Source organism: Phaethon aethereus (assembly GCF_964289735.1).
Source record: "Phaethon aethereus genome assembly, chromosome: 2".
In the NCBI taxonomy this organism is placed as follows: domain Eukaryota; kingdom Metazoa; phylum Chordata; class Aves; order Phaethontiformes; family Phaethontidae; genus Phaethon; species Phaethon aethereus.
The window spans coordinates 35,102,585-35,679,300 of NC_138582.1; the positions used below are offsets into that span (position 1 = coordinate 35,102,585).

At 37.5% G+C, this 576,716-nt stretch overlaps 1 protein-coding gene across 1 annotated transcript; it reads right to left on the minus strand.

Moving 5' to 3' along the window:
- Positions 1 to 432,947: 432,947 nt before the first annotated feature.
- On the minus strand, positions 432,948 to 452,859 carry HNF4G (hepatocyte nuclear factor 4 gamma; the record flags this gene model as incomplete). Its single annotated transcript, XM_081996941.1, has 10 exons — positions 432,948 to 433,066; positions 433,463 to 433,585; positions 434,061 to 434,297; positions 434,474 to 434,626; positions 436,737 to 436,824; positions 439,021 to 439,176; positions 444,295 to 444,401; positions 447,990 to 448,084; positions 449,687 to 449,855; positions 452,742 to 452,859. 10 exons carry the CDS (start codon positions 452,857 to 452,859, stop codon positions 432,948 to 432,950), a joined length of 1,365 nt encoding a protein of 454 aa, XP_081853067.1.
- Between the last annotated feature and the right edge of the window lie 123,857 nt (positions 452,860 to 576,716).

Consider the following 576,716-nt stretch of genomic DNA (forward strand, 5'->3'; position numbering starts at 1 on the left):
GGGCTTAACTCATGTATTTCCTTTTATTTCAGATTTCCACAAGAAACCACTATGGAAATACTCAATTCCTCTTTAAGAAATTCACAATTTAGGGTCCTGTCAGCAGCTCTGGGGTCTTTTGTTACGTGCACTTAAAATGCCAGATTAAATATTAATATGTGGTTAGAGTTGTGCTATTTTGCAAGCCCTGAAACCCTATTAGTAAATCATGATCTGGTGACTGATGCAAGAAATTTCAAGGCACCAAGAGTGCAGATTGCCCATCAATCTGATGGATCACTAATTTTTAGTAAATCAGGCCCTTGGACTTTTAGCTGTAAGCAGATGTATGTTTCATTGTGACGGGAAAAGCAGTCCAACTAACAGAGCAATTTTCTGCACTGAATGTGTACCGTAACAGGCAGAGTTGTTTTGCATAATCAGTAAGTTATTTGAATACAAGTGTTCATTTAACAGGCTGTGCATGAGTGATGCCGTTCTTGAAAAAAAACAAACCACATTTTAAACTAGAAAAGAAAGCTGCATTATTTTATAGAATAGTACCAGGATTTCAAAATGGATCCTAAGCGTGGCAGAGCTCCAGAAGGATGCCAAAGAAGAATGCTCAGGGAGAAGTAGTGTCACACCTTCCCAGCCCACCTGAGGAGCTGCATTCCTTCAATAGGCTTCATCACCCGCCGTCTGTAGGTCATACATGCAAAGTTTTTAGGTGGGATGAGGAAGTGTCGGGAAGGATCCTGAAGGATTTGAAAATGGAACCAGAAAGAAGGAGTGAGAAACAATCAACAATCTGTGTGAAAATACTGAAAATACTTTTAGATAGTAAGTTACTGCTGTAGAGAAGAAAGATCCTTCCTGACGTATGGCACGCTTTCATACGTGGCTAAGTTCCAGCCGTTCTAACCTCTTGAGAAAAAAAACAACCAACCCCCAACAACAAACTACACCCTCTTTATTGGCAATCTTTATTTCATACAGATGAATCTTGACTTCTAGTTCCTTATAATATGAATTTAAGCAGCTGATTTAAGTATTTACTAATTATAAAGTTTCGTGTGTACAGATACCAGAACAGCACATATTGCCTCCCATTTAATATCTATCATTTTTGCTTTCATAGCTCCTCTCTCTCACTTTTTAGCAGTCTGCTGACGCTTATGTGGAAATTACTTTTAGAAAGCGGTCTCTTCACACCTCCTCTGCCAGTGCTGCTTGACCGACATTGGGAAGTCCAGGTCTGAAAGACTGATAAGTCTTAGAATCATAGAGTCATAGAGTCATTGCGTTGGAGGGGACCATTAAAGGCCGTGTACCCCAACCAGCCCACAGTAAGCAGGGACATCTTCAATTAGATCAGGCGGCTCAGAGCCTCATCCAACCTGACCTTGAATGTTTCCAGGGATGGGGCATCTACCAGCTCTCGGGCCAACCTGTGCCAGTGTTTCACCACCCTCATTGTGAAAAATGTCTTCCTCATAGCTAGTCAAAATCTGCCCTCTTGTAGTTTAAAACCATTGCCCCTTGTCCTATTGCAACTGCTAAAAAGTCTGTCCTCATCTTTCTTATAAGCCTCCTCTAAGTACTGGAAGGCTGCAAGAAGGTCTCCCAGGAGCCTTCTCTTCTCCAGGCTGAACAACCCCAACTCTCTCAGCCTTTCTTCATAGGAGAGGTGTTCCATCCCTCTCATCATTTTTATGGCCCTCCTCTAGACCTGCTCCAACAGGTCCATGTCTTTGCTGTGCTGAGGGCTCCAGAGCTGGATGCCAGTACTCCAGGTGAGGTCTCACCAGAGTGGATCAGAGGGGCAGAATCACCTCTCTCGACCTGCTGGCCACGCTTCTTTGGATGCAGCCCAGGATACTGTTGGTCTTCTGGGCTGCGAGCGCACATTGCCACCTCATGTCCAGCTTTTCATCCCCCAGTACCCCCAGTGCTTCTCAGCAGGGCTGCTCTCCGTCCCTTCATCCCCCAGTCTGTCTTGATACTGGGAGTTGCCTCGACCCAGGTGCAGGATCCTGCATTTGGCCTTTTTGAACCTCACGAGGTTGACACAGACCCTTCCTTGAGCTTGTCCAGGTCCCTCTGGATGGTGTCCTGTCCCTCAGGCATATCAACCGCACCACTCAGCTTGGCTTCATCTGCAAACTTGCTGAGGGTGCACTCGATTGCACTATGTCATTGGTGAAGATATTAAAGAGGACATTGAGCCATTGACCAGTATCCTCTGTATGCGACCATCCAACCAATTCCTCATCCACCATCAGTCCACTCATCAAATCCATTTCTCTCCAATTTAGAGAGAAGGATGCTGTGGGGAACCACATCAAAGAAGGCCTTACAGAAGTCCAGACAGATGTCATCTATCTAGTGGTAGCTCTTCCCTTGTCCACTGATGTGGTCACTCCATCCTAGAAGGCCACTAGGTTGGTCAGGCAGGACTTGCCCTTGGTCAAGCCATGCTGGCTGCCTTGAATCACCCCCCTGTCCTCCATGTGCCCTAGCATAGCTTCTAGGACGACCAGTTCCATGATCTTTCCAGGCACAGAGGTGAGGCTGATGGGTAGGTAGTTCCCAGGGTACTCCTTGCTAACCTTTTTAAAAATGGGTGCAATGTTTCCCTTTTTCCAGTCCTCAGGGACTTCACCTGACTGCCAGGACTTTTCAGATGTCATGGAGAGTGGCTTGGCAACTACATCAGCCAATTCCCTGAGCACTCTGGGATGCATCTCATGAGGTCTCATAGGCTTTTGCATGTTCAGGTTCCTCAGGTGGTCTTGAACCTGATCTTCTCTTACAGTGGGAGGAACTTTGCTCCTCCAGTCCCCATCTTGCACTCCATCCACTTGAGAGGTGTGGGAAGAGAGACTGCTAGTGAAGACTGAGGCAAAGAAGTCATTTAGTACCTCAGTTTTCTCTTCATCCGTTGTCACCATTTGCCAGTCTTCCTTATCAAGGGGGGTATGCATTCTTTGACCTCCCTTTTCTGGCTGACATACCTGTAGAAGCCCTTCTTATTATTCTTATTTGCATCCCTTGCCAAGTTCAGCTCCAGCCGTGCCTTGGCCTTCCTGACCTCATCCCTACACAACCAGGCAGTGTCCCTGTACTCGTCCCAGGATACCTGTCCCTGCTTCCACTGCCTGTACATTTCCTTCTTGCCCTTTAGTTTGGCCAGCAGGTCTCCACTCAGCCATGCCCAACCTCTCACCTTCCTTTCCTGATTTCTTACACCTGGGGATCAAGAACTCTTGTGCTCTGTGGAAAGCATCCTTAAAGATGCCAGCTCTGTTCTGCTCCTGCTTCTGTATGACCACTGCAGCCCAGGCTGCCTCCAATCTTGACGTCACTAATTAGCTCACATGCCTTGGTGACCAACAGGTCCAGTATGGCATCCCCTCTGGTAGGACTATCTGTTATGTAGCACAGGAAGTTATCCTGCATGCACTCTAAGAGTCTCCTAGATTGCCTACAGCTCGCTGTGCTATTTTTCCAGCAAATGTCAGGGAGGTTGAAGTCCCCAGTAGGACAAGAGCTTGCGAGCATGATGCCTCCTGTAGCTGGAGTGAGAAGGCTTCATCAATAGGTCTCCCCTCGATTGAGTGGCCTGTAGTAGACACCAGCCACAAGGTTCCCCTTGTTGCCTTGGTCCCTGATTCTTACCCATAAGCTTTTGACCTGTTTGTGGCTATTCCTGAAACAACTCTTTGCACTCTATCCATTTCTTGACATAGAGGGCAATGCCTCCGCCCTTTCTTCCTCACATGTCCCTTCTGAAAAGCCTGTAGCCATCGATAGCCACACTCCAGTCGTGAGATTTCTCCCACCAAGCACCAAGATTCAGTAAGGGCGAATGTATGAATGTATCTGTATCTTTCTCAGGTCACCCTCTTCAAAACTTCTATACACTCTGCTGAAAAGAAATTCCTCTAATCTTAATCTAAAAATAAAATGAAATTAATAAATTCAGGTTTTATTTTTTAGCAGAAGTCTACAAATATAAGCCTTTACAATCAATATATTGAATGTACAACATGCAGTATACATTTAAAAAAAAAAAAAAAGTTACAATGTGCAATAATTCAGGACTTTCCGAACCTGTTGAACAGTCTAAGAAAGAGGAATGAGGTAGTGTCATTTTTACACCAGGTGGTCATTTTTGCTCTTTTCAAATACTAAATCTTTTCTTTTATTTAAAGAAAGTGATCCAAATCAATAGGCCTTCTGGTATTGACATTGCAAAGTAATATGCAACAACACCAACCATTCTGAAACATTCCAGCGGGCTTTTAACACAAGCAAGAGTCTGCTGGGAGCAGCCTCCCTGGCTGAGGGACATGGAGGGTGTTCTAATTTCCACTAAGCCCCGATCAATGGGAATTTATTACCACTTAGACAAATAGAAAGCCAGACTGTTTGCGCAAAACCAAACCAGCTTGGATATATGGCCCACATCAGAAAGATACACAAATATTAGAAGCAAAGCAAAATAATAAAACAGTATGTGGATATCTTTTTAGCCTTTCTTTTCCACAAAGTTAATACTTTGCTACTACATCCTGTGAAAACACAAATGCTGACAGAATAAAGTTCACATGTATTTAATGGCGTTCCAGAGTAATGTACGTATCATTGTTTCTGAACTGTAGTTCCTATTGTGCTCTGTGTCATACTCATGTGTTTACCAAATGTCAGAAACCTCCTTTACAGGCTATTAATACTATTGTGGTCCCTCCAACATGCACACAAATACACCCACTCCTCTCACCACACACACTTTCTCAGTGTCCATCAATATGTTACAAAGTCTGTGTTTCATTACCATATCATATGGAGTATTGATTCCTGTTCCAAGCTAAATAATGTTGTTTTTTAAAAGATCTTTTACCCTTTAAGTGGGGTTTGCTAGCCGAACCGCAGACTAGTAACAAAGACGTATTATAGTATTTGATACCATATATACTTTGGCAAACACCGAAACCAGTAACTTAGGCAGAAATTTCAATGCTTAATTCAACTTTTACAAACAGGAAAATTGTGCACAAGATCCAGTTACATACATTCCATGTTAAAAAGGGAAACATTCCTAATAGACCTTTCAACATAATAAGATTCAGGCCTTAGCAGTAAAGAAAATGATTACAAGTTTTATTAGGCTTCAACTAGTTTCCATACCAGATCTAAAAAGTCACCTTGCACCTATATAAAGAGGATTATTTATGTAATTATCTGTACATGTGTCCTCATCAGCCACTGTATACAATCATTTCATGGCATTCAGATTCAGCACAAAAACATCAAGGCCTAAGTACAAATATTATTACTATAATGGGTTTTCATTTCTAGAGGTCATCAGGGGAAGGGATTAATTTTGCTTGCTTTATTGTACACACAGAACAGCACACAGGGTCATATTACAATGCCTCTATCTGGAAAATCACATTCAGCTGTAATGAGAAAGGCACTTCTTAAAACAATTTTACAATTTTGGGTGTATTAGCTGTATTTTATTTCATTTCTATATTGCTTTCCTTTATGCACATTTATTTTAGATACCATTAATTGATTGTTAGTGATATTTACAATGATAATTTTAGGTGTCTTTTTTGATCTTTGACAAACTGCTTGCATTTCCTTTTCAAGATTCCTTTCATGGGTACTGATATGGAAACATTTTGTATCTCTCTTGCTTTAGACATTTTTTCAGAATTGTATAGAGAACTTCTGTTAACCGTGACAAAAGTACCCCAAATACGTTGCATTTCCTTACAGTTTTTATATATCATACATAAAATGGTCTCTAATAAATTACAGACACAGTTCTATTTATCCCTTGCTTCCTCAGAGAGCGTCTCGTTATGAGATATTATTTAAATGAGACAACTGCATTCTCATCTATGCTGCATGAAACTAATATTCTGCTACCCAAGGAACATCATTCTTGTTCACATCAGATGACGTTGTGAAGCAGGCTTTGTATAGGCAGGGTCAGAGGTAGCAGAAAAGCAAACCCAAAAGATCACATCACACAATGTCCAAATATATACCTCTGTACACAATATCCATTTAATGAGTATGAAATTAACAGTCACATTTTAGCCCACAACAGATGATTTTTCAGTCCATTTTCAACCAGTTTAAAAGCTGTACTAATGAAAGTTCAACAGAGCCAGGACAGGCTGCAGAATCCCAACAGGACAAGCTGAGATAAGAAAAAGAGAAAATGAATTTTTAAATAAAATGTGGAGAAAAGTGAGATGAAAAGCAAAACCAGAAATTAAATAGAACCATTGAACAAAGACACAAACATTGGAACTAAAATAAAGAAAAGGAAAAATTTAATGCTTATAGCATTTCTTATATGCCTTAGAGAAATTATTCAGTTGCACAGGCAAAACTTGTTCTTCTTTTTTGATGGCTGATAAAACCTAGATTTTGCTCAAGTGAGAAAACTTGTTTTCCCTAGGTTTCCTTGATATGGATAAAAGAAACAGAGTTTAAACTACTGGAAAAAAAGATTGACCAACCTGAAGAAGTTCCCTGAATATGCTCAGTCTTAACATTAATATTCTTCTGATTTATTTTGCCTTGGCAAAGCAGTTGAGAAGCAGCAGTGTCTGGAGACATTATGATTTCAGAGGCCAAGACTATCCATAAACCTTACAAAAGCACTGGAGAACTGCACAGAGCAACGACATTATAGGCAAGATAAAACACATGCTTCCTTTCCCTAATGCACACTCTTTCTGGCTCTGCAGATTGGCAATGAGCTTGTTCTCCCAGACACTGTCTTGTTGGAGCACTGAAGAGTATTCTTGGCACTTGATGAACACATGCGCAAGCATGTTGGCCACTGAAATTATGAGCATAACTGAAGGAATGATATGTCCTTTCCCATTCTAGCAAGGATGTCTCAGGGACTCTATTGACTCTCATGCATTGAGACTATTCTCACTCCAGCAAAGATCCATTAAACATACAACATTTTTTTTTTGCCAGAATATAGCCAGAGAAAATTCTCATTTCTATGTGAGAGCACATATTGCGTAAGAGGTACACAAACATGTACCTCGGGGGTACCTGCTTTCAGTCATAACGGTAATTCATTCAGAACTTGCAGCCTACGTATTTGTCTCTACCTTTTTGAGAAAATATATAATAGAAGTACAGTTTGCTGTGGAACAATATAGGTTTAAGACTGTTAAGTCTTTGTATTTTCCTGTGCATAACAGGCACAGGAAGGAAAAGATGATAAATAATTGCATTCTGCATTCATGTAAAACATTAAAGGCTCAAATTTTTCTTAAATGTTCATAGATCAAATACTGACATGAAAGTAAATTATATTAACCCATTGTAAAGAACCTCACAAACACTCCCTTGTTTCTCCATCTAGACATATTTAACATTGAGGGAAGAAACAAATACTGATACACTAGAAATAATTAATAAATGTAAATTTACTGCAGAATATGCATTTTTCTTTACTGGAGTGTTTATATACAATCACACATATATGCACACAGAAAGCATCCATATGACCCTTACCTTTCTTGTTGTTTAAAATATTGTTCTTTAAAATTCAAGATAAGTTTCTGAATAAATCAAAATCAAAAACATTTAAGATGCTAGCTGAATCAGAAAAAGAAATACGATACAAAGAAGTAGAATTAATCCAGAAGTTTTAAAAAATACTTAACTATACCATTTTTCCAAGCCAAGGGGATTGGATTCTATTTTTCTGGATACTCAAAAGAGCCACTTTAAATTTAAAAGGTCGGATCCCACTTGACTCTCTCTCTTTCTGAGTATAATAGCATCCTGGCACCTGTCCTCAGCCTCACACTGAGATCCCAGACAACTTCACACTAACTCAGAAGAACATTCCTATGGGCTGTAGGTTACCAGTTCCCCTGTTGTTGATTCTTTTAAGCCAGGACCTTACTCTCCCCATTCAAGATGGTTATTATTCTTGGATGGCTTAGTGGAATTGTGTCCTTTCTTAACTAGGAATTCTACACTTATTGGGACTGGAAGGGACATTCCCATGAAGAATTTTTTATGTTATGATCAAAACAAGAAATTAAAAAAAAAAGCTTCTGAACAGTACTATCCAAACACAGCCCTGGGCAAGGAAGTCTATACAGTGCAAGGCTGTGAGAATATATGAAGACCCAACGCCCCCCAGACTTGCTGGTTTAGACTTCATTGTGGCTACCCAGGAGGAGACACCAAGGCCAACTGACACAGGCCCCACACTCATACGACTAAACTTTTTCACCCTCCAGAACATGGTGGCTGCACTCAATGTGTCTGTTCAAGATTTTCTCTGGCTCAGACTAACTCCTGAACTCCATCCAGAAATTAGTCAGCCGAAGGCTAGCTGGCACAGGCCAAAATCATGCTGAGGAACACACTAACACTTTAACAGTAGAAAGGATAGTATTCCAGATCTCAGGAATGTTCCTAGGCTGTGTTTAATTTTAGGCTATACATTTAGCCTGTAAGTATTTCCATTAATGAAAGTGAGCTTTGGACTAGGTCCTTAGAGGGCCAGCGACATTTGAAGGATGGGAGCGGGATACAATCAATTTAAATATGCATTTGCAAATTTACAAAATATTATAACCATGTAAGGTAGTGCATCTATCTTCATCAGATTCTAAAGCTGTAAATACCAGATGTCATTTATAGATTAAATGATCTTCCTAAATCTAATTTTATATTAATACAAACCATTTGTCAATTCAACACGAAGGTTTCTATTTTAAACATTCAAAACTCATGGAATGCAAATGTTAGGGCTATCCCAGTGATTCATTGTGCGAAACATAAATTAAGGTATAAACTGAACAGAAAAATTAGTTTGTGTGAGAGTTGTTGAAACAGGTCTGTAACTGACCTGTTCATGGCATTTTCACCTCTGCTTGTTTTTTAAGATCCTTCCTTCTGCAGAAAATCCTCTCAAAAGCCCACAGCTCCAATATTTTGATCTCCTGAACATGCAAAGATTTAACTGACAGTAAACAAAAATTCAGCATGTGTGAGAGGGCTTTGACATGTGAATTCATAAGGAAAAAAAAAATTATGTGCAGTTTAAGATTGACTTTGTCTGTTCCTGCTTGCTTTCAGTAGTGATAGTTTCCAAATCACGGAATGGTTAAACATTCTGTCCTTTTGTTTTCATTATCATTCAGAGACTGATCCTTTCAGAAGATCTTCAAAGTAACTGGCAAAGATAACAACATTGTCAACAAGTATTTAGAGAAATTAAAGGAAATCGTATCAACTTTAGATAAAAAGGAAGTTTTAAAAAGTAGCAAACACATGGCTGATTCTTTTTTCATCATGCTACAGGAGAAGTTATCATGGAGAGTAACATTACGGAAACAGATTTGAACACTTGTATTTGATGCTACTATTTTCAAATTAGAAACTTTATAATGTCATTAAGTCTTTGATAAAATTTTCAAATCATAAAATATAGTTGTTCAAGAACAGAGTTTTACCAACCTATCTTTCTCAGAATCCCTAATTTTGAGCTCCTAAAGGAATTGTCAATACAGCTGGCAATTAAAAAGGAATAACTCAGTTCAAAGTGACCCTTGTCATGTTCAGTCTGCATATCTGGAGCTTGACTAAGGCAACTGAACTGTCAGACATAAGGCATTGAAGCCACCTCTGTCTCTGCCCCTGAGGCCATCATGGATAGTCAGCTCCATGGAATTGTCTTCTATTTGCCTCTGTTCTATGTTAAAGCAATTAAACACAGGAACCCTCCTCACTACCAGGATTTTCCTTCTTCACTAGTCAGCATCAACACTTCAAGAACTCATTCTTCTCTTGAGAATGACTCCTGACTTTGAAGCCAGACTAGACCTATTGCTTTTTCCATGTTTAACACAAAGGTCTTGTTTACTTACATGTAAGTACAGTAAATACATGCAAAGAGCAATGCTGGCAACACACTCCCTAGATTAGATTCAGCTATTTCAGTGTACAGTGGAAGAAGAGTTCTTCTGTTACAGTAGCTCCTTGATTTGAATAGGGTATTCTAGCAAAATAATCCATATTTTCTGGATTTTGCAAGCATAGTTATGGAAGGAGAATGAACGTAATACAGATAAATGTAAAGTGAAGACACAGGATAGAAAGCAGAACAACAGAGTGATCTTGATCAACATCCATGAGAGAGACCCACTGAGCTAAGCACTGACTGCAACAGACTTGGAGTTAAAAAGTATGAATTTCTTAGTTTTGTGTGTACATAGAAACATATTTTCAACATTTATAATTACAGTACTTAGCACAGGTATCAAAATCTGTCACTGAAATTTAGAGTTAAAACCCTTTGGTTTGTTCTCACTGAAGCTGCAGTTTGATGAGATAAACTGTGTTTACTTACTGATAAATGGGATGAACACTCGGACTTCAATATTTTTCAAAATAAACATATATTGCTTCCCTGTTCATATTAGCATTTTCTAACATTTGGAGTACTTACACAGGGCTTAAATATCAGTAATGCATGCATCCAAGATTTAGGGTATTCTGTTGACTTTTTAAAATACAAAGCCAAGCATAACCAGGTTTTCGTAGCGTAGATATTTATCCTGTGGGATATTCCCACAGGTCAAAAAATGTAAAAATCCCCCAAACCAAAAACTGAAACATAAAAGCATGAGGCAGGAGAAGCATCTAAATATTTCTGCCTTGAAGAAGGAATGTCTTGTGTCACATACCCTCATATATGATCTATTCCCTTTGTATGAAAACTCTAATTTTTAAAATGTCTACATTAAAACACACCAGAAGATAGCAATATGAAATCAAGGTCTAAACTACCACCTGATTCAAAGAGTGATATAAATACCTTTATATTTTCATTCACAAAAATATCAGAACAGGAGATAATAAAACCTCATCAGTGTACAATGCTTTGTATTGTGTCTCAAATGACTTTCACAGCAAGAAACTTGCCCTATCCATATCCAAGTTTCTGTGGTGCTTCTAAGCAAAAGGACATATAAAATCAAATAATTCCTACCACAACATTACATAATTTATTCTCAATTATACTTTGTGAATGATTTTAAATATTCAATTAAGCTGCATTTGAATTTTGCCAAAGATTATTTCAGTTCTTATCACCTTTGGATGCCTGTTCAAAATGCTTACTGCTAAGGCATTAAATGTACCCTCCCAGATTGTCACACTGACTGTAGGGTAAATGAGTCTATGATGATTTCTCCCTCCAAGGCTTGGAATATTAAATTAAAATCTGAAAGAAACAACAACATTGTTTTCATATAACCAGGGGCCTCTTCAAACATAAAATACATTTGCATATTTCTAGACTCACTGAGGAGGAAGTAAGTTGACTTATTCACATAAAAGCTGCAGTGATGTATTCTTATATTCTGTCCAGATACAAATCTGAAAATTTGCCTAAAGGCAAATTGGATTTTATCTATCCATAACATTAATATAAAACAAATCTACATATCTTTTTATTGATATTACAATCTGGTTTTCTTACTTCTAAATTTAAACAACCTTTCATCTGATGGCACATTGGAGAATTTTTGATTCTTTGTTCTTCTATTCCTTAAGTACAATATATTCAGTGGAGTTCTTACCTTTTATAATTATACTTGCTTCTAATTAACAGGATTTCAACACAAAATTGCTCAAAAGTAACTAGACTCTGTTGATCAAACCCTTAAGTCATGACTTAAGTATGTATTTCAGTGGAGGGCTTGCTTTTTTTTTTTCCCCCAAGTAAGGACTGAAGAAGTGTTTGGGGTTTGTTTTGAAATTAATAGCTAGCAGTTTTCTTGTTCATTAGAAAAAGCTTTCTTTTTAAAATTTCCTACATAAATAATCTGAATCCTTCCCTGCCATGGCCAATGAATTAGAACCATGTTGTAACATTGCATCATCTATATAGTTGTAAAATAGATTTAATACAATAAAGAATAAATCATTGACAAATAAATTCAATAAACATGGTCTGAAGACTCAGTCTTGGCGGACATCACAGTCCATTTCAGCCAAGCCAGATTCCTTGCCCTGTACAACAAATCTGCGTGCTCTTCTTGTTAAACAGTCATGAATCTGAGGTAAGTGACTTATCCTCAAGAGCATCATAGTCTTATCTCCTCTAATCAGCATTCTAGAGTCAATCAAATCAAATGCTTCTGTGAATATTACAAAATACAGTATTGATTCTATCCAATGTCTGATCATTGGTAACATTACTGTTAAAATGCCAGATGCCAAAAAATATTCTTGGCACAGTCAGGAAAAAATGAAAGTTACAGTTCTAAAGATTTGGATTGACATTCCACCAATTAGAGGGATAGGACGAGAAAAAGCCAAGATATTTTTATTCTCTTACCTTCTGATAAGTAACTAAAACTAACCGAAATTACTGAAAATCAGCTCAGACATGGCCTTCTGGGAGTTGATTGTAACATCAGACATCACCTGGCATAAGGTGAAACTCTTCGCGTTGACCCTTACTTTGCCATAGCTAAAAACGAGTTCACTCTTTCTTTCAGAAAGTGTTTCAACATTCCTGACTGGCTGCCCTGAATGAGAAAGAACATCAGTTCTCCTAACGGCTACCAGTTTTTTTGCCATGACTGTACTACAGAAAGGGTGAAGGCAATGCCTTTATCTTTCTTTTTGGCTGAAATCACAATCAGATAAGTTTCTACTTGGCCAAACTAGGAAGAAAGGAAGGCAGAAATTTTTTTACTCTGCACTGCAGGGAGTAGGCAGACTTTACATATAACTAAGAGATTTCCAAGTAACTTTTTGTAGCATTTTTCATTTTTGTCGAAGTCACAGTTTATATTTTTTATTACACATGAAACTATCTCGCCTAGAAAAGAATCACTTGAAAATTATCCTTAGTTTGGGGGATTCTTTGTGCAACAGTTCAACTACAGCTAAAGTGGTCACAGCATCAATTCCTGAAGTTGGAAGGTCTGATGAAAACCATGGATTGTACAGTATCCAAAAGAGATTAAGAAAAATCACATTTATGGGTTACATAAGTAGATTTCAGTAATTTTATTTTGTAAAGAAAAAGTATAATGGAGAAATCTACCTGCATTAAAATCCCTGTCCTTGAGAACAGAGGTTAATTTTGTCCCTTTACAGTATTTCTATGATGCACTTTTAGCTTTTATTTTGTTTTATATGTGGAGAGTTTTTAAAAATCCCCTATCCTGAAAGTAATCAAAACCATAATCAAGTTCATTTTTCTAAAAATTTTTATTAAAAAAAAGCGTATTTTTTGTTTATTTGTTCTTAAAAGAAATGACTGTGGCAAAATGTCTGAAAATGTCATCAAAGTTTACCTGACAGCAGAATGTTCCCCTTCAGCTGTCTGAAAGGTCCTGGAAATCTGTACATTACTTCTAACGGATCCCCAAAAGTGTAACTAAGAAAATAAGCTTTAGAAAATAAGCTTTGACCCTCATACAGGATTGAAAAATGGAGTAAAAGATTTGCAGATCTACTACATTATGAGGGGAGTGTAGAAGTCAGGTAGAATATCTTAATGCCTTAAATGACAGTAAACATACATATGGGCAAATAAATTGTGCCATCTTGTCAAAAGACCTAAAATTCACTATAAAATAGCTCACAACTTCATTATTTAGAGGTTTGTTGTTTAAAGAAAAACTTAGCAAATAAAAAGAATGTCAAAATGTTTACTGTTAATTCACTTTTTTCTACTGTCTCACTTTGCATCCTTCATCATGCACATCTGACATTCTATCATGAGGTATGAAGCTCTCCTCATTCACTGTATATGGAGGTTGAGCACCTTGGCCAAATTTGGGGCCTTAAAATTTTTAACACTTTATTCTGTTTTTGTAATATACAGATGCATGACTGAAAACAAACACTAAATAATAGGATTCTCATGTTGAATGTGTTTGATTTGTTACATTAATTAATTAAAATATTCACAATAAGTATTTAATGATCTAAGCTAAACACATTTACATTGTTTGAGGAATCTGATCTTTAAAAAGCAAACTGAAGAAAAATTGAACATATATTGACAAGTAGTGAATCAGGAAATGGCCACCCTGCCTGTGAGTTTATCAAATTCAAGGGCCTGCAGCAGAAAGTCATGGTAGCTTTCTACGGACTAGTTTATGCTGTGAAATCTGTGTTCACATAGCTGAACAAGACTGACAATATATCAATGAACTCTCCAATATATTGCTAACTGTAAGTGAGTTTAAACCAAGTTTAAATAAAGTTAGGAAATTATCTGACTAATGATGAAAAGGGAAGTTCGTAGTCTATGTTAACATCTGATTTTCTTTAGAGGTACATCTTGGAAAAACAATATCATACTCTGCAACAGTGTGAACTTTTGGACCACAGCTTCTTTGCTAATACTTACTAGTTTGAGAAAGGGTAGTCTTGGATCAACAGCTAAATTCAGGGTTTTACCAAGGCACTAAAATACAGTATTCCACAGTCACAGTTCCTATGTTTTATATCTTTAAATCCACTCAACTCAGTTATACACCATTTTACCACATCAGCAAAAGAAAATATTTGGAGTTGACTGTATGCAGTACCAAATATTACTATTATTTTTATAACGTATACTTTCAACCAGATACCATCCTCAGATATGAATCTGCAGCTGAAAATACCGTCTGAGAAAGCACAAACCGGATTTTTAAGGTTATGAAGTAATGTATTCCACATATCTGAGGCTCAGATATAACTGTGTTGTTTTTTTTTTTTACTTTGGATAATAATCACCAGTACAATGTTCTGTCCATAAAGATCTGTTAAAAATTTACCAGGCTTTGATATTCATTATCATAGTCTTTCAAAAGAAACCTCAAATTTTAAAATGCGGCTAGATGCGTACTGGCAATATATCACTCTGTTCTAGTAAACACATATATTTTATTTTATTTTTTAGATTAGTTTCATCTTGAAAATTACAAATTGGATTAGGAGGTTTGATATGATTGGAAAACAGATTGACAGTCTACTTAGCATTTTTATTAGTCGTGTAGATTATCTATAGGCTATAGATGACCTCAGTCAACTTAACATGCTTTAGGCAGCCAGACACAAGGCAACATCAGCCAATCATAAAAACATGTACTTGATTATTAGGTCTCAAGATGTGTCAGATCAATACACTGTATCACCTTCAAGGCTAGATATAAGAAGGCGTCTGCATCTTTTCTAACTTAGGAGGCTCAAGAAAAATTGCTAAAATAAAAACCAGTTTAATAAGTTCTGTTTAATACAGGTACCTATATTATTGTTGTTTCAGGTTTTTGATATAATTATCACAGTTTTTACTCTTTGAATCTCTTTGAAACCCAAGGAAATATAGGTCATAAATGTATTGAATAAAAACTTAAAAGGATCACCTTGTTTCTACCATCTCTTTGTCACTACTATATATGTACCCAGCATTAAGAGGTCTCTTCTGCTTCTGATTGCAGCAAGAAAGGGTTTAATATAACCAACGTACAGTAATACATCAGAGGACTGTTTGTAATCATGTTTAACTGATGCCATCACACTTTGTGATCTAAAGTTTAAGGGAAAAATATGTAAGGCAGAGGCTGTGGTTATACTGTACTTGTAATATTTAAGTGCAGTACCCACATCAGTAAAAATATAGAGAGGGAACAATTCTTCAAAACTATTCCTTTTCTGCAATTGCTTGGTTCATGGGTAATTCTACAGCTGGTCTTTACAACGACTTGTCTATCAAGTTCACCCTGCTGTCTGCTGACTTTTCTATCACATTTAACTTATTTAGGAAAACAGGGAATCAAGACTCTTGGTTCTTTCTCTAATTAGCTCAAGCAAAGAAGTAGAAAGTGTAAAGTGTCATTAACTTCCATGGAGCTGGACCCATGCTTAAGGGAGTTACTCAGAAGCAGGATCTACTTACTGTTCTGAAACAGCATAGTTCAAATTACAGTTCCTCTACAGGCTGGACAGTATTAAGCCTATCTCTTACAGTTACCAAAGCAGAGTGAAGAGACACCAATCCTTCTTTAAGGATTTACCTTACAGGAAAACTTAATCTTTGCATGCTTTGGCTGTGTCTACAGACTGGATCTCAAACGTTTCACCACAAAGAGTCCTTCCACATGACTGCGCTATATTGCCCATGGATGAACTGCAACCTTGAAGCTGTAATAAAGACAAAACAAGACACATCTGTCACATAGTCATGATCATAATATGAAAGGCTACTCTATCACACCATTAACACAAACATTCACAACCCAGAAGGCCAACTGTACCTTGGGCTGCATCAAAAGAAATGTGGCCAGCAGGACAGGTGAGCTGATTTTGCCCCTCTACTCTACTCTGGTCAAACCCCACTGGGAGTCCTGTGTCCAGTTCTGGAGCCCTCAACACAGGAAAGACATGGACCTGTTGGAGCAGGTCCAGAGGAGGCCACAAAAATGATCAGAGCAATGGAACATCTCTCCTATGAGGACAGACTGAGAGGGTTGGGGTTGTTGAGCCTGGAGAAGAGAATTTTCCTTGGGAGACCTTCCTGCAGCCTTCCAGTACTTAGAGGAGGCTTATAAGAAAGCTGGGGACAGACATTTATGGATAGAGGAAGAAAGAAAGATAGGGACAGATTTTTCAGCAGGGCCTGTTGCAATAGGACAAGGGGTAGTAGTTTTAAAGTAAAAGAGGGCAGATTTACACTAGATATAAGGAAGAAATTTTTCACAATGATGGTGGTGAAACACTGGCACAAGACGCCTATAGATGTGGTAGATGCCCCATCCCTGGAAACGTTCAAGGTCAGGTTGGATGAGGCTCTGAGCCACCTGATCTAGTTGATGCTGTCCCTGTTCATTGCAGGGGCTTTGGACTAAATGACCTTTAATGGTCCCTTCCAACTCTATGATTCTGTGTTTAATAACTATGAACTTAGTTTTACGTGGTTTGTCAGATGTTTCAGTGATTTTCAGGAAGATTTTACCATTTAACCTACCAGAAGACATTTTTCTGAGTTGTTAACATTTTTAATTTTTAAAATTGAAATTTATTTGGAGGATAAAATTGTGAACAGTATGTTTAGAAAATTGGTAGTCATTTTTATCATAGTAGATAACATTTCTAAGCATGCATAAAGTGTTGTTCTGATCAAACTACTTGAATAAGAAAATATCTGCCTGATATATCTACATATATTTATATTGATTCATCAGACAGATATTTTCTTCCTGAAGTGAGGGTCCAAACCAAAGTCAACTGAAAGCAGTTTAAATCAGCATTGCTTATAAAGACACTAAAAGACCAAGCGCAATAATACGTCATTCACTGACATACGTTAAAAACTGGCTACACCTTTTTTTCAAAATAACTTTATACAGGACTTGAAATAATACTTTGAAAACATTTCTCCTTGTTAAAACACAGCTTTAGTCAATCTTCTTCCTTCCTAGTGGATTCTTACTAGTGGAAGCAAGAATCCTTAATATTCAGATACTTTAATACCAGTGCAATGAATACCCTTAGAGGCTGAAGTTCAAGCATGTTTAATATCCCAGCCAGACATTTTTGGAGTTTGTTTGTTTGTTTTATGGAATACTACCTAAACTGCAGGACATGAGCAAAGTTTTTTCTGCTTAAGTCATTCAGTTATCCGTTTTGTAACGATGTTGGGACTGGGGTGGCTTTGTACATAAAATATCACACTTCAAAAAGCCTATGCAAGTCCACTTTAATTTTTTTCTTGATATATAGATTCTCAAACTTCAAAATATCTTAACTGTTATTCCTAACAGAATTAACTGTTATTCTGAATAGAAATACATGTTGCAATGCAACATGGTCTTTAAGAACTTTTTTCCTCCTCCTGCTTAATTAAGTCTGGTAACTCCTAATTAACACTTCCTAAAGCTTTAGTTTTTCTAAGGTAGTAAGATCCAGAATTTCCAGGGTAATAGGTGCTGTGCTAATTGAATGGATAGTTACGAATGAGTTGCTAAGGGATTAGCCCAAGAAAAGCTAAATACATTTAGAAAGATTTTGTGGTAGTGTTCTATACAGAACGATCCAAAGAATCTTAACTGACTAGAAACTGAAAACCAAGCAAAAATGAACTCCTTTACACCTGACTCTTACTAATGTGTATCTCTTCATCCTTCCTTCTCACTGACTTTGCTGGAAAAACAAACACATATGCCATAATTAACTAGATTTACAAACATGAGGTTTAACTTCTGCAACCTTGTTGCCTGATTTACTCTGACTAAGGCTGTAGAAAAGTCAGATTTGAGGAGCTAAAAGTTTCTTTGCTCTGCTGAATACAGATTTTTGCTAACCAGCCAGCCTGTTCCTTGTTAGAAGTCTTAAGATAATTTCTTTTTGCTCCCTGCTACCACAGAGTATATATTTATATGTATACACTGAAAGAGACCGTTTTTTCAGAGACACCCTGAAAAGCAAGCTGCTGTGTTGGATTAGGCAGTTCATTGGTAATGTCCCAGCATACCTTTCAAGTGTCCTACAGAAATGTACTGAAGTACGTGGCGTAGCAAGAATTGTCTAGTGAACAGATCTAAGGGTCTCCAAACCCCTGGAAACATCTTACTGTACTGAAGATCATTCTGGTTATTTAATTACTGTTAAATTTCCTAAAATGAATCCCTGGGTTGTCACATGATCATCTATAATATTTCATCTTTTTTTGACTTCCTTGTCCTTAAGGTCTTCTGATTAACGTTTTATTGGATATCTGAATTAGTGCCCTGGATTCAGGCTTCTTTATGTACCATTTTATGAAAGATATTTTATGAATGACCTCATTAGAAATCTAATAGCACCTAATTTCCACATCCCTCTGCACTGCCACTTTTGGTTTTCTCCTCTGTCAAACTTCTTCACAGTCATTCAAACTCACTGATTTTGCATTTGAATATAAGTATGTTGCACATACAATATACAATATTGAAAACTACTTTAGTGTACTTGGAAGTGAACACATTACTTTTGACGACCTACGTAACATCTTGTACTGCTCCTATCCCATTCCCACTTGTTCCTGATGCTGTGAATAACAAAGTCAGTTAGTCAAGGACTGAGGCTAGTTTGGCCTGACTGGTGTTTTGTCAGACAACTTATTTCCTCCTGTGAGTTCCTGGCTTAGGTTTCTTCTTCCAGCAATTTTTAGTTTCTGGTCACTGACCCCAGCTTATTTATTTGTTCTTTATAAGAAGGCCACAGTAAGGTATCCCCAAACCCTTCTCTTCTGCAGTCTAAACAACCTCAACTCAGATTTTCTTCATAGGAGAGGTGTTCCAGCACTGATCTTTTTTGTGGCCCTTCTCTGGACTTGGTCTAAAAGATCAACATCTTTTTTTGCACTGGAGGGCTTAGAACTGAATCCAGTACTCCAGGTGGGGTCTCACAAGAGTGGAGTAGAGGGGGAGAATCACCTCTCTCAACCTGCTGGCCATGATTCTTTTTATGCAGCCCAGGATATGATTAGCTTTCTGTGCTGCAAATGCACATTGCTGGCTCACGTCCAGTTTTGCATCTACCATTATCCCCAAGTCCTCCTCTGCAGGGCTGCTCTCAATCCATTCGTCCCACAGTCTGTATTGATACTTGTGATTGTCCCAACCCAGGTGCAAGACCTTGCACTTGGCTTTGTTGATCTTCATGAGGTTCTCTTGGGCCCATTTCTCAAGCCTGTCAAGGTCCCTCTGGATGACACCCCTTCCTTCAAGCATATCAAATGCACCACTCAGCTTGGTGTCATCCACAAACTGAGGCATCTGAAGGTCATGGTACAGCAGGATTAATACTGAAGTAAGATCTCCTCTTGAAGATACCATATGACCTGAGACGAATACTGTTGGGAAGAAATGAACTGTTGTCTCACTGTGTCCTTATCATTCACAGTGATACCTCTTGTTTCCTTCATACTTAAATAATACATTATTTACTTTTTAGTCTCTGGATATATGACTTTTTTGTCTTCTTGTCTCTCTCATTCTATTTTAAATATCCATCTACCTGACCCAATTTATGAATCTTTCTACTGGGTTCACAAGGAGAGGACTTCCAGCTTGACTCAACTAATCTTGCAGATTTTGCCATTTACAAATACTGATTTATATCTTACACTTGTTGCTGAAGTAAGTTATGCTCTTCATAATTCTGTTAGAACACAATCAACATATGTCTATCCTGAGTCAAAATTTAATTTTCCTCATGTTTGATATTAGGGTCTTTTTGACTAGTTATGCTGTTAAAAGAAACAACAAAACCCCAATGAAAAATCCTTTCTGTAATTTGATGTCACAGTACTTGCTTTTGGTTTGAGTCTTATTCCTGCAATTTTGAAATAACTTATATTGTTGTCAATTCTGTTTAGTGGCCCCAATGTTTCCAAACAATTCCTGTATATTACCACTTCCAATTTACTCCTCCTGTGTGCTTTTAGAATTCATAACCCTAGAAAGAAATGGTTTAAAGGATCACACATATTTAAATCTGGCTTGTTGAGACAGTGTACTAAGTGAATCAGACTATTATTACTATTTAATTATAAGAAATATTGATTGTTAATATTAGCAAATTAGTAACATCTTTGAGCTCTTTATTGCAAAGCATTCAATAATTGTTTTCCTAATGCTAAAGTCAGTAAGGCAATACAACTTTTTTACATTCATTTCTGTGAACTAACCTTTAAACATACAGATTTTCATCACCGGAACCCCCTTCACCAACACCTTTCCTTGCTTTATATTTTATGCTGTATTTTGGGAGGAAGATTCCCTTTGCTTTTTCTGATTTTTGTCAACAGCACAGCATAATTTATTCTTTTGCTGCCATGATGTTCCAGCAATCATCGTAATTCATAATTGTTATAGTTTGTTAACTTGCATCGCTTGGTTCTTTGTTTCCCACTATACCATATTTTGGCTCACCTTTTTTAATTTATTATTTATTTATGGCTTATGCTGAAAGCAATAAGTAAAGCCTCCACCCCCTATCTTTGAAGTATTCTGCCTGGTTCTGGATTGGAACCCGCACTTTACACTTGTGCAATTGGGAATACCTCCTTAATTTTATTAACAAAGCTCTGGCCTCTTCAGCCTTGATCATAAATATTACACCTGCACCAGTCTCTAGTAATGTCTGTTTCTGGCAAAAGGGAATACTTTAGAATGTCTTCCTATTACTTTGCATACTTTTAAATTACCTTTTATGGTTTTCCTAACAAAGACAAAGGCAAACTTTTATTAGTTGAAGACATTATTTCAGCATGGATGATGATATGCTTATATGGAGATAGATTTATAATCTGCAAAAAATAACAGTGTCATTGCTATTCTATAGTAAGCATAATGAATACTAAAATGGATTAAGGAGTTTCGTCCAATTAAAAAGAAATTTAGCATCAGTTACTTTATGGCTAGACTTTAAAGTATTCTGGGATCCATGTATTATGGATGGAGAACCAAATGCATTTTAAAGTGTTACTCAATATAAGATCCCTTTATTACTTGTTAACATTTGAAATGCTGTTTTTGGCTGATAGAGATGCTGTAGGAACCAAGTTGCTTCAGAAGGATTTCAGGTACACAGAGGCCAAAATCCTCCATGAGTTGCTACAGACATTAAGAAGTTTTTCAAGCAGCTGATTTGTTATAGCTCTCAGACACTTTATCATGTTGTTGGTTTTTTAATGTACAATAAGTTCTGAGCATATTTATCATTCAGTGTGGGAAAATACGCAAGCACAAACTGTGATGTTGAAGAAGGATATAGAGTAATCTAAGAATTTCCACCTATCATCTCAATTTCACAGTGAACTGAATGGACACTGCATAAGCAAACAACATTGTTTGAAAGTCCTATTAATATTTTAGAAGTCTTATGAATTAATGAATTGTCTTATTTTGCAGTATTGATACATGTAACCACTATGTGAGGGTTTTGCTGGGGGTATTGATATGCTGAGAAGGGACTTCTCAAAAGTTACATGCAAAAAAAATCAGAAAGCCTCTTTTCTGCTTATTCCTTTCTCATATTCTTTTTTTAAGAGGATTAAAATATGTCTAAATATTCTCTTAATTAATTTGATTAAACTTTTTTAAAAAAAATATTCATTTTATCACAATCTCACATCAGCAAATCTTATTAAATAGAATGGTTTTGATAGTTCAAATTATTATTCTTAAAAATATTTTCATGTTAGGTGCTGTGTGTAACACTGTTACTATCTAGGCCTGTACGTTTGTATCAACACATGCTGTGGCAGTTCTACTTGGTTTGAAAATACAATGGAGTTTTTTTGCTCCACCACCAATAAAAGAAATTTGAAATCAATTTCATTCTATGTGGAAAATGTATATCCTTTGACATTTAACTTAAGACAGACAGTAAGTTCACATTCATGTGACAACACAGTTCAAATTGATGAAAACAATGTATTCCTTGTGTCACTGTAAATTTGATGAAAATCTGAGCATAATAAAAAAAAATGGGGAGGAGTGTTCCTTCAAGCACTAACAAAGGTTTGCTGTTCTGCTTTTCAAGAAAGATTTTTTTTTCTTCAGTCCATTAATGGAATTCTAATATTTTTACTGTATAAGTTGGTATTAGTGTTTAAGGTAGTGGCTGTAAAACAAAACAAAACAAAAACATTTCAGAAACAAATGAACCATGGATATTTCAGTCTGATGTAACACCTGTACTGTGCCAATATGCCCTGTATATTGAAACAGATCAATAGATACACACAAAAAAGCAAATGGACACTTATTTGGAATACTTGAGACATAGAAGTAACCTAATTTTGAGGTATATTATGCAACTATGACTTAATTTAGACAACAGCAGCTATGGGCTTTCTGTGTCTTTTATGATCAAGCCACATGAAACCACAAAACAAGACAGAACAACAAGATATAAATGAGAAATAAAAAGGAACAACAAGAATAATTCAGCATGAAAATAGAGATTTTAATAGAAGAGAAGGTTGTCCTATTTTTTACAATGTGCACTAGTAAAAAATTCCACCTGTAGGCCAAATCAGTCTCCTATGATCCGGTTAGGTTTGACACTCGAATATTACTTTAGGATTTTCCTTAGAACAAAAGAATAAAAGCCATTTTAATTAACTCTTCTTCTTTTTAATCACTGCAACATGCGTTTCATGAACAATTTATGGCACTCGAGAAAAACATGGGACTTCTTTCAGGTTTGCGAAAAACAAAAGAAAAAGGTATCCTAAAAGAGAACACCATCACTATGGATAGAAAACAGGCAGAATATGGTAGGATATGAGCAGGCATAATTGCATGCTTTGATATTTATGATGAAAGACCTGAGCTGAAAGAAAAATGACAAAAATGCTATCTTAGCCTTTTATGAAACAAAGAAAACCTGAAGGTCGTGCAATAGTAATTTTCATCATTCCTTCCAAAGCCTTGGAAAGCTTTGAAAATTCATATGTAATAGCAGCTAGCTTTTCTAAGTGAAAGTGCTTTGAAATCATCTTCGGATATACAGTGTATAAAAGAAACCTTCATTTTTCAACTGTAACAAGAGCAAAATTATATTTCAGAACATTAAGCTGACTATTTTAAATTATGTTGTCTTAGCTCTAGAAAAATCTTTCATTACATTGTAAAATTAATTTTCTTAAACTCAGAATGTTCTGCTGTATAGATCAATTTGAAAAAAAAATTACATCTGTAAATTAGGAAAAAAGCTCTTAAAATTACAATTTATTCACTAAAATAGAGCAAAACATGTCTGGCAAAATCCACTGACAAGCACAAGAAATGCAAGCTAAGAATATATAATAAAAAAGGATGTTTACTGTGAGATTTCTACAGCTGCATAGCATGCTGAATTTCATTTCAATCCAAATTCCTCTATGTACAAAGTACATGGTTAAATTTAAAGATACCTACAATCTCAAATTAAGGACACCTAAATTATCTTTAAAGTAGAAGTGTATTCTGCCTAATAATGTTAATTTATAATCTTCTGAATGGGTGGGATTTATTTTACCAAAGAATCATTTTTTTCTGAGTTTCTGCATTTGTTTAGACTATTGGATCTTTTTTATGTTCGTCCCTGAAATAGAAGTTGAACATTTTTTAAAGCTGTAATTTGACCTCAATGCCTGCTTCCTCCAATTGAGACTGAATCCCCAGCAGCAGGAGAAAATACGAAAAAATAACCATCTCAGGGAGAAAAAATTAATCCAATAGTTGGAAACTACTCCAAACTTAAAAAAAACCCTAGTATCTCAATGGAAAAGTAAAAGGAAAGCTATCCAACTTCTGATTTTCCTTCAGTATTACCCAGTTTGCATCAATTTCCTTATTTTTTTCCTTTATTTTTCTTAGTGGTATTTTAGGAAGTTTGCTTTTTAAGAACATGGAAAGGCACAAAAATTGCATTTAGTAACCCAAACAAATTAAGCATCCTGCTGCCTTTCCTGGCCAAGTCAGAAGAAAATATGTTAGTTCTAATAAAATAATTCTTTTACAAGTGACAAAAGCAAAGTAGAAGCTTTTATTATTCGGATTCTCTTTTTTTTTTTTCTTTTTCCCTTATTTTTGGGAAGACTTTTTATGTATTCCCCTCTAGACTATCATTATTTGCACATGTGGGCAAAGCAGTCCTGCATTGTGTAGCATCCAAAAACTTCTTTACTTCTCCAGTATTTCCTGGCCACATAGCTGAATAGTATTTGGTTTTAAGATGTTCACTTTTATACTTTTTTCCTTTGATGTAATTTAGCCTTGCAGAACTCAGAGGCCACATACTAGAAGTTATCTGTTCTACTTAATTAATGTTAGGCAGAAACCCACACTATGCTTGGCTTGGTAAAATTGCACAATTGGATGTGCAGGATGAAAAATAAAGTGCAGCTTAGATCCTTGTGCTAAACCATCAAGAAAGAATTTTTGCTAGGGAAGAATAGAGGGAATGCTGCAAAACTGAGGTTTAAAAATAGGGTCTGTGATGGCATTCTGTGGGTTTTAAGGTTCAGAGAAGTGAAACAATTAGTTAGGTTCAACATCTTAAAGTGGTGAGACTTAGATCCAAATTTTTATCTTTGAAAATCTACATTTAGATTACTAAGTGGGGTCAGAAACAAAGAACTATTTTTTGATTGGTTTTAGAATTAATACTTTAAGCATGTAAAAACAAAAAAATGAGGAACCTAACAGTCTTTTAAGGGGAAAAAACAATACATTAATGTATCCAATGCTCTTTGATGACAATAAATATAGAGCCTGGCAGTGTTAGAAAGTTAAGACAAGTCTTTGCACCCTGAGACAGCAAAAGATACTTAAACATCAGTTCAGTGGCACAGGTGGCTGAGACTTGCTCTTTCGAGTCTGAAGGTTTGATTCTTAACATCTACTGGAGAATGTTAGGTTTTGACCACCTTCTGGAAGAGAAAAGTTTCTTGGCAGCTGTGAAGGTGTGACTTCTGCCATTATCTTGTTTATGTTTTCTTGTCACTCTGCTCAGCAGAGGAAGGAGCAGCTGCCCTTAAGAATTAGTCTGCCCCCTTTGTCTCTGCATTTTCAGTTTTCTATCAATTTAGACTTTGCAGAGAAAGTCATATCATTACGATGATGCAACCTGTAACTCTTCAGAAAGTATTATTTCTTCAAAAAACAGCACTGGCAGGTTGTTAAGCTTGTGTTCTAAATGCATGATTAGGAATTGAGAGAATTTGTTATTATTAATGAATGCTGCTTAATTAATGTTATTGCTACCATTTATTGTGGTAGTTGTGTTGATTCCTGTAGTGGTGGTACCTAGAGTTTACAAGATAATACTCCGTTGTATTAGAAACTGTATAAATATACTAGTATTCTGAAGAGCTTATCAGTGAAATACAAGACTACTAACAACAAGCGGCTACAATAAATGGACTGGAGGAGCACAGGGGAGTGAATAGACATAATTTAAATGTCTCTCCCAATATAGAGCTCTTGATCTGTCCTCTGGAGGCAGCTATTTCTCGTCATTGTTTACATTACATCACAGAAGCTTACACTATGTCACTCCTAACCACTGGCATCATAGTAGAATGTAATCTTACAGAGAGGTATGTAAGGATGTAATGTTTCTACTAACATGGCATTTTACTGCTTGAATATATTCTCTGAATACATTCAATACTTGTAAGGGTATCACTGTCCTCTCTGCTCCAGTGCCTGCTAATATGGATTCCATGGCACAAGACGTGTCTGATAAATAAAGATATTTCTTTCAGCTTTCACTGTATGAAACTGGCCTTGTCCTTGCACTACTGTTCTTTTTGCTCTGCTAGGGAAAAGATGGTAGGTATTTCTTGGGATACTTAATGGCCATAACCAGCTCCTGTGCAAGCTCACTGCAGTTCCCAGCTGTGATGTCCATCTCCTACTACTGTGCACAAGCTGGGGTTGGGGACTGTGGGAGCTTGGTATGGCAACAGCCCTCTTGAGTTTCAACCTTCCACTTGAGTTTACTACAGTCCGTGATCAACAATGATTGAGTAGCCACAGTTAGGCATTCTGTGTTCTCTGGCATCCCTCAGTTGAAAATATGCTGAAGCATCTCTTCACTCCTTCAAATATTTGTCAGTTTGGTAGATTAGAACGACTATTGTTTCTTTTCACACACACACACACAAAAATCCCATAACCTTTTCCACAAAAACAACCAAAACTGAATTGGACTGAAGATTGGTCCACACTGCCACATTGGCTCAGTGTGACACATAGAAAAAGATTCTAATCTTTTTTTTTACCAGTTTAAAAAAAATATGTAAGTATTAATTATTCAAATGAGATCTCCTGCAATCTTCCAAAATCATCAGGCACCACACTTTTGGAAGACAAACTTAAGGAGCCACTCTGTTTACATTTTCATCTGCCTAATTACTTTAAATAATCTAACAGAAGTTCCCTAAATAAAATATCCCTTGTCCTTTGACGCAGAAAGTCTGTCCAGGCAGCTACTCAGTATGAACCCCAAGCTCTGCTGATTTTCAGTTACCTCCATTTAATTATTCCTAAAAATCATAGAAATAGAAAAACATTCTGTTATAAGATGTCATACACTTAAAAAAAAAAACCAACATAATTTTCACTGAGTGCACACTGCTCTCTACACTTGCCTAAGGAGTCAGTTAAAGCTTTTGTTTATTTTGTCATGGTGAAACACTTTCTGTATCAGTCAGTGAAAACTGTTGTACATTTTTAGAAAGAGGTTACACCACTGTATCAACACTTTTAATGGATATAACTGTGTCTATGCTATTTGATTGCATTATTTGAGCCAGCTTTGTCTGCAAATAGCTGCAGAAGAAGTCATGAAAACTAAGTGTAAAAGAGCTCTTGGAATAGAACAGAACTCCTTGGTCAAGGTTTTGGTCAAAATTATATATAGATACGGTGAGTTTAAATTTGTAAATCTAGCCTAAAATGCTGAGGAATTCTTCAAAACAACTAGTGGAGTCCAGAAATTACACAGGGAGAAACTGAAGCTAAAGGTCCAGTCGTGGTCCTGAGCACATAAAAACTCTTTGATGGCAGAAGAACTGTGTGTATGGGTGAGATAGGCAGTACCAGCCTACTGCAGGAATTTAGAATTTCTTAAGACTTACCCATATGTCAAATTTGCTTGAAATTGGTCAAAGACTTCAAAAGTTATCAGCATGATTGACAGATACACAGGCAATTTGATCACAATAAGCTTATGTTAGATTCAAAAATGGGGATCAAGCTTCACAAAGCCTAATGGGACTAATACACAGTGGTATAAAATACTAGTGATTTTTTTCAAAATCATATTTCTCAAATTTTGGTTTCCATTAAGAAAATATAACCTCAAAACATGAGATGAATGTAAGTGATCTGGGGTATCTTGGAACACCTGCTCTGGGTGGTATAAGCTGTCCCATTTTGCTCTTTGGAAAGGAGACATATAATCATCTGAGACTACAGGATAAACCATTACCACAAGTAAAGAGGACTAGAGAGAAAAAGAAAGAGGTGCAGGAGAGACTTGACTTCACCCAAACATTGGCAGATCTTGGACACACAAATGGAGTGAGACAATGTTCATTTTTCAAAGACTTGCATCTAACAAATCACTCTAAAAAAAGAAAGTAATTATGTGGAGGAACTGCTCTTCCTAAGCTTTTGTTGTTTCTGTTGCGGTTGAACTAGAAGCTCATAGACACTCTGCCACTCAGGGTTTCTGGACAAGAGCTATAGGCCTGACACAAGGTCTGCAGAATAGGTGCCTTATGGCTTAGAAGATGCTGGCAGTAAAATCACTTAGGATTTATCCTAAATAACTTTAGGATGAATCATCTGAGGTTACCTTAGCCACCCTTTATATTCAATGAAAAGAAATAAACATCTCCAAAGGGCAGTTCAGTTCACCTAAGACTCAAGCACTCTGAAGGTGCTTATCTCCCTCCATTGATTACTTCTGTGCCTAAGGTGACTAGGGTACTAATTTAGTAACCACTTAGGTGAATACAATTAAGTTTCAAAGTCCTATTTAAAAGATTCTTTCCCCCAAATGCATTGATACGACTGCTACTATTATTGAGGAAATAAAAACTTAGGTGATCTACTTTTTTGGGTGTGTCTGTGTTACTCTGATAGAGGCATCCAAAGAAAAGGATATGCCTATTTTGTTAATTACCTGAGAAAACTTGAGTCCTGAATAGTTCAAAAAGGGGTCATTAGGTTAAATATCTGACTTGGTTTAGACCGTTTTTCAAACACTACATAATTATTACATGATTATGATCCCATAGGGCCTAAAGAGAATCCAAATAACTCCTTATAATTTTTCAGATCAGAGACTATTCACAAGGTGGGGGGGGGGGAAAGGAAGCCTGTGGAGAGAGCTATGAAAGAGAAATCCAACAGGAGTTTTAAAAGGAAGAACTTTCCTGTTTTGTTACGAAAGAGAGAGAACAAAAAATTTGAAAAGGTTAATAGGTACAGTTTAATTATTATAAAGACCCATCTTTCTGTATTAACTGCTTTCTTGGTCAAAAAACTCAACAACAACAGAACAAAGCAAAATCAAAATAAAAACAACCAGACATCCTTCTCAGCATTAAAAAAAAAAGAAAAAAGATTAAAAAAAGGTAGCACTGCTGAGAATTCCTGGTTGTTTACAAACTCAACATTCAAATGTTTTCATCAAAAGCTTATTTCAGGCAGCAAATGAAGTAATCTTTTTGGAAAGTAATAGGATTTTATTCTCATGAGATTCCCCCACAGAGAGGTGGCCACTTCCTTAAATCAGGCAGTCAGGTATGATGATACCTCAAATCCCAACTGCTTGAAGCAAATAAATAATAAATGAAGATGGTATTTGAGTCTGAAAAATCATCCAAGAGGTCGAGATCCTTCCTTTTGGTGAACTCTGTAAGATGTGTAGTGTGGAAGCAGAAGCTAAAGGTTAGGAGCTTGACCATGCACTGCTCTTCGGCTTGTAAGCTCAAAAGTGGCTACTAACCATGAACCAAACACATCATTGAAGGCTGGGTTTTTGTGTTTCTTTTTTTTCCCCTTCATTCCTTATAGTCTAAGGTTTGCTTTCACTCCAGGGGAGTAGAGAGTCAGAAAATGCAGGAAAGAAAAGTTAGCATTCTTTCTGAGCACAAACCTGCTGCTAAGCTGGTATTTTGTATTGATTTTTCCTGAAGCCTGTAATCTTGAAAGCTTGTAACAGAGGATGAGGTAAATATCATTTTATTTGCTCAAATAGGTTTAGATTAGATTGAGATGAAAAACTAGGGACAGGCCAAATTAGGACTGAAAGCAGCAATTACAGATTATTGTTTCCAGCAGTAACTAGAATAGGTTATTTCACTGATAAAAAAGCTTGCTGAAAGAAAGAATAGGTGATTTTCCTTAAAGCCTTAAAATAATATCAATAAAAGAATAGATAAGGGAAATATAAACAGAATTTCATAGCAAATTTGTTATGTTGCATGTTTAAAAAGTCAGGCTACCTGTAGAGTAAATTAGCATGTGAATTATTGAACTTGCTTAAAATGCACAGTTTAACAATATATCCTCAGAATATACACAATACGGATGCTTAGCAAACTAGTAATATACTTTCCATTGTGTACATTTTTTCTCATCTTATTGAAAAACAAAACATACCATTCAGCCTGAAGGGTTATAATAAAAATCAGCTCTTAAAAGTAATTCCTTCAATAAAATAGTTTCTGAGGGAAAAAAAATGTGTACAAAAACGTTCAAATGATACTGACAATAAGGCATGGAATTTAAAAGGCTTAACCATGTCTTATCTTAGAGTCTGTTTTATTTCTTCATCTTCTGAGCACTTCAAACATATGAGCTGTTATTCCGTCTTTAGATCAGTAACTTTGAATTGTTCTACCTGTCATTCTGCAGTGACTAGCACAGCTAGATGTCATACAGTGATTGTTTGCACTTTCATTCTTTCACATTAAATGGCAATCATCCGGTCTTTTTGATTTGTTTCTTTTATTTAGCCCTGAAGTTTTTACACTAGAATCTCATTAAAGCTGAACCAGTGTACTCCTGTCAAAAAACTAATGGAAAAAAGTTTAAAAGAGAAATGTTTCACCTATATTGTCACTTACTGGTGGAGTTGCATTTATCAAGATTTGCAGAGTTTACTTCTTTCGTTTACGTTCTTTTGGCCTAATTCACCTCTTTCTGCTTTTTTCCCCCCTCTATTGTACAAAATTAGGATGATATGTTCTAATAAAACAGACACCTAAATAAAATAGCAATGAGAAGAACAACAAATTTTATCTCCTGGAAACATTCTTTTCATAGGGCAGATATTTCCTGTTAGTCAAGGATATTGTCAGAGAAATTTCCTATGCAAAGGAGTAAGCACTTCATTGAACAAACATTGTTTACAGAAGTGTAACTGTGTGTCTGAGTTACAGGGACAAACAAATTAAACAAATCCTCTGTTGCTGATATTTTCAGGCATATATGGTAATATTCTTTGTCATTCATGCAGACAACTAAGTCCCACCTTTGAAAATAACTCTACAACCTTTTTCCCCTCCAGCAACATTTGGGTTTTGATCCAGGTAAGACCTTTAATTACAGTATCTAAAAAAATTGATTACTGAGCTCTTCCCAAGAGTTCTCAAATTACACAGAAGTTATTCATGCAGAAGTATGGCTTGCTCTATCAGGAAAAGAAAAATCATGCAAGTCCCATTTAATCTATGGTATGAAGGACAATGAAAAATATATCCATTCAATAAGAATCTTCTTTTATCTTATGCTGCTGCACTGACAGATAAGAGAAATATATCATGTGGATTCTGATCCCTCTATGAGTTCCAGAAAATAAGATAAGGGTCTACAAAATACTGGCAAATTAATCCCAGTGAAATTACTAACCATTTTGTCTAAAGATCCGGTAGTCAGAAGGGATAACTTAGAGGTCACCTTTACTATTAACGCTAAGGGTTTTCTAGCTGGTATTGTGACATACATTGTACATCTAAATGCCCGATCTAAAAATGAATTCCTCAGCATTTCTGAATATGAGATTTAACTCAAACGATGGAAGGCTTTTCCCTCCCGTGTAAAACGTGATGTTTTAAGCTCTGTCTCGCATTTGCCTGTGCATAAATGATGACCTCTTCCTTAGAAACTTAAATGATGTGTAAGCTGTTAGATGTCAAAGGATCTCTGTGGCTTGAACACAAAGATAAGATAGTACTTATTAATAAAAAAATATGAAATTACTCTGACATGTAATTGTTACAGAAAATGCCTATTTAAGAAATGCATATATAAGAAATAATGACCAAAAGGGAGGGCATTTTTCAGCAGTTAATGAGTAGATAGAAAAGTTAATGGCTGCAGGTGAAGTCAGGGTCGCATAACTCAGCCTGTCATTAATAGCTTGGAAATGCCCAGCCAGGAGGTCATCACTGCTATTATGAGCCATAGGAATATAAAAATATAAAGAAAAAAAATAATTACCTTTTTGTGTTTTGAAAAGTCGGAACTAAAACTGTAGGTTGCCATGGATATGTTGTTCTGTTTACTGGAGTTTTATCCTCTTAGCAGTTAAAGGCCAGGGTTGCAATTCAGCATGGTGCTGAGCCAAAACAATTAAAGCACACAGCCCAAAAAGCAAACCTCAGCATACTGCAAGATCAAGGTTCAGGCTTATAATAAGTGGAAAACATTCCCTCAGGTTTATTTTCAGCCATGAGTATTTCTGAGGCAATAACTTTAAGATAAATCATGCCTCTTAAAAAATTTGTTTCTTAATTTTCCCTGTTTAAATTATTATCTGGTTTGTAAGTATATCTTTACAGCTTTGCAAAAGAAATAGATAATATACCACTAAGTCCACATTTACTCTTGAATTTCTGCCTTATTTTCACCATTCTTTTCCTTATTTATTTTCATAACAATTTCTCATTTGTTTATTCAATCTAAAATTTTTAATTAATAAAAATATATGATAGACCCTTATCCCTGCTCTAAATCCTGCTGAAATCAGGAGTTAGATATCTTTAGGACTGAGTTCCAAAGGTTAAGAATTATATAAAAATATTCTTTCTTCATTTTTTAAATTGCACTCTTTATGATTGTTGTCTCTTTCCCGCTCTTATGTTCTAAAAGAAGATAAATGGCATTATCCAACTTTGTTCACTATCATTCATAACGTGTATGTCTCAATCATGTCCTCCCTTTGTCTTACATAATGGCCTACATATAGAACTACACACAAAGACATGCAAAAGAGTCCTTCAGTTTTCTAGACCTTAGGGCTTAAAACATGGTATAGACACAAGCTGGTATATTTAAAGTGCTACTCCGTATTTTAAGCCAGTTTAATAATGTGATATAACCCTCACCTAATATGAGATTATAACATCTAATTAATTTCTTCAATATAGAGTTCTGAAATGTACTTTCAAATGTCTAAGAAAACAAAAAAAATCAAAAAAAAAATTAATTTTCATAGAATTAATGTGCATAACTGCTAGCATACAGCTACATAATGTATTGTTGTCAGAATGATTTTGAGTCTACTTGACCTAAATGTCTTTTGCAGTTGCCAATAGTGTAATAAACAGAAAGATGCATACCAAGAAATTTTCAAGGATAAGCACGAAAATAATGAAAATGAGGTTGATGAGTGTTACCCTAAGTATCTCACAAATTTGTCACTCTGTAGTGGCATACTACCTCCATTTTCATATTAAAAAATGCTTATTCAAAACCACTATTCTCTGGATTTATGTAAGACCAGGTATAATACAATTACACAAGAACTAGACAGCACTCAACAATCACAACATTGTCTGGAACTGAGACCAGAGTTGGATATTTGAGAACTGAATATATTTACACAGAAAAATCAATGATAGGATTCTCATTGGTCTTGGGTAAAAGGATTTCCTTTTACTGAGTACCACAATCATGGTAAAAAAACCTCCAAACCCAAACGTATGTATTTGTATATATGTAGGAACACACACAGATATTATATAAAAACTATTTGAAAGTGAACCAATGACATTGAGAAGCACCTGTTAATATTTCTGAACCTTATATGTTCCAACACTCAGAGAGCTGTCAAATTACGTCCAAAGGTGAATATTACCCACAACAAATCCTGTTTACCATCCAAACTCTTGTGCAATAATGCAGATAGTTTGGTGAAATTTTTGAACCTCTACTTATCTATCCAGTTGAAAAATGTTTACCGACATCCATATGTCCTTCCTCCCCAAGAGAAGTTTGCAAAACAGATAAGCTTTCCAGCATAGCCTCCTGATTTTCATATCCAGGGATCCTCAGAAGAGAAATGGGAAGAATGACAGCCTCAAAAGGAGAACCCCCAGTATTAGCCTTCCTTTTTTCAAAACCTTACAGGTAGCACACTGGATGCCTCCAAAATTTGTCTCCATGGCAGACAGGAGTGTATACCTCTTAAGTAGTTCTAAGGTCCAAATCAACACTGGTATTCACTTGAAAACCAAATGGCATCTCAGAACCTAATAGGCTCAGGATTCCACAGGCTATGTCTACAGAGATGGTGTTTATTCCCAGCAAAATGTCAATAGTTTCATTTGTGTATGTTTCTAAAGAAAGAAATATTACTAACATAAGTTTCAAGGTCTCAATTCAGTTTCAAGATTATGACGAGGTCATTCCATTGGAAGGGATACAGAGGAGGTTGTCAGTCAATTGGAAATGAATGGATAAAAAATTACTTTTTCTTTGTTAAAAAAACCCAACAAAACAAATCACATACCACCAAGACCAGTGTGATTTTATGAAGACAGATGCAACTCCAGGTAAAGGCTTGTGCTAGACTGAAGACGGATTTTAACTTGGTCCAGAAGACATGATCTTAGTGCATATGCAAACACAGTGATCATTTCCTCGATCTGTATTTTTCACAAGTAGATCAGGATAACACTACGGAAATTCTTGAATATGGAATATGGTAATAAATCTGTATATTAAACCGACATTCCAATTGTTCAGAATTAAACAGAAATATAACTAGTATCTCAAAACTAGAAAAAAATTAGAAAGACCAAGAAATTTGAAAGCATGTACAGCACTGAGATTATTTTAATTTTGAAGAGTTTCATTATTATGTAGTTGGAACTGATATTTATGAAGTGTTTGTGCAATGCATTGTCAGGAAAAACTGTCCTGTAAACAATCCAGGTTCATTTGAGACTATTCATCTGAATTAACAAAAAAGTGTTTGGGCCAGCTTGTTTAGTATCCATTAGTAGAAAATAGATATCAATCCTCCAAACAATATCTGAGGTAATTTAAAAATGGTAAGGCACATCATGATGTGACAGTGAGCTAATCAGAGCCCTGAAGTAGAAGTGTTCCATCCTGTTACAAATAAATGTTCCAGAGGTTTTTTTCTAGGGATGTTCTATTAAGAACAGAAAATAAATTAAAAAGAAAAAAATCAGAACAAATATTCCCTGTAATTTAAAGAGAGAAAACTTGAATTTTTTGGTGAGAGATTAAATAAAAGTTCTTAAGCTAACTTGCTTATCTTTTTCTAGTCAGGTTTTCTGCTTCATCTTTCATTAGCATCCAGCATTTCTTAATTCTACAGTCTCAGTCTCTAGAAAAGCCTCCACTTTCCAGACCACCATTTCAAAATTTCTTTCTTATACTTATGATAACTTACAGTGTTATTAAAGCCACAGTCTCTGGACTCCTGTGATTAATTACACATGTCAACTTTCTTAAAAAAAAAAAAAAAAAATCTTCTTTTACAAAATTGCCCTCTCCTCTCGTCTCCTCTCGTCTCCTCTCGTCTCCTCTCGTCTCCTCTCGTCTCCTCTCGTCTCCTCTCGTCTCCTCTCGTCTCCTCTCGTCTCCTCTCCTCTCCTCTCGTCTCCTCTCCTCTCCTCTCGTCTCCTCTCCTCTCCTCTCGTCTCCTCTCCTCTCCTCTCCTCTCCTCTCCTCTCCTCTCCTCTCCTCTCCTCTCCTCTCCTCTCCTCTCCTCTCCTCTCCTCTCCTCTCCTCTCCTCTCCTCTCCTCTCCTCTCCTCTCCTCTCCTCTCCTCTCCTCTCCTCTCCTCTCCTCTCCTCTCCTCTCCTCTCCTCTCCTCTCCTCTCCTCTCCTCTCCTCTCCTCTCCTCTCCTCTCCTCTCCTCTCCTCTCCTCTCCTCTCCTCTCCTCTCCTCTCCTCTCCTCTCCTCTCCTCTCCTCTCCTCTCTCCTTCTGGATTGCAAATTCTGTCAGCTCCTGGACATAAACAGTATCAGTGCGTACTAAGTTCAGCACAGTACTGTTCCTCATAAATATCCCTCCTTATATGCTGCATCAAACTGTTGAAGTAGGGTTTCTCACAACGGAAATTATTTCAGAATAAAAACATATGAAGCACTATTTTTTTATCTCTATCATAAAGGAGAAGTTATACATTTCACCTGCAAAGACGAAGATTACAAATCTTTTTGTATTTATTTGATGAGTTATTATACTTGAAAAAGGACTTTTTTTATTTAGAGAATAAAGGGAGATAAAACGAGGAAGGTGAAATAAAATGCTGTGGAAGGGTATTCCTCAGGTATATGTTTCATGAAACAAATTTCCTTATTTCTTAAATTGCTCTTAACAGGTCATTGCTAAGATTTGCATCTTCTCTCTCAGCTGACCTCTTTCAAGATACTCTGGCATTTGCTGCTTTTCTGGAAGAATAGCTTTGTGAAATCAGAAATCTGTGTGATCAGACAAAGCTTTCCAGCCATGTAGTTCTGTTGTTCTGATCCACACCTACTGACATGCAAACTTACCTTGTTATGACTTCTGTATGAGAATTTAATCAGTCAGAAGGCTGCAGAAAGAAAGGACTTAGAAGCTGAACTATACTTAACAGTTGGGCAAATGGAAAAATTGCAGAGCAGACGAACACATTGTTTGTATTGTATTAGAATAAGTAAGTGAATTGAGCAATTGCTTTCAAGGTACCTAGAAACATTCCTTAAGCCAGTCTTCACAATTTCTTAGTAAGTTTATAATAAAATACAAAAAATACAAAAAACATTTTGTTTTTAATTAATGACAGCTCTTTCCCCTAACAAAAAAAGGAAAGAACTAAAACCACCTGTACAGAGTCTATTGAATTTTACAAAGCAGAGAAACAAGATTAAATCTGTACAGCAGATCTAAAGAAGAAGGAATAAATAACCTGGGGTAGGACCTCTGGAGACCAATTTAAATGGAAACTGAAAAGCAAAGGGTTCAATTGGCCTCCTATACATAAACATATCTTTGGATTTATTATAATTACTTTTAAAGCCAGAGAGGATCCCAAACTGATTTATGAACAATGTAATAGCTGGGATTGAAATATCAGGATGGGTTATAAAAAGAAGAATATCATCCACATACAGTATTCATTTATGTTCTTGCTTGTGTGCATCAGTAATGTTACAGTAAGTTTACGACATTATAAAAGCCTCAGGAAGTGTTTTGAAAGCTAGTGTGGAAAAAGGAAGAAAAGATGGACAACAAAGCATAAGTACAAAACTCAGGAAATAAGACTCAAAATGATGGTGGGTATTTTATTGTTACTTTTTTTTTTCCTGAGGAATATTGAAGTTCACACTCAAATCTCCAAATAGATGTCTGTGCAGTTCAGTTTCACCAACACGCAGAAAGTGTAGTCTTTTTATTCACATCAAATACTATCATTGCATCTAGGGAGACTGCAAGGACATTATTTTTAACCTTGTCTGACCAATGCGTTAGATTACTCTCATAAAATCTCAGAAATACTGGACCTTTATGTAACAGCCTGCTTAAAAGCTGCTTCTATCTTAAGGCAAGCTGAGTTTGAATAATCCTGTTTACAATGCATTTCCAATTGCCTATTTTTATTTCAAGTCTAGTAAAAATGTGATTTAGCTACTTTTTTTTCTTTTTTTTTGGTCACATTGTAAAACACAATGACCCTTGTAAAAACACATTAGAGGTGCTTCTAAAAGAATTCACTCATCTGCATGTACCCTGAATCTCAATTAATTTTCTAGGAAATCTACCTTGTGATATGGTTGCATTTGATTTTAAAAAGTTTTTTGGAAAAAAAAAGGCACGAGAACTTAATTTTTTTTCTTTTTTCTCTCCAGTTCATTTAACTGCTTCTATGTAACATTCATACTTCCACTATATGAGTATCCATGTCTGGCGAGATTGCTCTTAATCTTGGGCAGATGAAGGGAAAAAGAAAGAAGGGTAAAGAGGAACATGTGTGAGCATGTGTGTGAGAGAAAGACCACTGCAAAATTTCAAATCAGTATGGACCATTCAAATGTATTTTCAGCACCCGCAGCTACCATTGAAGTGAATGGGAGTTCTGGAAGTTGCTAAAAAAAAATCCTTTAAAAACTGGAAACCCACTAAAACACGAGTCCTAACATGTTTCACATTAAATAACAGTCTTTATAATTACTCTTTGTATTATTATAAAAATAATAGAAATATTCTAATGTTTCATTACGATAACTGCTTATCTAGGAACCTGTGGTCTCTACTTTAGCCCTGTATACTGTGCAAGTATTCCGTCTATTGTTCTCCATATTTGAGGTAACAATATGCAATATATTTTTCTGAGAAAAAATAAAACATGTTAAAGAGCAATAATCACCCATCCTTAAAGCAGAGATGGCTGAGCTTCAGAAGTTAGTTTTGTAGTTGCTGCTATAAAAATATCAATCAAAATATATCCCCGTTCTCAGTTTTTCTCTTACACATTTTTTTTATCTGCAGATAACATAAATGTTATTCTGGAAGCAATAATTTAGTGAATTAGAGGTTCTGTGATGTTAGTCAATCTAATTCAAATCTACTAAGTACAGAGGTTCTGAAGGTACCTAAAAAATTAAGAAACCATCACCTCTTTGTAATTCTCACAGAAGGAGTGATAAAGTCTCACTGAATTTGTCTTTCTATGTAATAGGTTAGTAAAGAGAATTCTGAAACAGGAAGTTTTCAGTTATTTATAGTAAATATTTAAAGTTCTCCATTATTTATACAGTTATAAATTTTTGATATATAGAAAGCTGTCCAATTCAAAATATATATGTATAGGCCATTTGTTAATCTATCAAATCATGGAGGCCTTCACAGGGTTCAAAAAATTCCCTTTCAGCGTTTGCTTTGGGAAGATTCCCTGCTTTTCATCTACCTGGGATGACAGAGTCTTGCTCTCAATTAAATAAATAAGAAGTTGAGTTCTCCAGACTTAGCTGGTCTCTCACCAGGGAAAAGATACACCTTTTTCTCTTCACTGCCTCTGGTGGTCACCACTGCTTTCCCTTTCTCTGCTTCTTAGAATCCTACACCTAGCAAGGCAGTTGGCCCTTAGGACTTTCCTTAAAAAAGGGGTTTCCAAATAGCAAGTGCTTTATCTTACCCGTTCGCAAATCCAAGTGATAATCATATGTTGCGATTCTCTTCCCTGGGATATACCTCATGATCTTTACAACACATTGCACCCCTATATAGAGTGGGTTTTGCCCAGTTTCTGCCCTGTGCTGATTTCCAGATCCTAGGTCATAAAAATTAGAGGAATTATAATTTACTAAGTTTATTACTCTAGAACTTACGCCCTTACTTTAGCTGAGGACAAAAGCAGACTTGAACTATAAGCTACCAAAAGGCAAAATGAAGGTATGGTTTCTTGAAAAGTTTGCACAATTTAGACCTACAATGGTGTGATATAGGCATTGGATGCCTTTCTGGGTGTAGACCGATATCCTTATTTAAAGGAAAAAAAGAGCATTTAGAATATCCTGACTGAGGACATTGACTTTTTATAACACCTGCTGACACTCAGTAGAGTTTGTCTCAGAATGAAAGAACAGTGTACACGTTTTAATTACCATGTTCTTATCTTTTCCTATAACTAAATATGCAAATGAACTCTCAAAAGGTGTGTTTATTTTTTACCATATGATGTTCATGAAAAGATAGCTTGTGACTATTGCAGTAGGCAGCTGGTAAAAGGGGGTTGAGTGAAAGGTGAGTGCAAGTTTTGCTGAGCAATGAAAGAATAAAGATGGAAGTGCTTGTCCCTCACACAGTAGGGTTTGAATATAATCATACTCTTACTTTCATGTTGTGAAAACAGCCTTTGTTACAATACTGAATTTAGAAGATAGGAAAGGGCAACTAACAGGTCAGTCTGCAATTTCTGTATCTTTTGTATAGTTGAGTATGTAACATTCCAGTTGGAAAATTATAACTAAGGAGCATTTATCTCCAGCCTTTCTGTAAGTGTACAGACCTAGAGAGACATGCACTAAGCAGTGACATTTCTCATCATTATGTAACCACTTTTTAAAATGCATCTGAGCTTGAATGACATGAACCTTTGCTGAACTATGTACCTGTATGTAGGTAGAACAATTTTGAACTACTTACTCCAAGGACAGCAGTTTGTTTAGTAAAACTGTGTTATCTGCTGTTGATAACTACACTCCATCTCCTACTTTATCACTTTTATCATCACTTGCATTTCTAAAGTGCTCATGACCACAGTGTCTGCTCACTCTCCTTTTCTTTTCTTTTACCTTCTTGTGATACGAGCAAGGATGATCTGCTTCTCACATTGTTGAAATGATGAATGGATCCAAATTCCTTTCAGATTTCCAGAAATAATGAATAACAAATATTTTGCTTGACATTAGAACCAAACTGTTGAAGCATAAAATAAAGAGCTAATCTTTTGATTTCCCTCTTGAAACTAGTTAACCTGGATAACCTGGTGACCTGTAATTAGCATCCCAGTCTTCAACATATTCTCCTTGCCTTTTTATCACTTTGTCTTTTGTATTTCATTTTGGAGCCTGCATTGGCAAGGTCAGTTCACGTAAGTTGTCTCCTTGCTCTTTACTAGCTCCCAGCAGGTGGATAGGAATGTGGGAAAGGTAAAGACAGGAAGGACTAAGATTATCCCACACAGTAATTAAGCATAGAAAAAAAAAATAATTGCTTTAATTTATTGAGGGCCTTATTTAAAGGTTTTCTGTACATAGTTCAGCTTGAATCTGACTATAAAAATAATCTGAGAAGTGGGTAGTAATACTGTACACTATACTGTTTCATTTAGATTGAAACAAAATTACTAAACTCCTTTTTACATATTCTATCTACTCATTATTCTAGATTTCTAACTTTTTGCAACATTCCAGTATCTCTGACCTTGCAAAAACTTTATCTTTTGCTTAACTTAAAGCATGATACTAATCTAGTTGACCTACTCATGATCTTCAGCTTGAGAAAATGTATAAACCTATGAAGAATTAGGACCTTAATTTATTTTCTTGGAAATCAATTAAGTTATACATAAATGAGCTATCCAAAAAAGACTTTACAATGCATGAAAAACCATTTTCAAATAAAGATTCGAAACAGTCATTTGCAAAATTCCATTTAGAAACAGTCTATGCCAATGAGATTTTGTTTTCTGTTGTGTTATTTAATATAGAGTTTGGTATTTTTCTACTATTTATGAAAGTTGGTTCAGTTTTTCAACATAAATTTTTTCTAAAATATATATGCACCCCAACATGTTGTTTGTCTCCTTATTGTTTTAAGAAAATTTATCTATCTTATAAAAGAAAATGAGCAATTACCCAGTTCTGATTATATGGTTTCTGGATCATCCAAGTTTAGCTAAATTATACTGCACATATAGTCAAGGATGCTTTATGTTGATTTTGGAGACTTAGTGTAAACATTTCCCTAACCTTACAGACTTACATGCAATGTGATGACATGCACAGAGAGGTTTCTGTCATCTGAAATCCACAAAGCTCTTCAGAGTTATTTTCTCCTTACATGGTAGCTCTTAAAGTATTCTTGGGCAAATATTAATTAATATTTAAAAGAACATATATTAAGATTGCTCCTTATGGCATTCCTACCATAGTGCAAAAGTTTCAAACTGCATTAGCCCCTTCCTTTTCCTTAGCTTATTCTCAGAGAACAAAAAATTAACACTAAGTGTAGTTACTTTAATAAGTCAGGGAATGTGTGATATGGCTTGAACCCAAGAAAAATATTTTTAGCTATATATATTTTTGGGAAGATTTTCAATGCACTTACTCTTAAATCCTTTTATTGTGGAGAAACTGCATTGCAGTTAATGACTGTTCTTTTGAATGTTATTTGTGTGTATGTACCATGCATGTTGCAGTAAAACCAGGAAAGTTTTCCTGGAAGGGGCAAGTAAAATGGACAAGATAATAAACATGAAAAACTAGGACTACTTCCAAATTATACTTGACAAAATCAAAGGAAATAAAAAGAAGAAAAAACCTATAATAGCATTAGAAAGCGTTCCCTATGTTTTATTATTATTGCCCACTTGAAATTTGCTTCTACTCTATTTGAGTTCTACCCAGGGAAGCAGTTTAGAAAAAAAAAAAAAAAAAAAAAAAAGAAACAACCCAAGCTCTATTGAATTATCTGTTAAAAATCTCTTCAAGATTACACAGATGTGTAAAGATTTTCTCAAAGACAAAAACTAAGTGCCCCACTAACAGAAGCTCCCTAAATTGTATCAAAACTCAGTTTATATTCCCACAGATGTCTAACAAGCTGTGTATATGGTCTTGGATTATAGACTGGGAAAAATCAATAGCTTGCTGTCTCAGAGGCACCAATATAGATTATGAATCACAGCCAGGAAGTTGTCAGTGATCTCGGCTGCCAACAGTGCTTCAGTAAAGATATTTGCTAGCTCATATTCTTTTAATGCACATCTTTCATATATGAAACAGAACAGGTCACTCTGACAAAAAACAACAAAAAAAGGAAATTTTAGGCAAAGCTATAGCAGATAATAAAATAATAAACATCCAGTGTTATCTAAATAATGACTTTTTACTGGGAAGTTGGTGGTTTTTGTTTGTAGGGGCTTTTTCCCCCAAGAAGAAAAAACTCCCTCCCACATTTTTCTCTGTTTAATGCATAAATTATTTGTATCTTCTGAAACTAGTTCATACAGCTGTAAGAAGTAACAAAAGAACTAGGAGGAATTCACTGAAGGAAAGCAATGGCAGGATTTTTATCTATTCTTCTTTGACAATCATACTGTGATACGGGAATATATAAGATCACCTCAAGGAATAGACAGTTTTTTAATGTGAGGTAGCCTCTTACATTGCAGCTGCACAAATTATCCATGAAAATATCACACAGTCACTGTTTTTCAAAGTACTACATTTAGTAAAATTAGAGAATTAGTAAGTAGAAGGGATTTTGTCCCCACTTCATTTTTGCTGGAAATATTTCAATTAAATAATAGGTACAAAAAGAATTAACTTTCTTTTTGTACTAAAAGTATATTTTGAGGTACTTCTAAACCTACTGCTGGGCATCTAACCTACATGCTTTGAATTTCCCTCTGAAGGCACAAACTGCTCTCCATTGACTATGTACATAAAGAATCGAGTCTAAAAGTTCTAAGTCTTCGATAGCATAAAGTAACTATTTCTATCACCTAAATAAAAAAAAACAAACCAACAACTCTCCACCACATGACCATTTGTTGCTACACTAGAGTGCTGTTTTGAGTGAAGGCTCTGGGGTTTCTCAAATTATGATGGCTGTAAGAACTTGAACATACTAATAAATCAACTCTGGGAAGGTAAACCAAGTTAAGGGAAATCAGCGTTTTAAGTTGCATGGACCCAAAAGAAATAATCATATTTAGACAAAAATTTTCCCATAAGCTTCCTTATTTGGAGATGCTATAGATTTGGAGTGAGCATATGGGGAAAGAGGCACTACCTGTGCTATTCATATTCCTTCTGTTTTTTCATCCTCCTAGATACCACATCACCTCTTCTACAATGTTGAGGGCTAGAGATCAGGAGGTTTGAGGGAAAAGACAATAAAGATCATGTGAGCCCAAGTGCTCTACATCTTTCCCTGATACATTTGCTGATTTCACACTGAATACTTCCGTGGCAACGTTAATGCCCTTGGGACTTGTTGGTGGTTGATGCTATGTGTTGTAAGGAGATACACTGACAGCATGGATTTCCAGACTAAAACTATCAGGAGAAACTAAGGGACCATTGAAGAGACTGGCCTTGCAAGTGATTGATCCAAATGTAAGAGAAATATTGCAGGAATATTTGTACCATGTTTAACCAGTTCTTTAGAACTGCCGCTGTGATAATCTTCACAGATGTTCAGCTCCATGTACAAATGGATCAAAACTAACAGTAGTTTTTGAGTTGCCTTTTTCAGAAAGACACAGAAAACTGATGATAGAAACTGGATATATCTGCATAATTTTTGCACTGGATGAAGAAAATTGAACGGAAGAAAATTGAATAAAAATAATGTTATGCAAATAAGATAACTTTTTTGAAAAAGAGATTCAGGCTAATTTTTTGCATTAGCTATGTTCTTCAAGATCCTGGCCATCTTGTGTTTTGCATCAACTAGTTTAGCTGAGGGCTTATTTCTACATCTCACGTTTTTACACTAACAAAAATTATGACGATAAAAATCTTTCTAAGTAAGATTTAGTTCTTTGTCTGTGCATAAGATGATTCTGCCTTTTCTTTTAGGATTTTCTTTTATCCTGAAAATGCAGTCTCAGGATTCCCCAAATCATTTGGTTCAAGGACAAGTTTAATCAACATATTAGGCTGAAAAATGATGTGGAGGACATAAGAAGTGATTAAAACTTACTTTAGCATTTCTTGAAGGAAATAAAGTTATTTAGATTAAACTGACAAGTAAACTACTCATTTTTCACTTGTGAGTAAGGACATATATCACTGAAATTAAGGTTTTCACTTCAAATGAAACAAAAATAATAATTTTTTAAAAAATGTATTCTACTTTTTTTATCTGCCTGAATAACAATTATTATTTGTAAAACTTAGGCCACAAAGCAGCATTCTAGTGATAATTGCAAGCATTTAAACTAAAAATTGGTACTGGCAGCCCCCTTTTTATTATGTTACAAGATTTCAGGGTGCACAAGACCTCTGTTAACAAATTCTTATGGACATATTGATGCACTTCACTTCTTTGGGCAGGCAGAAACTTTCCTCTTCAGCTATGTACATACCCAAACTAAACATCAGAGCACTGAGGACTCTGCCAACCCTGTCTGTTCCTGTCCAGCCTCCCTGGGTCCTCCCCTGCCCTGCCCATGATGTAGGACCCCATTTCAGCCCAGCCCAGGCCCCTCAGTCCCTGTCTGACCTCATGGTCAGGCCATTGCGAGGGTCAGGGGCTCCCTTGGACTGTGGGGCTCCCTCCCAAGAACTGTTGGGGCCCTCATGAGAGGTGCCAAGGCAGGGCAGGGCAGGGCCTGGCAGCCCATCTGACCCCCAGACAGGAGCAAGGCAGTAGCGGGCAGCCCAGCCTTGGGCCGTGGGCACCTTCCTGGGGACAGGGACGTGCTGAAGCTGCCAGCCTGTGCGTGGGGTTTGGGATCAGGCCCAGTGAGGGAAACCAGGGTCAGACATGATCGCCAGAAAAGATGAAAAAGCCCATGAAGGATTATTATTTAGGTTCTCTGTGATTCACAGGCCTTTAAATTGTCAAATAGTGTCATTACAACTACACTATGTAAGATTTTTGCTGAGCTTGGGAAAAATCTTGCTAAGACACTTTCACTTGAACAGGATTGTTTTGTTGCAACATATAACTACAAAACTCTCCGTCTTGCTACGTATATATTAGCAAGACTTTCAAGTTCGGGAACACTGCTGGATCATCCTTAGCAGAGCTACTTAATGCAGATGAGGCATCAGTGATCACACAGCTGGACTGAATAGCTTTCCTGAGGAGCTAACAGTCTACACAACTGCCATTGCCAGCAATTCTCTTCCTTGATCATTGCAGAGCTGCTCACTAGGCATGGGACAGTGGAAGACTATCCATCCTTCAAGCATAGAGCCAATGAACCTGAAATAAGTGCTACAGCCTGGGAAAGATTCCATTCTCAAGTTTCTGAATCTAGTACCTATATGATTACTTTGGATGAGCCTATGCCTCTTGGTCTTGATAATACACTGTTTTGTGGGCTTTTAGGACTTTCTTCAGCTCCTTCAACTTGAAAGAGCAGAGTATATGGTAAAAAAGTAACTGGAGCTTGGCAGAGTTATATGAATGTCTTCAAATGAAATGTTAGCATGTGTTTTTCGCTATGAGATGAGAGTATTTTACCACACTCAGCAGCAAACCATTAATAATATATGTATAACTCTAGATATGCATTTTGCATTTTATCAAATCTTCATAAAATTTATATGAAGAATTTGAGAAGAATATTAATCCACAAGTGAGTAAACAAAATATGATTCTTTTGTCTAGACGGTTCATTACACTTGCTTTCTAACACATTCTAGCACTTTTATGCTTGCATTCTAACACAGGGTTCATGTTGACCACCAGCTTCAATTTGCTTTTGTTCATTGTAGTCCATGATCTCTTTTGAGTGGAAAGAAAAAAGTAAACATTTCTCTAGCACCTATCTTTATTTCCTGAATGAAATACAAAAATTGGAATAAATATTTTTTTTACAGCTCGTTGTTCTCTCTATTTTTTTCTTTTATCTCTATTGTATTTTATTTGGTGATGTGTCCAAACTCTTTTAAAAGCTCATTAAAGAAGATGTTAAACTCTTTAGATTTATGATGCCGAATAGGTTCCATTTCAAAATACTGAAGTAAACACATAATTAATTTTCTTCACATTTAACTATTTCTATTTCTCCAGAGTACTAAATTTAGAACCTTTAAGTGTGTTAAACAAAGTATTTACCTTAAGGAGCATATAATCTAAAGACCTGATGTGGCAAAGTGGATAAACACACTGAATACTGTACTGCTTGTACAATCTCTAAGCAAAATGTTTTTTGGTTGGTTGGTTAGTTGATTTTTGTGGTAGCAAAGTTAACTAGCATATATGCATACTACAGTTTAAAAGTAAGGAAGAGAAGAATGAACACTATAGAGGGAAAGAGGATAGAGCATGAGTAGATTGTAAGTTTATCATCTTATGATATAGGGAACTAATTCTGCATCATCCAGTGGTGACTTGTCTATCATATTGAACCATGACTTCAAAGCCAGATAGTCTTTTTAGAGATATTTTTTAGCTTAAACTGAAATTGTGGGCCTGATTCTAGAATGCCTGTGTAAAAATTGCTATGCTGTTATTTACAATAATCGTGTATTCTTAGTATAAAAATTTATGGATTAAAAGAAATTCCTACTTTGGTTAGAGATTAAATACTTCCTAACCAGTACTTTCCAGAACGGATGCTCTTTCTGAAGGAAAATAGTGTAATTAGTATCTTTTTTTCCCTGTCTTGCTTATTTTGTGCATTTGAATGTTGCATTTCTTCATTTCAAATGTCTATCTAGAAATCCTGGGAAAATTTAATCCAGTGACAGCTAGGAGATAATTCAGAGCAATTCTTCATTAGTATAAAAGAAATGGAATTAGAATAACTACATTTTTATTAAAGAACTCCCTGCTGCTGGTAGGACTGGTGGGAATGAAACAGAGGGTGTGATACTGTTTCATCCTCCACAAAGAGATTTCACAGAAATCTTTACATCTAATTTATGTAATATAAGATAGAGTTATTTCTTTACGACTTGTATTGCAGCAAATTTCAAGAGACTAGGAGGTCACATGAAGCTTTGAAATACTGCCTTCACTGCATCCATAGGTCAGATGTAGCTTAGTATCTGACCCATTTACTTTTTTCCCTCAAGTGCTTCACACACTATTTTTGTTGACTTCCTACTTAAAGTAAAAGACCTGGTTTTACAACATGACAATGACAATGATGATGGAGGGAAGGATCCTTTACACAAGTTGAACTCTAAGATTAGACTTCCCATTTTCATCACAATGGTACTATTAGTAGAAACAAGCAAACAAAACCAGAAAATATGTTGGACATCTTTGATTAGTGTTTTACAAAGTGCTTAAGATTGGACTGCATTGTTTCTAAATGTCATCATAACATTTTTCCTCACTGGGCTATTTGTAAGCCAGCAATGCTGATCTAACTAGAAATCACTTCCTGAAGGAAAACTACAATATCTATTACAAAACTACCCAAACCTAAAAAAACTAAAAGAAATATTTTACTCCTGGGAAGAGTTTGTCATGCTTCTCATAGTTCTAAATGATCATGTGTTTATGAAAATATCCCATCTGAGAACTTGAGAATGCTAAGTATGAAGAAAGCTAAGTATGAAGAAAGCTAAGTATGAAGAAGCTAAGCCTGACTAGGGGAAAGTTTTAAAAAAGAATGCCTTGAAACGTAATAAAACAAAATACCATTGAACTCAGCTGTGCTATAACTAAATTCACAAAGAATTTTCTGAGATACTGTAAAATTTGGATAGGAGTATTGATTTTTTTTTTTGCCAGAAAGCATGCATGGTAATTTTCGCTTCTAGTTTTCAGATGACTAGAAAGAAAAAGGTTCAAAATATTTTTTATCATTCAAAGTTTTCTTTTCTCCTTGATGCATCCATTATCTAGAAGTCAGAGTAATTTGAGGCTTTCTTCTTTACCCTTGCTTCAGCTGCATAAATATTTTTCTGATGTATTCTGTGGTGTAGTCAAGAACAACACTGTCAGTTGTTCTGTAAAACATGTAACATTAAAAGTGTGTAAGGTTCTGCCAGTATAGCTGCAGCAAGCTCTGCAGCTAGCAACAAAATAATTGTGCATGGGAATGCCAAAAGCTTTTTTGAATATGAATTCTAAAGGTGTTTCTTTCAGGTTCTTCTTGGAAATATCTATGGAATAACTGTATAAGCAGAGTTTAAATTAATGATGTTATGTGTTTATCAGGGAACTCTGATTTTCATTGTTAAAGTAATTGATAAACAGTTATTAAAATGAGAAAAAGATCAGCAATTTAATGTGTCACAAATTATTTAATCAGCTATAACTTTATTAACTTGGAGTCAAGATAATGAAAGTGAGTTACTCTCAAACTCCACATGACGTCACCCTACAGAATGTGTTTCAGAAGTACAAACAAGACAATACAGCTTGCGTTACACTGTATGCCCGTAGACATTTACAAGCCACCTCTTTATCTTTAACATTATATTCTTGTATAAAGACATAAGAGAATAAAATAAAATATAAATATTTCTTAATTGTTAATTTGAGTATTCTAAGGTTTCCTTTTCAAAATTAAGAAGATATAGATTTTCTTGTTTTGTGGATTAGCTCCTGATTCCTCTATCTATTGCAATTCAGTTCTCGATAGATGCATAGCCATTAGCATTTTATTACATTGTTTTGAAACAAATTTCCTGATTGTCCCTAGTTAATATGCTTTTATTCACATCACAGAGTGTTCTCAAGTAGCACAAACTGAAATTGTTTTGGATAAAATCCAACTGAAAGATACACTCGAGAAAGACCTAGCAGACTCCAACACCAGTCCATGGCACCAAAAGGGGCTATTTTGAAACCAAATTCCCTGAAATGTGTGCAGTATGAAAGCTGGGTCCTTGAAACCATTGTTTCACTCTAACAATTCTTTCCCATTAGGCTAAAGTATTTGACATATAAACATAGCATACTAGAGGTTTTCTGCAGGATTTAAGGACAAAAGAGCACCCCAAGATAAGCTACAAGAAAGAAATGGTTTTTACTTTGTGGTGATAGTTTTGGGTTTTAATCATTATAGTAAGAAAACAATTTTTCTAGTAGGAAAATTTTCATCTGGATGTAAGATAAAAAAGTGGTATTTCTTAACTCATTTGAACTGATGTTCTGCTTTGTAATGAACATTACGTTTAACTATATTCCAGATAGAGAAAGCTCTGTTCCTCCTGACACTATTACTCAAGCTCCAGCTACGCAGCCTATATCCTAGAATCTGGCTGGTTCCTTAGGATCATAATAAAAGCAACACCTGAGACAGAAACATCATACATTCTTCAGTCTTTGCACTATGAACAAATTATTTGTCTTTGGTCAAAAGTTGGCAGAAAAGCCCGAAGTATCATATTAATAAGGTAATAAACATAAGAATATTAAAACAAATAAACAAACAAATGAAAAAAAGGAAAAACAAATTATTTGCTGTAAGATAAGAAGGGCTAGTGTTTTGGGAAATCTGAATAAGCAGTTCCAATATATATAAAATGACCACAAAGCAATGAACTTTAAATCTTACCAGTTTCTCCCTTTCACAAAAAGCAAGCTCTTGGCAAATCCAGTATATTGGCTAAAGTTCTAAGTCTGAAATTACAACTTAACACAGCTTCCAATACCTTAGATCATTTTAAGTTAGGTTATATATCCATACAAAAATCTCTCCGCTGTACCATGTAGGCTTACCTTGAACGATAAAGGGTAAGATTAGCATAGGATTTCTCTTCACCACCTCACTTGACTGAGATAGTGTGTTTGAATTACTCAGACAGAACTTACATTGAGTAAAAATACAGTAAGAGAATAAAAAAAATTTTAGCTGTACAAAGTGACCTCAAGAGGAACACAAGTATGTCAACAGCTAGGAACACAATGCCAGACTATTTACCGTGCTACATACTGGGAGGACAAGAGACAGCTAGCATAAACAGAAACAAGAGAATTCAGACTGGACATAAGGAAAACTTTTTCCTCATGAGTACAGTGAAGCATTGGAACTAGTTTGGGCAGTCTCCATCCTTGGAGACTTAGACCTGATTGGATGAAGACATAAGCAACCTGACCTGATCTCACTGATCAGACCCTGCTTTGAGCAAAAGAGTGGACTAGATACTTCTTGAGGTCCCTTCCAACCTGAAGTATCCCATGAACCTATGATTCCATAGTATATTGTTTTATCTCAAATAGCTAAATCCCTACGGAATTACTAGTTCTACCATTTCAGCAGTGCTTGATGTTTAATCTGTCCTCCCCACTGCAACAGACCAACTAGATCCAACTTAAATAAACACTTAACTTATGCTAGAGATTTTTGTGGGTGCATTAACTTTACCATCCATCACAAGAAGTCATTCTTATTCGTCAGTCAGTGCTATTAGGTACATGCTTATTTTTATGCATATGAATACTCTCATGTGGAAAGAGTAGGCCTATTCATGCAAAATTAAATATTACTATAAGATTCCACAGACTCATAGGCTAAATAAACAGCCTACAAAGATGGGACAATGAAAACTATGTCTTAAGAGTTTTTGTTGTTTTTTTAAATGTTTTTTTCTCTTAACTTATTAATCATTTTTAATCAATTCTTACAGTGTCTTAACTCATCAGAATACTGTTATGAATCACTATTATAGAAGCTACTTCTTACCTTCTTTTAATATTTTAATATTGTGTTCTTCATGGTGCAAGAAGGAAGATCTCAGGTATTACTGCACAGTTCAGTTTCTTTCTATACAGAAAGTAGAACCTTAAATATGAAAATTGCCCCAGTCAATATAAATTATTTTGTGGTTCCGTTTACTAGGTCCAAACTTGCAGTTTTACTATAGTGAGAGAAAGACAAAAGAGATCTAGCTCTTATCACAACAGAAATGAGTTTCCAATCATAACGTAGCTGTATATGTTATGCATACACACATACAAAATTCTGTGTATATATATGCATATATGACCACACCGTTTTCAATTGATCCATTACCATAATGGTCTAATGCTGTTTTCTTAGAATCAGGGCTGCTAAGATGATGAGCATAATAACTTAGTATGCCACACATGGTGTCTTTCCTATCTTTGCTAACTTTTAGAGGACACTGACTTTGTGCAATTTTCTTTGACAGCAATTCAAAGGACTCTACAGCGAAAAGCATCGGGAAAATCAGGTACAGAACATTAGAGAAAAATGTATTAAGACTAATTTCTTGCTAGAAGTAAACACATTCTGTGTTTTTCAAATGAAAATGTGTCAAAGGGAAAGGAATAAAAAAGAACTCAACTCTTTATAACGTCATGGGTATAACTGACCCTTTTCAAATTTATTATGGAAAAGCCTATTTGCAATTATTTTAATTATACTGCAAATATAAATAAAAGACAGGAAAAAAAAACTTATTTTGTTTGTTGTTTTTCTTGTTTGTTTGTTTCCAGACAAAAGGTGGAACTTTTAAGGTGAATGTAGCTCCCCTGATTTTAGGAAAGTCAGATGTGTTTAAAGCATATGAAGATTTGTCTCTTGACGTAAAATAGCAAGACTTCTGTTCAGAAAAATAGTGCTATTTAGAACAGGTACTTAAGCACTGCATATAAGAAAGGGATTAAGTACAGGCATAAAATTAAATGTACATTTTCTTCCAAAATTATCTGGTATGCAGCTACCACAGCTCTCATTCCTAATTACAGTGCTTTCTACTCTGTACCTTATAATGGTAACTGAGATTGACATGGATGGTTTTGCTATTAATAACCAAAAATTAATCATTCAAATGTGACATAGAGCTTTCCTCAAATGGAAGTCCTTTGCTTTTCAAGTCTGACAGGGGTTTAAGAATATTTGGTTTATATCATATTTGCTTTTTTAAAATTGTCTTGTTTTTGTCAGGGTGATAGCATAATAGCAACACAGTGGCAGTTGTTACTGTGTTACTCGCTGCAAATAGATCAGAGTTTCTCAATACCTTCTTGAAGAGTATGTTAAAAATTAATATGTTCTATCAGAAATAAACTAACAACTTATATGCCAATTTCCATTATTCGACCTATAACAATGCCTGTTCTAAAGGTTTGTATACCAAGTATTAGCAGTACATGTGACTACATTGTATTAATGATAACCTTTTTTCTTTTTATGATTTATTTGGAATGTGCCATGTTTCTGGAATGATTCTGGTGGCTAAATGTACAAGCTCACTGTGGCACCGAGGACGCGCACACAGCCTAGTAGATATGACATGGGATCTATGCCTCTGCATACCCTGAGAGTCTAAGATGTCATGAGGCACCTATGCTTTGGTACCTGAATCACTCCCCTCACCTCCAAAATCACGAGAAAACCATTTGAAAGAAACAAACAAATTTTTCTAAAGTTTTTTGATTAAAGAATATTGCAGTAAGTATGAGTAAGCACTTCAGAACAGGGAAAAGACCTAATCAGGTTAACCATAAGCAATTTAATTCTTTATTTTGAGGTCTTTACATGCACAAGCAAGCAGTCTCTCATTAACACAATGAAGTATTTTATTTGAAATTCACATATATTTGTCTATTTTATGGTATTGTTAAGGCTTCATATTTCTTCAGTAACTTAGCATCATATTGTGTAAATGCATGTAACGAGTCACAAGCAATCTGTCATATTCAAGATACACTTTAGTATAGTCAAAGAAATGCACTGTATATTTACATTATCAACAGATACATTGTTAGGTGTACTTCAAGGTGTGAGACAGTTAACTGCGAAACTAATTGAAGTGCACATCATGTCCAATGTAACTTTCTATTAATAACTGAGAAAGGAAGTAGATGGAAAATGGGATAAAATGCATCTTGGGTTCACCAAAGGCAGATCATGCCAGACTAACCCAATAGCTTTCTTGATAAGATAACTGATTCTCCAGACAAGGGAAATGTAGTAGATTTAATCTGTCACGACTTCAGAAGAGCTTTTGGTACAGTGCCACTTTCAAAATTATTTGTTAAGATGGTAAGGATGGGAGTTAATACAGGAGCTGTAAGATAGAAATACATGCTTAGAAAACAAGCAAATAGAAGGTGAACTGTTCTAAAAGAGTATTGTGCTGAAGGGATTTCTCCACAAATTAGTGCTGGGGCCAATCTTTTCACTGATGATCTTAGTGCAAAAAGCTCTGCAAACATTTTTACACATTCTGAACCTTAAGAGTCTGCAATGAAAATTGGGAATACTTTATGTGCCTCTGGAGGCACAGATTAGACCTTATGACTTTCAGTGGACATACAAAAGAAGCAGAGAACTAAGGTCTCTCTAGGAGGATACAGAAGGAAGTTAAATGACAAGTTGGATACAAGTTTGTTTTACATGCGGCTGGTTTCTCTCCACCTTAATAAACAGTGCAGCCACAAGGCTGGTTATATCTAGCAAGGGGAAAAATTGTTTAATGATAGGTGGAAAGCAATGGTAGTACTGTGGTATATTATTGAAATGACGTTATGGTCTCAACCCTCCTTTCTACTCCTTATTTTTCATACGAAATCTGTCCAAGTCTTACAATTTTATTTTGCCAGGTTGTTTATATATATAAAAAAGTCTTAGGGAATCTCTGTCTTTGTACTCTAATTTAAACTCTGAATTTCCTTAGATACTTAGATCTTAGCAGGTGACAGGTAACTTCTGAAAACTTACTCTAAAATGAGATGAAGATGCAAAAGAATTAACGTCAGATTATGTGAACAATAGGGGAAAGGAGGAAATGTATAAAATTTCTCCCTTTTCTCCATGATTATATTTTTCATAAATAATGACATTTGTCTGGAAACATTCAAAATTAAAATTTATGGAAAAGCTCTGTTTGACACCAGAGAGTGTCTTTGCATTACAAGTTCTCTCTTTTACTGTTTGTATCTGTGTACATACGCTCCATGCTTGTGAAGCCTAAACTCCTGACAAATTTCAAAATGTAAGAGCTTTGAGAGACTTGGACTGCATTTTCCTCAAATTTTTGAAGTGTCCTCACATCAGAACTGGGGCCTCAAGGTTTAGGCAAGGTCCAAAAGGCCCAGAGGAGGAGGTCAAAGATCCATGAGAATTTAAAGTCAGTTAGAGACAAGAATAACAAGTTTGTTTATTTTACAACTGGGCAAGGACAGACATGCCTGCCAGTTATGAAATGTAAGAACAAGTGACTAAGAATGCAAGAAGTGCCTTCTATTAATTTGAATTAGTTTAGTAAGTGTTAATTTCCAGCAGTGGCAATACAAGAGTCTGTTTAGGTAGAGAACACAAACTTTTTTGCATTTCCCTCAAAGTTTTCCAGCACCCGCCGTTGCTGCGTTAGTTGTTGTGTATCCCTGGCCAGTATCTTACTACCTTCTCACAGATCCATTCATGCATTTGTTTAATGTCTTTTTGCATGTGCTGGATCTCTCTGCCACCACAACCACCAGTGGCAGGAGGCTGTGAAGTTTACTACTTGCTGTGCAAAAAACCCATTCTTTTCTATCTGTTTAGAGTTACCTCCTAAGTTTCATTGAATGCAACCTATTTGTAGTATTCTGGGATTTTGTGAACAGCAGTTACACATTCAGCCTTTGTGATTTTGTAAATACGTTTAAAGCTAGATACATGCATAAGTTTTGTGAAGTTTTAAGATCAATCTTCTTCTGGAAGAAACATTTCATTTTGTTTTTCATTGATATCACTTTAATGAATGACAATGCACAATAGTAATTATTAAAAAGTCTGAGTCAGATAAATGTTTAAGTTAACTTTCTCCTTAGTACTTAAAGAGCTATCAGTTTACTTCACACATATGAAAAGATAAATTACAGCAAAACAGTTCATCTCTGGTACACAAATGTCTACTTTTACCAGTAGAAGCAAAGCAATTCTGTATTCTTTAGCTTAAGAAAAGACAACTGAACAGTCCGTATCACTTTGACCAGGATTTGAGTGGAACAGATTCATTAACACACTTCAATGCAATAACCAAAAAGTACTTTCACATATACGTGGCGTGTTGCATAGCATAGCATCCATGTAGTGATTTGGTGTACATGGTCTCATTCATAAACAACAGATAACTCTCAAATATTCTCAGCAGCTCAAAAGGCAACCGCAAGAATACCAAGAACTGTCCTGGAGGATGACCTATCCTTTCCTAACCATAGGACGTCTCTTCAGAGGAGGTTGATAGGACATTCCACCCAGATTTCAGTTTAATACATTTCAGGAGTACTGAGCTTGCTTCATATTCTCATACCACTTCTCTATTACTATACATTGATCTATATTATACGGTTTCATTTTTTACGTGACAAATGAAAAAGACACATCAGTATTGTTTGTCGAGCTATTTGTAACTGTGCAAAGATATAGATTGATTCTTTTTACCTTTATTATATCTTTATGGAATAGTAAGTTGATTATTAGATCATAATTGCCAGCTTCCATCTCTATGACTAAATTCCCTATGTAATCATAGATAAATACTAGCTTAATAGACCCAAACAAGTCATGGCTCTACTCATGCATAATGCTACAACTGCCATTCCACAGCATCCCACTTCTTGTTATCATAACAATTGCTATTGATTTATTGAGCTTTTTCATAGCCAATGGTTAGCCTTCTAAACCATGCCAACAAAAAATATGTACACCCACACTAAAACAGAAAGAAAGCTTACTGAAACAAAAATCTAGTGATGAAATAAGCAATTGAACAATTTTTCTTCTGTGTGAATACGTTTTTCTAAGGTTCATACTAACCCAGTATAGTACTTACCAGTGTTTAAAATGCAGCCTCAGCAATTCTCAAGTGTTTGTTATAAACTCACTTTTATTATTTCTTCTCAGATGACTCAAAAATTATTTACTAATATCATCAGTCAGGACAATTTAATAAAGAAATATGGTATTTGTTTTAAGTATTCAATGACCAAGGTTTATAATGTGTTTCACAAAAATTCGGAAAGACAAAGTCCCTGTTCACAGAAGTTTACAGTCCTTCAATCAAGGCTTAACAAAATAAAGCACTGAGCAGTAAAGGAAAGAAATATTAGCAAAATGATATATTTGCAACAAGAAGAGTTTCTCTTAAACAGCAACAAAAACAAGCAACAAAATGGCAACAATATTGGCATTTAAGAAGTATCAATATTTTCTGCAGCACCAAATTTGACTTGATTTCTCCATCTGTAGATATTTACTGTTATAAATGTGGGACACTGCAAAATAACAAGGGGTAGTCAGGTTCTCTTCAGTGATAATTACAAGTATTTTAAAGATGACCACTAAACATGCAACTTGCTGCTAGTCTATCTCCTCTTGATATAAAAGAGATTTTATTGGTTATAGTCTTAATTGAAGACATCAAAAGAAAGCACATGAAAAAGTAGTTAATTCAAAATTATTAGAAGATATGTAAGTCTGACAATAAAGTAATGTCACTGAAGAAAGGTAGGGAAGTTTGCAACAATATCTATACCCTAACTATTATTTAAATAAATTTTATTTCTGACTCCAGCACTTGAACATAACTATTCTAATATGAAAATGTCACAAAATGTAGCACTGAAGTGGTGTCTTATCAGTCTGGTACAATACTCAGCAACTCTTCCATTTCTGAATTCCCAGAAATCTCAGATGTCCATTTAAAGCATTATTGCATTTTTCAAATCGGTTTAATGAGCCTGCCCCAGATAACTAAAAGCCTAACCCTTTACTCCCCTCTAACAGTGAATTAAAAAAAAATCAAGGAATCTGATCAGTTACCCTACAACCATCAACAAATCTACAACTCAGAGATTTTTTTTCTTATTAAAGAAAGAAAACAAACTAGAAAACCTAAGAACTCTTTGAAATACTAGTTATTGAAGAAAAGTAATTTATATCGCGTATACAATTTTCTAATGATTATTTTTCCCTAGAAGATACATCTTAAGTATATGCTTATGACATTGCATAAAACTAAATGATAGAATCATAGAATAGTTTGGGTTGGAAGGCACCGTGAAAGGTCATCTAGTCCAATCCCCCTGCAATGAGCAGGGACATCTTCAGCTAGATCTGGTTGTTCAGAGACCTGTACAACCTGACCTTAAATGTTGCCAGGGATGGGGCATCTACCACCTCTCTCAGCAACCCGTTACAGTGTTTCACCACCCTCATTGTGAAAAATGTCTTCCTTATATCTAGTTGAAATCTACCCTCTCTTAATTTAAAACCATTATCCCTTGTCCTATCACGACAGGCCCTTTGCCACCTGTACCTGTTGGAGTAGTGGGGGGAGAAGGTAAGAGAGGTGGGAATGAAGGAATGAAGTTGAGCCTAGGAAGAATGGGGTGAGATGCAGAAGGTGTTTTTAGTTTTGTCATTGTTCCCCACCACCCAACTCTATTTTTATTTAGAATAAATTAGATTAATCTGCCCAAAGTCAAGTGTGTTTTGACCATGACACTAATTGGTAACTGATTTTCCTGTCTTTATATTGACCCATCAGCTTTTCCATCTTATTTTCTCCCCTCTGTCTTGTTGAGGAGGGTGAGTGAAAGAGCAGCTGGGTGGGCATCTGGCAGTGAGCTAAGGTTAACGCACCACAACCACTCAGATTAATTCCATGGGAATGAGTTATTATAGCTTCCAAACACAACAGCATAGTGTTGTGAGCTCTGTGAGGAACTCTGTAGTTATAACCCTTGCTGTTTAAGTCCCTTCCCTTTGTGCATTTCATTCTAATGCCTTTCATAAAATGGGAATCAGGGAGACTGTATAGCAGTGCCTTGACCATTTTCATTGCCCTTTCTCAAATTAAGAAATTACATTTTCTGTTTTACATTATAATGATAGAGTTGTGACTTGATAGATTTATTTAAAAGATTTAATACAAGATCTTGCAATTTCATATGGTAGCTCTTTCAGATTTCTAGAATGACATCATGCAATTTGATTTGATTTTAGTTCATTGAACTGCTAGAGCTTTGCTCCTGCTTCAGGTGCTTGAATTGTTTTTTTGTGTTTTCTTAATTCACTATTAATCCTGTCATCTTTTTCACATTCAGCATCGACACACACACTGAAAACTGAAGCAAGATATTAATTTAGTTTATGGGACAGATTTAGATGGTTTTTTTCAATATAGATTCAGTGCCACTACTCTCCTTTTTTCTCTTTTATTTCACACGGTTAAATAACTGTTCATTTTTTGTATTATTTCCTACGCAAGATCCAACTCTGCTTACATAGGACAGTTTTTATGTTAAACCTATGAATCCTGATGTTTAAACTTTCCTCTTATTTTATTCTTTGTTCATTCTCTACTTTCTTATAATAATAATCTTGAAATAACTGGTGTCCAGTTAGGTCCAGACATATCTCCTTAATTTTTCTTCCCTTGATTATTACTTATATTTAACATGTCCAAGTAGATGATACATCTTCAGAGTCTGTCAGACAATCCTCCTTCTGAAAGTCCCTATTTTTCTCCATGAAGGCATCTTTGAGGCAAAGCAGGACATGAAATCTCCCACTTAACCTAAGTTTTTCCATTGCCTGCTATCTCTCAAGGAGAAGTGTGCAAATATAGGAGAAGGTAAGAGTAACCTTAGGTGCAATGAATAAGGAATACTGTTACTATTAACATCCTGAGGGTAGAAAGCTCAAGGCTCCTCCATTTCCTAAAGAACTTCAACTAAATAATCTACTCATTTGCACTGCAAATGGAAGAAAATCTGCTTAGAACATTCACAATGTTAATGTTATATCTTGGATACCTCAGGACTGATAGGTAACAATTCATAAGACAATTCCTGAAGTAATTTGCAAAATGAATGGTATCTAAATGCACAATATTTTTTTGTTGTTCTATCACTATGAAAATTTTGTGCAGAACTTAAGTCCTTATACCCCAACTAATTTGCCAGGTGCTTTATATCATGTTTAGTTTGGAATATGAGCAGCTTAAAGCCCTTGCTTCACGGATTATAAAAGTCCCTTTTATAACTGTATGATTATATAAACCATATTGTGGTGGTGTGTCTACAAATCAGAATGTAGTCCTCCTATTGAAGAAAAGAAAGAATTTGAGAAAATGAAGTAGTATTAGGATTTTTACACAGCTTACCAACTCAAATATTAAAGGCAAAAAACTTTTTAAATTTAGCAACAGGGGTCTGGGAGGGATCACTGAGATCATCAATTTCAGGCATCTGGTATTCCAGGAAGCCATATCACATTATCTTTTTCATAAGCTTATTAAATTCCATTTAAAATGCAGTTCATTATTTTTGTCACCACTGATGTTCCAGGACCTCACTGCACTGATAGTTGGAAACTTTACTGATTGCAGCTACTGGGTATAGATGAACACTGGACATAGAGACACAGACAAAAAGTTTCTTTTTCTTTCTCTCCAACTCTCTAAATAAATATCAGAGTTCAGTGCGACTGGGTATGATGAATGTTGAGCAGGCAGTGTCCAAAAGTCGAATATGATGCGGCATATGCTATCTTTGTATTTGTGAGAAGATAATTAAAAAGTGATAATTACAAGATCTTATCATTTTCTGATCTGTACAAATACACTGATAATTAATCTAATTCTGAGTATAAGACTTTGGGATTTTTAGTTTTAAAACTTCAGAGTCTGACAGCATTACAGATGAAGCCAGAATTAACACAAAATTTATTTCCTGATCAGAACACTTAGCATGCACAAAACTTCTTATGCATGTCTTAATCAGATTATTTAAAAGGAAGGCTCTGTCAGAAAAGTAAACCTGAGCTTTTTTGATACTGATGGAATAAATGAAGGACCTTATCTTGAAGTTTTCTCCAGGCTTCTTCTTCTATGGATGGGTTCAAGGGTGTAGTATTAGAAATTATATCCTATCAACTGGTCAAACAGATAAGATGACATTTTTATTTTTATCAGCAAAACCCTCATTGCTCATGAAAGAGTATATCTTTCAGCACAGTTCCTCTACCACGCTATTGTTCAGGTTACCAAGCTGTGTGTATATTCCTCGTCTGCTTGCCCCCCAGGACATCCTTGAAAATGAGGCATGTTGTTTTAAGGCCGCAAGGGTTTTATCCTTGTGTAAAAAATTAAATAAAATAAATTCAGAACAAATACAGCATTAATATTTTATACATATATTGCTTTAATATTGCATCAGTAGCAAATTAGAATCCAGGCTTAGATTTTCATGTTTTGAATATTAACTGCTGAAGATTCATCAGTAGCCTTAGGAGGGTTTGTTGGATCTTAACGAATCATGACATAAATTATGGTTGGTGTTCACACAAAGTGCGAAGTGTCTGAAAACTGACATGAAGTGATGTCAGAGAAGGAGACTGATCCCTAATCAACAACACTAAAAGCAGGACTAGTACGGCATGCTTACTAAGTCTCCCTACACTTTTTCAGAGTGCAAAAAATAGAAGTGCTGGGATGCATTAGGTACACCCTTGAATGATCATTACCCTGAGGGGAACAGAGATATGCCTATCTCACATAGAATCTCCAGTGTTTGATATAATATTGCCTCATGCATATTGGCCAGATCTTGCAATATGTTTATCATACATGTAATCTACACTCCTCCAAGCAGTCTCATGTAATGCACTACATCAAGTTTAGTAAAGAATAATTTACATTCAGGAGCATTTGCAGGAGGATATTGTCAAGTCTATATATTGAGATTCATATCTCTTGTCCAAGATATCATTCCAGCAACACTTTCAGTGACCATTCCTGGTCCCACAACATGGAAAAAAAATCAGTTAATTAGTTTATACATACTGATGGCTGAAAAATCAGCATTTGCAACAGTTTTGTTACACAGTAAAAAAAGCCATGTTAAGAAAACCTTTGGCTCTAACTGAAGGTTACGTTGGATAAACAACCACAGTACAAGAACTCTATCTTATTAGAAATGAGATTAAAGAAATGTATTGAAAATGGTTAAACCTGAGCCTATCTTTTAATTTTTGTGGAAGAATGTGGAAAATTTAATTAGAAAAATAATTACTGTAAGTTACAATCAATGCAGTTGTAGAAATGTTCAGAATACCTGCGATAATAGTCTGGGACAATGCAGGAACATGGGTAAGGCAGAGCCTGCTTTAGTTACAAAGGGGGAAAAGTCACCCAAAAGAAATTAGGTTGCACCATTTAGCATATGTCTTCTGTACATTTTTCTGTATTTTTTCTGGTCCTTAAAATGTAATGTTCTGTTGTGTATTTAACGACTTCTTTTCATGGGGAACACTGTTGAATTATCCCTAGCACTTGTTCTCTGCCTGTCTCCAGAGATCAGGGACCGAACCATGACTCAGAGAGTCACAATATAGTCCCTTATTACCCCTTGCTCCAGGAAGAAAATAAACTACATTAGCCTTTTACCTGGTACAGATGATTTCTTCTCTCTGCACCAGCCAGGCTGTGCTGGTCAGTATGTCGGGGCAAGGGTCATAGCCAGACATTACTCACTCACCATGCATCTGCAAAGGAGTGGGAATAGCTGCCTTGTAGAGGCCATTCACCCTTTTGTAATGCAATCTGCACTCAGGGTAAATTGCACTGTGTAAGAGGGCACTTTAAGCTTCTCTCTAGGAGAGAGGTGTATATGACAAACTCCATTTTTGTCCTGTATCTATAGTACCTGTTTAGGCAAATGACTCTGAAGCATCAAAGCTGCTCATATTGATCTTTAATCCCTGATCTACTGTCGTAGAAGAACATGACAAAACAGCCCATGTTGCCTAGAGAGCTGTCGTCGCACTGTGAGGCAAATGGAGATACAGTGTTTAGCACAAGGTTTAGTCCATGTATGAACAATTGTGACATTTCTGGGCATGGTCAGCAATGATCTGACTGCTCATTTTCCCCATATTCATTTTAAATGCACTGTTTCTTGTGGACACTATATTCTTTATTCTTTATTAGAAAAAGAATATTACAGTCACTAAGAAAAAAAAATATTCTAGATCACAATGGTAACCAAAACGGTCTCTCACCTATAAGCAGGCTAGCAAGAGAAGTGTGGGGGAAAGGCACTCTCTATTTGCCCCTCGTACTTTTGCATGCACAAATCAAGAGCACTTTTAAAATGAAAAAGAACGTAATATGTATCACTTTCAGTTTTGCAACATGAAAGGGAATCAGAGACCCAGTTGTTGACCAGTTCAAGTTGTGCCTTTTTGGCAGATTGCCTCTTGCTCCAGGAAAGTGTAAAACTGGAGAGTGAAAACTCAAGGAAAGTGAAAAAAATCATGCACTTTGTCAGAATCCATTATTTCTTTGAAGTTCAGTTTGTTGTCTGGTGTCATGGGACTGCCTTCAAAGAGTGCGTGAAATATGTAAAAAACAAAGTGCGAAAGCAGGCAGCTCTTTCCTGTTACAGTCTGCAGATATTTTGACACTCCAAACAATCATCACGGGTTTCCCAGGTGCTTGATGTTACATAATTTGTCATGATGTCTGCTGTGAGTGCCCCTGGACTTCATGTCTTACTATCCTCCACACTCTTTTTGTGGCACTTAAGTGGGGAATAGGTGTCATCAAGGAGGTATATGGTGCCAGTAATTCAGTATTTCCTAAAGAAGGATTTTCTTTAGAAAGAATGGCATTCATTCACTCAAATAAATAAATGAAGGCAAGTTTGTCTGGGAAGACTGTTATTGAACAAGCACAATCACCTTGAAAAGAGGACTTCAAGCAAAATTTAGAGAATATATGTATTAATTTTTGCTAACTTTATCAATACCAACAGTGCTACTTTCTTTGTCACAAGACTGATGTTGTGCAATGCAAAGGACTTTTTAAATGCTTTCAGATGATTCAGTTACTAGGACTATACTGAGGTTTGCTGTACATATACGAAAAAGGAATAATATAGTGATACAAAAGGAAAAATATAGGAAAAAATATATCTAAGAAAGAGGGAAAGAAGAACTTCCTTAAAAAAAAAGAAAAAGAAAAAGATGATCTATACCTGGTTCTAGTAGATAGTCCAGGTTTGATCATTACTTATGCAAGTGTCTCTTACTGCCTTCAGAGGGAGATTTTTGACTCAGTAACTAAGAACAGAAAGATAAGGTATTCAGAAGCAATTCTCCCTGAAATGTCATATATATTCTGTTTTTTTACTCCTACTTTGAGAATGTTGGAGCCTTATGGTTTGTGGAAGAACTCACTCTGAAATAAACAGTGATATTCCTTCTTGCCTGGAGGAAATTATAATCTAAATTAATCATAGTAAGAAAGTAAAAGTCATGGAATACCTACTTCTTCTTACTCTAGAAGGATCTAAAACTCTCTAGCTGTGTCTTTGCTCAACCTACGTCTCCCTCTATGCTGACATTGTGGTCCAATGTACACCAAGGAAGGTCAGCTGAAGCTGCTGTGCACCTGCATGAGATCCCAGAAGGGACTTAGTCATTGTGAAATTCATTCTTCAGCTTAGGGAATGTTTTAAATTACACAAACAAGGGTACTTGCACAAAAAGTAACAGCCCTGAATTTTAGCCCATGCTTACTCTAACAGAGTTTGAAACTTCCTACTCCTTGTTAATATTTGTTTTACACAAAAAACAGTCTAATGCAAAATATTATACATGTGCACACATGTGACTGAGGGAACAGAAACCAGAATGCAGGACTTCTAAATCAGAGCATTGTAAGGAGACAAAATTGTGTAATGCTTATGTCTATCACAGATATGATGTGAGATCAGCTATTTTGTGCCTTGTACTTAATATTGCCTGACTACAGACACTTCCTGAAGAAGTGGTCTTCTGTTGACAGTAAATGGAGTGATCTCTACTCCTGTGTTCAAGCCTCTGTATTTTAGGCCTCAGGCTAGATAAACCAAGTAGTTAAAGTAGGAAATTTGTGTTTAGCTGTCTATATCTTTGCCAAGTTTCAGGGTTTCCCTTAATAACTCTTTGCTACCATCACGTCTCACAGTGGAGAAGTCTTTGAATTTTGAATAATGTGAAAAGTCAGCTTACATTTTATTGTCACTTCAGTAGAGCTAGGACTTTCGCTATGGAAATTGGAATCAAAACCAACGATTCAATGGGAAGGCTTTGGGAGAGTGTTTGTCCTGGAGTTAATGTTGCAAGTTTGACTGTGTTTATATGAAACCTCTTGACTTTAAAAGGTGAAATTACCGGTTCATGAACAAATTATAAATCCCACAAGGGTTACACATTTACCTAATGCCCATTTTTTTCTACTGCTTGTTCCACGACTAAAATCATAACCTTGCTTATAACCTCAGTGCTTTCTATAATAACCACTTGTGATATAATAAATAGAGGATCAGGTAGGGAGTAACCAGTAGGACACTACAAAAGAGTGTGGTTTTGCTGATGTTTCCTTTAACAAAAGAGCAGAGTGGCAGGAAAAGAGAAAATAAATAAAAGATAAGGAGAATTATCTGTAAATAAAACACTTTCCTAAAATTTTGCCTGAGGTTCTAATCTCCTTTAGTGTGACCCAGACAACATCAGAAGAGCTTCAGCATATTGAAGGAAGAAACCTATTTCACACCTCCCCTAATCTTGGAGTTTCCTCAAAGTCCCTATACAGAATTAACATAACCCTTTGGGTCTGAATTCTGCACCTTGCAAAGTTAATGAAATCAATGGGATGTGTGTGAATGGATCTGTTTGCAAGGTCCTGGTTTTAAATTAACATCCAGACCCCATTTGTTTCCTGGTGGCTTCTTAAGGGCCATCACAGTCTGGGAAAATAAACATGGGAATGAAAGTCACAGGAACTTAAGCACTGTGGGATGGCTTGGCCAGTGTGACCAGTCCCCCTCAAGTACATTACAAATCTGTAGCTTGTGAAGCACCTAGGTATAAAACTGTGACATATTTCCCAATTTTTCTTGGAAAAAAAATATCAGATTTATTGTAAAAGTAAAGAAATCCCATGTTTTAGTCCTGACATTAATCAACAGTATGTTTGTGTTTCATTTTGGTCTGAATAGATTCTAAACAGGTATCATGCACCTGCTGTTGTAAATTCTCACTGTGTTAACGTATAAAACCTGTTTGTTTATTTGTGGGACACATGCAGTAAAAGAGAGACTCTTATCCCAATTTGATCTTTTCCTGTCTTTGCAGACCTGCACCTATCAGATCACAAAGGAAAATCTAAGTATTTCCTTTCCATCATTTAATTTTCCCTGTTATACGCCGTCACTTTTTAGATGATGTTCTGTGTTTTCATTAAAATTTGGAAGTCCAGCCCCAAATAAACAAAATATAATGGTGTTGTGGTTTAATCTGGCAGACAGCTAAACACCACACAGCCTTTTGCTCACTTTGCCCCCTGCCCCAGTAGGATGAGGGAAAAAATTGGGAAAAAAAAGTAAAATTTGTGGGTAGAGACAAAGAAAGGTTAATAAGACAGAAAAGGAAGGGATGATAATAACAACAATAACAATAATAACAACAGTAACAACATACAAAACAAGTGATGCACAGTGCAATTGCTCACCACCCGCTCACCAATGCCCAGCCAGTCCCTGAGCAGTGACCGTCACCCCTCGGCTGACTCCCTCCAGTTTATATATTCAGCATGACATCATATGGTATGGAATACCCTTTTGACCAGTTTGGGTCAGCTGTCCTGGCTGAGTCCCCTCCTCGCTTCTTGTGCACCCCCAGCTCCCTCACTAGCAGGGCAGTGTGAGGAGCTGAAAAGATCTTGACTTAATTTAGCACTGCTTAGCAACAACTAAGACATCAGTGTGTTGTCAATACTATTCTCATCCCAAATCCCAAACGCAGTACTATACCAGCTACTAGGAAGAAAATTAACTCTACCCCAGCTGAATCCAGGATAAATAACTGAAATATACTATCTTCCAACTTATCGAGAAATATTCCTAACACTTCAGTGTAAAATATACATAATGAAATCAGACAACAAGAACAGAAAATTTAAAATGTGTGACTAATCTAATTCATTAAGTAATGCACATTTGATGTTTTCAATTGGCTGGTAATATATGAACTCTGTAGTCGTCTATCCTGAGTTATGTCCATGTACTCCGTTATATCAAAGCCAATAAGCAATCCATTAGGAGTTTTCCCAGTCAGTATGACATAACTTTTTTGAACCTGCTAGGTTCAAAATGATAGAACTAATGATAGAACAAGTATAGAAGCTCAGTAAATCACTTCTCTTGCCCTATAGTTGCCATAGTTCCTCTTTCCTTATATTAACGGAGGCACACTGTCTAAGAAAACATGTAGCAGAGGGATTTTTTCAATGTACTGTCAGTCTTAAATTACATCTCTCTGAAAGTAGCACTAGTCATGTCATGCCATTTTACTAAGACAACGACTCACGAGTGCACTGCCCACAGCAGAGTCACATTTCACCTGTCCTTCTGCGGCCTGCACTATATTGATAGGATCTGTGACAAGAAACTGAACAGATTTCTTGTTCTCAGGTTGACGGGCTTATATTTGTAGCAGTCCCATCTTCTGTTGGCAGCAGGCTCTGCCATAGATGTGGCTATGGGAGAACACCATTATTCTTTGGTACCCTTAAGATCATGTTACCCAAGCAATCTTCTTGTCTGTCTTCTCCTGAACTGTTGGGATGGTTCCAGGAAAAGTAAGAGGTGCTGAATTACTATTTTTGTTATTGTACAGAACTGAAACCCGAGTCCAAACCTCCTTCATTATCTCCTCAAGCCTTCAAGTCTAATTGACAGCAAGTCTTTATATCTTTATTTGTTCCCATTAGAAGTCCTTGTGCCCTTGAATAAACTGGTAAGCTAATAACTTTAATTACTGCTATAATTAGTGTATCTGAAGCACCTGTGCTTTGGCATGAGAAAAAAGGCCTAGAATTGAACGTTCCTTTCTACAACATTGATACGTATTTTTTCTTAATACCGTTCATTTGGCAGGTAAAGACACCCAAAGTAGACATGGCAGCTTAAGTTTAAGAGTCAGAAAGAATTTTCTTTTTTTAACTGCTGTTAAATGAACATATTTATTACTACAACAAAGTGGGAAGAAATCTTCAAGTAAAAGGCAATAAAATATATGGAACAGCTTTAAAAGGCCATAGTCTCTTTGTACTAACAGTCATTAAAGAAATCAAACAAAAATAAATGAATCATAATGGAATAACACAGCAGGGTACTTCACAGAGCATAATGTCTTCTGTATTTGTTTTGTTTCTTTTAGCAAGACGCTATAGTCCCTTAAGTATATGCAAAAAAAAAAAGCAAAAAGCATGTATCTATGTATAACATTATGTGTATAATGTACATTATATGTGTATGGCTACAATTTGGCTTGTAATCAGTAAGTTTAACACTTTTATTTTCCATTTTAACTTGTGAAAAACAAAATAATTTTTTTTTTACCTGTGTATGAATAAACTTATGTTTTATAAAGGAACAGAGTATCAAAATAGCTCACTTTTGACTGAAATTTTAGATCCCTTTGAAATAATTTGCAAATGCTAATTGAAGTATATTTCCTGAGAATGCATAGGCGGTATCCATACCATCTTCACATCAGAAAACAAGAAACGTAGGCAAATAGTTCATAGTCACAGACAGAAAGCTGCATTTCTATAATGTTAAGAAATGTTACTCTTAAGGAAAGCAATGAAATTCAAGGTTACGTGTTCTAATTAATGGATCAGTATTTGGCACCCAAGGAAAACCAGATGTGTTCTGGAACTGCAGAGTACACTCAGTATCCAGGAGACTTTATGTGTTCCATGTTCATCTACACAGACTCTGGAACTGTATTTTAGGAGTCCAACTTAGAAAATTTGGATTATATTTGGAACCTCGTTCCTTCCTTTTTATTGAATTCTAACTGGTGCAGTTAATTGGAACAACTGGGCCACACCATGTCTGACAATCACACCTCCCCACTGAAAATATTAGGAATGCTGAAACCAGAGAAATTTTTCAGTGAGAAATTGCTTTAAATAACATTATAGTTTTGTTCACTGTTGCATTGCTATATGGCTTTTGAGAACAAAATGAAGTACTTTAAAGGTTGAAATTGAAGTAAAAATCAGTTAAAATTTGCAGGTTTTTTTCAATTCTGAAACTGAAAAAGAATTTCTACAGAGATCTGGAGAATTTTTACAAACACATTATAATCTGTCAGAAATTTGATGATTTTCAGAAGACAGTTACCTCTCCTCTAAAAAGGAAGGCCACTTCTGTGTATCAAAGTTGGCATTCCAAGCCAATCCTCACTTTTGAAAATTTTGATCTACTTACTTTCCTAACATAAATTTCATTGGAAGAGATTAGTTTAGTTACCATAGAACTGTCAGGCAGTCAAAAAGAAAGGAAGTAGCCTATGTGACTGTGATTTGGGAGAGGTAAGGCAGTCTCTGAATAATCTGTCTATTAAAATATGTTCCACACTATAAAAGAATGAAAATCTACCATAAAACAAGGCACAATAGGGGGATGATATGGGATAACTGACTTGCCATTAACCACACTGTTGTTTTTCTTTAAATAAATAAAAGACTTCAGGCCTTAGTGCTGTCCAATGTATACTTTCCTTGAGCATTAAATTTCCATAAAATCAGTCAGTATGACCTGAAAAATAGCTGATCTGTGGGTGAGGAATATTTTCTGAAGAAATTCCTTATGAATTTTTATTAGATGTCTAGATACATGTAACTATAAGAGACAGAGACAAGTCATTTAAATATCTTCAAAAATGTTCCAGAGTTTAGAAAATATTTAAAATCATTTGAGGGTTTAACAGTTCTTTAGTTTCATTCCCTCTCCCTCAGACACCTTCATGAATGTGGGAGAGCTGTGCTTAGTTCAATTTTAACCATTTAAAAATTGTATTTCTACTTTCAGCTGGTCATCCGAATTCTATCCATATAAACACTTCCTAGAGACATTTGTGGTCCCTACTATAGAATGAGATTAAGCACCTTCCAAAGATGCTCATCTTCCTTCATTGACTGCAGAAGTAGCTCACATGCCTAAATTCTGTTGAATTACTCATTTTTATCTGAAGTTAAGTGAAATCAGTTTCAATCTGTCTAAAAACATCTGTGAAATCAGATGAAGCATAAGTTGGGATTTTTAAAGAAAGATATTTGGAAGCTGCAGGCAAGACCTGAGAGGAGCTTTTTTCCTTACTCCACTGAGTAATGAAAACATCAGTGTAAAGCATAATACAACTTAAATTTTTAACCTTTTTCTAGAATTTCTACTCCAGATATTTCAGAGTTGTTGGAAGATAACAAGGATGAAGAGTACATATGATATTAGTCTGAAGCAGAACACTGAACATTTGCCAGATATGTGTTGATATTCTTGGTGAACTCTATCATCTTGAAGGAATAAGAGGGAATAAAATCTGAAAAGCAGTGTTGCTGTTATTTCTTCATTTTTTTCTTCCAAAGAAAGAGACTAGGTGATCAAAAATTGTGTTGTTTTAGTGTGTTCCTGTTGCTTCATTTTAATTTTGTTTTATAGCTGTTTCTGCCTTCATATTAATTTCTAAACCAATCAAGGTAGATGAGGATCATATATGAAGTGATACAAGAACACTTTTTCATTACATAAATACTGTAAAAGGAACAGAAAGTAACAGCTGTTGAGTTTTTGCAAATAGTCCTCTATGACTCTAACCACTGAACGATATATTGAACAGCTTCTGTTTTTCTCATGTGGGAGACAAATTAATATGTACCTCTGTAGCAGAGTCAGCTGGCATGACAGTTGCTGTCCATGTAAACTTGCTGCTCAGAAAACATAAGTCATTTCAATTGTCATACAAAAGAATCACTAGTCTTGAGACATGCAGGTGAAGCATGGTCTGGTATAGGTTAGATCACTAGTCCAAGAATGTGGTATCCAATATCTGGGATCCAGTCTAGCGCATTCCTCTTACTTTTCCAGGCCAGGAATAGGCTGACACGTCATTTCAGTTCTCAGATCTTACGCCCTTTTGATTACTGCATGGCAGGTTAGGGCTCCGAGTGAAAGAAACAGACACTGAATCTTGAACCAATCTTCTTTTTCATACAAATATCCACAGCAATAAAACAAAAGAAAATATGACGTCAACAACATTAAAACATTAGCAAATAATTTTCCACTATGACTAACACATTGACACAAAGGATTTTGAGTACGATGCCTTAATCTATTTAGTCTGTTTTTTAAAAGGTGTTAAATATACTAGTTTAAATAATGCACTTATTCTTGAAAATGTATTTCAAAGGCTGAAATCTGCTGTACAGTATCTTTCTAGTATCATAAGATGCAAAAGAAAAGTATTGTCCTTACCTTGAAAGATACGATTTTTCATCATTTGGGTCACCAATTTAATGTGATTTAACATTAAGCTTTCTGAATTTGTGATCCATTGTAACAGTCTCCTTTTGCAAGGAAAGGTAACTCTATCTGGCATTCGCAACCCAGCATGACTCCAGCATTTTAGAAAGCAATGACTCCTAATAGCGTAGTTTTTCTCCTGCAAATAGAATACAGGCTAATTGCAACAAAGCCCCTCAGTTTAGTAAAACTTGAATCTCCTGACCGGTCAGACAAATCCATTAGAATTTTATTGGGTCCTAAAAAGAGTTATGTGATTCCCTAGGATCCAATCCTTGTCAATCAGGCATGGTAAATTGGATTCTTGAATAGGGAAATCCCTAAGGGAGAGAAGATGTTATCTAGATCAGATGCAGTGATTTTTCGACTCTGTGCTCACTAGGTTCTGTTCTCTCTTTAGTGAACCAATAAAACCATAATAAGTATTGATTAACCCATTACTGAGCATTATCCACTGGCTTCTGCCTGACTGTATTTAAACACAACACAGTGCCTCTCTGCTGCCATTGTACAGCTGTTTGCCTTTACACTGGCAGCCTTGGCAAGATCATGACGGGTTTACTTAGTTTTCAAAACATCTTCAGTCACTTCATGTACATTTCAAATGCACTATTAAAAAAAAAAGTCTTGAAACCGGCTATATTTCCTCTAAAAGAGTAGGGAAAGGAAATAATGATCAACATTTTTATTTCATGCTGTGTGTTTGCCAATGATTGTGTTTGCCCTTAAAAAAATTCAGATACATTAAATTAAAACGTTATAAAGCACTCACAATCCTGCAGAAGGAATATTTGTCACTAGAAATGGAATGAATTGCGGCTTTTTGATAGCTTTTATAATTGTGACCAATATATGACAGCTGTGTAGGCATCTTTCATTTGCACCCACCTGATTTCATTAGCTATTGAATGTGTCATAACACTCCAGACAGTGGACTACAGACTGTCTGAAGCTATGAAATTTTACTGGTGTGTAGGTGTGTAAGATTTGCCTCTAAATGGACTGTTCGTGCACGAACTTTAGTTTGCGCTGGAACTGATCTACAGTACTTTTAAAACTTCTTACTAATCATTAGCTTTTGGGGAGGTTTTCTGAATTTCTTTCTGAGTACTACTCAATACTTGGGAGTACAGAGATCACCTAGATAAATTAACTTTGATTACCGTGGACAAGGTCAGGAGCTGAATGGACACAGGTCGAACAGAGGCATCACAGAAAGCTCTTTTTTTAACAATCACATGAATCATTGAGCTTTTAGAAACTATTTTACTTTATCTTATGTTGAACACATGCAACATTTGCAGGAGGCGAAAAATACGTGCTTTGAAAAATTGATGTGTATTTATGTCTTTTTTTAGGTATAGTTTTCAAGGCTATATGGTGTTTTGTGTTCATTACAGAATAGTCATTTGATCAAGTGATTTTCAATACATTGTCAAAATAAATTACATTCACTTCATTAGATGTACAGGAAGTATAACTGAAATAGGGACAAGTATTAATTTAGGACTCTGCAGAAACTGACACTCCATCTTATGACCCTGAGGCTGTATTATTCAAGATACCCCGTGATGGAAGGAAGTCTGTCTCCATAGCAATTACCTAAATCTTTTATCAGTCATTTCTGGAAAGAAAATTAGAGCAATTGTGTCAGGATGGTCATATGGGCAGAAATTGCACACTCATTCAAACCACTTATGTCTCTGACTTTGTCCCTGCTTGATGGCTGCTTTTGTTTACTACTACGCTTTTGAAAGTTTGATTGGACATGAGCAGATGTGCTGTACTGTAACCACAAAAGGTTGTCCTTTGTTTCCTTTCCATTTTTTTTATTTTTTTTCCTAGAACTGTCACTGAATTATACTATGTTTCTGTTTATTAAGCAAATTATTCTCTTACATTGAGAAAAATCCAGAAAAAAACTAGCTGAAATTAGCTAAAATTAGCAGCAACAAAATTCTCATTGTCATAGATTTAATTATTACGGAGAAAGATAGTATTTAATGGCACAGGTTAATTTGATTTGACTCTTTAAAAATGCTGTTAAGAGCAGCACCTATTTTTATCACATCGTATCAATCATATCGCACTTGTAGAATTTTATTGACTAGAAAATTAGTTGCAGTTCTACAGGGCTAGCTGCTTTTGGAAAAGGAAACCTGGCAAAATTTTAGTGTCCCATTATTTTAAAAACGGTTAAACCAAGTTAAAAAGGAAAACCCAGTGTTGTACGGGTAGGGCTGTCTCTTTAAGAAATAAAACAAAACAAAAGAAGCAACCTTTTCCTCCACATTTAGATTTTTTTCACTGTTGGTTTTTGAAATAATAAAAAGCTTAACTGTTGATCAATAATAGTTGCAGCCTATACTGAGTGGTATGAACAACAGCCTAAGCTCTCCCTTCAAGTTCCTTGTTCAGGAAAATTTACAATTAATGGCTTTCTTACAACAGCAGAGATATCCCCTTCTTCATGGCTCAGCTAGGGACCTGCCAGACTAATCTATTCCCAGTTTGCTGGCCATGGTCTTTTACTCTATCTGTCTTAGCATATTGATTTCTGAGCTGTCTTATTGGTTCCTAACATAATTATACCAGGAGTGGGTCTCTTAGTACAGCTAATACATTTACACCATGGCATCTAGGGAAGCTTATTATAGCAGCATCCGGTAGCACCGCTACAGTTAAGGGTCAGTTGCCATTTCCATTATAAACCCCATTTTTCAGGGGTTTATACCTTAGCTGTTTTAATCTGTATCAGGCTAAAACTTGGCATAGACATTGTCAGTCTGCATAAAAATTACATTTTATTAAAAACATAAGTCAGTTAAAGCTATTAAAAATAATTCTGGTGTGCATATACATATAAAGATATTGTTAGATAGAATATTGAAAGATTTTATTTCTCTCCATCGACTCTTTAACACTGACAGCTTTTAAGATGAAATATTTTGTTAGAATTGTAAATGTTTACTTTACAAAATGTATCTTCTCTAAATATTTTGAAGAGAAAAAAATCTCCATTGCATAAAGCGTTGATAAAACACTATGATAAAAGTGTAATGATTCTTTTGACACAGTATCATATCCAAAGGACAAATGGCTCTGATGCAATGCCAATGAAAATACCTCATACAATGTATGAATAATTGTTTTTAGAATTTTAAATCAATTTAGTGCTGTGAAAGGTGTCAGATTAACAACCCTGGAAATGTAAGCCTTCTATTTATCCACAGAATGAGTACTCTTGGGTGTGTGGTGGTGTGTGTGGGGAACTGCATGCCTTAACTGAAGTGGACTAAAAGTGAGGGTAAGACGATATTTCAACCTCTCTTCTAATTCATCTCACTGCTGACATAAAAAACAACAAATAAAGGTACCCATTTGTGCTACTTCAGCTTGCGTGCTTTTTTTCTGCAAAATGGTGACCAGTCCACAGTTTGCTTGAATGAGACCACTGATCCCTTCCATAAACTTTGGGCCTCCCAATAAAAGAAAGATATGGACTTACTGGAGCAATTCCAGCACAGGGCCACAAAGATGATCAAGGGACTGGAGCATCTTTCATGTGACGAGATGCTGGGACTATTCAGCCTGAAAGAGTCAATGCTCAAGGAGATGCCATCAATCTGTATAAACATTTGACAGGAAGGAATGAAGACTCTTCTCAGTAGACCCCACTAACAAGACAAGAAGCAATGGTAATAAATTAAAAAATGTGAAATTCTGGCTGAACACAAAACATTTGTTTACTTTGGGGGGTCAAACACTGGAACAGGTTTCCCAGAGAGGTTTTGGGACCTCCATCTGTAGAGATATTTAAAACCCAAATAGACACGTCCCTGGGCAACCTGCTCTACGTGACCCTGATTTAGCAGAAGAGTTGAATCAGACGACCTCTAGAGAGGTTCCTTCCGACCTCAACCATTCTGTGATTCTGTGATTACTAAACAAAATCTAATAATCCACTGAGGGTGAGGTGAATTAAACACTCAAACATGATACAGAAAATTAACATCTAAACTGAAACCTGTCAAATGGTCAGCAAGATGGAATCATATATGTTGTAGATAAAGAAGATTCTCCAGAATTAATCAGTGGAGGACTGTCTCTTTATACTATATTTCATAATCTTTACCTGACTGTTGCCTTATTGAACCTCTTTATTACCATCAACAGAACTAGTCAAATTCCAGATCTGATCTTTGATCAAGGGAGTAAACCACTGAAGACCTCACTGTCCTGTTCTGAATGGGCCATTAGGTTACTAAGTTACGGGCAAAAGTTTGTTCCAGTTGCCACAAAATGGTCCAAATCACTGTCTCAGTATCTGGAGTTTACAGTAGTTCAGGAGGAGCTCATGGCAAAGGAGGTCAATAGTAGTTCAGGAGGCCCAAAGGATGCAGAAGGATCCTGCTGGCTGCAGGATGGTAAAGTAATCCTGGGCTGGGGGCTACAACCCAGGACCACTACTATGGTCACTAGAGATTTGCAACTGAAAAGATACTTAGGTAATAGGCTGGAGATACTAAAAGTAAAGCCCTGATATAATACAGGCATGTGCAACTGAGGCTGAAAAAAATGAATCTACAGTGTCTAAAGAGTGGCAGTTTAAATGTTTTATTCACTGCCACTGTTAAAGGACAGGTTGGTTTTGCATGAAGGGATTTTGGACCGCTTTGCATCTGTTGTCTTTCTTTCTCTTTTTGCTCTGTTTCCCTCACTTTCTGCCTAGAGAAATAACAGCAGCAGTAGGCATGGGAGTGCACCTGGCTGCATGGGGTCTGGGGACTAAAGGAGTAAGACTCCAACACCGAGCAACAACCAGAATGTATGAAAGTTAGGTCTCCTGCCTTTGTTATTCCTCTAGTGAGGGCAGAGGACTCAAAATATAGGAAGAAGAGCTGCTGATCCCAGCTGTCCCTCTCTTTCACCCGAAAAGGAGGGCAAGTCTCATCTGCAGAGAGTATGGGAGCATGGGGGTGCCTCGTAATGAAGTACCTTACATACAGAACACAGACCAAGTTCCCAACACCTTTTCAACAGTATGAGTTTATAAATTTAATTTCTGTCCCAGCATTGTGAGGATTATTTCTTCCAAAGTTTTTCACATCCACTGAACATGAGTGCAATGGATTTTTCCCCCTCTAACAGTCCTGCTTTATACTTCTGATTCCAATATTCATTCTCTTTTCAGCACTTCAAGATTTTACAGGTTAGGACTTATGTTTTAGGCTTGACTTTAGAAAGCTTGATGTTACTTACATGAAACTGCCAAACTGAGCTGTTTAGGTTTTTTTCTGTTTATGCAAACAATACTTCAAATGGACGGATATCCACTAGAATGTTATAGTACACTCTCTGTAACATCAAATGCAGATATTAACTCCTCTGCTTCCATTTGTATTTTGGATTAAGAACTTTATTTTGTGATTTTTCTATCCCTTTTCCCTGTTCTACCAGTGTACATTCACATTCTACTATGCTTGTTGTTATGTACTTATATCTATATTGAATGCTTGCCATATTTTTAAACTATCAGACTGTTAATTACAGAAAAAAACCTATACTTAATATCTGTAATGATAAGGGCTTAAACATTTCAAATTTTAAAACTGTTATCAGTGGGGGAAAAAAAAATTAGACACTAAACTCCTATTTCCTATTTTTCTTGCTTCTACAACCTGTGTGCTATATTCTTTTTCCTCAATTCCTACGGTGCTTCAAAACTAGGTTTGATTTGATGAGATACTGTCTTAACCTTAATGCTGATTTAGCCAAAACCTTTACAGTTTCCGCAGAAGTTTATAAACTACCAGTATTTTAGATAGTATATGTGTGTGTATTTGCATAAATGAAAAAAAAATTAAAAAGTATGTAGCATTATTTAGCATAATAAATCTCAAAGATTCAGTATTTTGATTTCTGTAGAGTAAGCACCTTCTAAACATCATTTTCACTTCAAAGAAAAGTTGAAACTGTTGTGTCAACAAGTTCTGTAATGAGATTACTTTTCTTTTCCAAATCCAAACACATTCAGAAAATGGAAGAGAACTGCAGCAAAATCAATGAAACAACTAAATATTATTTTTTAACTTCACAAAATCATAAAATGTAAGGTTTGATTCAAGCTTGATGCAAATGGTACAATTGACATCAATGAACTATTCACATAAATGTAAGTTTCAAGGATGTAGCCTTTAGATGTAGAAAATACCTATTAGGTAATCAATCCATCTCCCTGTCATGGCTCTTGCATTTTTTAGTGATTTATCTGGTCTAGTTTAAGTGTCTTAATTGATGGGGCATTCAAAGCTTCATTAGAAAGACCAAAGGAAAAGTGTTCTGGTTGAGTTTTGACTAAGTGGTTTAGTTTAAAAATGGAAACAATTCCAGCAAAACTTAAGAAAATATTTCCATCCCTCTATGTAAAATTTCATCAAGTCTCAGCTGAATCAGATTTAAAACAAAGAAGTTATCATACTCTGAAAGGAGCATAACAGTATAGAAACATAAAGAACCAGCAGACACACTGTAATAATATAATTCATAGTCACAGACTACTGCATTGGCAAAAAACCCCAACTTTGCATAGCCTGTCATAACAAAGAATTGCCAACTATTTATTTTAGTGTTCCTAATTGTTGTCAGAATATGACCTGGGTCTGTGACACAAAATTTTTCAAAGTCAACCTGGGAAAAGGGGCGCACATTTATCAATGTTTTTATTTTATTCACCAATGCAGCAGCACTTGTGAAGGTCTGTTTTTATTTAATTCTCAAGATTTTGTTGTTAATGGAAAAGCTGTCTCATAAATTAGGGAAGTGCTCAATTACAAGCTTGACAAAGATTGATTTAGTTCTGTGCTTGGTCACTACTGGCAAGTGAGGGCCAGTAAAAACCCAATCAGAACTAATGGTACATCACCTTAAAGGTGATCAGGGAATAAGCAGACTTAAGAAGAAAAAATGGTTGTATAACAGCATAGACATGTGATTTTTTTTTATTCTGTTCACATTCTGTGAAGGCTTGGTCAGAAGACATCTGAAGTCTTCCATTGACTTTAATGTGTTTTGTGTCGGACATCAGTAACAAAAACCTTGTTGCGTGGGGGCACAGAGCTGTGGTGGTCAAGGACAGATGCTCTCTGGGATGTATACGTAGCTCATGTCTTGCTGAAGAGGTACTTCGGACTGGTATCTCACGTGCTGGTGAAAAAGAAGGCAAATAACTTTTCAAAGATATTTTACTGAATGTGCATTGTCAATAGTAAGTCCCAGTACTTTTTCACATTGCTTTATAGTTGCAATTTCACCTTCAAATTCAGAGTGAATATTATTGGTAGAAATCTAACACTCAAGTGTCAAAGTTGATGATATTAATGTGATGAGAAAGCAAAGTAATTTGAAGTAGTCATGCCTTATTGAAGGAGAACTGAACTACCTTACAACTACCAGAGCTCAGGAATTAAGAACAAGTAAGGATGAAAATCACATCAGATGAGAAGCTAAGATCTGAAAAAAATGTCACCAAATATTAGTGAAATACAGTGGAAAACAATATGTCTCCTCCTTTTCTGAGGCAGAGCAGATGATATTTCCAGTCTGCTAATTCAAGTGTGAAGGTCTGATTAGAGACCGTATGAGTCCACAGTTCATGATAAACTGTAAGACATGTATGTATAGAGATTGGCATAGGTTATATGACTCGGTATGTTAGGATATTATGTAATTAATGCTGCCCATACCAACATGATACAGTGTTATGATACAGTCTTTGTTTCCATAATCATACACTATTTCTCTCATAGAACTGCTGCCTGATTCAGATCAAAAGTTACATTAACATATTCTAATTTATATATAAACTGGTTTTGTCCAGGATCTCTCTTCTCATATGCTGCAGAAAATGGAAGCTGCATACAGAAGAGATGGGGAATGAAATGACCAAGCTTAACCTCCATCTAGTTTAGATGAACTTAACCCTGAGAAACCGGGTTGTGTTGAAATCCTTTGCCATACAGCCAGATGTTCCAAAAAGTTCTTGGGAGACAGCAGGCAGGTAACTCAGACCAATGTTTTCAAAACTAATAATGTATTGTCTTTTCTTTGGGTACTGGATTTAAAAGTATGTATTTCATTCAACGTATGACCTGAAACCCCTAGTTTCAGCAGAATTAAATGGATATTATGGTTGGCCAGATGAAGAGCTAGCCAAAAACCCAAGTGCTCTGAAAGAATCAGATAGCTGGTGCCTGGTGTCAGGCCTTTGAAAAGGGTACTTTTGACTTTAATTTCTTTGTGTTTCAGCCCTGCTGATACCTAAAATATTGCTTCCTCACCTCAGAGAAGTCTTCTCTAATGCTTATGTTACACTCAAATACAACAGCAATGATGAATAAACAAAAGCCTAGTTTGATTAAGAGATTAGATTCTATGATTCTGTGATTAATCTCTTTGTGTCCAGATGAGAAAGTGTAGATGGGAAGAAGAGTTAGGAGCTTGTGCCAAATAAAGATGCTAAAGTAACTTCTTATTAAGTCCTGTTTAAGACAGGTAACATTTGAGATTAAAAAAAAACCTGAACAGAAGTTTTTAGGCATTTAAATTGGCTAGATTCACCCATTTGAAGTCTGCATAAAATTCACCTGTAGCTCTACCCTTGGAAGTCACCGTTGCTGTTCTCAGCCAGAGAACAGTCAGAGCTAAACAATTAAGTGTGCTCTTGTATCATTAGAGGTGCATGGTTCATTTTATAGAAGTAGCAATAAGTCTGTCAACCCTTTTCCCCACTGAAGTCAATATAGTTAGTCTTGATTCTCAATGATATAATGGAGAGCACAAATTAGCTTTCTTACTGTAGCAACCAACTCCACTTTCAGTCTGAGTCTTCCTGCTGACAGTGTTAATATTTTGTTTCTCAGAGTGAATTAAAGAAAATTAAGCACAAAGTGTGCAATGCAACTTGTGGAAATAATGAAAGCCTAACGTGCTGTTGTAAATGTAGAAAACAAGAGTTTTAAGTGTTGCTTGCTGCAGGAATTTATATGATAGGTTGTTGATCTTCATATTTCAGAAAGGTGGAAATTTTAACATTCACATGAGAACAAAAGGGTTTCCAGTAAGCAAGTGCAAATTCTAAAGCAAACTAATATTAAAAGAAAGATAGGCCAACCTTTCCTTTAATGTAACGTATTTATAAGGGAAGAGATTTGTAATTGTTGTGATAGTACATACTTGGCTAACTCCAATCTGGGCTACAGGAGAACCCATAGCTTTACTCCACTGGCAGCACCACAAAGGTGTCTCCAGCACAAAGCTCATTTTATTTCAGCTTGTGAAGGAGAGGCAGAAATATTTGAATCTCACAACAGAAATTTGGTTATAATATATTAACTTTATTTAGCAATGGATTTAGATGTGATTCAAATCTGAAAAGCTATTTTTGGATGGCTTGAAGTTGGTCTCTGCAGGCAGTATTCAGTCCTAATCATTGGCATTATGATTTGAAAAACAGACGTTCATTTGCTTAGTCTGGAGTGTAAAGAGGGAGGAAAGGTGTCAGTTATGAAACTTTTGAATTTTCTAAAAAACATAGTAAGGACTTGTTGATATTAACACCACTTTTTAACAGAATTTAAGCTCAATTTACAACCATTAATAGCTTTGAAGAGTCAATGAAAATTTAAGTACAAGGAAATATCCTGGATCTTTTAAGCCAAACCAAGCAGGTTTGTCTTTGATTGAATATTTCTTTCTCAGCCATAGTATTTCCAATTTGTCAAGCTTAATCAAGATAAAAAGAATGTTGGCTGAATAGATTAAAGTATTGTAGAGGTGATGAAAACTGGTCACTGAGGTATAAAACATACACCTTTGCAGGCAGTGTATACAAGGCTTATGTATAACTGAAGGCTCAGTCATGCTCTCCCTACCGGTCATCTGTACACAGGCATTCAGTGATAGGTTCTGTACAGAATAGAGATGAGACAAGCTCATGACATTTCAGATCTGAATTGCCAAATGTGTTGACTTGTTGAATGGAAAAATCCTTTTCTCATACCTCACTTAAAAAATGTTTACTTGCAAGGTCTTATTTCCATGCTTCCTTTTTATTGCTACGAAGAAATAGCACAATTATGATTTACTACCACAACCACCAATAACAAAAAAAAGCATCATTACCACCTTTGTCCTCCCTGCACATAGGAGGGAGCATAGGATTTTGGATAATGTAAATAAAGGCCAGATGGTCAGATAGAAACATCTGCTTGTGCTTAAAACAAACTGGTCATTCCCTACACCAAGCAAGAAATCGACTTTACATGCGGTAACATCTACATTGTTTACTTAGATGTATCTCCTGCTAGTTTTCCGTAATAAGAAAACAAAAAGGCACCAAAAAAACCTGTCACCAGTTTCCTCTTGTCACCAAAACCCACTTTTTCTCTCAGTATCAAATACAACTTTCAAAGTTTGAAAACAACAAATAACAACAACAATAACTGGCAAATTGGAAAAGCATGTGGTTTCATTATTACACATGTTCTGTGAAATCACTCTTAAAAAAATCAAAGCTTTACATGCTAAATTAGTGTGTGGTTGTGCGGTTTTTAAGACTTCTGTAGCTTATAGATAGCATATGTACTTTATAATATGGTAGTTATTAAATAAACAGTAGGTATTCTCATGAATAGTAAAGGAATAGGCTTATAAAATCCGTGCAGTGTAAATTACCAATGCATAAATACAACTTAGTTTTGTACACAGTATTTAAAGGAATTGTATGACTATTTTATAAGTTTAATTAAAAATACAGAGAGTTGAATGAGAAACAAATACCAATGGTGTAGAGGAATCAAGCTAAGGAAGAAAGGATATGTTCTCAGCTGACACTTAAAACCAGATAGTGTGTGTGGAGGCATAAATATTGAACGTTATTCCAGATGCTTGCAGCTGTGGAGGGGATTCTGGCCCCAACGGTAATGACACAGAAGAGGCAGAAGGGACACAACAGGGACAGTATCTTGAAAATAAAGGTAGGCCCCAGATACCTACTAGACAGCAATGAAATTGGTGATATGAGAGACGTTGCTGTGCATCGCCATGTGTAACACAAGAGCTGGGGACATTTCCAGGAGCACCGGGGTCTGGGATGCTGCCCTGGGGAAGCCCAGGCTGGAGGATGGTATCGTGCCAGGAAACGTGTTGGGTTGGGATTGCCAGCCCAGACAGAGAGCAAAACCTGGAAGAGAAAAGGAGAGCGGCAATGTGGTAAGAGAAGGATTTTCAGATCCTGGAGCTGTGGCCATAGCACAGTTTCACTTCAAGGTTAAGCAACAGAGACAAATGGGAAGCACAAGCCTAGAAGAGATGTGAAGGAGACAGATTTACGTTTCATGGTGTTCCTTCTGGTAAAATCAGAAAACAAAAAAACCTCCACTGCTCTCTTGACAAAATTAGATCAAAGTAGGTAAGACAAAAACATTCCTGGATTACTTCCACGTGTCAATGCAACAATAGTTATACTCCAGTGAATTGTAGGTCGCCAGTACCCAGGACAGAATAGTGACAACTGATTTACTAAGTTATGAATGCACATTTATGTGGTAGTAACCACTTAGTTCATCCTTCAATATATATTTTTTCTTCTCTACATTGTAAGATTGAGTATCTGTATAAGACATGGGTATACTTATTTTAATATAACATTTATGGTATTGTGTCCTATAATGACATGCAAATGGGAACCTATACATGCCTCTATCAAACAGGATATTAAAGCAAGTAAACAGATTTTTTATGAAAAAATGAATGAACTAAAATGTAGGTTGTTTTCATGGAAAGGTAATTAAAACCAGACTGTTTTATAGAAAATGGAGTATGTGAAAAGTTCACTTCATTGTTAAAAATGTACAAAGATACATAGTGAATTCTTTCACATGACCATGGAAATCAATGACAGAATGTAAATTTTTAACATAGGGCACAACACTTCAACAGTGTAAAGAAAGCTCTATTAATCCTAAACTACGTTGTCTTCTTCTCTGTGGAATTTTTGCACCAGATTGTGCCTTATTCAGTCCTAAAACTTTACAGAAACACTATACTACACTTATGAACTTTAATAAACACTAAAAATTTACATCACAACAATTGAAATTTACTTTTGGATTTGCTATGCCTCCCATTCAAACTATTTGCCATACTGAAAATACAATAACAAGGATGACAATTAATGCAGTGAATGCATATTTTGATAATTCCTACTTTAAAATGCAGCTTTTATCCATTTAAAATATGCTAATGTATGAAGCAAGAGTGTAAGTGTTCACCTTTTTTTAAATAGGAGCTTTTATTTTGACCCATAATTTAAAGTCTCTTAAGTGAGTAAAATGAAAGGGCACATTAATTCTAGTAATTCAAAGAGAGAGAACAATATTTTTCTAAGCAAAAAGGTTTTAAGGATCACAAACCTTTTTTTGCATCCTTTTTTGTCATTCATGTGGAACTTATTTCTCTTTTGATTGATGCCAGTCTACCTACTCAATGCTAGTATTTACAGACGTTTCAAATAAATTATAAAGCTTGGTCTAAATATTCTAAACATGATAATCAACATATTATAGATAGACAGTAACTGTAAACACGGTAGATCTTGAGGATGTGCCAAATTACCCTCCATTAGTTCAGATATTGAACTGAATATACCAGCTGTCTCATTTGCAGGCAGTTTTGGTATTTTGCCTTCTGTATTGGCTGCTATCTATTGGATATTTCATTCTGAATTTAAGGAATCATTATTCCCACCAGACATCAGTCTATATTTTGTACATGACCCTTTGAAGTGGATACTTAGTTGCTGCTGACAAGTCAAAGTAGATAGCTTGTATTCTGCTAATATTCTAAAGCTCTTCTGATGCTTAAGTAAGTACCATATACCACAATTAATTAATTGCTTGTAATACACTTTCAGGTTTAATGCTGAGTGAAATAGAACCGTGGGAGTCAGCAAGAAGAGCTGGATAAGTATAAATTAACTTAAAACTTTGGTCATTCTCCATCAGTACTAAGCAGTTCTGAATTGCAAATGGTCAACTGCAAAACGTGAGAGCTACCAGGATTTACATGCCTGAAAGGATAGTACGCTATCCTCATCAGCTGACCTTAAGGGTTACACCTTGTCCAAAGTATTGAATTACTTTCACTAATATTTTATCAGTTTTAATTGCGCTTAAAAAAAATTAATTCAAGGAAACAACTCTTTGAGAACATTTTTACAGTGTAGTTGAGAAGAGCGTATGAGGTTTGCTAAATAAAAACTGAGCTATGGTTCATACATTTTGTTCACTGAAATTAATTCTTCTTTTACCACTGTTAATCACTTTGGATTTTGTCCAATTTATATAATCAGAGAATGCGCAGGCATGCAAGATCTATGCCTTTTGTTTCAAAACAACCTTCACAAACTTTAAAACCCATAAAGCATACTTACAAAATTATTCTACATGGTAGCGCAATCAAAATTACAAGATAATACATTCTTGTGTACATTCTTTAAATTTAAGTTTCCTCTGACAACACTTTATGTTGAAATAAATTCTGCTTACATCAAAGGAATATTGAACAAGTGTGAAAGAAGAATGAGAACTTTTTATCTCATTTTCATTTCTAATTAATTAATACGTCAAATTTCATGCCTAGAAGGAAACTTTACTCTTTCCGTGATGCTTGTTGATTCTGCAATAATATTTTTTGTCACCATACCACCAAAATTTCCTGAAGTGGACTTTCATACTCTCTGAATGTCCACAAAATACTTTTTCATGTTACTCAAGCTATTTTTTTCAACTTTGAGGTCTGAAAGGCATTTTTTTCTCCTAAGTTTCATTATTCTTCTAATTTCACATTTTTTATTATGCCAATATATTATTTTTTCTTTTCCTTTTATCCTTCCAGATTTTTATCCTTCACTGGTAAGTTACTGATTCATTTTATTCCTGATTGTCTGCTCTCCTCTCAGCATCCTGCCTTGACCCACAGGTTTTGTTTCATAATGCACTATGTTTACTTTACTTCACTGTAATGACTTCCTGCATTGCATGTTTACATTCCTAGTAGAAACTGTGGTGCATTACCTGAAACTATGGCACTGTTCAAGATTCCCTAACTCACTCTGAGCTAGTTCTTCTAAAAATAATCTTGTGTTGATAACACAAGAATGTTTTAGCTATTGCTAAGCAGTGCTTATGCAGTATCAAGACCTCCTCTATTTTTCATGCTACCCTGCCAACTGAGTAGGCTGGGGGTGCACAAGAAGTTGGGAGGGGACACAGCTGGGACAGCTGACCCCAACCGATCAAAGGGATATCCCATACTGTATGGGATGCCATTGTTCTCAGCGATAAAAGCTGGGAAAAAAAGGAGCAAGAGGGGATGTTCAGAGTTATAGCATCTGTTTTCCCAAGTAACCGTTACACATGATGAAACCCTGCTTTCACAAAATTGTTAAACATCTGCCTGTCGATGGGAAGTAGTGGATAAATTCCTGATTTTGCTTTGCTTGTGTGCACAGATTTGCTTCCCCTATTAAAACATCTTTATGCCAACCCACTAGTTTTCTTGCTTGTATCCTTCCAGTTCTCTCCCCTATCCCACTGGGGGAAACTGAGTGAGCAACTTCATGGGGTTAGCTATTTATCCAGGCTAACTCATAACAGGCAGATAAAGGAGAGGCAGTTCACCAACTCTACCTCCTTCATTAATATGCTCATAAGGTAATATTTATTTACTGCCCAGTTTATTGTTAACATAGATTTTCTATGTGAGTTCTAGAGTACAACTAAGCTTTAAAAGATTTTTTTACTTCTTTTAAAATATATTTTAAGCTATAGATAAAATGAGGGCTTAAGAGAGAGGTTGAGAACCTGTAGGAACTTGGAATCAGGAATTCCTGGTTGCTTCTTGGTGACCAGCAGACCAACAGAGTTGGAACACAACCTGCTAAAGTGGTGATGTTAAAGTATGTCTCACTTTGCTCCTTTTCAGTCTCCAGGAAGGGATATCAGAGAGATTATGAAATTTGAAGATGCCAACATATTGATGCTTGGGCGCTTAAAGGCATTTCCCGAATCTACTATTACCAATTGAGTAAGCTGTTCCTATTAGGTAAAGAAGTTGCTGAGCTATGTCTTGGGAATCAACACCCCAAAATTTGGCCATAAGTAGGTGCCTCATGGTAGATACTCACATTTCAAAATTGGCACTTAGAAGGAAATATCAAACGTGTGCAATATTGGAAAATTAGTAAACAGACATTCAGAAAACACCTCCATGGTGTCTCTCTCACATTAGTGTTTCAATCACTTTAGTAACATTTCTAGTTAAGCAACAAAATAAGAAAGGATAAAGGAACAGGTCAAAACACTGCAGAGATTGGTTTCCTGCACAATTGTTATACAAGCTTACAAGAGACCTAAATAAAGAGTCATGTCCATTTATATACAGTAGTTCCATTGATTCTAGGTAAGTTCTTTAGTTTTGTGAAAGCCTACATAAAACAGAATTTAACGTGAGGAGGAAAAAAATGCATAGATGTATTCTCAAAGGAAAAACTAATACATTTCAGCCCTTTATGAAAGATCAGTTGTGATAAATTATTAATATGATGATAGGTTAAGGAGCATCTGTTTCTGCCTATGGTCCCTGGTCCAATGGCCCCTGATCCACTGGTGATCTTTCAGTTTACTTCACTTGTCTTTAGATTTGCTTTGTCCACTACAGCTGCATCATTCACAATAGTCTCCAATGGAAAAGTAAAGTAATTTCTTGCAAGGCACTTTAGATTAAGGCTCAAGTCTATTTCCACTACAGTGAGCAAGTGTTAGATGCACAGTTCCTATTAACAATAGAGAGAAATCTGTGCCTAATTCCCACATGCATCCTTAAGTGCTTGCCTGTTTATTGTGGTTTTAAACTCAGCCATTTCTTGAAACAAGTGAACAAATAAAAATAAACAAGAAACCCAACCTCCTAAATGTTATTTTTTCCCTATCATCAAACATAAAAATTATATCAAGCAACATTGCCCAGTCTTTATACAAACTGACATTGTTTTCTGGAATAAAAATAAAATGTTTTTCCACACTTCATATTTAAAAAAGTGTAAAAATAAGGATTCTATGAAAATAAAATTGTCAATTGTACAACTCTTTTTTCATTATTTTTCTGAGCAATATTAAAGTATTAGACCTTTTACGATTATTTAACTATTTACTACATAGTTTAAATTAACTGCAGAAGACACTAGTCTCCATGCGCATCTTTCTAGGAAAATTTTCTAGATGGACGTTAATCCTTTCATGGTAGTCTTTGAAAAGTATAAAACAAAGTAATCCAATATCCTGATTTACTGAACCTTCCATAAACTCAAGAACCAAGCTACACAGAATTTGACAAAATGCTCATGTGTCCATTCAGTAAAACACTTACACATAGGTCTAGTTTTAAAATCAATGGTTATATCCATCCTGCCTGAAAGAATGGTCTTTAGGCAGTTGCATACTGCCAAAAACATAAAAAGCTTCTACTTACGTCTTTCCTATTTGTTTCCCGTGCTTGGGCATTCCTGTATGCACAGATAGTCAGAACTTTACAGCAAGGACCACTGTCCTTGCTACTTGCAGCTAGGGTGGTAAGCATCATTTGGAGGACATCTGAACATGCCTACCCTACTAAACCGACCAGGGTCAGGCCATGGATGCAAGCAGTGGTAAATGAGTGTCCATAGTGTTTAATACTGGGATGCTTGCTGGAATGATTTTGTTCTGCTCCAAGTAGCGTTGTCCCAGGCATTGCCCAGCCACGGTTTGGCCAGTTGTGATGTGTCAGTAATTGTTCCAAATACTGACAAGTCCAGCAGGCTTGCAGAGGGGAAGAGAGTTTGGCCATTTGTGTGGTGATTATGTCTTGATCTATTTTACTTACCTTACTACTTTTACTTAAGAGAGCATTGTCAGAACCAGTGTGCAGCAGACAATAGAGGCACAGCAGTAAGGCCTTAAAAACCCTGAAAACCTCTTGCTTAGAGAGAACAATGCTAATAAACATGGTCACCCAAGAACTAATAATGGAATGATCATATTAAACATAAGAAATACTTATAAAAAACAAACCAAATTTGTACCTAGTAGTCTCTTTGAAAGGAGAAGATTTGAGTCTGAATGTTTGTTTGGTTTTTTTTTAATTTTGCTTTGAATAATAGTATTTGCACAAGTGTAGGAGCCCTCTACAGCTACTGTCTTTGCAGCTGTTATCCTCTGATTTCAACTGCTCTTGGTTTGTTTGGGTGGGGTGACTTTTTCAATTAATACTTTCAACAGATGTTTTCTAAGCTTGGACTCTCTTCCCTCTGCCCTCTTTCACATGTCGTCTTCTGCTTCCAAGCAGTTCTGGGACTACATGAACCTGCCTTAAGCTGTCTGCCTGTCCTGCTGGTGCCATTTACCATTCCCTTTTCAAAAGGCTATTGCTATAACAGCTCTATTCTAGGCAGTGAGTGGGAAACCTTTGAAAATGATGCAGCTTCCTTGCACAGTATGTCAGAAGGAAACAACATTAAAGGAAAATCACTTCACACCTGTTTAACTGCTATAGGGTTTAACAAATTTTAAACAAATGAGAAGTAAATATATATTTTTAAATGCTTATTACATGGCTGCAGAACCACATTGATTTCAAAGGCATTTTCTCCCTGCACAGAATAGAGGGGCAGCAAAAATTGTTCTTTGAAGAGAAAATGACACCGTCAGGAAAGGAAGACAGCTCAGGCAGCTCAAAGAGTCCCAAAAGTGTTAGGGAGCCACAGAGGACATTTAAAGGGGCAAGTCCAGGTTGTGAGCAGCCTGAGGAATTAGTTTAAAAGAACCACTTTTCCCCACAGAAATCCTTCAGATGAAGCAGCAGCTGTTGGGTGCTTTCACGGCTAACATAGAGGGATCAAGCTCAAACAGTTCTGAAAGTCCTGCAAAACAGCAGAGGATAACTAGAAGGTCTAAGTAAAGAGCAGGTCATATACTAAGGCATTTTCCTCTCCTGGCATGTAAAGTGAAGAGAGAGAGTAAGAGCAGAAAATTTATAATAAGTCATACACAAGATTCAAGTTTGAACAACCACGTTCTTTCTAACTACAGGTAGCTTGCAGCTTTAATTAGATACAGTGTTTTTCCTTTGCTATTAAAAAGCTGCCACCTTTCACTTCAGAGGTGACTACATTTCAGTGGGGGTGAAGGATAAGCTATTTGTACTTTGTTGTGTAATGCCCCCAAGCATCATATAAAGAAAATGACTATGGTACATGCTTGTAAAGTGCTTTGAAATAAAAGGTGGACTATAAACATTATATAAAAAGGACTACTGATGAAGAACTATATAGGCTTGATAAGTATGTGTTTATTGGCAGGTAATTAAAAGGAGTCATCAGATCAGGGCAAAGCTTTTACCCCAAGAATTTTATAACTATATTTAGGCCATTAGTTCATGAGGTATTTGCATGATTAAAGATTGAGAGATACTAATAAAAATAAAGGTTTTACTCTGTAAGAGTATGGAAAACGTGTATAAACAAAGATAATGGCAAGAAAGAAGTTTCTTTGTCAATATAACCGTTTTAATTTGAAAAAAGTATTTAATTGAAGGATATATCCCAGGATGAAAACAAGGGTTATTTAGCTATAACTGGTCTTCGAAATGCATTGTCTACACCTGTATTCACACTGTCTCTCTACGGAAGGTACTTAGGGGGGAGGTGGTTGACGTTATGGTGAGGCCTGTTAGGAGGACTCGCATGTACGTCGATCTAGGCAGCTTCGTTATTAATGTAGTGTGAATGTATGTATGAGAACACTTTTTGATACACTACATGCAATTTCTGTCAGTTACATTTACCTGTTCATAGCCCTAACTGCAGTATCAGCCAACCCTCTTCTGAACATACAGTCTTACAGCGCAAATCCTTCTTTCCTGTCAGGTCCTAAATCCTTAGAAATTTTCAGAAACTAGAATGAAGGAAGAATGACGTGTGAGTAGAGGTTTAGGCAAACAAGTTACAAGTAAATCTTTTCTTCACTTAAAGCACTTGCCTATTTATTCCTTCCAACTGTACATGACCCCAAGCAATACTCCTTACAAAACACCATCTACTTACAGGAGGATCACTGACTGATGAATCAAGCCTGAGGGACAATCTTCCCTTCCCCATTTGAATCAGATGCCATTTGCCAGCTCTATCCCCCTGGCATTTCAAACCATAAGACTTCAGCAACAGTAAGTATGAACTGAATTCCATATGACAGCTTGAAAGGATCAAGCAGGAACATATTTGTTTGTTAGTTCCCTGAAGTTTCTTAAGTAACATGTCCCCTAATCAAAGCAAGATAATTAGTCTCAGTAATTTTTCCAAGGTATCCTTATGGAGCATGCTGTTCAATGAGAAGTATTCTGAGTTTAAATCACTAGTCATGTAACTTCACTGCAGGCGCAGGGTGATGAACTGCCAATAACCTCTTCTAGGCTATATACAAAAATTACATGTGCTCAGAATTTAAGGTGTAGAATATGGTTTCAGATTTGAAGACATGACATTGAGGTATTTTAAAGCTTGTTATTCAAGACACATTAGTCTCTGGATTCAAGCTAAACTCTGATACTGCTTTAGGTAAAATAAAGTGTAAACAGGATCAGCTATATGAACTAAATTCTTGTTTATATTCTTCTAGCTGTCAATACTACTGTTTTAATGATCTGAATGACAGAGAAATTTGGTTTCTGTTTCAAAAGGCCTGCTCACCAGGTCTTCAGTCCATATATGGTTAAGGTATCGGATGTAGAAAATGACCAAAACCATTTCAGCAGCTGAATGAAAGAAAATCAGCAATGCTTACTCTCAGACAGACTATCAAGTAAATTTAAATAAACTGGTAGAACTTTGGCTATAGGAATTGTAGGAGTTTAAATAGAGAAAACAATTGATTTTATCACTTGCTGGAATACAGCCCATTTCACTGAATCTTTTGAGATGTTAGAATGTCAGAAAATATATATCCCAGACTTAAGATCCCTCCACCATCCACAGGATGAAGTGGAGAAAATTGAATGAGGTGATGTATTTGACCCAAGAATATCTAGAAATAGTGATGTAGTTACTGTGTCCCACACTGAAAGACCCTCAAGATTTTAACCAAAACTATCATCTCATCCGTTCTGGAGTCAGGAAATTCAAAGTTGCCACATGTCAGCCTGTCCATGACTGGATGACTTCAAACATAAGAGGAACTGGAAACTGGAATATGATGACTGCTCTGACTAGGATAAAACAAGCAGAAGATCCATGTTTCTTTTTGACTTCTATGGAAAAAATATCACCCTTGGCATACACCCATTCCTTGAATGTATCTTTTAAGACATCATCCCAGACTCTGTTTTCCCAAAATATCTGAACTTATTGTTAGTACGTTTTGGGCTATGGGAAGATAAACTGTGAGAAGAGAGGTAGTAGATACCCCATCCCTGGAAACATTCAAGCTTAGGTTGGACGGGGCTCTGAGCACCATGAATTGGTTGAAGATGTCGCTGCTCATTACAGAGGGTTTGGATTAGATGACCTTAAAAGGTCCCTTCAACCCAAAGATTCTATGATTCTATGATTCTAATCGACTGACCATCTCCTTGAAATGTGGATGTGTTTTCATTCCATGTTGTGGCGGACCGATACGCGGACTTTGTCTTAAACATTTCTTGGTACGGAGGTCTGCAGAGCAGAGCTACGGCACAGGCACAGTGGTAAATATGGCACTTGACAAGGGTACCCAACAACCAGGGACACCCCCCCAGCATGCGAGACACAACATGGTCGTCGAACGTGTGAGACATGTGAGACGTGGCATTTCCTTGGGCAACTGGAGTGAAAAAACAGGACTAAAAAGTACAAAAGGTGGTGTTCACAGTGGCTGGGTGGGACCCCCACCACCAAGGAACAAGAACCAAGAGGACCAGAGGACGCTGCTGGGTGGTGATACCTTCTTTGTCTCTTTCTCTCTCTGTCTCTCTGTCTCTCTCTTTCTCCTCCTCTCTTTGTCAAAGTGTGAAAAACATGCTGCATGAGACTTGTTCATCTTGTTGGATTGTTTAGTTAGAGTAGTTGCCATTGAGTTATTCCATGTAACCTCATGCTTTGCATTTTTGTACTATTAAATTGTTAAATTGTTTGGCTGGTGTCGTTTTACCTTAATTCAGTCCAGAGGGATCACGAACTTGTTCGTCGATCCCAAGGGGAGGGAGGTCGTCCTAAATGGCTCCTTTCGGGCTGCGACATGTTGAGTTTTGATACAGAATATATTGATGGTATCATCTGCTATTATCTGCATATGATGTCCACGATGAAAACATAAAATGTCGACTCATGGATTTGCGGGTGAGGGAGGGTAGTGGTTGTCCTTTACCTTGGCTTTAGCAAGACTTTCAACACCATAACTTACAATTTTGTTGTATGTGTGTCATATTAGGATGTTATACTCTGGATCAGTAGAAAAATTAGTCGGATGATCAGGCTCAGTCAATAGCAATTAATGGGTCATACTCTAACTGGAGGCAGGGAAACTCCAGAACCAGAGGGGTCTATCCTTGCTCCTCTTTCTATTATCTTTGTCAATGATATGACAGAAGGAACTGAGTGCACCCCCATCGAGTTTGCAGATAACACAAAACTGGTGGGATGAGATGATACACTTGAGAGCAGAGCAGTCATTCGTTAACTTTCAAAGTATTTAAGATCTTTTTGGAGAAGAATGTCCACTAATAGGGATAAAGAAAACAGGAGCTGATGTCAAGATGTCTAGTGCCATACTGAAAGGTATGATCTTGGACTAGAAGTGATGATGACTTATGGTGAATTTGTTTTTCAACAGTGAAGACCTATGTATAACATCTTGAAGGCTGAATGATATGAATCAGTCTCCTTCTGAAGTGACAGAATCACCACTGCAGATATCATCATTCATTATCCAGACTACTGATTAAGCCTTCAAAGCTTCTTATCTCAATATGGATCTCCAGCCTCTGTGGGATTTTCATTTTGTTTATTTATTTATTTTTTATTATAAATAGCATGAAACAGCCATTGCAGAATGTTCTCCCCTAAGTTAACAGAAATACATATCCAAATCCTGTTACAGCATGACATTATAAGAAGCACAGCAAAAGAAACACCAGTAGAATTTGGAAGTTCTGGATAAAATTTTGGTTAGTGTAACTCTATGTTAATAGCATCTATTCACCACTTTTCAAAGTGCTATTCCATGTGGAAGCATGGCAACTTGTTCATTAAAAGATATAGAGCAGGAAAAGAATACAGAATGAAAGGGAAAATCACTTTGTGCCTCTTCAATGGACCTTCCACAAAGATCTGTCTCAGTGCTGCCGAACAGGGAGTCAATGACCCTGAACCAGAAGTTTTCTTTAGTACACAAGCTTTTTTGGCTTTAATTAGTATGAAAAGGAAAGAAAGCTGAAGGAAATGAGGCCTCACAGGGCACTGATTATACTTTTGCCTCCTTTTGTTGGTCCAATTGAAGATTTACATTGATTGCAATGTTGCAGTTTAATGACTGCAGCACTTCATCACTGAATAGATTTTTTTCCCTCAGACAGGACATTGTCAGTTGTGGATTGGACCTCCTTAGGGAAACTAAAGCACTGCAACCTTGATTACCTCTGTAACACCGCAGCTGTGAATAAAGTACTAGCAGCCATGTCTTCAGTATTAAATGGGGTTTAGAACACAATTCTTACATTCTGAAACATTCCTTCAGCTATTAATACCTCAAAATAATTGCAAAACTCTTGAGAAAAAATTAGAAGATCAGAAGAATTGGTCAAGTATATCTTGACAAATGAACAAGATATGTGAAATTGGAAAGGGATATAATTTCTTGCTGAAAGAATGATTGTGCCTACAGTCGCTAATAGCAGAGGATGTTCGGCTTATTCCTTGTTATCCCTCTCCATAACTAGAGCTGTCACAAGTTATGACAGATCTGAGTGCCCAGATATAAATTAATATTTCTTTCAAGACCTGGAATTTCCTACCAACATGCCTGAACAATGATCCAGAGAAAGAGAGCTTGGGAAGAAACCATGGGTGTCAAGGTGTCCTTAAGGTAATGGCTATTAGAGAAGGATGATGCAAACTCAAAAGTCAGTAGGGCGGGAAGTAGTTCCACACACATGTTCAAGTCATCCTATTCTAAGAATGAGCCTTGAACAGCTTAACGCCAAAATCTGTTGGCTGGACTTCCAAAGGTGCAAAGTAATTATTGTCAGGGGATTTCCAGGAATACCATGGTGTGAAGACAATTAACACTTTTCAGAGTGCTTGCTCTTCCCTGCAATGGGGACGTCCAGAGTTTCCAAGGTGGAAGTTGGAAGCAGGCTCTCTGTTGTGCTTTTTTATTTGCTGTAAGAGGCCAAGAGGTCTTGGAATAAAAAGCATGGAAAAAGTATGGAAGTCTGCTTTTCTGGTACCAGATGACACCACTAGTAAACATTTGTAACTCCACATAATTTTATGTAATTTGTTCATATGGGTAAATACTAGCAAGATTATTTTCTTTTATGCAACAGACAGGGAAGGTGATGAATATCTATGCCCTCTCATTTAAATGGCTAACAACTGAGGGGTAGGTCTACTTGTCAGCCCTGCTATCTCTACATGATGTATAGAATCTTTAGTTTTCCCATTTTCTGGGGTTTGGTTTCTTTTTTTTTTTTTTTTTTTTTGTTTTGTTTGCTTGTTATTTTCATTTAAGCAGAAGGTATAAGACATAAAAACCCAAACCAAAGCTTTCTGTCAACCACAAGGTGCGAGTCTGCAAGGAAGAAGAAACGAAAACACAATGCATGAGACACCCTTCACTGGAGAAAAGGCAGAATTTCCCCAGAAAAACTGTGTAAAGGAATTTCATTTGAAAAAATGTCTTGTGCAAAGTAAAATGAGCCAGTCAAAAGCACACTCTGAACTTGGTAAACCAGAATGTGAACAATTACTCTCAGAAACAAAACTGGAATATGCAGGAAAGACTTTAAAGGAGGTCAAAATGCTGCTCATAGAACCAGGCCTGAAAGAAGCTGTTGAGGAAGAGGTACCCTCAGGCAGTCAGCCCCAGCCTGACATAGACACAGGCAAATTGGTTGCACAAGTACTGTTAACTGAGCTCACTCTGCAGCAGAAACAGTTGTATTCCAAGATGGAAAAACACAAGCTGGAGACAGCGAAGAAGTAGGAGACAGGCTGGGTGGCAGGGAGAGCTGCTGATGCTGCTCAGAAAGCTTCAACAGCAAAGGACTAAGGGCAGTTTGTACAGGTGGAGGTGCCACGGGCAGCCAAAAGGTTGAGGATGGACACAAACTAGAGGCAATAACTCAAGTCCTTTATTTCCCAATCCCCTCTCCATGGAGACCTATCTCAGTAAAATAGGTCTGTGCTGTGAAGAAGGATGCTATTATAGCAAAGAACCTGAGTTAACATGCCAGTTCGTGACAGAGTGCATGTGGTCACGTACACGGATAAGTAAAAGGGTCAATAGATTATAACGGTCTTGTGTAGTATCTAAGATGGAACATTTCTACCTTTATCTTCAATATTAAGCTTCAAGTTTGCAAAAAATTGTTATGAAAGACTTTGTGTTACTGTTCTGTACTAACATTTTTGTCAGAAAAAATTTAAACTTGGCTTGTTACATAGTAACATAAAAAAGCCAAAAGAGCAAAATATTCTAATAACGTAATTTATGAAAAAAAAACCTTTCATCTTTTTTTTTAATCCTCACATTTACGACACAAATAAGGATGAGAAGAATAAAGTAAAGGTATGCACCACAAACAATAAGCTAATACATGTCACAACTTGTTTGAAACAGGTAGAAAATAACTAAAAGCGAAACAATTAACACTTATGTTGGAAAATATGCTTCAGAAATAGCTTTAGACTTTTAGTTTTGCATCTTATGCTATAAAACAGCCCCATCTTTGATGAGTTTGCAATAATGTGAGACAATATTTTGGCAGGCAAAATTTTTAGAAACACAAACAATAATTTTCAGATAAAACTCCCATCTGAAGTGACATACAGTAAGACTCTTAAACTTGCTTAACTTACAAACTCTCCAGACATGCAGTTTGTCAGACTGTTTATGTGTGGCTAAGGGGGCTTGCAGTGCTATGAATGTACAGAAAGTTCTTGCATTTTACTGCATTTAATGTAGCACTGCCTCTTGTACCAAAGCTATTAAGTCTCTTGATCTTACAATCTCCTGCTGCTGCAACAACTGAGCAGCACATTTCAATACTAAGGAGGCATCTCGCTCATCTCCTTTGGGGTCTCCAGAACTCCTGCTACAGTGATGGATATAGAGGCTTAATACTGTTATAAGCATCTAGTATGGACAATCGTCACAATTTAATTATCTGCACAATCTAGTGTGTATCACAGTCAAATATCTATGTTTTTAAGGATTCTGTTACCTCTGTGGCTTAATAGAAATCCTTGTACAAAATGTCAGGTGCCATATAACTATTTGTCTTCTTCTGTAACTGATGACATGTTTTCTCATAAAGTTCAGTTTAAGAGCTTTGCCTTGATTAATTTTGGTTTCTCTGATATTATTTGCCTGTGTTTATAAGGATGCCACTGCCATTGTTCCAACCTTACTTTGTAGACATCATAACTAACACAAGTCAGGGTCCAATTACAGGCTAATGTGCTTTCTTCTGTGCTTTCCACATGGTTGATATATGCTCTCAGACAATTCATGCTTCTATGAAACACTAAAACGAAAGTATTCCATGGAGCATTTATATATTCAAACCTTAGCGTGCCTGAGTGTGATTCACTAGACCACCTATAGCTAACCTGGAGATATGCACAGCTCATTTATCCGGCTTCCTTGTGTGGTTTCTAGAGAATACATGCACTTCTGCAGTGTGATCTACCTAATCATTCCCTAAAAGTCCATCTTTCTCTCCACTGACAATATGGGGAAGCTGGGGAGATTAGCTCAGACACAGACACCGAAGCTCCGGCTGTCTACAGTCATGATGTTCCAGCAGCTGCAGGATGACTTCAGCCCACATGAGGTGTAACCACACTGTTACATGGCGAGGGTGGTCTGAGGCCAGGCTGCCACACACCCTCATCAGCCCTTGCTATTTGAGACATCCAGGATGAAGGAAGGACCATCAAGGACTCTCACAATTGTAACTATACCCCATGCGTGCAAGCTCAATGCACTACTGCTGGGCAGGTGGGAGGTATGTATCATTTAAGCTGAGTGCCAGATACTTAAGCTGTCCGTGCCAGATTCAACAAAAAGACTATATAAGTTAAAACAACTCCAAGGTTTACGTCAGAATTTACTGCAAACCCTTACTTCAGTGGGGACACGCATCTGAACAGACCAGACGTGAGTTGAGTTTGGACATGAAACACTTACAAAAATAATAAATAAAAAGTGTAAATCCACCCTTTGGTGACACAATAATTACATTGTTTGCAGCATATACATAGGTTATACTCTTATTGTACCCTGAGCACAACTAGACCCCAGAGACATGGACAAGACTGGGTCACAGTAACCTAGACAACAGCAAGCATTGATTCAGTGTTTCACTCACTAGAAAGAATTGACACCTCATACAAATGAAGGTCAAAATAAATAAAGTATTTGAAAGAAATATAAGGTAGTTTCTCACTCACTTTTAACCCTCTCTACAGCAAAAATCATGACTTACTATATGTAGAGAAAGCTTATTAGTACAACCATGTTCAGTGCTGCTTATAGAACATACATAGTAAGATAACATTTTTGCAGGCTATGCAATGCATTGAGCATAATAATGTCCTCCAATGAGTGTAATATCAGGTATTCTTATGCATATCTCTTTCTAGTGGTTACGCAACATGGATAAAGACTTTATATACTCTGACACAGCTCTTGGAGATCCTCCAGCTACTTAAATGACAGAGTGCTTTGGTTTTGGAGCAAAAAAGTTGCTGCGCTCTTTTCCTACTTACGATTTGTGAATTCCATGTGGTCACATTATGCGTAACCATGCAATAGCAAGAAGTGGAACAATTCACCACCAAGCCCTCTGCAGCCACTGAATGGTTCCTTTCTTGAAGCAATTAATGCAATTTTCTCTAGTAAGGAGGGCATAATCCATAATAAAAAGTGGAATAGCAGTTTTATGATATTATTAATTCATTTAATTTTGCCTTAATTGGAATTTTGCAGTACATAAAAGGAAATCATCCACCAGCCATCTGTTCTTATATATTGCAGTCATTGCTAAATTATCCTGTATTTAACTTCTGTTAATAAGGTTAATATGGGAGCTTTAGCATAACACCATTGGTTCTCTCTGTACTATGTTCACTTAAGAATGTATTTCATTGCTACCCAAGAGGACTTCATAGGCAGAATCAACTTCTCTTAAAGTGTAAAAACCTGACACCATTCCTTACTAAAACTTTATGTCAGTGCTAAGTTAGAATATCTTGGCAAGAAGGCAAAAAAGCTGAGAGTTGACAATTTGAAGAGTACATTAAGTAACAAGTTTATAAAGCTGACATTCTGTATCGGTGAATTCTGAATACTGTCAATCTCTACTTTTATACCCCTAGGAAAATTTCAACAATTAATACTATATGAGGAAGGATCTCACATGGACTACAGAAGTTTTATACTACTGTGGTAGCATAAAATCACAACCAGAGCTTGGACCTGGTGAAGGAGAATTTTTGCTGTCATGATTTCTGTAGAGGAAATTTTAAAATCTTGAACAAACTTTTCCTAAAGTCTTGGCATTGCTTTGCAGAAATCTAGGGTACATAATTCTTCAGAAGAAACAAAACAAATTTTTGTTCACAAACAAAAAACCCCCACCATTAGTTGTAGTGGAGGAAGCTGCTAAAATTACACAACGGCTCAACTTCATATGCCACCCTGCACTCAGTTTTGAAATTGGAAATAATACAGAGGTGGCTGAAATCCACCTTAACATTTCCCTTACACAGAGCTGAAAACTATGGTATGTTCAAAGTTACATTTGTAGTATCTATAAAATGCGTTTCAAGCTTTGTAACTACTTTAGTTACTGGAGTCCTCTCCAGGATGGATGCAGATAAGAATGACAAGCGTTAGGGATTAACTCTTTTCATAAAGAAACAGTTGAGATCGCTGGTGCATTGAAAGTCACACTTTAGCATGAAACTGAATTAAAAACAGAAGTGAAATTTTAATGCTTTAAACAGCTACTTTGCTAATGAAAATAAGTATTTATTTCCATAGTTATAGTTAGAATCTCAAAAGTATTTTAACTTTTGTTTCAGAAGACATGATAGTCTGCAAGCACTGTAAGAGAATCCTAAACTGGGAAAGGGTTAGGACTACACATTTCTTAATTCACAACTCAAATTTGGGCTGAGTTTATTCGTGTGGGAAAGAGGTGAGATACAGGTCTCAAAGAAACACATGCTGTTTCTATCATTATAATATATCCTAAATTTCCTTTTACTCTAAAGTTTATTGGCATCCAAACCAAACCATTCTACATGGAAAAGTCATTAAAAAATCAAACCCTTCTGATTTCACTTCCAATTTAAAAAGCTTTTAAACTAGAAAATTGTTCCTCAGAACCTGCATTATTGCAAAGACAGTTTCATTAAATAAATATGTATCACTGTAAAAAACAAATGCAAAGCAATAACTTCCTTGAAGGACTAGATTCAGTGTAGACAAAAACACATCATAGCTGTTCTGGGTCTTCTATTTTCACTTGTAACCAAATGAAAAATTCACCAAATAATATGAGCACATACATCAAAGAGATCTTCCAGAAAGTTAATAAGAAGCAAGGAAAAGAGAAATAGAGGAAACAAAACAAAACCAAATAAAACCAAACAAAACATTAAAAAAAAAGCAGAAAAACCCAACAGAAAAACCACCAGCCTGCTTATGGCAAATTTGCTTGTAACAAGAGGGAGCTTGTTCAAGTCTCGTTATAAAAAGGGCAGGTAGAAGTGAGGCTTAATTACTGTATTTATAAACTCTTTTTTGATTTCCATGTCATGTTTGTTCAGGTTACTTAGCTGAAGATACTGCTTCTGTTACTATCTCTGCAAAGTCAATCCAAGAGATTAAATTAAACATTTCTTTCTGCCTCACACAGCATAAAAACAAAAGAAAAAATATTTCGGAAGGTGCATGCTGTTTCTGCTATCTTCTGGTAGTGATGGATGAAACAGAAAGAATAGACTTTGATTTAATCAGATAGCTCAACCTTGCAGGGAGAAGACAGACACCTATATAACATATTCATGTGTATATTTTATTTTCAGACATATGTGTCCATGTATAAGTATATATTCTAGATATATAGGTTTATTATGTCTCACTTTTTATATTACAGTGAATATATAGAAGAGGCACAGTTTACTGTATTTCATGCACAAGTCTATCAACGTTTCATTCAGATGATATTTTGTTAATCTTACATTACACAAAGTAGCTTCCTTGCCCAAAGGAATCTGCAGAGAAAAATCCGGTCAACACATTACAGAGGGAAAGCTAAACATTCTGCTTTTCAAACAAGCCACACATTGTAAACGTTTTACAAGAGGGATTTCTCATCTCTTCAGTGTATTTTCTGCATCTTGTATTAAGCTAATAGTTTCATTTTAACAAGACTTTTGTTGTCACAGTTCCACCTTCACCTTCTCATTCCATCAAACATGATGGCCCAAATCCTGCAAATACTCATAGACAAATTCATCTCATAGTTATGTATTAAAATTAAACATATATAGAAAAATACTTTCAATTCTAAGTCACACACTATCAAAACAATCACAATATGTGTTGCCTATTTTTCTTTTGTGAAAAGTTGCTTAACTGTCTGCCTCAATAGATATATTGTGTAGATCTAGGCTCTGAGATTCACAGAAAAATGCATACTGTGTGCTTCCTTCATTCATTTGAAAATGGGAAGGGGACTGCATCATGAGCAGGCTGTTTCAATTATATTTTGATATTTTTTGCCATTTGAAAGATAACATGTTACAAATCATGTCAGAATATTTTTCCTACTGGACTTTTATATCTATCCAACAGTCAAAATATTATTTGCGAAGCGTGAACATTTTAATAACTATTCTTCTGGTTTTGTGAGCTAGTTGACACTGTATAATAGCAGAAAAATGAAACCGTGTTGAAGATTTATCAGAACAAAACACTGGAAATGATGAATCACAAGTAATGAAGCAGGAGCTAAAGAAAAAAAAATGTGCAAGTTTTTGCTTGATTGAAGAAATGTTAATACATATTGGTATGTAAGTTGCGACACCCTGATACATATATACAGATACAGCAGTATTTTATAGTCAAAATAATGCAGTAGGAAACAATCCCTGGAAACAAAATTTGAAGGCCTCATTATCTGTGTGGTGTTACCCAGATCAGAGCAGGCACACAGCGAGTGCCTAGGGTCACAGCAAGGCCAGTTTAGGAATAAGAATTGCACACCAGGTCTGGGCATGAGCACTACGATATACGGCTTGGAAGTGTGACCATAAGAAAAAGGGAGGAGAATGTGGCATAGAACTTTACTGAGAAAGTTCAGGTTTTGGTGAGAATTCATAAAATGGGGAGTTGCAATTGCTGTAAGCTGATTGCCTAACTAAAGCACTGTGCAGCAATGAAATGGTCAGCTTTTTGCTCCCCTGCTACCGAATATCCTTTGAAATTGAAGACTGGGGTCAGAGCGACAGAGGACAGACTAGAGGAGTAAGTGGCTAACCCTGGGTGGGAGAATCTGTTGGGGTCAGATATCCAAACTGAATTTAATCCATCCATCCACCCTATTATGCACTCAAAAGAGAAGTAGTCTGACCCTACATCATTTTATATTATATTTACCATGTGCTGAGAAGGTGCAAAAGATTTAAGGGTAAAAGAACTCCATTTATTAGCATTTTAAATCCACTTTTATGTGACATAGCAAATATTACCATCTTCTGAGCTTGAACACGTACTCTGAGCCAAAATATTATGAGAATGTCTTAATGGATTGTATGGCTGTCTTCTTATTTTGAGCCCTTATTTTGAACTGGACATACACTGAACAGGGCTAACAGCTTAAAACATACAAACAGAATACACCAGCCAAGAAGGTATTTATCTAATTTCTGAGAAACAGGGTCACAAAAATGATCAGAGGGATGGAACACCTCTCCTATAAAGACAGGCGGAGAGAGTTGGTGTTGTTCAACCTAGAAGAGAAGGCTCCAGGAAGATCTTCTTGCAGCCTTCCAGTACCTAAAGGGGGCTTTTAAGAAAGATGGGGACAGACATTTTGGCAGGGCCTGTAGCCATAGGACAAGGGGTAATGGTTTTAAACTAAAAGAGGGGAGATTCAGACTAGATATAAAGAAGAAATTTTTCACAATGAGGGTGGTGAAACACTGGCACAGGTTGCCCAAAGAGGTGGTAGATACCCCATCCCTGGAAACCTTCAAGGTCAGGTTGGACGGGGCTCTGAGCAACCTGATCTAGTTGAAGATGTCCCTGCCCAATGGAGGGGGAGGTGGACTAAATGATTTTTAATGGTCCCTTCCAACACAAAGATTCTATGATTCTAAGATTCCATTAGAACAATATAATCCTTTAGACCTAGCCCGCTCAGGTAGATGCAGAAGAATATATCTGTTCATATATAACAGCAGGCTATTACGACTGTATTTTGCAATTTTCATGGAAAATTGCAGGTTGAATTATTGAGTCCAAAATGAAACTGTCTGAGTTTTTCTCATCTTTTATGCCATCTTATCCTGTGAAGTTGAAAAGCAAAATTCCTTTTTTATAGCATGTCGAAGAAAATACAATGTAACTTATGTGTGGTTCTATGCATTCTTTCCAGTGTATATAGCTAAACTAACTCTCTATTATTTGTCAAGACCTTCATGCTGGCTAAGTTATATTCTTAATTTGTGTGAACTGTATCGGAAATAGTGTGGCTGACAGGACTAAGGAAGTGATTGTCCCCCTGTACTCAGCACTGGTGAGACTGCACCTCAAATAGTCTGTTCAGCTTTGGGGCCCACACTACAAGAAAAACAGTGAGGTGCTGGATTGTGTCCAAAGAAGAGCAACAAAGCTGGAGAAGGGTCTAGAGAACAAGACTTACAAGGGGCAGCTGAAGGAACTGTGGTTGTTTAGCCCAGAGAAAAGAAGACTAAGGGGAGACCTTATCGCTCTCTACAACTACTTGAAAGGAGGCTGTAACAAGGTGGGTGTCAGTCTCTTCTCTCAGGTAAAAAGTGATAGGATGAGAGAAAATAGCCTCAAGTTGTGCCAGGGGAGGTTTAGATTGGATATTAGGAAAATCTCTTCACCAAAATTGTTATCAAGCATTGGGACAGGCTGAACAGAGAAGTGGTTGATTCACCATTCCTGGTGGTATTTAAAAGATATGTTAAAAGACATGTAGATGTGGCACTTAGGGACATGGTTTAGGGATGGACTAAGCAGTGTTAGGTTTGCAGTTGGACCTGATGCTCTTAAAGGTCTTTTCCAACCTAAATAATTCTAGGATTCTATGATCTGTTTTCCTAACATGGAAAGATAAGTTAGCTTTGATTTGTCTCGTTGCATTGCAGCATATGTTGTGTATATACCTCAAGTCTCATGATAAAAATGAGGTCCATGGTCTTACATTCACAGGTAAAAAAAATTGTGTTCAAAACATTTTTCATGGCTTTTAATTAAAATATTACTTGTTCACTCCTAATTCTGTCCCCTAGTAATCAGGGTTTGATTTTATTTGAGTTTTATGTCCAGTGGTATTTTAATGAATTTTGAATTGTTGGAAAATCTATTATAATTTCATGCAGTTCAGCGTTTCGGTCAGTAATACCTACAACCAGCAATGAAGTTTTAGATTCAGCAGCTAGAGGCCACTTCTGAATTCCTGTGCCTCAGCAGCTGCAAGCAATGACTGATGCTGCTGTATTGCACTGCTGGGAGAAGGGTTCACTTCAGCCATCCTTATAGCATTGCTTTTCTCTCTGCTTTGGTATGGAAGAGAAGTTATGGAACATCTTTCTATGTGGAAAAAGGTGGAGGAACATTATTAGAAGTGTAAGAAGTGTTTTAAACCAGAAGATGAAGAAAATCTCTGTCAGAGTAACAAATAGACCATAGTACACCTGGTACGTATGGTAGTCCTAAGGAAAAGAGGTACTGGTGGTAGGCAGTGTATTATTTGGAAAGGAAATATACAGTGGATGGGGCCTTCGTATTTCATAGGATCATAGACTTATAGAATAGTTTGGGTTGGAAGGGACCTTTAAAGGTCATCTAGTCCAACACCCGTGCAATGAGCAGGGACATCAACTAGATCAGGTTGCTCAGAGCCCTGTCCAACATGACCTGGAATGTTTCCAGGGATGGGGTATCTACCACCTCTTTGGGCAACCTGTGCCAGTGTTTCACCATCCTCATTGTGAAAAATGTCTTCCTTATATCTAGTCTACATCTAGTTTAAAACCATTATCCTTTGTCCTATGGCTACAGGCCCTGCTAAAAAATCTGTCCCCATCTTTCTTAAAAGCCCCCTTTAGGTACTGGAAGGCTGCAAGAAGGTCTTCCCGGAGCCTTCTCTTCTCCAGGCTGAACAACCCTCACTCCTTCAGCCTGTCCTCATGGGAGAGTTGTTCCATTGCTCTGGCCATTTTTGTGGCCCTCCTCTGGACTCTGTCCAACAGGTCCGTGTATTTCCTCTGCTGAGGGCTCCAGAGCTGGACACAGTACTCCCACTGGGGTCTCAGCAGAGTGGAGTAGAGGGGCAGAATCACCTGCCTTGACTTGCTGGCCACTCTGCTTTGGATGCAACCCAGGACGTGGTTGGTCTTCTGGGCTGTGAGCGCACATTGCTACCTCATGTCCAGTTTTTCATCCACTAGTACCCCAAGTCCTTCTCGGCAGGGCTGCTCTCAATCCCTTCATCCCCCAGCCTGTACTGATACCAGGGGTTGCCCAAATACATGTGCAGAACCCTGCACTAGGCCTTATTGAACCTCAGGATGTTCACATGGGCCCATTCCTCAAGCTTGTCCAGGTCCCTCTGGATGGCATCTTATCCCTCAGGTGTGTCAACCGCCCTGCTCAGCTTGGTGTCATCTATATCATATTTATATAGTAATCAGAACATAATGCATACAAACTTAGTACTACTTTCAATGTCTAATGTCTATTGTTCCATCAACTGAGGTATCTGAAAACACCTTTACAGCCAGGAACTAGGCACAAGGCACCTATCCTGATGTGGAATGAGAAAACATTTCCTAGTCTACCATTAGAAATGCTGAATTACAGAATGGCTAAGCAACACATTTTCAAAAATCATTCTTGGATTAATGTTTATGGGTTTTCTCATGTCTGAACCTAAAATACGCCTGGAGAAGTATCAGAAAAGTGGCAAACTATTCTAGGAGAGAAGTTTCAGGTTAAAAACCTGGGGAGAAAGTTGTAATGGTTTCTACTGGTCAGATGAGACAAGCTTTTTTGACATCAAAAGTGTAAATCTGTGTTCTGATGCTTTGCTGACTTCATTATATACAAAAGAAGTTTGTGTGGATTAATATATTTCTCCTTTTAAATGATACATGCTTCCAGTTGAGACTCTCTTACACATTTAATTAGCTGATTTCATTTATTAACATGTTTGCTTGTAGTTGCTAATGCCTACATAATCCAGATGAAACTGGGCCTTCAGTGTGCTATGCACTATTCAATTTATACTAATAGACAACCCAAATCTACATACATATTGATTGTCTAAATACACACAGGAGATACAAGGTCAGAAGAGTCACAGGGACACAAAGAAGAAGCAAGCATAGCACTCAAAAGTCATGATATGGCACAGAGTAATTTGCATGATATTGTATTCCATTATTATGAGAACATATACTGTTTTTCCCTTCATTGTTGAAAGTATTCAACACTACTTTTTATGCCTATTGTTCAAAACTGTGGCTCTTGTACTTCATACTGGCCAAGCCCTGCACTGAATAAAGATTTTACTTTCTTTCTTAGATTTTCATTTGATGCTCCGTTAGCTTTTAGTTTGCTTCATAAAGCTTTATACACCACCTGTAAGAAAACCCCTGTTTAACCAAGAAGTATTATTGACCCCCCATTTTATTAATGAGTAACTGAAATGGAGACATCCTTAGGAATTTCCAGCAAATCATACACAAAGACCCTAGCAAAGAAAGGGAGGAAAGCCATGAAACCATGAAACTCATCTTTACCTTGCAGCTGATCCTTATTCTGTTCACTGCACACTATATACCTATTTCAGTGCAAGAAGCAGTAGAGATAATTCTGTTTCACAAGACATCATTCAGAGATTACAGAGTATAACACACAACACGCTATATCATAGCAATTCACTGCGCAGCCTAGATTTAGTTGACACCAAGTGTGTTCAGTAAATGAAGCAGTAATCCCACAGAAATAATATACTGTTGCTGCATAATTAAGAATGCTACTGCAGTGCACATACCACAGGTGATTATATAAAATGACCAAAAGTGTTTCAGTTTTGGTATTTTCTGTCTTTTTGATGATTCATTTGAGTTATGTCTAAATATTACAATGAAGCAATATGTTAGACATCCCTGAGCAGGTAAGTTTACAATTAGGCGGAGCGGCATAGGCTCTGAAGCATAGCACTGCACCTGGGCAATTAGCTCAGGCGTAACCTCAGTCTGAAGCAGCTTTATTGCTTCCAGTTCCAGAGCTAGCTCATTTAGTGCCTGTGTAGGAATTGCTCCGACAGGTACATGTATACATTTTGTTTTCTGTGGAAGGGAGGGAAGAAGAAAATACTCCTTTCTGCCAAGCCTGAAGTAGGTAGTCAGGTACTGTCACCTCCCTCTACAGAACTTAGAGGGAATCGGGACATCCCCAAAGCCCTGTCTCCTCAGCTATTCATATCCCACCATTTCCTGTTAAAGCTGAAATTCCACTGAACCTTGCTGTATGTGCATATGCACATCTAGCAGAATCCTGAAACACCATGTATTCGATGGAAATTTCCCGTCAGTTTACATATGCTGTCAGAGCCAGCTATAATAAAGAAACCACAAGTTATTTGCTTTAATCTTCAACAGAACACCAGGGTTTTGGCAGGAGACACTTTCATCAGAAAGTTTATAACCACCAGTTGTGGATGTTTTCAGCTAACAGGCATACGTCAAAGGTAAATAGAGTTTAATTATAGCATGTGTGTTTATTCTTCACTAATGAATTTAATTTTCACTAAACATATTTAGTAATCAGGGAAAAAATATATTCTCCTAATTTGCATCATCAACTTATAATTAATGCAGTTAGCTCTCAGCCTTGTTCATTCCCTGGAAAATATTTTCCCAAACTACTCACATGCATACCTTTTTCAGAATAAAACACTGGAGTAAGCAGCTGACACAGAACATGCTTATTAAGCAATATATTTTAAAACATATTTTGCAAGGATAGATTGTCTTTTCAAATACCAGAGCTCTAACTTCTCCAAGACTTTAGCTGCTGCTTCTCCATCTTTGAAGCTTCTACTGCTTCTACTGCTACAAAACTCCAGCTTCACAACATGTAATTCTATAAAAAAGGAATTATATTTAAATGCACCCTGAAAATGAGAAGATGTTATCATAAGAGAAAAGAAAATTACTTAAAAAACCCATATAAAACCCAAGTATCTCAGGTTGGAGTTTCCATACCGACCATTTACTTTCTTCCTTATGTTTCCAGAATAAACATATTGCACTATTGCACTGGTAGAATGACAAAAACAATGCTGCATTCTGTGCCTTCTCAATTATCCTTTTGTCCCTTTATAAAGCACAAGCCAAGGAAAATTGAGGCATGCAAAAATAAGGGAAACTTTCAATCAGCAAAACAGTTTGCCAAAGACTACAGTGTAGTCAGATCAGTTACAATTTTTCAGAGAAGTGAAGATCTCAGTAATGTTACTTAGGTTTTAACTTTATTGAAAAAAGCTTAATTCAACCTTTCTGTTGGGTGGGGCAAGTGAGCTATTTTAACAGATCTGAGTCATCTGCTCTGTGCCTTGAGCTTGCTGCCCCAATCAATGTGTATATTTTAGTAAGATTTTAAAATTATAATAATTTACATCACAATTTTAGACAGGAAGGGACAAGCTGGCTCATCAAATCAAGTCCCTGCTATCACAAACAGACATGATGTATCATCCCGTTCATCTACTGGTGTCTTAACTGCTTAGGTACTACTCCTCTCATCAGAAGTGTTTCAGAATCTGTGAATGTTAGAAACCATCTTACTATTTCCAGGCAAAAATTGTTCAGGGACAGTGAACAATGTTGACACCCAGTTATAAAGCTCCTCTGTCTGGTGTTTAAAACTTCTGATGTTTTTATGTCAAAGTATCCTACGTTCAGCCTTCATTTTCCTAGGCTGAACGATCCAAGCTCTTTCAACATCTCCTCTTCTCCTTCCCCTAATCATTCTAGTAACATTCCTCTGTACCTGTTACAGACTGAATTCTTTGCTGAAAAAAATTGATTCTCAGCAATTAGTTTTACAGTTTTGTTATGGTTTGGGCTCCTGCTGCTTGCAGCTTTTGCTGTCCCTATTAAAGTGTCTTTATCTCAACCCACAAGTTTTCTCACTTTTATTCTTGCGATTCTCTCCCCCATCCCACTGGCGGGGGAGTTGAGCAAGTGGCTGCGTGGTGCTTAGTTGATGGCTGGGGTTAAACCATGACTTGCAATTCCATGTGCTACATTTCCTGTAGGCTTCATGATTCCCCAAATGTACATTGTTCCTTGACAAATGCAGCACAAAATTCACACCTGCTTTGAAAGGTACTTCCAACCCAGGCTGTACAAAGGGAGAAGCTGAGGAGAGGAAAATAACTAATACTCCAAGGTGATATTTAAGGGAGTTAAAAGCTGAAGGATAACAGCTATCCATAGAACAATACACACGATTTATGAAAATCATCTGAAATTATGAAAATGCTGCCTGTGTACATCCCATTTACAGATTTCTGCAATCTTTTCTCCAGAGCAAAAGTACAAAATCTGCAGGAACAGTAGCAGGTGGTTTCTGGGAGGAGGGCCAGGCATAGAGATTTCTAAACAGACTGAAAATAAAAGTGGGAGGCAGCCACTTTAGTGTAGCAAAGATACTCTCATGTTTGTTTTTATAGGTCCAGGCATCTAACCTTTTTCAGATGGATCGCAGCTGGCCTCTCTAAAACAGCTTTAAATCAATGTATTAGTTAAGAGGTTCAATGTCTTAGCGGGGTAGAGGTGCCTGAAAGTTCGGAAGGCAAGATCCACATAGCAATCCCAGAGCTGTGCAATCAAAACTCTTACAGCATCGTACACTCTCACTGACACACCTTTCCCCTAATAACCTCCTGCTTTAAAACATTTATCCTTACACTTTCAAAGTCCGGCAAAGGATATTAGCCTCTCAGTAGGTGGCCATTAAAATGTTGCATGCCACTCTGAAAACCTAAGTGGTAGAGTTTTAGTGTTAATAACCAATTTTTTTTCTGGTAAGATGTAATTGCACTGCTCTTTGGGACACAGCTCTGGTATTTCTTACATTTCATTAATTTCATATTGTAAATTTATAATTTATAATGTCACACTGTATGAAATACAGGCTGTAAAACCATGCTGTTTACAAATCCAGCTTGTGTCCATGCTGTCAAATGCCTGTGAGTCTCAGAATGTATCTAGGCTTCATTTATAGGAAAAATTCATATTTTTCTAACTTGCAAATGTTGAGAATCACACTATCTGCACAGTAAGTATTTTGTTTATTTTTATACAGTTATTTGCTTTGTTTCCCAAAATAGGATCTGCCCAAATCAGGGGGAAAAAAAGGGCATTCTATTTGTTTTTTTTTTTATTTAATAAAAATTTAAAGCTAAAAGCTGCTTAGCCACAAGGGAAGCAACACAGAGCAGCAGTAAAGCCAGTAGCCTCTATTTTTAAAGCTGTCTTTTATTTCTGTAATGCTGATGGCCAAACTTGAGCTTTAAGTAACACTTCCCCTTGTGACCAGGCTGCTTTCAATTTTTCCATTTTATTAAAGGAGCTAAATTGAGGGTATTACATGAGTCTAATTTGGAGTTCAGTTGTTGTTTTTGTTCTTAAATAAAAAACTAAAGTCAGAAGTGGTCTAGGCATCAGGAAAGCAGTACATGAAGTTAAGTTGGGGATAACCCATACTGTGCTGGGACTACAAAGTGTTTGATTATGGAAACATGTCAGAAAGTGAGAATATGTGTGGCAGTAAATAACGGGTTTTACCTCTTTGCTTATTCGTTATTTCAAAACACTTATTTAAAAAAGTTATTAAAAGTACAGTCTTAAAGTATGGCTGAAATGCATTTCCTCTCATCTGATTTGCTTTCTGTCTCTGCTTAGAAATACGGTGAAATATATTTTCATCCCAGAAATTTGGAACTAGTCATAAAGAACATGTTCTCAAATCTTCATGGACACATAGATAATTCTGTGCTGGAGGTATTAGTTTAGGAGGTAAAATGAAGGTGTACATAACAAATAGCTTTTTCATCATCCTGTAATTTCAAAATAGCTCCTTACAACAGCAGACATTGCAATGACTTTAGGTTTCAGCTCACACACCAGTTCTGAGCCAGAGGACACAGAAATGGATTGCAACCTCACCTGAGGATGTATTGGGAGTAACTGTGGTTACGGTGCAGGGCAGTTATACAGATCCTGTTGAAGTTCAAAAAACACACATTTGAGAAGTAAGCAAAAACTGTGAATTTTTTTACTTTCAATCACTTACCTGTAATGTCTGCTTACCTTGCTTGAATCGTGGGTCATGAATTGTACAATGTAGGCAATGAAAATTTTGGTATAAGCAATTGTTTCTAATAGATGCATTTTCGCCATATATCAGTTCATTGGTATCTGAAATAGCATACTAAGAAGAAGCTGCAAGCACATTCTGTTAGACACGGGGGTGACACGAGTTAATTTCATTGCTGTCAGGAGATATCTTGATGGGTATATATTGTGCGTTATCATGAGTTACCACAGCTGCAAGGGATTATTTCTGCTTCTAATAATGGCATAATAGAATACCGTAACTTGTCACAAGATTTCAAGTCAGCTATGAAATTAACCTATTTCATCACTGAAAAAAAAGGTCTTCACTTTTTTTTTTTCTTTTTTTAATGGGACTTTGGTGCTCTTGCAAATAGGAATTATGGAAGTTTCAAGGAACTGTGGAACGCTTCATTTCTTGAATAAACCTCAGATATAGTTTCTAAAACTCACCCATTGAATTCTGTGTTCACATATAATATGAACCACATCACAATTTTATAGAAAATTAACAACTGATATCTTAAGCCTATGGTAACTAAAGAAGTAAAATCTACCCTCTGGCCTATATCCCATTGCCCACGTGGCAAAAGGTAATGTCCATGTTTCTTGCAGCAGTCCCTGGAGGCTGTCAAACTCCACAACACTGAAGAATAACTTTTTAAGCAGTCCTGACAACAAGCGTGCCAGGCCCTAATTTGTAGTTCTTCATCCCTTTTAGGATGTAACTGAAAAAGATAAAAATGCATCAACAAAGTAGCTCATTCTTAGAAAACAAGATGCTTTTCGCTCCTGGGTGAATTTTATACCCATTTAGAGAACTGAACCAGCTCAGCAAAGAGGCAGAGGTGTACTACAGTATGCATCAGGGAGGCCCCAGAAGGTACCTGAGGGATGGAGAGAGCACGACTGCCTCCTTGAGTGGCAGCAAGCCATTAGTATGGGTCATTTCAGCTTGTTTAATCAAGGTCCATTCAAAATAGAAGTAATTTTTGAAGTTGGATGGGCCCAAATAGCTACAGGCCAACAAGTGAGAAACAAAAAGCTCTGTATGAAGCCACAGCTAAAAGGTACAACACTGAAATCCCAACATTGAAGAGGCACACCAGAGATGACTGCAGTGAAGTCCCCAACTCAAAGCAATATTTGAAAACCACTTAAGAAAAGAATAACTGTTGCTGACCATTTAGAAGTACTCATGCATTTAAAGACATTTAAACAGTTGATCTTAGTGTGAAAAGCAAGTTAAAAATATTGACGTTAACAGAGAAATAGGTTATTCATCTCCTCCTAAGGTTCTTCAAGTAATTTGACAGCAATAGATGTTTTATCTGATTTGAACTATAATTCCAGTTTCACCATGGCCATGACTGTACAGTTCAGATCAAATCCAAAAGTGGTGTTTACAACATATTTCAGAATTACTCTAACAATGTAGCATGTATATCAAATTGGAGGAACAGAGTATCTTGCATAAGACCACATTGAAGCAAAAGAGCAATCATTGGCTACTACCCTCTGGTTCTTTCCCGAGAGAAAAGAATAGCTCACTCAAGTGCCTCTCAATAATTCTTGCCAGGGTTTCCAGTAAGGTCAACAAAACTTCATGGTCAATGGCTAGTGAGAGAGTGAAAGGATTAGCAAAAGCATTTAATTTTTGTCCACTGATGACAGCAGATCTCTGAGCAATAAGATTTCCTTTCTTATTATCAGAGTCATGTAGAAGAACTGTTCCTGCTGAAGTTGCAGGAATTAAACTTATAAAATATGCTTTACAAAATTTAGGGGAGAAGTTAGATTTGATTTTAATTGTTTAGCAAACCCCAAGAGCTACAGTTCATAAATTAAAAGGTTCTGTGAGCACAAACATTAATTGAGTTATATGTGCTTTCTGAAATGTACTGTCAGTTAGTTCCTGAAAAGATTAATGTTATTGTGATTCCTCTATATGCACGTCTGAACTCTCTGTTCGTCTCTGTGGGTTCTGTTTAGTGGCATTTAGGTTCTCTGATGGAGCAGATGACTTTTTACAGCTGCCAGTGTTGTAACAGGGATCAGGAAAAAGCTTATTGCTCTGACCCGCCAGTCTGGAAGAGGAACTAAAAATGGGAATATGGGCAGAAACTGCTATTTAATGTTTTCATTCTGTTGATAAAAATCAGGCTTATTTTCTCTGATGAGAGATGGCTAAGCCTTGCCAGAATCTTCCTAAAGCCTGGTAAAGGCACAGATCTCCCTGCTGGATTTTGCTTGCTTTTTTTGTTTAACATATAGAATAATATTTCTGGGGATGGTGACAGGCAGAGGCAGGGAAATGTTGCTTATAAAGGTGGTGGTGGGGAACACACTCCTGATCTTTGTTTTCCTTTTCCCATCGCTCCATTTATAACCCAGGGCTTGCTCCGAAGTCATCACAGGATGTCTCCCCCCATCCCCTCCCCTTGTTAGTGAAAGAAATTTCTACCTTAATAATATTGCTCTTTCCTCTCCCTCTTCACCAGCAGTTATAGTCACAACTTTCCATATTTTAATGTTATTTCTATATTAACAATATAGGAATTATAAATGTTTTATGGGTTTCTCTCGCCAGGTCTGTGGAGGGAGCATTAACAGTAACTTTGTTTAGAAAACCCTCAGGAGACAGGCTGAATACTGCTCTTTTTAAGACTTGAGGGAAGTCTGAGCTATCGTGAAAACTTGCTTGGCTTTTTTAGGAAAAAGAACAGTACCTCTTCCCTTAAACTTCCCCCATCTTCCTTACCCTTCCTATTCAAAAGCTACTTACGGAAAATTTAAATTTATGTTTTAAATTTGTAACTAAAATGCACTAGAAACCTTTATGTTTGCTTGAAGGCTGCAAGTTATACTATCACAGCTAATATTTGGTCATTTGATTTGCTTTTATTTTTACTGAAAACGACAGAAATTTTTGCTTCCGTTTTGCTGATGGAGGACATAAGTAGGAACAGAATTCAACATTCTAAGGATGTCTCCTGAGTGACTTACCTGAACTGAAGATCTTCAGCCGGGCTCCCACAAGTGAAGGACCCCAGCTAGGTCAGTACAAAAATTTGGGCTGAGAATTGTCTATGAGGTCTATATAGCCTCTGGGCACACAGTGGAACTGTGCTGGAAGCCAGACTTCGCTGGGCTCTGCCTTCTGTATTCAAACTGCAAGATAACCTTCTTCCCTAAATAGATAAATTACAAGAGGGAGTGATATCAACCTCTAAAAATCCTAGAAGAAAAGAAATGGACATTCCCGTGAGGATCAAGAAGACTAATTGTGTAGTAAGAAAGCTACCAGCTTTCTAATAGCAAAATTTAATAGAAAAAGAACAAAGGCCTCTTCTACCCATCAATATGTGTTTAGTCATAAAACAAAATATACCATTGGGTTAGCTGCCAGTACTGAGCTTTATCTAGAAATATAGGTTATGTGTCTCCACATTTCTACTCGGTGGCCTCACACTACGTAAAGGTGGCCCTCAGATTTGTGCTGTTTGACAGGTGTTTGAGTGCCTTCAGCAGAAACCAATCAATTTTACAAAAACAAAATGCAAGATTTCCCACCTGCCAAGAGACCTAATAAGGGAGCATTGCCCTTTTCACTGGTAATAACAATATTCCCTAAACCTTAGAGTTGAAATATACTTATGTCCCAATATGTACTTTCTTAGAGAGTTTAAGATGGTTAACATCTATGGTTAAGCAGTAACTCAGACCACACCTCCGAACCGCATTGTAAAAGGCAGATTTTAATTATTATTGCAGGGTAGATATAATTTATTGTTACCATTGGCACTCTTAGAAGCCATTTCATTAAATTCCAGGTATCAATAACAAAATGAGTAACGACCTAATTAAATATAGTACAACACAAACCCTTACTAGGTCCTGAGCCTCATGTGGCATACAACACAGGAGAACAGAGTGGGCAAAGGAGTCCCTGACAGCTACCACAAGATCATAAGGACCTGTCAATTCAAAATCATCAAGAAACTCAATACTGTTTTGTAAAGTGGATTGAGTAAACCTCATAAAAACTCTGTGTAGACATTCTCTTTCATAATTAAGGTTTCCTTGGTCCAAAAAGGTTTAATATATTTTAATTTCTTTAATTCTGAATCCAAATGTCCAAAGAGAGTTTGAATGTAGTTGCACTAATTTATTTAAAAAATGCATCTTTAGTTGAATTCAGATCCTGAGCGTCCCTCCCTCTCACCCTAAGAAGCTTTAAATAAGCAACAGCTTTAAACTGCAGTTTGACAAGGACAGGAAACAGCTTTCAGCAGCTCCCTTCCCCTTCTCTTCTTTGTCTCTGGTGCTGATGAGCTGTTCATATGGTCTCCTCCCATCCCCATGCTAGGACCATCACAGGAGGGTGGCAGAAGCTTTGCACAAACACAAGGAGAATCGCCTGATTTCTCCTTAGGGTATCAGCTAAAGCCCATTGAAGCTGCTTGCTTTTTTTTTTTTTTTGCTTCTGTAGTGCTGCACCTGAAATATTGCAGCATTCTTCAGAGGTGAGCTAAAGTTTGTGCCTGTTCTTATTTTGTTTGAACTACTTCACCCTTTCCCAAGATTCAGCTTCTATAAAAATGTGTTGAAGTAATAAGAATTTACTCTTTCCCCCATTCATTTGTGAAACAAAACACAAAACAAAACAAGACCATTATGTAGATCATGATGCATGTATTTCAAATATTTCACTTTCACTTCAGTCAAAGTGCCTGGTAAAACAAAAGAAAAAAGCAATCTGCTTTCTCATGCAGAAAGGAACAGTGATATTGAAAGATGAAGGAGGAGGGATTTTTCATATACTATGTGAAAAGGTACAAAATTTGCAATTTAAAAACCAAAAAGCTAATGTGATTTTTGTGTAGAACACACAGCTGTAATTCCTGTATTAGTAATAACGATAATTTCCATGTTTTTCTCAGACCCTACAATGTGATTGGCATTCCAAACAATGCATTATCATTGATCCCCTGCCTGATAGAGAAGGGCAGATGTACACATTTCTGGCCAGACAACCTGGCAATTTTGTAGGTAAATCCTTTTTTTTTTTTTAAGGAGTCTATTTCTTTTAGCAGTATGCTCTTCTGAGATACCCTGATTCTAGATCAACCATTGCAATCTGAATGCACTTACAGTGAAAGCTGTGTGAGAATTCTCCCTGGGCTTCTGGGAATGCCAGATTGATTTGTGTTACTAGCGTTTAGTAGAGCAGTAGGTTACTACAAAAAGTGATTTTGAGATACGATCTCAAGTCAAAATCCATAGCTGTAGGGAGTGATACTTTGAACTGGATATTTTCTCTGCATTTTGGGACCCTTAAATTGCCATCGATAGTCAGAAAGCACATCCTCCTAAAGTAATCCTAAAATGTTTACACTAAATAGATAGGGAAACCAAATTCAGCCAAGGTATTAAATTAAACATTAATTTAACATTAAAGAATTTTAATTTTTTTAGATATTATTTACTGAAACCTGGGGTAAGAGAATGCAGTGAACTGAAAATACCAAGCGAGGGACAAAAATCCATTTGACAAATCAGGTCACTAAGAAACTCTCTGAGGCTTAAGCTGTTGAAAAGACTTAATTTTTTAAGACAACCTTTTTTTCCATCATGCTGCAACATAACCTTTGCTTTCTTTCTCCTCTGTCCCACTCAAGCTGCTATACTTTAGGATCAGTTTACTCCATTGAAAAACCATTGTAAAAATGTCAGGGTTCATATAGCTCATTGCTATAGATGACCTTGTATACTCTTTGCTCTTACATCACTTCTTTTAATTTCACCTTCCATTAATCATCACTATTACTTTCTAGTTACAATGCATATATTACACTCTTGTTGGATTTTTTTTTTCTTTTCTCTATGGCTTCCTTCTCTCTTGTTCTCTCCTTAGGGCTTTCTAACCTTTTTCTTCTTTTCCTTTTTTTCTTCTTATATCATTTTATCTCATGCACATTTACCTTTTCTTATAGAGACTGCCTGTAAAAATTAATTTAAAATTTGTGCAAAACTCATGTATGCTTTAGTAAGTCACCTTACAATACAGCATCATTCCTGGCAGTGTTATTACTATATAAATTATACTTCATCCTGCCGTACTTCTTTTCATGTAGAGTCCCCAATATGAAGCAGTCTTCCTTGTCATTGTTACCACAATTCCTACTTAAAATAAAATTTATTTCTAAACAATTTTTATCTTCCCATCCTATTACCTGTACATTCTCAAAGTCAGTTTGTACTCTTGAGGAAACTTAACATTTTGGTCCTTTCTTTTCTAGCTAACATAAAAGGATCCTCCAAAAAAAATTTTTTTTTAAACATTTTGCTCCTTTTATAATTTCTTTCACTAACATCATTTTTCCTAGGGATTTTAAAATATATATTAGTAATTTTCTTAGACTTTAAAAGTGTATTCTTTTTTTCTCCATTTCTAACTATCCCTCTTCTCCTTAAATGTCATATCCTGACTTTTTTTTTGCCTTTTTAGTAGTTATTGCATCTCTGCTTTTTAGCTAAATACTGTTTAATTTGTTTTTCAATATCTGAAGTAAAATGATACATTTCTATTGATCTCCTAAGTATATAATTAACATTTCTTATTTAAGATGAAAATGAATTCATAGATATCTACCAGTGGATAAGTACCAGTTAAAAAAATCAGAGATGGGAATGAAATATAGAAGATTATGAATTTCTTTTTAAGTTGTCACAATTTAAAGAATACCTTAGCTTATTTACATCCTATTTGTAGAAAAGTTTGTCGTCAACACCAAATTTATCTCAACACTGGGGCTCAAAATTGAAAGAAACTATAAGTGTAATTGCAAATATGTGCTGATATTCCATTGCATAATAATCCTAAAATTTTGCTGATTTTGATTTTATATTTATGATGATTTTCACCCCCCTTGAGCAATACATAGCAGTTTTCCCTGCTAACGTCCTAAATATCAGCGTAAGATCATAATTGCATAAAAAACTACTGTACTACATAACTTATTTCCATTCTGAAATTGAGAAATACTTTTTAATGTTGATACTTTGACCTTTAAATCTTCACCTAGAAAGTACCTTGCAAACATTTCCTTCCTTCACATAGTCACTGTTTTTAAATGTTGTTTAATGAATAATAAAAAGAACTTTTCCAATTATAAAAGAGATTACAATGCACGCCTGATGTACTGCTTAACCCAAGTGTTTTTTCCTTCTTTTTCTGTAACTGTTAATTATCCTTCTCCTATTACCAAGTCTAGTTGCTCCCTGCGCTTCCTACACAATTCAATTAATATCACCTTATATAAAAACACAAGCACTTTCACTCTACCTTATGTTTGATGATTTTCCTTCTTCTGATTCTCCCACCACATAACAGCTATTATTAATGATCGCTTTTTCAGTGGCACGTTTCCTGGAGCTTTTAAAGTGACTACTTTCTCAGCACCCTCCCTTAAGAAGCTTTTATGTGGTTCAAATTCCATTGCTAACTATCATGCTATTTCTAACCTTCTATTTCTTGGTAATTCTTGAAAAGATATTCTGTTCTTAACTTTCCAAACACCTTGTTAATAATAATCTCTTTGATTGTTTCCAAGTAGGGTAGATTTTTATCTCCAGCATAGAACGAAACTGTTCTATTACACTTAGAAGAGTTGAAGATCTCTTGAAATCTTACCTAGTGATCACAGTTCTTTCCCCTCCTCATTATTTTAGATGACAGTATGGCATTTGGCAATACAGAACTTAATATTTTATTACACTATTACAGACCATGAGATAATATTTCCAGTTCTCGACAACTTTATTTTAATGGTACCACTTTTTTCCTCTAGTTGTTATTTGTCATTTTTTTTGCTGTTGTAATTATTTATGTCACTTTTGTCACATATTTGATGTGTTAACCTACTTTTTTTTTCTTTGCATTTCCACTAGTCCTGCACTTAATGGAATAATATTATAATGGTAATAACATCACACTTCTACATTTGAATTTATAATTGAAATACTGATCAACTCTTAACTGCAGTGTCTTTACCAAGTGTTACTTAAACATGCTAAAGAAATTTTGCCATTGATTTCAGATCTTAATTTTGTATAGGCTACTTTCATTTTTGTGCACTTAAGGAACAGCTTGTGTTCCTCAAAGCAAATTCTGCAAATTAACATACTGTACTTGCATGTCAGCTCACTTGCACAGCTAATTAAATATTTCTCATGTACATTGCATGTGATGACTACTTCAGTTTATGTTTCAGAGATGTTTTCCAACATTCTGTGATTTATTTATAGGTATATCTAGGCACTAATCATTTGAGTATTTGAGCACATAGAAATGATTAAAGATACATCAAAATTACTTCTAGAAGGTATCGCTTTTCTTTCTCTGCTTTGAAGCTCTTTCTTTACCATAATGTTCTGGAGGTTGATTCCTCCTGTGTTTGGTGTCATTACTACATAGCTATTGGGGAATGCCAGTTAGTACAGATATGTCTGTACTGAGCTTGAAAGTCATGTGAAAGAGGCTCCACTTGTTTGGGATCAGCTTTGTAGGAAGTTTGTTTCATATTTTTGGCCTGTCACTGAGAATGCCCTCTTTTCCATTGTCACAAGATGAAAGCCGGGGATCTATCAGCCAAGTATCCCAAATGAGTGTAGCAATCACACTGGGAAATTGTGAAAGACAGTGCTTGAGATAAGTGGGCTTCAGCCTTTCATATCTTTAGTGATGGAGGGGAAGGGGGGGAAAGAAACAGGACAAGGTTTTCAAGATACACGCTTCTAGTATGCAGAACTCTCTAGTTTCCATTTATCCTCACTTACATGGCCTTCAATTCCATTTTTGTGGCAAAATTATTCCCTATTAATACTTACAGAAATGAAGATTTGGCCACAGTTCGTAGGTAAGACAGCAAAAATTATTTAAAGAAATTATGGACAATGTTAAAAATTAATCCCTCAAATAAGACGTGTGATGATAACCATCTACCTTGAAAAGGTACCTCTGAGCACATTATCCCAAGGTAAAACTGACCTACAACAAAAAAATTTCCCCCTCTCTGGAAAAGGCAGTATAAATTACAAAAAAACCCCCACCACATTTATTGTATTAAAACTATTTTAAACTTCTCAGATTTGTTTTCCCCTTCTGCAAAACCCTACACTAAACTTGTATTTCAGTTATTGACCCTCTTGAGTTTCCAGTTTCCACAAAAAAAAGGCAAAATTTTTGACTGGGAATTGAATTTTACTTGCATACACTTTTGCACTTTATTTGGAGAGGAGGGAAGAATTTAAACTCATACAGTTTAAATTTGTTTGTGTGTAAATTTGTTTTGAGTTATATGACTGCAGAAATTTATACATGGACCGCAAAAAGTGTACAGGCATATCCATAGCTTTATTCTAATGTCCATAGGACCTCAACATCCTTTCAAAAGTTTTCAGGATCCCGTTTCAGTGTGGCAGACAAGCAGTCACAAGAAAAAGAGAACTGGTTAAGTTACGTAGATATTGAAGGCAGATTTGCATCAAGATTTCCTCCTGCCATTTTCAGTGGCAAGCTTGCTGACAATGACCTATGTCGCAGCTCACTGGACATAGAGATCCCATAGCTTTAATGAAGAGTTAACATGCTAACATGGCAACAGATGAGCAGACCTTTTCAACAGCAAATTACTGTAGAGATCTAATAAATAAGATAAATTTCAGTGGCAGATCATAGGTGTAACACAAAACATTAAAATTTAAAGGACCTCTAGACAAAAGACAGAACAACCCATACTCCATGGAGTTTATCTTTGGAAAAAAAAGCCAAATACACCTTTTGGTCAAACACATAAAATAGAAAATCATTTGGAGTGGATTTTCATATTTAGTTTTTCAAAGGGTAAACCTATCCTGTTTCAAGATTTTGGGTTTTTTTGCTTTATTTTGTTTTGTTTTCCTCCAGAAGTTTGATAAACATGAATAGAAAATTATTTATACTTCTGAGTTTTTTTCTTATTCACAGATAAACTGTGCTGAAATAGCACTCTTTCTCTTATCAACAAAAACTTCTTTCCCTACTCCTACTTTAAGTATCATACAACTCATATCATTAATGCAACAAAAACTACATGTAGGAATGCATAGCAAAACATTCTACTTCTGGAAGCTCTACATATAAGACAACAATAAGTCACAGATGCACTGCAGTTAAAATACGTTGAAAAGGATGTAATATATCACTTTCAGCTTTGCATTATACATAAAAATATGACAGAACCAAATACCCTCTTCAAAGAATGAGCCTATAATCTGAGCTAAAGGAAACACCTGAATGCCTGCGTGTTTTCTTTGGCTGAGCATCCAAAATCTGCTTCTTGCTGATGGTAGTCTGCTGCGATGGCCTTAGAAGATTCATTCTTCATAAACTGTTAACAATTTGCAGAGGCAAATACAATATTGCATGCATGGGAATGGGGAGAAGGGAGATGAGAATATGCTCAGCTCAGACTGGGATGTTTTCTACTGTGTGTCAGTGGTCAGATGGTAGAATGATGGGACCCTTTGCACAGGCACCCTGTCCTCTGCTCTACGCAAAGGCACTGAATGGGGCAGTGAGCAAAGTGGTTGTGTTGTTGCCACCACATTTCCTCCCCCTTGAACAGCCCTCGTTTGCTATTAGGGGCAGCAGAGTATGGAACTACCGTGGGAAGAACCTGATTGTTGTGGAGAATGATTTGGAGTGGTATGTCAGGAGTGGGAATGGTAATCAAGGGAGGAACCTGGAAAGAATCTGCGTCCAAGAAGTTTTAGCAGAGCTCTAGTAAGACCTGGAAAGTGTTCCTCCTGGGATCTAGAGTTTCAAGATCAAGAGTTAAGCTGGACAAAGTAAGCACAATTTGAGGGAAGGAGGTGAGAAAAATGGCATGAAGTAGCAAATACAGATGATTACATGCCATCCAGTACTTGAGCAAAAAGCCTGGGGGCAAGAAGCCTGAAGTATAGAGATACTTGGGTTATACTGAGCACAGTAAGATACATGTCCGTATGGAATAAGCAGAATTTTACAGGAAAAAAGGAGTGCAAGTTAGCTTGTATAAAAATTTAAGAATTGTGTAAAAGATTTGCTCTAACAGTAGAAGGCATTTTTGTTTGCACTAGAACATGGGTAATCCAGGATTTGGAGGTCTTATAGTTCTTCTTTTTTTTTAAATATAACAAGTAGAATAATATATGGTGGCTCATTGAAGATAAATTCAGAAAGAATCCAACTCAAGAGAGTAAGATTTCTTTTTAAAATACATGCACATAGATACACAGACACAGATACACACACCATTGCCCAGAAAAAAAGATCTTACTAATATTTTACAACATTTGCTGCCACTAAACTGTTTAGGAGTGATACACATATTTCAAAATTTATTGTAGAATAAATGTACAAAAAATAGAGGTTTCTGCTAAACAGCCAAACTGAGAAAGTGTAAAATTCCAGATACCAATTATTATCTGTATGAGCACCCTTTGTTAAGGAAACATTAGGTTTTTGTATTGTATTTGCTATAGTAGATAGTACCTGCACTTCAGTATGCTCAATTATCTGCTCTTAACAGCAACACATTATTTTAATATCAACCTTTTACTGCAGTCAGCAAATATTGTGTATTTTGTTTAAATTGACATGTCATATGTTATTACAAAATATGAAAAGAAATGATTTGGTCTCTCGGAGTTAGGCAGAATCATTTTACTGTGGTTTGGCTCAAATGTATAGCATATTTTCTTTCAGACAAACCTCAAAAAAAACTATGAGAAAATAAGCAACCAATAAAACAAACAGATTAAAATGTGAAATATGAACTAATGATCAATTGTTTACTTTTTATTAAATGACTTACATATCTGACTGCATATTAACCCCTTGTTGCACTAGAAAATATAAATATTTATTTTATAAGATGTTTGATAACTGAGAAAAAACAGGTATCAGTTTTCATGCCTATATACAAATCTCCTTTCCACTCTGAATACCACTTTATGTGTGTTAGCCAAAATTGGTTGTCAAGACTTGTGTTTAAAAACAATAACAACTGAAAATAAAGTGGCAATCTTTAAGGGTCCTCATTGATTGTGGTTTATTATGCAATTATCTTAATGCTGAACTCAAGAGTAAATGAGAGTCGCTCATCGCAATCTCACCATGAAATCAAGAGAGTGAGATTAAACAAGTTGAAAAATCTACTATATTATTGAGTGTAGTTACTGAATATACTGTAGAATCAACAAAATACAGTGTACTGTACAAAAAAGCAGAGATTTTAAGACAAGCATCACTTCTACTTATCTGAATACAGTGATAAAACATCATTCCATTATCTGTTTTTTTAAAAAATACTGGGCAAACATACAAGTTTATTGTGAAAATAGTAGCTGAAGAAATATTACTGAATTATTAATTGATGTGACATTTACTCTAGTCTAATAAAGAAAAAGTTTCTTGGTGACTTTCACACTGACAAAGCTGTATATATTTGATATCACTAGAGGATGATTTGAAACTCTTTTGCTTCCATCATTTATGTGCTAGAAAGATTGGTAGCTCACGATATCTTCCTAAAGATGAGACATCCTACGTGATCCATTTACTTGCTATTCTGGATATGTTAAAAAACCAAAGAGAATAAAAAGTGCTGGGGTGGTGGAAGGACACAATTGTGATCTTTATGTAAAACAGGGAAATCAACTATTTGTACGTGAGATAACAACACTCCCAAAGGACTGGAAAGCAGTAAATATTACGTTGCACATGACTGAAAAGCCCTAAAAAATAAACAAAAAGTATCATTGTATTTGAAAAAAAAAAAGAAAGGAAATGGAAAACAGTTTTTGAATAGCAAGTTGATAAATGTAGGAAAATAGGCCTTTCAAGTAAGTCGCCTTTGCTGGGTTTTTTTTCACAGTATTTATCCAAATATTGTGCTATAATTGTTTACTCATTTTGAGCAGTGGACCAACATGATTTATACCCTACTACTCATAGATGTAAATTTCTGTATTTACTAATATAATGTGTCATTGGTATTCCTCCATACTGAGCTGATCATTTAGATAAGAGTGATTTTTTGCTAGAGGCAGGCACATATTTTCTAGCAGTAAACACATAATTTTATTTCTATAGTAAAATTGATCATGTCCTCAAAAACACCATAGGCTTGTTGAGCTTGTCTCTTACTCATGACTTCAATCCCAGTAGATCTTTATCCCATAAGAACTTGTTGTTGATAGGGATTTTTTTTTTTTTAAAGAACTTCAGATAAGTATGTGTTGAAAGATGCTCCCATACAGAGTGTTCTGTTTAGGAAGCATTTTCATTTTAAGGATTATCACACCATTGGGAATTCTGAGCTTTGTACGCTTATAATCAAATCAACCCTAATTCCTCCGAAAGTTTTCACCTCTCAGGAATCTCCTTATTGAGATTTTATCCACAGAGATTTTTTATAGTTAAATTAAATCTTCATGAAAGTGTTTTTTCTCACTAAAGAGAAGAACTTGAGGGAACAGAAGACCTTTTATTTCCATTTGTGTCCATTTGAGTAGAAAGTGCATGAACACTGTTTGATTTCCCTGTAAGCATTCCTTGCAACTAAAGTGTTGTTCTTTGGAAATAGGTAGTATGCATATTGCTTTCTTTTCTTTTGATTTACTTTTCAGTCTAGCCTAGATACCATCACTGGTGGTCCAGATTTTCAGACTAGGTCTCAGTCAGCACCAATGTTGGGAGTCACAGCAGAGCATACAAACACTGAACAGCAGCAAGAACTGAACAGTCCTTGCATTCGTGGAGATGACCCCCCAGCATGGTTGCTGACGAGCTGGCAGGTCTCTGTGGGTGTATGCAGTGCTTTCCCTCTCTGATAACTAGCATCTTGACAAATTCCATAAATGGGTAAAGAACCATATTTTACTGAAAAGAAGGGACCAAGACCAGCCTTGATTGTGAGGGGGCTTTGCTGGTGAAAGTAAATTATGTCTTATTATATTAACAAATTGAGCTGTCTGTCCAAAGGAAGTTTTGGCTGTCTTTGAAAGTGTTGCATGTAAGAATACCTTAAGTCACAGGTAGGGGAGTTTTCCAGTAGTAAAAAACACAAAGAAATACACACACCCCTCTGATTCCCATCTATTTATAGATATTTGTAAGAAAATCTATCTCAAATACACACATGGTTTATGTTATTTTCACACTATAGTATTTTATAGGTAACTATACTATTAATTCTTGCACATGTTACCTGAAAAATAATTTAGGCTTATGAAGTCAACTACAAGATACCAATCAATAAAAGAAAGGACAGTTGCAGAAGAAAGAAAATAATGGACACACAGATCATTTTGTAGTCAGGAGACTAATACCTTTATCAACATTGTAAAAGTATTATTTATCCACCAAATTGGAGTATATTTTGTAGGCAAGGAGGAAACACTTTTAAACATTTTGAATTCTTACATCATCCTACTAAAATTATTAACAATTGTAGTACCCAAAATTGTCTCATTAAGAGAGTCTAAAAACATTGCTATTTGATTTGAAGAGAAATCAACCTCTCTCCTTTTGTCATGGATCATACATCTGACATAGATCACAAGCCATGTTCTAGTATTCAAGTCCCTAATGGCATCTATGCACTTCCAGCTGCACTGTAACTAATTTTCCATTATAATGACAAACTGTGATGGAACTGCTCCTTGGGATTATAATTCAAGTTGCTGTTCATTCAACTAGAGTTTGCAAAATATTTTTTTTCTACGATGCACTTTTACCACTCCATAATATCTACAAATCACAGAATCACAGAATCATTAAGGTTGGAAAAGACCTTTAAGATCATCAAGTCCAACTGTCAACCCAACACCACCATGCCCACTAAACCATGTCCCAAAGCGCCACGTCCACATGTTTTTTGAACACTTCCAGAGATGGTGACTCCACCACCTCCCTGGGAAGCCTGTTCCAATGCTTGACCACCCTCTCAGTGAAGAAGTTTTTCCTAATGTCCAATCTAAACCTCCCCTGGTGCAACTTGAGGCCATTTCCTCTCGTCCTGTCACTAGTTAGTTCGGAGAAGAGACCAACACCCACCTCACCACAACCCCCTTTCAGGTAGTTGTAGAGAGCGATGAGGTCTCCCCTCAGCCTTCTCTTCTCCAGACTAAACAACCCCAGTTCCCTCAGGTGCACCTCATAAGACTTGTGCTCCAGACCCCTCACCAGCTTTGTTGCCCTTCTCTGGACACACTCCAGCACCTCAGCGTCCTTCTTGTAGTGAGGGGCCCAAAACTGAACACAGGATTCAAGGTGCAGCCTCACCAGTGCCGAGTACAAGGGCACGATCACCACCCTACTCCTGCTGGCCACACTGTTTCTGATACAGGCCAGGATGTCGTTGGCCTTCTTGGCCACCTGGGCACACTGCCAGCTCATGTTCAGGACTCAGTTCAATATTACATTGTCCTTCTCAAACTCAACAGATTCTCTCAAAGTATAAAATTAACTAAATTGCTCATTAATTTCCCAGTCCTGCAGAGTGCTGAGAACCTTCAGTTGACCTGGGTTGTAAAAGGAGCTGAGGATAGCATGTCTGAAGACTGATCCCTCTAAATGTATTTGAACTTATATTGGACATGAATTTTCCTGTTGTGCAACCAATTGATCAGTGAACACATTTAAAAAATATAAATGAAACCAAAAGGACAGGCATAATTCTTCTTGATATTATTTTCTCAGGTTCTGAACCTTGATATGATTTCATTGCACACCGTAATCAGAACAAGCACTGGAAAAAGTTACACTGTCCACTTCCCTAATTGAAATTTTGCTAGATTCTCCAGAGATGTTTTCTGTAGATGAAATCCAGCTTAGGCTTCTCCCACAGTGCTGATTAGTTTGACTAGTTTGTTGTAGTAGAACTACTCTGACTTTCAAAGTCTTCCCACAGAGAATTGAGTAAACCCTACCATGACTCTCTTTTCAGATATTTCACATGGAACTAAGAGCCAGAGCAAGTTCAAATGGCCATAAAAATATTATGATCAAATTTTATTTTTCCCACCAGACCCCAGTCTGATTCATTGTGTAAGACAGACAGGCTCAAGGAATCAGAGCCTATTTAATGTCTCTTTTTACCCTTACCATTGGCCGCTCACCTGACACAAGCTAAACCCAACTTTGAATATAAAATTATTAATTTTATAATAAACATTTCTATGGTGTTCATCACCACAGAACTGAAATGCTGCATATATGTGGGCTTATCTTCACAGTATGTATGAAATGCAGTGGAAATGTTGCTGTCTTCATTTTGCAACAGATATTAAATGCATAGAGAGACACATCAAAATAATCCACTAAGTTTGGGTGCTGTACCTGACAGACTGAGTTTTTAGCATTAATAGCATTTTTCTAAAATACTGTGTGCTCAGAATACAGTTCCTACTAAAATTAGTTACAGATAAAAGCTCTCAGTTCTTCTGAAGATAAGAGCACAAGTTTCTCAGATTGGATAAATGTAATTAACAAGCATCTGTAAAAGGTTTTGCTTTAAGGAACTACTCAGAACAACTTAATTATTTTGTAGTGAATCAAATTCTACAGAGAGGCCTTAATACTGAGACCATTTTTCTTTTCCTAGTTTGACCATTTTTGTTCTCAATTCTTGCAGTAAATAGGGCAGAGTTTAACATCTATACAAGGCAAGATTTATTCATATGTTTTATACACTATTGCATCATAAGGTCTGTCTAGATATGTCTGATCAGGATTTGTCTGGAATGAACATCAAAACAATAGTAACAACAGAAGTCTTCGGTTTCTAACTGCTAACCTATTTCAATGTGATACTTCTGCAATATTGGAACACTTGATTTATAGTACCCTTACTAATATTTCATTTCCCCAAAGCATGAGGGGAAAATAGCATTATTTTTCATTTAGAAGCATTACCAGCCTCCATATAAAGGAAAAAACTGTGAGGCAGTTACAGTGACTAGTAACATGGTATGGTCATGTATTCCTTTTGATTAAAGAAACTATGTTCTAGAATCATAAAGAAAGTTATCGACTCATTAAAGTCTTATCAGATGCAGTGGTCTGGTACTTTTACTGATTAATTTCTCTATCTTCCACAAAACAAAAAGCAAAGAGAAGCAACAAAAAAAAAATTATCTAAAGAAAAAAGTTGTGTGTGTGCATAAAAATTATATCCTGACCTTTTCAATGATCAGTTTATGTCCAGAAGCATAAGATCTGATAAAGCTGATTTTTGCAATATAACTAGAGATGTTGTTATTGGTCATAAATTAATCTGCCCTTTTAAAAAATTCAGCTCTAATGTCTATATTCTATACTGTGTAAGCATCGCAAGTTTTAAAAAAGGAAAATGGCATATAACTGATGAGCTGTGCAGTCATATTTTTCATAGCATTATATTTACCACATGACTTATTTATCATTGCTTTACTACTGCATAGAATAACAGACTATAATGCTTGATAAAATGCAAGTACTGATATAAACTTGTCTATGCAGTAGTTGCATCTCCACTATGTATATTACTAGCACTATACTAATTCCAGTATGTTGCTAAAATTATATGATGAAAGTAATTTGTAAATTTCAAATAACACTCATAATGTTTCAAAGATATTTTCAACATTACATGCCATTCCTTTTAGCCTAGTAACAATGGGTTGGGAAGTACAATCTAACACTTTGAGAATCTACATGAAAGTGAAATTATGAATATAATACATTAAGCAATTAGCTCTGCTACTTAACCACACATTTCAAGTTTAAATTTTGCGCATGAGTACTAGGGTTTTTTAAAATTTTTAGTTTATACACTCTAAGGAACCCATGGCCACCGTTCTGTAGAATCAATGCTACTTAGGTGTATCACCTTCTTGTTCTTCTCTGAAGACAGAGCATTTGGAGTTGAATAACCACCTTAACTAAACTTCGAAATAATAGCATCACAGAATCTTTCAAGATAGAATGGGAGAGCTAGATTAGAGAAGAGTCAGAATGGCCCTTCTAAACCCTCCCATTTGGAAATCATAGGCAGCAGTAGCTTGTCTTCTCTTTGTAAGGTTGAACCAACCCAGTTCTCTCAGCCTGTCCAGCTGCTGACTCCTTTGGTAGGCCACCACTGTACTCAGACCAGCTTGTCAATGCATTTCTTGTACTAAAACTTCTTGATTTAGTTTTAGTTCACATTAATCCAAATTCTTTGTTAATAATTTCTATTGCCTTTATTTGCAATAACCCAAATAGCAATGTGTAAAGCAGATGTGTCAGATTTACTTAGGACAACTACATCAGCAGATGCTTTCAGAGAAAGCGCACCAATAGAGTTAGCTGGGCACTTCTGTTTCAATACGTGCTTTTGTCTTGCTCTCTAAACAGAGAGCATTGCATATCCTAATACAGAATGTGTCTGGTTGCAGCACAGACACGAGGCCAACTGAGCAACAGCCAGGAAAAAAAATAAAGTGGCTGGCTTGGTTCAAATGTTTGGAAAATGGAGGATGTGTATCTTTTACACCTTTCAGGACAAAACCAGAACTTAGAGAACTATATGATTCTTATTCAGCAACACCAGCATGGAAAGCTTGCAAGCATAAACTATTCATCTATTGTACAGTATTTGTACTCAAGGAAGGAATAAATTACCTTTTGCCTGGAAAGGGGAGAGAAAACACAGTGCAAAGCTCTGTACAGAGCCACATTAACATCAAGCACAAGGATCACTTTTTGTGTTTTGGTGCATTTTTTTTCTGGTATATAATAAACATCTTCAAGATACTGATATCATGTTCTCCAATTAACATTAGACTTCCTTAATTTAAGGACTGAATATATACAGTAATCAAAACCAGGTGTTTTGTGATGAATACAAATGAAAACAAAAGATAATTAATTTGTAAAATAACCCTATATTAATTTTCCAGGCAAACTATTTTGAATAATAACTCATCTACAAATTACAAATAGATATAGCTAGTTAGAGATAAACCTACAGAAGTTCTTTCTTCTACACCATTTGTGAGTTCTTCTGACAGTAAGACTCAAATGAGTTATGTGAACAGCAGCAGCACAGTAGTAAGTAAAAATCCTTTTCCTTCACTGATATCAGGGCCAAAACTGACATTTCTTATATGTAAATGGCAGTGGTAAGCACATGAGTAACATGGCTTGTCACTGGGCATCTCCTTTAAAATCATTCTGGAATTAATATTAAGACAATTTGTAACAGGGTAATGGGTGGAGTCACAGAATGAGGATGAATTCCTGTTTCTGACTCAGTATTTCTCCTCTGTACTTGGGATTTTTCTCAATCAAAATATACATAGTTTCCAGATCACCTACTGACTGAGGACCTGGTTTTGCCATAAAAGCAGCAATGACAGGCTGTAGAGCTACCTGAATTCAAGCTGAATTGAGGGTGAGGGGCACCTGCATTAATTGAATCCAGGCAAGATGAGAGACTAAAACCCCATTTTTAATTAGAAGTACAGTTTAAAATTCTTTATTACTCAACGTACCTCTTGCAGTGGGAAGAAACATATTTTGTTTTGGTTTCAGCTGCTTACAGTTGTTTACACAGAAGAATCATAAGTACCGCTTAGCACGGAGCTTAGAAACTTGATGGTGAAGCCAGATTTTGATGTCCCTTAACTGTTTTACAGACCACTTTTAAAATCTGGCTTCAGAGATCATTATGTAACTATATACAAGAACCAATAAAGCCAGCATGCCATAACAACAAGTCACCGTGGTTCGATTTCAAATACTGCTGTGCATTTAATAGCTTCCTGCATGCTTTATATTTTTGTCTCAACAATGATTGTATTTTGGAGCACAAATTAGCACATTATTATTGATAGTTCATGTGTTCAATAAAAAAATGTGCATATTGCTTAAGACTTTCAAGTGGAATTTCTTTTTTCTCTGAAAAACCTACTGCAGTATCTAAAAAACATGCCCAGAAAATGTTTTTTATAGTGGGTCCAACTCTGCTGTCGTTTAGTTCATCATTTTTCCTTCGCTGCTTCCCTGACACTTCCATGTCAGACCGTATTCTCACAACAATAGGATTTTTGATTAGGGATTTCTAAACTGTGTGTGGAAAAAAATCTAGGTGGCAAAAATGGTACTGGTTCCTTTTAAAAAATGTATTTATTTATTTATTTATTTATTATAAAGAAATTTTTAATGGTAGCACATATGAGATGTTATAGAGGGCAAATAATAAAAATAATTATATGCAACATGAATGCTAAAACCATAATTTGTTCAGAAATATTTTTAAAGAATAGGAATAAACAAGTTTATTTGTAAGTAACTCCAGTTTAAAGTGGAATGGACTTCGTAAAATTTTTACTTTTTGCGTTACTTCATATTCCTATGGTTTTATTTTTAATTTGGTGAGCTTAACTATGCCAAATGTAAAAAAAGTTCAGTTCTCTTATTAAAATTTCAGTAGCATTTGCTTTTACATATTGAAAAATAATCAGCAGAAATTATACTCCTCTGGCACAAAACAGTTATTATTGTGGACAAAATCTGTTACACGTATTATAAACCCAACCAAAATCCTATATGAAACATCTTGAAACTTAGACTTTGAAGGGAATGATAAGGCTAACTATTCCCCATATTTCAATTTCACTACATTAGTGTAAAGTATCCTAGGAAGATTCAAAGGCTTCCACTTTTTTGCATTTTCAATTGTTTTCCATAAACACACAAAAAGGACGATATAGTTGATTTGATCCAGAGTGGATATAGATTACAAAATTTGAAAACCTTTAGTTCTCTCTTCTATGTTCACTTAAAAATGTCTCACTTCTAGGTGATTTTACCTTCTCTTAACCATGCAAAAGCTATAGTGTTTCAAAGCTGCAGATTAGTGATGGTGGCAGCTTATTCCTTTTGGTTATCTACAGCACCATCTTAGTGTCTTGAGGCATAAAAGAATATTATCTGTGTGACAGTTATGGCTAGAGCCATCTATACTGTTCATGCTATCAGCACTCAAAGAGCTCAGAATAGAAATCATTCAGTTTAAGATATCTTCTGTAGTTTCATTAAAAGCTTAAAATCATGAGGTACTGCAAGTTATGACTAAGGTTATATGAAAATTTCAGTAAATCTACGATGTGGAAAAGTATATGCAGTTGGGGTGGTTAGAATAGAATTGCTAATCTTTTGTAAAGGCAGTTGACCATAAGCAAGACAACCTATAAATCTGCTTTCCTTCTTTACTTAATTTTCATCACAAATAATGTGCCACTCTGATTGCATGAAATCATCAGGAGTGTCTTCAATTACTGTGTGCAGCCTCTGATCAAAATGACTTCCTCTATTCTCAATCCGGGGGATGATGGGGAGGAAAACGGGAGGAGGGGGGTGAGAAATGCACAGCTAGTTATGTATTACAAATGTCAGGTTACTGTGAAAGTGTATATATTCATATTTAATAATTTCTAAGCTGGAGTTGTGATTGTAATAATGGTTCATTCATATCTGCATTTCATTTAAATGCACTGTTTTGACTCACTGAACATTTGTCAAAGATATTATAGCTAAACTTTTTCACATGACCACTGAGGTAATGACAGCATTACATTACCAGAAAACTGCATGACTTGCTGATACTTCCATTTTCCTCAGCAGCTTATGAAATAATCAAAATGTGTGCATGAAATGGCGGCCTGTTCTGAATTTATTTTAATACAGATAGGCTTATACAGATGAAATGAAGAAGAGTGTAGGACCTCAGACACAAGAGACAATGACTACGCACAAAGCTGAATTTTACTAGCAGGAAAGATGGATATATGGGTATTAGACTTTTCATAGCTATAGGAAGGATAATCTTTCAATCAGATTAATGAGAAAATATATTGCATGGGCCCTACAGCACTTTTTGCTTTCCAGGCTAATACGTGATTTAAATCCCAAAAGTACATTTTCAGCATTACAATATCCTTTGATAATAATGTCGCTTGCACAAAGACAGATAAAAATAAAACAGTCCCCCTTGATTTCCCATTTTAGATTTGAAGTATATTTTCTGTTCTTTGCCTGCAATGAAGTGAATTCTATTGAGAAGAGTCACATTTAATAAGACAAAGAGAATTTTCTAATTATGCTACCTGTCAAGATTGGAATCTATGGGATTGCAACTGCAATTGCAGAAACAGAGGAAGCAATTGCATATAGTCCGGTTTACTTTGGTGTATGATTACTATTTGCACTTAGATATTGCTAAATGTAAATCAAGCACACACACAGAAGCATGCTTTGAGGTAAACACCAAAAGGCAAGTCTCAAAATGGATTGTAGAGTCCTCATCTCAATTTTCAGTATGCAATTTCCCAAGCTTTCCTAATTTATCTATAGAAAAATAGTAGAAATCTGTGAAAATGTAACACTTAAATTACTCTGGGTCACACAAATATACAATGCACCAAATGATAAATATAATTAAAGCACAAATTACTAACAGAATAGGAATGTATATGCATAATTATGCTAGGTTAAGCATTTATGCATCTTTCTGGAGGAAGGCAAGTACTGTAGCAGTGAAGAAAAACAAAAGCCAATTAAAATTAATGCAGTAGGAAAAAAATACTTCTCTCCGTACAGTTTCTTATCTTTTTTACATAGTTTGTATTAGAAACATGCAAACATTAAAGAAAATCTTGCTGTTATAAATGGAGCCCTGAAAGTTATCATGTGCTGTCCTTTCAGGGTCTCTGGGGAACTGTTCAATGTGCCCCATCAGACATTACTCTTATTTGCAGCATTGCAATCTTAGAAACACTATGGAACATTAGACAAGGAAAATAAATATTGTGTTCTTGATGGTTTCCTTCATATTACAAGTTTACACAAATCCGTAGCACACAATCAATTATTATAAACACTTTATACAAATAATAAATTAATTCTTTTAGTGGCTTCATCACATTTTTTTTTATTAAAACAATGTCTGGTAGGATAATGTAGATTATGACCCCGGGTAAAACAGTTGGCATAATATAAGCCTCCAACAAGCCTTTTTTCTTGCTTATTTAATGATGTATGTGTGCGTGTACACACATGTGTATGCAAATATATACACATATATATACACATATATATGCACAACACACACACATAAAATCTCCTAATACACAATATGCTTTATTCGGTACTGAAACACAATTGGAAACTATTTTATGTCATTTGGTTTTACGCAAGTTGCAAACTGACTTTTCAACTATTTGGTTTACATCTCTATTTAGCCGCTTCTGTGGTGTTTATTCAGAGGCGGAAGAAAGATGGCCACATCACTTTATTTTCCTTAAAAACATTTAAGCTCTGTAGATGTTTTTTAATAACTCTCAAGTGGTGCCTTTTTGAGGACTACTATCAAATATCTTATTACTAAGCTACAGCTTTAAACATTTACAGTAGGAAAACTACTAAAAATTCATAAATGATTTGAGCATTCTAGTCTGGCTCAGGTTTCTGAATGCATAAATATGTAGCATACTCGGTTCCAGACCAAATATTTGGTGTCATCATCCACCCATATGACAACCGCAAAGCATAAAATTTATAGGGCTGCAATCACCTTTCACATCCATACCATAGGAGCTTCAAAATTTTGAATTATAGATATGTTAGACAGGCTGCCAGCAGCCTCAATGATAGGCTGCTGATCTGCCAAGATTATTCCACTCTCCAAATGGTGTTACCACTTCCACGTCTTCCACATTTGTAATCATTTACCCAAACAGGAGATGACGTGACCAAAGGTAGATTAATTCAGCAAAATGCCTTCTGTGGGCCAAAATTTTCAAAAGCAGGCACATTAAGTTGCAGCAGGAAAATTATGCTGACCCTGTGATCCTGAGATAGGATAGATCTTTTCCGGCTTCAGCATTGTCCTTTCAAAGGAACATAGAAGGTTTGTGTATTGAGCTTCTTGCCCTCTGTTACTTCCGAAGCCTCCCCTCCTTCACACAGAGATCAGAGAGATATTTGTACCTTGCCGTACTAAAACACCCATGAAGGGACCTTAAAAGGAAACATTGAGAGTGGGGTGGCAGAGGCTTAGAGCTTCACAGAAATATGAGAGAATGAGAAGGTGCTTTATAACGTGCTTCCCCACTCCTAGTTGTCCATGGAAGAGGGTCTTTTTTTTTTTCATCCGCCCCCCCCGCCCCGATAATCACTTGATTCCCGTGGCTCATATGTCTATGTATTTTCATTCAATGGACAGGCATGCCATTCAGTTTCCTCAGTACTTATGTACCTGCCTCTCAAGCGGACTGGTAGGAGATACTCCTATCATCTACAATACGACAAAAAAGTAGAATGAAGTCACTCATTCAATGAACTGCTGCTTTTTCCATGAGAATTCCTTTGGTTTTCTATGAAAGCTCTGTAAATTTGAACACGGTCAAGATTGGGTCCAGGATTATCAGTCTATGTATTTCTGCAGAACCAAAATGCTTCATAGCTGCAGCTGACAATTCCCTAGCCCTTCTCTTTAATTAATTACATGTGGATGTATATTTTCACACAGTGTTTGCCTCAAATTCACAATTTCACAGGGACATACAACTCAGTGTGTTGTACCTTGCAAAGGAACATTTTCAGAAGCAGTTGTGAAGGTGTCACCACCTACATAAAAGCAAGAACAGCTACCAGTCATGACTAATGTAAAGCAATATTTTCATTCTTAAAGAACTGTTGTGTTGATTGCGTTGCAGTGGTGGATGAATAATCCCAGTGTATAGTTTACGTATCAGTTTTTTAAATTTGTACAGCATTTTAGGAATCATTAGGATGAAAGGCACTATAAAATGCAAGATATTATTAAAAAGTAGATACAAAAAAAAAAAGGGCAGATAAACCGAGGCGGATCCCATAGCTATTTCTAGCCATGCAAATGGAAAGGACATTGAGCAGATTACCTCTCACTAAGCCTGCCTTTCAGGTCTTGTGTCTTGAGTGTAGTCAGGATTAATTCTATACTTCAAAAGAGGTGGTACTGTTTACATAGCAACACATTTCCTTCCTGCTCTCTGTCTATCCCCTTTTATACCCTGGTGGGAGTCTGTGCAGCTGGCTGGATGTCACCCCCCAGAGTCAGTGCAAAAGAGTCATCAGAGTAATCATAACAGCCTTTCCTCAGACCACCAGTCACCTCAGGTCTCAGTCTCATAGTTTTAGGGAGGCTTCAGTTTCCCTTCTTCTTCGACTGCACATGCAAAAGCAAATGGTGTTTTCTACACTTGGAAATAAATTAAACAATATCACAAAAGTTTGGAGTGATCCTTTCCACCATGGCTCCAGAGATGCAAGGAGCTGGGATTTACTATCCTTGAACTAGCTATTGAGTTTCTTGTTCAAACCTCCCAGTTTGCTATATCCTTTACTTCTGCACCATGACACTTCCCCAGTCTGAAGACTTCAGTGTCCACCTCTGATCTTAGTGGGAAAGAGCTCTTTGTACATTATAAGCCTGATCTCTTGAGCTTCCTTAGTCTCATGAGGGAAGTGGAACTACCCTCAAAAGTAACTCTTCAGAGCCTCAGAAGTCTGTTCTAGGAAGGAGAGCCCAGAAATGCACCAAAATGGTTTTGATTCAGACACAAAGCAGCAGCCAAAACTTTTAATTCTGGCAGCAGTGGAAGAACCACTACACCAGTCTCCCCCTAACTTGTCTTTTATGCTTCCCGGCAGAGGAAATCCCTATTAAGGATCTTTTCTGACTAAGGTGATTAGAAATCTTTCAAAAAAATTTAGGTTTCTTCCCTTTATTCCCATTTTTATCATTATGTGGTTGGCAGTTTACCATTAATTTGGTGGCTTTTCTGGTTCATTCAGTAATGGTATCTTCGTTATGCCTCTAAAAACAGAAATATTTGGCTCCAAAATTTTTGGAAATTCAGGAGTTCCACAGGACCTAACATCACATTTCTTACGGAACTAAATAACTGGGAGCTTCAGTGGAAATAAACATTCAAATATATAAAATGAAAGAAAGACAAACTACAACAGAGGGATAGGAAAAATTAGGATTTTTCTTGTCTTTTCAATTAATTTACAAAGAAGAGGCAAGGTACTCTTCCATTTGGATCTTGCTGCAGCACTTTGGGAGGCTGTGTGTCAAGAAAAAGTATTGTATGAAAACTTTTTAGGTTCCAATATCCAAGGTATTCTCCCTCGGTAGTGGAATTGAAGTATGCTCTTAGTGTTGGTATTGTTTGAGAATTACTTTGTGTGAGAGGCACAAAAGGAAGAAAAAGACTCATTTTCATGCCCATCTTGTCAGCTCTGTTTATTATCTCTTCAGGAGTCCAGAGCATGCCTAAGGAAATTACAGTTGTGAAGGGCAACACTAACCAGAGCTGGAACTTACTTTTATGCCTGTCCTCATGAAAATTCTTTTCCTAGGTCCCAAATGTCACCCAGGACAAGTTCTCTACAGTGAAGAGAACAGTGTGTTCTCTTCACAACTGCCATACTTGTCAGCTACTCAAATCATCTAAGAGGTGTCCTGGGCTTAATTTTAGTGTAAGGTCTGAATGCTAATTCTAATTATTACGTCTTACCTGGATCACAAGACAAATGCCCAATGTCCAACAGATAAATGCAATGTCCAACTATTTTGCTGATGATGGCACTTCTGGGACCCTGAATATATCTGCTGGTTTTGGCTGAGAGAGAGTTAATTTCCTTCATAGTATCTCGTATGGTGCCATGTTTTGAATTTGTGACCAAAACAGTGTGGATAGCATAGGAATGTGCTAGTTACTGCTGAACCGTGCTTATACAGTGTCAAGACCTTTCCTGCTTCTCAGCACCTAAGCTGGGGGTGCACAAGAAGCTGGGCAGGGACACAGCCAGGACAGTTGACTCCAATTCGCTAAAGGGATATCCCATACCATGTGGCATCATTCTCAGCAATAAAAGCTGTGGGGAAGAAGGGAGAAGGGAGAGACTTTTGGAGTGATGACATCTGTCTTTCTAAGTAACCATTACACATGATGGAGCCCTGCTTTCCTGGAAATGGCTAAACATCTGGGAAGTAGTGAATTTCTTATTTTGTTTTGCTTACACATGCAGCTTTTGCTTTATCTATTAAACTGTCTTTATCTCAACCCACTATTTTTCTCACTTTTACCCTTCTGATTCTCTCCCTCACTCCACTGGAGGGGAGTGAGCAAGCTGCTGTGTGGGGCTGAGCTGCCCACCAGAGTTAAACCACAACACTACACTACCAGTCACATGTTTGTCTTTGGCAACTGTGTCAGGCTCATTGGGTAATGAGCCAGTTACCTACCTACGGTGGTAGGTGCTGTGACATAGTTCCATGGCAATTGACATGTGAGTTAATTATTTACTCTATATGAGATCATTCCTGGACCCAATCCTTCCAAATTTCTGTTGAGAACATATTAGAAGGTAAAGATATTCAGATCTTCCCAAGGGACATGGCACATTTTAAGACCGTATTTGGTAAAACAAGGTTCTGGTGCCTCCTCTCAAAGCCATAAATACATGGATATTCATACAAACCAAAAGACACAATCTAAGTTCTCAAGCATATTTAATTTTCAGCAATAAAGTGATTTCTCTGTAGATAGAAATTTCAAAGGAGAAATCTTAAACTTCCAGAAGGATGCAAGCTATAGTTCTGGCATATACTGGCATTTCTTGCCAACGGTGATTTAAAAGCAGCATGTGGCTACCTCTAATTAAGGACCAAATATTTTTCAAAAGCGTTCATAAAAAATGAATGGTTGAAATACCTCAAGATGCATACTACCTCCTGCTCTCTTCCCTCCCACCCCACCCCCCCATATTATGCTAGCACTTCATAAAACAGCGACGTAACAAGTTCTTTTTGACAACAAAACTGCTTTTGTGAGGAAACACATTCATTTGCAATCATAATGAACTGAAAATGCTGACTCTGCAAATATGTGAAGTGCTGTGTATCCTTACCAAGAATTTAAACTAGTAAGAAATGACCCTTACTATAGCAACAACTAATTGGTTTATTGCCCTGACGAGCTAGTGACAAGAAAAGTGGTAGCAGTGCTTTCATCACAGGGTATTCTAAGAAATAACTAATTTAAACCTTCTCAAGCACAGACACAACCTGCTCCACATGGGAGTGTATCTCTGGAGGGTTCATTAAGTTACTGGCAGTCGAGATTTTGGAAGCAACAACTAAACACTACATCTCTGTTCTACTCTTTGCTATATGATTGCCTGAAGATCTATAGGTTCAGTGAATTGTGGTGGGGTGGTGGAAAGAATTGCAAACTCTCCCTGAATATAAACAAATAAAGAAAGTACAAAATTATGTTCAACACAGCTGTTAGGTTTAAATGCAGTCACTGAGAAAATATTGTTTCCTGTAATACTTTTAGAATAGCTCCATATTAAGTTTCAGAAAAATGTTTCTTTTCTTCTACATCGGAATAAATAATCTGTTACTCAGAAGTAAGTGGAGTCAGCACTGATACCTTTTATCAGGAAATAATGGAGGATTTGAAAATTTTTTATACTTGTTTATGTTTCTGATTCTTGTGGCCTGTAAAACTCCTTTTGATCCTTGGACCTCTCTTAAACAGAAAGGAGAGTAAGTAACCAACTTGTCTTCTATTGGACAGAGGTATATACCTGGTGGGCTTTGTGACTGTCCTCTATCTTGGGCCTGCAAAAGAAGTGCATGAGAGATCTATGCCTTGTTTTGGTTCCAAAATGTTGTTGCATGCCTTGCTGACTTTGGTTTACATGGCTTCATCTCTGCCTAGTATTTCTTTGTGAGTTTTTGGTTCAAACAAACTCCCTCAAAAGCAAATCTTAGCCAGAATTGTAATTTTGGGTCTTTTACAATAAAAGCTCCAAGGCATTTTCAGCTTTTAGGCGGTTTCCACCCGAACCCATAAATTAGATGTTATACTCGATCCAGGTTCATAAATCTGTGGTTTGCAATGACACTTGAAACCAGGAAAATGTATCTGTTTCTGAGCTTTACTTTTAAAGTCTTGTACAGCTCTCTGTAATACTGTTGACAGCTATTTAGATATCACTGGATTTAAATGTTTGCTTTAGAAAATCACATTGGGAGAATTTTGGTTTGTAAATGAAAGCTGGTTCAGAGCTCTGTCCTGTTTTGCTGAAGTTCAAAAGGGAAAGGATAAATTGTTCCAGTTTTAAGCCATTTCAACAGCTAATGGAACAGTAGAAATGGAAAAGGCCCATGTTTTTGGAGCAGAAGGGTCTGAGTTACACACCCAGTATAGCCTGTGTGCAGATTACATGACAGCTGTGGCATCTGCATTCACACAGTCACAAATCATTTACGAGACTGACAGTAGTGCCACAGTTTGTGGTTTTCTCTACCATGAATTGAACTGAAACATCTCAAAGGGAAAGGTTAATGCACTATACTACTGTGCTTGGCATCCATTTGAATATTGAAAAGTCTCTTCTGTACTAATGCATAAAAATCAGCCAAACCAAAGTACAGTAAAGAGGAGAAAAGTGTTCCTGAGGTTGAATCCTATAAAAGCACTGTTCTCTATTACTTGCCATTGATCTATACTCTCTCACTAGGAAGGAGGTCTCTTCTAAGTGTATGTTTCCCCACTTTACTGCAAATGAAGGCAAAGAGGTCTTGAAGGTGGCACATAGCTGTCCTCTATTCCCTTCCAGCTGGCCGAAACACCGCATACATATAAAATTTAGCAGGTGCAATGAGAGTACAGAGAATGCTGGCTCTTTGCAGCTATTAGGGAAAGGAGATGACTCTCCACTCCAGGAGCTGGCAATTGCCTTCAGTGAAGGGGAGGCAGAGGGGTGCTCTGGAGAGGCACAGCATCAGTAATGCTCTTTCAACTCTCTCTACTTCCTCCTACATTCATGAAGTTCCTGAGAGGTAGGAGAGGTTTTTTTCTAGTAGTAGTGTTTGTGCTACACTGGTGTTTTCACCAAGGTCATGAGAGGTAGCATTGAGAGCGCCGGTTGAATGATGAAGTGGCAGTGGCTTCAAGCAACACAGGCCTTTATTTCTTTGGGAGATTTCTACTATTGTGTGCCTCAAGAGGTATATAATGGCATCACTCTGCAGGGACTTCCATAAGCAAACTGGGCGAGTCATTCAAAGCATGAAGTGTTATATATTTATGTATTTTTTTTATTTTCAAAGACAACTTAATTCTATTCTTTCTGACTTGTGTGTTCAATTAAAAGTCATGCCTTTTGCTCTGGACAACGTTTATGCTTAGCCATATTTTTTTTCCCCATTACAAGTTATTTGGACATTGAAGGGAGAGTATTGGTAACTATTTAAAAAATACTTGTTACTTAGGTATGTAACTTAGGTTTTGGAAAGCATCTAAATCTCTTCCAGAGTTAATGGGACTTAAGCTCATAGGGAGTTACAAAGGTTTTGAAAAAGGAACCCTCTATTTGTAAGAATATTTATATATTTAATACTTCAAATGGAAATGTTTTTATATGTATTTTACTATCAGAAAAGTTTTTGACTAAAAAGACCTGTCTATAAATTCCCATTCCCTTCTTCCTTCCTGTTCTCAACTGAATAGATTGATGAGTTTTCACTCAACCCCATGGACTACTCCTGGTAGAACATCCCATACATCAGGGATGTTCCTGTGTCCAAACCTCATGCCCTCAATAGATGACCTTAGAGGAACCTTGGCCCTTTTTTTTTCTTCTAACAAAGTGAGATACCCTTCCATTCTGTCCTGGACACATTCTTAACTCCTTAGAAACATGTTTCTTAAATTAGATATACACAAAATGTTGTTCATTCATATGTATCCTAAATGCATAAACTTAAAAAAACCCCACTTTCTATAATAAGTGATTTAGCAAAAAATGTTGTTTTTCTTATGCAGCTATTCTAATGTAAGTAACTGAATTAACAAGCCACGAGGAGAACATGCATTAAAATATTTACTGTCTACAATTGCTTAATTCTTTCTGACTTAACAATGCAATCTATTATTAAAACTACATATTTGATATGATTTCGTATTCCACTTACATTATTTCAAATGTTTTAATGATTGTTTTACAAGGAATAAAAATATACTCAATGAGAAAAATTAGATTAATTTGATTCCTAAATGTATTAAAAGCAAAAACATTTATAGAATTTTCACCTAATGTATTATGCATGAGTTATCAGTTCCAAGAATTGGAAAATGGTGGAGAACCAGAAATGTTGAAAAGCAATTTCTTATGACAAAGTTTACATTTGATGCTCAAGAAGAGACATAAGACATGAAACTCAGAGAGAGTTGTTTTTGTTGTGTTTTTTTTTTTAAATTTGAGGATGGTACTATTAGTGCATCAGAATATGAAGAAGATACCCTTTTGGAGAGACAAAAAAGAGCTGGAATTTCCAACGAAAAAACTTTAAAATTTTCCATTCTTCAGCACAACATATCTCTCTTTTCCTTATAAAGAGAATTTGAGGACAAACCATTGAGAATAAACCATTCAGCTTTCCTCAGATAGTCAGTTGTGTGCAGTTTCTTTCATTTATCTGCATTTGAGAAATGAGGTTCAAGCAGTCACTTTCCAGGTCCCAGCATCCCAGGTCAATGAGTCATTGAGTTTGACTGCATTTGCCCCGAGTCCTTCTTTTGGAGGTCCATTTTGTACAACATTCATTACAGCTGAATTCAAAGCTGGAATTCCTAAATCAAAATCAGAAACAAGCACCTTAATCTTTGCTGGTAAAGTTAATCATCCATTTTGTGGCACAATGCCTGCTTTGCCAAGTAGAACATTTTCTCAAAAAAGGACTATATAAGAACTTATGTCTTGACCAAAGCCTGACATTATAGATAGGAAAACCTTTCCAGATGCACGTTTATCAAAGCAGGGAAGAATTAAATGAACCGAAGAAGTTCTTCAACAGCTCCTGCTGGAACATTGCTTTCCTATCTCCTACTGGTTGGTCCTTGGCAGTTGTGTTACTGGGGAGCAGGGGGAGGGGGCTGCTCTGCAAGGGGTCTTGAGCCAGAGTCCATTGGTGATAATCAGGCTGGCAGGTCAGTGCCACACTGATGGGGTACCATCCTGTTGTGTTCAACGAGAAGAGCATGGCAGGATCAGCAATGCGGACCAGGATCAGACTCAGCTCAGGGATCACAAGTCCCTAGCAATGGGCCACGTCCAGAGTCAAGCCAAAAAGTTAGGTCAGTGGGACAAGGTCAGGATCAGTGAGGCACAAAGGCTGCAGTGAAGAGTCAGGGCAAGGGCCTTAATACATAGTCAGCTCCCAGATGAGGGAGGTGGGACACCCCCAACAAGGATATTCCTTCTGCAGCTCTGATCAAGGTCCTGCAGCTGCGCCACATCAGAGATGACCCTGAGAAAAGGCAGCCAAAGCCCTTGGAGAGGGTGAAGAGGTGGCACAGCCTGTGGGTACCTTCAGGGCCCTGACAGGTAGATAGCTTTCTGTACCTTGTGGAAGTGCTAATGCTGCAAGCGGATATGTGCTAACAGAAAGTTGAATCCACGCAGAGCAAGGCTGGGGCTGACGGGACTTCAGTAAAGTACTGGAGATGGCCCAAATGGATTAGCGTACAGATCATTTGCCTTCATAAATTGAGATCTCAATTTCAAAAATATTTTAAGCTGCAAAATGGATGAACAACATTTTACAATGGCTGATTCAATGTCTAGAGATAGATTTTCAAAGCACCAGCACTTTCTTCCACAAAGCAGTCACTTGTATTTTTATGGGTTATAATACCTAATGTTCTTTTATCAATTATTTAAGTAGCACCAAGGAAGACTTTCATCTCTGATCGTTTACATAGTTACCCAGATTTGTCCCATTCACATTTCCAAGACATAGACATTCATTAATTAACTCTTAATTTCTGTACAAGGGTGAAATATGACCCAGGGGGAGTCACCGGCAAAAGTCTCATTAACAACAATGCATCCAAGACATGGCCCCCCCTGGGATTTTGCATATTATTCAATCTTTTTTAGATACAAAAACCCCACACACCCCTTCAAAAAAAAAACCAACCCACAAAAAACCACAATCCACAAACACCACTCAACAAAAAAAACCCAAACATTGCAATTGGAAAATACGTCTTTCCACTGTGAAGTGTTTACGAGTGAAAAGATTTTGACCTGATGGACTTTTACTGAAGCGAGGCTAGTAAGGGAAGAGTGTAATGAACCTAAGTTCCTACCCAGTCACTGGAGGAAGAAAGGCACTTCCAGAGAGCAATTCTGATGATGTTCTGGAGAGGCAACCTTTCCCCATGAATTATGTAAGGACCTTGGGACAGCTTGACTCTTCAGGTAAGTGTCTTCATGAGATTCCTAAAACTGTATCAGAGGAAACTGAGCCTCATGGAAAATATCAGAAACATTCAACAGTGTTGACTGTTTTGCATTCAACCTTACATTCTCATTTTTGGCAACTCTTTAAATGCCTTCTTGTCTGTGAAAGCAAATGAACATATTTCCATTTCACAGTAGAAGGAAGAACACACTGAAATCCAATGCACAAAATATTCTTCATTATTAGGAAGAGTTTAGAGAAATTTAGCTACAAGGAAGATGCAAAAGTCAAAGAGAGCTAAGGAAGTCCCCATCATGTAATCTCCTCATTAATGCAGATTGCAGGATACTATATTTTTCAATAAAAAATGGGCACTGGTTAAAGCAGTGACTGAAATGTGTTGTATGGGCTACCCTTGAGATACACAGCACTTTCAGAATGGAACACCAGCCCCAATGCATAAATAATAAGAATTTTTACACTTCTTCCTACATTTTGTGGAGGAAAAGGGTTTCAAGGCAGCTGAAATATTTCTCCATTTCTCTCTGTTCATTTAAACAAACACATATTTCAAAACACTGTCTTTTTGCTCTCTTAATTTTAAAGAAAATCAGAATTTCACAGACCAAAAGGGATAAAAAAGAAATTCATTTCTATAGCTGCAATAAAAGACTCATGTCAATTTCTGAAGCATTACTATTGTATGCAGTATGATGCTAGTTTTGTAATTACAGAAATGCAACAATAGGGGGTTGTGCAATTTTAGGAGAATAGGGTTCTGCATAAAAATTCCAGCTATGAACATGTGATCAGTCCTTTTATGGACAAAAAAAAGACAGTTTCTTGTATTTGCATTCAATTTCTATGTGCATCTACAGTTCACTCACATCCTCTACAAACTCATCTGTGTAGTTATTCCTTTTCTTTAGGCACAGAATATAATAACACCATGGAAAAATAATAAAAAAAATTGCACATTCCACTATTCTTGCTGAAAGGTTATGTGATTTAACATCAAAGTCAAAAGAAAAGCCAGGTAACAACTAAGCTCAAAAATTAAATAATAAAGAGAATTGTGCATTAAATGGGCCAATTTGAAATATTCTGTATCTTAGCATAATTAAAATTTTACATACAATGATACAACCAAATTCTGCCAGCATTTTTTTCTCCTAATAGGAAAAGCTGGATTAGAAAAGTAATTTAAGATGAAACTGGCCATCTTGTCTTAATAAAAAAAAAAACAAACAGCCTTCCACTCATTTATGGAACACTTCAAAACAGGAATAAATGAAAATGAATTAAAATGTGTATATCATCTGCTGTTCTTTCCATCACGAGAAAATTTTCAGGTAGCCAACTGTTTTGAAATAAAATTCCCTGCAGTTGCTATAGTGATGATAATAAAGTTCCTGCCTCAATTTACGTGATAGAGGTTCCTAGCAGAACACTTGAAAAGGTAAGCTAATCATAATGAAGACATTGTTAGTTCTCATGCTCAGAGCAGCCTCCTTGAATTTAGTTCACAATTACAGGACTCCTCCATTGTTGTCAATTTTGTTATATGTACATTATCATAATCTTCCTCAATGTGGCAGTAACAAATTATGCAGCAGAGACAGTACTGATTTTTTTTCTAGGTTAAGTCAGTGGACAAAGGATACACGAGTTTGCTACAATAAACAATGACTGAATCAAAGACATTTCTCTATTAGCTGTTTTTTTTTCTCATTACAAATCTTTGTTTTTCTAACCATATAATGACTGTAAATTTTTTCCAATAGTACATATTGTTTGAGTCTCGTTTTATCGCAGTGTTGATGCAAACTAAATAGCTTTAAAGCAGGCAGTTACCTGTCAAATGGATGAGTCATCAAAGCAATGTCAAAGATAAAACATTATTGCTCAGATGTATGTTCTACTGCAATAATTTTGTAAAATAATGTAATTTACTTTAAAACATTTGTGAAGCTACAATAGCTCCCATAATAGCTGGTTTAGAAGAAAAATATGCAAAATAGCTGACAACAAATAGAATGTCATTAAATATTATTTAGATAAATAAAACAGAAATATTACATCTGCCAAAAACTAAGACTAATCATTGTGAAAACAATGTTTTAATGAAACATTTCTAAAAATACCAGCTATTTGCAATTTTGGTGTAACTATATATACATGCATGTTTCTGTGTGAGAGTCTGTATGTGTTTTGATGTCTACATGTCACTGTCATTAAAGATACATGAGCTCCCCTCCTTCTGGAGGGGACTACTTTATTGCTTACATATTTGTCATGCCCACCAATAAGGAAAATATTTTATTTCTTTAAAAAAAAAAGGTGTTTGGAATAATAAAAATAAAAGCCTAAACACAATTAAAATCCAATAAGTTCTAAAGCTAGATGTGCAACGGCACAAATACTATGATGAGGATATGTCATGTAATAAGAAAGATCAAATAAATTAATGGAAGAGTCTGCCAAAGTTAATGGTTGTGATGTCAGTAAGCTTTTAATTAATAACTTTTGTTATTTTAAAGTCCTTTACAGCTGGACTCCTAAGGAGCCAGGGCTCTAACAACTAAAGAGCAAAGCCAGTTATGATGATTTTTTCCATGGACTAAAATCCTTATCCCATCTAGAGCCACATTCTCAATAACAGCATATGTTCTTTGGCCAAATGTGTGAAGTTTTAATCTGACCAGTGACATTCAGGTCAGGAGTACACATATGGTATGCCACACTGACTCAATTAACCATCCATCAATTTAATTGCATAATATATCAGAAGATGTGTTCCACTACTACTTACAGTTAGATGCAGGCATGGAAATAAATAAGGCAAAGCAACAATTTTCTGTTGTTTGTTTACCTTAATGGGAATACTAAGAAGAAACAATAATATATTTTATAAAGTATTTTTGTTCTTGGAAAAAATAATTTTTGACAACTAAACTGATCAGAGGCTGCTAGTTTTAGAAATGATACTTCTTGTAATAAGCAAGCGTAGGTGGAGAGCACACCTTACAAGAAAATTACAGCGCTTCTACTGATTCTAATCACATTAATGTAGGGATAAGGGAAAAAGAAGGTATATTATTTAAACATTATGTAAATTATGAAGAGAGTTAACACATTGCAAACTTATAAGTAGTGACATAGTTGAGTTGATTTATGCAATCACTCCAGACATCAAATCCTTCTGGAATAATATACATGACAAAAAATGACAACATGGTGACAAGTTTAAAAAAAAAAAGAAGAGGAGGAAGAAGAAGAAGATTAAGCTTATATTTTAAATATCCTAGGGCAAAAGCTTGAAATAATAAAGTAAAACATAAAACTTTCCAAACTGGAATTCACTCAAAGACAAAGATTTCAGGCTTTAGTCAGTATCAGTTTTATCTAACATGACCTCTTCAGAATTTGCATTATTTTTAATCTGTTAATTTCAAAACTAGGTCTTGAAGATGCATGCCAGTACATGTATAATATTTACAATTTCACAAGTAGTTTATTTTTTTTCAGTTTCATCTGCAAAGCTGAAAAAAGCCGTTATAAACCCTGATCATCATTTGCCAAGTCTGGGGGTATCGCAAGCTGTGTATGGACCAGTTGTCAGCCACAGATCATAATACTTTTTTGAGTTTATTTATTGTACACAAATCAGTGCCATACTGCTGAAATCCCTTCTTTCCTGTTTCTCCTTTGGGGGTGGAAATCATTCTAGCGTGTCTTTACAGACCAGCTGTTGTTGCCTAGAATTGGATCTTGCTTCCATGTTTTTTCTTCCTGTGGAATAATGCCTAGTTTGGTGTGTTTTGCTTCTTATTCACCCAGAAAATTGAGAGCGCTTTCCGTAGTCACTTCTTTCCTACAAAGAAACAGAAGTATAGTGCCATTAGACATTTAGATACTCACAAAGTCTAGAATAATGTGATCATGTCACATCTAGAAGTTCAGCAGCAGCAATATTAAAGAACTTGTTTAGTATAAGACTTTTGGAAAGAGAAAAAGAAAACTGCTTCTAAAGCCTGTGCTCTGGTGTATTTTTTGGAGCAAAAACATATGCTTCGCAACATAGTATTTTTAGATTCTATGAGTCATCAGGAGCATGGGGTAAATAATATAGCTCTTGCAGAATGAAAACAAAAATTAAGAGTAAATACAAGCTACCACTCTTTATTAGACACTTCAGATAATTAGTGACTTGTTTTTATGCTCACTTTTAATATAATTCACATCGTTTTCTGATAATTCTTCTCCATAATAAGTTCTGTGAAATCTGCTTTTTTCCCACAGTTTCTTGAAATTCTGGGTATCTCTTATTTATTTTGCTTTTAAGCTTTCCATATAGTGAATTGGTTGAGAGGATCTGGCTCCTGAGTTGGCTCTTAGAGAGCAAAACAATAATTACTGCCTCTTGAGGATCCAAGCAGTGATGCACTCATTAAAAAAAAATGTTAACATTTTGATGTTATCAATGACTGGACATACTTGCACGTGGTAGATGTGTCTGCATCACACAGATCTCTCCAGTCCCCTACACCTGACTTCAGTCTCAGTTCCTTTTCACTCTCCTCATATCCCAGGACATTACAGAGATTTCTTCCTTGCTCTGATCCTATGTGTCCAGCCTTTCTAGTTGGGACAATGTAGGATCTGTCTGGCCTGGGCTGCAGAGCCAGAGAGATGCTTCCAGACTGTACTGCAGTAGACTCCATGGCTCAGGGTTTCCCACAAATAGAAGTCCTACTAAAAGGCATGGCCCTCAGCCACAGCTGGATGACAAGAGTCCATCCCCATTCCATGAGTCATGTACCTGTCCCTCAAACAGGTCTTAGACATTGCAGGAAGCTTACACTTGGGTACCATACACCTGTACATCTGAAAACAAGCAACTAATCAGAAATTAAAATCTCATGGATTTGGGGAATCTGAGACAGGGTGTTGAGGGGAATTTTCTTCTAAAAGTATTTTTTTTAAAGCACTTTGTAGACTCCATTGCAGTCAAATCCATTGACAAAAGTCAAGGATTAAGGTCTGTTCCTGAAAGAGCAATAATCAAGGAACATAAAACACATCTTAATACTGAAGGTGGTAATTCACATCTGCCAGGAAATTGAAAAGGCAACTGTTCCAGTTATTTGTGTTTCCCTTTTCTGAGGTTACAGTCCTCATTGCGGTAATGGTTGAAGGGGACAAATTTTAGCTCTTGCTTGGCTCTGCAACCTAGACTCAACCTAAATGGAAATCAGGTCTGGCTTACTTTTAGTTGGTGAACTCCAGCAGTTTAGAAGATGCTACAAGGCATCTGTGACTCATGGGCAGCAACTTACCAGGGAGGCTGGAGCAGCAGCTGACAAGGGAACAGTTTTATCAAACCCACTCAGGGAAACAAATAGCACAGGTATTAAATCACACACATATAATAATAGCCAAATTAATATTTTTATCCAAGAATATCTAACAAATCCAGAGGCTGTAGTTTTTCTCCATGAAACATCTGTTTACTGAAACAAACTTATTCATAAAAATCACAAATTATTCATAGCCAGCTCAGGAACAGAAAAAGAATATCCTCTTCACAAGAATTATTGTTGCAAATTGTTCACTTTCTTTTATTACTACTCTGATTTCAATATAGCTCATGGATTTAATTATACAGTTCAGGATATATTTGTAAAGTTATAAAAAATTGAAGGTACTATAAAATTAATAGTTATTATGACTAATCCATGATTAATACACTAGCTGATAGTTTTTACATGCCCCAGAATAGCAATTTAGGAATATAATTTCTGAAACCCAGTTAGAAATTGAGCCAATTTTCTGACAAAGCCACCTACCTGCTAATTCTTTCTCCATGCAACACAAACGACTGAGATGACTGAGATGGTGGTGGTGCAACCTTAAAATCACAACATCAGTCAGCCTGTATCCTCAGCCATCCATGTACATCAAAAATCATAGCGTCACCTAACCTGGGAAGATCCTCCATTACAGTCTCTGAAGCCAAAGGGCCTGATGTAGCACAAAAAGCCCAAATTCAATTCTTGCCGTATCATACTGCCATGTGGCAATCTCTGTTTTAAAGCATCATGCTTTAAAGAAGCTTTGTCTTTGTACTGGTATTAGATGCTGTCATAGTATAAGATGATGTGACAGGAGCATGTATTGATTTAGAATTTGCTGCTCTGCTTTTGAAATGTAGAAGCTGACTAAAATGAGCAAAAAAAGAGATCCTACAAATAAACAATGTTGCTTCTGGGTCAAGAGATATTCTTAAGAGACCCAAAAATAGCATTTTAAGTTTTTTTCTGGAAAAAATATTCTGGTGGAAGGACGTGCAAAGGCAAGATGCTAGAGAAACACGTTAATTGGGATATAAATTAAAATTACTACATCTAACAGAACAAACTGCTCCTCAGAAAAGGAGGTATGTAATCTGGTTTATAACAAGTCACTCATCAAAATGGACCCAACAAACACAGGCAAACAAATATGCTCTGCAGTCTCACAAGATCGCTCTCTAAATAACTCATCCACACACAAGGCAGCTCATGTTTTTTGTAGCATTTTAGTTTGGCTTGGCTCTGAGTTTCTTATTTTAAACAAAAGATTGATGCATTACAAACAGGCAAGAGTCTGGATAAATGAGATCTGATGTTTATTCATGACAATTTTAAAAAATGTTCAGATAGTAAACAAAACTTAATTACTTTAGAAAGACATAAAATCTGCTGATATAGGATATAATGCTAAATAATAATCACCAGAAAGCCATCTCATTATTATTGGTTTTGTGTTTGATATGGGTTTGGCCCAAGGCAAAGCCCAGGGCTTTATTTATTTAAAAGGGTACAAAAACAAGGCAATATGCATGTTTCATATTAAATATTGGGATGGCATTACACTATGTGAAATGCAATGAGAGAGAAACATTGTGAAGCACCAAGGAGAATTTAAAAATTTATATTTTGTTGTACTTTTTCTCAGACATAAGCAGACTTTCTAAGGGATTATGGGAATACTAATAGCCACTATAATGTGGTAATTTATTATAATCTTGCAGCAAAAAAGAGTACATCTACACATGTATATAGATACACACTCCACATCTGTAGCTACGTCTGATTTTCCTATTAAGTTATCTGTTATTTTTTTAATTGCAAACTCTGATGAGTTTAAGTCAACATATTTCCTTACTGTTCTTTCGGCTTGTCAGCTGTAGCTGGATTGATAAAATGCAAATGAACAAATCATTAACGAGTACTGGTTATGAATCTCTCAGGCAGTTCAGGACCTTATCAAATCCTGCACCTATTACTTTGTGTGATTGATGTACTATTGTAAGTGATTGTTCCTGATCTTATTAAATCTTATTGATTTTTTCCCAGTTTCTATTTTATGCAGGACCAGGCTTGGACTATTATGAATGTTGCTGAACACTGTTAATCAAGCTTACACAGCTATTTTGATGGCAAACAATTAGAACTCTGAAGCAATACCTTGCAATTAGCTTCAGGGATATGGACCTCAGCACCATAATAATGAAAGAGACCTTCTCCTTCAAGCAAGGTAATGAGATTTACAATTATGACCCCAAATAACCTCTGAGAAATAACCAATCTGCAAACATAGATGTGTTTATCAATAATTTGTGCCCTTTTTATGAAAATATATTTTTAATTTTTTTCCTTTACCTATGAATCACTGTTTCTGCTGAAACAAAGTGTATGAAGTCTTATAAAATGACAAATATATAAATTGAAATTCTGTACGTATAATTGAATCCACTGAAGGGTTCTACAGAATGATATGCATCAATAGTATTCAAATTTTGTGAGGAAAATAACACTAAAAACTTGTGGGAAAGTATTAACATATTATGCAAAAACTTGGGTGGTTATTATTGACTGAAAATGCTTATTTATATCTTTAGTTAATATACATACCAGGTACACTATATATGCAGTATGTAAGTAGATATAGACATCCATAAACATGTATCTTTATAAATCCACTATATGCATTTTTTATTTGAGTGATACAAAAAATAAAAATATCCTGATTTAACTCCTTTAGAAATTAAAGCAATTAACAGGGGTTTGGGAATTGTAATAGAGCACTGAACATCACAGGGAAAAATTTTGGTAAATCCAACGTAATTTAAAGTAAAATTAATACATAAATAAATACAATGAACATTTTTGCCTAGAAAGTGAAATAGCAATTTTTCCAAACTTCTTAACTTTCAGTATTCATATATTACTGTTGCAGCCTAAGCACATTTTTACTGATCATTTAGTAGTGCTATAAACTCTTGGACCTACCTATCACAGAATCACACAGAATCACAGAATCACTAAGGTTGGAAAGGACCTTCAGGGTCATCAAGTCCAACCATTAATCCAGCGCCACCATGTCCCCTAAACCATGTCCTGAAGCGCCACATCCACACGTTTTTTGAACACTTCCAGAGATGGCGACTCCACCACCTCCCTGGGCAGCCTGCTCCAATGCTTGACCACCCTCTCAGTGAAGAAATTTTTCCTAATATCCAGTCTAAACCTCCCCTGGCACAACTTGAGGCCATTTCCTCTTGTCCTATCACTGGTTAGTTGGGAGAGGAGACCAACACCCTCGTCGCCACAACCCCCTTTCAGGTAGTTGTAGAGAGCGATAAGGTCTCCCCTCAGCCTCCTCTTCTCCAGACTGAACAACCCCAGTTCCCTCAGCCGCTCCTCATAAGACTTGTGCTCCAGACCCCTCACCAGCTTCGTTGCCCTTCTCTGGACACGCTCCAGCACCTCAACATCCTTCTTGTAGTGAGGGGCCCAAAACTGAACACAGGATTCAAGGTGCGGCCTCACCAGTGCCGAGTACAGGGGCACGATCACTTCCCTACTCCTGCTGGCCACACTATTTCTGATACAGGCCAGGACACTGTTGGCCTTCTTGGCCACCTGGGCACACTGCTGGCTCATGTTCAGTCGGCTGTCAACCAGCACCCCCAGGTCCTTTTCCGCCGGGCTGCTCTCCAGCCACTCCTCCCCAAGCCTGTAACGTTGCATGGGGTTGTTTTGACCGAAGTGCAGGACCCAGCACTTGGCCTTATTAAACCTCATACAGTTGGCCTCTGCCCATTGATCCAGCCTGTCCAGATCCCTCTGCAGAGCCCTCCTACCCTCCAGCAGATCAACACTCCCACCAAACTTGGTGTCATCTGCAAACTTACTGAGGGAGCCCTTGATCCCCCCATCCAGGTCATCTATAAAGATATTGAATAAGACCGGCCCCAGAACCGAGCCCTGAGGAACACCACTTGTGACTGGCCACCAGCAAGATTTAATTCACATTGCAGTTGGAGATTAACTCACATGTTTTTTTCTAGTTAACATGTTTGCTAATTTCTTCAGCATTTTTTTTCTAAAACAGAAAATACTCAACATCTGTAAAACATATTTACATAAAAAAGGAAAGGCCTGGAGAGTTAGAAAAATTTTGGAGGCTTTGAACAATCCCTACGATATTCCTTTTTTGTTTCTATGAATTTATTAAAATGAAATCAAGGCTTTTATACTCTGGTTTTATACTCTGGCTGACAAGAAGAAGTGCATCAGGCCTAAATGCAAGAAAGAACAATTTTCAAATATGAAAAGTTCAAAATTTTTACTATTCTTTTACAATAATTACTTGCAAATGTCTCTGCTGTGCATGGCATTTTCAGCAGGATGGCAGTGGGGTGCTAAACTCACCGTCCAATCTGGTGTGCTCCCTTCTTGTTGCCCCTCGTATCCAAATCTACAAATCCCCTGCAGAGTCCATTTCTGAAACAGCCCCTGTACAGACTGTGGGTTCCACAAGTGGAGATTAAAAGTGGGGCTTGGCTGGAGATCTGCAGCTGAAAAAGACAATGGTGAGGATGATCACTTTCTTAATCAATATGTTAATCCAGGTTCTGGGTAGGATTCTGAGTAGGGGAGGTGAGGGTGGATAAAGAACAGTATTTCTTAGAACTGTCACTTTAAAATATGTCTACTTCAATGTAGTGTCAAAGTAGGAACAAGATTATATTTTAAAGCACAGGATTAACAAGATAAACTCTTCTTAACTCATTGAATACATGTGAGAAGTTCATCCAGAGAAGCAAAATTGATATTGTGTCTATGGCTATACGCAATATATCATAAGCTCAGAATGAAACTTTAGAAGGCTGGAGGAAATTTCTGTGCATTCCCAAAGCAGTGTTGAAAGAGTTAAATGTGAGAGCTTAGCAAACCTGATGAGCTTTTTAAAAGGTTCGTAAGCTAATTCACCATGTGAGTTTTTCCTGTTTCTTTTCACTTTGAGCACAACCAATAAAAGTGAGTTATTTTAGTGCTAATTTCAATTTTTAACAAATAAATATACATTTCTTGCTGTATGTAATGGTTAATGAAATGCACATAACAAGTAAAATCTATAAAAATCTTGTACTTATACGTTACTTTCTGACTGTTGTAAAACCTTTGTAAACAAAGTGTAGTATATCAACTTTCTTGTGACAATAAGCAGATCTGTCATCTTGGGGACAGCTAAATGAATTATTTAATCAATAACAGACTACATCTCTGGTGATAAGACGAGCTCAGACAAATTAAAAAGTGAACCAGGTATAGCATGTCACAAGCAAGATACACAGGTAATGTAACATTTAATATTAAGTATACCAACATTAGAAAAAAAAGAAAGAAAAAATATAGCCACAGTTAAGCTTTTTTTTTTCTGTTTATATTAAAACAGGAAGATAACTTTTACAAATGAAACTACTAAAGAAATCATGTGGTAAGATACTTCATGAATTGATAAGTGCAATGGTTTTCATAAGTGTTTTGTACAAAACAAATAGCAGTAAAGGCAGCTTAGGTGGGAGGGTTTTCTAGTTTTTGGCACTTTAAAGTATAATACTGGTCGTGAATCTAGCTAAATCTATCCACTACTTTATTATTGACATCTTCAAAACTAAAAAAAAAAAAAAAAGTAAAAAGGCAGCAGATTATTGAATATTTCTGCAACTGTTCAGAAAGTTTGATTTCTACAGCATTTTCCTCCTATGTTCATGAAAGACTCATAGCTTGTGTACTGTCTATCTGGGCATGCCCTGACACATGGCAAACATCTAAACTACTCTACCAAGGACAGTACTTGCAAGTTTGCAAGCTATAGCCCAGGCAAGCCCAGGCTTGAAGGTCTCCAGGCTGTCCTCAGACTACATCATACACCTGTATGATACATATACAGTTTGCCCAAGTGTGAATAACACCCTTGTGAATGGCCAAATTTGGCCAGATCCTGACCTGCTTCTCATCTTCATGAAAACATACAAAAAAAGAGTAAAGCAATCATACAGTGATAGTTTGACCAATAATTTGCACATCTGTGAAAAGAGAGACATGTTTAGTAATATTTACTTTTTCAAATCTTCTGGAATTATGAAAAAAGAGATTTTTTTTTCCTTTACCTAGAATTTTAAACAAAACTTTAAAACTTCAGAAATCTTCACAAGTGCTTGTGGTTTCACATATCCAGAGCCTTTTCGCAAGTTGCATTTACATGATTTTTAAGGAAGAGTCTGACAGTTCTAAAATTGCATCAACAGAGCCAAGCTGTCCATTTTAAAACTGAATGACATGCAGGATAGCCAGAGCAGCTGTAACTTGTAAATGTGCAATTTAAAAATGTTTCCAGCTTTTTTTTTCTCCAATGAATATGCATTTTATAACAAATAATTCACCTCCTACAATTTACTATTTTCCTTTTTGTTTCTCTTTGTACTGTTCTCAGATATTTTGAATAGCTAAAATCCTTTTTAAGCGGGGAAGAATTTCTCACTTCTCTCTCTCTTCCTCTGCTTCTTCATACAGTACGCATAAATCTCACAGAAATAAGTCTAGAATAATATACATGTTTAGTGATATGAACACTTAGTGTAGCTATAAAGACTAAGTGTTGTTTTGATATGCAGGATTAAGTTTGAAACACACAGGCAGTATAAAACATTGAAGGAAATAAGAATTTTGTGGTGGAGGACACAAACAGATAAAGATTTGCTTCTGTCCTGTATATGTCTATGTATTAATATAGGGTAATTATAGCTATAAGCCTCTGAATGCTAGTGGTAGTGATGTGTCTCATTGCTGTCATTGGATTCATGACAGCAAATTCCAATTCATCAAAGCAAACGCCTCTGCATTGCACATCAGGCGTGATAAGTCTCTAATAACAGTGTATCATCTCCATGCTACATGTATTAAAGACATATGCATCAAAGTGCAAGATTGCACTTTAAAACTTTTGTTTCATGTGGGAATTTAGTGTTTCTCAAGGATTCTTTTTTTCTTTGTGGACTTCTGTACATTTTCTCTCCTATTCTTCTGTAATCCCTTTAGGATATTCATGTCACTCAGGTATTTATTTGTGTGGTGGAGTTACCATTTTCACAAATACTGATCTCACATCTGAGGTAAGTTCCCCACCATGACACTTATTCATATAACTTATGTCAAAACTGTCTGCACTCACATCTTAAGCCCTTCTGAAATTAAGTCCATAATTCGGGCAATCGTAATGAAAAGAAGTGACTTGAACTAGAATCATCCAACCATGAAAGCTGAATTCACAGCTTTAGGATGGTCAGATGCAGATCTTCTTCAGCTAAATTTGTAGCAAGTAGCAATTTGGTCTTCATTTTATGTGTTGTATGTGTCATATGACAAGCTACAGGGTGAAAAAAAAAATCTAGGGTATGAGTATTCTGTGAAAAAGTCAAACTTCAAACAAAAGCCAAGATTCTTTACTTAGCCCTCATGTACATAAAGGAATTCATTTCATGTTATGATGGGTACTCACCATGGTGCACTTTCTCCATTTGTATTTATGTGTTTATGCCATTATATATTGGACAGTACTAAACAAATCTGATACACTCAGAAAATTATAGTTACATGCCATTGAGAAAAGATATTAGCAAACAGTATTAGCATACAGGTGGAGCTGGATGCATCAGAGAGAGGCAGACACCAATTTTTATGAATTTGCATTGAATACATAAAGCTAAACTCTGTTTAATTAGTCTGAAAAGATCAAGTTATCTTTCTCTCTGCTGGGAAAATCTCTCTTTGGTTACTGGTATTCCTGACAGTTTCTATTTTTCCTAATAGTACACAGAGGAAACCTTTAGAGAGAGATGTAAAAGTGCAAAAACCCCCTATTTAAAGTTCAATTAAGAGGTTTAAGTATGAAGAAAACCGTATCATATGGTATGTATCATTGTTCAAATGGGAAAGAAAAAAATCAGAACCAGCTCATTCTATTTATCTTCCAGTTCTCATGCTTTTTCTATCAGATCACCTCTTGTTCTCCTTCACTACCCCTCACTCTTTCACAGCCTGTCACTCATTCGTATTTATGTTCTCCAAGCTACCATCCTCTCTGATTTCGTGATGCTCACAGATTCGTCCTTCTCCCCCTAACCTCACTCCCCCCTGTTATCACTATGGTCTCTAATTTCAGCTATATCTTTCACTTCTTTGCCCCTCTCCTCCTCTGCACCTTAAACTAACCCAGCCATACATCCTCTGTGTTTCTGTCTCCATCTACTGAAGGGAACCTAGGGAATGTCCCAGTCTTCCCTCCCTGTCCTTTTATCCTTTTTCGCCCTACCTTTCTTAAGAGAAAACATATAAGACTTTTGCTCCTAATTTCTGCAGCTTTCACAACATCTAATTTTCCTTCAAACTTTCTTTCTATTGATTTAGCTATGTTTGGCCTTACAAATTTTCAATTCCTTCGATTCTTCAGATTTTATTTTTGTTCTATCCTTAGCCTTTCTCCTTCTGCATCTCCATCATTACTCTTAAATCCCAAAACTCCAAATCCAAATTTTCCTTCTGTTTCCTGTCGACTCTCAATTTCTCCCATTAAAAGATGGGACACCGTGTACACATTTTCTCTCTCTATTCGCTTTACATTCCAGATTTTAACCAAATGTTTCCTCTAGTACCTGTCATTCACAATGCAAAACATAGGTCTGAATCCTTTCTTCTGAAAAGACTACATTTCAGATTCACTTGTCTAATACATTCAATTCTCCACTCCCCACCTAGGGTTTTTTTTCTGGTTCTTCAGCATAGGTCAGATGTTCCGAAAGTATCCTGCTATTTTTCATCATATCATTTACATTCTCCCATTAGTTGTGTCCACTCACCTGAAATGCTTGCTAACGAACAACCATCTTAGTCCTCTAATAATCTTCATACATTACTATAATGGCAATATTATTATTGTGAGTACCTTAGCATAGATCAAAGTTATATTGTGCCCTGTACTGCACATGCACTCAGGAAGAAGAACAGAAATGCAACATCTCAGCTTTTTGCCCATCAGATCAGATCTACCAGTTTTCCTCACATCCACATTATCATTCCCCAGCACTGTTATAAGCACTGGAATAAACTCACAACTAAATAGAGAAATATTTCACTGTTTGATGTCTTTTCAGTTTTTAAAACAGATGCTTCAACTAGCTCCCTCCATCTTTTCTCAGCAGTCCCTGCAATACTTCATCTCTTTTGAAAAGGAACTTAGCACATAGTACTTTATGTTCATAAAGAACATAGTTCACTTCACCACCAAAGGGAAACTTCTTGGACGAAATCTTTATGCTTCCTTGCAAAAACAAACAACTCCTTCACAATCCGAACAGCTTTCTCAAACCGTCTTGCTCGTAGTGCCTTTAGTGGCCATTGCAAACTCTTGCACAGCTAAAGTGAGTTCTTGCCCTTGATTCATGACTGCCCACATTTTACCAGCATGAGTATTTTATTCACTCTCATTAAATAACTTTGCTCTTGTTGTTGTTGTGGTTATGGTAAGCTGTAAAGTTATAAAACAGATGTGCAAATTTGTTTTGGTTAAGGTTAGTAGATTCCCGTCAACTTCCCCCACAGTGCAACCCATGCCAAGGGAACACCGTTTCTTCCAGAAGGCCTCTCACCAGTGGGAATCCCACAAGAGCTGGTTTTTTTTCCTCTCTCAACACCAAAAAGAAGTTACTCTTTTTTGAACAGAAGTTACACTTCTTTGAAGTGCTAGGCACTTCAAAGCCTTCTGAATTCCAGACTGACTTACAAAATAGAAAGCAACTATTATCAAGTAAAAAATAGTAATCGGTGGCTTATGTTACTGAAGAATAAAGATGTTATGACCTAAATTTTCCTGTTTTCTTATTCCTTTTCAAACTTTTGGGAAGAATCCCAATAATTAGAATAGTTTCCAGTTTAGAAAGCTTTGTGCCTGACAGCTGAGAAGAGAAGCTGCCTGGAATCGTATCTGCCCACCAATACTGTGTAGATGTTCCCAAAGGCCAGAGAAAAGGAATGTTGTTATCACCCTAGAAAGAAAAGCGAACATTTTCAGTCTTTCACCTGCCTATCATCAGGGACATTTTCATCTGCTTTGTTTCTAATTGCACTCTCCAGGCTCCTTTCCACATTGCCGAACCATCTTTCACTATGTCTGATATTCATATTATCTTCCTCCTTTATATTTCAGCATCTATAAGTTTTCCCTCTTTCTAGCTTCCCCTCACAGACCAGAGAATGTGATGCCATGACCTTCTCATTGGTACAAAATGGGACACGCCTTGCTGTTCAGGTGTTATTCAATGACAGCTTTTTTTGTAAATATTAAGAGTTTAGCAGTAAAGACTGCAATTTGTGCCAGCATTACTGGGATGCTCAGCGGGCAATTTCGGTTCATACGAATAAAGCCGAGGAGTCACAACACTGATTATGATATTTTATCACTGGTAGGGGATGTTTTAAATCTCAGACGGTTTCAGATTTTACATGTGACAAAATTTGAGTTTTCATAACTGACATTAGAATGGGGGCAATACAAAAGCTCCTTTTCATCACAGTATAAACTGGCAAGGCAAGAGACCTGTAGACAGGAATACCGTGATGCTGATTATTTATTTACTTTGTTTTCCTATTTAAACAGACATATTTCCTCATTAGTATTATAAAGATGGGAGGGCAAAACCTCTTCAAATACCTAAACTTATACTTACTGCTCTTCTCTGGGAAGGAGTATTTATTTCTTTAATAAATATGCTGAGTACAGCACAGCATTCAATTCCTATAAATTAAATGCTGCAGGAAGCTGGAGGGCTTCTCTCCTGAGATTTTTAATAAATATCCACAGGTCTGAATTTTCTTATTTATTTTTAATTAACAGAACAGTAGCAAAAGTGAAGTAAAAATCCAAAGAAGGAAACATAGAATTTTTCATTATTTACCTTAAAAAAAAAAAAAAAAAAAGAATTTAGGAGTGACATTGCTCAACACATCTCTGAACTCTGGAATAAATTATTTATCTTTGCATCCAGCCTAACAAGGACATATATATCCCCTTCTAGAGTCTACATTCAATTTGAAGAGGTTGCTCAGTTCAGAAACAAATGAATGAAAGAAACTTTACCTTGGGCATTCGCCAGAGCTGCATGTATTTCCAGGGATCTAGGGAGAGCATTATGGCACTTAGACAAAAAAAAGTTCCTTTTTCAAAATATTCTCCACCATCCATTCTCATACCTTAATACAGAAAGATAGCTGCATGCATATTATTGACAGTATTCTAAGGTAGCTGTGGTATGATGCTGGTTAGTGCCACAAGTTCGGGAACTATGTACAGGCAGAGATATGACAGAGCAAAGATGACAGCTGATGTTGGCAAAAGTCATAGCTTGATGGTACTTTGAGTAATAGGTGATTTAGAAGGAAAACAGTGCTGATCAAATCACAATGAACAAATATAGGCACTTTCACGTCTAGAATAGATACCCCCTCAGGCCTTGGAAGGAAATCTGTCTAAATCTTAATCTTTAAGAGTAATTTTTAAAAGTGTATCTGCTGTGTCAGTATCCTTAGCTTGCAAATCTTGAAAACTAATCTTTCATTACATTTTCTGAAGGAACTATCACAGGAGACTTTAGAAAATGGCAAATGTTTACTATCCATTTAATTGAAAACTATGTAAGTAAAGCTTGATTCAGTGCTAGTCACAATCACTTGTGGTAGTTCATAAATTTTAAATTATGAATGCAATTGTCAAGTGTCTTTATTTAGGGAAAATGTAATCAAGGGTTAAAGAGAAAAACTTTTCTGCATGTTCTCCATTTCCCTGTCTTTCATATATCAAAGGTTAATTCTTTCATGTCATTAACTCATTTTTGAGTGGGTTTATAAAAATCAGCTGGGACCTGAAAAGATCTGCAATAGAACTAGTCACTTTTGGGAGTAAATTAGGGGGAAAAAGGAGGTTATTGAAGACCTTTTCAGCCATGCAAGGGATTTATCTAAAGAAAGTTTTGAGTTTTGGGATGATATGGAAGATATCTTGTGAAAGATACAGGCAAGATAGGAAGGATAGAGTCATAATATTGTTTCAGTGTAGTAATTACACTGTCTGTTATGGGGGAGAGCCACACACCACATCTGAAAGACCTTGTGCTTAATTTATGATTTGACTCTGATCCCAGAGGGATCTTAGTTCTTTGCTGTTATTTGGGGTGCACTGCAAGTCATAAGGCATAATCCAACTCCAAAGTCCCACGAACACATTCTGCCTTCGCATAAAAAATTCTCTTGATTTATAATGTACCCCTAAGCTTTTCTCAAGAGTTTAGTGTTGCCTGGTCTCTTGGTATCAAAGTACAATGAGTCTGAAGCAGGAAGAAGACTGCAGTTTCCTGATATTCCTGAAATGCCTTAATATCCAAAACAAGGCCACACTTTGTAGGCATGTCTAATACATGATTAGGGCCAGAATGAGTCCAGAAGGATTTCTCCAGGAAGAATAGAAAAATTCTTGAATTGCAAAATCCACATATAAGGGAATAGTAATATTTTCTGTGACCCTGGAATGCTCTTTTCACAAGACAGGTGATTCCCTGGACTTCTGCAGCTGTGAAGAAAACATTTCAGAAAAAGTGAACTTCCTATCATTTTCTAAAATCAAGAAATACAGACTCACAGTACAGAACACATTGCATTAACATTACCAGTAGAGGACCCTGTTTTTCTTGGCCACAGAATTTTAGTTATATTCCCCAAATACCATCTTAGTACCTTGAAAATAGATCTTAAGCATTTTCAGTGGATAATTGAGCCATGTGTGTATTTAGGACAAATATTGGGAAAAGTCATGTTCAATACCAATGTCTATACCATTTAAACAATGAAAGCATCAGGTAAGTAACAACATTTGGACAGCAAGTCAATATGACTATGAAAGGTCTCCAATAATGAGCAAACTCAGACCAATACACTGTTTGAGTATTTGGCCTTCCTATTGACAAAGGTTGCTTTCAATCACAGTGTATCTATTACCATATCAATCATCACTCTAAATGAATACAACATGATCATTGACGAAGACATCACTTACACAGAGAAACTAGAGGTTCTATAAAAGCAAATAATGAAACTTTGGTTGATCACAGCATGAAAATTAGACCTAATCCTTAATCATTCCTATTTTGTAAAGCAAGCAAACTGAAGCTAAAAACATTAACTCTGTTTCTTGTTCAGGAACTTAAAATATATGGAAATTGATATCACACTCTTAATTATTAAACATAATGCAATCCAATACTTTGTTTGCTACACAAATTAAGATATGGAATTGAACTGATGAAAATGATTTACGTGCAGGATTAAAATATTGGCAGCTTTATAGAGTGAAATGTCACTATACTGCTGTACCTTCAAGTTTTACATTTCCTCCTTTGAATCCCTGTCAGCCTTCATGAACACTGGAGAGTTTAATCAATGCTTGCAGTAGCCATAGCATAACACTGAATATTTTACCTATGTAATAATCAAAGAGCTGTTTAGTACAAGTCAAAAGCAGAAATGACAAACATATATATTGCAATTGGCAAGGTTGCATTTTAAATTGCATTAAAATTAAATTCTCACACATTTCTATGATTCCTTTCCCTTCATGAAAGCAACCTATATTTTACAACAGCTCAGAGGTCATAAAATCCAAAGACTTATAAGTTAATGTATTTGAATCATTTTTTAATTTATATGTTACAAAACAGTTGTGAAACAAACATTTTATTTACTTTATGTACTCCAAAAGGTGGAATTCAGATTGCAATTTTTGCTATGTTTTTTCAAGATAGTCCATATAAAAATTAATATCAAGACTGGAAAGGGAGGAAAAGACTAGCATCCTGGCATTATAGAAGTCTGCCATCCTTATAAAACAACTTTGTGTGAAGCTAAAGTATATTCAAGAATGAGGAAATAAGTATAGTGGCAACACATGAAGTTTAGGAAATTAAAGAGAAAATGCAAGTAGATTGATAGAAAGGTTGTCAAACACATGAAACCTAGTTCCAAAGTTTCAGATAAAATCCACTAGTACAACTAATTTAAAAGATATCTAAAGTTTTTTATAGAAAAGGAAAAAAAAGAGAAATCTGAAATCCACTAGAAAGAATTTGTGTTTAAAAAGGTTTAATTACCATTCTTTAGTTAAATAAACAAAGTTAGATTTTCTGCCAACTTTCCAAAAGACATCAATGTGTAAAATAATGCCAATATCTCTAAATAATAAACCACTTTACTAACATCACAAGGAAGGGTTATAAATACTAATTTTGGTTAAAAAGCTCCTAATTTATATTAAAAAAGTATCCCCTTCTGGATATTTTAATAAAGAGGTGCAGTACAAAAAATGTCACAGATATATATTTGAAAATATAAAGAAAAAAACTACTGGTACTATCAGTGACATTGTTGTATTATCCCTTCAGCACTGGACAAGATCTATTAAGTATCTATTGGATTAATATTTCAAATGATATTTTGCCTAGATGTATGCTACAAGCAAATAAAAATTTAAGAATATAGAAAATTCTTTGGTCCACCTAGTCAATCCCCTTGTTACTATAACACTCAGCAGGAAAGCCTGATTTTTCCAGCAGGTGTATTAGACTATATCAAATGTTTAATCCACCTGTGCAAGACAGCCAATTTCAGAGCATTTATTCATGGAAGTGGTTTGCTTTACTGTCTCCAATTCTATGTCTGATCACATACAAAGTGGCAGTTTTATAATATAAAAATATGCAATACTTCAAAAAGGTTCATTAAGTTAACCTCTGTTACGAAAGTAATTTACATTTACTGTACTTCAGGCCATTACAGGTGCCATCATTTTAGGCAAACATTGAATTGAAAGCTGCAATCTTTACCCCAACTTGATCTTCATTTTTCTCACAGTCAGCATTCAACAGGGCTGAGCGGGCAGAAGTAGGATTGACTGCACAGCATGCTGTTCCCTGTCGTGGGTCACAACAGGCAGGCTAACATCAAGCGCTTCCACTCCATCCTCCGCAATCACATATTGGTGAAAGGCAGTTCTCAGAGTTTCATCATTTGGGTTCTGTTTCTTGCACCCTTTAAGTTTAAACTGAATTAAGCCAAATCTTGTTCAGAATTTTTAACCTACACTTTTACTGTGATTCATATGACAACTGCCACTCCCCAAGGTTCTGTTGTAGGTTAATCTGTTTAGCCATATGAGATATATCTCAAAAGGAACGTCCTTCCCAATATGTTTGTGTTTGTAACCCTGTCCTCATCCAGCTTTGAGAAGACGAACAAGCACAGCAGTGAGGGCAAAAATAATGGCTTACCTCCATTTTGAAGATGGACAGAAGCTGGAGATGAAGGATGTTTTTTCATTTTTTGGCCCCACCACCAGTGAGAGCAATGTAGCCCGTGCCTCTCATTGCTGTGAGTAGAAATGGCTGGACCAGAGCAAAGGTGCAAATCAGCAACTGTACTAGAGTGAGTGAGGAAAGTTACAGAGCATCTCAAATGTTATTTCAAGTGTCCTCCACAGGTGCTGGACATGCTGTAAGCATGTCCTATGTCCCGTTCCACTTCTGCCCATTCCGAACATACCTTTGGCTGGCAGCTGAATGATAGCTCCTCAAGATTTCATCTCCCACAAATGACAGTGTTTTTCATTGCATCAAAACTGTTCACTTGTATTCCCTACCTAGTTGCATCCATCATATTTTCCACTCTCTTCTTGGAAGAGAGACAATCGCTCCCTTATCAACCTTCTCTAAAATAAGGAGCCATTTACAAAATATATGGCCATGGTACTTCAGAACTTGCCAAGACTTCAATAAGCTTATTGACATTACAAAACAATCCAATTTCAGGTATTTCTTTACTACAATTTGCAAGAAAATAATTTTGTTAGTATGTCTATTAAAATAGCCTCTTCCATCAAAATTTTATTGTAATCTTCTGATTGGACCAACTTTTTACTAAGGTAATGCAGATTCTATCAACAGCTTGCCAGACAAGTATGACCTGGTTGTTTTAAATGGGCATTTCACTTTTGCCCCCACTTATTCAGAACAGGACATGTAATTTACTACAGCTGACATGGAGATTCTTTGATATCTTTTTATAATCCCAAAACACCTCAACAGTGAGTGGCCTTAGCCATGTGACTTCCATTAAAATCAGTGAGACTCTCACGGCATAAAATCCCACACAACCATTGAAAATTAATTATTCATAATAACAACAACACCACATATCTCTTTCGATCTGACCATTGCAAACATTCTTTCCAAGATTAATTAATTATGGTTCAAAAGATGCACTGTACTAGTGAGTCAGGCAGTTTATAGGTATCTTTATATTTGTGTATACAGAGACAAAACCAGACAATTCTAGGTCTGTTTAAGGAAATTTCAAAGAACCTCTCTTTGCTGGAGTTTCACTGGTTTTGATGAACTGCTGCTAGAACCAGTGGGAACTACAGTGTAAAAGTACTCCAGAATCTTACAGACATTTTTCTCCCAAGCACAAGAGCTAATGGATAAAAGGTGGATCTCCATATAAAATTTATCTAGGGCTAACGTTCTTCTAAGATTTTCTTTTCTACAGCACACAAACCCAAAGTGACCTAAGGAAAGTCACGGTGAGTTTGTGGCCAAATCTGAAACAAAATCCACTAGTCTCCCCAAACCCCCACTCTCAATATTAGAAGGTAGTCATTCCCTTTGTACACACCGTTATGAGTTCAGATTTGTCACTTCAGTCCCAGACTTCAGATCTGCCTTTTGATATTCTCCATCTTTGACTGTCAGCTCAAATACAGAACTATCTTTGGGCAGGTTTTATGGAATTCGAAGTAATTTTGTATTGAATATTACTGACAGAAACACTAAGCTATAAGCTGTGTACTCATGAAAATAATATTGGTTTCACCCTTTGATTTGTGCAGTTACTGTGTTTGCAAGTTCTGCTGGCTTTATAAATGTACAAATTTTTAAGTGTCTGGTCACCAGTTCTAGTCACCTGAAAATCTCTGTTTAGTCTCCGGAGAAAATTATGCACTGAATTAGGATTGGGATTCAAAACAACCAGAGCAGACCCATGCTAAATGATAGAAAACATTGAGGAGAGCTGAATCTGAAACTCCAATTCACCCACAGCTTTAGCCCTTCTGGCTAGATGCCTAAGCCTTCTATCAGGCATTACTGTCCATATTTTCCTTTCTTGAATGGATGATTGTTTTTTTCTTTTGAAACACAGATGGAGGGAAATGTGAAGGTGACAACAATGTATAGTTTCTGACAGTCGTTTAATGGAAAACACATAAACAGTCCCAGGCAGTATGGAGTCTCCCAAAGAACAGTGTCCTATTAACTACAGGAGCAACAGCACTTCCTTTGGAGTTTGCCCTTCTACAGCCCAGGAGTCCCACATTCATTTACTTCTTCTATTCACAAGTGATTCCTTTTCAAATGAATAACAGGAAAACAGTCCTATTCAAGGTTATTTTGTTATTATGGTGTCACTTTAAGAAGGTAAGAGCTGATGGTTTATGTCTTCTGAAGCTGAAGAGGACCTAGAACCTATGTCACCCACTTCTTGTACCTGAAACCTGATTATTAGTTACTTCGAAGGTGAGGTCTTGCACTCCATCAAATACTTTTGAATTATAACAGCTGTGTTTCTTTTGTTTCATGTTGAAGTCTGGGTAAAACATTAAACCACGCCTAATAAACTGCAGTCATAAGGGGTCATAGTCCCCCAGACACCTCATCTGTAAATCCCAAATAGACTTAGGAACTGTGAAAGCTGCAGCTTTCTGAAGGTATGCAATAATAATTTCCTGCATGACCAGGATAATTATATTAGTTCAAAAAAAGCCTCAAGGTGGTTTATGACAATTTCTCACTCTTGTCTCTCATATGTCTGTGCCTTGTTTGCCTTCTGCCTTTCAATGAGACAAGGTTACCCAGAGAGGTGGTAGATGCCCCATCCCTGGAAACATTCCAGGTCAGGTTGGATGGGGCTCTGAGCAACCTGATCTAGTTGAAGATGTCCCTGCTCATTGCAGAGGTGTTGGACTAGATGACCTTTAAAGGTCCCTTCCAACCTAAACTATTCTATGTTTCTGTGATTCTATGAAGATAGCAGCAGGCAGTGAATGAGGTTCCCATTGTGAGTGGCAACCTGATCTTTGGTGCCTGCAGAAACTGTGCACTGTGGACTTATCAGAAACATAAATAATAACTTGACTCTCTGGAGACCACAGGTCCTAGTTCCTACAAAGTTCAGATGTATTTCCTTGCTGGTGGAGTGTACCTCAGATATTCTTCCTGGCTTTCATTGTATCAATACTTATATTTCATCTTAATACTAATCTACGTGCCCAAGACCTCTACTCAAAATTCTCAGGGAGTTTCTAGGACAGTAAAACCTAGAAGTCATGTACCAAACTCAAGTTAGTCTCAACATCTAGTGCTTAATCCTTGTTCAGCCACCAACATGAATCTTTGTAGAGTTCCGTTGTTTGGTTTTCTTTTCTCCTTCTGCTCGCCATATAATCCTCCTCTCTTTTCGTATCATTTGCAAATGTCTACTCTCCATTCCAGGTCAGCTACCTCAGAGATGGCTGGGCAACATTTTCATGCTGCTTCCTAACTTGCAAAAGGTCTTACACTGGGAGTAGCTTCCATTCTAATTACTTTCTAAAGAAAAGGGAATAAGATTTTCTCACAGTGTGGACAGTGTTTTATTTCAGATGTAAAGAAGGAACAACAGCTGCAGAAAGACATAATTCCTTTTTATTAACATCAGAATAACTTTGCCCATTCTTTAGAAATTAGATAAATATAATTTAAAATGTATATACTGCAGTAGTTTATGCAAGTTATTTAACACTTAACTACAAAATCAACAACCAGTACCATTTTTGATTAAACATCCTCTCCTAGAGTAATAAGGAATTCCAGTTAACACTTTGGAAAGGCATTAAATTTGTGACAAAGAAGTCATATTCTAAAATGGCAATCTCACTTTGTTCTGGTAAACAAACCGTAGTGTCGCCTACGGACTGGCAAAACTTCAGCTTGTCTTAAACATTACAATATTTACCTCTGCAGCTACCTAAGCATACCTGCAAATCAGGGAGTTTGTGATGCAAGGCCTGAGATTATCTTTCCCTTTCAGTTGCAAAGCCAGAAACACAAATCACACTTGCGTAAACAAAAGCTAAGCTTCAGGAGGCTGTGGAAGGAGCTTGCCAGCAATATGATATGCTTTTGTCTCTATTCATACTTCTGTGCCTAAGAACACACTTGTGCATTCACAACTGACTAACTTAAAGGCAGTGCATCACTCTAAATTTCAAATCCTTTTTAGTATCAGTTTAAGTCACAATCATAACACTAAACTTTTTTTGTATCTGACTTCTTAGATTTAGAGTGTTGGTGCACCAGTTCAAGGTAACTAAATAGCTTTATTATATCAGCAATAGCCTTGCAAGATATCCTCATTGTATTCTGAAGGACTTAATTTAAGGAGAAGATAATGTGAAACGTTCTATTTTTTTCTATTTTAGAGAGCCATAATCAGATAAATAGTGAGGAGACACAAAAGGAGAACTCTAAGATCCTGTGGGAACAAGAGCAGGAGCCATACACTTAATCTAATGGGATGTATTTCAGAATAGTACACAAAAAAATAAGTATTCTCTTTGTATTAACAATACAGCAATCTCAGGAGCACTTGTCCATGTAGCATGCTGAATATTTATCTCTATTTGTCAGGAGTTTTTAAACAGTATATTATTATTACAAATGATCATAGCTGTTTATCACATAAAAGAGGAATGATTATCTAAATTAACCCCCTTTGAATCAAACTTTTAAAATACCCTATCCTATCTTCAAGGGAAGAACAAGTTCCACTTTAATAACTAATATTAAGTCATAGCATGTAGGCCACAGCAAAAACAAAAGCAAAACTTCCACTATTTCCATTTTACGGGCTTGATAAACAGAGACTAAAACCACCATTTTATTGTTGCTAGATTCAGAAACCTCACAGTTCTAGGTGCAAAATGAGAGGAAGCTGCTCTGCAATCAAAAATGAACAATAGATTTAAATAGCACTGAAGGCATGAAAATAGCTGGCTACAAGCCCAGAATCTATAAATAGTACCAAACTTGTTCATCATAACTCTACTGATGATGACAACATCATCAGGAAATGAAAACAGAAGAAGAAGAAAAGGAATAAAAACGATGGACCTCAGGAATGAAAGGCCAAGCTTTTCCAGAGCAAGCTGCTCAAGTTAGACAGCAATGCTAGAGTGGGAAAGCAGCAAAGGTAACTAATAGTGCCATGAGTCCTGCTACATAACGATGCCAGGGAAGGAGGAAGGAAAAATATAAAGAACCAGTTCACTGTAGAATTAGTGTTATTGATGCAGAGTCCTAATTTTTATGGGAATGGTGAAATGTAATGTTTATCATTTGTCTTGAGCATGATGAACACAGTATGTGATTTATACAAACAAAGCTTTTCACTTAGCACAGAAGTTTTGACATACCCTTCCTTCCCTTTTCCATGTAAATCCCTTTAACTTTTAAACAAAACCAGAAATAACATCAATACTACACAGGTTTGGGGTTTTTTTAGGCTTTCTTCATCAAGCTTCAGAACACAGAACTACAAACTCTGTGGAACAATGTGATCATTAACATGAATAAAAATAGCCCAAAATTGTCGCAATCTATATGGAAACAACTAACTGGAGAGAAGAATCTGCTCTTGCAAAAATACAATATAGCTGAAGGAAGAACTAGAGGAAAAATTCAATTCACATAGATGGAAAACAGAATACATAAAATATATTCAAACTAAAACAAACAGAAAGAGGTTGCAGTGCTATGATACCAAGATCAGATCTCAAATCCAGAGAGGGTGAATGATCACTTACCATATAAACTCATAAATTTGAGTAGATGATTTCATTTTCTATCATTCCCAGTTAATTTCTGAAATCCTTGTTCACTTTGATTAGAACCTTATTCTACAATAATTTCTATGCAGTTATTTTCAAAGAAGTGAGACATTGCTTAATACAAAAAAAGGTGACAGATTCTCAATGTCAGTATACCAAGCCACATGGTTCGTATGATTGAAAACCTTTCCCTACCAAATCCTCCTCCTATGGAAAAAACCCCACACAATCAAACCCACAACCAGAAAAAAAGTACATGCAATCTCAAAAGGATGCTCTTTCCCCGTCACTCTGAGCACCCACCCCTTACCCCAGCACTTAAAGACATGGTATTTTCCTGAAGTACCTGGCAGGGTCTGCAGTTTGCAACAAACCTGCTGAAGGTCTAAGCAGGTGCTGGTGATTCACAGCATCTGACTTCTCCCCCACACGCATACATACCTCCTCACCTGGGTTGGAGAAAGTAAAAATGACAGATTGTGAGAAGCAAGCTGAGGTAAAAACTAAGCAGACTTGCGGTAGGAAACTCAGGAGCAGCCAACGTTTTTGGATAGTTGAGATTACCTAATTGATACAGATCCTTGTTAACTAACCGACTCCATCAAGAGGCAGGGCTTTCTGCTCTGTAGAGGACATATTTTGAATTGGAAAAAGCTGAAAGTGCATGTGCACACAGTCTTTCAAAAGAAAATTGTTAAATAATTTAGATATAGTTTCATAAAACCCGTTACTATCAACCATGCCACTATGTTGTTGAGACATTAATGAAGGAAACTTTTGGATAAGATGTAGATATTTAGACATTATACTCTCAGGGAACTTTCTGTTCTGTGTGCCTTTGCTTTGAAGTTGATTGTCTCTTACTGGGATTGTCCCTAGGCCAGGAAAAAAAGACTTTTGGTCTGAAAGTATCGGCTTTAGACTCTTTTTTCACTCAAAGAACTTCATCAGAGATATGCATTGTAACGTGGTATCAGTCTTACGACGCTATTGAAATTAAAACCCAAATTAAATGTCAGGTGAAAAAATATGAAGCATTGCATAACACACAACGTTTGAAATTAAAATATCATATAATATCATTTTTGTAAAAAGGAACCTTCACTTCTGGTCACAAAATAATTTTGTGATGCCCTTCCTTTTCTATTTTAAATGATAACTGCATTAACAAAAATTGAGATATGATCCAACAAACTATTCTAAAAGAAATTGATGTGTATACAAATGTAGTGGAGTGAAATTTGACTTTGCTACCAGGTGAGGTGAAGAGGCCCGGATTTCCTGGACTAACAGCAGCATTCCTGATTAAAGAAAAAAAAAAAAAAAAGACTGATGGGCTGAGAAGCATATGTATGTTTCTGGATTTCTGGAGACAGTGGCACAGTTTCACTCCTAGTCCAGTACAGAGTGCTCATAGAGATGCTCAAAGTAATGACTAAAGCTGAACTGGTTCAAATAGCTGTTCTAGCTATGAGAAAGCAGGTGAGCATGTGCACCACTTCTGCTGGCTGCCAGCAGAAGCTGAGGGAGTCAGCTTGAAGTCATTGCACATACCACTAGTGTCTGGGTAAAATGTTTCATCAATGACTTAGGTTGTGACGTATTCTTGAGGGAACAGAGAGTGGGTTGAAATGATAAAATGTGTGTGTGTCTAAACAGTTAGAAACACAAGCACATTTTACATTCACAAATATTCCACGAAGATGTAATCTAAACATTACACATAAATACTTTATCTAAAGCAATTAACATGTTATCAAGTGCCAAGTTGTGAAAGCTAGAAATCTATATCTTGCTATCATCATTCCGTCATTTATGGCAAAACAATGCTGATATAATGCCCTAACAGCAATATAGTGTCACTAGGAGTATGAAGACTGCAAATATTTTCCAGAGCATTGATCTACTTATGGGGGAAAAAATATAAAACAAAAATCTCCCAGTGTTCTAGTGTCAATTTAACTGAGTCAGACAATCCTTCAACTTTTAAGAACAGTTTAGGAACTTTTAATTCTCCTCACCCCCTAGAAATGATGGCGGCCTGCCAAAGAGGAACAGGTATTTTGCTAAGCCTCTGCTTAGACTATATTCCTCCTACCATATTTTCCTGCCAGAGGCATCAGTAGGATTTGAAAGCAAGGGCTGTGGGCCACAGATAGAAACTTTTGGGGAGAAAAAGATAAGCCCCGGGAGCTCTGTGTTTTACTGCTCTCTTCACTGTGGAGAGTGGCACTTGATGTGATCCTCACTGTTGAGCATGACACAATACATTTCAGAGCTGAAACTACTGGACTGTAGATAGATTTTGCTTTAGGGTGGAAATAGGTAGTGTTCTAGAATCAAGAAAATACAAAAAATTATGGGGATGTTGAGTCCTCACAAAGCAAAAAAACTAAGCATAATACAATAGAGCTGGAGACATGGTGCACTACTACTTTATGTACGCACACACACACAAACACACTTTATTTATTTAATTTTGTTTAATATAAAATACAGAGCATTTCTTGGCATGCAGAGCCTTGTCACTAGTTTGTGAATTGCATTAAGTCATCTCACCTGAGGCTTAGTATTTCTTCCATGTAGGCATGCAAGCCAAATATTAAAAAAAAAAGGGAAACAAAAAAAAAAGTGCCTGGAGCCTGTTTATATAATTTAGCAACCCATTGTGAACTGTAAAAATTCATAATCAGGTACTACTTTACAGTCAAGTTAATCATATCACATCATATCACTGATAGGCACAGAAATAAAAACCGCTTAGCAAGTTTTGAGTAATCACACTCAGTGTGCCATGAATTCATGATTTCATTTATAGTAAAGAAACATGCCTGCACACAGAAATGCATAGCTCTGAGCATAAATGCTGCAACTGTGTATGTTGCTTTTAGGTATGCACTGACTAGTTATTTGAAGGGTTAAACACATCTATAAAAGGGGCTCAACAGCCCTGCCAGTTGATGGGGGCAGGGGGGTGGTATTTTTATACGTTAAAAAATTCTCAGAAGTCTGAGGTTAAAAAAGCCTCAGAAAAAGGAGGAAATAAAGATTATACAGAAAGTTAAGTGTCTAAGGGGAAAAGCAAGCACAGTAATGTGTTAATGTTACACACAGGACTGGAGAAAATACAGATAACTTTAACATATATGGAAGAAAGTGTTATTGAAAAAGCAGTTCTTTTCTCCTAAACAAAGAAGACAAAGTTCTTTGTGGCTTAAAAAACGGAGGATAGGGAGCTCTGTTTCAGAAGTCCACACATATTTGCAAAAAATTTTCTGAGGTATTTGCCCAGCTGTCATGATGACTAAAAGGGAAAAATATCAGTCTACAAATATTTGAAGGGAGTAAACACCAATAAGGAAGGAGTATAGCACCATTAGTATAATGATAGTGATTCTGTAGTTTAAATATAAGTAGTGAGATGATATTAAGATCTGGAAAATGTATATTGTCAATTTAGAAAAACTTCCTAACAATGGCATCGAATGCCTTTTGAACAACAGCCGGAAAGAACTCGTCCTCTGGTCAATTTAAGACTCTCTTCTTGCATGCTAAGTTTGCTCTAAGTTGCACAGATCATTTCAGCTTCCAGTCAGTCCACCATCAGTGAAAAAAAAAGGAAAAAAAAAAATTGGCTTAGTGTCACCATTTCTATGTGTAGAAGATGAAAAGTTTAAAAATTAGTGAAGCTGAGGAGTTAACCTAATGTCCCATCTCTTATATTTTATGTTTTACAACTTCTGCAACTGCATCAAGCTTAAATGTGCAGCTGAATCCAAAGTTTCAAAGCAGCATTCTTTGCAGATGAAACATTACCCTCTTTCTTTCATTGCCAGATTTCCATTCTGTTTTAACATTTAATTATGTTAGAAGTTGTTATTTCAAGAAGCTGTGGGTTTGAAACTGCTTTATTTATATAAAAATGATATTTGTCATAATTTTTCAAGAAGGCTATGTGCCCTACTCTTCTGACTAATTTTTCAATAGAGGTGTGGCATAGTAACATTTTCTCCCTGATAAATATTTTTATTAGCTTTATAAACACACTAAAAAAGTTGTTGAAAATGGCAAAATTGAAACCAATTCTAGTGAATTATAACAAAGTTACACTATGGTAATAGAAAACATCTGCTGGCAATTTGTCATTTTTAGGAAAATTTTATTGTCCAGAACACTAAGGAGCAAATTCAGAGACCACTGATTTCATAAAAGCCTGACATACATTTCTTTCAAAAAGTCTAGGAATGTAGCTGACACACAGCTTAAGGTATTAGAAATTATTTTTAAAGTTTTTCATTATTCCCTTTATTTAATTTTCTTTTAATGGAGTTGAAGAGATGTCTTTGGACTTAGACAAAGCTGGATGCCAGTTTAATGGCACCAAGGGGAATCATGGAGATTTCAGCTTGTCACAGCTGTAAAATTAGAGTGGAGGAGACAGCCACCAGCCACACTTCTCAGCTAAGTGGGATGGAGGGCTATCTCAGTGTCCGGGGCTGTCCTGGAATACTCCCAAGCTGGTGGGGGGTGGCAGGTGGTTAAAGACAGACATTGTCATTTTAGAGACAGTTCAGTTAGATCATCTGCATAGCTGCTCAGAAAGTTTTTAAACTGAGACTTGGAATGAGATGTGAGTGGATATCAGCCCTTCCTCTGAGTATCCCGGGAAGAGGAAAACCAGACCTGTGTGTAGGTCCCTAATAGGACTATGGAAAGTCCAAGACCCTGAGTTCAGCTTCTCTCAGGTTTGGCAAAGTCTTAGCCTGCATTTCATGTGCAGGAAAGTCATATTCGCATTCTGATTCTGTGAAGTTTATACTCATGCCCATATAAGAAGTGAAGGACGAGCAAGTTCTTTAAGACCAAATCCTCAGCTCAGCATCCAGCTGTTGACAGTAAAATAAGTTCTATATGAGAACATCAAACAGTATTTTACACATATATGGGGTAATCATGTAGCGGTGTACATTTTGTCCTGTTGGGGCTGATGTGCTTAACGGGTGTTATTTTTGGTCAGGGAAGAACTGCTAGTTAGGAAGAATTTCCAAAGGAAAGGCAACATCATATACACTCTGTGTCTCTAATTCCTAAACACCCATGGCTCTGTAAGAGACAGAAGAATGGCCTAGACATTTCTTCAGTGTGATGCCAGGACTCCTTTATATTTCAATTATTTAAGAAATCCATAAGATGTTCTTCATGGGTTATTCTTGACTCTGTTTTGATTTGTGACTTTACTACACAGAGATGTGGTGGGTTTGGAACACTCTTGTCTTTAATCTGCCCCAAATGATGTACAGTTCCTTTTCACTACAAGGCAGTTACTTTGCAATCCTCTTTTCTATTCAGCCTTTAGTACTGATTTGGACTGAGCCATAACATACAGTAAGTCATCAGCTTGAATTTAAGGCACCCCACTGCCTTCTGAGAGAAGCTCTGGCTTAAGAATTGAAGTTAAAAGACCGGTGAGAGCCCTTCAGTTAACCTCGGAAACACTGTATACATTGTGGTCAAATACTAATTAAACAGTAACTGAAGCACTAATTAAACAGTCACAGCTACAGGCTTTGACATTCAGTTTCATGTGTTTGTGTTTTACTGGCATTATCATGGGTGGCAAAAACAAAACCACTCATAGGATCAGAGATTAAATACCTTTAATTTTGCTAGCTTATTGCTTGTTGATTCAGCTGCAATGGTGGCCATTAAAAAGCTACTATTCAGTTATGGCTAATGCACAGCAGTACCTTGTATCTCAGAGAAAACTGTACTGGGAGCCCTTCACATTACCTCTGTTCATACCAGATATAAGTGATACTGCAGTGAAGAAATTACTTTCAAGGCTGATTCTTAGAGACAGGAGCGAAAGAGCTACAAACTTCCATCTAGCCTGAGAAGCAGAAACATCTCACAGACAGTGAAGTGTCTGAACTAAGCAGCAGTTGAATTTGTGTGCCACCTCTACTTATAAAAGCTGACATTTCTGCTGGTAGAAGTTCTCATGTAATTTTTTTTTTTTGAATGGGGTGAGCTCTCTAAGCTTGACCAGTTTCAATATAAATAGGGTGCTAGCCACTACCTTTTCCGTGTTTCATCCTCTGCATACACTAGATTCACCACGGATTTCAAGTGAGCTGATGAACCTGGTATGAATTTCAGGCTGGAAGTGAAAGAAAGTGCTGATATTACTGAGGTTTGCATAACACTTTTCAATGTGAGCTGCTCCAAATCCATGAGAACTGCTGTAGAGAATTTCAAGATACACAAAGAAAACTGCCTAATGAAAAAGAGCTCGTAAACAAAGCCAAATCAAACAATCATAAAAACTGCACATATTTTGTCTAGATACTTTCTGGTACTGTACATTTCCTGTTTTGACAATCATTTTAACTGCTACCATACATCAATCCAAGGATATGACAGAGCTACAAAAACCACTAAAATGTATCACTTTCAAGTAGTTCATTTAACTGAAAAATGCTATTGTATTTTTTCAGATTGAGTCCTCTTCTTTTTAAGAAAATACATTTTCATGTACCATCTTTGTCATGAACTGAATCCTTTGGTCTTTACTTAGATAAAACTTCCAATTAATTCTGTGTTAGCTTTGGCTAAAAAGAATGACAAGACTGTTGGCCTTCTGCATGTAAAAATATTGATTTCTACCTTCTGAGTGAGTGAAAGAAACTTAACGGGTGTGGAGAGAGACCTTGCTAAAATATAGGACAGAAATAAATTCAGTTTGAAAATGAAGATGCACCCACAGTACCTCTGTCATGTCTTATATCCATATCAACGTTGTTTTAGAAAGTAGAGTGTTGGCAATTGACTAAAACTCAAGGAAAAACAGTACCAAGTATTGACAATGGCCTCAGGAAAACGCTGATCCTTAAGATAGTAACATGCTAAGAAAAACTCATAGTGAACAACAAGTAAGATGATTAAGAATACAGAGCACATATAAACAAGAACAGCATTGAAAAACTGTGAAACAAGGATTTAGATCTTTCATGTTACACATACAATCTCCAATTTCTAATTAAGCAACTGAAAAGGAAAATTAATTGGAAAACACAAAAAGGAAGGTCAGACACAATATTAAAGTAAACACTACTATAAGGACAACAAATATGAAATGGACTGGAAATGAGAAAAGAAGTTCTGGGCTACAAAAACGTTGTGAATAGGCTTCTGGTGATCTGGTAGAAGTTCTCACATCCCTTGCCCTTTTATTTTAACTTCTTTAAAACAAGTTTAAATGATCTTGGAACTTATGAATATATTTTCACTTGCTATCATTTAATACACTTGCTGTAGGACAAAGAAAATAAAATGTTATAATGAAGTCAGAGATTATTATTAAAATGTAGAATAATAGATCATAATGGAGACCAATGGAAAAATTAATATTGCCACCTATTGGTGAAAATGGAGAAGGCCAAATAATTCCTAATAATTTGCAAATCCCCAGGGAACGTCTTGGCCTGTGTAAAATGACTGATAGTTATTGTTTTGATTTACCTGACACCAGCTAGTCCAGGGACTACACAAAGTAATCTCTGTGAAAAAGTCAACACTGCCATATTCCTTTCTACTTTGGCCAACACCACTGGACCCAAAAAGTTTGAAACACCCCCCCGCCAAAATAAGAAAGAAACATTTATAAACATCTGTTGTGCTATTGTGCAATATTTAATGGCAACACTTCTCTAACAACATTAAATTAAATTCATTAGCAATCTAACTCCTTGTATAATGGCAATTGTTTTATATTCACTCTGTCCTCAGTTTTATCTTGTTTTTCTTCCATATATCTCCTACCACACAAACCTTCCTTTGATATATTTACTCCTTTCCCTCTCTTCTTCTTGCCTTTTCTTCCTTGTATTACCACCACTATCTCTCTTTTATATTTGATAACTATACTTCCCCCATTTGTTCACATTATTGTCCATCTACCCATACATAACCACGTGCATGTTCCTCCTCCCCTCCTTGCCTTAAACAATTTCTCTGCAAAATGAACAGTGACTTTATGATACTCTTACTTGGAAATCTGTTTTTCTGTTAAAGAAAAAACATAACAGATTAAGTTGTTCTGTTTCTTCTGTTTCCTCTTTCCACAATATACCTCTTTACTTTGCTTAAACAAGTAACAATGTCAAGAGATACACTTTTCTTCCTATTTTTGAGTGCAGCATCTTCAGAAAGTCGGTTCTACACTTGGTAGTACATGGGTCAATGCAGGGCACTCTAAAGGAGTCAGCAAATCCATGGCCTTCCAAGGCCATTTTAAATTCCCACAACCCAGAGCAGTTAAATTTTATCAGTCTTGAGAAATGAGGAAGATTTTCCTTCTCTCTTTTTTTCTCCCCCTACACACAGTAACATACCATTAACACAAACAGTACACAATTATTTCTAAAATGTGTTTTTAAGTACTCAGATACCTTTATAAGACAGCTTATTTTGATTTTGATACATATTTACAAAAAGAACTTGCCTGAAATTATTTGGACAAATTTTCTATTAAAGGCTACCTCTCTAAAATAGTATCAGTCATTTCAAGCTCCTCCCTCTCTTCCAAAAGCATAAGGAAAGAGCAATGCCTTACAGAGTACCCTGAAGGTCTACGAAGATGGTTTTAATATGTTCACAGCTTCAGGGAATCTCTGCTGCCAGCTTTCTCTCTCAGATTTACAAGATATCAGTTCAAGTCCCTCAAATGCCTGCAGCTATTGTGAAAATCTCATGCTATTTTGGTTCTTACAGGTCAAAAATGCACCTTAAATTCGACAAGAAAAATCAATAGGCAGGCAGTGTAGCCTTGTGAGGACAGCAGCCATATGTTCCCACCAACAGACAATGTTTAATGAGAGGACTTCTTTCATTAACTTAGGCTTCTGGATAAACTGATGGTCTAACTCCATAAAAACACCAAAACCATACAAAAATGTGAAATAACATTTAAAAGTATAGAGCTTTGCAACAAACTTTCTGTATTTCTCAGGGCAGGAAAAACCTGAACTTGAATAAGATATTACAACACAAAGTGATCCAGTCTAACCATGGGGAGGAGGAGGAGCACAAGGGGCCTTCATGTCCAGTGCTGCTCAATGAAGAAACTAATTTTTCTTGAAAAATACATAAATAAATAAAACAAATATTTGCCTCAAGAGACTGCCTCAATCCAAACTATATACAGGATACCTGATATTCCTAACGTGCAGCACAGGGAATGAGGATTTTCAAATTTCTGGTTTTAACAAAAAAATTATTCTGCAAAAACAGAAAGTTCATGTTATCACATGGTTTCAAGAAACATTAGCAGAATATACTGTATAAGTTGCTCCAGGTGAAAAGAAGGAACACTACTACCATGACCCTGTTGACTGTAAGAAAGAAGGTAAAACCATCCCCACAGGTTTTACTAATCTTGTACCATTAATAACACTCAGACTATTGCTTCATATGTTACCTTAGATATATGTGGTGGATAGATTTCTCAGGAAGACCTGTGGTCAGCTTCAGAGTGGCCACAGAGCCAGATGAAAATTTTACATTCATGGTTTGGCTGCGATGTCCCCTTGAGTGCAACACTATCTTCAAACAAGGTATTTCTTGGCAAAATTTTTCCTTTCTGTAAAAATAAAGGGATACTTCACAAAGTCTTTTTTTTTTTTAATGAATGGTCTAACAGATACAAGTTATGGTTATGGTTACAAAGTCTGGAACAGCATCAAAGTTCCCTTACTACCTGAGAGGTAACAGTAACCCAGTCTGCTATTGGATCCCTCTCTCACAGGGAGGTGATCTGAAAGGAGATGCATAATACATTTCATCAGAACTCTGTCATTTAACATGTAAATGGTAAAGTTATTCCCATGTCATTTATGTGGTATTATTGGGAGGGACAGTAATATTTTAAAAAGAAAATTTTTACCATGTGATATCTTGTGTTAAAGAGAAAGATAAAATAATCAACAACACTACAAAATAAAAGCATGAAAAAGGAGATTTTCCTGTAGCTTTCCAATTGGTATGTAAGGCAGGCCACTTTTTAAGCTGTTGTTCTTTTTTGTTATTTCTTTTTTTTTTCCCCCATCTATTTATTTTGCAGTGCCTACCACATAAACCTTGTGGCTAAGGAGGACTCCAGTGAAGATTCTAGTCCTACATTCAGATTCATCTGTTTGGCTACTCAGCATTGCACAAACATTTATGTATTAATTCAGACCCTAATTTTGGGAAGAATAGAGCCAGATCCCTGGTTTCAAAACAACGAAACCCATTAGAGATGGAAAGGCAAGGCAAACATCTGCAGGAGCCAGTAAAATATATGCCACTTTCCGACAGGCTAGCTTCAGGTAGGATGTTCTAGCTTTGAGAATGATAATGAAGCAAACAGAGCAGTAGTTTGGGGAAGACAAACAAGGAAATAGAATATCAAAACTGACAAACGTAGCAGAGCAAAAGTGTTAGAGAGCTACCCAGTAAAAATAAAAAGTAAATAAAAAGGAAGACAGAGGTTTATGCAAGTTGTTGACGGTGAGGACAAGAAGCTTTCTCTTCTTTATCCTTCAAAAAACACACAGCTGCATAGAATAGAGAGAACTTACACGAAGCAAAGAGAAAATGTAGTGATAGGCATGAGAAAGCATTTGAGCAAGTTTTAGAGCTACTGCAACCTATATTCTGCTTCCCCTGGTTCTCTGTGAACCCCAGCAGAAAGGAACAGAGTGCCAAGGATATTATTCCAAACCTTGGCTCTCCTCCTAACACACATTGGGGACTAGCAGTGGAGCTGACCAGTTTGCCGACATATGCCACTGTGAAATCTGATGGAAAGATTTCCTCTGCAGAAAATATTCTTCAGAGTCCTGTTACTGATCCTTTAAAGCTCAGTATTCAGTATTATATCACAAAGAATAAACTTAATGGTTTTAGTCTGATGCTGTTCCTTAAAAAAACAAAACCTTGACCTTGCCAAGTTCTTGCAGATCAACATAAAAAAGGTAAATGCACGTATTATTTCGTTGCTGCTATTAGCTGTAGAGCTGCCGTTCTGCTAGTTCTTATCTCCAGTGTGCATGCCTGGGTGTTGGAGGGAGGGAGAAGCTAAATTTATGTGGATCTAGATGAGATACTATAGTCTCTCATGTTTTAAAATTGTCCTAGGATTCAAACACCTTAGTCTAAAAAGAAAGAACATACTCTCAGTACAGTCCTTGCTTCACATCTCAAGGGAAGGAATGGCCCTGTGTTTCCAGCAGGCTTAGATCATTGGAGGAATCTGTTGTTGTTGCTGTTCATTGCAAACAAAGCACTGAAGGCCATGTCATTATTAGTTTCCACGTTCTTCTCAGCCTCCAAGCTTGAGAGCTTTTATAACATGGGTTTGATGCTTACAGTCTTAATCCTCAAGAGAGAGTAGAAAAAGCAAACAGAATTGGGACTGAGAGTCTGGAAAGGAAAAGCTGTGATTGTCTTTCTCCCTTTTTTACATCTGTCCTTGGCAGCTTTTCACTGGGTGATTAAGTAAATAATGCACACTGTGTCTAGATGCAAGGTACGTGAAAAGAGGAGGGCACAGTGTATTATATATCTATGGTATACATCTCAAAGTAAATTTACATGAGACTTTTTGATTCCAGCAGCAATTGGTTTCCTCCATTCTTTTTAGATTTATTCAGGTGAGTAGATGAGAAAGGCATAGGGGCCAGCAGTAACAAATGTGTCTAGGAAACTATGCTGACAAAGGAGAGCAACATTTATTGCTTTAAAAGGAATGTGTCCAGATCCTCAGACACCTAGACACGGCTTCCTAGGGCTTCAGATCCTGCCCATTTTCTTGTGTTCCTCCCTGATTCAAAGCAGAGAGAATTCCTCTCTTTCAAGACAGGGAATGCAGTATCTAACACCAGTCTTCCTTTCCTGAACATCCTACTGGGGGGGGGAGGTAAAGAAGCAGAGATGTGAATGTATTTCTTCTATTAATCACCATATGAAATACAATTAATACTTCTTTTTAGAAAAATAGAAAAAGAAAAAGAGAAACAATGAAAAAAATCCAACAAAAATCCAAAATAATGGCAGAACACACCCTACCCCCAAATTACCCTTTGGTACTGCTGTGTGAGTTAAACTCTGGATTGTTTCTTAATTATTTCAGAAGGGGGGAAAGGACTATCAAAGCAAACTTAATTTGACTCAACTAGGAGCGTATCAATGAATGAATATCTTCCTGATTACAGGCTGATATAAAAGGTTAGTGTATTTAGCATAAAATCAGCTGTAGCCAGCTCTGGAAATTTCAATGTTGCAACAGACTGTCTGGCTATCCCGTGTGCACTCAAAGTACATCTTCAGAATTGTTGATGGCACTATTACAGATAGAGGCACCCTGCTTAGTGCAGCTGGTATTGAGTGCCTCACTTTTTAATAGAGGCAGCAAGACAAGACCTCTAGATTACACATCGACCCCTATAACTTGAAACTCTAAGGAGAAAGCTGACCAGACAAGCAGTTATGATGATCTATTCAAAGTGGTTGAATACTCTCTTTTTTGTGTGGAATAAACGTATGTGAATGAACCTTTGCTGCCAATCCTACAGAGTCTGCAACCCCCTCCTACTGTTGTCACCTCCTTTCCTCCCTCCTCTTCCCTCTCTGTACTGCATTAAAAGATAAATGGAGGGGGAAGAAAAAAAAACAACAACCAAACCTTCTGCTTAGTCTGTTTCAGGTAGTTGGAGCAGAAAAATCCAAACACAGGTGCACCAGTTGAATGCTGCTATCGGGCTTGTGGATGTGAGTGTGATGCATTTGTCTGCAGAACTTGAGAACTTCACCCACGCTAGTTGCTTGACACAAAGTGGGTTGAGAGGAGTATCCCTGAGAGAGATCAAGTCCACTTCACACACAGAAAGCCTTTTTTTTTTCCTAGCTCTGTTCTCTTAACTCCTCCTCTTGTTATACTTCAGTGTATTTTTTCCAATTTCACCCTGCAGAACTGACACTGAATGCAGATGAGCCGTTACTAAATCAATGAAAGAAACTGGCATACTTTTAACTGGCACCAAATACATTGGTAATGGTTTTCAATATGACTTGAGGTATATCAGATTACTTCAAGGACTTTGGTAACTGCCACAACCAGAGGAGATATTTTTTTTCCTGCTTTATTTGAATATCTGTGACAAAATGTGCGACATTTCATTTGTGTTTTGTTTTTTGAATCTCATTGTTGTTTTTTACTTGCATTGCCTTCAGGAATATCTTTATTTAACCATAATTAGTAAAATGTTTCCACATACTTATTTTCACTAAAAATAAATTCTGAAAGATTTATGTGTAGAATTAAACAAACAAACAGAAACAAACAAAAAAGTGAAAATCCCACCCACATTGCATCCAACATAAAAGTAGGAAAATAAAATCTAAACTCTAAACAAGGATTGCCAGATCATTAAAAAATGCAGGTATGAACTAGGTACATACATGTTTTAGCTGGAACTGGATTATTCTAATAATAAAATTACTCATTAATCATACATTAAACAAAAATATCAGCTGCAGTATTAAAGTACAGAGTCTTTCATCTCTTTGCAAAAAGATTGAAATAAATTAATTAAACCTGCAATATTTCTAGCTACAAACAGCTTGTATGCTGGAATGCAAAGCTTAAATATAGTATTAATGAAATTTCATCAAATTCTATTTCCTTCTTGGCCTATCAGTCTTCTTGCCAGTCTAATTATGGCACTTCATCTATATGATCATTATTAATCACTGACCATTATACTTTTCCCTATAAATTCCTATGGCTGGTTCACATTTATGAAAAAAATTCTCAACTTGGCTACAAAACACAACTACAACTGCACTTATCTCAGAAAATCTATTTTAAGAACCCAATTATGGGACAATTCAGCAAGAGATTCTACTCATAAATTCAGCAGCCAAAGCCATCAACCCCTATATATCTTATACGGTCCATTGGATGATGGTTAAAAAATAAAGTGATGTCAGGGAGGGTATGACACATTGAACTGAGGGCTTAAATCACTTTGGCTCTTCTGCACCTTTGTTGTCTGAACTGAACTTGGATAAGCTGCCTGTTCAGGACTCACAGTCAATTATCACTGATAATTTTTTCAACTATAAAATGACTGTAGTACATATTGCAATTATTGAAACACTAAACCACAGTGTCATAATTGTCATCAATAATCATTTTGCTTTGGTAAAGACCTGTTCGAACAGTGTATTGCTGTATTAAATGTTTCAGAAATAAGTTACAGCATATTAAATATCAAGGCAATGTGCATAGATGAAAAGCCAGAACATTTTCCTCAGAGAGTATCTTAAGAGTCAGTTATGAAATTTGTCGATGCGTGTGTTCATGTCTTATTTCCACATCATTAAATATAAGCTGTAACAGTAACTAGGAAACAAAGACTTTTTGTTCAAAATGCATAAGGCACAAGAAATGCAGATATATGTAGATTTAAAGCTGTTACTTTATTAAACATGGAGGATTTAGACAATGAATGGTTGGTCAGTACAATCCTCCTTTCCCTCCTCACCCCAAAATATCAAGTCCTGTATTGGGTCCACCACAGGGTTAAATGGCATCATCTGATATAAACAATAAATCAGAGCTGGATGTATTCAGCCTAATCTTCAGGTCTCAGCCCACCTCTGAATCATCTTGGGTTTTTTTCTGTAAGCAGGGATGAGATGTTTCTTAGTCTGCAAAGACTTATAGTCCCTCTTTCTCTTTATGAGCTAGAAGTTCCACTATCGAAATGTTGAGATTATTAATCATGTTTTCCTCTAAGAGCTGACCCTTTCAGATTTAGTCAGTGCTGGACACTGATAATAAGTCACAACAGGAATGGATATTTCTTATTTTCAAACATCTCATTCCTTTTTAAGTTAAAAATACTGTCCCCTAAAGAAGGAAAAAAAAAAACCCCAAAACCAAAAATATTTCTCTTGCTTCAAACGGATGTGTAGACCACCAAATCCAGAAAACAAGACTTGACAATATGTCAGATTTACAAGTGGAAGGAAAAGGATGGAGTGTCCATAGTGACAACATGGTTGTGAGATACTGAAGAAAACTTTAATAGTGAAAGGGAAACAGAAATGTAGCCAGAGAGTCCATTCAAATCTCCTTTGACATTCAATAGGAAACCAAATGAGGTAGAGTAATGCCTACTCTCCGTCAAAATCATATTGTTCTGAGGAACAAGAAATGCTGAAAATTTTGGAAAAGAAATCAGGTGAATTCTCCTCTCTCGTTGGAGACTCTCAGGGGCAAGTTGTCCCCTGCCTTTCTGTCCATATTGAGAAAAAAAAGGAAATTAATTTTTCTACTGTTCATTATTTTACATAATTAATATTGCTGAAAAATGTAAAAAAAAACCAAAAACAACAACATAGTCTTATTATTGTTACTACAGTTTTCAAAGATGATTTGGGAGTTTTACAGAAACAGAGGAAAAAAACAGTCTCTGCCCCAGAGAGCTTACTCATAGTAGAGAAACAGGACAATTAAAAACATAATCTAGGTATATAAATATAAGCAATTTTGAGTCAATGTCAATAATTCATTTCTAGATTAAAATTAGTGCAAAAAGCATTACTGTCATTTATATAACATAACAAATATAGAGAAATTGAGCTTGTAAATTTTAATATTAAAAGAGGCTAGCTGTGAAATAATTACATTAACTCAAGTCAGATTTTTATAAATGTATCACACAACTTTGTTTTGAGTAATGTACACTAATTTAGAACAGCTACTAATGAATCAGCTATAAATAATGAATAACTGCACGAAAACTTTGGAAAAAATCAAAGCATCAATATTTGCTTTCTTATTTTCCTGCTCCCTTCTTTCCCCTAAAAGCCCAAAGTCTTTCAGCTCCTGCTTAATGCATTTGCATTCACTGTTTAAATACTACAGCTTAACATAGTCATACTTAAAAGAATCAGGTTAATAATTATATTACTGTATGCTCAGTATGAAGCTTTTTATGACAGTTGAAATATTCATGGATCCTTGAATCCACTTCATTTTCTCAGTCTTTTTGTTTCACTTTCTTAAGTTCTCAACTGCTTAATTTAGGAAGAAACTTCAAAGATGCAACTGACATCTTTGAAGAATCATACGGAAACTGAGTCTGAATAGCCCTTTTTACAAAGGCTTGAATCCAGGATCTAACAAAGCTCAAAAAGCAAATGACCCTGCCACTGCCACAGTATAACAAAAAGGGTCAGGCATGGTTTTGCATCTACAGTATCGTTAACTTTGAAATTTTTCCATACGTGGAGAAATACTCAGTTATAATGAGTTCAGTGATTGTTAGCCTGCTGTTTAGAATGTAACTGAGAAATTTTAACATTAACTAATTTGAAATGAACATACCATCACAACCTGAACTTGCTCCTAAAATGGTTGCTCTCTCCCCATAATCCCATTTTTTTCTTGCTAAGAATGAACTTTTATATTAGATAAAAAGGATATAATTTTAAATAGTCCTGATAGTAAAACTGGTATTTCTCCTGTTAAATAAGTGGAGGAATGAGTTCTTGGTCCAATATTCACCTCCTGAATAAATTTCATTGCAGTTTGTCTTGACACAAGCATCCTCGTTCCACTGACCTTTATTTTTCAGTCTATAGAGGCTGAGACCACACAGCTTTGGTGCTGTTATAGCTAACTGTACTTAAACTTTGTGTCTGATCAACTTAAGTGTATTGGATTTGAAAACAGTTAGTCAATTGTTTCTAGTCCCTAGGTGGTGGTTTATGGTAATGTTTGCATCAATACTAACAAAAGCCATACTGCAGTACAAAGTACATCAAGGAAATGAAAGACAAGGCTGCCTGTTGTCAGCTCTGTCTACAATAAAGGCAGGATTCAGAGCTAGGGCAGAGATCGTTAGAGAACCACAAAAATGAATGAACCACAGAAATCATAGGGCTGATGGTTCACATCAAAGGTTTGGGGACTGGCTAATGGGCAAGGTTGCTCACAGGCCACAAGACACATAACCTAGACTCATTTGGCCATACAAAAAGGTCACAGAAGGAGAAAAAGTACGTAAGACAGTACAATATAGTCTCGTGGTAAAACTGTGTAAGAATGGAAAAATGTCATTAATCTTACTGTTTAAAAGAGTATTAATTACGGTCTGTTCTTAGTAACACAGATTTGTATTCCTCAATCACATCTATAAAACCTATATTTACAGTTTCCCCGGGACAGTATTAGAATTTCCCAGGACTGCTTAGAATAGTTTTCAGTCTTACAGCTAGAGCATCAGAATATATTATTTGCAGCTCAAGTAGCAAGCAGATAATTAAAATATGCTTCTTACAGATTTTATAAACATTAGCAGAATTTCTCAGATAATTTGTTTATTTCAAATGGTATCACATGTATAAAAAAAATTAATATGACAGAGAAAGCTAACCTGCACAAATAAAACAAAAATGATAAAGGAATAAATTTTGAAACCTTTGTCACTTTGTCTAGATTTTTGTTATCATGTATAATTTTAGAAAAACAATTAAAGGAACTAAATGCTGGCATAATATGACATATTCATACAATGGCATCTATTAATGTAAGAATGTAGTTATCCTTTATTTGAAGCCTAACCTTTGGATACCTGCTGTGCTGCTAGATGCTAGAATGTCAAAGAAAAATAAGTGAAAGCATATCTCATCATGGGGTAAATTGCCTGTTGAAAAGAAATGTACTTAGTTTCTCATTTGAATGCTGCTTTCTGCTGAAAAAGAAAAAGAGGAAAAAATAGGGGTAAAAAAGAAAGAAAAGGAAAGGATTGCTATCAAGATAAAGACTAAGCTTTCCTAACCAAAAACAACCAAAAAAATCCCTAAGAAGCAACAAAAGAAAAATCCAAAAACCAAACCCACCCACAGCCAATAAAAACATTCAGTTTAACAAAAAGTGCAATCCAAAAGAAAAGGGAAACAACACATTCTCTTTTTGTTGCTTGCCTGTTTTGGTCTATTTTAGGTTTTTTACATCAATGAATGAAATTTGAGATCCACAGCAAGTAGCAAGGGAAAAAAAAACATGATAAAGCCAACAGACGTACTGTATTAAGAACTTCTTGAAAAATAAAGTGGGAAGGAATCTTTAGGAAAAAGAACTATTAATTTAAATTTTAATGTAATTTACATACAGTGTATAGTGAAAAATAAAAACATTACAAGTGCTCTGAACTCTATGTGCTATATACTGTGTTATTAAAATGTTGCACACTACTTCTACTGTACATTCTCCAGGTAGCAAAGAAATAATGACTCTATACAAAATAAGATGTAATTACATAGCTATAACATCTATATAATACACATTTGGAGAGAAGCAACATAACTTAATAATCGAACTGCAATTGTATAAATATCACTTCAAAATTGTAGTTCACTTTTTGTTAAGTCCATTAAGCAGTTCCTAGTTGAAAGTTTAGAAACAATTATCAGGGTTCTTAAATATTAATACAATAAAATCTAGATTTTAAACAAGTTTGAAATAAAGAAAATATTATTATGCACCTCTACAGAATACAAAGCAAAAATAATACAGATCCTTTAATAACCGTCACTAAATTACTTGACCTACCTTATCTGTAGCAAAATGCTAAGTCCCCCGAGAGGCCTTTGACTAATTTTCCTAGTAAATTCTTCAACGACACATAAACAATCAAGGTTTCTTTCACAATTCACTCATTTTACAAATACTATATCATTTTCAACCTTTAGAGATTATATTAAAACTCCCCTAAAGCTTAGCATATTGAGTAAAGAAGCATTTGTACTTTAAAACAGGACCATCTGCATTTCATTAACAGCTTAACCACCATCTTGTCTACAGATAAATACAGCATTATTAAATCTGTTTTTCAGAAAGTAGTTATTACTCTGAGTTCTTAAGTTGCATCAAATTATATTCTTACAATATTCCAAAGCTGTAATTTAAAGAGTTTAAAAAAATAAAGGGAAAGAACATAAGTATCTTTCTGAGGCAAGTTATTGATGCAGCTTATAATAATGAGGCATAGTTTGTACCTACTTTGCAAAATTTCATTACAGGAAAGAATTGCTCCAATTTTATACAAAAAACCCCAACCCATTCCAAATGACAAAATGTGTTTGGATAGAAATTTAAAAAATTCAAGGACGTTTGAACGTTAGCTGTCATTATGGTCCAGTTCACTGTTTATTTCTTTGGTATGCATCTCCTGACCTGTATATAAAATTCATAGTTTCAGAAGTGACATGTGCAAGCCTTGGACAACTGGGGAAAAGGCATATTTCCTGACCTTGTAACCATAGCAACCACTTGCTGATTGGTAGCAGGCAGCCTTTCCATCCTTTACCACTGAAGGCAAGTATGTGAGATTGCTGGCTTTGTTTGTGGCTCTTGCTTTATTTACATGCAAACATGAATGTCAGCCTAAAAATCCCTCTTCCTTTTTTGTTCATTTGTATGTTTTTGTTGGACATTATGTTAGGAGAGTTGGAAATGAAGCACTCATTTCATAGTTTCACAATGAATTCGTTACAAATATTAAAGCAATAAGGGATTCCACTTTAACACATGCACATACACTTTGAACAAAGTTAGAAAGATCAACAGAATTCTGCCATTTGTGCTATTAAGGTGTGCTTACAGCAAATGATAATGTTTTATAATTGATTCCAACTTGCAGGAAAAAAATAATTCTTTTTTAGTGCACTTCAGTAGGAAGCCATTCATAAATAGCATTTCATTCTTTTTCTACCTTTTTATTTCCTTCGTCATTCTGATATTAAGAGGTAGACTGAGCAAAATGCCATTTATAGAGTACATAAGTGTGGAGGCTGCATCGTTCTAGAATTAAGGTTCCAAATTTTCCCTTCAGCATCATATTAAACAGGTTGGAGATTCTCAGTTCATCTGAATTCTTTGCTGATAGTAGCCAAAAAAACACCTTCCCAAAGTCTCTACTACAGTTACTTTCTCCTATCAAAAAAAAAAAAAAAGAAGAAAAAGGACTTAAGTATAATTCAGCTTGATATATAATCTATTCAAGAGTGGCATAGACTAAGCAGGCATGTACACATTTTCCTCTTATCCTGAAAGACGCTGCATCTCCAGGTCAGGACTGTTGTTAGTGATAGGGAGGTAAAAGGGAAGTCCACTTAGCCAATGTCTTGCTTACACTATAATAAAGTGTGCACTAATGAAAAAAAGCACTTCAAGATATTCTGTTTCTAAGGCTGTGATCTGAGAAAAAAAGGAGACTTAATTTTCTTATATATGAATAGTATACACGTGCTTTTAATTGAATGCGTAACATCAGCACAGAAAACTATTTTTGAGTAATTATTTTGTACTTAACTAGCATTTTTACAGGTGTCTCTTACATTAATAATTACTTTTTGATGGGTTTATGCAATTTTGAATTCTTCGTATCAACAGGATTATTCCTGCTTGCATTCTTTCTCATTAATTCCTGCAGAAATTACTAATTATGAACAAATTAGAAATAATATTAATGCAGTAAGAACATTGTTAAGAACATTGTTAAAGAAATACTAGTAGGTAAAAATCCTTTACCTCCTGCAAAATTACTGGTATAGAATGTTCTAAAGTTTGCATGACTTTAATACGCTTTTCATTTTTTATCTAACATTACTACCCATACACACAATCAGATACTAAGAATGCAGATAGATTAATTCACTTTATTTATATGCATATGTATAGAAACATTTACATGCATACAATATGCAGTCCATTTGAATATACATGCTAAAAATGTTAAACAACATGTTATGTGTTTGTTTATTATAGAATATTAAGTAATGCAATCAGCAATTCATATTTCTACGTAGTTCATATTGTATGTATTAATCCAGTGTTTTCATTAATATATTTAGGGTTCACTTCTGCAAATGCATGAATTTATTTACAGAGGTAGTCAGATTTAAGTCTTGATATCAAATTGATATTTTGGCAATTTCAGTTCTTCATTTGCATATGCTTTCCAGAAATCAGGTCCTTACATTTGAAATGAGAAATTTAAACTTTCACTTCGTAATCAGATCTAATACAGAAAGATTCATTTCAAGTGTACAAGCCTCTCTCTGGGACCTACTTAAAAATCCTCCTATTTAAAACTCATCCTTACTTATTTTCTTTCACATGTAAAGGTCATTTTCTAGTGCACTTAAAAAAATACTCCCTGAAGAAGTCATGCTCAAGAAAAACATTATTTAATTCTTAAATAATAAAGCAGCATATTTAATGTTTTAAATAATTAAATTATTTTAATAATGTTTTATCAATGAATATAATGATTTACTCTGACCTGGCACAGATATGTACACTGAGGAAAAAGATCTCTTCCAAGTAGTTAAATTACAATCCCCCAATAGAATGTAAAAGAGGAAAAATACCTTTGTTAAATCTTCAGTCCTTTCTTAATATAAACATTAAAAAATCACAGGATTTTGAAAGGACAAGTATCTTAGGTCAGTGCAGGATTTTTCATTTTTTACATAATGGTTATACTCAGAAGTAATTTGCTTTTACTAGAATGCTGTAAAGTTCTCTCTCAGCTCCGATGTACTGTATAAAACATTTCTTAACTCATTAATGTCAAATATAAATTAGTTTTATATTGGAATTTTAAAAAACCAGACTCTACAGGCAACATAAAAAGCTAGACCATTGTCAGAAATGGTGTAAAGCTAAATGCAAATTTAAACCAGGTATCATTTATCACAAAAGGTATACACATAAAAAAAGACACATTACACTTTCTTGGATGTCCTGAAAATATTGCTGAATAGTACACAACACTATTAGTAGCTGGGATTTTATAAACAAACAAAAACCACAAAACACGACAGTTTTAATTGAGCCAATGCAAGGTGATTGTACCCCTGTTATTAAAATACTTTTCTTGGATGTTACAATGCTGGACTATGACTAATATCCAGTGTTGTAGTGTCTGGAATATGATTTTTCCCCATGTATATCCTTTGAATATCTGAGAAAGCATGTTGTATTGTATTAATATCATAATTCAAAGGGAAATTTATTAAACCTCCCCCCTCCCAGTATTCCCATCATAGCTAAAAGTTGCAAATTCTATATGGCAGAGCCTAGACAGTAATATCAAATTTTAATAACAATTTCTCTTCTTCAGTCAGTGCTATACTGAAGAAAAGCATAAATTGCTGTGACTGACCGTTAGTTGTTGGAGAAGCAATCTGACTTCTCCACACCCTTATTTCAGTGTATCTGCTCTGTCCCTCAGCTGTATTAATGATAGCATGAAAGGTCACATGATAAACGAGTGACAAAAATATCAAAACATATTAGCCTGTAGCTTTGTTATCACTGTATGGCAGAGATGACAGAAAATTGTATTTTTCCCCTGAATAATTTTGTGTTACATTTTGCTGGCTAGGCAGAGTGAATTAGGGAGAAATTTCTGCCTCTGACTGTTTGTCTCTTTTTCTGACATACTTGAAGTAATAATATACATTAATAATAGGGAGTAGGCACAGGGAAGAGGTAAGAATTCAGGAGCGGACTGTCTGTTTCAATTCTACAAGGTGCTATCCTTGTTTCTTTCGCAATACGAATTTTGTTGAAAAATATGCACAGCGTTGAATGTTATTAATGCTACTGGTAATGATATGTTGTATATTATGAATATAGCAACTGAAAGACACATGAAAAAGAGAAACAGAAAATAACTTTAAAGCAATGAGGTTACGTTTCCACCCAGTTGTACTTCTCACCGCTACAAATGCATATACTCACTAATTAAATAAAGGCAAGCAACAATAATGCTTGATCCAGCTCATTGTGACGAAGCCCTACTAATTACGAATTAGAGACAGATATTACTCCTGCTGATTTAAAGGCGGGCAGGAGTTGCAGACCCTGGGGAGATGAGGTTAGCTATCTTTGAAAGAGAAAATAGAAATTGGTGGGAGCTTAATATCTTATGGCCTATCAGTCTCCATGGTCAGAGTTAAAGTCATGCCACATCCAGGCTGCCTTTGCTGCTTGGCAAACAGCATCAGTGGCAACTCCGCCCTTAAGCTCCTAGCAGATCAAAAGCTGTTGAACAGAACCATTCTGAAGGGCACGAAGACAGGATCACAAGCCAAACATGAAAAGTTATATAATTAAAACCTTAATAAACTGATAGCATATACATATAGATGGAGTATTAGTCATCTACTGCAGTACACGTGAAGTATGAATAAAAATGAAGGTGCATTACTTTCAATGAGCAAGCGGCACTGGAAAAAAAACAGAAAATCTTTAAATCTACCAAAATTTGAAACCGATCTTTAAAAACTTTCTCAAATGTTTGGTTAACTTTTTATCTCCATTATTATTCATTTTCATGCACCTCCATACCTCTAATTTCCATCTCAGAAGAGAACTGCAGAGAAACCTCTGAAAAAATTGTTCTTGCAGTACTTAGGATCTGACTCAGAGAAGAAAATACCAGAAATCTCATGTGAGAACAATGTTCTCATGAGATTTCTAACCAATTTTACAGACCAGCACAGTCTGAATAGTTTGAATCTATTCCCAAACTCCAAACCTTTTGAAATACTTCTCTTACCAGAAATGCCTTGTTATATTGTGCAGAAACTGCAAGCGAATAAGGGAGTATGTTATATCCTTCAGGAACTGTGAGTGAGTAAGGAGGTGGTAAAGCCTGGAATCCTATCTAAACTGTCCCATTTATCAGTCATTCTTTTCTGTTTTCATTTGAAACAGTTACATATATAAGTGTGTATGTTTATACATATGCATATGCATATGTGTATAACTCTGTAAAGAAATCCTGCTATTATTTGTGTACAAAGATAAGCATATATTAGTCAAGGCACTGTACCAACAGATAAGAAGAGCCAACCTTTGCCCCAAAGAACTTAAAAATAATTCTTATTTGTGGTTTCAGTGTTCTGCCTTGCAATATACTCCAGAGAATGACTATGTATAACAAACCATGCCCCACCCCCAGATTTCTCTATGTTCTTGCAATACCTGGTATTCTTTCAGCTTGAGTTCAAGTTCCTTTTCTCTTGCTGTTTGGCAGTGTTCATATTGAGTCCAATACCATTGTTTCAAGGTACAATTCAATTTTTATTCTTACAGGTAATGCAAAAGTCAGAGTTCTGTTTGGGATACCTCAATAAGTTTGTATACAACTTATTTGTGTGCTTCTACCATCTTTCTCAAATCCTTTCCCTCAGAATAAAGTTTGATTTATTTAAGTAACTAAAATGTTTTATTTCTTTACTAGACTGGTTTCACTTTTCCACATCTCCTGAGTGTCTCTCTCCACATATATACATATATATGTATATTCTTGATTTATATTAAATACTTCTGTTCAAGCTCATCCAAAATTGATATTCCTGGTTTCAAAGTTTATGGAGTTTCACAAAATCTATAAGGACTTATATTTGCAAGAAAGCTGAAACATAATTTAAGCATTTTCCTTTTTCTATTTTGTTTTGTTGAATTCAACACTTTAGGTCTTGTATTTTGAACTGGAACCCTTCAGCATTCCCAGAGAGCTTCTATATAAAGTACAGTGTGAATACATTACCTATACTAATACATTGACTGTCATTCTGAGCTTCAAAGTATAGTGTTCAAATTGTCCTGTATCTAAAATTAGATTCTTAAATCCTACTAGAAAATTACTAGACAATTTATGAGAAAAAATTAGAAGGAAAATCTCATCATTATCAGAAAGCATTCTGTTCTGTCCTCCTAGGGTACATATTTATACTGCAGAAATTCCATTAAATGTGCAGGAGCTGAAGCAATGCTCATGGTATAGACATAAACATAAGAGACTGAAGATTTGGGATCTAAAAAGTATACAGTCTGAGAACATGTTGGTTTGTCTTGTAAAAGGAGAGAGACACTTTCAGGTTGCTATCCATTTCATACCTATAGTAAATGTCTAAACTGCATGAGACAAACCACTCCCTTAAAAATTTGTATTTCTCTCCACTGACTACAAAGAGATCCTAAGATGACCAGATGAGATGATGAGGTCTAGCACAAGATAAGACAAATCCTTAGACTACGTTTTCTTTGTTTGTCATTATCTTCTTCTTGTTTGTGTTGGTGAGGACAAAAATAAAAAAAAATATTTCTGACTACTGTAACTTCATTTCTTTCCTAGTAATATGAAGAAAATGTTGCAGTGCTTCATTTGCCCCAAATAAACTTAATCTTTGAATTGCTTCCATCATGTAAGTTCTGATACAGTCAGGTTTTCCAGTATTTATCAGGCTTTTCTGTTTGTACATCTTGTTAGTCAAAAAGTGGATTACAGCTTTGAATGAACACAAATAATAAAACCCAGTATTCCTTAGTTGCATTAAATTGCCAGATACACATATTTGCATATTTTCTAAAGAAAGCCCTCTGAATTTGATATCTGTCTTTTTATCGACTGTGTTTTTTCTCAGCAAAACCTAATACTCATTGTAGCAGGAGTAAATTAAGCCACTTGTGTAATGACATGACCACATAGTGTATCTGAGGCCTAAACTGATCCTCAAGGATTTTAAACAAGGTCCAAAACTTTCTACTCTCACAAATACCCTTTAAATTCACTGTCCAGGCCACTTAAAAACTGACCTGCATCACCACTTTCTACTTAGAGAATTGTTTCATGTTTGAATCCTCTGTTTGACCTACTTTGTGCCCTCCTTAGAAATATATTTTCTTCAGCACATGACGTTAACCATCAAATGCCCTAATATATACAACAAGATATAACTTCTTTTATGAAGGCTCTTGACTTTTTTCAGCACTGCTCTTCCCTAGAAATAATCCATGTTTGCTGTCCATTGTGTAGCTCCACTATCAGCCTTTCCACATCTTTAAGGATGAAACCTGGATTTATTTTACATGGACACATAACCATAATGACAGAGAAGTCTTTTATTAGCATGAATCATCATAGCTGGATCACATGAAATTTTAATCAGGATCCATACAGTTGTTTTACTCCAACTCTTTTACAGGTCAAGTGCCCCTCTAAGTACTTCTCATGTCTTTCAGTCTCTCTTGGCTCCACTGGGCAATGATGCAAGTCAAGTGAGTTGGTGGTTTGAATGAATACTCAAGCCAGTTCAATGTAGTCCTGTTCAAGTAACCTCCTGAAACCACTTAGAAAGTTATGAAGAGTTTACTGTCAAATTTCCATTTTTCTTTGAAAAATTGCTAGATCTAGTGCCTCATGGAAGTGCTTAGGACTTCATACAGGGAAATGGCATGAGTCCATAATTGGTCTCAGGAACCTTTTGATTTACATAAGCTGTTGCCAAATAATTTCAAACTTTGTGTAATTGTTTCCCTTGTTATCACCTTTGCACCAGTTTCCTGATTTTTACATTCTGAAAGAAAATTATATATACTGATTATAAACTAGCAAACAGTCAACCTGTCATATTTGCTTTTTTCTCTTATATGTCCAAACCCAAAATCAAATCTGTTTAGAATATGTAAGCCTTGGTTCCATGTTTTACGTCTGAAGTTTTGTATTCTAGCAGAACAGTTAAATAATAGAGATATTCACTTTGCACTTTTCAGTTAAAACTACTTTACTTCAATCATTCTGCCTTCTTTTTTCAGTCTGAATATGTAGTACAAAATATTCTGAACGTATAATTTGAGCAACACATCTTTGTTCTTGTCATTTTATGCTATAGAATTCTTCACAGATAGTAATACTTCACATTAGTTAGCCTAAAGCAAATTCTATTTTATTCTAATTTTATTTGTACCAGCTTGTTCATATTTTGCTAACCTTTTCCTGAGCAAATCATTAAGTCCCATCTCCGTTTCTCTTGGATCCACATACTCCAGTTGTAGCCAAATCTTTCTTTAGTCCAAGAGGGTCACTGTCCTCCAGTTTTCTTAAGTCTTTCTAAAACTGTCCATTTTTAACAATGACTATTCCCTGGTTTTGTCTTCCATTCAGCAGAGGAACACATAGTATAAGAGCTACCCTTGATGACATACAATTTCCTTAGTGATATTTAGGTTATACTTATTCAATGGTTTTGATTATTTTAGGGGAGCAGGCAGTATCTTATGACTATTAACAGTTCTTAACATATGAGATACCTAGGTATATTTTTAAGTTCTAGTACAGCTCACTGTTTGAAGCTAGCTTTTGAAATTTGGTCAAGGTATTTACCCAAGGAAAAACTATCCAAGTAAAGCTAATTTATATGCTCTAAAAATAATTATCTCCATTCTCTCACTTAAATTCCTCATGTTAACATCATGCTAAAATGACAACTGAACCCAGGGGGGGCCACAGGACTTCCAAAACAGTGGCAGGACTATCTTTATTTAAAAGACGTGGTAGCTGTCAGAATGCTTCAGCTGCTAGATTTTACTCAGTTGTTTGTGTGATATTTTACCGAATTTAATGAGATAATCTCTATCTCAGTACACACAGCTCGCTGGCACTAGAACTTGTGGCCCAATCAGCCTAATAGGCAATTAAAGTTTTGAGGGCTACTATCAGAATTCGTCTCAGTGCAGGATCCCGTTATCAAATTCATGATCTGGTATACTGATACACACTATGCAAAAACTTATTCACTAAATCCTTTACCTTCCAGTGAAGATTCTCAAAATCTGTGGTTCTGCCTGTTGTAGTCCTGGTCTTTTCCCTGCTCCCATCTGGACATATCTGTTTTTGACAAACTCTTAATCTTAAATGTGATAGTCAAAAACACTCCCTCGACTTGTCCATTGTCAGAGGGGTTGTCCGAGGAAAATATCTATCTATTTAGCCATATGCAAGAGTATCCCCCAATCTATTTACAGTCCCTCTCCAGTTCATAATCATGCAGGTAGATTAGAAGTGTTATTGAAAACTTGCTCTGTGGAGAGTTTGATACTTGGTACCTGTCCTTAACCTCAGTTCCTTCTCCCTGCTCCATACTAAGGACATGGGATGTGAGTGGCTTTATAAATTAGTTAAGAGCAACAGTTCATGATGGGTCAAATTGAGGGTTGGTTTTTTTTTTTTAGTTTTAGCAGAGTTTTTCTAAGTTCATAACACTTTCCCAAACTGTCCTATCACCTGCAAATCAATGAACACACTGAACCAAGAAACTGAGATCCAGACTACAGTCTATTGCACTCCAGGCTAACCTGATGGATGTATTTTGGACCCAAGTACTACACATCAAAAATAACTGACATCTCATATGTCCGTATCTGTTTGAAGGAGCACTTTGAACCAGCGGAATGTGAAATATCAGGACATATCTAGTGTGCTCTAACCACACAGTAGAAACAGTTTAGATCTAGTTTTCTCTCTCCTCCTCTTGCCCACTTTCCCAGTCTCCTCTTCTGAAGTTTCTGCAATAGTTCAGGTACGCATTGTCTTGGTCACCAGTGTGGAGGAGGATGACAACAAGCAAGAGGAAAGTGTGGCAACAATGCACATGGGCATGATGGGCCATAATGTTTTCATTTAGATATGATGAACACTTTGATACAGGGATGTGTCAATAGGTCTTTGCTGACTAGTCTTCTCTCCTGGAATCCAAAACCACCATTAAGTGTTGTGAAGATTTCCTAGAATGGCTTCCTAGGTTAGCTTATAAACACTGTATAAAAAGACCACTCATCTGACCCAACAAAGGTTACAAAGGGTGCAGCAAGACACAGCATTTTCCAAGTACACAGGCCACAGCTAAAGCAGCAGAAGTCTAGAAAACATTTAAAGTACTAGTTTGCCAGATCTAAATGCATGTTAGAAAGGAGAAGTGTTTGTAGTCTCACCATGTCTGTAGGCAATATCCATCCATGTGCCCTAGAAGCTCCTTGCTTCAAGAAGAAAGGATTCTTTTTCAGCTAATTGAAAAAAATAATCTAGAAATCAAACAAATTCTAAAAAGTATGTCTGAATAGAGACCTGATGGGCAAACTAAAGGGTAAGAAGGAAATGCACAGGCGGTGGAAGCAGGAACAGGTATCCTGGGAAAAGTACAGGGACAGTGCCGGGTTGTGTAGGGATGGGGTCAGCAGGGCCAAGGCGCAGCTGGAACTGAACTTGGCAAAGAATACATAGAATACTAAGGGCTTCCATAGGTATGTCAGCCAGAAAAGGGAGGTCAAAGAAAGTGCACCCCCCTTGATTAGCAACACTGGCAAATGGTAACAACAAACAAGGAGAAGGCTGAGGTACTCAATGACTTCTTTGCTGCAGTCTTCACTGGCAGTCACTCTTCCCACACATCTTGAGTGGATGGACTGCAGGATGGGGACTGGAGGAGCAAAGTCCCTCTAACTGTAAGATCTGGTTCGAGACCACCTGAGGAATCTGAACATGCACAAGCGTATGGGACCTCATGAGATGCATCCCAGAGTCCTCAGGGAATTGGCTGATGTAGTTGCCAAGCCATTCTCCATGACATTTGAAAAGTCCTGGCAGTCAGGTGAAGTCCCTGAGGACTGGAAAAAGGCAAACATTGGACCTATTTTTAAAAAAGGGTAGCAAGTAGAACCCTGGGAACTACCGACCCATCAGCCTCACCTCTGTGCCTGTGAAGATCATGGAACAGATGCTCCCAGAAGCTATGCTAAGGCACATGGAGGACAGGGAGGTGATTCGACACAACCAGCATGGCTTCACCAAGGGCAAGTCCTGCCTGACCAACTTAGTGACCTTCTAGGATGGAGTGACCATATCAGTGGACAAGGGAAGAGTTACGGATGTTGTTTATCTGGACTTCTGTAAGGCCTTTGGTACAGTTCCCCACAACATTCCTCTCTCTAAATTGGAGAGATATAGTTTTGATGGGTATACTGTTTGGTGCATGAGGAATTTGTTGAATGGTCACATCCAGAGGGTAGTGGTCAATGGCTCACAGTCCAGCTGGAGATTTGTGATGAACGGTTTCCCTCGGGGGTCCATATTAGGACCAGTACTCTTTAGTATCTTCATCAGTGACATAAACAGTGGGATTGAGTGAACCCTCAGCAAGTTTGCAGATCGCACCAAGCTGAGTGGTGCAGTTGACATGCCTGAGGAATGGGATACAATCAGAAGGAACTGGACAAACTCCAGGAATGGGCCCATGTGAACCTCATGAGGCTCAACAAGGCCAAATGCAGGGTCCTGTGCCTGGGTCAGGGCAACCCTTACTATCAGTACAGGCTGGGGGATGAAGGGATCTAGAACAGCCCTGCCAAGAAGGACTTTGGGGTACTGGTGGATGAAAAGCTGGACATGAGCCAGCAATGTGCACTCACAGCCCACAAGGCCAACCATACCCTGGGCTGCATCCAAAGAAGCGTGGCCAGCAGGTCGAGGGAGGTGATTCTGCCTCTCTACTCTGCTCTGCTGAGACCCCAGTGGGAGTCCTGCATCCAACTCTGGAGCCCTCAGCTCATGAACATGTTGGAGCAGGTCCAGAGGAAGGCCACCAAAATGATCAGAGGGATGGAACATCTCTCCTGTGAGGACAGGCTGAGAGAGTTGGGGTTGCTCAGCCTGCAGAAGGGTCCTGGGAGACCATATTGCACCCTTCCAGTACTTAAAGCAGGCCTATAAGAAAGATGGGGACAGACTTTTAGCAGGGCCTGTAGCGATAGGAGAAGGGGTCATAATGGTTTTAAACTAAAAGAGGGTAGATTTAGACTAGAGATAAGGAAGAAATTTTTCAGAATGAGGGTGGTGAAACACTGGCACATGTTGCCCAGAGAGGTGGTAGATGCCCCATCCCTGGAAACATTGCAAGTCAGGTTGGATGGGGCTCTGAGCAACCTGACCTACTTGAAGATGTCCCTAGTCATTGCAGGTGGTTTGGACTAGATGACCTTTTAAGGTCCCTTCCAGGGCAAAGAGACTATGATTCTATGATTCTCTAAATCCGGAATATGTGGCCACCACTTATTTAGACAACGTAAATGATCTGAGCACCCATGATCAATCATCTTCTGATACCTGATAAAACAGGTAGAAAAAGAAGTAACTTTTGCTAGTGTCACATGCCTCTGAATTAGGCATTATATTGATAAAATTAAGGATCATATCACCTAGACCCACTGTTGATGCCTTGAAGTATTGTATTGTTCCTGTGGTTACTACCCCAGCAATGATTTCTCATTGCAAGTATATTGCCTATGAAGCCATAGAAGCTGAGAGTGGCCAGAATCCAATAAGAAAGAAGACAGGTATCTTATTGGAGGACATTAAAGGTGAGCTTCATATCAGAAAATTTTTAAAATCCTATTGGTCATCCAAGGATTTGAGGATAATATATTCCAATGGACAACAATCACCTTGATTCAGAGGCATCACGACCTGAGGAAGAGATAAGGAGCACCCTGAGTAGGATGTTTTGTGCTGTCATGTAACCAGTGTAGGCTGAGAAATTACTGTGTGGAAAAAGCAGGAATGATACAGGGGGACTAAGGACATTTATATCAGTAAAGCTACAGTACTGGTGGCTAGTGAGCAAGAAATGGAAGAGGGATTGTAAGGTATTATTAGTGCCAACCAACAAGGGCACTACTAGACCAGTGATAGAAGGATGTGCTGAGTGGATCATAAAGGCATACGGAATATATGGGAATACCAGATTTGCACCTTCATAAGTAGTGCTGCATAAGGCAGATGTGATCTAAAGCCTACAGGTCAGGCAATACCATTTTAAGGATATTGGCTTATTCAAACTCAGGTATGACTATTAAAGACAGCATTGGATGCAGCAAAAAGTCTCACAAACTTATTAGCAATGTCTCTAGACATGCAGTTCTCTAACAATGTTACACATTGAAGAAGAAAGCTTGTTTTCTGGGAAGATAAGTTTATTAAATCAAGTTCTGACCTTTTGAAGCTTACAGAAGCACAGTCCTCCACTAACCACACAAACAAGCAACATCTCCTACATATGGCTATTGTCTTCAGTCCCAAATTATACACTGACAAATTCCTAAAGAGACAGTTGTCTGACCAAGTAGGACTGTTAAAAGTCAGCACTAGAACTATTATATATGCAGTAAGTACATTTTGTAGTGTCAAGTTATTGCACAAATGTTTTGTGGGTTCTCAGTTTATTCACATTTTCCTAAGTGATTCTCTAGTGAGCTGTACCCATAATGGTCAGAATACAGACTTCTAACACCTGAGCTATGGGAAATAAATTCTATGGGGAAATACGTTGTTGCATTTTATGAGGTGCAGCCCACAGAGGGAAAACGCGCTCGCTCTCCCTGCATTATGCAAGGAATTGTGAATGAGCCCAAGAGTGTTGGCAACAGCATTTCCAAGCCAAGAAGGCAAGTCTGCTTGGGTCACATACAGGGACTAAGCCCGGGATTTTGGAGATAAAAACGTCATCTCATCACCCATGGGATAAAGAAAAATGGAAATTACTACTGAGGCAGTTACAGACCCATACACTCTGTGCATCATCTAGCTACCAGAACAGTACTAGTAGTGATACTCTCACAAACGTTCTTTAAAGAAGTACAGAGTTTTCCCCATTTTATCTAAAATGTAGAGAGAAGCAAGGTCAGCAAACACTTTGGGTTTGTCTTAATAAGGGCTCAAGTTCCTTTCTATCTTGGAGTGCATTCAATCTTACGGGAATTCAATCTATAAACTGGATGGATAGAAAGCACGTTTCCTGACAAGAAAGTTTAAGTAAGCTTTAAGGACTCATTTCAGTTCACTTACCCATGCAAGTACACTTGGATAGAATCATAGAATCATAGAATAGTTTGGACATGCAACTGGTGCAGCTGGTGAACAACCTCAAAGAATTTTACTTCTATTTTTTTATTGCCTTCAAATGCAGAAAACCCAAAGTGTAACAAAGTTTGCAAGCAATATTTCATGGTATAAAGTATGTTCTTTGCGAACATTCTTACTACTTCAGTGTCAGCTTGACAGCTGACCTCCAAATTAGAAACCTATATAACAAAGTCACCATCTAAAAAATAATAACAGACACAAAAATTAGTTTCTTGGGTTTGTTTTCTAGTGTAATATACCACAAATATACAGTATATAACTTCCATATTTCTTGTATCTGAGGTTCTAAAGAGTTTGTGGGGTAGTAGACATGCTTTAGCATCCAGAGGGATCTGGACAAACTCAAGGAATGGGCCCATGTGAACGTCATGAGGTTCAACAAGGCCAAGTGCAGGATCCTGCACCTGGGTCGAGGCAACCCCTGCTATCAGAAAGCAACCCTGCCGAGAAAGACTTGGGGGTACTGGAGGGTGAAAAGTTGGACATGACTTGGCAATGTGCACTCACAGCCCACAAGGTCAACCATACCCTGGGCTGCATCCAAAGAAGCGTGGCCAGCAGGTTGAAGGAGGTGATTTTGCTCCTCTACTCAGCTCTGCTGAGACCCCGTCTGGAGTCCTGCATCCAACTCTGGAGCCCTCAGCACAAGAAAGACATGGACCTGTTGGAGAGGGGTCCCGAGGAAGGCCACAAAAATGATCAGAGGGATGGAACACCTTTCTTATGAAGACAGGCTGAGAGAGTTGGTGGTGCTCAGTCTGGAGAAGGCTCCTGGGAGACCTTATTGCAGCCTTCCAGTACTTTGCCTGTAAGAAAGATGGGGACAGACTTTTAGCAGACCCTCTTGTGATAGGAAGAAGGGGTAATAATGATTTTAAACTAAAAGAGAGTAGGTTTAGACTACATATAAGGAAGACATTTTTCAGATTGAGGGTGATAAATCACTGGCACAGGTTGCCCAGAGAAGTGGTAGATGTCCCATCCTTGGAAACATTCACGGTCAGGTTGGATGGGGCTCTGAGCACCCTGATCTAATTGAAGATGTCCCTGGTCATTGCAGGGGGGTTGGACTAGGTGACCTTAAAAGATTCCTTCGAGCCCAAAGATTCTATAATTCTATGAATATCAACATGTTTTGACCATTACCTGTGTTCTCCTGACTCAAGATGTATATGACCATTACTGACCATTTCCATCCTTTGTGAAACTATAATGTACAGCAATAATAATTTCAGCTTTTGCAGTATCACCTATTTCAGACATCTAATTTTTCTGTACAGCCAATGGAAGAGAAAGACACATTCAGAAAGTCATCTAAAGAGTAGAAAGATAGGCTCCTGTTCTCTTCTGGAGATGGTTCTTTCCATTAGCTTTATTTAGCATTTTAGAATATAAAACTCATAGCTTAGACATCCAAGTTGAATGTCTACAGTAAATAGTGACAACATGCCTACATACACAACTTAAGATCAAAATTACTCCTTTTAAAAACATTATTTCAAATGATTGAGTCTAACATGTTTACCATCAATGAATGGGCTTTGAGCTTCTTGTTGTTGTACAACTTTTCTTTATTTCTCTAAGGCCGTTCTTCCAGTCTAACACTCCAATTCAGAATCTGCTTCATATGATACTGCATGATATGCTAAACATTTTAACAATTTCCATATTTTTTAACAGAAAAATCTACTGCCTGCATGATGATCAAATTTCATGTGGTGTTTTATTCCCTATGGTTTTCAATGCACTAAGCCACTCAAAGTGTCTAATAATGCTCTTGTATAAACAAGTCACTTAAATCCAGCTTCTTAAACCAAAAGCAGAATTTAGCACTAAATACCTAAATGATGGTTTCCTTATTTTCTTGACTCTAGCACCATGTGACAAACTGAATTACAAGGTATACTAGTAATTTTGGTAAATCATCACTGTATTTACATATTCCTTCCTTTCACATGATTATCCCAGGATTAATGTGTTGAACACTGCTTATCAATCTTCTTATCCACTTTCAGGATATAGTCCATCAGATTTATATTCACTCAACTCTTGTTTAAAAACAGGGAAGAAAAATATTGACTATGAAACACACTATGAAAAGAACCAACAAATCTGTACACCCTCCTGCCTGTGTACAGATTTAGTGGCACACCAATTAAATGGAACAGTTCACAGGTAGCTTTATAAGAAAGATCTTAAAAGTCAAATCTATTTTTAATTCTTTAAAACTGTTTTTAGAGCTTTTTTTACCTACTAGAGAAAACAAAATAAGCCAGGGAATAGCAGGAAAGATGAAAATGACAGATCATAAAGACTATATAAACAGCCCCAGCAAGTTCCATGAACCCATAGGTGCTCACAGTACAACAATGATTTAAATAAAACATCCTTAAAAAGAAAAATTTTTCAAAAGTTGAAGATGGCCTTTTTCTGATTAGGGCCATGTTCATATTTTTGTAATTTTCCCCCTACAATCTTAGAGGTAGGGGGGTGGAATCAATACTTAATATTGATTATGTATATATACCAGTAACAGCACCAGTAAAAAAACACCTTATCATCCATGACAAACCCAGACAAAACAGGAGAAATGCAATTTTGCTCAGGTAAGTTGGGCATCAAAAAAGATTTTGAAACACACAAAACTCTTCTGACAGACAGTTTCCACTAAATTTCTCCAGGCTTCATCATTTAGTGTCTTTTTCAGTATCAAATGCTATCATACTCAAATTCCTCATATGAACACATGCAGAACTCTATTCCAAAAACTTTTCTGTTCTGTGACTTTTTAGGAGCTTGACAACACCTGAAGGCTAAGATGCCAAAGAACTAGAGGTTGCAAAATTGGTCTGGAAAAATATCTTTGCAATGGATGAAATTTAATAAGGGTACTAAGGTCCAACTAAAGGCTTAGTGTATCATGAAAACCCCACAAGGAATGAGGTTCTACAGTCCATGTCCATCCACAGATTGAAAATGTGCAGCAACACACACCCTTTCTGCCATAATGTGTCATGGGAATAGGCACTGTGATTCCATTATTGATGACTCAAAAAAGATGAAACATAGTATATGATCAAAACTGGTTGAAATGGTGCTTATAATGAGATTCCACAGTGGCTTCATATCCTGACCCAATACTGGAAATAAATGTCATATTCCAGCCTTCTTAAAACATAAGACTTCACCCAGAAAGAACCACTTTAAAGTGGATCCACCTCCAGCTGCAACAGAACCAGAAGTTCTAGAGACATACAAAGAAAATTATTTAGTTAATTGGAAATAATTACATATTTAAATGAAAATTACTCAGTTAAGCCCCTAAAAATTAAAGTAGGTTTAGTGCACAGTTTGCATATGATTGAGCTAGCATTCACTGGGGATTTATCTCAGGTGATATACAAGAGGTCTGATTAGATGATCTATTGAACCTTCTGGTCTTAAACCATATGAAACAATGAGAGTTTTTATTATACCTAGCCTTTCTAACTGCAATGTTATAAATTATTAAATATAATAATAATTGCTAGACATTTCATTGCTACCTTTTTAAAAAGAAAACAAATAAATAACCCTGTAAAGTGACAGCAAACTTAATATTAAACTGAGTTTTAATATCAGTGAATAAACTGCCTGTTTAAGTTAGAATTAGTATTGAAAAAAATTATCAATATCTTTATAGTTTAAAGTTTGGCTTCAAATTATACTATTGTATTTTATTTGCATGGCAAGGATTTGGTGGCAGGGGGGCTACAGGGGTGGCCTCTGTGAGAAGCTGATAGAAGCTTCTCCTATGTCTGATAGAGCCAATGTCAGTTGGCTCCAAGACGGACCCGCTGCTGGCCAAGGCTGAGCCAGTCAGTGACAGTGGTAGAGCCTCTGGGATAACAGATTTAAGAAGGGAAAAAACCCTGTGCAACGACAATTGCAGCTGGAGAGAGGAGTGAGAATATGTGAGAGAAACAGCTCTGCAGACACCAAGGTCAGAGCAGCAGGAGGGGCAGGAGAGGCTCCAGGCACCGGAGCAGAGGTTCCCCAGCAGCCCCCGGGGAAGCCCATGGTGAGGCCGGCTGTGCCCCTGCAGCCATGGAGCTCCACGCTGGAGCAGATCTCCACCTGCACCCAGGGAGGGCCCCACACTGGAGCAGATGGATGTACCCGAAGGAGGCTGTGACCCCATGGGAAGCCTGTACTGGAGCAGGTTCCTGGCAGGATCGGTGGACCCATGAGAGGGACCCCACACTGGAGCAGGGGAAGAGTGTGAGGAGTCCTCCCCCTGAGGAGGAAGGAGCGTCACTGACTGCAACCCCCATCCCCCTGTACTGCTCATGGAGGAGGAGGTTGAGAATTCAGGAGTGAAGTTAAACCCAGGAAAAGGAAGGGATGGGGGGAATGTGTTTTTAAGATTTTGGTTTTATTTCTCATTATCCTATGCTGATTTAATTGATAATAAATTAAATTGATTTCCCCGATTCAAGTCTGTTTTGCCTGTGACAGTAATGGGTGAATGATCTCTCCCTGTCCTTATCTTGACCCATGAGTCTTTCATTATATTTTCTCTCCCCTGTCCAGACAAGGAGGGGAATGGTAGAGCTACTTTGGTGGGCACCTGGCATCCAGCTATTTATATATTTATATATTTTTGAAACAGCTTTAGATGATTAAAACACATTTTTGCTTTCACAGGTAAAAGTTTGCATTCTTTCACTTAGAATTACATGTTGACATTTCATTCAAATCTGCTCAATGATTTAACTGACGACTTACTATAGCTAACATACATTCTGAATAAATTTTTTCTGTTTACCAACATTTCTTAAGTACAACAAATAGTTCTAATGTTTTAACAAGTTCTTGAACATTCTTCTTTTGCAATAATAAAAATATTCCTCTCTGACAGGTGAGATGAAATAACTCTATTTATATTGTCTCAACTTGCAATGTTTGCTCCTGGCTATTGTTTATTTCTGCAGTTTATTGATAGTTATGTAATAAAAATAATTCATAATGAAAATTTACATGCCCAGGTTTATATTCTGAAATCAGCTTGCAACTAGATGACTACCTTTTATTTTATTTTGTTTTTTGAATAGGAAGAGTTTAGGGTGACACAGTCAGGAAGATATTTCAATGTGTTTGTGTGTGAGTTTACTTTATCATTGCCAACAGTGAGGTCTTGTGTAGTATTTAACTGAATTAATGTGGACTTTTGGATTCATACATTCATATACCTTAAACTCAGAAAGAATGATTAAGGTTATCTAGTCTAACCTCAGGTACATGATTGTCTTTTAGTTTTCACCCACTTAACCATATCTTGAGATCAATAACATGTATTAGTTTAAGTTACAGCTTCGGTTTTCCCACAGCCATATTTTTAGATAAAGTTCGCAAGGTTCTAGTTCTAATGTGCTTTACTTCAGCTTAAGGATATTCATTCCTTGTTATATATTTTCTCTAGATTAAAGTTTATAAACACACCTTCTAATGTTTATAAAGTATTATGGCATCCTTTCCCTATTATCTTTTTTCAGAAATTAAGCAAATTGAATGCTTTATTTATTCCTTCAAAAATATTTTCTCCCACAGTAAAAATACTTCAGGGTTCTTTCTTCCATCCCAAGAACATTAAATTGAGGATATTCCCCTAAGATAACGTATTTTATATCTCTCTCATCATACCTGTATACATAAGGAAGCCTCTTCCCTACTCCCTGTTGCCCTGTTTTTATGTTACAAGGATCACATGAGGCCACATCTGATGTTCATGAGAGTGATGAGTGTTCCTGTTGAATTGTAGTTCATGGAATTCACTCTTGTCTCTGATGAGGAAGATGATCAGTAAAAGCAAAATAGGTCATAAGTCTTCTATTTAGTCTTACTAGCAAGGAAAGAAATGTGGGAAAACAATAGAAGTTCCAGGTAATTTTTTAGAATTAATATTTTTTTTTGGCCACCTTCTGTCCGTTAAATAAACAAGAACTCTAACTGTGAATTTTTTCCCATATCATCCAATCTTAGCAGATCACTTGTCTCCAGTTAAGCTTGGCCCTTTGTTGTCTGATTAACTGTTACAGCCCCTATACACATATGGATATCACAAAGTCAGGAGGCAACTTAGCGTTTACCGTTTGTGTTTTAGTCATCAAAGCCTACTACTATTCTCTGTCCTCTGTGAAGTAAAATGCATAAATCCAGAGCCTTTCATTATTTCATCCTTACAGAATGTACATTTTTCCAGGCAAATATTGGTCAATATAGCATTACCTTTCCAGGAACTGATCTTGAAGATACAATGCAGCTTACTTAGAAAAAAATCTGCCTTGAGAGTAACTTTAATATTGGTAAAACATGACCGTAAACACTCATTTTTGGTTTTCAATGTTATATGAGTGTCCTATGTTTATTATTCTAGTAAACAAGACCAGATACTTTGTTGCCTTCAATTACCGAATCATTAAAAAAAAAAATTAAGTTTATAATTCCTACCAGATTGAACTCAGATTAATGCTGAGATGTACACATTATTTCCAGTACAGAAATTTTCAGTAAATTCAGTACATATGATTAAGGTCACATCCAGACTGTAGTGGTCAATGGTTCAATGGCCAGATGGAGATCAGTGATGAGTGGTATCCCTCAGCGGTCTACACTGGGACCAGTACTCTTTAGTATCTTCATCAATGACATAGACAGTGGGATCGAGTGCACCCTCAGCAAGTGCAGATTGCACCAAGCTGAGTGGTGCAGTTGACATGCCTAAGGAATGGGATACAATCAGAAGGAACTGGACAAACTCCAGGAATGGGCCCATGTGAACCTCATGAGGCTCAACAAGGCCAAATGCAGGGTCCTGTGCCTGGGTCAGGGCAACCCCTGCTATCAGTACAGGCTGGGGGATGAGGGGATCGAGGGCAGCCCTGCCGAGAAGGACTTTGGGGTACTGGTGGGTGAAAAGTTGGACATGACTTGGCAATGTGCACTCACAGCCCACAAGGCCAACCATACCCTGGGCTGCATCCAAAGAAGCGTGGCCAGCAGGTTGAGGGAGGTGATTCTGCCCCTCTACAGCGCTCTGCTGAGACCCCAACCTGGAGTCCTGTATCTAACTCTGGAGCCCTCAGCACAGCAAAGACAGGACATGTTGGAGCAGGTCCAGAGGAAGGCCACCAAAATGATCAGAGGGATGGAACACCTCTCCTGTGAGGACAGGCTGAGAGAGTTGGGGTTGTTCAGCCTGGAGAAGAGAAGGTTCCTGGGAGACCTTATTGCAGCCTTCCAGTACTTAAAGGGGGCTTATAAGAAAGATGGGGACAGACTTTTAGCAGGGCCTGTAGCGATAGGAGAAGGGGTCATAATGGTTTTAAACTAAAAGAGGGTAGATTTAGACTAGAGATAAGGAAGAAATTTTTCAGAATGAGGGTGGTGAAACACTGGCACAGGTTGCCCAGAGAGGTGGTAGATGCCCTATCTCTGGAAACATTGCAGGTCAGGTTGGACGGGGCTCTGAGCAACCTGATCTAGCTGAAGATGTCCCTGCTCCCTGTCCCATTGCAGGTGGTTTGGACTAGATGACCTTAAAAGATGCCTTCAAACCCAAAGATTCTATGGTTCTATGATTCTATAATTCTTCATATTACAGCAGACATTTTCTTCCCTCATAGTACTATAATGCATAGCAGGTGCTACTAATACACTTACAATGTATTGGAGAAATGTTTTAACTTGATCTGCTGCAGGAGGAGACTATGAGAGTAGAGATCATCACAAATCATGACTGAAGAGTGAACTTACTATATGCCATATTCCTGATTGCTTGTGGCTGTATGATGTTATACAGCAGTGTGGTTATGTAGGAAATTCATTTCCTGAAAACTTGCAAGTAAATAACCATTTTGATATTAAGCAAGTTGTTCAAAAAATTGTTATGAATAGATGTAATTAATTATACAGATTCAAATATATCTTGCTTTAGATTTCATGGAATCAGTCATGCTTATTACAGTGTCTTTCTATCAGGCATACATTCAGTAGAACAGAAGTAGTGGTGGAAGAATTGCTATTGAGGAACAACCCTGTGAAACACTAAGCACAAAAAGAAATTTCCCAGATTTACATTGTTTCATTTATACTAGAATGGTGAACTGCACCTTTCTTCTGTCCTGTTTTTTGATTATGGCCACATTCACATGTAGAGATGTAAACTGAAATAAGAAGGTGTTTTAAAAGTCGGATAAACTCTTTCCAGCTTTAAGAAGGGTCTAGAGGTAAAAATGAACACTGTCTCCTTTTAGTTAGTCACACCTCTGTATATATGCAAAAGGTTCTAAATTTTCATCAGATAAGATAAATCCTTCACCCATAAGCACTTCAGATCCACAGAACTGGAGCAGGCTTTTTTTTTCTTTCTTTCTATAAAATAGGTAGGAGGGATTTTTATAGGCTACAGGTTTTGTGTCTGCATTCCCTAAGACAGACACCGATTCTGTAAAGATGTCATCTTCATTCTCGTTAGATGATGATTTGAACCTTGCCTGAAATCTATTAGGAGATAAGTGTCGGGGAAGAATAAGAACAGAGTCTGCAACAAGCATGAATTGAAAAGGTGGCCACCTCTTTTAATTCAAAAAGGAAAATAATAATTAAAAAAATCTGATGCATTATACAAGCTTTGCTAGTTAATGGGACGAAAGTTTTTGTTAATACTTTGCTATAAGAGAAGAGACAGCACATGCAAATATACAACAGAATATACTTGAATATTGTCATGACGTTGCAGGCTTACACTCTCGGTACAAACGCTGGCATGTTTTACAGTCCTTATCTGCAATTGATGTATACTGGATGTACGCAGAAGGAATGTTTAAAAAGTAACATTTAGATGTTATAAAGGGTGTGAAAATTCTCAACATGTTGATAATTAGAAACAGCATTAGAGGTTACTAGTAGTTGATTGTCTGATGTGAATTCTGGAAGACACCGCACTAACAGTAATATCTAGCCACAAATCTGATTCATAAAACACAACAATCAGACAAATCAGAAAAAGATTTTCTCAAAAAGAAGTCTTTCATCTTCCTTCACTGAATTTTTGTAAAAGAAGTTTAAAGGGGAATGTCATGCTCTGAGCATCCAAACATGGTTTCCTTAAGACAACGGCCTTCCTATTTTGTGTTAGACTGCCTCACTTTCAGTTAGGTATTAGGCACAGAAGGTAACAGTTATGTACTCTTTTGTCTACAGAATAATAATCAAGAGACAGCTGATAAAAACAAAACCAAACAACCAACCAGAACAAGCAAACAAACAAACAAAAAAGAAGAAGCTTTCTCTGTGCCACTTGTACAAATCACTACATTTCCCATTGCATTTATGTGATCTCTGAGAATTGCTGTTCTGGACTATATTTGAGTCTAATAAGTCTTTGTTCATAACAAAATAAAATGCTGGTGGCCTTTGTATAGTTTATGTTATATGGAGGGAAAAGTTAATTATATGTATTTGAATCAATATAAGATATTCAGCAATGAATGAGCCTTATGTTTTGTGGTTCAGAAGTAAGAAATTGCAAATACTATCCACAGGTCTTTAGACTTGTTCAAGGCAATGGACACAACATATATCTATTAAAACTAGGTAATTTATACTCATTGTTACAACTGACTTTGATAATCCTCACTTAGAATAAAACAATATTCCCAAGTGGAAAATTTTCTTCACAGGGAGGTTTGTTTTGTTCTAGGTAATATAATGACCAGATGCAAATAAAACAGCAACAATTACTTTACAATTCTAGGGTAGTGTGAAAGTTATAATTTATAAAGGAAATGAAATTTGTTATTAGAAATTTTTTGCTTACAAATTTTACAAACCCTTAAACGTAATAAAATAAATGAAGGCAGAGAACCATCTTCTGCGGCCCACTGTTAAGTGTAGAAATATCTTATTCTGTCAATGTGATTTCATAGCAGGATGAAAAATGTCAAAAGTAGGGATGACAAATCAGTCTAGTGAGGAAAAATGACTCTCAGACAAGAGATGTCATTTGTCATGATTGCCATTTGACTGCACTTTCTCCTGTCTTCTCTTTCAGATGAATGTTACTTTGTCATTAATTTAAAATTATCTTAAATCAACGATGGGTTGAACATGAAAAGCAAAGGTACTTGTCTTTTAAAGTTTTGCAATATGCAGAAATCTATTCAAATGTAAACTTACTGAAAACTGACATACACATTATAAAAGAGGTTATCATCATGAAATGTTAACTTAGAAAATATTATAGTTCTTTAGTTCAAAAGTCCATTTTTCCTAAATACAGGCAACAGCATGGCTTTTGTTCAAAACTGACACAGCTGAGCACAGCTCTCTGAGCCACTGCATAATATGGGTGGTAATTAAGCCACAGCTTCAAGGTTGCATGGGCACAAGACAATTCAGCCTAATGAAGTATCGATTGGCTGCAGTCGAGGTAAAACAAGTTGACATTCATTTAGAGGTAGCAATGCGAATATACCACAAAGCCACCAAAGAAGTAAGGGGAAAAAAAACAATGAGACTGAATTTTAATCTTGGAAACACAATTAAGAATCTTATTTACAGCACGTTGTTATCACTTAAACTAAAGCTAATTGTGTACTTACTGCCCTGACATCAGATTCTTAAATCAACAGAAATTATATTCATAGGCTGTTGGCAAAAAGCACGTGAAGTTCATTGTTCCAATTAGAACCTGTCCTAACACTTCAGAAACCCAACTGCAAAAAAATACTTACAAATTTCCACTTTATTCACACAATTGAGTTTATTTTAAAATGCTGTGATAAACGCCTCTGTAACACAATCTTAAATTATGTAATTTCTGAAGACAATAGTTCTACCTCTTAATGGAATACTTGAAAGTAGGTTTCGATATGTTGTCTTATTACGCAAATATTCCATATAGTTTTTAAGCTTAATTTTCTTTTTTCGTACAGGTCAGAAGCTTTGCTTACACGTTCATAAACTTGTACATATTTGTCTCATGTCTATATATATATAAAATTACAATATGCATAAAATGCATGTAGTAATAGTAGTAATATATAAATATATATCTGTAAACTCAGTACTGTAAGCATTTCTTTACTAACTACTAAAGGTAATTTTCTCCAAAGTTAGATGTTCTCAAAAAACACAACATGAGTGCAGAATTTTCAGCATTAATACCAGCGAAATACCCAGTGAAACAAGAGGATGACTTTTTGCTCTTACTACTGAATATTCAGGAGATTTAGGATGTGGATGCAAATATGAAACTGCTAAACTATTGCTGTGTATTAATATGTGTAATTAAAAAAGCCTGAAATTTTACTTATGTACTTTAAGAATGAAATTAATAAGTACTTTAAACAAATCCAGCAAAATATGTCTAAGATAAAACCAATTGAAAAAAGAACCTTAAAAATAAATTCATCCTTTCTAAATTGTATTACTGGATACAGAGAATGATATGCGGATGTTTCCATGTTTCTCAATAATTTCCTTAGATTTGGATAGTTGACTTTAATTTCAAATAATTCATTAGCAGCCTATCTATTTAAAATTGTTTATTCTATTAATCACAACCTTTTTCCTGAGTTTGTAGCTGAAAACAAAATTTTGGCCAAAGAAGCCTGTAACTCTGTATACTATTGTAGATAGTTTAGCACTTGAAACTAAGTTCTTACATGTTGCAAACAGATACTAATAAATTGCAAGAGCTATATTGCATAACATCATTCTAACAAAATCTTCCTTGTGAAACTGAAATGCAAATGTATTATGACTTTTCATCTTCCAAAAGTGCAAACATTTTACAGCTTGCACCAATCATATTTTCTCATGAAAAATACCCCCAAATGACAGAGAAAGTGCTAATGTGTCTAATTGCATTATAGACCCCTCCGGCAGACAGACATTTCTTTAAAAAGTAACTCATTAAAGCTCTCTGATTGCCAGATGTTGGGATTCACATCAATTACCCTACTTGTGTACTGAATTAAGGCAGTATGAGCACTGAAGTAAGTCTTAAACTATTTTAGTAATTAAAGTATTATCCTAGAAAATCAGAAAATTGAGATCTGCAAATCTGAGTACATTTACTGTGTATGAATTCTGACAGGCACAAATATTTTTGTCATCACACATGTAAACTGATTCTTCATCTCTATTAAAAGTATTCTGGAATCTAAAATAAAAAGTCCAACAGAAAATGAAAAGATATTTAAAAAAAATAAAATCCTTTAGCATACCAGCATTAAATACTTGCAACAGCAATTGTATTATTGCCTGGAAACATTGTGATCATGGTGCGCCTTATCAACTGCATCATCTTATGTGGAAATCACGTAAAAGCAACTTCATATACAATTTGTAGGTACTCTACAAGATTTTTCCAAACTAAAAAACTGACAATTTTCATTTTTATTGGTGGAATTGTACATGGTCTATTGAAACAAGGTCAGCACGCTGCATAACATGAAAAGGAATAATACTACAGAGCTGACATACTACTTGCCTAAATTTCTTCACTCTTCTTGGTTCAAGTCTAACCACAGTTCCCTTTCATCTATGAGGTCTACAGTCTAGATGGAAGTGGCAGATAGAATTTGTAGCCACTAGTACTTTTGTTAAAAGTAAATATTTATCTTGGCAAGGACTCTTCTAGGCCCACATCTCAATTGTGAAGTAATAATGAGAGGGATTCAACTCAGTATCAGTGCAAGGGGGATTCCTGAAGTAGAAATCTTCAGTCCAGCAGACTTCAATCTCTTTTCCCAACTGACTGCAGAAAGAATCTCTGTCCATTGGAGATAAGCATTTTGGAATTAATGGCCATTTAGAAATGCTTGCCTTTTGGCAGACTACCTGTCAGACCACTAGTGTAGAAGCTGTGCCCCAGTAAAGGGATTAGGGAAAAGCACAGATCACTTTTGAGAGAACCCATCAGCCTAGTTGCTGTAACTGGTCTGGATAGATTATACGCTCTACCTTAAGAAATGAAGCATATTCAGGTAATATCTTAAGGTCTAAATTTGTTTTTCTGAAAAATTTCATTTCAGAAGACAACTTTTCTCTCTGTATTGAAAATCCAAATTCTTTACTATTCATTCAGAATATAACATAATTTTTGCATGTATTTATATGAAAATTAAACAGGATTTTTTAAGCATTGAAACCAATCCTAGAAACATGGTTTTAATAAACAGTTCATATTTACACATCTTCAAAATTATTAAAAACTAACTCAAAATACTAAGAAATTATATAATCACTGCATTCATTAATAATAATAAAGAATTGATGATGTAAAGTTAAAATAAAAGTGTATTTCAATATATCAGCTGTTTCTTTCCATACTTCATCACAGCTGTTTATGTCATCAACATTCTAAGAAACTTCTATTTACAATTTAAATAAATTTATTTTCCAATTTAAGTAAAATAACTTAATTTTGAAGAGAATTTTAACCTTCCCTACTGCAAAAGCAAGTTCTCAAAACATCCTTGTGCTGGTGTTATCTTGTGTTGCAATGTTCTTTATTCACGAAAGTAAGTGCAACTGAAAAAATGCATTTGCTAGCGGGTCAGCTACTTTTCTGAACTTCATCAAAATAATTAGAAACAGTTCCCAAGAAATTCACAGTTACTCTCCAAAGTTAACATCTACTCACCATTCTTTATGCTCATTTCAACTTTCTGCTTTGAACCTCAGTATATTTCACTTTAACATAAAAAACCTACAATCTCTTCAGAGAAAATACAATTATAAAAAAATAATTTTTATGCCATTTAGGATGTTTTTATTTAGCTACCATACATACATGAAATCTATGCACAATGAGGTTCACTTGATTTGAAAATGGAATGTAAACACTTTTGCTCAAAGTAGTAAATTTTTAAAGTTTTTCTTTTTTATGTTTTTAATAGCAATATAACTCAATGGCAAAACTACATCCTAAAATAGTTTTTTAATACATTTAACACTTTTAAAAAATACATTTTTATACATTTAATACATTTATGCTCCTTAATACACTTATGCTTATAAACTAGAAGGTTTATAAAGAACCTTATTTGAAAGGTTCTAAGCCTGTTCTGTACATTATTATGTTTTAAATGTCTTACAGAGGTAAATAATTTTGTTGTTATGAGAAAGATACTTTTCAGTTAACAACTTTGTAAATAAATCAGTGTGATCAGGTATCTTCATATCCTTAATAAGCATGATATTTGAAAGCCTTTATTATCTTGACTATATTTATAAGACACAGAAGAGGATTAAAATGTTTGTTTCACAGGTGAAATTAAAAAAAATAAAAAAACACCTTAAGTTATTTATTAAAGAAAAGACTATGATCTTGGCTATTGACTATTGTTAAAAGCAGTTCCTTTTTTTTAATAAATAATTTATAAAACTGTTTTCAAATAAAATAGTACAGCTGTTTTGTGTGCTTTTGCCAGCAGATCAAGCAAGCTTTGCCATCTAAAACCAAATTTTGCCACCTAAAACTGCACAGGAAGTTCAAGTAATTTCTTTCAAGAGGCAGAACTAGACTTTGAAATGACACAGTTCTAAGCACGTGCTTTACTCATCCAACCACACCTTTACATAATTCTGCACTTAAAATAGATTATCTATTCACTCCTAAGAGAAAAGAAGAGGGCCCAAACACTATGTCTTCAAGAAAAACAGACAAGTGAAGTAAACATACAAAAATCAGGGAGTTATATCTTTACCTTGTTCAAGTCTATCATTTAAACTCTAGCAAAAAGGTATATTTTCACCCATAAAGAACACTCAAAACTCCTAGCTCTCAGTCTGTCTAGTACCACAGTTATAATCTTGGGATAGTATCTTTTATTTCTTTTAAATATTTGTTCTTGCCTGTATTGCAAAAATCAGAAGGATACCTGCAAGAAAATTATTTAAGTAAAGGTTACAAGTGATACAGTGTCTCAAAGGTCTAATAATAAGATAAATGTATTTTACCAGGAGGTCATCAATTCAGATTCCACCAAAAATCAGCAATGCTTTGACTTTTAAAAAATGTCATTCCAGTTCATATTAGACTAATGACTAATATAGGAGCATGAAAGTCACTGTTTAAATCAGTCTGTCACTACATTTAACAACTCTAAAACTGAAGTTAAAGGATCAAATAGGCCTGCACCAAAATTTTTATTCCAAGGGATGCCCTTCTTTTTTACACCATGGTTGATGTACATGAGGTTCATGTTGTAAGAAGTATACATGGTACTTTCAATCATGTATTTAAAATTAAAAAATCATCAGCTTCTAGATAGAAAAGTTCTTTTATAAACATATTAAGTTTGGCTCCTGCTCCTATCCTACTCAAGCACTAAGGCAGAAGTCCATGTCTCAGAAGATAATGGAACTGCAAAGAACTTTCCAATCACAGATCCCAAGCCTCAGCTATGGCACAAACCATGCTATATTTTCTCTTGCGTGAGTTTATAGAGAAGTATCTGAAAAGTGATTAGTCTTCTCATCTCCCCATTTGTTCCAAATCTCTGTTTCTCAGATGGATAGAGAGTGTGTTCTAATTTTTAACAAAAAATTAATTATGATTATATATTTATATTTATAACCATTTTCTCACTAAGCACAAAACTGTACTTAAATTTTTCATTCTATGGCCCCAGCTTCATTCATACAAAGTTAGCATTGCCACAATCTCATCACAATGTCAAGTGAAAACTATGGAGATTACATTATGATGTCAAAATGCAATTTCAAGGAATTTTTATTACTATCTATGGTCATCACATTTACAATATCAAATTATGATGAAAAGTGTTTCAATGTTTCTTTGGAGATGAAATTATAATGTCAAGCTGATGACACAGTGAGGTCAGTACAAATCTTCATAGACCCAATTGCAATGTTCATGCAATGGGAAATGTATGGAGACTGTCATATAAAGACTATAGAAAAACAAAATGGACAAAGACTGCTGAACACTTCAGCACGCTTTAAAAACTATGAAGTTAAAATAGGCTTTGAAAAACATGTATCAGTTTGAAAAGAATTGTAAAAGTTCATAGGAAATGCTAGACTGACTTTTAAACATTTTACTTAATAGCCAACTTCTAAAAACTTTGTCTCCTGGCAATGCTTCCAGTGTCAGTACCTTGAGGTAGTCCTAATGCAGCCCCCTAATCCCAAACCCTCATCTTGCTCTTGCTTCTTCTTTTTTAATTCCATTCTATGCAAAAAGACCACAACAATCTGCCTTCCTTCACAAGAGACAAGAAGGAATCTGGCCTTCTTTCAACATTCAGTTCCTACAAGGTCTTCCCAGATTCCTATGATGGATATATGACATCTTCTAGTAAAAATAATCCTATTCTTTCTCACTTTTTTTCACATCTTTCCTCATACATACATCTACCTGATGCTCTGTACCAACCATTAAACCAAACTTCTTAAACACACCCTCTCAGAAATTGCCCTACTTTTTCTCCACCACAAGTTTTCTTTAGCTTTCTATGGTGGTCCTGTTTTCTAGCTACATCCTCTTTGATTTTGTTCTTCACTTTTAACTACTGTTAAGCTCTGCATTCTTGTCTTTATTTCTCTGTGTTTGATTCCTTGCTAGTTGATTTTCTCTCTCCATATTATCTACATTGTTAGCAGCTAAAGTTGAAAAAACCCCTATTGTTCTGACAATATTGCTTCTGTACAGTTCCTTTATTTCATTTATTCTCCAGAATTTCATGTTTATGCTAACTTCTTCCCATCTAACCAACAAATTAGTTGTTTATTTTCAGGCTTGTCAGTACTTTGGTTCTTTCTCTTTTTGCTCTCTCTGCATTATGCTTTTTTTCTTCCCAGTATCATCACTGAGCTATTCTTTTCTGAGTTCTGTGTTCATGATTCCTAGATATTTTGGCTGTTCTTAACTTTTCTCCAGTCCTTGTTTTACATAACTCCCAGTGAGTTCATAACAAAACTTCTCATTTGCCATTATTGCAATCTCAATGTCATGTTCCCTTCATTTTTTTCCTAAAACTTTTTGATCCTTTTCCTGATGACATTATGACCAGCAACTGCAAAATGCTCCTCTAATGCAAGTCTTGAAACCTGCTCTTCACTGAACTGTCTACTGATGCCAAGTTTTGTCACTTTTTGCAGTCTTGATGGTTTTCTTTTCTGTTTGTACCACAAAAAAGTGCTGCGCATTCCACAGACCTCTCCTGAATTACTCTCTGATTTTGTATCATCTGTTCCAAATTTTCAAGTTCCAGTGTTTCCTGTACTCTTTCTTAGCACACAAATCTACCTCAAATGGCTTTATTAAATCTGATTATTTCCTTCATCTCTCTTTCTACAGTTTGTTTATTACAAAGAGCATTCACTCCTCTGTATTCAGACCAGTTTTTAGTGCAAATTTCTTTCATGAACTCTTTCTTTGACAGTTACCCAACGGTAAAGTAATACTTAAAAAGAAATGTGAACATTTGCTTGGCCATAGATAGTGTTGTATGTCTGAAATCTGCTACTTTCATTTGGATGAACTTCAGTTTATAAGCTAGAGTTTGGGTCCTCTTTCTATGTTCATACAGATTGATGTTGAGGAAATAGTAACTGCAAGATTATGAAACTCTTTCAAATATCAAATAAATAAAATTATCAATTCAAAACTCTCACATATTTTTATTTTAACCAGTTGCTACCTCTGAATTCTTGGGATGTTTTTCCTTTATTTGAGTTATCACAGTGATATTTAAGTTCCATTAGTGGAATAATATCCATATCACATAAAGGTAAAAACAAATGCTTTATCTTCTTTATTTCTGTGTTTTTAAAATGCATTTTCAAGGGACAATCCATGATATTCTAAACAAATGAAGGACTATAAAATCCACTGAGGGCTAATCTGATTGACCCGTTGCCATTACAGTGGTATTCAGTGACAGACTATACTCTGGTGATGTCTGCAGGTCATATTCATCTTCCTTTTTTTTATACATTTTAATCCTTTTTTTTTGAGTGTCCTCTTCTAAATTAAAAGATATTTAAAATTTTAACATTGTTGCAGTTTTCTAAACCAAGAGTGTACAAAGACTTAACATTTTTCCACCTGTTTAAAGCTGGTATTCATCAGAATAACGTGAATAACAATATTACCTTCACTGAAGCAGATTATTCTCACTTCTTCTTAAATAATAAATTATATTGATGCAATTTATCCAGAACAAGTGTCATAAATATTTTAATCTAATGCTAATACCAATCAACGGGAATGTTAAATGCAAATGCAAAAGAATATATTTATCATAAGTTCCTTATTTTAGAATCTCACTCTTTTATTTTTCCAGCACCAGAATTTGCATGACCTTTCTCTCATAAGGACAATGATAGAACAGGACTGTAGGTTCTCTTCCACCAAGTACACAATATCTATGCTCATTGGCATTAGGTCAGAAAAGTTTTCCCTTTTCTTTTATTTTTAATGTCTTTCTCAGCAGTATAAAAAACGAATAAATTTACTGAGTTACTGTAAGTGTTAAATTTACTGTAACCACTCTGGATTAGACATATTAAACTTGTAAATTCTGTACCATAAAAGTATTTTGAGTCTACTTTTGAATTCAACAGTTTTTGAAAGAGTAATCCAACTTCCTTCTTTCCTGATGTAATATACAGTGAGAAGCAGAGGATGACGGACGACACATGGAATTTTGCCTCCACTGTTTTAATATGATGCCATTTTACTTTTGTCCTTTTGCTGATGTAGCAAAATTACCACCTCTGTCTTCACCAAAGCAGCATGGAAACAGGTGTGAGGTTCTGTGCAGTCATCTTTACACAAGAGCTCAGAACTGTGACAGAGGGAATAATGCATATATCTTAAATGCATATAAGATACTCTCATAAACATGGAAAAAGGGACAATTTCTTTTTAAAACAACCTCTAAGAGAAAAAAATGCGTTCTATACATTAGTGTCAAATGCAATGCTTAAAGTCATTATGTTAATACATATTCTAATGTTGTTCCAGAATATTACTATGTACAGTTTACTATACATCAGATTAACATAGCATAGGTATTTGGAGAAATGGCTGAATTACAGACCAGGAAAACCATTGTCCAGGATGCTATACTACTGCTTAAAAGTATGTTTTGTATGTATTGGTTTCCTTGTATGGCCCACCTTTGGAAAACAGGCTGGTTATCAATATTTGTTAACAAAAAGAAGGTGTACATGGATTGAATATGCAAAATTGTCTGAGGTGTATTTGCCCAAAACTGATCATATTAAAGAGAAAGATGAGGATCAGCTGCATGAAAAAGTAACCAGGGCATTTTGAAGAGATGTTTGAGATGAAGAAGGACTCAGCCTGAAAGGAAGTATAAAATAAGCATGAAAATTTGTGACAGTGAGGAGAGATAATGGAGGGGACAGCAGCAGTCAAGACCCTGCCAGAAGTGGTCTCATGGCCCCACCATGGGTGTTGCCAGCAGCTACTATCAGCTCACCCATGGCTAGCATAGGTGCACCCTGGGGACTCACACCCTGGGTGCATGAGGGTCTCTTCCTGAGGGCTGTCACTTCTGGAGGAAAGTGGGATGGCACAGGCCGGGGGCACGGGACTGAGGTCTCCCACAGCAGGGTTATACAGGCAGGGGTCCCTCATGCTGAGATGAGGCGGGTCTGCACCTCCCAAGAACTCCGGGGGGGCACGTATCTCTGTGTGTGTGTGTGCATGTGTACATGCACAATTAGAACTTCTTGGAATTATAGAAGTGTGTTTGGAAATTTATTTATTAACAGATATTTATTAAATTTTATTAACTTTTTCTAAGTGTCTAGTGATGTGGTTTATCCATTATTGTACGAATACTGACTCTGAATACATAGTTCACTGGTTGCTAGTTAATTATATGTTGTTAATAAATTAATAAATCACTTTGATTCTCATTTGGTTTAAACTATGCAGTTTTCCCCTGCAGCAGTTATATCTTATCTTTCATCTGAAAAATCATAAGTAATCAAGCTGCAGTTGTTTGGCAATTTCTAGACTGTTAAACACTCCTGCAGCCAAAAATAATAAAAAAAAAAGACAACAATATCTCTATTCTTCCTATTATTTTTCACTGATAGAAAACTGTGGGATATTTCGGCTAATTCAGAAAAAGGAAGCACCCAAAACACAGTAGTTCTGAATGTTTATAAGGTTGGTAAAGTTCAGTGAATTCATATGAAGCATCAATACATTTTATAATTATATTATATATTTGTATTAATGCATACTGAAAAGGTTTTGCTTATCCAAACAGCAACATCAGCAGTACAAGCAATAGTTAATAACACACCTTGGGGCATAGACGGCTACTAAGAGTATAATATTCATTTTTAGACACTTTCAGGAAAATAGAAATTTTAGATAAATCAGTACTGTTTTCTGTAAAAAGATACTAGGCAGTAAAATGTGCAGAAACCATGAAATATCCATAATCTGGAAAATTCTTAGCAACAAAACATTAAATATCAGTAATGATTATTTATGCAACACTGTTGCCGTGAAACCTACTCATATTTTCTTTTATCTGATCTCTCACCTCCTTCTAAGGGTTACTAAAGACCTAATGTCAGAAGTCTTTAATCCACTTTGCACCATTTGGAAACTTTTAGTGAAGTGGAAACTTGAAAAAAAGACTGAGAACTATAGATGAATATTTACAAAATATAGAAAGAAAATGGAAATGAAAATTGCCATCCGTATACATAAGCTCATCCTGTGTTTCACTGATACAATGATAAAAATGATTCATGTTACTTTGGAAGACCATTTCTTTTCGTCCATTCACAGTTAACATACTAGTACTTTCCTGAAAAGTCTTGGATTTCCCTATGGTTTTAACAAGGCTTCAGTCACAACACATGTAGATATGATGGCAAATGTTATAAAATTCTTAACAAGGGTAGAGAGGCAGAAATTCAAAATATAATGTAGGTCAGATCTTTCCACTTGTTTGAGCTATGATTTGAAAAAGGGAATTAAATTCCCATATCTCACTGACTTTCATTGGGATTCAGGCATGAGAAACTTCTTTAAAAACCCTAGCTTTTATTGAAAATTCTCACAGTCACTTTGAGAACCATCTGCTTGTGTGTAAGGTGCACTTTAACTGGATTTGAAGGCAGTTACTCCTCCCCTCACTGGACTCAAGAGATACTCCTTTGTGAGCTGTAATGTGGGCTCTTCAATACATTTAGTTCTATGAATAATTAATGTGTCTCCTGCTCTCACCACTTGATTTCCAGTTATTTGCGTTGTATGCAATATGCTGAGCCAGTTTCATAGCTCCTAGATTCAAATGCAGGTTTCCAATCTCATTAAGTGTAATGGGATATGAAAAATAAGAGTCTAAATAAAAAAAGGAGCTGTAAACCTGTCTCATATTTCTTAAAAATATTAAAAGTAAAACCTCCAGGAAAGAAAACATAGGTGTTGCTTACAGAAGAAGAACTAGATGATTCTATGCAGAAATTCAGTGATATTAGGCAGGTAGGGTTTTTTTTAGGGGTGTGGGGTTTTTTTGTTTTTTTATTTCTGTAATATATATCAAAAACATTTGAAATAACCTCTTTTGTTTGTTTTTCATTCATTTGCTAAACTTACCTTGGATAGAGTTTGTGAAAGTGAACTTGTCATCCAAGCTAGTCACTGCACTTCATGGATGACCGAGTAAAAATAAGTTCTTCAAGAGGTAACCAAAAGTACTGCCACAAAGAATCCATATGTACTTACATACTGGACACATAAGAAAGAGTCAGTTAGATGTCCTTCTAAGACAAAGTAGATCAAACTCATTGCTTCCGTAAGATATAAGATGAATCTGAACAGAGAGATAATTTCCAGAAGTAGCTACATCAGAACAAATATAATAAAAAAAGAGAAGAAAACAGACTAGAAGGCAAACAGAATTGAAAACCTCCAGGCCATTCTGCAAGCAAGAAGAAGATTCCAGGCACTTTTTATTGTCGAGATACTGAATTAAAATTGTGAAAACTCTTAACAAATTTTGACAGATTATATAATTTTTCATTTACTGATTTTAGAAATATTTCTTCAATTTTATGGAACCAGCTACCTGTGGAAAGTCCTTTTCTGTAAGTGATGTGATGAAAAGTACTAATTTAATTTATTGATTACTTTTTAACCGATGAATTTGAGTTAATTAAAAATTATTCATACAAAAAAAAGAAGAAATATCTGATTCTGTTCCTAAAGCAATGTAAATCTGGAGTCATTGCTCTGGTTTCACTGAGTATTAGTTTAAATTTTAATTTTTGTCTTTTCTGTACCTTTTTCATCAGACTTCAAATTACTGCAATAACTAATTACCTTACTATTCATGTATTGATTTTCTGCTAAAACAATAAAATTTACTTACTATATGTAGAATTAATCAAAACACAATAGAGCAGTAAAAAAGCCTTGAGCAGAGATTGAAATCTTTTCCTTTCAACTTAAAGCCTGAGAAGCTTGGCATTATTGCTGTTCACTCATTTAAATTTCCAGGTTCATACCTCAGAGATGTATGGGGAGTTCGTAGTTTTGCAAGTGGGCGGAAGTGATATGTCCATCTCAAGAGCTAAAAGAAGGATGGAGAAAACAGTGGGTGTATGATAACTTCTCCTCCCTAAAATGAGACCTGACATCTTTGATCCTCCATTCTTTGTGGCATCGCCATCGGTTTAGGCAAGACAAAGCAGCGTTAATCCTAAGAGTGTTCATAAGAGGTTGAACCCAAGACCCACCCAGCTCACCCTCCCATCTCCAGCCATGACTGAGGGCAGCTGGTCACCACAGGAAGCGCAGAGTAATGTTCTCCCAGCACACTCTCACAAGCTCTAGTGAAGTGCAACATAGAAAATCTCATCGTGCTGGCTATCTATGGGATAGTTATAGATATATAAAGTAACCAGACACTGGAACAACATCCATACCAGAAATATTTGGAAGTATTCAGCTGCTTGAAAATAGTCCACCTCTATGTGGTGGTGTGATTGCATACAAAAACACAAATGGCTTCCACACAAAAATACGACTCAACTTACAGTTACTCTGGAATATCAGAAAAGCACTTCATATACTTATGAGTGGATTAAAATTCATTTAACCCTAAGTGTAAACTTGTATACAAGTACCCTATATATATTTTTTTAAAAAATTGTTATATGCTTCCCAGTCTACTTTCAGTTCTGTGAATATATGTATCAATAATAAATGTATGTGTAAATAAAACTGCTTGATACAAATGATACTTAGCTTTTTTTTGCTTGCTTGTAAATGTAAGATGAAATCCAGGCTTTTCAAGGCCAAAGAAGGTTTTAGAGATCAAGATAAAATACTCTCGAGTTTCATTATATAGCATAATATAATCTTAACACAACACCATAGATGTCAGATGAACTACTTGTGAGAGCAGAGGGAGCAGGATTAATTTCGTATTTTGTTTAAAATCTTCTGTAAAAGTAATGAGGATTTATGTTTGGAATTTCCTTGTTAAAACATGAAGTTCAGACTGATTCTGTGCCATATCTGGATAAAAATTAACAAGAGTGTTACTGGAAACAGTGGCATCTCACTGTCTTACACCAGAATGGATACTGACACCTTTTATGCTGCACTGGTTTGTAACGGCTGTTAAGTTACAAGGTTTTGGTGGCTGGAGGCTGCAGGGGTGGCAGGAGCAGGAGGAGGCCATGGACTGCCCCGTGCTGGCCACAGACAATTCCCAACACTTCTGGCACCAGTATGAGCACCCCAGAGAGCGCCAGAACTTTGGGCAGTTGGAGGAGCCCATGGCCGCCTCAGCAGATGTATTTAGGGGTAGGGTGGGCTGGGGATGAGTGATGCATACATGCACACCTGAGGAACTGGACTGCAGGCCACCCACGCCAGGGCAGGGACACCTTGAGGGACTGTGGCCACAGGTGATGCACACTGGGGCAGGGACACCCTGAAGGACTGAAGCCACGGGCCACCCACGCAGGGGCAGGGACATCTCTGCAGCTGCCTCAACCGCCTCACGTCCTCACCAGAGGAGATTTCATCAACTGTGTGTAACCCTTGGTGAATATAAGAGGTATTAACACTGGAGAAAGGGAGAACATATGAGTTTGACTCATTGTTTGTATTCGTGTTTTCCCCAATACCCAAGGCAGTGATCAAAAGTTTGCTTTTATTGGCAATAAATTACATACAATTCTCTGAGTTACAAACGTTTTGCCTGCGACAAGGTTGTTGCTGGTTTACAAGGCCTACCGCATTCGTTTCCGGTATGGTCTCTCCAGTGCTGATGTGTAAATAACGACTTGGCTTTTTGAGACATACATTTACTTGAAAAGGGCCTTCGAGGTGCAAGTTGTTTCTGTTAATGAACAACTGAAGAAATAGAACATTTTAAGATTTCTTAACTTTGAATGATTTTATTTCCGCTCTTGCTGGTATTTTCCTCTCTAACCTCTCTTAAGAAATTAATATCAGCCTACATGTATAATTTAAACTTAAATTACAAATATTTAATCTTTTTTTGCTGGCACATACAATTATGCATATCCCTTTAGTAATACAGAGAAGCTTCAAATATTACCACATTGAAAACACTACTTATTTTTTCCTTTTTTTTTAAGCCTAAATAATTTCTGTAACATCAATGGATACCTTTTTTGGTTCTGTATTAGGAGGCAATATGTTTCAATGTTTTATGAAATTGTTCACTTTAAAAGCAAAAACAAATTATTTCCTATAATTGTTTTCTATAACATAATAAGTTATATATACTCAGTCATTAATCAGAAAAATAATCTCCATAAAAAGCAGGAGTAAATTGTGGAACAAAAATTCAGGGCAAAACAAATCGGACAAGCTTCATTATCTTCATGATAATGCATAGAGATTTTAAGAAAATGTCATTTAATTAAATCTTTAGGTCTTGTAATGCCATTATACATATGTCCTCTAACGAGAAAGAAGAGGCATAAATTTCTCAGAAAGTCTGCTGTCAGGAGGACAATAGCCAGGAGTTCTTCCAGCTGATCAGCCCTGAAACCTTCCTAAGACTGAAGCAGAGACAACAGTGTAACATCTGGGAAGGGATATGAATGAGAAATATCTTCTTGACTGTTGACTGCAGAGTTCTGCTTAGCCGAGACAACAACTCCTCTAGCAACAAAAATGAATACCAGTCGTGTGATAGGAGAGTGACATTATTGTCTAGAGACATCAGTAGTTGTTATTAAGCACAAGACTTGAGTTATGCACTTGACTGAGCTCAGCCAAAGAGCCCAAAACATATATGCTTAATATAGGTTTAAATAGCTGACCACGTCTTGTTAACATATGTGGAATGACCTCTGTTGTCTGCTCGTAATTGGGTCTCCTGGAAGGGAAAAAGAACCTGGTGACTCAACTGTAACAGTTTTCATTCCTTCACTATCTCTTTAAACAGCCCAGCAAATTCTCCACAAGGCCCCTGGCATTATACACAGCTGCAAGAAATAAATGGGAGTAATTGATAACAACTCCTATCTGGTTTTGATGAAAGATTTTTTTTTTCTATTTAGTCTCTGAGAGGTGTATTATAATGCAGGCATAGTTCTCCAGTCTAGAGTGTTGGATCTTCTGCTGGCAGTGGATTCATGGAGGATTCCCACTGGGAAAAAGAAGACTCAGGTAACACATTGCTTCTGTTCTTGTGGGAATCCATTCTGTCACCAGTGTATGCCTGGCAGACTTTAAAACTAAAAGGGTTTTAGGACAACTCAGAATGCAGGATACAGAATAGCATTACAAACTGAAACATTGAAACCTACTAAACTTGTATTTCAAATTCCTAAAAATTCACATTTTCTATTTTCAGTCAACTCTACCAAGCATTTCACGTTTATATTACATATATCTGTAGAGGCTTTTTAGCATTAAAACACCGGAAATCTGATGCTTTTTCAATTTTATGTTATTCTTTTAATGATTTTTTTTAAAGAAGCTAGTACAAAATGTATTTAAAGCAACAAATGTTCACTACTTTTTTTATTTGAAAATAACATTATTAAAATTTAAATACAGTTACAAATGGGATGGCTATCTCTAAGGTATAAAATTAGGTTTATAATTATTTCCACAGCTGGTGAGTTTCTACTACTTTTTACTCCAAGTTGTGTTTTACATAGTTTTTGTCCCATTATAAAACATTAAGAATAGTTTGTATATGTGCATTGACCAAATGTTTCTTCTAATTTTGATAGCAATAAGAAGAAACTATTTAAGTAGGCCAGGAAGGGAGAAGAAGAGATTAGACATTACCAGCTTAAAAAAAAAAAAAAAAAAAAAGAAAAAAAAAAGCTTTATCCCTTCTCCCCCGTTTTTAAATTCTGAAGTTGTGCATTTGAATATGTTTATAAATTGTTCTAATTTTTTTCCCAATTTCAATTCATTTTAAGGGATCATGGTAAAGATCTCCTCTTTCTCATGTTGTTTATCTAACCTTACAGGCATAACATTGGAGAGTGAATTCTTAGAAAAATTTACATCATTTAGTCTCCATCATCTATAACAGAGTTTTACAGGTAACATCATCTCTGGTTTGTTCAACCTCATACCCAGCAGCTTCATCTTCTTACTTTCTTTCAGTTTTAAAATTTACCAAATACTCTATTTGCTCAGTGTATGCAGAGATGCATTGGTTTTGGTGTTTTGGGTTTTTTTAAATCCTCCCTAAGGATTAGTTCTTAATTATTTTCTTTACTTACCTTTAAAAATGCCTTTGTTCTTCCTCTGTGTTTGTGCCTCTTTGCTTGTGACATTCCTTCTAACTGTAAGTTTCCCTTAATTGGCAGGTTTGCATTTGAGTTTCCTACGTGGAATGACCCCTTGTTCCTCGTTCTGCAGCGTCAGGAAACAGAAATGTCATTGCTGATTAGGGGCCTGAACCCTCTGCTCCTCCTTCTCATACAGTAGGCAATCTTGTTCTGCACACACTCTAGCTGCAGGGTCAGCCTTAGGGGAACTCTAAACAAGTGTCCACATGGGATACCAAAGTGGAAGGGGCACTGATAGGGGCAAGTATTCTTTCAGCTCATTTGTCTACTGCAGAAAGTCACTTCTGTTCCTTTAAATGTAAAATGTCCACTGGCATTGCCCAAGTGTCTACATTTTAACCACATGGAAGCATTTTTGTGCCTCTGGCTTACTACACATGTGCATCAGTAATGTTAATCACATCTCTGCCTAACCATATGACACTGAGATGTACTTCTAATGGTTGTCTTTCCTCTGAACTGAGACACAAAAGCTTTCATTTTTGGTTCTGAAACCTTCTGTTAAACCAACTCTGACCTCATCCCAGGGCACAGTTACCTAGTTTTGCTTGGGGCATCTGAAGCTCTAAAGATGGCCCTGTGTAGCTGTGGTTGAAAATCTCTCTGCTCGGTTTTCAGGGTGTATCCTTGTCTTACAACTGAGTGAAAAGCCCTGCTTTTTCCACTTTTGCTCACCTAGGGAAGTGGAACAACCCAGGAGAGGGAGGAAGACAAGCTACACAGAAAAGAACAAAAGGTAGTGCCTTCAAGTGGCAAGGGCCATGAATAAAACCAAAACTTCTCCCTAAACCAAAGCATACAGCAAAACAGACAGAAACTAAAAAGAAGGGAGAGGGAATAACACTTACTTCCTACCATATTCATAGCCTGAAGGACAATGTACAAAGATGAGGGAAAGGAAATGAAACATAAAGGACTAAATATGGATCTCTCGCAACAAGTGAGAAAACTGATGTTGCTTAGAGTATTTAAGGGATAAAGGAATAGCTTTACTCCCTAGTGCAGGCCACAACAGCAGTTGTATAGACACAAGCATAACTTGTTACCTACAGGAACTCCATATCCAAAACTATTCATCTGTCACATGAGCTCATAAGCTGTAGCATATGAATCTAATTTTCATTTTAATTATTTAAAAAGCATCAAAAATAAAACACTTTTACACGTATTAGAAAAATCACTAACCCATTTTTTTAAAAGGTGATTGTGCCTATTTTTTCATAGGCAGGTATACAGGTCTATTATTACACAAGGTTATTGCTAATATATGTTTGTAATCAATATATTAAATATCTACATTTTTATGAATTTATAGATAGAGGTAAGAGAAAAATTGAAAGATCATTTGTTGTTGACTTTTTCTAAAAATACTATATATAATTCAGAGGTGCCAGTGAGCCATGTTTGTGCAAATTCTTTCAGTAAGAGTAAATAAAACCTTTTACCAGTTTCATAAAACTGTCTTTAGAAGAGATGTAAAATTCAGTCCTTCTTGACTAGCTTGTCATTAAAAGTCCCACAGCACATTTCACAAAAGAAGGGCTATTAACTATAATATTCTGGCGAAAATCCAAATCACTTTGTGGCTACCAAATCCCCTGTTGGAAAAATTATTCTGCGCTTTTCTCAAAACCTTACTGCGTAGAGCATCTGGTTGTATCTATCATTTTGATAAGGCTCATATGAACTTTTAATATTGCAAAATTATTTTAGATCAATAAAGTGATCTTTTGAAATAAAAGTTAATACCAAATCTATAAATACACAACAGAATTAAAAAAAAAAAAAGAAAAAAAGGCCAGGTATGCTTTATGACTGCATGGAAATGCCTTCATGGGGAGAAAAACTGGGCTCCTAAATGATCTCTAATCTGGTAAAGAAAGGCTAAGGACAAATGTTTAGATGCTGAACAGGGACAAACTCAAATTCAACAAAAGCATGAATAGTTATCAGTGAGGATGAGGGAAGTAGCTCTATCTCTTGCTATATTTAGGTGAAAAAAGGACGCTTTGCTGGAAAATATACTTCAGTCAAACTCAAGTTATTGAGTTCAATGCAGCAATAAAGAGCTAAAAATCTGTTACACAGTTTACACAGGGAATCAGACTAGAGGTCTCATGATCTCTTTTTTTGGCCCTAAATTGTACAGAAAATTTATATCAAATTCAGTTAATGTCCCTGAAAATTCTGTTTCACATTTTGCTACTTCACATCTCACCAGCCTTGAGACTGGTGAGGGCAAGTAGCTAAACCTTCTCAAAAAATCGCTGACTCAGGGAGATCCCACCATATGTGATTTTAAAATAACAGGAAACATAAAGCAATACCAGATGTAAAATTTCCAAGAGGAGTGTGAAAAGACAGTGTTAGTGCAAGCATGAAACCTGAAAAAAAGACATAGTCTTGGAGGAAGGAGGAGGAAAGATGTGAAAGAGGAAGGAGAGAGACCTCTAAGGATTAGTTTGGATAAATCTGAGATTAGTATCCAAATTTCTTGGTACTTCTCCAAACTAAACTTCTAACTCTTTAGAGCTTCATCCACCCATCATAATTCTAGCTGCTCTCGAAAACTCAAGCTGCCAAGCTCATGGCTGTTAAGGGGCAGAGGAAGAGGCTATTAAAAAAAAAAAAAACCAACAAGTTTCTAAATAGTAATTTATGCTAATTATGTTTGTGAAATAATTTGTCCTGCGTGTCCTAACATGGAATGTCTCCATAGTCTCCATCTGTTTATCATCTAAGATGTGTTAGCAAGATGTGACTGCTCATCAAGCAGCTATCCCACAGCATGTTACAGTCACTGTAATAACATGTACAATAGAAATAAACTACTTGATCCCTCATTAGAAAATAAATTATACTGCCCTCATACATTTACTTTACTTGTAAAACATTATAATAGAGATCATGAAAACATTTACCCACACGAAAATCACATAGTTAACTATGATCCAATACATACATTGCTACCTAAGGCTTCTTGGAATAATTCCTTCAGCCTGTAGATAGAAGGTTTATAAATCCATCTCTGGCATATTTCCAGTAGTGTTATTAAGCTCTTGGAATCTCCCCTTTTCTGCGGTTCCTTTATGTGTTTCTTGTTATTCCAGTATCTCCAGGTTCCTCAATTTTCACCCTATAAACGGATACTGGCACAATGCTGACCAACTATTATATAATGGAATTTATCATGTATTAAGTTACCATTCTTTTTGAGTTTGTTTTAACCTCTCTGCTTTAACTTGAGTTTTATTTCATAATACTATGGTGGACAATGTTTCTGGCAATTTATATTTTCTTTCAGCTCTCTTTTTTTTCCAACAGCTGAGCACACGACCTTTAAAAAAGCACTGTCACCATAATTCTGGATCTTGAAATTATGACCATTTTGTAATCTCAGGAATGAAACCTTTCTTCAAGCATTTGTAGGAAAAAACCTCAAACAGTCTATCAAGATTATGGTGCTCCACTGTCCTGTGGGACGACACAATTTACTTCTTGAGTTACGTGAGACAAATACGTATTAATTCGGAAGTGGCAGTGATAGGCTCCAAATAATCTCATGCAGCAGCATATTCATTTTGTTAAATGTTGTCTATTATTATTCATACTTAACCAAGAGCTAATAGTCAAACACTTTAAGTTAAAAAAAATTCCAAAGTAAAGTCTGGTGTTTAGGATCCAAGACCTGCCACAGTCACAGATGACTTCATATTAAGAACTTCTCTCCTTCCTTCCCCACTGCATTTTGAAACTGTGTTTGCCACAGGGAAAAAACCCCAAACCCTAAAATCTTGAATATTTATTGGATGAATGCATCTTATTGTAAATATGTAAGTCACGTTGCCATGAATATAAATAAAGACTGACCAAGGGTGGGTCTCAAGAGTTTGCTCATTGACTTCAGGGTGTTATTTTCTACTTCTAGCTCTTCGTATCTAAAAATAGACTCCTTAATGTATATCAGTCATCCAGTCAGCAGCCCAAAATATTGCAAAATTAGGAAGAGAGGTGTAAATGTTGTCCACTGATTTTAATGAGGTGTTAACTTTAAAGTGTTAACTTTGAAGCTTAATTACACCTACATTAAATACAAATGCAACTAACCCACTTCATTGTCAGGTGATGAATATATTCAGGTAAATCTGTTTAACATGTCTCAATTTTCTGACAGGAATCAGCTATCCATTAATTTTAATGGAGACTGCATGGAACTATGAAAAACTGATGCCATAACATATATGTGAAGGACAGCAAATAAACCTTCTGTTCTATTTCAAAAGACTGATCTAAATAGATATACAATAAAAATACATTTCTATAGAATTAAGTAAAAAAATTTTTTTTCATTCTACCTTTAGATAGTTTTTTATAGTAATATATGATTTAAATGATCTGCCTCCAATTAAAAACAGCCATAAGGGTTATAATGTATTTTTCAGAAAATCTAAAAAAAATGCTGTTCTAATAAAATCAATTTGTGCCATTCTCAAGAAGAAAAATGAAAAATTTAACACGCACTTCTGCAAATCTTTTTCATATGGGTTTTATCCATAGCTTTTCAATTTCAATAAGATTTAGATAAGACCTGGGAAATCATAACTCATTTCCCAAGTAGTTCATTTAAATCACGCATTCAGCATTAAGTAGGAGCAGTGTTGTTAAGGGAAGTCAGTAAATTGCAAAGAGAAAAAGAATGAGTGATCCCATAACCTGGAGTAAAATATAATCAAGAAGTGACACTAATAATAGAAATTTGTTTTCTCACAAAGTTTAAATTACTTTTACTACTTGTTTATCAGATATCTTACATGAAACTCTTTATTCACAAGAACTTGCAAGTATTTCCTAGCATTAAACCTTATAAACAAGTATTCTATCAATTACTGAAATTATTTCAGTCCTTGCATGGAAGAATGGTAATACTTTAACTGCTTACAGGAATATTACATGCAGTTTGACGTTTCATTCAATTAAAACTGAAAGAGAGATATGCCTGCTGTGGTACAGATATAATCATGGCCACAGATGCTTTGAGATGTACCTGCTCTGGCATGAGCTTATCCTACGGACTCGTCCACAGGTCAGAGTCCCTTTGACTCGAGTTCACACTGGAGTTCCAGTTTGTCCAGTACAACAGCACAGGAAAAGCAGCAATGCCCTGGTCATCTGCTAGCCCAGGTGTAAGTCCATTGCTGTTATCAAAATGTTCCCAGGCACAGCAGAGTAAGGTGATAAGCCGTACGGCAGTGCAGCAAACAGCGAAAGCAAAAAGCAGCCACTAACAAGCACTGGACTCTAATACACAGTAAGGAAAACAAATGCACGGCAAGCACAGGAGCCTGCCAATTAATAGCCAAACAGCAATAACAGCTATAAATTCTATCTAGCATACTCCAGTCAAATCTGTTTTTATCTCAAACCCTTCGTGCCCCACGTTGGGTGCCAAAAAGGACTGCTGTGTTTTAACACCAGTCAGTAACTAAGCACCATGCAGCCACTCGCTCACTCCCCCAAAGTGGGACAGGGGAGAGAATCAGAAGGGTAAAAGTGAGAAAACTCATGGTTTGAGATAAAAACAGTTTAATAGGTAAAGCAAAAGCTGGGCACAAAAGTAGAGCAAAACAGGGAATTCATTCACTACTTCCCATCAGCAAAGAGGTGTCCAGCTATCTCCAGGGAAGCAGGGCTCCATCATGCCTAACGGTTACTTGGGAACACAAGCACCATAACCCCCTCCACCATAATGCCATAACCTCCACCCCTTCTTTCTTTTTCGTTCCAATTTTATATACTGAGCATGACATCATACGGTAGGGAATATCCCTTTGGCCAGCCTGGGTCAGCTGTCCTGTCTGTGTCCCCTCCCAGCTTCCTGTGTACCTCCAGCCGTCTCGCTGGCAGGCCAGCGTGAGAAGCTGGACAGTCCTTGCCTGCTGAGCAACAACCCAAATCATCAGTACGTTATCAACATTTTTTTCATCCCAAACCCAAAACATATCCTCACACTAACTTCTCTGAAGAAAATTAACTCTATCCCAGCTGAAACCAGGACAAGAGGATAAGTAGATGAAAGATAATTTACCAGAATTTAAAATAGAGTTGGATAGGAGTACCAGGACTAATACAGTGGGACTTTATTAGTGGGAAATAAAACGTCAAATACATGTATTAATTCCTTTAGTGATTTGAGAAACTAATAGCAAGAACAGTTACTATACATAGCCCGTAGATTTCTGTATTCACTTCTGATATTTATTGAATATTTTCACCTATAAAATTGATTTAGAAATACTGGTAACTTACTGGATGCATGGCAAAATGAAAATTTTCTGAATGTTGTATTCAACTACTGTTATTTGATATTCTCTAGATAACAGTATTATATTGTCAAAAGTGGCTGAGACCTTTAACTGTAGCTACTGGTCTGGAGATTGATATTGAATTTTATGAGGTGAGTGTAAGATGTAGACAGAAAGATAATGGAATGATTATATATGTATATACCTGCATATCCATTATGTATATATCTGCATATTCATGTATAGCACATTGCAGATATTAATAAGATGATGCAGGTGTATCTATGCAACCCAACATTAGAGGAATTAAAGACTGTAAGATTGTAAAAACTAAAAAATACTGATATTTGTGAGACAAAGATGTGAGGCAGGACCATATATAGATTCCTTGTATAACAGCAAAGAAAAATATGTTTGTTTAAAGAATTTCAGGTATTAATAAAATGTATTTTTTATCCATTCCAGGCCACAGGATAGTATCTCTGGTCTCCACAGTCCTTAAAATATCCTGTAGTTAACAAACGTATTGGTCAGCATAAACCCTTCATGCAGCCTTTCTCCATCCATAGTTCATTGACAAAGAATAGTATCTTACATACATCCTGAAGTCTTCTGCATAAATATCTATTCATTACTTTAATTCCAGTAGCAGTACTGAAGTCTAGTCAAAGGAAAAGAAAAACCACAGATAAATACGAAGGAGAGTACTGAAGATGATGTATGATTAACACCCTTGGGTAAATCATAAATACACACTAACACCAAATGCCTCACACACACTCACTAACAAATCTGATAACATAAAAAAGCAGGATTCTGAAGAGGTACAGAAGGTAAGGATTGTTGGTTTGTTGGATCAAGCCAAGGAACACACTTCTTTCACAAAGACAACATGGAAGAAATTAGGTAGCTCATTGTGCTTACATCAGCAAGTAATTTGTTATTTGTGTGGATGATGAAAAAAAACATAAACATGAGAACAAAGGTAGTAAAGGGACTGAATCATACATGAAGAGGAAACCATCTTGGGGAGGAGGAGTCACTAGAGATAGTTTCTCCTGACTGTATCATAAATTCTAGCCCATCAGAATTTAGGTTTTTGCTAATGCTCTTGAGATTTTCTGCTATGCATCTGCTCCATATGACTTTGAATGGAACAGATACTAAACTGTCTTCCTCTTGGTAAAGCTGGATGTCCCAATACATTGCAAAGCTGTAATATTATTTATTTTCCTATGGAAGATTTTTGGTTGGGGATCAATAAAAAAATAAGACGTCTCATGTCTTCAGTGGCAAATTTACGGATGAGAACAGTAGTGCAGGAGGGTGAAGGATTCACAGCTTCAGTTGTGGTTCTGGTTTCCACTGTCCCTTTTTGAAGCTATTCATATGATTTCCACAGCTTTATGGGCATCATTCTTTTGCTACAAAAGCATATGTGTCGAAAAACCCTAGTTATTTCTGTTAATTGTAGATCCTGCTATGCTTTGCTAAAAGGCTTAAGAGTCACTTTACTACACAAAATTGAAACACCCTTTTTCTATGATCCTCTGCATCATTCATGTAGCTGATCTTACTGAAACGATATGAGAGAGAGTTCTGGTTTGAGATTCTATTGCATTAATATCATATATACTTAACTAGTTGAAAGCAATGCAGAAGAAAAATAATTCTGACTAATAAGTTTCATATAAACTGAATTTTTTTGTGCAATTGACAAACTAATGAAGACTACACCCAGCATTCCCTGTAGTTATTCCTGCTGGAAAATTATTACTTTCGTAAGTAAACCATAAAAAAAACCCCACACCAAACAACCCCAACTTCCCAAAAGAACAAAACCACCCTCTTTTCTTATGTAATCAATCAGTCAATCACTCAAAAATAATATTCAGTGTTAAATTTTTCTGTTGTTCTTACAGCATTGAATCACCTTCTGAAGTAATATTATCTGATCTCTTCGAAGCAAACAGTGAAGCAAGAAACATATATGATCTGTGTTTTTCTTTCTTCCACTACAAGTTTTGCCTTTTCTCTCTAGTCCACCCCTCCTTAACTTTTTTTCTGAACCTAATGTTTTATTGATTTTATTTGTGAGCAAATATTTCATCATGGTTGAGTACAAACCTTAAATGCTAACATGAAGTTTGATCTGCCAGAAACTTTACATGTAAATTTGGGAGAATTACTTAGATAAACATATGAAGACATTAAAGTCTGACTATATATCTTTGAAAATCTGAATTTTAAGTTCTTTGTGCCTGAACTTCCTAACTCTAAAATGGTTCCTGCAGAAGCTGAGATAGGGAGGAGCTTGGTACTTCTGTATAGGGATCCAGGCCTTTCACAAAGAAATAGATTCTGAAGCGTGGCATCTACAGTAACCTGGGCTTGTTGGGAGCTAAGAGAGGCTATCTCAGGGCCTGGCTGAAAACAGTTCTGCTACAAATCAGCAGGTCATATGATGTCATTCTTTGCCTGACTCCAAGTAACACAGAGATCATCTATGCAGAGATATTGTTCTTCAGATATCAGTTCTCTATATGTAGTTGCCCATGAGTACTGGGTTCTGTCTGTCATCTTTTCGTGGGTGACACAATATCTTGGTTTAGAGATCCATATTAAAAACCCCAATTGATGGAGCTAGCTGGTCACTCAGGTCTGACTGGCAATTCTGATTTGAACAAACATAAAGCATTTCTCCAAGTTTAAATGGAACTGAAAAATTTAAGTTAAGAAAATACCATGGTTCAGTTATATTGTCTTCATAACTTTGGTACTTGCTGCTGATTCATAGCTCTGCCTTGCCATACCTTCAGACATGTAAAATTTCCTCTGTAATCTTGACTGATAGGCTCAATTACAATGGTAAGATAACTCTATTATTAAGAAGAACTCTAATATAATAGATCAAACTATAAATAACCTTAAAGGACATTTCCACACAGAGCTGTACTTAACATATGCTTTATTAAGTAGAGTTTATAAATTATACATTCTCTCTCATTCTCAACATCTCAATTTCACCTTATGAGGCTCATTTCAAACAATAGTATAATGTCAACCTAATCAAAAAAGTATCATGAAATATATAAAATGATATATTTCATAGATATAAGATCAAATTCCCTTTAGAAGTTTAAATTTTAAATACGTCCCAAATTTTGAGTTATTCAACAGAAAACTGCACAGCAAACCATACTATTGTTTACTCAGCTTATTTATCTGTGCAATTAAAAATATGATAAGCATCTAGTACTTTTTTTGGAAGAGACAGGGTTCTCCTTAGGAAAGCATGCTGTCTATTGTGAATAAAGATGGTTTGTAAAAGAAGACTCAAATTCCAAACTTTGCCCTTTAGAGTTAAATCAAGTGAGGTTTATTTTCTGAATCTCTGGAGTTGAATTATCTCTTTTGGCTTTTGGCTCATATTTCCCAGATCAGACTTTAGTTATCTAAGTTTATGTTCTGTCCCTTTATCAGAGCATTAAAGTGTCTTATACATCTGCTAAAGAGAAGACAAAAAGTTCTTTGTTTTTCTCTTTCCATCACTACTGACAGCAGGAATTGATTGGCTTATTTTTTGGCTTTGGTACTGCTAGGTGAGAGAAGTAGGTTTCATTGTTTTGTTCTGAAGGTACTGAAATTTATGGTCACTTTGATTTACTCCAGATGTGGTTCCACGGTTGTGAGCATCTGCCAAAAACTTTAGCAGCTGCACAAATGCTTATGACCATGCAGGGAGAAGCAGTCTCTCAGGAAGTTTCAGTCAATCTCACAGAGAATGGAAGCTTTGAATTTAACACCATATTCATTGTAAAGCAACTTAGCACTGTGATCTCAGGCACCGTTAGTTCAAATACTTTTTAAAAATTTTTCTTTTTGATGAACTTTTGGATGACTAGCCTTCCATAAGATCATTATTCATGATAGTAGAATTTTCATTGAATCAACATTATACATGGTATCAATTATGACCAAAAATCTTAAAAATTCACATACTATACCTGTCTAATCTATCACACAGAATCACAGAATCACAGAATCACTAGGTTGGAAAGGACCTTCAAGATCATCAAGTCCAACCATTAACCCAGCACCACTGTGTCCCCTAAACCATGTCCTGAAGCGCCACAGCTACACGTTTTTTGAACATTTCTAGAGATGGTGACTCCACCACCTCCCTGAGCAGCCTGTTCCAATGCTTGACCACACTCTCAGTGAAGAAATTTTTCCTAATATCCAATCTAAACCTCCCCTGGTGCAACTTGATGTCATCTAGGCATAAATTGAAGTGCTGTTTCTCTTTTAGTCTTATTTTTGCAGATGAAGACTGAGCATCTCAATTTGTTAGCAAAATCAGAAGAACATACATTGTTCTTTTTTTAAAAAAAATTTTATCATTTATGTTGTAATTAAAAACAATAAAGCTGAAAATCAATATTTTATGGAGATAAAGACAAGCATAAGCATATAATGCTCTTCTCACCTTTTAGACTATGCGTGTCTGGGAATATTAACAGGGGATACTTGTCTGTTGCCTGGGAGAAAAAAGCACCAGGCTCAAGGTCATTTTTCTCCACTCTAATTGAGCTTCCTTGGCTGGGTTTCTCACCTGCATTTCTGGCATGTACTTGGCATTTTGCCTTCAGTTGCAGTCATGGAGTTTTTATTTGCACACTTTCTGCTTGAAACTTGAGGAAGAGAAAGGCTATGGTCACACAGACAACCACCTATTCACACCAAAGAGCCTTCTTGATCAGCAGTCCTGTATAAAGACTGCAGGTCTATTCACACGTTAACATCTACTGCCAATTCATACATACCAACCTAGACATAAGTGTATGATGGAAATCTTACCAATATTTCTAGAAATAGTTCTTTGTCAACAAACTATTTCAGCTACTCATAACAGGTTATCTAGTTTGTGGGTTAATCAGGTTAAGTCAAGTCCTAAATACTTTGATGAGGAGAAGCTCAGCATCTTTAAAATTTTATTAGGACTGATGCCATGAGAACACTGCTATATTAGTTCCAAGGTAGTCAAGTTCAGTGAAGTCCAATGAGATTTTGATGCTTTTGGTCGGCAAAAAAGAAGTCCAAATAAATGAGTCCATTTACTGTCAGGTTGAGATCAATGACAGTTTGCTTAGGTCCCTCTTCACTGTGTTTCTCTTCAGTCTTGTGGTTGTTCATAGTGGTAGAACTCTTTGTCTATGGGTAGGATACAGTGGTAAGGAAACCGAATTAAGGGTTTGCAAGCATGCATAAGTGTTTCTGCAGCATGGTTTGAGTTCCATTGGTTGGGTGTAATGCAGTCTGTGGACGTGTCTGTGCAGGAGAGGGTCTCCCCTAAGGTGATGCCCATTGGGCATGCCTGTTACTAAGGTGATGCATTGGATGTAATTTCTTCTCTAGTGTAACCTCATCTACATGACTTTTCAACCCAATTCAACATATTTCTAGACCCTGGCCAGCATCATGGGAAGGCAGACATTGAGATAGTATGAAAAAAAAAGGACAGTAGTAGCTATATGATGATCAGTGATGTTCTCCAAAGGGAAAAGAATCACTGCAGTCTTAGTCACCCCTGTAACCACTCAGATACCCTAGCCTTCAGTCTGTTTCAAATAGCAGCCGAAGAGGAATTGGGTTCAGGGTTGTGATACACATAGAGCAGGAGGCAAGAGAGACCTCACCAATACACAACCTCAGGTACCACGCTTGACCCACCAATGCATCTAAACCAGACAGAAGGTGGCTTCTGAGCAGGTGACTTAACAGACTTTACCCTATCGGCCATCTGAGTCTTGTGTCACAAGGACAGGAATGGTATACTTCAATAGGACCTTTCGCAAATTTCATTCTCTTAAAGCCAGCTGTATTGCTTCTGGCAGAGTACACGATAGTGACAGTGACATTGTCAGTTCAGTGACAACGGAATGGAGCTGAACAAATAATAGGTGGACCTGAAATACTCCTTGCCCAAGATGAGTTTGTCATAACCTTCTACTGCACTGAACAGATTCTGTGAAGTTGGATTGAAACTGAATGCCCACAGGGTGCTCTCTTGGGTTCTCCGATCCATCTTGTCAAATGTTTTTTCCTAGCCAAGGGACAGTTAAAAAAAGAGTAAGACTGTCTTTACCATCGGTAGAAGCACCAGAGTCAAGATCAGGACTCCACTTCCTCAGCCTACCTCCTGTCCCCTCTTAGAGGTGACACAGTGGTGGTAGGTGCTTTTCTTTTAAATAGATGTCTGGCAGTCATAATGCTGAGGGATGAATTTCCATGAAGAAGTAAGGAAGGACTGGAGTTGGGGGTAGGTTTTAGAAGGAGGAAAGAAAAACTGCAGCTGCTCAGGACACACTGAGGCTGGGGCTGGAACGAGGGAGAAACAAGATCTAGGACAATGGGAAAACAGAAGAGAGAATGGAGAAAAATGTAGAATTGCAGAAAAGACTAGGTTGGAAGGGATTTCTGGAGAAGATTTGTTCCAGACTTCTGTTGAAGTCCTGAATATTTCCAGTGAGCAATAGTCCACCACTTCCCTGGGTAACATATTCCAATGTTAAATTGTTCTCACAGTAAAGAGTTTTTTGTTTATGTCAGCCGGAATTTCCTCTACAGCTATCTGTGCTCATTGCCTGTTGTCCTGTGCATCCTTGTGAAAAGAAAACCTGATGTTTTCTATACTTAAGCTTTGAGCTATTTTCAGACTGTGATTTTCCCTGAGCTTTCTCTTCCATAGGCTAAACAAATCCAAATACTTCAGTCTTTACTCCTATGTCAAGTTATCCAACAGCATAACCATCCTGGTGCCTCTCCACTGGACCCTTTCCATTTTACCAGTTTCTCTTTTGAAGCATGAGGAACCAAAACTGGACATGATATTCTAAGGAGCCTAACAAGTGCTGAGTACAGTGGAATAATCACTGGTCTCCTGGCCAAACTCTTGCTCTGATGAAACCTAGGATATGGTTTGCCTTCATTGCTGCAAGAGCATTTTGTTGTCTCACATTCAGCTTGCTGTGCCCTGGGATCCCCAGGTCTTTTTCAACAGGGCTACACTGCAATCAGACCCCAGCCAGTTCTGCTGCTTGGGATTGCTCTGTTCCAGGTCCAGGACTACACATTTATCTGTGTTAAACCTCACGCAATTCCTGTTGGCTCAGTCTTCCAGCCTCTCTGTATGGTGGCTCTTCCTTCCAACATATCTACCTCTCCTCACAGTTTGGTGTCTGCAAACTTGGTGAGAGTGCGTTCAATCCCATTAAACATATCACCTGAAAAGATATTGAATTTAGTATCACCCTACGAGGAACTCCACTCATAATAGGCTACCAGTTTGACCTTGAGCCATTAACCCTTTGAACTCAGCAGTTTTGCCAGCTTTCCACCCATTTTGTGGCACATTTCTCCAGTCAATATCTTATCAGCTTGTCCACAAGAATGTTGTAGGAAGTAGTGTCAAACAACTTCATAAAATCAAGGAAAATTACATCTACAACTCTCCCTTAATCTACTAAGCAAGTCATTTCATCATAGAAGACAATCTGGGTGGTTAAGTATGGCTTATCTGTGGTAAACATGAGTTGGCTTTTCCCATAAGTCTTATCTTTCCTGTTCTTGCAAATAGAGTCTGTCATTATGGACCTGCTCTGTAATTTTCCCATGAACTAAAATTTGTCTGCCTGCATGCAGATGCAGGGGAAAAGTAGAAAGGATGAGCTTGGGAAGACAGAACATGTACAATAGCAAAGAGAGAGGGAAGGGAGAAGCCAGGAAAGTAAGGAAGGGGCACATGTGGAGCTAGAGAAGAGAAAAAGCAATAAACAGGACTTCTGCAGAAACGTAGGAGATACTGCCTTTTATTCCCAAGCTTCAAAGTCCTTCTGACAGTAGCATGTGTTGAAGAATCTGTGGGCAATGGGAGCTGTCTTTCTGAGTGAGGTAGGAGTAATATCATGTCAAGAGGTATGGAGCACACCTGTGGACCTCAGAGGCCTCAAATCCTGTGGCGAGGACAACATAGAGCAGCAATCTAGGAAACAGTCATGGTGTAGGAGTCAGGGGGTAATAGGTTCATGGCACTTTCAGCAGCAGCAGTGAATGCGCCAGCAGTGACATTAGCGGCGTTATTTGAGGTAGATTTCTCTTCCTGCTTTTCCTCACATGGCAAAGCAGAAGGAGAAGTTCACTGGTTGGACCTCCGGTTGCCACTGTGCTCAGCATGCCCTGCCCTGACTAACAAGAAGTGTAAGGTGGGACATCGTCTCTTTCCTTTATTGGACATTGTCAGAAAATAATTTACGTACAAAAATACATATTCAAGTGACTACAGAAAGGAAGTTTTGAGATAAACTGAATATGAAAATGCAATAGCTTTCAGGGATCGTGTTGTAACAGTGAAAATGTGAAGGAAGAACCTAACTTTTTCTGCCTTACTTTCTGACATGCTGGTTTTCTGAAATATGGTTTGAATTCATCCTTTCAATGGAGCCAGTGAAATTCTATGGGAAGACTGCATCAAAAACTTTTGTCACAGTTACCAAGTGATTTGCATCTTAGATTCCTTTTAACCTCTTTTCAAGGTCCCACTAAGGTGAAAGAGGTGACTTGCTAAATCTCATTCTGGGAAGAAACTCAGGCTTCCCCCACTCACAGCAGATCTTTAGGTTACAGTCTCTGTTTTCCAATCAAGAGATCAAATTTCAATTGTTAACTGTAAAGCTGTTTTCTCTGTGAGCTGTCAGAAGATCCTGACATCCTAATCCTGATATCCTAACCTATCACTGGATGAAAAAAAAGCTGTTTTACTTGTAACTTAACACTATGTATCCTTCAAGCCCTTTTCATCTCTCCTGGACTTGGTTTCAGTTTCATTTCATCCACTAAAAATGCCAAACATTTTCTAGGCCCAGGCTCTTCTGACAACCGTGTTTTTACCCCGGTACTCTGTCTGAGAATAACAGAAACTGCCCTACTACACGAAGTCATAGCCTCTGTCAGTAGATTCTTCACAATTTTCCAATTTATTCCTTACAGTAACACTTTATTACTCCCAAGTCTTCCTCTTCTTTCAACATCGTTAACTCTCTGAAATCAGGTAGACAACATCAGAAACAGGCAAAACAAGAGGCAAGCGATATCCATAAAGTTAAAACACATTAGTTCTTCATACTCTCCAACACCCAAGATAGATAGAAAGATTTTTAAGTTAGTATTAATTTCATAATATTAATGGAGACTCTGAAATGCTAATGGAGATAATGGAGTATTTTCAGGACAATTTTACAGAATTTGCCGAATCAGATGTAGCGTGTTTGCAAGGAATATGAGGGAGCTGCAGCAATGGTAGGAAGTCTAAGACAACATTGTTTATTCTTTTATTTCCATAGTATCCTCTGTGGTATTTTAGGATTTTTAAAAATATTTGGATTAGTTTTTTTCTTTACCTCATGAAGTCTGAAATTTAAATGAAAGCTTTGTAGTAACTCTGGAAGGGGGAGGGGGGAAAAGGACAGATAGCTGTCATCCTTGCATGGTTTATATAATTCAGGACATTTCAGCACTGTTTTTCCCACAGACTGGATCAAAGACTGTGGGGCTGCCAAAACACTTCCACTTTATCTCAACTACTAAAGTGTTCAAAAGGAAAAGCCATGTTTAAGGTTACTAAGACATGATACTTCCAAGAAGCTGTCTGTCAGGTTGTCTGCACTGAGCTTTGAGCTCACTTACAAATGCAGTAGTGATAACAATTTCAAACATGGTTTTGTTGGTCAGATGACAATGTCAAAGTTTCCAAAACTCTTTTCAGGCATGATATTTGAGCTGCAATTATATGTAACAAAGACTTTTGGAAAATATGTTTAAAACATTATATCCTATTTAAGCTAGAATTACATGTCAAGCAAGTTTAAATTTGCTATTTAAATATGGCTCAAGGCTTAAAGTAGACTGAAAGAGACAGACTGTCCCATAGTAATATTATGGAACATTTTCTTTGGTATTTATAAATGATGAGGACGAGACAAAAGAGACCTCATCGTGTATTTTGAAATACATATTCATTTCATACAGGATAATTCATTCACAGTATAATTTTCAGTCTATGAAAGGCTGATACATTAATTTAATACAGCTCTGTTTTGCTATCCTGCTCTATCTTAGTAGAATTTGTATAGTTCAGATGCCCCAAAACATCAAAACCTTTACTAAGGGTGCCCAAAAGTCTTTGGTTATTTTTATGTTCTATTCATCTCTAATTAGGACCCTAAATGGTTTGAAGTGGCATACACAAAAGTAAAGGAGCACTTTGTTTCCAACATAACCAGTCTGGCCAAAGATTTGTTAGCTATAAAAGTAGAATGAAGTACCACTAGATTTTTTTTAAAACATCAAAATAGTTACCTGCTGTAAGTCTCCCACTGTTTTCTGTTACCCTGTGAAGATTCAAAATAAGTTGTAATTATAGTACTCGACATTCAGAGCTTCTCAGCAGCAGAGGATTAAGAACTGCATTTTTCAAAAATAAGTATATGTATAGAGGTATGTCTTATTTAGAAATTAGCAAAGTATCTGAAAGCTTTCTTATAATAATGTTCCAAGAAATATTTTCTATATATAATCAGTCACATCTGATGTTATATAGCTGGCATCCTACGTTTTATTAGGCAATGAAGTGAGGAATTTAGAAGATGGACTGTATCAGTAAGTCTGAACTTTTAATATATTTTACCGATGAATACTTTTTAGTGCTATAAATTGCTTTTAGCTAGACTTATCTTTTATAATACAGCTCCTCTAAGTACTTTAGTATTTTTATAGCAGTTGTACATTTGGCATTTTTTAATCATGAAATGTTGTTTAGGGCTGTAAATCAACTTATCTACAGATGCTACAACATACACATTAACACGAAATTTGTATTTAGTCATTCATTATATAAAAGAATTTCCAGATTAAAAGGTTAAAACCACTAGGCTATATCCTTCTAAAAACTTTTCCCTGAATTCCAAAAATCATGAAGAAGGGGAATAGCATGTCATCATGTTATTATTCACACCATAATTTGCCTTCTGGAGGTGATTCTTTATTTTTTCTTGAAAAGAATATATCCAGTCATTTAGCATGTAACTGTTACATGTCTGTCTTACCTGTGACAGTTGCCTGCAGGGTGAAGAGCCTCAATAGATGTGGGATTGAGCAGGCATTACTCAGAGTAAGTAATGAGAGAAAAAGAATTATCATAGAGAAGTTAATAAAAAAAAATAATGTGCTGTTCCTCTCAGTATATAAATGTAAATACTATCACTTAAAATCTAAAATTATAGTCAAACATAGCTTTACATGTAAAAGGTTGCATCACCTATCAACAAATGTCATTGTGCAAGTCAGCATTATCATCAAGGACACTGGAACAACTGTGGCCCATCAGACCAAATGTATATAGCTATCCATCCTACACCAGGCACACAATAGAGATATACAGTCAATTATGAGGCAGTGTTAATTGACTGGAAAATCATTTGGCTGGTCGTGTCTTCAAAGCTAAAAGAGGTAGGATAAGAGACATCTGTTCTTTACTTACTGTACAAGTGGCCCATTAAATATCAGCTTCAATTCATAGCCTGGTTCTATTTTCAAAGGTCTTTGGCCTATCTACCTTGAATACTTTTGCCAGTACTCCAGCAATATCACAACTCACAACTTTGATTCACCAAATTAAAAATGTGCCAGTAACAAGACTCCTTGAGCTAGAGACTGCAGCTACTCAATGAAAGTCAGCAACGTAAATAAGCAATATTTTGAAAGAATCAAATTTGAAGCTGCAAGAATTCCTGGAGAAATGGCATGTAGTAGGTATGGTAAAACTACAGTAGCAGTTGTTATAACAATTTATGTAATCCTTGAGAATATCACTTTAAAGGGTAGGAGAAGGGGGATATAGACATTTTCACCAGGTAGACGCCTACTGACTCTGTGTAGCTGCCTAACTTATTAGATGCAGCAAATATCAGAACATTGCCCTGTTCTGACCAATCCTCTGACTAATCTTTGCTTCAGGAAGAGTTGGCATGCAGTGTCTGGAAATGCTGACAGTGATGTTTTGGAAGTGACTATTGGTCTAAGTTCAGATGAAAATGGGTGAAATGTCATGTTTTCTACTTTTGAAAGGGAACTATAAACTATGTAGTAGAAATATTTAGTGATTTTCTACCCTATCCTGGATGACAACTTTTAGATGAGCTTAGACTGCTGGTCAGTACAATAGATGGTTTTTAACCCAGTAGAAGTTCAGCAGCAAAGAAAGAGTAAGGTATTGTGGATTCCAGTGAGCTAGCAACACACAAAGTTAGAAAAGAGGAGATAGGTACACAAAATTTTACTTGGAAGATTTTATAGTATTGTTCAAGGTCTGCCACCACTTCAAAACAGATGTTTTAACTGCTGTTGTCCACTTCTTAAGACAAAGCTTTTAAAATTCTAGTGAACAAAACTAAAATCAGATAAAAAAAACAGTACACAGAATTAATTAGCTGATTCTATCAAATGAAGTAAAATTAAGATCTGATTCACTCACTGCAATTGATACCTTACAGGTCATATTCAAATAAGATTTCTTACTCGTGTGTGAAATATGAGTCTGGAAGAATAAGAACTGCAAAATCCAGTAAAAATTCTCATTTGGTCATATAATGTTCTAATTTGAACTTAAAATATCAGTTGGTTGTACTATGAACACAGCCAAAACAAATAATTCCATAAAATGTACAAATTACTTATATTAAAAGTGAGTTTTGCACCTGCTTTCAGGAATTACTTGTAATTACAGTGTTGGTACTTTGGGATATTCTTTGCAACTTTATGAATCTGAACATGATATTTAGGTTAAGAGGAAACTTTTCAACTGAAGTGCTTGAAAGCAGTGAACTTCATCCATTCACAGAAGGAGAAATGTTTACACAATGATCTCCACAAGCAAGCCTATAGGGAAGGAGAAATCTTTACTTGTCTTTCTCTTACAAGGCATCTAGAGGATGGACTCAGACCTCCACATTGGGGGGGGGGGGGGGGGGGGGGGGGAAGTGTATAGGTACCAAGAATAAAACAAAAAAGTGTCACAAACAAAACTAAACCAAAACAAAACTAGACCTTAAAATCACAGATAGATGGATACCTGTAAATTAAGATACTAAGTTGGAACACCAGGAATCTATAGATAAGATTTTGCAAACATTTTCTCTACAACTGAAAATGAAATATTTTATAAATTGACATAATAAAGATATTTGCTCATTTATTTATTGGATTTCACTCATTCTGGATAATTAAACAGTGAGTTTGAATTTGGAATCATGCTGAATTTCTTCTTAGCCAAACCAAACTTTTTGTTTATTTTTTATTATCATTAAACACCTGTAAATCCTGAGAACCAAGAAACATAAGTGGCATAGGATGGAAATATTACCAGATGTTGTTGATAACATTTTGCAAGTACATAAATGTGCAATGTCAAAACAAAACAAAATTCACATCTTATATTAAACACAAAGTGTTTTTCTGCTGGCACCTCCTGCTGGACTCTGAAGCAAACACCAGGTCTGAATAATACCTGTGTGGCAAATTATTTGCCCAGTTACCAAGCTGTCTGAAAACATTTTAGACACATTACTGTGAGCAATAATTTTTATACTGTTGTCAGTGAAAACATATCAAAATTAATCAAAGCATGCCTGTTCTTGTAAAAGATGCAGAGCTTTTTCAAATCTCAAATATAAATTTCCTTGACACTTGACATCTTTAAAAAAAAAAAAAGGAAAGAAAAAGACCAAAAGGCCATCACTATCCTAAGCTGCTTAGAGATAAGGAGGTATTAAAAAATAGAGTTCTGTGACCTGGGGTCATTAATTGATTGTTAGACCAAAAATGAATCTGTGAATAACTACTTTGATTCCCTGTATCATCACAAAAGCATCCTTCCCACATAACGAGTGTACTGATAGGAAAGTTTTCATTGTCGTTTTATCACTCCTTTTACCTCAAGCACTACAGGTTTTGGGCTAACATGAGGTACAGTTCACTAATATACCCTGTATCAATGCACTGACCTTTTACTGTGACTCTCAGCTCCAGGAAGAACTCAGACTTACAATAAGAGTTTAAATTTGAGAGAGGTTATTTTCCAGATCTCTCTTGTTGCTGTTTGGAGGTCAATTGGTTGCAGCGGGGAGAGTAAAGGATATTTCTAATCATTTTTAGAGCAATGTATTCTGTTAGAGGGCAGTGATATTAAGAAGGAACGTAGGGAAACAGATAAAATGTAATGAAAGTTGTGCAGCATAAAGATTTTAAAGATTTTAACTAAACATCTACTACTTCTGGACTGTTGAAATGGCTTAACAAGCTATGGATTGACCTGTGAAACCTGACGTTCCAAGGGACTGAGATTGACAGTTGGGTTGGGAACTGTAACCCTGTTAACCCAATGAGGTTTTCAATTCTGAAGCACACAGCAAAGGATCAGTCCTTCTCATTTTCCTGGGTGGAAGTAGCAAAAAAGAGAGCACCCAAGTTTAAGCAGCCTTGACCATTAAGGCAACACATAAAATCAGTGCATAATGATGAACATTACTGGAATCTATCACCAAGGAAAACGTGCAGCAGATGTATGGGATGACACTCCTTAACTGTGAACACTGGTATTGAACACCAGATACCGCTATGGAACAGAAAAGAAGAGCTACACATGCATTTCCACAGGGATTCCAGAGACTATTATGAATCATCTTCACACTAAATATTGGAAAGCCATTTGAACTTTTCACCTACTGTCATAAATAATCACTTGATTTTCATTAAATTTACAATGATTATGCTCTGACATGATTATATTCATGATTTTAAAGAATATCCCAAACAGTTTTTCCAGAGGGTAATCTAAACAGTGAACTGCAAATGACTGTTGTGTTTGTAGATGACAGCATTCACCGCAGCATTCAAATTCAGTCACTCCATCATGTATGGAAGCACAACAATGGCCTTACTAAAACTACCTATAATATAAATACCAAGAGATGCTGTGTACAGCAGACCAACTCATCGTGTATATTTAGGCAATCAAAGTGATACTGAAGTATATGCAAACCAATGGACTAAGTGAAGCCTCATCTCATATTTCAAGATGAGTGCTAAGATCATGTTCTGGGAAACCTCTGCCCTGCACAGGTGAAACAACAGACAAACAGATGCAGGACCAGCTGAGTTATGCAACTTATAGCTGAAAATCTCATTGCGCAGCCCCTTCACATGTATTATTCTGGCAGGAGCACAGAAACACAACTGCCATTTTCTGCCCCTTTGGGATGAAACATTTCTTTGCCTAAAGATACTTTTATTTTCTCCCACCCCCAGTCTCTCCTCCTGACTATCTTCCTTGAACAACAAATAGCTAGTAACCACCATAATTTGAATGTTGGGAGAAAAGCAGAGCAATGAAATTTATTTCTTATCAAAGAAATGGACCAAATGAAGTCAAGTTAAGGAAAGAAGTAGAATGGTAAGTTTCTTTACATTTTCACCTTTTATGCCTTTCTGTGGCTTGATCAGAATAGTTCAAACAAATACATGTAAGAAAATGATAAATGAGGTAAAACATTTCAGAAGAGGAAAAAGGAAGTATTTGCCAGTTAAATTATGAGTTTCTAGTTAATCACTTAGGCTTCAAATGTGTAAAGCTAAAGTTTTTAAACTTTATTTTAAGAGCTTTTCTTTTGCATCTGTAAATCAGTGCATCACGGAAGAGACTGTTCTTTTTCTAGAGTCATCCATGCACCATTAAGACCATCTACAAACCATCATTTATTCTGGAGCCTAGAAGAAACCTGTGAAATAAAAATATAGCTACTAACAACTTTAATCCCAACAGACACTATCCCAAAAATATTTTTTTTTAGTGTCATTTAAAAAGCTCAATCTAGTTGCATTTGGAATATAAAAATATAGAATGGGATATTTGCAGCTTCTTTATAAAACACGGTGGAGAATTCAGACTATTTTTATTCATTATCTTCTCAAAGAATGCCTCAGTGAAGTGGGACATGTGGCAAGCTAATTAAAAACTAAGCTCTTCTGCAAAAAGACATTACTTACCTGTTCCCTTCCACTCAGACATGTGAGGACTAAATGACCAATGTGGTGTTTTCAAACCTGAGAACATGCAGTGACACCCTTTGTGAACTGGATGTTTATGTGAAGAGGTGGGAACCTTCCTCATCTAGATCAGTTCTGAACCAGACAGTCCCCCGTCACAAATCTTTGCCATTATAAAGACTACTTGAACAGTGAGTCTGGTTTGTAAACAGCCACCAAATTGAACATAGGACAACACATATCACACATAAATAAAACAAAAAAAGGTAAGTTCTTGGAAAAATTTAGAACCTTGGAAATCTGCCTTTAAAAATTGGTAGTCACTTACATCAGATTACTTTGAGCTGAACTTTTCTTTTTTACCATTAGGCAACAGATAGCAAAGAATGAAACAAGGACAGCAATGGCTGAAGGAAGCAAATAACTGCTGCCATGGACAAAAACAGTAATGAGTGGTAACCAAGGACCTTCTGCTCCTTAGACCAGTAGGATGAACATGCCAGTATGAAGAGGATACATATGAACCCAATAACAGATATCACAAATAATGTGTGTAATTCTGTTGTGCTGGCTGGATCCCTTCTGTGTACACGTATAAGTACATATATTCAAAAAGCTATATGCACGCCCCAGTAAATTTGAACAACCCTTTCCAAACCAGGTTACAACAGTTTGTACCTTCTGCTCCTTTCTGAGCTAGAACTAGTTGAACAATTAAATTTGAATATCATTAATGTGCAGTTCTAATTACTAAAACCAAATTTATAAATCTGCTAAAATTCAACCTGACATTACAAAGAGGTATGTGCTAAATAGTACAACTCATCTTTGCAAATCATTATAAGGGAAAGCATACCAAATAGTTATATTCCACATTTCATATTCTGTTACTTTCTGCTTGGTCAAACGCATAAAAAAATAGCTTTGCTGCTTTTTTTTGGAGACAGTTACCGTGAAAAAGGACTCACAAAACACCAAGACAGGTCCAAACATTACTTTTAAAAATGTTTTATTTCTATTTGACCAAGATATAGCTTATACTTTTTTTGAAGCAGAGTTCAATTTACACATGACTTCATTCCACTTGTCCTCGTCTTTGGAAGGTAATCACAGGGTCCAGATGTCAAGCTATGAAAGATCTTCTCCTTTCAGTTTCTTTCTGAATTAAATTAGATTTTGACTTGAGAAATGTGACCACATTATCTGTTTGAACATAAGGAAACTGCACAAATCCCTCATAAGACCTATGTAAAACTCCTTTTATGATTAAGAAGGGGCAATTTTCTCATGTTCATATTTCTTAGAAGGGAATCTATGCTACCGTTTGAGGAATTTGCATTCCAGTGTGTATTTTTCTGGTACAAGTTGAATTTGGGAATCAGTGGTGAAATGCGTAATCAGTTCGTTATGCAGCATAGCGATTAGATCAAGTTGTCTGAAGATTTCCAATGCAATAATGATGCCATAGTACAGCTAAGGTGCCGTGGTACATTTTGTAAATATAGCTAGGGCTATACATTTTTAGTATGAAAAAAGTGTAAGTTTTTTTTTTTTTAAAAAAAACCCCAAATTAGTCTGTATCTCCACTCTGACTCTATCTCTGTTCTCATGCATTTTTACTGTAACATATATCAGATTTTTAGAAGAAAGTAACTTCCCTCTAACTTCATTTAATGGGTCTAGTACAATGAGGACTTCGAGGTGGACCAAAAGCTGGTAAATGTGTAAGTAAAAATTGTAAAATTAAAAATAATTTAAACACCTCTATTGAACATAAATAGTAGTATCTAAGTAACATAAGCACATAAAAGCACAAAAATGTAGCAATTCTGTAGTAAAATAATACTTTGATTAGGGAAATTATAATCCTCAGAAGAGAATTTAGATATTTTAATATCTATTTTTAATATCTCTTTTTGTTTTTTCTATACACTTATTTGCTCTTTCCAGTTGTGTAAACTAAACCACCTGACATAATTGAAAAACACCCTTCCAAGGGCTGTATGCATAATTGCTTTAAAACATTATTTATATTTGCAAATTTAGTTTGATTTCATTGAATATTTCACATTTTCTACCTATGTGTGAGTAATTTTTCTAGCCATAAATGTAATTTATGAACATAGAAGTTGAAAAGCACTTTTAATCTCACTGAACTTTATTTTTCCAAAGAAACTTCATGTAATTGTGAATTTAAAAGTATCTCTGAGACATCAGTAAGAGAAAAAAATAATTCCTAATATGGTGGCACCCATTCCCTAATACAGTAGTATAATATATGAAGATTGAAAATAAAAAGAGAAGAATGAGCACTGGGCTTTGTTATCCATGATCCAATAAAGGTGAAATAAGCTGTGAAGGCAAGTGTTATAGACTTATGAGCCAGCAGAAATACTGCCAAGAATAGTTCATGGGGCGCTGAACAGCTGGCTGAAAATCACTGCTTTTTTAGAACCTTTGGACACATTTCTTAGACCAGGGGCTCAGAAGTAACCTTACCACTGCTCCTAGTCAGTGTTTCTTTGAAGTACAGTTCATAAACATAAATCAGCTGCTACTTAAGTTGGCAACAGCAACAGTTCAAAATCCTAGAAGTACTGCTGCACACAATTTGCATTTACTTGTTCACATTTAAAAATGCATTAATTGCCTGTTTCCTGTTAGTGGGTGGGAGGGAGTATTTGTGTGGGGGAGAATCAAATAACCACTTTCCTCTTCCTCCCCAGTGCATTATATATACTTCAGGCAAAAATGTTGACTACCACTGATCAGCTAGCCACTTCTCTGCACCAAATGTCCCATGGAAGGCAGTAGCTAAAGTCTGAACTTAGTTCAAAGCCTGTGTGTTTTCTCCAACAGTGTCCAATGGGTGTGATGGAGAAGGTAAGAACTCAGACCTTCACCCTTATCAAATTAAATAAAAACACTTGTAGAATTAACGTGAGAAAGCAGACAGGTAAATTCTCAGCATTAAGTTCTTAGTCCCCACGAAATTGTCCATACAAAACAAACAATGACTTTTTAGAGACAGAATCCAGCCAAAAATACTGTAATTTGAAAAGTTAAATACTAGAACAATTTACAAGTTCATTGAGAAAAACAGAACATTTTGCCTCTCTCAGCCACATAAAATTAACAAACTAGAGGCCAGAACCTTTGAAAAAGTCCATTTACAGGACTTCTGAAAGAGTTTCACAGGATTCAATATCCGAGAAAGAATTTTCAGGTTTGGGACCTCAGAGCAATAGTGTAAAATAAGATTTTTCGACTTCAGCATTTAATACCCAAATTATGCAGCAGATTTTTACATCAGTCTGGTAATATGCATTCTGTATTACAGTACATTAAGATATTTTAAAATAAAATTTAATTAGTTTGGAGCATTTGTCAAGTCTTCCTTCCAGTTTTTTTTTTTAATATATGTAGGATATGAACAAGAGACTGAAGTTGCGCCAAGGGAGCTTTAGATTGGATATTAGGAAAATTGTCTTCACCGAAAGTTTTTTCAAGCACTGGAACAGATTTCGCAGGGAAGTGGTTGAGTATCCATACCTACCATCCTAGGAGGTATTTAAAAGACATGTAGATGTGGTGCTTGAGGACATGATTTAGTGGCGGACTTGCTAATGTTAGGTTAATGATTGGACTCAGTGATCTTAATCTTTTCCAACCTAAATGATTTATGAATCTATGGCCGTTCACAATTTGTGGTTCTACAGCTTCTTTACTGCATGAAGTCCAGTCTGAAGTGAGCAGCCACTGTGTCAAAATGGAGAGGGTTGAGGATGGATAGAAAGAATGGCAACGACCGAAGGCACCCTACTCTGCAATGTCACCTGCTTCCTCCTGGTTCATATTCTAGGGAGATTCTTTAAGAAATGTTTAATAAGAACTTCTGTATAGTGACTTTACCATCCAAGGTAACAATACTACAGGCCAACAGCATCCTGGACTGCATCCAAAGCAGAGTAGACAGCAGGTAAAGGGAGGTGATTCTTCCCCTCTACTCCACTCTGTTGAGACCCCACCTGGAGTCCTGCGACCAGCTCTGGAGCCCTCAACACAGCAAAGACATGGACCTGTTGGAGCAGGTCCAGAGGAAGGCCACAAAAATGGTCAGAGGGATGGAACACCTCTCCTGTGAGGACAAGCTGAGAGAGTTGGGGTTGTTCGGCCTGGAGAAGAGAAGGCTCTGGGAAGATCTTCTTGCAGCCTTCCAGTACCTAAAGGGGGCTTTTAAGAAAGATGGGGACGGACTTTTTAGCAGGGCCTCTTGCAATAGGACAAGGGGTAATGGTTTTAAACTAAAAGAGGGCAGATTTTGACTAGGTATTAGGAAGAAATTTTTCACAATGAGGGTGATGAAACACTGACACAGGCTGCCCAGAGAGGAGGTAGTATCCCCATCCCTGGAAACATTCAAGATAAGGTTGGAGGGGGCTTTGAGTAACCTGATGTAGTTGAAGATGCCCCTTGTCCTGGGGCCCTCACTACAAGAAGGATGCTGAGGTGTTTGAGCGTGTCCAAAGAAGGGCAACGAAGCTGGTGAGGGGTCTGGAGCACAAGGCTTATGAGGAATGGCTGAGGGAACTGGGGTTGTTCAGTCTGGAGAAGAGAAGGCTGAGGGGAGACCTCATTGCTCTCTACAACTACCTGAAAGGGGGTTGTGGCGACGAGGGTGTTGGTCTCTTCTCCCAAGTAACTAGCGATAGGATGAGAGGAAATGGCCTCAAGTTACGTCAGGGGAGGTTTAGACTGGATATTAGGAAAAATTTCTTTACCGAGAGGGTGGTCAAGCATTGGAACAGGCTGCCCAGGGATGTGGTGGAGTCACCATCTCTGGAAGTGTTCAAAAAACTTGTGGACGTGGTGCTTCAGGACATGTTTTAGGGGACACGGTGGTGCTGGATTAATGGTTGGACTTGATGGTCTTGAAGGTCCTTTCCAACCTTAGGGATTCTGTGATTCTGTGATTGCAGGGTGTTTGGACTAGATGTCCTTTAAAGACCCTTGCCACCCAAAGATGCTATGATTCTATGATTCTGTGATTCTATTTCATTCTGACATCTTACATAAAGCTCCATCTACTGCATGGGCTGTCACCAGTTCCCTGGGCTTTGGTCTTTCATTAGTTATTTTCTGAAATGCTAATGCATATTATAAATCACTTTTTCTAAAGGGTGATATTCAGAATCAACAATACTTCCAACATATCTACAAGAATGGCTCATTCAGCTTTTTAATCTAAAAGAAAGTTAACCGAAAACAAAACAATAACCACACACCAAAACCAAATAATAAAACTTTTTTATCATTTCCAATATTAGCTGACTTAACTTCGGAAGGAAAGTTATTTTCTTATGCTAGCGACTTGGAATTATATCTGTGTGTATTTGTTAAACAGAAACATGCAGTAAAAGAGAACTCAAATTAGTGAGCTAGATTAGAACATTCAGCATTAGAACAAAGCAAAATTCTAGGTTTGATCCTTATATTCAATCATTCAGTGACTTTATAAGCCCAAGAGATTTAAATTGCATTGAATAAGTGTTATAGGATTCTAGTCACTATAGTTTACAAACAAAATTGAAACAACTATAACACATTAAAAATATGTAGGAAAAAACCCTTCTTACTGGGGTAAAATTTTCATGAACAGTAATAGAGTTACAGGGTTAAAACTAAAAAAAAACCAACTTCTGTTGCTGTGTCTTTTTACTTGTTGCTACTCTTTGCCTAAAAGACTTGGTGAGATATTGGAGCTCATACTACTAGGTGTTATTTCTAAAGGCTCAGAGTTTAATTTTCACTGAATCACAAAATCATTAAGGTTTGGAAAAGACCTTTAAGATCATCAAGACCAACCATCAACCCAACATCACCACGCCCACTAAATCATATCCTTAAGTGCCACATCTACACATTTTTTGAATACTTAAGATTTAATTTTAAGACAGGATGCAACAGCTGATATATCAAAATGCAAGTCAGAGACAAAATAGCAAGAAGGCAGAAAACAGTCTCAAGAGTGTTAGTGCAAGGTAGGTATGTGCTTGGGTTACATTCGTACATGTTTATGTTATCCTGTAAACAAAAGTAATCTCCCTAACCAGTATCATCTGGCACTGCACTACAGTGTGAACAGAAGAAATAAGATAACTACAAGAGAAATTAATTAAAATTATTTTTAACCAAGCTGATTGATATCACCCAGGAAATATAATATTATTTTATAACCATTCTTATTCCTTCTGGTTTTGGTTTGTGGGCTCTCCTCCGCACCTTGCAAAAAAACCCTGAAACCAAACAACTCACCACCACCAATAATTTTGTTCATCTTTCTAGGTACGAAATAAAGGAAAGATCTGACATATATAATTCCTGTAGTACATTAAGTTTCCAGTAGATTAGTTTCTTTGAAAACACATTTGAAAATGCTGGACAGAGATATTCAACACAATCAAATACCTTTTTACTGTAAAGAAAAAACAGATGCCAGTACTAGTATAAACTTGAGGTTCTTATAGATTCATACACCTTGAGGAGAGAGGTGGGGGGAAATTTTTTAATTTCTCTATGACATAGAAAAAGTTATTTTAAACCTGACTTCTCTACCACAGTTACTTGATATTAATCAATAATTAAATAACAAGAAGGTACTTTCTTATGTAAAATTCTCATCCTACACTAAAGATAAAAGTAATGTCAGAATTTCTTATTTTTGCCCATTTTGATCAGTTAAGTAAGTAAGACGATATGTCTGTTCTTTAACACAGATTTTTTTTTTTTTTTTGAAACATGGGCGGAAAGGTACTTTTGGTTACTTTATTGGTTTTTATACCCATTGGCTCTTCTTGTCTTGACATTCTGTGGTCATGTCATATTACTCACATTTTGGACATCCTATTTACCTGCTAAATACAGCCTTTAAAAATAAATGTTCTTAGGAAACATTCTAATTTTGAGTTAACTGTGATTTACAGAATAATCCAAATTCGTTATAATTCCTTCCCCTGTATTATTGTGTGCATTCTAAATACACATAGTATGTAGATGTGCCCTTTTCTGGTAACAGCGATATTAGATGAAAAAGCTCCTGCTACCTTACTCTCCCCTTGACCTTCTGGTACCATATCTTCCTCTTTCCTTTCCCATTTCAATCAAAATAATGTGGTTTAGCTGAGAGAGTTTAAATAGTGACTCTGTGCTTGCCCCTCAAATTTGAATCAAAACAGATTAAGAAGAAATCACACCAAAAATTTCAGATGGCATAGGTGATGAGGCAGTAAACCTATTCAGCCAGCCCAGCTGCGAGTGACAGCATTCTTGAGAGCCTGAGAACACTCTACAACATAAATCATAGATTAAATCACTCCTATTCTCTTAGAAAAGACTTCAAATCTCCCTAAACCTATCAGTGGTTCAGCTCACTGATTACTATCCACTCTTGGTCCTACAGGTTGGCAACAATGAGGTTGCATTAAGAAGCCCAAAGGCAGTCAAAAAGGACTTCAGAGCACTGGGGCGACTGGTCGATGGAGCGGGAGCAGAGGTAGTGTTTTCATCAATCCCTTCAGTGACAGGGAAGAACGTTGAAAGGAAGGGGAAAGCACATCTGATCAACACATGGCTCAGGGACTGGTGCCATCATCAGAATTTTGGGGTTTTTGACCACAGGGCACTTTACACGGCACCGGGCCTCCTCACAGCTGATGGAGTGCAACTGTCTCCAAGGGGCAAAACGATTCTTGCTCATGAGCTGGCAGGCCTCATTGAGAGGGCTTTAAACTACATTTGAGGGGGGAAGGGGATAAAACCAGACTCAATAGAGATGAGCCTAAGGGTGGCATGCCAGAGTTGAAATCAATAGCCCAGCTCAAGTGCATCTACACCAATGCATGCAGCATGGGCACCAAACAGGTGGAGCTGGAAGCCATCGTGCAGCAGGACAGCTATGATGTAGTTGCCACCACAGAAACATGGTGGGATGCTTCTCATGACTGGAGTGCTGCAATGGATGGCTATAAACTCTTCCGAAGGGATAGGCAAGGAAGGAGAGGTGGTGGGGTGGCTCTGTATGTTAAGGAGTGTTTTGATTGTATAGAAATCAATGACTGTGAAGACCAAGTAGAGTGCTTACGGGTAAGGATGAGGGGGAAGGCCAATGAGGCAGATGTCCTGCTGGGTGTCTGTTATAGACCACCCAACAAGGACAAAGAGGCAGATGAGACATTCTATAAGTCTTCAAGAAGAAAATCTTAAAGACACAGGAGCAGGCAGTCCCCATGTGCCGTAAGAAGAGCTGGCGGGGAAAGTGACCGGCCTGGCTGAACATGGAGATTTTGCTGGGACTCAGGGAAAAGAGGAGAGTTTATCACCTCTAGAAGAAAGGGAAGGCAACTCATGAAGAGTACAAGGATCTTGTTAGGTCAAGTACAGACAAAATTAGAAAGGCAAAAGTCCAGCTAGAGCTCAGTCTGGCCACAAGTCGTAAAGGATAATAAAAAATATTTCTACAAATATATTAACAACAAAAAGAGAGGCAAGGAGAATCTCCATCCCTTACTGGATATGGTGGGGAACATTGTCTCCAAGGATGAGGACAAGGTTGAGGTACTTAATGCCAGCTTTGCCTCAGTCTTTAATAACCAGTCCAGGTATCCGCAGGGTATTCAGCCCCCTGAGCTGGAAGACGGGGATGGAGAGCACAATAACCTGCTCATAATCCAGGAGGAAGCAATTAAGGACCTGCTGTGTCACCTGGACACGCACAAGTCTATGGGGCCAGATGGGATCCACCCAAGAGTTCTGAGAGACCTGGCGGAGGAGCTTGCCAAGCCATTCTCCATCATTTATCAGCAGTCCTGGTTAACAGGGGAGGTCCCAGACGACTGGAGGCTTGCCAATGTGACGCCCATCTACAAGAAAGGCCGGAAGGAGGATCCTGGGAACTACAGGCCTGTCAGCCTGACCTCCATACTGGGGAAGATCATGGAGCGGTTGGTCTTGAGGATGCTCACAGGGCACCTGCAGGACAACCAAGGGATCAGGCCCAGCCAGCATGGGTTCATGAAAGGCAGGTCCTGCTTGACCAACCGGATCTCCTTCTATGACCAGGTGACCCATCTAGTGGATGAGGGAAAGTCTGTGGATGTTGTCTACCTGGACTTTAGTAAAGCCTTTGACAGCATCTCCCACAGCATTCTCCTGGAGAAACTGGTGGCTCGTGGCTTAGGCAGGTGTACTCTTCGCTGGGTGAGGAACTGGCTGGATGGCCGAGCCCAGAGAGTTGTGGTGAACGGCGTTAAATCCGGCTGGCGGCCGGTCACAAGCGGTGTTCCCCGGGGCTCGGTTCTGGGATCGGTCTTGTTCAATATCTTTATAGATGATCTGGATGAGGGGATCGAGTGCTCCCTCAGTAAGTTTGCAGATGCCACCAAGTTGGGTGGGAGTGTTGATCTGCTGGAGGGCAGGAGGGCTCTGCAGAGGGATCTGGACAGGCTGGATCAATGGGCCGAGGTCAACTGTATGAGGTTTAATAAGGCCAAGTGCTGGGTCCTGCACTTTGGTCACAACAACCCTATGTAACACTACAGGCTTGGGGAGGAGTGGCTGGAGAGCTGCCCTGTGGAAAAGGACCTGGGGGTGCTGGTTGACAGCTGGCTGAACATGAGCCGGCAGTGTGCCCAGGTGGCCAAGGCGGCCAACAGCGTCCTGGCCTGTATCAGCAATAGTGTGGCCAGCAGGAGTAGGGCAGTGATTGTACCCCTGTACTTGGCACTGGTGAGGTTGCACCTTGAATCCTGTGTTCAGTTTTGGGCCCCTCACTACAAGAAGGATGCCGAGTTGTTTGAGTGTGTCCAAAGAAGGGCAACGAAGCTGGTGAGGGGTCTGGAGCACAAGGTTTATGAGGAATGGCTGAGGGAACTGGGGTTGTTCAGTCTGGAGAAGAGGAGGCTGAGGGGAGAGACCTTATCGCTCTCTACAACTACCTGAAAGGGGGTTGTGGCAACGAGGGTGTTGGTCTCTTCTCCCAAGTAACCAGCGATAGGATGAGAGGAAATGGCCAGGGAGAGGTTTAGACTGGATATTAGGAAAAATTTCTTCACTGAGAGGGTGGTCAAACATTGGAACAGGCTGCCCAGGGAGGTGATGGAGTCGCCATCTCTGGAAGTGTTCAAAAAACCTGTGGACGTGGCGCTTCAGGACATGGTTTAGGGGACACGGTGGTGCTGGATTAATGGTTGGACTTGATGATCTTGAAGGTCCTTTCCAACCTAGTGATTCTGTGATTCTGTAAAAACACCAGACACCTGTCATACAAAAAAAAGAACTGCCATATTCTGATCTTGTTTACATTCAGGTATGTCCAAAAGCATAAACATTTAAAATGGTACTTCACTGAATTACAATTAGATTCTGAAGTACAGAAGTCTGTACAGATATATGAACAGCAGTTGAACACTTTTTAGAAACTTCAAAATGTCTGAGAGCATTGCAAGCATTGCAACAGCTTGAAAAATCCCATTAACTCTATGATGTTAATAATCCTTGCTTATTTGAGTAGTCCCATGGAAAGTAATAGGAGTGTTGCAATGGCTAATGGCTGCATAACAGAGCTGATAAATTTATGAAAGAGAAAACAGCAACTTAAGATTATATGCCATTTTGCATAGTGTAATTTAATATTTCAGAATGTCCTGGTTTCAGCCAGGATAGAGCTGGTTTTCTTCACAGAAGCTGGTGTGAGACTGTGCTTTGGATTTGGGATGAGGAACTGTTGATAATGTGCTGATGTTTTGGGTTGTTGCTGAGCAGTCAAGGACAGTCCAGCTTCTCGTGCTGGGCTGCCAGCAAGGAGGCTGGGGGTGCCCGGGGAGCTGGGAGGGGACACAGCCGGGACAGTTGACCCAGATTGGCCAAAGAGATATTCCCTACCATACGATGTCATGCCCAGTACATAAACTGGAGTTGGCCGGGGGGCGGAAATCGCTGCTTAGGGACGGGCTGTCGATCACTGGGTGGTGAGAAATTGCTGTATTGGGCATCACTTGTTCTTGTACATTCGTTTGTTGGTATTATCATTGTTGTTTCCTTCTCTCTTTCTGTCCTATTAAACTGTGTTTATCTCAACCCACGAGGTTTTTTTCCCAATTCTCTCCCCCGTCCCACTGCGGGAGGGGGAGTGAGTGAGCGGCTGCGTGGTGCTTAGTTGCTGGCTGGGGCTAAACCACGACACAGAATTTATAATACATGTGTTTAAATAAGTTAATAATGACAGAACTTGATTTAGTGCACATTGTGTTCAATTCTTACAACAAAAAGCTTTAATCTGAAAATAAAATATATTGGGAAACTACTATGCCAGTAAATATTCATCTTGACAAACTACCAGCACAACAGAAATAGGAAAATAATCAATGAACAGGATAAATTCACTGACAGAAAAGGAATATAATCCCCAATTATGGGATTTCTAAGCCTTCATTAAATCTTTAAATCTTAACTTGTATTAACCAAGTTGCTGTGATTATACTTGAAACTGATCTCTCAGGAAACTCCACACGTCCAGCTTTATTGAATTCATTTTTTCCCCAAGACCAAATGGGTACTTTTCAGGAATAAATAATAGGCATTTGGGTTTTTTTTAGGTTTCACAGGTAGAATTATAAATAGTAAGCAACACTAAAAATCACCTCAGACTTTTTTTCAAAATCACTCCATAAATGAATTAGAATCTGAAATAATTCTAAAGCCACTCTTCTGATTTCATGATGAAACTTCCATCCAGTAGAGTCAAATAACAAGACTCTCACTGAAGGCTATCATACTCAAGATTTAATTTTCAACCTATGCATATTAAAAATAATCAAAATAAATAAAATCAATAAAAAGGTAGAAGGATAAGCAATGGAATAAACATTTTGATGTAATGGTACTGAAAGGCCTCTGAAGGCATTCTGTTACTCATACCATTTCTGTGGCCTTTGTAAAAGGATGGTCACTGGCAGTGAGGAAACTCTATCAGGATAAGGATAATTCTGTATCCAACTTGTTTCTTATGTACTTTCCCTAAACATGTACTACAGACTAATACCCATGATACCTTTGTTTGGACCAGATTGGCGGTTCTTACCTCTTAGGAGAAACAAGGAGATAGTTTGATGCTTGCAGATCCACCATGTATTTCCAATATTGACATATGATTTACTGTGAAACTAACAAATACAAAATACCATGCATACCAGCAATATTGCATTAGTAGTTTTTTGCATGCCTTAAAACTCCTAAGGTAAGTGGAAAAGTATATTTAAAATCTGATAGCACAAATTGATAATTCAGTAATAATACTCAGTGGTTCAAATTAATTCCACAAATTTGGAAGTTCTGTTTGAAGAAACTGTCTTTATTTTTTAAAAGCTCCTATAGTTGCCAATAGTCTGACTTGGCCTCCAGAGATCCCATATGTGCTTTGAAGATGTTCATTTATAAAAGTGCATTTTTTTATTTTCACTGATAAGAGACCATCATGATTTCTAAAGAAAGAGCACGGGCTATGTGAAAAACTAATGAGACTGTGCCCTCCTTTTTACCCCTAAATGCAAAAATTCTTCAAGTTTGGAAAGGAGAAAATGAAAACCACACAAATCTATTGGGAGGTAAGAGTGCCTTCAACCAGAAGGAAAGCTTGGTTTCCAACTGCCATACAAATACTCTCTCTTACACCTTTTAGTACTTGTTTTGGAAGGGATACTCTTCTTACATGTTTAAACTGGATCCACATTACTGCAACACTTTCTTGTGGCAGTTTGACTCCTATACTGCATTTATTCCTCATGACTCGCTTTGAACAATCTCTGTATGAAGGAGCTTGGTGGTGGTTAAGAATGAAGGGGAAGGAAGACAAGGATAATGCCCCAATTCCAGATTCAACATTATTTCTGAAAATGTAGTTTTCAAAAAGCTATTTACAAAATTAGCTTCCAGAATAAGTGAGAAGTGTGAATACTTTCTGCATCTGATTTTATCTTTTGGGGCCTTTGTGGTGTCCATGTAATGGGAACTGATGGTGTTGGAAAAAAATAGCTTTTATTACTGCAAATTGACTTGCTGCCAGAAATTCCTCAACCTCTGTGCCCTGCAGTCAATCAGCCACTTGAATAGTCTGGATTTACAATCTTAGGAAAATTCTGCCTGGAGGCACAATAAAAAAACACACACTGAAACAGTGGGAAAACTTTGGAATTGCTTCCCCTGCTGGAAACAGCAAAAAATCAGAAACAAAAAGTTAAAAAACCCACCACCCCCAAAAAAATTAAAAGTAACTAAAAAAAAAAGCTTTTTAAATGCCGTAGAAGTAGAAGTTATCACCTAAACCATAGATCTAGCCATTGTTTGAGACCCCTTTCCAATACATTCATTACCAGGGCATGAAGGCAAAAATAATCTTGGATGGAGGTCCTTATATGCTACCATGGCAGATGTTAGAGCGCTTACAAGAATGAGACTGGTAACTGCCAATAGCTAGCTACGAATTCTGGTTAAGTAGTATCCGACTTTTCTCAAATTTCCTTTGTAGTGGTCTGATCCCTGTATTGAATTTAGCATCTGAAGTCCCTCCTTCTGTTTATTATTTCCTCTGTCTGAAGTAACCTATAAGGAGTGGTGGGTCAGTTGCCTTGGAAGCGTGCTGTTGATGCCAACTAGACTAAGACTCCACCCTGAGTTTCTGCTGTTTTGACTTAACAGAGCTGCCTAATTACCAAGAAGTTAAATGTGCTCAAGCTCTCTTCTGGATTACAATCCCTAGCAGTAGCCTTGTGTTTTGTGTTTAGGTTGTTATTTCATGGCGCTTCCTTTCTGTTTTATCTGCTGCATAAATTGCTTTCACAATTGTACTGGTTTTGGCTGGGATACAGTTCATTTTCTTTGTAGTAGCTTGTATGGTGCTATGTTTTGGATTTGTGACCAAAACAGTGTTGATAACATGGGAATGTTTTAGTTGTTGCTGAGCAGTACTTACACAGCATCGAGGTCTTTTCTGCTTCTCACATTACTCTGCTAGTGAGGAGGCTGGGGGTGCACAAGAAGTTGTGAGGGGACACAGCTGGGACAGCTGACTCCAACTGACCAAAGGGATATTCCATACTATAAGACATTATGTTGAGCAGTAAGACATGGAGGAAGAAGGAGGAAGAGGTGGAACATTCGGAGTTATAGAGTTTATGTTCCCAAGTAACTGTTACACATGATAAAGCCCTGCTTTCCTGAAAATGACTAAACATTTGGGAAGTAGTGAATTAATTCCTTATTTTGCTTTGCTTGTGTGTGCAGCTTTCTCTTGACCTATTAAAACATCTTCATCTCCACCCATGATTTTTCTCACTTTTACCCTTCTGATCTTCTCCCCCATCTCACTGGGAGGGTAGTGAGCGAGCAGCTGTGTGGTGCTTAGCTGCCTACCAAGTTAAACCATGACAAAAATTATACAGTTTTATTTAAATAAAAGTTTTAATGATATCTACTGCATTTTTTATTTTTGAGGGAAAGTAATGGAATTTTTGCTTTTCCTATATGTTTATTATAATCAGGGCCTCCATATAGGAGGCAAATTTCCGTTACCACTTGGAGTGCTGATTAAAAAGTAGTTTGCTGCATTGCATTAATAACCTGCGTATTATAACATAGAAATGTAAAGAAACCATCTGCAAAGCTCATCACAAACCACATGCAGACACACATGGCATAAAAGGAAAATACTAATAAGATTTCTGAAATCATGAAAAAGACATATAAAATACTGTTCAAATGCTATAACCATTCCCTCTATACCAGTGCTCAGCAGTTGCATACAAGCATAATTCTATATAGAAATACAATATAATCAAGTCTCTGGATAACCAAGTTGTTTAACTAGTAATTATTTTCCTTTAGCTGAAGACAGCAAACCAGCAGCAAGGAAATTACCTATTATGATAGATACAATTTTTTGCTCCACATAAATTATGTTCTGCAAGACAACTTTCTCCTCTCAAACACCAATATACGACTACATTTTCAAAAGTAATATCATTATCACACACCAAACCTGATAGTGTATTACACCGAGTAGAGTAAGAGATTTGTATTGAATTACAACTACATCTTGTCATAATTTTTCACCATGCTTTATTTTAATTTAAACAATATACACAAAAGTAGCAGTTTTGTTTTATTTAGTTCCTGGCTTATACATAATACTGTGCTTTTTTTACAAAATATCTTTTTACAGTAACAAGATTATGAGGAACCTAAGAATCAGTCAAGTGAAGTCCCCAGTGACTAGAAAAAGGGAAACATCACACCTGTTTTTAAAAAGGGTAAAAAGGAGGACCCTGGGAACTACTGACCAGTCAACCTCACCTCTGTGCCCAGTAAGATCATGGAACAGATACTCCTGAAAGCTATGTCAACGCATATAGGTGACAAGGAGGTAATTAGAGACCACCAGCATGGCTTCACAAAGTGCGGATTGTGCCTAACTGTTGGCCTTCTACAATGGAATGATTGCATTGATGCATAAAGGAAGAGCAACTGATGTCATCCGTCTCGTCTTCTGTAAGGTCTTTGACACAGTCCCACACAACATTGCTAAATTAGAGATATGGGTTTGATGGATGGACTGTTTGATGGATAAGGAACTGGCTGGACGGCCACATACAAAGAGTTGCAGTCAACAGCTTAATGTTCAAATGGAGATCAGTAACAAATGGTGTCCTTCAAGACTTCATATTTGGACTGTTAGTGTTCAACATCTTTGTTAATGACATACATAGACAGCAAGTCTGCAGACAACACCAAGCTAAGTGGTGCAGTTGACATGCCTGAGAGACAGGATGCCATCCAGGGGGACCTTGACAGGCTTGAGAAGAGGGCCCAGTTGAACCCTATGAAGTTCAACAAGGCCAAGAGCAAGGTCCTGCACCTGAGTCGGGGAAACCCCTGGTATCAATACAGACTGGGAGATGAAGGGATTGAGAGCAGCCCTGCTGAGGACTTGAGGATATTGGTAGGTATTCACTGGTAGATGAAAAATTAGATACAAACCAGCAATGTGCACTTGCAGCACAAAAAGCCAACATTATCATGGGCTGCATCCAAAGCACAGTGGCCAGCAGGTCGAAAGAGGTGATTCTGTTCCTCTACTCCACTCTTGTGAAACCTATCTGGAGTCTCTGCATCCAAGTCTGGGGCCCCAGGACAAGAAAGACAAGGAACTGTTAGAGCAGGTCCAGGGCAAGACCAGAAAAATGATCAGAGAGCTGGAACACCTCTCCTGTGAAGAAAGGCTGAGACAGTTGGGATTGTTCAGCCTGGAGAAAAGAAGGCTCCAAGGAGACCTTATTGTGGCCTTCAATATATAAAGGGGGCTTATGAGAAAGATGGAGAGAGGCTTTTTAGCAGGGCCTGTGGTAACAGGACAAGGCATAATGGTTTTAAACTAAAAGAGGGTAGATTTAGACTAGCTATAAGAAAGAAATATTTCACAATGATAATGTAACTGTAAACAGTTGCTTTTAGTAAAAGTTCTTTTAAAGTACTCAGGAAACCAACTCATTTTAAATTTATGCACGTGTGCATGCACACACACGTATCATTCACACAGAAAGTAAGCATGAAATAAGCTTGTGCTTTCTAGCCAATCTGAGGGAAGGATAACGTGGACAAGAAATATTTTATGGACCAGGTACTGTGAAATAAAGCATAATAGGTCACAACAGGCAGAATTAGATTGTTGATGTGCTATATCAGCTTGGACCTTCTCTCATAAGCCAGTGATTCAACAATACTCAGGAAAAAGGGCTTTACAGCAATGCACCCACTGTACATGTCTAGTCCTGGCAATGAAGCCCACTCTACGAAGTGCAGCTCTCCAGTGGCAGGTACGAATGGGACCCTCATTTCCTACTGATAAATATTTCCTATTGAATTAAAGATGAAGAAAATACACTGAACTCTGACTGCAAGTCTGCCTGTTATTAGGCAGCTTCCCTTAAGGACTATTGTCCTTTACTGAAACTTACAAATGACAGCTTTAAAATACACAGAAGTGTTTAACCATGGCACACACGACTTAGTTTGAAGGATCAATACAATAGAGACTTGCTAATATGTGTCCTTCCTGAGCACAGTCATTGTATGCTGAACTGCTTTATTTATTTATGAACAACATTAACTGCTTTTGTAGATGCTTTAATTTCCATCTGCATTGCTCTTTCTCTTGATATTTTGTGAATATTCACTAAAGCAGAATCCTGCAAGACCATTAATCAGCACATATTATAAACACTGATTTGCTGGGGCAAAATTTAGCAAGAGCATGGAATTTCATAGAAAATTCGTAGCCATTCCTTTTTTTTCTTCTTCCCCCACCCTTTTCAGACACTGTCATGTGGCACATGCAAATTTGGTAACACTAAATGACTGTCTAGCAAATTATCCTGGGTGCACTGTAATGCATTTGAAAGTGTTGCAAGCAGTAATCTTCAGTATTTTCCAGTACCACTGAAATGCATCAGGTACAGTTCTCTGTTCTTACTGCCACCTCTCACTTGTATGAATTTTGCATTCAGTCCTAGTAAATGTAAACTGTCCCACGGATTGCAGAAAGAATTTTCCTTGCTTTCTGTATTGTCTTAAAATGTATTAGACTATATCCATGAGTAGAACTGGATAATAAAAACTCTAATAAAAAACTTATGGTTAGGTAAAATAAGCCTTAACTAGTTGTCTGATATTCAACAGTCTTGCCTTATTAAGCAATTCCAAATGAAAAAAAAACAGGTCAGTTTTTTAGTTGTGTTACAATTCTTTTCAATACATATCTTGAAGAGTGTATACAAGATAAAGTTCATAGGCACTGTAGCAGCTCCACAGTCCATGTTCTTAAATCTCTATTTCCAAGGAGAGTACCATTGTGTGGAACGCACAACACGTTTTTTGCCTCTGTAAGACAATAATAACTGAATAGGGAAATTTTGCAATAATACTAGTGGTAGAAAGCCTAGTGTTTCAGAGTCTTCATTACATGAGAGAAGAAATAGGGTGAAGCTACTTCATCTTTTTCTCAGGTTAATTATTAAGTCTATGAAAACTTCCAATAGCTGCTGTGCAAAGGAAACACACATGCTGAAAAGACAAGTTTTAGAAAACTCCAACGTCACTATCTCTTCAGAGCAAAAGAATTAAAACATCAGTATCGCCAAGCTGGTTGCCTTACTTTAACCATAAAAGTTATGAAAATGTTGGATTTTACCAGACTTCAACTAAATACAATCAAAATTTATTATGCTCAGTTTTTTCATCACTGGATCTAATCTTTGACAAAGTCCAGATACTCAACCAAGTAAAAAGATATTTTCTATTAAAAATGACCCTGAAGGATCCTCATAAGCAAGGCACAGGTGATACATTTCAACACTACTAGATGAAGAAATAAAATGGGACATATTTAATTCTTTTGCTGAAACTGTTTCTGGTTTTGGTTTTTTTGTTTTGTTTTTTTTTTAGCTGCATCTCAATTTCTATTTGCTTATAAGCTAAAAGAAAACAGATATGAAGCTAAGTAGCACACTTTTTTTTTTTTTTCTTTAAGGTTAAGGGACAGAGGTCTTTTTGTGCAGTGCCAGTCCCAGCAATTTCACAGGTATGAGATAGGTCTTCTCTCCGTCTTTCCTGCCTACTCATTAATAGCCCATTTCTGGCCTGTGGTGGCACACATATCTGTGGTGGCATACATACACTCCATTACTGTCTGAGATATCAAAAGTTTACTTAATTTGAGACGTGGTTATTTTTAAAAGAATGCGGACTGTGGTAACACACGCACATGAAATTGCATACATTGCAGGAATGTTTCCAGTTATGTGACAGAGGGTGTGCATCTTTCAAAGGAAGGGAGAAATACATAAAGGAGTGGCAGTTCCAAGGGAAAAAAAAAAAGTTCATAAATGTAAAAAGCAAATACTTTCAATGAGAAAAAAATAAACATAACTTACAGTTGACCCTGGTGAGATTTAATTTATGGGGTGAAAATGGGACACACTCAGGCTATCTTATACAACCATAACACTGAAAACCATACACACATTTAGGGACTCAATAAGAGCACTATTTACTAGACAGGTATTTTCATAACTATACTACATGCATATCCTATTTCAGTTTAACATTACTATAACTACAATCAAGCAATATCAGTTCTGAAAATATACACACACTGAATCATGGTATGCAGTGTCCGGATAGAAATAGAAGCTTGTGAAATCACCTTGAAAACACTTCTTCAAAGTAAACTTGATACAGTGGGTAGTATTAGAGACATTGTTTTTTTCAATACGTAAACACCACAGTCTTAGTACCTAACACCTCATTAATATTATTATATAATACTGTTATATATGCAAAATGACAGAAGAATAGTTAAACTAAACCAGAATGAAGATGGAAAATTGCACAAAACAAAGTAATATGGAAATAATATTGCTTATTTGTTCATTTTATAGGAAGTATGGAATTATATAAAGCAGCTCTGCTACTCAGAAGAATCTCATAAAAGAGAATTTTAAATTGTGTTATGGACCTGATGAACTCTAGATTTGCCCTGTTTCCTGACGATGTGTTGCATCTTTTAAAACAAAAAGAGAGATCTGCTTTCCTCTTACACCATTCTGAAGTCTTTTTTTAAAAATTTAATTAAAAATGCAGATTTTTATCAAATAAAAAGATGACAGGATCAAGTTTCTAAAAGAAAAAATCTGCTTTAAAATGTGCTTAGAAAAAAACCCTTCATCTGTAACATTACTACTTAAAATATTGCAGCCACATGGGACCAAATAATTATTTTGTAAGTTCCATGGGGTGCTACAAAAACCCAGATGGCATTAAGTTTTACATCCTTGCAATTCATTTTGTATTACACATTTTACCACAATATGCTTTGGTAATACCAAATAAATCTAAAAAACTAGTCACTGACATTCCTTAAAGAAAATTAAACTGGGTCCCCACAGGCTTGTTCAGGAAAAGCATGAAAAAACAACTTCCTTAAAAAAAAACAAACAAACAAGGAAGTCATCATTTAGTGTACTAAAGGTCAGCTTAATGTGTTGAATTCAAGGAAACAGCTTGAAAGGAATTAAGCAAATTCAGAATTCTTTGATCTCAGTGGGAGCTGCAAATTCTTGGTGGATAAGACCTCTAACAAAGAATGTTCCAGACAGTATGTTACATTCTGACCATTAGCAAATACACATATTTGAACTCTCAAAGATAGAAGTATTTCATTATAATGTAACAAAGCATATTCTCCATGTGGTGTTTCTCATGTACTAAACGTGACAGCATAATGATTTGTGCAGTGTTATTTCTGTAAAATTATGAGCTGCACATTCTCACTGAACCAGTCCATGTCCTCTTCTTCAAACTTTCAAAATGTGTGCCAACAGCTGTCTTATTTAGAAACTTTCAAGGTTTGGGGTGGTTTTTTTTTTTTTTCCTTTTCTCATTAGAGCAAACACTTAAAACACAACTAAAAGTTACTGTGGGCATATGCTTTCCTGACTTAGTATCTCTGGGTGACTTTCAGAGGCTGTGTGATAAGAAATCTTGTAGAGTTTGCGGACTTGGTACAACTTTAAAGCAGCCTGAAAATATATGACATTTGATTGGAACTTACTTTGCCATATTGTACCATACCAGCATGAATTCTGTGTAGATCCCCTTAATTCTACAAATCAATGTTCACAGATGCAAAGAATGGGAACTGGACATAAGACTTGTACTTTTATCTGAAGTACTCATTTAAAAATCACTATAACAGCCTACCTATATACACTTATTGCCCAATATTGTAAATAATAATTATTTTTAGCTAAAAAACCTGTTTATGTCAAATTTAGTTCTGAGCCAATGGCACATTTATTAATGAAGAAAAAACTAGAAACAGAGGCTGACAACCAAGTTTTGTCTTTTAGAGATGAAACCAATGTTTCATCAAGGTGAAGTATACAGCGCTATAAACAGAAGTTAAGACACTTAAGAAGCATGAAGGTAAAAGTTATATTTTAAATATATTCACAGAAAATAAAAGCAATTAATTATTACATAAACATTAAAAATCCATATACAGTTTAATAAGTGCATTGATTTTCAAAATGTTATCTGCAAACTTGCTTGCTGAAACATACTATATGACTATCTTTCACGTCATGACAAGACAAACTTCTTAACTTCTTTGATATTGGTTTAACTCATTCTAATTCTGTTTGAAGCTAAATGTTGATTTATGTTTTTTTCAAAGCTGACTCTTTTTAGAGATGTCTTGAACAGCCTACTGACACATCTGTCAGAGTCACATGAATGCAGACAGAATTCTCAGTGAGCAGACTTTTTAAATGGAGAAATCAGCATGGTTAAATGTTTGGAAGATCACTAGTAAGATGCTGTCTGCACTTAATATAAATATGTTCTCATCAAAGCAGGAGGAATTTAACAAGAGTAAACTAACCGTTTGACTCATTAAGCTCATAAGGTCTGAATTTAGCAGCATTGTTAGGTTAAGGTTTCCCTTACAGTGTGATCAACTTTGTTTAATCGACTATTTTTAATTATCATGTTAGATCATTAAAATTAATAGAGTTAGATTTTATTTTCCCCAAGTTTTTGGTGAATTGTTCATTCCATTGTGAAAATTATTACCATTACCACCATTAAAATTTACTTTTTCTCAATATTGGTTTTCACACACTTATTCCTAAAGAACTGACAACAGTGTTTTGAACTACATTGGCAACAAACATTTTTTTTTAAGATGGTGACAAATGTTTCTACAGTTTGTCTTGTACAACTAACACTTTGGCTTGTACAGTAGACTTTTTTCTCCTCTTTACATTAAAAAAAAATCCCCAAACATTACTCACTATCCGTGATAACATGATTTTAAAATATAGTATCTAATTCTATATTTCAAAAATCAGAATCTAACTTGCCCCAGACAGAGACGGTTGCACCATTGCAAGAGAGACCTGAGATGTTCTAACTACTTAAGAAATCTTGACCAAAGATATCTATAATAACATTAATCTCTAGACCCACAGCACACAAAGACTGCAAATTCTCATAAACTTATTTACTATATTCAGTAGGTTTGGGGGAATATAAATGGAAATTCATCAACATCAATGATCAACACTGGTTAATTTTAACAATTTACAGTTTGTCCTCAAAAAATCTGTGCCAGTTTCCTCATATAATTTTGGTTTAGTTAAGCTGAGGAAGGAACCATCTAATACAATTCCTACTGAGGAAGAAGGATAGATCATTACATGTGGTTAATTATTCATCTGGAAGACTCAGAGCTGAACTGGAAACAATCCTTTATACCCCATTCCAATTTAAGTAGAGGGTTGCGGTGTCTAAGGCACACAAACCCTTGTATTGACCAACTTTCACAATAGGTATTGCCTGACCCATCATGATCTCCGATACCTAAATTTAGAGTTCTACATTGATTTGGGTATCCAAGGTCATATTACAGTCAACAGAGATCTAGGTTAATACAGCCAGATTGGTCAATTTGGTTGCCAAAGGTGCCCTAAAGCAACATGACAAGACTCCAGATAGAGCTCCATAATAGTGTAAGATTCTCATATATCCTTTGTCATATATCTGTCAGCCTTGTTATATCAGAGATATCGTAGGACAGGTAAAATGGCACCAGATAGCTACATATGGGTAACCTAATCAAGTTCAATTGAGTTCAAATAGCCACTCAGCTTCTCAAATATCAATGTCTGCTTTACTGTGACCTAAATAGGTCAAATATTAGAGAATGTCACAGAATTACAGAATTGTTGAAGTTGGAAGGTACCTCTTGAGATTATTTAGTCCACCTCTCCTGCTCAAACGGGGTCATTTAGAGCAGGTTGCCCAGGATCTAGAGCAGGTTGCCCAGAATCATGTACAGGTTAGTTTTTAATATCTCCACAGATGTAGATTCCACAGCCTATCAGGGCAACATGTTTGATCACCCTCACAGTAGAAAGTTAAAGTTTCTTCTTACATTTAAGTGTAATTTTCTGTATTTTCCGTTGTGGCCATTGCCTCTTGTCCTGTCCATGGGTTCTACTGATAAGAGTCTGGCTGCCTCTTCTTCATTCCCTCCCTTAAGGTATCTGCATGTATTAATAAAATCCCCCTTAGCCATCTCTTCTCCAAGCTTAATATTCCCAGTTCTCTCAGCTTCTTCTCATGTGAAAGGAGCTCCAGTCCCTTAATCCTCTTTATGGCCCTTCACTGGACTCACTCAAGCAAACCCATATCCTTCTTTGAAAAGCCCAAAAATGAACACAGCACTTGAGATATGTCTCACTAGTGCTGAGTAGAGAGGAAGGTTCATCTCCTTAACCTGCTGGCAATGCTCTTCAAAACACAGCCTAGTATGCTGTTGGCCACCTTTGCTGCAAGGCTACATTGCTGATTTACGGTCAGCTTGTTGTTTACCAGGATTCCAAGTTCCTTTTCTGCAGAGTTACTTTCCAGCTGGTCTTATATGAGTGCTTGGGGTTATTATTCTCCAGGTGCAGGACTTTGCATTTCCCCTTGTTGTACTTCATGAGATTCCCCTCAGCCCGATTCTTCAGCCTGTTGACAACCCTATAAGTGGCAGCATGACATTTGGTGTATCAGCCACTTCTCACAGTTTTGTATCATCTGTGAACTTGCTGAGAGTTTGCTCTGTCCCATTGTCCAGGTCATTAATAAAGATATTAAACAGTATTTGCCCTAGTATCAATCCCTAGGGCACACTACTAGTTAATTGCCTCCAACTGGATCTCATGCCACTTACCATAACCTTCCAGACACAGCTGTTAAGCCAGTTTTCAATCCACATCACTGTCCACCTCTCTAACCTGTGATTTGTCATTTTGTCTCGAAGGATGTTATTCGAGTCAGGGTCAAAACCTTTACTAAAATTGAGGTAAACAACACCTACTGCTCTCCTGTTGTCCACCAGGTTGATCGTCTCATTGTAGAACATTGGTTAAACATGATTTCCCCTTTGTAAATTCATGCTGACTACTTCCAGTTGTCTTCTTGTCCTTCACGTGTTTGAAAACTCTTTCTAGGATTAGTTGTTCCATCACCTTCCCAAGGACTGAGGTGAAGATGACTAGTCTGTAGTTCCTCAGATCTTCCTTTTTACCCTTCTTAGAATAATATTTCACACTCAAATACCTGAACATAGGTGTCTTAATCTGGGGCTGAATTCCACCACAGATGTCAAAAAATGCAGGAAAATCTAGCAAACTACACAGGGAATTAATCTAGTTATATACCCCCAAAACAGTATAACCTCTGTATTTCATTAAATAGAAGGATTTTATTACAAGGCATTGTTTATATTTAGTTGATATTCTTCTGGCATGAAAGCTATGAGGCAGAAATTGCTACCATACCCTATTGCCATATAATATCCTATAACCTGTTCCCAAATCCATGTAAAAGACTGAGAAGTAGAGAAACTCTAATCAGACTAATACACAGTGAAGTTCCTAGGAACTTTTCAATTGCATGTCTTTGGATCACCTACGGCCTTTCACTCTCTTACATCAGTATTGCCATCCCTGAGACGTAGTGACTGCAAAAATTCATGAGAAGATTTATTCAAAGTTTAAATAAAAATAACAGACTCTAGGATCCTTCATTTGGTCTCTCAATTGATTCTTTGTATTACTGCATGTTTATATGTAAAACGCATTTTCTCAGTAAACATAGAAGCAGATTTTTCTTTTTTCTCCCTTTTAAAAAAAAAGTAAAAGGAAAATTACTCATTTGATCTCTTTATTTCAGCATCTGACTTTAACAAACCACAAAATGTCACAGCATTCCCCACAAAATTAAGAGAGTGGAAGCAGAAATACACTGGCACCCTTGAGAAATTACATTCCTCCCTGGTATTGGTACAACTTGGAGATCACATCTTCATGGGATCTGAAGCACGTGATTGGTGCCCTCGGGTTTTACGGTTACTTATGTCTGTAGAGACTATTATCTGTCAAGTAACATTGTAGTTCAAGCTATTCTGTTTCAATGAAAGTAGCAACATTGGTTTTAAACCAATTTTTAGCATGCTGTATATTCTGCCTGCATCTTCCACAGTGGCAAGCACGTTGTGTTGAGTATTTATATGGAACTTTAGTGTTCCTCTCCATAGCACAAAGTGTGTAACCATTAATGAATTACACAATCTCCTTAAATGAGCTAGACCAAACTCCACACTCAAATACACAGCCAAAACTTTAATCGATTGCAATCTTTTTAGATTCAATGGGAACTGAGCCCTGATTTTGTATCTGAGGGCAGACTGTGACCCACTGCATCCATTAACTGTCCTTATTCTGTACAGCTCTTTAGCAACTGGGGGGCAGGAAAGATACAGATTAATGGATGGAGAATGAAAGAGTGAGACATAAAGGCTTTCAAAGGTTTCTGATGAGCAGAGAGACTGAATACAAAAACAGCTTGAAAAAAATGCAGAAAAATTTTTGACTATTTAAAAGGTTAGTAAAACACTTCTCGTTGTCAACACTTTGAAATATAAAGACTATGGATTTATTTTATTACTATTATATTAGATATATTCTATAATATTATATATTAGATTATATATTATTAAAATTATCTTTCTTATATTTTAACTCAGGGGTTTTTTTAATTCTTTGACAAAATTTAAGGTTTTTTCTTGATATATTAAATTTGGGTTCCATTTATTCAAAGCAAAATACCAGCATGTGCTGCAGATATTAAACAATCTCACTGTAAAGATTCAAAATTAAAATTCAAAGATGCGTTTAACGGTTTCATATAAAATAAAAATATATTAAACTTTAACATAAGTTTTTGACAAAAAATTGGTAGCCTTAGTAGATCCACGTTTCTAACAGAAGTGAGTCTGAGTTATATTCAGTACAATCTGGGATAGTTTAGAGCAGTTTCTTGCAAGAAGATTGCCCTAATAAAACATTAAAAGAATAACAGCACATTTTGTGCACTTTACTTTTCTGAAACACTTAGCACTGTAAAATCTAGAAAGCTGGTTACCGTCATGAACACAGTCTGAAAATCCTGGAGATGTTTGAGATGGACATTCAGATACCCTGCTTTAAATGTCAGATGTACATTTTGTTTGGAGGACATGCTAGCATGTGCTAACAAGTCATTTACTAAACTAAATCTATACTTTCACTTTTACATGAGGTTTCTCACCAGCCTTCCTGAAGAAAGGTCATAACTGAGTAAATTGTGATATACATCGGTACTGTATTGTTAAAAACTAGAATCAAAACTTTTCTTGGATGTAGCCCTTAAACCAGTATAGCCTGGGTCAATAAAATAACTTGTGTATTCATATTACAACAGTGAATTATTTTAGGATCCTGACTTTAAGAAACTAGTCTTTGTTCATCTACTGGATGGCCAAAAAGAGAGAGCACAAAACCCAACGAACTGGGGACCCTCTAGAAAACACAAAATTTGGGTTTATTTCTTAAAGTCCCCTCTCTCAGGCTTCATTGTCCTCCCCCCTTTTACAGAGGCAGGCACCTAAGAATGTGTTTTCTCACTAAAAGGAAGTGGAACGGGAAGTGCTGAGGCCAAGCTTTACTTCAATGCCCAATGTTGCACTAGAAGAGTGCTCAGCTGGGGTGAGTGACCCAGCAGCAAGGCCCTCTGCTCCTTGCCAGGAGCAAGATGAACCTGCAATGGAGACTCGGTGGCCCAACAGAAGTTGCTGGTTGTTAAATCCTACCCAACTTGTTTTGCCATCTCTGTTATACTATACCTCCATTAAAGCAGAATGGAATAAATATCTCTAAGTTGTATCCTCGACAGGTGATAATCTACATTTCAAGGAGTATAACAACTCACAGGCAGACAGGACAGCCTCAGTCTGTCTGAGAGCCTATCATGAATTTTCTGTTGCTGAGATGCAGTGCTCTAGGAAGTGCACACCACAACAGTAGCACTGAACATCTACAGGAGCTGTACACCAGGCATGGATATTTTCAGTTAGGAAGGGTATTGGAGGTGGGATTGCATGGAGTTATCACAGATGTTAAAGATGTTGCTTAGGTCATTAATGCCCTCTGGATAGCCACACAGGGTTGTTCTCCGTAATGCAAAGTACAGAATGTTTAAAAAAAAAAAAAATTGCTTTACCAGTTTTTTTTGCAGAATGGAGGTTCAGTCGTTATCCTTGAGAAACAAGAATCATCTATTTTAACAGATATTTCTGACAAAGTATTTCATATCTATTTTGTATCCTTATTAGTTAGAACAAAACATATATCTCACATCATTATATTTAGACCTTCACCAACATTTTTATTTTTAAGGAAATAAAGTGTCATTCCAACCTTGCAACCTATCAAAAATAACACCAATTTAATTGTGTATGGTGATTTTGCTCAGGGTCAAAAAAGAATAATTTAAAAGCTGGCTATATAATGCATGTGGCTCAAGGTTTATTTTTTCTGGTTTCAAACACAAACATATATTTTCAAAGAAACATTCATGCATTAAAGTATTTTCAATAGAATTACTGCCTTCAGTTTGTTTTCACACAAAATATGAGATTCTTTTCAAGTTAATGGATAAATTTGCTCATCTCTTTCTTTATTATAAGGCAAAGATAAATAAGTCTTTTTCACTCAATCTGCTGAGATAACTTGTGCCCATGCCGAAAGGTGATCTGTTCTAATCAACTTCGTGAAGTCTGATGGAATTACACTGAACATATTTCATACCTGACACAACTACAGAATGATACAGTTCAGGACAAACATTGGTGACCTGAATAATACATGACAGACAGATGACCGGGTGAGAAAAGTAATTTTTCACCTACACCACTTGAGTTTCTTTATTAAAGGCTGAGACATATTTGATGGAAAGAAGGCTGCTTTGCCAGCTAAAAGCTGGTGTGTTTTATTAATAGCTCAGTCAGTATTCCCTTGCCATTTTACTACTTGAAACATTATTTTGACAATAAAATACTACATGCATCTAGTTTGCATGGAAAGTATCATGGAAAATACCACCAACACTACTAAAAAGAAAAATAAAGATTTAAGAAATATGAAGTTGCTAATTATTTGACTGTTAATAGCTGCACATATTTTAAATTCAGTGTAAAAATGCACATGAAGGAGAAAAGGATTCTGGAAATAAACCAACTACATAATCACAAGAGAATATAACAAATACCTGTAAATGGGTAGAAATTATCTTTCCCATGAGCCTGCAAGTAGATACAATACATTTAAGAAGAAATGTACTTTTCATAAAAGGCAAGTAAATTTGGCCTCAACAATAAGATATTGTTTTATGTGACTTAAATAGTATTTTGACAAAGAAGGTTAAATGTAGGACAAACAATAATATCTTAGAAGTTGGCCCATGAAAACATGGACTGCCTCAAATATTTGTGTCTGAAACCATACCAAGTTTTATTCTTGGCTGTATTTTTCCTCTGCAGACAGCAGCCAGGACAAATAGTTTTCTACAAATTCATAGTGTGTGACACCAGTGATTCCAAAGGGTAGACAGAGAGCACATGCTCATATTGTACTAATGATGCTTGTTCCATGAATTTAATAAGTGGGGCCCTTCCACCCATCACTGCTATCATGAACTCTCAACAATCCCTTTTCTATGCTCAAAGAAACTTAAAACTTGAAATGGAATCTCAGAAACATCTTGTGATACTGTTCTACTTGCTGTAACAGAAAAACATACCAGATATATTTAAACTACATTTCTTTAGTTATTGCTTTTATGGTAGCTTTTTGAAGCTAATTGAATGCACATGTCATACTGAAAATAGTCTAAAAGCTGCTATAAGTTTAAATGTGAGTACAAAACCAATCATGGACGTAGCGAGCAAATATCACCATACAGTCACAACTATTTCACTTGAAAGAATAAGAACTTGTTCCTTCACACAGTAAAATACATAAAAAGTTGACCTGAGAGAAATAAAACTTTTTTAAATATGCATTGTAGGATATTGGACAGGTTTTGCTAACATTAGAAGCATTACATATTCATACAAAATTTTTGTACAGCTTTAAAGGTATAGTGCTTAATAAAATTTACAATAAATTAGACCCAACTGTAATCAGAAGTTGTCCTAGATCTGCAAATGGCTTTAAAATCTCCTTTTCTGTATAGAAATATATAACACAAACACCATTTTTCACTCAGGAAGATTAGCTTTTTAGGCTTTATTAAGTCTTGACTTTTCAGACAGGAGTAGAACAACCACAAAGAAATTACTTCCTTTGACATGTACATGAAGCCTTTGTCCTATCCTAACTACAACAAAGACTCCTTCATGCAAGTAAGCCTCAGTATCTCTGATGAAGCCCACAGGCCCTCCTAATTTGGATCAGCTCAGCTGAAGAAGGGGTCTTATTAAGCATGGTATTCTACACTTCTCAATAGGGAATTACCTGAAAAAAGTTGCACAAATAAGTGCACCAGCTATTGGGAAACTGGTGAAAAAACTTTTGCTAGGGATTTTCAGGCTAATGCAGAATATGAAATCTAAATGGCCTTCATATTGTACAGTACCCAGTGGTTTTCTGGATGGAAATTTGAGCCTGAATCTCCTACATCCCATCATTTATCCTCAACATCAAACATGACACCACACACATGCACACACATGCTTATAAATCAGAGGAGGAGACTGTTGGAAAACCTTTTTTCATCACAATGACACAAGAAAGTTAAAACCTTAAATTCTTTCAAAAAAAGAATTAATCAGTTTCAGTATGTGATCCAGTCACTGCTTTCATTAAACAGGATGAGAAGTAATTTTAAAAGTTTTGTAGCTTTGACAGTTCTTACCACAGCAGCCATGTCATTATGGATCATCGTTTTTCTGAACTGAAGAGAGGTTCTTTGTCTTACAGAAGTTTCCAACACAAGAATATTATATTTGTGAAGATTAGACATATTTGCTTCTCCTTAAAACAGATTTCTTCACAAATGGTACATTTAATTTATGTCTTTCCATAACAACAAACCTAAGGTTCATTAGCTGAACTTCAGAGAGTGTAGTACATCTGCCAGAGGCTGTTGGCAACAGCAGTGACTAAGCTGAAATGACTATGAGTTCCTCCAGGAATCAAAGAAACTTAGCTTCAGGCCCTCATGTCCAAACGTGGGTAAAAAAGCGCAAAAATTTCCTAGTAATCTTTGGAAGTCAAATGTTTTCCTCCTGTAAACAATGAATTCATATATAAAGCAGAAATATCCAACTTCCTGTGAAGTAGACAAGTTATATCATGTCAATATACCCAGTAGCTGGGTAGCAAATGAACTTTACGTTAAAAATTTCTGGAGAGAAATTTGGGGACCAAGGAGAAAGGACCCTGAGATCCAACCAAAGCCACAGGTGCCCTGTGGACAGTCCTGGCATAAAAGATGTGAAAGCATAGCTAAAATAATAAAATATACACATTTGCAAGTTAAATAAAATGCATCCATCTTTTGTATTTTCAGTATTAGTCACCTGCCTTCGTGCTCTTACTGGATAGTATAACTACCCATTGGGTATGTCGACACCTCTTTCGTTCTACTGTTTTCACTTTGGCATATGCTGGTCCCTGTGTAGCAGTTGCAAAAATGCCTAAAAACAGGAAGGCACAATGAAGGCTCTTTCCAACTTCCATGTTGCTATGCTATTCTAAACATAATCCTTAATCTGTAAATCATTCTCTGTGTTACAGCCATTAGCTGCAAAGCTATACCTATGCTATTGTATTCCCATAATATAATACCATATTGCCATACAGGATATAGTCACCAGCTGCCATACAAGGAACACAGTCCCTACCTCCTCTTCACATGAAGTTTTCAGTTCAACACCTATAGAGGTTTCAAGTTTTTGTTTATCACAAATCTTCGTTTATGTTACTGCAGATCCAGTCCTCTTGGCTTCATATCAGAAAAAAGAATAAAATTCTATTACTCCTCTACAAAAAAAACTTCAGGTTATTGTAATTAAAACTCAGTATCTGGAGATGGGAGAGAAATGAAACAAATGTGCAAATAAGAACAGTTTGTGCCTTTTCCTCCTGTTAACCAGCAAGTTGTAGCAGCCTGTTATCTCATAGTTACAGGTTTAAAGACTTGTCTTCACCAAGTGCTGGGATCTTCAGAGTACTACACTTTACAAGTAGGCTAAAATGACTCCAATCTAGAACAGTGGATGAACCTCAGTTCTCAAGATACTTTGGTGTTTTTTTGCTTGTGTGGTATAGCTCAAAGTTATTAAACAGCAGCAAAAAGAGCTTCATCATAAACTTTCACTTCATGACAGAACCAAGCTTATTTACCAGGCTACTATTTTTTTCTTTTGATTTTCAGCCTTTGTTTTACTCATTTTCAGCTCTAGACTTGGTTTTGACTGACTTTTGCTATTATGCACTGCCAGGAAACTCACTTGTGCTACACACCAGAACACTAAAAAGGAAGTAACTGTACTATAGATTCTTTAGCCACACCTGTGGACATCTTAACCAGTAGCTATTTACATACACAACCACATGGCACTTCTCTAGCAAAAAGGGATCCAGGCTAAGCTGTGAACTATAAAGCCGGCTCTTACGTCTATCTTCATCAGTTCAGTGGAGGAAAATCAAACAGCTCTACTCTTCCTTTATAAAAGATTAAAATGCTTAAAGGCCTTCAATATTCAATCAATATATACAATCTAACATGTAAAGCAAGAAAAATAGTAAGACTAGATGCTCAAGGACTCCTAAGTACATTATGTAAACTGTTCATCAAAACACTTGCTAAAGGAAATCACAATCTTTTCCAACAAAATTTTTAATGCTTTCTCCTAGAGTTTGAAGCATGACATTCTCTTTGCTGATACAGCCTTTGGTCTTGCTAGCTGCCCTCAATCTATACTAAGCAAGCAAATAAAATTAAAATTACAAAAAGTAAATGAATAAAGTAAATTTTCCATTTCCATTTCTCCTAGAGGGATTCACATTACATATATTTGATGTTTCTTCTCTTCTTAAGAATTACCTTTCTCTTTCTGATTTCTTCCTCCCAAGAGTAATGTTCAGATTACTGCATGCCCACATTTGAGAAAGAAAAGCTAACCCATAGTATAAATTTCTACAGACAGACAAGTTATCCCCATAGCACATGTCATGTCATACAATCTCTCTTTTCTCTTTTCACACCATTTTTGGTAAATATAATTTTAATTCTATTAATTCTGCCACTTGTGTTTTCTGTAAGCATTATCTTCTGAGAAAGGATATAGAAATAACTGCTACTACAGAGGAGTACAGACTAAAAAAGGAAGAGGAGAAAGAACCATTTTTAGAACAGAGAGTTTAGGCTTTTAATCATGCGTAACTGCTGAGCTAAGGGGATAGAATTCCTAAAATTGTAAATCTCACAAATTATCGGCAGAAGACAATAGGAAAAATCTCTGAATATATATTAAAAAAAATGTTTTACTTAACTTTTTAAATAAAGAGTTAGCTTTGCATTTGTGTACATTCTGGGCCAAATTATGCTTTGTGATGCATTCCTGTAGGCTTATATAGAAATCGGTAAATCAAACTAACATGCAAACATAACATATAGAAGAAATTGACCCCTTGGAATCTATTACCTCTTTAACACCCTTCTCTCCTTTTGACAATTAACTATAATTGTCAAGAAAGTAAAGACAATTTTTGCATTTAAATGTCAAAAATGTCACTGCAGAAAGACAATATATGTATTCAACCTGAATTTGATAGGGCAGCATTAAAGTGGGAAGTAAAATCCCTACTTAACAAGACTTCACACTGAAAAAATGTTCCTTCTACTACTGTTTTTTGGGGTGCCTCAAAAAGTCTTGTTGACTAGTATTCCATCAGACTTTTACTAGGAAAAAATACCACAGAAACCATTTAGCTATGCAGACTGCCTACCAGAGGTGCACAATTTATGGAACTCTTTCTGTAAACTGACCTGCTTCCATTTTATAATCTGTAATTTTTTTCTTGCTTTCTTTTTTTTTCTTTTTCCTTAAAAGCTTTTACTTCTCTGATAATTAGAAATCTATTCTTAATTTCCCTGTTCAAAATATTTGTGATTTGAATTAACATAAATCCAGAAGTGATATTGACAGTGAATCGGTGGAGGAGGTTTCAGAGCATACTTTAAGTCCTCTCTCTGTTGCCTAACTCAAATATGCCATTCAGAACACATTAAAGCTTTAAGCCATCGTGATAGCAGGGTACATGCATACATAGATTTCTCTGAAGACTGCTGCCTTACTAAAGACACATTTCTTTCTTTATTATTACTATTATTTTGTAAAAATTAGTTTTCCTTTAATGAAAATACAGCACCTGACACATTTTATATGTCTTTTTCACAATTTGGAAGGTTACTGTCATCTGGTGTTCAACTTCCACAAATTTCCTCAGCACACTATTTTTTGCAAGCGTATAACAAAATATTTACTAAAATCAGAGAAGCCCCTGAAAAACCCTAGTAATAAATTCACTGCACCCTTCTAACCTAGCACCCTTTTCATATGGGGTTGTTTGCCTTTAAACTGACTCTTTAGTCTTAAATTATTTTTGCATTAATTTACATAGCTAAATGTATAACTTCCCTTGCAGCAGTATTTCACATGGTTTGCTAAAAACAATTGGATATACTTCATTTCTTTTGTCTAAAGGACACTTTGTTTTTCAAAAAACAGGTTAGCTTCACATGACACACCTTTGACAAACCTATGCTCCATTTTATTCCATTTTTTCATCTCTTGAACTACTTTTTTTCAAGAACTGTTTAAAATCTTCCGTATTGCAGAAGGCAAACTAAGAGGCATTCTAGTCATTTAATTCTCTTCTGTTATAGACATACAGCTTTGGTCACTTTTCAACTTTCCATCCATATACTACAAGCCGTCTTCAGTATACTCTAGCCAACTGACAGTACTTTCACCAATATTTCTGTGCTTTTATTCTCTTTCATTCCATTTTCTTCATGTTTTAGCTATTATTATGTTTAAGAATAGTGGTATCTTCTCTTTGCCTTTTCCACACAACTTTCAACCCTCCTGTAAAATTTAATCAATCTGTCCTCAAGGCTTCCAGCTCCTCTTTCTGCTTGCAGGAAAGTTTCAGCAGCAGAGCTCACTCTTTCAGGATACGTTTCATAATCGTTCTCTCTCTCAGTGGTTTCATTTTCACATATCACTTAAACATATTAACAGTAATGTTCTACAACATTTTCTACTAATTTCTCTTTCAATCCTCTTAAATCAAAACCTAGTCCTTCTAGAAATCTCACTGTAAAAGAGTGAGAGCTGGCAGATCTTTAAGGATGCTTTCCATGGAGCACTTGATCCCCAGGTGTAAGAAATCAGGAAAGGAAGGCAAGAGACCAGCATGGATGAGTTGAGACCTGCTGGGCAATCTAAGGCGCAAGATGAAAATACACAGGCAGTGGAAACAGGGACAGGTATCCTGGGATGAGTACAGGGACACTGCCCAGTTGTATAGGGATGGGGTCAGGAGGTCCAAGGCATGGACTGGAGCAGAGCTTGGCAAGGGATGCAAAGAATAACAAGCGCTTCTACAGGTATGTCAGGCAGAAAAGGAAGGTCAAAGAAAGTGTACCCCCTGATGAGCAAGAGTGACAGACAATGGATGAGGAGAAGGCTGAGATACTCAATGACTTCTTTGCCTCAGTCTTCACTAGAGGTCTCTTCCCAGACATCTCGAGGGGACGGAGTGCAGATGAGACATTCTATAAGCAACTGACAGAAGTCTCACATTCGCTAGCCCTTGTTCTTGTAGGGGACTTCAATCTACTGGACATCCGCCTGAAGTACAACACAACAGAGAGGAAACAGTCTAGGAGGTTCCTAGAGTGTGTGGAGGATAACTTCCTGAGACAGTTGGTAAATGAGCCCACCAGGGGAGGTGCTTTGCTTGACCTGCTGTTTACAAACAGAGAAGGACTGGAGAGAGATGTGATGGTCAGAGGCCGTCTTGGGCTTAGCGACCATGACATGATAGAATTCTCAGTTGTGAGCGAAGCAAGGAGAGGGGTCAGCAAAACTGCTACCATGGACATCTGGAGGGCAGACTTTGGCCTGTTCAGGTCGCTGGTTGAGAGAGTCCCTTGGGAGACAGCCCTGAAGGACAAAGGGTCCAGGAAGGCTGGACAGTCTTCAAGAAGGAAATCTTAAGGGCGTGGGAGCAGGCGGTCCCCATGTGCCGTAAGACGAGCTGGCGGGGAAAGCGACTGGCCTGGCTGAACATGGAGATTTTGCTGGGACTCAGGGAAAAGAGGAGAGTTTATCACCTCTAGAAGAAAGGGAAGGCAACCCATGAAGAGTAATCACCATCTCGTTAAGTCAAGCACAGACAAAATTAGAAAGGCAAAAGCCCAGCTAGAGCTCAGTCTGGCCACAAGTTGTAAAGGATAATAAAAATACTTCTACAAATATATTAACAACAAAAAGAGAGGCAAAGAGAATCTACATCCCTTACTGGATATGGTGGTGAACACTGTCACCAAGGATGAGGACAAGGTTGAGGTACTTAATGCCATCTTTGCCTCAGTCTTTAATAGCCCGTCCAGGTATCTGCAGGGTATTCAGCCCCCTTGAGCTGGAAGATGGGGATGGAGAGCACAATAACCTGCCCATAATCCAGGAGGAAGCAATTAAGGACCTGCTGTGTCACCTGGACACCCACAAGTCTATGGGGCCAGATGGGATCCACCCAAGAGTTCTGAGAGACCTGGCAGAGGAGCTTGCCAAGCCACTCTCCATCATTTATCAGCAGTCCTGGTTAACAGGGGAGGTCCAGAAGACTGGAGGCTTGCCAATGTGATGCCCGTCTACAAGAAAGGCCGGAAGGAGGATCCTGGGAACTACAGGCCTGTCAGCCTGACCTCTGTACCAGGGACGATTATGGAGCGGTTGGTCTTGAGAGTGCTCACAGGGCACCTGCAGGACAAGCAAGGAATCAGGCCCAGCCAGCATGGGTTCATGAAAGGCAGGTCCTGCTTGACCAACCTGATCTCCTTCTATGACCAGGTGACCCGCCTAGTGGATGAGGGGAAGGCTGTGGACGTTGTCTACCTGGACTTTAGTAAAGCCTTTGACAGTGTCTCCCATAGCATTCTCCTGGAGAAACTGGCGGCTCGTGGCTTAGACAGGCACACTCTTCGCTGGGTGAGGAAATGGCTGGATGGCCGAGCCCGGAGAGTTGTGGTGAATGGCGTTAAATCCAGTTGGTGGCTGGTCACAAGCGGTGTTCCCCAGGGCTCGGTTCTGGGGCCGGTCTTGTTCAATATCTTTATTAATGACCTGGATGAGGGAATTGAGTGCTCCCTCAGTAAGTTTGCAGATGACACCAAGTTGGGTGGGAGTATTGATCTGCTGGTGGGTAGGAGGGTTCTGCAGAGGGATCTGGACAGGCTGGATCGATGGGCCAAGGTCAACTGTATGAGGTTTAATAAGGCCAAGTGCTGGGTCCTGCACTTGGGTCACAACAACCCCATGCAACGCTACAGGCTTGGGGAAGAGTGGCTGGAGAGCTGCCCTGTGGAAAGGGACCTGGGGGTGCTGGTTGACACCCGGCTGAACATGAGCTAGCAGTGTGCCCAGGTGGCCAAGAAGGCCAACAGCATCCTGGCCTGTATCAGAAATAGTGTGGCCAGCAGGAGTAGGGCAGTGATTGTACCCCTGTACCTGGCACTAGTGAGGTTGCACCTTGAATCCTGTGTTCAGTTTTGGGCCCCTCACTACAAGAAGGATGCTGAGGTGCTTGAGTATGTCCAAAGGGCAACGAAGCTGGTGAGTGGTCTGGAACACAAGTTCTATGGGGAGCAGCTGAGGGAACTGGGGTTGTTCAGTCTGCGGAAGAGGAGGCTGAGAGGAGACCTTATCGCTCTCTACAGCTGCCTGAAAGGGGGTTCTGGTGAGGTGGGTGTTGGTCTCCTCTCCCAACTAACCAGTGATAGGACAAGAGGAAATGGCCTCAAGTTGCACCAGGGGAGGTTTAGACTGGATATTAAGAAAAATTTCTTCACGGAGAGGGTGGTCAAACATTGGAACAGGCTTCCCAGGGAGGTGGTGGAGTCACCATCTCTGGAACTGTTCAAAAAACCTGTGGACGTGGCGCTTCAGGACATGGTTTAGGGGACATGGTGGCATTGGGTTAACGGTTGGACTTGATTATTTTGAAGGTCCTTTCCAACCTTAGTGATTCTGTGATTCTGAGTGCAAGACAGGGACTGGAGGAGCAAAGTCCCTCACACTGTAAGAGAAGACTGGGTTTGAGACCACCTGAGGAACCTGAACATGCACAAGCCCATGGGAGCCGATGAGATACATCCCAGAGTCCTCAGGGAATTGGCTGATGTAGTTGCCAAGCCACTCTCCATGACATTTGAAAAGTCACAGCATTCCCTGGAAACATTCAAGGTCAGGATGGACAGCCTGATCTAGTTGAAGATGTCCCTGGTCATTGCAGAGGCGATGGACTAGAGGACCTTAAAAGAGCCCTTCCAGACCAAAGATTCTATGATTCTATGAATAACCTACTAGTAGCCAAAACTTACCTCTTAACTATATTTCCATGCTTTCTTAGAAGTGGTACCACACCAACAACTTTCCCTTAAGGCAGATCTATGTAGAGGGGAAGACACAACAGGTATAATCTCTTTGCTGTATTCAGGATGGTCTTTCTCATTTCTTCTGTCTTAGAATCACAGAAGATCTTCAGTAGATGAGATCTGAGACTTCCTATCTTCCTATCCTCTCACATTTTATGTAATATTTTCTACTGTAAACTGATGGATAGAGTGCTACATGATTGTGTACAAGTCCAGTTTTTAATACAACAGACACTGATTTAATCTATATGTTTAAAGTGATGCATAAGCAAAGTAATATAAATATCATGTTATGATGAAGGAAGTCTGTATCCACAGAACAAATTGTGGATATATTAATACGGAGTGTACACTTCAGAAACATTCTTCTGAGTAACTTGGCTATTAGGAGACAGGAGTAAATATGAGATTTGTAATATTATGAAACAAAAGGAAAGGAAGTAAATCTACATATTGGTGAAGATGACTGCTTTTCTAAGAAATCATTATAAAAATAATTTTCAGTTCTTGTCAGATTTTCCTAAAATCATTCTTGAATGTTTTAGCACTGGAGAAGGAGAATTATATGCAAGCTACAGTGAGTTTTAAATATTTTTTTTACCATCCACAGAATGGACAATGGCAACATCCATTCCACACATGAGCTGGAAATGTTTCTGTCTGAGGAAATATTTGCTTAATTTTATGAGCTGTAGCTACATTGTTAATTCAGATCTAGTTCTTAAGTTTCCAGGATAAGTGATCACCTCAGGCTAATACTCTATGCTGTAGGTCTAGTAAATTAATAAATACAGCTTTCCACTATGCCATACCTGCCAGTTCTCAACTTTTTCATCTGATACATAGTTTTATAGGACTATTTCTAGTCACAGCATAAAGTCTTGTATTTATCTCAACTTGTACTCATCACCTCCCCTCCTGCTGTCTGTCGATTTTCATGCGGTTCCTGGATATCCCATTTTAAAACCCAGCACACCCAGAAGGAATGTAGACATTTTAGCTTAAAGGGAGAAAAGTTCTAATTAAGAGGTGTAAATCCTTCTGTTCCACATATTTTTAAAAAGGGGTTAGAGCCAACACTCACAATTTTCCGAGAACAATAATCCCTCCAGCTACTGTGTGTACTACACAAGGGAGTAGAGCCAGTTTTAGCCACTTATGAAACTCAGTGTATTTGCAGAGGGGCCAAATACAACAATCAGCTGTATGAACTACAGAAACGTTCAGCAATCCAGTGGTGAAACAGCTGGGTTTGAGCCATTTTTCCATTTAAATGTAATGAGAAATAGTGGGACTTTTACTTTACACTCTGAGCTTGCAGAAGATTCCTGTGTGTATTTTCTTTATTTAAGAAAGTTAAAATAAAAAAAAAAAAACACAAACAAAAAACTCAGCAGTAAGTCAGTAGTTACTTATGACAATGGGAAATTCTTTCCTGTAAATAATAACAATAACAATAATAATATCATTAGTGTCAACAATAGTCATAAGTAATAATCCTGGCTATGTCATATACACAGTTTGTACCTCTTTAGTTACATTCCTATGGAAAGATGGCAACATATCCTTATTTTCTGATCTGAGGGAAATAGTAGGACCCCACTGACTCTTTGGTTAGGCCCCAGCATTTGAGAATGGTTCACCACAATGTATTTGTATACTTAACATAGCTTAAGTCAGTGAGACTTTTGTAACTAAAATCTGAAACCATAGGTGGGTAAAAAAACAGAAAAACAGTGAAAGCTTTCCTTCACTGATTCCTAGAATTCATCCAAAATCTCCAAAGAATAACATAAATTTTTTTCATTATGTTTAATTTATGCTGACATTATATGTCTGTCTTTGGCTCTAGTGAAACCAAAACTGCTAATTAAAAGCTTCTTCTCTTCCCCCAAATTCAGCAAAGCTGAACTGGCACTATTAAGATTTCAAAGTGAATGCACAGTGTATGTAACAGAAAGAATATTACGTAGTGTGCTCCCAAAATTAAAAAAAAAAAAAAACACAACACACCAACAAACACAAAAAAAGTCTCATGAAATGACATCGGAACTGCTGGAGTGGCAGGATACAAGATTTTGGAGATTGTCATATGTTAAGCAATCCCCACTGGCCTGTATTTTTTACATTCTCTTTCAAACAAAGTTCCTGATATTCAACCTAAATAATAAAGAAGACATTTAAAAGTTCCCTTAAACCAATGAGAAACAGCAACCACAGATTTCATCAGTTTCAAAGGCAATCCCCAAGATCAATAGATTTCAAAACATATCCCAAACAGTTAGACTGGTTAAAGTTGGATCAACACATTCTTATAATTTGCTTCATCTATTTTTGTTGTTTGGGAGCCAGACATGAAAGATTTAATGCAGCCACACCAGCCAGACTTACTAACTTTATAGTACACTTGTAACTAATTTTAGCTGTGAGGTTGACCAAATCTCATCATTTTCTCTACTTGAGATATATTCCATCAAAGTAAACATAGTCATATAACCAAATTCAAGATCCAGAGTGTTTTCACATATTTTCTATTTTGAGGGAGGGACTCCTCAAAGCACATGGCCAGACAACCACTATTGTTAGTAATGTCCCACCGATGTGATTTCAGATAAGCTGGTCCAGTTTCTAGCCAACATAGCCTTGCTGAAACAACAGAGGAAAAAACACTGCATGGAATTACACATTTTGCTCCATTTTTTACATACTCGTGCTAATCTATGGTTTCAAATAGGTTGCCTCAGCCCTAGCTAAAATACCAAAAACAAAGAGTTGGAACAGGAGGAGGAGCTGAGGAAGGACATTTGCACCCAACTGGGCAGCAACCAACAACCCCTCCCTCTCCCTCTTCTCTTTCCTCTGCCACAACATGGTTTAGCAACATACCAGTAAGATGAAATGATTTTTGCCCTCAGACTTCAAGATTCACCTGTGTCCATGCCACATAGAACTCAGCAATGCAATGCAATGCAAGACCCTATTCAGGCCTTTGCTAGAGGCCTCTTCACCAATAAACAACCATCTGTAATGCTTTCTACTTTAAGGTTTCATGACTGTACTAGCTCATCCAGGCTTATACCATCTTTTTAGGTCGAGCCAAATACTGCATACCAAGTGCATTAGTAAATGAAAAATAAGTATATTGTTTGTGTAAGGACTAGAAATACACTGATTTTTACAGTTTTCCTTTTAACATAGAATCATAGAATTATAAACTCTTTGAGTTGGAAGGGATATTTAAGGTCATCTAGTCCACAACCCTGCAATGAGGAGGTACATCTTCAACTAGATTAGGTTGCTCAGAGCCCCGTCCAACCTGACCTGCAATGTTTCCAGGGATGGGGCATCTACCACCTCTCTGGGCAACCTGTGCCAGTGTTTCACCATCCTCATTTGTGAAAAATTTCTTCCTTATCTCTAGTCTATATCTACCTTCTTTTAGTTTAAAACCATTATGCCTTGTCCTGTCACTACAGGTCCCGCTAAAAAAGTCTGTCCCCATCATTCTTATAGGCCCCCTTTAAGTACTGGCAAGCTGCAATAAGGTCTCCCAGGAGCCTTCTCTTCTCCAGGCTGAACAACCCCAACTCTCTCAGCCTGTCCTCATAGGAGAGGTGTTCCACTGCTCTGGTCATTTTTCTGTCCCTCCTCTGGACCTTCTCCAACAGGTCTATGTCTCTCTGGTCCTGAGGGCTGCAGAGCTGGATGCCAGTCCTCCAGGTGGGGTCTGACCAGAGTGAAGTAGAGGCGCAGAATCACCTCCCTCAATCTTCTGGCCACGCTGCTTTGGATGCAGCCCAGGATATAGCTGGCCTTCTGGTCTGCTAGTGCACATTGCCACCTCATGTCCAGCTTTTCATCCACCACTACCCCCAAGCCCTTCTTCCCAAGGCTACTCTCAATCCCTTCATCACCCAGCCTGTACTGATACCGAGGGTTGCCTCGACCCAGGTGCAAGACCCTGCACTTGACCTTGTTGAACCTCATGAGGTTTACATGGGCCCATTCCTCAAGTTTGTCCAGGTCCCTCTGGATGGCATCCTGTCCCTCAGGCGTGTCAACTTTTTAATGTTGATGTACCACTTTTTAGTGTTTTTCTTTCATTAGATAAGTCTCAATAGCATTGGGGCCATAGGCAATGTACAACGGTAATAATTAAAGAGCTACTGTTCACTCTAGTATTTTTTGTTTATAAAAACACAAACACTAATGTTAATTGTTTAAAAAAAATATTTTCAAGTCTGGTGTTTTCCCTGAAATTAAATAATGAATAAGGAGTTAAATTTCCAAAGTGTCTCAATACATATGATAGCTTCTCTCTAGGCATCAAAAAGAGCCTGAATTTTCTAAAGAAGGCCATTTCTGATGAGAAAACCAGATGAAACAACCAAATGTCTCTGAGGATTCAACACCTCCACTGAAATCTCCCAATGAGAATGAAACAGAACATTAACAAAGCAGTAAGAACTAGGAAGAAGTGCTTCAAATGTCCATGAAAAAGATGCTGATTTTTTTTTTTTTATTGATTGAGTCTCCAACAAGATCAATGAGGAAGGGAACTAGAAAGGAATGCAGATTACAAATGGTCTTCATGAGTGCAGTGGTGGCTTGGATGAGCAGTACCCAGAATTTAAAAACTGTAAGGAAAACTGTAGAGTTGTAGTGTGACAACTGCTGCCAGTGCTGGCCAGATTCAGTAGCCAGTTCAAGCTATGTTAATGACAGGTAAAGCATGACCATTTATGATCCTGATAGAGGAGAAACTGTGATGAGTTATACTCATGCCCTTGCACATAAGGGTCAGACTGGAAATGATTTGGCATAGGTGATTGTCTCTTCCGAAAGTAGTAGGTTTCTGACTAAATCCTAATAATGCAAACATAAAGGCTGTTAATGTACTTATTAGCCATCACAAAATGCATTTCACATTGGGTGGTTACAATACATTATATCAGCAGCAATCACACCTCTGTAATAACAGTAGCAGTTCATTTAAGGAGAGCAAGTATACCTCTTCTTCCAACCCATTATGTGAATATGATGAATGATGATGGCACTAGGCTCATATGGGAGGGAAGTGGAGCTATAAGGTGAAAGAACTGCCTTGTAAAAAATAAATGGAGTAGCACATGTATAGGTATATCTGGGTAGACTCAGGTATAAATATTTAAAAATCACCACAATGGAAAGATGCCCCCAAAACCAGTCAAAGACAGTTTAAATATGAAGCAGGAAAAAATCCTCAAACAAACCTACACAACTTCAGAATTAAAAGACAAAAAAGGGAACAATGATGCTTTAAAAAGTGAGGAAATATTAAATGAAACATGTTTCTGCCGGGAGTAGTTTCCAGAGTTAAAACCAACCACTTCACAAGAGTCAGTTGGCCATAGTCTTTAAGCCTGAGCTTGGGCTCACTAAACAGTGGGTGATATTAGAACACAGATATGCGTAAGGCTGAAACCCAGACCTTGTACTTCAAAAGTAGTCAGGAACTATGCTGTTGATTAGGTAAAAATTTAGCACAATACTATCCACCGCTTCATAGCTAACCAGTGTAAAGTGTGCTGGGTAATTGCAATAACAACAAATTAGTGGCATAACAAGTGGAAAAGAAGTATGAGGTTATTTGATTTAGTATTAACTACAGGGTTTTGCTTTCTATTATGAAGATGCTATAATAAAGCTATGCATAAAAGATAATGTAGGAAAGATGGAAAAAAATAGGGTCTTTTTGAACGGAGTATTTTAATGATTACTTACAAACTGAAATACATTGTTGGAATTAGATTGTCTCCCTGAAGTTTAGTAGAGCTTAATGAACATAAGTGCAATTTAAAGTGTTCATAAATTAATACTTCCTCTTCATATTATTCAGGTTACAGGCTGGGTGTGAATTTTTCTTACACAGGGGTATTAGTGGGGAATAATTAAAAAAAAAAGCTATAAGGGTATTTCTTACGAAGGATCCTACCAGCAAAGAATGATCTTTCCTTAACACTGAAAAGAGTGTCAAGGAAAAGATCCAGCTGCCACATAGCCTGGAGGGTCACCACCCTACTGGAGAACAAAGTATGAGGTTAAAGATATGTCCTCCTCCATAATTAGGTGCTCTAATTATCAGTCAGCCAAGCCATGGTGTCAGGTTGTTCCTGACAGAACGCTTAATCTCCCAGGCTGCCCTTTGCAATCCAGACAGAAGGTACAAGTTCCCCAGGAGCATGTTCTGCAGATGGCTAGGACCTACGGTTGCAATTGTTTACAGAGGTAAGGAGGTCCATCGGAACACAGAGGCTTCTCTTCATCTGTCACTAAAGAAGCTAGGCTTTGAAACTGGTGCCTCTGAGAAGTTCATATGGTTCTGGAGGTTCATAGGGATCACAAACCTCTTCTCAGGTGAGAGGATAGTGTATATTCTACTGACAACAAAGTGCTGAGGAGCACAAATGAAACTTTACAAGAGATTGAAGTGGGAAAATAAACAACGCTGCCACACAAAGACAAGTGTGGAGTAGCCAAGGTGGATTCTTTATGGCACTCAATATCTTCAACACTCCACGGTAATGGCATCATGTGTTGGGGCTCATATCATACTTAGGAAACTGATTTACCTTTCCCCCTGCCCTAATTATTTGTGCTTTTGTCATCAGGAAAAATGTTAGATGTTTCAAAGATGATTTATGTTAGCAAACAGGGTTCTGTGATAGTGCAGGCATTTCTTCACACAGAGGAGTTCATTCCTTGAAATGGTTATTCCACCTAATCTTTGCAAAATTCAAGGTAAAAATGATAAATAGTCCATCTTCTCATATGCCTTTGCACATATGCCAAATTCTTAGCTATCGTCACTTAAACAATTAGGGTTTTTAGCAGCAACAAGTACTGCACTGTACATGGGGACTGAGACTACTTGGAAAACAAAGCCAGGAGGGAGGACAACGTTCTTCCCAATTTTCATATCAGAAACCACCATATAACAGGGCATAATCATGTACTTGGGGCATGCACTACATGCACTGGCAGGCAGAACCTTCTCCAGAAAAACTTATGGGACTGATTAAACCTAAGGCCTGAATGATTTGGCAGTGTTTCTTGAGCTGACTTCGCACTGCTGCCATGGGCTTTGCCTCAGAAGGAGTTCCTATTTCACTCTATGCCATTCATTTTCCCAGAGAACCCGTCTGTCAAATGTCCACTACTGTTCACTGCAGAGTACATCTTCACCACCTAGAATTTGTAAGAAGAAATGGCTCTGAAATTTGTGTAAGCTTGAATTAATTTTCTTATCAATATTGTATTTCCTGGAAATATTTATCTGCAATAATGTGAATAAGCATCTCTTTACAGTCTATTTTTCTTCAGTCTATGTATTTCAGATTCATGCTGTGGAAACCCAAATCATCTGTTATAGATATAAAGGAAAAAACAATGGTTTTTTTCTCTAAGAAATAATTTATATACTACTCCCATAATACAGGATTTAACAAGATGTAACAAAAAAACGAAGAGACTGCATGATTGTGTTGGTTCCTATGCAAAATAAAATAATTTGTAGACAGAGATTCAGAAAAAACGAATATAAAATAAATCCATCCTAACTGCTTTGGCAAGTTTTACCACTAGGTTTCACTTTAAAGCTAAACCAGAAACATATAGACATATGCCCACACAAAGGTATTATCATCAACAATAATAATAAAAACAATATTATCAGAGACCTAAAAACTGTTGAAGGGAAAATAGCTCAAATGATTCTTAATGCCTTTCAGGCACATCTGAATCAAATAAGGTAATTATTCTTTAAAATGCTTACACAAAGTCTGATTTGCATGCTAGTAATTGCTATGCCTTGTGGCATCTAGCAATTGACACAGCAATGATTTTAATTATTGTAATTTCATCAGTATAAATACTTCAAAGTTATGCAAATAGTACCTCATAATCCACATAGACAGTTCAGAGTATTTGATTTACTAGTCTTGTAAGTCTCTTTGTCTATGCAGTTTACTCTCAGATGTGACTGTGCATTGCAATTGAAGCCTTTCACTCACATCAAAGCTCTAAATCATAACAAGATGAGCTAATTTTACAAAGACTGACACTTCAAACATTAACTTGCAAATACAATTATAAGATGAAATATATAAAGGACTTTACTAGGATATCATCTGGCATGGATACCTGCAGCTAATCATATCTAATGTTTTCTATGACAGTGGTAAGCAATGATATTGCAAGGCCAAATGTCTGGTGTGAACAATTACAAATGGCCACTCTTGCTTCTGAACAGCTCTGTAAAAATACTTCATCCTGTTCTATCATTTTAAAGTTGTTTATTCTAAGTATTTTCTTAAAAAAAAGGTGGGGTTTTTAAATAGTGTAGGGAAAACACTGTTCGCACTGCTGTTTCTTATATGGAAAATTTAAATCTATCACAGATGACATTTTATCTCAATAATAATGCAGAAGTACATCAGAGTGAATGCATCTAAATATTTATGACAATTAAGTGAGGGGAAAAAAAGCTTGTACTATCATCTAGTTGTCTTTTATTTACATAAACCCACGAAACCATATTTTAGGCTGGATGTTCAGATGTTGTAAATCACAGCTTTCAATAAATATTAGACAATTAAACACAGCTCTGCACCTTTAGATACCAAATTCTGCATTAAACTTACAAGCAAAAAGTTGTACATCCATAACATCAAATATAAAAAACATTATTGACCAACAATATTTTCAAAGCTGTCACTAATACTTGTTTTAAAGAAGAACAACTTCAGTGTATCACTAGTTATCTCCAGTTCAAGATCCAGATGTGCTGAATGAGAAAAGAATCAGACCTGTTGTACTTCGTTGTTGTTGTTTGGTTTAGTTTACAGCCTACCCTGAAAAGTAGAGGTAAACAAAATCAGAATGAGATCACCTACAAAGAAAATACTTCAGAGGTTCTGTGCATGCACAGGTATATTGGAAGGAGTTTGACGACTGAGCCGTCTATGCAGAGAAAATGTGGTAATGGCCAGGGGTCGTCCAGTAAAGAAGAATAGAGTGGGGTTTTTAAGCTAGAAACGACATTATAATCAGAAAGACATTTTCCGTAATAGAAAATTTCAAAGGCATCATGACAACTTCTTTATAAAATCTGCCATTGAATCCCTTTGTTTCTTATTATTTTTATTGATTGCCTAATATTTATGATTTAATCTTGTAAAGAAGGAGGTAGAAATTGAAAGGGGGGAGAGAGAAGAGGAACTCTCAAAATCAACAAACAGCCTTTATATAAGTAAACTTAATTTGGAAAAGTAGAGATCTGAAGTAAAATATGAGAAAGGCCTATAAAATCATGAACTGTTTGGAGAAAGCATATAGGGAGAAATTAACTCCCATACTAAACAACACATAAAAACTAGGAGAAATGAGATTTAAAGCAAACAAAAATGAAATTTTTTTAATGTAATGTGTCATTAAAAGGCAGAAATCACTGCCTCAATATTTGTAAGGCAGAGGTAATAAGTGGGCTAAAAAAGTACTAATCCATGGAAAAGGGTCTGTCCAGAACTATAAACTCTCTGGGTAGGATGCAAAGACTGACCCAGGAGGTCCCTATAGGACTAACTGCTGTAACTAGGAAGATGTCACTCCATACTCACCATTTCTCTTTTACTTGTGAAGTAGTTGCTACTGGCCACTGTCACAGACAGGAAACTAGTACAGAGCAACTGTTCTGAGGCTTCTGTGAAAGTCAGTGATTGTAATAATTTGCAAAATGGCAAGCATATAAAATCACAAACTGTAAAAATTAGCATGAAAACGATGTATAGTATAAATATCTTAGAAGAATGTTTAACACAGTCTGTTTGTGGAATACATAGCTACCTGTTTACACATTCAAATGTAACTTGGGTTCTCAGAGAATGCTTCAGCAGAATCAAGAGGAAGTTGACATAGGAAAAAAACAAGATGTCAACATCAAGCATTTCAACCAAGTTGTAGCCTAAACAGGTAAAGGATGACTTGCAAATCCACCTTATGTAAGAAAAGGGAAGGAATCACTTGAAAGGAAACATAGAAAATCAGACAGCAGCATGAACAGATAAATAAATTCCACCCAACAAACAATGAAACACTGAATGATAACAATGTTGAATCACACTACATAAAAGCATGATGATGGAAGTGACATACCAATAGAATCACACCATCACAAACCAGAGTTAGTTTTACATGTGCTACTAGCTGCAATTATTCCAGATATTAATTCTTTTTTTTTCCCCTTTTTTCTTCTTCTTCAGTTCACTAGCTCACACATCCCCACTGTTTTAGTAAGTTTCCTTCAGCTGATGAGGAAATGAGAATGGTTTAAGGAATTAAGAATTATTTTAGTGGAAAAAAGTAGTTTCCTATGTCTCTTCCTAACTCTCATGTGGAAGAAAAATACTTACTAATTGTATATATGTAGCTGATAGCTCAATATCTGTTTCAGTCCAAACTATAAAAACCACATAACATTAAATTAATCAGAATATATTTTGTACCTGAATGCTTATTTGTGCACCTAAGTGGCTCATTTTTTTCACAGGTACTACCTTCTTTCAGCACCAATTAAATGTTGTAATTGTGCAGCACTTATTTTTTGATGCCCTGGATAAAAATATTAGTTCAAGAATTCATACTACTGTAAGCACCAAAATATTTTATATACCACCTGAAATCTAGTAAAGATAGCAAAAAAATGTGTAGGTGAGATGATTCAACCAATTTTTCATCCCTGTAAGCAGTCATTCAACAGCAAATGCAAAATAGACTGAAAAAGTACTGTGGGAAAATTTTACTGTCATTGTCTCTGCTGCACCAAAGGACAGAAGTCATTGCATTTCTATATCTCCTACACTGGCTCTTTTCCAGCCTTTGTAAGTTTTTGGAAAAAAAAAAAAAACACTGTTACTGCAACACTAGTACTCAGAGATCAACATACACAAAATATAATTTTCAGACAACTCAAAATAAAAGATGTAATATCCATACTTAAGGTGTGATTTTGGGGACGGGAAGATGCATGAATTGCTAAGATGTATAAAAACCCCCACAAAACTGAATAGAAACCAAGTTTAATTTTTAACCTCTTGAGTTTTCTTTCTATTAACACTGGGATACTATCCAAAAGTATTTAGACAACATTCATTTGCTAATAAATTAAATAATCTCAACTATTGCTGGGAATAGTGCATCCTTATAGTCTGAGAAGTATGTGTTCCAGAAATACTTTTCTTGGTAACCATTAAAAGTGACTTGGAGCATGATTAAAAATCATGTAACACTAAATTCAAATTAAACACATTGGTAATTAGAGTCACATGTGTTTAGAGCAACACAATAAACCAGTATGCACACAAATATTTATATGATGAAAACAAAGTAAACAAGCAACAACAGAAAGCGAACAGGATGGAAATTGAAACATTACAGTCTTTATATTATACCATAGAGTAGATTGACACTTATAAGAAGGGTTAGTTAATGTTCAGTATTGAAAAGTATGCTACACTGTTTTATGAAGACTTAAAAGAATCTGTCCCTGCTGCTATGGTGAAAACCACAAGCTGAAAACCACAGGTTGAAGTAGTTACAGCATCATCTAATGAAAAAAAAAAAAGACCCCCAAAAAACCCTATTAAAAACTTTTTTTTTTCCCTCTCTTTACAAATCCCAGTAAACATTTCAAGTTTTGTCCAAAGCCTCTTTGCCTCACATCAGGACTGAGTGTTTTAAGTTCTAGGATTCACTTATTTAGAGAGCGGAATATTTAATGAGCCATCGCCAACATATGTCAGGACATCCATGTAAAGTTGGTGATCAGTAATTTGCACTCAAGAATATCCCATGAATGATCTAGAGAAATGTTAGAAAGGAAGAAAAAAACATTATTTTTTTCTACTGAAAGCTCTCACTGAAAAAACAAAACAAAACAAGAAACCAACAAACCCAAACAAAAAACCCAACCACCCAACCCAAAAAAATACCTTTGGACAGATCATTCTTTATGAAGGAAGACTACCTGCAGTATTTGAATTTAAAAGTCATAAAGTAAATCAAGTGTTCCATATGTAATTTTCTTTTTATCCCCACTAGCATGTACACACTACAATGAAAATTTACAAAACCATTATTGTTTTGCTCTCACCCATGTCCAGAAACCTTGCAGATGAAAGAAATTTCTGTATTACCTGTAGGAACCAAATTCCTAAGGATTCTGTATCTGGATGGACATGATACATCTGTAAAAATAAATTTAGAAAATGATTACTGGTTGAGACATGAGGAGCCTTTCAGTTTCAGTTGTGCGTTCTTGTTTGGGTCTGGTCTCAATGGTGTGAAATTATCAACATTGGTGTGATCTGGTGGTTTATTGGAAAAATAAGCAATAATATTGGTCCAGTTTATGATGATGAGCAAACCTCACTATGTCTCTTTTTAATAGTTTCCTCAAATTCAAGCATACCTACTAGGAGTTAGGTCCAAAACCATCAGAATAAACAAAGTAAATTTAAGAGAAAGAGTAAAAGAAGCAGCATTCTTCCCAGTAGATACACACTGTGACTTTGTCTTGTAACACACAAACTCTCAGACTGCGTGGACTGATATAGGTGCAGCGGAATTTGAAGAGCCTTGATTATATTGTACATGTATTTCATGTCATAAACATATGAAACATTTAAAATATGGTATTAAATATGTAACAACATTTCCTGGCACAGAAAGAACAAAGGTGTGAGAGAGCAGTTTTTGAAAAAGCTTTTAAATAATGCTGGTAAGAAATGTCCCAACATGATAAAAATCTTGTCTTAGAATACGTTCCCCTTCATAGTATTCTCTTTGTTGTAGATACAGGCTGTGACTGAAAAAGGGACTGCTGGTTGCTTTAAAAAAAGTTTTTAACTATTTAAGCTGCTACATAATTATTTTAAACCATTTGGCAGAAAAGATGGCAACAGCTTGAGGGTTAAACGGTTGTTGATGGTTATGAGCAACAGTTTTAAATAACTGTTATAGTAGTAAGAGATGCTTAGAATTTAGGAGAACTTGATATATATATATATTTTTAAAATATTCACCATCTTATCAACTCCTTCCTGCTGCTTTCCATAGCTTTCCTTTGACGTTCCCTTGAGTAGCATAAAATACCTGACTTTCTTGTTACAAGTTCTGAAGGGCACTAAACTGGATTCTATGCTATCGCTCAGGGTCTGAAGTACTTTGGATCTGGAAAAAAAAATTAAAAAGGAGAAAAAGAAGAAAGAAGTCAGAAAAAAAAAGAGGACTAAAATTTGGAGATTGCTGAAAATAACCTACTTACATAAAAAAACCTGTTCTTCTCGCCATCAGGCACTGTTGTCCTGGCAGATGGAAAGTTCTGTTTCCTACATAAGCCCTTTAAGCAGACTAGTCTCCCTGATATCTGAGGACAGAGCAAAAAAGAGCTAAATCAGTGGAGACTGGGTCAGACTTAAATCTGTCAGCAGTCATCTGAAAACCTCATGGAATAAAAACATCAATATTCTCTGTTTTCCCTTGAAGATGCAACCAACTGAATCAGTCACAAATGATCTTCTGATTGACTTCAACAAGCTGTGGAGCAGACCCTGAATGCCGCACTGCAGAAACATCTGGCTTGGTTTCCAGCACCTTTCTCCTTGTATATCCACAACACTTATTCCTTTAGGTAAGTCAGAGAACAGTGTGCCAAGGGCTTGCTCAACACAGTCCTAAGAGCAAGGGGGAAAGTGCATACCTTATGATCCTCTCCCAGAAAAACTCTCCCTGCATGGCTGGGAATAACACTGAAAAGCCAAGCACATGCTATGTGTTTGTAAGCATGACTAATATATCGTCTGGTAAAGACAAAATACCAACAGCATGAGTTTCTGATTGCCCTTTGCATTTCAGGCACTGAGGAAAAAAGGTAGCTTTTCCTTGTCTGGCTTAAGAAGTAAAGTTCATTCAGGCTGCAGTGACTCCTGGGAGTTGTAGTACATTTCCTTGCAGGCAGGCTCCTTCCCTCCGGGTCCACCTGGAATTGCGAGGATGCAGGTAAACAAGGTAGGGCATAAGGTTCAGTGGTGGCACTCCTCAGCAGGATACTAAACCCCACAGGAAACACTTGCCTTTTTTAATTTTCTGTGAGCCCAAGTATATGAGATCATCTTTCCCAGTCTTGTAAGAAATTTCTCTGCCAAGTGAGACTGCACTCTGAAACTATTGTGTTGAAACAAATATATTACATTTTGGTCTGGAAAAAATATAGGAGTTTCAAATTTTTTTTGGTCTATAGTGGTGATTCAAATTAGCCTTATTGCAGTTCTCTTTGTATCCATGAAAAGTCTGATATTATTGTTTGGCATCTTATATTGTATTACCAGCTCCTCTAGCCCTGCATGCTGAATTCTCATTGGCATGGAAAAGAGATTGGCACCCGCTCACATGGAAAGGAGCTGGCCCACACAAAATTCTTTATTTATATATATGGAAAAAATCTCAGAAAGGGAGAAGATAACTTAGAGATCAATTAAGTGTTTCCCTGTGGTACTGAGAAATATACAGATACTGGAAGGAATATTTTTAATAGCTATATTTACACCAACAGCAATGCAACAATGCTAAGAAGTCACACAAAAAAACAGTATGCCAAAAAATTTTTAGATACTTTCTACACAAACTTAGATGGAGAAACCTCATCACTACATCAGAAATCTCCTTTCCTCAACACCTCCGGTGTTGAGCAAGCAGGATTAATGAGCGGTACTTCTTCCACCTGCTAAGCAATGGCTAGAAGAGGCTGCCTGTAGCACTTCTCTACCAAGCAGAGGATGCCACAGAGGATCCAGTCTGCAACGCTGAATTACTACACAGAGAAAAGCCCACGTGGCCTCTTTAGAGACCTCTACACAGCAGACATCTGCCTCCTCTGCTCTTAGCCCCGTGCCTGCTATGGTGTGGTGCACGCATTCGTTCCCACTGGTACTCTCTTTACCCTTCACTAAACATGCTTGCTTAATGCAGTCTTTCAGCTAGTGGAAAATAGGTCCCTTGAAGGCTGTCATTCCCTTTTGGTAACCCCCCGGAACAAAACAAAGAGGTGATCTGACTTTCTGCTCTCCAGAGTTCACTTGGGATCAATTCTAACAACTCTCATAATGTCGAGATTAGGCAGCTTTTCCTCCTACTTGTTAACAAGGCAATGACAAAGAGTGAGAGAAGCCAATTTCTTTTTCAAATAAAAATAAGAAGCCACTCTTTAGTAAATAGAAAAGTTACAAATAAATAAGTGGAAAGTTACAAATAAATAAGTGGGGATTCTGACTGTTGAAGCCCTGCAGTACTTCATGCTGGAGGTACTGGCTCCCAGGCCAGCAGAGTTCATCTTTAGGAAGCTGAAATTGGGATTCCATAGGCTTTAAAAAGCAAATGCAAATCCCAGCAGACTCCTTTCGAAGGTTAAGCTTGAAAGCTGCCCTTTTCAAACAGATAGCTGCCAGCCTGACCACTGACCCAATCGTTTCTCCGGACAGGGGCCTAAGCAATCAGTGAGCTGACATCTAATCTGCCTTTCCTCACGTGCAGCAGCAGGCAGGATCTGGCACCTCCAGACCCAGGCCATTGACATTTCCTCTGAGGTGACCGAAAAGCAGAAAGCAGACCTCAGGAACCAGTCTGGAAATAACAAGGTCAGAATGACCTGTTCTGAAGCAAAGTCCTTTAAACTGTGGGGTTTCAGGCAGGCATTTGGCCAAGTCGCATTAGACCTTCCCACTAGCAATCAATCTCACCTGCATTCAATGCTAGGAAAATATTCTTCACCCTGTTCACTTTGGTATGAACACCAATAGGTTTCCTCCCAGTCAACCAATTTATGAGGTGACTAACGTCTCTCCCAGAGCAGGGCCGCAAACCCCTGCTGTCACATGGACTAGAAAACCATAAAGGGCTGCACAGTTATAAAGTGTAACTTTTCTTAATTACTGAAGTGATTACAGCAAAAAACCCATGGAGCATGGCCCCACCACTTTGGTGGGTATTCTCACAGTGTGTGCAGAACCTACACAGGACAAACCCTGTCCATGTTAATCTAACAGCCAAGCTATGAAAAAAATAATCAAATAGCATGTTTCATGTTCTTCCCAAGAAGTATCTCACTGCTGTTTACACAACTAAGCAGGTGGATAAAAGCACCCGTTCCGCTTAAAATCACTTCAGTTTCAAACACTCTTGATTGGGTTATCACCGCAGTCTTGCATAAAGGATGATTACACTCCAAAAAATCTGTGGAGCATAAAACTAGATATTTTTGGAAAAAGGGTACTAGTCGGTGCAGGTCTTCATCCACTAATACGTTATTAAAACAGGTTTGATTTCAAAGTGCTCAGAGCCTTCATCTAAGTAGCTGTTGCCTGCTGTGAGATGAAAAGGTCTCCTGAAAGCAAGGTGAAATGAAGGAAAGGTGAAGGGATTTCTCCTGCAGGTTCAACCTGAGAGGTGTCCTGCAGCTAGAGATGCAGGAAAGGGGAGGACACAGGCAGAACATGGACAAAAAGTAGGTGAGAAAAAATTTAGCAGCTGTAAGATGTCAAAGAGACTGACATTTTAGACAAACACTCAAAATAAACAACTCTTCCAAATTCTTGTTAAAGGCAATCAAGTGGCCTGATCTTCACCACAGTCATACTATTTAGTGTGACTTGTCCTTTGCAAAGAGGACTACAAAAGGGAGAACTGGGCCTAATTATTCATCTAATAAAAAGCATTAACTCTGAGAATATATAGTTTGATTTAAATTAAAACATGTAGTTTCTTTAAGTTAGTACCATCAGATCAGGAAAATGACTGAATTACCTGAGTCAGAAAATGTTCTTACAAGAACTTTAACTTCACAGGTATGACCTGCCCAATTCCCACTTCTCTGAGCAGATGTTCAGGAGAAACAGCAACGTTTATATGGGCAAATGTCAGATGCAGGGTTACTGTTTGGCTTGGTATTCCTGTGTGAATAGCCAACCATAGCATCTGTCCATCACAGATCAAAGGCTAACTGGCAAGTTGTCCACATGTCCCAGTATCTCAGGATTTACAGGTTGTGCTGGCCTGTGGGAGACCAGTGTTTTACTTTTAAAATTCACATAAGCAGTAAGCAATGTCTTGGGGTGAATAGTCAAGGAAAGGCCACCTTTAAGTAAGATGTACCAACTGGCAACTTTACTATGTCCCAGATAGGGTCCCACATGCTTGTGGTTGGTATCACCATCTTATATATAAATATAATAAACTCTAAAGCCCCAGTACTTCCCAGTCTTACCAGTACTGTGAGCACTACACACCTCAGATACACATGTGCAGCTGGATGCCGTTGCATCCCTATAGAGTTAGATACACAATAGCACAATCAACATTATGATCAGGGAACATAATGCAGCCTGGCTTTTTACTCGTTCCTATCTTTTTCTCCCAAGAGTGTGTCCTGGTTTCTGTCCTTATCTCAAACCATGAATTTCCTCACTTTTACTCTTCTGATTCTCACCCCTGTCCCACCATGGGGGAGTGAGCGAGCAGCTGCGTGGTGTTCAGTCACCTGCCAGGGTTAAACCACAATAGTCCTTTTTGACTGTCCTGGCTGTGTTTTCTCACCCCAAATCCAAAACATAGCTTCACACTAGCTTCTATGAAGAAAATTAACTTTATCCTTGCTGAAACCAGGACGGAGTGTTACTCAACCCTTCCAACAGCCACAGCCCCAGCTCCACCCTCTATTTTTTCCTCCTAAATCATGAAACAGTAGTACTGTGGCATATGAAAAGTTGCCTGTCTACTGCTTGACCAATTCCTGGTGCTGCCACACAGAAGACAAAAGCGTGATGTTTCTTTGGCCTTCTGCAAATGAAGCTCCCAATAGTTTATCCAGCACTACGTTTATTGGGATATAGGGGAATAATTGAACAAGAATCATTGCATAAATCTAATTTTCATAGGAAACCATGTTAGAAATAGATTGAAAGAGCATTACAAACTGTCTTTTATCTTTTCCTCATTACAGTCCAAACATCCCATCAGGTGTACCAAAAGTTTAGGAAAAAATAAACTGTCTTACATTCCAAAAAAACCCCCAAAAAACCCCAAACAAACAACAACAAAAAGCTCAAACTCAAAACAAACCAAAAAAAATCCATGAAGAACAATCAGCTCTATAAGATTTATTTAAATTAACAGGTAATCATTTTTCTCCAGCTTTAGCTGGAAGAAGCCAATCTCTCTTCCCTTTGTGATAAGAATAACAGGTATTCTTTAATTAACTGTTTAAAAAACAGAAACAAGCAAGCAAACAAACAGAAATAACATTTATATTTCCAGATCACTTTCTTAATACATTCCTAAAGACTAAAATTAATAGTATTAGTTATTGAACTAATATTTATGGCACGTACACTCACTCTGCAAGAAGATAAATGGCACGTACACTCACTCTGCAAGAAGATAAATGGTCCATAATTTAAGTAATCTCTCAGTGACAACCTTCCACAGATAGGTATTATTTTTAATACATTATTATTAAATTTGTATTTTTAGTTTTTTTAAATTGCATTGCCATGCAGAAGTTTGGACTGAATATTTGAGTTGCATTTTCCTAGATGATAAACACCAGTAAAATGCATAGATTTTATCATTCCTCAAAAAATGCAAACCTCCTGTTTTAGTTCAAGTCCCTTATCATTTAAATACATACCAAATGCAGTTAAAATACAATACAATATTAATCATATTGATGTTATTGAAAGAATATATTGATTAATTCAAATATGTTTGTAAATACTTGTTCAGGAGCATTTTCTTAATGTCCAGTATTTTGCTATTTGCAGCCACTTCAAAAGGCCTTTTCTACAATGTTTTAATCATGAAGTTTTGGGATTAAAAAATTGGCTAGTGTATAAATTTCACAGGAAAGTTTTTTTGCGTTCCTACAACATTTCCTTGATCAGGTTATAAAAATAACTCTGTGCTGGAAAATATATAAGAATTACAAAAGTCGCAATTAAGTAAAGAGAACTAAAATTTATGGAGAATTTTGAATACTGAAACAATGTTTCTATAGCTTTCACTGTTTCTAAGTAAAGTTTGTGTTAAAAAGTTCCATCTTTACAACATTTTATCTACCAGTCACAAAGTGAACTTAAGTGCCTATCATACTTACCAGTGAACATAATTTTCAGAAGTAACAGATATTCTCTAGCTTTTATCAGAAGCTTTATTATAGCTCAATGTACGAACCTTACGTTGATTAATATATTTCCTTCCTCATCTTAAGGGAATTTTATAAGTTATTATAAGTTTAGGTCATTTGAATACATACACTCTCTAAAATTCACCATGTTAAAATTTTAGAGCTATTAATTTCTTAGAGAAAATAAATATTTCAAGACTTCTTGTGAATTTTTTTGCCTGATCAGGGATGCTTTCTGATGCTTTCTGATCAATCACAGCTAGCCAGTATTCCAGATATTGAGTAAGACATTTTCAGTGAGTAGCCTTTGGGAAGCTGCATCTAGTAACATATTTTGGGAAATTCACCTGCTGCCTGATATGTTATGTGCAGAAGTAAATAAAACCATTAGTTTATTTGTGGAAAAAAGCATTCAGGTCTACCTTCTGTGTCCAAAATCAAACACAATATATATACCCAAACCATTGTGGTTTGCTAGGGTTTTTTTACTGTTTCACAGGTGTAATGTCAACAAACCACTGCCTGTACATGCTAGGCAGGGCTGCAGAAGACATCTGTGATTAGCCATTAAATAAATGATTTAGGGATTTGGTAAACTATGGGAAAACTATCAACATTTCTGAATCTTCTAATTTTGTCGTAAGCTCTCCTTATTCAACAGCCACTTCTGTTTCTCACTCCTTGGTTTTTCATTATAATGCTCAGTTGGAAAATTAATCAATTTTGCAACAGAAGGTAAAGGAACCAATAATGTCAGTGTGGCAAGATGTCTTTTTCTTCCTTTTCTTTGGGAGGCTGTCTCTATACATAACTGTTCATCATCCTCTAGCTGAAGTGCTAAAATAGTTGAATCATCTTACTGAAGTCCCTCAGTTACAATATGGAGGAATAACCATAATAGAAGGATCTGAGGAAAAAAAAAAATCAGGCTTGTGACCAACTTTTGATTAAAACTAAGAAAGAAATAAAACAAAATCCAAAATACACAAACAGAAAAACTCAACATACACATGGGTCCCCTACCAGAAGAATTTACGAGTGTGTGTACACAAACTTACTCATAAACCAGTTTACACACCAGCCATGGTAAGTATATGTGTCAGTTAGGTGAAAAGCTGTATATCCCCTTTTCCAAAAAGAAGGTCATGTGGACTGTATTTATTAAAGTTTCTTTTTTTTTCTATAAATGTTGTTTCTGACCATCCAAGTAGTTCAAATCTTTACCAACATAACAGAAGGATGGCAAAAGTGCAACAATAAGTAGGTCACGTTATCTAAACACTTTGGTATGTATATGAAAATTAAAGAAATACATGCCCACATATGTGAAATTGAGATTGTTTTCAGCAGCAAATTTATGAGATGTCTAATGTTATTAGTGAGTTCTAAGGAACAGCCTTAGGCACTGATTATACACTATTCATTTTGCTGGTAAGTACTGCCTTAAAATGGCCATCCTCACCAAGATCAAAAGTCTACCTTGAGAAGTATCCTTACTTTGATGGTAGATAGCAGTAAATCCCTACATAGAGTTAAAAAAAAAAAAAAAAAAGAAAAAGAAAAAAGGACGGGAGAAACACAAACTGTCCTCCAGTTTCTGCAATGAGAATTTAGCCAGTCTGAGCTCAGTAGCCCTGGTGGATTTCTTCTGTGTTACTTTGGCAGACACTTTGAACCACTTTGGCAGCCACGCTCCTTCATTTGACCCCTGCCACCCATAGCGCAGTACTAACGCTGCAGTTATGCAGCACACACTCAGTCCAAACATATCCAAACATTTTTTTCCTTCATGCAGCAGTTTCTCATATCCATATAGATCTGCTACAAAAAGACAACAGTAGTACAGTAAAAAGGTACAATATCAGCATCCCTTTTTAGGTATTTTTAATATGTTTCCCTGGACAATCTCTCCCAGAACTTGGAGATGTTCTTCCCTCCTCTCATGAAAACATGAGAGATAAATGTCAGTTATTTCGTCTGCTTAAGGCTTTGGTTTTTTGCTTTTTTTTAATCAGCTTGATTAAAATGAATTACAGGTACAAACATTTTTTTCCTTGTGACCACATTTAATACTTTAAAATACTGAGGGGAAGAATAGAGGCCAGGCACTTGCACAATAAGACGTGATTTATTGTAACACAGAGAAAATTCTGTCTTTGATAAATGTTAACACTGTAAACAATTTCTATATTAATGTTTACAGATTTCAGGCTTTTCAATCCCTATAGATATCTATCTTCTTTATCCCAACAATTGTAACTGTAATAGCCATTTCATTTTCCAAAATTGCAAAAGTATTGTTTTAATAGTGGCTATTGATATCGATATATCTGTAGCCAATATTAATGTGGTTTTCTAAGATAAAAAACATTTATTTTAATTTTCGATGGGTCATACAAAGGTTGGAAGGCACTATTCATGACAGCAAGCATAGAACATATACAAGATGATACTTTTTTAATTCCAAACCTTTCTTACATTGTAAGCACTTTTTGGCAGCTCATAATTTAAAATTCTCACAAAGGAACAATAACAAGCACAATAAATAAAGTTTCCAAACAGCTAATTCAAATCAGCAGGCAACATCAGTTCCTAGGAATGATGCTGTTCTAGATATCTTAGAAGTGAAAACAGTAACATAAAAATGAATGCAATATTATGTTAAACAATGTAATCCATTTAGACCTTCAAAAAACTGAAATATTGATTGCAAGTATTTTATAGTTGCTTCTTTTTAAGGTTATGATTGTACTATTCCAGTTAAAGAAAATTTTATCCTGTTGCACAAACATTTTAAAACCCTCTCTAAATAAAACACTTAATTTTTCAGAAAAGAGTATTTATTACTAATATAGTTCCTGTTTGCAACACTGAGATAAAGACAAACACATATAATCTTTCTTTTTAACAATTTCCCAAACAGCTATGGTTAAACCTGAAATATAATAACAATAATAAAAAGTAGGGTGCCTAGGGAATGCTTCAGATGAAGCACTCTACAAGCAATTGGCAAAAGTCTCACAATCACTAGCCCTTGTTCTTGTTGGGGACTTCAACTTACCAGACGTCTGCTGGAAGTACAACACAACAGAGAGGAAACACTCAAGCAGGTTCCTGGAGTGTGTGGAAGATAACTTCCTGACACAGCTGGTAAGAGAGCCTACCAGGGGAGGTGCTTTGCTTGACCTGCTGTTCATGAACAAAGAAGGACTGGTGGGAGATATGGTGGTTGAAGGCTATCTTGGGCTTAGTGACCATGAAATGATAGAATCTTCAATTCTTGGTGAAGTATGGTGAGGGGCATCAGCAAAACCACTGCCATGGACATCTGGAGGGCAGACTTTGGCCTGTTCAGGTCACTGGTTAAGAGAGTCCCTTGGGAGACAATCCTGAAGGACAAAGGGGTCCAGGAAGTCTGGACAGTCTTCAAGAAGGAAATCTTAAGGGCGTGGGAGCAGACAGTCCCCATGTGCCACAAGACGAGCTGGCGGGGAAAACGACTGGCCTGGCTGAACACGGAGATTTTTCTGGGACTCAGGGAAAAGAGGAGAGTTTATCACCTTTGGAAGAAGGGGAAGGCAACTCAAGAAGAGTGCAAGGATCTTGTTAGGTCAAGCAGGGACAAAATTAGAAAGGCAAAAGCCCAGCTAGAGCTCAATCGGGCCACAGTCGTAAAGGATAACAAAAAATGTTTTTACAAATATATTAACAACAAAAGGAGATGCAAGGAGAATCTCTATCCCTTACTGGATATGGTGGGGAACATTGTCACCAAGGATGAGGACAAGGCTGAGGTACTTAATGCTTTCTTTACCTCAGTCTTTAATAGCCAGGTATCCGCAGGGTATCCAGCCCCCTGAGCTGGAAGACAGGCATGGAGAGCACAATAAACTCCTCATAATCCAGAAGGAAGCCATTAAGAACCTGCTACGCTACCTGGACACCCACAAGTTTATGGGGCCAGATGGATCCACTTGAGAATAGTGAGGGAGCTTGCCAAGCCACTCTCCATCATTTATCAGCAGTCCTGGTTAAACAGGGGAGGTCCCAGAAGACTGGAGGCTTGCCAGTGTGACGCCCATCTACAAGAAAGGTTGGAAGGAGGATCCCGGGAACTACAGGCCTGTCAGCCTGACCTCCATACCGGGGAAGATCATGGAGCGGTTTGTCTTGAGGGCACTCACAGGGCCTGTGCAGGACAACCAAGGGATCAGGCCCAGCCAGCATGGGTTCATGAAAGGCAGGTCCTGCTTGACCAACCGGATCTCCTTCTAAGACCAGGTAACCCACCTAGTGGATGAGGGAAAGGCTGTGGATGTTGTCGACCTGGACTTTAGTAAAGCCTTTGACAGCATCTCCCACAGCATTCTCCTGGAGAAACTGGCGGCTCGTGGCTTAGACAGATGCGCTCTTCGCTGGGTAAAGAACTGGTTGGACAGCTGAGCCCAGAGAGTTGTGGTGAATGGAGTTAAATCCGCCAAGAACATCCTGGCCTGTATCAGAAATAGTGTGGCCAGCAGGAGTAGGGAAGTGATCGTGCCCCTGTACTCGGCACTGGTGAGACCACACCTCGAATACTGTTCAATTTTGAGCCCCTCACTACAAGAAAGACATGGAGTTACTGGAGTATGTCCATAGAAGAGCAACCGAGCTGGTGAGGGGTCTGGAGCACAAGTCTTATGAGGAGCGGCTGAAGGAACTGGGGTTGTTCAATCTGGAGAAGAGGAGGCTGAGGGGAGATCTTATCGCGCTCTTCAACTACCTGAAAGGGGAGTTGTGGAGAGGTGGGTGTTGGTCTCTCCTCCTAAGTAACTAGCGATAAAACGAGAGGAAATGGTCCCAAGTTGCACCAAGGGAGGTTTGGACTAGATATTAGGAAAAATTTCTCTCCTGAGAGGAGAGAGAATGGTCAAACAGTGGAACAGGCTGCCCAGGGAGGTGGAGTCACCATCACTGGAAGTGTTCAAAAAATGTGTAAATGTGGCACTTTGGGACATGATTTAGTAGGCATGGTGGTGTTGGGTTGGTGGTTGGACTTGATGATCTTAAAAGTCTTTTCCAACTTTAATGATTCTGGGGTGCTGTGATTCTGTGATAGATGCTTTTCTTTTCACTTTTGAAAGAGGCAAATGTTTGAAGGGAACAGTTCATAATAGAGATAAGGTAAGGAAATATAGACCTGAAATAAGCAAAGTTCATGAAAACAGTTAAGTAAAACAAATAGCACTGTAGGGACTGAATTAAATTTTTAAATGCACACAGTAGAATACCTGTATAACACAAGTGATTTCCTTCTTCAAGTCATAAATTCAACATACAGAAACAATGCATTGCAGAATGATGAACTTTATAGGGTTTTTTCTTCCCTTCTTAAAATATAGAACTATTATGATTCTCTTGTGTGGATGATAAATTCAGCACAAAATTTTACCCACTGTGAGTTCTACCAAAACATAGTACTGAGAATGAGCTGAGAGAATGAATCATGATATACCAGTGGTTTGTGCAGTGTGTGTGTTGAAGACAGCAAGGAGTGGAAAAGAAGGAAAGGCATACAAAAGGAGGAAGAAAAAAAGCAGTATTTTAAAGGTTCAAAAACACAATAACATTGAAAGTAATCTTAAATAATTTAAAATAAGTTACAATCTAAACCATAAAGACAAAATTTTAAATAAAATGTTACTTATGGGAAGTATTCTGTAAATAGTGAAAGATACAGGCATGAGTTCAGATGTTTCAGAGATCTTTCAATACTAATATTACAAAAACTATTTCTTAAACTGTTTTCTTCAGAAGCAATAGCACAATTAAATTCATCAAAGCTCCTATGTGTCTGAAACTAAAGGATTTCAAGACTTGTTTAAGTTTGAGACCTCTTAAAGAAAAATATTTGGACATAAAAAAAGCCAACAACCCAAAATAAGGAAAAGCAGAATAATGGGTGCATACTCAACATTGGAAAATATTTGAGACATTCACAATTTTAAGGAGTGTTTGAGCAGGAGTGACTGAAACTCTTCTAAAGACATGAACCACTCGAAGCACTCCAGTAATTTTCAATTGCTTTGAAATGTGCAAGCAAGGAACCTTGATCACTTTCACAATGAAGTACTTAAGCTCTCTGATAATTTTACACCCTTATATGCCACATATTTCTAGAACCCCATCATTTCCTAGCTGAAGTGGTTTTAAAAATATGTGAAGTGCTCCAATAATTTTAAATAATTCTCTGCAATGCAAGCTCAGAATCCTGATCACCTCAAAATGTAAGAGCTTCTAAAAATTTGAAGTAGCCCAATATTTCTGAATGATTGGTTATTGTGATTTCACTTGTTTTATAAAGTGCTTCCATTTAAAAGGAAGTCTGGTGATAAACTGAAATATAGCTGTCAGCTAGCAAATATAGCCATGTAAAAATATAATATTAAAAAAATGAATCAGAGAAAACACTTATGCCCTCCATAAAAATCAGTACTCAAGCAATACAATGAAAAGGAAAAGATATCCTGAATCTCCAGTTGCAAGGAAAGGAGGAAAGATTCGTCCCAAAATTTCCACAACAAACTATATGAACAGAAACAGCTAACAGAATATACAGAAGATACAATAAATCAAACACTGCATTGCTTCCAGAAGAGTTATAATTATTCATATGTCTAATAGCCTTTACAGATATATTTTATGAATATGTATAATGAATATTATTTGATCATTTTTTCAATATATAAGAAACATACACACATCTCACTTTAATCTCTGCTGTCTGGGTTTTTTCAGGGTTATTTTTTGATATCATAAAATCAGACAGGTATATTGTCACTTATACAATGGATAACAATAAAAAATATGCTTTACTTCTGCCAGCAGTTCTATTCAACAATACATTGGTTTGCTGAAAAAAAACACTATTCTTATCTCTTGATGGTTTGTAAATGGTTTACTATTCTGAAAAGGCTTAGATTTTAACTAATTATGCGCACAATTTTGGGGGCAAAGGTGATACCTACCTACTAATTATCCACCTATATAAGGGAAAGTGAGGCTTCTGTATAGGTTACCTCATTTATGTTCATAACCTATACAAAAAAATTACCTCCTACAACAAGAGTTTCAGCAGTGTCTGTCAGCTTTCATTTCAATGAATTCTCACACACTCAGAAAAATATATTGCAAAAAATAATCTCACACTCATCATTCATTGTCCTCCTCTATACCTCCCTTTACCTTCTCCCTTCTTGCACACATACAGCAGGATTTTAAATTAGAGTTTGCAGACTAAGTGTTTTATTTTTCATTAAGTTTCCAATTAATACTTAGTTGAAGTCTGGCAGTGGACAGGAAGTTTGTCTCACTGCAAAGCAGTGTCTTGGGAAAAGACAGACTATCTGCAGAAGAGAAAGTAGAAAAAACACAGAAGTTGCCAGGATTCCTGCCCTTTCCACCCAGTGCCAAGACCTATTATCATCATTGGCAGCTATTTTGACTAATGCTATGGTTTTGCTGTTGTATCACTTTCTGAAGAGCCTGAAATCCACTCAGCAGGGTGACCCACTTGTCTGCTAAGGTGTATATATAACTTCCATTAGGATTAAGGGTAGCAACATTCAGTGGTGGAAAAGCAGCTAATAAGGTATGTAACCCTTCAAGCACCTTTTTTTCTAAACCAAACATCTCCACAACTAGGTCACAAATTCCTTCTCAAAGAAGCAAGGAAAGACACTGACATCAAACAGGTCCTCCTAAGCAACTTCAGCAAAAAGATTAACCATCAAACTGAATGAACCATCAGGACTTCAACATAATTCTTGAAGCTGAGGATATTTATCATCCCCCATAAGTAGCACAGGTTTCCTGTATTTTTTTGCAATAGTGGCATGTGAAGGGAGAAATACAACAGTTCACATGCCCCCTAATATGAACAAGAAGGAAACAGTATTAAGTAGTTCTTTTTCTAAACTGGTATCTAAATATTCTGGCCTGGCAAAAAAATTTTTGTAAAAGATTCAGGAATTTTTCTTCAGGTAACAAAAACTGGGAAGAGAGTAAGTCTTCTTTCTTAAAACAACATTAAGCTATTTATTGCTCTTTCTTACTATGCAGCAGCAGAAACATTTGTTTTGTCTTGGAGTAAGAGAAAATTAAATTTTATTCCAGAAATTCTTGACATGACTCAATAATGAGATTTTTGCCCAAAGTCTATCCCACAGTATTTTGCAAGTTGCTCTAGAAGATTCACTCATCAAATGTCTCAAACTTCCTTTTCCCGGCCCTAACTTGTAAGGGTATAGGAATGTAACTGCTACTGGAATGAAGTTTACTTTAAGCTTCTAGACATGTATTTTCAAAACTCGTCAAAGGTACAAGTAAAGAAAAGATGTTTTGTTCTCCATTTTACCCCTGAGGTTTTGTACATCTCCATTTTCTCTTGTGTGTTGACTTAAAGTGAAAGCTAACTGAGTCAAGAGAGGTAGGTTGTAAAAGACCCAGTTTAATTTAACAGAAGGAATAGCAATAGGAAATCCAAATAATCTGATCAGGGGAAGCTATTTTAAACAGAGGGTTTAATCATCATGTGTTAAGGAACTTTGATTTGGAATACGTTGGATATGACATGCCATTAGGATGACTCATTCTGCTGAAATACATCATGTTTCATTATTATTGCATAATGTGACATATTGATATAATCAGATGAATTGTCAAAACAAGATGTTAAATATGTGAAATTCAAATGAAACAAAGTTTGGAAAAAGTCCTCAAAAGTGACTACATGTTATTACTTTAATTACATATTTTACTCCATTTTGAAAAGCAGGTCTTTCTATATTAGTACCTCTTTGGACTTGCATTTAGAATGACTTCCCTTAATTTAGCTACATGTTTTTGCATTGCAAATGTCGATTGCATGGTCACCTGACTAGAGAACACCCTCTCAAAATAAACATATTTTCAACAACAGGGAGATATGGGAAAGGAAAGTCCTTTTCCTTCCACAATTTCACACCCCTTTTCTGGGCAGATTACAGAGCAGTAATTTTTTAATCTGGATTTTTCCAGTCTCTCAAAAATTTCCTGAGGACTAACACTTCTGGGGTAGTGCCGCAGGTAAGCCTGCTTGAGCAGGGTATTGGACAATAGGACTACCCTCCAACCCCTGAAGTCCCCTCCAACCTCAACCATTCCATAATTCTGTGAAAAATTCTAGCTTTAGCCTTGAGTCCCCATCTGTTTCCAAAACCCTTGTAAACATGTGAAAGAGCTGACTCTAATCTGAACCCCGCTGCAAACAGATGTAGCTGATATGCCACTGCCGTACTCACAATAGACTTTATAATCTTCATTAGTTATAATAATAGTCAGACTAATATGGAACAGACCACTATTCAGATCTGAGTATCTGTGGCCTTTCATTTTGACTAGTAGTCATACAGGTTTAAAGAGGCAGTAATCCTTACAAAACTTTCCAAATTCATAAGAGGTGCTAGATTCAACAGAAACGAATACTTCTTTCAGGATAGAAAGCAGAGAGAAGTCTACACTATTCTCAGATTCTGTCACTTCTGCGAGAAAAGACTCTCTCCCAAGGGAACGACAGATAGGTAAAATGTAATACAAAATGTCCAGTTTCTTGGAGTTATAGAGGTTTTGAACATACTTAAGAATTCCTCCATTGTCACCCATGTCCATGCTGAGATTGGTTTCTTTACAGAGCAGTTCCCACGGCTCACCAGCGCGGGATATGTTTCTGTAACTGACCTAACTGTGAATAGCGTGCTGCTTTTACTGTACAGAAAATAAAGATGTTCATAAACACATGAACAACCATCTAACCTCAGCCCTCATGTTGAAATACTAGTTAACATTGCATTAGTGTTATATTCCAAAGAAAATGTAGTAGAGCTTTAAGAAAAAAAAATAATCCCAGTATATAAATAAGCTAAAACATTTGGAAACATTTTGTTGTGAATTTTTTTTTCAAAAACTACAAAAAAACCCCAAAAGGATCCAAAAATAGTTTATTGCTGAATTATAATAGAATAGAATTTCCATGCTGAAAGACAAAAAATCCCTATATTGAAATAGCACGGGTTAATTCAAATCCTGCCTGAAGCATGGCACACAGTAATAATGAGGGCAACATCTAGTCCAATAATACAAAATCAATAGAATGCATTGAACTGCTATCCAAAGCAAATCTAGAATGTCATTTGGTTGATTATTAATTAAATTGAAACCTGCAAAAATAAATACAAACTAAATACAAACAAACTTTATTTTACATGGAAAATTAAAATTATTAAATAACAATTATATAAAGCATGAAGAAAAGTAGCGTTTATGATGCTGCTAGAATAGAATTTTGACAATTTTTATGCCTTAAGAGTTGACATATTTAAAGAAAATAAAAACCTGATTGTATAAATTGTATAAATATAGCTTTTGAAAATGGTCTTTTAATTCTTATTGATCACAGCCTTGGTATTTAAAGTCTAATTATAATAAAAACGCTGCTGTATCTCCAGTGTACTGAGATATCATTGCCTGAAATTAGTCAGTACTCCAAACACAGCATTCCTAGTTACAAGCTGATCGTGTAGTGTTTCATATACCATTTTGTTAATGGTGTGAAGAACTACCTGGCAAACCTCAAACAAAACCATAATTTCCAGATGACATTTTTTTTGTATCATATATGATACATAATGAAAGTGTTCCACAAAGCATTCAGGCAAATAATCAGGATGTAAGATTTCCACTAGACCTATATGTTTTGAAGTTTCTTTAAAAAAAAACCCAACAAAAAAACCCTAGATAAATAAATAATCCAGAAACAATCCTTTTTAATCTCAAATTATACCTACCTCAGGATGACTCTCTTTCTGCAAGATATTTTTGAGCTCTCTTAGCAAGTCAAGGTTTTGCTGTTTCTCCCACTGACTAATAATACTAGACTGCAGATGCCTAAATACTTATTTTACAAAAATAGTGTCTTGTACTTTTTAAGAAGATAGCAACTGTGAAAGCTAAGAACTTTTCATTACTTAAATGGGAAAATCTCCTTTTGGATGAAAGGCTTAAAGTCAAAGAAAGAGTACCCGCCTTGATGAGCAAAAATGACAGACTGGTAACAACGAATGAGGAGAGGGCTGAGGTACTCAGTGACTTCTTAGCCTCAGTCTTCACTGGCAGTCTCCCCACACATCTCAAGGGGATGGAGTGCAAGATGGGGACTGGAGGAGCAAAGTCCCACCCACTGCAAGGGAAGATCAGGTTCGAGACCACCTGAGGAACCTGAACATGCACAAGCCTATAGGACCTCATGAGATGCATCCCAGAGTCCTCAGGGAATTGGCTGATGTAGTTGCCAAGCCTCTCTCCACAACATCTGAAAAATCCTGGCAGTCAGGTGAAGTTCCTGGGGAAAAAGGGAAACATTGCACACATTTTTTAAAAAAGGTAACAAGGAGCACCCTGGGAGCTACCGACCTGTCAGCCTCAGCTCTGTGCCTGGGAAGATCAGGGAACAGATGATCCCAGAAGCTATGCTACGGCACATGGAAGACAGGGAGGTGATTCAATACAGCCACCATGGCTTCACCAAGGGCAAGTCCTGTCTGACCAACCTAGTGGCCTTCCAGGATGGAGTGACCACGTCAGTGGGCAGGGGAAGAGCTACGGATGTCGTCTATGTGGACTTCTGTAAGGCCTTTGACACGGTCCCCCACAACATCCTTCTTTCTAAATTGTAGAGAAATGGATTTGATGGGTGGACTGTTTGGTGGGTGAGGAATTGGTTGGATGGTTGCACCCAGAGGGTAGGTAGTGGTCAATGGTTCAATATCCAGATGGAGATTGGTGACAAACAGTGTCCCTTGGGTCCATATGGGACCCGTACTCTTTAATATCTTTATCAATGACATTGACAATCTGATCGAGTGCACCCTCAGCAAGTTTGTAGATGACACCAAGCCGAGTGGTGCGGTTGACATGCCTGAGGGACGGGATGCCATTCAGAGGGGCCTGGATAATCTCAAGGAGTAGGCCCGTATGAAACTCATGAGGCTCAATAAGGCCAAGTGCAGGGTCCTGCAACTGGGTCGAGGCAACCCCTGCTATCATGCTAAGATGGGGAATGAAGGGATTGAGAGCAGCCCTGTCGAGAAGGACTTGGGGGTACTGGTGGATAAAAAGCGGGACATAAGCCGGCAATGTGCACTAACATCCCAGAAGGCCAGCCATATCCTGGGCTGCATCCAAAGCAGCATGGCCAGCAGGTCGAGGGAGGTGATTCTGCCCCTCTACTCCACTCTGGTCAGACCCCACCTGGAGGACTGGCATCCAGCTCTGCAGCCCTTTGCACAGGAGAGACATAGACCTGTTGGAGAAGGTCCAGAGGAGGGACAGAAAAATGATCAGAGCAGTGGAACACTTCTGCTGTGAGGACAGGCTGAGAGAGTTGGGGTTGTTCAGCCTGGAGAAGAGAAGGCTCCTGGGAGACCTTATTGCAGCTTGCCAGTACTTAAAAGGGGCTTATAAGAAACATGGGGACAGACTTTATAACAGGGCCTGTAGCGACAGGACAAGGCATAACGGTTTTAAACTAAAAGAGGGTAGATTTAGACTAGAGATAAGGAAGAAATTTTCATAATGGGGATGGTGAAACACTGGCACAGACTGTCCAGAGAGGTGATGGATGCCCCATCCCTGGAAACATTGCAGGTCACGTTGGACGGGGCTCTGAGCAACCTGATCTAGTTGAAGATGTCCCTCCTCATTGCAGGGTTGTGGACTAGATGACCTTTAAAGGTCCCTTCCAACCCAAAGATTTTTCGATTTTATGATTCTATGATTCTATGAACTAAGAGGGCAGGTAGAGCTGTTGTCTTCATCATTCTAGCGTGTTTTATTTAGTGATACAAATGAATAGGCTGGCACTGAACATTTTAAGTGTTCCGAGTACAGCAAATTTCACAGGGTGCTGTTCAAATAGAGCAATGATTTCCATGTGGCCTATGTAAAATAACTGAGTTAGATCACATAAATCACCATAGTATGTTTACCCACATGCAGCACCACTGGGATTTTTTGCTTATTTTAGTTTAGATAGCTAAAGCTTTGCTGGTTTTGATCAGGATATAAGAAAAAGGAAAGGAATTGAGCATGGAAATCTAGTAAAAAGAAAAATGAAATGATAATACACCAGATATAAAAGAATATTTTCATGAGTAATTTCAGAATTTTTTCCAGTATGAATTGGAATTATTTTCCCATAGTTTTGACAGCTTTTCTGGAAAGAGAAAATAAGCCCAGTAACACACCCTCTGCCTTAGTGACAGCCAAAGATCTAAGGAATAGCAGCAAACAGGTGGAAAAAAAAATAATGCAATTTTTTTTGAATTATACCTGGCAGAACCCAAATCATAGTCTATGAAAATTCATTCTTGAGGTTGCAGTTATTAGGGCTTGACAGAGTCAATTAATCAGTTGCCCCAGTTATTTCCCAAACTGAAGTTTTGCCCTTAGATACTACTTAATGCATAGATAAAAATGTAGTAATGAACATTGAGTTATGCTCACAACCACTTTTGTCTCCATTGACTATTGAAGTACATTGAAGTAGTCTCATTGCTCATGCACTGGATGCTCTGTCTACTCCACTGCAGTTGTAACAACATAAACTTGAACAATTCTACAGCAGACTCATGTAAGGACTAACGTAAAAGTTACAAGTTTTCACCAAAAAAAAAAGTACATTCAGCTCCAAGAGTCATTGAAGCTCTAGGATGTTCAGTTTAATCTTCTGTACAGGTGTTTCATATTTCTTATAGACCTATTTTAAATGTTCAGTGAAGTAAGCATTTTTTCCCTTAATAGAGAATTATTTAGAAAAACAGCAAAACACATTGTAAATTCCATTTCTAGTAATCCAAGAAATAGTTGATGCAGTAAACTTCCAGTTCTAAATTATAAATATGTTGTGGCATATGTGCTTTAATTGCTAAATACAGAAACTGTGTCAGTTTAATTGAAAACAATTGACCACAAAATTCGCAAATACATTAACTACCTAAAATCTCTGGCTACTCAAAATACTGTTGCTGAGTCTCTGAATGTGTTTTGGCATTTGCCGTAGAAAAAGCAAGTGTAAGTTTAGTCTCCTTTTCAGATTTGGCAAAAAGGAATATGTCAGTCTGGTAAGAAACTGCCAAGATCATTCACCCTTCCTTTGTTTATGTTGCTTATCCTAGGAAGCTTGTGAAAGGCATTGCATAACCTGTAACACACTTCAGCAAAAACACACCTTTTATCTCACTATTGATCTAGAAAGCGATCATGAAATCCTTCTGCCTTTACAGACAAGGATTTCTCACAGTCTTTAAACAATAATTTGAACATGTGTAGTGTCTTCCCTCAAGGTCTATTTCTAGGAAGTATGGTCCGTTTTAATTTACAGCCAATGGAAATGAAAAGAAGAAACAATATAGTGCTTCTATGACGCCTTTCCTAGAGTACTGTTAGGCTGCACTGCTGCCTACATACAACCAGAACAGCTGTTGTAACTGCTTTTTAAATACGTGCTGAGTTCTTGACCATGGAATACTTTAAAAATACTTGCATATTGTTCTGATATTCTTGTATTGCCACAAATATTTTGTTAATTTTCTCCATTTGTTTTTAATTCAAAGAAGAATAATGCCTCTGAAGCATACTCAGAAAACATTTTTCTTAAATTTTATGGCAGTAATAACCTGTGGAATTCTTTCTGACACCTTTTTTTTAGTGGTTTTAACTGCTCAGAAGAGATGTCAACAGCTTCTCTGTCACATATAGAGAGACTATGATAACCAAAGAAAGCCAAATAGAGTTATTAAAAAACAAAGAACAACAAAGACATAAATGGCTATCATTTGGAAACACTGTTAGATCTTTGAAGCCTAAATTTCGTTTCATGATAGATATGACTGTTGTTTTCTGAGGAATAAACTCACATAAGATTTGGCCAAAATGGCCTTTATCTGAAGTCACTTGGCTGTCTAGAGTTGCTTGATCATTCTGACATGCTTAATTCTAGTGTGCTTCAACTTTCTCATTTAAATATCTCTTCCCATCCATCATTAGTGCTTTCCTTCCTGGGTCATTGAGAGCATAATACTTCATTGTGTCAGCTGAAGGTGTGCTGACCTACTTTTCCCGGTTAATTTCAAGGGTAGGATCAGATGTTCCATTGCTTTTAGCAATTGATCTAACGATAGATCTTTACTAGAGCAGCCATGACATGGTCTGAGGGGCATTCCAGACATCACTGACTTCAAGGTCATAACTGAAATGAAAAATTCTCCAATCAATTAGGTAACTTGACTGCATAGTCTGTGCTTGAAAATGATCCTTTCAAAAACATATTGCTTTTCCTTGTTACAAACCTGTCTTTAATGCAGAAGACCATGTGAAAGTTGCTGTTACATTTTAGTGTGTAGCACTATTTTAAATGTTAGAGGTATCTTAGCCATGTTAATACTACATTAACTACCTAGTACAAGCGGAAAGACACGGTGATAAGTGACAACTCAAAACAAATCGCAAGATGTAAAAAGAGAAGGATCATTGATGACAGCAAAAACAATAGTTTGCTGTAGAAGTGCAAAGAAATAGTTCCAAACAAAATAATCTCTCAGGAACAGACTTTTAAACTGCTAAGGAGAAGATACACTAGTCAGTTTGTTCATGCTTTCTTCCTCTGGCACACCACAAAATTTGATTCTTCAGGTCACACTCTCCAGTGTTACTTGATAAAATGTTACTTCAGTGTGCACACTCCCACAGGTAGAGGATATGCACATCTGCCAGGCAAGCTTCTGATCTGCTGGGATTTTTTTTTCTTTTTTTTTTTTTTTGTTTTGGCAACGGTCTCATATTATTAGCAAAAGGGGGAAATACCTCTCCAGTACACAACATTAACATACACAATAAGGCTCTCATAAATACATAAATAATGTACATGTAAAATTCAAAGTGAAGTGTAGTTTGATAGCTTCTGAAATGTATAGCTATTTAGCTGTTGATTTTCACCTATTTTCTACTATTCCAGGTACTGGCTATCATACAGTCATAGGAAACAATGGATTTACACAGTGTTTATGTAAATAATAAATAGCATAAATCACACAGATAAGTACTTTTAGCTGCTCTTTTCCTTCATTAGTTTGCCTGTTTTAGAAAAATTATTATTTTTTGGCTACTAAAATTTGCTTTTTAGAATTAATGTCCACATAAACTGATGTAATATTTCAGCCATGCAAACACTGTTGGATTAATAATAATAATAGTAATAATAATAATAATGTTCTTTAAACCACTGTCTAGAATATAAATAAAAATATTTGTGTCAATACAGAAAAATCAAAATAGATATGTTTAGCAAAAATGTTACTGTTCACTTAGTGAATGATTTATATTAAAAACCATACCGAAGAAATTTTTTTCAGAAGTCCATGTAAAAATTCCAAATAAGAGTTGTTATTGTTTTCACAAATGTATTCATGATGTTTGCCTTTGAATATAATATTTAAAATTATTATCAAGAGTGTTGGAAACCGAAAGAATTATAAGTTTCTATAAGTTTTGTTCATATACTCTGTTAATGGAAACAAAGGCTATGGCATATGTAACCAATCAAAATAGCTCAAGTTTCCTATACTTACAATATGATAATCCCCACAATCAGTTCGCAAACAAACCCGTGGTTGAAATATAGTCTCATAAAATTTGGTTTAATAACTCTAAAACAAACATCCCATTAAAAAAAAGTTAAATTTAGCAGAGTGTATTTAATCTAGTCCATTTGAAATATATTATACTCCAAACATACTGTTAACAAATAAGAAATATTTCTGGTTTATATATATTCACATGTTTTGTGATGCTATTGCAGGTTACTTACCAGCAGACACTAGCGAACAACCTAAGACAGTTACCTTCCACTTTATTTAGAACTGGCAAAACAATAAGAACCACTACCCAGAAGACAGACACTCATCAGTAGTCTTAGAGTATTTGCAAAGATTTTACAGAGACTGACAAAAAGAATGTGAAATTCAGCAACATTTTGCTGTGCGTAACTGGCTGAGAGAAACAGAAAATAGAACAGAGGGATTGTCAGGGACAGGAAAAGCTCTGGAAATGATAGCCCTGAGAAAGAATAAGGGAGAGTGATCAGCAGCAGTGGAAGTAAGAAAAAACAACAGTGTAACTGTTATTAAAGTTTCTATTTGTGTGATTCCTACTGCAGCTAAAGAAACAGTTTGTATATGTAAAGAGCCAGATTTATGAAGAGTGAACAACTCCTCCAAAGAAAGATCTATCTCCACTATATTATCCCCACTGGAACAACCCTTAATACTGAATGCTTTTGCTAATTGCCCAGGTTAAGTCATGTAATTTTGCAGATGAAAAGTTTCCCTGAAAAATTATTCATGTGTATAAAGTTAACTACTTGTATACTTCTTCAGAAATTCCAGATGGACACCGAGACTTTTCCAAAAAATCTCCTAAGAATAGAAACCTGTATTTCTTCATTAGCCACAGCTGAAGCAATCATAGTTCATTTTATGTAGAATATGAAATAAATCCCATTTATCTGACTTCGGAAAGTATAGAGCAGGTGATATGACATATTGACATGCACCCTCTTTAAATCAGAGTTATTAAACATCTGATGAGTTTTAACATAAATTATGTTTTGACCTCTGTAGTAACTGTGTAGAAAAATCAGAGAGTCATGAAAGTTGAGGTTGGGAGGGATCTCTGGAGATCCTAGTCCAATCACCCCGCTCACAGAACCTCAGCTAGAGTAGGTTGCCCAGGACCCTCTCCAGTCAAGTGGAGACTCCACAACTTCTCTGGGCAAACTGTTCCAGTGTTTGACCACTCTGTCATTGACTATCCAACCAAATGTTGCCTTTGCGTTAGTGAGCAAGTATTTCGATGAGACAAAAGGAAAAAATAACATACCAAGAAGTAAAAATAACACAAACCCCCATACACACTTGTAAGCAATTTATATGTTTTTTGATTTCTTAAATATGCTGACCAACATAACAAAAGATAAAGCATTTTTACTTCATTACTGAATGTCTGAATGTTGTACTGGCTGTTAGCAAGGGGACCTTAAAAAGCTCTAAAATATTTATATTCTATGAAAATTTTTTTAATACTGTCAATTAGATCTTTCCTGAGAAGGTAAGATACTTTCAGACACACATCATTATTGACAGTACTGGTAATACTATTAAAATCAATCTAGAAGATCGTAAACAAATTGCTTCAGTTCTTGAAGCTGAACTGTACTTGCTTTACATCAGCAGTATGACCTAATGAAGCAGCTAGAAAATGGAAATCCATGACAAGTGGTGATAGGATTGGGATTCTCAGCTTGTCTGAAGTTACAATGTCTGCTTCTTCAGTACTTCTGCTTGGCTACAGAAAAGGCAAGAAAAATTTACGATTTTTTTTACATAGTCACCAGATTTTATGTCAGCAAATCACAGCAGTACATCTCTTACATCAGTCATGGCTATGACTGGACTCGGTACCAATTTCCACTATTTGCCAATGAGGACATTTTTGAAGTCTGTATTATTCCTACTCAACCTTTAGAAGTGTTACAAATTTTTACCTCAGTCCATGCAGATGAGGATGTAGAAGACAATTTTTGACAATATAGTGCTTGCTGAATACATTAAGTATGTATAAAGACAATAAAAGAAAACAAGACCTTCCTTCTTAGCTGAATGTTTTGATGTCTCCAGCTGACAGGGAGGTTGGCCTTCCAGAAATTTCCTTGAATCTCTGCCTAGAAGCATCACTTTCATCTTACGTTTATCATGAGCGAACTGCTTTCTCTCAGACTGCATATATCTCCCAGGCACTTCCATATAGTCATGGAACTGACACAAATCAGACTTTCAGAAATAAGAATAGGTTCAAACATATTTTTAAATACTTAAGGAATGCATCAAAGAGAAAGGGGGGGGGGGAAAGAAGTAAAGAGGTACATGTTCTGGTAAAGTTGGCAGGATAGAACTTTTAAACATGATGATTTTTATTACAGTAAGTATCTCTTGCTGGTTTATTGGTGGGCATATATTTTTAAAATTAGGCAGTGCCAAAGGCATTCTGTTTGTATACTTTGAAGTTGATACAATCAGATATAGCAGACCTTATGTTAGAAATAAAATATTTTTGCAGGAGAAACTGCTGCTAGCCAAACAGATTTCAGTCTTCACATCCTGATTCAAGCTTTCTAGTCTAACCATCAATTTGTACAATTCTTACTGTTTATTTCAGTGTGTACCTTCTGAGTTTTCTTTAAAAATATATGAAGACATTACTGAGGATCTGATTCAATAAAAAATATGTCCAGACCTCCATGCCCTGGAAGCTCAAAAGATGTTGCAAAAGCTGCAGAAATGGGACATATTTTCTATTGAATTGGGTACTGAGAAGTCTCATAAGTTTTTTGTATTGATTTTTCTAACAGCCAGCAATGAAAGACACAGACAATATTAGCTTCATCCACTACAGGCCTGTGGATTTCACTTTCTGCATGCAACAGGGCATGGAGTGAAAATAGACAGCAACCAATTTAAAAAGAGAATGCAGAGTAATTTTTATTCAGCGTAAAATCAAATGTATACCCTATTACAAGAAGACCATTTTCAAGACAGGTACCTTACTATGATTAACAAATGATTAGGCAATTGACCTAATGATACCTTACACAAACAAATTTAAATATTTCAGATTTCAGTAGCTCAGATTCAATGGTAACACCTATGGAGTATGGCTCTTGCCATATGTAACTGGATCAGTAAGATGGCTGATAGGATCTGTTGCTCCTAAGGAGCATTATACAACATAATGGGATTGGAAAGGCCTTGTAAAAAATGAACAGAGTTCTGAAAACTTAGAGACCTTGATTTGGGATGAAAATTTCTGATTTTCACAGGATCACAGAGTCACAGAATGGTAGGGGTTGGAAGGGACATCTGACGATCATCTGGTCCAACCACCCTGCCAAGGCAGGGTCACCCAGGGCAGGCTGCACAGGCATGTGTCCAGTCGGGTTTTGAAGGTCTCCAGAGAAGGAGACCTCACAACTCTCTGGGCAGCCTGTTCCAGTGCTCTGTCACACTCACAGTAGAGAAGTTTTTCCTCATGCTGAGGTGGAACTTCCTGTGCTGCAGTTTGTGCCCATTGCCCCTCGTCCTACCACTGGGCACTGCTGAAAAGAGACTGGCTCCATCCTCCTGACAGCCACCCTGCAGATATTTATAGACATTGACAAGGTCCCCTCTCAACCTTCTCTTCTCCAGACTAAACAGCCCCAGGTCTCTCAGCCTTTCCTCATACGAGAGATGTTCCAGTCCCTTAAACATCCTCGTAGCCCTCAATTGGACTCTTTCCAAAAGTTCCCTGTCTCTCTTGAACTGCGGAGCCCAGAACTGGACACAATTTTTCTGTATATGCTGCTAAAAGGCACCAAGTCAGTCACTGGGATTGTATAACAGATACAACTTTCTATTTCATGCTATGGAACACCCCACCCCCGGTACAAGACCAAAACTACCTTAGGCAGCATGAAATACTTTTTGCTTTTTCCAAAATATACCCCAGGAGGATAAGCATGCATTTCAGTTCTCAACCAGCACAAGGAATGTATCTTTTAATATAAATGCATGAAATCCTTGCTGTGTAAGAGAAAAGCTGAAAAAAAGACTCTAGTTTCAAGATTTACTTGTAAAGGGAAGATCAAATGTATATAAATAACCTTTATATTCAAAGCCTCTTAACACAATGAAGATATCAATAATATTCTAAATCTGAAATACCCAAATCTCTATGACTTCACAGCAGTTTTACAACAGCAGCCTTTAAAGAGTTGGTGTAAATGTTTATTAAAAAAAATTACACAGAAAATGAGATGTAAAGAAAGCCTCCCTCGGCATTCTCCCATACTTTAGAAATGAGCACTATGTCAGCAAAAAAATGATCATGTTTGGCAGTTACATTTCTTTAAAATTGTTATATTCTGTTAATAGGGACCAGTTGCATTTTCTAAAATCCTTAAGACTTAAAACATGGTTTTACTCAGAGAATACCTTGATTGCAGCAGAATTAGAAGAAAGTATAAGATTACATACCTCTCTACATGTTGTAAGAGCTTTGGATTTTAAAAATAAATATTGAAGATTTTTTTTAACTCCTTCTCCTGATCAGGATTAGCTGTGCTTGATGTCAAATGCCACGGCCTAGATACTAATTTTTTCCTCCAGCTCCAAGAAAAAAAAAAAAAAAGTTGTACATTTTTATTCTTTGGAGTGAATATTTATAGAAAATAACTAATGAAAACAACTGTTTGGTTTTTTTTTAAGAGGATGGATACTTGTCAAATATTTGTTTTACCTCAGCCAAATTTGCAATTATGTGTTTCTGGAAATATGAATCTATATCCACTTGTAACATAAGTCATATATAAAAAGATACTTTCAGTTTTTAAACTAAAGCTTGGTCTATAATGGTATCTTGATCTCAAAAGCAGTAATATAAATCCACTTTTTCAAATTTAATTGAATACTTGCTTGTGTAAAACTTAGTTTATGTGTCAAAATATGTTTTTTGCCCATCTACGTGAAAACAGTAAGAGAAAAAATTCAGTCATTTAATGTTTTATAAAATACATAACCTTTATAAAAAGGTAATTCAAGAACTGCAAAAAGTTTGATTACAAGCAGGTTTTATATTACTAAATAAACAGAAATCCCGCCATAGTATGGGACAGTTTAAGTCCAAATTAGAGTTCAAGTTCTTTGATTAACATTTTATATGTCATATGATTATTATTTAAATACAGGCTTTCTCATTGATGTTCACATGGATTAAGTATTTATGTTCATTGCTTTTTACTGCTCTAACATCAACAATGTCCAGCCCTGTTACCCTTTATTACATAAATTTAGCTTATGTACTATATAGCCAGTGGCCCATGAAAAAAGTGGACTGTACAATCAGAACGGTAAGAAAATCAAGTTGATACAACTAAAAATTTCTGACATCCTATTTTGATGGAAATTGGACTATACGTTTAAATCATCTTTATTCAAATACCTAAAGAAGAAAATGTATTCACATTTTGTAACATTTTAAAAGTTGCAGATAAATAGTTAGATCAAGTTTCAGAATACTATGAGGAATTTTTCAACATATACAAAATCCAGCAACCGGCTACTTTGTCCTTTTGGACTTCACTTTTTGTTTTTGACCAATGTAGACCTGTATGCAATCGTTCAAGGAGGATTGATGGCTGGGGAAGAGGAGAGGTATCTATCCTCAACTGGAACAAGTCCCAAGAGGCAACTACTACAACTTCTAACGCTTTATTATTGGTTAATTTGGGGGCTTCTTTCACTCAGATGACATAGCTAGAAGGATGTCACTGCACAAATCAATACCTACTGGCTTTCCATTGATGTACCTGCTACCTTAAACAACAGCTGTGTCTACGCTCATCTCTGAGTTGTTTAGGATACTAATTATTGTAAGCATACTACTCATTATAGCAAATGGTTCAGGAAGATGTTGGCCTCTTAATACATACTTGAAGAGCTTGCTGTACATTCTCCAGGAGCCTTTGCCATTTCATTTTCTGTCTTTACTGTTTTCAGAAATGGTTTCACTCCCATTTAAATTGAAATTCATGTTTGCCTGTGGCTTTATGTTGAAAAAATAAGGTTTTAATTTATTAATAGAAGTAGATGCTTGCAGTTCTTACACCAAACTGGGATTAAGAAATAATGTGTTTTACATAGATTTAAATACTTTTTTTCTGGACTTTTAACCTAACATGATAATCCAGCACTTTTTAAAGCATTATATTTAAACATACATTTTAATTCTTCTGTGTGATTGGAGACATTTAGTGAGTTGAATCTGAAACAGAACAGAGTTCTTGAGACATTCAGCACAAATTTCACCTTTATTGTAAAAATAAGTGGTATATAAAGATAACCTTGCATGTGCATTTAAGTCTTACAAGATACAGAAGACTACTCAGCTTTGCCTGGAAGAACATGACACTTCTGAACTATGCTCGAGTACAACTTTCAGCTCTGACTGCATACAGCATGAGAGATGTGCTGCTCTGCTATTACTTCTTAGCGGAAAGTATGACATTTCCTATCAGAGGTAAGACGGCCTTGAAACATTATCACTGTTTTGAAAATAAGGTACCTGTGTCTCAAAGGGAGCATTAGTGCTGTATTGAAAGGTGGTGAGTGAGTGTAGCGTGAGCAAGTATTGGTTGCTATGGGATATTTTAACGGATTTTTCTTGTGGGTTCACTAGAAGAGTTTACTGAAGTTACCAATACAAAACATTTTAGTTCTCATTACACTTCTCTATCCCGTTTTTACCCTCTGCCATTCCTTCTCGTCAGTGCTCCATCTCCACAGAACCCTCTCCTCAGCGCTCCCCCAGGAGCAATCACTTCAACAGCTGTCCCACGTCCCTCAGACAAAGAAGATTTGACCAGCTGTGCAGGTGCAGATTCATATGTGCTGCTGCCACAGTCCTTCAAACATCAACATACTCTACTTCACTTTTCTATCCTGAGTACCTGAGTATTGCACATAGCATGGTAAGTAATGTTTTGGGTTTTTTTAATTCTGCTAGTGAGTAATCAAGGGAGTATTCACACAGTGGAGAGCATGGACTAGTTCTGTAGGAACAAGCCCTCTACACAAATACTCCATATTAGAAACTCTTATGTCCACTAAAATGTCTCAGATTCCTTAAATAAACCTTTGAAGAAGGGTAAGCAGGTTGTGGAAAAGGCAGATCCACTATAAAAAAGTATTTAGTATTCAAAAAACATTTTACAGTGACCCTCACCAAAAGGTCTAAATGAGTTATTGCTGCTACAGGATGAGAAAGTCAGTCTTTACATGAATAAATATTTTTGAAAAAAAAAGAAAGAAAAGAGGTCACTTTCATGGTGAATTGAGGTCAAAAGATTCCCGTAGGTTTCTGGGCAGGGGACTAGATAGCCCCATATATTCATAAATGATCTGGAAACGAGAATGGATGGGGTGGGAGGTGAAGTTTGATGAAGATATTATTTAGGAAAATAAAGATAAAATAGTTTCAGAATGCAGAATCTTTCTGACACCAAAGGGCTGAATAATAGGAGGCAAAATTCAGTGCACTTAAGTGGGTGAAGCATGTGGAAAAAAACCATAACATTCCATGTAATCAGGACGTCTGATCTGATTATTATTGCTCAGGAACAAAATCTCAAGGCTTTTAACTAGATATTTCTATAAAAACATCATTCAAGTCTCAGAAGCAGTATTAAAAAAAAAAAAACCACTAAAATTGTTAGAAAATGTTATGAAAGTAAGAGAATTAAAACAAAAAGCATCACTACTGCAGTGCTTCTGCATCCTGAACAACGTACGTATACACATTTTAGAGTACACAAACTCTGGAATTTTCTCTAGAAAGTCTAGCACGTGCTCCCAGTACATAAGAGGAAACATAGCCTGGTTCAGAAAAGAAAAGTGAAGATGATATTAAGTCATTTTGCTCCAGGATTGAGATACATGAGTGACTGAAAATAAGTTTTAAAAATTGAGAAGCCTTTAAATTTCAACCTAGCACAACTAGAAAATGAAGTAATTAAGATCTGCTTCTAAGATCATTAGGCACTTGGCTATCCCAGAGAGATGAGAAAATCTTCCCTTCACTTCATAGACCTAAAACACACAAAATTGGAGATTCTCAGGAATTCCAACTCAGGCTGAATCAGAGTCTGTTTGTATCATACTGATGCATGAATGAACAAACAAATCAATAAATAAATAGTTTATACATACAGTGAAAAGAAAAAAAGGAAGAATCAGGCTACTGTGCACTACAGCAACCTTACTAAAGTAGCTGCACCTGAACTCATTTAGCAAACATGAACTAGAAGATGAAATCCTGATGCCAATGAAGTCAAAATTTTGCCACTGACTCCACTGCAGCTAGATTTATCCAAAGCAATGAAATCCCAAAGGAAACTGAGAAATCAGGAAAAGATGTCTGTAATATGAATTACAGCCAAACATGGCTTTTGAGGAAAGGTTGAAGAAACCTTTCCAAAAAAAGAACTCTGGAGTAAAAGAAAATTGTACTAGTACATCCTTACTTCCTCCCTGCCTCATTTAACAACTAAATAAAGACAGTCTTTCAGGGCTGGACTTGCAGAATGCCACATAATTCATCTAACCCTGCTCTCTTTGGAAACAATCCATTGTCTTCCTAAGCCAAAAGCGTCTTTAAAAATTCCAAAATGAGTATTGCATCTTTTAAAATGTCTTTGGTTTTGCTTAAATCACAAAATAAGAGGGAACCATGTCAACTAAATGAAACGTATCTGAAAACTAATAATACTAAGCTAAACCTGACGTTAGTAACAGCATATCTAACATTCTTTAAAGATATAAATAATTTGTCAGAACTTTTGAACAGTAACTTTTAACAATTCCTCCATTTCAAAATTGAAGCAACGATTCTTATCTATCTTCAGTTGGCAGAGTTCTAAGTGACAAAAAGGAAGTACTACAGTTTATGAAAGTACAGTGAAAACTATGCAACACTTAAATTACATATTAATGACAGAGCATTGATACAGGATAAAAATGAGGGTTCAGAAATGATGGTTCCCTTTTAAAATCCCCATATAGCTGAAGATTATTATGCAGGGATTCACATTCGCTAATTTTTATAGTTGTAGGGAACTTAGAGAGACACATTTAGCAGATCTTGAGTGACAGCAATATTCAGAAGGTAGGGACTGCTCTTGCCTGGTAGGTAGCTCGCTTTTATTTTCATTTCCTGTTCAGGAGTGAGATTACTGTTTGGGGAGAGTTAAATCTATTTCAGGCATAAGAATCATTTATCCCTGGAGGTGCTGGGCTTCGATTAATAGCTCTTGGATTCTTCTTATTCATCTTAACTCCAATTTGTGCTGCTTGGCACTAAGGGTCCAGTTTATTCCTTTCCTCATTTTCAATTCTCCCTTCCCCCACCCAGAACAGTGTATCAAAGAGAGCTTTCACGCTGCCACCTTGGTTTAGGTATATATTTTCATGTAAAGTTAATGTTTTACACTTGATTGCTCAGTATTTTTCTCAGTTGGAGAGTCCCAGTGATACTACATAACTTGTATCCCTTTTTGATGTTAATAAAAGTCTGAAACAACGTTAAATTAGAAATAGATCCACTCAACATGTTATTTTTTAAAGCTAGCTATAAATCAGCTATGACATCTGTTTCAGTATTTGATGTCTCTCGATTTTAATTTTTGTGCAATAAAATCTTGGCCCATGTTACAGATTAACCACCTGTAAAATTATAGTTTTGTATACTGAAGCCATTTGCAGCTGTAATACAAGTACAAATTTAATCCAGAACTCTTAAGCCTCATTTATTTTGTACAGTTCAAAAGCACTCAAATCAATTTGCTGAAAATCTGATAAATACTTAGGGCTAAAATCTACTCTGAGTGTGCATCTCACACAAGAAGGAGATTTTGGATCATCTTTCATTTGACAGAAGCCTAAACAAAGAAATCCTTAACATAAACACTGCATTGTCTGCTGCTTCAGTCATTTGAGGTAATCGCTGCCCACCTCTACTTTTCCCACACCATCAGAAAATTAAGTAATCAACCCCTGAAGGAGTGGAGGGGGACCAAAGACCTGGCTACAATATTTTTAAATAGTTTGAAACATCAATTAATCCAAGGGTCAACTTCCTTTCTGTTAGTCTAATGATTTTGAATAACTAGAGATCATAAAGCCTGAAAAAGCCCTATCTCCATCTGAACATTGAGCCATTGACCACTACCTACCCTCTGGGTGCAACCATCCAACCAATTCCTCACCCACCAAACAGTCCACCCATCAAATCCATTTCTCTACAATTTAGAAAGAAGGATGTTTGTGGAGGCGTGTGTCAAATGCCTTACAGAAGTCCACATACACAACATCCATAGCTCTTCCCCTGCCCACTGAGGTGGCCACTCCATTCTAGAAAGCCACTAGGTTGGTCAGACAGGACTTGCCCTTGGTGAAGCCATGGTGGCTGTCTTAAATCACCTCCCTGTCCTCCATGTGCCGTAGCATAGCTTCTGGGAGCATCTGTTCCCTGATCTTCCCAGGCACAGAGGTGAGACTGATGGGTAGGTAGCTCCCAGGGTGTTCCTTGCTAAGATTTTTAAAAATGGGTGCAATGTTTCCCTTTTTCTGGTCCCCAGGGAACTTCACCTGACTGCAAGGACTTGTCAAATGTCATGGAGAGAGGCTTGGCAACTACATCAGCCAATTCCCTGAGGACTCTGGGATGCGTCTCATGAGGTCCCATAGGCTTGTGCATGTTCAGGTTCCTCAGGTGTTTTCAGATCTGACCTTCCCTTGCAGTGGGAGGGATGTTGCTCCTCCAGTCCCCGTCTTGCAGTCCATCCCCTCGAGAGGTGTGGGAAGAGAGACTGCTAGTGAAGATTGAGGCTAAGAAGTCGTTGAGTACCTCAGCCCTCGCCTCATCCATTGTTACAGTTTGCCAGTGTTGCTCATCAAGGGGGATACGCTTTCTTTGCCCTCCCTTTTCTGGCTGACATACCTATGGAAATCCTTCTTATTTTTCTTGGCATCCCTTGCCAAGCTCAGCTCCAGCCATGCCTTGGCCTTCCTGACCCCATTCCTACACAACCGGGCAGCATCCCTGTACTCATCCCAGGATACCTGTCCCTGCTTCCACTGCCTTTGCATTTCCTTCTTGCCCTTTAGTTTGACCAGCAGGTCTCCACTCAGCCCTGCCAGCCTCTTGCCTTCCTTTCCTGATTTCTTACACCTGGGGATGGAGAGCTCGTGTGCTCTCTGGAAAGCATCCTTAAAGATCTTCCGGCTCTGTTCTGCTCCCTCGTCCCTGAAGGCAGTTTCCCAGGGGTTCCTACTAACTTGCTGAAGAGCTGGAAGTTTGCTTGCCTAACATTCAGGGTCCTGACTTTGCTCTTTGCCTGCCCCATATCCTTCAGGACTGCGAACTCCACCAGTGCCTGATCACTACAGCCCAGGCTGCCTCCAATCTTGACATCACCAGTTAGCTCACATGCCTTGGTGACCAACAGGTCCAGTACGGCATCCCCTCTGGTAGGGCTGTCTATTACCTGGCACAGGAAGTTATCCTGCATGGACTCCCCAAGTCTCCTGGATTGCCTACAGCTCACCAACCTACTCTTCCAGCAGATGTGGGAGTGGCTGAAGTCCCCCAGCAGGACCCGTGCCTGTGAGCATGATTCCTCCTGTAGCTGGCGTAAGAAGGTTTCATCAATAGATCTCCCCTTGACGAAGCAGACTGTAGTAGACTCCAGCTACAAGGTTCTCTTTGTTGCCTCGGTCCCCAATTCTTACCTGTAAGCTTTTGACCTGCTCGTGGCTATTCCTCAGAGACAGCTCTTCACACTCTATCCATTTCTTGACATAGAGGGCAACGCCTACACCCTTCCTTCCTCACCTGTCCCTTCTAAACAGCCTGTAGCCATCGATAGCTGCACTCCGGTTGTGGGATTAGTCCTGCCAAGTTTCAGTGAGGGTAACCAGATAATAGCTTTCTAGCAGCACGGTGGCTTCCAGCTCCTCCTGTTTGTTGCCCATGCAGCATGCATTGGTGTAGAGGCCCTTCAGCTGGGCTGTCAGCTGTGTCACCCTCCTAGAGGAACCTCCTTTAGTTCCTTTGAGGTCTTTCTCTGGTGCAATAGGCTGAGGGGTCTCGCTAGCACCCCATCCCTCTAACCTTGGTGTGTGACCCCACAGCTTGTTGTGTGTGAGCCTGATATTATCCCCCTACACATTCATCATATGTATCTGTATATAAAGATATATATACACGTATATACATACACATGTATGTCTATCACAGCCCTATCCAGCAAATGAACGTTGTGTAGAATCAGAAATACGTATTAACTGTGTAGAGTACCAAGGAATTTCTGCCTAATCCTCTAGCATCTTTACTTTTTATTCTTCCTAATCAAGCTTGATTCACAAACATCTATCACTCCCAGGCATCATAAATACTTCTTCACAAAATCTATGGCAGCCACTCTCCACAGCCACCACTGCCATCCTATTACCCTTCAATGGCAACAAACCTGTTGTCTAACTTTAGAAGATATACTGCAGGCAGAAAAGAGCAGCAGAGTTGCCTTAATGTGATATCCAAGGATCCTCTGGCTTAGTGGAATCCTCAGCTGGCACAGAATATGCAAAACTGCTGCCTTATTATATAAAGGGTTTAATTTGTTTATCTTTAGCAATGCAATTGTTGTTATACAAAATGAAGACTGTTCCTGTTCCTGGAGAGGTTACCCATTCTTTTTATGTATACTTTAAAAAAGGTAATTGTAAGAAATTCTGAGATTATCATTTAACCGGAGGCATGAAAGCCAGTTCATAAAACAATTGAAAATACCAGAGCTACTTTCAAAACTAGAAAGACAAATCAAACTGGTACTAGTTAAAAAATTCAAAATGTTTAGAATTAGTCATTTTAGGGAAATGTAGCATGTCAGATGAAAAATTAACATGATGAAAACATGAAGGGAAAAATATTGACAGCTGAAGAAAAAAAAAAGGAAAATGTGAAGAAGTAAATGAATGCATACCCAAAGGTTGGATGTGCAATCTTGCAATACATATACAAGGAGGAAAAAGTCAATGAAGATGAACTGAAAAGTCCAAAATGTAATCAAAAGTAAGGAAAAAGGAAATATGAAGCATAAAACAGCAGCTACACAGCAGTACTGAGAAGATTAGAGAATGAAGTTAAGAGAGAGTGCAAAAAATGATAAGAAAATTAAGGGTAGAAAATGAAAAGCAGATTGCATGAGGGTTTGAGATAAATCAGAATGTTTTTAAGTACATGGAGAAGAAGAGGTCAGCAAGGAGGAAGAGAGTAGGACCTCTCAGAAATGGGAAGTGTAATTTATTCACAGAAGAGGTAGTTACTGCTATCAGTTTAAACAAATCTTCATATCAATTTTCAGAAAAGAGGATATGGAATGAATACTAGAAAACAGTCATACATTTTGCATTTCTTGTGTTATAAAGAGAAAATAATGAAAGAAATTTTATCAGTCAATGGGAACTGATGAAGCAATTGTACAGTGTGTTCAACTGGACTGCCTGGATCTGATTTAGAGTAGAGGTTTTTGGAACAGAGTCCATGGTTTGTACAGCACTAAGCACAATAACAGCCTACTATAAATAAATCATCAAGTTTGATCAAACTCTGGGAATAAATAAGATGCTGAGAAGTGTCAAAGTAGAGATGGGAAAACTCTTGGTAGTATTACAAAAAGATTTTTGGAAGTAGTATTTTAACACCTGAAAACAGAAGAGGTAAATAAATCCAAAACGTGGATAATACAATATAAAATTATAAATTAACTTGGTAAATTTAAGTAATACTTAGGGCATATGTCAAAAATGAATGCAACCAGTTATGCATCTGTAGAGATGAGATTAATACCATTATATATGTCTCAAAAAATTTTATTAATCACTGCTTTGTGGCATAGAGCCCACTATCAAGGTCAATGACAAAAATGTATTTTAAAATATAAATAGATATTGTTAAAGTGTTTTAATTATTGTTAACATCCTTAATATTAAGATTTTACAAAAATCTGGGGAATATCTTTATTTCATGTGAATGTCTATAATATGCTAGAAATTTGGTCTGAATGAAAAAAGAACCCCATTGTCTTTCAGGAGACAGCATCGATAAGAGCAGTGAATGAAGGAGAAGTCTACTCACCAACAGTGATTAAGAGTAAACACCAAACAGCTGCTTCATTCATCTGAGGAATTCAACTTTCTTTTTCCATATGTTTTCTGAAACAGCATGGAAAAACGATTTTGCATGACCAGAGAACAAGAAATAACAATAATCTTGTCTGGGTACCTTTGCCAAACCAATAAATCCCTTCAGAAGGTGTTTAACACCAGAAAGTAGTCACAAGTAATTGGTAAGATGTTAAAACACCAATAACAAAGTAAACCTGTGAATACTTCTGATACTCTGTATTGTATTTATATTGCCTTCGTTTCTTAAAGAAAGACAAAACCTATACGTAAATTATATGTTTCTTCTTTCTGATACCTAAAGACAAGGAATAAAGAGTTAAACAAATTTGAATTTTAGCTTTCACGTAAAAAGTTTCATAAATTCTGGTTTGTTGCAGTCATCCTGAAAATATGAACTGACACAAACTCATCACAGGGGTTGATGATGTCTTTTTTTACTTCTGTATATCTAACTTTATCTGAAACTAGAAGACCCCATCTACGATTTATGAAGACTACAATCAATTACTTCTCCACTTCGTATTACTCCAGCTCCTACTGAGTACACATTTCCTAACTGCTCCTAAGTTTTTATATTCCAGTTCCTCTGAACCAGCAGGGAAATATTCACCAAAAAGTAAACAGAGAAAAAGTCTGCAAAACTAAATAATCCTAAATTTATGGAATTAATTAGGCCTTAGAAAAATTATATTCCTCAGAAAAGCTAAGCAATCTTAATCTTGTTCCAGCGAGCTGACTCTGGCAGATTTACCCATGTATATCAAGAAATTATGATATCCTTGTGCCTTTTCTACACCAGTGGTTTTGAACTTTTGTAATTCCTTCTTTTTCAACTCTCAATTCCCCTCCACCGATCCTTTAGACCTTAAGGGCCACTCTGACCTCTCCTTACCACTTATTTGGGTCTTATTTGTTTGGCCTTAGTATTTGTAATGGCCATGCATCTCACCAAAGATAAATGAAGCAGTGCTTTAGACCAGAGTGGTTTGGATCTCGTGCATATTTTTTTCTGGCTAATCTAACCAAGAATAGATCCTTTTGGAAAAAAAACTTGACATTTTAAGAAAAAGTTCAATTGGTTGTGTTACCAGTTTCAAACACCCTTAAATACAAAATTTACTTACTGAATTATAACATTGAAATAGTATGAAAGCAACAAGCTGCCTGAATGTCCGTAGTTTATGGATACAGCTGACCTATTAATACATTGACTGAACATATTAGGAGAAGTCTCTCCACAGAAGAAGATTTAGGTGATAGATGTTCAGTAGTGTGGTGGAGTTGCGTATTCAGGTTTGACAGAAGGATGAATGTAGAAGGGGAAAAACTATCAACATCTACTGTTTCTGATCTTTGCCCCACTTTGTTCAATTTTCCCAATTCCTTCACCTGCTAGCAATTTAGTCACATAGTAATAACAAGCTGTGCTTTCCATCATATGGACTCTAGTCCCTTTGTTCCCTCACGGGTTTTTTTTATGCTGCTTCTTCCAATAATGTGAAGACACCTTTTCCTGTTCAGAAAAAAATTAGTCAAAACATTAAAGCTTATCCCCACTGGAATTCAGACCTAAGAATGTATCTATCTACTTTAAAATATATTTTAACATATTTAACTTAAACATGTTAAGAAATTATTTCTTAGGTTTGCCCTTCACAGAAGATAGGATTCAATTCCATATTAACTTTAGTGATGTAATTAATTTTACTTTAACGAAGTTGTTTAGTGCCCAAGGTATTCTTCCTGGCTTCCAGCTGCTGCTCCAAAAAGCCCAAAAGTTCCATAGGAGAAAGTAAATAACTGTCAGCTCCATGTCTGACATACTCTACAGCAGTCTAATGGCACAAGACACTCCATCTTAAACCTAGCGCAGGATTAAGTTGTGGGTACACCCATTAAGCTGTCTCCCATTTTGGGCTTTACCCATTATACTGAGTCCACTGACTCCTTCGACTGTAACACATATTGAGGCACCCAGCATGAGAAGACTTACCCTCAGACTGAATCCCAGCTGCAGTCTCTTTAGATTTGTCATTTGGAAAGGAACATGAAGATTCAATGTCGTATATGAGAAAGCTTCCTGAAAGAAGTTCTTTTAGTCGCTCACTGGAAACAAATATAATGCACAACATAATGCTCACTATTCCTGTCTTCAATCCAGAAATGAAAATGGTCAGTCTGCTGAAGTCTAAAGAGCATGGTTTTCAGTAGACTCAGAAATCAAAAGCATTCTCTCTTTGCCAGGACATGTTACTTCATACTATAAATTCAAAGCTTATGTTATTCTTTTATCATTATTAATACATGGACAGATTGTTCACTATGTGTAAAGTAGACATTCATTTTAATTTTTTGAATAGTGAGACAACGTCTTGCAGGATGTAATAGTAAGGCCTCCTTCACAGAAGAAACTTTTTTTAACAAGACACGGACAGATGATCTGCAACAATACATCTGGGATAATAAAAAGGTACAAGTACTTATTCTGACACTACTGTGTTATCTGAGTTTGGATAGTGATTCAAAGACATTTTGCAAACTAAGACACACCAACACTTCTTTATTTAGTGTTACAAGAAGACCTATAACCTTTTTATGCAGTGAGGCAGTTCCTCACTTTCCATGTTAAGTATTCTTATCATATACTTGTCCTTTTTGCTCAGTTGCTTTGGTTGGCTAGCTTTTAATCTATTAGATGATTGTTTCTAACATCCCAATATTTGTTATATGTATATACGTGTACTGCAATCTGTACTATGACAGATTGTTTCACTTGCATTCACAGAAATAGTTATCAAAATTATTAGTAGAAAATATTTTTATTTGCATGTGCATGTTTACATGTATTGCAAAGATAATAAAAAACACCCAAATACTTTAGACAAGATTTTTTGGGGAAGTTGTGGGAAAAAAAATTACTTGACATATGATTTCCTTTTCTCTTCAGTTTATGTTTGGTAAAAATACAAAGCTATGAGAACAGGAAAAATAGACTGGCCAGCTAGAACAGACACTTCTATAAACAAAAAGTGACAATTGTCAAATGATGAGTAAAATCTTCCAAAGGAAATTAAAACAAATAGTAAAAAGTTTTGTAGCCATATTAATAAAAAGACAATGAGAGAAAAAATGGGTTTCCTCTGCAAGGAGAAAGGAATAGACATGAATGATCATCCAGGTAGAGTCCTCAACTAAATGAACACTTTGCTCTGTTTCCAATCTGGGTGATGATGTAGCACAGGTGGACATAAGGAATAAGAAAAAATGCAGAAAAATTAATATCTCCTTCCATCTGACTCAGAAAATCTTGACATACACATGTTTAGGGAACTGGATAATCCCCATCCAAAAATACTGAAGGAGTTAGCACATGAAATTGCAACTTCAGAAGCAAGGATGCTTAATAAACCTATCACATTCAGTACCTGTGACCAGAAATAGGAAATGGGATGTTTATTGTGAGGAAGAAGCAAAAGCATCTTGGAGCTATAAAACCTGGAATACAACTTGAAATGTACATACAGCCAGGGAACACATGTGGAAGAAAAGAATTAGAATCATACAGGTAAGAGGAAAATGAGATTAAATGCAACAGTGGTGCACTTAACGTGACTCACATTACATTAACTGAATTATTTGCTTTGATAAACTAGCTTTTGGAAAATGTGGTGAATGTAATCTATCTAGACTTCAGCAAAACAGTTTATATGGCACAACACAAGAAACTACAAGTTAAACCATAGAAGATAAGTTTTAGAAGAACTCTTCAGTAGGTAGGAAACTATCTAAACCAAGTATAGCAGTTTGACGGGATACTTTTGATGTTATTAAGTTGGGTTTCTCCAGGATTCTGTGTTGCGAAAGATTTTTGGTAATAATTATTGGTTAATAATTGGTAATAATTATTGGTTAATAATTTTATGCAAAACTAGGGTCATAACATGGGTACTAACAACAAAAGGCAGAAAGGCCTCATCAACAGCAAACTGAAGAAGAATGGCATGGGCAGGACTCAAACTGAATTTGAATGGTGCCAGAGAACCCACGCTTATGTGCTTACTGACTATTAAAGAGAAATCAGCTGAAAGCCAATGAAAGGAAACATTAAATTTTGTTAGCTGGTTGACAGATCTGAATGGATACATACATACACACTCCACGAGGCAATGCTTTGTGGTAATAGCTTAGTTTATTCTCAATGGACAAGGCCTGGTACCATTGGTGCAACATTCTCCTTATACTGTCCTGTCAGTTCTCAGTAGGATATATTCACAGAAAAGGCAAATTCCCAGAACAGGAATGGGAGCAGAGAAGAGTAATTCGAATGATTATCAGAGTAAAAAACCTTGGCTTTTTTAGTCAAGCAAACTTACTGCAACTGTCAAATATAAATCTATAAATATACCATGAGGGTAAATATTAGAGAAGGAGAAGGGAATATTGGGTCAAAAGCAAATTTGATGCATTTATACAAGCAGTTTAATATTTATTGCATATAGTAGAAGGAGAATAGACTGGATGACAGAGGAGGTTTTAAGTACTATGTAAAACTATATTTTTATACTTTTTATTCCTTAAAGGATGCAACTGCAAAAATATCCCAAATAAAATAAGTAATGATATCAACAAACACATGTATAACATAACAAATATTTAAATAAAAAATCAGTCTTCTGGCTAAGCATTCCTGTGAAAAATTTTAAAACATACAATTAATTAATAATAAAAGAGTTACAAAAAGGGTCTCCTTGCAGTTGTTGGTTTCTGATTTAGGGAAGAAAAAAAAGCAAAAAAAGAAAATTAAAAAGGGAAAAAAAACAACAGTTAATCAGAAGGCTGGCTTTGTTTATCAGAATAATAATCAAATATCAGATTACTGCATACACTTCCATTACACAAAATTACAGTTTCTTAAAATGAATTAAATCTGATTAATTAAATGTAAGTAAAACAATTCTTTAATAATAAATGAGGCCTCTATTGTTAATGTGACATTGCTTTTCTTCAGTGTTATAACAAAGGTATTATCAGAGAAAGTATTTTTTTAACTATGCTATATTTTCAGCTTTAGAGGAAGTCACCTCTCCAGTGACAAGAAAAAAGGGGAGACCATAAAATCTATGACACAAAACCTTATTTGTATCATATCTGACGCAGCAAAGTTTTGCATGTACATACCTAAGAAAGGAAAGAGGTGAGAAGATAGAACAGAAAGAGAAGATGATCTACTGGGAAGCCACAAGAGCTGCCTGATACAGTGCACTTGACAAGTCACTTAATAGGAGTAGTGTTATGTATGCGACAATACAGTGATATGTAACACTGTACTTTAGCTGAAATATGTAACACCAGACTGTATGTCCCTGAAAGAGACCCCTTGGCTATCAACTCTTACGTTCTTCCAGCTATTACAGGCAGCTAAGTCACATAATAGCAGTATTGTTTGGTTATTTGATATCAGTCATTCCAAAAGAAAGCAGTTCCAGGATCTAGTTCGCGAATGGTCTTTACATTTAGAGTGGAAATTTTTATTATAAAACTAAGTTGTAGTCTGCTAACATATTTGCCTGTGTGATGGGATAAGGTTCAGAGCCTCGCTGGTGATATTGCTTAGGGATGCTTTTGCCTGAATTTTAAGTCCCTGATTGCCGCAGGATTTGGCATGCCAGTGGGCAGGCAAGGTATTAAGGAAGTGGAAATGTTGCTCCTGAGGACTCCTGTTTTATCCAAGTCACACAGATGTAGCTGAAGGTGTTCTCAAGGAGCACACAAACTCCAGATGATAGGAAATACACTGGCCTATTTCTGATAGAAGCTATTAATAGAAGTCTGCACAAGATGCCAAGCAGACCCCATATTTCCTGACAATTTTACTTCTAAAATAGGGAATTACATTTTCTTCCTTTTAGTTCAAATTTGCACCTTCACCAGATTGTGGTTGTAATATATTTACCCCAGATTAGTTCTCAGTTGAAAACCTGCATCTATAAATTTTACATCCACTGACCACCTGAGACAGCCAGACCAGTAACAGGAGGCTAGGATTTTCTAAGTCAGCCAGACTTTGGATTGAATTTTTAATTTGGTTACTGCTGGGGCAGACAAGGGGCTACTCATCAAGGAGAGTTTTCCGATTTTAGTTTTTACTACTATTATTTTTTCATATTTATGTATTTAATTTATTGTAAATGACACACAGATTTATTTCAGCAGAATCTTGGAAAAAATATTAATAGAAATAATTTCTACTTAAATATCTCTATGTGGTTCCAAAAAAAAAAAACCCCACAAAAAAACCACCTCCACATTTTCCTCAGTGCATGTTCATTTACAGAAGACCACAAGAGGAACATAAGATTCAATATCATTAATTTAAATTAATACTGAAATGAACAAAGTTCGTACTATTATAATTAAACTAGGATAGATAAGAATGACTGGGGACTAGACTGATGACACCTGATGTTATGTATTTTATATCAACCTGTATTAGACAAGCAAATCTATTAATAAGCTCACCAGACACAAAGAATACTGGTGAGGGGTTTTGTTTGTTCATTTTGTTTTGTTTTGTTTTGTTTAGCAAAATTCAAGCTGTTTGCAGGACCAGACACCTCTGGATGAATATATCAGTCTGAAGGAAAAGTTTATGGTCCAAGGAATGTCACATAATCTTAACATATCTGACAATCTTAATTTAAAACCATCCCTGCTCGGTTAAGGTTATAGTGTGTGCCAAAGACAGTGTTTATAAAAACTAAATGACACTGTCGTGGTACTTCAAGAACAAAAACTGTTAAGGCATTCAAGGTATCACACCAATGGCAATACTATGATTTACTCCTAGACAAAGCAGAGAAACAGGTTACAGATACAAGCACTTCAGATACGCATGTGCCACATACAAAGTCTGCTCTGAAAAATTAAATCACATAACAGCTGTGTGAGGTGTGACCAGGTGGATCATCTGCTCAGCCTGGTGGCAGAGTTACAAGTGGAGGTAGAAAGGTTAAGGAGCATCAGGGAGTCAGAGAAAGACATCAGTTCAAGGAACCATGCTCTGTGCTCCCTGAGGCAGAAGCTGAGTCAGTCACCAGAAAAAACACAAGATCAAGGGGGTCCTGTATCCTCCCCCTGCCAGGCTGAAGGCAACAGCTCAAAGTGAAGGAGCAAATGGAGGCATGTCCACGCTCAGGGTGGCAGGTGAACCCTCTCCTTGCCCACCTTACCTCCCCAGGTGCCTCTATACAAACAGTTATGAGGCTCTGAACATGGAATGACAGTCCATGGATGAAGTAGATGATGGTCCAGATACACCAGATGTGCTGCCAGGGCCAGAAAGCCCTACCCCTTGCATGACAACCAACGCCACAAGGAAGAAAAGATGCGTTATAGTTGTAGGAGACTCCCTTCTGAAGGGAACTGAAGGTCCAATATGCTGGACAGGACCTTCTCTTAGGGAAGTCTGCTGTCTCCCCAGGGCCCGGGTTAAGGACATCACTAGGAATCTTCCTAGCCTCATGTGTCCCTCAGACTATTACCCACTACTGCTCTTCCATGCAAGTTGGAGATGAAGCTGGAACTTATAGTCCAAAAGTGATCAAAAGACACTCAGGGCCTTGGGATGGTTGGTAAAGGAATCTGGAGCTCAGGTTGTTTTTTCCTCCTGCCTTCTAGGTGTGGGCAGCAACATAGGAAGGAACAGACGGGAGCAGTCTATTAATGCATGGCTCTGTGGCTGGTGCCACCGCCACAACTTTGTTTTTTTGGTAATGGGACAGCCTACACAACAACTGGCTTCTCAGCATCAGATGGGATTCAACACTCTCAAATGGGGAAGAGGGTCTTTGCTCACAAGATAGCGAGGCTTATTGACAGGGCTTTAAACTATACTTGAAGGGGGATGTGGATAATATCAAGCTCACACACAACAAGCTGTGGGGTCACACACCAAGGTTAGAGGGATGGGGTGCTAACGAGACCCCTCAGCCTATTGCACCAGAGAAAGACCTCAAAGGAACTAAAGGAGGTTCCTCTAGGAGGGTGACACAGCTGACAGCCCAACTGAAGGGCCTCTACACCAATGCATGCTGCATGGGCAACAAACAGGAGGAGCTGGAAGCCACCGTGCTGCTAGAAAGCTATTATCTGGTTACCCTCACTGAAACTTGGCAGGACTAATCCCACAACCGGAGTGCAGCTATCGATGGCTACAGGCTGTTTAGAAGGGACAGGTGAGGAAGGAAGGGTGTAGGCGTTGCCCTCTATGTCAAGAAATGGATAGAGTGTGAAGAGCTGTCTCTGAGGAATAGCCACGAGCAGGTCAAAAGCTTACAGGTAAGAATTGGGGACCGAGGCAACAAAGAGAACCTTGTGGCTGGAGTCTACTACAGCCTGCTTCGTCAAGGGGAGATCTATTGATGAAACCTTCTTACGCCAGCTACAGGAGGAATCATGCTCACAGGCACGGGTCCTGCTGGGGGACTTCAGCCACTCCCACATCTGCTGGAAGAGTAGGTTGGTGAGCTGTAGGCAATCCAGGAGACTTGAGGAGTCCATGCAGGATAACTTCCTGTGCCAGGTAACAAACAGCCCTACCAGAGGGGATGCCGTACTGGACCTGTTGGTCACCAAGGCATGTGAGCTAATTGGTGATGTCAAGATTGGAGGCAGCCTGGGCTGTAGTGATCAGGCACTGGTGGAGTTCGCAGTCCTGAAGGATATGGGGCAGGCAAAGAGCAAAGTCAGGACCCTGAATGTTAGGCAAGCAAACTTCCAGCTCTTCAGCGAGTTTTTAGGAACCCCTGGGAAACTGCCTTCAGGGACGAGGGAGCAGAACAGATCCGGAAGATCTTTAAGGATGCTTTCCAGAGAGCACACGAGCTCTCCATCCCCAGGTGTAAGAAATCAGGAAAGGAAGGCAAGAGGCTGGCAGGGCTGAGTGGAGACCTGCTGGTCAAACTAAAGGGCAAGAAGGAAATGCAAAGGCAGTGGAAGCAGGGATAGGTATCCTGGGATGAGTACAGGGATGCTGCCCGGTTGTGTAGGAATGGGGTCAGGAAGGCCAAGGCATGGCTGGAGCTGAGCTTGGCAAGGGATGCCAAGAAAAATAAGAAGGATTTCCATAGGTATGTCAGCCAGAAAAGGGAGGGCAAAGAAAGCGTATCCCCCTTGATGAGCAACACTGGCAAACTGTAACAATGGATGAGGCGAGGGCTGAGGTACTCAACGACCTCTTAGCCTCAATCTTCACTAGCAGTCTCTCTTCCCACGCCTCTCGAGGGGATGGACTGCAAGACGGGGACTGGAGGAGCAACATCCCTCCCACTGCAAGGGAAGATCAGATCTGAAAACACCTGAGGAACCTGAACATGCACAAGCCTATGGGACCTCATGAGATGCATCCGAGAGTCCTTGGGGAATTGACTGATGCAGAGACAGCATTAGAAAGGCAAAAGCCCAGCTAGAACTCAATCTAGACACAGTCGCAAAGGACAACAAAAAATGCTTTTACAAATATATTAACAACAGAAAGAGAAGCAAGGAGAATCTCCATCCCTTACTGGATGTGATGGGGAACATTGTCACCAAGGATGAGGACAAGGCTGAGGTACTTAATGCCTTCTTTGCCTCAGTCTTTAATAGCCAGACCAAGCATCCTCAGGGTATTCAGCCCCCTGAGCTGGAAGACAGGCATGGAGATCCTCATAATCGAACAGGAAATAGTTAAGAACCTGTTAAGCCACCTGGACACCCATAAGTCTATGGGGCCTGAGGGGATTGACCCAAGAGTACTGAGGGAGCTGGCAGAGGAGCTTGCCAAGCCACTCTCCATCATTTATCAGCAGTCCTGGTCCTCCCAGATGACTAGAGGCTTGCCAATGTGATGCCCATCTACAAGAAAGGCCAGGAGGATCCTGGGAACTACAGGCCTGTCAGCTTGACCTCCATACAGGAGAAGATCATGGAGCGGTTTGTCTTGAGGGCACTCACAGAGCATGTGCAGGACAACCGAGGAATCATGCCCAGCCAGCATGGGTTCATGAAAGGCAGGTCCTGCTTGACCAACCGGATCTCCTTCTATGACCAAGCGACACACCTAGTGGATGAGGGACTGTGGACGTTGCCTACCTGGACTTTAGTAAAGCCTTTGACAGCATCTCCAACAGCATTCTCCTAGAGAATCTGGCGGCTCGTGGCTTAGACAAGTGTACTCTTCGCTGCGTAAAGAACTGGCTGGATGGCCGAGCCCAGAGAGTTGTGGTGAACGGCGTTAAATCCGGCTGGCAGCCGGTCACAAGCGGTGTTCCCCAGGGCTCGGTTCTGGGGCCGGTCTTATTCAATATCTTTGTTGATGATCTGGATGAGGGGATCGAGTGCTCCCTCAGTAGGTTTGCAGATGCCACCAAGTTGGGTGGGAGTGTTGATCTGCTGGAGGGTAGGAGGGTTCTGCAGAGGGATCTGGACAGGCTGGATCGATGGGCAGAGGCCAACTGTATGAGGTTTAACAAGGCCAAGTGCTGGGTCCTGCACTTTGGTCACAACAACTCCATGCAACGCTATAGGCTTGGGGAGGAGTGGCAGGAGAGCTGCCTGCAGAAAAGGACCTGGGGGTGCTGGTTGACAGCCAGCTGAACATGAGCCAGCAGTGTGCCCAGGTGGTCAAGAAGGCCAACATATTTCTGGCCTATATCAGAAATAGTGTGGCCAGCAGGAGTAAGGAAGTGATTGTACTCCTGTACTTGGCACTGTTGAGGCTGCACCTTGAATCCTGTGTTCAGTTTTGGGCCCCTCACTACAAGAAAGACATTGAGGTACTGGAGCGTGTCCAGAGAAGGGCAACGAAGCTGGTGAGGGATCTGGAGCACAAGTCTTATGAGGAGAGGCTGCGGGAACTGGGGTTGTTCAGCCTGGAGAATAGGCTGAGGAGAGACCTTATCGCTCTCTACAACAACCTGAAAGGGGGTCGTGGTGAGGTGGGTGATGGTCTCTTCTCCCAAGTAACTAGTGGTAGAATGAGTAGAAATGGCTTCAAGTTGCACCAGGGGAAGTTTAGATTGTATATTAGGAAAAATTTCTTTACCGAGAGAGTGCTCAAGCATTGGAGCAGGTTGCCCAGGGAGGTGGTGGAATAACCATCACTGGAAATGTTCAAAAAATGTGTAGATGTGACACTTCAGGACATGGTTTAGTGGGCATAGTGGTGTTCGGTTGATGGTTGGTCTTTTCTAACCTTAATGATTCAGTGATTGTGTTGTGATTCTGTGATGTAATTTCCAGGCCACTCTCCATGACATTTGAAAAGTCCTGGCAGTCAGGTGAAGTCCCTGGGGACCAGAAAAAGGGAAACATTGCACCCATTTTTAAAAAAGGGTAGTAAGGAGTACCCTGGGAGCTGTCAGCCTCACCTCTGTGCCTGGGAAGATCAGGGAACAGATCCTCCCAGAAGCTATGCTAAGGCACATGGAGGACAGGGAGGTGATTTGAGACAGCCAGGATGGCTTCCCCACAGGCAAGTCCTACCTGGCCAATCTAGTGGCCTTCTAGGATGGAGTGACCACATCCATGGACAAGGGAAGAACTACTGATGGACTTCTGTAAGGTCTTTGACATGGCCCCCACAAACATCCTTCTCTCTAAATTGTAGAGAGATGGATTTCATGGGTGGACTGTTAGGTAGGTGAAGAATTGGTTGGATGGTTGCACCCAGAGGGTAGTGGTCAACAGCTGAATGTCTAGATGGAGATCGGTAATGAGCAGTGTCCCTCAGGGGTCTGCATTGGGACCAACACTCTTTAATATCTTCATCAATGACATAGTGCGATTGAGTGCACCCTCAGCAAGTTTGCAGATGATACCAAGCCGAGTGGTGCGGTTGACATACCTGAGGGACAGGATGCCATCCAGAGGGACCTGGACAAACTTGAGGAATGGGCCCATGTAAACCTCATGAGGTTCAACAAGGTCAAGTGCAGGGTCTTGCACCTGGGTCGAGGCAACCCTCGGTATCAGTACAGGCTGGGTGATGAAGGGATTGAGAGTAGCTTGGGGGTAGTGGTGGATGAAAAGCTGGACATGAGGTGGCAATGTGCACTAGCAGGCCAGAAGGCCAGCCATATCCTGGGCTGCATCCAAAGCAGCATGGCCAGCAGGTCGAGGGAGGTGATTCTGCCCCTCTACTCCACTCTGGTCAGACCCCACCTGGAGGACTGGCATCCAGCTCTGCAGCCCTTTGCACAGGAGAGACATAGACCTGTTGGAGAAGGTCCAGAGGAGGGACAGAAAAATGACCAGAGCAGTGGAACACCTCTCCTATGAGGACAGGCTGAGAGAGTTGGGGTTGTTCAGCCTAGAGAAGAGAAGGCTCCTGGGAGACCTTATTGCAGCCTTCCAGTACTTAAAGGGGGCCTATAAGAATGATGGGGACAGACTTTTTAGCGGGACCTGTAGTGACAAGACAAGGCATAATGGTTTTAAACTAAAAGAAGGTAGATTTAGACTAGAGATAAGGAAGAAATTTTTCACAAATGAGGATGGTGAAACACTGGCACAGGTTGCCCAGAGAGGTGGTAGATGTCCCATCCCTGGAAACATTGCAGGTCAGGTTGGACGGGGCTTTGGAACCTGATCTAGTTGATGTCCCTGCTCATTGCAGGGAGTTTTGGCTAGATGACCTTAAAAGATCCCTTCCAATCCAAAGAGTCTATGCTTCTATAATTTGAAGTGAGAAAATCCTCTAAAATATTGGGGTTGGGTTTTGCTAACATTCTAGAACAAGAAAACTTAGGTTTACTAAAAAAATAACCTTTTTGTGTGAGATACAGTGCAGTTAGTAAAGCAGTTAGAGGAAACAAAACAAAAAAGAAACCAACATATCCACCAAAATTAAGAACAAATTAGTACTCTCATCAATATAATTGTTAAAGAAGTTTAGTAGGAGCCAGACATTTGAAGGAATCCTTCAGTAAGAATAAATTTGCTATCACATGTAACCTGAAATTGCTTCAATCTATGCTCCCAAACAGAAAACATAGAAAAAGAATAGTTATGATCAGCCCAAGCCCTGTTCTTTGGTGAGATAATTATGGCAGAGGTGGAATCTGTACCCCTCTATTTTTTTCAATAACATTCTAGAAAACAAGTTCTAGTGTTAGGCATACAGCCTGCCAAAACTTAGTCTTCAGCTTAGTCTTTACAGTAGAAAAACTCCCATTGACAACAAGAGCAATTAGAAGAGCAAATACTTTACTTTCTGCTAAATATTTGGAGGATTGAGCTCTTGATCAAAAATATCTAGTTATTAGAGCAAGAGCACACAGGTAGAGAGATCAACTCCGTTTACTTTTACATGAACAAAAAAAATCACCATTTACATATAAGAAAATATCCTTTATAGCTGTTGCATTATAAACAGTATTAGTCCTCAGCATTCATCCTAAAAAGAGATGGTTTAATGGCATTAACACTTTTGTATAACCAAACAGCAATTTCATAATGGCTGAAATATTACATGCTCTTTTGCAACTAGAGAGAATCATTGCCTATGTATTTTAAGTTACAATAGACTCAACTTGATGAAGTATGTAATTTGAAATTCTTAAGTTTGTAATTTGAATGATTACTTTGTCTCACTGTAAGCTGCTTAGGCTTTTTCATTTATAAAGCTGAAACATTTGGCTACACAAACATGGCATCAACATAACTTGTCATGCAATCCTTTGTTTTTTAATAATCTTCTACTGATAATCTAAATGATGATTAGTCTTGTCTCAGTGATTTCTTTGCTCTTCTAATACACATTTGTATTAATCTCTAGTACATATTTTGATTTATTCTTAATTTTTTTTAGAACCATACTGTATTAAAATCCTTTTTAAAAACAAAAACGATTAGAAAATAACATTTTAAATGTACATGAAATTATGAAAAAGATTTTGGGAATGCCAGATGTTACACTTAGTGCAGAAAGCCACATTTAAAAATCAAGTGTGGCCTAATGCCATTAGCTGAAAGGACTGAAATTAAAATCTTTGAAGGCTGTAGAAGTTTACTATATATATATACAGTAAAGATAAGTTTCTTGCTGTACTGCACTTTGTATGCAGTATATATAGCATCATCTTGTCTCAGCATGCACAGAAATTTGGCATTACTTCCTCACCATTCTCTTATCATAAAGTTCTAGTACTTTCTGGAAATAATTTGGGGATTTTTCTGTTGTTTGACATTGTGAGGAGGGACTGGCAAGGTTTTTCAGTGGCACTGCTCAACTGGCAGTAATAAATATCATGAAAATTAACAAAGTAAGAGGCCTCTGGGTCTCAAACAAATTTGAATATGCAAGCTCACTACTGGTGAGAAAAGAGTCAAATCATACGTCAGATAAAGCTTGATGAAGATCAGTCAGTGTGCAGCAGATGTTAGCAAAGAATATTGTACATCTCCCTAAAAATACATTGAACATCCAATAGTTTAAACTAGGTCATTATGCACATGCTGGATATCAAGCTTGCCACAGAAAATGGTTAAGTGAGTCTTTTCTAGTTTGACTAGCACAACTTTGCTGGAACAGTCATCATGTGAATTATATGAAGGAACACTCTGCCTAGACAGAATCACAGAATCACAGAATCACTAGGTTGGAAAGGACCTTTAAGATCATCAAGTCCAACCATTAATCCAGAACCACCATGTCCCCTAAACCATGTCCTGAAGCGCCACATCCACATGTTTTTTGAACACTTCCAGAGATGGCGACTCCACCACCTCCCTGGGCAGCCTGTTCCAATGCCTGACCACTCTCTCAGTGAAGAAATTTTTCCTAATATACAATCTAAACCTCCCCTGGAGCAATTTGAGGCCATTTCTTCTTGTCCTATCACTAGTTACTTGGGAGAAGAGGCCAACACCCTCGTCGCCACAACCCCCTTTCAGGTAGTTGTAGAGAGCGATAAGGTCTCCTCTCAGCCTCCTCTTCTCCAGACTAAACAACCCCAGTTCCCTCAGCCGCTCCTCATAAGACTTGTGCTCCAGACCCCTCACCAGCTTCGTTGCCCTTCTCTGGACACGCTCCAGCACCTCAACATCCTTCTTGTAGTGAGGGGCCCAAAACTGAACACAGGATTCAAGGTGCGGCCTCACCAGTGCCCAGTACAGGGGCACAATCACTTCCCTACTCCTGCTGGCCACACTATTTCTGATACAGGCCAGGATGCTGTTGGCCTTCTTGGCCACCTGGGCACACTGCCGGCTCATATTCAGCCGGCTGTCAACCAGCACCCCCAGGTCCCTTTCCGCCGGGCTACTCTCCTGCCACTCCTCCCCAAGCCTGTAGCATTGCATGGGGTTGTTGTGGCCAAAGTGCAGGACCCTGCACTTGGCCTTATTAAACCTCATACAGTTGGCCTCTGCCCATCGATCCAGCCTGTCCAGATCCCTCTGCAGAGCCCTCCTACCCTCCAGCAGATCAACACTCCCACTCAGCTTGGTGTCATCTGCAAACTTACTGAGGGAGCACTCAATTCCCTCATCCAGATCATCAATAAAGATATTGAATAAGACCGGCCCCAGAACCGAGCCCTGGGGAACACCACTCGTGACTGGCCACCAGCCGGATTTAACGCCGTTCACCACAACTCTCTGGGCTCGGCCATCCAGCCAGTTCCTCACCCAGCGAAGAGTAAACCCGTCTAAGCCACGAGCCGCCAGTTTCTCCAGGAGAATGCTGTGGGAGACGCTGTCAAAGGCTTTACTAAAGTCCAGGTAGACAACGTCCACAGTCTTTCCCTCATCCACTAGGCGGGTCACCTGGTCATAGAAGGAGATCCGGTTGGTCAAGCAGGACCTGCCTTTCATGAACCCATGCTGGCTGGGCCTGATCCTTTGGCTGTCCTGCAGATGCCCTGTGAGCACTCTCAAGACCAACCACCCCATAATCTTCCCCAGTATGGAGGTCAGGCTGACAGGCCTATAGTTCTCAGGATCCTCCTTCCGGCCTTTCTTGTAGACGGGCGTCACATTGGCAAGCCTCCAGTCTTCTGGGACCTCCCCTGTTAACCAGGACTGCTGATAAATGATGGAGAGTGGCTTGGCAAGCTCCTCCGCCAGCTCTCTCAGTACTCTCGGGTGGATCTCATCAGGCCCCATAGACTTGTGGGTGTCCAGGTGGCTTAGCATGTCCTTGACTGCTTCCTCCTGGATTATGAGGAGTACATTGTGCTCTCCATCCCCGTCTTCCAGCTCAGGGGGCTGAATACCCTGTGGATACCTGGACTGGCTATTAAAGACTGAGGCGAAGAAGGCATTAAGTACCTCAGCCTTGTCCTCGTCCTTGGAGACAATGTTCCCCGCCATATCCAGTAGGGGATGGAGATTCTCCTTGCCTCTCTTTTTGTTGTTAATATAGAAGTTAATATAGCTTTCTGTTAAGACAGAAAGCTGCAGAGCAGTTGAGCTGAGGCATTACAGTCTCTCTATGGAGTTATTCAAGGCAGTGTATCTGGACAAATGGCTTTAAACACTTAAGTTACACTCAGTAAACTCAAGTTAATTACAGTGATAATGATAATATTTAAGAAAATGCAAAGGGCATGCAGAAGGACAGATGCACATAAAGGAAGCAGGGATATATAGCAAGAGTGAATGCAATACCTACAGTTCAGCGATAGTGCCCTAGAAAATTAACCTCTTTGGATTTGGATTCAGCCAAGAATCAACATTTCAGCTCACCTCTAAGCATTCAGATAACCTGATTAAGTTATATGCATAGCACCTCCATGAAGTAATATCAGCAATCATTAGCACAATGGGGAAAACCCCCAAATTAACCAAAAAACAAATTAGTCTAAAATTGGTACACTTGTGAAAGCAGAGAGACAAACTATTTTGTGCCTTCAAAAAGACCAAGATAGCATGAAACTTGAACTGTGAGGAAGGGAAAGCAAAAAGTGGGCAATTTTACACTGGAACTCCACAGGATGATGCAAAGCCAGTGAGCTTTGAGCAAGCTTTCAAACAATGGGACTGAAGTCAGTTTGTCTGTGACAAAACCAGATTTATACATTCAGTGACAGGAAAGATAAGATTACAAGCAAAGTTGTTGAGGAGCCCATTGTGGTCCTTAGACATTAGAAAAAGAAGGTCAGAGGATTTATTTCAAAGTGGACGGTTCCAGAATAGGCAATGAGACACAACAGTAAGAAATACAGGTATATTGCCAACTGCACAAGCAAGAAATGAAACGAAGGATCAGAAGAAATAGTTAAAAAGTGAGAGGAAGAAGGAGTATTTCATTTATGAATGGCTGTCCAGAAAAGCAAAGACTTATGTAGGAGAGAAGACTGCAAATAAATCAGTGGAAAAACATGCAAAGAGGTCAAATAAGGGATTTTAAAGGACTTTCTTAAAAGTGGCTTTTCCTAAAAATTGACCAACTTTGACAGTATTTTCATTTTCAAGTTTTTTTAGTTTGATAATCCCTCACATTTTTTCCCCCAGAAGTAATTGGATTGAAATTTGATTCTTATGCATACAAGCACAGGCATATACAGATATGGAGGTGCTCAGTAGTGGCTCCACCAGTGGGCTGCATTCTCAGATGGGTTTAAAATAACCATGCATTTCCATTTTTTACCTACAAACTAAGCAGTCAATTGGTGTTAAATTTCAAAATGAGAGCAGCTTTCATGTCTTTAACTTTCCATACTTACACTTCTCCTGGATTTCCTAATTTTTTTTTCTTTTATTTTTTTCTTTAAATGAGACTTCTTTGAATGTGTGTTCTGGTTGAGAGCTGTGTCTTCTAGTCATATCTGTCAGGGATAGCTTTCTTTAAGGCAGGTATGTCTTACACAAATATAACATCTTGAGAAAAAGTATAATGGGGAGTTTTGTTCCATTTTTTAAAAATAGAGTTAGAGTAATTTTCCAGTCATTATTAATGTTTTAAATGTAAATCCATATATATTGCCCACAAATCTGATCAATGTCATTGAGAGAGAGGTGCGTGTGCTCATGTAGCTGGTAGACAAACAAGGTCACTGAGTGATGAGGTGAGGAGAAGAAGGAACAAAGGGCTGAAAATTGGTTTGTTCATGTGAGCAGCCATGTATGGAGTTTTGTCAACAGCAGAAGAGCCAAAGGCACCCACAAACTTCAGCCAAAGGGCCAGAGGTTTTGCAGAAAGTTCCTGTTAGGAGCTGTATTCTTTTGGAACATTATATCCTGTGCCAGATGTATATTTACACTTATCTACTGAGAGGCTCAATGTTCTTTGTGGCATTTTTTACCCATACGAATCGACTTCCAATTCTTTCTTCCAATTTAGTGTGAAAAAACTGCTCAAATAAAAAACACTGGGGAGGATGAGGGGCAACTGGTTGCAAAGTTGACAAATGCCTTAAATGCCTTAATGCCTTAAATGCCTTAAAACTTCACAAAGAGGAAATTCCTCTATTTCACCTCCTTACCTTTACTTCATACAAGCCCAGTCCTCAGATGTTTTTCCGTACTCCTGGTAGCCTTCTCCTCAAGCATCCTTTCTGTACAGCAGCCAGGCTTTTGTTTCCAGTTCCTGATACAAGCTGTGGTAGAACACTACAATGCCTGTTTCACAGATCTGGCTGTTTCTTAGCAAGTGGCAGACAACTTTTGTATGATGTCCTCTGAAACATACTGGTCTAGAAAGCCTACGGAATTTATGAGTGAAGCTTGGAAATCCTGAGACTTGAGATATTCTCACAATAAATTTTATTAGTAGGATCATTATAGTCACTTTAGAAAAGGAAGAAAAGAAATCAACCTATGCAGAGTTTCCTTCTATTTTTTTCACCACACTCAACACTCATGTTACAGCCCATTACCATAGAAGTCTAAATTTAAAATAAGCTAGAAGCACAGCCACCTCTTTCATAAAATATAGAAACTAGCACAAAAGTACACCCATAAATAGAAATCAAAATGAGATCTGGAAGAAAAGAATCCAAGAAGCCAACATAAATGCCTAGAACATACATCTGAGGAATGTTATGGCTTCAAACTTTTACTAGTGATCAAATACTCATGTAGAGTCTGATGCTTATTTGTATTAATACACTGGCAATGCAGTCAGTTCTTAAAGCAGGAATAAATAATAGTTACACATCTCTTACAAGCTAAGGAAGTCCAAAATGGGCTTAGCGTAAATTGGGACCTGTCCTGGGATATATGACCACAGATCCTTTGATTTGAGGGTTTGGGGCAGACAAATGTACTATTCCATAGACACATGGCCAGGAGTAACTTCCTAAGACTGCTAGTTAGAGTGTTCTTCCCCTATGGAGTCCTCCCAGGGCAATGACCCTAATCTAACAAAACATGTAAGTAGAGACTTAATTGTAATGTCAACAGAACTACTCATGTGCTTAAAGTTAACCATATGCTTAAGGGTTCTGCTGACCAAGCGGTGTATCAGCTTACTACTACTGCTCTTTAAAAGCAGTGGTCAGAATCTCCGGTTAAACCTACCCATGTACTGAGATTTTCTGGCCCCTGATCACTCAAATGAAAGCACAAGAAGGTCTGTATGACTAACCAAATGCAGGTGATCTCCTGCTGTATAATCATTCCTAATCATTCTGTTCCATTAAGTTCTTCATAAAACCTACCTCTTCCAGTTCAGTCACTGACACTTTTCATGTTTAGGTAACACCCAGCATCCTCTGAGACAGTGAGAAAATTCAGCTGAATGAAACCTAGGTGCATACTAAAGTTTTAATTTATCCTATTCTGTAGAAAGAAAAATCACAAAGACAAAAGAATATTTACAAAATTTAGACGTTTATTCTTCCTGACATATTTCTTAGCTTTTTATTCTTAAAAGGGTTATTTTTAAAGCAGAAACCTGTCCTCCAGTTTTAGATGTTTTAACAGAAATTAAAAGTTATTAGCAGGCACGGCTGAAAATAATAAAGATTTCTGTCATATATTGTAGTGCAACAATCAATACAAATGCAAGTGACTGCAGTCAAAACAAAGACCATAGTATGAGACTACTAAGAAAGATTACAACTCAAAATATTACAGGAAGCCAAAAATTGAAAGAAAAAGAGAAAGATATATGCTGTCATAGAAACTGGTCCTTTGAACTATCAGAGGTCGATTACATCTTTTGGACTATGTGACTTCATTGGGTATGGGAAAACAAAAAAATAATCTTACAAACCTAAAAAACTTCTAGAAAATATTCCAAATGTGACATTTAAATATATCCCTTCACAAAACTTAGTGCCAATCTCAGTTATGAGAAAAAATTGAAACACTTTCAAAACGTCCATCTTCTGTTGCAAACATGAACATATATAGGACATATCTCAGGAATATTACCAAGAAAATATTTATGCAGTGATTACCAATAACCCACCAGTTTGCAAAATGTCTATCTAGTGTAGCAGCATATGGAGAGTAAAGAAAAAAAAGAGAAAACATTAGTAGTCATCCCAGGATCACAGTGACAATCTTCTTAACCCAGGCACTGCTGTCTCTGATGGAAAATTTTAAAGATTTAATTCTGCATATTAATGGCTAAAGCAGAGCACAGTACGATTCTAAACAGTCCATGCCATTCTTATTCTGATAAGATTCTGAACTGTGAGAAGAGAAAAAAAATCTTAACACAGAACAAAGTATAATGCTGAAGTGTGGAGATATTAATATAGCTTTTATTAAGTGTTACTAAATGCATTTGTTCAACATGTTTTATTTGGTTTCTGCTTAAATTATATTGATTGTAATAAATACCATATTGTGAAATTATTTTCCCTGTATCATCACTAAATAATGTAAGAGCTGCCATGAAGTGGTCTAATCTTACATTAACTATTTTTTATTTTCTATATGAAAAATAAGAACAGAAAAAATTTCCTTTCAACATGCATATTTTATGCATTCATAGCAGGTATAATGAGGATTTTTTAGAACAAATATTATTTCTTAAGGTGCATCAGGCCAAGCTGCTTACAATTCAACTGTAGAAAAAATGCAGTAGCACAAAAAGAATATTCGCTTAGTCTTGGTATAAACTTTAGTAAAAGAAAACAATTTTCCATAGACAATATACCATCTGTCTCTAAACCATGTGAAAAGAAAAGCTTTTAAAATCCAGCCACTGCTAATGTGACATGTTGAAACATTAATCACCCCCTAAGGCCAGTATAATTGTAGCTCCATGTTAATTACCTAACAATTAACAGCAGTAATTTCCAAGGGGCAATCAATGAATTAGCTTGTGATTTTCCCACAGACTTCAGTCCCACACTGCCAGCCTGAATGCATTTCAAACTCTGAACTATGGTTCATCAATGACACTACTGGTGTATGAAATAAAAATTCATTTGCACCCTCACTAATTAGGCTTGATTATATCCCTATGTGTATTACAAACTCTATTCACTTGCACAAAATCTCTGCCACAGGCATTTTTCTCCATTTAAAAATTCGTTTTCTATTAAATTAGAAGGTCACCTAGAAGGAAAATGTACTAATCAAGATTTTATCACTAACGAATTAAAGGGTTTTAATAAGCAAGTTTAATTAAGTTATCCTAACAAGTGATAATGGCTATCTCCCACCTATCTGAATGTTTATGCAAGTATAGGTGTAGTATATGCAAAGTACATATCCATAAACATGAAAAAACATACTAATGTAGATGCACAAAAATAATCACAAATTAAGATGTTCTCTGAAAATATTCCCATGCTTCTTTTTTCTCTACTTTTTATTACATTTCTGTACAAAATTTTATCTAAGCTAAGGTTTCTGTCTGCTAGTTCCTTTAAGAATCATGACTTGGTCACATAATCCTTGGTGTACTCAAACACAGCTTGGTTGAGTAGGATGTTATCACCTCCTACTGTCCAGATATAAACCTGCTCTTGGTATGAGTCAGTGTTAATCTGCTGATTATTAACCATTAATATAAATAGAACAAGTTGTCATCTGCTTAATTTGCTATTGATGTATTAACTTTAATTCTTTAAAGATGAAAAAATTAAGCGCGGGGTTTACATCAAGTAGTATTATGATTTCCTTTTAACTATGTTTATGTTTTGTGAGTATGAAGAAGAGCAAATTTTGCAGCTAATCTGTTCAAGAAGCCGGAGTGGAAGGAATGAATACATTACACTTTCCCTCATTAGACTTAATCAGAATTCCAGCAGTATCACCTTTGTTTGTGCAGGGAACAAAAATGTGAATCCAATGTGCTAAATTTCTGGTTTTGGTTTCAGGAAAGGTAGTTCTAATATTGCAAATGTGTTTTATCCTGTGACTTATATTCCATGGGATACAGTGTACTCAGGTACAAAGGACTACCCCATATTCTCTCTCCATTACCTTCCCTCTCCCAACCTTTGTCCCCTAGGCCAAACAGAAACCACTCACCCTCATGCTCCTTAACAGATTCATTTAAGGATTGCAGCTACGAACCAGTACAAATCCAACGTCTGTTCTATAACAAATATGAAATGGATGGATAACACTTTCCCTCTCAGCAGGCATATTTTAGGTTGTGGATAGCCATTCCTGGGTTACCATCTTTTTTGGTAGATGCGATATGAGGTACCTCCAAGCCAGCACAGATGCATGTGCTGAGTAGCTCTGTGTTCCAGGTTGGCAGTCTGATGGTCCTTCAGCTGCTTTCTCTCTTTCCTTCTTCTCCCCAGACTCCATCTTTGCTCAGCTATTCAAGGGGGGTGAGAGAACCCCTCCTCCTGCTAAACCCGGTCAGCAGGTTCACTGCAATTAAAGTTTTGTCAAAAGTGAAATTCCTCTAAATTCAAAACAACTGAAACAAAATTTGAGTATACCTGTCAAGAGTCTTTGTGAGTAGACCAGCTCAGAGTCATATACTGTGGGAATCATTTTCATTGAGGAAGGGGAGGCTCCTGTCATACCTGCAGTAGAGCCAGGCTAGGCAGCATCTCAACTCCACTGCATCCTGTTCCCTATTTGGGAGGGAGAGACTTACTTCTGGGGTCCACCAGGAAGACTTTATTGCTCTTCTCCTCTGGGGGTGTGTGAAACCTTTTGACCTAGATCCTGGGATGTGCTGTCCAAATAATTTCCTGAAGAAATAGGTAGCTTTACAGTTGAGAAAACATTTCTAATTTCTATCTTCTTCTTCCTGGAAAGATGCACTTGCATATGAAACTCAGGTTTTATATTTAAATCGTAATTTTCTTGCTGTCACATTTGTAGGCACATGTTTCCAAATTAAAAGTCCATTTATCTTAGTGGTGTAAAAGATAAGACACATAATAAGAACTTGCAATGTATCAGTTTAAAAAAATACAATATTTAAACCCATCCCTTGACTTTCTTATGTGTGTGTGTTTATATGTGTGGTATTACTCATTTGCTTAAGGCTGAGAATACAAATAAATCTCTTCAAAGCTTCTTTTTCTTGCCACAAAATATGACAGAAGACCTTAGGATGTATCTATATTTGCCTTTGGTAACAGTCGTCATGTTTGAGCTCAGGTTCTCCTGGCTAAGTGATGAAGCCAATTGTATTCATATTGCCAGTAAGAACAAAGCTTTCCCACTTGGGAGAGAGACTTCTCCAAAGGAACATACCTCAGTAGGCAGCCTGGGACTGTTCACCAGTTAATCCGACTATATAGAGATTGGTCCCCGTCTCTCATTGTATGATCTTCCTCAGTAGACAGGTAAGATTTTGTTCCTTATTTTGGAAAAAAATGGGAGTTTCAAGGAAACATACAAGACTTGCTTTATCATCTAGTCCAGATTTAAATTGTACATACTAGCTACAAAGAATAGGCTTCCTGGGGCTATGAACAAACCAGTTTTAGATGTCCCAGGCTGCATGCTTCTAATGCTTCCCTTTAGGAACTATTCTTCACTATAAAAATTTGCTTTAATAATATTCTAATCTTGCCTTGTCTCAGGTTAATCATCCTCCATTTAGTATGTGAAAAAACAGTTAAGGTATCATACCACAAATTCATAGACATAAGTTCAAGCTTTTCTCCAGACACGCTGAGGCTGCAACTCCTCAGCCCCATTTTAAACCAGGATCTAGTCATGCTATCAATGAAATTAAAGGAAGCACGACACAATAATGACTTAACCTCTTCCTTGTGTGTTGTTGAGCTTAAAAAATAATATGCCTAAGTCACACTTGTCTGTTATCTAGCACATTTAGGTGATTCCTAAAACAAAGGAGTCAAGAAAACCTAACAGATTAAACAAAACAGGGAAAAAAAAATATAAATGTGCATTATCACTCCAAATGCTGTGGAGAGATAGGAGGAATATGACTTCTCCATCACTGTTACCAAACAATTTGTTTCCACATAACACTTCTCAAACATTCAGCTTCTTGAAAAGAAAAAAACAAGAAAGGAATTCTAAAGCCAATTCCATTTCCCATTGTATCACAATATAAAACATTTCCATTTGCACAGTTTGCTCTGTATCTCCACATCTAGGCATTCACCACTGCAAAAGCTGAGACTTTTAAGGCCAATGCCAGAGCCAGCAGACAGAATGTTCTAATATCTCTCCTCCAGATTTGCAGGATTTATGGGTGGATTTTCTTTTCATTGGGAAACAAGGGAACATAGCAGAGACAGGTAAAGCCACATTCAGCTTACACACTCAGTACAGAAAAAGTGAGGGCTGTGGGGAACGACAATCCTCCTCTTTTGGGAGGCATTTACTGGGAAAAATGGAACAGGTATAGAGGACCTGTGGAAGATCCAGGTGTGGTGCTAGCAGGCACTCAGATTGGAAGAGTGGTAGCTTAGGAGGGAAGACCTCTTAATTAACAGAAGATGGAAAGCTGTTTATGCCTGCTGAGCATACACATTCAGTTGCACTGTGACCAAGACTTAATATTTCCGAATCTGGGAAGCACTCTCCAAGACAGAAAAGAGAGGCATGGGCAGAGAAAGAGGCCCAAGAACAGTGAACATATGTATTGAGCCTGGCTGAGATGAAGTTAATTTTCCTCATAGTGCCGTGCTTTGTATTAGCAGCTGGAACAGTGTTGATAACACACCAGTGTTTTGGCTGCTGCTGAGCAGTGCTCACACAGCATCAAGGCTGTCTCTCCAATATCTCCCCCACCACCAGTAGGCTGGGAGTGGGCAAGATCTTGGGAGGGGACACAGCCAGGACAGCTGACCCAAACTGGCCAAGAAGATATTACACACCATATGATGTCAGCTCAACAATAAAAGCTAAGAGAAAGGAGGAGAAGTGGGGACGCGTTTGTTTTCTAGCGTTTGTCTTCTGGAGCAACTGCTATGCATACTGAAACCCTGCTTCCTGGGAAGTGGCTGAACATTGCCTGGTACTGTATAGGAGAAGAGCAATGGGCAACAAAGTTGAGAAACATTGCTCTTGACATTTTTTCCCCATATCTGTTAATTGATTTATATTAATAAAAAAGGAAAGCAGATTAAGTTCATTATCCCCAGTAAAAAAAAAAAAAAATAAAAGGATATTTCAAGAATGGAGAAACAACAATGGAAAGTGCCTAAGAAGCTAGAAAGGGAATTATTTCCGTAAGTTCAGAAAAATATCCAAACATTCTGAGATTTAATCAAAACCAAATTTCAACCCATTTCCTCCTTCTTAGAGAAAAGAGAAAAGGTAACAAGTAGTAAGGAACTGACTAACAGAGCTATTGATTTTCACTTAATTATTTCTGGAAAACATCTGATATTTTCTTGACTATTTCCAAGTTTGATTCAAGACAATATTTTATCATTTCTGCCTTTAACCACATATTTATTAGTCATAACCATGAGATAAAATCATTACTTTCATGTATTTGCCCCAGTAGAAACATTGACTAAACAATAAGGAAAACTTGGAGGAAACAAAGAAAGTAAAACCAAAATTCCTTTATGAATTTCACACACCACTGAATTCCATAAACTGAAAGCATAATTTCCCTCTTCTCACTCTTTGCTCTCCTGCTCTCTCTCTCTTCCCACCCCCCACTCCCCCTCCCGCGTTGTTTGAAAGCAGTGGAAGAAAAAAGCCCTGCCTTTTAACATCAAAAGATTTCTCCTTTCTGCTGTCCTTAGAAATATTTTTCAGGTCATCAAAGAATATTTAGCACTCAATGATTTCTCAAGGAAAAAGTCAATTCTTCGTAAAGGAACACTTGCTTCCTATCAGTTTGCTTACCTAGGTGAAAGAAGAAACCAAGCAAAATCAGAATTTAGACAATAAAAAACCCTGTGTAGACTCCAACAGGCATAAATGTTGTGAGCTTACTATATGTGAATAGTGTACACAGTTCGCAAAAGAAAACAAACTGTCACAAACCATTTTTTCTCTTTTCCTACTTCCCTCATCACCTTTTGTAATTGCATTCTATTTCAATGCCTACAGAAGTTACCACTATTTCTAGTACAAAATCTATTACTGATATTAGGTTTTGTATAGATCTGTGTTCATCTAGTTTGGTGACATCATCCAAGAATGGTGATTTAAATATTTCAGCAATTTATTTAAGATGGTCTAAATTCATTATTTATCTCTTCAGTTTACACTTGTAGGAATTTATTTTGCCTTTGTTAATTTTACACTATTTCTGTGAAATTCGGGCAGACGCTTTTTTGGGACTGAAGTTTGAAATGATACCATTTATTACAAGCATATCCCATGTTTGCTACCATTTCATTTAGCACAATCCTGTTAAGAGAGAGTCTTATTAACTTAATCTTTAACAACTTCCTTACCTCTACAAATATTAACTTCCTGTTAGCAAAACTGCTACCATGGACTTCCAGAGTACAGACTACGGCCTGTTCAGGTTACTGGTTGAGAGAGTCCTTGGGAGACCGTCCTGAAGGGCAAAGGGGTCCAGGAAGGCTGGACAGTCTTCAAGAAGGAAATCTTAAGGGTGCAGGAGCAGACGGTCCCCATGTGCCGTAAGATGAGCTGGCAGGGAAGACAACTGGCCTGGATGAACAAGGAAATTTTGCTGGGACTCATGGAAAAAAGAAGAGTTTATCACCTTTGGAAGAAGGGGAAGGCAACTCAAGAAGAGTGCAAGGATCTCGTTAGGTCAAGCACAGACAAAATTAGAAAGGCAAAAGTCCAGCTAGAATTCAATCTGTCCACAGTTGTAAAGGATAACAAAAAATGCTTTTACAAATATATTAATAACAGAAAGAAGCAAGGAGAATCTCCATCCCTTACTGGATGTGGTGGGGAACATTGTCACCAAGGATGAGGACAAGGCTGAGGTACTTAATGCCTTCTTTGCCTCAGTCTTTAACAGCCAGACCAAGCATCCTCAGGGTATTCAGCCCCCTGAGCTGGAAGACAGGCATGGAGAGCACAATAAACTCCCCATAATCCAGGAGGAAGCAGTTAAGGACCTGTTAAGCCACCTGGACACCAACAAGACTATGGGGCCCGAGGGGATCCACCCAAGAGTACAGAGGGAGCTGGTGGAGGAGCTTGCCAAGCCACTCTCCATCATTTATCAGCAGTCCTGGTCCTCCCAGATGACTGGAGGACGCCAGTTTGATGCCCATCTACAAGAAAGGCCAGAAGGAGGATCCTGGGAACTACAGGCCTGTCAGCCTGACCTCCGTACTCGGGAAGTTTATGGAGTGGTTCATCTTGAGGGTGCTCACAGGGCATGTGCAGGACAACCAAGGGATCAGGCCCAGCCAGCATGAGTTCATGAAAGGCAGGTCCTGCTTGACCAACCTGATCTCCTTCTATGACCAAGTGACCCAGCCAGTGGATGAGGGAAAGATTGTGGACATTGTCTACCTGGACTTTAGTAAAGCCTTTGACAGCGTCTCCCACAGCATTCTCCTGGAGAAACTGGTGGCTCGTGGCTTAGACAGGCACACTCTTCGCTGTGTAAAGAACTGGCTGGATGGCCGAGCCCAGAGAGTTGTGGTGAATGGCGTTAAATCCAGCTGGTGGCCAGTCACAAGTGGTGTTCCCCAGGGCTCGGTTCTGGGGCCGGTCTTGTTCAGTATTTTTACTGAAGACCTGGATGAGGGGATCGAGTGCTCCCTCAGTAAGTTTGTAGATGACACCAAGTTGGGTGGGAGTGTTGATCTGCTGGAGGGTAGGAAGGCTCTGCAGAGGGATCTGGACAGGCTGGATCGGTGGGCAGAGGCCAACTGTATGAGGTTTAACAAGGCCAAGTGCTGGGTCCTGCACTTTGGTCACAACAACCCCATGCAACGCTATAGGCTTGGGGAGGAGTGGCAGGAGAGCTGCCTGGCAGAAAAGGATGTGGAGGCGCTGGTTGACAGCTGGCTGAACATGAGCCGGCAGTGTGCCCAGGTGGCCAAGGCGGCCAACAGCGTCCTGGCCTATATCAGAAATAGTGTGGCCAGCAGGAGTAGCGAAGCAATTGTGCCCTTGTACTTGGCACTGGTGAGGCCACACCTTGAATCCTGTGTTCAGTTTTGGGCCCCTCACTACAAGAAAGATATGGAGTTGCTGGAGCGTGTCCAGAGAAGGGCAATGAAGTTGGTGAGGTGTCTGGAGCACAAATCTTACAAGGAGCGGCTGAGGGAACTGGACTTGTTCAGTCTGGAGAAGAAGAGGCTAAGGAGAGACCTTATCGCTCTCTAACAACTACCTGAAAGGGGGTTGTGGTGACATGGGTGTTGGTCTCTTCTCCCAAATAGCTAGCGATAAAATGAGAGGAAATGGCCTCAAGTTGCACCAGGGGAGGTTTAGATTAGATATTGGGAAAAATTTCTTCACGGAGGGAGTGGTCAAGCATTGGAACAGGCTTCCCAGGGAGGTGGTGGAGTCACCATCACTGGAAGTGTTCATAAAACCTGTGGATGTGGCACATCGGGACACGGTTTGGGAGGCATGGTGGTGTTGGGTTAATGTTTGGACTTGATCTCAAAGGTCTTTTCCAACCTTAATGATTCTGTGATTCTGTGATTCCTTGCCCATCAACATAAGTGTTATTTTCACTGTATCTGCATTGAAATTCACTCCTTATTAATTCACATTAATATCTCAAGAATATCAGTAGACACATTTTCCAACTAACAATTCCAGCAGTGGTACATAACCTTATCTCAACTATGCAAAAGCATTCAGTTTTTGCCATTTACACCACACTAATAAATGGAGTTGTTAGTATCCAAAACTACCTTCCACAAAATCAACATGTTTCTGCCAAACTTTTCGTCACCTGTTGATTCAATTTTAAGTGGCCTTTGGACAGTTCTGCTTCTGCACTTCTGGACAGGCTTCAAGGCAAAATAAAATTTTAATAAAGATCAGCGTTTTCCAGGGTGCACATGTGCGTTCTTGAGCACAGGTTCACGTGTGTCAAAAAAGCTTCTATTACTCTCAGTGGGAAAGTAAAGGTGTGCAGGACATGATTCTCCTACACTGCAGCATTTTGGGAGATTTAATATTTTTTTCCCCTTTCTGTCTTGGGTCATAACCCAGATTCTCCAAGTGTTTCATATGGAAAGCAAGTTCTGCAGAGTATCATAAAAGAGCTTTTAATGAAGACACTTCCCAGGACTGTGGGAGACCTATACATTAGACCACATTCTGGTTTTAGTGTGATATTCCAGCAACTGTCCCACCTTATTTGGCTACTGGTTCTTCTTGTTTATGTCTCCATCTATCTCTTGTATTGCAGAAAAAAAATTATTCATTATTTCAGTCTGAATTTTTAGGTCTTCTCCCTGGATGTGGAATACTGATGTTCTAATCTTCATTTTATGTCAACTGAAAGAAGGATGTGCATTTTAGGGTGCACCTTGTGCCACCTAGCCATTCTTGGTTCTTCTACCTTCCTGAAACCAATAAGTAGGGGATTTTAGTACATGTTTATACTTATATACAGATATGAATACCTATAACATACACATGTTCCACTTCAGAACTGGAACATTCCACTAAAACCCAAATGCAATTAAAAGTTCTGGTGAATCTGAAAAAAAATTACAAACAAATCAAAAAAAGCTGTGATAAAATTTAGATGGAAACACCACCACTCACAACTCTGGCAAAATTATAGATCTACAGGAGAGTGGCAGGTAGTGAGTACCTGTGATAGAGGAAAGGAAAACCAATATTTAATAGGAAGAAACGACAGTTCAAAGAGAAATTCAGGAGAAGGCTCAAACCCACAGTAGGTTTAATAAAATCTCAGCATTATCAAATGCCCAGAAGGAACTCTCTAGCAAGGTAAGTTAAAGCTCCTTCTCAGGTTATTGAAGCCATCCTGCACCAAATAAAGTGTCATATCTCAAGCAGCGACTGATCTTTATGCCTTTAAATTCCTCCTTAAAACCTACCTTTTGCTTCTCTCTCTACAAATCACCACCACCTGGGAGTGGTTATCCTGGTGGCCACCTGTAAGTATTTAGGCCACTGTGAATAACGTATGTGTGCACCTGTAGTTACTGTTATTGCATCTTTCTCCTCTTCATATTGATTGTTCCAGGTTCAGTGAAGCCCCAGACTGTGAGGTGTGTGGGCTGGATGTCTCTGTGTAATTTTCTGCCTGTGCAGTACAATAAACCATCAACACTTTCATGGAGTTATAGGTGTTATCTGAATATGCTTGTAATATGCAATGTGTATCCAACTTGGCAGGCATCAAATAGCCTGGCACATGTCTTGCAAAACCAAAGGGAAAAGATGTAGATCTGTATAAGCAGGTATGCATGTGCGTACCTGGTAAACTGACGAGATGTGCTGCAATGAGACACTGCTCTCCCCGGAACTTCTGCTGGTTTTGGACAGGTGATTACAGAGCTCCAGCATTCCCCAAGTGCATTACTCCTACAGCAGAGAACAAAGATTTTGTTTGTTCATTTGTTTGAAGCTCTGCACCCCTCTTAAGTCTGTCCTCCTACTTATTCCAGATCTTTCTTGCTATGAAATCCACTTCACTGTCCCACACCTTTATCTTTAGATACACATTTTCACATCTGGTACTCATTTTCATACACTATTCTGCTGCTTCACTGTAACATAAGCTGCACATTCTCATTCGTATGTTTAGGGATAGTGTAAACACCTGCTACAAGTTCCTGAAGTCCACCCTGATGGAGACTTTTGGCTCCCAGTCTCTCGGCAGTGTTCCCCCACAGTTTTTAAGATTGCCTTTGTTGTTACAAATCCAATCTCTCTTTTTAAATTTACATTCCCACTGCCTCTTCTATCACTGTGCATTTCTGTCACAGGCACATCACAAACTGCTGGCTACTACAGTAAATGTAGATGATGGCTTGCCTGTAAATTAGATTTGTGTGTGTAAAACCTATGCTTGTTTACACACTGGAACGATGCCAAATACCTGCTCAGATGAAACCAAATATTTATGAATTGGATAAACTGGAAACTTACATCTTTATAGGGTGTTCAGAGTGGATCCAGGTATAATTTCCCTTGCCCTGTCCCACTTTTAATGAAAAATTTTCTCGTTAAGGACTATTAGAAATATTGCATTTGTAAAAGACGCAACATTTTAATTTCTACTTGGTAATATTAAAGCAAAGCTTTAAAACAATCCTTTATGAAACAAGTGATCTTAACTATTATAATTCACGTGAATTTAATTACACTGATTTTTAAAAGTAATTTAAATATTGCTTTAAGAGAAGTTGGGCTTTTGCTACCGTAATAAAATAAATTGTTTTATACAAGATACAGAAGAATATAATTTGATCATTTCTTCTGTTAGCCTTTGTTACATAGAATTTTACATAATCATTACTCATAATGTTCTGACAGATAATGCTATTACTAGCGTTACCATCTTTGCTGTTATTATAAAAAATCTTCTGGCTTTGTGAAAATTTTAATTTATTAAAATGTAATAAAAGCACATCTAACATGAACCATAATTTATGAAAATTTTAGATGTGCTGCTTGACATTCATGTCATCAGGCTTCAAAAGTTTCACATCTGAAATGTGAAATTACACACATTTATAAAGATCCTTTTTCAGCATGTTAACTGGCACTATCTTCTGTAAAATGTATATGTTTGGCTTTAAAGAGACAGGCGCATGTAATTTTAATGTCAGCACCAGCATCACCAAAAAGTGCCCTGGCAATCAGTGGAAAGGTTTAATAGGTTTCCTGTCTTGTTCTTAATTTGCTGAAATTACAAAATCAATACTTTCAGTTGTAGCTGCAGCTACCCGTTTTACTGCTTTAAGATAAAGTCTACAAGAAAGTAGCCTTCACTTTCAATTTGTAGCACAGAACATCAGGGTGTTCTTGGCCACTAACTAGTCTTTCTTTTCTCAGCCAGTATGAGACATTCTAGATGTGTGATGTTGCCCTTCAAAGGGGAAAGATACATTTTGTATTGAGCATAGCTCTCATCAATGACTTGTTTTGTTTATTTTTAACATCTCATTCTACTCTCCCCTAAAGTCACCTCTGCACGGGTTGTTCATTATTTCCCTGTTTCTCTGTGTTGTGCTTTGAACTACACTACACAAGTAAGTGATTGTTGTTGAAATGGCCTAATCTTTGTTTTACCTCCATCAGTCTTCCTTTATTACAAAGGAGCATGTTTTTCTGCTGCAGTTATAAAAGGAAATTGTCCATAGTTAGTCACATTTTTAATAGTGAACATGATTGTGGATGTAAAAAGGCTCTGAAAGAACCAAAGAGAGGACAACCAGATCAACTCATCCAGTAGAGAGGTCAAGCTGTTCTACAGAGCAAGAAGGAAAATACAATAAATAAATACCCTTCCATGGGCTGCTCTGCTACGCCTCCCGGCTCTTTAACTACAGAAGTGAGAAAATCATATCCTTACACTTGCACATAATCATCTAGTCTTCCAACTCAAGTCCAACCTTTCCAACGAGTCTTCTACACTCAAAAATTAAAGTTGTAAGATAAAGCTTTGACCCTCTTGTCCCTGTTTCCTAACCAATTAAAATGTTTTACATTTGGGGATCTTTTTGGTTTCTGTTTTCCTATGATAACCCTCTTCCTGAAATACTTTCAGCATATAAGCCCTCTTCATCACTTAGCTGAGCAATATTGTGGAGCTGTTAGCACTGGAGAAGGGCCTTGGCTTGCATGGTCCCCTTCTAGTGAAGCAATAAAAAGAATGTTAAGCTGCCACTCACAAAAGATTGCAGCATAAGATCTCTCAGTGCCTTCCACTGATGCAAAATGTAGTCACACCAAGGAAAAAGAGCTCTCAACACCTGCTACCGCAAATGTTAATGAATACACACACACATGCGCGTAATACTTCTTCCTTCTCAGCCATAACAATTTCATGTTGGAAATTTTACTCATAAAGAGCACATGATGGAGTTAAGATACTGTAAACAGAGAGCACGGTTGACCAAGAATGGAATACAGTTAATCACACCAGGAAAACAGAGCCTCCAAATGCCACAGCTCCCTTGCTTTATGCTCTGCTTTTTTTTTAACTAGCTGCTCAAGGTAAAAGCATGCTATTTATCTTGTGATGTACTCTCTGTAAATGAAAATTCAGACTAGATCTAGAAACAATATTCCACAAAAAGAAACAAAAACATTTGTCTCTAAACGAGTCAAGAGAAATGCCAAATGATTCAATGAAGATCACTTGTGTCACTTATGTTTGTTTTGATTGGTCCTCCAATGTTTACAGCACTCAACTCAGCAGGCTCAGAACCCCAAATCTATATTTAATTTAAAACATTACACCATCACTCAAATCTTTCAGCAGCCTCACTACAGTCTAAAGAACAAGGGCAGAGGACCTGTTTACACAGAGCACCTTTTACATGCTCCAAGGGATCACAGAATAATTTGAAATATATTGTATTTAAAGGTTTTAAAGATGTTTTAAATGTAATTGTGAAACAAAACATTTACCGCTATTTGTACGATTTTTGCCTACATTATCTGTCACTTTTCAGATGTCCTCAATATGATATCTTTTGCAATACAAGACAAAATATTCTAAAAGCATCTTTCAACTGTGCAGAATGAGATGAATCTCAGCAGCCTTAATTTTTATCAGAACCAGTATGTTGATCAGAAAAAGTAATGTAATAAAGACAGCCATCGCTATGACACTGAAAGCTTTGTACAAATTCACAGCAGTTTGGAGAGTTAAATAAAATAAAGTACATTTATCTACACACAGACGTCTGTGGGAGGGCCCAATCCTGTGAGATGCAGAAACCGAAGTTTTACAAAAATAAGCAACTGAGGGGAAAAACCAAGTCCCCGTTTAAGCATACACAGGTACTCTTAAAACATGCCTGGCTTGTCAAAGGGAACGAGCCCTCAGCTTCCGTCAGCTCCAGCCAGGGCAGAATCTGCTTGCTATTTTGCAAAAGCAATCCTGATGCAAATGGGGAGTTACTAATGTCATATGTAGAGCGTCAAACAACAGCAAACCTCACTGTAACCGTGACGGTAGCGTGCATCCGTGCAACGTCGTTGCGGTGGTTTTCAATCCTTGTCAGGCTGCTGGTGTGAAAGTCTCTCCAACTAAATTTAGGGGTCTCTCCAGAGAAAGGGAGCTGAGGTAGAAGTTTAAAAAACTAGACATGGTTTATCTTATGTTTACCATCGAAATTTTCCAAATATGCCATGAAATTTACAGGAAACCTGCTTTTTCCTTCGAAAACGTAGGAGCCTTTGTGCATTCACCTACCTTATCATTGCCCTGTCAGCAGCAGCGTGGCTCCCTCGGTGGCTGCCGGCCCAGAATTGGTCCCCCTGTCCCGAGCTAGGCCCTCCCAGGTACAAAGTTTGAGCAAAGTCCGTCAGAAATTTTGGCTGCAGATAATACTCACTGTGAAGCATGTTCCCTCCTCAGCGCCTCAGTCAACCTGTATAGGGCCCTGGACACGAGGGTGTTGGTGCGGAGGGGCTGATTCTGGCCCTGCACCAGCACCTACACGCTGCGGTGCAGGCACATGCAGTTATACCCACCAGCCCAGCTCTTCTCTAAGCTAGGAGAAGAATAAGGCCAAACTTGCAGCACCAAGTTCTCGTTCCCACAGACGGTAAGAGAAGGCAATGTTTTGGGAGGGGGCATCCGCAGGTTTCAGCACTAGGCAATCTCCAGCCTTCAGGAAAATGCAGAGAGGGAAGGAGAGCCTTCCGAAATTAGCTTCGGCTCTGGAAAAAAGAGACAGCCGTGTAGTACTTTTCCTCCTCTTACTAGAAACTTTTGTCCGGTGTCTGTGTTTGTTTCAACCCTGTTGTTCTTCTCAGCAGACGGGGTAATTTGACCCAGAGGATTTTGGCTACCTAAGCTATGCTCAATCATTTGGCCCCATTACATCACTACAAAACAGTGCAAAATAGAGGCTCCTTTTAATAGATTTCTTGGTTCAGCTAACAAAAATTATTCAAACTTCAGTTTTAGCTGAGCTTATTAAAGCAGGACGGTGTTTAGGTTATAGTAATTGTCAATAAAGTCTTTTATAGCAGATTTAACTCAACATATTTTAGATCTTGCCAATTTGAGACAGTTTCCATAAAAAGGAGCACAGTAATGTTACAGAGTGATAACTCAAAAATGGAAAAAAGGAATTATTTAGCATAGTAAAAGGATGTATAACTAGGAGTAATGGGAGGAAATTAATAAAGGGAATATATCAGTAGAGGAAAAAGAAAAACCTGACTGTGAGTTAACCAATAGAAAAATCTCCCCGGAGAGTAAAGATTGGCCCACTGCTAGGCAATTTTAAAATAACTGGCCAAAATATTACCAAATAAATATACTGGCTGGAAACAATTCTGCACCGGCAGAGACAGACTAGGTTACTGTTCTGTCCTCTACTTCTAAGTTTTATGAAAGTGAACAAGTAAATTGAGCTTTCTGATTGACAAATCTAGTGAAATTCAGAATCCCGGCTGCTGAGATGTAATTGCACATCTTTTATCTTTGCCAGCATCAGAAGAGGAAAAAAAAAACCACCAAGGAAAGAAAAGTGCTGGTTTCACGGGGTTTTTTTTAATTTTACATTCATTTTGTTGATCTGAGGGATTAGCTATATTTGATTTTTCTAGTATAATTTCTTCCTTAACTGACATTAAGACAACAAATATCATTCGCACTTAAATATGCTGCAAACTGTTATTTTAATTTTTTTAATCAAACATTTTTAACTGTAAAATAAAACAGAAAAACCAAAATGCTCTTATACTTAGACCTCACAGTCATATCAAAATACAATAATTTCTAAAAATTCAGAATCAAACTAACATCCTCCTGAAATATCTGTCTTGCAGGGCACTACATAAACTATAATGTTTATTCAATAGAAGTTAATTGAGGCAGCACTAATGTATTTGTGGGTTTTAATTTTTTTTTTTTAAACATACTGAAAAACACACACTCACTTTTCAAGCTAATAGCAAGTTTGCAGACACAAAGCAAGCTATACTATACCTATTAAACAGCAATAGCTGTTCAATAAAAAAGATCAGACTGTTCTCCTGGTGTTAGGTGGTTTTTTTTCATAGCACAAAACTTTTGAGCTATTCAATGACTGCATTGATACAGCAGGTAACTTATTCAGTAGTCTGTAGAAAAATTTAATTGAACCTGTGAATGAAAACACAGAATAAAAATCCTCCGAATAGTTTCTGTATACATTATGACTATCACATGTTTCAAAATAAAGAAAAATAAAATAATCAACACCTTTTTTTAGTATCATTACATGTGAAAGCTTTGAAATATTTTTTTAAATATTGCTATAATATTTAAATTGTTTATACCTCATTCAGGATTTAAAATATCTCTTTTTTTTTCCTTTAAATATTAATTCTTATCTTAATGCACAAATTTACAACAACATGCCATAAATCCTTACATCGAATTGTTTTTTAACTGCATCTGCTGACACATAGTTAATTTCAGTCTGATCTACAGTGAAAACAGTGATCACACAGCAACTCTGACAGACTTGGACCAAAGCAATATTAACGTGCACAGCTGTAATTTTGTAGGATTAAACACATTTCAGTTTACTTTTGATGTTGTTTTGGCTTGGCATGAGCACGTTATAAGTTTGGTAGGGTTTGAATATGTTTTTTCTTATTCTTATTATGCAAGTTCAAGTGCTGATACTAAAACTTGTGCTCATCATATATTTGCAGTGATATGTCCTCAATTTTTAAGAATCAACAGCTGTATTTCTATATACAGCAGAGAACTTTAAAAACAAATGACTGCAGAACTCCTCTATAAACCAGAAATACTTATGTTACAGAAATACTAATGTTATGATTTATCAGTTTTAAATAACATATTTTAACATGTAAAATTACATTTTGTAGTGTGATTAATATTGCTGAAAGATTAATATATTGATTGATACAGTGGTTTTTAGGACTATGATTTTTTATCAGAATAAATGTATGGTACACATCAGTCCTCTTTAAACACGTAAAATTAGGAAACTGATTTTTAGATCTTCCTGGGCAGTATTTTATTTAGTATAGGACTTCAAAATACTCTAACCTTTGCATGTAAATATACAGCTAAAATAAACAGGTTACAAAGAAGAAAAAAAATAAAAGTCAATCTATCTTTAAGTAAGGTCGTGTAGTTTGAGATCAGTGTATTTTTTGTTAGGTATGAAATAGAATGGTTTCCTAACCGGGCCCTCCCCAGCAATGTTGCCAAATTTCAGCCTATAAATAAGAAACTGAAGTAACAAAACAAGTGGTCATATTGCAGCTAGAAGCTTATGACTGCATCATAAAAATGTTTAAGACATTACCATTTTTGCATTTAAAATCTCTATTCAAACATGTTGGGGCATTTCAGAACAAAATAACAAAAAAAATTAATATTGAGGTTTAAGTTTATGCACTTATCAGAAATGATTCAGAGAAATGTTTTTATGTAATGCTGTGACTCACCATTTACTCTAAGGGATATCAACTGATTCACTTGTCTAAAAAGTGTGGAGGGTGAAGTGGAAGTTAAAGGTACACTTGAAGCATAGTACCTCTTCTGTCTCTAGCTGCCATGACATGCTAATGAGGATAGTGTGTTTGTGCATGTTCATATAAATGTCAGTATCCATTCACCACTTCTACCTTTAGGAAACCAGTATCTCTGGAGATAAAGTATACTGTTGTATGGATTGTGTTATTACTGTCACCACAATGCCAAATTCCATAAGATACACAAAAATTTGAAGAAAGAGTTTACTCCTTGAAAAATGTGCTTCCTTAAAAATAAGTAGAATCGGTGCATGTACTTCATTATGACATGCTTTAAATTCAATACTTTATCAACTTCGTTATAACCACCTGGTAAACAAACATGACTCTGGAAGCTGATTTTTTTTTATACATTTTTTTTTCTACTATTTAAAATGTCACATCTTCAAAATTGAGGCAACATATATGAAGCACATCATGAAATTAGGCAAGAAAATTTTAGATAATATTATATATATTTAATTTTAAATATCTGTCTATCTGGAAAGACATAAAATTGCATTTTAAAAATACCCCATATTTTAATAATACAATTGGACTATAATAGAGTAATTGCAGAAACAAAGCATTCTGTAAAGCATCTTCCCCTCAGAATTTTAAAAAAAACAGTATTGTAATATTTCTTCAACTTTCTCTCTTTCAGTTGATTTTCTTAATTTGGTTTTGTTCAATTCCTGTTGCTTTTTATTTTCCTGCCTTCTCTGTCTTTTAACACATGTAGTTAATAAGAATCAGATTTATAAGCTACATGTTCTGATTCTTTTAATTTCTAAAAAATTAGGTACCTGGGGAAAATCATGTTATCGCAAGTAACATCCTTCTCCAAACCATGACAAAAACAAAAACCTGTTTCAGTAAGATGCTGTGTCAGTACCTTATCCCTACTCAAGGTAAATAAGGGGATCTTTTACAAGACAGTGTTGTCACTCCATGCCACATCAACTATTGGGAATAGAGCAGGAGTAAGGCTAGAAAGCAAAACGTTATGACTTTATCTCTTTTCTTCTTCCTGAAATCTACTGCTTATACGAATTGTTTGATAATAAAGGCTAAGTTTTATCCAAAAAAATAAAAAGGTGTCACAAACGTTTGCACTCAGCTACAGGAGTTCTGTGCTGTGCAAAACAAGAATACACTCCATGTTTACCTATGACTATTTAGTACCTTATCTGTAGTTATAAGACAACATTATTTTCCCATTTGAGTGTTTTGTTTTAATCACATGTATGTAAGTAGTGTCTATATTGCCAATGTAGAATTTTGCAACTGAGCTTTTACCTTTTCCATAGTACTGTAAGATTCAGAAGGAAAACCCCAAGCTCATTCTAACAAAGCAATATAATAGGGATGGAGGGGAGAAGCAATTTGGAGTCTATAGGAAGGTTACTGTAAAATTTACATTTTCCATAAAATATAAGTAGCCACCATTTTGCTGTAATCCCAGAGCAGCAACGAAATGGTGGTACAGAAGAAAACTACCCTATCAGACACATTTCATCATTGCTCCTATCCATCACTATCTTCTTTTCACAAGCATGATTATCATTTACCTTTCTCCTTTTTACAAAAAACATCCTAATTTTAGATTAAAAATCAGTAGATATAACATAGTAAATAGTTAAGCTGTAATTATCAAACTAAGCCTACATATTATAGCAAGTCTTTTTTTTTTTTCCTCCCCTTCAAACAGCAAAAAAGTACAGCATAGTGTTTCTATCACTCACAGATGAACACATCTCCTGGAAGTGCTACTGTATGAGAGCTGTATCCTAGAGGTAGAACACATGGTATGGAATATGGCTGCTGCGTTGGTCAGTATGGTATTTTAATTATTATATGATGAAATATACATAACTAACTCTCAAAGGTCCAAAATGGCTTAAACTAATTGTTTTTTATTGTAATGAACAATGTTGCATTTTGTGAAGCATTTTATGTTTTAAGTGAATATGCATATTAGCATACTCAGTATAGAAATTTATATTAAGGCATCCATTTTTCGAAGCAATGACATTCTTTTTTGGTTAATGCATGCTTTTCAGAAGGTGCGGAAAGGAGTGTCTACTTGTATATAAAGAGGGAAACTGTATTCATAGATTAGTGCAGGTATATTCTGTGGTACTGTGCTGTAAATACTAAAAGAATTCATAAAGTTTATCCTGTAATCTCCTCAGAAGGACTAGGTGCTATAAGCTTTATTAACTAGGTCCTAAATTTATAAATTTGTAATAAAACAGAAAAGTAATTTCTGTAATATATTTTCTAATATTATGCTTTGTGTTTATTACTATAAATATGTAATAAAGTTAAAATGGAAGACATTTTCAAATACAGTATGTCACAGGAAAATTTTTCAGATATAAGTTGAATATTTTAGATTCTAATATCGTGTTTTAACTAATGAATCACATAACACAAAAATGTAGGTCATTTAAGTGATAATGGATACTGACTTTAAAGTTTTTTAGGAAAACTTTTCAAAAACATCCTTAACGATGTAAATTTGTTTGTACAAATCTGCAAGTAAAACAAATGTCCTGTTCCTCCCATTCTTTTCCAATTCAAAGTAAAGAGTATTTATGTAACACTGCCACCTATTGCTTAAACATTATAGTTACTAAAATCTGTTACAGAGTTTTGTCACTTGTCTGCTGCTTTGATGACTACTCGTTCATTATTTCTAATAACCGAATCAGATTTTCATATTCAAGGATGCTTAACAAATATTAAGTGTCTGCCTTCAGTACTTTGGCTATAATTTCACAGGAATTAACGAGAATTTAACAAAAGAACATTTCAATATCTATGAAAGTAAATTTCTAGAAAATACTAGAAGATTTCATTTAAAATATAAAATCCTCCTAAGAAAGGAACAAAAGAAGATTCTGCAGTCTATAACATGACAAATATTGCAAAACCCAAGTTATTGGTTAGATAAAAAGTGTCTAATGTAATCCAAAATAACATGATTTTTGCTAATGTTTTGCAAGTAGCTAGACAAATACCCAAATTATAAACCTACATCTGCAGTTCTTTTAGAGTCACAGATATAAAAGCATGGAAATAAGTCAATACAAGATCAGATCTAATTCATTTCAGTAAATAATTCTGTTTTCAGGACAACCATCAAAAGTCCACTAATTCCACATCTGAACAAAAATCATACTATCAGAATAACCTTAGCCAGCCTGGAAAAAAAAAGAAAGAAAAAAAAAGAAGAAAAATAAAATTATTTCTACGTCTATAAAAGAAAAAGTGAGAAACAGATATTTGACCATACCAAGTAGGGAAAGTCATATGAATCAATCAGGAAGATAACTGCTTTCATGTAAAATAACACCAGTTATATAAACTTATATAAGTACTATCTAAGTTCATTTACAGTGATACAGAAAGATTACTTAGTCTGGAAGAAAATTTATTGTTGAAAGGCTTCTTTTTTTCCTCAGCTTATTACTCAGTCTGCGTCTGTAAAATAAGTTGACTTTACTTCTTCATTACACGGAAGTACCTGCATATTGTGTAAAATCCCTTATATTCTCTTGTATTACTAGAAGAAAAACTACAAATCCATTGTACCCGTGCCTAAAAATGATGACCGTCACTATCCAGAATGCTGACGTGCACCCTATATTAAAAGATGAGTCCACTTGTATTTCTAAGATTTGTGAAATTATGATATAAATTTCAAGAAGAGGATGAAATGAAAATACTTCAAAAAATAAAAGTCTTCTTTAACTAAATGCAGTATTTTAATTCTCAAAGTATTTAAAATGTCCATGGTAGCAGAGTTTTATGGTTTTTTATAGTAGCATAAGGAAGCTATAAGAAGGATGAATTTCTTATCTACTTATCTATTATTTTTTCCTATAATAATAATTGTATCCTTTCTAAAACAAGAGCTCAGAAACAACATACAAACAAGAATTGTTCTTGTGGTTAGAGATTCCCAATCTTTTTCCCCATTCATATGGGTTTACCCTATGATATTTTTAACCATTTCCTTGCTACTAGAAAGTTACCTCTCAAAACAGTCATCTATCACAGCCAAGCAGTGTACAGACCTCATGTCAGAAAGTGTTTCAAAAAGAACCGAATTCAAATAAATAGCTGCGCACCTGTTTTTATCTTTTCTGGTTTATTTTTTATTTCTACACTCTCAAGTCCAATGGTGATAAAAGGTTCTTGCATTGACATAAAACTGAAAAAACCCTGACCTTTGTTTTCTCTTTTTTTAGCTCTTAAAAGGAATATTCAATACCTAGAAATGTTACATATTATAGGGAAAAGTTGGACATTTTTCAGATTTCATTAAATGTTAATGTACTTAAAACAATTTGGCAATAGAGTATTCAACCTTAAATTCACTCAACTTAGTACAGTAAAATGAATTATTAACTACCTAATTGATAAACATTGATTGGTAATGTAATTACTTGTTTAATGCACCATTTTATGTAAACCAAGACCTAAAAGTCTGGTACTTTTAATAAATTTTCTTTGATAAAACACAACACTTCTATATACTTAAATAAGAAAATACCTCCTTGTTTTCACCTTTAACAAACTTTCTTTTGGAAACTATAATATGTTCCCTAAACAGATGTTTTGTGACTTCAAATGTTTGCAGGTATATTTTCCACACCCTTTTTACCACCTAAATTCTGACATACCTAGACACAAAGGTTATATAAGAAAAAAAAATATATTAACTTAAAAGAACATTCAAAATGGGTAAAGCAAACAAACAAACAATAAAAAAAAGGAATATATTAAATCAAGTGTATGAAACCTAGAAACAGTAGGGAATACAATGCAATGTCTAGAATCCAAAAGATAGAGAAGCCACTCATGAATAATTTGCTAATTTTTTCTCCAAAATACTATTCGCACTTGCGTTAAATCAATACTTCCCATAGATAGTCTAAAAATCAGCATGATTTTGGCCTACCCTATATAGGAAGATTAACAGATAAGCGCATGCATGCTGAAGTGCTTGTGAAAATGCTGGTATGCCTTTCCTGTTAACATTTGTGTGCTAAAATACACTTAGTTCAGACAAAGGTGTAACTTAATGCAAGGAATAAATACAGCATAGGTGAAAAACATTATCTTCCTTAGTTATCTGTTATAATCGACTACACACCTCATGTTAGAATGTATGTTAAAATGCAAAGATAAGACGGTTATACCTCAACAGCTATCATCATCATTACTTTTATATCTTGGCTTTACTAGATCATTGCTTTAAATGAGCATCACAAAACCAATGGAGCTTTAGTCTCTACATTACATTTTCTTCATAATCATTTTCAATTTATTTTTTTCTTGCATGTCATCATTTTAATGTAAATCTTTCTTTTTCTTTTCAATAAAATGAAATGATTAAGTAATCCTGCTTTTTGCATGATTAAAGATGACGGATAAGCTTGGGTGGATAAAAATCAAGGCTCCTAACAGAATCTGTGCACCTCACATGTCAGAATCCTTCCAGCTTGTTCAGTGCTAATGACAGGAAAAATTAGCATGTCTGTGAGTTGCCTAAAAAGAATAACAAGCTACCTTTAAAGACCTGACCATATCTCTACACTAAATCTTAAACAGTTGTTTTCCATAATTTTCTGTAGTAAGCCCTGATGAACTGTTTTGAAACAGATTAATAGAAAAATCTTTGTTTAGAGCAATAATAAATGTTCATTAAATCTATCAGTGTCTACTACTGTGCTGTTTAATCACCACCTTTGTATCAGCAGATAGAAGACATTTAGAAAATAAAATACAAGGAATACAAGGACTGCTGGATATAGTGCAAATCTGGTGAAAAACGATGTATTTTTATTAGCTAATCAGATATGACTCAGCTTTACAGAACAGGAAAAAAAATCCAAACTACTGATTTTTACCAGTGCCTTTCAAGAGCCCTATGCAATATGTGTTCATCCTTTTCTGACTGAGACAAGAAAACTAGAAAGGAGATATTACAATACAGCACATACATACTGCCATCGCCTCTAGACATATGACCCAAAACGATGCTAAGAAGTCTCTCTCTGACCTCCTGCTAACCAGCCTCTTGTGATTAATTCAGCATGTCCTTGAAAGTAGCTGCTAGAGATCCTTGTTTTTTTAATTTAAGAGTTACTGAAGCCCACCTATAGTTTCACCGGTGGATTTTTATTTATTTACTTTTTTTTATCAGAGGAAAAGCATTAATCTATGAGCAGAGGTCTGCAGTAACAGAAAAGCACCACCTGCCTAAGCATTCGCCAAATAGGACCATAAATACCACAACATTTCCTGACCTAAGTTTCGTAGACATCTGTATCATGGTAACACTGCATTTCCCTTCTTTGACAGATGAAATTACTATTCTTTGGGTTTTTTTCCTCTCTCCCTCTCTTTTCTCTGATTATGTTCTGGATGGCAAAATTTGGGCCACAAAATGCTAATTTCTAACCTAACACCATGACAGCAATCACAGCCATCACAAGGATGGAATAAAGAGAGCAATCTAACATCCAGGGATATGAATTTCTGATCAGTGGCTGGCAGACTGCCGTGAAAGCTTACAGTAATCCCATTGGACAGCTAGGGTTGATGAAGCCTGGGAACAGGCAGCCACAATGTAGGTAGTTCACAATTGCAAGCATTTGTCCATAATTTAAAGCTATATGAGAAGTGGAGAGTATTCATCTGAACAACAAGCTGTAATTTAACTAGAGTAACATTTACACAGTTTTTAACCCATTAAGTCCACCTCTTCTTATACCGACATTCGCTCTGTTTAATGCCTGTTGTAAACAAAAATCCTGCACATTAAATGAACATATATTTTTTAGCACTTGCAGAGCTGAGCATAATTTGGTAAGATTAACTCTTATTGAATATTTGGCAGAAAATAAAGTATTTATTCTTAAATCTAAAGTCCTAACCAGGTAAATCTGAAGCGAGTGGTCCCCTTGAAGTCAAGCGGGCCAGTCCCGTCACCTCGGCTTGCACTGAGTAAAATTTAATTTATAGACTGATCACGCGATTAAGGTCCTTTTTCAAAGTGATAATGCCTCAAATCATCCAGTGACGTTCCCACTAGACAAAAACTAGCCCCTGCTGAAGTCGAGAGGCTCTGCAAATGGCAGATATTAACGCAGGCTTTGAGCTCTGCCAGACGAAGGGGTTTCTCTATCGCGCTTTAAAACGTAGCCTGAATTGTAAAATGTTGCCTCATGCTCAAAAGCCTGGAAATGCATCTTTCCACACGACCCAAGCGTGTTCTTCCTCCCTCTCCCAAATTCACCCGTCATTAATTGTCATTCTTCTGTTTTGTCACAAAGCCTTTGCTGCATGCGTAGCGCTGCTGCCAGGATTTACAAGGCCCAGACAAGATGCTGAAGCCGCTCCCGGTGAAGACGTGTCTACCCAGACACGGAAGCACAGTGACAACTAATGACACATAAAAGTGGGCAGGTGAAACTGCCACCGCCGCACACAGAGTGCAGCGCAACCGTGAGCAAAGGTTATCAGAGAAATGATAGAAATAAGTGAGAGACACGCTTGCAAACATTTTCTGATTTCCTATGGAAGCTCTGCAGCAGCAGAGAGAGTCACAGCCATAATGCCCCCAGCAGACGCAGAAGGAGGGAAGCTGGACCCTCCTGTGGGCATGGAGAGCTGTGCCACTGGCTGAAATGGAGCAAGTTTCCAGAAACATTTCACACTTGTAAATTATTATTAATATGCACAGAAATAGTAAAAGTCCAACTGAGCTAAGATAATGCCAAGTGCAACTGAAAAGGTTCACAAAGCACAACAAGCCTGGGATCTGTTGATGAAGCTCAAAGAAAAAGTTATATTCGTTTTGTTTGTTAAAGAGAGAGACTGCTTCAAGTTTAGTGTAACACAACGATGGGCCAGTGCTGTGTGCCTCGCAGCACTCTAAAAAAGAGGCAAACATCATTACAGTGATGTGGGTGTTGTGGAGCGACTGCGGTGGTTTTAAACGCAGAACTCACTTTTTAAGAGTTTCACTTATTTTGGAGATTATACTGTTTTGTGAGCTGGTTCTAAAAGGGAAAAGAGGAGGGCGAGTGGGGAAATTACTACTGTAACCACCTGCAAATATTTATGGCCAAAATACAACTGCAGAGTAAGCAGGTTTTGTTCTTTTCTTTGTTCTTTCTTTTGTTCTTCCCTCTGTCCTTTCTGTTGCTCTCCCCCTCCTTCCTTCTTTCGTACTAGTTTCCTCTTCACAGCTCCTTTGGTGTGTTTTCCTTCCAAATTAATGTTTCACTCCCATTTGTAAATATTGAATCTCCCTCCATCTGTTCCCTTTTTTGCAATCTTTAAATGCATTCCCCTTTTTCTTATTCCAATTATTTTTCTTTGTTTTTAAGCTCTCCTCAGCCTTCTTTTGTGACCTTTTATTTCCCCCATGTTTCATGATCGTCTCCATTTCATGTGTTTGAGACAGATGGACAGACTTTCAGCTCAACTCAACGAAATACATGTACGGTTGCTCTCTGATCTGAAGTTCTGTCTTCTTAGCTTGTTAACAGGAGCACTTAATTGTAATGAAGATATATTACTCATGATAGTACAGGGTGGGAGGGAGCAAGAGATGGGTGCTAGTAGCAGCTCATGCCTGAAAGCAGAGGGTTCGCTTCACACCTTACTTTTATTTAGTAGAAGGGAGAGACTGCCTCTCTTAATAGATGCCACTTGGATACACAGAGGGCTGTGAAGCCTTCTGTGGTCCTTACTGAGCCCCTCAGGGTACATTCAGAGTAATAATACATCAGTTTACGCTAGAAACATCCACATCCGTTTGCACAGAAACCCCGTCATAATTGTAATCTACTACTAAATTGGTCCGGAACAAGCTCACGACTGAGAGATGCTTACCAGAAGCCCATTTGCCAGAACAAGTACATGCTGGACTCTTAAGAGGACAGCTAATCTGTATCTCTGTTAGGCTATTTTATCCTCCTTATGCTGAGCAGACCTTTGGGGACTAAGGAGAGGCAATCTTGCCATATAACAGAAAATTATATTTATTTTTCTATACTCCTTGTTACTTCTAAGAATCACTTTTGCGTGTGATTGTCCAACAGGCTTAACCACGCACTTTCAGGTATGTGACTCCGAAAGTGTGAGACATCAAAAGGAAATGTATGAAGGTGTGCTGGATAAATACATCAGTTAGAATGACACTACCTATTTCAAATAGTCTAGCAATGACTCTGTTGTCCTTCACAAAACATGATAGAAGATTTGAAAACTACCATCAACAGATTTGCATGCAGTCTCACATTTGTTTCTACCCCTCTACTGCACAACGTAGCAACAGCGTCAAGCTTTTGGAGTAGTGTAGTCATGAGGGAAATGGGTAGCTATAGATGCTAAGTCCAAGAGTGGACTGCTAAAAGTGGACTCAAAACATGGTTCAGAGGTTTCTTTTTTTCTCCAAGATGCTTAGCAGTTCCTGAAAGAGCATTTCCATTTTATGTTATCTGCATAACGTTTTAGATCTCTCTAGGTGCAGTTCACCTGCCTTGGGGCATGGTTTCACAAGGTCCTTCCCAATCCCACTGTGACTGGAAGATGTATCCATTAGTTCTTTAAAGACAAAAACCCCAGACGTTTGTTGGAACAGCTTCCACAGTGTAACTACAAGTAGATCCCCAAGCAGCTTGACTATCATCAAATAGTATATGCAATTTATCAGAAAAATGTTTGTATATGGACACCTGATGACAATGGATATTTAATGATTGCAAGAATAACAAATACGCACATACAGAAAGACATGTATATCCCTAAAAATCTGAATTACACCATGCAAAAAACTGTTATAATAATGATAGGAATTCCAAAGCCATTTCCAAGAGCCGATGTATCATCCCTGGTAGCAATCCAAAGGAGCTGCTGGCACAGAAGACTCAGGCATGTTTCTGCACAGACACAAGAAGAAAGGGAAAAGCAGATAAAGGCTCAGACACTTCAGCAGCAATATCCAGCAGTGATACCTATTTTCTTTGAAACTTTCAGTAAGTCTTAAAATCTTAGTTCTCTCTCTGTTAAATGGGGACGATAATACTCCCTCTCCATTCCTCACAGCTATGTTGTCAGCCAAGATTTATTCACACTTGTGTAATGTGGTGATGGAAGAAATATAAATGTTTAGATAAATATGTACAGAAGAAAATGCTAGACACACATGTAAAATGTCATCCCCCAAAACAATCTGCATGGCTAGCTTTTGGAATTAACGAGTGGGGACAAGTGGGGTTGAATGGCTGTTTGAACCCAACCCAAATCACAGGGGTTGCTATTGGCAACCACTGTAACATGTGTCTGCTATTAACTTTCCAAATGCCTACAAATCTGAAAAAAGTGTAACATTCAAAGTCCATGCTTGTCCATCAACTAAGCAAAATCCTAACATGAAAATCAAGTTTTGACCTGATACTTTTCCATTTTTCCCTACATAATTTTTTCTATAAATTCCCAATCTAAAGGATTCTGTAAAAGTACATATGCAGAATCAGAAATTTAAAAAGCCATTTCAGAAACAACTGAGCAGGTATATTTATGTTCCTTGCCATATTTTGTGTTCTCCTATGAATCCATTAAAAGCAATTTTTCTACATGTTAACAAACAGCTGCTTCTTCAAAAGATTCCTATGAAATAGGGAAAGTGAAAATCAAACAAAGGTAACTTGCCTCAGTTTACACAACCTTTCTTCTAGCCTGCTGGCAGATCAATTCATTTTGAAAAAAAAAAGAAAAATCAGTTTAATAGCTTTCCTTTTAATCAGGGATTCAGATTATCATACAATCTCCAGGCACATGATAAGAAATTCATTTTGTCTATTTTATTGGAGGAACCACTATTGGAGGAACAATCTTTTCTGTCTTTTTACAACTTCCATTTTCAGTTTTGATATTGTAATTTGCTTCCAATTATTTTAAGCCTGACAAGATTTCTAGCAAACATTACTAAAAGGTAAAAATGCAGGAACTAAAGAATTGTGAACACTCTTGATGCAATTCCCAGGCAGTTTCAGTAGACACAGTTAAACCAAAATGAACAGTGTATACTAAGTCATGCCCACAGTGACTTCCAACATATATTTCTAAGTACAAAATGATCAATTTCCCTAAGTACACATTTTAGCCTCTTTCCCATATAGGCAGTTTAATTCATTCACATGTATTTTTGGTCCGCAATTCAAATGCCACAGCCATAGACCTTTTTGTCAAAGGCATACTTCTTCAATAAACACAGAATAGACACAGAGTTGAATTATCAAATAAATGTGTACAAGGATACATGACTGCATGTATCCTTATGATGTATGTATGCATAATGTATATTAAAACATGAAGAAAAAATCATCTATAAACCCACAACATGAACCCAATTTTTATGATGTCCCACACTGTTTCTTGTTGTGTAAGGGTTCTTGAAGAGCAATATATATACCCTTTTAAAAAATTCATTAAACCAATAGTTTCCTTTACATTACTTGCATTTCTTTTAAAATGATATCTCACTGGCAAATTCACATAATCATTTAATGTAAATTTAGCTACCCCTAAGTGACACCTTTACATGTTCGTAAAGCCCTACAAACCACAAACATCACTCGGAGAAAGAGACAGAGAAGAGGAAACAAGAGGTTTAAACACATCTTAGGAACTGAACATTTTGTTGCACAGCAGAAAATTTGCTGAAACTTCTGCTAACCTGGAAATGTCAAATCTTTGTGCAGCATGTCTTATATTATAGTTCTTCAAACTACAGTCAACAAATCTACATAGAATATTCTGTTATGTACTGTACTAATATACAATATCTCACAATCTTACCAACTGTTTTCTCCTTCTGTGCCATTTTTCTGACATCTGGGAAAGTAACATAAGGCTGATAATATTAGCAGAATCAGTTGCATAATTATGCAGTTATCACCCACGTTAGGAAAACACATTTTGTTCCTATTCTAGGTCAAGTCATTATGAAAATTTGTACGCATGACTAGCAGAATAATTTGTAGAATGTTGTTTGCCCTGACATTTTGCTATGATAGTACCTCTAAAAGCAAGGGTGTTTAAGCCTGTTAAACTTCACAGTTACGTTTCAGCTCCTGGGTGCCACTGGACGGGTCATGAGAAGCAGACAGGCGAGTGGCAAGTTTGTATTTCAACACTCGCAAAGAAAGCGTTCCCGAAGCTGTTGTCTCCTTGGTGGGTGTTCAAATGACCTTTCAACAGTGGATTGGCACAAAGTAATGGTCAATAACAGCGGTTTGCTGTAGGGAAGCCTTCCACTCTGTCACCATGGTTTCCAGGGCTGAGAGCCCCTTAAAAGTAATTTTCAGCAAATGGGACAAAATCAGGAATTGGATGTAAATATTCTTTGTCCAGTATGTTAAGTCCGTGCAAGAGATTCCACAGCTCTACTTTACAGCTGAGACTAACATGGATATCCTGGCTTGTACTTTAAGTTTAAATAAGCAGCATGAAAATGCACATGGTTTTACACCATTAAATGGTATCTAGAATGTTATTGTACATTGTTATAAACAAAATACAGGAATGTCACAGTTGACTAAACTTCTATCAATTATGAACTTAATTTTTACACACATTTAATACTTATCTCATTTCAGACTTTTCTATACTGAGAAATTTTCTTTTAAAGAAAAATGGTTTATACAGTTCACTTCCTGCCATAATCAAGGTCTTTCTAACCTGATATCTGAAGGTTATGCTTCAGTGAATAATTCAGTAGGTTAGTGAAACTGTGGCAGCAAAGAAAGTGCTAATCTTAGATGGAAGCTGTGAGGGATATTAAGAAACAATTGCAAAAAGTGACATATTTAATAGAGAAAGATTACTCTGTGCTACATCTATTTAATTTGAATTGAATAAATTTTGCCAGTATTTTATGAGATGCAGTCTGCAAATTATGTGAAACTTCATAGTGTCACTGAAGTCTAGAGGAAAGAATAAAGGGTTTTTTCCCCCTCAACCATTTTATGAGTATTGTGATTTTTGAGGACTTCTCACTCTTTCAAAAGAAATTTCAAAGAAACTGAAGAATCATTCACTGCAGGACTTTATTAATTTGAATTAAGAAAGAAGAAAGGGTAGTAAAAGGTGATAGTACTGAAAGATAAATAACAAGAGGCAATAGAAGGATCTTGTGTAATGAGACTTCTTGAAATAACGGAATTCCTTCTGGGCTGTACCTGAGTGAGGCCGGATATGTTCTCAATGTTTCAGGGAAAATTTAGTTGATCTAGCTGAGACAAGTCTGAAAGTATGAGTAAACGCAAGTGTGAAAAATGATAGGGGGCCGTTTTTGCCCTTAATCACTAAACAGATCCTTAATGTAAACCCAGTCCTGACAAAAATAATTTAAGTTTATGTTCATATGATACCTTGTATGAGTAAGTGGAATAAGAATATGATACTGCTACTAAAAATATTAACCTCATCCTATGTTATTGTAGAGCTAGAGATAATTTTAAAAAAACTGCTCTTTTGTCCCTTCCAAACAAACATTTATACTTTTTTCCTTTATAATACTGATTTTGTTCTATAATCTACCAGAGTATTAACAAATTATACAACAGCGGTATCCTCTTGACATATTCTTTGAAGAAATAGAATAGCTTGCAATATCTGGTGAAAAATAACCAAACAATTACACAGAAAACCTTTTGAGAAGAGCAGAAAATATAATCATTTCTGCACACCAAGAAACATCCTGACAAAGCAAAAAGATTCAAAGTGCTGTAAAAAAAAAACAACAAAAAAACATATGAAGCTGTGTATTATTGTCGTTTATAAATTCAATTATATACTGAGTCTATATTTTACTAGCTATGGTATAAAAAGTAGAGACCTTGCCCAAAATCTTGGTCAGAAAACTTGCTTTCCAGGAATTTTGAATTTTGTCTCTGAACCGCCACCACCCCACCCCAAGTTACTCTGCTACTACATGCAAATAGCCTGAAAGCTATATACTTATTATGTTTGGATTTTTTTAATTTAAGGATGGTATTTTTTTTTTTTAAAGTACTTACACTATTTTATTTTTAAGTAGATGATAGACAAACAAAAAATAACTCTTGAATACTTTGGGAAGGTGCCAACCACAGAAACTAACGATACATTTTGAAGTTAAATTTTGCAAGCTCTCGGTGCTGAATGTGGATTGTTTCATATTTTCTTTTTCTCTAAGTAGTTATTCAAAACTGAGAGTAGACAATAACTCCTTCCCCCACACCCCTCTCTCCTCCAAGTGCAAGAATGGTAAAATCATTAGAAGTCCATACTACAGGCAAAATTGTTCTCTGATCTGCATGGTAGACCCAATATTCCCAATGGGAATTCTGTGCTATGTGAATAAAGAGACAAATTTCACTAATATTATGAAACATAATAATTTTACTATGCATTCACTGGTACTGTTAGCACTATAATTTCTACTTTACCCATTCATAATCCCTTTTGTCTGCTTCAGACAGAAAGAAAGGACAAAAACACAGATCTACTGTGCATTTCAGAGAAAAAAAAAATCTCTTATATGGATGATTAACCTTATACTTAACAAATTCATATATGAGCAGGAATGGAAATAGGATATGGAGCATTTCACCTCTGCTATAGGTTACCAGATCAAGTCTGGTTCAGGTCATTGGTAACCTAAAGATGTTACAGCCTAATGTCCGGTTTGTGACCCATATGAAATGAGCTGGAATTATTTAAATTCATGGAAATACATTTCTGTATCACAAAAAACACCCAACAACAACAAACAAAAAAACCACACGGGACAAGCAACTTCCCTGGTAACATTAACAGCAAACAGTAGCTGCTGAATTGTAGTAGAGGTTGGACTGTCTTTTCACTTCAAATGGTGGTCATATGAGAAAGCTGTAGCGAGGAAGCAGTTGAAGTGTAGGAAAGAGAGAAGCAGAGAGGGGGTGCTGTGTTTATCTATCATCTGATATGTGTACAAAGAGAAGACTTCAGTCTGGAGGCCTGTCAGTTCAGCACCTTTCACAAGTACAAAATGTCATGTACTACATACTGATGAAATAAAAGACAAAGGTGTCAAAGGAACCATTACGCTATATTCTAGCAATGATCAGAGGATCAACAACTTCCCTTCTAGATTGACACTATGCTAAACTATGCCAGTGTATTTGGCCTAAAACTCTTATTACCAGTCCCAGTTTTATGCCATGGGTGGAACTTATTTTATCGCAATAGCCTCACACTTTGTCAAGTGGAAGAGAAATGAAATACATGTGTATTTCCTTTCTAGGTTATCTTTTGGCTATTTTTTGACAGACAATATGGCTGCATACATTCACATATATTAGGAAACTTACTGTTTCTTCTGTTACCAAAAATAAAAGGTGGATGTTTACTCACCATACGAATGTGGTGAGTAATCACAGTAGGTAGAATAACATTTTGCACTGAGAGGGCTGCTCATAGCTGGGAAAACAATGTGTGAAAAAAACCCTGTTTCAACTTCACATCAACCTGCACATTTGGCTCACAATGTATTTCTTGCATCAACAGACTCTTCTGTAAGTACGTATAATTATGGAAGATCTCTGCACCTCATCTATCATGAATTGTGATAGCCTCTGAGATACCAGAATGTATTATTCTCTGGTATATTCCACCCACACCAGCAAATACATGTTGAGAATTCTCTGAGACACCAAACATTTGAAAGATGTTCCAAGCAGTGCTTCTGACCTGAAAGGTGAGAAATGACTTGACACGACTTTCCAAACTGATACTCCAATTAAAAACCTCTGGTTTGATTACTGAATTGAATAATCAGTACAGAAGAAATAATGCCTTTTTTTGGCCATTACAGTGTCCTTTACAACCATAACTGCTGCAACAGCAGTGTCCATTTGTCGAGTTAGGTTACCACATTCAGTCAAAATTAGATTAAATGGCTCTAAAAAGTTTAGATACTTGCTTTCCTCACAAATGTTTTTACTAGTTCGCAAACCTCCAACAGCTTTGATTATTCAATGAATGGAGGCTAATTGCCTACAGGTCTCCCTGTATTACACCACTTACATAAATACAGTTACTAGTCTTCAAAGAGTAGCAAGTTAGCTTTTACAGGACCTAAAGTGAAATAATATGTAGCTTACTCTTTCCCAGATGCACCTTTTTCCTGGCAGGAGATTTCCCCAATCCATTCCAGAAGCATAGCTATAATGCACAGCTGTAATGATGGTCGACTGCTGCGTGGAGCCTCCCGCTGCTGACCAGCATCCACTCCTGGTGGAACAGTGTCTTCCCACCCTCACAAGTGGTTACTATTCTTAGGTTTATGTCTTAAGAAAGATGCCCTAAAAGATTGTTCAATGTTAATTACATCATGTAATGCAAACCTTGTAACAATCACTATTTGGACAGATGCTATTCCTAGGGCTCTGTAGCACAAATGGCAACCTGGAAACAAACAAAACAAAACAAAACAAAAAAACACCAAGAAAAAAAAAAGAAAAAATAAAGAACGAATGAACAAACAAAAAAGTTATGTTATAGCTAATCTTTTCCTACTGTGTTCATCACCATTACACACAGTAAGAACGTCTTGTCATTCCTATTACATTGCCTCACCATGAGGTACATAGATACACCTCATGGATGACTTTTCACCATTTATTATGTTTGCATACAGAACACACCTACTTCTTTATCTAAAATTAATATTCAAAATCAGCATGCATTGTGGAATGAGTGCACAGTACCAGGGACAGTCACATCTGAACCACTTACATGGCCTACCCTAGTCTTGTTGGTAATTTACTTAGTCACACCATGAGAGTGCCAGTTTCACTGATTTCTTCATGACTGGTCATTTTTTGTGGGGGCTCAGGTAGCTCTTCCAAAATTTTTCTCCCATTTTCTGCAGTTCTTTCAGCCATTATCCTGCAGGCAAAAGGCTTTAAAACCCTCTTTACTTTTCTTAAGCTAACAGGATAGTTTAAAATAAAAGAAGAGAACAGAGACAGGCACTCTCCTGTTGATAGAATATCATTTCAGAAGTCTTTCTGTACTTCCTACTTTAGTCTGACCTACAGCAGCTCAGCAACTTTGCCTGAAGTTTAAAAAAAAAAACTAGGAAGAAACACAGAGGCTGAAAAGGATCACTCTGAGTTCTTAGAGACGATCAGCACAAAAATTAGTGTTTAATTCCAGCACTTCTTGTCATACATGGAGACATGCAGTCACAGTAACAGTTCAGAAGAGAAACACCTGAGTAGGAACACAGCTCTCTATTGCTAGACCAAAGGTGCTAAGGTATATTTATATTCTGACCTATTAATTAAGAAATAAATGTTCAAGGTTTGCCACTCAGACAAGAATTTACAAAGGATCCCTTACACGCTGTATCAATGCTAAGCAGTGCTGGACAGTATAGGCAGAGGACACACAACTTGACACATCCATCAGATGGGCATACATTAGATAGATATTTCCACATAATCTCACAGGTTTTACCAATTACAAGTAGGCAGGCAGACATCTGATTAAAAAGTGTATTTATCCCATCATAAAATCCACCAATGTAAAAAGGTGACAACCACTTCATTAGCCAAACATCATTTTTCCTCAGTCTTCCTCCACACCTCTCTGCATTCATAAGACATAACAAAGTCTAAAGTAACCAAAACTTCGGCTTGTGTGATGAAAATCGGACTTTGGCTACCTCAGACTGAGACCATGCTGTATTGCCGGCTAGAGACACCCACTGATACCCCCTCACCACACATGCACACTATCATTACTATTGCCTAAAAGGTGCTGCTGGTTCATCAGCCTCTCAGTTCTCAATGCTAAAGAGCAAAGAGGCAATTCTCAGTATAGAAGAACCTCTAATACCTGACTAGGATTCTTAAAACAGATCAGAGGTTTTAAATTCTTTTTCCAATGACGTGTCAAAAATCACCCAGGCTCTTTTTGGGGATGTCTTGTGCTGGATCCAGCATCAAAAGAGGAATAATCTGATCTACACAGGGTCTAAACTACAGAGGACTTTATTAGTCAGGAGTAAATCTCACATTTAATCCAGAAGCAAATGCCAGTGCCATTTCTGGGGACCAGATATCAACACTTCTCCCAATAACCAGGTACCTTACTACTTGCTGAACCCTGAGACCCCTAAAGGGGCTCATTGCAGTCAAACAAGCCAGAGGTAGCAAAGATTTAGATAATGCCAGAAGACCTTGCATCTGAATGAAGATTTTGCCAGTCCTGTGCCTGAGAGAAGGGAAAGGTCATGCTTGGCCACTTCAAGTATCCCACCTTCCACAAACAGACAAGGTCTAAAAGGTTATCCATGAAGGGGAATCTGAGTAACAAAACACAGGCACTTCCATTCAAATAATGGTAGCCCCGAATCTGCTATCAACCCTAAAGGAAAGCACACTTGTACATCTGCCACACCTGACTTTTCATTGTTCTTTTTCTTCCTGTCAGTATTTAAAGGTATCCACTCGAGGGGGTCTTGACCCTTTAAAAAGAGGATGTGATAACTAGATGCTAAAGACTGATATGAGGGTGTTGAGCTCCCACTTCAATAAACTGTCCAAGAGGAACACAAACAGAAAAGGAGCTTTCTGAAAGCTAAATACTGTCCTGTCTCAGTTTTGGGTACTGAACATTGGACCTACTGAGCTTTACCTAGAAGACAATCAAATCCTTAATTTCAAACTATCTCTGAATAATGCCTTGACATTGAGTACATACTAGGCATCACTCTGTGCTTTACCACTTCATTCATGAGCATAACAACTGTGAAGACATAGCTTTTTCTTCCTGTCTTTTATCTACACACACCTACAAACGCAGAAATATACACACATGCTCACATATAAACAAACGCAGGTATATGGCCACATAAAAATTCACTCTAAGGCTCACAATCAAACAGAAAATTTGCAAATGCTCTAAATGTAACATGCAGGCTACCTAGACATACAGCAAAAGACTCCTGAACCTTTATCAAATACAAATTAACAGGAATACATTTGAATTGTTAAGACGAACATTGCCTTTCAAATGGGTTCAGAACTGTTTCCTCCTTAGCATAAAGACGGGAAAACTATTGTTGCAGCTCCACCTAGTGGAAGACAGGGGAAAGTACAGCAACAAAGCACAGCGCCGGGGAGCCGCGACCCCCCGGGGAACCAGCACCCGGCAGCGAGCGGGGGCAACGGGCGACCCCGGCCCGACCCCGGCGGGCGGCAGCACCGACCCCCGGCCCAGGCCAGGCTGCAGCCCCCACCCGCTTCTCTCGCTTGGGCCGGTCCGTGAACCGGTCTTTTTCAACCATACAAAAAGCTCTGGTTTGGAAATGAAAGACCAGAGGTTATTTGGTTTTATTTATTTTTCAGGCGAGGCAGTGTTATCAGAAAACAGCACTTTTTTTTAATACCGGCAGAATCAGCCGTTGAAACAAAAGCTAAAAGTGCCAAAATTATATGTGTTTTTAATCAAAAGGAGTCTGAATATAGGAGTTCATAGAACATTCAGAATTTTCCTGTGACCTCTGCAAAATTCAAGGTAAGGGGATTTACTGTGCATACACTTTACTGCAGTAATGATTTGTGCTTCTGTAACACATTTAATTGCTTCAAAGTTCTTTCCAAATATTAATGTGTCAGTATTGTACCTGTAGCTCGACATGAGTGAATCCAGGGGATGGTTACCAAAAACTCTCTGTGCCTCAGTTTCTTTACCTTTGCCTGACATTCCCAAGTTGACAGAATATGAGAATCATGATGTCATAACGAATGCATCACCGTTTCATGGCAGACACTGAAGGTAAAATCTAGAAGAACTGCAGGCAGGAAAAAACAGAACAAAACCAAACCCCCAAGCCTTTTCAATGTATGTAGGTGTTATGCTCCACGGCATTTTCTTTTCTGAAAGGCAGTGAATGCAATGGAATGCTTTCAGCTGAGACCCTTGGGTTTTTTTATTTTTATTATTCACTTTTTGAACGTTCTCTTCCCGTTTCTTTCACAAGCAGTCTGTGTTTCACTGTGGCCCATTAAAAGCATCTATCTTTTGAAAAGTCAGAGCACTCTGTTAAGGCCTACTGTGTAAGCAACATCTTTTGCTTCTGTATTTTTACCAAGCTGCTCCACTACTCAGTTTCTCTGCTCTGCATGTGACAGCCAGAACTGACCTTACATTTTGCAGGGCTCTAAACCGCTGGCACTAAAGACCAGGGCTTGAATAGCCAGCGCTCCAGCCCTGCTGCCAGAGGGACAATCTGACACTGAGCTGTTTCCTCCTACTAGAGGAGGGGATATAAAAGAGAGACCTGTGAACAGAAGAGGTATTAATGGACAACAGACTGCAGATGAGTAGGGCTATACTGCTTCTGCTTAAGTATACCATATCCATAGATCAACTTTAATGTAAAGCAGCAGTATAAATAATTCTGTCACACAAATAATTTCATTCATTCCAAAATATGTATTATGTGTTCTGCACAGTAAAGAAAATAATTGCAATTTTGTCCATATTCTTACAAAAATGCTGGATGAGGTAAAAATGAAAAGAAAAAACCTTACTGCATGTGATTTAAATGGTGAAAGTATTTAGTCAGATGTTGAAATTGAAGCTTGCAAGTATTCCTGTTGCACCTAATGGTACAGTTCACAGACCTTAATTCAGCATATGAATATATATTTGCAGAACTGTGGCTACACATAAGCAACAGAGGGAAGGGATCCATCCACAAGAATGATTTACTTTAATATTTGTATCTATTCTAGCTTGTTTCTCCTGAGAATGTAAATATTTTTTCGCAGAGAAGAAACCTGAAAGGTGCATAATGATTTCACTAAATTCATGTTAACTATACAGGGTAAATTAAGCAGAAAACATAAAGGCCAAACACTGTACACAGTAATTAAGCTCAATATTACAGGGCTGTACTGTAATAATTACAGCCAGCATTGCATGCACACTCTGATAATTCACTTAAATTGCCTTCAGAACATGCCAAGAAAATCTCCTTTACCCAGACAGCAAAAAAGATTTAAAAAAAAAAGTCAGAAAGAAAGAAAAGCAAATTTGTACTTTTCATTTTGAAAACTATCATTTTTCCTTTCCTTATCTTGTCTCTTCTGGGAAAAAAAAACCCCACCACCTAAATATAAATAGAGCATTTGCTGTTGTCTTTCTACTAAAGCTTTTAAATTTAAGGAATAATAGATGCCTGTCTAGACAACCCTAAAATTGTTTTAGTTACTGATGTATGGATGACTGATAAATGTCATCTTTTCTGCCTGCAGTGCATTTTGCATCCAGTCTAGTGACATTTGTCTATAGCTGACCTGAGTCTGCATTTTTCATTTGCATTAAGCATTTAAATTTTACAACTCTGGAGCTTCAGGATTCACTGTTTACTGGAAAATAGAATACCATTCCCTCCTCCCCTCTCCACCCCAAAGGAGAGATGCTTTCTTTGCTTGTCACATGGCCATTTTTAATTAAACCAGCAGGGAAGATTCTAATCAGACAAAGGCAATGGAATTTGCTTCATACCTTTCCAAGTGAAATAATTATTAATTCCCTAGTTTCATATTTCTCATACAGATAAAACGAAATATGTTGTATGGGCAGTAAAGAAGGATTTTGTTTAAATATAGACAGGTTTTTTTAAACAATGCAAAAAAATTCAAGTATTTCATGGTAAATGACAAATACATGGAGATGTAAGATATTAATAGGTTTACTACTTGCTTTTAAAATCTACTTTATGCTATTAACATCTTTAGACATGAAATTGCAAGATAGGGGAATTACCTCATATAGAGATTTCCATTGCAAAACAGTTCACTGTTTTTTACACACTTCTACTGAGAAATGTTTGTTGCTGCCTACTTCGTAATACAGATAGTTCCAATATTTTACCGTGTGTGATCCGTGTTCTCCAAGCCACCATTGCTCAAACAAAGCATGATTCTTTGCAATGCATCACCTCAGAGGACTGAACTCAGTCAAAAGCCTTTGCAACCTATAAGCAGTTCCCCTGATTTTGAGCATGGCTTGTTTTGTAAAGACCGTGCAAATCTGGGATTGCAGCAAGCTTTTGTTGTTCATAGTTACTGCAGGCTTTTAAGCTTTGGGCTTCTGAAAAAGTCACCAAAAAAAAATTCCGCAGAAATTATTGTTTTCTGTTAAAGTTTTTGGTGAGAAAACTAGAACCCTTTTCATTATAAATATTCAATATAATTTTTTCATTTTTTTTCCTACCAGTACTTTCACAAGTGTTGCCAAGGTAAAAGCTGGAGGAACTGCTTTGCTTTTTTGTTGAACTAACAATTGAATGGCTTGGGTGGAAGTAAGGGAGGCCTAAAGCACGTGTCCAACTTTACATACATGAATAGTGCTATTAAGGCCAATGGATTTGCATACTTTTCCTTAAGGGTGCACATAAGTAATCCACAATAGACTTTTTGTTCTACTAATAAAGCTACATCAGGGTATCTGCCCTACTACAAAACCCTTTGGCAAACATTTTTCCCCACTGACTGGTACCAGCACAGTTCCTCACAGCTTTGGGAAAGTCTCACTCCTATATGCCATTTTCTTTGACAGCTTATGGAGAGGTTTCTCTTTGGTGTAAGCCTATCAGGACTGTTCAGCTGATGCAAGGAAAGGCAACTATTTTTCAGGTGCCTTCCTTACCTTTGGCAGAAGTGCATCAATGTAAGATAGAAGCACAGGCTTGTACAAGCACCTATGTTAGGCAAACCTCACCCTACCTGGTAGGAGATTCCTTGTAGTTCCCTTGGTTTAGGCAAATTTTCTCTTGGCGGTTTTTTGTCAAGCTATACCTTGTTTACTCTCTATTCTACAGAGCTGGCTTTAATATTTTCACCTCTCCAGCACAAACCAGCACAGAAAACCATCAACCATCAAGCACCCCCAGCAGTCACAGCTCCAGTGGGAAGAAGAGTTTGGGGCATGTATTTTTCTATGAACCACTGCTGCTAAAATGCAGCTAGACCCTAGAAAACAGAGCAAAGTGGAAGTGATTCCTGTATATTTTTAACAAGCATAAGGGATACAATTTTAAAATTGGACTTTTGTCCAGGTCTAGTCAAAGACCCCCTCCCTCCAGAAAAAAGGTTCTTTTGAAAAAGTATCAAGAAAGCATATGCTCTAAGCTCAGAGGAAGCTGTAGCAAAAGGAGAACAGAAAACAGTTAACCTCCACCTTGTATATAAATCAGTGCAAAGATGTAAAAGTAAGTGTACATTTGGAACCTACTGACCCAGAACACCAGTGCTGAACCTTCGTTTTCTTTACTCTCTGATACGACTCCATCCTGTGATTTTTGCTCACAAGGCACATAAGACAGAGTAGTTTTGTTCTTTTGCAAGATTCACTGAGAGAAACATTTCTGCCTTCTCTTCTAATGCATCTCCTTTCCTCAGGAGAGGTGAGGAAATGTGTCATCACAGGACAACGTCCAGTATTCAGGCAATCTAAGCCACTCAATATTCTTAAATTCAGGGATCAGGTATTACAGACCCGAAGGAAAAAAAAACCACAGTAACACAAAATCACTCTAGAATTGGTCTAAGTAGTCTCTCATCAACATTCAGCAGCAGTGTGATAGCAAAAAGGAGAAAAAAAAACACCCCACAGACACATGAGAAGGAGAAAAGATAAAAGGAGTCCTGAATGAAGAAAAATGTGTTATTTCTTAACTGAGCTGTGGATTAGGAGGAGGAAAGGGGCTCTGACATGGCCTGCAGCTCTTTGTTTATAAGAACATCCTTCCAGTGATCTGAACCAACATCAGATGGGAGCACAGAGTTACTCTTCATCTGTTTTCAGCACCCTGGCTCCTATGCAAATTTAGGAAGATGCTAAGTGCAAATTTGTATGAAAAGGCTTATTATCAAAGGCTAGGAACAGATTTTATTCCAATGTTTCACGCAGAATCTTTAAACTCAATGCTAGGAAACACAGTAGGGGTTTACAGGCTTCTCAGGAGTCAAGCTCTCTTACAAGAGCTCACATATACTATACATCAAGGTCCCAATCCTGCAGCTAAGCCTCTGTGAGAAGCCCTTTGCAGTCCATCTCAACTGCAGAAATGCAGAAACCTATGTAAAGAAGAACAGCACAACAAAAACAGTTCAGACACTGATTTGATTTCTACGGCAGGAGGTCTGCATAAAAAAAGCCACACAAAAAAACATTAAATACTTATAAATACATATATAATTTAATTTTACATGTAAGTAATTATAAATACATACATATTCTAGTCAATAGAAACTTGGAAAAGCTCTTACAAGCCTTCATTTATTTCCTTTCATTAGGAAGGTCTTCTCAAAATCTTATTTCATTTTTAAAGGACTAAGTAGGCATTTTATTCTGAGAGTCTGATACACTCTACATTACAAACTAAAACCCTTTCATTTGAAAAAAAAATTGAAAATTGTCTTCTTATGACATAAAAATTCTTTCTCCATAAGAGCAGACCCATATCAGAAGGCTTAGGTTTTAGGATCCAGCCTGTACACGGTGGAGAACATTTCTTAGAGAACAGTTGTGTTAAAATGAAAATGAAAGCACTTGTATTGCTTTAAGGATCTGGTTTTATATCACTGACACACACTGAAAATCATTCTTCTGAAACTGCCTATGTTACATCAGTACAAAACTGATCTGAATTTGACCATTCAAGTTTTTTGAGGAGAAATGGAATGTGTGTCCTCCTACAGAGGGGCAGATTATTCTCTTACTTTGGGCTTTTTTGTTGTTGTTCTGACTGCTGAAGGAGACAATTATTAGGACTGTCCTCTATAAATCTCTCTGTTTATAATTTTTATTTGTTTATTTGCCTATTTTTAAGCCATCCTTCTGTCTCACTCACTTTTATAGTAACAATAGGGTTCACTTGACACCTACAGGGAGATTCTTCATGAATTTCTGCATACCATGCATCCATTTATGTATATGATGTGGCATTTAAATACAGAAATAATGCCATGCTATAGTGCAGCAGATTGCATCCATGAAATATTTGCCTGGGAGAGATAGGAGGCTAGATGGATGGAAGTTTGGAAATGACATTAAAGGAAGGACAAGTTGCAAATTGCGTGATCAATACAGTGGAGCAATGGAGAGAAGAACTGAAAAAGTCTGTATCCTATAGGTATAAGGAGGAATATGGGTCAGTGATAAGAATTCAATTGCCATAATAAAAGAGGTGGAAATGCAAAAGCACAACATTCATGCAGGGGCAATAATTGCCTTTGCATCCACTGAATAGTGCTGGAAATAAAAAACAAGCTATAAAAGCAGAAAAATAACACAAAAAAATATAATGAACAGTTGAGTCCCACCATGTGCGACTGCTCTCTCTGCGCCTGTTCTGCCTCTGCAAATCTCTGCCTGTGCACAAACACAGTTCTGGAGCTGGTCCATGCAGTTTTTATGATCTGTTTCTAACAGCACTAATATTTAGTAGACATCTACACTCAACTGTTGCTTATATTCAGGGATCTTCAAGGGCTGTGGAAATGGCATAGATTAGATGTTCTCTGTTTGGAAATGGGGAAACCAAGGCTTACAGAAAGCAGAATCTGCATATGGTCCCATAGGCACTCAGCAGCAGGGAGGAAAAGCTGCTGCAGGAGCCTCCTTAACGGTGGGCTATCTTCAAGCCCTCACTTTAGTGACCAGCCAAGTCCTTATCACCAGATGTGAAGCTTGTAGGAAGGTTTTCCGCCATAAGAGAAAAAGTAGCACACAACAGCCCTTCCCAGGCAAGGATGCACAGTGCCCCTTGGTTCTGGTGGGCAAAGGGCTGCCCCTGCAAGCTGTGAGGTTTTGCACAAACCCTCTCTACTGCTGAGTGTCCTCACCCTTCCCTGCCATTTGACCCCACCATTAGCTGTGTCCTTTAACACAGGCTCTCATGTAGCATGGTCTCTACAGGCAAAGCAGTGAAAACGTGAGTGTTCTGGCTAGAAACACAACTTAGCTCTGTATCTTTTAACTCCTAGCTCTAAACACTGTTCTTTTCTCCCAGAGAAAATTCCTGTGCATCCCCCACACTCAGCTGCATGACTGTAACACATCTCTGTCTTCAGGAGTGTGTATTTCTTGCTATTGTATGAATCTGATGTATAAAACATGAGTCTTCCTTCTCAGTATGGGACATTGTTGGTACAGACTCCATTACAATACAGCATCAGTTGCAACCCTTTTCATGTTCATCATATCAAAACCAGACCTTCATAACTTCCTGACATACCTATTTTGTGGGCTGAAATTACCTGAATGTAGTTTCTTCCTAAAATTAAATTATTTAGTCTGTAAAAGTTCTCCAGCTATTTCCAAATGTTAGCAGAAAGACACATAAACAGGAAAAAAAGTCATGTAAACCTAAATGTTGAAGAGATTGAGAAACAAAATAGTTCTCAATAAAAGCTGAATTTTGGCCTGAGAAACAGCATACAGATTAGTCCCTAAACTGCACATTTTAAAAAATATATATTTTTAGCCTTTTAGAATTGTAAATTGTTCATATCTGGAGGTAGAGGGGAATGTGCGCATTTCACAAAAGCCTATAATGCATAAAATTTCACTCTAATGACTCTTCCATGTTACCTTTTTATAAGGATGTTTTACCATATAAAGATGATAAAGGATTCTATACTGAATGAGATTCACCAATCTCATGTGAGATCATGATAGCAGTTTTTTCCTTACTATAAATCTCTTCCTTTCCAAAAGATGTAACAAACTTTTAAGGTCTAATTTTTATGTGAAACTAGTGACTTCAAAGTTCCCAATTTCAAAAATTTTGAAGAGATGAAAAAGGTTAAAGAAATGAAAGGTCTTAAAGGATGTTTGGAGGTTTTGTGTAGGTCAGTCAGGGGAAAGTCACTAGATTGCTGTTTTGGGCTAATTCTCAGTTGTCTTTTACCTCTTATTGTCAAATGTGCTTCATCATAAAAAGTAAGAGGCGTATAAAGTGCTGTCAATTTGAGTTGGAAAATATTTACAATTATTTTGCACTGGTGTATACAGCTAAATGAAGTTCAGTACAACAGAAAACCAGTCCCCTACCTCTACCTGCAAAAGTCCCTAGCAAGGTGTGCATTGCATGAAACTTCTGTTTATTTTGGACACCCTGTAAAAAGCAACAATGAAAGTCAAGTGACTGTATGGGATTGCCTGTTAAAACTATACTTTTTTGCATTATTACTTCCACAGTCCTTTGTTTCCTATTTGAACCAAGCAGTAGAATTTGGCTTTAATTAGTACTTGAACTGTTTCTGCCTGCTAGTAGCACATGCCAGTTTGTAGCCGTCCAGAAAACCTAAAAACCTGATTACAGGTGACTCCACAATCTCTCATGTTTTTTTCATTATTTTCACCACCACTAGATGCTCAGTTTTGTTGTGTTGGGGAGGCTTTATTTCTGATGTTTTTTTTTAATGGGATAACACCAGCCTTATTCCTCTCCTCTCAGTTCAACAGGACAGTCAAGGAGCTCTTCTTTCACCTCCCCAGGATACGGGAAAATCAAGTTGCTTGCTCCCAGCAAAGGAGGATGTGTTAATGCCACGGCAGTAAAGTCAATGGGAAGCTTTACACTGGCTCCAGTGGGGTCTGGATCCCACATCTTAACCAATCTACATTTTACCTCTGTCTAGGTTCTTAAATTTCCTTGACAGCATTGCATGGTAACCAGCGAAGCCCTGGAGTAGCATTTAAAAGAAGTAAGATTTGATTATATTTCATTCAGTGAGAACTATGCAGCCTTCTTACAACTCAAATACAAGTTAATGTCACTTTGTGGAAAAAGAAGGAAACCAGATCATTCGAATTACAAGATCGTTGATGGATTAATTTGTGACAGAAGAAAGTGAAAGTGAGGTGGTGACAAGGGGATTAGTTAACAAGATGCAGTAAGAATGCTAGGACAGCTTCTCTTGCTTTACAAGTATACTAGACTTTTTGAAGATATTGCTGGCATGACAGATAAAGGGAATGTAACTGCATTATGTATTTAAATTTTCCAAAGGCATTTGAAAAGATACTGCACAAATGGCTTATTTTGAAAATAAAAGCCCATGTGATGAAGAGGAAGCTGCAAAATGAATTAAAATGTAAGAAGAAAGGAGCGGGAGGAGAGGAATAATGAATATAATACACTTAAAATGGAAGGTATTCTCCTGAGAAGTGTCACAGAGATCTGCAAGCTTAAACCAGGGCACCTGCACCTTGTTATTTAATGTATGTAAAGCTTTGCTTATAGACTCTTATTTGACTGAATTGATGAAAATACTTTACGGGAAAGCTGATGTAAAATCTTTTTTTACCTTATTTATAGTATTTATACTATATTTAAAGTATGAAGCTCCTTCCTTGATATCACAGAGATGGAAGACGAGATTAGCAATAGCCTTATCATTACAAAACTAACATGTTGTGGGCTTAGTTGTTGCAGAAATCCTTTCCCCTTTCAGTTACAGAAACGAGTTTTCTGTAGTACCTCTGTTGCAGCTCATCTTACACTGAACACCTGGAACCTCTAGAAAAGAAGTGCCTAGTGGAGTTTGTAACCCAAAGGTGTTTCTCCTTAATTAGTTTCTCGTTTCAGCCTTTGTGAATCACTGGCTCACTATCTTCATGCACTACTGTGTTATTAGATATCCATGCACAGAATTTACAAGGTCTCCTTAACCTCGTTCCTGCAATTTTAGAATTACACTCTAGGATGTGAGAAGCACCAGTATCTCATTTTTATGGATAAGGAAAAAGAGACAGGGAGAAACTTAAAGAATTGCACCCTTAAAAGTAACAACATGCAGTATTGCAAAATTTAAGCCATCACCTGATGGAATCCTCAGTGCTTAACCCTCCATGAGACTCATGAACCTAAACCTGGTTTGCCCTTTTGCAAATGACAGAAAGAGCATAGAGCAAACTGAAGTCTAAAGCAGTCACACAGAGGTAGGAGATCTGTATGCAAGTTCTGCCTCTGCTGGAGCTAGACCAAGAATTTGCAGCATAGCTCTGTCGGTTTCCATGTGAGTACTTTAATCATAAAATACTTGGCTTTCCAGTGAAGTGTAAATTTATCTTAGCGGAGTTACTCTGTCTGCTATAAATGAATTAGTAAGAAAAAAGAAAGTGTCTCTTTAAGCCAGCAATTTTGATCTATCACATTGAAGGTCTTGTGTTAGCTCACTGCCATGAAAAAAGCAGAACAGGGATATGAATCCATTTTTCCCCACCCCAAAGGAGATGATCTTGGCACTTACTTACTCTTGTAAATCAAGAGTAAGTCAATGCACAAGTCAAAAATATTGTTCAAGAAACATCTACTTCAGATGCATGCTTCATTAATTCTAATTCTATGCAACGTGTCTGTTGTAGGCAAGTGTTAGCTCTTACGCACCTCTGCCCGTACTGTCCTACATGGCCTTGGACAGTGATATTGAGGATGGTACCTAAGATCTATTTAAAGCCTATATTGAGGAACCTAAGAACTACTGGGGCTAAGACATTTACCAAAAGACACACAAGGAAAAAAATGAAAAACTGAACCCACTGCTCCTAAGTCTATAGCCTACGTATGAGATCTTGTCTTGTTAAAATGAAAAAAGGAAGAGCGTGTTATGGCATGTCCTGTGACTGGTCGCAATGTCATCTTTTCATATTTCCTAAGTAATTTGGTCTTCCTCATAGCCACAGTTTTGAAGAAAATGCCGTAATTTGCTGAACAACATAGTGAAGTAGTTGTTTTAGTGGTGGCCTTTGTAAAGAAGGACATTTCAGATGCATCCCGGTGAGTCCTGAGGGAATTGGCTGATGTAGTTGCCAAGCCAATCTCCATCATATTAGAAAAGTCATAGCAGTCAGATGAAGTCCCTGGGGACTGGAAAAAGGCAAACATTGCACCCAATTTTTAAAAAGAGTAGCAAGGAAGACCCTGGGAACTACCAACCCATCAGTCTCACCTCTGTGCCTGGGAAAATCAGGGAACAGATCCTCCTAGAAGCTATGCTAAGGCACATAGAAGACAGGAAGGTGATTTGAGACAGCCAGCATTGCTTCACCAAGGGCAAGTCCTGCCTGACCGACCTTGTGGCCTTCTAGGATGGAGGCCACATCTGTGGACAGGGGAAGAGCTGTGGATGTTGTCTATCTGGATTTCTATAAGGCCTTTGACACAGTCCCTCACAACATCCTTCTCCCTAAATTGGAGAGGTATGGATTTGATGGGTGGACAGTTGGGTGGATGAGGAACTGGGTGGATGGCCACATCCAGAGGGTAGAGGTCAAGGGCTCAGTGTCTAGATGGAAATTGGTGTCCCTCAGGTGTCCATCCATATTGGGAGCAATACGGTTTAATATCTTCATCAATGACATAGTGCAATCGAGTGCACCCTCAGCAAGTTTGCAGATGACACCAAACTGAGCAGTGCAGTTGACATACCTGAGGGACGGTATGCCATCCAGAGGGACCAGGACAAGCTCAAGGAAATGGGCCCATATGAACCTCATGAGATTCAACAAGGTCAAGTGCAGAGTCCTGCATCTGTGTCAGGGCAACCCCTGGTATCAATACAATCTGGGGCATGAAGGGATTGAGAACAGTCCTGCCAAGAAGGGCTTGGGAGTACTGATGGGTGAAAAGCTGGACATGAGCCGGCAATGTGCACTCGCAGACCAGAAGGCCAACCATATCCTGGGCTGCATCCAAAGCAGCATGGCCAACAGGCTGAGGGAGGTGATTCTGCCCCTCTACTCCGCTCTGGGGATACCCCACCTGGAGTACCGCATCCAGCTCTGGAGCCCTCAGCACAGGAAAGACATAGACCTCTTGGAGTGGGTCCGGAAGAGGGCCACAAAAATGGTCCAAGGGATGGAACACCTCTCCTGTGAGGACAAGCTGAGAGAGCTGAGGCTGAGAGTTGGCTCAGTTGGCTGAGAGTTGTTCAGCCTGGAGAAGACAAGGCTCCGAGGAGACCTTATTGCAGCCTTTCAGTACTTAAAGGGGGCTTATAAGAATGTAATAGGACAAGGGGTAATGGTTTTAAACTAAAAGAGGGTAGATTTAGGCTAGACATAAGGAAGAAATTTTTCACAATGAGAGTGTTGAACACTGGCACAGGATGCCCAGAGAGGTGGTAGATTACTTATCCCTAGAAATATTCAAGGTCAGGTTGGACGGGGCTCTGAGCAACCTGATCTAGTTGAAAATGTCCCTGCTCATTGCAGGAGGGTTGGACTAGATGACCTTTAGAAATCCCTTCCAACACAAACTATTCTTTCTATCCTTTCTATCTATTCTGTGATTCTATGATTCTGTGATTCTATGATTCTGTGATTCTATGTTTCTATGATTCTATGAGTCTATGATTGAAAGGCCATTGAATCAGGTTTAGTGTGGTTTCATAGGTGGGCTGGAACTTTCAACCTGAATGCCATCTTCTCCTTCCATGGCATGTTGCTGCAGGTGAGATCAGCAGAGGTGATTAAATTCTCTGGGACCTGATGTAATAGAAAATCTCTATTGATTTGAAGAAAGCTGGTGCAGACATTACATAAATGAGAAAAAACACCTGCTGTCAAGGATGCTCTTGCCAGCCCAGTTGAGGATAAATCATTCTATGCATGCTCAAATTTAAACTTCTGCTTAATTCTTCTCAAAAAAAATATTGCAAGGAGATACGAAGAAATTTCTTGGAAGGAAAGTTGTGCCCACAGTAAATTTTGAATATATCCAATATTAAGATTTACTGCTTTTTTAGGGCATCTGGACTTCAGTTCTTCTCCAACATGAATCATACAACCTCTTTTATGTTGATATCCAGGCATCTGCAAAATCCTTAGGAGGACAGGAAATTATGGAAGTACTTTGGCCCAGAAATTAAGAAGAGGGAATTTGCTATGAGAGATTGTGACTTCTAATAGATTTTGGATTGGTTTTTATTTTAGTTGGGACTTGATATGCTTGTTACTTCACATTCTTAAAAATTTCTGAGTTTAGCTTGAAAATTCATGGATTAAAGTCATAGGGCCCACAAAGTCATGCTTAAATTTATACTCTACCACCAAATAAATGTGCCTGCACCTGAGAGAAAGAGAAAACATGCATGTGGTCCACAGTGATCTTTTCACATTCTTCGAATGGCTGTTTGCTGTGACCTTTGGTGGTTGGAAGACATGGTTCTACTCTGCTATGGACAACTGTTATAAAACCAATAATACTCATTTGTCCATGATTAAATAACAAAAATCAATGGTGCAAAAACCCAACAACAATCAGAAGGAAAAAAATATTATCAGAAAACAAACACATATGAAGAGAATTCTAGTAACAACAGGATAATTCAGAAGACATTTCTGACGTGTGTTCTGCTCTCCTTGAATTTCCTGATCTGTCTTCGAGGTTGTTTATGTATGTCAAATGTATTGCACTTGATTTAATGAAGGCTATCATGTTCATCAGCATGGCTTGAAGAAGAGTCACAGCCTCACTGCAAACTAGAGATGGAAAACATTGTTTACTCTTACTTCTGCCTAGAAATCCAGAAGGAGCAAAAACTCCAATAACACTCAAAATACAACTAGCAGAAAACAAACCTCAGTCTGTATGTCTGTTGGATAGCACACATTGTATTTTGATTCTTTCCTTGTCTGTCTCCTCTTTCCAACTCAAGAAAGCCTCAACATGGCATGATTTCTGGGAACCTGTTTTACTGTACACTGAGGATAGGTTCAGGGGTAATGTAGCCTGGAGTTTGCATAGATCTCCAAAAATCCACTGGGGGAAGACTGAAAACTTGGGGGAAGACAGAGCAAACCCTCAGTAGGAAAACTGGCAGGGAAGTATCCACCTGGATATGGCTTTCCCATTGAAACCTCATTAATGAAAGAATAAAACAAAAAACAGCTGTTGCTTGTGGGGTTTTTTTTCCCATTCTTGGTTGCTGGCTCTGCATTTGATGCTTTTGGCCATAACATGCATTTTAGTTGCCTGTTGTAGTCCACTGACATCTTAGGAAAGAGAGCCCAAACATCAAGCCTATCAAAGTTCTTTTTTAACAAACTGCAAATGTGCACTGCAAGGCAGAAGGTGTATCAGTTTCATCAGCTTTTATTTTGGAACATGGGGAATATACTAGGTATGGAATGGCTTTGTTGTTAGGGAAAATGTTAATTACTGAATAATGGTAGAAATAGGATTGGCTAATTTTCACGTCAGTATAGATGCAAAATTGTTGATGCTGGCTTATTGCTACAGGGAGGTGTTAGCTGTCAGATCTTATTGATTTCAGCTTAGATGTCTTAATTAGTCAATCCTATTGATTTCGATGAGGATGTCATGAAAAGTAATTACTCTACATTCAGCATAGTCATTTTTCTATTTTAACATCTTTTCTCTTTCAAAAAGCAGACTTTTTAAATTGCTGACGGCACTAATACCAAGAAGGCAGCCAGATTATTTGGTTTAAGAATCAAACTAGACTCCTAAGACCACTTATCATTGTTTTGACAGTTTTTGAAACAGACCACCAGAGCTACACTCAAAACTGTCAAAAAAAGTTGTGTTTCAATACTGCTTCTTCCCCAAGGCCCGATTACAGTTTGGTATTCTTAACTTACTTATTGAATTTTCCCTCAAGTAGTTTTTGTGCCTGAAAATTGTTGAGCTGTTCCATCATATTAGCAAGAAGTGCTTGTTCTAGTACAGTACAACAAGGACAACAAAGCTCAACCAGTGTTATGTCACTTCATTCATTTTTCACCTCTTTTCACTTCTGTATTCATCTCTGACAAGATCTTCTCTATGTCTTTGTATGATCAAAGTCAGGAAAGTTAGTTTTTGGTGCAGTGAATATGGATCAAAGAGTCTTTTTATCTAAAATCTTGCATTTGGTTAAAATCAATATACATATTTTATAAAATATTTCAGTTTAGTCTCAAGTGCTGTTTGGGTCATTCTTTAATTTAAAATTAATCACATTTTACAGACAGAAGACTCCAAGTAAAAGTATTAATTCATGGAAAAATACTAAGCATACTTGAATGTGAGCATATTTATCCAAACTGTAAGAAAAGTTCTCCAGAGCTAGGAGAGCAGAAAACATTTCTTCTGCTGCTCTTACTTAAATAATACAAAAAGGAAGAAGAAAAGAAAAAAGGAATAAAGCCACCAACTCTTTATGAAAGGTACCAAAGATGACTAGGAAGTCTTTTTAATGTAAGGAAGTAGAGCACAAAATTTTCATCACACAATGGTCCTATCTGTGTGACTGATTGCCTTTGCAGGTAAGGTTAACATAACTTTTCAGTTTTTCTCTGTTACTGAGCCTGCCCCAGAGTATTCCAATTAAAGACAGTTGTATATCAGTGGCTTTGCAATGTGAATACCAAACGCAGGTCCTGAGTTTTTGGAGTGGGTAGATTATTTTGGGGGTTAGGAATCATAGTTTTGGAAGAAGAACTGCACAGAGATTATGAATATATGTTACAAATAAAAAGCAACAGCCCGATGTCATGAAGTTTGATGACAAAAAATGGAGTCCCATTTCAGAGGAAGTTTCAGACTTAAAAAATACATGTTCCATACATCCTTGCCCATTCCTAAATTTCTGTTTTTCGTCATAATGCTGAGATTGGGGGAAATAAAACAGACTATAAAATGGGCATGCAAGAATCAGAGTAACTTTTTCTTGACAGGTTGGTTCACTGAACAGACTGTTCTCTGCATAGCCATGGGGTTCTTTGGTTGATGTCTGATCAGTCCTTGGAGCCTCATTGAAATAAAACCTCATCCCTTCCTATTAGTCCAAAAGTGGCACTGATGAGCTGCAAGACTGCTTCATGTACTCTTCTTGCAGTGTTGTGTGCTTGTTTTGAGAAGTAAGGGGTGAAACAGTCTAAAGAGATTCCTTGTAGCTTATATCCAGGACATTGTGATCTTATGCATATGCCCTGCTTTCACAGAAAAATAAAACCATTTTTCAAATAATTTATACAGAAGAAGAATAAATTGATGGTAGTTCATGGACTAATTTCCAGTGTTAGAAAAGGAAACACGATACTAAAACCTTCTTCATTTCGACTAGATTCTAGTACTTTAAGAGGATAATACTTGGTTCACATAGTGGTACTGAATACATATCAAAGATTCAGGGAAACATGGAGTCTACAGTATCTGCCAAGACAATGAACATCCGGTAAAGCTTGTTGGGCCGGTTTTATATCAGCAGTAATTGTCTGACTATATAAAACTGTGCCATGTCTATTATAATAAATATTGGCTTATCACAGAACTAAGATTGATTTCCTAAAGTATAAACTTTTACAAATTCACTGCTCAAGCATCATTCAGTGTTTGAATGTGATGGGTTATGTAATTGTATTACTATTTTATTTTATTATAAAATCACCAATTTCCTCGTATGGCATATTCTACTTGCTTCAGTATGTATGTTTCCCTCTTGAAATCAGTTGGCTTTTGTTTTTCAGGCCTTCTGAGCACCTTCTGCTTTCATTGGGATAGGCAGGACTGGTACAAAAAGTACTAGTACCTCAGTAGCTCAGAGGATAAGGGAAAAAACAAACAAACAAAAAAACCCAAAAAACAACCCTGAGAATACCTATAAGAATTCAGTTCTGACAGAAATCTATAGAAACTGTTTTTGTTTGGGATTTCACATTTTAATAATCTACAAGTTTATTTTGTGGCACTTTTTCTGAAGGACATTTCTGAATTTTGCTATATTTGTACTCTGTTCCTGTATCAGCTTTTTCTTCCTTGACATGTCAAATCTTCCCCTTTCTCTTTGTGACTTATGTGTTCAGATTTCTCCCCAAAGTCTAAGTTGTAGAAACTGGCCATGAAGTTCAATGATACAATAAATAAATTCTCAGAGAGCTTTGTGGCTAGCATTTTAGTACTCTCTATTTTTTTAATCATGTGCACAAGTTAAGTGTAATAGGGTCACTCAGATCTTTACAGATACTGTGACTATTGTGTGCAAGATCTAATTAACAATAGAGAACTTTTTGCGTTTTATTATATGCTCCTGAATACCAGGGTATTGTTTTATATGTGTCTACAATGAACAGTGTTATAGAAATGGAAGATCTCTTATTGCAAAGTAACTTGGCCGGAAATAGCTTTCTGTGTATTACCTCCTGAGATCCTTTAGGATCATCCTCACAAATCTGAGTCTAGTTCTGTGTCTAAATCAGGGTGATAGTGTGCTAAACTTTTATGATTATGAAGGAAAAACACCCCAGTGTCTTCATGTGGTACTGCTGGAGTTTCCGAGGAAGAAAGAGGACACATTTATGTTATTGTGGATATCTATTTGGGTATACATAAGATGTAAAATGATACTGATCCATGCAGGTACCAGTTTCTTCCTAAAGCTGATGAAACATTTAGAATAATTCAATGTTTATTGTATAATTGACAGAGAACCAAGAAGTTGAATCTGCCAAGAATTCCTAAAACATAGTGCCAGTCTTCATGTGCATATGACAGTTGCTCAATGTAAAATAAAATACATACAAATATAATCCATATGTGTATGCACCATAATACACATACTTTATTTAAATAAACTCACAAATATACACATTTAAAATAAATAAATGTCTAAAAATGTTACAGCAGAACTTTTTCTATCAAAAAATGTAATTCCAAAGGATCTGAACATCAATATACATCAGAGTTCAATTCTTTCTGGTAATATGAACTTGTTTTTATTTCTCTTTTAGATTGCTTTTGTCCCACTGAAGTGAATTGGAGCTGTGGGTTATTTTGTGTGCTGATGTGTATGAGGTTATGTGTTAGAAATATGGCACCTCAATTTCTTATTCATCTCTGGACTGTGGAGTTCTTATGAAACATTTGGGTTGTAACCTAAAAAATTAGGTTATTAATATCCATCTGACATCTTTTAATGAATAAGTCAAAGATCAAAAGCAGCAAATTTAAAAATCTCCATTTTATCTTTCGTCAAAAAGGTATTATGAAAAATAGGGACTGTGAAAGGTGACACTGAGCTAATGAGCAAAAACAGAGACAAAATGTTGTAGAACTGGAGACAGGGGCTGTATGCATCCTGCAGGTCCTGGACTTCCCTAATTACTGTAATTGCATGTAATTTTTAGGAATATATTAAACAAAGTTTGAAGTAGGGAAGACTGTGCCTTATTTTAAGGCTTCAGTGGATGCTGGGTTCCAGCATGGTGCGACACACTGCAGCCACTGCACTGCCACAGTGCCCCCCAAGCCACGGGACCCCCATGGCTGCTGGCCAGCAAGGCAGGTGACTAAAGAGCATGCTGAGTCCTAGAGATGAAAAGTGGCCATCACATGGAGGTGAGATGAGAGACGAATATGTTTACAGAAAAAATATCCTGCTCTCACAGGCAGTTCTTCTTTTGCCTCAGGGAAAACTTTTTTTAGTTTTGCTATCATAGGTTCCAAAGATAATAATTACAGTTTTCTTCCTGTCCTCTGCTCCCATTTTCACATCACCAAGAAACATGAGCAGTGTTTTCTTACTTGTCCTTTTAACTGTACTGAAATTCATTTGTTCATTCCTATTTTTCCTTTTTGTCTCTTACTGAGAGAAAGATTGTTTATTACCTTCACCCTTATAACTTCTGAGTTACTTAATAGACTAAAAAGGTTTTTTGGAAGACCAAATATATTTCTACTTTCTTGTTCTAGTATTTTGTAAGTATGCTCAGGAGAACTCTAGTATATAAAGCTCTGATTCATCAGATCACTTAATCCCAGGCTTAAATCTTTTTGAAACACACAATTAGGTGGGTGTTCTACTGAGTCGGTTCTTCAAGATGTGATTTTCTTTTATGAAAGTGATGTGGGTTATAATAAAATGAAGGCACCATTGAACTGGTTCAAAATCATGCATTTAATTTCTGTGGTGTTTTTTTTTCTTCACTGTGCCTGATAAGATTAATATACCTGTAAGTCTCAATGTCATTGTATACAGTTTATTCAGAAGAAAGACATATATTGTCTCTTTGTCAGTTATATAAGACTTAATCCAAAGAACAACAGATTCTTAGTTATAGTTCAAGTATCTGCATGTCAGTACATTAAGCTGATTGACCTTCATGTGTCTATCTTTCAGTTAGTTTAATCTTTATTTTCCCTTGATCACCTCTCCGAGCAATGCATAGACTAGGGTTGCGCAATCTTTTAGCATTTATGGCCAGATGATCTCCTGATCTCTATCCTCTAGAGAAGGAATGAGCAATCTGTGGCCTGTGCTGTTCCCCAAGGCATGTCCAGCTCCCGTGAACCCTGGAGGGTCAGATGGCCTTTTCCACTGGGAAGGAGAGGGTCCAAGGTCTGGAGCGCATTCTCACATTGAAACGCAGAGGCTCACACTGAAGTTCACATTGAAGCTGGCCGAATGCATGAGGCTAAATACGTTATTGCATACATCTAGTTCTATTGCACTGCGCCTTGAAGGTCTGGGTGGAAATAGAAATGTTTCCCAGGCATAGAGAATATGGACAAGCCTGTAAGGCTTAGGAGGCTAAAGTAAGTTATTGGTACTGAGGTGGTATTGGTTTGTCAGCGTACCAGCCCTGGAGACAAACTGGCTCCAGACAACTCCCTCTCCTGATGCAATTGTATTGCCACAAGTGACAGAATCACAATGATGCTCTGCTTCCACTGAGCACTTGCTCTTTCAGTTTTTTCAGGGACAATTTGGCCTCATATGTGTCATATCAGCTGCCCCAAGTCCTCTCTATATAGTAAATAAAAGAATTAATAAAAAAAAGGAAACAAAAAAGCAATTAAAAACTCATCCAACTCAAAGCTAGGTCCAGAATTGCTCAGTGTTCATGAAGCTTCAAGTCAGATCTTGAATAGGGTTTCACATATCCAGTCAGTTCTTTCTTCAAGGCTAAAAATTGACCTTCCTTTCTGAAGAAAGAGTAGGGGAAGATGCCAGGCCATTACAGAAATGCATTTCTAGTTAGTCCCTTAAGGCCTTCTGTCTAGCTATTTCAACAAGCGTCCCCTTCATTCTTCTGGACACTCACTAGATGACACTGTGGCCATCTCCCTGCAATCTGAGGTTTTATAGAAGGCTAGTTTAGTTGTACCACACTTTATCCCAGTTTGGGGCACCAGTACAAACCTATGCTCTGGGAAAAGATAAATACTGCAAAGAAAAAGATTGGTGCCAAACAGTTTGTGGCACAGAAGAATGCTTCTAAAGATGCAGTGCCCAAATATAAAGGAGTGTTTTAAAACACATTAACTACTACCAAAAAAAAAAAAAACCAGAATGGAGGGAAAGAAGGGATTCTTTCAGTCAGTATATACTTACTGGAAATACAGGCCCACCAAGTGAATATTTGTTGGATTGATTCTGTCAGGGACACTTTAAATCACCTTCCTGTTTCTTTGTTAGCTCATCTTTCTGACACTTCATAAATAATTATGAAGAAGATCATATACTGTGGTCTGCTGTTTTTTCTATTACTAGCATCAACTAGGGTATTTGAACAAGTAATTCACTGGGGAGTATTGTTCCCAGTTTGTGCTAGGTTCTGGTTTCTGCCCATTTGCATTGGTGCCCTGAAGTATTTTGTAGTTTTGTTGCTTGAAAAAGCTGCAGCACTATATTTACCGAATCATTCTCACACAGCAAATTCAATCAACCGAATTCGTTCTGCAGCCACTTGTTTATTTTTTGGTGGTAGTGGTCAATTATACAATGACAATTGTCAGGGTACTGGAACAAGACTTTGTTCCCTAACAGGGAGGTCAAATGATATTTCAGCTGGTAAGTAGTAGAAGCTCAATTAGTACATGCATCATTTAAAACCAAATTGAACACAGCAGTCAATAACATTCTTTTGGGAGTAATCTTGCACTTGCAGAGGGATCTGTCTGCTTAGCAAGGTAGTCTCAGGGCTGCTCTAACCTGTGCCTGACGGCTGGCCCTGCACACAGCAGCCCCAGGTTGAGGGGAGGTCTTGGGTAAGAGTTCATCTTCCTGTGCATTCACTCCCTCCCCAAACTGGACCGTACACTTAGCCATCACGCTTGGATATCTGGCCCATGTATCAGCACTTTGTTCCTTAGATAATTCTTCACTATCGAGCTGTTTAAATCGAATGCCATCAGAACATGAAACTGAAATGGTACATCTTAATATCATAGCAAAGGACTCCTTTTTTTTTCTCTTTTATTCTCCCTATAACTTTTGAACTGGCAGAACAAATGCAACTGGGATGTTAACAGCAAGCTGGGACTAATTGCAGCCATCAGACTTAGGGATCTACCTCCTACTTCTAAGCATTTAGGATGAAACCCCATTCCCCCTTAAGTCTCACAGTTTTCACCACACCATATCCAGGTAAAATTATTGCTGCCATCACATACTGCATTCTATATCAGCTTGACTATAAGTTTGTATAACAGTTATCATGTTCAATTATATTTAATATTTAAATTTACTTACTTCCATCGCCATGTCTGCATCTGTAGGTGTAATCATCTGGATAAATTAAGAAGTAAGACTCGGAGAGGTAGCAAAGAATCCTCTGAAGAAAGCACTGAAAACTAGCTCTACAGAGACAATGTTGGTCTAGGATCCAACAGAAATACATGCCTGCCCTGCACTGTGCAGCATAGGTGAAGAATACAAAGTTAGCACAGACATACCTGGAAATGCCAGCTTGGGTCTAAAGGCAGTTTAGCCATATCAGTGCATTATATCTTTGAGCTTAATGTTGTACTGACACAGGTATAATCCTTTCAGTATGACAGCGGGCATGCCAGTGAGAGGTGGCTCAGAGGTTGCATTAACATCCTGCATCTTTGACTATACAGAGGACCAAAATGGGGCTGAGGACCCAGCTGCCATCCTCAAAATTATTCTCTGCCTAACACCAAGGTCCCATAAAAAAACATCTTAACCTCAATAGGTTTGAAACCAAGTTTCCCCATGGATATCCTGAGCCTGTTCAAGAAAAGGGATAAAGCAGGAGGCAACATCCTGTTCTGTCTTTTAGTTGTTAGCTCCATGGTTAGCACACATGTGAATTCCTACATGGGAGGTATCTGGGCTAGGAATATTTAACTCTCCGGCTCACTGCTCACTGGTCAAATTCTCAGTCTTGATTTAGGGGCTCTGTCCTTACCCTGCTTGGGGACATACTTTAAATGATAACCATGGCAGCTAGTAGGCTAAATGATGAGTTCCCTGTGTAATCCAGTAGTAAACGAAGACAAGAGGTTTCATGCTTGTTCCTCAGTGTGTGTTTGCTCAAGAGACTCAGTGTCTCCACTCAGGATGCATCCCTCCCCGCTGCTGGGTGTTTGAGATAGGTCAGCCCCTTGAGCCAGAGAGAGATTCTGTAGATACAAAATTGGGCTAGAGATTCCACAAGAGGAAATATATCACTGCTACTATAAAGATCTCAGCTTATTCTTTTCAGTGATTTATATACTACTAGTGTATAAACCTTTTTGTCCCTATATGAACTGTAAATGGTAGCCACATTTTTTTCAGATATGACAGTGTCATGCAGTAGGTTATTTTTTTCCATTAGAACACATGCCATTAAATCCATTATCCTTTCTAGTTTCTCTGTCAGTGCAATCTGTCTCTTTGCTTTGCTACAGCTAATGCTACTATTAATTAATCTTATGCTTAATTCATACCTCATATATTTTTTTAAAGTAAATGGAGAGCTTGTAATGAGCTGGACTGACAGACTTTGAGATCAAAGACACAGATCCTCAGAGATACATGTGTACTTACTCACTATTTCGGTACCCAACTTCCATTGATTTCAGTAGTAGTTAGGTGCCAAAGTATCTTTGAAGGTTGGTGTCAAAGTTTAGATTCACATATTAGCTATAGCACAAAGTTCCCACCACTAGATCCATTTTGAGGGAGACTGTGTCTAAAGGTGTTAGAACATAGTGCAGACTCTCATAGTCCATTCAGTCACCGACTTTGCTGCAAGAATGTGAGTGTAAATCTGCTTGTGAGCATAGCTTTGTGATAAGACAAAAGCTTCTACCCACCTGATGTCTGAGCACTCAGTTCCACCAACATTTCATACACAGGTGGAAAGAGCTACTCGCTTCCTTCAAAACTCTCACCAATGTACAGGGATAAAAATCAGAATTTTCCATTTATAATTAATTTTGTATTCAAAATGATGAGGAGGTGGGGGAGCCTTTGCAACCTCTAGAGGACACTTAACTCGGTCTGCATCTTCTTTTCTTACATTGTTTCCTGTGGATAGGACAGTAGTTTCCTTTCCACAGGGTGGCATGCAGTGGCATGCTGCCTGTCCCTACAGAGCACAGCATGCCAGAGTGTGCTTGACTTTAAACCTATAAGCAGCTCCAATGAAGTCAGCCATGACTCTGAAGTTAAGCATTGCTTAAGTGCTCTGTTGGATTGAGTCAGAGCGTTAAGCATTTTTTCAGATTGTACCTCAAATGTCTTAGCAGCCTGAAGAGCTCTGCTTCATGCCCTAAAGGTAGGTGCTTACTCTCATACACTAGGCTACATTAGTGAGTGATACCCAGATACTCCTAATTTCTGTATGAACAGAGGTAATAGGACCCCTGCTATCTTTCCTCAAGTTTGTTTACTTATACAACAGAGTTTGCTCAAACCCCAAGGTAGGCTTGCTATGCTCTTTAGCAAAAAATTTCTTCCAATAATACCGTAATGCTTCGTACTGTGTCATAATATTGCACTGTAATATTTTTCATATGAAAAAGAAAAATGCCCAATGCATTAATAAGAATTGTGCCAATGGAGCAGCAGCTTTAGTGGAGGCTGAGCTATATTTATTCTGCAGAAAAAGAAGCAGAAAGTAACTCCCAGTTACAGGGTGATGTAGCCCTACAGACATGCTGGATGGAGCAGGCACTCTGCTGTTTCCTTCTTACATTAGGGGTCATCTGCACCACTTAGCCTCATTACCACAGAGGACACGAGTCACGTGGGACTGACCAAGCAGTCTCAGTTGTATTCCTCATCATCTGAAATGAAAGAATATTAAAGGAGCTTGACACTCTACTTCAAAGGTCAACAAATAACTCTCAGTGTCTCCATATATAAAGCAAATGACAGTGGACAATGGGCATAGCTTTGTCTCCTGTGCTGGCTGTAGTTTAAAGCAAAGTGACAGGAAATAATGAGGTTTAAATTGGTGAATCGGTTTGTGTGTACTGAGGATTAACCCGTAATACACATTGCACCCAAATTACGGAACTTCAGAGAAGAGCAACTTTAAAGCAGTGTAGCACACACTCTGACTGCAATGATACCTCTTTTACAAAAATACTGGTATTCCTCATTACTGTCCAACAGTCACATCATAGACTTAGATTAAAATCTCAAACTACTTTGCAATAAAAATAACTGGTACTAGAAGGTGAACAATGCTGAAAAATTATTTTAGCAAGATGAGTAGTAGAGAAAGCTAAATGGATCAGCTAAGATCTGGTACAAATGTTACAATTTACTAATACTTCAGCATCAGTATTTATGAATGAAATAAAGTGCAAAGAGGCAAAGGTTGACTCATGCATCTCTGCTTTTTAAACCAAAGAATGGGATGAAATAACTGTGCTGTTTACATCCTTCCAAACACTCCCCATAACAACCCAGATGCAGATTGCACAGAGAAAATGAGTGGCAGCATATAGACCTTTGTGTCACTGTATGTCTCCCTGTGACATGAGGAAATACCGTGCAGTCACTAACATGTTCAGAGGTCATAAACAGTAGGTAGCGAGTTCAGCAGCAGTGAGTAACAGAAATGACAGGATGCTCTACATCCTTCTAAATCTGCTGCTGTTTTCTCTTGCCCTCTCTAGTTATTTTAGTAGGTGCTTTTTTTTTTTCCCCAGGAAACAGCCTGAGATCACATGAAATGGGGCTAGCAATGTGACAACACAAGTGCTGTAAACTTGATAAGTTCAAGGATTCTCAGGCACAGGATTCAATATAAATTAAGCTGTAAATAAATAAGGACTCTTACTCTGGGAAAGATAAGATTCAGGTGAGAGAGAGGACAGAGCAATGTAATTAATAGTTATTACACAAAAGAACCTTTATCACCCGCAAATGATATTATTAGGGATGAAGAGAGTAATTTGAGTGAATTGTTCCATTCACATGCTTTAGTCGAAGTAGAGCCCATGACTGTATTTAATGTGCTGATGGAGTTGTATTTGGGTCTGAGAGTTCCCACCGCTTTGGCTTTTTTGATCTTTTAATGTCTTCATTCACTGCCCCCACTCCCCCCCGCCAGGCAGAACATGAAAATGACATCTGACATAACACAGTCAATTCCAAGCATTTAAAATCTGAAGAGAGCACTCAAAATACCAGAGAGATTGACTTGCATCAAAAATCAATAAACTGAATTATTTCCAAATCAAAATAATTTCCTTCTGATTTTTCTGCATGTAAGTTTCAATGTTTGAGGAGGTTCTCTGTTAACCATGATGCCTTGAAGCTTGCTCTGACCATGACAAAAGAAAGATTCCTTTTCACGTACTCATACACCTCCAGAAGCTGAGGCACAGCAAAAGGCAATAGTGCTGTGCAAAAGGCAATAGTGGTGTGTTAGTTCCTTGGCTGATTGCCCTTCTGTGCTCATCAAGCCTTCTTGAATCTATTCTATCTAACTGGATACCCTTGAGACTAACAACACTTTACTTTTTTAAGGGATTTTTTACTTGCTATTACCCTTATCTTCAAAGTGCAAATTTCTCCTTAAGCAGGTGTTTCCTCCTGTAAGTCAAAAGCTGAAAGCTCCAACAGTGCCTTACTCACGATCAGGGAGCTGTGGATTCCTCTCCCGCCCTCCAGAAGGACTCCATCCCTATTTTCATTTTCAAATTATTTGTTGATTAATGAGCAGCACCTCAGGCTGTCAATCTCTGAAGAGGCACAATGTCACAGGGATGGAATATGTCCCTCTATGTTTTTAATCACACAATGCAATTTTAATCAACCTGCAAAAAAACCCACATTAAAATAGAGGACAGATCATGCTACAGTTAAATTGTGATATTTCTGTTGAGATAAAAATGATATTAATGTTCAGGTTGCAAAAGAAAAGTGTTCTTCACAGTACATAAATTAAATATATAAAGTTTGTTATTTTATAATACAGCTGTCTGCATATTTTAGAGTATTGTTCCATTTTATTACATTTCTGATCAAGACTAATGCTCATTAAAAAATCTAATATGACAGTGAAAAATTTTATATGGAAAATTCTTGTCCTCTATTACAATTGCTATCTGCTCCACTTTTTGGAAACCACAGCAAATTATTCTTGGGCCATGGTAATCTTAATTATATCTTGGAATAGATGATGTTGGAAATACATTGAATAAACTCTTTTGGTGAGATTGCCTTTGCCTCTTAATTCAAAATCTCCATGTTCATATGCTTGCATTATTTAAATTACAAAAGGCAGGCATCTGAAAAACGGGATGCTTTGTTGGGCAGTCATATTCATGAAAATTCATTCAATTGTGAGGGGGGTCAAAAAAACAGGGGGGAAAAAACTGCTTGCTGATCAAAATGTAACAGAAGCTGCACCGTTTCATTTAAGCAGCAAAATGCATAGATTAAAAAGATTTTTATATGATCTCAAAACTGTGTTTCTATGAATTTGGCATACTTTTAGCTAGATAGCAGTTGTAACCTCATCTGTTTAGTTCTTTTATTTCAAAAAGACAGGAAATAGGGGCCATTCTAATAGGTGACACAAGCACTCTGCAGATCGAGTGGCTGATGTGAAGGTGACAGATGAGAACATCACCAGCTCCAATGTTTTTTTTTTCTCCAAAGCTGTATCAAATTGAAATTTTCCCTCTGTACAAACTAAAAACTTGACCAAGTTTTTATGTCATCTCAGTTGGTCTATGAGAAGTATGAAATAAAGCATGACTTAGCATAATGAATCAGCTGCTTCCATGATCACTTTACAAGGCGACTCTGATGCTGTCATCTTAACATCAGCCGGGTGCTTGCTGTCTTGCAGTGTTCCCAGAATGGGGGAATTTGCAGAGCCGCTCCAGAAAAAGTGGTCAGGACATGGGCACATGTAGTGCAGGTTATGCAACATGCAACAAGACACAATGATAAAAGGGGATTGGTGTCAGTAAAGACTGCCATGGGCTACATGAAAGGTCTCGTTTCACTCCCACAGCATTATTGCCCATTGAAAAGGAATGTCATTAAGTAACACTTAGAAGAAGGGTCTTGGAACAGTGATGCAGACTGTGTCCAGGCCTCCCTGCACAGCAGCCCTGTGAAGAGCCAACAAGCTGTCTGTGGGCACCTGAGGGCGTGCTAAACTGCTAGGATATATTTCATTAATGGGTCAAGAAAAATTGTAAATGAATCAGCTGTTCCGACTTAATCTGATGTTTGCAACGTACAGGTGATACACTGGATCATAAACCAAACTATATTGAGCAAAGCTGTCTAATCGTGTACCTCCACTGTAGAGATTCTCTTAATCTCTTCGTGGCATTGACGGTGTTACCAGATTTTTGAGGTGTTTTTTCCTTTCTCCTTTCACTAAATTCCCTTGAAAGACATAGTACACCTTATTCTATACTTTATTAAAATATTTTTCTCTAACCAATCACTATTTTCTTTAACTTCTTAAGGTAATTTCACTCCCAGAGACATATATCCCTGAGCAATCTTTGTCGCTACATTTCCTTGAAGACATTCAAGATTCTAAAATTGAAACAGCAACTGCTGTCTCTTTTGGTCAACCTACTAACAAATCGACAGGTGAGGTTGCGTGAGAGGCCAAACCCCACAAAGCCACTGAACCTAATCAGACACATGAGGTTCTCAACTGTTGAAGTCTTGCTACAGTAAGTCTCAAAGAGACCAGACAGTGCTATTCAGATCCAAGTCAAAGAAATTTTAAAAGCGGGGGGTTTTAGGCTTTCTTGTCTAATCTCAGAGCACAAGGGCTAAGCTTTAGCTGAAACTACCCCTAGATCTAACTGGCTGAAGGAAAATCTTCAACACTTGCTGCTATTCAGCCAGTGGAGCATACATCATCGTGTTAGTCATCAGTGACATTCAGCCTTGCAAAAGGGAAAAGCAGTGTCAGGCCCAAAATCATTGGGTAGTTAAGAGCTCTGTTCTGGTGCAAAGCCATACTGGCATGATGTGACCGGGAGCAGCTGTCACATCAGGCAACATTAGTGAGGAGGCAACAACCCTCTCAGGCCCATCAGTAAATCTAGTGTTGATGTGGCATCTACGACTGACACTTGACTCAGATGCACTACCAGATAATGTCACTAGTAATCGTGGCTCCACCATAACATTAAGGAATAGAGATCATTGTCATAAGAGTATTTTTTAGGCATAACATGCTTGCTCCCGCATCTTGATGAGATTTTGCCCATCCTGTTTAGAGGATTTTTGGATATTCTGGTATTCAAAGAGAATAATTCACCTCTTTCAATCTTGTGATGGAAAATGGAAGTTCTCTTTCACTGTGCAAGTTTTTACATTTCATTTCTGTCTTTAAGTTTCTTACCCTTTAATAGACATATTTATCATTTTCATTAGAAATCAGGCATGCTTTTTAATTTTTATGGAATCATTTTTTGAAAATATATTTCCTGCAGTTCAGCACCTTTACTCTTCTCTGTAATCAAATTTAGATTTTGACTTCACAGAATCACAGAATCACAGAATCACCAAGGTTGGAAAGGACCTTTAAGATCATCAAGTCCAACCATTAATCCAGCACCACCATATCCCCTAAACCATGTCCTGAAGCGCCACATCCACAGGTTTTTTGAACACTTCCAGAGACGGTGACTCCACCACCTCCCTGGGCAGCCTGTTCCAATGTTTGTCCACCCTCTTGGTAAAGAAATTTTTCCTAATATCTATCCTAAACCTCCCCTGACACAACCTGAGGCCATTTCCTCTCATCCTATCACTAGTTAGTTGGGAGAAGACACCAACACCCATGTCACCACAACCCTCTTTCAAGCAGTTGTAGAGCGATAAGGTCTCTCCTCAGCCTCTTCTTCTCCAGACTAAACAACCCCAGTTCCCTCAGCTGCTCCTCATAAGACTTGTGCTCCAGACCCCTCACCAGCTTCGTTGCCCTTCTTTGGACATGCTCCAGCACCTCAATGTCCTTCTTGTAGTGAGGGGCCCAAAACTGAACACAGGATTCAAGGTGCGGCCTCACCAGTGCCCAGTACAGGGGCACAATCACTTCCCTACTCCTGCTGGCCACACTATTTCTAATACGGGCCAGGATGCTGTTGGCCTTCTTGACCACCTGGGCACACTGCCGGCTCATATTCAGCCGGCCGTCAACCAGCACCCCCAGGTCCTTTTCTGCCGGGCAGCTTACCAGCCACTCCTCCCCAAGCCTGTAGCGTTGCATGAGGTTGTTGTGACCCAAGTGCAGGACCTGGCACTTGGCCTTATTAAACCTCATACAGTTGACCTCTGCCCATTGATCCAGCCTGTCCAGATCCCTCTGCAGAGCCCTCCTACCCTCCAGCAGATCAACACTCCCACCCAACTTGGTGTCATCTGCAAACTTACTGAGGGAGCACTCGATCCCCTCATCCAGATCATTGATAAAGATATTGAACAAGACCGGCCCCAGAACCGAGCCCTGGGGAACACCGCTTGTGACTGGCCGCCAGCCGGATTTAACGCCATTCACCACAACTCTCTGGGCTCGGCCATCCAGCCAATTCTTTACCCAGCGAAGAGTACACCTGCCTAAGCCATGAGCCGCCAGTTTCTCCAGGAGAATGCTGTGGGAGACACTGTCAAAGGCTTTACTAAAGTCCAGGTAGACAACGTCCACAGTCTTTCCCTCATCCACTAGGCAGGTCACTTGGTCATAGAAGGAGATCAGGTTGGTCAAGCAGGACCTGCCTTTCATGAACCCATGCTGGCTGGGCCTGATCCCTTGGTTGTCCGGCACATGCCCTGTGAGCACTCTCAAGATGAACCACTCCATGACCTTCCCCGGTACGGAGGTCAGGCTGACAGGCCTGTAGTTCCTGGGATCCTCCTTCCGGCCTTTCTTGTAGATGGGTGTCACATTGGCAAGTCTCCAGTCATCTGGGACCTCCCCTGTTAACCAGGACTGCTGATAAATGATGGAGAGTGGCTTGGCAAGCTCCTCTGCCAGGTCTCTCAGCACTCTTGGGTGGATCCTATCAGGCCCCATAGACTTGTTGGTGTCCAGGTGGCTTAACAGGTCCTTAATTGCTTCCTCATGGATTACGGGCGGGTTACGTGCTCAGGGAGCTGAACACTCTGTGGCTACCTGGACTGGCTATTAAAGACTGAGGCAAAGAAGGCATTAAGTACCTCAGCCTTGTCCTCGTCCTTGGAGAAAATGTTCCCCGCCATATCCAGTAAGGGATGGAGATTCTCCTTGCCTCTCTTCTTGTTGTTAATATATTTGTAGAAGCATTTTTTATTATCCTTTAAATATTTCTTAGAGACTTCACAGAGGGCTCTTTATTTACAAGTAAACTTTCCAATTAATGAAAATATTTGGATTTACCACAAGGCAATAAGGACCCAGAAGGACGCATGATTGATGCCAGCCTTGATGACAACTATGTTCTCTTTCTTTTTATACTACAAAAATAATAGAAAAGAGGGAAGCAAAATTACATTGTTAAAGCAATGACTTTAAATTTGGGGGTAAATAATTTTTTTTCGCTTCTTGTTTTTTCCTAGGGAGAACAAAGGGAAAGAAGAAAGCTAATGGTCCACATCAGGGACAATATAAAAAATGCAGACATTTGCAAACCAATATGGAAGATTTATGAAAGACTTACTGTAAAATGTGGAACTAAATATTTGCTTACTATGTACTTTAGCATAAGTAGTACAAACATTGGAGGTGCAAAACTAGAAATAGTCTGTTGGAAAGACATAAAAAATTTTAGTCAGTTACAGACTGACAGATATCCTTGAGGTGAAAACAGAACTGCCAACCATACAAATATTAACTAAGAGCTATATCAGATTTTCTTATATTCTGAGAATGTTAAATTTTCTGTCACAGAAGGTTCCTGGAACTTAGTAAATACCTTCACTCATATTCAGAATTCCTTAGTTGTGAGGAATTTTGTACAGTGATTAGAACTGGAGGTTAATACTTTCATATCTCCCTGTAAAATATGTACTCCTGATTCACCTATTGAAGCTGTTCATAAAGTTGATTTATGAAAATCCTTAAAGAACAGTCTGTCAGCACTTCATGGCATTGAACATGTAGGGGTTTTTCCATGTTTTCTCCATTGTAGGCTGAAGAAAAAGATCTCTTCTGTTCCCTGAAATCATAAACTTCCTTCACCGAAGTCAGCATTTACAAATAAAGGGCAGAGAAATCCTTCATCTAGAGTAATCAGCCACAGACACAAATTCCTCAGAGGGACGTGAAGATCTCCAGCATTCGGAAGTGGTGTCTCCCTCCCATGGATGCTTTGCCCTGTAGCTCTGCACTTTGGAGTAGAGCACAAGTGAGCAAAAACAAACAGCCCAATTCACTGTGTTATTACCACCACCCAATCCCCAAAAAATCCCACCTCTATTCAAAATCTACTCAAAAGAGACGTAGAACTGAACATACTTCCCAAGGCTGAGGAGATACAGACTATCTAAAGAAATAGATCTTAAAGAGTCTTTCTAAAGTTTTAATAGTCTTTATCTACAAAATAAATAAATGCTTAGTTGCAACTAAATTAGCCTAAACAACAATGCCCTAGAGCAACAAAAAGGAGTGATTTGTTAAGTTATCCCTGTCCAGAAAAAAAAAAAAGCTGTTGAACATATGCTTCATTTTAAACACAGATGGAATTAAGCACGTGCTTCAGTTCTTTTCTGAGTCAGAACTAAAAATTGAAAACCATAGCTATGTAATACTCTGCCATGTTACAGTACAATCAACTAAAATGTTGCCATCATATTCTTTCATATGTTTTCAATATCCTGTATGAGCAAGGGTGTTGGATAAGATGACCTCCAGAGGTCCCTTTCAAGCTCAGCCACTCAGTGATGATGTGCACTGTAGAGATGAAAGCAAGTTACAGTTTTATACTTATTCATGACATAAGTAATATAAAGCATTGTCATTGTTTATGTAAATAGTAAAAAAAATACAAAACGGCGAATGTGTCATTTAGATAATTCATTTTTCTTTATTGAGCTTCGATGAAAACCAGTCCACTTGAAATATTTCCAGCAACCATTTCAATTCCAAATGCTCAACACAAAAACTTGGTATCAGAGTTCAAACATATAAAGTTACATCTCATTATAATTTAATATTTAACAAAGCTAATCATTTCTGATTTTTCATAATTAAGTTTACAAAAATAATGTTACATTTATAAAATAAATCAGCTTTTCCCAATAAATTACAGTGGTGTTCTTATTCAAAAATGTAATATATCATACAAAATAGATAACTTTTTGTCAGATAAAATACTAAAGTATATTTTTCATTCAGTACATTTTGGCAGTGTGTGAAAATATTTTGTTATACACTTGAAATCTAAAGTACAGTGTGAAAACTAAACACATTAAGCTAATATGCACATCACATATAAAAGCAAGGTTGGCCAACGTGGGGACTACTTTTTACTTCCAGTTAAATGTTTTTAGTCAGACAAATGCTGCCATGTTAATGCAACTGACTTCATTAATTTGACCCGGTAAAGTCATGCAGATCCAACTTGAGCCCAACACTCTTTCTATGACAAGTACACAAAAGGGACCCCCATCAGTCAACTTTTGGGTTGCTCAATATCTCTCACGCATGCTTTACCTTTGTGTTTCCCCACAAAGCACTGGTGGCCTACTTGTAAAAATAACACAGTTTGGATTCCCCTGAAGTTAATGGCAAAACTTCGGTACTTTATTCTATCATAAAAACTCATACTAAAAGGGACTTGGGAAAAGACCAATGCATTGATAAAAAATAAACAGTAACCAGCAAAAAGAAAAACACTCTAGAAAGTGAAAGGTAAACATTAAGAGTTACTGTATGCAGACTTTACAAAAGCAACTACTTCAAAATAACATAAAGAAACACAACATCTACCAGGTGGTAAGTGTATTCTCATTAAAAACTTTGAATGTTCAGGTCAGCTCAGTATTTACTGTGTTGTATTTCCTGCATTGCATTTCCTGCTTGCAAAAATGTACCTGACGAAGCACATCAGTTTGTTTGAGCAACTTTTAAAGTCAGAGGTTCAACTCTGCCATCTTCAAATGCCGTGATTAATGCAGGTGTCTGGTTCAGGATGATCAACATCTCACCTTGCAGAATTTCTGACTCCACTATGTTTTTTCTTTGCAATAGCTCAGCAAACTGCTGCATTTTATTCTCTATTTCCTCTGGTCCTCTCTTACATAACTTCTGGGAAGAAATTATACTTTAAAGTACTAAAGGAAAATGGTTGCTGTCCAGAATAAGTAAAATGTGCAAAATCACCAATAAAGTGGTGATTTTCTTATGACATCAGTATTGTATGAACACCAGATCACTTTATATATCATAATAGAACATGTACACAATGTACACAAATTGTAACTGAGTGAGTATATGCCCAAATGGGCATGTGTCACAAAGTCCCCTTTGTGCAAATCCACAGAGGGTCCAAATCCAGATGGGTTCTTATAGACTCCAGACACAAAACTTAGTCAATGTTGGATCTCCCCAGAGAGGATGGGGAGGAAGAGGAGAAGAAGGGGGCTCATCACAGTAAATTAATTCATCCCAAGCTTCTGAAAACTCTTAAAAATCCAGAGGATGAGTATTTGGTGTGCTGGCTATCTTCTGGGTTGGAATACCATGGCTCAAACCACGAACATCTGGAGCTGAACTCAGGCACGTCTGCTGCTTGAGTTAGTAAGTCATATCTCTCCAGACACAGAGCTACTACACAGCTACAACTACTGTGTAGATGAAATTTAGTGATTGCTGAAGCATGCATTCAACAGCCAGTTAGGCAAATAAACACATGGCTACATTTGCACTAGTAAATCAAACAGTACAAAGTCTATACTCCAGCCCTGAGGTCAAGTAGCATGGTCTGGCTCTATTCCTAGTTATACTCTCTGTGCCCCTAAAGAGAGGTGGCCATATCCAAAGCACCTTGTGAAAAGTGTCCCTAGACTGGCCTAATTCACAAAGTGTGCCCAGAAATGTTTTGGGAGAGTACTAGTTAGTCCTGACCAAAAAGCATACCAGTCACTGTTCCAATAATTTAGCAATATAAATGCCTGCACCCATGCCTCGGCACTGTCCAATTGACTGATATAGACATTACTATGTATACAGTTTTAAAAAGTCCTCAAGCGTATTTGCACATGGCAGGCCCTCTGATTCATACAAATAAGTAAGCAGGGAGGATTCAACTCTTCTGTTGAAATTATGCCTAAAAGAGATGGTTCTTTCAAATCAAGATTTTTTAAAAATGAGTTGGGTATTTCTGCTCATTGAGTATTTTCTCCTTCTTGTTTAATGCATGTGCTTTGTTTGGTAACCTACTGTTTTACTCTTAATGGGATCTTGGCTTTTGTTTGATTAACCTGCCTTTTCATGTCTACAATTCACAGCTAAACAAGCACTAACCAGTTCTGTCACAATGAAAAAATTATATATACATCTAAAACAATAATATTATGACAACAACTAAAACAGGAAATAAAAAATGAATCTGTGCAGTTCAAAGATGTAAAAATAGTGTCAGCCTCTATACATATTTGTCAGACTGCAGCATCTACAGTTACAGTTGTCCACGGCAGTCAGAACAGTGAGTATTACTTTCCAAATCATGAGGTTTTAGGAAACACCCGCAGTAGTGGCTGCTGAGGAAATAACTTCCTTTATCATCCTGAGATTTCAAATGTGCAAGTGTCCTACCAATTTATCTAGTGCATAAAAAGGGAAGGAGGGAGGGAGAGAAGGATAAAAGGAAGGAAGGGAGGAAGGGAGGAAAGAAGGAAGGAAAGAAGGAAGCAAGCAAGCAAGGAAGGAAGGAACGACAGAGAAACATTATCACAATGGTTTTTGTTTCAAAATAGATTGCTGTGCAATGACTGAAGCCTGATTTGTAGACATTTTGTATTCTTGCCCAGAGCCTTGAGGTGGGGAAGGTAATGGAGTTTCTGGAGTTGCTGAAAAAGAATACAGAAAGAATTATGTATTTTTATATTCTGGCCTGTTCTGCATACAGATATACATACTACCGCCCCAAAAGGAAGTTCTGTTATATTTGGCATGCTAGGTAAAGAGAATATTTTAGAGTATTAGAATTTTTAGTTTATTAAAAATTGTGCATGAGAAACCAACGGTATATCAGAATGGTGTTCAATTGTAAAAATTAGATTAAATTCAGGTCAAAGTCTCTCACTTAGCAGTGTTTATATACATATGTTTTCAATGCACAATTACTTCAACTGAAGAATGATGATGAAATAACTCTATAAGCACTGACAGGCCACCATTCTAATTAATATTTTTAACTGTAACAGTGAAATCTTATGACAGAAGGATAACTTGCAATTACTTACAAATCTGTTCAGTATGTACAGGAGCAGACATTGAACTTATGAGGATAGTTTGGCCAGTTAATGGATCTTGGGCTAAGTGAGGATGTACTGGATGATGCAGATGACTGGCATCATTAGAAGTACCTGCAAAAATAACATGAGCATATATCAATTCTAAAGAGCATGTTGTTGCCAATGACTTACACTCCAATAATTACATTTCCACAGAGCAAGTATTTAGATTGGCAATTTGAAGAACTGCCTTTGGTTATTCATCAAACAATTTAACCAGACTCCAACCATATTAAGGACTGTGTTTATTTTCACTGTTTTGATTGCATTAACAGTGGATTTCATGAAATATTTGTAAGGATTCCTCCATCTACCTAAGGAATCATATGTTTAGATACCCAGCAATGACTGAGAAGTACACAGAATAATCTGAAGTTCTAGGACTGAGTTAACAAGATGAGCAGCCAAGACAAGAAGGCTTTAGTAAACAATTAAGCTCAGTCAGCAAGGCAGTGGCCAAAGTGCTTGCATCATGTTTCCCTCAACATCCCAGCATGCTAAATTCAACATAATACAACATGGCAAATTTAAAAAGTTGTTAGCTTACCTCCCAGTAACATTTCCTGAAGCAAACTGTCAATTTTAACAATTCCAAATAGTTTAACCAATTGTATTTGTTCAATCATTTGCCAAGTGATGCTCTGGAGTGTGGGCAGAAGAAGAAGCAGTTCTCCAAATCTTCCTCGGGAGTCATACTGACGGTCATTAATATAATCCTCTAAACTGATTTGAACTTGGAACCGCATGTTCTTAATCTTCATTGGATTACTCAGGCCCTTTGCATCTTAAAAAATGACAAAAACTTAAAGTGAAGGCAGATTATGATTTGAGAGGAGCGTCTTACTTTTTTTCATTTTATTTCCATCCAGCTAGGTAACATGAGCAGATGTTACACAGCAAAAATTGCTTTCAATATAATCACGTGTACAACAATTCTGAGAGATATTTTCAGAAAGGTACCTGGATCAAAAAACACAATTGCTTTCAAGCAAGCGTACTCATTGTCGTCTATTTGAATTTCCTGGAAGGGTCGAACTAGTTCATCTAGAATCCGATTTGCCACTCGGCTGATCTCTACTTCAGTACTGTTACGATGGATTATGTAATTGTTGCCTTGGAGAGAAAAAATACCAATATATGGATTGATATACAGACTTTGATGTAGCGTACTAGGTGAAGCCCATTTTTAAAAACACATTTCATTTTGCTTAATAAAAAATCAAATTGTTTAATATTTTTTATGCAATAACTCTTCTTTGTATCATACTAAATTGTTCTTTGCAAATATAGTACATGTGCAAAATACAGCTGTCATGCAGTAAATAATGTATGCATGTAAATATGTCAACATGTGCACCGTTACAGATTAGTCCACAGGACTGAGGTCCATAATTGAATGCATAAGCATGGAGCAAGTAGGCCTTTATCGTTACATAATAGATAAATATAATGATAAACTGATCTAAAATTCCTTCTTCCCCAATTAAAATAATATATCCCAAGCTGTATGATCAGGATTTGTCAATGGACCAAGAAGCTTTCTTCCAGAGAAGACACAGCAGATGCTGCTGTTACTTCTAATAAAGTTTAGAATCATCAGAAAATTTTCAGTAAAGAATGAATTTTCCCTGCTCTTTTAATATTAAATTTCCATTTTGGGGAATTCTCCATCATGGCATCTTAATTCACCTTCTGTTCAGAAATCATCTAACATAAGTGGTGAGAACAGCAGAAAATCCACAGAGCTTCCAGAAACCACCAAGCAGTTTTTGAAAGAAAAGCTGATGACTATATCAAAAGAGATCCATGCCAAAATGACTAATAAGCTACACAGATATCTACCTCCACATATCAGGAATAAGCCTTGGAGCCTCAAACTGTTTCTTCTTTCAGTATATATGCTGATGTTGGTGACACTGACCGATTTTCTGCTTATTATTTTCTCATTATTTATCCTTATTACATACCAATCCCAATAAAGCTGCAAATATTTCCTTTTTATTTCTGTTAATTTTGTCAGTAAAGCTGTATCTAGAGAAAGAACTAGGTTAAGAAGGTAATTTGTGTAGTTTTTAACTTGAAAGGATTGTTGGCGAGGGTAATATCTCCAGAACAAGCTCTTCCTGTCCCTTTAATGTTATGATGTGTGTAAAAGTAAATACAAGCTGATTTAGAGCTATGAAAAGGCAGACTCAAAGGGGAAGGAAAATAATTAGTGGAAAACCTCCTCGTACCATACCACCAGTGAAGAAACTAGTTTGAGTCTCTATTCTTCATAGTCTTGCCACACATCAAAAATCCTGTCCAAGAAAACCTACACACTTTCTCATAAAACAGGCCAAGTGCTGCACATGTTTAATGAGAGCATTTTTGGCAGGGTGCACTTCAGGCTGGCAAAGTACTGTCTCAGACAACACTAACAAATGCCGCATAATGTCACTATACACACAGGTACACAACTCATAATATTACTGTGCCTCTCTGTTGTGTGAACGAATGGAAGACATGCTTCTACCACGTGATGACGACTTCTTCCTTAACAGCCATGCTCTCTTCATATAAACTAGTGAAGGAGCCATTTCAAGTGACCAAGAATATGCTTATGCAGGTGTGACTTCTCACCGTGCCATGAATGCACCCATCTCCCACATGGCAGGCAACAGCAGGCATGCTGTTTACATGATGGTCGTGTGGCGACTGTCAAGGCAACAGTGAGAGGGTTCTTGGGAACGAGAGTTTCAGGGAACAAAATAACCAATTTTACAGCCTGTAGGATCTTCTCTGACTATGTTTGAAGGGCTCTTGAGGAAGCGCCAGGTAAATGGTTTTCATGAAGACTGAAATTAGTACATGGGACACAGGCTGGCTGCTCCTCTCTTAAGCAAATTATTTTTATGGGGGTTTTTTTGTTGTTGTTTTGTTCTGTGTTTTTATGGGAAAAAGGTGCAGAAAGAATGGTATCGTAAGAAGACAATTTGCCAGGAACTCCCTTAATTTGTGGTTTCTGGTGTCCAATAAACCTTTAGCAGTATTAACTCACAGGAAACTGTCCTCCTGCTTTTGCTGGAACAGGGCATGTGACATTATGACATTAATAGCTATTTAGCATTCACAGAATGCATTGCTTTGATTGTGCCAGAACAGTTGTCCCACTTAAGTGACTATATGGTTGCTAATGTATTATAACATCATCATTACTAATTAAAACAAAACCAATATTTACCTAAAAGTAAAATGTCCTTATACGCCATGGACCGTTTTGCCGCTCCAAGCAACAGGTGTTCCCCAGCATGTGCTCTTAGCAGGGCAACCTCAAGAAAAAAGCAGTGGACTCATTAGAAGATTCAGTAAGTTTCAATAAGGGCAAAAGAAATGAGGATGCATATTACCATGAGTGTATTTAGCTATAGGTACATGTTTAAGACTGTTAGGATTCTAATGTAAAATGTAAAGTGAATGTAAAAACCTTAACGTTGTACTAACAGCACGCTATTATTAAATTGTCATCGTCTGTCACTTTGAGCATTTGGTCTAGATTTTAAACATACAGATCTGCAAAGTACTTCTCAATAAATGCAACACTTGCATTTATTTCCTAGTGCCTATTCCCTTAACAAAGTTTTCTCTAGCATTTTGACTTGACACTAAAGATTCCGTTGGACTGGAATGAACTGTTACAGTAAATTTGGCTCTATCAGTGTTTCATTTTTCTTACCTTGAACAAAAAACGTATGTGGCACTTAAAAGAACTTTTTCCCCAACAAACCCAGATATGCTAAAACATCCATTACCATCAACAAAGAAGAAACCCGGTTCATACCAGGAAGGCACTTAAAAATGTGGTCATAAGTTTACTCTTTGTCAGCTATTTACTTTGCTTTGTTTCTAATGTCTGCTTGAAACTTCAGTGCTGGCCTCTATTTCTTAAAGGAACTTCTCTCTTGGCAAGTAATTATTTTCTTACAAATCCAAGCCAATACTTTATGAGTGATGTAAAGGTACACAGCACTTATTAAGGAATACTTAATCTGTTAAAAGACTTTTCAGGTTCTCAGTGGAGTTAACTTATCTGGTCTGGCCTGCTCTAAGGTTTGTAAATCAGGCTGATACCCAAATCAGGAATCGACTGTTTAAAAAAAAAATTGTTTATTTTATAATTAAATGCTCAAGAGGCTATCACAAATGCAAAAGTAGCATTTAATTCCCAATACCTTTGTCACTACACTTCTAAGGTACTTAAGGTTCAGGAGTATTTCTCAACATCTACTCTTCAAGCACTGCAGGGGTGTTTTCATTCTATCTTTCTAAGCTGTTATTTATTTTTTTTTAAATACAGACAGAAACTTTTTAATGAGGTCTGATCCTTTCTGTTTTCCTTCACACCACCTTAACAGTAAAAACAGCAATATTTTTTCTTGCTTTTGTTGCCTTTGTGTAACCAATGTATTTAAAATTCTCCTTTCACATGAACAGATTTTTCACTTATTCCGGTAGGTTGAGCTTGTGCACACATATCATGTTCTGTGTGTCTGCAAAGACATCACTAAGGTCCTATTTTGGGGGGTGTCCTGTGGCCTGAAACAGCTCCGTATTCCTGAGGAAGAGTATCAGTCTGAGTCTCAAACCCAAGGATGAACTAACCCTCCTTGCAGGATTTTGTTAAAAACTGAGAGACTGAAGAGGCAAAAAAGAGTAATTACACAATTCCACTTCAGAGTCATTTTCAGGCTGAATCAGATTTTAGTGGACAGGAATCAAGAGATACTGAGCTGTGAATTAACCTCCTGCCCAGGCAGCTAGTTGAGACAACTGCTTTCCGCAACGTGGAGACACTGTCTCTGAGTGTGCCAGTACAATATATTCTGTAACCCAGTGAATATATTAGAATATATTACAGATGTGATGATAGATCAGACCTCTGTCATAAAAACCCTTAAGAAGTTTCAGGGTTTGATGCTTTTTCCTCCACACTCATTATATACAATATAATTTTAGTACATTGTATTATATGAAAGATTATTTGCTATGGATTGATATTAGTATGTTTGGCATTTGTTTTGAGATTCTGATGGCTGTTATTTTTCACAAGTAGAGAAGACCTGCCTCAAATTAAATAATATGTTGTCTTAAACCATATTCTAATGAAAGGTGAACATGAAATAAATACTTTGTAAGGTCAGAAAAAAGCATGGCTTTTTTTTACAAGATTTTTTTCATTCTTCCTTGCAGCTTGGTATCTCTGCTTCCAAAAGAATACAGAATGCACAAAACACTGAAAGACACACTGATTTGCTGCTTCTTTCTGTTAACATGCTAGAGTCTTACCAATTTCCTCTGGGGTTTTTTTGTGGTAGTGCTATTTCAAAACTCTAAAAAATTTTACAGTGGTGGGTTTAGCACCTAGCTCTATTTGGTCAGACAAAAAATTAATATTTAATCATAGCATTTAAATATCACAAAAATAACAGGACAGCATTTAAAGTTCTCTCTCCGGTCTCCTCTCATACCTGGTCATCCAGTGGTAATTCACAGAAGCCTGGAATATATTTAGCCCATTCCACCAGGACCAAAAGTTGTTGCTTCATAGATTCACAGACATCACTAATACCAGCAATTTTCTTAACATTTATGTCAGTGCTAGCACCAGGACTGGAGATTGAGATCTGGCCATAGTGAGAGAAAAAATTAACAATGTTATATTTTATATAAATGTAATTTCACTGATTAACAGAAAGACAGTTTTCTTAACATCTAAAAAATAATCGCAGCAGTAATCATGCGTACTCGAGAGTACTTTTTATACTTTTGTTTCTTTAAAATGGTTGACATTTGCTTTATTTCAGAAAAAAAAGAGCTCATAGGAGCATGCAGTAACATTAAGGGCAAAGAAAGAGAGCTATAAAGGAGTAGCATGTTCTTCTAGTGAAAAGATAAGTATCATTAACTTCAGAAGGTAAAACGGGGGCTTTAGTGCCTGGAGCAGAATGGTTTGTAATGATGAAGCAGCAGTATAGGCAGAGGCCTGAGACATTTCAGAGCAAATGTAAAGGATATGAGTGTGCATTAGACCACCTGCAGTGAACAGTGTTCTGTGAAATAAGAAGAAAGCAATATCTTTCTGGGCCTGAAGCTGGGGCACTTTCACATAATCACTGAGCCAAATCCTGAAATTCATAATGACTTTTCAAGGAAAGGAACAAAACCAGGCTTGCTCTTAAGCCAGGCAGGAAAGACAACTTAAGATAAAACCAAGCCTGAAACAAGAAGGTCAGTTTATAGCTGCTATCATACCAGGGAAGAAAAAGAGAAAAAGAAAGAGCAAGAGAAAAAGAAAAAGAAAAAGAGGAAGAGGAGAAAGAGGAAGATGAATAAAAAGGAAAAAGAAAAAAGAAAAAAGAAAAAAGAAAAAAGAAAAAAGGAAAAAGGAAAAGAAAAAGAAAAAGAAAAAGAGAAAAAGGAAAAGAAAAAGGAAAAGGAAAAGAAAAAGGAAAAGAAAAAAGAAAAAGAAAAAGAAAAAGAAAAAGAAAAAGAAAAAGAAAAAGAAAAAGAAAAAGAAAAAGAAAAAGAAAAAGAAAAAGAAAAAGAAAAAGAAAAAGAAAAAGAAAAAGAAAAAGAAAAAGAGAAAAAGAGAAAAAGAAAAAGAAAAAGAAAAAAGTAAAAAGAGAAAAAGAAAAAGAAAAAGAAAAAGAAAAAGAAAAAGAAAAAGAGAAAAAGAGAAAAAGAAAAAGAAAAAGAAAAAAGTAAAAAGAGAAAAAGAAAAAGAAAAAGAAAAGGAAAAAGAAAAAGAAAAAGAAAAAGAAAAAGAAAAAGAAAAAGAAAAAGAAAAAGAAAAAGAAAAAGAAAAAAAGAAAAAGAAAAAGAAAAAGAAAAAGAAAAAGAAAAAGAAAAAGAAGAGAAAGAAAAAAGAAAAAGAAAAAGAAAAAAGTAAAAAGAAAAAGAAAAAGAAAAAGAAAAAGAAAAAGAAAAAGAAAAAGAAAAAGAAAAAGAAAAAGAAAAAGAAAAAGAAAAAGAAAAAAAAGAAAAGGAAAAATAAAAAGAAAAAGAAAAAAGAAAAAGAAAAAGAAAAAGAAAAAAGAGAAAAGGAAAAAGAAAAAAAGAAAAAGAAAGAAAAGGAAAAGGAAAAGGAAAAGAGAAGACCTCATCACAGCAACAAATCCTCACTACTGTACAAGGCCTATGAAACTGACTTTCACCTTATGTTTTATTACAGAAAACATACTCAGGAAATCAGTAGTTTGATTATCTTCCCCCCTGCTGTGGTTTAACCCCACCTGGCAACTAAGCACCACACAGTCTCTGGCTCACTCCCCCCGCCCCAGTAACATGGGGAAGAGAATCAGAAGACTAAAAGTGATAAAACTCGTGGCCTGAGATAAAGACAGTTTAACAGGGAAAGCAAAAGCCACACATACAAACAAAGCAAAGCAAGGAATGCATTCACTGTTTCCCATCAGCAGCCAGGTGTTCAGCCATCTCCAGGAAAGCAGGGCTCCATCACACATATCTATTCTTTGGGAAGACAAAACGCCGTAACTCCCAATGTCCCCTGGTTCCTCCTTCTTCCCCCAGCTTTATATGCTGAACATGTCATCATATGGTATGGAATATCCCTGTCGTCGGCTGGGGTCAGCTGTCCCAGCTGTGTCCCCTCACAACTTCTTGCGCAGCCCCAGCCTACTCACTGGTGGGGTGATGTGAGAAGCAGAAAAGGCCTTGACTCTCTGTAAGCACTGCTCAGCAATAATGAAAACATCCCTGTGTTATCAACTTCAAAGGCTATGATGTAGTAAAAAGGTTAGAGGTATTGTCTCTTTTTTGACAGAGCATTTGTGAAACCCCTCCTTTAACCATGAATCCATTTCTGGCATCTTATATATATATCTTATATAAATTACATCTTATAGGACAAACGATAGACTGTGCTGAAATTACTTGGTGAGTTTCTGCTGGCGATTCATAGGATGACTCCCATAGAGTTCATTATGAACACTAAGGTTGCATCTCTTCACAAGGATATGAAACTGTGAACTTTCTTCTTTCCGTTTCTCTATTGCTTTCACCTGTCTCTCATTTCTGGGGTGCAACATGGGAGTTGCAGAGTCATAGAACCATAGACTAGCCCAGGTTGGAAGAAAGGTCATCTCATCCAACCTTTCATGGGAAAGAGAGCATAGATGAGATTATCTAGCACCTTGTCCAATTGCATCTTGAAAACCACCAGCGACGGGGACTCCACCATGTACCTGTGAAGGTTGTTACAGTGATTGATTGCTCATTGTAAAAAATTTCTTTCTTATATCAAGATGAAACCTCTTCTGGTCCAACTTGTACTCATTAATGACTTGATGAACATGACAATATTAACACTAAATCCTTATTGTTTTGACAACCATCAGACACACATACCTTTACTCCTACAAGAGTCCAGTATGTCCCTTTCGTATTTACATAATCCTGGAAGCTTCTCCTGGGTCTGCAGGAGAAAAATTGTACTTGGACAATTTCCCCCTGTAAGGGATCTTCAGGGACAAAATAATTCATTTTCCCTATTTTAATATGAAAATTTTGAAAGGTATGAATGCCATCTTCTTCCTCATTTCACAGCTGAAGGACATGGCCAATGATTTGTGACACTACCATGTGCTCCTCATCTCAGGACTGAACTCATCTTACAGACCCATTTGATTGAGGGAAAAACAAGGACTTTTAAGTCTTTACTTTTCCATCATGTTAGTGTAACCTATTTGTCTTTGAGGCCAAGAGTGTATCTTCATATATGCTTGGCATAGAGGGAGAAATTCTTTCCTACATACTACAACATACCAGTCACTATATGTTGTATCTTCTTTTTTTGAGGGGACTTCTGGCACAGCTTTCTCAGGTGGTGCTTCAACCAGTTCTTCTTTTGTTACAGGGGGGGACTCTTGGGCCTTTCTTCTTTTTATGATGTGGAACAATTTCTTCATCAGAAACTTCAGAATTGCCCTTGGACCTTTTCCATTTTTTCTCTATGTTTTTCTTTTTTTGACATTTCTAGAGTGAAAAAAACTGGTTTTCCTCAGTCATTGATTCATTAGCATACCTTTCTACCCCACTGTCATCATCTTTCTTCTTATTTGTGGCCTTTTTCTGTACTTTAGACTTCTTCTTGCTGTCATCATGCATTCTATCAGAAGCATCTCTTCAGAAGGCCAATGTCCAGGATTGGACTCCCCTGGACCAGGAGCTTTCTGAAGCATCTGGTTGCTCTCTTTGTTTACCCGCTTAAGAAACCTTCTCTTTAAACTCTAGTTCTTTATAACACTGGCAACTTTCCTTTCTGTCTGATTTTCACTCCTCTTCTTTCCAGCGACTCTGGCACTCTTCCGTAACATGACAGGGGCTCAATGACTGAGATTCCTGTAGATGCACAACCTGGTTCAGAAGTCTGTGCTTTTCTCTTTTATCATCTCCACTATTGTAAGCATCACTATCAGGAGAGTCTCTTGAACTTCTTTCTTCTTGGGTATCTTATCTCTCACCCCTGTGGTTTTCCTTTCCTTTTTCTTTGTCATCCCAGTTTCTCTGGCGGTGTCTTTCTTTACCCCTGTCTTGACATCTCTCCCTTTCTCATTCCCGTTCTCAGTCTCTTTCACACTGGTTGGACTCGATGATCTTAAAGGTCCTTTCCAACCTAAGTGATTCTATGATTCTATGATACCAAATAATAAGTAGAATAAATTTGTGTGTACACACAAGGTGATGTTTTAGGCCAGGAATCTATTGTTCAAAAAGAACTTTGTGGAAGGAAAGACTGAGGATGTGATTCTGTTTAAGACAGTTCTTATTCCTGAATTGCATACACCAGTTGGAAATGATTAAAGGAGTAACACAAAAAAAGCACAATAAGCAAGTTCAAAGAATTACTAAGGAGCTAAAAACAGGTATATTTTTCATACTGCATAGGTATGAAAGATAGGAAGGTCCATTATGTTCATCTAGTCTGCCCAGACATGCAATATGTACCAAAGACTATCATCCAGTAATTCCTGCATCAATTCTTTACAGACAGTTCCACCCTAAGAAAGATGCAGATAAAGGATGAGATTACAAAACATTTGGGGATATATAAATCAGTCAGCATGAAATCATAAAGGTGGCAGTTAAATTCTAAGTTAGTAAGAGGTGCAAGAATGCAGAATCAATGACCGTGATTTATCTGAGGTGCAGAAAAGGACTGGAGACTGTTCCATTCAGCAATTGATTGGATAGGAAAAAAAAAAAAAAAGAAAATGAAGTTCAGATGAGACAAAGAAAATTTAAAAGCGAGATGTGAATAGACTCGGCAGTTGGAACACTTCTGTTTGCCTTATTTATAATGTCTAAGGATATTAAAAATGGGATTTTCAAAAGAATGTAAGGAAATGAGTGTCCACACCCCTTTGAATGTAATGGCTTTGGACAATTTTTTCCCCAATGTTTCATGGGAAAGCCAGCCTCAAGGATAGATAGATGCCACCAGCTGCTTGAGACAGCAACTGATTTAAAAGCAGTAAGAGCCATAAAGCTTTATTAAGAAAGGTGCCTAGGACATATTGTTCTGGACAATAATTTTTTTATTGACTTTGCGTTAAGGATGTATTCTATTACTGAGTCTTTCATTGGGGAGGCTGGGTGCATTTTGGAAGTAGAAAAAAGTAATCTCAATATTTATATTTTGTACAATAAGAAACTGAAAATTATTTAACCTTAGGAAAAATGGTCTTAAAGTCATCAAATAATTTTGTGGTAGATCTCAGTACCTGACGCGAGAGTGTCTCAGCTTGTGACAATGTGCTAATAGAAGGAATGTTGCAGCCATCAAAAGTGTTTCTTCTCGTGCTTATCCTGTCCCGTTCATTTTGAACAGCTGGAAAAGAATAATCCATCACATTTATTGATTTATAGACATTGCCACATAATATCATTTCAGAAGTTTACTAGGTAACTATAAGAATCAAAAGGTATGACATTCAAAAAAGAGCTTGTGCTCAGCTGTGAGTAATGAGGAAGAATGACAACACATGCTTATGGTCTTTATCTGTATACTGTTTGCCTGTAAAAACTACATATAACAAATTGTAGACAGATACTGAATTATCAGCACTTTTGTGACTGGCTTTATTACAGTAAAACCTCTTTCTTCCTTTGAACTTGAACACATGCTCTCTTTTTGTTATTTTAAGTAATTTAATAAGTAAGGTTTTATGATAATGGTCGAAATGGACATCTCCAGACTGATAAACAGGTCAAGAGGTACAGTGCCAACACTGACAAAATGTCTCAGTCGGAGGAAATGTGAAAGTCCTGCTCCTGCTCTCCTGTGAGATCTTGAAATAGGAATGAATCGTTAATTTAGTCCACTAGTAAGATAATTTTGAAACTTAAATCTCATGCTCCTCCTCAGTGACATTGCATTCTTAGCCAGTTTACAGAATATTAACTAAGTGGAAAAAAAAAAAAAGCACCAAAAAGTTTCAGGCTGGTACGTTTTGTCTCATGAGATCCAAAAAAAGGCAGTTGAAAAGGCTTTGGATAAGGAATCCTTCATCAGCATATGCAAGGCTTATGAAGCAACAAGACTTGCTTTTGAATTGAAGGAAGAAGAAAAAATAAAACTATCAGTCAGATTTTTCTAAAACCTAGATCATGTCCAAGGTTAGGCTAAGGAGAAAAGAAAAAAGAAAGGATTGTGCTGATCAAAATCTCTTTATTGCACAAGGAATCTCATCATCTTTTAAGAGCAGCAGCTTTATTTCCAAAGATATGTTTGCTATTTTGTGGGAAACAATCTGCATTAGAGAATTTAGGAGTAGTACCAAAAGCTTCAATAAAAAAAATAAAATATTCTATACACCAAATAGTTTTCAGGGGTTATCTGAACAATGCACATAGTTAATTCCAGAGGTGTACTAACTTTCTGCCAAGGACACTCACTGATGGGCCTTTTATTAAGGTCACAGTAAGAAATGTTGTGCAGTGATAAACACAAAGTGCTAAATGTTCATGTAGACAGGAAACAAAAAATACAACCTTTTAAAAAAGAATGGAGAAAAAAACATTCATTGATTCTCAGCAGCATAAGTGTTATATAGAAAATTAAAATGAGGTCTAATACTAATTAGTATTAGAAAAATAGTAATCTATTCTGACAATCACTAGTGAAAGTCACTGGTGGAGCACTTTAAGAATCATAGGGAAATGCTTCAATTTTCTCCTGTGTATGCATAATTTTGGATTATTAGGCTGGATTGTCTGTCTTGCTAAAGCCTTTTTGTCGGTTCAGGCTAAAATTGCCTTAAACAGACACTCCATGATGAAGGGGGAATATTTGCTTAAAGAGGGCTTGTACAGCTTTTACCAACAGGAGTCTTTCTCACCTTCACCCTGAAGAAAGCTGAGAAACTATCATATAGACTATGCTACACTTACGTTATGAGACATCCTCTGATGGTGCAGAGAGGTATATAACAGCACACAAGCAGTGAAATTTAAAGTTCAGCATTTTGAATTATTTTAGCACTGGGAAGCCTTGAATAAACATGGCTTGGATGCAATGAAAAATGGGAGTTTTATAGGTAGTGGGACGAGAGGAGGCAGAGCAGTGTAAATTAGGTTAAAAGTTTTGTGCAGGATGTATCTTCTCTTCATAAACATGAGTCAGCAGTGTGCCTCATGGCGATGTCAGTGGCCACACCAGCATCTTGAAGGAAGTGATTATTTCTCTGTTTTGGGCTCCCAAGTACATGAAAGATGCTGGAAAACTGTGCCGTACCCCTTGGAGGATTATGGATATGCAACCTACATGATGCACAAGATGAAGCAGAGAGAGGTGCCTTTGTTTATGTGGAAAAGAGAGGACCAAGGCAGAAATGGGAGTCTAATTTCTGTAATTTACAGAAAATGGGGCCAGATTCTTCTCAGATGCACAGTGAAAGGACAAGAGGCAATGGGCGCTACCCTAATTGCAGTTAGACACATTCCAATTAAATGTAAGACCACCTTCCCAATGAGGGTGGTCAAGCACTGGGAGAAGTTGTGCAGAGAGGTTGTGGAATCTCTCCTCTCAGGGACTGTATAAACCTGTCTGGACAGGGTCCCAAGCAACATGAGTGAACCTAGAAGTTAGCCTTGCTTTAAATGGTCTAGATGACTTCCAGATGTCCCTTCTGAGCTAAACTATCCTTTAATTCCAGATTTTAAAAGTCTATGAAGCTCTGCTTTTTGCAAAACTTTTAGGGCTGCTGTGGACACACAGGTCTTCCCTTTTCTTCATGTCAGATTGCTAATATGTATACAATATGTTACCGCTTTTAATGGCTCAAATTCCCAAAGGCTAAACTATGTTTAAGGAGATCCGCAAGAATTAGCAAGCATGTTTTATACATATGCAGTGTAACTCTGTTTACAATATCTCCATCCAGCTGCAAGAGCAAAATCCATTTTACCTCATACTAAAACTTGATCACTAGCCATGCAGTACTATAGTATAGACATATAAGACCATAAAGAAACAGCTTCCTTTATCTTAGGAAAGCTATGTAAAGGCTAAAAATATCATAGCCTCGTACAGGAGAACTGTGCACTCACATTACAGACTGGTCTTCAGGCAGATATGCCATGGTCCAAACAAAACAAGTAGCAAAGTTTGTGATGAACCATTTTTGAGTGCTTGTTTGAACCAGATCAGGATAACTTTTGCCTCTACATCATAACTGCCAGTGAAGCAACAGCCCTAAAAACCCGATAGAAAAATCCTCCAATATTCCCACTGCCTTTCTTTCCCTATCGCTCTGCTCTCATGGTTGTCTGGTCCTTCCACCTTGACAGGAGCTTCAATGGCACCCATGTTTCTTCATGTCTGTCAGTGAGATGCCTAAGTAACAATCTTCCCATATTAAGCCCTAATAAGATTAGAATTCTTTTCAATTAATGTGGACATTCCACTAACAGCTACCATTGCTGCTCTCACCACTACTTTTTCGCTCAACATCACACTCTTTCCTCTGGCTTAAATGCTTCAAACATTTAAATGTAAGGGATAAATCAGTAAATTGGCACTGACATTACTTAGGTAGGCTAGAAACAAAATCCCAGATAGAGATTTCATCCCTCAAAATTGGCAAAAATTAAAAACTCATACTTTGAACTTTTCCAGGATATGGCTCAACACTTAAAAATCAATGAATTTTGGTGCCAGGATTCATGGATGAAACAGTTGCAAATTCACTTTAAACTCATAGATTTGCTAATGCTCAAAGTATTAGAACTGCTTACCCACCTGAAAATTTGATAACATATATTTCACTTCAATGTAAAAGCATTTTTCCATCATGAAGTTGTTATAACAGTCTTTCCATTAAATTATTTTGTTGGAGTGTTTTATAATTTTTATTACATTTTAAAACTAATTCAGATTATTTTTCTTTGTATACCAAATAATAAATGATTCTATTACCTTCTTTTTTCATTCCTGCTCGAAAACACTTTTTTAAACGACAATATCTGCATTGATTCCTTTTGTCCTTGTCAACAACGCATTGACGGTTGAATCTATCAGAGACAAGAAAAGGTAGATGTATGAAGCATTAACAAAGCAGCACTCTGATTATGAAGAAGAAAACAAACTCATCTGGCCTGTGAGAATAATGTTTATAACCACAGACTTTCTTCTTCTGTTGTTTTGATTTTTTTTTATTTAATCAGTCTTGAGAGTTGTTTCATACATGCTCATTTTACAGGAATATATGTGTGTGTATAGATACATGTATGCATTGGAAAGGGGAAATGTGGAAAATTTTGAGCTATATGCACCATTTACACCTCAGTTTACTTGTAAAACATGTTAGTAACTGGCTGCACCAAATGGGGGGGGGGGGGGAAGAAAAGCTACAAATGGAAAAAGGAAAGGACAATCAAGGAAAATGCCAAATGTCACTGGCATGGAGGAACCCTCAGCTGCAAAACCAGTACATTTAGCTGGTAAAGTTTACTCCTTCTGGGAGATACCAGTGAATAAGCTACAGGCTGTATCATTACAGATGACAACCTAAACAGGAAATGGGATGAAAATTTTCTAACAGCATAATGAAATAAAGACGTGAGGAAACACACAGAGCATGACACTGCAAGAAGGTTTACCCAAGCTCTCATGCATACCCACATGTGTACCTAAGGAGAATGTATATGAGGTGTCTCCTCCTCTCCCTGTTTGCTTCTGCCTTTTTGTTGTGCATGTGTTTGTTAGGTAAATAGATCCAAGAGCAGAGCTCTTCTTAGAATCACTTATATAAGCTTTCGACACACCGCTTTAGGGGTATGCCTATGCTATATCACTGTGGTATGTCTATAAGGGAGAGATTTCCTTATACAAGTATCAAGCAACCAAGGCAGAGTGTAGCAAACAACATTACCAGTAACAAGCATTTCTTAAAAAAAGTTTTCTCTTTTAGTGATTTCTCTAAACTCACAGAGGTTTCCATATATTCTGTGCACGGCTTAAAACTGATATTTTATGGACTTGTGCATGCACAGGGCAATTTGCCAAACATGGTGCACAGACCTGCAGTATGATAATTTGGGCAGCCAGACATCCAGAAATTAGAAGATCGCCATTCAGACTGATGGGGGGGGAAAACTGTCACTCAAAAGAGCAATATATCACCCAAAGTGGGAAGATGTGTAGATGAGCTTGTACAGTCCTTAGACTCATAAATCTTAGACATTTTAGTCAGAAATTGCCTTCATAAGGAAAAAACTTTTTAAGGAATTCTTAGAAAACAGTTAAGAACTACACTTTTCACACTGCCAGGGAAAATCTGAGAATTGTTCCTCTTTTTTTCAGGAGATGGGATTTGTAATCATAAATAAAAGAGTGGTACAGTTCTTGAGGAACATAATAATATCAACAATATCAACAATCAATATGAAATGTAGTATCTAGAATGTGTAGTGTCAAGTATCCTTGAATAAAAGACTTTTTTTCCAAATCGTGAGAATATACCATGAATCACATGCTCATCAAAAGTGTTGTTTAGAATTCCTTAAGAAAAAGCTGAAAGTACCCCTCCATAGTTCTGAAAAGTCAAAAAGGTCTGAAATTAATTTTGGCTTAAATTCATTAATTTAGTGCCTCTAGATGAACTTTTTAAATACCTGCATGTATAGACATGGTTTTTCCGTATACTGCGTCTAAAGAAACCCTTGCATCCATCACAGCTGGAAGCACCATAGTGTTTTCCGGTCGCTCGATCTCCGCATATTGCACAGAGACTACTGACCCCGTTGTCAGCAGCATTCATGTTGACAGCTTCTCCTGAACTGTCTGAAGAGAGGCAAGGATATATGTGGTTAGGGACAAGACTTCCAACTACCAACCCATGAACAATTTGTACTTAAATAGAGGCCTTTTCTGTCCTTTTCTCTTTTAATTGCCACTTATTATTTATATAGCATGGCATATCTAGCTACATGTGGTTCTTATTCAGGTGAACACTTTCAAAGTTATAGAGAGGTTAGCAGAATTTATGAAGTTTACAACAACAAATGCTTTTATTCTAAACTCTTTCTGACTGAAAGGGGTTAAATATTACAGTGTGAGTCTGCATGTATAATTACTTATACTTTCTTAGTAACATGAAGAGGAACTTTGGCACAAGCTGGCAAAGATCTCATATATCAGTTTTTATAGGAGCTGACAATAACCGGGAACTATCATACAAAGATACAATTGCATACATGACCAAAAAAAAAAAAAAAAAAAAAAAGACAAAATTTTTGCATAGTACTTGATGAAAAAAAAGCATGCTAAGAGGACTAAGTGTTATTTCCTTGAACAAATTTTCCAAAGGAGCATTGCTGCAGACTTGACTTGCACAAGAGAATATTAGCTACATGATTAGCAATAAGTCACTGAATATTGTAAACAATATTGAAGAAATTCACCTGAAATCAAAACAGACATATTTATTCTTCTTTGAGTCACAATGTTTAACAGATGTGTTCAAAGAAATAATTGCAAAATAGCTTTTTCTGTTATTCTTCTGGTTTTATGAAAGGAAAGCTCTTTGCACCCTGCCTTAAACATTTGTAGTTGTTCAGTCAGGGAGAGGAAAGAGTGCCACATTCAAAACATGCATTCAGAAGTCAAGTACATGATTTCACGAACAGGTCAAAAAGTAAAACTGTTAATATTGATAGATATTATTATTCACAATGTACTAGACCCAGTGAAATATATTACACAAATATATTATAAAATTTTCGTTGTGTCCCGAAGAGCTTACAATTTCAACAGAGTTCTTTAGAAAAAGAGAGAAGCAGCAACTTTTTTTTCTGTTTTACGGAGACATAGTTGATAGGAATTATATTAAAAATTGATTAAATAAAAATGAAATCTTAAAAGTAACAATTTAGTTCTGTAAATATTTTATTTTAAAACCAGGTTTGTCATGACAGGAAAAATATTTTTAAATATGGGTTACAGAATTACTTTAGCTAGAAAAATATAAAACCTTTCTTTTGGTTTTCTAATTTTGCATCATAATGATACAGCAGAATACTTAAAAATACAATATTTAAATTGAGTAATGAAATATTTCATAGCAATATAGCTTGTGTGCATATATAAGGATATACTTATTTTCCTTGGTATTCCTTGTCTGGGAAATTGATCTCATTTTGCAAAATTCTTTGATTTCAGCAGAACTGCATAATCTGCCTGAATGTGGTTAGGTAAACTTCTCTGAATGTTTCTAGCTAATTTAGACAGCTAGAAAAGACACATAGGAAGGTTCAGAAGATGCAGCTTTCAGTTCCACACTAGCACCATAGCTACAAGACAATGTTTTTATAAATGTTATAAGAAAATACTTAGGCTAAACTCAAAGCAAACTCTAAACAGAAAAGAGCTACACCTAATAACTAATAATTATCAAACTAATCACTTACAGTGAATAGGTTAACTATCTCTATCACCAACCCATAATGCAACACAACGTAACTTCCTTAATCCACTTTCCCATTTTATATAACATTAACAGATCTGAACGGGTGCTATTCAGCAAAAAACAAATGACCAATGAAATCACCCATATGAGAGCAAAAAGCAGATAAATCATCTAAAAGTTACATAATCATTGTCGATATCTTCAAAATCATTTCAAGAATAAAGGTTTTTTTTTCCTAAATCAATAACCAAATCTACTTTTCTGTTTATTAAGTTTGCTGTAAAGTAACATCAGAAGTTCAGATAAAACTTCAAGACCAACAATAAAAACTAACTTAGGTTCTATATGGCAGGAATATGTGGAAATGAAGGTACTAAGTATTTTTCCTGCAAACCACTAAATATTTCTTCTGCTTTTTAAAAATACATACTATAAAAAGTCTATAAATTATACTGTATGAGAAAATTAAAAAATTTTAAAGTATATTAGAAGATTTGGAAAGACATTTTAAAGTAATTTAATTTGCTTGATACTTTTCCTCACTTTAACAGACTGACATTTCCTTTTTTTTTGGTCAGTACTCGATGGCAGAATGAAATGGTGTGCGTCCTATTTCAAGCATAACTTATTGATACGATTTCTCAAAAATTTATTACATTAACAATGTCACCTAAAGTGTTACATTAGCCAAATGCAAATAGTTTTTCTCAGCTAAACATTAGCCTCTAGAAACCCAATGTGATTTTAAAAAAAAACCCACTTGCATTCATATATACACATACCTAGAAAGGCTAGATTAACATTTAAATAAATAAAATATTAGTCCATCAGTTAGAGAATAAGCATCAACAAACAGTAGCTAATTTTTTTTCACAAGCCTCTTGATAATTTTGTCCTGTCCTTACAGAGGTTATATATGAAATATAGTTTCATGTCCGAATTGCCAATACTAGTTATTCATTTGTCTTACGGTAAGTAAAACAACTGCTGAATACACCATTTTCTTCCTTTGATTAACTGACTGGTGACAGTACAGTTCAGTTACTTTATTACATATAACCTCTCTTTTATTTTCCTTAATGTTAAAGAATTATAATATCATTAACTTAGAGTTAGTGATGAAGTGTAAAAGAGCAGATTTGTAGTTTGAAAACAACCCCCAAATGCTCCATTAATAAAACATTTAGCTAACACTTATAGCATTACTAAACTTCATTTTTTCTGTTAACTGGCTTGATTTTGCATCACGGAGCAGAACTCACCATTGCCATTATAGAGAATCTGCATAGTTTCAAACTCCAGTGCCGTATATGTTGGATCTAGAACTTCACTGTAATTTGCCATTTCCATGTCTAGTATTGGTTCCGAGAGCCTCATCATTGAATGCAAAGCCAGTGAAAAAGCTGCTCAAATGTACAACCTTCCCATTCCGTTTCACAGTGACTGATAATCCAAAGTTAACTATAACTGTGTCACTTACGTGCTGCGATGGGAGGAGCTGGAAAACTGCTTCTGCATGCTATATTCTACTTGTTTTTTTCTTTTATGGTACAGTGCAACCCTTCTGATAATCTTGGAATGCTTTATAGAATAACCTTATCAGGAGTTGTACTCAGTCCCATTCTTGAGTCAACCCAAGGACGTGCTACACATTTTGTTGTCATTGCATGGTGTAAATAGTCCTAAACAAACCACTCTGGTTGTTCTATGTAAAGAGACTGCAGGTTCATATGATATTTTGCTCTCTCTCTTCAGAACAATAAGGAAGTGTGGTATAATCATGGACTATCCTCCTACCTAAACCATCCATCATCATATTTGAAAAGACAGTTGCAAAACCTCCCATTTTTACAACGGTTAGCGTTCTTTAACAGTGGCAGTGAGCTGGCTGTGTAGGCACGCTTAACCAAGGCCTCAAGCAACACAAACTCTGCAGCAAGAAAGGCCAGCTTACAGATCCCCTCCATCACATATTGTGTTGCTGTGATGGCTCTACGCAGTGGATCCTGCACGCTCTCAGAAGGTGGTTTCCTGCTCTAACTCTTCTTTACACAAGATGTGATGGCAGCATGTTGTTTTCAAGCACCATTGAGATGCACAAGGAAAAAAAAAAATCATTCACCTTCTCTGAAAAGAAGAATCTGGGTAGGCCCACTGCTCACCAGTTGGTGAACATGGCATGTACAGACTCAGTTAAATCGTCCTGTAAAGCCGCTTGAATCCATGCAATAGAGCTGAATTTCACTTGCTGATCAGGTGATTTTAAATGCTGGATAGCAAAATTTCGAATGTTATTACTTGTCAGTCAATTCAACTACCCTTTACATTGAACAACAGTTAAATTAAAGATTATATAGGAAGACTGTCCAGTTTACATATAGTTAACAAGAGCTAATACCTGCATATACAGCATTGAAATGCTTATTTGAATGGAAAGAGTGCCTGCAGTTGTTGTTCAGTAAAAGTAGTTGCAAAATGGCACCAAAGAAAACCTCCTTGATCAGAAAGAAAGAAAAGCAATCCATGACAGACAAGTTACTGACAAAAAAGGAAAATTTACAGGAAAAGCCCTAGAAAAAAGGCATTCAGAAATTCATCCTTCTAATTTCCAAGTCCCCAAGGCTATCTGAGAGGCACAAATCATCTTGTCTCCTTGTGGCCACACAGATGCAGTCTCAGGCCACTTCTCCTCCTGGCCCCAGTGGAGTCCAGTGGCCTAATTATGACGACAGGATTCTTGTGTAAGTGGCTATCACAGAGTTATCCCCAAACCAAAAAGCATTTATGATTGTGTTACTGCTTGCACAAGTTCTCTGTAGATTTTGGAGGGTCTCCACAGGGACTATCCTTTTCAACCTACTGCTATTCCTTTCCCTTTAAACCACTCATCCATTATTATATTCAATGAAATACCAAAAACCTGCAAAAGTTACTACTTAAAAAAGGATAAACCTATAATGCCTTCATATGAATAGTACATTTATTAATGACCAATGTAACTATAAATACTTCCTGTACACTACAGAAGACAAATACTATATAAGAATTTTATAAGATATTTAAGTTTATGACTGAAATGTTAGAATATTTCATGCCTACAATCATGGAAGAAATTCTACTCAAAGTATCATTTCACAGTGCTACAAGTGTAAGTAGTGTACCAAGTTTCACGGTCTTTCACCCCAGCCGATACTTTTTTCTTGTTCCTAAAGAAGCATACTAAGTATCATTGCAAATTAAGACTGATGAAGAGCTATTTGTTGACAGCCTGTATTTGCTTAGGAAATCAGAGTAGTTTCATCACAAGATGGAATCATGTTATACTATCTGATGGTTCATTTTGAAAAGTTTCTTCAGTAACAGAATTTGTTGTATTTTCTACAAACAATTTGTTGGTTTTGCATACTGTTTGCTACAAAACTTGTTACTAGTTACATGACAAATGATTCATTACATTAAATATGCTATTTAAAATTATGTATGAAGGTTTACATGTTAACTAGAATTATCTTTAGTTCCTTAGTGCATAAGTTTTGATAAGATTTTCTATAAATAATCTCCAGCTTCTTCATACTAAAATTGTATGCTGCACGAATACAAACATGTCTAAGACTAGCTGAGTTTTATTTCAAAACTCCAGCCCCCAAAACACTCTGGTATACGAGTAACTTTGAAATAAGGGAAAGAATGTAAGATGGAAGATATCATATATGACATGATCAAATCCTGCTATTCCCACTTCTGCTAGCAGAACTTCTTCAGTGCTGCCAAAACAGGCCCCTCAGTGACTACTAAAGAGACGGAATGAATTGACCCTTCATAATTCTGTCATATAAAAACTCATTTCAATTGATTTTTTTAATATGGAAAAATGTACACTATAGGAAAGCCATTCTTTATACTTTTTTTTTTTCATGTTTTGCTAAGGAAACTTCTTACAGTCAGATCTTCAATTCATAAAAATCTGCATTCTGGGGGATTTGGGGCATCATGAAGTAAATCATGAACAATTAATGTATACTAAATCACCACCGTAAAATATTAATATGTTTTCTTTCTGCCTTAGGTGGATCAGAAAATCTGATGACCTCACAATCACATACAGAAAGCATTCCTATCTTATCTTTCAGACTATTAACTCTGTTAATTGTTCAGCTCTCCATATTAAATGTAATCATTCTTTCTGATTGTGGTATAAAATAGAACACAAGCTAATAAAATCAGGGTTATTTCCATAAAAGTCATCCTGAAAATAAAAACAAACCTCAAACTACGGTCACTACTACAGTTTTGGTTTTCTTTTTTTTTTCTTTTTTTTCTTTTTTTTTTTTTTTAAGTAGCAATATGTCCTTTTACTGTTCCAGCTTAGTAAGAAATGCAGGTCCCTGTAAGAAAGTCTTTGTTAAAAGTTTGGGGTATTTTTTTCTTGTTTCCTATGTCTTCTATGTAAAGAATACATCTTTACAGTATTTCTTTGTTTTGCAAGTACAGTGAGTTGTGGTGGACATGCTTGGAAGGCACCCTATTTTTGTCAATAAGCTGGCATATTTATCCAGCACGTTGATAAAACACACATTCTGATATGTTATTCCTCCCATTTGCTGGCAGACCTGTGAGATGGGCTACACGGAGAGTCTGTACTAACCAAGCCTAATGAAACCATATGAGCTGAGCCAGAATGTTACCTTACTACAGTAAACTCAGCCAAAGAGCTCCAAGTCAGAGAGTTTATTCATCAAAAGCTTGCCACCCAGGAAGTAGTGTGCAAATTTCCGCATGCCATTAGTGGGAAATCTCATCTTTGGCTTACAAAGATACACACCCATGTAATACCAGAGTCTGAGTCTCCCTCTCATGTAACACATCCTCAGCGCCAGGGAGAACACTGCCAGTCACCATCACAACAGCTCTGCTGCCACCCACCCACAAATATTTCATAAATGGTCCATGAGTAATGACTGAGAAATGTTTGTTTGTATTCTAAAACATATAAAATTATTACATTTGACATGAGAAAATTTGTAACACTGCAGTTTTACTTTATTTGATAGAATTTGCTAGCATTTTTTTTTAAATAAAAACTTTAGGGTTGAATCAGATCTAAAAATGAGTGATAAAATCTAAACATGTATTATCAAACTTCTTAAACTTCTTGGAAAACAACTAGCTTTTGGTGCTTAAGACCTAAATTCCGTGATAGAAACATGGCTACAGTCGTCTACAACTCTAAAACATTACAGCAAGTCTCTAACATTGTCATGTGCATCCTCCAAAAAAAAGTTCAGAGACAAATAAGGACAAAGTTACCTTTGAGATGGTTAACGTTAAAGGTTTTTTCAGAACAATTTGTGAATCATGAGTGTAAATGCACAGCACAACAACTGCTTCCAGATGATCAGAGGCACCATCTCTCATGCACTTCTCAAACTCAACATCAACCATCAGCTTTACCAAGTAAATTTATGGCACTTAGATGCTTCTCTGCCTTTTCATTTTGCATCTTCCTTTTGACTTTGTCCTAAAAATATAGTGGTTAAATAAAACACTAGAAAAGCAAAGCCAGTACCAGAATTGAATAACAGCTTTTCACGGCACACTTATTAGGCAAGGTGGTAAGATTAGCTGCAACAAATCATGCCAGGTGAAGCATAAGTACAAATCTGTGTGGGAAATCTAGGCTAAGTCTGTTTCCATTACACACATTTTCAGACACTTAGACCACCCCAGGCATTCTACAAAAATGAGATCCTTGCACATATTGAATTTTTTCATTTTCATTTGAATTGGTGATTCATTATGTTGGGCTCCACTGTATCATACAGCAGAAATACATGGCTTTCTTTAATAAGTTATGATCGGGGTTTCTGGTTTTGGGGTTTTTTTTTCATTTTGGTGTAACAGGGAACAGACTATTACTACAAGCTCTGAATTGATTTTATATATGTGCTTTTGGCTTCATAATGTATCTCTTTTGTGGAACACCCAGCTTCAACTTCAACAGCCATGAATATGAATATACACAGAAAACAACATGCCTGGCTTCTGACTTGTCCTATTTAGCACATTTTGCAAACTGTAAATAATGTCAAAATAGTTATGAAGATGTCAATGATTAGTCTGCTTCAGAGTTTCAAAGCTGAGTAGGGGATTTAACACTCCAAATTCTATGAAGTGCAATTTACAATTTTAATCTTGCATCTACTAGGGTCTTTGCCCTGTCTGTACTTCAGGGGAAATTTCAAAGGAATATGAAATCTCTAAAATATTTTGAGCCTGAAGAATAGTTGCTGCAAGGTAATTTACAATGGGTGAGGATATAGACCACTTTCAGATCCTCCCCCCCTATTCCAAATATCATTCTCTGCAACTTATTCTAAAAAGATAAGTCATTTATTCACTTTATATACCCCATTGTCTTTGAGGGGATATGTTACTAGCATAGCAACAGTAATATATTGGTGCCATATGCAAAGGGAAGATGTTACATCTACTACTTAAGGTCAAGGTAAACAAAGCTATCTGGTTTATCTGATTTTATTTATCACTTACTTACACATGCGCACATACATCAGTTTGCACAACATCAGCAAGTGCCTTGGGCAGCGTTTCACAAAGTACAAGGCATATACCCTTTCGCAAATCCTGAGTTACGTTCTCTAACAGAAAGGTGTGTTTTGAGGTTAATTCTCACATTGCATTCACACACATTCTGCACAGACCAGAATTATTAAGGTAATATCTTCTGCATTTCCCAGATGCCCTGTGCTAGTTTCTGTCAATGGTTTAGTGGCACTAGTGGTGCATCTGTGTGTGGTGGTCCTGCAGCTGCACTCTCCTGCCCTTGATTACCTACCAGAATCAGGAAGATTTTTGCTATTATTATTTCACTTCTTTATTATTCTCATGTTGCAGTGAATTTCTTTAATTAAGGAGAGCTGGATTACACCTATAATAATTGTATGTCAGCAGCTAATACTTAAAAGCTTTCTTCTGAGATTTCTCAGCCTTCAACTTAGCATAAGGTCTTTGGATAGCCTTTCACCAAATAATACCACTGCTGAAGAGTAGGAAATAGTCCAGGAAAAGACTTTGCATAGCCAAGAGGTCACACCGGAACCACAAAATGTCAACTAGCAGCTGTGCAACTGCACTGATGGAGAGCAGTGTGTTTGGGTGATGGAACAGCCAAGGCCATGATGGTGCCTGTTGAAGCAGCACGTTTCTAAGGAACAATTTAGAAGGATAGCTAATGGTGAAGTGAAAGCCTGGTGAGATTCAGAACACAGTATGCCACGTACGGGGGTTAGGAGGTAAAGAGTGAGGACACAAAGTAGTTATACTCCTTTATCTAGCTATTCCAGGAGGCTGTCCACAGTAGACTTGGCAACATATGTAGAATCATAGAATCATTGAATCATTTAGGTTGGAAAAGACCTTTAAGATCATTGAGTCCAATCTTCATTATCTTCCACAACTGCTCTAAATTTCTGGGGGAGAATGGAAAATGTAAGACACCAGAAACTTCCCAGACTCTCCAGTGTTTCTGTTATTCTCACTATAAACCAGATATCAAATGTTATACATATGTATGAGTATAAGTATGTTTATGTATATACATACACATAGGAATTTATTTTCGGTGTTTTTGTGACAGCTGGATTTGCCTCCTGAATTATCATTGGGTATACCTACAAAAATGTATTTGACAGGGGGAAGATCTCCCTCCTACATACTGGATCCTAGTAATTCTTGACATTGTATTGTCTATGTGCAGATTGTCTCCATGAGCTAGTAGCAAATCTGTATTTTGCCACTTGGATCCATGCTTGCACTTGCTTTGTGGCCACATTAACAGAAAAGTTGCCAACCTTATCTGGGGTTAGCAGGCACTATTGAAAAATTGTGCATTTTCATGGGGAGGAAGAATAAAAAATAGGATACTTTTAGCAACAGATAAGATTTACTGTTCAGTATGCAAATTAATTTTAGGTGAACTTTAGTATCTAATATTTCTATTCTTTATTTCATTTTATTCTTGAAAACCTACAATAGCCATGAAGTGTTGCCAGTTTAGAGGGTTTAAAGGATTTTTGTAGCATAGAAGTTTGCAATGAGATTTGCTGAGTTACAGTTAAATGACTGGAGTTATTTGTTAATTATTTGCTTAGATCAGGTAACTTATTATTTTCTGATACACACAGGAGAATTAATCAGAGACTTGTCCCAGAGAGGAGAATGAAATGAAAAGAAAAGAGGAAAGAGTTCAGGCGTAAGATAAACCCAAACCATCGTGATATTGATAAGCAAAACTAAACACACCAGTAATTTCTTAATAAGCCTCCTTGGCAGTTTTCTATGCAAACTTGCCTATAAACAATGTTTTATATAGCCAGTTAGATAAATTTTACTTGCAATTTATCCCCATTTATCTTGAGAAATACCATATAATGATTTTTTTTCCCCCTCCACAGATAAATACCCTTGCCTTTGTCATACACAATAAAAGAGTTCAAAAAAAGGTTAACCAGTATCAAGGCAAGGTTTATTTGTGGGGGGTTTTTTTCAGCTTGCCTAGAGTCTTTCTTTTTTATATGATTAATTAATGACAACAAGTCTTTTAATTTCTATATCCTATCCCCTGCTGAATGAGTTATATATTTTACATAATGTTTCAAGACAAACTCAGTACACTTTTGCCCATGCTAGTGACTATATAACTCTTGGTCCTACATAAAAGGCTAATTAGATAACTGAATAGTCAGACAAGTTCCATTATTTTCAGTTACTCTGTCTAAAATTAAAATTTTTAACTAGAGTCTAAACTGACTCATCACATTCCTGCAAAAAGAACGTTATGTCAACACACTTGGCTTAACTCTTCCAAGACACTGGTATGGTTATGCTTAGCTTGACAACTTCTTTCATTTTTGTTGTTACAAAAATCAGTTAATGAGAAGTTCAGAGTGTGTTAAAGACTATGAGTTTAAACTGAAAGTACGGCAAAGGGACAGAAAATTCAAAATACTACCTGAATAAAGGAACAACATGAAAGCATAAAGGCCTATATTCTGTTCCAATGATATTTTGGATCAGGCCTTTAAAGTAATAAAATAACTCAATTTTGTGCATCAAATAAATATGAAGATTTTTAGAAAAATTTAGAACAAGAATTCTGTGATTCTGTGAATCTCCTGGGGAAGCATGCATGTAAAATACCCTGATTTTCAATGGGATATTTTTCCCTCTGAGAACAATAACATATGATGGGATTGAGTGCTGCTGAAAATCTAGCTTGTAAAGTGTATCAAAACCAACAATCCAAACCTTCTAAAAATCCTAAACCGGGACAAGGAAACCATTACACTAGGTGATAAACCAAGAAATTTCACATTAAAATTATTACATTATTTTTCTTATGAGAACAAAGTCATTCTTGGTTTTAGCAAACATTAAATGACAACAGTATCCCCTTGAAAATACACAGGGCCATCCTAAGAACCAGGAAAGCCCTGGACACTTGATATCTTTATGGGCAGAGGCGTCTGCACTGTAAGTGCAGTGAATTCAGATCCCAGTGCACATAAAACAGCGTCCTCTGGAGAAGGAGCTTAAGTCTATTCTTTGCTGTACACATACTGATCCGCTCTGCAGTTGGCCAGTGGTTATCTCTTAATTTTAACAAGCTAGGTGTGTTCTCAGGTAGGAATAAAACATTAACTACCGTGACTCCCAAAAGATACAGATATATCTACTCCCAACATTTTTTTAACAGTGGTTTTAATAAGCTCAAAATCAATAAAAGTCCCTTTTAAAAGCTGATTATAAGTATTAGAAAAATAAGGTGGGCTCCATCTCCCTGATTAATAAAGCCAGAACACTGATCAAGGTGGGGTCACTACCCCACCCTGCTGGGATACTGTTCAGGTGCATCTCCTGGGACAAGGACTGTGATGCATTTACTCCACAGTGTAGATACAGCCACAGGAACAGCTTTCCACTAGAAGTTAGGCTGCCTTATCAAAGCTACACTCTGTGTTGATCAAAAGGAGAGATCACAACTAATATGCTAAATTTATCTCAGGGGACATACAAAAGTTGTTGCGCTCCGAAGTTTTGGTGATTTTTCAAAACAATGTGGTAAAGATATACACCTTTTCATCTGATTAGGGAGAAAAAACAGCTGTAAACTGTAATGTCTATTGATTAATGCCCTGGCAACACTACCTAAAACTGATTCATCTTCCAGATAACATTGCTTTAACTAGACACACGAGAAAATATCTAAGGTGACAGCCCACTTTTAATCAATAACTTCCATAAATACAACAGCATTTAAAACACATTAGTATTTGAATACTCCTAGCTGATTTGTGAGAATAGCAAAAGTAACTTCCTGTGAAAAGTTAGCCTTCCAACTTCCAAAAAGAAGCAAAATCACAGTAGAAAAGAATGTCTTAATGAAAAAGAACCACGGAACAAATTTGCTTAGGAATCAGGAAGGCTGAGTCAGTAGCAGTGGTGTGCAAGGAAACGAGGATGACTTCTCTCAGACCGGTGATGAAAATGTCACTAGTGGGTGTATCCTAACCATTCATGTTAGGGTTTTATTACATACACAAGAAATTAGTCACTTGAAAACTTCCAGAATCTGCAGGTGAGTGGAAAAAATAGGGGTAACAGGATTTTCTTTTAAGTGATGTAAGGTCTAGAGTTGGAGGTACTGTTGTAGTAAACTGACTGTTATACCTGTCAGCAACAACACAATCACTGCACCAAAGAGAATACCAACGTTTGAAGAGGATGTCCTGCTTGGTCTAATAAAATGTGACTTCTTGGTAAAACTTGGCCTTGCCTGGGCCTTTGAATAAGTACAACTAAAACACTGAAACTTCTCTGTTATGATTTTTTTTAACACATAATAAATGCTAGGGACAGGAAACATACTAAACATTTTCTAATTGAGGATTGATGTGACATCTAATTTGATCTGCATAGCATTCTTGGGGAAAAAAGAAGACACAAAACTACAGTAGTGTTGTCTACTGTTGTCTTGGAAGCAACAGTTAAAAAAAAAAAAATCTGAAATCCAACAGTTCCTAGGGAGTGTGGCAGAAATAACTACTTTGGGATCCCAAACTTCAGAATCACTGAATCCTAAAAAGACATGAAGACACAGTAGTTGCTTTAAGCAGTTTTATTTCATGTAAGTGAAGACATATTTTTCATTTCTTAGGAGAGAAAAGCAAAGAGAAGACTCAGAGATGAAGCAGGGCACCATTTCTTTGCTAACTTTTGAGACTGAAGAGAATTAAAGTGCTGAAGTAGTATTGTAGCAGGTTGTTGTGTTATATTGTTTTGAAGAGAAGGAGGAATAAAAATAAACATCATAATTTATTTTTTTTTAATTACTGTCTTGATGTTATTTCCTGAGGGGATCTGAATATAAAATTCAGTCAAGAATGAAGAGATACAGAACTGAACTAAAAAGCTGGGTATTTGGATAGGACCCAATAAACAGTTTTATGAGTCCGAAAGGAGGAACTATATGAAATACCACTATGGGCATGAGGAATCCTAAATTCATTCTCAATCCTTAATTTCAAGGACCTCAGGAGATCATCTAGTTCGATTTTGTCCTCAGTGCTGGTCAGACCGGGATTGCAACTGGATGCACTGTTTTAGATGCCATCTAACAAGTGCTGAGTAAAGGGGGATAATCACTTCCCTCAATCCTGCTAATACAGCCCAGGATGCTATGGCCCTCTAGTCCTGGGACACGCTGCTGGCTCATGCTCTGCTCACTGTCTACCAAGACCCCTTGTTTACTCTCAGCAGAGTTTCTCTCCAGCTAGACCCCTAATTCTCTCCCCAATACAGGACTGTTCCCCAGTGTCCCCCAGTTTCTCAATTCTCTATTGAATTTTTACTTTCTAAAAATCACAATACACTCCTGGCCTCCCCTGGTTAAATTACTATAGCATTCTCTATTTTTTAGACATATGCATACATTAAGTTACCTTGATGGTCTTGGTTTGCAAAGATTGACTTAGCTGTCTCAAACAGTTTTAATTAAAACACTGCCATATCTGTTCACTTAGCCAGAGTAAGAAGTCGGCCAGTTGCTTCCACCAGTGCTTCTAGACACATTTTGTAGAGCCAGCAGAACTCATCTACACCTCCTGCTATCTGTTATTCATCCGACAGTGAACGGCATTCCTGCTTCCATTTGCACAGCAGGGGGGATGGTTAAAAGCTACCATTACAGCTGGAATTAAGGAGCACTAATGGCTTGCCAGCCATGTTCAGGGCACGAGAATGTACAACTTCTTACAGAAAGAGTCTAAAAGGAGTTGGTTTGTCCATCTCAAGGAAGTGAAAAGTGAGAGGGAGTTTATTCTACAAATAAATCAGGCACGGTAAACATAGTAGTGGGAAAAAATTATCTACACAATAAAACGACTTTGCCATAAGAACGAAGGCATAAATTTGAGGCTGGCAAGTGGAAAGCTTCTAAACATGGCAGGGTTACCTCACTGTAACAAACTTCCATTTAGGTAGTAAAGGGGAGGATCCTAACTGGGTTTAAGACATGGAAAGAAATTTATGAACAGTATTATATGGGTTGGTGACATCAGCCAAGTTGATGACTCAGGAGATCTCTTCTAGTCTTATGTTGCTGAACATTTGCATCGTTTTTTAAAGTGGTCAGTGAACAATATCAAGTGTGTTATACTAATTATGAATTAAACAAATATAAATGACAGAAAGTTAACCTTAGTGTGATAAGCAATTAACAGAATTATGCTGTGACTGCAGCTGATACATAATTAACAACGGCTGCAAATGATGTTATCCATCTAATTTGCCCAGATTGGAGTAGCATTATTCTTAGGCATGTTTAGCAAGTTCTGCAGTAATGTGCACTTGAGTGAAGTGCTCTTTACTAACGTGCTCAAATTCACAAAGCTGTTATTAGAATTGCAAATAAGATATACACCAGCATCATTTCCTCTGCCCATCATTTTTTCTTCTTTGGAACTATCCTTGACAGAAAATCAAACTGTAACAGGTCCAAAGGATGTTTGCACAAATTGAACAAAAGTGGTGTTATATAATTAAACAGGGAAAATGTGCAAAAAATCATCCTGATGAACCAAGTGGGACTGAATCCAAAACACATGGGTTGCTGCTGAGTAGGAAGGAACAAGAATCATGGAGTTCACTGGGCGACAGAGAGAAATGTTCATGGTAGAATTCACTTAAGAACATGGAAAGGGGAAAAACATTTTTTGCAGTAGTGTATATTTAAGCCCAGAACTGAAGAACATCTGATCATTCAAAGCCTAATGAAATCAGTAGAAAAATCATCACCTTTCAGGACTGGGTCTTCAAGGTCAATACATGTTGGAGTTGCAAAGTCCTTAATTAGCTGATTAAAGCATACCAATTAAAAAAAGGAAGAATAAACTAGTGGTTCACAGGTCGTCTGTTCCTCTTTCCCAGAATAATATTGGAAAATCTGGAGAACTAGAGAAAGTAATAATATATGATGAGGGAGCAGTTGCCTTATAAGAAGCATACACAGCCTTGGGGGAACAATATAATCTGCCAAATTATGTAATTTGGCAAAAATCTTTGGCGTGTGCATACCTTCCACCAACCTACAACCGATTTCTCCAATTTCATAGGTATTTATGTGACCTTCAGGAGCTCATGATCTTTCCAACAGTTGCATCTCCAAATGGTCATCATTTTCTGAGTGGCATGTTGAAATAGGACAGCTAATGATATGCTCTTTACCAAGCAACTAGGTTACTGAAGCATGCAGCAAAACTTACATTCAAAAAAGAAAACAACAGAGTACAGAAGCTTCAGTTCTCCATATACAGATGAGAGAAGGCTGATTTCCTAGGCTGTGTTTCCATCCTCATCTCTAGGAAATACCTGCAGCCAATAAGAGTAAAATAAATGCTAAGGTACTTGTAATGCAAACCAACCATGCTCCTAAAGAAAATTCTTATTTGGATTATAAAGGCTGAGAATACAGTGCTTTCACTCAAGGTACAAAGGCATTTCTGAAGATTAAAGAAACTTCAAGAAAATGTTTAAGTCATCAGACAATGTCGATGCCAGATTTTCTTCCACTTGTAGAATAAAAAAGCATAGAATTTATACAATGTCTTGAAATACTGTCTAGAAGGATTACATATATAGGAAATAAGAAACAAAATGGTTTTAAGATTGTGTAACTGTTGACATAGAAGCATATGAATAAAAGATTTCCTGCTCTTTGGATGATTCTAATGTTTAAGTATTGGGTAAACTACATAATAAACCAGGATTTGTAGTAGAAAAGCCTGAAAGAAAAATAAGTTTATATTTGACTATGTGGAGAGGGTTTCAAGAAAGATGAAGGTGTGAAGGAACAGAGAGACATTTTGTAGTAACCTTGAGAACTACTTTACACCTCTTGCAGTCAGCCTTACTGACTTTTAAATGTTAAGCTTTAGCTGGGCAGTCACTATCTTTTTTTTTTAATGTATATTTATGTCAATTCTACCTACTAATTTTATACATTTTTATATATGTGTAGTCTGTACATTTATGAGCAATTCTTAAATACAAACTAAATATACACTGGCCACTAATAAAGTTCTGAAAGACATTTTTTATTTGTGCATCCCGATTGTAACTCCCTGCTATTAAGATCCAAATAAGAACATGTCATTTTTAGGTTTTCCTATTAAAAAAAATTTTTAAAAAGTCCATTGGCTTCAGCTAAGACAGTATTCTTTGCTTTGCTTTTTACTCTGCTAGAAACCTTATGGACCATACATCATTTTTTGCCTTGGAAGAAACTGACAACACAGAAATTCACTTTTAGACATCAGGGATGAAACTAGCTCCCCTTATTTAGATACAACAGGACTTTAGTCAAGAACAGAGATTCTTACAGTCTGAACTGTAGGTCTGCTGAGGCACTACATTCTTTATTGATCTTGTAAACTGCAGTGCATGCAAAATAGAAAGCAGTAAAATTATTAGCCCATCAGTACTTTTTGTCCTCAGAAATGATATGGTTATACCAGTATTCCAGGTTGATTCTGACAATATCGGAAATTAGAGTGTTTTATTTAATAGTTAAATATATATAAAATTATTTCTTCTGCATATTTTCACACATAGACCCTGGATCAGAAACATACCGTTTGGCTAACTGTGGAGCTAAAAAACATTACATGTAATGACAAAGCCTCTCCCACTGGGGCCACTATAAAGGCACATAAAAATCATCAGCTGTACTAAAGTGAGGATGAAGCCTAGAAATGGATCTGTTCTTTAAGTCCCTCTGTGCCTGTCTCCCTACCCTCGTTTATCTATGCAAGCTAAATTAGTCTCTCCATCATCCATGATGAAGAAAAGTTGAACTCTTTATGGGAAGTACATACTTTTTTATATACATCTTTCAGTTCTACATTTTCAGAACTACCTTACACACCTAATCCTATAGCCATTAGTAAGGCAATAAAATGACATAAAATGAGCAAAGAGCAATAAAGCAATGATATCCCAGCATGTTTATTTAGTCGTGGTCCTTAATGACGGAGACCTTCGTACCCAGTGATACCTGGCGCTGCTACTAATTCTCTTCTGTCTCAAACCCCTGGTTATCATTACTCTCAATTTATGCTTAATGTTTTAAAGCCTGCTTCACATAAAGCATACAAAAAAAAACCCTCACAGAAAGAAAGATTAGTTTTATGGGACAAAAAAAAAAAAAAAGCTTTGCAAATTCAGCCCAAACCCATTTTCTTTTAGAGCAATACTGAAAGAGTTGAGTTAGGGGAGGTAGAAAGATGGAAGAAGTGGACATCAGGTCTGCCTCATCAGGTGGGCACAGGTTGCACTTCTGCTGCTCTTACTCTGACCTGGATGGATATGAGTTAGATGTCATGCAAAATTTTCATAGCTTCACTGAGGTTGTGTTAAAATGTGTTAATGTGTGCCTTAGCCTTTGAGTGCACTGTCCAAATTAAGTACATAAAATGGCTGAAATGCCAAGCAGAGCTTGGTGGCTGTTGTTTAATATTAGACTGTAGACATATCTTTAGCGGTAAGAAAGGTATTTAAAATCTAACGATGTACTTCTTACAATCACTTCTACGTCCATCTAAAAAACATTCCTTTAAAATAGCACCTCTTCAATTTAACGAGCTATAGTTATCTATTATCTATTTAAGTAGAGTTTCCTCTTTAATTCACCATTTATATTATTCTCTAAGAAGATTTAAGGAACCTAATTCCCATAAGGAGACATTCTGATAATCTACACTGACTTATGAATAACACAGAAAACTGTAATTTGAACCAGTTATTCCTAGTGGGGACCAAGAACATGTGCTTTTTCTTCAGAAGAACCTATTTTGATTTAGCAATGGCCAATAACAATTTACCAAAAAAAAATGTAGGGACCAATCACAGCCCAGTGATTGGTCACAGTCACAATTACAGTCACAGCCAAAATACAGTAACTTACTTCCAGTTTGGATATTTCTAGTTTCACATTTTAAACATACCTGGTTGGTTGGCTGGTTTTTTCCTATTTGTGAAAAATCAATATTTTTTTTTTTTTAGGGTCACCTCTTTATGTCATGTAAAATGTTTGCAGAGTCGCTTTATTTTCACCTCGCCATGTGCCACGTGTGTTCCAGTCTTTCCTAACCATTGTTTCTCTCTCTCTTTTTCCCCTGTTACACTGGTTTCTTTTCAGTCAATCTCCTCTCTTTGATTTTGTCATTTTGTTTAACTAGTTCTCTATGTATAAAAATCACTTCAACATAATAAATATATATATATATCATTAAGCTAACATGTCTTTAGACTACTACCAAAATTAGAGAAATTCTTTCATGGAACTGTTTTTCAGGATCAAAAAATATGTATATCTAAACCTAGAAGAGGTCACAGTTGGATTTCTTATTACACTGTACTAAAATGTCAGCAGATTTTACTTTTTCTTCTTTAAAATCTTAATAACAGATGTTTATAAAATGACTGTGAGTGCTGTTATGCAATTCCTGTGGCAATTTGAACAGGTTTGGTCTTTGAATCCCTTCCTTTTCAGTCTGAAGAAAAGGTCTGGAATTTTCTTTTAAATAATTTGGGGAGGTTTAAGTTACCTTTCCCCTGCTGTATGATACACATGTTGCATTGCTTGTTCTTCTCTTGCTTTCTCCATCTTCTCCAGACTTTTCCAGAGATACTCCCTCTTTCAGTTAACCTTTTGTCAGAGAGCTCTTTTTTACTACAGATTTCCACGGTAGTTTGTTTCTCTTCTGTGAGTTCTGGGAATCTCTCTTCTTTCAAATTGGGATGAGCTGCACAAATGTGGAAGCCCAGCCATAAACTAGCAACTTCTCAGAACAAATACATTATGTGACCCAGATAACATGTGATATGTTGCATTAATATTGTAAGCAAAACATACAACAGGTTGTGTTTGCACAAGCAAGTGCATGCGATATATAGAAAACGCATAAAGCTTGTCTTCAAACAGCATGCTCAAATAGAAAAGTTGGTCAAAACCTACCTGAGGAAAAAAATTCTCCTTTTCCTTTGAATTTTCAAGTGTCCAAACAGTATGCTATTGTGCAAAAAATGGCTTGTTGAAATAAAAATGCAATAAAAAAGAGCTATGTGTTGAATTATTTCATTGAGCCAGTGTCCAAAGTAAAGCACTGTGTATAAATCACATCATTTTGCTTAAAAACAGGAGCAAACAAAACATGGACAGATAGAGGAAAAAAAGACAAAGAAAATAATGGGAGAAAACCAAAACAAAACAGTGCCCCTTTCAGGATAATTGAATTTTGTTTAATCCATATTTTACTCTCTGGTACATAATTTTACACTCTTGACAAAGTGTCAGGCAATTGGAAGAGGGTTGGGAAAACATATGGAGCTTTTTGTCAACTTTATGCCTCCCTAAATTTAGAAGACTTTTCTGAATAAAGAAACTAAAAATAAATCAGGAAACAGTGTCAATAATGGGGTCTGAATTATCCAGCAATAAAAAAACTTAAAACATTTTAATATAATTAAATAGAACTTTCATAACATAGTGGCAATGAGACTTGACTGGCAACAGACAAAAAAGTGCTTTGTAGCTGACTTACACAGATGACCTTTTTTAAAAAAATGCACTGCCTATATATACTGTGGCTTGTTTACTTACATGTTTAAACTATTGTAAGAACTCATAGTTAAAATGTAGCCAACATGTACTTTACTTAATCTTAATAGCAAAAGCTGGCACTGAAGTCTTGGATAAGCAAATATATTCACATTAATATTTACAATTTTAGTTTCCAGAATGAAAATCATAAATGAAAATTATGAAAATGAAAAACATAAATTTACCTGGATACTGTAAATAAATTAACAAATTGTACAGAAAAATGTATGTCTACAGATTTATATTACATTTTCACTACATATATATGGTGCACATTTGTGTATATAGAGAGACAGAGAGAAAGAGAAGGTTATGCAGTTTGGCTTATGAATTTTATGAATGAGTCATCGTTCAATGCAATGTAAATATCTTTAAGGAAATATGCTGATAATTTAAAAAGTTGAAAAATATGCGTTTCCATAAATCTAACAGATTTAAGTCTGGATTTTCTAAGATGAAAACTTCCAGAATTCTTTAAATATTCACCATACTAATTCCTTGGTCATTAGAGTAACATCATCAGAGATACCTGACAAGAATGACAACTAGTAGGCTGTCAAAAATGTGGTTAATATATACAATTTTTCTGAAAAAGCATCCAAAAAACAATGGCACTGAAAAATGAAAAAAAAAGAGGGAACAAGCTGGTTCTCAAAATCAACAAAATGTTAGTTTATCCAAATATGAATAATTCTTAAGGTTAAAAAAAGTCCTGTAAAGCTTTAGCACATTAAAAAATTTTCTACGTAGCTCTAACAACAGTCAGATGAAACCCTGAACCCAGATTCATATTTACATCCATTTCTGCTGATCCTTTAGCTCTTCTCTATGAAATAATATGTTAGGTCCAGATTTGCAGCACAGTGCAGTCTACCTGCCCAGCTAGCCAGCAATCTTTAATCTTTTGTTCTCTTTTGGGTATGTGTGACCAGTGAGAAGCAGAATGATCAACAAGCTTTTTTACAACCTCTGGATGAGATTAATCATGTCTCACCTTACAAGTCACTAAAGGGCCTGATATTTTTCATTCTGTTACCCTTTCATGTCAGTCCGTTTGTTCCTTATCCTTTTCAATCTTACTGGGGTTTTATTTTCCTATGTTAATGAGCATAGACTTTTACTACTCACTCTGACAAGTTCATCAGTGAAACCATTGCTCGTTGGAGGAATGCAAAAGCAGGTTATATTAATTGTACCAGAAGTGTTAGTTGATTGTTGCTTTATCAAGCCACTCTTTTTGATCTTCCAATATATCTACATAAAGCTAAACAAATATGATCACACAATAAACTTACAATATTTAACTGAATGTAGTCATAAAGTATACCACTCAGTAACTAAATCCACACACAAAATGTGCAAATTATTACAAAGCAGCACTACATCTAAAACAATATGCACTATCTCCTAGATAACATTAGGGGACAAAGGACACAATCCCCGTCAGTCTTAAAAAAGGTATATCATTCAGGATACTTCCTTCAAACAAGCCTGTGAGGAAAGCTATCTAAAACTCTTAGTAATATGTAGAACCAGAAAATATACTTGAAATTGAAACATTCCATTAATTGTTGGAAGACATGGTATAGAAAACATTGTGCAAAGCACTAGCTAGTCTTCAAAAAATTAAGAGGAGGAGAGGAGAGGAGAGGAGAGGAGAGGAGAGGAGAGGAGAGGAGAGGAGAGGAGAGGAGAGGAGAGGAGAGGAGAGGAGAGGAGAGGAGAGGAGAGGAGAGGAGAGGAGAGGAGAGGAGAGGAGAGGAGAGGAGAGGAGAGGAGAGGAGAGGAGAGGAGAGGAGAGGAGAGGAGAGGAGAGGAGAGGAGAGGAGAGGAGAGGAGAGGAGAGGAGAGGAGAGGAGAGGAGAGGAGAGGAGAGGGACAAAAAGAAGTGAGAATAAACTGTGAGATATACCAGCCTAGCTATGTTCTTTTCATAGAGAACATTCTGTCCCCACCGGTTCTAAAGATTGAAGAAGGTGGTGAGCAGAGAGATCTTAGGCCTGCTTACAAACTCAACAAAACATTAGTGGACAAGCTGAAATGAGAAGCACACACAAATCACAGACTAGCAGATCAAGTACCCCCATAAAAATGAGCTGCAGAGATTTTTCAAAAGTATTTAGGCACCTTAAGATGCAAACACACACTGTAAGGGCTCTTGATAATGGCTGGCCTCATCCTATTGGGAACCAGCATGCAGAAAAGCATGATTATCAACTGGAAGAGTAAAAGAGGGAAGGGCAGGATCGCTGGTATTCAGAAGAGGCTGAGTAAGAGCAGGTATCTTGTACAGACTTCTCCAAACCAAAGAGGATTCCCTCTTACACACGCACTTAGCCACCGTATTCACTGTACCACTGTTCTCAACAGGAAAGACAACCACCAACTGCAACTGTTTCTGAGGGTTTTAATCTCTCTGTTCCTTTTTGCTGGCAGACAAGATGATGAGTTTACAGACAACACGTAGTATAGGTAGGCTGTATTTCACTAGATGTCTATTTGCATCTTTTGATACATGAACCCCTTTGAAAATCTAACTCCAGTCCTAAGTATTCCCTAGAGAAACATGATTATAAGAGTTTGGAATTGCTAGACCTTTTTTTGTGTTGAGCTCATCAGTTGTCAATTAACTGTAAATGATTAAGGCAATCATAAATGCTAGCAGGCAATTCTTAGAGCTCAGTTCTCGGTGAACATGAAATCTCTTTTATGAAACAAAGTCTTGGAAAGTATAAACATCAACTGATTAACTTGAAAGTGGCTTTTCTGTAGTACACATATCCTGACAAAAGAGACCAAGTTTGGCTTTGTTAGGGTTTTTTATTCTGCGTGGATAGGAATTTCATGTATGCAATGTATGCAACTAACAAGGTCAAAATAAATAACATGACAAATTTTAATTTAAATACCTCTGAATTTAATTGAAACAACTAAAATAATTTTAAATATTTGCAATTATTAACAAAACCCATTTCTCCCCAAATTGGTTTCCATGTATCTGAACTGCATGTGACTGTACTATCAGCCACATTCTGCTATACTAAGACAACGCAGCCAGCAGCAATTGAGAAAACACATTATCCATAGCACTTAGTTTGCCATGAAATTCTAGATGAGTTAATGATAGATAATGGCCTACAATTCATGTGTGACTTATTTTAGCAAATCTCACTGATACAGCAATTCAAGCACGCTGCATCAAGGCTGCACTAAGTATAATCAAATGGGCTTGCAGAAATTACAAAACACTTGATAGAAAAGAAAGTGACACGCTTAGAAGTCGCATGAACTCAGTGTTATTTGACTGTTTTAACACATCTGTTTTATTAGGATTTCCAGTGCAGAGTTTGTGGAGAAAAGAATTAAAGCGTCAGTGTTCATCAGTACCCTGCTCCTTACCCAAAGCTATTGAAATTGTTACAAAAACGTGTCCAGTATCACTGTGGTGGCTGCCATCTTGGCTGACACTAAAATGACATGTAAAAGATATCTTTGCGAGCTCTCTTTCATCTTTTTAAGTGGGTTACCAGGTCTACATCCAATACTTAAGATGTGGATGCACGTTACATGTACCCTGTGTCAGTAGTTCTGCAGCAACAACAAACTTTGCAACCTCCTGAACCAACCCCTTTCAAGAAGCCCTGATGAATATATTGAACAACAGCAGTCCCAGGAATATGTGTTTATCTGGACAGGTCTATGTGTGACTTCGTTAGCAATTTCCTTTCATTACAAAAGCTAACCTTAAACCTAATCCTAGCCCTACCCTTTGCTTTCTATCTATTAAGCAATCATTAATCCAGGAAAAATCTTTCAATCTTAAACTGTGATAGCTTTACTTCTTTAAGTGCTGTTTTGAGGAAATTTGCCAAAGTCTTTCTGGAAAACTAACTATATTGTGACAATGTCTACAATCAAATCCAGGAAACACTTCAAAGCTTCTGAGCCTGACATACCCCAGCTTTGCCCCATATTGTATTGGGATGAGATCTGGAAGGGCACCAGCCCCCTTGCTTCCCTCTCACTGGCCTTGCTGGCAGGACAGGAGCTACAGCATTTGTTTGCTCTCTCAACACAGGACAATCAGGGACCAGGACACAGGGAGCACACAACACCAGGACATCCACTGAGGCACACCTATGTCAATAACATATCCTTTTTCCTCTACTTAGTGACTCCTTGAAAAAATTTCAAGCTTATGTAGTGTTCCATCCCTCTGCAAAAATTCTTTTTATTAGAGATTTAAACATTTTTTTCTGCATCAAGCTTACACAGTACTTCATCAGATTTCATCTGCAGCCCTTTTTATAAAAAATTACAAAAATTGCGTGGCATTTTCCATGACGTTATGGTCCTTTGATACAGGAGTATAGGGTGACATAACAGACACAGACTAGTGAGACAGATTAGTAAATATGAATCATTCTATAGCAAGATAGTTGAAATAATAATGCCTTCAAATACCTTCCTACTTGTGAACAGTGTGCTAAAGTAACACCTCTTTACCAGCACTATGTGCAAGAACCTCATGGGGAAAAGACGAACAGATGAGACCAAAAATATTTAAGGTAGGACAAGAAGAATCCTGGTTCTCCATCTCCTGCCACCCTGCAGATGGCTCCCACACTGCCACGGGAAACCATCACCTCATTGCTGGTCACCCCAAATGCAGCACAGCCACCTTGGGCTCTAGATGGCAGCTTTCTCTCTACAGCCACTGCCAAACAGAGCAGCGATAATGGCCTCAGATAAAAACCAAATATCCACTCTGTGATCAAAAAAACATTGAAGTACACAAACAATAGTCGCTGTGTCAGCGTCAGTCAGTAGAAAAGTATCTGACCACTAACAAATATCTGCGTTCATTTGTGGTGGAAGGTTCATTTTTTATATGGTGCATGTTATTTCATTTTTGTGCTTTGGGGATGTTCAGGAAATACTAAATCAAAGTGAAGTAAAAATACATGTGCAAAAGCCCAAACAGATATGAGAGAACTTGAAACACCTTTTGCCATTAAAAATATAAATAATAATTCAGGAAACACATAATCAAGCAGAAAAGACATTGGAGTAAGATTTGTCTTAAGAGATCTGGCAAAACTAGCCTATTTCCACAATAAAATATAGCCTGAAGCATAAACTTTGCTATTATTTAGTTTTCTCAACTATCTTTACCCACCTAATAGCAATACAAATCTGTGTAACTGTGTAGAGACAGACGTCTCTTGTGTAATCATATTGCATAAGTATATGCTTCTAATTAATAAACAGCAGACATAATAATTACCTAAAGCTGAATTTCTGGTTTTACTTGACATTATCTGTCCATTCTCTTCAACAAAAATAAATAGGAACAATGGAAATGTCTTTGCCCTTCTGCTACTGTTTCAGTGGAAATCTAAAAATCCAGTGCTTTTTAAACTCACTTTTTATAAACTACATGGAGTTTGACATAATTCAGTTAATTCACACACATAAAGGTGGGCCCTCTACAGAAATGTCAGCTTCGGTAGCAATGGCCACTTCTCAGTATCTGTCTCAGTAGATAAACAGAATAAAACAATTCAAATTATCTTATTAGCAACAACTCTGCTAAGAAAAGGGTGCATTAAAATCTATCACCAATACACCATTTCTTCCCAGAGCAGACATTTTCACCAAAAGAAAAATCATCTGTAAGAATATGTGTAACAGTGCCCTCTGGTGAGTATGTGTCCAAGAAATACGCTTTCATTGTAAGGGTAAAGAGAGAGATTTTGTGGTAGGGCTGATAAGTGATTTGGACAATTTTGCAAACTGAATTACGGTATCACTTTTCAGAACCAGTAATGAAGAAGTTATGTGTTTTGAGATTATAATTACTTCATGCAATTGGTTTATGCTCGTTTTCTTCAAAGCAAACTTGCATGAAGAAAGAGACAGTAGCCTTGACTAGGTGAAGATTTATAAGTGCTGTAGACAGCATAGCTACTTTTATGGCTGAGAATGTAATAGATCCTAAGCAAACACTGATAAGTCCTCTATTCTTCTGAGAAGTATCCGCCCATCAAGTGTCCTGACATTGGAAAACCCCACAGTTTTGATAAGAATAAGGACAAGCTAACTGCAGAAAACAACTTCATTTCTTAAGTAAATCAGTTGAAAACATTCACAGATGTTTTGTGGGCAAGGGCTGTGTCTTCCTCCATTACTGGACAATGAAAACTGCATTTTCAATCCTACTGAAATGTATATACATATATGTAAAATATATATATACACAGACATAAAATACATATCTGTATGTTTGTATACATGTATATGTGTATATATACACATAAAAATCAAGTTAGAACATTGGAGAGACTTGTCATTGAACCAAGAAGTAAAAGTCTACTTTCAAGAGGTTTAATTGTCAAACACAACAATAGGTACTTCATTAAAAAATAGTTGATACGAAATTGGAGTGGTTGAGGCCTCAAAATACCATTCTGGTCTAGGTTATTACCTACTACCTGGAGTAAAACCAAGAATAGCATTACCAGGAGTGTCATGATCCTTCATCAGTACCTCCCAGTGATCACATACGGTCTGCCTGTCAAGGTACTTGAAAGAGGTATTTCCAGCCTCCACAGTGCAACCTAATTACAGCAGTGTTCTCATAAAGGTAGGAAGACTTAGTGAAGTTACAAGAACTGTTTGTATCTAATCTATGATGTTTGTACTGCATAAGAATGAGAAAGTGAACTTAATGAAGATACTACCCTAGTCAACTTACCTCTTAAGAGAGTCGTTCTTCTCACTAATATTAAATATGCCTCATCACCCTCTTGTTCCAACTGCAGTGACTAATTAACTTCATCGTTTTTAAGGAAAGAACTTAGCAGTCGTACTCGGTTGTTTAACAAATAACCAGCTGTCCCCAGAGGGCTCAAAGGAGTCACTTCCAGCCGAGTTGCTTTGGGACAGGTATAAATATCAAACACAAAGCCACCTCAGCAGGCAGCAGCAAGAAGTGTATGGGGGACAGGTTTGGTGAAATGTCATCAGCAAATAAAAAATCTGACTTCTACATTATTTTGCAATGGTCAATCTATTTATTATAGAGACTGTGATGTTTACAGCGGACATTGTAGGTCTTGATTACACTATATGGCTCATCAAAGTTATGCATTAGCCTCCTCTAATACATTTACTTAAGACCTCCAAACATCCAGCCATCAGCTTTCCCAAAACAGAGGCACAGGTACTTTCAAAGAAGGGCAAGCTAATTAATTTTACACACACACAAAAAAGTGTGGTATGTTGTAAAAAACAACAACAAATTACAGTACTTTGAAAAAGTTAAAAGTTCTCCGTCCTTTGCAAATCATCACCGTGACAAAAATGTGGATCGAGTAAAGTGTTTTTCAAAATCTAACCCAGTTTTGCCAGAAAACTCCACATGTGGAAAATGAAGCTTATTTGATTTATTTTGGCAAATAAAGAAGGGAAGGGTCTGTGAAAGTCAGGTCTGCAGTAGAAATATTAACTTTACTGCTAATACTTTAGCAAGCACTAAAGAGCCTAGAGCAAAGGCTACCTTTTTATTATGGCAGCAAACAGCATTCAGCCTCATGAGGCCAACAAGTAATATATGAAAAACACAGTAATTGTTCCGATCAGTTTGGGGTCTTCTCTGAACTTCAAATGTAGGGTAGATTAGAAGTCAGCATATTAAATTACTGGCTTTTAAACTTCCCCGTCATATATTTTTGTATAGCTCCATAGATACTTCTAAATGAAGGCAGCTGTCAACATAAGACTTTATCCAGCAGCAAAATGGAAGAGTGAAACAATAGTGTAAGATGTCACCATTTGCTTATGCGAGAAAAGTAAGAGCTCAATACAGTCACATTATGTTAAACGTTCCTCACTGATGAAGTAATTGGTAGTTGAAAGTGCTAGGATGAGAATGTGGTTATTTTGTGCCAGATGCATAATTTTGGTGGAATGAAAAAAAGAGTATCCAGGGTAGTTGTGAACAATACTGCATGGGAATCTAGCAGAAGTAACACAGAAATTTAAAAGCAAACACACAAATATAAAAAGCACATTTCTGCAGAAAACCTTAGCAAATTGACAAAACCTGAACAATTTGTTACAGTCTTCCTAAGTTCAAAGTCAATGAGATTTGACTGTAATGGCCATTTTTTTCACGTACAAAAGCAAGAACATAAAAAAGTTGGAAATACTTTTTAAGGGTTCAGTCCAGGCTTGCTCAGCTTGCTACAAAGCTCCGTATTCCCTAGGCTGCAGCACACTCCCCTGTGTGCCACCAAGGCCACTGCTCGCCACTTTTCTCCCCCAGCGTTTTTGAAAGAGTTAAAAGAATCTTTACTGACATTAACTGCTTATTAATCAAAGGCAAAAGAATTCTCTCTCTTCCAGCCACATGAGAGAGGAGAGGATAGTTATCTGGAATTTGGAGAGCCCTGGCAGCACTCCTGGCTTTTTTAGCTCAAAACAGTGCATCTCTGTCAGTGCTGCGGCATGATTGCATCAAGCCGACTTTATTCTTCTGTTCACAAAGGAGTACTTCACATGTCTTAGATCAGTCACAACTTGCCCCAGTGATTCTAAAGGAAAAAAGAAGAAAAATAAATATACTATTATTCTAGATTAAATAAAAAAAAAACCCAAAACAAAACAAATCAACTCGCAGAACACACAGATTTCTGTGAGTACTACTGATTTTCCTGTGCATTCCAGTATCTCAAGGTGCTCTGACAGAAATGTTGCATAGTAAATAAAGTACAAAGAAATCCACTCTAATCAAATCTATTTATTATTCCTTTAGCTGTGTTATATTGACAAAAAATGGACTCTGGTTTGCTTTCTTTGGGCTGTGGGATCACATCATTACATATCCTTCAACACAAAGTTACAAGAAAAAGTGGGATGAATATTTTTTACTGTTTTTATCAAGTTTTTATAGTGTCTATGTTTTCCATCTCAACTGTTCTTGTTCAAACTAAATCTAGTTCAAGGAAAAAATCCCCACCTCATTTCCCTGAGAACCTAGTTATTTTATCTACCTCAACAACCAAGCTACTCTACCTTGTCATTTCAATTTTCACATATTTTCTCTTTGTGTATTAGTTCTATGATTCAATGAAATCTCATCTCTTCAGCCCACTGCCATAAACTACTGTCCGGAACAAAGCTCTCTCTCAAATTCAATCTCAAACAAAATGAAAAGGAGAAAATCACAAATGAGAAAGTGGACCACAACCAATCCTATGGGTCCCATTCTCACAAAGTCTGCAAGTTAACCTGAACTACGGGAAGGTGCTATCACCTCTCTAGTTGCCGAATGAGAAAGTGTTAATAAAAACAAGACCTCCTTCCAGGGACATTGGAGCATCAATGTTAATAACTGATTTGGCTGAAACACACTTCTTGATGTTAAAAGTGATTTCCAGATTAAATACAAGCAGCTGAAATTTTATTGTTTAAATAAATAGGGAATCAGACTGTCACACATTTGGTGATATTACTGTTGCTAAACCATGATTACTGTAAATAGTAATTAATTACTGTAATGGTAACCCCTAGAAATCCTTTGTGCTCATCTGAGTTTTCTCTCAGACATTTAACAGCCCTAGTAATCAGGAAAGCAAGAAAATACATTTATATGTATATATGTCTATACCTCTGCACAAAGTACTGAGCTGCAGAGGATCTCACAGCTTAAAGAACTTTTAAATAGGGATGAATTTCTTTTTGTTTAAAAATTTAGGACATTCAGTGCACTTTCTTATACTGCCTGTTAAAAGTTTTGTCATTTCTGTTTTCAACTCTCTGCATGTGTTTTTTTCTCCTATTCATATGCCTTCAGTATCTTTGTACATATCTCCACCTGCTAAAGCCTCCCCAAGAAAGCTCTAATAGTTGTAACACATAGGACTGGATTATGAAGCTTTTCCTTCAAACTAGAATCTGGAAAACACCAAAAATAAAGCACTTACTTAAGTAGCAAACATTTATAAATGCTGGAATTGAGCCACTATATGTGAACCTAGGAGTTAAAAGGACTGAGCAAAGAATCTATTAAGGTTCTCTACAGTTAGAAAATACTTTGTGATATAATGGTGGCTGTAAGTAATTTTTGCAATCAAGAACAAGCAATTGTCTGTCTCCATACTGTGCCATTGTTGAGGAACAAGCTAGGCAAGCCCATACGTTTGGTTCAATGGAATTACTCGCAAAGCGAGTTAGCACTGAATGAAAAAATTAGTTTCACACAATGCTAGTGCATTTTAATGAAAACAATGGAATTAATTTTTCCCTCTACCACAGTGATTTTAAACTGGTGTAACTCAATTAACCAAAGTTCAGTCAGCAGAGAAGTCAGCAACAGAGTGTGCAGAATTAGTGTGAATATTCCCACGTGCCACATGATAGCAGCAACATACTAATAATAGCATATTGATGCTGATGTTCCTGGAGTCCCCATGACTATTAAAACAGTTCCATTTCCTTTAAAAGCTGTACTTAGAATTCTTTATTCCGCTGCAAATAGGAAATTTTATTAATAAACCTACTTTTTACTTCTCCGTCTAAGCTTTTAAAAAGTTAGGTTGCAGTGAAAAATTGCTAGCATTTCTCCGTGACTTTTCAGGGTAGTACTTCTTTCTTATCAGGTTTACTCTGATGTGATTCCGTAAGTGTGCGTATGGTATTGAATGAGACATTAATGAACCTGACAAGCTGCAATATATTAAAAGTAACCCTCTAACATGCATATGTACACATCTTGTAATATATACCTATTTCTCTGATTCTTTCAACTTTCCCATTGACATATTGTAACATAAATCTATTGCTACTAATTTATCTGGAAAATGCTCGTTCTTCATGTCTCATCATTTTGTTTTCTTCTAAGCAGAGAATCCTTCCTTTGTAGACACCTGCAAGGCTCAGTTCTGAGCCCTCTGTTCTGTTCTCTCCCAGGTCATCATCTTACTACTTCCTAAGCATTGAATCTGAGGTCATCAGTCACCTATAATCTTAAACACCACAGCAGTTTCAGTGATGCTTACCTGTAGACATTTTAATGCCTCTTAACATATCTTCTCCTCCTTTGTCCCTACTGTTCAAGTAAGTTCTAGGCTTAGGACACCAAAGCCTGAGATGTGCTCAAACAAAACATCTCTTTTATTATTTAACCCTTCTCTTTGCTCTTTCTCAGCTATTTCCGTATTTCATAATTTTAGCAACAATCTGATTCTTCTCCTTCTTGCAATCTCATGTGCTTGCAAACTGCCTGCTGATTCCTGAAACATCCTCTGTATATAGAAATCTCCTTGGCACACAGCCAGAGTGTGCTTTTTTTCCCCAAAAAACTGCCAGGACAACTGTTTACTCAGAATCCCAGACCTGGCAATGGAAAGTTTTGCAGACTTTGTCCTTTTTCAAAGATACCTCCATCTAGAAGTCCAACCCTGTTCAGTAGTTGCTATGACTGATCTCTGAACTGTGATATTCCTGGCCAGTGACTCCAGGTGCTGGAGGCCAGGCACCTAATTTCATCCCTTCAAACACAAGGTGGGAGAGCAGAGCCTTTGGAAATATGCCCTCCACACATCTTCATCAAATTCCTCATCTTGACTTTCATCTGTTTTCAATTCAGCTACATCTCCTTCTGCCCAAAGGCAAGCTCCCCAGACCTACAGATGTACAGACTGTAATCCATCCTCTAACACACAGAATGATGCTCCTGCTCCTTGCCTAAGAGTAGGTTACAAAAAAAAAAGAAAAGAATACATTTCCTCCAACAATAACCCTCTTCATTTCTAAATTATTTGGTTGGAAGAAATCTACACCGATGCAAGACGAAAGTGTTATGCCACATTTTTTCATGTTGCAACTGCCCACCAACCGTCTACGTGTAATATACAGCCACCTGTCCTTCCTGCGTCTTTAGCATAAGTTGGAGTACAAACAAAAACAAAAGAAAACAAACAAGAAAAAAAGCTAAACAAACTCCCAAACACACACACAAAAAACCCAGGCATATATGATCCACCTTTGTACAGAAAAAATTACATTTGCACACTATTCTTGTTTATTAGTACTCGAGTCTATAAATAACTTGCACACACTTATGTTCATTCAGCTGGAGCAAGGCAATTCTGACAGAACTGAATAGCTGTACTAAAAATGAGAGAAAAATATATAACGGGAAAAGACAAGTTTTACTGTCATATAGTATAAACAATGTACAACTTCACTTAAATAAAAATGTGCATAGTTATTATTCTTTTTTAGAGAAGTTTGAAATGAGCTGTTTGGACATAGGTATCAACACAGTCAGAACAGGCATCAAGGCTCAATCAATAGGTGTCAATAGGCATCAAGAAATTGCTCAAGGAATTTAAAATGTGTGAGATTCTTTCCTGCATTACAACCAACTCTGTTCCTTACTATGGCTTACAAAACCTTAATTTTTTATTTAAGTAACAGTCTACAATAAGGTTCTTATACGCAGGACATCGTTCTAAGATGTTCTAAGTGAAGTTCCTAGAAATTGAAAAACAACCTAGACTAGTCAATCACTTATTCCAATTTTATTTTAAATTTTATGTTTTCATTTTAAATATTATTTTAAAGTTCTATTTAAAAAAAAGCATTGAAATATTTATTGGTTTTGATTTTATTTTAGTGGAGAATATTCTTTAAAAATAAATTTAAATAAGCAAAGAGTTTGCTTAATTTAAAATGCCTAAACACTGACTGCATGTTGGAAATAAATATAAATATAGTAAAAATTAATTTTGAAAAGAAAGAATTGTTTAATAAAGCAGCTGTTAAAAGTTTGGGGTTTTTTACTACTATGTCTAGTATAGCTGCATCTGCTTTGGTATTGCTGCACATTTTACTACACAAAAAAGTAGGTGCCACTGTACTCCATCCCATTTATTACCTTTAGCATAATTCCCACAGGATTACAACAAGGAATTTCAAAGATTCAGTATCATTAAATGTTGCCAATTATGCATAAAAGTAAGCGCTCAAAAAACCTCCAAAACACTCATGGGAAGTTTTATATAAAAGTCAACAGTATTCTTCTATGTCGTACAGTTTCTTTCCCCTCGGGAACTCAATACCTTTTGCTGTAAATGTTGACTGTGCTTAAGTATAGGTCCTGTCTGAAAAACATTTTTTATGTCTATTCACATTGACCATCCAGCTTCTAATGGACAATTGCACAGAATCTTTAGGAATGCATTTAATGTGGTACATTTAATTCCCATGAAAGCAACGTAATCGTTGAAAGAAGGAAGAAAGGTAGCAGTGGCATCATACTACCTACAGCATGCTGTGTATCATCACTAAGTGTTTGACGGACCAAGGTTTGAGAACTGCTGCTCTGTTCAACTATAAATATAGGTATTTATAGACTATCTGATATATTTAATGTCGTAAACATTCCCTTTGGTTGGAAAAATTAAATTATATACAATGTTTAATAATAGGTGGCTTGTTTGTTTTCTTTTTCTCTTATTCTTTCTTAAATTACAAGGCTAACGAGGCATACAAAATTATTCTAAATAAGTTTAGGAAAGGATGTAAGGCTTGCTCTATGGGAAGTTTATTGATTTTCAACAGGAATACAACTATGTCACATAATAACAATAGCATCAAACGTTTTGTAACAGGGTAAGAAGGCAAGTTGTAGACTTGTATGATTCACATATTTACCCCCGCCATAGAAAATATACATTCATCCAAATGTTGTATCTAAAGCTTGAGTTATACTATAAGTAGTTCCCAGTGTTCTCAGCTGGAAGATATCCTTGTACGTACATTACACCAATTCTAGGGTCAGGGTCATTTCAAATAGACAAAACTGGGTCTGAGCGAAAAATGGGTTAGAATTTTGAATTAGTGGCATTAGGATCAGGATGCAGAGAAAGAGGCAAAGATGAGGAGGTTTGTGTTCTTTGGCATAACAGATCTAAACTGTATAATGGAAAGCATCTCAGCTGAAAGAAAGGGATTCCTGCAAATAGCAGCCATTAGCAAGCCACAGATTTTTCTTAATATCTGAAAAAATATATCTTGATGCATGAAGGATTACAGGACATGGTGAATTCTTTATCTAGCTAAGAGCAATGGAGCGTCTTTAATTTTCCCAGATCACAAGCTGCACTTGTGGTGGGCAGGTGTGTCCTTTGCAAAGTGCACCACACAACCCGTTTTCAAGATTTCTAAACTATTACTGGGTTGGTGCCAGGGGTCCCCAAAGTTTCTCCTTCCAGTTGTACTGGTCTGAGGTAGAACAGAGCTCTCAAACTGAAAAACAGAATTCTATTACTTTGACCACCTAAAATTACCAGACAAGGAAGACAAAGAAGTTGTTTTCATGGTTACTTCCGAGAGCACGTTGTCTTTCTGGGTTTCGTAATGTGTTTAGGTCTAAAGAGCAGCTTCCCTACACCTATTTAACTGTGTTACTTTGCCCAACTATTGAAATACTTCAGTACCAGGAGAGCTTTTCCTTCATGACCTTCACTATACAGCTGAGGTTTAACAAGTACCTTGTTGGCTTTAACTGCTCTACAGTGCTGCTTTTCATCCTCTTACGGAAAGCACGAGACCAGCCTCACAAATTCAGTGCTTCTAGATGCAAAAGGATGCCATAAAGAGTTAAAAAGTTTGCAGCAATCTCATAGATATGTTCTTCAGGCCATTTGAAACTGTGCTGATTTTCTACCTGCCAAGGTTTTTACAATTCATACATGCTCCATTATTAAAAAGATCTTTATAGACTTACTATCGGAAAAATTACTATAGCGGAGTTGCTTGATCTCCTATTTACCACTAATCAACGTGATGTTAAAACTGAGAAATTAGTTGCTCTCAGTCAGTTTTCAGGCAGGCAAATACCCCTTATATTATATATCCACCAATCAGCTTAATCTTTTTGGTAAGAAACAAAATGTCTGATTTTCTTGACAGAACAATTTGTTGAGGTCTGGCTCCCACACTGTAAAACTTCAGCCTCATCTTTCCTCAGAGCTGACCACTCCTTTCAACGCGCACAGCAGAGGTGGGTATGCACCTCGACCTCAGCCGTGGAAGTTCAACATCCACTAGATTGATGCAAGAGTCCCTGTATTGGGCAATTTAAGCAACTATCTCATCTCAACTGTGGACAAGGATACGTATTAATCCTGGCATCTTTGTTATGGGGACAATGACCTTCAGGAGAGGTGGGAGATGAAGTGGACAAGCAAGCAGTGCTAATGCCTTAAGCTGCCTTGGTTGTTTCGGCTCAGCCTGAAAATGGAAGTGAAATGCATCGGCCTGCGTCAGGGAACTTGTACTGGTTTTCTCTCCTCTTACTTATCTGCAAACTGGCATCTGAATGAAGCATGAAAAATTTGGCTGAGGAGATGGACCTCAAATCAAACTAAAAGCTCAAACCAGACTTGTGTTCTGTCAAGTACAGAATTACCTACATTTTCAAATGTAATATGGATTGTAAATTCCTGGGAGCTGGGGCTCTGGTTCATCCCATTTATGTTTTGTTCTTAATGCTAAATAACAGTAGTTAAGGAGATACAAACCCTGTAAAGTACTTTTTATTTGAGATAAGTTCTTTTCATCTTGACTCACTTTAAAGCAAAAAAAAGCCATAACCAACAAACAAACAAAGAAAAACCACTCACAAAGTTAGCCTAATACACCTGCAATTAGCTTAATGCATTTTACATTTTTACAACTAAAACTTTCTTCCCCTTGGTCCTGAGGCTACTTTTTCCTCTTTGGGGAAATTCCAGTGGAGGTTTCTTTTTATTTATTTTTTTTTCTTTTTTTCAGGTAGTGTAACACACTTTAAAAAGTGAACTGAGATAAGAGGCTCAGAAGACATTAAAGCCTCTTTAAAAATTTAAATCTTTTTGAAATGTTTTTAGTTTGGACATTAAAGCCAGGAATATCACTGTTATCCCAAAAGGCAAGAAGGATATTAAATAAGGATAATACATACCTATTATGTACATAGCATTTACCACCAAAATCAGAACTAACAATAAAAGCTATGCATTATTTTCACTGTTTATAAGTAAAAAGCCTACTGTCATTTTTGTGAGGACAAAATAAGAAATATGGATAGAAGGGTAAGTGCCCAGCAACCGCATGAAACTACACATGCAGGAAATAACATATGGGATCTCTATCCTGCCCGACAGGGTCACTACGTGGCTACCAAACAGTCTGGCAGAAAAGACCATTTTCAACTTGTTTAGCAGTTGGGAACAGGAGAGTAATAAAAAAGTGAAGAATTTAACAATTTGGTGAACAAAATTCTATCTATTTCCAAAATCATAATTTTACCCTTGGAACTACAACAGTAGGTACAAGCCAATACCTGACTACACCTATCAGGTGCAGAGAGAGTACAGTGAGTGTGTATTAATGTGCAATTACAGCGTGGTCACCATCTCACTTCTCTGAGTAGTGTCCAGACCTCTATTGAGGGAATTTTGTCTGCTAATGTATTGTCAACCTGACATTCCCTTGCAAAAGGAATAAATGTTATTATCCTGAAGGCCATAGCAAAAGACACTGTCTGCAAGACAGTTTGGGGTCTGATTCTGAAACAGGTGGTATCAATAAGAATCATTTTTCTCATCATGGTCATCAATTTAAAAAAAAAAGAAGAAAAAAAAAAGAAACTGTGTATCTATGGGAGGCACAAAAACTGCCTGAGATACATGAGGCAACATGGTTGTTGCGGTAAGCAATCTTCAAGCATCTGGACCAGCTTTGAGAGTATGAACTGGTCCCACTCAGTGCCCAGTGGTGGTACTTTACATGTCGTCAGTTAACGAAAAAATGTCTTGTTTAACATAGAAAAAAGGAAATTCAATCTGCATTACTTTCTGCCTATTTTGGTTAGTAAGTAGCTGTTTAGTGGTGGACATTGTTACTGTCTCAGATGAGTAAAAACCAGGCTGGTGTAGCCTAGCAACCCCATACAAAAATGATTCTCAGAAAGGGAATTCTTATCGCAACATTGCCATAGATGCACTATCAATTGCAAACTGAATTGTATTTGCTGTTTCATGGAGGCTCAATCCCTCTCTCCCACCTGAGCCTAATCCCCATGCCTGGGAGGGTAGTGTCATATATACACATCAAAAAATACTCTTCCATCAGAGAACTAAAAACAAATAAAAAACCAGAAGTTTAGGGGCAAACTTTACCAGGCTAGTAACAGATAGTGGAAACAGTGCTATGTATATAGGTCTACTGCAGTTGGATTCCCAGATTAACAGGAGGCAAGGAAAATTCACACAGCACCTTGTATACTGCTGACTGTAATGTATGTCCTTGTTGCCTGGATACCTCTAGTGAATTACTGAGCAAGGGTGCGAGTCTTTTTCCTAATCAGCATTAAATAAAAAAATCTCAACCTCCATAAGAGGTAGAAGATGCACATGGAGGCTTCCTGCGCCCATGCCAGCCGAGTGCCAGAAAGAGACAGATCGAGCTTTGAGAATCTTAAATCTTGTGGGTTGCCATGCCACGTTATGAAATAGATCTCATATAATTCATCACCCAAGTTGCAGAAAAATAGTTCAAGAACTCAAAATAATGAATTCTGTCATTTCCAATAGAAGTGTGAAGGGAGAATTATGAATGAACCTTTTAAAAACACGTATGTGGAGGGAGATTGCCCTTCTACAAAATGAAAGCAGCAGGCTTCTATTTAAATGGTCCAATCCTGAAAGCGAGACCTTTCATTTTCAATTAACTTAAATTGACAATTGAGAAAGGTTTGAAAATGTTGTTGGAGCCTTTCAGTTTGATAGATCTCAGCTCTGACATTACACACAGCATTCTGACCTGATTTTTAGGGTGTGCTGTTTTAAAATTGAAAATTTGAAATGAAAAATATTTGATTCAATCAAAGCTGTTGCAAGACATTCAAACATCTTAATCTGTTAGAAATGCAATTTCCATATTTTTTCATCTTGACATGTTATATAATGCATCATTCATTAAGATACATTAAAACCTAAGAGCCGTGCCTTCCTGTAACCTTACGTTATTTTATGTTGTAGCGATATTTTCGTTGAGAAATTAAATTCTATCACAGAACCTATTATATATACAACAGGTAACTATTTTCCACAGAAAGAAATCCTTCCTTTACATTCTAAAACAGTCATATTACCAGTCTGTATTACCAGAATAATGCAATTATCTAATATTTAATACCTCATATCAACATGACAGAACACAGGCAAATCAAACTAATTTTCCGGCTTGATATTAAACAGTGTTGATTATTCCATTCACTTTCAAATGCAGAAAGAGAGTAAAAGAAAGACTTCTGAGCAGCTGAACGACTTCATTAAATAAAAAATGAAAATAAATTAATCAGAGAATATTTCAAAGCTCACAACCAAGAGACAGAACTTTGAAATCATTGAGAAGTGAGGCAGAGACATCCCCGCATTGAAAGAGTCCATTTATAAATTAATAAATGGAGAACATTGCCCCTGCTACTTGACAGATGTAAAAAGCACAATCCGCTTAGCTTAGAACCACATTATACCAAAGTTACCATCCTAAATCGATTGCAAATTACTATTGTTTTGTTATAATAGACTCACTTCCCAAATAAACAAAAACAAACAAGAAGTTGATGGTTTTTTCCATCACGAGGGTTACCACATTACTGGTTTTGATTTTTTTTCAGGAAGCCTCTTTCCATTAATGACCTGGTAAGAAGAATTTATATCGTTTAAAGTAATATTTTGTTTCTCACAGCCAGTGGAAATTGATGTACGTGACGCAGATTCGCAGGTAACACGTGCTGGACCCCATTTTTCCAGCCCAGACATAAAGAGCTTGAAGAGACAACAAGGACCAGCCCCTGGTACTGTTGAATCTATATGCACATGATATAAATTCTGCCACAAAGTTTGGAACAGGAGCCATGTCAAGCACAAGGACAAAGTTCTGTTCTTGCACTACTGTAGTTGTTTGGTGAACTCAGTGAGATCAAATGGGATTTTATTCAGAGATTCAAATTTGGCCAAGCAATACCAGGCCATATCCTCAGGAATGGGAGTAGCAAAGATGTATTTATACTAGAACACTTTTGTTAGGGAGCTGGCCTGGAGATGATTTAATGATGTGCAGAAATTAGCAGTAAACATCACTTGGCCATCCAAGGAACAGGGTATTATAGTCAGGCCACAGGAATCCCCATTTTCCTCGCTGTACCTCCTGTGTTATTCCCTGGTGGGTGGCAGGATAAAAGGCAGCGGTAGCTCAATGCCGCCTAAAGCTCTTCCCAATATATTGCCTAAGGGTACTTATAATAGCCACCTTGGAAACGCAAACTGGACCCCTGCATTGCTCTGCTTTTACACTACTGCTGCTAAGTACAAAATTTTGGAATAGAGATATTCCTCTAGTTATGTGAGATAAGGTGCAGAGAAAGTTATGCTTTGTGTTAAGGGAACACAAAGTTCGTGTTCTGGGAAATGAGTCCAAATGCATGAACTGCTAAATCAAAGGTAACATCATGAACAAGGTAACAGCATCCTGACCTTGTCCTACACCTGATTTTATTTTTTTTAAATAGATGTATGAAGTGAGCCTTAGGCAGCCTGGTGTGCTTCAGTAAGAGAGAGATGGACTGGGAGCTGGATGGAAATATCACTTCTAAAATTCTTATTTCCTCACAAAGCTTCAGAGACTGAAGGATAATGAGAAGTGTGAACTGAGTTACAACAGAGCATTTTAAGCATTTTGTCCCTTTTTCCCTTATTATATGACTATAAAAAGGGAAAAGGAAAAGATTAAATTACCAAAATAGTGTTCATATATTTGAAAATCACCTGCATATATACAAATGTTTCATATGCCTCCTATATAAGATGTAAGAACTTCTGTTCTTAAGGAATATGGGGAATTACATAGCACTTTGTAGTTTTCTCAGCACGTAGAAGAATCAGACTTTGAAAGCTGTGTAGCATAATCAGTCTTATTCACTAAGTTTTGACAAACTCGGCACCAATAATAAAGGAGGTGTCACTTTAAACTACTCTTGTGTCTTTGTAATATGGACGAGAAATCACAATAAATCAAGGTATGTGCAACACTGTACAAGAAAAGGCCTACATAAAGGAATGTCCAATTTAACATAACCATAGTTTACTATGGAATAGTATCCACTATTGCAAATGTGAAAAGATGCTTTACAGTACTGTTATTGCAACCTACTGTCTACTTCACAAAATGCCTGGCTACATCTCCCATTTCAGTGTGCAGGCACAGATGTTTGACTCACAGGTGTGACATCTGAAAGTTGGCTTTCATCAAAGGTACCCTGTAAAGAGTGCACCTGCAACACTGTAAAAGCACTGGAAACACTGCTTGATCCGCCTACAAAACACAACCTTGACTTTCTTTGCCCGTTTCACGTTTGAAGTTTTCTCTTTTATAATTATTTTTCCCCTGAGTGAAGTATTTTGGGATTCTCTACCAGAGCATCCAGCACTGGCCAAGTGCTATTACTAGGAGCAGCCCTACGGTAACAAATCCACCTGCTGCACAGGTGATCATGAGGGCGGGGGCGGAGAAATAAATAAGGGAGGCAAAACCAAAAAGCCTTCAGAAAATCTTCCTAAACCTGGTGCAAACCCGAGACTTGGACTGCTAAGGAGTCACAAATGCCAGCACAGACCCAGGCAGCAGCACGACTGGCCATCGGGGCAGGGGCGGCCCGCGGGGGCGCAGGAGCGCGCAGCGGGGCCGGGCTCCGCCGGGCTCCCGCGGCCTGGGCCGGCGGCCGGGACGGACACACACCCCGCCCCGGGGGCCCGAGGCTGCGCCCAGCGCAGTGCGTTTCCCCGGAGCGCCCCGGGCGCCGACAACAGGGAAAGAGGGACACGTGACCAGGCGTATTAAAAAAAAAAAGAATTGTATAAAATTAAATACCGCCCCAAACCGGCTGCTCTCCCTTTTGCCACGAGCCAGGTCGACTTTCCCCACCTTGCACGGTTGCCCCCTCCGGCGAGGCTGACCACCGGCGCGGCGGGGTGCGCGGGACTGCGCTCCGCTGTGTCACTCGGCGGCCGTCGGCCCCCGGGAACTTACCGGCGGGGCCGCCCCGTCCCTCGGCCTCCGGCGGCGCGGTCGCAGCTCAGGGCGGCGGCATCCCCCGGGCCGCCTGCCTCCCCCGCACCCCCCGGCTCCCCGCGGGCGTCCTGGCGCTGGGCTGCGTGACTTGTTTAGTGTGGCTGGCACCGTCTTTACCATATGCTGTAGCGCGAAGGGGGGGAGGGGGGGGGAATTAACTTTGCTCAATGGCGACAGGGCAGCAGCCTCAGCCCAAGCATCAGATCGATTTACTAAACAAACTGAAACGTGGGTGGGGATGTTAAACAGTAACCAGCAGCCTCAATGAAAACTGAAAGCTCCTGCTGCCGACAGCGGCTGGCTCTGCGCGCAGCCCGCGCCTCGCCGGCGGGCGGGCCAGGCTCTCCCGGCCGAGCCCGGCCCCGCTGGGCTGCGGCTGGCGGGAGCCGCGGTGCTGCGGCGGGGCTTTGCCCCCCAGCCCTGGCGCCCCGCGGCCGACCCCGCGGCAGCGCCCCCGGCCGCCGGTCCCGCGCTCCCTCGGCTGCATCGCGCCGGCCGCCCCACGCCGGGCTGCAAGTGCTCCTGGGCCACGGGTGGGGAAACCACCCCCGCGGGGGGGACACGACCCAGTCCAGCCCCCAGGCAAGGCCCGAGCGAACGGCGGCCCCCGGCCGCGGGGCTGCCCCCGCTGCCACCCGGCCCGCAGCCCCCAGCTCTCCGCTGTGTTTGGTAGCCAGAGATTTGCGGGCGCCCAAAACTCAAGGGCTCCCCACCCAGTGTCGCTCCCTTTGCTCCACTAGAGCGGTCACGGGGGGCGGGACCCCTCTTGCTTTTAGTTAGGCGCCTGGTTATCTAAAGAAACTGGACCAAGTACGGGGATCCACTGCGGACTCTGGGTTCCCTGCACTAGAGACTCTTCGTCGGCCTCTTACCACCGGGGAGGTCGTGACACAAGGAAGTATTTATAAAATAACAATTGTCATTGTCCTCCGACATTGAACATTCACAGACTTGAAACAATAATTAACGCCTTGCCTATGATATCACCACCTCACACCCACAGAGGCATCAGGAAGAAAGGACATAATGCAAGGCAGTGAAGGTGTTGTCTTGTCACTCCGAATGTCACCGGGGGGGCCTCCTTGGCGGCGTGAGAGGAGGATATTTGGCAGAAGTTCCCATGAAAGAATGAAGAAAGTCCCCGTAGAAAGAGACTGTCTCGCCTTGGATGCGTGAACATGCCTGACTCCCATAACTGCACACCCGTGTCAGTGATTTAACGACACTCTCGCAGGAGAGGGACTGAGCGGACTCTACACAGGAAGGAGATTGGAAAAAAAAATATGAAAAATGTTCTCTTCCTCCAGCCTCTGAAAGCGGCCGGTGATTGATTGGTTTCCCCAGTGAGGAGATCAGCGAGTTTCCTCTACTTTCTTACCGAGTCTACCTTGCCACGCTGCTGTATCTCGTTAAGACGACCAATTCCTCATTTCCAGAGTTTGCCCGTGGAAACTCTGGATCCAATTTCTAGGGGCTTTCGATTGTCCCTTGGAGGGAACAAAGGGAATTTTGCTTCACAATTCCCCCCCATTACGAAACATTAATAATCACTGGAAATAATTGCGCGGATAGCCACAGGGAAGATGTAAATACATCCAAAGTCCTCCGGTGTTATTTCAAAGGTGGTTTTTAAAAGGCCAATAAAAGTCGCCGAGGAAGACTTGTTCCTGAAGAGTTCTTGCCCATCTCCTGCCGCAGATAAAATACTGCAGGCAAGGGCAGCACTGACAGTGAAATAAACGTTACTGCTGCTGGCTACAGCGCGCCTCGGAGCAATCCGCCGGCCAAGTAGCCGGTTTAAAAAGTGACTGTCACTTACATGAGGGTTGTTTTTCACCTTTCTTCTGAGAACCTCTGCCATATGCCGTGGGCTAATAACCAGTTTTCTTATATGAATAAAGAGGACAGGTCGGAGTTTCTTTATTTAATTAGAATAAAGTTAACATACTAAAGCCATGCGGTCATCTGTCGCAACTATATTTCCACGCTTGCATCTGGATGAGGGAAGATTTGATGGAGGGGAGGGCTCAGAACGTTTTGATTCCAGCCACTTCAGCGTATACAAACGTTATTATTATTCTTCCTGCGGGAAAGGTACTGCTTCGTGCCAAAAGCAAATAGCTTGCAGAATAGTAAATGGAATTTCTTTCCTGTGCGGGGAATATTTGCGCGTATTTCTCATCACATAAGGCCACGTTTGATTTAACCTTAATGTAACCAGTGGTTTTCATTTCGACTTCAGCGTTTCCTTAAATGGTTTTTATGAAGTGGTTGCCTCTTTTAGTTATCAACAACGTTTTTGAGGAAGAGTGGGGGGCAGCATAGAGTCCCTTGACCGTCACCTCGCCGCCAGTGCTACCTCTGAAGCAGCATTTTCACGTGTCACCTCCACGATGAAATCATGCGACCGCCCAAAGAGCCGCAGTAGCTGTGAAATGCCCCGGCGCCCGTGGCCAGGAGCCCTTTCCGCTTCCCCCCAAGGGTGGGGGATGCCGCCGCCTCCAGTTCTGCCCCTCCCCCGCCCCGTTGAGGACGGAGAACTAGGGCAGCGGCGGGGACCCTCTGCCCGGGATCCCTGAAAGCACCAGCTGGGCCATCAGGGGCAGGAGATGCCCGTTTTTGCTCACCACATCTCTCCCTAACTACACCCCGGGAGGCAGAGGCTGGGAGACGGTACTGAGGTTAGGGAGGGGAGGAAATCAACGTAGCTCTTTGCGGCGGTGATAACGAATATTTCCAGGAGTTGTCCTCAAGGGACAAGTCCCAGATAGTATAGCTTCCGTGCCAATTTGGAAAAGCCTCTCTAAGCACTTGTCTGCCTCTGGCTCCGGCCGCAGACACCTCGCCCGGCGGCTGCCCGCCGGGCTGCGCCCGCCGGCTCAGCCCCCTCGTCCCCGCGGTGCGAGCGCCCCGCGCCCCGGGAGCGCAGTCCGGTGAGCTCCCGCAGGGTAACTACCCGCCACCTCTACGAGGGTCTGCCCTTCCCCGACCCGCTCCGAGCAGCGTTTGTCCAGCAGACGTCCCGCAGTTCATTTGGGGAGAAAATAAGGGGAGCTGCCGGTGCAAGCGGCGGGGCAGGGGCTGGGGTGGCAGCCAGGTCTCCCGGGCCTCCGTTCGCTTCATGCCGGTATCATTAACCTGCGGGTGAAGCAACTGCTTGCGTGCCCTCTCTCCCTCCCCTGGGCTGCTTTTTCCCTGTTACTCATCCATCCCTTGTAAATCATTTATGGGGAACTGGGCACTTCTCGCAGGAGCTTCCCTTGAAAAACTTTCCCATCTTCAGGCAAGTGCCTTTTCTTTGTTAACACAAATAATTGATAAAAGACCCCAACCTGCCTTCAAAAACCATCTAAACGGCTGCCTTGAACTATAGTCACTTAGGGTCACGGGGTGCTCCTGGCTTTAAAAGCGCAATACAGGAAACGATCGGGACCAAACCAGTTTAAAGAAATACCTAGTTTTATGTCGTTACCCGAAACCATAAATGGGAAACGCGATCTAATTTTACAGGTTCTGGTATGAGAGTTCAAGCTGACTTCTGCAGAGCCCTTTCCCCCTCCCCCGGATCAGAAAGCACCTCGCATTCTGCTACTAACTAATGTTTCTGTGTTTTCTTGCCTCGAAAAACAGAGTGAGAGAGGAAGTGCATTGTTCAAAAGAAAAAGAAAAGCTGTAAACCTCTTAAAACTCTGAATCGTGAGATTACGCCAGCACCACGCGGCTATGAACCGATTTCAAGGGCTGCATTAGAGACTCTGTTTTCTCTAAAGGTTCCCCAGCTAAACTATTAATTGTCAGGGTTTCATGAAAGATTTGCAGGCTTTACAATCATTTATGATCCATGCAATAAAAACTGGGAGATATGGGCAGACTGGTTCAAGGTGTAATGCAAAGATGTATTAGGTGCCCTTGGCAACTATCTGTGGGTGCTGTTTGTATTCTCCGAACACGCCCTTCGCTGCAATGAACATTTCTGCAAACCGCGGGTTGGGTTGTTCATTTCCAGAGCTCTGAAGGTTCACACAAAAGCGCTATAGATTTCAGGCAGGGGAATCAAATGATTGGAAACTCATTCTCGTCCCCCGAAGAGTTCAAATGCAAGTGAGATAATTACCCTTGACGAAAAGTAAACTTCGAGGGAAAACATGTGCCTTTCCCCCTCGTAAATTAAAAGCCGGCGAGAGAGCAGATTTGAGTATTCAGACCTGTAATGCTCTTCTGACCCCCATCAAGGCGGAGATTACATTATTGTCCGCCACAGCAGAAGGCGGAGAGGAACCCCTCGAATCCGAAGAAAGACACCTCAAAGGGTATTGACGGTCCTCCGACAAGATCCTATTTAGCAGCCGCACAAGCGAGCAGCACCGTAGGCATTTTAAAGATTATCCCCCTAAAGATCTTTGAAGATTATGCTAATGACTGCAGATTACAAGAGTTTACTGCGAGAGTGGAGAAACAAAACCAGCCTCGTGGCGGTTGCCCGTGGTAATTTTCTGCCTCTCTTTTAAGATGATTCGCGCCCCCCCCCGCCCCCGGCCGTTCCCCTCATTAGCAGCGCAGCAGGGAGGGAGGCGGGGGGGCTCCTCTGCTGCCCCTATCTATCTAACGGGGGCGGGGGGGGGGGGGCCTGCGGCTGTGCGGCGGGCAGCGCGGGCAGCGGCGGGCAGGGCAGCGCCGCAGGTAGCGCGAGCGGCGGAGGCGGGGCGCGGGCGCCGTGCGAGACCCAGCCGTGCCACCTAGCGGCGCCGGGCGGCGCTGCCTGCGCTGCCCGCCGCGCTGCCCGCCGCGCTGCCCGCCGCGCTGCCCGCCGCGCTGCCCGCCGCGCTGCCCGCCGCGCTGCCCGCCGCGCTGCCCGCCGCGCTGCCCGCCGCGCTGCCCGCCGCGCTGCCCGCCGCGCTGCCCGCCGCGCTGCCCGCCGCGCTGCCCGCCGCGCTGCCCGCCGCGCTGCCCGCCGCGCTGCCCGCCGCTGCCTGCGCACCCCACCCTCCCGCCCACCGCCGCCTCCGCCACCGGACACACCGGCGCGGCACAACTGTAGGGCGGCCGCAGCTGGAGCGAGGGGGGAGCTACCTCCCCAGCCGCAACGACTGCCTGAAAAGTGAGAAAGTGAGCAAAATCCTGCCAGCGTGTCAAAACGTTACACGCGAGGCGTCCCACGTACTGCAGGGGAAAAGGAAACGATCGGCAGCCGGAAGGTTTCACGCTGCCTGAACACTTCCTTCACTTCCCCCCCCCTCCATTTGACCCCTTCACCGCACAAATGTTCGTCATGTAGATAAATGGCTAAATAGAGTGTAAGAGCCAGGGTCTCCGTCCCGTTTGTTCCACCTGACCCATGCCAGTGATCCTATCAATTCCATCCCCTGAAAAAGCACATCCTCTGATCATGCAAATAAAGGGTGGGGGGCACGTCATCATCTCGGACACTGTCATTAACATAACGGTAGTGAGTGTGTGGAAGTACCAATCATGTTCATTGTGTTTGTTTTTCTGATTAAAAATCCTGCTGAGCTAAAGCAGGAATAAGGGCTCAGAAGCACAAACGCAGTTACTGATGTAATGAGAACAAACATCATGAAAACGATTCCCCAGATGAAGACAGTAAATGCATATTTGGAGATATTATTTTGATCTTGTTTCTTAATCCAGGCCACGTTCGTGGTATCCTTTATGCAAATCGTGATTAATTTCTTTTCCTTCCAAAATACAGTCAAGAGATGCATGCATGAACAAAAGATAAAACGAAGAAAATTTCATAGTAATTTTAAGTTCTTCAGCATACCATGTCTGAAAGAACTGGTCATAGCAGATCAGATTTCTAGGGATTCGTTGCTTGGTGTACACTTGCAAAGTGTCCCATTCTATTATTCTTTGGTGCCTTTAATGTGATTTAGAATATGCTTCATGCTTATCCATAAAAATGATCAAAAAGTTTTATATGCATGGCAATTTCAGTGTGGATACATAATCTGCCAATCTACATGGCCTGCCCAATATGTGCTACTCTGAAATGATCCTTACTCAAGTGGAGACTTCTCCCTCTGTGTTGGAGTATGCAGTGGTTGCCTTAGACTGCCTTGCAGGACATACAGGTCTTGGGAGATACCTTGGAAACCGTAGGATAGGTAAGCAGAGGACATGGCTGTTGAAAGTGATTTAAACAGTACCATTATGAGAACACAGCAAAACTGAAACAGGGTAGAACAGAGATTAACAGGAGGAACGTGCATCTGATACATAATTTGTACACAAAGTAGTTCCACCTCATTGATTTAGCTAGGGTTGATTGAATTCAAAATGTAGACAGAGGAAAAGCAAATGATCTTTTACTTATAAGTGAGTATAATTCATACTGTGTATACTGATAAACAGTGTGTATACATTGATATTGACAGTGTAGACGTGGCATACAAAAAGCATCTTTTCTGAGAGCTGGGAATAATTCTATCTCCATGACATCAACTGACAAAAACTCCTGCAATGTTTTCAGTTGGGCTCCACAGGTAAAAAGCACCCTAGAAGTCTAATGAACCATTTAAACAAATTCCTTTTGCCTGGGTTAATAATGATGGTTAAAACTAAGTGGGCTGTCTGGGCTATTTTTACACTCACATAGATTCAAGAGAAGATGAAACAATTCACCTTTGCCTAAATCTTAAAGTTTACCAGATATTTTTACAGCAGAATGCATTGCACTTGGCACTGGGTTTAAAGAATTCCAGAATAGGTTTGGAGCCCATTTTTGGGTATTAAATTGTTTAAAAGAATGTTTTTCAACTTATATCATTTGTAGATCACCACCTTTTCTTTTCAGTGGAGGTACAGATTCATGGTAATACTTGTGGTTTTATTTATTTTTCTTAGTTACCCCTCATGTTCTCCTTAATCCACACATACCACAGTGATTCACAGATCACCAGCTGAAAAGCTCTGCTTTAGGAAAACGCAAGCCAACTCCTCCCAGCTGGTTTCAATTCAACTGTTTGTACTTTAACCACTTGAACACAGTCAGCACAGAAACAGACGGCTTGGGTCTGTAGTGCAGAAGAAGGGTTGAATGTTGTCCACAGCAGCTGAGGCTGAAAGGGTTGAGCCAGGTGAGTGCTGAAGAGCCCTGCCAGTACCACGCTTGCTCTGAGCCCTTCTTCTGAAGTTGTCCACTCCCTATCTGAAAGCTGCCAGTTCCTGAGATCTGCCACCAACCATGTCAAAATGATCCAGCTTAACTTAAAGATTTTGTTAACTTGTTTTCTTTTTAATCAGATGATTCTAACAGCACTGGACATGCATGCAGTTGTGATAGGAGAACTGAAGCAGGGATATAATCTTCAAAATACAGATCAAAAGAGGGTTGTCAGTTTGCCAAGGTGAATGCTGTATTCTGGGTTAACGAAAGTGTTGGAGAATTTGAAGGTATAACTTTAATCATCCGTGAGGGGGACAACCTCTCTATACCTTCAAGTTCTGAAGTCACCAGATCCAGAACGGGTAGGGCATTTTATATGTACCTCAGCCTTGGATGTGCTCATACAATTACCAAAGTTATTTAGAACCCAGCTAGAGCTGTGATTCTTTTATATTCCTCATGCTCTGCATAGAGCTCAGCAGTATTCAGAGCACATGATCAAATACTACTATGTTTATATTTATGTTAACAATATAAGCCAATTTTAATTTCTAAGGTAATTAAAAAAAGGAAGAGAATGGCATTTTAATGTTTGTCTTAACACTGCTATTAACATAGCTATAGATCTAAAACTCCACATTTACCTTTTCAGTAAGAACCATGTGATACAACACTGCCTCCTTTAAGTCTAACCTAAAGCCTAACTACACTACGGCCATTCTTATATTCTAGATGATGAACCTAAAGTTGTCATTTATTTAAATATTTTACATAAAACTAAAAGCTTAATTAAAAAAGTGTAAAAGCAAACATCACTTAAGATTGCTAAGAGACAATATATTTACCTATTAAATCATTTGTAAAATTCAGTCACTAACCCCAGGAAATATGTCAAGGTAACCATAAAAATAACCACACTCCATAAATCATATCACACTATATAACTTAATATTTGCTAACTTTCTGTGTATTTTCTCATACTGATTTGTACAAACAAGCATTCTTTTTCAAGGAATGGGAAAGATCAATGCATGTTTTTGCCAGCCTGGCAGTAGGATGTTTTAGTGAAGTACTCAGATTGTTTTTTTTCTGGAAAGTTCGTGTATGTATTTTGAGTGAATTTGAGACTGTCTACCTTTCCCTGAGAAAAGGAGACAAAAAGATCATTTAAGTCGGGATGATGTGTTGGTTAGAAGAAATGTAATGCATCGAACTCATTACAAAACAGCTGTTTTAAGAGTTATTGGAGTAATAAGAGAGTAAGAAGAGTAGTAAGAGTATCTTTCTGTAATATAAGACATGTAAACCAAAAGAGGCATGCAGGGAATGAGTATCTTGAAAGGAAAGTCCCTCCCCAGTGTGGAATACATTGGATTCTCAAAGAAAGATGTCCTTGGGGAACTGCTGCTTCTCTATTGTCTATGCTATCACCATCATGGAAAAGCTGATTTGTCTGTTGGGTATGATCTATATAGATATTTATACACTTGTATAAATGTACTACTTCCTCTGCTTTCTCAGTAGACTTACTGTGTATATTTTGCCAAGTTTCTTAGGCTCTCTGTGTTCCAGTTCCTGATTCATGTATCTGGTATAATGGGATGTTCCTCATATTGGGGCAAATAGAAGTTCTAGGGAGAAGGCCAGACTCACAAAATAAAGGCAAGAGGCCTCAGAGTCCCTGAAGATGAAGCTGCATGCTCCGCAGATCTAGTACAGAAAAGCAGATAAGTATACAGAACATGTATGTAAGTAGACCTAAGACCTATTTTTTCAGGGGCTTGATATGAACCATGTGCACTGGAACCTACTTTTCCAGGACCTGTGTTGCATCCAAGCTATTGGTGTGCACTGGATTCATCTTCTGTTATTGTGGTTGAGTCCCAGGGCTGGAGATTTGTACTAAGTGAATTTCAGACTTGCTTCTCTTCTGGAGCATTGCTTCCTGATATTCTTCATTACACAGTGTAGTATGAAACGGGGAAGGGGATTCAGAAACATGAATCTTAAATGAGCCCTATGACTGAAGAAAGTTTCAGATGAAGCTTCTTGAGAAATCTTGCTTTCAGAAAGTCTTTTATTGTGGCTTGTGAATAAACAAAAGTGACCAAACTGAGTTACTAGACTGAATAGGCTGCCAAAAGAAACTCTTTAAAGGGAAGAACAGCTATTTCAGAGTTATTGTCAGAGTTCAAACACATAAATTTACACCGGTTCAGTTATGTGCATATTTTTCTTATTTTTTGACACTTGAATATATGTAGAGTAACATGTATAGCTGAAATACATTTATGCAGCCCTCTTGTGGGCCTTAATTATGACAATTGTGTTGGTCACAGAGGCAGAACATTTCTGTAGGCACATAGCTATGGAAGTGTAAACATTTTCAGTAGATGAATCCCCTTTTTCCTGCTTTCATTCAAAATCCCTGATTATGGTTTTAATGCTTTATTGGAAGAAAACTTACAGAAGAAATTATGCCTTTTCTTAATTTCATTCCTTTACACGTAACAATTTTAAAAATTTGAAGTCCAACTCTCTACAGTAGGTTCTGTGGCTTATATTTTGTGAGAGTGTCTAAATTGTAAACTCTATTTTATTTCTCTGTAAATGTCAGGAGAGTATAAATCAATAATAGAGTGGTAACTGTGCAATTAACTCATGTCACCCCTGTACCTTCACATTAGCATCACTGAGAACGGTATTACCCTTTCAGTGACCTCGGTAAAAGCAATAACATCCTTTTCTGCTAAAGTTAATTTTTTTAAGTGAACTTAACGCTCCTGAAAGGTGATAGATTGACAATCCTGTAAAGTGAAGTTCCTTATTTGGTCATTGACTAGGTACTGTATGGGTAGTATCTAATTCCACAAATTATCTAGTGATCCAGCCCTGTCCCAGAAGGATAAGAATGGAGTCTGGTACTTCTTCTTTCACCCATTTCATTGAGGTGTCACAACTTAGATGTCAGTTGTCAGCGTAGTTGCTGAATCAATTGCTGTCAATTAGCAAGCAGAGTTGGAATTCCAATTCATTTTCAGCAAGCAACCACACATCACTGTAATCAGTATTGACAGAAGGTGGATGGCCACCACAGACCCACAAGTGTAGGCCCCGTATCCTGTTACCAATCCCCTAAGCTGTTTCATTTGCAAAAGGGCATCAAATAACAGTTCAAAAAACATCAGGAAATCCTTGAAACAACTAAGGAAGTTAAATGCAATGTAATAACCTTCTGTCAAGCTGGTAGTAAGATTCTGAAAGCTTTATGCTTACTGGGGAAAAAGAAGAAAATTCAGTAAATGGGCAAGTGGAAGATAATTTCATTACTCTCGCAAGTATATTTTCATGTATGAATTTTACAGCATAGTACAATACTAATCAAGTCTGCGTATATTTACCAGGAGTCTGAAAGGTAACGGCACTCTGGGCCTTGTGACTGCAAAGATATTCACTCAGTTGCCCCTCTGCCACAGGTTTCAACCAGAGAGAGGAATGTCTCTGTGCCTATCTCTCCCGTCTACACGGAAAATATGCAAATACTTCCCTATCTCAGAGTAGTATAGAGTACAGACAAATACAGAGATATTATGAACTGTTCTGATACAGTGGCTATAAGGGAGTCAGATATAAAGCTGAGGATGCCAGGATTCACCCTTTAATTGTTGAAGCATCATTCTTTCTTTAAATGCAGCTGCAGGGAAACATTTGAAGGCAACTAAAACATCACCTGTCTCTGACTGATCTCTTTATAGATGTACTTCTGTATTTCTATGTGAACATGGAACTATTCTCATCAAAGTGCAGAGGAGCAGAATAGGAGAACCAGAGCTGAATCTACAGTACTGATCTGGTGTGTTGGAGGGGTTCTTGTTTCAGTGAGAACTTGCCTTCTCTCTGTACTTGGGTTCATACGTACACACTCTGGTGTAGTAAGGGTGAGTTCAAAGTAGTTTTCCTCAGTGTCCTCCAGGCCACCATCCCCTGTGTCCCACTTGCAGTGTGGACATGAGGAACCTTAGGAGTTTGCATTTGACATGTGCAGGGAATTTTGTCAGGAGCAGTGAGACACTTCAGAGTGTTGGTACAGAGATCTTCGTTGCATTGCCTTTTAAGTGTAGAGGTATGGACACACACAGGACTGGCAACTGGCATGAGCTTGACTGCCAGTACACATACGATGCAGCCATACGGTCCTAGAACCGTAGCAGATGACACAAAACAAACTCCCTTTTTGTCCTCCATTATTCAGTGATGTAGTTGCAACCAGCAAAGGGCTTGTCCTCTGCTTTCTGCTCCAAGCAAAGAGTTTTGCCATGAACACTGTCTTCTACTTTTATGGGTAAGGTGAGGATTTTGTCTCTCGTTTCAATCTTTTCTGAAAAAAAAAAGGTATGACAGATGCAGTTTTTAATAGCAGCAAGTTTAGGCCCCTGGACTATATCTATAGTAAAGGATCTGGGTAAAACAGGAGTCAAAAGTCCTGCCTCTTTTCCTGTGGTTTTATGGGAAGGACACCCAAGAGATTAGGCTGGAAGTGAGCTACAGTGCTATCTATGTTTTCTACACCATCCTTTATCTAGACACTGAAGTGATAGGAGCTAGAGGGTATATTGGACATACCACACATAGTCAGAAATGCTTGTAGTATTCCCATCATAATCAAGTCCTACTATTTTCTTTACAGTGAACTATTCTTTGCAGCTCTCTGAGGACTGAATATGGTCTTTTAAAATGTGACAAGAGTAAATACTTGGACGATAGGATGATGGGATTTTTTAAAATGTTGCAGAGACTTAGAAATGTCTTTCACTAAATGTATTGGAGGATGTATTTCCAATGCCTGAGATAGTTTTAAAAATATTTCCCCTTCGGCTTAGTGTAACATTATCTTATCTAGGGTAAATCCAGTTACCTAGATTGCAGAATGCTGTTGTGCCAGATTACACTGATGTTTTCCCCGTGGAATGACCATCTGGGCTTCCTTCAGGACTTTTGCGTATGTGGTATCTCTTCTTACATTTAAATCTAACCTCTCCTCATCCTCAGTGTGCCATCTCATTAATTGTACAGTGAAAAAAAGAAGAGGAGAACATTGTGACCTGTGTATGTGTAGTAATTAGTGAGAACCTAGGGAATTATTTAATGAATTAACTCAACTCAGATATTTCTTCTACATTCTTGAATAGCCCACCAGATCCCATATGCCTGTAGAAATTGCTATAGGGCTCAGGTGGTCCCTCATTAGCTATTATGTCATTTAATTTCTTCCATCTTCATGCTGGAAGTACCTTCAAATAAAGCTTGATGGTACAATTCTCAGTGGCCATAATTAACAAATGAGGCAGAGGTAGGACAAGAACCCACATTTATGAGTGCAGAAGAGATCCATGTTGGTGGCAGACGTCACGGTGTTTACACAGTGGCAGCAAGCTAGTGAACTCAGATGTCATTGGCAGTACCCCCTGCAGGGACAAAGGTAGTGCTAATTAAAACTCACTATGCACAAAGGAGCCATTCCTAATGAACATGTACTGATGAGACATGTAGCTATGTTGCATCTTCAGATGCATTAAAAGTTGCTTTCATGAGAGATTTCTTTTCCTAGGAAGGGTTGTCAATTTTTGGTCGGAGCCATTGCTTTCTATGTGGAACCACGGAGTGACAGGCAGAGCATGCTGAAGTAGAAAGTCCCTATTAAAAATATTTTCGTTTTGCAAAAAAGATTCAGCCTGAGTTTCTGAGTGATGTTGTTAGGAAGTACTCTGATGGCAGGAGAAGAGCTCCTCCCTTCTTTCTGGCTTGTCGTGTGGGTTGGAAGAGACCTCTAGAGGCCATCTCTTCCAACTTAACATACTCTATGAGTCTATGATCATTTCTGCATTTCTGTGAAGGACAACTAATATGATAAATCTATATAAGCACAAATGAGTTAATTTCATAAGAAAGGTAATGCTGCCAAAGTCAGTGGTAAAATTCCTTTTGCCTTCAAGGGAAACAAAATTACTTTTGTTTGTGGTGGAATGTGAATTTTTTGCGCTGAATATATTATAGAATGTACAGGCAAACATTACTATACAATTGTAACAATTGTTTATCATAACTCCACCTTGACAGGTACTGACAGCCATAAGCATGCTTTGACTTATGGATCTTCTGTAAATACTTGCTCTGGTTCAGCACCAGGTCATACTGCAGCCAAAGAATTGTATTACATCTGTCTTTATGTTCTTTGCTATGGGTTTGAATCTGTCCTCAGAGCAAGACCAGACATGAGACTTGCAGCATGTTCTGCGGCCGCACATGCCAGGGTGTGCCTCATGTTCCAAGCTGCTTGGCATAACCCTCTTTCAGAGGAATCTGAATGTAGTCGTGGACTTCAGAGAGCCCGTGCATGTGAGAAGGCAAGAAATAGTTATTTGTCTTTGAATAGTATTTGGGATATCAGTGTATCAGCTGGTATTATTTACATAACCAAATGGAGATAGGCACTTGACTGCTACCAGAATTCAACATATTCACTCAGCACCAAAGACAGCCTTTGAAAATCTTAGCTGCATGCCCCCAGTATCTCTGCTCCATACTGATGAGTGTGCTGAGAAAGTCTAGACACAAGGATACAGTTAACAGGAATAATAAGCCTATTTACTAGAGTTTTCATTGTTACAGTCTGAATTTCAGGTTTCAGCTTTGCAGAAATAGCGTGCAGTCTGAAAACGCTTTCACTGTCAAAGGAGATCTGCGAAGTCATTGTCAAAAAGGGAATAATGTTTTGTGCATTTCTCACAGTAAACACTAGATGGCCATGTGACCTTTTTCTTCTTGCCATGTTAAAACTTAATTATGAAAAAGCCCCTGTGGTGTTCTTGATCACTATAAATAATATCACATTATAAAATTTCTCTAGAAAATTTAGACCATGTTACACTGATTGCAGCAGGGTCAGAATCAGGCAATTGTATGTTGTACCTCTTGACTATACAATGTGTCCTGTATGACATGTAGTAAATAATAATTTTTTAAAATACCTTTTTATGAACAAAAGAAAAACCTCTGATAGCTGTTCCAAAGCAACCTTTCAATGTACACTCTGGTTTTGTAAGATAACTTATTTTCATGAAGGAAGATTCCTTCATGTTATGGGTGAATGTTCACATATCTATATATTGCTAATGCCAAAATTAAGAAGCATTTCATAGCTGTCAGTCTGTAAGAAGATCTGAATACTATGGATAATTTGCATTCCCAAAGAATAAGCATCTTTGAGAACAAAAGTTAAAGTAAACAAAAGAGTTCAGCATCCTCACACATGTTGCCCCAGGTTGAGGTTTGCATACATTGCATACATTTTTTTGTAATGTATACATTTGTTCTGCAATTGTAACTTCTTAAGCGTTATTTGTAAACCTTGAGTCATTAAAAAGGATTTGATGGAAATTATCATCCTCCTCACATTTCCATAGAAGTATTAAAGTATTCTTTCATTGAAAAAGAAATGTCCCAATATTCCTAGTAACAAAACAGAACACTAGTCCTTCTGTTTTTAACTTTTTAACAGGGCCTTTGACTTCCACAGGTTGAATACAGATTCTTTTTTCTTCCCATGCTTTCATTATCTCTGATAGAAAGGATAGAAAATTTCTGTCATCTGTTTTTGGTTCATCTTAGAGTAAGAGGGACCCTTTACGGAAATGGTAGATACATTGCCCACAGAACTCCTAGTTCTTAAATACAGAAACGATTAAAAAAGGTTTACACAGTGATTGGAAATACTCGATAAGTTACAAAATAACAGTTATCTATAAAATTATGTATCAACATTCTCCTCTCTTACAATAGGCATTCAAAAAAGCAACAACCCACTATATATTCACAGAAAACCTATTGTAGATTCTGGGACAGCCTGATGAATTTCTTTGATGTTCCCTACATCACTGCACATTCCAGAGTTGTTTAATAATGTGAATTAAGTTCTCTGAAATTCTGCCCAAAAAGTTATCTCTGCTTACTCAGAAGATGTGTACACCTTCCATGACTTTGTCTGCAAATCAGTTTAGCTAGAACTTTATTTCCAAAGTAAGGTAAATCTTGGCATTACTATGTGGGATTAAAAATACATTTCTTACTTAGGATACTACTGGGTACCTATACTAAATGACAGGAAGATGTTAGTTCTTTATGGTCTGCCCAAAGTTTTGAGGCATATATTTAAAGCAGTTTTCTGTATTTGGGGCAGATGGCTTGTTCTTCATTTATGTTAGCCTCAAGTGGCAGTTCTTTATTGACCATAAATTTCTGGCACTCTTATAGTGCAGCTGCTTCACATTTAATATTTGGATGGCAGAATGCTCAATAGTATTGAAAGCCAAGGAATTGGATTTGAGTTTAATGCACTGCTTATTACTCTCAAAGAGCTATTTATTTCAGGGGGTTCAACTATGTATGAAGGCTTATATCAAACAGATGAGCAGTCCTCTGCTGTAGATAGGATTCATCCGTGTTTTAACATCTTCAGGGCACATACTTTGCTACCCCAGGTAGTTCCCATTATTTTCTAATGGGTAGGTCTGTGCTCTTGTATTTAGCTTTTTCTCAAAATGCATTTGGCAGCTGTGAGTGGCTTTCAGCCAAATTCCAACACACTCTGCAGGCAACCCTAGTCCATGTTCAGTGGTGACCCTGCTTAGAGCAGGAGGCTGGCCTAGATGGCCTCCTGAAATCCCTTTTAAGCTGAATTATTCTCTGATTCCGAAATTTAATTTGCATTCCTGAAAAAAACTTTTGAGACTTTTTATGACTTCCTACCAATTCCTACCTTTTTAACTAGCTATGATTTTCTGCCTGTTCTGGGAGAAAGCAGAAGTTATGGTGGATTTAGTTTCCAAACTATGATGTTGGTCTCTAAGCCTACATTTACACTGTGGAACAAAACAGGGCTGGAGCATGGGCCTGAGCAATGCACCACAACTGTTCGTGTTATTTAACTTTTAGTACACTCATTGGCACAGCTTAGACCCAGCCAGGGATTTGCCTGCCAACTAACAGACAAATGTCTGGATATTCTTGCACAAGGTGGCTATTCCCAATAGGCTATTCTCAAAAGGTAGTATAGATGTAGCCATCCTGTCTCTGCAGGGAAAAGGATTTTCCATGGAAGTGTGAGCTGGTCAGTGTGACTTTTCTTCAGGGCTGAGCTTCCCCTGGCCTAATTTTTCTATTAGGTTAGGTACATTCTCATGTTCTGAGGATCATAGAGAAATGTCTGCTGACCTCAGAGCAGGCACCAGACTTGATTGCAAGTTCAACGTCATTTACAGACATATACTTGTAGGAGTTGGTAGGTACAGTATCAAAGGTGTACCCTTTGCTGGGTAAAAAACTGTCTGGACGGCCTAGCCCAGAGAGTTGTGGTGAACAAAGTCAAATCCAGTTGGTGGCCAGTCACAAGCGGTGTTCCCCAGGGCTCACTTTTGGGGCAAGTCTTGTTTAATATCTTTATCAATGACCTGGATGGGGGGATCGAGTGCTCCCTCAGTAAGTTTGCAGATGACACCAAGTTGGGGGGGAGTGTTGATCTGCTGGAGGGTAGGAGGGCTCTGCAGAAGGATCTGGACGGGCTGGATCGATGGGCTGAGGTCAACTGTATGAGGTTTAATAAGGCCAAGTGCCGGGTCCTGCACTTTGGTCAAAACAACAACCCCATGCAATGCTACAGTCTTGGGGAGGAGTGGCTGGAGAGCTGCCCGGTGGAAAGGGACCTGGAGGTGCTGGTTGACAGCCGGCTGAATATGAGCTGGCAGTGTGCCCAGGTGGTCAAGAAGGCCAACTGCATCCTGGCCTATATCAGAAACAGTGTGGCCAGCAGGAGCAGGGAAGTGATCATGCCCCTGTACTCGGCACTGGTGAGGCCGCACCTTGAATCCTGTGTTCAGTTTTGGGCCCCTCACTACAAGAAGGATGTTGAGGTGCTGGAGTGTGTCCAGAGAAGGGCAACGAAGCTGGTGAGGGGTCTGGAGAACAAATCTTACGAGGAGTGGCCTAAGGAACTGTGGTTGTTCAGCCTGGAGAAGAGGAGGCTAAGGAAAGACCTTATCACTCTCTACAACTACCTGAAAAGGGGTTGTGGTAAGGTGGGTGTTGGTCTCTTCTCCCAAGTAACTAGCGGCAGAATGAGAGGAAATGGCCTCAAGTTGTACCAGGAGAGGTTTAGACTGGGTATTAGGAAAAATTTCTTTACTGAGAGAGTGGTCAAACATTGGAACAGGCTGCTCAGGAAGTGGTGGAGTCACCATCACTGGAAGTGTTCAAAAATGTGTGGATGTGGTGCTTCAGGACATGGTTTAGGGGGCATGGTGGTGTTGGGTTAACAGTTGGACTTGATGGTCTTGAAGGTCTTTTCCAACCTTGAGGATTCTGTGATTCTGTGGATGAGAAGTAGTGGTTCTTGGGGGAGCCCCTCATTCAGAAATTTGATTAAATGTCCAGATTTTCTATTGCTGAGCATTTTGTTCAACAGTGTAAGAAATGTGTGGAAATTAAAGACGTTTGAAAAGATAGAAATAAGCATAACTGACAGATATTTCTCCTGCAAAGGTTACCAATTAAACATAACAGATGCAACCGTTCCTTAAATTTTTTTCAGTAGCTGACTTCAGTAAAGGTGGACTACGCTAGAACCTTGCTGGAGCTGTTGTTACTAAATCTGATCTCTGCTTGCCTTGAACCTGTCATAGGGTAGCTGTTTCCAAGACTGGTTCATGTTGCTTGAGGAGGAAGCCCTTTAACAAGCTGTGACAGGCACTATACAGTCAAATATATTGACTGCTAGATGGTAGAATGGACTCCTTGCTTGCTTACAGTATCATAACCTTTCCAACTTTATATTCTTTTGGTGGCTTGCCAGAGAGATGGGTATGTGTAAAGAAATTTGCCAGATCCTTCCTTTTGGTCCAAAGTTCTTAATGACCTTTGGAAAAGCACCAGCATGTCCAGCAGCCTTCTGTAGGGTAAATATCAGCAAGTTCCTGTTTTATCTCCTATACTGGAAAGAGTACTGAAAATATAAAGGATGTCTGCCAGTTTGACATATTTTAACAAGTTGTTTATAGACTTGTCTTTGACAAGAGTTATTTACTGGAACCTTCATGTTCCTGATATTTATAGGATTTGGATTTACTTGCAGCAGCTTGTGAGTTTCTTGATTTGCAGAATCAGTAAGTGGAAGGTTATGCTGACTTTGCAGAGTTGGTGACCTTTGCAATGTCTCAATATCATGTCTACCAACATGTTTTGCTAGGGACAGGTTACTGTTTGGCTCAGATTCCTCTTTTTGGTGACCCACAGGAAGGAAATGAAGCCTAGCAGAAGTCTTCAGAAGAAACAGGAGTCAAAATACATCTTTTGGTGATATCCTTAGAATGTTCTCAGTCTGTATTTTCCACTTACCTAGTAATCAGAATGTGTAAGCTGACAGAAATGTCAACTTTTGGCACTAGCTTTGTAGTACATCATTGAATAGAGCCTCTTCTAAATAAAGTCAGCCTGGGTGCAGAATGGAAGACTTTCTAGTCCCATGGACCAGGAGAGAGTAAAAAACAGATCACGCATAGAGCAACACACAACATAAATGTGTTGGGTTTGCCTGGCAAGGTTTTAGTAGTGGAGGGGCTACAGGGTGGCTTCTGTGAGAAGCTGCTAGAAGCTTCCCCTATGTCCAGTCGAGCCAGTGCCAGCCAGCTCCAAGACAGATCTGCTGCTGGCCAAAGCTGAGCCCATCAGCAATGGTGGTAGTCCCTCTGGAGTAAAATATATTTAAGAAAGGGGAAAAAAAAATCTGTGCAACAGCAACTGCAGCTGGAGAAAGGAGTGAGAATATGTGAGAGAAACAGCTCTGCAGACACCAAGGTCAGAGCAGAAGGAGGGGCAGGAGGTGCTCCAGCCACTAGAGCAGAGATTCCCCTGCAGTCTGTGGTAAAGACCACGGTGAGGCCAGCTGTCCCTCTGCAGCCCATGGAGCTCCTCACTGGAGCAGGTCTCCACCTGCAGCCCAGGGAGGACCCCATGCCAGAGCAGGTGAATGCCCAAAGGAGGCTGTGATTCTATGGGAAGCCTGCACTGGAGCAGGTTCCTGACCGGACCTGTGGACCCATGGACAGAGGAGCCCAGGCTGGAGCAGGTTTGCTGGCAGGACTTGTGACCCTGCAGGGAAGCCACATTGGAGCAATGTGTTCCTGAAGGCCTGCATCCCGTGGAACGTACCCCTACTGGAGCAGTTCATGAAGGACTGTCTCCCATGGGAAGGACTCGCGTTGGAGAAGTTCATGGAGAACTGCCTCCCATGGGAGGGAACCCAAGCTGGAGCAGAAGAGTGTGAGGAGTCCTCCCGCTGAGGAGGAAGGAACAGCAGAGACCATGTGTGGTGAACTGACCGCACCCCCATTCCCTGTCCCCCTGCGCTGGTCAGGGAGGAGGTAGAGAAAATCTGGAGTAAAGTTATGCCCGGGAAGAAAGGAGGGGTGGGGGAAGATGTTTTAAAAATTAATTTTTAACTTCTCATCACCCTACTCTGATTTGATTTGCAATAAATTAAACTAATTTCCCCACGTCAAGTCTGTTTATCCTGTGACAGTAATTGGTGAGTGATCTCCCCTTGCCCTTATCTCAACCCACGAGCTTTTTGTTATTTTTTCTCTCCCCTGTCCAGCTGAGAAGGGGAGGGATAGAGCAGCTTTGGTGGGAACCTGGCATCCAGCCAACATCAACCCACCACACTTTCCAGGTGTTAACCTAAAATGTTACTTGCTTGGCATCAAAATATCAAAGTATTTTTTTTCTGGACAGGCCTGTAAACATACTTTTTCTTGAATGTCGCTGCTATTTCCATGCTTTGTGTACAATAGTGGTTTTTCAAATCACTGGCATTGTAGTAGGTTGGTTTAATAAACTTACAGTGTTGTAGCCACTGATTCCACAGGGAATGTCTTGCAGGTGCTCCCCACATGGAGGTCACAGGTTATAAGCACAATCATATTTAATTCCATAAAATGGGTTACTTGGGCGGATTTCCTGATCTTGCAATTTACTTGTGTAACTACTCTGTAATGCAGGTGGCACTTGGTGATAGCAGAATGTACATGCTCATCCTGAAGTGACAGCCTTCTACCCCAGTTAAGCTTTCTGAAACACCAGGAAATCAATGTTTTTGTGATCACTGACACCTCACATTTGCAATTTTTTGTACCATATGGTCCATACTCCAGGATCCATTGTGACAGATTTATTATCCTATCCCAGTTGAGAGACTCCAAGAATGTTCCACTAATATCAATCATTTATGTTATAACCATGTAGCTCAAAATCACTGGGCGCACAAAACATCTTACAGATATTTCTAATAAACATTATACCACTTCAGTACTGGTGCCAGCTGAAAATTCAAAACTGATAGGTTAAAAACTGAGATATAACTAAACAAAAATAATCTTCCGTATAAAAAAGTGAGAATTCCACACTGCTGTGTGAAGTCAGGGAAATAAATCTCTTCAGAAATCCATCCCAGTTTGTTTTACATTCTTCTAGTGCAAGCTGAAGTACACAGTACAACATATCTACTTTCTCACTGCCTTTTGTGTTTGTATATGGGATTTCACTTTTACTGTATGGAAAATTATTTTAAATGGTAAATCATCCTGAGGAAATAAAGTTTTACCTAAATAAGAAAAAATCATCTGCCTCAGTGTGGCCTGAAATGATGATGACAGGTTTGAACAAACCAGTGCGGTAAACCCATATTCACGTGATTATACAACTTGAGAGGATCCATCCATAAGCAACATATTAGTAAAGAGGCTGGGAAACTTCTTTTTTCTTACTATGTGTCCAAATCCTTGTATAAATTCATGTAATTCTTGGTATTCTGAATAGTTTGAGGTATGATTTAACTTGGCTTTCACAGTTAAATATTAAATCTTTAACAAATTAACTCTCAAACTAGTTCAGAAATCTTACTATACTATCTGTTTCGCTTTATTGATTACTATGTGCTTTAAAATCTCAGAAGTAAATAAGATTTTCCTGCTACACTGACCAAGAGTCATCGGAAGATATGTGCCATGGTGTGCATCGTTGTCCCAGAGAAGTGGCCTGTGGGCAGAGCTGGCATACTACTACTTGTTTTTAATTGCATGTTACCACCTAGTTACTACAAACATTGAATGACACTATCTTGTCATCTTTTATACATCCAAAGACTATGAAATACCATAAGCAATAACAAATAAATTTTTCTTCTATGTACTGAGTCATATTTTATCATATCAGTATGGAAAACCTCTACATATAGATTATATTTCCCTGTTCATTGTTTAATGTTGAAATTAGTCAGTTAATTTTATGGTCTATTGCTCTTTTAGTGTTCAGCTTCAAAAATATAGAAGTTTACCTTGTTATTTGTTTAGACATCATGCTGTTTGTCAGCCATAAGTGTTTAAGAACTAGAAAACCTACATTTTTCCAAAGAAAAAATGGCAACACTTCTTAGTAATATCTGTGGCAAACTAAGGTCAACAGACTGTAACAATATACCAGTGTAAGGTCATACCTAACCATTTCTAGTAGGAAGTATATAGATACAAATAAGGAACAAAACAGCACTGGAAAAGAATACAACATCCTGTGCTATTGAGTTCCATGGTTCAATTCTCTCCTCTATGCAAACATTTCCTTTTGTTTGTAAAATAATTTCTTTGCACGTTTCTTCCTCTTTGCCTGTAAAAGTTTTAGTCATCATTCATTTTTATGGACCTCTATCACAGCCTTCCTCAACTGTCTTTTCCCAGCTGAAGAGTCATAGTTTACATCATTTCTGTTCAGCTGATCCACAGTACTGATTACTTTTTCTTTCTAGCTTTTCTAGTTCTGCTGAAACCTGTTCACAGTGGACGTGCTGTTCAAGGTGTTAGTCCACAGACCTAAATAGTGGTATAAGAATGCTGTTTGTTATATTTCTGGTTTTAAGGGTTGATGAAGAGTTCAGTTACACATCTTTCCTGATAAGAGAGCCTTAAAACTCTCATCAGCTGAAGAACGCTCAGATCTATTTTTCCCTTCGAGTAGTGTTTCAGGTTTATTCCGCTGAAAATTGCCTTGATTAATTCTATTATTTCTGCTCAAATGGACTTCTTTGTGCCTCTTCCAGAACTTCCTTTTGGTTTGATAAGCCAAACTGCTTAGGGATGATGGATGATTCTGTGGGAATCGGTCAATCTATCTTACCATTTTAAAACCCTTCTTTTAAATTTATTTCTATTTATTTCAGTTATTCCAGCAAATCAGTATGTCAGGATTTTCATAAGATTTTGTCTTTTAATTTTTTTTCATGTTACTCAAATGAATTTCAAGCAACGTCCGTGGGGTTTTTGTACTGCAAAACAAATCAGCTTTTTGGTAGTTTTACTGTATTTTATTCCAGAAATGCCCAGAGCTACAGATATCTTTCAGAAAGCTGGTAAAACTAAAGCTAAGATAAAGGTTCTTTTGCCTCAACAGGAAAACCCTCTAACTCTTAGCCACACTGTTTCCAGGCAAACAAATCTTTCCTAGCAGCTCGGCCTGCAGTGATCTATGGTAGTTTTTAGATAGATGTGCCTCTCAAACATTGAAGTGTTACAACTGAATCTCTCCTACGCGGTTTGCAAACTGTTACACACTTAGGCATGGGGGATGTTTAATACAGTACTTTTATTACCCACAACATCTAAAAATAAACACAATCTGGACAACCACCATGGCATCTAATCCCACTCCAGGAGAGAGAACTCTTGAGCTGCGGAGGACTCTGGGGCAGGTAACGAGCTCCTTGACCTTCCCACAAAAATACTAACCCATAGAGACAGATGATTTTGACCATGCAAGCATTCAAAACTGCTGCAGATGCTCTGTGGCTCTTTTAATTAATGGGTTTACTGGGTCTTATCAAGTGAAATGACAAGCAGTATGTAATTGGTTGTGTCTAAAAACTGAAGATAGTTTCACCTCATTTCTTTAGAAAGAGTAAATCTAGTTTAATCTGATATTTTTGTTAAAATGTCAACTATTTCATTTGATCGTCTATTATTTTGGGGAGGTTTGGATACTATTTTCCCAGTCAATCAACGATATCTGAATTAATTTTTCCTAAATACTTGCAATCACTCAGCACAATATCCAGCTGGGAGCAGCAAGAATTATTAAAAGTATCCAGTAAAATGAAAGCTCCCGTTCCTTCAAGGACAGAGCAAAAAAGCCAGTTAGGTTGATATTTGACCTACTTGCACTTAACTAATAAATTTAAATGCAACATCACTCCAAATGAAAATGGAGTTAAAAATAAGGATATCTGTATATAGGAAAAGGAAATTAATGAAATGTGTTTTTAAAATTTCTAGCACTATGAAGGTAAACAAAGAAAAATCACTATGAGTTAAGCTCCACAGGTTTTAAACAAGTCCTCAAGATGTTAAGAAAGCGTACTCAGTGTTACAGTTTCTGGTTTATTTTGTGTAACTGACCTATAGGGAATTCCCAGGGGATGAAATAGATTCTGCTGCACTTGTTGTTTCTTTTATAATCAGGAAAAGAAGTATCATAAAATGCCATAACTCTGGCCTCAGACTGCTCAGAAGTTTGCTGCTCTAATTAAAAAGTGAATGTTCCCAATGTTTTGCCAAATAAAGCTCTTTTATAACAAATAACCTTTTGATGGGGAAACCACACTGTTTGGACACCAAAAAGTAATTTTAAGGCTTATCTTGAGTCTGTGCCACGGTAAATACAGGCTAGAGCTTCTTGCCTTTCCTCTCTTTACTGAGGAATCAAAACAGACGTATTTCAGCAAACAGCTTGTACAAATATTCTACTGTAAATGTAACTACAGTTTGGAGTGACAAATTCTCTTAAAATGACATTTTTAAAAGGATTACACACTTTCTTACATTAGGGCAATGGTTCCATAGGGTAAGGTTGTGGCACTTTTTCTATTATTAACATAAATTTCCACTGTTTTTGTTTAATTGCCACAGAAAAACTCCTTTTTGTCTGACTTTTTTTGGCCTTACTTTTATGTCTTTTTTTCTTACCTTTTTTTTTTTAAGTTTGAGACTATTCAAGCAAATTACATTTAAACTGAGGAGCTCAGAAAACTCAGTAACTGTAAGGTGTTTTGAAGACACACAAAATGTAGATGTTTATAGTTATGGGCTCAGTCTCACTTTTACTAACGTTAATTCAAAACTCTTTCAAGTAAATGCAGTGTCAGTCCATAAAAGGAACTGTCTGTACTAGAACACCCACAGTGTTTCTACAGTTTCTACAGTAAAGGTGAGAGAAGCCATACCACCCTAATTTGCAAGCCTTGGTAAGGCACACCTATAGATATAAACAACAGATCATAGAATCAGAACAGTTTGGGTTGGAAGGGACATTTAAAGGTCATCTAGTCCAACTCCCCTGCAATGAGCAGGGACATCTTGAACAAGATGAGGTTGCTTAGAGCCTTGTCTAACCTGACATTGAATGTATGGCCAATCAAGTCTAATTCCATATGACTTAAGTTATAATGGAGCAGCACCTCTCTCGAATATTTTTAGTTCTTATCCTCAAATCCCCTGGTTTGATTAGGTTCAGTCCTGAGTACTCAACTCCTGTTAGTAAATTAGCCGAATATAAAGTTGTCTTGATAAAACGCTGAGTGTCTCCTTGTGGTCACCAGGAAGTGACATCGTATTGCAATAGACACTCAGCAGCTTACAGATTTTACTCTTGAGTTAATAAAGGTGAAGGCAGCTAAGCCACTAATACAACAATATATCACCAAAATCAGCTGGGTAACCTCAGGTCTGGGGGTTGCCAGCAACCCAAAATATTTATCACCTTCTGAGAGGCTTTTTCACGAGTCTGTGGGAGCCAGTCTCTTTTCAGTCTCTTTTCAGTAGTGTCCAGTGATAGGACAAGGGGCAATGGGCATAAACTGCAGCACAGGAAGTTCCACCTCAACATGAGGAAAAACTTCTTTAGTGTGAGGGTGACGGAGCACTGGAACAGGCTGCCCAGAGATGTTGTGGAGTGTCCTTCTCTGGAGACCTTCAAAACCCAACTGGACACACTCCTGTGCAACCTGCCCTCGGTGATCCTGCCTTGGCAGTGGGGTTGGACCAGATGATCTTCAGAGGCCCCTTCCAACCTCTACCATTCTGTGATTCTGTGATACTTGCAAGCATGTAATGTTATTTCCAGAAACTAGGAAGCAGTAGGCAGCATCACAAGCAATGTTGATTTGTCAACCTGGTAGATACACAGTAAAAGGGAAGAGGTTGAGGTAGCAAATATTTTGATATCCACACATCTTTATATGCTATTGTTTTTCATAGGGTATATTAAACATTAAACTTCTGATATCTTATTACCACACAAGAATTGCAAATAGCACAGAACTGCAGATGAGCCATGTTTATGACAAGTTTTCAGTGTGAATGAGGAATAGCAAACCTATGCCATTCTCATTACAGTATTCTCATTGTCGTCCATAGATGTTACAGCCAGGGCAATCTGTTCAGTTATTTTTTTTAAAGAATTATATTCCATATTAGTACATGTTCTTGAGCAGATCAGTTATCTGTGCCAGCCACTTCCAAAACCAAATGTAAATTATCCTTACTCAGACAGTTCAAGAAATGCATGTCAACAATGAATAATAGTTACGAGTATTTATGAAACATCTAAATGCTTCAGAAAAATGAAAGCTATTCTGTAAATTCTGGTTATTCAGATTCTATTCTGATGTGTATGCAAATTAGTATACAGTAAGGCTGTTATAATCCATGGTTTTTTAATGAATTGCAGAATATACATATGAGCCATAATTAGAGCTCTTGGGAACAGCATTACCTAAACCTAATTTGCTGACATGCCATTGTAAGGTCAAGTAAGTCTTTAAAGGAAAGAACTCTAGTAACCTGAGATCAGAGACTTCCGGATCTTTCTTCAGCTTTGTACCACTGTGTATTCATGCACATGTTCAGAAGAAAAGCTAACTCTTGTTGATAATTATTCACAAGGCTCTAAGCCCTTCTGTTACCATTGGCTGAAACCATTAAGAAATACATTATAAATTAATACGCAATTTCTTATACTATGACCCTGTTTTTAACTTTGTCCTTCACAGAAACATGATTTTGAGGATTTCAGTAAGATAATGAAAAGAAATTCTATAAACTATTAGGTCTTCCTTGTGATTGCACTTTACTGCCATCTCTATATAAAATTATTCATAAAGCTCAATTAATTTATCAATAACTTCCTCGTATCCTTTAGCTGCAATTGTTTATTTCAGTTTGTGTGGTACTTTTATAACAGGATACTGACACCTATCACTTCAGAAAACAAAACAGTTAGATGTATTTTTTTTATTTCCTGTGTTTTTTCCCTAACAATTCATTCGGTAAAGTCTGGGAAATTCCTGTTCAGAAAACATTAAGGAATCTATGTAAAAAGTCCTAAAAAGCATATAGAATTTTCCATAAACAATACCATAGAGGTTTGTAGTTCAATTTAGGAGTCAAAAAGTGAGCTCTGAGGTATAGATCACAATTATACAGGTACACTACATATTAAAATACCAATCTCGCAACTCATAATTATGTTGAAAATATGCTGAGGTGGCTACCATCTAAAAATATGCAATAATAAAAGTTTACGATTTGGGATTAGGAATGATTCCAGACTATGACAGTGAAGAAAAATAATGGATCCTTATGTCTTACTATGGACTCATTCACAGCAGAATTTTTTTTTGATCCTAATGTCACATAGCACAATGGATTTATTCTAATTTTTCTGGAATACACTGCATAAATATTTGCCGTTCACAGCTCTTTTGAATATGGCATTTGTGGATAGCTTTGAACATCAGCTTCATGGTTTTCTTTTCAATAATTTTTAAATTCTCACTCTGCTTGACACTCTGCAGACAAATAACAAGATAGACTGCCTTCCTCAAGGAACTTGCAGTTTGAGTAACAGAGATAGAGGAAGGAGACCAAAATAATCTAGCCTTATTTTACAGAAGGTGAAAGTAGAAAATAAGTCTGTGACAATGATAACATTTTGATTTGATGCTCACAAGTTACATTCCAACCATAATGAAATATATTCCCATTTTTAAAACTGGAAAAACACTTGTCTTTTGTGAATAATAAAAAGCATTTCAAATTAATAATGTGAGTTATTAGCTTATGTAATATTCTTAAAACTAGCAATATGAGGAACTCATATTTTCCTTAAATTTATAAAGACATAAATAAGAGTCTTCTTTCTTTAATTTGGTTATTTTTTTAAAGGAAGACTTTCTTAGAAAAAGAATTCACTGTAATTAGAGATTTTTTTTCATTTCTTAAAGTTATAAAATATTTCTGGGTTTATTATATTGTTAACTCTCTCCTGATAAAATCTTTCATTTTTGGACACCTCTTGTAATTCCTGAAGTACCTCTTGCTTGGACAGTCTTCATTTTTCTTCATATGTTGTGAAGCATGGAAAAAGTCTCTACTTAAGCAGCCTTGAGAGAAATATTGTGAGAGGAACTAGTTTTGTGATATGCTCAATTTGTGTAGAACAGTCCTTCTCACTAAATATCTGAGAAAAAGTGCATATTATATGCAAAATTTTGAGATGCCTTTTGAATGGTTAAATTTTTAAATAAACTCTGCCCTGCATTTCCTTTTTATCTTCATCCCTGTATTTGTCTCTTCCTTTAATGCAAACCCCTTTCCTAGAAATCATTTTCACTGCATTGGATGCCCACCTTCTGCCCTCAGGAGACAGTCTAGTGGCTCCACAGAGTTCAAGCCGTCATAGTCACTCTTTCATCCCTCCTTTCTGTCACTCTCCCTTTTTTATGACTTGTGTCCTGTTGTCTACCCCTTAGCTCTCTAATATTATCCTCCGTTTGTGCTGCTTCCTACTAATCAGAGGTCATTTTTGCTTTTGGGAGTCATCCAACCTCCTACAACATCAGATCTCTTCTCAAAACTCCTTTTTTTCGGTTCATTGTCCACTTTTAACCTGTTTGTACTGAATAAAATTTTTTAAAATATAGTGCTTTGCAAACGATGGTCTTCCTAAGGTAGCTTTTCTCCATTCAATTTATTTTCTGTGGTCTTTTCTTTCTGCTCTCTCCATTCATTTTCTGCTGTCATTTCTCATTATTTCACCTGCCTAATTCAAGGCCTTATCTAGCTCCACCTGTATAAGATGCCCATGAAATTAATATTGCTTGCAAACCCAAAATATTTCCATCCAGGCGCTCTTGTGTTTTCTCTGTATAAACCCTGCCCCCTCTTTGAAGTGTTCAGGCACAGGACAGTACAGCTTCAGTTTTAAAGATGTCCATGTAATTTGAGGACAGACAGATCAGGAGGTTTGGCTGGTCCAATCTGTGCATGACGGCTGAAATAGCGTTACCCCTTGCCCCCATTTCACGTTCTTGTGTTGGATGTCAGAAGTCTTTTGGGGATCGGTGGTTTGGTGAACCAGAGAAACCAGCCAACAAGGAACCTTCACAAAGGAACCTCTCGGGAATTTCTGCATTCTTTCTTTTTATGTCCAGCAAAAAAGGGATCTGCAGGGGCTGCTGTGGAGTGACCAGGGCTGTAGGGGGAAGCAGCACCCTGCAGTTTTGCGTGCTTGCTTGTTTTCCTTATAAACACTGACCAAAGACGCTTCCTGTCCTTCCCACTTGCAACACTTCACAGGTTCCTTTTGCTCCGTCTGCCCTTGAAGAATTGAGTCAGAAAATGGTTGGTTGTCAGCTTATCTGCAACCCCATTATCTCTGAAACAGTTAAAACTCGAGGTAAAAGTTTGAGTAAGCCACTGTAATGGGGATGCTTTCTAGACAGGTATTCAGCATATTAATATAAGAAATTTTAATTAATTGTAATTTCAGTTGATGTGTGATATCACTGGTAACTAAGAAAAAAAGATCTGCTGCATGTGTATGACTGCTCCAACTATTGATTTGGCCTTTGGGTCTGATTCAAAATCCATTGGATGAACAATATTCATAATCAGATCCTGACATTGTAACTTATTGGGAGCATTTATAAGCAGAAGTATACAATTCTGGATATAAATAGAAAAAAATGATCACAGTTTATCAGTGTTTAGTAAATCATTCTGAATGATTTTCTCTCCTGACTTCTTCACATCTCAATCTATCAATTCAGAGCAAAACGCAAAGTATGCTTAGCACCATAATTATTTGATTATGGGTCTAGGGACAATGTGCTTGAATAGTTAAAAGCCTTGTGAAAAGCACACTGAAAAATGAATGGAAGATTTTCCATTGGCTTCAGTAAGCTTCACATAAGTTCCAAGATCAGGCTCATCCTTCCTTCACACATTTGTCAGCAAGCCCAGGCTCACTTATTTGAGTGTTTTATTTAATACTTCACAGCTTCTGGTATAAAATGTGTGCCTTCCTCAATGTGCAGAAGTATTTCTTAGGCTATGTTTAAAATCTATAATATATATACACACATACATATGTATGAAAGCTAAAATATATACAAATAGCTAGCTGTATAAAAAAATCCTTTCATGATGAAGGAACAGTTTGTATGTGGATGGAAAGCGTTACCTGAAAACATATGTCTGGCCAATGCTTTCCTTAAAAATACTTCTGACAGACATGGTTTTATTAAATCAGCCATTGTGAAACTAGCTGAAATGCCAAGATGATAATGTTGGTGGGTAGCTCTAGGCTTTCTCAATTATTACAATCTTCTGAAGCAATAATATAAGATATTTGGAAAGGGATTTTTAAGGCACTGTTTCACTGACCCAGCAATTTTTAAAAAAGCAAAAGTAAAAGTGTCATTTGTCTTGACAGTCCCCATGTCTTTATACTTAAAAAGCTGATACTGATTCATGAACAGCAACTGTGTACAAAGGAACATACTGGTGGGAGCTGTCATTAGCTGCCTATAAACAGCACAAAAGCTGTCGCAACTGATATGAAGATTGACAAAATCCTTGGCCAAAGTGGGTTTTCAGTTTTCCCCTAGTTTTGCTATCGGCCACGTAACCTCTTCCAGCAAATGTTACCATACACATTGAAAGTCTCCCAGCATATGCCCCATGGTGTGGCTTCTCTGGCTGGCAGAGCAGGGTGGGCTTTGCTGTGTGGCAGATTTCTGGTTACCATGAAGGGGCAGAGGAAACCAGCTATGTCTCACTCTCAAAAGGAAAGCAATAATGCTTGATGAGCAGCTTTTCCTCAGGTATTTTGTGCCTCCAGCATTGATAAGTGGAATATTTTTCAGAGCAAACTGAAGAAAAAAAACCCACCATGTGCTGTAAAGCACAACATAAATTTAGGCTTAAGTTTTCCAAATACTTATGGATATACTTAACTTTATTACCTTGAACAGTCCCAGGCAGTCAAAGGGTGCAAAGCCTGAGAATCAAGGAGGAAGAATTTTACTATTATTATAATGATATAATTATCGCTATTTTAACTTTAAGCTCTGAATTCCCTGTGTTTAGAGCTCATTTGTGTCCTTTTTAATGGTCTAATTTACCTTCAAATGTGAGCAGCAAGCCATGTGAAATTTTTCTGGAACACTTTGAAGTCCCAGATTTGAAAGTGCCTCTTTTGCCAGTTATCTGAGGTGAGAATCAGGTCAGCTGTATTGTTTAAACAGCTTTAGTCTGAAAAAGAACGGTTTGGTTAAACGGAAAAAAAAAATTATATTTTTACCATTTAAAATGTGAATATTTCTCAGAAACCATCCTCATTCAAGAAAAAAGTACCTTGTGTCTCTGATACTTGCCACGAAACCTTAGAAAAGACACCATTAGATCATGCCTGGCAAAACACAGCTTATTATTCTTATTACAAATTATTTGCTAGGTGCCAGCATTGTGCTGCTTCGCAGAATCAGGAAGAGATGGAGACATAACTCCTGCCATGAGGATTTTACAGTCTAAATACGCAGATCAGATAAATCCATCCCAAAATGCATAGGAAGATCCATGGGAAAGATCTACAGAAGCATGTTGATGTGTTTTCATTTGAGTAGGTAACAATATCTTTGTTGAAATTAATTAGCATTAGTGGACAGAATAAGTTAATTAAAAAAAGTTATTATAATTAAAATAAATAGCAAATGGGGCTGATTCCAGGACAAACAGGTACATAGAAGATATGCAAAAGTAACCCAGAGGCTGAGACAGGCTATAAAGGGATGACAAAGGACAATTTGAAGGCCAAGGACAAAGTTCAGGCTTGATGTAAAAGATAAAAAAGCCAAGGAAGAGAATTGGAGAAGAGACTGATACAGATCTTGTGCAAATAAAAGATCTGCATAGACTGAGACATTTTAAATTAAGTGCTAACAATACTTCCAAAACGTTTGATTGTCTCTTGAAAATACCAACTTATCTAAGGAAGAATGACAGCAGAATAGGCTGTAGTTGTGGATATGTTAGTAGGTGAAGTGTGCTTTCAGCAAAGTAGGAATATATTTGCAGAATGTATCTGGGGAAACATGCCCCGAATTCCAAGTTCCAACCACGATTTTACTTAAACAATATTAAAAAAAAAGGGAAGAAATTTTGTCTTGTTTTGTTTATTTCTTCTTATGGACTTCCATTACATAAAGTTTCACTGGTCTGTGATGTCTTCTGCCCCCAAATGCCTTGAAGAGTTGTGAATTAATCTAGTTTAAATTCATTTTTCACTTTGGTACATGGGATAAAATTGACTCTTCCAATTAAAAAAAAACTGTTCCACTGACTTATACTGATGAATAATTAGCTATTATCAGATATCTCAGGCTTAAATAATTAATATAGCCTTTGGAAGCCTATGGTTGAATGGTCAAATAAAGCCAATTAAATTAAGACAATGATCAATAACTTTCACTGTTATAAACTATATGACTTGATTCTATAAGAACTGTCATGTATTACATTTCTCTGGTATAACTAAAGCATGTGTTTTAGAAAACAGAATATTCCCTGGCTATTAATAAAGCTGGGGCCACTTTAATTGTTTTTGAATGTCAGTATTGTGTTACCCAATACCTGCTGTGTTACATTCAATTCATTTTTAGGCACAAGATCACAAAAACAATTTCACTGAAACCCACAGGGAAACTGGATGTTCAGGTTGAACTTTTGTCCTTAAACTATAATGTTTTCATCTTTAAAATTCAATCTCCAGGAAAAAAAACATAGCCTAAAGTGAAATAACAAATCTCTCAGTGGTTGCTTGGGACCACATGGAGTAACACCACCACACATGTTCCTATGGGTGATCTTAAGAGCATTTTGCCAAATTTGAAGTCCAAAGCAGCTTACCTTCAGTCTCTCAATTCTTTTGTCAGGGCTGTGATCTGTCAAAGGACTAATTCTAAGAATACATCTCAAGTGGATGAACACATAAATTTTAAATGTAATAGAGAGTTACATTAATTCTAAAATCCTACAGTTCCATCCATACACAAGATTTGTAACCCTAATTTTTGAGGGTACTTTCTAGTTCTTGGACAACTTCAATTACAGGACAGCCTTAAAATCTCAGACTAAAGAAATTATCTCAGTTATATTAGGATGAAACGGGCATGTTTTCTGGGCTGAGCAACATCAAAGGAGTTATACCAGATCTTCTGTACTTGTTGTATGAACATCACAGCCTGGCTTTGCACATTCTGCATATATGTATAAATGCATGCATGCACATATTTGAAATGTCCATATTCTTTCAACGAGTTTTGAACTAAAGAATGCTAAGGTAGTTGTAGTATCTTCCTTTGATTAATTGCTTTTAATTTTTCTGATTGACAATTGATAAGATGGGTGGTTAATTCTCCTTTGTTAGGCCTGAGGAACCATTTCACCAATAGTCATCTACTTTTATTTCTGGAGACAGGTAGTTTATATCCCACATCTTTGTTGCCATAAACCATGTTCCTTGATGTGATCTGTTGTCACTGATCATAGATGTTACTTAAAAAGCTGCAGTTAGCTGTAGATATATAATAATGTTTATTAACTGCTGCTAAAACCAATTATAACAGTCCATCAGCTATAGCTGGAATTTGATCCATATATGTGAAATTTCCTTAAGAAGAGTATTAAGTTTGTCGCCTGTTGTGGAAGAAAATGTGAAGATATACAAAGATGTTGGTGAAAGGTGGAATTGTAACTTACAGAAGAAAAGATCACATGGGTCAGTTGTATTTATGACTTGCATTTTGTCAGCTAAAGGCAAGGATTCCTCTGAATGTCTCTCAGAAGTATGGCTTCAAGTGTATAGTGTTTTGTGCAATGATTTTGAAGTCTATGGAGAACTTGCACAAAAAACAGTCTTGAGCTTCTGTTGTCATAGCTACTTTAACCAGTAAAATTAAAAGCTGGTCTGTCCAACTCATTTTTACGTATTGTGTTCTCTTTAGGACTGACCATTGTCCTACATCATTTACTTTGAAGGTTTTTTTACGTGGTGAACATCTGAACTCTGTCTTTACATAGGTTAACCTTTTTTAAACCAGGAAAAACAGGGAGGTATTGTGGTGATGCATGGCACAGTGTTATCAGTTGAAACCATAACTGGACAAAAGTTAAGTGCTTAAAAGAAATGCAGATTGTTTGAAGTACAATGGACCAGCTGTGCAACTAAAATATTTGCAGAATTAAATGTGGGATAGTCAAAGTGCATAATATTTTCCGGTTAACTCTAAATATTACAGAGGTCTTACTGGTTTTAATGGGCACAAACTTAGACCCAGGCTTTGGAAACTCCTGTTTTACATACAATTGTTCCATTTACTTGAAAAAATGTAATCATTTTACAGTGCTAGTATATCATATATGTGTCAGGCAGCGCTAGTACCACAATATGATCAGTTAAACATGCTGAATCTCTCACTGTGGTGTGACAAAGAAGTAACCCTGATAAAAGTGTTCTATTATTTTTATTCATTTGCCTTTTGAACTAAAATCTTTCATGCTTGTACTCAACCTAAAGGTGAAAGTTCTCAAAGAATATATTTTCTGTTATATTATTAGTTAATAAAAATTGTCTTCTGCAATCATGTACTTGATTTTGTACATATTTTAATGCAGACAGGTAAGAAGAGAGTATTAAGACTGACTGAGTATTCAAACTAAACTCCTGTTCTCTCAGTTACTGCATGTTCATTTTTATAAGCTGTAACATGCCATTGATTTTCTGCTATTAAAGCCAACGGCAAGATTGTTATTGATATTCAAGGTGGGTACAGCTGAAAAATCTGAACATTTGCTACATCTTTGTGAAAATTGCCCAAATCAAAACAAACAGTTCCTTTACAATGTGCAAGCATTGGAATAGCCCACCACTGAAATTCTGTGTGAAATATTTCTGTGTATTTCTTGCAGAGAAAAATCATAGTTTAATATTAAAGTATTTACTCAAACAGACTGCCTTGCTTCTGTTGTAGATGATAAGTTGTGTCCTATGCATCTTAAAAAGGCATAGTAGACACTACATTAGGAAATACTTTAGGAATACATTAGGTGAATACACATTTGTGTTTTGGCTACCTAATTTTGCCAGAACAGTTTAGGTGGCCAAGGGCACATAGATTTCTATAGTTTCAAGTTGAATATTTATTTCCCTCTGATGGATTGGCCTTTTACATTTCTCAGAATACTACAGGGCAACTTAAAAATACAAACATTGTGTGATGAGTAACTTTAGGGTACACTTTGTGAGTTTTATAATGAGTAAATATTTAACATCTATGATTTTGTTATTAGAATATAATTTATTAAATGTATTTTGTTTATCTTGGCTTATCTCCACCAAACTATTGTTTCTTACTTATGTTTTAAACTTTTTTTTCAATATTCACACTTTGCCTTATCTCAAAACAAAAGATACAGAAAAATTGCATTAGTTGGAAAAAATATGATTTCTCCACTATGTATTTCATATTGACAGAACCTGTAAAAGAAACACTGATTTTTAAGGTTTTGAACTTTGAGGTCTGTCAATAGCTAGGATTAGTTATATGTCTACTGAGAAAAAACAGCAAGCAAACTTTAACTTCCAATTTCATACCCCTTCTAGGGAAGGGGTAGTATTTAGCCATTTCTACTGGAAAAGGAATTTATTTATGTTAATCCACATTGACCCTAATACTTTCATTAAACTCCTTCCTTGCAAATGCAGATGTGAATGCTTCACCTGAGATACGTGAGTGGTCCCCCAGAAAGCAGCAGTACTATTCAATTGCTTAAGTGCCTGTATGTTTACAGGACTGGAGCCTAAATTTTCACACAGTTGGTGTGGTATTGGTAAATAAAAAACTGTATTGGTAAAAGGCACAATAGAATACACTGTAAAATGGAACGAAAGCACAAAAATGTTTCAAAGTCAATCATAGAGTCTTTAAGATCATATGTAAGGTACTGCATATTCAGGTGCATCAAGGGGACAATGCTATAACACACTGAGTGGTCAAACATTGGAACAGGCTGCCCAGGGAGGTGGTGGAGTCACCATCACTGGAAGTGTTCAAAAAACCTGTAGATGGTTGGAACATGATTTATTGGGCATGGTGGTATTGGGTTGACAGTTGGACTTGATGATCTTAAAGGTCTTTTCCAACTTTAATGGTTCTATGATTCTACGATTATTTCTCTTTACTCTGCTGCTGTCAGGCACCAACATATTTTTTCTCCTATACTTTGTGTTAAAGTTACCCACCATCCTCATGTTTCAAGAAAAGAGCTAGACCAGGAAATCTCCTGATATGTTTACCCATTAAAAAAAACCGCCAACCAACCAAACCCCACAACCTTCCTTCAGCCAAGGAAGCAAAAACATATGCAGTCTAGTGACACAATGGCACAAGCTTCAGCTCATGTAATTGAGAAGGGGGTGGACATGAAGACCTTGTAGGTGCCTGGGTTATATTATCCCCAAGACATTTTTGATAATGTAACTGGGACCAGTGGTGTGCATTCCTAAAGCAAAATAAATTACTCTTTGTTAGTTGTTTTCATGACTACCGAGGACCAAACATTTCTAGTGGGGATGTTTTTTTCTACCCTGAGAAAGTAGGAATTGCATCAGAGGCTTTAAAATTATCCTCAATTTCCCTTCAATTTGGTGACAGAATTTAACAAGTTGCTTCCAGGAACCCTTGAGAGCTTCACTTAACATCTCATTCTGTTAAAGCCTTGGATATATCCCTGCAAGTACTATGGAATCTAAAATGCGGTTATAAGCATTTTAAAATTGGCCTTGGTACGTCACCACTATTAAAATTTCTATTAGTTTTTTATTATATGTAATTCCCCTGTAGCACCATGAAGTTGCCTAATAACAAATTTACTCTTCTCTATTATAGGCTATATGGGATAAAGTTGAGAACAGTAATGTAATGTAAAACACTCTCTTCAGTTGGTTGCAACTTTCTCTTTCTTTCCAAGTTTTTTTGCATTTGTTGTTGTTGTTGATTTTGCTTAATTTTTCAGCCTGATCTGTATCATATTTAATAGATGCATTTTTGTTGACCATCCTAGCTTTAATGTCATGGATAACAGTCCTCTCTGAAAGTTGCAGCTACTTGCTCTCATTCAGGTCCAAAGCATGGACAGTATGTACACAGTATTTATGGACAGCATTCACACAGTATGTAAATCCTTCTGCTTCAAGTCCACTGTCTTTCATGACTTTCAGGTAAAACACCACTTCTTTTAAGCTCCAATCAGGCCATAAACTCCCTACTTTAGCCTCCTAAGAGAACTTCCATCAGGATTTTGTGCAGTTTCTATTTCAGAAGGAAATGAGGCAGATGATCTGTGTCAGGGGAAATTTGTTGTAGATAGCAGTATGTTTATGGTGGTCTGTAGAAGTCTCCAGAGATCCCATGTTCTTGAGCTATTAGTTTTGCTCTGTCTGAGTAGTTAAGCATTTCTCATTTTTGCTCAGACTAGTGTAAGAATGAATTTGCACGGAATAATTTTTACAGTTATGAACTAACATCAAAAGTCTCTAGTACTTTCTCTCATTTTAGTGCTGGAACAGCATTTATGTTTCGTTTATGAAGGTTGAATTATTGTAGCAATCCCCTCATCTTTCTTTATAATACTAATAAATATGTGGGACCCTACTATGCAGGAATATCATGCTGGCTCCGGTGAGGTTAAAGTTGGTTAGTGGGAAGAGAAGGTCCACAGCAGAGATTGGTATATAATTAGAGTAGAAAAATACCTGAGGAAAAGACACTGTAGGGACAAGAGTTATATACTGAGCAGAGGCCCTTGATAAATGTTTAAAGTCTTGTAAAAGAAAAGAAAACTCATTGTTACGCTGGAAAATAAAATGCAGGTTTATGACGTTGGCATAATAATCTTCCTGTGGGTAAAAGTGGGTAAAAGAATTTCAGGTTCTAGTAAATTGTGAAGCTGAGGCAAAAAAAAAAAAAAAACTTTCCAAAGCGCACAGGTTTTGCTGTCATTAAAAATACAATATTTGTAAAGCAGATATAAAAGATTGGGTATGTGAGTGGATCAAAAAGGAGCTAACAAAGCAATTCTAGTCTGGCTGGAGGATTTGAAGGATGAAGAGAGAGTTCTTACTAAAACTTGAAAGAAAAAAAGGAAGTCAAGTGTAAAGGAAATCAGATATTATTTTTTCCTGATCTCTCGCCAAACACCCCATTGAAGAGGCTGACCTTTATTCCAGTAAAGAAAGTTTTGTTGCCAAAAATGTGGAGGTGGCTACTTTGTTCCCAGCCAAGCTGAAGATGAATTATGAAAATAAAACTTGTATCTACTGGGACTCTCAGTCTTCTGAAGATCTGTTGCAACATGTTGAAAGTGACTTAATTCAGGAAGATCTGGATTCTAGCTCAGCCTCAGAGGGAACTTGAGGACTTTATGGTTTCCTTTTTTTTCTATCAAGTTTTATAGCTCACATTTGTAGTAAAATAATGTTGTTTGAAGTTTGTGTGTTTCATGGGAGTGGTGCCTTGAAGAAGTTATTTCAGTTAAATGGCACCAGATGGAGTGTTTAGTTTGTGACAGGATTCCAGTGTTTAGTTTGAAATTATGTTCTTTATTTGATGGCTTTATGGTATCAACAGCTATTCTGCTGGCATATATTCTTCTTCGGCCCCTTGGAAAAATTGGTTAAAAGGCATCTTGAATCAATTAAAAAAAAAAAAATGCTGTGCTTAGATATTAACATAGAGGACTTTACTATGAGGTTTCATTACTTCACATCAGAGTATGAATTAACTTTTTAATTCAACAGTGTGTCTTGCCTTTTTTTTTTATTATGTGACACACCCCAAAGATACATAGGTATGACCAAATAAATCCTCAAAAGCAACAATAATAATTAATATTTAGTGTGAGAGTAAAAAATATTTCTGTACTAATATTGGGAGTCAGTATTTAATTTAAATTTTTATTTTTTAATTTTCCATCTTCCTTCGTGTTAGTGTCATCTATATATTAGAACCTCCACTTTGTAGCAAAAATAAAAGTTCAAAGAAGACAGGAAGGAAATTAAGTGATAAACGGCAGGGCAATGAGGTTGCTACTAATTCCATCATTGACTTTTAAAAACTCTTTGTCCAAAAGTAAGGAGGGAGAGAGAGAAGGCAGCTATGGAATGGAAATTAGCAGCCAAATAACAGAAATGAAAAAAATGTCACAAATTTTTTTGGGAGAGAGAGGTCATCTCTATAATGGGTCAGCCCTTCAGAAACAGAAAACACAGCAGTAAAAAATGAGAGCGTGAGTGATTTTATCTTCCTTGAAGGAGACTAGGCTCCTCAGCCCACAGTTTTCTACTAGGGGCAAAGACTCTAAAGTAGGAAGATAAACATGTGGGAGATTTTATCTTTTGTAGAAAAAACTGACAGAATCCAAGGACTTTTAATAATAAGAAAGACTCTGAGGAGACAGAAATCAGATATCTTGTTTTGTGTACATTAGCAAATGCACTTTCTAAATACTTGTACTACCTAGGATTAGAGTGGTTGTTCTAAAGAAAAGGGAAAAAAAAGATAAAACAATAAAGTAAAGAAGTATTTTAAACTTTCAAATGATCTTCAACAGTTAATATGAAAGGAAACTCAGTCACAGGTGGGTGAGACATCACCAGCGTGTGAGCAGATAGAAAGAGCTTGACAGAAAAGTTGATGGGGAAGTTTGAGACATCTCATCACTCCAGGATCAAGGAGAGTTAGATTATAGAACAGCTCATCCTGAGAATAGGTCTGTACAGTAAGAAGCCATCCCACAGAGAGCATTTAGCTTCTTAGACACATTTGAAATTATTTGGTGAACCTATCTGTCTCTAGGTAGTGTGCCTAAATCACTTTTAAAACTGAGACTTAACCCAGAAGGCACTTCAATATTCCTCAAAGTTTTGTTCCGAGTCAGTCATGTCTTTTAAAAACAAAAGCAATATCTTGATTTGTAACCAGAAAGACTTTGAGAGCAAGAGGAAATTCTGGAATACACATACTCCCCGAAAGCAGAACTCTTTAGCAAGAAAACCACAGACTCCTGCCAGAGCTCAGCTCAGGTTTCCAAATAATTTGAGGTGTGGCACACTGCAAAAAGTAAGATTTATAGGAATTCCTTCATACATTTTAAATATATGACTGAATTGTAGGAACAGTTTACTCATGTTTTTTCTTTTGGGAACAGAGACGTTAAAGAGACATTGTCATATCTGTCTTTTTTTCCCCCAGTAAAATGGTTTGAAATATATGCATTATTGTTAACTGCTTATTTGTATCTTTCTCAACCGGGTATTAATTTTCATACCTCCTTTAGCTGAAAGGAAAAAAAAACTATGACTGTCTTTGAAAACTTGAATGAATTAAAGCTGTTAAAAACTAACACAAAAAAGAAGATTTAGCTTTATGAAGGAATTGCTACTACCATAGACTCTTGGAAAAAAGTCAGATAAATAATCACAGTTATGACAAGCGTATAGAGACCTAGACCTTTCTCATTTCCTCTACCTCAAATTTAATAGTTTTAGTGTTCTGTAAAGGCCAAGGCAAACGTGTATTTTTTGCACTGGTTTTCCCCACAGGTCTGTAAAAACCAAAACAAAAAAATCAACCGACCAATGAAACAAAAAAGTCCCCCCCAGAAACCTCACAGAAAAACCCAAGCTGATGAAAAACTCTGAAGTTCCAACAAAGAAAACCGTGTGTTTCAATAATCACATCTAGGTAGTCAAAATTCTTTTCTTAGACATTTGCTGCTCCTCTTCCTAGTGATATCTTGGTCTTTCACTTAATATATTTTCAAAGAGGTGAGTCTTCTTAAAGCATACAGGTTTCCTTATTCACTGAAGTGTTATGACAAAGGATCTTGTTGGATATAATGATTAAACGGTTCAAGAAATACCCATTCTTGAATCAGCGATCACACCAAGTGTTCATTGCACAGATCACATTTAACAACATGACTTATGCAACATTCCTTGCCTCTGCCATGCCCAGTTGTGGACACCATTTGCTCTCTGGCTCATGAACGCACAGACAACTTTACCCTTCGATCACAGTCACACAGCATTTGTTTGAAAAAATCTAGTGTGTCATAAATCATTAGTAGCCTACACTCCACATCTGGAAAACCTTTTAGATCAATCACATCATAATAAAAAGTGCTAACTTTTCCTAAAAGAGCTATATGCATGTGAACATTATACCTGCATATGTAGCTTTGTTTTTAAATGTTGTTGTGACTTTCACCACTATTTATTCTGCTCTTTATTTCTTCAATTTTGGCAATCCAATCATATTGCATTTCCTAGTCTTTTGACTAGGCTGTATTCATACATCCTGTAGTGTTTTCATCTTTTTGTATCCTTGGATTCTTTGTGAAATATTCAAGCTTTTCATTTAAGAAAAGATTTTTCATTTTTTGGTGATGTAATGAAGCCCTCAGAGAAATTCTTTACTGCCAAGTCCATTACATGCTTTTATTAGCACTTACGCAATGGTAGTTCATACAAAACCATATATATTTTTATATATAAACATATATATATCATGTGCATATAAATGCAAACAGTGGAAGTAGAACAAATAACACTTCTTACACTTTACTATTTCATCCTCAAATAGTTCAGCTGTTTTCCCTTTTTTCTTGTAAGTAATCACCATTCCCATCTGAAACAAATTAACTCCTGGGGAGGATATGTTCTGAGAGCTTTCATATGGTCCTTGTTACCAGGGAAACTACTTCTTTTGTCAGTATGTGTTCTGAAGCTCACAGACAGTGTAGATTGCTTTGTAACATCAGATGACAAGAGACAGCAAGGGCCAACTAGTTTGCATGTGGTTTCTGAGCGGAAAAAAAATAATCAGAGACTCTCACAGCACCAGCCAACATTACTTATCCTGGACAGCTCTTCAAAACAGAGGTGTGCAAAATAGTGTGGTTTATTGATGTATTCAGCTTACTGTAGGTTGATGAAACAAATATTGTCCTGAGGGTGAGTAGGGGGGATGCAGCGCAGAGCGTCCACCTGTGCTGGGGAGTCCTCTGCCAGGGCATGGTGTGTCAGGCATGTGCTGGACACCGCAGGGTCCAGGCTAAGAGTGCTGGAATAAGCTGCTAGAGAAAATCGCTTCCCTTTGAGCAGGTTCTTTCTGGTAGGTGCATCTCATCTTGAAAGTGATTTGTAACAATTATTTAGTTTTTGTCACTACACTGTGTGTATTTTTCTATGGTATTAAGCCTAGGGCTTCCACTTCCTAATGGAACATTGTACCCGAGAGCATATATTTCTAATGAAAAATGACCTTTTCTTGAACATATGATCTGCTTTTTTATTTTCAGCAAACAAAGCCAACAGGTACAGCAGGGAAGTAAACCAGAGCTATGATTGTACCTAATAATAATGACTGCTCTTTCAGAAGTTTCTCTCCTTTACATTTTTAATCTGTAACAAGCTCAACACCTCCACTGGATTGAGGAGGGCATTTGAATTTAAAATTACGAGCAAACAGGATACAGAGTTGAGCCAATAGTGAGAAACAATGTGCCATTAATGGCTTCTGAACCTCTCAGCAAGGCTTCTGTTTTCAAAACTCTGTTAATAACAAGGCTCAATGTATGTCATATGTCTTCACCAGTTTGCTTTTTTAACTACGTTACTTTGTCTAGAATTTTATCCAGAGGAGCTGGTATGTTTTAGAAGTGAAGAAAAACTAGATTAATGGATCTATAATATTGTTTTATTTTAAAAAAAGAAAGGAAAAAAAAAAAGAAAAAATCATCTGGGTAATCCATTTTCATTCTTTGGAAGACTAACATAATAAAACCAGGAACACTGGCTGCAGAAGTGGAAATATCAGCTTAGTTTTAATCTTAATAATTCCACCATCATTGCAATAGTCCTGATGAGTTGGAGTTCAGTCTTTCATAAAAGCCATGTACAAATATAATGGATGTTTCAGTCAGCAGCACCTAACCATGAATATTGGTTATGAGAACAGATCACAAAAAATATAACACGTTGACAATACACATCAAAGAGTACTTGGAAAGAATCTGTGCTATTAATCTGAGCAGATCACCAGTGGCTATTCAACAAGATAAATACAATCAGGAATGATAAATAATAGTTCAATCAGGAATGATAGTCGGCAGGCCAAGCGAAATAACTGGGATTACAGAAATGGGAGAACAAGTGATTAAAACCACTATACTTACTTAATTGGCACCAGATGCATTAAATACTAACAGGAAGGTAAGGTTCCTTGCCCAGAAGCACACGATCTAAGCAGGGTTTTCATGCACATGATGGGAGTTGGTCCAAGAAAACCAGGGCAACTAGATGGGAAATTTATGAACGCATTTGGTATAATGGGGTGTAAATTATTTTCTTGTGATTGCTTATGATTTTCAACACATAACACATTTCTACATCAGGTTTATATTTCTCAAAGGTACATTCAATGGGCCTGATGCAGAAGAAAATATGGATGTGTGCTTTAATCTTATAGCCATATACAGAAGAAGATTTTTAGATAAACTATTATTTGCATCTGATTTCAATAGGACATGAGCATATGCTTCAGTGTTTTTTGAAAATTGAGATTATCCCACTTTCTGCTAAAATAACAGATATGTGGACAACAAAACCGCATAACCTCTTCCCCTCGGGACACTGGGCAAAAATACAAAGTAAAAGAGACTAGAACATGTGAGAAGCTCAGGTGAGCTTTTCCTTGAATTTTACAAAAACTGTATTTTCAGGTCAAGTTTGCAGCCAGCAGGTCCTGCAGGAGTTCTGCAAAAGCAGAGCATTTAGACCCTGAGGGAAGAGGGAGTGCTCTTTCTAATCTCTTTCAACAGTGGTCTCCCTTGTCAATTAAAAGGATGCCAGCTACTGTCAGCTAGGAACGTCTGTCAGGCCCTTAGTGTAAGATGCCTGAAGGGAGGATTCACATTAAAGTAGTGTACGAAAAACAGATGTTAGAGCATGAACTAGAGATGTTCTGAAATTCAAAGAGGTTGTTCTGTCTTAATGTGCTTAATTACAGAATTCCTTGTTGCTGTCATTAAAATTGAACCCTGCTGTTAGCTCATTCATCTATGTCCCAATTTCCATTAAAAAATTTCAGTTCTCTTAGGGGTGGTAGGGCCACCTAGATTTGCTGGTCCCTGAGATGTTACACCATTCATCTATGTTCCAATTTCCATTAAAAAATTTCAGTTCTCTTAGAGGTGGTAGGGCCACCTAGATTTGCTGATCCCTGAGATGTTACATCAGGAGGGGAAAAAATATTCTCTTTACAATTCTGAACTATTCAGTGGTAAATGAAAAGGAAGTCCAGTGCTTGAATTCCAGGACTAGGGATTAGATGATCTAGATTTTATTATATTAAGTAAATTTGTGATGAAAACCTAGCTCCCTTGAAAACCTTGAAAGTTTTGCTATTAACTTCAGAAGACCCACGATTTCTCCCTTTGCTGTTAAAATTGGAGTTAGTAATTCAGGTCAGCCCTTTGAAAAGGCCTCAGAACTACAGACCTTAAGAGAATATAGAGCATCCCAAATATGAAGCACCCAGCACTGGTGAGCTCCTTTATGAAAATTCTGTACCTGATTTTTTTCTTCCTTGATTTTCCCATGTAGAAAATAGGACAAATATAGAGAAGTTTTACAGAGAAGTTTTACTTATTCATATTGGATCATTAATCAGTGAAAATAAAACAGCATTAAAAAAATAAACAGCATTAAAAACTGCATGTGATTAGGTTTCTTGCTCTTCCTCTCTTGCTAAGTTAAGTCAAAATTATTTTCAGTTTTCTATATAAACTCCCAGTTTTCAATTTTTTACATTCTGGGATAGAATGAAAAAGAGGAGCATTTTGGTGAGATACATTCTTTCTAAAACTTTTGAAAGCTACATGGAAGACCTCTTTTCAGTAAAATTTAAATTATTTATTAAGGAATGTAAAAAAAAATATTATTTTCAATGAATCTTGTAAAAACAAAATGTTTTCACATTTTCATAAAAACGTTTTGTTTCCAAACAAGCAGCGTATCCAGACGGAATATTTCCAGCTACCTTAAGTCGTAAGACAAAGAAAAGAAAATCACGGAAAATGTAAAGCTAATATTCCAAATTTCCAGAAAACAGAGTAAAAATAGTTGTGATTTATTTTTGCTGCATAAATATCTAAGTTAAATATAGATACAAAAAGGTCAAACTTGCGCCTACAGGAAGCGCAAGGAACAATCTGAGCTTCCTTTTCAGCTTTTGTATGCAGTTATGTAAAGATGCCTTTAAATGTGGTTAAGGACGGGATAGAAGAACACCCATTCCTGTGGAGTCACTCTATGGAAGGAGACTGAAGCTCCTGGAAGGCACTTGGGTAGACTTCTACATGCCAGAAGTTATGAGTCATGTGTCTGAGACAGCATGAACCTGAAGAGACTGGAGAAAAAAGGTTGCTAGAGCCACAGAACCACAAGTATTTATGTCCATTTAATATAAATATCAGCATAAAAAGCCTGGCACCAGAAAAGAGCATTGTACCGTCATGTTAGAACTGCATTGTTGCAGTGTGCTATTCACTTTTTCATAGACCCAGCTCAATAATTTTTATGTAGAAATTTATTTTACCTTTTGTTGTCCCTCATAGGAGACATTTACTCCAATACTCTTAATACTTTCTACATAATTGCTGAATGGTACTTTATAGTTCTCCAGATATTCTCTGATTGAATACAAAGGCTGCAAGGTATCACATTTAAAGGAATTCTGTATTTTCAGTCAAGAACCTAAATAACTGACCTGCTCTTAAAGAGATGGTTCTCATCTGTATATATAAAAAAATGTGATCAAGTTTTCAAATGTTCTCTGTACTTTATATTGGGAGCAAGAACTATTGGCTATACTAAATATTCCTGGAAATCAGTTAGTATAACTGACTAAGCAGAGCACTTCTTGCATCATCCTTGCATGAGCTGATTACTTTTGAAAATCAGCCTGTCATTTTTTATCACTTTCTCAATTTAACAGCCTCAGCAGTACCTGTGACTCTGTATCGTAAATGATCTATTTTGGTCAGCATTCCTACCGGTAAACCTACATGCTAGGGTACTGCTGAATAGTGATCACAGTAAGGTTAGGAAAGGAGACAAAGCAGAATAATCTGAAAATTCAAATATTCATAGAAATATATGAGGGACTGTTTCCACAGCCTGTTGTCACAAACAATGACAAATGTTGCTTCAGAAAGTGTTTTTCAGTTTTAGGAACCAGGTTGCTGAAAGAAAATCCAAAATGTTTATTTACTCTTTAGTTGAAGTATAACTTAAAATATTTTTGGCATGGACTATCTGCAGAGATATGTGTTTGGATGGCAGTGTCCCTTGCACAGTGGCCAGAGCTTTTTGCTGGGACAAAAATACACAGAACACAGCAGGAGGCCAGCTTAACATCGGTTAATGTCAGCTCAAGAGAGATATTCACAGGATTTAGCAGATAGCAGAAAGAAAATGAGGAAAAAAAAAAAAAAAAGAATCTCCAAACCATCAGAAATATTTTTTAACAGATCACTGAGTATCATTGCTAGTCCAGGTATCCACTCCAGTACTTTCAGCCAAAGTTCCAAGTCATCAGTAAAAAAGGGACAAAAGGGAAAGCTGATATGCAAAAAACCCACAGACAAACCTCCAAAACAAACCCAAACCCCCTAGAACCACAGTAAGTGACCCCTGGTATATACGGTTGAAATCAGAACAGAATATGGGCTGTACCATGTCTGCAGAACAACAGCTTCCAGCTCTGGCCTTCAGTCTGCTTGTCTGAACAAATTATGCCACTCTGCACTGGGAAGTGTAGAGCATCATGCTGGATCTACAAAATTATATTAGCTAGGAAAAAATAAGTATTAGGGTGTTTGGAGTGATGTTAGGGTCTTCAGGACTGCTATTTTGCATGTAATCTGAAAGTGCTTTCAATAGTAAAATATCCCAAAACAGTATATCAAGATATTACTCCAGAAATGACCTTGATAGAAACAATGAAACAGCACAGGGAGGTGATGCATTCAGTACATCTCAGAAAAATCTGAGAGCTGGTCTGTCTTGGTAGATACAATGCTCAGCTTTTCAACTGATCTCAGTGAGTGTTAAGTCAGTATTGTACGTGAACAAAGCGATACATTTGCTTCTTTGGTGTTTTAGAAGATTTTGCAAAGGTTAGTCAAAAGAAGGCAGGAGAAGGTGAGTCACCTCATGCACTTCTAAAGTCAGAAATAACAAAAGAGAAATAATCAAAAGAAAAACATATTTACTTTTAATTGTCCCATCTCTGCTTAAATGACAGCTGTAACTTTTTCACTAACAACAATAAATTTACCTTGGAAAAAAAAGGAAGAGGAAAGCAACATTTGTAAAAATAGGTGTTATTCAAATAGAAGGTCATTTGGTTATAAAAATGTGTTCTACAAATCTGTAAATTCATTCACATAGTCAGATGCTATTAACGTTGTTCAAACTGCTAAAATATAAGTGTAAACATTTTCAACATTGACAAACCAGGAGAGAAATATTTTCTTAACTTTTTTTTCCCCTGTAGCTTTTATGAATCTGCCCCACACACAATGTACAATGGAAAACAGCTTAGGAAGGACTCTTGCTTCACATCAAAATCTTTCACTTTGTATCCCATTGTAATTTGTCAGAAGATGATGCCTCTGTTAGCTCAAAAACATTTTCCCTGTTATTTCTTTTATATCCTTCCAACCGTTAGAGATAATTTTTTATTGTCTTTACTGCTAAAAGTGATTTTTCTCCTAAAAATATATTTTTGTTTTAAAAGAAAAAAACACACTCAAACTTTATATGGCATTTCATATTTTCAAAATACTTCTGTAAGTACTGTGGATTAGGGGTTATTCAGCCCCAAGTTCTGTAAGAGTTGGGGTTGTTCAGCCTGGAGAAGAGAAGGCTCCTGGGAGATCTTATTGTAGCCTTCCAGTACTTAACAGGGGCTTATAAGAAAGATGGGGACAGACTTTTTAGCAGGGCCTGTTGCCATAGGACAAGGGGTAATGGTTTTAAACTGAAAGAGGGTAGATTTAGACTAGATATAAGCAAGAAATTTTTCACGATGAGGGTGGTGAAGCACTGGCACAGGTTGCCCGGAGAGGTGGTAGATGCCCCATCCCTGGCAACATTCCAGGTCAGGTTGGACGGGGCTCTGAGCAACCTGATCGAGTTGAAAATGTCCCTGCTCATTGCAGGGGGGTTGAGACTAGATGACCCTTAAAGGTCCCTTCCAACTCAAGGATTCTATGATTCTATGATTCAACTTTCATCAATTTAAACCAGAAAGGTTACAGTACCTTTGATCAACCCTAAAAGACTGTCTTGTTACAGAGATCTATTTCTCAGTGAATAAATGTAAAATGTCTATTTTTTTTGCATAAATTATTTGAGGATTGAACTTAATAGTGTAGTAAATATTTCAACATCTGAAGCTTTTCTCTGTAAGGTATGATCCTAAAACTTTAAAATCTATGGATATTTTCCAATTAGAGTAAGAGCAAGGTATCTGCCCCAAGTTTTCCACCTGATCCTATACTCTATCCAATAGTCATTTCATTTCCTTTAAACCACGAGAAATTGACTGTTCTGGTCACTGACAGTTCCATCACTTGCATTTGTTAACCTGCAGAGCTTACAATGTGGATTGAACAATTTTTATTCTTTTTATGGTGCAAAAAAAATTATATCTGAAGCTACAAACAGAAAGAGTTTCTCCAGGAATGAACAGGCTGTATAAAACCTGTAGGTACAAACCAAAAGATGTTTTTTCTCAGGACCTTTGAACTTTTCCTGCAGCCATCTCCAACCTGCTTCACCTCTACTCCCAAAGTTCCTCATACTCTCTGCTCTGCTTCCACATCTCCTCACATCTCTGCTTACCTCCGTTTTGCTGGCCAGCTTACATGGTGGCTTTTTAGAGCAAGCCCCGTTCCATTTCCCTGGCAGGCTCCAGCAGAGGAGAAGTGTGCCAACATCTCCCTTGGGGAGAGCCAGGAGGAAGCACTAAAATCTTCTAACTTCCAGAAGACTTATTTGAAATTAATGTTTTTGGCAATTTTGTTCTATAAAATTGGCTGAAATTACTGAAGGTGTTCAGAAGCCCTCACAAGAGCATCACATGTATCCACTCAGATTTGATTCAGAGGTACAATGCTCCTATAAGTCCCCTTTCCTTCCTTAACAGGCCTAGTAGTACCACAGGCTTCATAAACTCCACATATGCTGCCAGGGAGGTCTGCTTAATAATGTCCTGTCTGAATAGGAGCTGCATCATGAGTTTATATAGTGCTCTGAATAACATATAGGGAATGTTACTGCAACTGTAGAGTTCATTGCATAAAGATGTAGATCTACAAACAATGATGATATGTAAATGACTTTCTCCAAATCTAATTTTCTAACTAGGTCATCTGTCCTTTGGTTGCTCTTCTCAAGTAGAGTTGGTGCTGATCTCATCTGTTCCAGCATATATATCGCAATACTTCCATGTCATTCGATGAATATGTAATAATCATTGAGAACAGAATCAGACCCTGTGTATTTTATGGGGAAGTATTTGAGAAAACATCATTAAATGACTTCTCTCAGATAACTAGATTAAAGCTCAGGTTTGACCCTCTTTGACTCAAAGGCAAAATGCCCTTCAAATTCACTGGGTCTCTGGATTTCATCCATGATCCATACTTATCAATTTCACCAAATGCTATTCATCTAATAAGTCATGTCAGAAAATGCCAAGTAAAGTAATTGATTCTCTGGACAAGACTTAATGGAAAGAAGAAAACAGGTTAGAGTAGTTAGAGTAGTTTTTTCAATATTTGAAACAGATTGAAGGCTGACACTATGAAACTTTTCACATATTGAAATCCTGAATGTAATGTACCTGTTGCTAAAGCCTCCAGATTTAAACCTCTGGATAAATTTCACTGTATAAAGTTCTGCAGCCTGGTAAAACTGAAGAATCATAACTTATTTGCATCGACAACAGTGAAGTTTCTGAGATGGATCTCAAACTAAATGGGATATACATGGGTTGGGTTGGCAGTTTTTCATAAATTTTGTTAGACGTAACATTGGACTATAGTATAGCAGCCATGGGGAGATGCTGGGTTTTACTGTAGGGTGGTAAGCTCAGGCTACCTGCTCTGTGTGCATGAATATGTGCGCAGCTGAAAGAGAACATTTTGTGCTCTACTGATGGGCTTCCTTGCTGGCGTATGGTCCTTTCTGCATTGCTGTATCTCTCCAGGTGAGCTTTCCCATCGTCTCTTCCAGTTGAATTCTCCTCAGTATGAAAATGCATCCTCACGTTCTGCATGAAACCATGCAACCGAGTGACTGGAGATGGTGAACACATCCATTCCAAGAGTATTTCATGCAGCTTTGGCAGCCGATTTCTCAAAGATGTATAGCTGCTGGCTTCTTGAGGCCATAACCAAGCACCTGGTGGTCCACTCAGGGGTACCGCTGCGGCCCGACGAGCACCACTAGGTGTCAGCGTAGTGCCACAGATAGAAAGCAATTAAGTGACGCAGTGACGACTCTGTAATTGGCAAAAATACTTTAAATTGTGTTCTTTTTCCTTTCTAACGCCTTCGAACCAGTTTGTTCTCTTTTTTCCTTTTTTTTTTTCAATTATTGTCCTCTTTCCATTTCCTCCCTTTTTAATTTTCAGAATTTAGTAGTCAAGAAACCTGGCAACCGTGACGTTTTCTGTATGCTAGCTATGATGTCAGAGCAAATGCCATGTTAACACAGCTCAGGCTTCCCTTTCACTCAAATTGTATTTTAGTCCATAGAAAATTCAGCATCAAGCACGAAGCAGAAGAGTTAAGCAGACACCACAATCCTATTTGAACATATTTTCTGAAAAATATAGGCATACGTTATTCTTTTTTGATTTGGTGTAATAATCTGTTATCTTTTGTCATGCATGTTACAATGATTTCACGCATGAGTGGAAAGGATGGATGATTTATTAGGAGAGCTCTATTCATCCTGCTGAGCAGGCTTGGGTTTGAAATTGATATGTACTTAAAGAAATACAGTATCTCGGGTCACAGTTATGAAAATACATTCCTGGTTGCAGCTTCATTAAAGGTTTTCTTTTAAGAAAATACGGGCAAAAGAAATCTTAACTGTTGCTTGTTTTTGCATTCTACATCGAAGATTATACTAATGAATGATTTAGCCAGAATAATTTTCTACAGCTGCTGTTCCTGCCTTTGTATTGATTTCCATTATTCATCCATAATTATGGTACAGAGTGTTATAAAATGAGATTTGATTTTGAAACATTGCTTGTAACTAGCTAGCCTTCAAAGTTTGAAAAACTGAGGCATCAGTTTAATTACATCAGTCTGTCACCAAGCATTTTTTGGAAATATTTTTAGTAGGACTTAAAAACCCATTAAAATATGATTATATTGTAAGGCCTATAGTTCTGCTCTAATTAACATCTCCTTGCAGTAATGATAAATAACCATTCAATATAGCAGTGAGGATATTTCTAAATTGCAAGCCCTGAGTAATTTGAATGTTGCTGCCAAGATACAGCCACCCATATTAATGGAAAAGTTGATTAATAACACTCTCTCTGAATAGAGTGCTGAAAGTAGGAACAAAACCTCTGTGAGCTAATGAGATGGCCTCTTTTCCTTCAAGAAAGTCTTGTGATGCCAAAGTCAGAGGTTTTGTTTAAAGACTGGTCAAGTCATGTCAGTGTTTGACTTCTAAAGAGTAGATCAGTGGTAGATGCTAAGACTTAATCTACTAAAATTCTATTTCTTCTTCTATTTCTTTTTTTATAATGTAGGCTTCACAATGAACAGCAAGCTGATATGGAAAGATTGGATAGCTGTTATGACCCATCCAACGTAGATTGTCTCTGTAGGTAGTTGGAAATCCACTGTCCTTGTGTCTATTGTTCTGAAATACAGTCACTGAAATGAGAAGAAACTGCATTTGTAGTTCTTGTATGCTTTCATTATTTTACATTTGACCATGGATGACTTGATTTTTTTTAGAGAGGGTTGGAAATCTTGGTTATTTCCACTAAATCAAGCCCAAAGATATTTTCACTTAAAAAATGGAATTTAAAAGTGAATGTCACCAGTCCAGCTGTTCCCAACATGTAAAGATATGAAATAAAAACTGAAATTAAAAAAATCTCTTTGATATGGTCTGCACTGATCATTACAATCTAGGAAAGAGACCTTGTGGTTGTAATAGATATTTCTAGGAAAACATCAGTTCGGTGCTCAGAAACTGTGAAGAAGCAAATCAAGTGTTGAAAATTATTAGAGAAGAAATAGAGAATAAAACAGAGAACATTATTGAAACACTCTACAAATCCATGGGGAGCTCACATCTTGAATAACAGTTTGTAATTCTGGTCATCTCATTGAGAAAAGAATATAGTAGAACTGGAACAGGTACAGAAAAAAGGCAACAATGATGACCAAAATTATGTAATGTTTTTCACAGAAAGGGTCAAAAAGCATACTTCACCTCTCCAGCCTGAAAAGATGTGAGGGAGAACCGATAGAGTCCTGTAAAGTAATGAATAACATTGAAAAGGTGAACAGGGTCAACAGATGACTGTCTTATAGTACAAAAACTAGGATCATAAAAAGAAACAAGACAAGACAGGTTCGAAATAAGTAAAAGGGTAAGACTTCTTCAGATAACACTTGCTTCAGTTGTAGAACTCCTTGCCATAAGGTATTATATGGATGCTAAAAGTTGTGATGGATTGAAAAAGCATTTGGACAGTTTAATGAAACAAAAAAGTGTCTAAGTGGTCTTAAATCTGTGAACCCCTGTGATTTCATATAGAGCTTTTCTTGTGGGTAATACTACTGTCTGAGACCCGTCATATTAATTTCAGTGCAGTGCATTCAAATTCAGTTCATTGCAAAGCAAGCCACAGAAGTTTTAATAACTGTGGCTAGGTCAGATTCTGCCAGGAGAAGGTCCAATCTCATAGCTGGCTGTAAATGAACAAGATGGTTTTGGTGGTTTTTGTCATACGGTGTAATGAGATATGCAAAAAGGTGCATATGGCTGCCTGCCATTTTAAGAAATGAGAAACGAGAGCAGCTGTCCCTCAAGCAAAAAAAATTATTACAGTATTTGTTACTTGTTCAAAATATTTTCCTCTACCTATCAATATTGCTTTTATTGTGCCCAAGTTCAATTCAGCCAGATGTTCCTAGTCATGGCACTAATCCCTCTTAAGTTCCTGGACAGCTGAAGAGGAGTAGTTTACTGCAATTTGTTTTATTGGATGACAATAAGTAGAAAATGAATTTACTGAATGAGAAAGTGATGCAGAACTGAATGTCACGACTTATCCCTAACATTTCTGTCTATTTGATATGACAAACTCCCCAAAGAAGTTGCACAGATATGTTAAATAGAATGAGATGAGAGAGAGAGTTTGTAGCTCTCGACATATGAAAATTTTACTGACACCATTCCCTCTGTAAAACTGACAGGCAGCAGTGAGTTTTAGATTTTTAAGATTTTTGTCATCAACATCTCTTTCATGTCTTGTAGAATAGCCTTATTTAACTGTCAGTCCTTTAGGTTTTACTGGTCCCTAAATATCTAGGGCATCTAATAGGTAGAAAAGGTTATTGTAAACTTCTCTTTACAACTTTCATGATAAACAACCTAACAATAATCTCTAGGAGAGTATTTTTCATCTGTCTACCTTTCAGAAGCATCAGCTTCAGATAAGCAGAAGAACAACTACAAATCCTTAAATTGCTATAAACTTATTTCCTTGGGTTACGTTTATGTCCCTTGGTGCACCAAAAGTGCTGAACTCAAGTGAGTTTTTAATTTAGCAGGGTTAATCATTATAAGTTCAGTGTGACTTCTCATAATACTGCTGGATCTAAAGGTGTGTAAGTAAGTGACCTATTGATTTCCTCGGCGTTTTGTGGCTTGTTCTGATATGAGCACAGATTTTTGTGAAGTCATCTTGGTGCAGTGACAAACAGTCAATACACTCTTCCAGTGCTCTGTTATTGAAACCTTTTACCTAGTTGTTAGATAGTATTGCCTGGAAAGCTACTGATTGACGGTTTATACTGAAGGCTTTTCAAGGAGCTACTTGCTCAGCTGCGAATGCTTCAGTTCGCTGTGCATTCTTTATTTTCTTAGCCTTGTTCTTCCCCTTAAATTATGCATTAAATATAAATCTGCATTCTGATACGTCACAAAGACAACGCTGTACTTATAGCAGACAGCAACCCACAGAGATGATGTAATGTTTTTGGACTGTCTCAGCTCTTTGGAGCGAGACAGGTTGGAATTCCCCCAGCGTCAAAGATCTCTCCCCCTGTGAGATACAAACACAGGTTAGCTTAGCCTAAGACTGGTGGCAAGGAGTGCTGCATGTGCTGGCAGAAGTCCTTTTTATCAAAGAGCAATAAATTAATAGCTCCCCAAATTCTCGAAGGTACGCTATATAGTCATCTCATGACATGAGAAAGTGTACGTTGCTGGTTTGCCCTTTTGCAGAGCTCAGCTTTGCTGCCCTCTCAGAAGACCATTGAGTGAAGGGTGTCCTCTTTTGCCTGACACCTCTCTTGAATCTGGACAAAGCCCTTTGCCTCTCAGTCTTTGCCAGTGGCAGATGGATCTCGCCCCTGGTACTGGTTCGGCTTTGTCTTACCTCACCTCCTTTGCTGCCCATTCCCCTCAACCTGCGGCTGTCAGAAGCTGTGCGTCCCTCTCTGCTTCCATTCTTTGAAATAAGTGAAAGGGAATGCCGTTTGAATCCTACACAGTACTCATCCCCAAGTGTGCTATGACCAAACCTACCTTTTTGTCCCTACTGCCCAAATGATCTAATTGTACAGGAGGGCTGGGACCTGTCTGGGAGGTGTCAAAGACAAGGTGACACTGGGTCTCCCCTCTCCATCCGTTAGCGTATGAAAACACCTGCAGCACCTCTGCCCTTCAGCCACTGATCTCACACACGCAAGAGCTCCGGTCTGGCCTCTTGTAGAGGGAAGGGAAGAGAAGAGATACAGAGAGAAGAATGGACAAATACAGCTCACCCTCAATCCCTTCTTCCCTGACACTGCGCATGTAGGCCTGTCTCTGGGAATTAGAAAGCAGAGAGGTGCCATGCAGGGCCAGACCCGTCTGTGCAGAGGACTTCAGGGCAATGAGCAGCACTGACGTTACGAATCCTGCAGTAGAAATGCAGACATTGTTTGGTATTTTGCATCACAACACTAAAAAAATATTTATGTGTTTTGTATTGCTACTCCAAGACAGGTGTCCTTCATGGGGTGGATGAGACTTCAGCTTTTGCTCTATTTCCTTTCATTGTTGAACAAGACAATAAACAGTGATTGAAAGTAAGGCTACAAGACCACCTCATCCCTCCATCCGATCATGAAAACAGCCATATTTATATTATTCCCTATAGTTTCTCATAAACTCTGCAAACATGAAGTACCATACTTCTTTCCCATGTCTGAAAGGAGTAAAACCAGCAGGTAGAAATTGAATCAAATGCCCTTTCAGAGAAGCATATAAGACTTGATTTCTCCTTTAGGATACCTCTCAACTGCAAGCCTATTGCAGAAGAATAAAAAATGGCAAAGGAGATTCCACAGACTCATTCGTGGGTATGACTCTGAGTTTTTTACCATTAAAGACAGTAAGGAAAATAAGGAAACAATAAGAAAAGTTAACGTAAGTTGCCTGACAATGTGAAGTCAATTAACAGGGTTTAAAATTACACAGATGCATACACTCAGGAGTAAATTGTCCTTAGATCACTCCAGCTTCTAGTTACTTCACTCATGATATTTAAAGCACTTAAACATGCGTACACAGAAATAAAATCTTTAGCTGAATTGTCTTAATTTTTCTGAATGAACCCATGTACAGATGATCTTACAATAAAATTGATTTGTATCTATTCAGAAAATGACACTGAGGTATAAATTATGTTCTGTGCTTGCTCACAAGTTCTGTTCTTTGAAATTCCTATCTAGCCTAACAAACACCAGCTGAAATGAGGAGAGCTTGTCACTGAGGTGGTAAGGCTGACAGACAACTTAATTATCTTGACCAAGGAGATTTTGCTTGTTTGGACAATCGGAAGGGAAGATGCCAGCTTGCTTTTAGTATCCCAGCAATAATTATGTATATTATAATACTCAGTCAGGAGTCTGACTGAGTCACTGTCTCTAGGAAAATGGAAAAGTCTGGAATTGTGTTAGAAAAAAATGTTATGAAATGTGTTCTCTGGAACAAGTAAATGTTTCATATTGTGGAGATGAGCGGTATAGAACTGTCTGAATCATTGAAACAAAGCAGCTTGTCTGTTTGCATGGAGAGCGAATGATGACCAGGTGTGTCTCTGCTGGAAAATCAGACCATGAGCATAGCCTACTGGATTCTAGTAAAATTGCATTAGCAGTAATTGCTTTTGAACAGGGCTTTGCTATTTAAGCTTTTATATGAACTGCAAAAATGTTCCCTCCTTGAATATTTTGCATGCTGTCCTAATGGAAAATCAAAAAGAAACAATTGATCTCCTAATTAGTGAGTTACTAAAGCTACTGCTAACACTCCGCACTGCATCCAGAATTAAATAAAAATGAATTTGCTTATTTTATTGCTTATTTCAAGAAACACCATGAGTTATGTGTCTCCTCATGGCCCCATGAAGTTAAAGGCTTGCTTAGTTATGCATATTAATAAGTTAGAGCAATATAGTCATGCACATACAAATATTATCGACACAATAGAAAGAAGCCAGAAAAATACATATTGAACTAGTTCATCAAGGGAATTAAAATTACTAAAGAAATTCTACTTCAACTATAGGGCTCTATCCAAAACTAAATAAACTGTCTACATGTGAGCATGAGCTATGAAATATGGCAATAATAGCTCAGAAGTCAGGATTATTTTTTTTCTTTTGTAGCACCCTCTTATTCAATAAGTATGATTTCTAACCCCTCTAGCTCTAGTAGCTCTTAGTTCTTTCCTAGAGCAAAACTTGCACCACTCATAAAGAAAACTCATACCTTAGCAGGGAATGGATCCATCACTGCATCACAGGCTTCTGAAATGTGACGGCTGCCTCACCTCGGCACCATGGCATTGTATACCTGTCTAATACCTCACAGTAGCTCCTTGCTTCTCTTTAAAAAGAGTTCACAAAGACCATTTAGTCTTTATTGTTTGGCCTTGCATGTCTGCGAATCTGTGTCGTACCTCACCTACCACTGAATGAAAACAGCAGCTTCTCTGGAAACAGACAGGGCAGCGCCCGCACAAAGAGGCAACGCAGGGATGGACGGCTCTGTGCATCACACCTTATCCCCTGACAGGTGAACGAAGGAAGGAGACTGGATACCTCCTAAAAGGACTGGGTTTTTAGCCAAATCTTCTGGTTTTGGGGTGCTTCTGTGAGCAGAGTCTATGAAATGTGACACATTATAAATTAATAACAATTTTGGCTACCAAAAACAACAGCTAATTTATTTTCTTTGCAGAATACTTACATATCATCTAAACATATAGGGCCTATAGATGTTAAGGGAGAGAACTGCATGCTAACCAGAGGACCTTCAAAGTTGTTATCAAATCTCCCAGCGTAGATGGGAGGCTGATAACATGCTTCTTGTCTCTGGCTTGTTTCAGTTTCCTTACTTTCAATCTCGTTGCTGATCTCCAGCAGCTTCTCTGCTTGCAATTCTTATTTGACCTTTTTGTTGCAAAGTTATTGTGGAGGCTTTAAATAGTTCTTTATGAGATCTCAGTGGGTATCTCAATCTGAAATTCAGGAATAGTTCTTGTTATAATCCTAAGAATCAGCATATACAAGCTGACCTGCAGCTTAGTGTTCATTTCAGTCCCAAATGTCTATTGTCTCTCACAGTAGGTATAGAAGAGCACAGTATAAGGAAGAAAACTGTTTATTAAAACTGCTGTGAAAGAAGAATTAAGGGGTTAGTGTGAAACTTTGAATTGTTAAACTGAAATGTCCTTACCATCATTTTAAACTTTTTGGTTACTGCTAATGTTGCAAGGATAAGAATTTCTTTTGCCCAACAGAAGTAACATCATGTGTTTTACGCTCAAATTGCTTCTAAATCAGTGCAGTTGTAGTAGTTGCAGATTATGAATAGGTTCTAATTTTTCTCCCAGAAAATGATCTCCCTATTGAAAATACATTTGTGCTATCAGAGTCTAGATGAACTAATCATACCCCCAAATTGCAAAACAAAACTGTTTCTATTTTATTGCTGAGAAAAAAAGAGACAGACTGTGCAACTAATGTTCTCAACAAATGAAACTCTGAAGATTATATGGTATTCTGACATTTTTCTTGATGTTGATTAGCAATTTATTTTTCCAGATGACCTCAAGCAAGTATATTAGAATTTAGTCCACTGGTTTCCATGCATCTTTCCTTTAAAAAATGTTATTGATCATCATAAGGAAGGGGAATAATAACAACAACAACAGTAGTAATAGTAAATACTTGGAAAAAAACCCAAACAGGAATATATGGACAAGACTAATTTTTATATTTTTTGTAGTGATGATCACTAAAATGAGAATTATGGGAGTATTTCCCTTTTAATGGAAAGATTTCGAAACCTCATACTCCTGTACAGCAAGCTAGGTAAGCTCTGTTATACAAATAATTATTGCTGTTGCCACTCTCCACATGGTCCCACTTTTATTTTTATTTTTAAATTGACACCTTTCCTTCTACTATTCATTCCATTTCATCACCAGCTCATGTTTTTTGCTTCCTATTTATCAGAAAGAAATAAAAGAATTATTCTCATATTGAGGAGTTAAGCTAGAGGGTTTTATATTTCTGTTTTGCTCAGTGTCACTTAGACAAAGGCTCACAGAAATAAAACATGGTTTGTATTGAAACATGTAGTAGTTCGTTGACGGTTTACGTTGCAGCAATTGTGCTTTCTTTAAGAGTTTTCAGTCCCAGCAGCAGCAATGTTAATATTTCTTTGACTTAAAATGTTTCGCCTCTAATATTTTCTACTAGAATTGTCCTGTTCATTTTAAAAAAAAAACATCTGTAATCACATTTCTAAGGCAATGATTTGCAATGACACAGTGGCAGTGAATCAGGTGCATTGCCCATCAGCTGTGAAATCTTGGATGATTTCAGGCAGAATCTTGTAACAGGCTGAATTAGCTACAGCCCATTTTGCTAGTTAATGCACACTAGTGCTCTTCAAAGAGCATTGAACTATTTTATGACAACCACGCCTTTTACCTCCACTTTTTAGCTGGCCCAGGAAGTGTCGTACAACTACCATTTCCTTCTGTGTGCAAAGAAATTGCAACTCCCATGTCCAGGTTAAGACACTCTGATCCGTATCTTGGTGCTAAGGAGTATGAAATTGAAACATACACAGTGCTCTCTGTTCTTTTAACCAAATGAGGTCAAGAGCATTGCTCTTGTGACTTTCTTATTTCTATCCCCAAACCTGAATGACAGCTTTAAACATTATCTGGTAGGGCAGGCCTCATATAGTCCTTAAAATCACTGTACTTCACATTTCATTTCAATAGTGATGAGTGAAGGACTCAGAAACAGTCTTTGTTGACCATAAATTAACATGAGCTGCCCAGGTTTTGGTACAAAAATAGATGACTAGTAGCTCTGTTTAAACTGAATGGCACAAATCCCTGGGGATGTGCTTATCAAAACAGGACCATGTGTTCTGCATTATTAACTAAGGGCTGTTTACTCAGATAAGTCAATATGTAGAAGAAATTCTAAAAGAACATTTTGTTCCTCAAAAAGAGTTGAGCTGAAAATATATTCAAGCTTTAGCTTTCATATTGGTCAACCTTTTGTTTTCATCTTTCATACCAGCAGGGTGGTGGAAATCCCATTTCCCAGATAGCACAAGCTGGCTGAGAGAAATAATTTTCTTCATTTCATTTAATTTCTTGTGCAGAATGGGCTAAGGATATAGCCTGGAGGCACCCCAGGGTTTGATGTACTAAGATGCCAAAGCACTAAATTGAACAGGAAATTCAGAATAAAAATAAATAGCAACAAAAACTATGTGACATGCTCAGACAGTAATTCTAGTACCTCGGAGTACACAGTGTTATCTTTCTCCTGACTGATAATAACATACGTAGAAAATATATATCAGCAGCAGGGACATGGAGGCAGTTTCTATAGTCAACCAGAGGACAGTTAAAGATGATTCTGACATTCATTTCTTTATATAAGGTGCTCTTCCTAGATATTCCTTTACATGGCGCGTAATATTTCCCTCTCTTGGAGGATTCCTATAATGAGAATAAATTTGCAGGGCAGAGAGCGAGTGCCACCTTTAGCTGAGGGCCCTATTTGTTGCTTCTTGTGCTTGTCCAAAGGGAATATAAAATACAAACACATGAGACTAGAAATCTTTTACCCACTTTTTACTCATACAGTTTGTAACCCATTTTTAGAATGTGAAACAGGAGATACAGAGTCTATGGCAATTGGTAAGCCAGTCATGAATTTACTTCCCTTACAAGTTCGCACCTAATACACTTGTACTAGAGTGTGGTTTGGATATAACAATATCTCTTAGAAGATTTCCTCAAGAGAAAAAATTTCAACAGCTGGAAATTAAACCTAATACCTTGGTATTGTTTGCTCTTTTCCTTTGTTTGTTGGCAATACAAGATTTCTAGGAGGTGAGATCAATTTTAAGGCCAAATCAGAAAGTGAACATCAAGAGGAAATCAAGATGACTTCAAGTCAGCTGGGTAACTGGGAATTGCCTGGGTCACGCCTTGAAGTTGTACAAGGAACTGGAAAGGAATATGTCAAGATTGAAAGTCACTGCAATGGTGATGTTTAGAGGATGTTCAGTAGCATCTGCTCACGTCAGAGTACACTGAACTGGATAACACTGATATGGAAGACTACAATCTTGTTAGCAAGTCTAGTAAATTTATGCCTGGGTTCTGGATTTTCCATACTAGGGAGCCTTAGCTTCCTGTTCATGGTGATTGCTGTAAGAAACTTAGGATCAGTTTAATTTATTCATAGAGTTTATTAGAACCAACATCTTTTTTTACAACAGCTTTGTTAAAGAATTTAAACTTTTAGGTTCATAAATTATGCAAGTGGTGAAAGAAAAACATATTTTTATTTGTTTTCATCAGTATTTTTCAACTAAACAAACTATTTTCCTGTTCATCTAGCCTTAGATGAAGTACTTCTACCTTTTAAGTACCTGATAAGTCTCACTGACTGCATTGCTAAATCAAATTCTTGACATGAAGTAAGGCTGTAGTCTCATGGCTATCCTGCATATGGTCATTCAACAACACAGGTAATCTTAATGAAGATATTATTCACAATTTCTTATTATACAGTGGTATCGGTGAAGTATTTGAAACTGATTGGTATGACAGGCAGTATAGATGTTACTATAATATGTGCATAGATGATACTAACAGCTTAGTAAAGATGTAGTCTTGTAGCATATCATAGCATGAGCTGTCTCCTGGAACTGTACAAATGCACATGTGCCCCTGTCTCCTGTCCTGTGCTACAACATTAAAAAGGGTTTGTGTGAAGAAACAAGCTGTGCTGAATCTGCAAGAAATTGTTTTAGCAATTTTCTGTCAGGGCTCCCACTTAACTCTTCAGTATTAAACACATAAATACTATAGTGAAAATACAGTAAGAACATATAGGAAATCAGCCTTGCTTCTGAATTTCCTTCATAATACCCATAAATTCTTTCATATAGTTTTCTCTGAAGCCTGTTTTTGTTACTCTCTAACTTTTTTGGGAGCTCTTTAGGTCCACTCTGGATTTTTGTTGTGTGAATGATGTCCTATCTTATTTCAGAGAAAGGATAGAAGACAAATTTCACTGAAACACTTGTATTATTGGTGCCTAGAAGAACAAACCTAGAAGTTTTCATTGCTTTTTCTTCTTATATTCTACCCAGTTGATCAGCACCTAGAAGTTTTCATTGCTTTTTCTTCTTATATTCTACCCAGTTGATCAGCACTATTCTAGCACTAAACACTGATCTAGTTTTTCTTCCACATGGAACATATAAGTTTCAAACACCAGTGGAAATTCATAGTTCTCATTGTTTCTCTCAGGTTTTGTTCCTTGATGTTTAATTATCCAGTGAGTTATACCTTACTGCCCTCATTGCTACTGTAGAAAACACATTAATCGGTTAGGAGACTGCCATGTACTTTCACCAAAACGCAGAAGCTGTTTCAAAGGAGTTAATGGTAATTGCAGAAAGAATTTTAGAAAAAGTAGGAAATAGCCAATTGTACCTCAAATAAAGAACTATTCCGTGAAAGAAAGCAAAAGTAAAAACATAACGACAGTGATTTGCCGTGAGGTTGTAGTGGAGAGGTTGGTAAACTATTTCACTTTGAAAGGAAAATCAGAGAATGGCACCCTTTACACTGCAGACCAGTTGGCTATGTTTATACAGCACCATACTTGACCCCACTAATGGCAGTTTTCAAGGTTGTTTTACTGTGAGCTCCATACAGGCCATAATTATGAAAAGGTACACACAACAGAGATTCTACACCTTACTTGCACTGCAGATGTACTTTATAGGTTGCCTTAGGGACCATTTTTCCTTTAGCATCCAGGCCTGAGCCCTACTGTGCATGAATAAGTTTTCTTGTCATAAAGACCACAGCATCTCTACACAAAGCACATACAAAATGAAAACAAAGCACTGATTATGTCAGACAAAATTTAAAAACTCTATATGCACTGATGTTAAGGTTAACACTTCTAGTAAAAACATTAGAATGAATTTTCAGTAATTTTCACTGAATTTTTCAGTGTAAATGATTCATATAGAAATGGATGACTGGGGCAGACTTGTATTGTTCTCCCTCTGCTGATTTAAGCTCTGCTCAGCCAGGGCCAAAAGCACATTTATTTGGAAATGGCTTTACTGACGGCACTACGTTCTTCTACCCACACAAACCACTTGGGGAGAAAAATGAAATCCTGGACTGTAGTGTTTGCTGCTTTGAAAACTAAGTTAAACTGGAGAAAGGCACAGCTTTTAAATTTCTTTGTTATCATCTTTCTTCTTCTTTTATTTCTTCTTTCTCTTTTCCTTTTTGCCATAGTATACTGCTGTTCACAACAAACATGTTTCCCCCCACAATATACTGCCTGCATAAAGCATGCTGCATCCACACTGCTTTGTTTTGCAGCTTAAGTCAGTGCCATGTAATTTCAAATAGACAATTTCTAAGAGCCTTAAAAAATTTTAAATTTCAAACCTCTTTAGACTCCACTGAAGTTTTGAAAGAAGTGAAATGTCATTGCCAGGTGATGAGGGTGATCGCAACACAGTTGTTACTGGACAAGGGTGTGCAGGAGTGTGCGTTTATCCAGAGTTCACCTCAGAGAGCAGCCATGAAAAGTATTCACTGTTCAAGGGGAAAAAAAATGCATTTCTGTGTGGAATTCTACAAGCAAGCAATGATAACAATAATAGTTATTTATTTAGACAACCCTTCCTCTCAGTCTTTGGAATTCTGGGTGAAGATGGAAACTTGAGGTTACCCTAGAAATTCTGCTGAGGAGGACCTAGTACACACTAGTATAATTTCATTTGCCATAGTAAACTTTCTTTGCTATGAACTGACCTTGTATATTTATGCAGCAGCAGAAGCTACAGACCTGGTAAAACTCAGTTCTGTGGTGCTGGGATGAAACTAATAAACATAATGACTTCTAAGGCAAAGGCTGTGTAGGTGAGAGAAAGAAGAGAAGAGCAAAAGAAGAGCCTCTCACATGCAAAAGTATCACACTGTGTCTCCTGGGAAAATGAACAGCAGTGGCAAAGAACAGACTCTTCAACAAATGGTTTCCAAATAACTAATTTAGTAATAAGCTATGAGTTTACCAGCAGTGTCTGTGGAACTGGACTAAACCCCTTGTAGTGCAGGTTTGCTGCTTACTCAGGGAATAGTACCTATGGAGCACAATACACTACATCCAAGACTTTGCAAATGAAAAATCTTTTTCACTCCTGAACTGTGTCATTTTGCTCATAGATAGATTTATTCCCATTCTTTTTCTCAACTGCAGACATATAGAGTATCTTTTAAACTTACCATGCCAGTTTTCCCACAAGAAAAACAAATAATCAGTGTTAAAATATCAAACTTGACCAAAGAATAGTGGTTCCATTTTGTGACAACTTTCTGTGGAATTTGAATGTACTTTGTTCTACACTGGCATGACAACAATAGCTTTTGGATGTATTTCCTATCACTGGAATGGGATTGAATTATCACTTTTCAAACTGACACATAAATTCCTACTTCATTATTGGGGTGGGAGGTGGTGACTGGGACACCGTCCAAAGATTCCAGTTCAAATACCCTTTATGCCTGGTTTCCCAAGACTTACAGTGCTGGAGAATTTATCACTTGATTTTTCCCCTCCCAGTATGATCTCTCTAAAAAGTCATGACTTCTATTGAAATATTTTTAGCTTTGACATAATAGTGTATTTCATGAAATTAAAATTTCTCTGAACGTGTTTCAACCAGCTCTAGGAAATATAGGCATATTGATCATCACTTTTCAGGTGGTTTGAACTTCTTAAACCTTTTGGACAGTGCTGAAAACAACAGATTTTTGTCTAAAAGTCAGAAATATACTTTCTATTTTGTATGCATAAATCTTTGCTCTGGAATAAGATGCGATGCAATTGTACAGTGATTAAGCAGTCACTTTGTTATCACGATTTTGTTAAACAATAAGATAAATGATGCCAAAAATATATCTTATGAAAGATATAAAAATATCTTATGAAGAGCAGCTGAGGGAACTGGGGTTGTTTAGTCTGGAGAAGAGGAGGCTGAGGGGAGACCTTATCGCGCTCTACAACTACCTCAAAAGAGATTGTGATGATGTGGGTGTTGGTCTCTTCTCCCAAGTAACCAGTGATAGGATGAGAGGAAATGGCCTCAAGTTGCACCAGGGGAGGTTTAGATTGGATATTAGGAAAAATTTCTTCACCGAGAGGTTGGTCAAACGTTGGAACAGGCTGCCCAGGGAGGTGGTGGAGTCGCCATCTCTGGAAGTGTTCAAAAAACTGTGTGGATGTGGCACTTCGGGACATGGTTTAGGGAACATGGTGGCGCTGGATTAATGGTTGGACTTGATGATCTTGAAGGTCCTTTCCAACCTTAATGGTTCTGTGATTCTGTGAAAAAATTTGAAATGAACCTTAAAATTACTTTGAAATATTCTATTGGCTGATGCAAAGGGAAAAATGTAGTGATGATATCCAGTCTGAATTGCTCAACTATGTATTTATACCTCATATGTCTGAGTGTTATATGGATGACCATCCAATAAATATGTTAAATGATTAATGCCAGCTTCTGGTTATCTATAAATTAGAGTTCTAGAGGTACTGGAGGTTAAGAGTGGGCAATGAGGAGTGTTATTGTCTTTAAGGCTCCTTTATCTTCTTTCAGTAGACCCTGCCCCAAAACCAGAGACTGGCATTCAGATCTGTCCAAGATCAGTAGTAGAAACTCTTTTTACTCTTCAATCACACCTACAAGCTTTAAGGGACCTGAAGAAAACTGCAGTCTAAATATCATGCCAAGCAGGGAGGACATAAAATTTGGCTTGGCATGGCACTAAAGATATCTCCTGGCTGAAATCTTCCACTTGACTCAGGAATCTATCTTCTCTTATGACCTGCATGGTACATCTCATCTATGTCGGCAGTGGGTCCAGTCCTACCAACCAGGCATGTTCTTTCTGGTTACATAGTGGTTTATAGGGCCTGTGTACCTGTAATTTGGGTAATAATGAAATTAGCGTTCACACTGTCAAAATCATGAAATGAAGCCATGCAATTTCCAGTGAAATGAATGGTGATAGGGGTGAAATTCCATAGCTAGATTTGGAAAGCAAAATCTATGTCACTTCTACAAGGTCATGTGGCAAAATACCCAGCAAATTCACATTCTTTCCTAATGCTTTATTCAAGATACTGATTTCCATGACAGTATCTCTACATAAAAAGCAGAAGGTCAAATTTCACAGCTTGTTCTAATGCTTCTTGATTTTTGCAGCATGTTTCTTCATTTCTGTGGTCCTGAGTCTTCAAACTTATTCCCTAACCAAACCATGAACCACCTGTCAACCGCCCATGAACGAGTTATACTGTTCTCTATGATCACAGCTTGAAGCAGTATCAAAAAGGTCAGAGAACAACCAGGTCTGCTAGGCAAACCCAAATGCCATCTAACATGTAGACTGGGGAGTAGGTGACAGATGCAAAGCCAGATGCAAAGAAATAAAGGGCTGAGGAGCAGGAATAGAACAGTTTCTTAAGCGGGGTAATGGCTGCAGATAAGCAGCCCTCGTTCTTTCTCAGTGGAACTGGCTTAACTCAGCTAACTGTTGCCAAACAGCATCTGGTTGTCATTGTACTGAAATGGGCCAGCAGTGCCCCTGAGACCTCCTCTGTCACAGTAAGTTCCAGCTGAAAAATTAAGGAGCAGATCAGTGCCAGCCAATACTTCTGTGGCTGCAATTACCAATGTGTGCCCAGCTCAGTGAAGGTGTCCTTTTCTGATCAGGAAAGTACGTCGAAACCTGTAGCAATGTAAGAAGTCAGTAGCCTCAGGCTGTTTCTCGAACTGTGTGGACATGGATGTAGCAGGACTCCAGTATTTAGACACACAGACATAAGGATCTGTTTCTTTCCAAGATAAGGCCATGGACTTGGGTCTGGGCCAAACGTACAATGTAGTCATGACCCGCAGGCTTCCCAAGAGTGTGAGGAAATTATCCTACTTTACCTTATTGAATAGTGGAATACAACACATTGCACCAGACTTGAGAGACCAGAAAACATACTGGAATGATTATTTTTCCCCATTAGAAGCATGAATAATTACCAGTGAACCATTTTTACAATCTTCTCAGACTGTTGACATTACTCACTGCTAATGAGGTTAGGATGAAAAATCACATATGAACACATTTGCTGAGTCCTCAGCAATCACATAGAAATAGAAGCAGTTGTGTGACATGGATCAAGCTCAAAGTATGTCAGTTCCTGGGCAAACCAGCATATGCTCCATGTTTAACTGACAGATTAGCACACATGCTTATATCAAGAAACATATCAAATCCAAGCAAGGCATACTGAATCTAATTTGTATTCACTGAGCAATAAAGTTGTCAGGGAAACTACCCAAAACCTGACCAAATACCATACTAATCCAAGTCACCAGTTTCTTTCAGGTGAAGTTGAAGTAATATGAATGGAAAATAAAAGATTCCTTTTTGTTTAATTTCTCGCAGCCAATGGAGGCTGAGAAAAATGTATCTCAAAGTCTGTAAATGTGTATTAAATTTATTATCCATAGGTAACAGTTATGAAGCTCTTTGCTGAGATGAAATCCCAGGTGACTGTCAATAGTTTAGTTTTTTTAGTTGTTGAAGGCAAAATGTTTCAGTGCTGCTGTATGCAGTAATTACATGGTACAAACTCTATACCAAGTGCTGTGTCCCAAGGTGTGCTATGTCCTAAGATATACTGATGCAGTCTTCATAGAAACACTTTTAAAAATTGTATTGCAGAAATTTTCAAGTAAAAAGAATTGACATATATTACAGTATTGTAATACAGAAGAGCAATTAGTATGTGTCAGATACTTTTTACATAAACATGTATTTTATTAAGGCAAAGTTATTGCTTTTTTTTTAAATTATTATATGATCACAGAATCACAGAATCATAGAATCACTAGGTTGGAAAGGACCTTCAAGATCATCAAGTCCAACCATTAATCCAGCGCCACCATGTTCCCTAAACCATGTCCTGAAGCGCCACATCCACACAGTTTTTTGAACACTTCCAGAGATGGTGACTCCACCACCTCCCTGGGCAGCCTCTTCCAATGCCTGACCACCTGTGGAGTGATTGCTGAGGGCTACTTTGGAAATTTACCCTCTAAGAACAGCATTGATACCGGGTGGAACGTAGCACTAATGTATGACGGGTCTGTGCCATGGAGATTCCCTGGACAGCCCTGGATGTTGGCAAGATCAGGGGCACTTGGTGTGCTGACTCTGGGAGAGATTACATGGAGGGTAGAGCGGAGTGGAGACATCGCGGCCATGCTCTGTGAACAGGGAAGTTTAAGGTACACAGTATGTACATTGATAAGCTGCATGTGCATTACCCTGGGTCAGTGACCTGTCAACTTTGATGAAGTGCTGTACTTGGAGTGAACTTTGCTAATTATAATATCATTATAATACTAAAACGCACACCCCTCTCAAAAGTTACCACCCTCCCAAGGTGCGACCCCTCCTCAATGAGCATGCGCACTGAATTTTTCCTAGTCTGTACCTTTAAATGCGAAGCGAGAGAATTCTGAACCAATCCTGATAAAGGTGTGTATGACTGGAGTCACTCAAGCTCCACCTGCAAAGTAAAACACTATAAAATAGTGTTTTAAGAGCTGGATGTCAGGGAAGATACCATCGTCGTGTACTATTCTAACTTCTGGGATCAGTCGACGGGCTGAGCCTCTCTTCCCCCCCATCGGGACGCCGTTGGGTAAGATTCGAACACTTGGTCATACCAAGTGCCTCCCCAGGAAACTTAGAAATCTCTGTAGAGTCGCTTTACATCTTTTAACGCGTTTATAGACAAGTAGTGTTACTCATATTTTTGGCATTTGCACGTGCTTTGCAGACAGTGAATTTATCACCGACAATCCAAAGAACCTGTGTATCTGTTGCTTCAATAAATCGCACTATTGATCGACTCAGCCGTGTGTGTGTTGTCCCTGAACACAACCGTACCTCTGAGTGCGGCCATGTTAGTTCAGGAGGTCTCCGGCTGAGCAGGTGGTGTGATGTTAGTAGTGCATCTGGACCCGTGATAGTCCAACGAAGGTGTTGGGTGCGACCGGACTACTAACGCTAACTTTGGGCATCATTCAGAACCTAAGCTCAGCCGCCTCCAGTCCCTCTGGTATCTGAGGATCGACTGGAAAGCAAGGGGGTTTAGTTTCTGCCAAATTGCTCTGCCTCTTAACGCAACACCACCCTCTCAGTGAAGAAATTTTTCCTAATATCCAATCTAAACCTCCCCTGGTGCAACTTGAGGCCATTTCCTCTTGTCCTATCACTAGTTACTTGGGAGAAGAGACCAACACCCACCTCACCACAACCCCCTTTCAGGTAGTTGTAGAGAGCGATAAGGTCTCCCCTCAGCCTCCTCTTCTCCAGACTGAACAACCCCAGTTCCCTCAGCTGCTCCCCATAAGACTTGTGCTCCAGACCCCTCACCAGCTTCGTTGCCCTTCTCTGGACAAGCTCCAGCACCTCAACATCCTTCTTGTAGTGAGGGGCCCAAAACTGAACACAGGATTCAAGGTGCGGCCTCACCAGTGCCCAGTACAGGGGCACGATCACTGCCCTACTCCTGCTGGTCACACTATTTCTGATACAGACCAGGATGCTGTTGACCTTCTTGGCCACCTGGGCACACTGCCGGCTCATATTCAGCTGGCTGTCAACCAGCACCCCCAGGTCCTTTTCCGCCGGGCAGCTCTCCAGCCACTCCTCTCCAAGCCTGTAGCGTTGCATGGAGTTGTTGTGGCCGAAGTGCAGGACCTGGCACTTGGTCTTCTTAATCCTCATACAGTTGACCTCTGCCCATCAATCCAGCCTGTCCAGATCCCTCTGCAGAGCCCTCCTAACCTCCAGCAGATCAACACTCCCACCCAACTTGTTGTCATGTGCAAACTTACTGAGGGAGCACTCGATCCCCTCATCCAGATCATCGATAAAGATATTGAACAAGACCGGCCCCAGAACCGAGCCCTGGGGAATACCGCTTGTGACCGGCTGCCAGCCGGATTTAACGCCGTTCACCACAACTCTGGGCTCGGCCATCCAGCCAGTTCCTCACCCAGTGAAGAGTAAACCTGTCTAAGGCACGAGCCGCCAGTTTCTCCAGAAGAATGCTGTGGGAGACGCTGTCAAAGGCTTTACTAAAGTCCAGGTAGACAACATCCACAGTCTTTCCCTCATCCACTAGGCGGGTCACCTGGTCATAGAAGGAGATCAGGTTGGTCAAGCAGGACCTGCCTTTCATGAACTCATGCTGGCTGGGCCTGATCCCTTGGTTGTCCTGCACATGGCCTGTGAGCACTCTCAAGACCAACCACTCCATAATCTTCCCCAGTACGGAGGTCAGGCTGACAGGCCTGTAGTTCCTGGGATCCTCCTTCCAGCCTTTCTTGTAGACGGGCATCACATTGGCAAGCCTCCAGTCTTCTGGGACCTCCCCTGTATAACCAGGACTGCTGATAAATGATGGAGAGTGGCTTGGCAAGCTCCTTCGCCAGCTCTCTCAGTACTCTTGGGTGGATCCCATCAGGCCCCATAGACTTGTGGGTGTCCAGGTGGTTTAACATGTCTTTAACTGCTTCCTCCTGGATTATGAGGAGTATATTGTGCTCTCCATCCCCATCTTCCAGCTCAGGGAGCTGAATATCCTGCGGATACCTGGACTGGCTATTAAAGGCTGAGGCAAAGAAGGCATTAAGTACCTCAGCCTTGTCCTCGTCCTTGGAGACAATGTTCCCCGCCATATCCAGTAGGGGATGGAGATTCTCCTTGCCTCTCTTCTTGTTGTTAATATATTTGTAAAAACATTTTCTATTATCCTTTACAACTGTAGCCTTAATAACCATATATTTCAGAAAAGATTTGTCAGCAACTGCATGATACCATAATTAGGTTGGTCAAGCAAGACCTGCCTTTGCTAAACCCATGGTGACTGGGCTTTATCACCTCGTTGTTCTGTATGTGCCACGTGATGGCACTCAAGATGATCTGCTCCATTACCTTCCCCGGCACCAAGGTCAGACTAATATGCCTGTAGCATGCTACTATAATACATGTCTTTGCCTAAAACTCAGGTACAGAACCTATTTTTCCAGTCCTGACTTTTTTTTTTTTTTTTTTTAATGAAAGAAAGAGATATTAAGTTGCTCAAAAATAAATGCAGCAGAAACATTCCCAGGGAAAATGATTTATTTGTTTTCCTGCAATAGACTATGCTTTTGAAAGCTGTTATATCAGAAAAATTCAATGCTTACCTCTCTAGAGCTTTGAGTCTGTCATTTTTTCCATGCTTATATCTCTAACATGCTTTCATCTCACATCTGCCCCTGGCAGCAGATTACTTCCTGCTCTGGAGACGACTGAGTGACACCTTCCAGGTTCTTATTATGTGATCAGGTGTCAGCTTGCTCATAACAGCCAGAAAGCCAGTGCTAGTGTTACTATACGAACAATATTGTTTCCTGACGAGCACTGTCTTGGATGACATAGTGCATGTTCCTACACTTCTAACAAAGCCAGTCTCTACCAATGAGTATAACCAGTACCAATGAGAATAACAAGAAAGGGAGTTATTTTCCAGAGTGTTACATATCATTTTAAATCCTCCTTCTTACATATAGTTAACTGCTATTTCCACAGGACAGTCCAGTGGCTGCTGAATCCAGTCCAAAGTAATATACCACTCTTACTTAAACAACAGGAATTTGTTTCTATATACTTTCTCTTCCCTCAAGAGGTGACTCTCCATCATTTTATACCAGAAAGTACTTTCAAATGCCAATCACAGGTTCACAGATTTGGCTGAAAATTTAGCAGTGTTATGCTACTTGATCATTCTCTCTTTCTGTATCATATTTTCTTATATGATCATGCATAAATAGGATTTGAAATTAATCAATTTTCCAAGTTGAGATAAAGTAAGACTTCAGAGTGGAACAACTGTAGATGACAGTAAGTCGGTGGAAGACCACACTAGTCTGTACCTTTTCAGGATAATGTTAGATTACAAATACAGTAGAATACAGCAGAATACAGCAAGAAGTTTTATTGTAAGGAAAAGAAGAGTTGGAAAGTAAATTTTAACATGTTTTTTGATATCTGGGTGTTGTTTTTTTGTTGATGATACACAGTTTTTCTTCTTAGGTAGAAACAGGCTATCTTACCAATATTCAGAAATGGAATGGTAGACTGCCTACTCTCGCCCTCACTCAGCAATTTGTTCAGTATAGATTGCTCTCACTCCCTCATTTACTTGCTAATTTCTTACTTCATCAAGTCTATTATTAGACTGTCTTCTCAGACCATGGACAGAAATTAACTTCACAAACAGTCATAGTCATTGCAAATATTAGCACTACTCTTCTGTAGGAAGTTAATGACCCTGAAACTCTACTGGCAGATGGCATTGTGTCCGTCACTAATCTACTTCTGGCAAAGCCAGATGCAAAAGGTCACTTGAGTTCACCTGGCTAATTTTGCCAGAATTGTATTAAAGAGAAATGTTCCTGCCTGCTGGGCAGAGATGTGAGGGCAGTAACCTCCAGGTGGTGGGTAGTGACAGGGAGCCAGAAGTCTTAAAGTCTTCAACTGGCCCAGCTAGTGCACGTAAAACTTCTGCATGTGTCTGTGTGCAATCCCTAGTGACTTCAGTGGAGTTACTTGGCTCTCATCGGTACATCTCCAGTTTGACTAAGACCTGTAGTCTTTTTATTTGTATTGTAAAGTAATTAAACCACTTGTGACTATTGTAACAGTAACATTGAATAAGAGTCACATTAGATTAGCTGTAAGCAATTATTCATATCACAGTGGGAGGATATCAATGGGCAAATCTAAAACACTCCAAAGTTTGTTTTGTATGAAACTTTTGTGAAAACAGTCTCTGTTCTGAGATTTCTGGTGTTTCCCGTTTCCACTTGACCTAGTTTCTTAGCTTGCTCTCTGAACAAAAATTATAGAGATTGAGACCTACTAATAGAATAGTAGAGCCTAAATCACATATCTTTACTCTTCAGCAGCTGCTGCCACATGATGAATACATCTATAACCAGTGGGAAGAACTCTGAATAAATCTTTTCAATAATATATCTAGCAATTACTAACAAAACTAATTATTCAGCACATGCTCTACTTGAACCACTTTTTAAGATTAAATCACATATGGCTGATATATGTAATGCAAGTATTTTCAAAATGTTTTCAAAGAAGTGTTAGGCTTTCACGCTGCGTTAAGTTTCACAGAAAAATGATTATTTGCTTCTCCAAGTCTGTAGTGCAGAAATCAAAGATTATTCTTTTCGTGAACCAGGTCCTAAAGAATTAAATAGACTAAATTATTAGGCTCTCATTTGACTTGTTACTGTAACACATCTGCGTTTTAAAATGCCATCTGTCCTTGTTGTAGAGTATTCAGTGTTTTGTTTTTTTTTCTGAAAAATTTGCTGAATGCATTCATGAAGGCAAATATTTACTTTCTTTTTTATGTGACTTTTCCAACTTGGCTGCTAAGTGATCTTTTTTTTTTTTTTCAAGACAGTGATTTAAATGAACTGTAAGAAGAGAACAGAGGATCTTGAGTTGAATAGTTAAGAACGTTTCTGCGAAGAGAGCTAATAAACCAAACAGAAGTGATACACTCGCTAAGGTAATCATAGGGTTGCAGTTGTATGGCCTGTATTAGTCAGACTAGATGTATGTAGTGGTCTTTTCTGACCTGAAATCAGAAACGCTTCAGTGAGAAGTTTGGTGGTAGCATTGAGCTGAATACAACTCCATATGTCCTTAGAATGAAAAGGATGAAGATCCATCACCAAAGCAATGTTTTGCAATTGTCTGCATGCTCTAACCTTGCTCCAACAAAGAGTCCAATAGAAAATGGTCAGCCTTCTGAACAGCTTGGCTAAAGATCATTTTAAATTGCTCCTGACAGATGAGGAACAGAAAAAAAATCATTTACCTGATCAAAGACTTTTGTGTTTCCCTTTGTATCAAAACAAAACCAGGGCCCCAATTCAACTGAGCACTGAATGTCTCCCACATTGATGTCAGGCAAGAACATGGTTAATTGCCTATGGAAGCAAGCCTCAATGTTCAGACCTAGCAGTCCATGCTTCACATTTGATGTTTGACAAAAGAACAAAGCAAACCAAAAAAACTGAAAATAAACCTTGAATATTTTCACAGACCTCATTTCCAGTAGACACCTTTTCTCCTTCCCCTCTATTCCCCTGATCCAGTCCGTAACAATTCCTGTATCCTATGGCCCGCTTAGACATGCACGGGTTCATTGTGTCTCATGTAGAGGATATGGTAGAGACAAATTATCTGAATAATAAAAACAGGGGCCTAAAGACAATGGCGTAGAGGTGGAGATAGGAATTCTCAAGAAGAGCCTCGCAGCCTCTAACCATTAACATTCTTTCTTTCTCTCCTCCCACACCCTTGGCTTCTGCTGCAGCTAGCAGGGTTTCAGCAACCCGGAAGGCCATGGATATTTACTGTTGGAGTGGGCCCAAAATTTTGAAATATATTTATGCAAGATTATCAATCATGTAATTCAATAGAGGTCAAATACCTTGCAAATTTCTTTTTAAACTTTTTTTTTTTTCATTTCCATCTAATAGAAAGAATATGTTTGCTAAACTTGCTAAATCACTCCTTCCAACACACAGTACTATGTTACAGTATTAAGACCATCTGTATTTGTATGTATTCCATACAAAAGAATGTCAAGTTCAGGAGTTAAACTCTAATGTAAGTGCCAGAGTTGAGATCCTATGAATAATCCAGTGTCTAGGCAACAAGTTTCTCTTGAATTATCTGATCACACAGTATCTTTCAAACAATACTATATTGTGTTGTACAATATAGTACATTTTCTACATCTTTGTATGAAAATGTACTGTCGTAATAATAACCATTCTTTCCTTCTTTCCATATTAAGCTTACTTAATAGTTCATAATACGTTAATTACCATAACCTATATATTGGCTAAGGCCAACATTTTCAAAACTGGATTACTAAAATGACCCTGTTGGTAGACAGTGTCTTATTTGCAAAGCTCCAAACTTGTCGCTGCTACAGGAATAATTTTTTTCATCTTAGTGTGACAGGCAATGAACCTCAAGGTATGTTTGTTAGACATCAGTCCCACATGATTTACCTCATGCTAAAGCCATTATACTCAATGACCATAAAATTTTTCCACATTTGAAATCCATAGGTGTGTTACCTAAAGTTTTCTTCAAAAATTATTCAGAAACACTTTAATCTAACAACTGTATCTTTAACTCTACTTTGGGGAAGAAATTCTGTGGCAGGTCTTATATTGTGACTATTACTCAAGTTTGAAGCAATACCTCAGCATTTGTGTTTAGGAAAATTTGAGAATTGCCTTTAAAGAAATTAAAGTAGTGTCTTCCCATGGGGAGAAATTCAAAGGGAAAAGTAGCTATAAAGTCTGTTTAAAGGATCAGAGGCACCAGATTAAAACTTACCTCCTATGCCATTCTTCCCCCATGTAATTAAGATAGATGGAGGTCTGTTTTGTACAACTCCTTTAGTGAATTTTTATTCTGACCTTTTAGGGGATATATGTGTACCTCACAGACATTGCTTTATGGCAGGGTCCCAATGCACAGTGAGACAAGAGCCAGACAACATTATTCATCTACGTTTAGGGAGGAAATAAGAAAGGTACCTGTGCATTTGCATAATCGGATAATATGACTCAAGAGCAAGTGTCCTACTCATTGTTGGTATCACCTTTCTAACTTCCTTTTACCTGAGTATATACACATCTTGCCACGAGAAAGAAAAATAGAGAGCACAGCTCATTAACTCTCTACCCTTCTCCCCTGGATGTAAAGGCAGTTGCAAAGTTACTATTTAGACATACATAGTTAAATGAAGGCTTCTGTGTACAGCTTAGACACTGACATAAACCGGCTTCTGTGTACAGCTTAGACACTCACATAAACCAGCAAGTTTACTAACATATCTCAAGCAAATTAATTCTAATGTTTTTTCAGTGAAAATTGTGATATTGGTTCTGCTTCTCGTTATAGCACACATATATTGTAATTTTTTTGTTTGTTTTGATAGAGTCTCAGATGCCTGGATCAAGACAAACACAGAATAAAAATATGGCTTTGCCCCAGGACTTTATGTTCTAAATATGAAAAAGTGATCTATTAAGAACAAAGAAGAAGGAAAGTACGATGAAACAATAAGGTAGATATTAGTCAGCGTTGTAGACAATGCTCTCAGTGCTTGAGCTGCCAAGCTTTGCTAAGTATCAGGAAAAAAATGAGAGGGATTTGAAGCAATGAAGCTATATTTTTGTGCCATAAATCTCATTTAATACTGGTTTCATCAGCAAGGAAAGACTTTTTGGAAGACTATGCAAAAATGAAAACAATGATCATTTCCTATTAATGCTTACATATGCATCATTTAAAGTGTCTGAAGTTTCACTTCTCTGACTGGAATAACTCTGTGCTATGTATTTTAGATTGAACTGTTCTGTTGAATGATACATTTGAAGACACAAGGAGGATTGTTTCTGTGTAAGGTTTTGTAAGGTTTTCCAGTAGTCGTCAGCAGCTCTTTAAAGTTCAGTCCAGGTTAAAAGTCATATAGCTCCTTTCAGCGTTCAAAGGAAGGCAAATCTCTATGCCAGGGCAGAAATTACTCACTGAGATGTACAATTGACTTATCTCCACCCAAATATTTCAGTGCCTGGAGGCTTACCACAGATGTTATCTTTTTTTTTCATTATTATTTTTTATTTTTATTGAACATTGTGCAGCCAATGCACTCTTTCAGCTACAGGGAGAAATTATCAGTCAGTGAAAAGGACACAAAGAAAAATAAAACTGTAGTAAAGGAAAAGTCCTAACTCCACTCATGAGTGTAGCTTGCTGGAGCCCAAGTAAATTTTATTATGTAGGGTGGATCTTAACTGCACACTTGAATTCCATTAGTAACTAGACTATTGGTGGATTATCATGGGATTCAGTTCTCCTTTGGAACACTTGTTTTCTGACTTGTAAGAGATTTATATAGAAATTAAACAGATAACAGGATGCTCAGTGTGGTGGGTTGACCCTAGCTGGATGCCAGATGCCCACCAAAACCACGTTATCACTCCCCTCCTCAACTGGGGAGTTGATATAACAAAAGGCTCATGGGTCAAGATAAGGGCAGGGAGATACCACTCACCAATTACCATCACAAGATAAACAGACTTGACTTGGGAAAATTAGTTTGATTTCCAAATCACAGAATCACTAAGGTTGGAAAGGACCTTCAAGATCATCAAGTCCAACCATTAACCCAACACCATCATGCCCCCTGAACCATGTCCTGAAGCGCCATATCCACACGTTTTTTAAACACTTCCAGAGATGGTGACTCCACCACCTCCCTGGGCAGCCTGCTCCAATGCTTGACCACCCTCTCGGTGAAGAAATTTTTCCTAATATCCAATCTAAACCTCCCCTGGTGCAACTTGAGGCCATTTCCTCTCATCCTATCACTAGTTACTTGGGAGAAGAGACCAACACCCACCTCACCACAACCCCCTTTCAGGCAGTTGTAGAGAGCGATAAGTTCTCCTCTCAGCCTCCTTTTCTCCAGACTGAACAACCACAGTTCCTTAGGCCAATCCTCAGAAGACTTGTTCTCCAGACCCCTCACCAGCTTCGTTGCCCTTTGGACATGCTCAAGCACCTCAACATCCTTCTTGTAGTGAGGGGCCCAAAACTGAACACAGGATTCAAGGTGCAGCCTCACCAGTGCCGAGTACAGGGGCATGATCATTTCCCTACTCCTGCTGGCCACACTATTTCTGATACAGACCAGGACATTGTTGGCCTTCTTGGCCACCTGGGCACACTGCCGGCTCATATTCAGCTGGCTGTCAACCAGCACCCCCAGGTCCTTTTCCGCCGAGCAGCTCTCCAGCCACTCCTCCCCAAGCCTGTAGCATTGCATGGAGTTCTTGTGACCCAAGTGCAAGATCCAGCACTTGGCCTTATTAAACCTCATACAGTTGACCTCTGCCCATTGATCCAGCCTGTCCAGATCCCTCTGCAGAGCCCTCCTAACCTCCAGCAGATCAACACTCCCACCCAACTTGTTGTCATGTGCAAACTTACTGAAGGAGCACTCGATCCCCTCATCCAGATCATCTATAAAGATATTGAACAAAACCGGCCCCAGAACTGAGCCCTGGGGAACACCGCTTGTGACCGGCCACCAGCTGGATTTAACTCCATTCATCATGACTCTCTGGGCTCGGCCATCCAGCCAGTTCTTTACCAGTGAAGAGTAAACCTGTCTAAGCCATGAGCAGCCAGTTTCTCCAGGAGAATGCTGTGGGAGATGCTGTCAAAGGTTTTACTAAAGTCCAGGTAGGCAATTGATTTATTACCAATCAATTCAGAGCAGAATAATAAGAACTAAAATCAAATCATAAAGCACCTTCCCTCCACCTCTCCCTTCTTCCTGGGCTCAACTTCACCCCTGAGTTCTCTACCTCCTCCCCCTGAGGGGCACAGGGGGATGGGGAATGGGGATTGTGGTCAGTTCATCACACATTGTCTCTGCCACTCCTTCCTCGTCAGGGAGAGGACTCCTCACACTCTTCTCCTGCTCCAGCATGAGGTCCCTCCCACGGGAGACAGTTCTCCATGAACTTCTCCAATATGAGTCCTTCCCACGGGCTGCAGTTCTTCACGAACTGCTCCAGCCTGGATCCCCCTACGGGTGCCATCCTTCAGGAACAGGCTGCTCCAGCGTGGGTCCCCCGTGGGGTCACAAGTCCTGTCATCAAACCTGCTCCAGCCTGGGCTCCTCTCTCCACAGGGCCACAGGTCTTGCCAGGAGCTTGCTACAACATGGGCCTCCCATGGGGTCATGGCCTCCTTCGGGCATCCCCCTGCTCCGGCGTGAGGTCATCCCCGGGTGCAGGTGGAGATCTGCTCCAGCGTGGAGCTCCATGGCTGCAGGGGCACAGCCGGCCTCACCGTGGGCTTCACTGCAGAGGAAGGGGTGAGCTGCAGGGGAATCTCTGCTCCAGCACCTGGAGCACCTCCTCCCACTCCTTCAAAAACTCCTTTTTTAAATACGTATGTAAGAATTCTTTTCTATGTAAGAAATAGCAGTAGTATATCATTCGGGTAGTCCCCTTTCTCTCCTTTTGTTCTCAGATATAACTGCTTTAAATGGGCCACTGCTTCTAGAATACCAATGTAAGGCTTTCTGAAATATGCATCTTAAATCTTGTGTGGGGTGTAAATTAGGGCTTTTTAATGTACAAGTTTGGTATTAGCTGTGCACAATGATGAATTTAATTCCATAGAGTTTAGCATGCTATATTCTTTCTTAAAATTTTTAAAATATGTGCCTCTGAAAAACCTGTTTTTTTGGTACAGTTTAAGTTGCTATGTTAGTTGATGTCCAGTACATTTTTTATAAGAAAACAGAAATAACAGCTGGAAATTAGAAGTATTTCAAAGAAAAATGACTGTTTTCTAGAGTGTGTGCTAGTTTTAATGTCTGCTTAAGGAATTGATTCGCTTATGTCAGAAGTAGGCAGTGGGATGACACCCACATATATAGCTAGACAGGAACCATGTACTAGTTTTTCCAATTTCAGATGTGCCCCACTGACTGCTGAAAAGGAAGCAGGCTTTAGAAATAGTGCGGGAGTCCATTCTTCTTATCATCTTGATCCTTGTGGCTCAGATGAAACACTATCCTAAGTAGTCTGTAATCAAAAAATTCTCCTTCTGACAATAGCTGCTGGAGCTACCAGGATCAACAGAAGAGCAGTAGTAACCTTGGCAGCTTCTCACAAGAAAAATCAAGCTACTCACATATGTGAAAATTTCTAAGTGTGTATAAGAATTAGAATTAAAAAAAAAAAAAAAAAAAGAGAGAGCAAAAAGAAAATTAAGCCAACCTGGCTGCAAAGGCTTATGTGATTGGATACATTTTCCATCCTTTCTTTTTTCACAAGAATGAAATCACATTTTGGATACATGTTAGGCTGACAAAATGTACAAATGCAATCTCGCATTTTTTCATAGCTGGTGTTTGTATTGGCTCATGTTTTTCCCTCTCTCTGTGTTACAATTCTTGACATCATGTTGCAATTGTGGGTAGAAATGCCAAATGTTGTAGCAGCTTAGCATAACGTTGTGCGTTATTTTGATACAGTGAAGGTTTGGCAGGGAATTACGTCTCCCATAATCCGTTAAAACACTTCTGGTGCAAATTCCAGGGGCAAATTGGACAACAGTGCAGACCAAACCAGCCAATGAAAAAAAAAAGTGAATTTAAGAACTGCTTTTTCATCCATGGAAATCAGTGAAACTTCTGGAATATATGCTGCTTCATTAATTTAAGTTAATTTAGGACTAAACACTCAGTGTCGTAGTATTCCTTGCTTGCATGCCTGTCTCCTTCAGTTTATTGCTAGCTGTATGTATTGCACACCTCTTTACAGTAAAGAAACTGCTTTCATTAGAAGCATATTAAATCTTTTCCAAAGTTCTGTGAGAGAACTTACAGTCCTCTTTTTAATTGTTTTCATAGACATGATACTGGTTTAGGAAGTGGCATCTCCTTAGATTTCATTAATTTAGACTTGGGATATAGAACTGGGTGCTTCTGTCAAAATCTCAGTGATCAAGAGAAAAAAATCTTTTAATACTAAAATGAAAAAAGTTTTTCCTTTGGTTATAGCCTCCATCTTAACCCGGGAAGCCTGCAGTTTTACGGTTCTAGTCTTTCATTTTTTTAAGAAGTGTGAAAATCCCTCTATGAGTAGCTTTTTCAGGCCCTTACTCTCCTCCCAGAACAGGCAGCTTGTGCTGGTCCTCTTCCTCTGTCTGAGAAGGCTGTCACACCTCCATAATCTCATATTAATTTCTCATTATTTCCTTCTCTGTGCCTCATGGCTGGCCTAATGTTGAGAACGACAGCCAAGGGCCTCTTAATATTCAGTTGCAACATCCATTCTCTCAGCCTGCAGATTTCCTCTCACTTCCAAAATACTATCCCGAACAAACTATTGTTCCAAATTCCATATACTCCCTTAATTTTAAGTATATAAGTAATGTCACTAGGTTCAGTTCAATTTCTCACGGCAGTTGTGAAGGATGGTTTAAAGGGAAAACCAGCACTGTGGATTCTTTCTATCCTCTCTGCCCAGTTCCAGCCATTCTAAGATCCCAAGGATCAAATTTTTCAACATTCAACATTTTCCAGCAAATAAGGAGAAAATTAATGTGTTTTCGTGATTTTATGTGTTTCTTTGTGCATTCAGCTTCAGCACAGATGTCAGTTTCTCATGCTACAGTACTATTTTTTTGTATTTTTTGTAGCAAAAAGATTTTAGTTACTTTCTGGAGCTCAAAAACATATGGGGACAAACTGAAACTGTTTGCAGTGAAGGAAAAATAATAATTTATGCCACAGTAACTTTTTTTCCAGTAATAACTTAACGTAGATGCAGTAACTTGTATTCTGTTTTCCTTTATTTTGTGTTAATTTTTTATTTAAAACAAATCTATTTGGAAACAAGTTAAACAAACACGTTGATCAGCCAGGAGGGTTTCAGTGTTCCTGCTGACACTGGCATAGAGAAGAAAAATGATGGAAAAACTAAATAAGGCTTAACTCTTACCAAAGCAGCACAAAGTAATAGAAGTTTTCTCCAGTGCAGTGTTTAACATACACCCAAGTGGGAAGGATAGTATGGTCATCAATACATGCTGTCAAGAACAGTAATTCCAGGTATCAGATACTGATTTTACATATAAAGAGGTCAGTTAAGAGTTAGTGGCAATAAAAATTACATTGTTTAATCTTTTGCTTTTTCTCCTTAGGTCTCAAAGTACTTTGTGACCTTGTGACCAAAGTGCTTTGTGACCACACTTAAGCTGAGTGCATGCTAAAGCACAAAGTGGGAACATGATTTGCTCTGTGTCCTGTATGGGAAAATGAGTTAATACAATCCCAGTCCAGTGTTTTACCCACTAGAACACGCTTACAAGAGAAAGCTAAAAACATGGCAGCTTCATCTGTGACAACGTAAATGTCTTTGCTCATGAACAGATTGACACAAATAATCTTATTTTACTGCACTGCAGAGTGAATGATATCAGCAATGTCCATGGCTGAGCTTACCTGCCTGAAAAGGACTATAGGCTTCGTGTGCTCATTTCAACTCAGCCTTCATACCTCTGATCTGGTTTCATGTCTTTTCATTGAAAAATAATTAGGTCTTGAACTTGACATAATTGTTAATGAAAATCTTCCCTCATTCAAGTAGTTTATATTAAGCTGTCAAGTTTTCAAGAAAATATATAGTATCATGGTTAGTCTGTAAGCTGTTTGGAACAGTGCTTACTCCTCTTTCAGCATTTCAGAAGTTCATAATAAGATATTGTATCTCTGAAAATTTCATTTCTGACTTTTTTAATTAGTGGAAACCCACACACACCTCAAAAAAGCTTTTTTCCCCTGTAAGTTAGTAATATGCTACATGAAAACATTATGTCTCTCAGAAATATATTCGAATATTAAAGCATTTCCATGATCTCTTTTTATGACCAGAGTTCCTGCACTTTGCCCCATGCCATAACAGGTGCTTTCTAGGATAGATCTCCGTCACTCCAGGGTTCTCAGGCTGCCTACTCTGACAGCCTTACATAAATATATTAGTTCACTTCTCCTATGCACTCTGCAAATCTATCAAATAGGGTAAACAGAAATCACTGTTGACTTTTACAGTCATATAAACTTTCCCCCATGCTCTTCTCCTTACCATCATCACATTATAACGATGGACTGTCTTCTTTTGCCAGAAGTGATGTTGAAAAGACCTGTTCTCAAAAGTTGTTATGCAGCAGATAGGTACACGTGAACTGAAAACCTATTAACAACATTGCTCTTGATGAATTGTTTTACAATTTCAAGAAACTCATTCTTCCATAAGCGATACATTTATTTTTCAGCATGCTGCCATAGGGGATCCAATGCCTATAATTACGTGTCTGTGTATCTTGTTAGCCAATATGTATTTTAATTCTGTAGCAAATCAGACTAAATTTGTCAGAATGCTAGAGGTTTCAGATATTAAGGGTTTGAGCCAGTTGTCTATGCATAGATAACTAGTAACATTTACTAGGGTATTTGAGAAATCTACATAGCTTTGGCAGATATACCACAAGACCCAAAAAGTCTTGCAGCAGTTTTTTGTTTTGTTTTGTCTTGTTTTGTTTTGTTTTGTTTTTCTGAAGCAGCTGGTATCATTTTACTATATAGCATAGCACTTGATATCTGTGTATGGGCAGCTTTTCAAGTCCTGCATCTCCACTGATCACCAGGGAAGCTTAGACACAGTGCACATGTAGACATTTTTCTGTAAGTATCTAAATTTTCTTAATCTTGAAGTGAATCCCACACAAAGTTGCTGTAATTTTCACAAAAATATGTTGATGGGTAGATGGCAGGTTGAAGTTTGAGCTTTACTCAAATTAGGGCACAGAGAATCAATGTAGCAAAAAAGTGAATCCCCTCCTGCACGGATTATCTGCTGTCATGTAAGGTTAGATCTTATAACCGTAACTGCAAAATGGACTCCATAATGTTTAAATAGGGACTGGTTAATAATGTAGCCTTAATATGGCACAGTTAACAAACCAATCAATCACAATTTTACTAAAACCCTGTCTTTCTTAGCCTGTTGTTTATAGCGCTAGTAGTTATCTTGATGTTTCCAAATTAGAAGCTCCAAAATGTATTAATGAATCTATCTATGTCACTTCAACAACAGAACAAAACTTGTTATTTGAGTAGCAGTATTTTAAGTGTTTGAGAGGAAAGACGGACTTTGTGACCTCCCAAAGTCTTTTTCAGATTATTTTTTCTGTAATCCTTTACTTTGACTGCTATGATCTTCAAAGGACCCCATTTTATTCAACCCTTTCTGAATTGAGCATATTTCAAGAAATTATTTTGAGTGTGTTTTCCTTTGCTATGCTCTTCTACCTTCTCTTTCCCTCTTCAGAACCACTTTCAGACCATTGGAGTAATAACAGACTATCATCTAACTTCCTTCACAAAGATGCCTTATCTTCAGTTTATGTCACTGCTTGGAAAATCTGCATGTTGCCTATGATTCTGTCCATAAAAAATTATTTCCCTTCCTTATGACTTAAAAATGGGGGACAGATTAAGAATATGTATAATGAGAACTCAGCGTATGTTATTTGCTTTAGTCCTTCAAAACAGTTTGAAAGTTTTTAATGTACACTCAGGTTGTGCATTGTCTAACACATTTAAGGCTTGTAAAATCCATTTATACTTCTTGCTTTAAGTCCAGAACTTCACCCAGATTAAGCTTTGGCTCTCAAAGTGTTCTGCTTAGCTGAAGGTTGAATGGGGAACAATGTTACACAATATAAAATTTGATATTTTGATCCAAGTTAGCAAAATCACATTTAAGTTTTAGTTGAGATAATCTAGCAAAACAACAGGACAGTATTTCACCAGCTTCCTGTTTCAATTTCCTTAGGATGAATGGTTCATTTTTTTAAAGAAAAGTTGTCAGTTGGAACAAAAAGGAATTTTCAAGATCTCCATCTCTGCCAGGTGTCTTATTGGGCAGTGAATCAGAAGTATAATTTATTCCTTACCCACATAGTGTTGCTGACAAGCAGCTTGGGGTTTTTTTTAAATTTCAGCTTCAAATAACAGCCAACATGAATCTCCTCAACTATTTCCACATCTAGGCTCCTGAATTTGTAATTCCCTTGCTGAGGGGCTATAGGTAATGCAAATGGGTTTCTTTTTATGTGTGTGTACTGTTTTTTTCTTTAAATGTTTATTAGCAGTTGCTTGTTACTTAGTGTTGTTTTTACCCAGTTTTTTCCTTTCTACAGCAGATTTTACAGAATATTCCCCTTTAACTATTTCAAATAATTTGTTCCTACTGTTCCCCATATCAAAGGTGGTGGCCTCAAATTTTCTGCTGCCTATTACACTTTCAGAAATGCTCATTGAACTTTCAGGTTTGGAACTGAAGGCACAAATTTTACTTTGATAAAAATTTGGTAAAACTTCACAGGGCCCTTGTTGAAGGGCAGGGAAGGTCAGGGTGGGGCAGAAAAGATCCTTCTCTCATGTCCATAGGTCCATCTTTCAAGACTTGCTATTCACAATGTCTTTCAAGTTGTGTTGCTTCCCACATCTACACTTCTACTTTTTCACTTCTTAAGCTTTGGTATTGCTTTATGCAAAATGTGTTTGTAATTGGTAAAAGCAGTTTTATTAGTTAATTAAACAAAAATGTTCATTACGGATAAATTATCCTTGCCCACAACAACTACCAGAACTGCATGCATTTAAAACAATGCACTGCGTACCTGAAAGTTCAGCCAGGGTAATACAAAGGGTACTGACGTGCACATTTTAGAAAAAAAGATGTTTGTTTTCTTTCATGTTTTTCTGTCAAATACGGATTTGTAAAATGTTTTTTAGCCCATGTGTTAAGGCTGTGGGCAGATGAATAGGTCACTGACTGGCCCCTGGTCTTAGGCTAAGCCACCTGAGCAGAATCTGAGAAACTACTGGACATGACACAAGAAAACTGCTTTGTGTCACAAACAACAGTGTGATGAACTAAAAAAGTTACTTAAAATGTCATAAAGAGTAGATAGATTGTACAGGTTGTTAAGGGGTGTTATGTGAGGAACAGTCAAACTTTACAGATAGTTGAAGAGGAGTATCAGGGACTTTTCAGGGAGCAGATATGGAGAAAGTATCAGAAATATCAAATAGTTGTCACAAAACTAGGACCAATGGGGAAAAAGTAATTGGGGTGGATGTTTGTTTGGGAGAGGGTGAGGGTGTTAAAAAGGAAGACTGTGTAAGCAGGTAAAAAGAGAACGTAAGGGGATCATAAATCATATCATAGGGCTGTTTGAGGGTCCTTGCTTGGCAGTCCTGCAGTGTGGAGCAGAGCAAGAAACTTACTGTTTCTGCTGCACTCGTGTCTGACTTGCTTT